The 576,716-nt window shown below is 41.7% G+C and overlaps 4 protein-coding genes and 3 long non-coding RNA genes across 20 annotated transcripts in view; 5 read left to right on the top strand and 2 right to left on the bottom strand.

Moving 5' to 3' along the window:
- Positions 1-62,043, top strand: part of DCX (doublecortin) — a 105,750-nt gene extending 43,707 nt beyond the window's left edge. For 2 of the 4 annotated variants that reach the window (XM_057495634.1, XM_036912621.2), the window contains 5 exons: positions 27,216-27,318; positions 29,285-29,422; positions 43,217-43,311; positions 53,838-53,910; positions 59,400-62,043. In XM_057495634.1, coding sequence (XP_057351617.1) covers positions 27,216-27,318; positions 29,285-29,422; positions 43,217-43,311; positions 53,838-53,894 — 393 coding nt within the window. In that variant the 3' untranslated portion in view covers positions 53,895-53,910; positions 59,400-62,043. The remainder of the gene's footprint in view (positions 1-27,215; positions 27,319-29,284; positions 29,423-43,216; positions 43,312-53,837; positions 53,911-59,399) is intronic. The other 2 variants (XM_057495632.1, XM_057495633.1) reach the window with 1 other exon arrangement.
- Positions 62,044-86,275: 24,232 nt separating this feature from the next.
- CAPN6 (calpain 6) lies at positions 86,276-110,609 on the top strand. Its single transcript, XM_036912626.2, has 13 exons — positions 86,276-86,419; positions 92,363-92,539; positions 100,949-101,080; positions 102,161-102,369; positions 102,874-103,066; positions 103,610-103,803; positions 104,059-104,136; positions 104,242-104,428; positions 106,701-106,823; positions 107,000-107,202; positions 107,772-107,893; positions 108,275-108,411; positions 109,012-110,609. Exons 2-13 carry the CDS (start codon positions 92,378-92,380, stop codon positions 109,192-109,194), a joined length of 1,923 nt encoding a protein of 640 aa, XP_036768521.1. The 5' UTR covers positions 86,276-86,419; positions 92,363-92,377; the 3' UTR covers positions 109,195-110,609.
- A 5,092-nt stretch (positions 110,610-115,701) lies between these two features.
- Positions 115,702-115,986, bottom strand: LOC118926107 (histone H2A-Bbd type 2/3-like). The gene has a single exon (XM_036912612.2). The coding sequence runs from the start codon at positions 115,984-115,986 to the stop codon at positions 115,702-115,704; it is 285 nt and encodes a 94-aa protein (XP_036768507.2).
- Positions 115,987-159,602: 43,616 nt separating this feature from the next.
- On the bottom strand, positions 159,603-472,737 carry PAK3 (p21 (RAC1) activated kinase 3). 11 transcript variants are annotated; one of them, XM_036912634.2, is made up of 20 exons: positions 281,763-282,012; positions 280,800-280,864; positions 280,570-280,679; positions 279,662-279,735; positions 275,351-275,498; positions 257,916-258,117; positions 238,444-238,544; positions 234,021-234,065; positions 232,705-232,858; positions 230,953-230,990; positions 223,371-223,502; positions 222,335-222,500; positions 214,245-214,308; positions 199,990-200,038; positions 199,582-199,694; positions 197,705-197,822; positions 196,164-196,263; positions 195,485-195,681; positions 163,617-163,754; positions 159,603-160,235 (listed from the first exon to the last, which is right to left on the bottom strand). In XM_036912634.2, the coding sequence occupies exons 6-20, from the start codon at positions 258,088-258,090 to the stop codon at positions 160,146-160,148; spliced, it is 1,680 nt and encodes a 559-aa protein (XP_036768529.1). In that variant the 5' UTR covers positions 258,091-258,117; positions 275,351-275,498; positions 279,662-279,735; positions 280,570-280,679; positions 280,800-280,864; positions 281,763-282,012; the 3' UTR covers positions 159,603-160,145. The 11 variants fall into 11 exon arrangements, with proteins under 11 accessions (XP_036768529.1, XP_036768532.1, XP_036768525.1 ...); XM_036912627.2 differs by lacking the exon at positions 159,603-160,235 and adding an exon at positions 160,256-163,298; XM_036912637.2 differs by lacking the exon at positions 234,021-234,065.
- Positions 331,865-334,579, top strand: LOC118928211 (uncharacterized). Its single transcript, XR_008995360.1, has 2 exons — positions 331,865-332,039; positions 333,741-334,579. It is a non-coding gene; the product is annotated as an uncharacterized LOC118928211 (long non-coding RNA).
- Positions 350,119-352,748, top strand: LOC130682044 (uncharacterized). The gene is made up of 2 exons (XR_008995361.1): positions 350,119-350,206; positions 351,910-352,748. It is a non-coding gene; the product is annotated as an uncharacterized LOC130682044 (long non-coding RNA).
- Positions 368,288-370,917, top strand: LOC118926118 (uncharacterized). Its single transcript, XR_008995362.1, has 2 exons — positions 368,288-368,375; positions 370,079-370,917. It is a non-coding gene; the product is annotated as an uncharacterized LOC118926118 (long non-coding RNA).
- Positions 472,738-576,716: the final 103,979 nt, after the last annotated feature.

Genomic DNA, 576,716 nt, shown 5'->3' with positions numbered 1-576,716 from the left:
TACATTATGAAATCTGATACCACCCTCCCTATGCTCTGGAAATGAGTCCTCGGTCCTCTCCTTGAACTGGGGTCTTGGAGCCACAGAGCCTCACAATGCCATTCTCACTCCCCATACCCTGTTGGGAGACAAAGTGAAATAATGAGGGCCAAGGCAAGGATGGTGTTGCATGGTCCAATTAAGGGCTCAAAATGAGGAGCGTATGCACCACTTTTGCATTTTGTTTACTGAGAGATGTTTTTCTCTGTTGATTATGTGGTAAATAGACTTAGACTAAGTCATTCTGGAGTAATCTTGGCACCCTTGGCACCTAGCACAGGTCTTGATATGTGGTGCTCAGTAAATGTTTCTTTAAAGAGTAAGCCTGATATTCTCTATCGCTTTGGAATATGAGCATTGGGATCTCTATCTCTTGACTTCATCAGGCAGATGCAATTCCTTCCATGACCTATGCCCACCCCCTGGACTGACCCTGCTCTTGGAGCCTGGACAGTGTCTACATAAAGCAGACAGGAAAGCACTGTTAGCCAAGGAACCATGCTATTGAGTGTCCTGAGGGCTGATCCTGGGGTGAGATCTAGTTGGCTTCCTGTTCTCAGCCTTGGCCCTTAGCCCCATGACTTTGACCCACAGCTGTCTCCAGACTGATTACTTTCTACAGTCTTATTGGGTTTCCTGATTACTATCCCTGTTCCCTGACTCATGATCTGAACATTAGTCCACAGATGTCAGGAGAAGAGGCTTGGCTTTTACTGTCTAATTGTTTCACTGGGGATAAGTCAGAGTGCAGATCTGCATGGAGGAATCCCAAACCAACTTACCTAGAAAAGGAGCAGTCAGAAAGCAAGATCAGATTATCAAGGCCAGAGTCAAGATAAACAGGCCAGGATCTCAGAGTAAAATAGAGACAACACACTGACATTAAGTTTGGAAGCATGGGATATGTTATGGAGATTTATCTCATGACATTATGCTAATGATATATTCAACCAATGGTTCTCAACCAGGGGAGATTTTGCCAGGGGACATTTAACAGTGTCCGGAGATATTTTGATTGTCATAACTGTGGGGGTGCTACTGTCATGTAGTGGGTAGTGGCCAGGAATGCTGCTAAATATCCTACAGGACCCAGGACAGCCCCCCACAACTAGGAGTTACCCAACTCAAAATGTCAGTAGTGCCAACATTGAGAAACCCTGTATTAAAGATACAAGATATCAATGATGATAGAAAATGTGTAGATTAAAAAAAGACTGGAAGAATACACATCATAGTTACAAAAGGGGAGTGTTGAGGTGGCAGGATTATGCATTTTTTTCTTTTTCTCTGGCTTACAAATTTCTGAATACAACTATGTTGCCTTTAAATTTTTAAATTGATTTTTAACTACATAAATAATATGTGAACACATCTGCTTATAAAATATTACAGTATTACAGACAGGACTGAAGATCTCTTTGACCAACTTGACTTCTCCCACCTCATTCCCTTTCCCAGAGGTAACCCGTTTGGTGGGTGTGACATTTTGAGCTCTATCTACATACTTACACACATTTGTGTGCAGCTATAGAAAATATATACTATCTTATAATTTTTCACAGCTTCATAGTATTCTGCAGCTTATTGCCCTACTGATGAACATTTAGGTTGCTTCCAGTCTGGGGCTATTACACAAATGCTTCATTGTACAGGCCTCCTTGAGTATGCTTGCCATAATTTCTAAAACTTTATATATGGGAATGAAAATTGCTGGGTCATAGAAAGCACACATCTAAAATTTTATCACCTACTATCAGTTGCCTTCCAAAGAGCCTACAAATTCAGTTTCCTGACACCCTCACCAGCACTTGCTAATTATTTTGTTTTTCATACTTGCCAACCAGATAGTTGAGAAATAGTATCTTACTTTTGTTATAAATTGCATTTCCCTTGTTACTGATGAGGTTGGGAGCCTCTTCATGTATTTGTTGAACCTATCATCTATTCTCTTCTATGAACAGTGGTATTCACACCCATTGTTCACTTTTGTATCATAAGACCTTTCTAACAGTTTTGAAGAACAGATAAGATTAGTGTTGGGTGGTATAAAAACACAGAAGTGCGCATCTCCAGTGTCATGCCTGTCCTCACTATCTGAGACAGATCTTGTTGTCCCACCCAGGCCAAAATGACCTTTCTGCCCATTACTAAGAACCCGAGAAAGCAGCTATATTAGAGAACAAACTAGTCAGGCCCATTCTTGCCACTGCTCCATGTTTCCCTGGACTGTGAGCCTTTGCTATGCCAGCATCTTGACACTGAGAAGCCAGCAGGTACTGCCAGTCAGATTCACTCCAGTCAAATACAAATCTGATATGTGATGAGGCATAAAGGCCCATGAAAGGCAGCGTGTGAACTGAATGTTATCTGCTGCCCGTGCAAATGGCAATTAGACCATTAAATTTCAGTTAATCTTCATTAAGAACATCTGTTGTCTAGCCCACATGAGAAAAATCAAAGATGGGATTGGGTGATTGTGACCACTACAAATAAGTAGTTGTATCAACCAGTTTCCCACCCCCCAGGCATAAACTGAAGGAGATGCTGCATGGATAATGTATTATGTATGTTAGGTAGTGGCTAAGGAATAAAACTAGATGGAAGTCTTCTTTCAGACTCTTGGGCATTATTTGAAGCTAGGATGCTTATAAACCATGTCCCTTTGTGGTGAAGAAGATGATTAATTACTGGCTCTTAGCCAGACTGGGTTTGGACAAACTAGGCCATACCCAATCTGGCCTTGTGGCCCCCTCTAGCCCTTTTGGTTGCCCCATCCCATGTAGCCTCCTACTCTGTCTCCTTGGGGCCCTGTTCTCTACTAGAGAACTGTGGGTAGAAAACACTTCAAATCCCTGCTACCAACATCTTGCTTGACTGCCATTCTTCTGTCCCACAAGTGGAAGACGTCTGCCTTATCACTCCCCAAGATGACTTGTGTCTGTGGTGGAGTGGACTGTTCTCACCAGTGCCTGGAGAGGTTAGGGGAAGAGGTAGAACTTCTGCACCTTTGTCTGAGTTTATACAGGTTAAGCTCTTCCTGACCATCAGCTACTACGGTGACGGTCTTCTTTGCTAAGAGAGTGGGGGGTCAGGTAGGGAGGTAGATAGGTAGCTAAGTACTCTAATAATGTTTCTTTGTATATGCACTGTGTACCTTACCGTGGCAACCTTACCACAGCTGTAATTTACATTTGTCTGGGTGACAAATCAGTATGGTCAATATCAGTCTCTCCCACTAGTCTGTAAGAAACATGGGAGCAGGAACCACGTCTATTTTTGTTCATCAGTGTATCCCCAGCACCTAGCACAGTGTCTGCCATGTAAGTGCTAAATAGAATTTATTGACTAAAAACACAGTTGTGGTTCTGATGATCTTAGAATGAAGGAAAGCCAGATATTCGGGCAGGAGGTTGGGGAGAGACATTTGTGAGAGGTCAGATATCTCACCATCTCTCCACTCTCACTCCAGGAGAACATTTCAACCTGTGAACCTACAGTCTACCTTTATATAAGGCTGTCCCCAGCCACAGCCATCCCTGAATTGGCCAACAGTGCTTTCGTCTAGGAAGGTTGGGAATGATTGAGGATGAAGCCTGCCTTTGACAGTTTATTCTTTTCCTGTGATCTCAAAGCCACTGTCTTCTCCAGGACAGATGATCATTCGCGGGCACAGGCCCATCTTGCTCCTTGTACCATTTGGTACAACTGTGCCAGAAATTTGTGGAGCTTGGATGGCAGGGGAACTGAATAACTCAGGGACTGGATCTCCATTAAATTTGAAACAAGGACATACTGGTGCATTTCTTGTATCATAATTGCTCCAGGAATCTGCCAATATATCACTCGCTTGCCTTTCAAAGAGAGTTGACATGGAAGAAGGGGAGGATTAAGGGTGTGGCAAAGAGGCTGGAAATGAAACAAAGATAGTATTTTGAACAAACCTGTGGTTTAAGAGAATTCTTATGAACTGAAGTAGTGATGCTTTCTCCACCTCTTCTCAACCATCCTATTTTGCCTCTTTTTCAAACCCTGCTCTTTTTCCACAGTTCTTCTCTTGACCTCTCATTTGTTGCCCTGAATTCTTCCAAGACCTTATACTTCTGCCCATCAACAGCAAAAATAAGATTCCAACTGAATCCCCAGCCTCTCTCATATGACGCAGGATCCTGATGCAAAAATGAGGAGCAAGCTCTGAAAGCACGAATGCTTTTACCACATCAGTTCCACAGTTGCTACTATCCGGAATAGCTCTTATTCATAAAATCCAGAGATTTCCAGGGAGACCATTACTAATCCCATAACCTCAAGACCTAGATAAAGCAGTTGGCTTGGGTATCACTAATTTCATTTTCATGCTTATGTTTGCCATCATTCATTGAGGGACAAGAACAATTCAGCTATGATAAGGGTAAACCCTGGATCCACATTGTGTGTTGTAGCTGTGAATTTTACCATAAATGAAATGTATAGATGATTTAAAGCTAAAAAATTCATATGATATATTTTACAAGGTACTTACTACAAGCCATTCAAGCAAGGCTATACTACATGTTCAGAAGTTCCTTCTTACATTGAGTAAAAATTTGTTCTAAAACTTTTTCGTGCAGTAGTTCCAGTTCAGTTTTCTAGAGCTAAACAGAGTGAGGCAAATGCTTCTTCTACAGATTGAGGCAAATCCTACAGGATAACCCTCCAAATATTTGAATACATTTATCATGCCTCCCACATCTTCCATTTTCCAGGATAGGTGGCTCTGTTATCTTCAACATATACATACCTTTCTCATCCTAAATCATCTTTCCCTAAATGCACTTCATTTTGTCAATGTCCATCTCAAAACATGGTGTCCCAAGTGAAAGAGCATTCAGATATCATCTGACTGCTGCAGAGCATAGAGAAACTAATTTTATTAATTTATACACAATAGTTTTATCAACATACTCTAAGATTGCAATGTTAGAACTAAATGGTTTTAAAATACTGGTTTGGGTTTTCTTTGCAATAGAATTCTTATAGAAGTGAAATCTTAACCAGGACCCTCATTCTTAAAACACTGAAGAGTAGAGTTTCTCTCGTTGAAATGAAAGGGAGGTGAGAGGTTACTAAAACTTCATCATTTCAACTTCTTGTCTGTTCCCCAGGGTAAACCAAGGAGATCCTGAGATCTCAAGAACATAGTTTGAAAACTGTGAATTGAGTCCAACTCTTTCAGAGCTCAATGTAGCCCAGAGAGGAGAAGTGACTTCGTGAGGTCACACAGTTACTTAGTGGGATACTTATTTGGGTCTCCTAACTCCCATTCCAGAAGTCTTTTCACTGTATCTTACTATTCCTTACTATTCACCCCTCACCTTGATGATTCAATTAACCTTAGGATCAACTAAGTCCTAGGGCTGCTGTTAATATCCATTTTGCTCCATCTGATACAGTTGACCTTTGGAAATCTTAAATGTAGAAATTTACATTTATCAAATGTATTAAATATAATCTCTCCTACAACTCAAAGGATCATTAGAAATCTTTTGTTTTAGCCCATCAGTCCTGCCTTTTAAAACTTTCTAAATCTTGACTCTGTCATCCAACATCAATCAATTTCTTTCAGGAAGGCTGTTCAAGCAAGGCTATATGCTGAAATTCAACTCACTGTTCTTTAATTTGCCAACAAATGTATAATCAAGACTTAACTTCAAAAATTTCAGACTCACATTTTATGGCATTCCTTCTCCTTTACCTGGAGAACTCCTGCTCATCTATTGCGACCCATTTCTAATGTCACCTCTGTGATTTGTTTCTAAGCCCACATTCCTCATCCTGAAGCAGAACTGGTAGGTCCAATTTCCATACCATAATAGGGTTTTAATAATTCACATACTTTCTGTACTATTTCATAAATTCTTTAAGGGTCTTATGTATTCTCTGCATCCCAGGCTCTGAGTTTAGGATGGCAGGTGAACTCTGGTGACTGCCTACCGAGAAGGACTGTGAGGTCAGGTCAGAACACAGTGGCAGACTATGAGGGGTTAATGATTTCTGCCATGGGCTCAGGAGGGAAGTATTTCGCCAACCCTAACCCAGGGCACAGTCAATACTCAAAATATGTTTTTTTAATGTATTTTTATAAACCCTCCCCCCAACAAAATCTAGTAAGTTTATCAAAGGAAAAGTTAGCTGGGCATGGCTTGTGTCAACCTTTGTTTGTGTCTACTCATCATAATTTCTCTTGAGTGCTGACAAACAATTTCCTAATAACCTTTTTTAGATATTTTTCTGGGTATCAGCATCAAGTTCATTATTGGTTTATATTTTCTGAGATATACTTCTTTCCCTTTTCAAAAAGTAGGACAACATTTCCTTGTCTTTAGTCTTCTGGCACCTCTTCCATTTTCCAAGAACTTTCCAGGTGGTGGTGACTCACTTGGAGAAAATGGCCCCTTTCACTCGGACCTTTCAACAGCATTGTTTGTAATGGTCAGGGGCCATGACTAGGAGAGCTGTTTCTTGGAAAAAGTATATTTGAATTGGGCAAATCAGAGGCTGAAGTCAGGATGGCCAATAAATGTGTTATTGACAGAGGCCTGGCCTAGAAAGACAGCCAAGTCTAGGGAGCCAGTTTTCTCTGAACCATGGGCCAGCAAGCATTTCAGATGGCTCTCCCTGTCTCTCTTCCCTTCCCCTTCTCTTGGCTCCATGTTCTCCTCTTGCTGTAGTTTGTCTCCTCTGAGCTGAATTTGGATGGCTAAAGTATAACCTCAGCAGAAAAATGACCAGAAGAATGCACATCTGCCCTTGGGTTCTGGATGAGGGCCTAGGTCTGCGACTGCTAGTGACAGAGATCATAATCAAAACAGGAAACAACTTCAATAAATTGAAGATACTAGGTTAAAAATAGATGTACTTCAGGCTGTATATATATGTGAAAACAGAGGGCATCAGCTATGTAGACACAAAAAAATACAGTAAAATGGCAATTCATTAGAATACTAAAAGGGACAGATATTTTCATGAACCTACCATGAGCCTAGCACTGTGCTAAACAGTGGAAGGATGCAAAGACATGATTCTAAAGATGTTGCAATAATTTTTAAAAAGTTTTCTACCTTAATGAGAGAATGACAAATAGCCAGAATCTGGTGTTCACTTTAGTTTTATTTTTTTAAAGAAACCTTTTCTTAACAAGATTTGGAATAAAAATGTAAGTGAATTTTTTAAAAGGCTAACCTCCAGTGACTGGAAAATGAAATTCATCCAAACTCTCTGTTCCAATTATGTGTTAGTTAAATGACCTCTGATCTACTGTAAATGTGAAGAAATGAGATTGAAATGATTGCAGCTTGTCCCCCCAACCCAGTGCTGAGGGTTGCTTTGTAGAAGCTCCAACAAGCCTGGTGTTTATTGGGACTGGGAATCTCATCACACAGGTTCAGTCCAGCTAAGGTTCTTGTCCCTTCAGTGTAGATCTTACCACATATTTGGGTAAGAGATACAGTGAGAAATGGGCCTTCAGCCCTCCAAGGGGTTGTTCTGTTGCTTATAAACCATTGAAAGCCTGACTGACTCCTGATCCCAGCAGCCGATGCAAGAGACAAATGTGAACAGGGGCTGCTTTGCTCTCAGTGGAAAGGTTTGAGTTGAGCTGCTTCCAGGCAATCACACTGGCTGCCATTTTACAGTCTATTTCTGTCTTCTTGTACACATCCCTCAATTTGCATTCCTGCTTAAACTTGCCACTAGTCTTGCCTTTCTGTGTGGGAGGTGGAATGGATTTGAAGAGGGTAAAGAAAGGCCTTCTTGTGAGGAGGAGGGGAGAATATAGGACTTTCACTAGCTGTTCCTGCTGGATGTCTTCAGAGAAGCGTTTTGTCTCCTGGCCTCGTTGTGGGTTGTCACAGAAATGTCCCTTTTAGCACAGGCATCAGCCTTACTTTGTGTATTTGACTTTTAGCTAAGTTTGGACCAATTTGACTCATTAAAAAATGGTGATTGGCATAGTGGGAAGATGAACAGGAAGATGGTAGAAACAGAACTTTAAAGATGGTTTGCATGAAGAGAGTGATTTGAAAGGGCCATCAACAGTCCTTAAATACCTTTCATCAAATTTTAAGGGATATGTGATATTTACTATTAGAGCTTTATTCCTTAGGGTTCAGTTGTGGTCCCTGTAGGCATTCATTACCTCCAATGCTAGACAGGACACAAATTAAGCTATGGACACTCTAGCATGAATTAGCTTATCAGAAATTCATACTCAGCTCATCCTTTTCCAGCAACCAATTGCTGTTCTTGCCAATATATTGGACTTGGATTATTTCCCTCATTCTAAAGGGAAACTAATTTAATTGCATAAATTCCACTATCGTAACAGGCTTAAAAAGCAATTGCTATGTATAAAAATTTGGAAAGGCTCGGCAGTTTAGATATTGTATAAACAAGGTTCAAAAGTCAATTTTTCAGATCATGAAATGTAGGTCAGATGCAAGAAGAGAATTAAATAGTGATAGAAGGGACTCAACTAAGAAATTTCCACCAGACTAACGGCTCCTTGAAGATAAGAGCTGTGTCTTATTCTCTCTGTATCTCTAACAGTTACCATGATGGCTGAATTTTCATGAACACTCAATAAATGCTACCAGAAGAATTTCTTAACTAAAAGATCAATTTGGAGTGCATTATAAGTAGTGTTGGGGAATCCTTTATCATAGAGATTTTATAAGAGAAGATAGGTACTACCTATGTCCAGGACGTGGAAGTAAAGTGCTTTGTAGGGACAGAGAAAGTGGATTTTCCTTCTAGTCCTTGGGTATTATGAAACTGGATGAAGATAGTTCATTCTCTGTCTCTCCATCTCTTTCTGTGTGTTTCTCTCTCTGTCTCTCTTTCTCTGACTTCCCTTGCCAAAGTCTGATTTACTTTAACAGCTTTTCTTGGCCCTACCTTTTCCACCCTCATTTCCCTTTAAGTCATACATCTTTTGCAAAGTAATTATAATAATTTGCATCCATATTGCACTAATGCTTTTCAAGGCACTGTGATATGCACTGTCCCTTTTTGTTCGAAACTGCAAAAAGACCCAGTATGAAGCAGTCAAAGTAGTATTGATTCCATTGTTTAGATAAGGAACCCAAGGTATAGAGTATTTAAATGATTTGCCCATGATCACATAACAATGTGCAATTGAACCTGGACTAGAAAACAGTCCTTTTGCACAATATCACCCCAAGTCTCAAAATTCAGGAATGGAGGCTTGTTAGGAAAACAACAGGTAGTCCTACTACCTTCATGGTTATAATCTTCATTTTTCTTGCTGTTTCAAATTTCTTCTTTATATTCCTTTCTAGACATATGAGGCTGACACTTGAGAAATGGCAAAATCAGACATTATCTCAACTATGGGAGGTCTCAATTTATTCTCAGCATTTTTTCTTCTTCAAACATGAAGCGCAAGCTTAGCTAGATTTGAAACAACATTGTGTAGGACATCTTTCTGTCTCTACTTAAGCCACCTGAGGCAGAGTCTTCTGAAACGTGTGGTCCAGAATGCATCTTCTCTTTCTCTCTCTAACAGCTTTCTTTGACAGTCATAGCAGGAACACCTCTTATACCAGCTGATATTTCATTGAGTCCTTTCCATCCTGGGGCTGGCAACTTTCTCACACAGATTCAAGAGGCAGCAGGTCTAGTGTAATTACCAGCACAAGCCCTATTTGGTGCCCCAGGATGGAATGAGTAAGGCAGTGTTGTACTGAAACCATGGATGAACTTGGGCCTCAGAGCCTGGGAAACTTGCCAGGACTAGAAGTGCCAAGGGCTTTGCAAAAACCAGAGGTCTAGTCGGGCTGTGAGTCATTAACCAGACAAGCAGTTAGGAACTAGGAAATAAGCTTCTTATTGGGGTTAAAGCAAGGCCAAGGGTCAAAAATTAATAACAATGAACACCAGTAACAACAAATACCACCCTGGAAAATAAGAAAAATTCTGCCTTAGCCCACAGCCTGCTGAAATGAAGCTGATTCTAGGAAGTGGCCAGCCTGAGATCCATAGGTGAGAGTAAGGAAGCCATCTTTACAGGTGGGACGTGCACAGGGTGATAGCCATAGCAAAGGTAATAGCTTAACAGTCGAGGAACACCCTAGAGTGGAGTTCCTCAACCCTGGCACTATTGACAGTTTGGTCCAGATAGTTCTTTGTTGTGTGGCACTGTTCTGGGCATTGTAGGACATTCAGCAGCATCCCTATCCTCTACCCACTAGATGTCAGTAGCACTTCCCCCTGTCCCCCAAGTAGGGACAACCCAAAATATCTCCAGATATTGTCCAGTGTCCTTTGGGGAGTTAGGGAAGGCAAAATGGCCCCAGGTTGAGAATCAATGCTCTAGAAGCTATGGATTGAGCCTTCTAGGATTCACTGGCTTCTAAATTGTCTTCAGAGCTGAGAACCTAAGGTAGCAGATACAGGCGTTTGCAATTCCATCCTTCCCAAATGTCCTTTCACACCTAATGCCTGGATCATCTCTTCCATTAGGCAATATTGCAGTTCCTAAGAACACTGAACCCTCAGAATTTTCCTCAGATCCTACTTAATTGCAAACTCAAGGGTGTATCTGCTCATGGTTTTCATGGAAATTGGGACAAATGTGAAAATGCTTTTCATTCTTTGCAATCGAGCTCTAAAACATGTAACATGTTAAGGTTCTGTTTTCGTACTATTTGCCTTGAGCTTTCATTTCTTTATTTCCATTTCTTTCCTACTTCCATTCAACCATATCCTTTACAATGGAGTGTATGGCAGATGAGGTGGGACACCCAAGAGGCCAGAAATGAAGAAAAGGAGAGATGATAGGAAACAGACTAGAGCCATTTGGCAAGAACTGGATCTAGGAACTTCTGGAAAATCATTGGAAGGAATATTGTATCCACTTATCTGTCTTCTAACTAAGCCTGTTTTCTTACCACCCATCTTACTGAGACTATCTTAAAATTGTGAGGAAGAAGTCTATTCTTTCTCTTCATTGCCCTTGTGGATTTTCATGTCCGTCTAAGGTAAGAGTGTTCTGAAAGCCTCTCAGAACAATTTTGTGGACTGTACATAATAGAGAAGAGACCATGGGATATAGTGGAAATGGCCCTAGCCCAGAAACCCAAATGTAAATTCTAGTCTCCGTTTTCCTCCTTATAGATACTTGATCTTGCAAATTACCTAACCTTGGCTGAACCTCAGTTTCCTCATGTGTGAAACAGAACTTTTGCCTACATGGTAACTTTATGGTTCAAATGAGACAAAAGGGTGAAAGCAGCATGAAACGTGCAAAGGCTTTTACAAATGCAAAGGGATATTGTTAGTTTTGCTTGATTGCAGTTCACACCTCTTCTGTTATTCTTGTCCAAATGTCACAGTGTCCATTGGATAGATGTCATATTCAAGGCTGTACCAACAGGGAGTTTTTCTTGACTGCAGGGAAAGACCTACTTTGCAGGACTTCCTTTCCAGGTCTACTGTCTACTTTCTACCTGATTCCACCCTCTGTGGCCGGGGGGACTGACCCATAGCAATAGGCTCCCTTGTCTTCTGGATTCCACTAGTGTTTAGCCAATGGGAAGCACTGGCATGGAGGAGAAGAGCAAGGTTAGGCTATTTATTCCCTGGGACCCTGCCTGAGAAGCTGCTGGGCATCCCTTGACTAAAGGTCACAGCTCTAATCGGGGAGCTCTCTTCATACAACTTCCATGCTCTCTTTTCCCTCTGGGTTCTGGTAGCTGCTGTGTCCCTTCTCTCTTTCAGGCCCGAGAGTGGACCCCACAATTACTAGTGCTGGGATACTATAGTATTCCCTGTGCTTTCTTTATACCCTGCCCATACTTCTGTAATCAATCCCCTTTATTAAACTCTACTCAATTTAGCCACTCTGAGTGTGCCACATATTGCTCGCTGGGACCCTGACTGACATATCCACCAAATCTTTTTCTTTTCTTCTCTCCTGACCTTTCTTATTGGTAATAAAATATATACTTATAAAGGAGTGGACATTAAGTAAGGAAATATAGTAGGCTTATGGATATTAATATTCTATCCAGCTATCTCAGAACACCTATAATCAAGCTGTACATTCCTTATCAATTGGGTGGTCCATGCTCTTTGTCCTCTCCCCAATTGCCCATTTAAGAGGCCATGACTCTTGTGCCTACTGTTTCCCACAAAGGTCATATCCTTGCTAAATTCCAGCAACCTGGGAGGCAGCTGTGTGATGCACACTCCAGTCTCTGGTTTGCTGTAAATCAGTTTGCACCCCTTTGCTTCCCTTGGACTCAGTTTGCAGAGAATGAGCTTACATCCTTTTGCTTCCCTTGGACCGGAGTCTCAGGAAGCCTGGGAAGGGGGGTACAGTTAAGCCTCTGGGATTCCATGACAGCTGCCAGCATTCTGGCCCTGGTGTCTCTGCTCATTAACCATGTCCAACCTGGAATGTTTCATAGACTGAGCTAGAAGAGATCTCAGAAATCAACTAGTCCAGAGGCTCTTAACTTAGGATCTATAGATGGGCTTCAGGGAAATCCTTAAACCTCCTAAATTATATGAAAAATTAGTTATTTATATGCACACATGCATTCTTCTGGGGAGAAGATCCATAGCTTTCATCATATTCTCAAAAGAGCTTGTAACACAAAAAGACATAGACCTCAAAAGGTTCTAGACCAGCACCCTTACCTTACAGCAGAGGAAACCGAGGCAGAGAGAAAACAGCTTATCTAAGATTCCACAGTGAGTCAATTGCAGGGTTTACCCTAGAATCTAGGTGGATGTTAACTTTCTTTTTTAAACAAAACTTTCTTTCCTCTACTGAACTCCAATGCCATATTCCCACTCTATTTTGTGCATAGAAGGCACCAGGTAACAGTTAAATGCAATTGATAACTGCAATGGGCCCTACAAGCTCTTATTTTAATTGACCCTGCTAAACAGAAACTGGAGTTGTATGGGGCTCAGGGCCAACCTGAGAGCTTCGTGGTGCCAAGGGATCAAGCAGGTTTTTTCCAGCCCAGTTCTCTCTGATGAATGGAGTTCTGTCTCGTCCCTGTTTCTCTGAGCCAACTTGTCCCCAGGGCCCTGTGGAGGGGCAGGTGTCAGTCCTGGGCATGGAGTCAGCAGCCCAACTCCATCGTCTCTGCAGCTGTTCTCATCCCTGCAAGGCCCCAGTGGGAGCTGACACAGAGACTCTTGGAAAATGGTAAAGAAAAGCTAAGGAAAAAACACCCTTGAGCACTGAGGGGTTGCCAGGCTTCCAGGGGAGCTGGCACTGCCTAGTTCAGGTTATTAAATCACAACCAGCTTCTGGTAAAATAGGGTAGAAAGTATTATTCCTTCCATCTCCCATTCTATGCCTCTCTTTTTCAGGTCAGAGGTATTTTTATACTACGCAGAGTCTGCTACTGTATTTCCTTACCAGGGTCTCCCCATCTAGGAAATAAGTGTCTTTATTATTTAACTTAGGTGCCCAGTGTGTCAGAGTGAAAGAAGCCATCTTGAGTTCTAGTATCAGCTCTGTAACTAGCAATGTGATCTTGTGCAAGTCATTTAACCTTGATGGGCTTTCATGCTTCATTCATTAAAAAATGGGCCTAATGAACCAAATGAGAAACCATTTGATAAATGCAAAACAACAAAAGCTATGCAGGATCATTATAAACCTTCACCACTCAAAGATAAATTGTTTCAAAGGTTGAAAGAATAACCTCGAGGGCCAATGGCCCAGTTGAGATCTGGTTGCCTTGATTTCACTCTAACTGGGTTTTCTCAGGGAAATTCCTGAATGGAGTGGGAAGGAAAGTCACCATTGAGTCTATGACCAGTGGAAGAAATGCGTCGACAGAAGTGTGATCTATTCCTGGAGTTTCCACATTGTACTTGCTTTATATCCTAGAGGCCTTTGAGAAGAGCTTCTAAGGACCAGACACTCTTCACCAGGGAAGGGAGAAAAACCCAATCAGATCTAGTGCTGCAGAATCAGAAGGCATCAGCCTCAATATAACTTGCCATAGGAATACATAGACCAGTTTGCAGAAGGGCAGAGTATTCCCAGAGGGTGGCACAGACAGTGGGAATAGAATATCAATCTCTCTTCCACAATCTGCCAGTCAACAGTTTCCTAAGGCCCTGGGGATTGCTCGTGTGCTAAAGGTAAGCACCAGGAAGCAAGACACAGGAAGTCAGAGGCATGGTCACTGCCTTCAAGAAATGGACGCCTTGATGGATCATAGAGAGCAAAAAGACAAAACCCATAGGGGAACTAAGGTGCTTAAAGAAATGGTCTTTGGGGGCAAAGAGGGTTGACACTGTATTGTTTTTGCGCAAATAATTAGAAAACAAATCGATCCAGAATTTAATAAACAAGTCAATTTTTATCTCAGGACTTCTCTAACATATGGTGTAGAGGCAGTGATCACTAGTAGTCTAGAAACACCCTATCATACTGTAATATCTTTAATTATGAAACTGAGATTTTATTATTATGGTTCTTAGACTCTTCTTAACTGTGCTACTACTGATAATAATATTTTTAAATATTTGACTTTTTACACTTGAACTTAGTGGGGATACAATGGTGAACAAAACAGATGAGAGCTCTGCTCTCTTGGAACTTCTGTGGTGGTTAATGGTGGTGGTCCTGGTTTAGACTGAGCGGTGAGGAAGACCTCTTTGAATAGGTAAAATCTGACTTCTGCTTCTGTAGTATGGCAGACTAAGTATTCTAAAAAGCCTTCCTGCTAAAATATAACTAAATCCTAGATTGATAAATTAAAACAAACTTTTTTTTACATTTCTCTTTTTAGAATAGCTTTACTGATAAATAATTCACGTACCATACAATTCACATATATAAAGTTTACAGTTCAATTATTTCTGGTATATTACATTATTAATTTTTTAATGATAAAATACGTATAACAAAAATGTGTCATTTTAATTCTTTTATGTATGCAATTCGGTGGTATTAAATACATTCACATTGTTTTCAGTCATCACTAGTAGTTTGAGAACTTATTCCTCCCCACGCACAGAAACTCTGTAACATTGTAACCATGTAACAGTTAAGCAATAACTCCCCGGTTTCCCTTTCCCTGAGCCTCTGGTAACCGCTAATCTATTTTGCCTCAATGATTTTGTCTAGTTTAAATAGTTCACATAAGTGGAGTCATACAATATTTGTCCTTTTGTGTGTGGTTTATTTCATTTAGCATAATATTTTCAAGGTCCAGGTTGCATGTATCGGAACTGCATTCCTTTTGTGGTTGAATTGTATAAATACAATGAATATATGAATACAGTGTGACTCCATTGTATGTATACACCACATTTTGTTTGTCTATTCATCAGTTGATGGACACTTGGATGGTTTCTACGTTTTGGCTATTGTGAGTAATGCTATAATGAACACTGAATACAAGTACCTATTTGAGCCACTGCTTTCTATTCTTTTGTGTATATACCTGGAAGTAGAATTGCTGGGTTTTATGGAGGGGTATTGTGATTTATAATAAGAAATACATATTTGGTCTGTCCCATTTCTGACAAAGAGCTCCGAAACCCCTTGGAATTTCCATTCTGATGAGAGTGATAAAGGCGTCTTTTGCTATGTTAATGAGGTGACTTGGACCTCATGGAAGGTTGGGGGCTGGTTGCCATGAGAATCAGCCATGTGATTAAAGGGTTGGAACGCTCAGTTCTACTCTCAGACCCTGAGGAAGAGGAGACGGGCTGGAGATTGAATGGATCACCAATGGCCAATGATTTATTCAATCATGCCTATGTAATGAAGCCTCCATAAATAAACAAAAGGATGGGTTTCGAGGAGCTTCAAGTTTGGTGAGCATATGGAGATGCAGGAGAGTTGTGCGCTCACAGAGACCAGAGACCATGCAAGCTCTGTGCCCTTTCCCCAAAGTTTACTGTATGCATTTCTTCCATCTGGCTCTTCTTGGGTTATATCCTGTTATAATAAACCAGTGATCTAGTGAGTAGACAGGTTTTCTGAGTCCTGTGAGCCAATTTAGCAAATTTATCAAACCCAAGGAGGAGGTCGCGGAAACCTCTGATTTATATAGGCAGTCAGTCAGAAGTACAGATTATAACTTGGACTTCTCATTGACATCTGAAGTGGAGGGGTGGGGTGGGAATACAGTCTTGTGGGACTGAAAACTTAACCTGTGGGAGCTGAGGCTATCTCCTGGTTGAGAATGTCAGAACTGAGTTGAATTATAGGACACCTTGCTGGTGACCAATAATTGCTTGTTGGTGTGGGGATATCCCCCCTCCACACCCATGCGTTGGATTGGTGACCAGAACATTTTAGTTGGTGACAGATGAGGTGGGATTTACTAGAATGGCCTTAGCTAATGGAAAGAGAAAGGATAAAAGTATGAGGGATGATGAACCCTTGATTCCTGGGTGTCCACACGGTTACCCATGGGAAGGAGCAGCAGCTGTGCTCTGATCAGTTACTAAAGGTGAAAGTACCAAGAGAATTTAGAGATGGATCCAGCTCCCAGGGAGTCAATTCACTGGATGCATAAGGAAATGCAAACTAAGAGAAAGGCAACATATTCAATTCCTTGATTATTCTTATCTATAATAGATAAGTTAAAAGTGAAAGAGAAGAATGTGTTAGAGGGTCTAATGTGAAGGAGATGTTTCATTGTGTGGATCGGTATCATCAGCTTCCTGAAGAAACTTTCCTAAAAAGGAATGAAAGAGGGACTGGCTGGGGGCTGTGTCTTTGGCTTTGAATGCTGCAGAGTGGAAGGGCACGTCTGGGGTGCTGCAGGACCCACAGCTCTCTGTGGAACAATCACAGGTGACTGTGTGTGACCCAGATGCAAAGTGGGTTATTCCCAAGGGAACAGCCAGCCTGGTGCACTGGATGAAAGCCACTGTCAGGTCTGTTTACCCTGTGAAGGGAGACTGTCTGCCTCCCCCTGTGAATGCCAAGCAGAACACCCCAGATGAGGAGGCCAATATGCTTTGTATGCGAGCCACGGGGGACTGGCTTTAAGATGACGGGGCTATTCACCTGCCGAGTATGCCCATTACCCAGCTCACCGTGAATGCTGTGGTTAAAGGGGCCCCTTTCACATGGGAACCCCATATAAGCTGGTTGCAAAACCAAAAAAAAACAGTCCAGAGAGCCTTAGTGAATTTGCTGCTTCAGCTTATCCTCATGGGTCTTACAGATGTCAATAAAAATATTAGGCTAATTAACAAGGAAATGGGGAGAGCCAAGAGACTCTTCCCTACAAGGAGGAAATGTTGAAACATTTAGAGTAGTCTTCCCTTTATCCGTGGTTTCAGTTACCCACAGCCACCACGGTCTGAAAGCACATGATCATCCTTCTGAATTATTGTCAGAAGGTTAATGGTAGCCTCACGCTATGTCACAGTGCCTAAGTCATTCACCTCACTTCATCTCTTCACTTAGGTACTTTATCATCTCACATCATCACAAGAAGGGTGAGTACAATACAATAAGATAGATAGTTTTAGAGAAAAAGGCCACAGTCACATAATTTTTATTACCATGTAGTTATATTATCCCATTTTATTATAGTTGTTGTTAATCTCTTACTATGGCTAATTGATAAATTAAACTTTATCATAGGTACATATATATAGGAAAAAACAGTATATATAGGGTTCAGTACTACCCATTGTTTCAGGCATCCACTGGAAGTCTTCGGATGTATAACCCATGAATAAGGGGGGACTACTGTTTTGGGGGGACTACTGTTTTGAGAAATAAGATGAATAAAGCAATATTGATAGGAGTGAAACAGAAGAAACAGAGAAGGGTCACAGGACTCATCTCAGCAGGGTGAAAATCTTTAGATGGTTAAGAAATGGGATGAATACAATGGACATTGATGGACTTAAAACAAAGGTTTTAATATTGTACTACCAAAGGTTAGGTACTCCAACATTAAAGGAGCCCAAAAAAATATACTCTATTTATCCCAACTTTGGAAAAGTTTAACCCTTGATTTATAGCCAGTCAGAAGTACAGATAACAACATGGGCTTGCTACTAGCATCTACTGTGGTGCAGCGGTCGTCCTGTAGGACTTAACCCTTAACCTGAGGAATCTGACACTATCTCTGCATAGACAGTGTCAGAATTGAGTTGAATTGTAGGACAACCTGCTGGTGTTGGAGAATTGCTTCTCAGAGGTATGGAGAAGCCTCTCACCCCTACACACTGAAATTGGGTCCAGGAACCTAATTTCATGGTGATTCTATGTTTAGATTTTTGAAGAACCTGTAACAAACATTTTTTGTATTTTTTTTATTGAAGTATAGTTTATATACAATATTATATTGGTTTCAAGTATACAACACAATGATTCAACTGTTACAAACATTTTTAAATCTTCACCCCAACTAATGCAGTTACTGTCAACATACAAAGATGGTGCAGAATCACTGACTATATTCTCCATGCTGCATTTCCATCCCAATGACCAATTTATATTATTTAAGATTTTTGTGCTTCTCTTTCCCCCTCACCCACTCCACCCACCAACTCCAACCCCTCCCCCATGGTAACCACCAGTCACTTCTCAGGGTCTATGAGTCTACTGCTCCTTTGTTCATTTTTGTTTGTTTTTAGATTCCACATGTAAGTGAAATCATATGGTTTTTGTCTTTCTCCACCTGGCTTATTTCACTTAGCATAATACCCTCTAGGTCCATCCATATTGTTGCAAATGGCAAGATTTCTTTCTTTTTTATGGCTGCATAACATTCCTTTGTGTATACATACCACATCTTCTTTATCCATTCATCTATTGATGGACACTTTGGTTGCTTCTATATCTTGGCTATTGTAAATAATGTGGCAATAAACATAGGGGTGCATATATCTTTGTAAATGAGGGATTTTGTTTTCTTTGAGTAAATTCCTAGAAGTGGAATTACTGGATCATAGGATATTTCCATTTTTAGCTTTTTGAGGACCCTTCATACTGCTTTCCACAGTGGCTGTACAAATTTACATTCCCACAACAGTGTAGGAGGGTTTCCTTTTCTCCACATCCTCACCAACATTTGCTATTTCTTGTCTTTTGGATAGTGGCTATTCTAACTGGTATGTGAGATGGTATCTCATTCTGTTTTGATTTGCACTTCCCTAATGATTAGAGCATCTTTTCCTGTGCCTGTTGGCCATCTGTAGTTCTTCTTTGGAGAACTGTCTGTTTAGGTACTCCACCCAAATTTTAGTCCAGTTATCTGGGTTTTTTTTTGTTTTTTTTTTTTTTGCTGTTGAGGCACATGAGTTCTTTATATACTTTGAGTGTTAACCCGTTATCAGAAAAATCATTTACAAATATATTATCCCATGCTTAGGTTGCCTTTTTGTTTCGTTGGTGTCCTTTGCTGTGCGGAAGCTTTTTAGTTTGATGTAATCACACTTGTTCATTTTTGCTTTTGTTTAACAAACATTTTAAAATGCTTTTCTCAGCTTGCAGAAAAGAAAGGCAGGAGAGAGAAGAGGAATCAGAAGCTGAAACCAGAGCAGTAGGCAGTATGTAAAATCTTGAGTGTCCCTAGAAGCAAAACTCCATAATTGGAACCCAGCACTTTGGATATTAACAGAAATGCAGGGCTTGCAAGGTCCTTGAAAAGTGAGTGACCTGAAGCCACAACTTCCATAGTCATAAAGGACCCTTGAAAGGGAATATACCAAAAACCTAACTGTAAACTTGTCTCTGTTTTGACTCCAGTTGGGAAACAAAAGAAACAAGAGCACTACTCTTATTACTATTGTGGCTGCTGCTACCCCTGCAAGTAGTCCCTTGAGAATTTGCAACCCAAAGCTTGCTGTAATGTGAGCCTAGAATTCAAATGTATACTATTCATGTCACAAGGGAAACCACAGCTGACAAGATGACCCACATTGTCAGTGCCCCCTAGCACCTGGCAGAAGCAAATTTAAATCTTTTTTGGAGGAAAGCATCCCCAACCTAGACCCCTCAGTATTCCTAAAGATTTAGTTCAACCAAATATGAGCTCACAATAGAAACAAAAATTATCAAAGACACAAGGAAACAAACCACCATGAGGGAGAGTTAGCAGAAACAACAGATTGGGAGTCCCAAGGACTTCAGATTCTAGAAATACCAGATATGGGATATAAAATGACTTCATATGGATTGTTTAAAGAAAAAAAACACATAATCAAAATGGGATAAGAAAAAGAAACTATCAACTATGACCAGGCAAATTAGGGGGAAAAATGAAATAGAATTCCAAAATCAAAATTATAATCATTAAAATTTGAAGCTCAATGAGTGGGTTAAACAGCAAATTAAATATATCTGAAGCAAGAGAGAGTGAACTGGTAGACTTGAAGATGTTTTCAAGAATATAGCACCAAGAGATAAGATGGAAAATATGAAGGTGAGGTTGAGACATGGAAGAGGGAGTGCATACTTCTAATATGTGCCTAATTTTAAAATGACCTCAGGAGAAAGGCCTCAGATGTAACAAGAAATGGTGAGCAAACAAACTAGTAAATATGTAAAGAAATATAAACAATAGTAACTTTATAAAATAATTAAAATAATGATTAATTTGTGGGGTTAAATGGACTAAAATTCTAAGCAACAATGGCATGTAAGTTGAGGGTTGCTCAGACTTAAATATGTGATACTTTAGATTTGATTGTGAAGAGCAGCTCACCGTGTGAATATCTGGAAAGAGTACAGGTCTCCTGTTTTGTTGTACTTCATTTTATTGCACTCTGAAGATACTGCATTTTTTACAAATTGAGAGTTTGTGGCAACCCTGCATCAAGCAAGTCTGTCAGTGCCATTTTCCAACAGCATTTGCTTACTTCATGTCTCTGTGTCACATTTGGTAATTCTCTCAATATTTCAAACTTTTTCATTATTTGTATATTTGTTATGGTGATCTGTAATCAGTGACTACGATTTTTTGAAAGCTCAGACAATGGTTAGCATTTTTAGCAATAAAGTAGTTTTTAATTAAGGTATGTACATGGTATAGTATAAACATAACTTTGATATGCACAGGAAAACCAAAAATTCATTTGACTCACTTCATCGTAATATTCACTTGATTGGGGTGGTCTGAAAATGAGCTTGCAATGTCTCTGAGGTAGGCCTGTACCTTCTAGATAGAGGGACTTTCAAGAATGAAGACCTTGAAGCAGGAAAGGTGTTGATGTATTTGAGTAGCAGAAAGAAAGCCAGTGTGACTGACTGCAGCTAGCTAGTATAGATGGTATAAGAGATTGGATAATATCGGGCCAAGATAAAAAGTTAGGATTTTATTCGATCTATAATGGGCAGGTTTTGGAGGATTTTAAGCAGGAGAGTGAATGCCTGATTAAAATTGTAAAGAGCTACTCTGACTGTAGTACGGATAACAGTATGAATGCATGTGTAGGGGCTGGTGGGGGCATGCTGACAAGAGTGGACATGGAGCAACAGGTTATAAGTTACTGTATTATATCTTGGAGTAGGACAATGACAATGGAGAGGGGGAAAATGTAACTAGTAAAAAATGACTCACAGGTTTCTGGTTTGGGCAACTGGGAGAATTGTGGTATCATTTATTGAGATGAGAAAAGCTGAAGAGAAGTAGGATTTGGAGTAGAAATATGAGAATTTAGTCCCAGGAGTATAAAATTCTGGATGCCTATCAGATAACCAGGTAGAGCTATCAAGCAGGCAGTTGAATATATGAGTCTGGAGTTCAAGGATAAGAAGAGCCTGGAGATACCAACGTGTGTGTCACCAGTACAAAGATAGTGTGTAAAACCCAGGGACTGGACATGATCAACTAGTAAATAAATGTAAATGAAGAAGAGAAGAGGTCTGAAAACTGAGCACAGGGGCTTTCAAATTTTGAGTGGTCTGGAAAAGGAAGAGAATCTAGCAGAAGAGATTGAGGTGAGAGGAAATCCAGAAGGCTACTGTGTCCCACAAGCCAAGAGGGGCAAGTATTTAAGGAGGAGGACTTGCTCAATTTATGTCCAATATTGCTGAAGGGCTAAGATGAAGCCAGATAAATGACCGTGGGATTTGACAACATGGAAGTCATTGTTGACCTTAAAATGAGCAGCCTTGGTAGAGTGATGAGGATTGGGTTGAGAGGAGAATTGGAGGTGTGGAAGGGAACATAAGATACTATAAATTAGCCTGTGGAAGAGTTCTGCAAACAGTAAAAATATTTTACAAATGCAAGTAGCATTTTTATTTCACTGGAGATTTTAGGGAAGCTCAAGACATCGAATAAAGAGATGTGTGCCTGTTACAAGAGGCACTGCAGGACCAAGGATCAATTTGCCCAGGCAAAAATGTTGTCATGAAAAACTCACAAGTAAGACTTCAAGATGACTCCAGGAAAACAAGTTTGATAAAAAAGCCACGGTTGTCTCAGAAACGTTGTTTCAGCTCACCAAGCCAACCCTGTGCCAACCTCTGCCATAAGTCTCCCTCTTCTTTACCACTGGGGCCCCTCCCATCTCCATAGGCACTCTGTCCTTCTCTTCACCCTGAATTCCACTGGTAGGCAAGTTGTATGTTTTGTCTGTGCAGGAGGCTGGCAGATGAGTCTGGGTAATTGTGCTTTGGAGAGTTAGAATCTCTGGGACTCCGGTCAACAAGATATGGTTCCCTTTTCCAGAGCTCTTAAGAAAAAGGCACATGCCTGCCTTTCTTGATGCAGTTACCTGGAATACACTTCATTCCCACCTCCATCACCCTATATCCCATGCATCCTTCAAGACTCAGATTTTGTGTCACCTCTGCGCTACCTTCCCTGGTTCTCAAGGTTAGAATTGCTCTCTTTGTCTTCTGGGCTTCCCTTGCTTTTTGTGCCTCTATCACAGGGCTGACCACGGTCAGCCTTGTGTTCTAATTATCTGTGTAGTTCCGACTTGCTTATTTTGCCATCAACTTTGAAGACAGGGGCCTTTTATTGTCATTCTGTATCTCCTACGTAGTTCCTCTGCCATAGTAAGTGCTTAATGAATGAATATTAGTGTAATTGAACCTTCAATGAAAATGTGTTGCATGTCGACAATGAGTTCTATAGATAAACAAGCAAAACCTTACTTCTCAAAGTAACATTTGTTTCTGAACAAGTAGATAGTGAAATATAGAATCTACCAGCTGCAGGCACATATAATATATGGCTGTAGAATCTAATAAGCTTAAATCAAGTCACAGTAGTTCATTTGCTATTTACAGCTAATAGACTCCAATTGTTCCCATACAGTAATCTGTTGTCTCCATTTCTCCATTCGTACTTCAACATTTAAGCTGCCGGATGGTCCATATAATCTATTGTTCATGCTAATGCACAACCACTGCAGGACTTGCTGTTTCTTCAAAAAAAGAACATTAAGTTAATGGTTCAATGTTAATGTGAGTTGATGTTATTGATTTTGTGCTGACAGTTGATTAATTACAAAGACAGGTGTCATGCTTTTGTGTTCTCATCTCTGACTTAAATACCCAAGTGTGACTCACAAAAGCTGATGTCAGCAAGACCCTTGAGCTCTGAGCCTGCTGTACATGGTATCAGAATGATTATTATTTTTACCACCTCTATTGCTACATCATGATGGAAATTTTTCCCAAAAAAAGCTGATTTGCAAAATAATATATTTGCACTGTAAGCTAAGGGGGACTTTGTGTTGCATTACCTCTGTGGAATTTAAAAAAGTGGGTGTGTGAATTTCATTTGGAAATTATTTCTTACACTCTGTTCTTCTCCTTTCCTCCTCCTTTTCCTTTTTTCTCTTTCTTGTTTTCCTCCTCCTCCTTTTCCTTGTTCTCTTTCTCCACCATATACTCAGTTGCCAGTTATAGTACTGAATAAGAGTTTTCCTATCCATAGATTAAAAATATGATCCATAGAGATACCTTCCTTTTTCAGTCCAATAAGGTGTTCCACTGCCTTTTGGGCATAGGTTAATACAAATGGGAACTCTTCCATCTAAGCTATACGCAAGCCTTTGAAGTCACAGCTTTAGGAAGGCATGTTCTCTCAGCTAATTGAATTATTTTGTCCTGAATTCCATCAGGACACCTGGGTGCTAGTCTAAATTCTGCCAAGAGCCATCTGTGTATCCTTGGGCTACTCTGACTCTGTTTTGGGTTCCTCATACTTAAAACGGAGAACTTTCTATTTTCCCAACTCTGTAACAAAGGCAGGGAAGGCTGGTGTGTCTCAATATCCAAGGCATTTGGGAAAGCTGGGCATCCACATGAACGATGTGAATTTGTATTTGGGAGCCAGTAAAATGCGGGGTGGAATCACACAAGAAACCTGATACTGGACAGCTGGATTGCAAACTGTATGTGGTTGAAGCCAGCCGCACTGCCGTGAGTTTGTCAGAAGCATGGGGGGCTTTGCTTTTCTTAGAAGCTCCCCAAAGGAGGAGTTACCCAAAGTCTGTCCCCAAGCCTGGGTCGGGGCAAAGAGGCTTAGGGCTGGAGGAGGTTGGGTTAATATAACAGCAACCCCCAGAGCAATCCATGAAGGCTTTGTTGTCCTACAATAGGATATCATGGCATGTCACCGAATGGCTGCTTTTCAGCTTTTGATTTTTCTTCTTGGGAAGCAATTTCCACAAGTGCTTCCAAAATGAATGCTCTGGTGCCTTTTAGGGAAGGGTTGCTGTTTGAAGTATTTACTAAATTCTGTTCATGGGTAGTAATTGGTTGAGGTTTTCCATTTCTTTTGGAGCTAATTTCATTAATTACGTTTTCCTTTAAAAATCATCCTTTTCATCTAAGTTTTCAAACTAATTAGCATAATGCAGAGAATAACTTCTGAATTCCCAGTCACTGCTCCTTTCTTGTTCATAAATTTGTGTAATTTGTGTCTTCTTTCTTGTTCCTACTTTGCTGCTTTTTACTATCCTTCTCATTTTCTTTACATTTAGTTGAGGCAAACACTGCACTGACTAAATTCTCACTCTGTGCTAAGCAGTCTATCAGAAACCATGGGGAAATATAGAGGAAGAGATAAATTTGGTCTCTGCATTCAGGAAACCTGTGATTTCCTGAATGGGAAGGACTAAGTGAGTACTTAAAATACAGGCAGGTCTTGAAACAAAGTGCCAAATCCTAGAGACCACTAGTGGAGGGTCGCCCAAGGGTGAGAGTTCCCTCACTCATGACAAAAACGACAGCCAGCCAGTCGCAGTCAGGGCCAACCTCCACCATGAGGGCATGGCAGAGGTCTTCATGGTCAAGGATATATAAAGAGGTAAACAATTATGAGACACACAATGTGTCAACATTAGGGGCTTCAGATTTCATTAAGCCAGGTCCAAGATGTCAGCGGGCGTCTGCAGCAGGGTTCAAAGCCATGCAGCCTCTGTCATTGGATTTGATACCAAGACAATATACAGGGTACTTACTGAATTAACAGTGGCAACCAGTGACTGGGTCACTTGGATGTGGTACGGAATAGCTCCCACAGCACCTACAGATGCTCCTACCTTAGCACTCATGACACTGTGTTGAAATGCTTTGGTTCAGTATATCTTACTGCATCAGATTGTGAGCTTTTTCTCCCCAGTGCATCATCTTTTTCTCCCCAGTGCCTGAGCTCCACATAAGTACTTTGTACTACTCAGTGGTCAACAGCTCAGGCTTTAGAGACAGACAGACCTGCAGCTGTTTGGCTGCATTGCTTTCTACCTGAGCCACTTATTGTCTCTGGGCCTCAGTTTTCTCATCTGTAAAACAGTGATGACAGTAATACCAACTTCTAGGATGTGTTGTGAGAGTAAAACAAGATGACAGGTTTGGAATTACTTAACAGGGTGCCTGTCACAGTAAGCATTCAATTAGTGGTGGCTCTGGTTGTCATTTCATGATTGTGGAATGAATAGATGAAGGACGAGTGGGCTGAAGAAGGTTGTTGGCCTACTTGATGAGGTCAGCACCCAGGACTGGGAAGATGCTTAATAGGAGCAACCCTGGCAGCCCTCCAAGTCTTCCTCCCTTCTCTTGGTATCTCTTGGATGATTGGGAGCCTGAAACAATGCAAATAATCTTTAAATACCTCTTGCTTTGTGTAAAGCTTGCAATCATCTTGGCTGGGGGAGCAGGGATTGAATAAACCCCAGGTGGGGGATGGTGTTATTAGTATAAAATTTTCCTATGCAAAATATTGCTCTCTGCACCCAGCAAGCTGTTGTTTTGTGAGCACTGTGCCTTTGGAAATCCATTGCTGGCAGCTTGAATGGGTAGCTTAGAACAATTAGAAGCTTTGAACACTGTCAAGCTAAGGATTTGGGTAAGAATGGTTTGACTATATGGTTTCTCCTGGGGTTTCGATGTAATTAGGAAAGCTGAGAAGTGGGGAACTACAGGGAGCAGCATACTTTCCGAGGGACCTTCATTTCTTTGTGCAGAAAAGGGATTGGGGAGACTGTTTATCTGTTGTGGAGAAGCAGCACTGCATAGGGTACTAGTGGATGGGAATGATCCTGGTAACATGCCTTTAGCAGCAGAGCCTCAAGCCTATAGGGACCCATTCCTCTTGATTAAGTTTTAAGTGGTCAGACAGTATTCCCCTCCTTGTTTTTGAGGGAGGAATAGTATTCTGGGAGACTACCAGGTTCTGGGTCCATTTTTAGCAAAAGTCCAAAGCAGATGAGAACTGGTGTCCTTTCAAAACTCATGGAGATGGAAAGAGGAACTTCCAGGTCTTTGTCAGCCACAGAGTGCATCTACTGCAGGCTGCAGAAGATCTTTCTCATCTGTCTTGGTCTACAAACCCTGGCCCCAGAGTTTGGCAAGGAGCACTCTGTCTTTGAGGCTCTGAGAAGAGGTGATATTTGTAAGGCCACCTGCGTGCTGATTTTTAGTCAGAGGGTAGGCATTCTATTTGGACATGGTCTCAAAGTTACTCTTGATGCAATAGAAACAAGATTACCACACAAGAAACACAGACAATGGCACTCAGTAGATCTCTGCTCACCAGGGCTCCGGTGCAGACTATGAGCCTGGTATTTTCTGAAAAGGAAATCCTGAGGGCTTGAGATGATGACCCAGATGTGAAGCTCTTTTCCCCTGCTGATATGGTATGAAGCTGATTGTCACAAGACCGTCAAATATCAATCTAATATTTCTGCTTTCTCTGTAGGTAACCTGTCTCCATGACTTCTTTGGTGATGACGATGTTTTTATTGCCTGTGGTCCTGAAAAATTTCGCTATGCTCAGGATGACTTTTCTCTGGATGAAAATGGTAAGCACAACCACTGGATTTTACTGCTTCATTGTTCTCCCTCCTTTTATCCCTTGGGATTTCCAAGATTCATACTGCCTTGAGAACATCAATGCATGACCCCTCAAGGAAAAATATTATCAGTCATTCTCCTGTATATTTGGATACATGAGTCACTAAGTAAATGATTGATTGGATGTCCCAGATGCCCAGCCTCCAAACTCAATAAAACTCACCATCTGCTCCAATAGTGACCATACTTCTTGAACCCCGTAGTGTGTCACATGGGCTGACAGGTTCAATCAGACCGTGGGAAGGAGCATTTGGAGTTAGAACTTGGATATCGGATATATAGGTTCTTTGTCAACATCCTCCAGCTATTTGGCCCATCTTGATGGTTCCATTTTAGAATGACTTTCCACTCTGTTCTTAGTATCAAACCTTTTCCCTTATCCCACCTTCTGGCTTGCTGCCCTATTCCCTGTCCTTTGTGACTCAAGATTCCAGAGATTTGTTAATCTCAGGAAGCAGGTGAATATCTGTCCATCTCCCTTTGCTTGAGTCCAAGCTCCACATACAAGTTAATAGTGAATTAGCTTATACAGTAATGGGATCAGGATATGATCCTGATAGAGAGGCTCATTCAAAACATACCTCCCAATTAAGTGTGAGAAAAACAAGCAAGTTGTGCTGATATAGAACTTAACAAACAGCTCAAGTGACAAGGATCTGAAAGAGATGACATTTCTGTTTTGTCCACTTTGCGAAGAGGCAAATGACCATAAAATGGCTAAACAACTCCCAGGCTACATTAGATTTCCTATACCTTCTACATCTCCAGCTCTGGACAGTGACTGCTAAACTTGATCAATCAAAACAAGAAGTAAAACAAAATGAGCTTTCTGCTTAATTTAGTTTCCTAAAAAATTCAATTTACCAGAAAATATCCCCTCATCTTTCTGGGTAATGGATACTTCACTATATCTTTAAGGAGGAGGCGATAAGGTTGTGTCAAAGGAGAGACCCTTCACCCAGTCATTTGGTTCCACTTTGAACATTGTAGCACAAGGCCGGGAAAGCTAAAGTGGAAAGAGCACTATACCGGGACTCAGGGGATTTGGTTGCTAGTCCTTGTGCTATTATTTTCTTGCTCTGTGGCCCTAAGCAAGAGGCTTAAGTTCTTTGTATTCTCATCAGCAAAGTGAGTACAATAATTCTAACACATTAGCACGGTCAGTGCCCAAAATTACTATAGTAGGGATGCTGAGTGACCTGCATGGAAAGTGTGCCCCAAACGTGTCAGACTAAAGTGGAAGGAAGTAACAGAAACATTTGGCAGACTCCTCCGTACTCACAAGCTTTCTGTAAGTTCTGAGTGACAGAGTCATTGCTGGCCCATTTATTCATTAAGCCACCCTAGGGGATTATGGTAACATGCATTGAAAATCAAAAATAACTCTAAATGCAAAATGGTGCTAGTGGTAGAAGGGCTTATTTATAAAATGACATGACATCCTTAATATGCCTATTACAGTACACGACATGTAATAAGCAGTAAATGGTAACTCTTGCCTCTAAATTACTCGTGACTATTTCATCTGTGTGGCTGCAACCTCTGAGGTGTCAGTCTCTTCTCCATGAAAATTAATTAATTATGTCAACAGGTGCTGTTTGGAGATCGGCTGGGTTGTCTACAAATGATTGAATTGAATATTTAATAACCAACCCAACCTGCTTATCAACTCCTCCCTTGTTTCCACAATCTAGAGAGTTAAACACCTGGTTTAGCTCAGGTGACTTTTTAAAGTTTCTCCCATGCCTCCTTCCCCAGAGCCGTCATTCCTACAAGTGATAAGGAGTGCCTTGTAGGCCTGAAGCCTTGGGTGCTTTGGCCCGTGGTTGTTCTTCCAGGTTCCAAAGGTTGGTAGTAGGCTGAGCCTCCGTTTGCTGCTGGCTCTCCTAAGTTGCCTGTGTCTTTTTCCATCAGAATGCCGTGTCATGAAAGGAAACCCATCAGCTGCAGCTGGCCCAAAGGCATCCCCGACACCACAGAAGAGTTCAGCTAAGAGCCCTGGCCCTATGCGCCGGAGCAAGTCCCCAGCTGACTCAGGTAACGACCAAGACGGTGAGTGCTCTTCTCCTAACTGTGCACGCTGACTTCATTTACAGAGGCCAGTACCATCTGCATGCAGAGAGGCATGAGCCCCTCATGAACATGGTTGTGTCTCCATGAGACCAGTTCTGTCAACTCAGAGACCAAACAGTCAAACGTGGGTGTGTCATGGAGACACAACCCTGATTCTTCTCAAATGGATGCAGCCCAGAAATCTGGCCTATTTGCCATGCTTGCTGTCATGCCTACTATCGTGGTTGTCTGCTTCACTGTCATCATCTTCGACATCACCCAGCAAAAGCATAACCAGTGAAATAATCAAGTCAAACATTAATTTGAAATAGAAAATCAGAATCAAAAACAAGAATGTAAAAACATGCTACCCAAAGGTGTCAGCATAGTCGATGCACTTGAGCTTCAAATTTGACTTCGAACTTCTTAGAAGCCAAAAGGAAAAGACAAAGAAGATAAATTGCATCATTATCACAATAAGAAAAGAAAGTAGAGGCCAAGTTCTGAAAGGAAACAGAGAGATTTGGCATATAGGTTTTATTTAGTAGATAGTGAATGATCTAAAACATGTGGCCTGTGGATCACTGCCAACCCACAATTTATCAGTCTGAGATGAGATTAGGAACTTGTGCCAAATGTAAATCATGCCACTGAGCAAACCATTTACTTCAGCAGACTCGTTTTTCATAGCATGATTTTATCAATGACGGCAGCTCTATGTTGGTTCACATTCTGGTGCAAAGTCTTATACCTGCAGTTGAAGCGACACTGGTCTAAAAGGCAAAGGCCACAGAAGTCCAAGTTTAGAAGTTTAATAGACTCAGGCACAGATCATTTGAATTCTTCCTGATAAGGAAACTGTATGGTCTGGAAAACTTACATGTTTGTCCTCCCAAGGTGTAGGGTTCACCATGAGAATTCATCTAGCCTGAGAGCCTTGGGGCAGAGAGCACAAACTCCCTTTATCTCCTTCAGTTTGAGGCAACTTGAGTGGCCTATTCACTTTGAAATGCTTGCAGCCTAGAAAAACAGCCTGTCCTGTCAGCCTCACACTGCCAAGAGCAGGCATATCACCACACATCTTTTTATTCTCAGGCAGAAGGAAATAAACTGTGAAGAGGTAACTCAGGCTTTTCATATTTCCATGTCTTTGCAACTCTGTTCTCCTGTACCTGGAATGTCATCTTGCTTGAAAACTCCTCTTCATTCTTCAATACCTCAAATAGAAATAGTTGTTCTGTTCTCCGCAATATCATAGCATGTTATTCGTATCTCTGGGGTAACGTTTGCCACACTGTATTGTAAAGTGTGTATTTACTTGTCTATTTCTGCAGCTAAATACTGGGTCCCTGCAGGGCTAGGTGTCACGTTCATTTTTGTATCCTCAGGCTGGAACACAGTGCCTGGGTCTTAGTAGGTGCTCAAATAATGCTTGTGAATGAAAAGATGTATAAGAGCACCTATTTCACTCAGCATGGTGCTAGAGACCAGTAAGCATTTAGGTAATGTTTGCTGAGGGAATGAAAATGCATGTGTTTGGTGATATTTTGGTTAGCATATAGAACACCACAGGAATCTACCCAAGTAAACTCATATAGCTCAAACTATAAAGACCTGGGTTTTAACAGTTAGACTGAGAATGAAATTATTTGTATAGATCCTAAGCAACGCCTTGCAAAAAATGGACTTTAAACACTTCATCAATATTCATAAGGTCTGGTAATAATTGCTTAGTCAATCACTTTTCAGAAGTATCACTGGCTATTTCTGGGATTTCTGATCTGTATTACTTATCTCTTGCTATGAAACAAATCACCTCAAAATTTAGTGGCCTAAAAGAACAGACATTTATTATCTCACAATTTCTATTGGTCTGGAATTCTGGAGTGTCTCAGCTGGATGGTCATGTTTGACTCAGGATCTCTCATGTAGTTAATTGAGCTCAAGGTATTGGTAGGGGCTACAGTTCATCTGAAGGCTCAAATGGGACTGTAGGATCTACTTCCAAGATGGCTGTTGGCAAGGTCATCCCCCACACAGTGATTCAAGAGAGTGTACAAGGAAGAAGATGTAGTGCCTTTTGTGATCTAGTCTCCAAAGCCATTTACTAGCACTTTAGTTTTTGTCTATTCATTAGAAGCAGTCTCTAAGTCCAGCCCACATTAAAAGGGAGGAGTATTAAAGAGTTTGTGAACCTCTTTTCAAACCACCACATAAGCCATTAGTTAGAAATGCTGAGAAGGCAGCAACTTGAAATAGATTCTCTACGGACTGTATCCAGTTGGGTTACCCAGCACATGTGAACACAACCACCTGTAATTAAACAGTTTAAACATACATCCAATCATTGATCTCTAGCATGCTACCTACATAATTTCCCTTCTAAGAAATACAAACTGCACTGATTCTAAGATATGAGAGACAGAGAAGAAATAGATTAGGTCTCAATGAATATTTGTCAAATTGAAAAGAGTCATGATGGGTCCCAACCAAGGCTTAGGCAGGCAAGATGTGTGCTGGCTCCTTCAGAGCTTCCCTGCTAAAGAGAAGGAATGAGGATATATTCACACACACACACAAGATAAAAAGAATAATCAATGGGAGGGGGAGAGGGGGACTTTACTTGGAAGATAGCAGCTACCTGTTCCCTACAAGTAAAAAATCTAAAGTGGTGTTCTCAGGAGAGAGGATTTAAATCTTTATTTCAGATAGTTCATGAACATAAGTGAAGCCCAACTCTAGTCTAACCATCCTTCATGAAAATTTCAAGAACATTTGAGCTTTTCTCAGATTATGTGTCTAGAGCCTCCATGTGATATCAGCCTCAAGGGGTGAAAGGATTTATGTAAAAACCTTGCCCGTTCCCTGGCAGTTTAGAGTCAAATCCAGGGCATGCACTCAGCGAACATTCCACTAGGGCAAAGCTGATTTCAGGTAAAATAGTACTTTAGGTAAGGTTAGGGTTTGACAGACCCATGTCCCTCTTTTTATCCTAACCTCACTCAGGACCAGTCCAAGCTGGGAGGTGGAAGGGGATGGGAAATGAAAGAGGAGAGGGAAACATCTCTCTAAGAAGGCCCAACTTTGTGACTTTGAGACAAGTGTTTTACCTTCTAGGACATGGTTTCCATTTTGGATGAGACAGAATTTGTGTATCTATAGATAAAAATAATTTTTCATTGTTATCAGTTATTTCCAATTTACAGAGTTGTACAATAGCTTCCTCAGAATTAGATAACCAGAAGATGAGCTATAGAAAATGCATACTTTTGCATTAGCAAAAATTTCTCCTTAGGAACACCAAGAAGATTTATTTCATAAAGTGTCAATGTTTTCCTGAGCTGTTAGCAAGGGACAAATGCAGGTTAATATATGTTTAAGCAAAGAATAATGGCATGGGTGGGGCCGAGATTCTTTTTTCTTTTCTAGGACATGATAGTACCACCTGCTTCCATCCTGTGTTAGTCTGTCTTGGATCTGGGACTATGTAGATAGATTCATATTTTTTCATTCAACCTGAGTAACTAAAGTTTGTGGAAGATAGGCCATTTCCAGGGAATTTTAACTACCTTCCTTTGAAGGCAAATAAAAGCCAAAAATGTTCCTCTTTAACTGGGACTCAAACCAAATGAAACATTGGCTTAGTTAAGGTTCAATTAATGGAATGTTTTGATGTTCTAGTTCATTAGAACATATGTAGGTTTGATTCTGGTTCAAACAAGTTTGCTAGATTGTCTAACATTAAAAAACCCCAAACCCAGAGCAATGGAGTTTGGAGAAAGCAAGTATTTCTTTAAAGCTATAGAATGAAACAAATCCTTCAGAGGACGGTAATAGTAAATGGAAAAGAAATGAATTTAAAAAATATGTATGTTTGGTCCAGTTCATAGCTGAGTTAATATCTGGGTTCAGTTTGTCTTGAGTTTTAGGAAATTGATGTTGTTTGGTCTGTAATTTGTGTGATAATTCGATTCCTGACTCCTTAGTCCTTAAGTTGTCTCTGCCCATGAATAAACCAAAATTCTTATACTTTATTCCTTTTGCGTTCAGTCCCCACTCCTGCCAATATTGAGTTTGCCCCAAATGGAATGCCTGTTACTAAACCCTAAACTCGAGTTAAGGAGTGATTTAGTCTCTAAAATATTGCTATAAGGAGCTCTCATTCTCACTGGGCAGAGATGATGGACTCTTAGAATTCAAGTCCCATTAGCATGTCTGCTTTGAAGTCAGCCAAGGGACTGTGGTGGACAGATAAAATCTGAGTCCAGAAGGCTCCTATGGGATGTTTGAAGAGAGCCTATGCAGTGGCCCACTTTGGTTAACCCAGAACTTGCCATTTTACTGGGCAAAGGAAAGCCTGGCTTCAGAAGTAAAGGAAGACATTTCTAGTGTGTCTTTCTGTTGCCATTTCAGCCATTCATGCGTTAATTTTTCCCTTTATGCAGCAACCCCAATTGCATTGAATTAAAAGGACAAAGTAGCTAGTTGTTCAGAAGGAATCTTTTCTTTTTCTTTCTTTCTTCCTCTCTCTCTCTGTCTCACTCTCTCTTTCTTTTAAGGAGCCTCCAAGGAAGGTAATTACCCATGCTGGTAGGCTGAGAGACTTGTAATGTGATAATGAGTTTGCTATTCTTCAACAGAAAGTCATTGTTATAGTAGCTCAGTGTTCCCCACCCTCCTTCCCCCAAACTATCTATGTGACCTATTCCTGAAAGTCAAATCTTCCCTGTTCGCAAACTCACAAGCACGAATGGCCTCTCTACCAAAATATATAGCTTTTGAAAGGGAAGGTCAAGGGACACAAAGCAGTTGGGGGTAGGGGGGTTGTCCATGGGAGAATTGTATTCAGGAGTCCTCTTCTGAACCAAACAGGCTGCTTTGGGTTGCCTAAGACGGAGGATCCTGGCTGTTTTGACCTTCCTGAATGTGACTATCTAGACCAACTCTGTCCAAAAAAAATATAATGGTAGCCACAAACTCAAGACTTGTATGTAATTTTAAATTTTCTAGTAGTCACAGGTAAAAAGTTCAAAGAAACAAGTGAAATTCTTTTTTTTTATTTTGTTTTACTCAATATATCAAAAATATTATCATTTCAACATGTAATCAATGTAAGAAATTATTGAGATATTTTATAATCTTTGAAATTGGGTTGCTTTTTACACAGCAGTCTCAGTTCTGACGAGCCAACCTTCAGTGTTCAATAATCACATGTGACTAGTGGCTGCTGTATTAGACAGCACAAAGCCTTCTTCTCTATCTGTGAGAGGCTTAAGAGAGCACTCTCCTACATGGATTAAATGCTCTGCAGTTGGCAAAATAATTTCCAAATTTATCACCTCAGTTGTGACTCATGAGAGCACAATGAATAATGAATAATAGCACAATGAATTAAGCTGGGAAAGGAAAATTATCCGTTCTTTTTTTTTTCAGATTGGGAAATTAAGATATAATCTTGTTGTCTTCCCAATGTCACACAACTATTTAGTACCCAAGAGCCAGAGCCCAGCTCTCCTGACTTCCAGGCAGGTACTCCTAACACTATCCTTTAGGCAAGGTGTGGGAGCTCCAGACTGGTAAATAGAAAGGTCCTTGTTGGATGGTCCTTGCTTCTCTGCTTCCTTCCACCTTCTGCCACCTCCAGGCAAGGGATGTGGGGAGGCGGAGGCTTGGTGTGGTGTGTGTCATTCCCTTTGTGCTGCATAGAGCACAGCTGTGAGTAACTAGGCACCTCTGTTTCCATGCCCAGTTCTGGAAATTCTATCAGCGTCCCTGCTACTGCTCAAGGGGAAGTGGTGCCATTGGCAAAGCTATGGGAGAGAAAAAAGTTCCCTTGCCCCTCTTCCATTCTGATTCTTTCTAAAACTACAGTTTATGTCTAGTTTAAGTGGAAGAACTGCCATGTATCTAAGGCAACTTTCCTGTTGACATTGGAGAGCTGCTCAGGAAACGACTGGAGCAGGTAGTATAATGAGCACTCCAGAGGGCATGGAAGGTGGTGACATTGACCCATCTCCCTGTAATAGGAGTCCTAATAACCTGTCAGCCTGAGACTTGTGTTTAAATACAACCAAATCCCCAGAGTTTTGGTGAACTACCTAGTAGTGCTAGACGCTATGAAGAAAACTATGATAAGACAAATTCCCTGTCACTAAGAAGTTTATGATTTATTTGAGGAACCAGTATACATATAAATTTAACAACAAAAGTTTACTTACAAATACTTACATAGTTCTTATTATGTGCCAAGCAACTCTTCTAATGACTTTCCATGTATTAACCAATTTAATCTTTACAACAACCTTACGAGGTAGGTACACTTATTCCCATTTTGCTGATGAAGAGACTAGGGCATACAAAAGTTAAGTGACCTGCCCAAGATGGCATAGCTATCAATCCCATAACTGGGATTTGAACCTAGGCAATCTAGCTTTGCAGTCCACAATTTAACCATGGTACTATGGTGCTAAGCACAAGTTAATGGGAATGGTTTGTTTAAAGCACCAAGTGAATGAGAGATACAGACAGTAAGTGCTGTTGCAAGGATTAAGGTTCATGGGTAAGAGCTCATCAGGGGCTAGGGTGCTAAGGGAAGGCTTCCTGGAAGAACTGGGGCTTGAAGGAGGTTTATATTTCAATGGATAAGGAAATGGATATTTCTGAAAGGGGGGAAAGCATGAACAAAAGAGCAGAGGTGGTAAGACTATAGCATATGAGGGTACAAGGAAATAACAAAGTAGAAATTATATTTTAGGATGAGAAATGTGGTGGCACCACATTGCTTTTATTCAGATATTACAGATGAGGAAACTGAGATTCACAGACTTTAAGTTACACCCAATGTCACACATTTATGAAATGGCTAAGCCAGTATTTAAAACCTTGACTGATTCCAATGTGTGGATCCCCAAATTGTGCTCTTTCCATAATTTCCACAAGAGCAGTGAATAGGCTTCCTCCACCAGAAACACGTTAGCAGAACCACCTTCAAAAGGAGATAAAGGTCAGCATTATCAAGTCTGAGAAAACAATCCTGGCATCTCCATCAGCTTTCTTACTTCTTCTTGAGGGAAACTGATCTGTGTCCAAAGATTGCGGGAATGGGTACACATAGTTGTTTGGCAACAGGGAAGACTCATACCTCTCTTCCTTATTCGAAGGATTCACAACTGCTTGCGGTCTAAGACTCTGTAGGGAATAGATTCAAATTTCAAATTCCAACTTCCGAACTTGCAGTATCTTACAACCTGTGAGTGAATTTGACCTAAGAACCAGCCCTGTGATCATATCAGTGAACAACTGTTCCTGGGCTGTCAGTTCTTGCTTTCCAAATGGATAGGTTTAGAGAGAGGAGACAAAAGCTTTTCCACTAAGCAGAAATAATTAGCCAAATCAATCCAGAAACCCAGTCCGAGGCTGGGTTTGGATTGAATGTGTGAAAATTGCAGGCTCTGTCTCTTGGCCTTATTCTGAAGTAAGTTGAAACCACCTTGGTTCTACTTGGATGGCCTTCCAGAAAAACTCCCTGTGTATGTAAGGAGAAAACAGGGGAACATAGGGTGTCTTTGGACTGGAATGAAGGAAGGCTTAGAGCATGTCAATCCAAGAAAAAATGAGGTGGCTGAATTGTATTGTGAGATCTCCCTCTGCAAGGCACTAGGGAATTAGAGAAGATAAGACAGAACCAATCACTGAAAGGTCCTAATGGGAGGTCTGCGATGTGCTAATCTGAAGGGAATTTTGAAGTGAATCTGTGGACAAGTTCCCAAGGCTGCCATCATTGAGGAGAGGCAGTTTATACCTTTTAAGCAAGTCCTCCTCTCTCTGAGCCTTTGTGTATCCTTGTAATTAAAAGGAGACCAACAATTCCTGGCCACCATTTCCTGGGGTTATCAGGAGAATCATGTGAATTCATATATGGTAAGATGCTTTGCAAACAATTGTAGAAATACAACTGCGATTATTAAGGCGGCTCTGAAATTATTATCTTGGCTGCTTTTGCTAGATGGGGGTTATTTTCAGTGAGCAGTATTTCAGAATAGACATCAGACCAAAACCAGTAGGCTTGATTTTCAGCTGGGCTCAAGTGTTGGGATTAGCATGGGAGGAAAAGCCAGAACCAAGTGAGTGTGCATTTTCAGTTCAGTCTCTGGTCAAAAGTTGGCTGACAAGCAGATGACAAGCTGGCAGTTTTCTTTCTGTGCCAGTCTGGGCATGCAAACTTGAACCCAGAAAAGCACAGTGACTTACCTCACTCACTGCCCAGACAGTTCTTCGCTGCACCTGGGGCTGCTTGTGCCCACCTTACAAGCAGGTGCATGCTGATTTCCAGGGATTGGTCCGGCCTCCAGAGGAGGGCATCCATAGTCTAGGAGCTCAGCCTCAACTCCGCCTTACTGGTGGCCACACTCTGCCCTTGGCGCCCATGCCAGACACTGGATTCTTTCCTTGTTCTTTGGGAACTGACTTCTCCCACATTATGTCTCTCTCCTGGAGACCCATCTTCCCCCATACGTTTAAATCCCTGTAAATCTAGGTAAGGCAGCCTAGTTACCTTACCAGGCACTTGTTGTTTGGGCTTGTCCTGTTCTGTTCTGATGGAGCCAAGGATATAAAGATGAGCACTGGGGCAAGAGCAGGCATAACCACTGAGAGAAGCTAGTGAGCCAAGACTGTGCCAGGCCAACCATGGCAACTGTGCCGTCCAGATGAGGGGAGAGACTGACAGGGCACAGGCACCCTCTTCCTAGAGAGCTCTGTGTCCTGAGAGTAGGAGCATGCCATGCTGGCTGCTCTGTCGGCTAGCGTTTCATGACATTATCTATGACACCCAGTCATTTCAGTAAATGAAAGAAAGCTTTTGCTAAGCACTTGCTAATCTAAACTAGATTAAGTAGGATAAAAGCCCAGAAGATGGGTGTGAGGTCTGGTGTCTGCTTCTACCTTCTCCTGTCCCTTTCCCTGTTCTCTGCCACAACTTTTACCCCCTTTCCTGCTCCCCCCATCAGAAGGTTGTCATAGGAAGGACTCGCAGAAGCAATGCATTTAAGAAAGGAAGAGCAATATAGCAAAAACTGAAAAGAACAACAACAAAAAAACATAGGCTTTGGAATCAAAGAGACCTGCATTCAAATCCTGGCTTTGCAGTCCTAACTGGAGCAAACTTGTATTTCCTTATCAGAAATAAGAAAGTGACTAAATGGGGCTGGGTGACTGTATGTGTGAGAGAAAGAATGAGAGAGAGAGAGGAGTGCCTGGCCTATCAGACATTCAATAATCATTACTTATTATCCTGGTTTTTATGATAATATTGATAAAATGGCCTAGGAGATTGAAAAGTCCCTGATATACTTTGTTGTAGAGGGAAAAAATTATGTGTACAATGAGAAGAAAGGGATGAAAAGACTTGGTTTATGAGTAAATAAACGGTGACAACAGTGAGACAGTGCTGTGTTTCTAAGGCAGGAAATGAGGAAGAAAAACAAGTATAAGAAGGCAAAGATCCTCCAGTGCATTCCTAAATTGCAGCTGAGAATTGGAAGCTCAGAGACAAGAGCTAAGGATGCTTCATAAAAAGAATAAGGGAAAATGAGAGATGTCAGTGATGTTATTTCTCGCCACTCTCAAAATAAATGGCATTCCATCACAATTTTACTTGACATTTATATGAATTGGCTTCAGAATCCATATCAAATGGCACCCTCCCAGATTTTTTTCCCACAGAACCCATAGAAGAAATGCACATACGAATATATTTGTGTCTAGTCTGTAAATGTAGGAGCTCTGCCATCTTGAAAGGCATTGACATTTGCCTCTGCATGTCTACGTTTTCTCATTTCTCTGTATCCATCTCTGGATTTCATTCCATCAGGGACATCTGGCAAAGTGTTTGCATTTTTCAACAGTGCAGTGAGTGGCAGTTAAATTATTAAAAACTGATTTTCAAAATGTTGATGATAAAATGAAGCCCTTTATTTACAGGTAGCTTAAGGTGGATTAGCTGGGGGAGTGGCAGGAGAATCTATGTCAACATATCCACACATATAAAGGATACAGAGACAGGTGTAGATGGAATATGTATTTGTGTACTACCCCTAAAATTTTGGGGTGAGAGAATTTCAGAGGATAGTGAGAAAAGAACTGGAAGTTGCAAAAGAACTCGTATATACAGGTCTATGGCCAATAGGTGGAAACTGACTCACATGCAGACATGACTGTGGTTAGCAATTTTCCACATTTTTGCAAGACCAGTGGGCTCATTCTCACCTGGATACTAGTGTAGGTGAAAAAGATAGTAGCATCCCCTTTGTAGCATGATTGACAAATGCTGGGAAACTAGAATCTGTTGTTGCCAAAGGACACATTGATCATGTGGAACAAAACACCTGAACTTCCCTAGGGATGCCTACATCTGTTAGACTTCAGGGCAGAGGTCAGGGCTCATTTGGAACACTTTCATTATGTCAGCCCAGACAGATCTACAAGATTGTTCTCTGTCTTGAAGGCTAGGGACCAAGTCCTGCTGGGGAGGCCCTCAGGCCCTGTAGCTGGTTCAGTAACTCCTTCCTTCTCCTGCAGAGTAATTGACTACTTTACCCCACTGTGGCTCCACAGACTCTCGCCTTTTCCAAAGTGCCTCCTTTATTCACCAGTAAGCCTAGTGCCCTGGCAAAGCCTAGCTCCCACCAATTTCTCTGCTGCTGGGCATAGGTCATGTTCTCTGGGCTCACATGGTATGTGCACATAATACTCAAGCTTGTCTATCCCTTAGGTCTCTATCTTCGAACTTGTCCCTTTTCTCCCTCCCTTTTGCTTTAATTTAAGCCATCAGCACCTCTCACCTGGACTAATGCATTGACTTCTAACCAATCTCTTTGCTTTCACCCTTACCCCATCCTACCCCACCCCACTTCATTCTTACAACAGCAATTGGAGTAATAGTTTAAAGTGCAAATTTGATGGTATCACTCCCAGATTTCTTTCACAAATCAAACTCAAACTTAACAAAGGTTCCTGGGTCTGGCTTTTATCCTCATCTCTAGTCTCATCTCTTAGAACTCACTAAGACACTCCATGCTTGAGTCATTTTGAGCTATTTGTACTTTGTAAAAATACTGTATTCTTTCACACTTTTATGTCTTTGGTCCTACTGATACAGTCCTGAAGTCTAGAACACCCTTTCTACCTGCTCTGCCTAACTAGCTCAATTCATCTTTTTTAAATGGCTTTATTGAGACACAATTTACATAACAAACAATTCACTCAAAACAACGAACAAACAAATGAACAAACAAACGAACAAAACAGAAATAGACTCATAAACACAGAGAACAGACTGTTGGTTGCCATAGAGGAGGGGCTGGGGGTGGGCAAAATAGGTGAAAGCTATAAAAGAGATGATGCAAACTTCCCATTATAAAAAAGCTAATTACAGTGATGAAAGTACAACATAGGGAATATAGTCAATGATATTATAATATATATGATGACAGATGGCAGCTACACTTACTATGGTGAGCATTTAGTAATGCATATATTCTCGAATCAACTATGTTGAACACCTGAAACCAATGTAATATTGTCTATCAGCTATACTTCAAAAAAAAAGATAAAATGTACAATTCAATAGATTTTAGTTTAGCCACATAGTTGTGCAACCATCACCACTATTTAATACTAGAACATCTTCATTCCCCTAAAAAAATGCCAGACCTATTAGCACACTCCATTTCCTTTCAGTCTCCCCATCCACCTGGCCAGACCCTGGCAACCACTGATCTACTTTCTGTCTCCATAGATTTGTCTATTCCGGAGTCACCGTTCAAGATTTTTTCAGGTGTAGCCTCTTGTTTCCCAGCCTCCTGACTTCAAAACCTCTCCACTGGGCCCCAGTGATACCCATTGCATGGCTCTCCCATAGCACTTAGCCCACTGTATTCTTCCTGCCTCCCCACAGGAACTGATGGACTCATCTCTGAACCCCAATGTCTAATACTTGGTATGGCTTTGAGGATGTACCCCATAGCAACTGGCTAAATGAATGAATGATCCAGGAAGCCCTGAGAGGGAGAAAGGGCTCTTAGTGCATGAGTGAGACATGCATGAATACACATGCAGAACGCTCCGGTGCCCATTTTTCAGCTCACTTGCACTTGAATAAACTTGGCAACCACCGCACTTAGGTCTTTTCAATCTCTAGAGTTGATATGCAGGTTCCAAAGCCTAGGGAAACATTACCATAAGTGGTGCAAAGCAAGAATATCCTGGAGAACTGTTCATGATACAGCAGTTGAAGCCTTACCTGTGATTCTAACAGCGAGAGTGGCAGGCCATTTTGCTGCTTAACTTTTTCAGTATTCTAGTATCTCTGTCTCTCTTTCCCTCCCTCCTTCCTTCCCTTTCTCCTTCTCCCCTTCCACTGTACCCCTGCCTGCCCACAACACATTTCTAAATACCTCTGACTGACAATGTGGCTCCTTAGATTTAAAAAAAAAATTTTATTAAAGTATCACTGATACACAATCTTATGATGGTTTCACATACACAATACTGTGGTTTCAGCATTCACCCATATGATCAATTCCTCACCCCCTCCATTGCAGTCACTGTCTATCAGCATAGTAAAATGCTATAGTCATTATTTGTCTTCGTGCTGTACTGCCTTCTCTGTGACCTACCTATATTGTGATTGCCAATTATACTGCCCCTTAATCCCCCTCTCCCTCCTCACCCACCTTCCCCAAACCATCCTTAGATTTTTTAAAAACTAACTTCAGCATGAGATGTCTGAACATGAATCCACTTTGAAATGTGTCACATTTCTTTGTACATGACTATTTTAAAGAGCTCATTGGCAAGGGAATATAAAACAATTTGCAAACACAATGGACTATGAAGATGTTAAATACAAAACCATCTCATTTTCAGCACTTTATTGACTAGAGACGAATGGGGGTGCACTCTGCCTCTGGCCACCATTGTCTGCCATCCTCTCTCTGCCTTTCTCCCTATTCCACACTTCTTCATTCTCCTCTTTTCCTAATCTCTTAGCCTAGCTTCTTCGTCTCCCCTTGCCTCCATTCCTGATCTCTTTCTCTCCCTCTTGTTTGAGTCTCTCCTCTTCCCACTTGGCTGTGTGAGCCTTTCTTTATGTTTCACCCTTTCTCCAACACTTCCTTTTTCATACTTCTTCCTTCCCAGCCCCTTTCTCTTTCTTTCCTTCTGTTCTTTTCACTTAGGATGAGATAGGGAAGACAGAGGAGGGAAAGATGAACAGGAAAAGAGAAAGGGGGGAGAGTGACAGTGGGGCTGTCCTGCACCTGCCACATGACCAGCCACCAAAGAGGGTGTGCCTTGGTCTCTGTCACCCTTTAGGGCAAGGCACATCACCTCTTTGTGACTCACTTTGTTCTCTCTTATAAAAAATAACACGTTCCCAGATTACCTCCCAGAGATGTTGTTAGGGTCAGACTTGGGAATGAATATGAAAAAGATTTGAAAAGAACCAGACCCCTGTAATTGGAAGTACTCAGGGGAAAGGGAGGGGGAACAACTGCCACACACTGTGCCGGAATCTAATTAACTGAGGATCGCAGGGTTTGCCTTTCCGAGGAATGTGTTTCTTTCCACCTTTCCGAGGAATGTGTTTCTTTCCACCTTTGTGCTACTCATCAAATCATTTGGTTGTCTGTGTACATTGTTTGAATGTTCTTAGTGTCTTCGGAGGGGAAGGATGATGTGTTCCTTTGTAAGCCGTTGATTTTTACCCCTTCCTTTTCTCTTGCCTTGGGCTAGCAAACGGAACCTCCAGCAGCCAGCTTTCTACCCCCAAGTCTAAGCAGTCTCCCATCTCTACGCCCACCAGTCCTGGCAGCCTCCGGAAGCACAAGGTATTATGTCTCTTATACCTTACTAAAACCCTTTGCACTCGGACTTTTTTGAATGGCTGGGTGAGGGTTTTCCTTTCCTTCTACTCTACAGCACATCAGGCCAGAATTTCCCTTCATCTGCTCCATTAGCTTGAAGCCCTGGGAATCCCAGCAGGGGCCAAGCTTCCAGTCACTTTTATTTATTCCTCTGACCACTTTTTTTTCCTTCCAGTTACATTAACCAAAAGGAAGAGGGACAAAAGTCCCAAAGTTCTGAGTTAACGGTGTCACCAAGTGAAGGCTTATGGGGTGGGTGGAGCACTAATCCCCCCAATTTATATGCATAGCAAAGTAGACATTGATGGTGACTTACGTCCCTAGGTATCAGTCAATACAAGTGACATAAAGATAGCAGCCAAAGAAAGTTAGCACTGAGTTACTCCCTTTAGATTTTTTGGACTTCAGAATATGAACAGACCCTAGTTTCACTATGCATTCTTCATTACCAAGCAGGTTCTGGTACAGCGTTGGAAGAGAAGGCGCATATACATTGCATTGGCCCTGGGTACCGTTTACACCGCTCAGTCATCCCAAATAAATATTACCATTCAAACAATAGAAGTGTATAAATTCTCCAGCCCCACTTTCCAAACAGATTCCCACCCAGTAATTGCTCCTGTATAGAAAATCTGAAGTGGTCGCTGCCTTGAACCTCATCTCTGAGGTGACGTGACTGTGGTTTCTGCTCTGATTACCATCCTCTAGAGCAGCTTCCTCCAGCAGTCTCTCATTTTTTCCCCTGCTCACAAGACTTGGTGCGAGATGGAAAAAGGCCAAAAGGTGACCACTGTGGCCAAGTTCATCACAGAACCATAGATGATCAGAGCTGAAAGACATTTTAGATGGAGATAAATCCATTTCATTTGATTTTCTCATTAATTTTGTGAGGCTGATATTTTATAGATGAGGAAATTGAGACCCAGAAAGGTTAAGGTACTTTCTAAGGGGACATAGCTGGGTAGTAACAGACATAGGACTGGCCCACAGGTTACCACCAGCAGTAGGCTGGGGCCAGTTCATACTAGCTCATGAGAGCTAGATTGGACACATTGCTTCCCAGCTGGATGATCAGTGACACCATGTTGGTAACTAGAACTCAGCCGGACTGGGAATATTTACCCTATGGAAAACAGCAAATACTACAAATCAAGGTTGTTGTTTTCTTCCTACAGAAAGTCATTTGTTCAACATTGAACAGCACACCATTGCCTGACACCCATTTTCATTTCTTTCCCTACATCAGGATTTTAACTTCCTGCTTAATCTGACCATTATGTGCTCCATCGTTCCTAAGGCCTGTTCCATTCCTTCAATAACCCCTTTAACTTCTGGTATTGACCCTGAACAGAACTTTCTAATTGTCCTGCTGAGCAAAGGAGGATCTGCTGAACTGTCTGTGCAGCTGGCATTACTCAGAGACTGTGAGATGGATGAAAATTGCTTTTGCGCTCAGCTTTCAGTCACTCTTCTGAGCAGCAAAGCTTGTTAACATGGACATTTCAAGACGGGGAGTAGCCTACTTCTCTTGTTCCACACTCCATACAGAATCTCCTATGCTATATTGCTTCATACTAAGCCTTTGCCTATGTATTCCTGCCCTTCCTGCCCTTTGGGGAAAGCTGGCCTACAGCAGCACCTTCCCTCAGTACCTTCCCCAAAGCGGTGGGGCAGTTCGGCCATCTCTTCGATCTGTACACTTGAGTCATCCGGCTTTTCAACTGACCGTGTTCAGTTCATTTAGGGTGAGGACTCATCATCCATAGGCCCATTGAGGTGAGTGCTGGCATTGTTAAACCATTTCTCCTGGCCAGGTTTGCAGGCTTTTTGTGTGAGTGGTGGTGGTGGTGGTGTTTTTGAGTCAATTCTAAAAACAAATTTTACCAGTGAAGGACTAGAACAAGATACAGGTGACAGCTGTGTCAGAGCCTCACTGTTTTCTCAACTGTGGAATTTTCAGTGTATCATTTTATTTGTAAAGTTATTCTTTTTACAGTAGTTAAGCAAACAAATATTAAGTAATAGATTGTATAATTTTATAGAACTTTTAAAAAATTTACATTTTGGTATAACTTTCACTACTTTTTTTTAACTTTTCACTTTGATACCCTTTCAAATTTACAGAAGAGTTGCAAGAATAATATAACTTCCATATACTGTTTACACAGATTCACCAGTTGTTTCTATTTTGCCACATTTAATTAATGTTTTTGCATCCTCTCACTTTCTTCCCCCCGCCACTTCACTATTTTTTTTAACCATTTGAGATTGAGTTGAACACATCATGCACTTTTACCTCTAGATACTTCAGTGTGTATTTCCTAAAAATGGGGACACTTTCTTTCATAACCAAAGAACAATTATTGAAATCAGGACACTTGCATTGACCTAGCGTACTATTATGTACACTACAGTCCCTATTTAAATGTCATCAGTTGCCCCAGTAACATTCTTTCTCTCGTCCAGGATCCAATCCACGATCACACATTGCTTTCAGCTGTTATGTCTCTTTAGTCTTCTTTAATCTAGAAAAGTTTCTGAGTCTTTTTTCTCTTTTAGGATGGCATGTTGTAGAATGAAGAGTACAGGCTAGTTATTTGGCAGAATGGCCTTCCATTTAGGTTTCTCTGAAGTGTCCTTGTGATGAAATTCAGATTATGCATTTGTGGCATCTGGGACAGAAGTGTTGCTGTATCTCTCTCACAGCATCCCATCAGGAAGCAAGAGCCTCATGCTCACACCACCAATGATGGATTGTGAGCTGGTTTTTCTGAATAAGCTAAATAGTGTCTCATGACCTTGGCTCATTTCCACCTGGGGCTTAGGTCTCAGCTCCCTGCTCCTGCTTTCACATGGCTTCCTGAGCCCCAGCACCACCAAGGTCCTTGGGCAGTGGGCTTCAGCAGATCTCATCTAAACTTCCAGCCAAGTGGACCTGAAAGGTGTGAGTCATGGTGAAGACAGGAAAGCAGGTGGCTGAGGCCATGACTTTTCTTCTACGCAGTTGGAAACCAGCATCCCTTTGGTAACTTCTGAAAGCTGTGGCAGGGCCCTGAGCTGTAATCAGCCTCTTGACTTCTCCTTTTAAGCTTCTCATGGAGAATCCTCTTTAAGGCAGCTGCGTTGGGGTTAGCCAAAGTCCGCATACTTGAGTGCTACAATATGGATACAAAGTCAATCCTTGTATAGTTAATGAGAACAAAATTTTGCATTTCCATACTGCCATACTGCTTTAACTTTTCCCATAGCCATTCTCACACTTACCCCTGAGATAACCCTGTGGAAGGCAAAGGGCAGGTAAAGTTTCCATTTTATAAATGAGAAAAAGGAGGTGCCAAGGTTAAAGGCAATCCCAGTACCATTCAATAATTTGGAGAAGGTACCACATTAAAGATTTAGTTCAAAAAGCCTACAAACCTAGGGAAACTTCTTCATTTATGTCCACATTTTTTCCAGGTTAGTGATGGCACCCACTTTAAATTTGGAGGCATTTTACTTGCAGAGTTGTCTGGATATGGAAGGAAAATATATTCAACATGTTATTTGAAAATAGAACTAACAGTATTTAAATACACATTTTCCTGTTTCCAGACCTTGTCATCCTGTAAGTGCTGGGAGAGTTATTTTGATGAATAAAGCAGGGTCCTGGCCCTTAAATCACAGACACCACTCTGAGTGGATCTTGGTAGCACCATCAAGAGCAGACAAAAAGATGACTGGAGCATAAAGAAGGGGGCGAAAGACATGAGCCTGGGGGCGGATAGGAGATGGGGAAACTCCTGCACCTTTGCAGACTAGGTGACACTTCAGTGGGGTCCTAAAGCCTGGGTAGGCTTTTGATAGCTGGTGGAGAGAATGGGCATTACAGTTTAAAAAAAAATCAGCTAGAACAAAGCCACACCATCAGAAAAATGCAAGGCACATTTGGGAAAAAGCAAACCCCAACTAGGAGCCAGGTTTTTCAAAACTCCTCTCTGACTTCCTTTGGAGTATAAGCTCCCTGAACCAAAAACCAAGTTTTTGTTTTCTCTAATGCAGTAGTATCGCCAGCGCAGCTGTATTTGTTACAAACATTTTGTTCCGTAGGGCTCTGAGGGACTAAGCAAATGAATTTCAGGTGCGAATTATTTGTATTGTTAAGCAATATGTGTGTTTCTGTATTTCTACCCATCAATCAACAAAAACAGAATGTTGAGATAATTCCTTTTCCTGAACATTGTTCTGCCCATACAAGGAAATAAATTTTATGATGGAGAACAGAAGTACAGAGGCTCATACCTAGGCCTTAATCTATGAATTCTCTCCATAGCCAGCATCTCGCCTAGCCATTCCAAGTCATAGCAGCTGATGGTGGAGCTGCCTCATGATTCTACCCCAGGGGTGTACCCCCTTCCTCTGAAATTAAAGTCTGGAACAATCTTTTCAAATAATCAGTTCCACCCACCAACCAACTACACTGGAGAGTTTGTTAATGAACAATTAACAGCAGGGCTGAATGCTGAAGCCCAGTGGTTCAGTGTACTGGGATTCAAAGTGCCCTCTACAATGAAAAGGTCACTAACTACTGCCTTAAAAAATGCCCAGGGAGTTTACTGACCTGGCAGTATCTCTCCCATGTCTTCTTGCTTTAGTATAACTAAAAAAAAAAAATGCAATAAACCGAGTTATATCTGATAGAATTGTAGAACTAGAAGGAACCTCAAAGATCTTACAGTCCACATCTTACTCAATTTTCAGATATGGAAACAAAGTCCCTGAAAGGGAAAGTTCAATGGCAAAGCGAGGCCTAGAACCTAGGTCTCCTACCTCTTAATAGTGTACTCTTTCTACTATAGTGGACTTGCATTAATGTGTAAGCTTGACTTATGGGCTTCATCAATAGTCACAATATAATCACAGAATGAAACTACTACAAAACTGTCTCTTACATTTGTACACATCATTGCATACTTAATATCACTATATACATTATACATTGATATATGCATATTGCTGCATAGGGTTGCATACTCAGGAATCACATAAACAATATTCAGTTGTCAATATAAGGGATTCTCAAAGGTACTTTTTAAAAATAATAGTGTATTAAAATATAATTTGCATATTACAAAATTCAACTTTTTAAGGTTTAGTGTTTTTTGACATAATTAAAAAGTTGTACAAGACTATATCATCACCCTTAAATAAACCTTATGCCCATTAGCAGTCATAGTCCCTTCCCCCTCCACCCACATCCAGGCAACCATTATCTATTCTCTGTTTCTATGAGTTAGCATATTCTGAACATTTCATATAAACTTCCCTGTGAGAACTACTTTAGCAGCATCCTGTAACTTTGGCTATATTATTTCATTTTCCTTCATCTCAAAAGTATTTTCTACTTTCCCTTGTGATTTCTTCTTTGACCCAGTTGCTACTTAGTTTAATTTCCACATATTTGTCAATTTCCCAAATATCTTTCTGTTATTGCATTCTAAATTTAATTTCACTGTAGTCAGAGAGTATAATTTGCATAATTTCTGTCCTTTTAGATTGATTGAGTTATTTTATGACCCAACATATGATCTATCCTGCAGAATGTTCCATGAGCTCTGGAGAAGAAAGTGTACCCCGCCATTGTTGGATGGAGTATTCTGTAGTTGCACAATTCTTTGTAGTGTGGTCTTCCACCTAGTTATTCTATTCATTATTGAATGTGGGGTGGTGAAGCCTTCAACCATTATAGCTGAATTATTCATTCTTGCTTTCAATTCAGTCATGTTTTCCTTCATGTATTTGGGTACTCTTTTGTTGTTACAGCACATATATGTCTATGTTTTTGGATGTGTTGACCTTTTTATCATTATAAAATGTCCTTTATCTCTAGTAACAATTTTCATCTTAAAGTCTATTTTTTCTGATATTAGTATAGTTACTCCAGCTCACTTTTGGTTACTAAATGCATAGTAAGTCTTTTCCTATACTTTTACTTTAACCTATTTATGTCTTTGAATCTAAATTGTGTCTCTTTCAAACACCATAGAGCTGGATCATGTGTTTTTGTTTTGTTTTTGATCCATTCTGCCAATCTCTGCCTTTCATTTTGGTGCTTAAGCTACTTATGTTTAATAGAATTACTGGTAAGATAGGAATTACATCTGCCATTTTGCTATTTTCTATATGTCTTATGTTATTTTTGTTCCCTTATTCCTTGATTTCTGCCCTTTTTTGTGTTAGACATTTTTCTAGTGTACCATTTTAATTCCTTGTAGTTTTACTAATTTTGTTTTGAGTTATTTTCATAGCGATTACCCTGAGGATTACAATTAATACCTTAATACAGTCTACTTTGGATTAATATCAACTTAATTTCAATTGTATATAAACATTTTACTTTCCCCACGCTTTGTGCTCTTATTGACATATAAATTACATCTTTATTCATAATAAGTCCATCAACATATTTTTATAGTTGCTCCTCCATGTAGTTGTCTTTTGAATTGGATAATAGAAGAAAAGTCACAAAAGTAAATCTGTACTGTTTTTTGTGTTTACTTACATATTTACCTTTACCAAGTGCTCTTTATTTCTTTTGTAGATTTGAATCACTGTCTATTGTCTTTTTATTTCTCCCTGTAGGATTCTCTTTCATATTTCTTTTTTTTTACAGTTCAGTTCTTGGATAGTTTTATTTATTAGGAAAAATATCTGAAGTATTTCTTTTTTTATTAAGGTATCATTGATATACAATCTTATGAAGGTTTCACAAGAAAAACAATGTGGTTACTACATTCATCCTTATTATTGAGTCTCCCCCCATGCCCCATTGCAGTCACTGTCCATCAGTGTAGTAAAATGCCACAAAGTCCCTACTTGTCTTCTCTGGGCTACACAATCTTCCCTGTGACCCCACACACACCATGTGCACTAATCATGATAACCCTCAATCCCCTTCTCCCTCCCCACCTGCCCTCCCTCACCCCTCCCGTTTGGTAACTGCTAGTCCCTTCTTAGAGTCTGTAAGTCTGCTGCTGTTTTCTTCCTTCAGTTTTTCTTTGTTGTTATACTCCACAAATGAGGGAAATCATTTGGTATTTGTCTTGTAGGATATGTCTGCTAGCAATGAATGCTGTTTGGCTGGGAATGTCTTGCTTTCTCCTTCATTCTTGAAGGATAATTTTGATAGAGTTCCTTAAATGCTTTGATCCAGTAAGTCTCCCAACCCTTACTGAGAGGCTCTGTGTGTGTATTGGGGCATGATTTCAATGCTCTCTCAGGCAGTTTACAATGTTGCCTTAACCTTCATTTGCTGCTTGTGTGGGGCCCCAAGGCCAACCAGAGGTGAGAGACTAGAGGTTTCTCAAGTCTTTCCTGAGAATATGCCCAGTTCTGAACATGTGCTGGGCCTTGGAGATTCCTATTGGAGCTTTTCAAAGTCCCCCTACAGACATTAGTTCTCCAGCTTTTTCTTTTGAGGTTTTGAGCAGCTTCATTTGCCCCAACTGTTTCCCCTACCTCAGGCAGCTGTGATTTTAAACAGTTGTAGCTGATTCACGCTCCTGAAAAGGCTGTTCACAGTATGCACTGGGTCAGGTCCAATGACGATGAGCCCTACCAGTGGGGAGTTTCCAGAGAGCTACCAGATAGGTCAAATAGTGACAATTATCTGAGAATTGGGAATTTTAGAGAGCTTCAAACCCATTCTGCCTCCTCCAGTGGCTTCTAGGTTACTGCTTTTCAGGTACTGTAGTTGTGATGCTATTGATTTTCAAAGCTACCCTGACCCTGGGGAGAGGGAGAATGCAAATTGGGCAAGATGAAAGTATTCCAAATCTTGGAATTCTTACTGGGACATAGCAATTTTTCTTGAATGAACACTTTTTGGATTGTTGCAAGCCTTTGGTTAATTTCCAGAGTTCTGAAAAATTTTTTGACAGTTTTTCTAGTGTTTTTACATTTATGTAGGAGCAGAATTTTGGAGAGTTTTTTTCCACCACTCTGGAAATCTAGAGCTCAAAGACACTTATGACTATATTTGATTTTCACTTTACTCAAGTATTAGAGAACTAAATCCCCTCAGAGATGCAACTCCATTATATACTACTTAGCCTCAATTCAATTTTACAAATTTTATTTCACTCCTATTGTTTCTTCAGCTTCCCACCTGTTTAGCAGTTTTCTAAGAAATTTTGCTTGGTAGTTGCGAACAAGGGCGCCAAATCCAGCCTATGGCCTGGTTATTTTCTGGATGGCCCCCTGATGTAAAACATATTTCTTACATCTTTAAAGGGTTGTAAAAGAACTAAAATCCAAACAAACAAACCGTGTGACAGAAAACATATGTGATCAGCAGAGAGAGTCTAAAATGTTTACTATCTAGCCCTGTACAGAAAAAGTTTGCCAACCCCTGATTTATGGTGGAGGGATATGGCAGGTTGGTGAGAAGTCAGTCTATTTATTGTAGTTACCTTTGTTGTGTTTTTAAGAATGATTTAGTATTCCCTTAAGAGTCCCAAATAATAGTATGGAAGCTAAAAGAGTCCTGACAGATTGTCCATTACAAAGCCTACATTTTCTTGATGAAGAAACCAAGATTTAAAGACTTCTTCAATGTCACAGTACTAATTGGCCAGGACTAAAACGTCAGGTTTCAGAACACACTTTACTCTTCTTTCCAGTCTAAGCTGCCTAAAAGTTTTCCTGACCCTTCTTTCTCAGCAAAAAGCACTCTCAGTGTTAGATAAATAAGTCCCTCTCCTCCCTGTTCTTGTTCCTCTTCCTCATCTGCACTTTTTCCTCTGCCTCAAGGAGAAGCTGTAGTCTCCAATTTTCTTGAACAGTCCTCTACTGAAGCTCTCTGTTTCTATTCCACCCAAGAGGGTCTCTTAACTATCTCCAGAGTTGACCCTAAATTTTCTAATTCCCTTTAGCATCTTGCTGATAATGTGAGTGAAAACAGTGGTTTTCAAACTGTGTTTCCTTGGGGATGAGTGAGATTCCACCTCCCCCATGTCTGATTCAGCCAGAACAGCTATACTTTTATTTATTTCATGCTTTGGGCTGCCAAGCAAAATTTCATTTGAATAAAGAATTTGAAAGGAGAGAGAGAAAGATTTGAAAATCACTGGTTTAGACTATGGATATACTAAGTCCAAGAAGAACCACAGGGATCTACAAATAGAGGTCTGGGGACAATAGGAAAAACCAGTTTCCCTATCATGCCCCCATCTCCTTGAGACATAGACAAGGCTGGGGGCAGTATTAGAACCGTGAGTCCTAATTCCTGGTGAGAAATGAAAGCATCAGGAATTAAGTTGGAAGTAGGTAGACGGGGTACATTTTCTGGGTCAGGCATTTGTTCAAGGCCTGGCAGTTCCCTGGAAGCCTGAAATGAACACACATACATATTCAAAACTGATTTTTGACAAAGGTGCAAAAGTCAATGGAGGAAACATAGCATTGTTAATAAATGGGGCTGCAGTAATTGAATATCCAGAGGCTAAAAAAGGACCCCCAACCTGAACCTCACATCTTATGCAAAAATTAAATAGAAAATGAACTATAGATGTAAATGTGAAACATTTAGAAAGGAAACAGAGAAAAAAAATCTTTCGATCTTCAGCTAGGCAAATAGTTCTTAGGTTTGACAATGGGAGCACAATCCATAAAAGAAAAAAAAGATAAATTAAAATTTTCGCTCTGTCAAAGACCACACAGATGGTTTGAAAAGACAAGCTAAGACTTATTTGCAAGCCAACCAAAGGCATATATAGAATATAGAAATAACTGTTAAAACTCAACATTAAGAAAAAATCCAGTTAGAAAATGAACAAAAGACACAAGGAAACATTTCCCTGAGGAACAATGTCAGATGTCAACTGTGCACGTGCAAAGATGTTTAACATCTTTACCCAAAAGGGAAATGCAAATCGAAACCCTAATGAGATATGACTACAAACCCGCAAGTGTGTGTATAATAAAAAGTAGGAGTGGACTACTGATACATGCAATAACTTGGGTGAATCTGCAGGGAATTATGCTGAATGGGAAAGGCCCACTCTCAAAAGGCAACTGTATGACTCCATTTATATCACATTCTTGAAATAACAAAATTGCAGAGATATATGGTTGCCAGAGTTTAGGGATGGGAGAGGGGTGGATGTAGCTCTTAAGGGGTAGCACAAGGGGGCCCTTTGGCAAGGCTACAGGTCTCTATCTCAATTGTGGTGATGGTCACACAAGTATGTCCATGTGGTCACATTGCACGGGGCCATGCTCACACACATGAGTGCGGAAACCACTGCAAGATGTTACCATTGGGGAAAATTGAGTGAAGGGTACATCAGTGCAAAGACAGTTTCCTGTATTTCAACTTCCTGTAAATCTATAATTATTTCAAAATAAAATTAGAGAAAGTATTAAACAACAAAAGCAGACATACATTCTTGACCGTTTCCGAGCCTAGGATGTTAAGGAAAGGAGAGTTAACTTTTTCACTTACCTTCTTACAGGACCTGTACCTGCCTCTGTCCTTGGATGACTCGGATTCACTTGGGGATTCCATGTGAAGGAGGAGCGCTCAGGGTACCCATCCAAGCTTACCGTTACCGTGGGGTACTGCTGCTCATGTGTCCAACAGGGCTATTGGTGCTTTCAAGTTTTTATTTTTTGTTGTTGTCGTTGTTATGTTTAAAAACACACTGTAATATGTTGGGTTTATTTTCCAGTGATTTCTCCTCTGGGCCACTGATCCACAGTTACCAGTTATAAGAGATAGATTGATAACCATCCTTTGGGCTAATTTCCAGGGATGCAAAATATGCTAGTCCATGACTTTTCTATTGAATATTTAGGCACCTGCATTATTTCTCCCATCTCGCTTTGCTCATACGTGACAGTCTTCCTTCTGGAGAGGGTTGTTTACATACACAGCACTTAAAATGCATGTGTGTGGGAAAAAAGACTCCTTGGCAAATCCGAGAATGACAAACACAAGTGCCCCTTGTCTCCCAATCTCAAGAATGCTGGGAGGATGGCAAGGCAGTTTCCTCAACATCGCTCTTCACTCCTGATTGAGCCCCCTGATTGTTTAGTGCCAATTCTGGCTATCAAGGGGGAGAAACACCAGCAACATGTAATTCCGACACTAGATGCTCAGTACCCCAGTGCAGGGCTAGCTAAAGGAGACTAGGCAGATTGGAAAACACTGTAGACACTGCAGTAAAGTTTATAAAGCACAGTGACTTCCTTGTCAAGCTCTCCACTGGGGCAATCTGGAATCAATAAGCAATTAATAAAGAGTTGGGGGTGAGGGACTTCATATACCTGATTCCTCTAGGAGGCTGTCTAACATAGCAAGTTATTACACAAACTGTAATGGTATCCATCTATCTCTGTTCTATTGAATGCCTTGTAAACAGCCAACACTGAAAACACTGTGAGAAATTGTTTTCAGGTCTGACACCTTTCAGTCGCTTTTTATAGCAAGAAACCAATATCCTTTTTATAAAACCGCGTGTCTGTATTTCAGGAGCAAACTCTTCAGGCTCCTTTTTTATAAACTGGTGATTTTTCTTTTGTCTAAAAAACACATGCAGAAAATTTACCAAAAAAATGCAAAAGAATAACGTAGTTTAGAATTCATGCTGTCACTGCCAAACAGAATCCTCCAGGAGAAACCAGAATGAATAGCAGAGGCCAATTCAATAGAATCAGTCTTTTGATAACTTTTTAACAGTTATACTTACATTAATAATTTCAAAGTGGACCAGACATTCTAATTATATTTTAAATGAAATGTTATGGCATATTTTAGGCAACTGTTTTCTATCTATAATCCTGATATTTCATACTGAAGAAACAGAAACCTTTCACTTGTCTTTAACACTAGAAAGGATTTCTCTTTGCTAAGGACTGATCATCTGAGATAGTTCTCAGTCTTTGAGGTACAGGTTCATAACACTGCTTTTTGTCAGTAAACATAGCCCATTCTGGCAAAGACAACTAAGTTTAAGCGAAAGCCATGCATGCCAATTCTGTGTTTGCCTTTATCAGATATGAAGATTTCCTTATTTCTTTGTAATTGTTCAGATAGTTTGAAAGGTACAGCATTCGAAGCCAAGCTGCTGTTTGGCTATTGAATGACTTGCAGTTGTTTTTCCATTTTAACTGGAATGAGCTTGCTCTGTGTGTGTGTGTGTGTGTGTGTGTGTGTGCGCGCATGTGTGCACACACACATAGCTGCTTCATAATTAGGAGATACTACAGGATATCCTGACATGGATCAGTGGCAACTTGGTGGCATTGCTGATGTGCCCTGTGTAGGAGGGAGCTCAGTGGTGGAAGGGGTAACTCAGACGCCCCTAGATAAGCTTCAGATGTCCTTAGCTATTGGTTCAAGAAAATTCCTGATGAGGGTAGTATCGATTTCTGATTAAATTGCTCATTGAGGAACCCCAAATCATGAGCCTGTCTTTTTGCCTCTCTCCTTTATTTGTTAGCCTATTCAAAACCATTAAGAAACCCATTTTACTTACCCCATACTTCTCTCTAGAAGCTCAAGGTTTTCTTAGTGCTCCCAGAAGAATTTGTAGTTAATTGGGAAAAATTGGTACTTGGAAGGGGGGACAGATACAGCGAATGGTAGGAGGACTGTTTCTAAATTTTAGGCCAGACCCTGAAGATCCTACCCATAGTCTTTCTCTAGATCTCAGTCTAGTTCTTTCAATTTAAGATGAAATGGAGGCCAAGGTAGATGATGATCTGCTGGTGAGGAGGAGGGCCAGAGGAGAAATTCAGATTTCTGCAAGTCCAGACCCTATGCCATCTCTCTGGGCATTCCCTTGCTTATGATATATGCACCATTAGAAAATACTAAATAGGTGTATTTTCTTTAGAGTGATCTTTGAACCAACAATCTTCTGTAAGAATAGATTTTCCACCCTTCTTTTAATCCATTATAAGAAAATGTTTCTGTACTGTCACTTCAGTGGACCTTGTTATGGTTTTAGTAATTGTATTTTAAATTGGCACATTTTCAAGGCAAAAAAAAACACATTTTTGTAACTGGGCATCTTCCCTCCCATCATTCATTCCCAGTGTTACCCAATCCAGTTTTACCACGAAAGTCCCATTGTGTTACCTTCTGCACAGTCAGCAAATATCCCGGCTTTCAGCAAGCATTTGCCACCACTCCCCACTTCTCCCTGCCCCTTTTACACTTTGCCACCACTCCCCAATTCTCCCTCCCTCTTTTTTACACACACACAAACTCACACACAATCCATCTGTTGCTTGTTCATACCTCCTGATTTTTCTCCCTTACAGAAATAGAAATAGGGACAAAGAAGGGGAAATTGTATATATGGGGACTGGGCTGAAGAACTTCTTAAGTAGTGTTAACTAGTGGTAAATTGAGAGAAAACTTTCTTTTCTCTTCATTGTTTTGGAAAGCATAGCCATTAGCATGACTGCTTTGTGTCCTTATGGACTTTGGTATTAGCCTAGATTCAATCATAGCATTTTCTAACTGGAAGGAACCTTCAGATCACATCATCTACTCCAAATTCCTCATTTTCAGGCCAGGAACGGAGAGGCAGAGGTAAAGTAATTTCCCAAAGGTCACACAGCTGGTTAGGGGCAGGGCTGGGATTAGAACCCACATCTCCTGGCTCTTATTCCAGGGCCTTCTCCCACTGAACTGCATTGCCTTCCACTGGGACCCTGAGGATTCTTTCTCAGGGTCATGTTGCTTCTTGGAGCCATATGCTGCTGCCCTGATCTCAGTGGGAAATCCACCCAGCAACCTAATACAGCTCTTTCTTCCTGTATTCACATGAATCTCATCCACATGGACTGCAGATGTCCCCAAAGAAAAGGAAGCATTGAAAACCAACAGGAAAAATGGGGTCCCTGGCCCTGTCCATCCAGCACAGGGGATCCCTGTCTTACACTGGGGGGGCCCTCAGAACAGCTCCCTGAGCCTGAGCCCTGTCCAGATGGAATGAAAGAACACTGGTTTTCCCTGTCAGCTGATGTCATCTCATCTCATACTGGATGGTCTTCGCAGGCTGAGGGAAGTATTTCTCATTCCTAGAGCAGGGAAGGGAAAGAAGGAAGAGCAGAACAATGGCTTCGTTCATCCTGACTTTCTGAGATGGTTTTTCAGTATTTTTAAAAAATGAGTATGGCTCCCATTTGTTTGCACTGATTTCTTTTAAAATATGGGAGTGAGACTAGCTCGAGAAAAAAACCTGGTCTTGCTGTGGCTGCTTTCATCCACAATGTCCCCATAGCCATTCTGCCCTGATGGGGACAACTTCCAGGTATAAGAAAGGGACTTTGTAACTAAAATGTTCCCTGGCTGATGTTAAACATTGGCTTCTTGTGTATGCACGAAAACAGCAAGCTATGTGTTCTCCACACCATACTCACCTTCCAATGCACACCGCCCCTGTGCCTGCCATGGCAGAAACCAGGGCAACAAACCTTGAACATCCAGTCTTCTTCACAGCAAGGCTCTTCTTGGGAACTAAGGGGTATTATTAGTTCAGTTCCAAGAGCCCTCATCAGGAAATTCTCTATCCTCCCTACTATTCCTCCCCAGTCAGGAGTAACCAACAAACCTTAAAGGGGATGTGCAGTTACCTGAGGAAGACAAGAAGAAACTGTCTGAAGCCCTGAATCCTTCTTTGAATCACCCAGTCCAAGTCTTAGAGCAGTAATCCAGTGCTTGTGTTGGTCAAAATTTTGTCTGCTTCCCTAGTCCCTTCACTACTCGATGGACATGCCCTCTCGCATTTGGTTCTAGATAGCTTTTCTTTCTTAAAAAACACATGTCCCTTGGAACAGTTATGCCCATGTGCCCAAAACAGGCTCTGGCACACTAATGAGAACTTTGCCAAAAATCAGCACACCTTCTTCACTGTCCACTTTACTATGGGAATAAAACGCATTGGATATTTCCTTTTTTTTTAAAGAGACTATTGGAACCTGTCCTTGGCCACACAGAGCCCCTTGCATCTCCAAGGCCAGGTCTTACTCTTGTATTTCCCTCACTGATTAAGGATTGGCTCTTAGGCCCAAAGCCATTCATGTTTTGAAGCTCATCTGGGATAGGGGAAGGGTTAAAGTCCTATGTTTTGGGACCTAAAAACTAGAAAAAATAAAGTTCTAGCCACTGATGTGCCAGAAGTGATCTGAGACCTTTTGTATAGCAAAGACACCTTGCTGGCCTTCCTGGGTACCTCTTTTGGTATGGAAATTCAAAGCTGTCAAGCTTCTCCATCTGCTCTAAGAAGGGGACCCCATAGATAGTCTTTCCACTATTCTATGATTCCATGCAGGGTTTCTTTTCCCTGACAGGTGTGAACACCTGGAACAAGGATACTGTGTTGATTCCTCATGCCTACCTTTCAGCTGGAGAGGCATCTCCAACAGGTTCTGTTAGTGGCTCAGACCCAGTCTAGTGCTGTTGACACAAAGTGGATTGCCTTTAGTCAGCCCTAAAGGCTGTGATTATGGGCTAAGACAACACAGGTCATTTCTCAAAAGTAAATTCCAAATTTTATACTTCCTCTAGCTAGCAGACCACACTTCCCTAATAGGCAAAAGGCTGGAGGTTCTTGTCACACAGCAGCCAAGACGTGTGCAGGGAGGCAAATGTATGTCTAAACCCACAGAGAACTGACTCCAAAGAGCAACCTAACTATGAGCTAGAACTGTTAGCAGCTTACCCTCGCCCCTGCCACTTTTACTTTTCAGAGACTAGAAGGCTCCCTCTCCAGCCACCTGTCTTTCCGTAGGCCTAGTTAAAGAATTTTGCCCCTACTATGTCTTCAGGAAAAGGGGACTTCCTCCTTTGTCTCCCCTAACTTGATCCCCAGAGCTTTTCTCCATCCCCAGAGATCCTGTATGGTCTTTAAACCCAGCCTCTTGGTTTTGGTGTCGCTTCCTGCTTATTTCTCATTAAGTATCCATGCAGACCTCCCACTCTGGCCTAGGAAGTGTGACACTGTATCATATGACAAGACTCTTGAGCCCCACTTCTAACTGCCTAACTTCTTATCCCTTAGTTTACAGGTTTCAACATCTGGAATCAGAAGCAATCTTGTGTTACCTTTGATGGCTGGGGAGTCTAGAATTCCCATTGGGAATTAAGGCATCTTCCTGTTCCTGATTACAAGGGCAAAGTCCGTACCATCACGGATGGCACAGAACTCAGAGCAAACACCTTGTAAATTAAGGCAAAAACCTGCAGGCATTGGATCTTCTCATTTCTGGGTTAATAACCTGAGGAAATCGATGGCTTTTTGCCACTGTCTCCCTCCCCTTTGTATCTTTTTGTCTTTTCTTTCTCTCGTTCATTATATCTGCTCTCATTTTTATACTGTTATCACTTTCCCTTTCTGAAGTAAAACCATCCATCCTTTGTCCTCTCTCTTGTCTTTTTTCTCTCTTTTGTTGTCAGCCTTTTAATTTTTTCCTTCCTCCTTGTGTAGGCATTGGGCACATGCCTCTTTCAGCTCTGTGCTTTTGCCTTGGTGATGAGAAGTTTTTTCCAGACTCAAACAGCTCTAATCCTACCCTAGTCCCGTTGGTGGGAATCAATCCGATCCTGGCCTTTCTTCCCCATTTCATTTGTAATTCCTCAAAGCAGATCGTCACAAGCAGCTTTTAGAGCTCATCTTTCTTTGGGTCTTTGCCTTCCAAGCACTGTACAGAATACTCTGGGGTTCCTTTTTCGCCTGCCATTTGGTGGAGCAGTGAAGTGTGCTCAGAGAAATCATCACCTGGCCAGAAAAATCCACCCATGGATTCCTATCAGCTAAATAGTATTAAGGGATTTTGTTTAATCTGCTCATAGTTTAAAAAGCTGCAATGTAATATAATGAGAGACCACAGGTAATTTCTCCTGTCATTTGGTTTAGCTGGGTGCGGGTGTTGGGTGGGGGGAGGATTTGTCTTAAGTTTACCATTATACATTAAACTTTCTGTAATAACCTTATGTTTTGGGCTTGTCAACTGTTGAATTGTTTTAGCTAAGCTCATAGGCAACTGGGACTGATTTACATGAAAAGGGTATTTAACAGATCCATATCAGAAGAAGAAATATTCACTTAATTGAAATGTACTTCTCCTTCTAAATTCACCTAAACATTCACTATTGATGCCAACTGTTCATATTCCTGTGCAGACATCCAAATAAGGGTAATTGTGGGGCCTAAAGAAGTCACCTGGTAGGCACTGATTTTTTTAACAGGGTGCACAGCCTGTGGGAATGTCACTGCTGGGCAATAGTATATGGAATGCCCTTTCTAATGACTTTTCTTTAAAAGTTCTCTTAAAGGGATTTGAGCAAGTAAGAGGTTATACCATAATGTCACCAATGTATGGTCCTGTAATATATTGCAGCTTGAAGCCAATGATCTCTTATGACTTGTACACAACCAATGCATGTCTTGATTGAATTTTGCATTTCTCATGTGTGGTAACTTCTTTAAAACATTTTTGGTCACCTTTTTGTGCCATTCAATTTGTACAGAAAATGCTTTTATGGCCATTTTCAAAGGGAGAAAGTTTAAAATGGAAACAGCCCACCCTTTCTGCCCTATAGCTGTAGTTAGAACTCCGTAACTGTAGCCAAACAGCTGTAATCGGTGGTTGTAGTGTTAGAGGCGTTAGCTTGCTAGTGACTAGCCTTGGAGCGTAAATGCATGGTATTAGACATCACATGTCTTAAATAACTCATTTTAACCTCTGGAAAGAATACATCCTTCCTTGTGGTCGCTCTTCCCTTCCTTGCCCTCTCCCTCCCCCTGCTCCCAGGTGTCTTGCAGTTGTTAATAACTGATTTGGGGGCCAATAATTTTCGCCAAGTAAAGTCAGCAAAGAACAAACCAAAAAGGAGGGAAAAGGCATTCTGAACAGTTATTTCTGAACAGTTATTACCCATTTCTCAAGGAATGGCGTTGTGATCAAAGACTCAGCGCCTCTTTGCATTAAACAACAGTGGCACATTGGGTGTCTTTGGCCCTTTGACTACAGTGCAGAATTAAATACTTCTCAGAATCACATATAATTGAAAGATAGCCGACAATGATGTTTCTTATCCCTAAAGCTGCTTTGAGGTATTTGGAGACCTCAGAAGGCTCTGCTTGACCAATAATAATTATTAAAAAAAAAAAAGAAAGAAAATCAGAGAAAGACAACAGATGTTTAGGGATTCTTAGCTGCCCCTTTAGAATAGTTATAGCCAGAAAAGACAAGGACGTGGGTTATAAGCATTGCTGTTGGTTTCCCAGGCAATGCCTAACCCACTCTGAGACTGTGATTCAAAAGCAGTGTTCCAAGCAGGCACCCTCCTTTTTGGTTTGCTGGTGCCACTTGGACTGGTAGGTTTGGTGAGGCCCATGTAAACAAGCTGGAGCAGACCCTTTTCATCTCCTATGCCTGTTAATATCCCTCTTCCTCCCTCCACAATTTGATGAGGGCTTTCTTTGGTTAGAGGACTTTGAAGTCTAGAGAAATTCCCCATGTGTGTAAAGTGTTGTGAACTGAACTATGAATGCTGTGGATTCACAGCATTTAGTGCTGGGCAGCCAACGAGCTGCTCTTGCTATCATTTTGGCTCTCAAGCCCTGTTCTTCATCTCATTCTCATTTCTGTGTACATTTGCAAGATGTGTGTAATGTCATTTTCCAAAAATAAAAGTTGATTTCAATATTTCTGGCTGACATTCTCTTTTTTTTAAGCATTGAACCGATGATCATATAACCACAAAATGTCCAAGCTTGAAGAAAACTCAGACATTATTTTGTCCAATGCCTTAATGCTATAGATGAGGAAGCTGAGGATCAATGTATAATGGAAATACCAATTAATAACATAGCACATTTGCAACACATAAGATCTCAATCTCCTTTCCAGAGTTGAGCATGAATCAAATAACCTCTTTTTATGTGTAAGATGCTTTGGCCACAATCAGTCTTTTGTCAGAATAGGTGATCACTTCCAGTATCATTTTCATAGGCTCAGAAACACTCCATGCGGATTCCTCAAAAATACCTCTACTTGTTTCCTATAATTCTTCGGACACTGTGGTTATTTTTCCCCAATAGGTTGATGATGTGGCTACTTTCTGGGAGAGAGAACACCTAGATATCTTATTCACCCTCAGGCATAAATGACTAATTAAATGTTTTTCTCAGATGAGGTTTTATTCACAGGGAGAGCAAACACATTGGACTTGTGAAGAGGCTGATTGAAAGGGAGGGAGGAAAGGGCACAGAAGGAGGAGGCTGAGGTCTTAGAAAACAGTTCGACCAACCTCACAATGAGGACCAACCCCTGACGTATGTTTGGAGAAGCAAAGATGGTAGCATCCTAGGTATTCCCAAGGACTGAGATGATTAGGAATGCTTCCTCCTGACAGTCTTTTATCAACCAGCCCTTTGGCCGTTACTCTGCTTGAGACAAAGAAAGTAAATGGAGATGGGATTTCTTAGTGTTCCTAATCCACCGAACAGTTGGCTATGACAATCAGAGGCTGGGCCAGTCTTCATCCCCACTCTCATCAGGCCTTCCTCATTGCTGATTCTCGTGACGTTATTTTTTCCCAACACGGTCTATCCTACTCTCTACTGCAAATAAAATAAGATTGTTTTGACTGTGTCATTCCTCTGACTGGGAATTTAGGATAGTTGTCTATTTCCCATCAGATCAAGTCCAAATCATCATCATGGTTCTCATTAAGATGTCTCTGAGGTGTTACACTCCAGATACCCTGCCAGTTGCTAGTCTGAAGGTTCAGGCCTCCAGGAGTTCCAGCCTAGTGAATGCAGACCTGAAAATAAATGAGTCCACTGCAAAGGAGCAAGTATTATAGGACCGCAATGTGAGATAATGTCCCAGGATGATGGAGGTCAGGCAAACGTCACAAAACTGGCAGCATGTTAGAACTGATTAAGAGTTTTCCATTTGAAAAGATATATGCACTCCTATGTTTATTGCCGCATTATTTACCATAGCCAAGCTGTGGAAGCAACTTAAGTGTCTATCAAAAGATGAATGGATAAAGAAGATGTGGTATGTATACACAATGGAATATTACTCAGCCTTAAAATAGAATGAACTCTTGCCATTTGTGTCAACATGGATAGAAGGTATTATGCTAAGTGAAATAAATCTGACAAATACCATATCCTTTCACTTATACGTGCAATCTGAAAAACAAAGCAAATGAATGAACAAACATAACAGTTTATTTAGACTCATAAACACAGAGAACAGACTGGTGGTTGCCATAGGGGAGGCATGTGGAAGGATGGGCAAAATAGGGGAAGGAGGAAAAATTAATGAGAATGATATCTTGATCTGGATGATGGTTACATGAATGTATACACATAACATTCATCAAGCTGTACACTAAGATTTGTGCGTTTTATTGTATGTTCCATAATTTTAAAAAAAAGTTTTCCAGGTGGGCAGGGGGCATTCTAAGCCAAGGAAATCGCATGAGAAATGACAGTGAAAGGAAAGCCCTCTCTGAGAACTGAAAATTACCTAAGGCAGCAAGGTTATAGGCCCAGCACACAGAGAGCTGGGAGGACAAGTGCATAGTCTGGAATTATAGTTTGGGTCGTTCAGATTAGTGGTTCTCAAATGTTGGTACAGCAGCTTACGGTAGTCTGTAATAAAATTTTCACCAGACTGAGGTGGAAAGAGAAAACAGGATAATAGAGTATTTTTTATAGAAACGAATGTACTGTTTAAAGGATTATCTTTAAAAAAGATCATTCCCTTTTTACCTTTTTGTTATTAAAAATGTTTCTTTGATGAAATGTTGGTCATGTTAGAAGATAAGCATGTGTTTGTTTTTTAACGTCTTAACCAGGCAAGATAAAAAGCAAGTAAACCTAGGAAAGGCTCCAATCAAATTTAACTCATTTTATTTCTTTTCTCTTCTATTTTGATGATCTGTGAAGTGCACCAGTCTGGCAACAACCGGCTGAGACTAAAAGAATGGAGAAATGGAGAAACCAGTAGGGGCTGAGTTGCAAGAAAAAAGATGTTTGGTTTGAAGGAAGTTCTTTCTATGAGCATTAAATTCTCTCTCCTGATCCCCCTGCTGTGTCTCTTTCACCCTCCTTTCCTCCCTCTCCCTTCCTCAGCCCTTTTTCCTTTATCTTCCCCACCTCCTTCTCTTTTAAATCTTTTTTGATTTCTTTCTTTCAACAGTTGCTACTGAAAGCCTCCTAGGCTCCAGGCCCTATGCTTGGCCCTGGGCATATAGAGATGAAACAGGGTTTTCTGCCTTGAAGGTGGCTCACACTGCCAAGTGGTGCATCAGCACCACCTAGCAACTTGTCAGAAACGCAGATCTTTGGATCCCACTCCACATATACTGTATCAGAAACTCTTGTTGTGTGGCCCAGAGATTTCTGTTTTAAACCCTCCAGGGGATTCTGAGGCCCTCCTTAGTTTGAGAACCCCGGCTCTTGTGAATTCCACTTCCTTTTCCCCGGGACTCACCGGGAGCCTAAGTAGCACATATATGACCTCGTGGGCCATTTGAATTAGAGTTTGCATCTTGCCCAGAAGAACAAAAATTCAAGAGGTGGGTAATTCTGGGACGATCTCTATATATTTGGCTTTCTGAAGAAAGACTGCCTTTTCAAGATTGGGAAAAAACTTTGCATAGGTTAAGACATACTGAGAATGGGTCTTTTGCCACTGTTATTGCAAGAGTCCCGATGGGGACACGAGGTGACCTAGAATGGAGGCCAGAGCAGTGGGTGTGGTGAAGAGGGATGGGCAACGAGCTGTTGCTATAGAAGTGTCAGGATTTGGTGGACAGAAGAGATACATGGAGGAAATGTGAGAGCAGGGGAGCCCTGACTTGACTGGAGCAATTCAGCCCTAGCCTCCTTGTTCCCAGTCATGGGCCTATGCTCTGGACAGCTCGGCAGCCTCCCTCTTATCCACCTCCTCCCCTGACTTGTGCCCTGGCTATGCAATGCTCACTCACACTTCACCCTGGCTGACAGAGTCTACCCTTCTTTCCCTGCCCAGAAAAATACCCTCTGAATGCCCTTCCACATTCTCCCCACCTGTCTAAATCTCAGAAGTAGCCAAAACCTACCAGCAACGGAACTTAAGGCATATTTATAAGGCAAACAAACCCAAACATGGAGAAAACCTGGCCACTTTGTATCCTGGACTTTCCAGGGCCGTCCTGATGTTATGTAATTTTGTTTTCCTTTTCCAAATAAAGGTGATTTGTTAAACATATAACTAAATGTGATTTCATTTTTAGACTGTTCTTTAAATTTTTTATATAAATACACTCACAAATCGGAAAACATCTCTTGTTAGGACACACATCCACACTGAGGGTTTGGAAAATATGATTCCTTTCTGGAAGAGGCTTTCCCCAGGTTTCCTTGTCAACTTCCCCCACCCCCCCACTCCTTGATCCCCTTGCCAGTGTGGGAGAGACACTGTCCCCTTTATCTCTAATCCTCCCTTTTCAGTACTCCAAGAGGGTCTTACAGATCATCTGATTATATCAAGCCTGATTGCTTCAAGGAGACTGCCTTGGTTAAACAGGTAATTTCTCTTTGAACCCCGGAGGCTGCTGATTTTCTCCAATCAACAAGACTTGGCTTAAATTATTGTAATCTCTCTCCTACCCCTCAACCTCCCCACCCCCTGCCCCCGTGCCTGCACAGCCCTGGATGATTCTGAAAATACTTTACTCAATTTAGAGGGGGGTAAGTGCTGGAGGTCTGCATTATGTACCACTATTTACTATCCCCAGTAAGGAACCAGTTGTATACAGAATTGCAGAAATATCAAAGGTGGAAGGGCCTTTATAAACCACTTGTTCAATGTCTCCCAAACTTCCCCAGGGAGGTGAGTCACTTGGGGTGCTTGCTACAAACACAAGTACGGGGACCCCATCCTGTTGCCACTTCATTAACCTCTCCCGGCCAGCGGCCTGGGGAGCTGTATGTTTAACAAGAGTCTCAGCAGTTCTTTCATCTTGGAAGTTCACAGCACTTCTCCAGCCTTACTGTGGATGAAATCACCAGAGGGACTTGTTAAAATGCAGATTCTGATTTACAAGGTTTGAGGGATGAAGCCCAGACTCTGCATTTCTGACAAGCTCCTCCTTGATGTGCCCATGCTCCTAGTCTGCAGACATACTTGAAGTGGTAAAACTTTAAGTTCCAAATGCTCATTGTTCCAAGGAGAAAACTGAGGCCCGGGGAAGGAAAGGAAGTTGGGTAGAGGCAGAGTGGGCTAGCACAGAGGACTCCTGACTCCCGAGCCAGTGCTCCACCCACGTGACCAGGCTGCCTAGCACCAACAGGCACTAAAAGCAGCCCAGCTGCAGTGGGACTGTTTCCAATCAGAGGCTAATTGGAAAAACGATGCTTCCTGAAAGGGAAGCAGCCCTGGCTTGTCTCAGTAATGAGTGGGCACACTGGCAGGGAGAAGACAAAGGGTGGAGGAGGGGACAGAATTTATGTCTCATTTTAATTGAAGAAATGAGCCAAGATTCCCTTACAAGCAGCTGGGAGGGTTGGGGGGAGGGTTAAGGTCATACAATATCCTCCTACCTCCTCCAGGAAAAATACTAAACTAAACTAAATAAAACCAACCAGCCAAAAAACAAAAAAAAAAACAACTAAAAAAACCACCCCATCACCCAAAGCTTGAGAAAGTGCTATAATGGAGGTCCTGCAAGGAGTCGGAAGAGCCCGAAGGAGGGGCTGTCTGGCGGCCGGGCTGGGTGATGAAGGCTGCGAGATATTGGAGTTAGTATAATAAAGCATTAATGATGAAGAATCGAGCCAAGAATTAGCCTGCCTAAAATAAATCTTTATTTTAATGGTCCCCTTCAAAAACAGGCTTTACTGAGGAGATGAAACTTGAGCTGAGGCTTGAACAACAAGTTGGAGTTTGTTAGGTGAAGAGGGGAGGAGGGGTCGACAGGGGCACTCAATCCAAAAGGCCAGTATGAACAAAGGCCAAGAGGTGTGATCCCTGTCCAGGGTGTCTGGGGATCAGGAGTCCTCCAGTGAGGTGGACGGGCCTGGGGTGTGGAGGGCAGGGGAGGGAGTGGATGAAACCCAGTTAGAAAGGCAAACCGAGATTCACTCATTCAGTTGGCAAACATACAACAGGCCGCATCCCATGCAGGCTACTGCACTTGGCTCTGGGACTGCATAGACATGGCCCCTGACAGCACAGAGCTCCAAGTCTAGCTAAGTAAGGAAAGCAGGAATTGTAACACTGTGTTGAGTGCTCGGTCAGGAGGAAGCACCGCATGGCAGAGGATTCACATGGGGCACCCAGTGCAGCTTGAAGAAGGAAGACTGAGATGAACAAAATAAAAGTTAGCCAGAGGAAGGAAGCGTATCCCAGGTCAGGGGAAAAGAACACGTGAGGGCTCTGAGGAAAATCGCTGTTTGTTGGAGCAACTGAAAGAAGGCCCATGTGGCTAAGGTGTGGAGTGTGCTGGAGGAAAGGTGGTGAGAGATAACACTAGAGAGGCAGACAGAGGCCAGACCACGTGGGGGACGTAAGCCACAGTAAGGAGTTTGTCCTTCCTCCCTGAAGAGCACCCAGGGAGCCATTAAAGAGTTTTAAGCAGGAGATTGAGATAAGCAGAGGAAAGCTGGTCACTCCTGCTTGCTGCCGGGAGACTGGACTGGAAGGACACAAGAGCAGCAGTCAAGGAGAGCATGGTCGGGGGGCAGTGATGTCCTGATCTGGCTGAGAACTGATGTTGGCTTGGACAAGGAAAGTGGCAGTGTAGGCAAAAAGGAGGTGAAAAATTGGACAGACGTTCCAGAGGTGGAATCTACAGGGCTTCATTAAGGATTAAATCTGGGGGATGGTGAGGGAGAAAAGGTTTCAGTCCTGACTGGAGGGAGGTGAGTCAGAGGGTAGGGAGAACTAAGGGCCTCTGAAAGGTGTCACCAAGGGAGGGATGTTTGGGGGCCTCCGGCCAGGTGGTGGCAGGCTGCCACAGAATCTGGGCTTCTTTGGGCACAGAGCTACCAGACACAAGGGGCCAGTGAGGGATTTCTCCTGACCCGCCCCTCAGTATAGCCTCTGAGTGGAATGGGCCGGGCCGGGTATGCTAGCTTCTAGCTGAAGACCTGGGGCCCCAAGGGAGGCACTACCAATTGCCAAGCTCTCCTGGGGTGCACCAGGCACTGGGCTCAGAACCATGCACTCTTTATCCCAACAGGCTCACCAAACCCCAGCAGGGTGGGTGGGGCTATCCTCGGGTTTACAGATAGGAAACGGGCTCAGAGAGGTGACGTGGCCTGTCAACAGTCACATGGCAAGGGAGTGAACATCTCATGGCCTTTCCATTAGACCAACTTGCTTCTCAGAGAAATTTGGCACATCAAATGAACTCTACACTCAGTTCTGCCACTCTGGCTGCCATAAAAGCAGCAAGGCTTAAGCTCATCTGTGCCTGGGTTGGCAGACATTGCAGGTGGAATTGAGGCCACCATGTTATGACCCCCATGGCCAAAGATGCTGTGGGCTGAAAAGGCAGATCTCACAGGCATGGGGAAGCAGCAAGAAAGTTGTGCGGTGTTAAAGACGGAGAGTACTAAGAATGAAGCACGTGCTCTCTAGAAGCAACACGGAGCCAAGAGGATAAAGACAAACAAGCATGCAAAAAGCTTGGGAGGGTCATCAACAGGAGGACTAGTACTCAAGAACACAGAGCTCAAAGGACTTGAGGAAATCATCTAATGTGGCCCCCCAGTGCGTGGACATCATTCTTGTTGGGTTCTTTCTCCATTCTAGCACATCTTCCTTGTCTTTAAAAATGGGGTCTGGAGCATGAAAGGGCACAATCAAAGAATGGAATGGAAAGGCAACCTATGGCATGCAAGGAAGTATTTGCAAATTAGATATCTGAGTAAGGGGTTAATGTTCAGGTTATATAAAGAACACCTACAGTTCAACAACAAACTAATTCCATTTAAAAATGTGCAAAGGACTCGAATAGCTATTCAAAGAGGGACACAGAAAAGAAGAAAATCATGTCATTTGTGACATGGATGGACCTAGAGGGCATCATGCTAAGTGAAATAAGCTAGGCAGAGAAAGACGAGTACCAAATGATTTCACTTACATGTGGAATCTAAAGAACAAAACAAACAAACAAAAAAGAAATAGACCCATAAATATTGACAGCAGACTGTTTGTTACCATAAAGATGGGGGTGAGGAAATGGTGAAATAGGTGAAGGGGATGAAGAGGTACAAACCGCAAATTTGTAAAAAAAAGTTAGTCATAAGCACAATATAGAGACTATAACCAATAATATTGTAATATCTTGGTATGGTAACAGTGGTACTTACACTTACAGCAACAATCATTTAGTAATACATATAATTATAGAGTCACTATGTTGTACATCTGAAAACAATTGTATGGGTTTGTATGGATATGTGTTGTATATCAACTTTATTCCTATAAAAAGAAGAGATACACAAATGGCCAAAAAGCACATGAGAAAATGCTCAACATCACTAATCATCAGGAAAATAAATGCAAATCAAAACCATAATGAGATACCACTTCACACCTATTAGGATGGCTACTATAAAAAACAAAAACAACAGAAAACAACCAGTGTTGGCAAGAATATGCAGAAATTAGAATCCTTGCTCCTTGCTGGTAGGCATGTGAAATGGTGCAATCCCTGTGGAAAAACAGTCTGCTGGTTCCTCAAAAAACTAAAAATAGAGTTACCATGTGATCCAGCAATACCACTTATGGGTATATATCCAAAAGTAATGAGAGCAAGATCTCAGTGAGAGATTTGCACGCCTATGTTCATAGCAGAATTATTCACAACAGCCAAAAGGTGGAAGCAACCCATGTATACACTGACAGACAAATGGATAAACAAAATGTGATATATACACAGAGTGGAATAGTATTCAGCCTTAAAAAGGAAGAAAATTCTGACACATGCTATAATAAGGATGAACTTAGAGAATTAGTTATGCTAAGTGAAAGAAGTCATAAGAAAGGCAAATACTGTAGGATTCCACTTATATAAGGTATCTGAAGCAGTCAAATTCATAGAAACAGAAAGTAGCATGGTGGTTACCAGGGGATGGGAGATGAAAAAAGGGGAGTCATTGTTTAATGGGTGCAGAGTTTCAGTTATACAAGAGGAAAAAGTTCTGTTTCCCAGCAATGTAAATATGCTTAACACGACTGAACCATGTATTTTAAAATGGTTAAGATGGTAAACATTATGTTATATGCATTTTATCACAATTACAATTAAAAATATTTAATGTGGGCTACGATCAGTAATTTCTGGGAGTTCTTTCTCTCTCCGGAAACCTCAGCTCTCTGCTCTCCCAAGTTTTTCTGAGCTCTCTCCCTAAGCCTCTTCCAGAAACTTTTTCAGACGATGAGAAGAGTAGGAATGATTCACTGACCAGATCACCTCCAAATCTCCTCCCTCCCTCCCCAGCCTGCAGAGTCCCTCCTCCTTCCCTGACACCCAGTAGATGTTCTTAGCCTGTTTCCAGTGTGTTCATGGGATGTGCATTCTCGGAGGTACTGGATGAAGGCTGTTGATGAGGAGAAAGGTGTGGACAGCTTGTTCCAGCCCTGTAAGTTATAAGGAGCTCTGCTCTTGTCCAGCAATAGCATAGCTTTGTAAATTTCAGGCAAGCCTATGCTTCCTCTGAAATGTCCTTTCACTGCAGGTACAAAAACACAGTAAACCAGGATCCAAAAAAAACCTGTCCACCCATGAATGGTGTTTTGTAAGGCAGTTAATGTATAACACTTTAGAAAGCTGGGAAGGGAGCATGTTTGCTTTTCCAACCGGAACCACATCAGGGGTGTCAGATGCCAATAATCCCAGGATTCTGTGGTCACAAGCTTTGAATCTGCAGCCAAACTTTGGCATCCAGACATGGAGGCCAGTGATTTCCAACCTTTTCACCACCAAGGATCCCTTTTATTACTTTTTCCCCTGTGGGTCCCACATTTGGAAAGATTTTCATCTAGCAAAGCTATTTTATTATGGAATAACTCATTTTCCCAATTTTTCACTCAGAGCTTCTGATCCACATGAGATAACCACAGCAAACTAATATAATTTCAGTCAAAAGCAAAGAAATGTGATATTGTACTTAGCTCTCTGTGGCTTTGTCTTGGCTGACTGTACAATTCCTATTAGACTTTTTTTTTATAATACTAAAAAATAGCTAAGGGCACCGGTTCCCACTTTGAGAGACCTCCAGATCGACAACTGCCAATACAAGGTAGTGGGGCCCTTGACAGGATGACTTGTCAGCTTAAAGAAGCTCTGAAGCCCACCAACCATAAATACAACAGCATCTGTTCATCAGGAGGCCTCCCAGCTGTACTTCACTCATATTTCACTAGGTTAAGTTTTTCTTTTCCCCATGTAAAGGGAATGATGGAGATTCCCAAATGAAAATAACAGTCATTTACCAAGCCCCTACCTAGATGTCTGGCACTGTGACAGAAGTGTCAGACCCAAGAATCTGCCTCCCCTGAGGCCCTCTGCTCCCCCATTCGAAGGCATGTCCCCTCTAGATCATGAATCTTCAGTCAAAGGACATCTTAGAGGTTTGTCTAAGCCAAATGTCCCTTTCCACACTGAATACAAATGGACATGTCTCTGTGTCTGTCTACGCTACACTACTGAAATCCTCTTAAGGTCAAGGACCTCGTCCTATTTTTCTCTGTACCTCTATGTCCCCACCAAGCAGTGCAGTTTAGTGGCTGACACTCAGCAAATGCCAGTGGAATGAATGACAGGGAGTTCTAGGCTGGACAAACAGTTGAACTCCTGTGAATGGAAACGAGACTAGGAGCATCTTAAGCACAGACACCGAATCTTATTTATGTCTGTGTGGCCAGTGCCTGGCACAAAGAATGCACCGTAATGCAGAACTGGGACCCTGCAACCAAATGCTCAGTGATGACCTATAGCCCGGTTATTACAGGCACATAGTTCAGGGACCACAGGTAGGATCCTCTCCTCACCGTTTATTTTTGTAAGTCATCACCCAGTGCTGCTGTATCTCTGGCTAATCCTTGGCCATCACATTCCCTTCTGACACTCAGTATCACTCCCTCAGCTCCCTCCTACCTTGCCATTGGTTGCATATATAAACCCACATGCGCTAATCTGATTTAAAAAAAAACACAGTTCTGAACCTTGGCACCCCATTTTGGAGAGGGCACTGACCCCTGCTATAAAATAAGCTCAGAAAGGATGGAGAATGAATGCAGCCTAGACATGTCTCCCCCTTTGGTGTCACTGGGTGTAATTTAAGCAGAGGCATTCCTGCAGTTGTTACACCCAGGCAAGTGTGGGGAATGAAACAGTTGTCTGTGACTGATTTAAACTGTGGTTTTTGACAACTGTGCCCTGGATTGAAGCATCCCATCTGTTAAATTTAGTGTCGAAGGGATCCGTGAACATGAGCTCTAATAGCAGCAACTTCAGTTCTGTGGGGTCCTATCCCCAAACCAAACTGGGCATTTTCCTTGCATCTAAGGGCTGTTTAATTAATGCAGTTACTCCCGGCAGGGTCCTGGAATGCAGGAAGAAGGTGGGCTAAATGTGGAGGGGGCAGTAAGGGGAATGAGGGACCAGGACTGTCCTTGTGCAAAGGTCACCAAAATGTCCCCTTCTCAAATTCCCACCCCATCCTCAGCCCTCTTTTCTCTAAGCCAGATGTCCTCCAACAACCCCTGCTTCTAGCAAAGGCATTGTAGGCTCCCATTCAAATATAAACGTTATTAAGATATTATCAGCCATTAACTTACTGTGAACTTGTCTATCAGATTTACGCTAGTAACACAATAGAGCCCTGAGAAAAAGTGATATGGTATGGATGGAGGAAGTCAAAGGGACTAGTAGCGCGAGAAAAAGACGTTTCCCAGGGAAGGTGGTTCTGGGTGAGACATTTGCCAGTGCAGAAGGCAGGGCACAGCTACTGAAGTCCAAGGAGAAGGGAAGGGGAAAATGCAGGTGGAGACATCCAAGGCCCGCCATTTTGCTGTCAGTGAGCCCTTGCTTCTCATCTCCATTCCAGAGGAGCTCCATGTGAAAGGAGTTTCAATTCTAGTTCCCATTCCCAATGGCAGCCTTCCCAGCTGAGCCAGTCAACTAATCCAGGACTGTCTCTACAGCTATATTTGGCTAGGCAGGCTCTTGTGTCTACACATACCAGCTTGCAGAATTCACATGAACTCCTAACTCCTCCAGATTTAGGCTCTACCCAGTCCGATCTCCCATTACTTGCCAACATGAAGTCTGAACATGAACCCAGCCCCACCAGTCCTCCTCACTGTTCTTCCCGGAAGCTCGTCCCCAGTGCACATCACATTTCCTCCTGGCTGACTCAAGGCCTTAATCTCTACAAACCTCTCTACCTCATATCCCAAATGCCTACTCTTTCTCAAGGCACTGTTATCCTACCAGGCCCAGGTCAAGTGTCACCTATTGCACAAAGAAGATCTTGCCAACTCTAAATCCTACAAAATGGAAACAAAAATGTTAAATGCACAATTAGTGGGGGATATAGACCACAAAATAGACAATTACAATAGAAGTATGATGATGATGAAGGTGGTACCTAGGTTCAAATGCCAGTCCTGCTACTACTTAGCAGCTGCATAACTATGGATAAATCACCTAAGTTCTTTGAACCTGTCTCCTCATCTATAATGGGGGAATTAACAGTACTTACCCCAGTAGGCTAATGGAGAAATTCAGTGGAATAATGTATGCAAAGCATCTGGTACAGTGCTGCTCCTTTCTGCTCTGGGGCCTTAGACATGCCATGACCCAAGAGGCAGTAATGGCTGATGGAGGGCCTGTCCCTGTTTCTTTAGGCTGAAGATTCTGTAGTGAAAAGCTTTGACAGAGAAGCAAAAAATACAAAGCTTAAGCAAAGTGCCTCTGGAGTGGAAATGAGAATGAATGTCTACAGGAGCACTGGAAAAAGAACAAGCCTGACTTTCTGGTGGAGGCGTGACTGCAGGAGCTGTTCGGAAGTGAACAGTGGGAGCATTATGTTGGTTGAAGGCCAAGCTGGGTGAATAGCAGTAAGTCCCCAGCTTTTGGAAAGGGGAGAGAAGGAGAAGGACAAATATGTCCCACCCCTCCAAACTCATTCTGTAAGGCACAAACTACAGAGGCCTTTATGATATTCCCTCCTGAGGGGGAGGCTCTGCCACTCACCTCAAGGAACACAAGAAGCTCAATTGCTGTAGGCCCTCATGAGAAGAGAGCCTCAGATCACATTTTCTCTTGGACTCTTCCACTATGAAGCCCCCAGTGGGTGTCTCCTTTGACTTTCCCCATGCTTGCCCCCTCCTCCCAGGAGCAGATGTGTTCAGATATATTAAAAGTCAGAATTCAGAAGAGCAATTTGAAATCCAGGACCACAGAAACCTTTACCAAGGCTTTGAGGAAGCACCATAGATGCCTTCAAAAACTAATATTGTCACCGTAAGTATTTGGCTTAAGTTCTCTTGTTCTTTGGCTATGGACCTTTTTCCAATGGTTCTCAAGCTTAACCCTCTGAGTAGGGCTCTGGTTAAATAGGAACAACTATGGTGAGCATCTTTCAGTCAAAGGAAGCAGCGACACCACCACTTGACCTCTCCCATGGTCCCTGTTCTTGGGCACAGCCACCTAGTGGCACCGAGGCTCCAAGAACACCTGCCAGGCATAGGCCTTTACCTGACACTTACCACTGAGCTTCACTTGGGGAAGGGGCTCCAAGGGAGTGAGGCATCAGTCTGGTGCAGCCAGTTCCCTGGTAGCCCTTCAGAGGAGCCCTTGTATCTGGGTAGAATTACCTCACCAGTCTTAGAAGTGCTCGGGAATGTCCCATTCCTGAGGGTGCCTATGCTTTTCTGAACGGAGTGTCTCAGAGTAGAAGTCTATAGAGGGAGGAAGGGAAAGAAGGAAAAAGTTCACTAAGAATGCCTCTGAATCCTAAACTTGGGTCCAGCTAACCATGGCAGTGTGGTGCAATGGAAGTGGCCAGACCTTGCTAGCAGAAAGTGTGGGTTTAAATCTCAGCATTGCCAGTGAAAGACCCATCCTACTGTTGTAGAAACTAAACATGAATATATACAGGAAGCACATTGAACACAATAGGTGCTCAATCAAAGTGAGCTGAATCAGAGGTGCTAAGGAAGAATTTGCTTCCTGTGTTTGGTGTAGCAGCTCATCTGGGGGACAGTGTGCCTGCACTCATTCTCTAAGTATTACTCCCAGTGCTTTCTAGTAGTCCAGAACTCCTAACACTTTTGTAACCCTTTCCCTTTGCTACCTGCTTAAAGGAGCCAGGATTTAGCCAGACATCTGGGTGGGAGCATACCTCCGGTATACCATGAGGCAGGTCTCAGGCCCGTATTCTGTGGGCTTTGCTTTTCCCACAGGCTGGTGAGTACACTGTGCTCCTTTATCTTTTCCTGCCCCCATCCCTCAGCTACTCCTCCCTTCCCTTCATGTTATTAAAGCCAGACTTATCTTTCAAGGCCGAATTCAAATTCCTCATCTCATGAATCCTCCTCCTGCGCTCTGTCATTGCTAATGAATCTGCCACATATTCACACTTAGCGAACCAGATTGTATAAAATGTAACTATTTCCTTTCTGCTTGCTTTGCCTCCCCCAGGCAGAATGGAGGCAATCTGAGAGCTAGGACCAATCACATCTTCTCTCTTTTCCGTAGCCTTGCATTTCCTCAAGAGGCAAGCTCTGTGCTAGGCGCTGGAGCTACAGAGATTAACTTGACACAGTCCCTGACCTCACAGAGGGATAAACACTTAGAAGAAAGATTTGAGAGGAATGCCATGCCATTTGAGGAAGCTGGCCGGGGGAAGGTATTCAGGGTAAAGCAAAGAGCATGTGGAAAGGCTGGAGGAAAGGAAAAGCTGTGCCATGTTCTGGGATGATTAGGGCATCACATTGTAGCAGCTTCCATTACACAGCAGAAAATTCAGCTGAAGGCGCAGAGTGAGGCCACCTCTGAAGGGCCTGGGTTTTTAAGCTAGTCTCAATCATACCCTGGAAGCAACAGGAGACAAGGGAGCTGTTTCAGTCCTAACAGTGAACACATTTTATATCCCCTAGCTGTCCTCTTGTCAGCTTATTATACAACAGTGGTTCTCAACCAGGGCTGTTTTTGCCTCCTAGGAGATAATTTAGCCATGTCTGTGGATATATTCAGTTGTCATAACTTGGAGGATGCCACTGGCATCCAGGCAGTAGAGGCCAGGGATATTGCTAAACATGGTACAAAATACAGACAGCCCCCCAAAACAAAGAATTATCCAGTCCCAAATGTCACTAGTGCCAAGGATGAGAAATCCTTTCCTACAAGAATGACTATTATCTGTATTTCCAAGGCCCAGCAGGTTCTTAGATATTGTGGGTATTTGAGTGATTACTAAATACTGCATGAATGGATGGCTGATGTAAGATCCTTTTCTGGGAAAAGCATGTATCGAAATAGATGTGGCACTAATTTAATGACTGCCTCTGCCAACATACTCTGTGTGTTGTCTGTCTCCATCTCTCAGAATGTAGCTCCATGAGGACAGGGACTTGGCTTGTTGGCTGTTGTCTCCCTAGCAGCTAGGTGAATTACTGGCAAAGATTAGATGCTCATAAATGTTTGTCAAATCTGTGGATGGTAGACTTGATGGATGGGGTGGGGATAGAAGCCAGAGTTTGAAGTATCTGGGATTCCTCCTTTTCCCCTGGCAAAATGCAGAAAGGGGAGTCTGATAGCCCTGAAGGTCTTCTGTACTCAATTCCCCAAAACCTACTCTTTCTTTTGGCCCATGACTTCCAGTTTTCAAAAATTAATTATGGTGTGTCATGGCGTGGATTTCTTCAGGTTTATTCTGTTTGGGGCTCATTCCTCTTCATGAGCTGTAGGTTTACATCTTTTGACAAATTTGGGAAATTCGTAGCCACTATTTTTTCAAATATTTTTTCAGGCTCACACTCTTTACTCTCTCCTGGGACACAAATATCAACTCTTCTGTTATTGTCCACAAGTCCCTGGTTCACTTTTGTTTTTTCATCTATTTTCTGTTATTCAGATAGGATAGATTCTATTGATCTGTCTTTACATTCATGGATTCTATCCTGTTATCTCCAGCCTAGTCAGTTTTGTGTTTTTCAGTTCTACAATTGCCCTTTTTTTCTTCTTTACATTTTCTATTTCTTTGTGGAGATTTTCCAATTCTTTCATTTGTTACCAGAGGCTTCCTAATTGCTTACTGAAGCCAACTAGCCCTGCCTCACATTGCCTTGTTCAGACTCCATGCTGTGTCATGGAGATGGAGAGTCAGTGCAATGCTGGACTATTCTGATGGGGGAATTGGAGCACTGACTGTTTTTGCCAGGTGTGGAACATCAGCTCTCTATTCAGCCCCACTGAAACCCCAGGAGATTGGTGTGCCCTTGTTCCATTGGTGTTTCATTGAGTAAGATGAGCAGTGCCAAAAAAGATGCTTTATTTTTAGGTTGTCCCTTCTCCTAGTCTTTGGGCCAAGGAAAACAGGCCTTCCATGGAACAGCTTTTGTTTGTGCCTGACAGAAGCTCTGGGTTGGGGACTTCTGCAGCATCCTGTCTGGGATATATGGAAGGAAACAAGAAAACTCAGAGAACAAGGCTGTGTTGTTCTTCAAGTCCTGAGGTCCTCAGGTTGCCTGCCTTCTTCCCACCTTTCAGTCTTCCTATGTTTGTCTGTTGTAGTATGCCCAGGGTTTTTTAGTTTATAAGAGGGGTGACCTAGGAGGAAATAATGGTACTACACTATCTTGTCCAGAACCTGAAGTCTGGGCCATGAACTTAAGCCTTAGTTCTTATTTCAGGCATTAGATCAAGTCATCACCACCTGCTAGGAGAAGCTTCAGAATGGTGAGTGTAATAACCATGTCTTACGTTTCCATACATCGTGGAAGTTTTCTCAGTGATTCCATAGCCATGATTTCATCTGCTTCTCTTGACAGTCCACAGAGATAGGTACTATTTTTATTATCTCCACTGTATAGATGAGGCAACTGACATACCCAGAGATTAATTGTTTTGAGAGTGGCAGAGCTGGTATTTGAGCCCAGGCATTGGTAATTTGATGTTTCCTTCATTGCACGTTAGAAATGGTCATGAGCCTGATGGGCTTTCACCTGCCAGCCTCCCTTTGCCAGTGGGCACCCAGGGTTTTCCATCCTACCTTCTGCCTCTGCTTCCCACCCTCTTCCCTCTCTTGCTCTAAATCTGGTCTGAGCCACAGCAGGGCCGTCAATCAGTCAGTGGGGATTTTCCACTTGCCCAGTACCGTGACTTCACAATGAATAGGTCCCAAAGGGCCACTTGGGCCTCAGTCATCTCAGCCTATCCAGACCAGCAGGGCGGGTGCAAGGGGGTGCTGACCGGCATTCTCTACGTGTGGAAGCTGTGGGATTTAGCAGAAATATTAACCGGGGCCACGACCTGTGCAGCCACATGGGGCCCTGTGCTTAGAGAGGCCCTGAGCCTGCTTTAATGCTCTGCAGTCACCATCTTGAAATTCCTTATAAATTTTGAACAAGAGGCCCTGCATTTTTATTTTGCACTAGGCCTCACAAATTACATAGCTATTTCTGGCTGGGGCCCATTGCAGCCCAGTCTCTGGGAGCAGAGTTCTGTCTCCCAGAAAAGAGCAGAGGAACCTGCAAAGTTATGACCTGGAATGAAAGGCCCCCGAGCATGAAATCCGTTCCTTCGAATTTCACACCACACTTCCATTCTTTTACATTCAGTCAGGCTCAGCGACCTGTGTGACCTTTCTCCCTGAGCTGAGAGTCCCACCACCTGCAGGTCTCAGCTACACTGCTCAGATCTATGAGACCACTGCAACTTCACCTTTCAAAGTGATTTCAGTCTGATTAGACAGAATATAGTTGATGTATATATAAGCCTTCCCAGTACATATAATCTTTTATCGAAATGTGGAGGTAATTATAGATTCTCATGCAGTTACAAGACGCTGTACAGAAAGACCCTGTTTACCCTTTGCCCAGTTTTCCCCAATGGGAACATTTTTCAAAACTCTAGTTTATCACAACTAGGATATTTATATTGATATAACTCACTGATCTTATTCAGACTTCCTGTTTTACTTATACTCACCTGTACATGCAGTTAGTTCTGTACCACTTTGTCGCACGTGGGTTCACATGTCCACTACCAAAGTCAAAATACTGAACAGTGCCATCACCTCAAGGATCCTTCATGGGGTTTCCCCTTCATAACCACACCTGCCTCCCTCCTGCAACCCCCTTCCCCACCCATGGCAAACAGGAATCTGTTCTCCATTTCTGAAATAGGACATCTGGGCCGGTAGCAGGTTTTTGCTATCATGAATATCACCTCTGTTTTTGACCCCCATGTTCTTCTTGGGAATTCATGGCCATTTAAATGAGTTAATAAAGCAAGATTTGTCAAGAAAAATCTCCAAATCCTATATCATTGCAATGGTTGTTTTCAATTTAGAGGCGACACTGTCCAGGAAAAAGCTGGAGGATTTAGAGTTGGAAGAGCTGTTGTTTTGTTTTCTTTTCTTTAAAAACAGGGCTCCATTATTTCCTTCCTGTGTGGCCTAAGGCTGGTTACTTAACACCCCACCTTCATCACCTCATCCTCCACCCAGCATCTCCCCTATCTCTGCTAACCAGGATAAACAATAGCTCTGTATGGTGGAGTTGTTTTGTGAGGATTAAATGAGATAGCACGTGAAAGCCCCAAGCCCCAAGTACTTTGGGGGTTTCCATAGTCCCTTCTTTCTTGGCACCAGCTGAGGAGGGGGACTGGATCTAAAATAGTGAAAAGTCTTAACTGTACACTTTTTTTAAACGCAGTTTTTTCATACTCCTACGTATTTACAAGGGAAAAATAGGACAAGAATGACTATGCAACCGGGACTTAACAATTAACTTAAATTAGCTTAATGAGACTTCTAAAGAGCCTTGGGAGGGAACTGGAGAAACTCCTTTTCACTAAGTCAAACAAGACCTTGTCCCATTCCCCACTCGCTCTCCCAATATCCAGGAGGCTTCATTAGTTTAGCAACTCTTTTCTTTCAAGACCTGGCTATAACAAGCTACAGCCTTCGTTAGTCCAAGTTTTCAAAAATCCAAAATCAGTGGAGCCCCGATGAATGATATTTTACTGGGATTGAAAAGGATTCCTTTCCCCCCATATTGCAAATGTTTCATAATGCTGTTTGTTTCTAACCACCACCCGATCTTTACTTCACTCTCAGGCTCAATGACAGCTCAAGGCTACCTCTGCCTTTTTTGTTCTAATTCTATAAGCTTTCTCGGCACTCAAAGGGCTGTTTATGGATGTGTAGCTCTGACACAGAGATACTGTCATCTCGCTCAGACCTCCCCTGTTTCTCAAATGTTAAAATCCCAGAAGACAGTTCTACTTGATTTTCTAAGCCCTTGCAGTGAGTGCGTGATGGGCCTATCTCAGGGTTTCTCGCTAAGGTGCTACTGACTTTCATTCTGAGTGTCTCTGGAATCCATTGCCAGGTATTTACTGAATATCCTGGCGCCTCACCCTGTGCTTTCCCACTGTGAGGAGTGCAAAAACCAGAGCTGCTCTCCTCCAGGATTTTATGATTTGAGGAACCCCGTGTATGCACATGAGACAGTTGGAGAATGATTAACTAGCAACCCGTGTGATCGGATACTGACTCAGAATGAGAAGACTATGCAGAGGTTGGAGATTAGTGAGGGAGGACGAAGGCCTCATGGGGAAAGTAAGGTTGCAGAATCAAAGGACATGCCAGACTTGGAAAGACGGAGGGGTGAGAAAGGACAGTCCAAGTAAGGGAGCATCTTGAGTAAAATCCTGGCGGCAGGATGGAATCACACCATGCATCCAGCACCCAGTTGGAAGGAATATCTGATTGCGGGCTTGGTTCTCACCCTTTGCCTTGCACTCTTTGCCTCCATCCCACCTTGCACAATGCTTCCTGACCTGTGAGTTCTGGATCACCTGAGTTCTCATCTCCTCATCTTGCCCTCTCTGTTGATGGCCTTGCCTCCTCTTACCTGATACCGAGTGCTCAGTTCTCTGGGGCTGACCCTCAGCTGCCAGGTACGCTTGAGTCTTGGATGATGTCTGTATCCAAAACATCAGGCAGCCAACCTTTCCCAGCCCTGAGTTTCCTACACCAGCACCAACCAGTGGTGGTTGTGTTCCTGAAAATTTTGTTCCGCCCTGAGAAATGAAACACAAAAGCCAGCTAGACCAGCACCAAGGAGCAGGGGTGAAACCGATCATGAGAAATGGCTAAAATGACATCCCTTGGTGGAGGCAGGGCCTTGGTGACCAAGCAGAGGAGTATAGATTTGATATAATCAGAGATTAGGAACCACTATAACCATTTATTTTGATTACTAGGGAACAGAGGTTTCCTTTGACTGATATTCAGAAACTAGAGCCCTTCAGTGAGAAGGCAAATGAGTTGCTTCCCTTAATTAAAGAAAGTTCTGCCGACAGCCCAGTGAAGCATATTTTTGTGTTAACCAGGCCAACAGGGAAGATATCCAATTCACCCCCTCCCAAAGGCTTGGTTGAACTCCACCCAACACTGGCCCAAGGCTATTTGGTTTGGAAGCTGACTGTCCATCCTCTTCCCATCCCCTTTCGTGGCTTCTGTTCACACTCTCACTAGCCTTGGGGAATTGTAAAGTCAAAAGAGGCCCTTCGCTGGCCAAAACCAAATGGTGCTGCCCCACACTACACTAATGTGCAGCACCCCACCCCACCCCAACACACACACACTGGCTGCAGCTGGCCTGTCCCCACAGGCAAACTCTATTTTACAATCTAGGGTTGGAAAGTGCCCAAGATGGGGGAAACGATTGGGCTGGGAATGCAGCCGGAGGATGCAAAAGGGCAAACCCAAGACTTGGGTGAAGGCTGAGGGAGAATTAATCAGACACTGTAGCGTCTTGGAGAAAGTAGCTGCCAACTTGCTCCACAAATCTTGGACTATTGGATCAAAAGGCTCATTACCACTATGCCCACTAACTTCTGAAGGAGGTCAAAACTTTTGAAGGAATAAGTAAAATGTACCGTTTTACCCAGAATGTGAAACAAAAACATAGTACAGATGGAAAACTTCCACAAAACAAATGGATGGCTGATCATTAACTCATTGAGAGCTGAGATAGTTTCTTATGGCTCACCATTACATCCCCAGGGCCTAACACAGCATCTGGCACACAGTAGTTGTTCAGTAAATGCTTGTTGAATGAATAAATGAGTCTCAGGAATAACAATAATGATAGTAATAAATATTTGTTGAGCCCCAACTGTACACCAGGCAGAGTTCTAAGCACTTTACATGTGTTAACTAGCTGACTAAATCCTCACAGCATCCCTCTAAATTAGGCTCATTATTATTCCCATTTTATGGATCAATAAAGCAAGGCTCCGGAGGATTGTACCTTGCCGGAGGGTATACAATTTAGTAAGCAACAGAGCTTGAATGAATGGTTACTTACTAAGGGAAGGCCGGAACACCCTAGCTATCTCGTGACCATTTTGGTCTCTTAGTATTCATAGTGATCAATCAAGCATACTACAGGCAGCCCAAGGTGATTATTATTTCCCCTGCCTGGTACGCTACCCCCAGTCTCCTCTATTACCCTATTACATATGCACACATCCCTCCTTTCTTCCTTTTAGAATCCTACTCATTCCTAAAGATCCAGTTCAAATTTCACCTCTCTTCCAGAGCCTGCACTGACTGCTCTTGCTAGAAGAGCTCTCTCCCACTTTGGAACTCGTACAGCACCCATGGGCCACACCACTCGTTTGATACTGTAGCTACAGAGCCTGCAGGTTCAGAGCCAGACTTCAGAGTCAGACAAGGCGGGATTTAAATTCCAGCTCTGCCAATTTACTAGGTGTGTGACTGTGGGCAAGTTACTTAACCTCCCCATCAAGGAGCATGATCTTTGAACTGGAAAGAGAATTAAAGCCCGAGATAGATGAGGAGATAATAAGGGAATACTTAGCTGCCTTCAATGAGTTCAAGTTTCCAGGCCCAGACAAATTACATCCGAGGCTACTGAGAGAATGTGCAGATGTGATCACAGAGCCAGTCTTAGTAACCTTCAAGAAATTACGGCAAAGGGAAAAGGTGAGAGGTGCAAAGAGGCAGGCAAACTTTGTTCCAATTTTTAGAGAAAGTGGGGGGCGGGTGTTTCAGGATGCAAGGTGTGGATCCTGGAAACTGCAGACCAGTGAGCATGGCATGGGTCTTGGGCAAAAGTATGAAATGCACTATTAAGCAGATCATTTGTAAGGCTTTAGAAAGGGAGCGGAAATCACTAGGGGTAAGCATGAGTTCACTAAAAGCAAGTCATGCTCAGCTAAGCCCATTTCCTTTTTTGAATGGGTATCTAAAAGGGTAGGTGAAGGGAATACTGTAGCGTAATATATCTAGACTTCAGCAAGACATTTGAGAGTCTTGTGATACCCTCATAAAGAAGAGGTGAAAATAGATGCTGGGTGGTAGCAGAAGTCATATGGATTGCTTCAAGTTTGAACAACCTTATTAAAAGTGATTGTTAATAAGGGGAGGACTCCAAGGTTATACTGCAGTGTGCTGTCCTGGACCTTACCTCATTCAATACTTTTATTAGCCTGGTTGATCAAATGTGCAGATTAAAGAAACTTGGTGAGGTAGAGCACACACTCTCAATGGGGGGAGGGTGGCAGTATTACTCCCAAGAGGGCAAAAATTGGTTCTTAAGAAAAAACTTTTATAGTGAGGGCACAGATAGATATGTAGTACATAGAAATATACAGCCTGTGTTATTAAAATTTCATGGGCACAGATTAGGAAAAAATGTCTAAAAAGGCTGTCCAGGGGTTTGATAAGGAAAAAAAGGTTGAGAAACATTGGCATACAGAATATAATATTTTAGATGAGAGACTCAAGATCTAGAAAAATGGTAAGGGGATAAATTGAAATAAAAAATAAACAAGGTAATTGTTATCAAGAATGCATGGAAAGCTCAGAATCTATATTAAAATAAAAGTCAATTGGGTAAGCACAGAATCAGGCAAATAAGAGTAGCTCATGCAAGAATCAAAAGAAGGTTTTGATTGAGCTACAAGCTACACAGTGAGCACATCTATACTGGAAAGCCAGCAAGAATGGCAAAAATTTGGAAACCATGTCCCATGAGGCATGGTTTAAATGCACCGAGGATATTTAGCCTGGGGGACGGAAGATTTGGGGTAACGTGACAGATATTTTAAAGGTCTGTCATGTGCAAGAGGAATTAGAAATAGTTTGTGTGAAGCTAATTTTTGCTCAACCTAAGGAGTAAGTTTTTAACAACTAGAGGATGCGCAAATGTGGAACAAGCTGCTTTACAGAGAGATGAGCTTTCCAGATCGCTGGGATGGTATTTCTGCACTGAGCGGGAGGGTAGATCTGGCCTCTAAACTCCTTCTAATTCTCAGATCCTACTTATTTGAAAATTGTGGAGGTGGAAAAGGTGGCTAAAGAAGATGACCCCAGGCAAAACACCCTCCCTCTTTGGTTTCAAAGCCAAAATCCACAACCTGGGGGAGGTTTGCTTAAGGATTCTGTCACTCAAGAACCGAATTGGGCACCAATGTTTTGTGAAGTCCTAATTCTCCTGGACTCTGGAGTTTTGTATTTGCCCCCTACCTCTAGCTGCATTTCCATCTTCTTGGCATAGAGGGTGAGAAGGCACAAGGGGAGTCGTGGGGAAATGCCAAGGGGGACGTTTCAGAGATCAGAGTCAGAGATCTGCTCAGGTGTGTTTCATGGGAACATTGGTATGGGGCCAGTGGCAGGGAGCACGCACTCCCTTCCTCCTCAGCGTCCGTCCTGCTCACTTGTTCTCTCTGTCTCTGTCTCTGTCTCTCTGTCTGTCTCTCTGTCTCTTCGACTAGCCAGAGCATAGTTGGCGCCAAGACTGTATCAGAGGATGGCAATTTCAGGTCCAAGGGTTAGCACCACGTTGGTTGGGAAAGCTGGGGAATAAGATGATGGGAACCTTCACAGTTTGTGAAAAGTGAAACAAAGCAACTTGAAAATCCTGTCGCTAGAACTGTGTTCTAGAGGATGTCTCAGGGAACAGGACCTTGACTAGAGGGCAATATAGTATTTTACAGGGGCCTTCTGATGTCTCTTCGTTGGCCTTTCAGAGCAAACACGATTATTTACTCTGCTTTTCACCTAACACAGCCTGGCAGAATCTTCACAGTACCGTTGCTAGAAATCAGCCTTCTTACAACTGCCGTGGACCCGAATTTCCTTCACTTCCCCATTAATGCTCCCTTCTCTCTGCCCTTGGCCAAATGGAACTTGGTGCTTCCTACAGCCACCTGTTCTTCCCTGTGCCCATCAGCTCCTCTTACACTCCCGCTCACTTGCGCAGGTCCTCACTGCCACCACAGGCCCGTGCCCAAGGGCTATGTCTGCAGCCTAGCCCACAAGAACTTCACCAACATTTCAAGATTGTTCTCTCCATGTCCTCTGTCGAGTAACACCTACGTCTGCACTATTAACCCTGGGAGAGAAAAGTCAGAGATCCATTAGACCCCCTCCCTGAAAGCCCTATTTCTCCTTGGAACAGAAAAGGCTTTCAAACGTGGCTTCCTGGGTTGTCCAACCCGCTGGTGGGTGGATCCGGAGCGGGCATCCCGTCTGCACATCTGGCAGGGGTGCTTTCCAGATTTTCCTCATGACTCAGGATCAGTTTCTGACTGCTAGGCGGGGCAAAGGCTCCTGAAGTTTCTGAGAGGCACCTCCCCCTGAGCAGAGCTTGGTACAGCCCAAATAGTTTTCAGGTTAAGAAAGCCAGAATCTTTGTTCAGCCGCACTGACTGAACAGACTTTGTAGGGGTTACCTGGCCAAGAGCAGCGGCGGCTGTGGCAGCAGCAAGGCTCCCAGGATAACTCAGGTGAGCAGACGGGGTGTTCGCAAGCTTATCCTGGAGTTTTATTCGCTGGATAACCTAGAATCTAAAAGAAGTGAAGAAACTTGACTTTTACAGTCAATCACTCTCTGCAGCTCTAATTTTCTGGTTTATGTGGATCGAATGTGTGCGTTAATAACAATTGGGAAACTTCAAAACTAACGGAATTTTCACTGGTTCTTTTTTGAGTGTGTGTGTGGCAGGGGGTGATGGTGGTTGTCTGGCAATGAGATTGTTCTGGTGATATCTTGTCAGGGCTTTTTTATTTTCTGTCTTCTGAAATACCTGGTAAGGAAGAACAAACCTGGAAAGGGAAGTATGAGATGGAAAGACCCAGGCTGACTGCAGGGCTTCCCTGTAGCTTCTGCTGACCCATGGCTGTGGGCAAATGATTGAAATGCAGGCAAACTCTTGGAGCCACACTATGTTCAAAAGGCCTTTAAGCCCTGGAGGTGGGGTGCCCGGGCTGTGCGCTGTGGCACAGGAGAGATTGGCAGTGGGGGCTGTCCTGTCTGCACAGCCGGGGTCCTCTTGCCCTGCTGACAGGTTGATCTTGGCTATTTCACTATCAGCCCCTAGCCAGCCTGGTTTTGTTCTTCTCCAACTCTTGCTTTGGTTTAAACGTTGATTTGCAGTTGGGGCTCTATCCCTCATGCCATGACACTGTCGCGTGTGTTCTAGGGGCTTAACTGGGCTTATTTGACCACAGCGGGCTGGTGGGGTGTGCAGAAAAAAGATGGGACCAATTGCGACTGAAAATTGGTCCTGAGGATTTAGAGCTTGATGTTTGGTGAAAAGCACATGGGAAAATTAAACAGATTCTGCCATCCTGACGGTCACTTCTGGCTTCAGGATAACGTATCCTGGTTTGTATTAATGTTTAATCGAAATTTGGTCATGTCTCTCGTGCTAATCTTTGTTTTGAAATTAAGGACATTTTATAGTCTGGGGAAATTTTTTTAAATGATTTTTTGTGGGGGACCACTAATTAACTTTCATCCCTCTCACAGTTTGTGTGCATGTGTGCGCGCCCGTGTGCGGGTGTGAAGATCAGATCTGAATAGCATTCTTTATGTATCCTTAGAGTTCCGAGTTCCTAGCAGGCTAGGGAAAAGTCTCCTTAACACTTGTGTAGTCAGGAATAGGTTAAAAAGCAGTCTTTCTGTATCCTTGGGAGTTTTCAGTTCCTAAATTAAAAGCAGAAAAAGCCCCTTTGTGACCCCCAAACAGTGTTTCTTTGATTAGCCTTGATTTGAAATCATCTCACCTTCTGATGGCTTGCAATTCAAAAACAAAACTCCTAAGTTAATTCTTGTAAGATAGAGGACAATGAGAATTTTCAAAAGCAATGTCTTGAGGTTTTGAGCTGGAGTGCTCCCCTTCGCCCCCCTCCCTTACCTTTTAAAAAGCAGTGGTGAAGAGCCAAGAGGTCCAGGTGTTAGTGCCAGCTCTGTACCTAACTATGTAACCTTTGGCAAGCCCTTCACCTTCCTGTAAAAGCAAGGAGTTTCTGGTTTCTAAGAGTCCTTGCAGCTTAACATTCTAGAAAAAGTGGAATTGGATTCTTGCAAGACTGTAAAATTAGACTTCCAGGATGGGCTTATTCATCCAAGAGGGAAAAAAGGGTAGTGGGGCAAGTCAGCCAAAAAGGAGAGGTGGAAAAGAGAGGGGGGATTGAATGGCACAGGGGCCATTTTACATGGGTCTTTGAAATGTCAGTGAGTGTCTTATTTAAAGCATGTGATCAAATCTCATTTTCTACTAAAGGCAGAAAAGGGATTTAATTTGCTAAAAACAAGCATTTTGTAATACTGCTGCCCTATAGTGGTCTTATCCTTAACAGTTAAAAGTATGTTCATGTACATAATTTCATTAGATTCCCCCAGTAACACCTGGAGGTATACTGGGCAGCCGTCATATTCCCACTTTACTTACGGTGCAACTAATGGACAGAGATGTTATCTACACTAAATGATGGTGTTTGGTACTTGATCCTGGATCTCTTCACTACCTTTACTCTTTTTATGATTTTAAATTGCCTTTTTTTATAAAGTTTTTCAACAATGGAATTAAGGGAAATTGTGTGCTCTGTTTTTCTTGGAATTTCTTTGAACAGAGTCTTCTCTCTGGTCAGAGTGGTTGTGTCCTATATAAGGTTGGATCGGAGGACTTTTATGGTCCCTTTGAGACCCCAGAATATCTGACCAACAATTTGAATATGAACAGCCATGTGTTCCTGGTGGATGTGTGCCTGGAGATGGGCGCTATAATTCTGCCCATGTAGACATGGAAAGCACTATTCCCTGGGTAACATGTAGATGCTGAATTTTTCTTCTCCCTCTCTAAGCCCCATTTCTCTCACCATGCCACCCCCAAGTGTGAGGCTAAAGTGGCTTCTACTTCATGCCAGGGCCGATTTAGGTCTTCTGTATTCAGGTGGCTCGGCAAACTCCTGATTGCTTTTACCTCCTGTTTTATGCCACGTACAGCACAAAGAGGAAACTGACAAAAAGTGGAAACCAGCCAGGGGCAATACTCAGGAGCCAAGCTTTCTCCCTCTTTCCTCCTTAAATGCCCTCCCTTCCCTCCCACTCAATCCAAAGCACTTTGTAAACCGCAGACTGGATTTCCTCTATCAGATAATAATTCTCTTTAATAAACTGAGGCAGATTTCATTTTTCAGAGCAAGATCCAATTTCTACTCGAAGGCTGCCCCACAGGTAAAGAACAAATGATTTTCCTCTCAAGAGTATCTCCAGCTCCCAGGCTTTCCAGTTCAGTGACTAGCAAAAGCTCCCCCTCCTAACTGCAGCCTCATGTTCTGTGTGGCAAAAGTTGAGCCCCCCTCAACTTTCTCTGGCAATTCCCAACTTTCCATGCTCTGGGTCCCGCCCCCGCCATCACTTGCCTCGGCCCACCTGGCCTTCTTCATACTCTATGTCTAGGCAGTGGGTCCTAATTCAAATAGTCCTGCTGAAGATCATTATCTCAGGGCAAAATCCCACACTGTGCTTCACTCGACCAATGAACCCTTGGATGGATGTGAAGGGTTCAGATTCTCCCATGATCATCAAAGCATGGAAATAAAGAACCTTTTCAATACCTGCCATGGCAATAAATTCTAGGCAGAATGCCTCAAAGTTAGGTATCATGTTTGCTTTGGAGGGTTTTCCTCATTTAAGCTAAAAGAAAAAAATTCCTTCTTTAAGGGCAGGGACCAAAAGAAGCAGTGTGGTGTGATGGAACACTGCACATGAAATCTGGCATTACACAGACCAGGGTTTGAGTCAGCGTGGGCAGTTTCTGGTTGTGCTTTCTCCAAGCTACCATTTCTGCAGACAGAAGTTGAAGGGCACAGGTAATATCTCCTCAACATGGCTGCCGTGATGAGAACATGAACTGAAATGTACGTTTCAAACAATCAATTACCATACAATGACTTTCTACATAAGATTTCATCCATTCAACAAATATTTCCTGAACAATGGTTAGGTGCTTAGCTCTGTGCCAGGCAAGGAGAGGGCCTACAGTGTGTATCTTGCATTATGGAGCCCTTTCTACTTACTGAAAATAACTTTCACACTAACCATCTCATTAGGTGCAGCACGGTGTAAGGAGGGCAGGATAGATAACCCCACTCCCTTGATGAGAAAATTGAGGCACAGAGAAATCACAGCAAGTGGAACACAGTTCTCCTGTGACGTGGTCAGAAATGGAGGTCATTTCTACTCGTCGAGTCCTATAGGACTTAAGACTATGAATGTACTCTAATGAAAGCCTGCCAAAGTTCAGGCTGACAACCTACTATTCCCTATTTACTGTGAGCCCCCCGAACGCATATGCTCTGACCCAAAAGGCTTGCCCCATCCACACCGGCTGTGCATTCTGCCTCTGAAAGAGTCTACTGGGACAACACTGGTTTTTAAAATCAAACCTGATTTTCTTTTCAATTGATGCTGCTTCTGTCTGTAGACAGGCCCCCTTTATATAACAGGGCTTCCCTTTGCTGGCTCTTGCCTGCCTCACCATTTGACTGAGTAGCAAAGGAGACTGATGGAAACAGAGCTTCCCAAGCACAGGAAATACTCATTTATCCCAAATGTTCAGGGTTCAGGCAAACTAAAGACCCTAATTGCCCCAAGGTAGCCCCCTTTTATAGTCCTCAGCCTCTGGCAATCCGCCAGGCCTTCCAGGGAAAGCAAGAGGCACAGTAGTGTTTTCAGAAGTTTGCACACACACAAAAATTGGGGTCCATTTGTAACAGGCTCCAGAAAGGAGGCTGGGCATACATTCAGACTGGCTCTGGTGCTGCTTAATGGAAAATTATTACTGATGCCATCCATGACTTCAAATACAGTGAAATACACTTTAATATTTAAAACATGTGAACTGACTTAAATCTGATGACTGAAGGCATTTCAGTATTTTACAGTGTCCCATAGCCTTAAATTTGAAAGGCAATTGTCAATAAATAAGGATGTGGAAAAACTGGTTATTTTCAGCTTCTTATTCCTTGGATTCAGAAAAAGGGTAAGTTTGTTTACATACTTTGTAGGTTCCAAATAACATTGAATTAAATTTTGTTACGGTTTTAAATGGGAGACTTCTTTACCAGGAAGGTATTTCAATATAATACTGAAATGCCAAGAAATAAGATAGAAGAGAGGTCTGATTAATATTGCACTTTTTATAAAATAGTGACGTGCTCTTTGTTAACTGGGTTTTAAGCTGTTACCTACACAGGTGTTCTTTACTGTGCTCATTAGCCTTTTTTTCCCCAAATTGCATCCATTTTTTAGCAGATACTCTGCTCTTAGATTTTTTTTGTTTCAACCCATACATAATCATAGAATACAGACCCAGTTGGACTTTAAAACATATTTTTGAAATACTTGGAGCCACATAAAGTTCAGAAGTCCCCTCTTATTAACCATTGACTGTCATGAGAGGATCATTAAAATCATTACAGGTATGTCCTTGTGGATAAAGCAAGGACATTGGAAATGCTATTACCACCCTAAAGCTACTTAAGATCAAATTTGCCTTTCAAATTATCCTCATAAAAACCAGTTGTTAGAGGAACTTGAGTGTGGGGCACTATGATAGACATTGCCTGAAGAGCTACTATATTAATTTTCTATTTAGCCATGTGAGTTTTTTTTTAAGAAAATAAAGCAACAATGTGTTGTTGCCATGGGATAAGAATCTATAGTCCACTAAATTAGTGTAACTGAATTTTAGAGTCTGCCTTTTATCGCGGGCAAATGATTGCACATTAGACTTTGAAGAAAGACACATACAGTGTATCCTTCCTTCTCTGTCTTTGGAGGCCATCAGCTGAGCTATGTTTCCTGCATTAGCTTTCCTGGCCAGTAATAAAAAATGCAAAGCTCTTTAAATGATAAAAGGGAAGGAATTGTGTAAAAAAGGCTTGTTAGAAGTGAAAGGGGTGGCTTCTCCTCTCAAGCTCAAAGTATGCGGCCCTTCAGGACACTACATTATTCTGAATATAATAAAGCAATTTTTTTCTTTTATCTTCAAATTTAGAATTGTTCTTCACCCTGAGCTCTTCTCTGTCAATGTAAAATGGAAGATTGCCCTTTAAGGTATAATGATGTACATTTAACTAGCAATTTTAACACTTACTCTCTATTTTTCAACCAGATTGTTAAGGCCTATATTACCCCATTTGCCAGAAGAAGAAACTGAGGCCCTGAAATAGTTTAGGTGCCTCACCCAAAGCCTCATACTAATTAGTTGCAGGGCCTGGACCCTTCTTTCCCTGCAAGTGGTGACTTTTTCTTTAAAGTCAAGCTTGAAGTGCATCCTCGCTCCAGGAATAAATCACCAGCGTGACTAATCACTTGCTTAATCTCAAAAAGACTGGAGACCGTCTTCCTCCAGTGACCACAATTTTTCTCATTCTAGACATATTTTGACATCATGAGTCCTCTGAAGCTCTTCAAAAACCAGAAGTACCAGGAACTGAAGCAGGAATGCATCAAAGACGGTAGACTTTTCTGTGACCCCAGCTTTCTCCCTGAGAATGATTCACTTTTCTACAACCGACTGCTTCCTGGGAAGGTGGTGTGGAAACGTCCCCAGGTAACTTATTTTTTTAATTTAACTTTCTGTCTCCCTCTTAATCTTGCATAATAATTCTCCTTGGCTCACTATTTCACTCACACAGCCTACCGCGAGTAGACCAGTTTAGGAGACAATTTTAAAATGAGATGTTTTCTGGATCAGTGCTCTTGGCTCTAGCTTGAGGAATCTTGAATTTTAGTCAAATTCTGTCGGGTTTAGTAATTTAAAAACAACGAGAAAAGGATGTGCCATACTTGATTTCTTTTGAAAGTTAATTGGAGTAACTATGGCAACTCAAAAAGCAACTATACTCTTGTCTCTTTACTGAGTTACCTATCACAACAACCTCAAGATGATCTCAGACCACTGAGGAGAAAAACTCCAGATGATAAGGTGAGCATAAATGGACTGTCCAGGGACAAGCTGGAGTTCCGCCCTGGGGGAGGGAGGCTTCTTTGCTGCTCTTTGGATACCATCACCGGTATCCTTGCACAATTAGCAACCTGGGATCCAAGTAGGATTGTAGCTCTGTCAGCACCTATTAATCGTTACTATGTTTCTCTGTGGAACAGCTGTGTTTGTACCTTGTCTCTGAAGCAACTCTCAGGACCCCTTCACAAGCCCTACATGAGTGGGGAGTTCAGTGTATACAATGAAGGGATGATGGAATCTGGAGAATAAATGGCAACCTTGCTGTATGAAAGGGTATAACTGCATAGAAGGATATTCTACCTGAGCTCCTTCTTAAAGTGGGCGACCAGGTATAGAGGCCACAGAGGGCTGTTATGAGACTCGAATTCTTGGACCTTCACAATACCCTGAAGACCTTCTGATCCTATTTAGTGATGTACCTTTTGGGGCACTGTTATGGAACCACCTCAGTCAGCAACTCAAGGTTTGCCTTCTTCAGTGAACAAACTATCACTTTTTAGTTGCCGTTTCCACAGCCTGAATTCCTAAATGGTGTACTTACAAGAGCTACTTCTGTTTGTGTAGGTTGCCACCAGGTGGTGCCAAGATACATTGGTCACTTCAAGGCTCTTGTTTTCTATGACTCAAAGGACATGTCTCAGTTTTTGCCCATAAAGTATGATAGCCATTGAGAGTATGGGGCTTGAGAAGTGCTCTCCACCAGAAGGGAGATTACATTTCCCCTGTGTTGTAATCTGTGCCTCCAGTTGTTGACATCCCTGCAGATCACTGACCTGCAATAAAAATCTGGGAAACATGAGCAGAATTCACTAGCCCCTTTTTCGGTATGCAGAGAGTTAAGTTTTGTTTTGCTCTGCTTTGTTTTGTTCCAGAAATGCATGAAGAAAATAGAGATATGCTGTCTGGGAGTCACTCTTATGAATGGATGATAATAATGAGGGGCTCCACTCATTTTTGATGCTTGGATAGGAAAGAAAGGATATCAATAGGGCAGAAGTAGTAGAAAAGGAGGCAGGAAATTGAGAAAGGTTTTCTGGGGGGGGTGTCTTTTTTTTAAAATAGGACAGCCTTGAACCTATTTCTAGGCTAGGAAATAAACAAACAGTAAAGAAGAAAAGGTGCAGAAGAGAGAAGGAATGATTGATGGGGGTGAGGTTGATGGATGGCAAAATTGCAAGCCAACATGAAGCCATTCCCTGGATGTGAACCACGCTGAAAGTGTTTACTATACTGGCCGGTGTTCTGACACATCCTTCCTTTTCAGTCTTGGCTCAGTCCATTGTCCTTTGCCTTCATCTTCCAAATTCTGTGGATTGAATACTAGGTGGATTAGCAGGAAAGGACAAACTTCCTAACTGTGGCAACAGTCCATTGTGCCTCAAAGGCAAGCAATACCCCTGACAAGGGGATGTCAGAAAGAGAGGGTGAATAGAGATAGGTAGGAAAAGGAATTGGCATTAATGGCATGCCTACTATGGGCCTGATACCATGTTTGGAGTGTTCTCTACATTTTTTCATTGTATCTTTTAAATGCTATGGCTTAGCAAGGTAGGTATCTGAAAAATAACTTTGATATAATTCTTTTTTTCCTGGTTTAAACAATGAAGGTACATACTATGTCCATTTTACTGATGAGGAAACTAGGTCTCAGAGAGAAAGTAAGCATTTGTCCAGCGTCAGACTGCTATACGTTGGGATTTGAATCCAATGCCCACATTGGTTTCTGCTTTACCGTATGCCCATTTTGGGGCGGTAGAGTTGTTTGTGTCTCCTCTTTTGCTAAAATAGGTTAACTTCCCTCCAGTAAGTTTGCACATTCCTCCTTACTGTGCTGATGCTGCACATACATTAATTGATCCATACTCTCCCTTTTGAGAGTATACTGTGAGCTTAGACTTAATTAGGCCCAAAGGGAGAATCACTTGAGAAACATGTATTGAACACTACTCTATGCCAGGCTCTGTGAGATTTGCAGACACAACCTAGGAAGAGGCACTCCTATTCTAGTTGGAAAGATGGGTGGGTATTGGACTTTCAAAGAATTCAACAATAAATTAATGCCTGATATAAGAAATGCTATTATCAAGCCTACAGACAGTAAATCATGGAGGATTTTGAAGAAGGGGGAGATCATCATAGACTAGAGTGATCGGGGAAGGGGCCACTTGTGGGAAGTGAGGGAAAAAGAAGGTTCTGAACCACCATCCGAATCTCCTCAAAGAGCTGTGGATTCCTTTCCAGCCAGAGCGGAGGCCAAGCCTGTGGTCAAGAACCACATCCAAATTCTCAGGAAAGCCAAGGAGAGTTCTGGGCCTCTCAGAATTGCCTTGGGAAGACCTGATGGGTTGTTGGCTTTACCCACCTCGTTGGCAAGGTTGAGATCCTGGTTTGCAGGGAAGCTTGCAGACATCATGCCCCTGGGCATGCCCCATCGCCTCACACTCTACCAGGGCTGTTTTCTGAAGTCCCTAAAATGGAAGAAGCATGATTAATCAGATGTTTTCTGTCTTTTTCTTCTCCCGTGTCAAAAAGCATCTGCCTTTATAAGCCTCCATGCCTGTCAATCCCACTGCTAGTGGAAGGAACTGACTCTATTCAAGCCCACACCATCCTAGGGCAGGACTGAGTTCCTCTTCTTCCCACTTGTCACTTGCTTGTTGTGTCCTAAGGAGCCACTTTAGATAGACAGGGATTATGAAAGTGTTTTGCAATTGTTCAAGGCCAGCTCATCTGCCCACAACCTCCAGAGGAAAATCCTTCTCTGTAACTCTGGCAGTGGTCCAAGGCCCTAGCTACCATCCTAGCTACCTGGGTACACAGCTATATTGCCTATGACATGTATTCCTGGATTTTCCTGTCCTCCTGAGGCCTCAACATATAGTCTTAGTAAATTCCACAATATACTGAGTTATATTGACTTACAGTGTGATCAAGACTACAGGTAGGATTTTTAGGCCGAAATCTGGCTGCCAAATTCCCATAGAAACATCTCTTCTCCAGCTCCCTCCAGCCACTCTCCCCTCCTACCCGCCTCTGGCTCTTTTCCTGACTGACTCATACCCAGCTACAATGGTGTCTCAGAGTCAGACACATCTAATCCCCGACGAAAATGAAACAAGCCCTCGTGGGGATTTACACAGCCAGCTGTGAGGGAAGCAAGGGCACCTGGACAAGATCTTCTGTCAGCTTTCCTGGGCGAGGTTCAAGTTTAGCCCCCACTACCACTGCTCTTGCTCAGGTCCTTCACTAGGGAATACCCTCCCTGAGGGCCATTTTACTACATTGGGTGGGAGGAGGGTGATGAAGTTCTTGGTGAAAGCGAAGGCAGTAAGAATGGAAGGGAAACGTTAATGTGGGGAGACATTAGAAGCAGAATACACAGGCCTTGGTGTATTGCTGGTGAGGGAATGGTAAAAGAGGAAACACTTTTCTCTTTGTGCTGTTAGACATTTCCAACTACCAGCTGAATGCAACTGTACAGTAGTTTTGGCCTAGACTGTTCATGAATTTCTTTTTCTTCCCAGATATCGTGTCCCCCCACCTAAGTAATCCTAAGTGTTTTCCACTGTTGACAAAGTTGATGAGCAGGCCAATTCTCTTTTTCTATCTTTTAGACTTATTTTAAATTCTACATTTTAACGGCTTGATCAAAATATGATTTATATATCATAAAATTCACCTGTTTTAACTGTACAATGCAGTGATTCCTAGTAAATTTACTGAGTTGTGCAAACATCACCACAACCCAGTTTGAAAAGAGATGCCTCATTCCAATCAGATCCCTTTGTGCACATTCGCAGTGAGTAAAACCCCTTCTTCCCCCCCACCCCCATCACAGGCAACTACTGATGTACTTGTGTTTTCCACTGAGATTTGCCTACACCAGACATTTCACTTAACATGGATTCATAAAAGTAACCAGATTTTTTTGCTTAGCATAATGTCTTCAAGGGTCATCCATGTTGTAGCATGGAATCAGTTTGTTTCTTTTCATTGCTGAACAGTATCCATTGTGTGGATCTATTAAGTTATTCTCAATAAAGCAGTTTGAGATTTATACCTGGAGTCTCCTAGCAGAAGTATGATGGTTCAAATAAGAAAATAACTATATAGTAAAGTGGCTGTACAAGTTGAAAGTGGAAGTTGGTTTAAGGTCTTATTCCCAGGCTCCATATTAAGTTTTTCCTTGGATGGGTTAGGAAGGAAGAGAGTGTTTTACTCATGACAAAATCTTCATGCAAAAGTAAAACTCCCCAGGAGGGAAAGCGGACTCCTTGAGAGGCTGGTCCAACATTGATCCCTGAGTTCAAGACTATCTAGAAATGCCCTGCCTGAAGATGGTTCCATTTTCTAAGGATAAGGTAGTGGCTACTTGGTCTAGCTCACAAAGCCCTCAGGTCTTGAATGACAGCCCTGAGCCTTCTGGGACTTAGTCATACTGCAGCTCCTGCAGGGCCAGCCTCACTTGTAGGTGTCCACGTTCCCATCCCCCTAGTACCACAGACTTCATGTAGCACTTTTGAAAGTGCCTCTACTCTTCTGGCTGCTTGTTTTCTAGTCAGCATTTCATTTTACTGTGGTTCTTGAGGTTTACCCTGGACCTCAGTAGTTACTGTCAGCAAATTACACCTGTGTAAAAAAAAAGGTTTGCTAAAGATGTGGATGTGGTGGTTGTAAAGGGAGCAACAAGAGTGATCTGTGCAGGGCCCCAAGGCCTGTATATGTAGCCTCCATACCCCACAGCCTCCCCTAGAGATCTCTGGGAAGGAAGATGAAGTGAGGAGAATGGGAAGGTCCCTTGGTGGTCAGCTAAGCGAACATATTTCCTAAAGAAGCTGCTTAACTTATAGAAGGTTTTGGCTCAGGGATGGGTGTATGCAGGGACCATTCCTGGCTTCACTCTTGGTGTTCAACTTCCTAGTTGTGCTTCCCCCTCAGGAATTACTTTGCCTTGACAAACAGCCCAGTTCAAGGATCACATCAAATGTGCCAACACAGCTGGGAACCATTAGGCCCTTAGCATCTCCTCTCCCAAGCTACCCAAGTATGTGAATGTGTGAGCTGTGACCTCTCCCCCAACTCCATTCCCTACCACTTCAGCAGATGTGGGGCTGAAATGTCCCATGTGCACTCCGTGTCTCAGCTTTGAGTTACAGAAAAATCTCTCACTGTTCTTCCTATCCCTAACAGGAAGACACCCAGTTGTCCAAAACTAGGGGAAAAGTCAATAAACAGCCATGTTGTTATTTTAAAATTTGTCACCAAAAAGTCCATTTGGCTGTGAGATATGTGTTGGTTCATTACCCATTACCTTCTCTACCACCTTAACTGCTTTCTAGTCTTTCACTTCCTTTAAAAGGTAGAAGACAGGGCTTCACAAAGATTTTTTCCCATACAAGATCGATTTATAGTTAGTGGATTAAATTGAGGAGCTTAAAGCCTATGGGTGATATTTAGCCTGGAACCAAAAGCAAAGACATGACTTAAGCAAGTCTTCCAGAATGATGGGGGACTTTTGAGGGTTAAGCAAAGAGGCACAAAACATTTGGATAACTGAGAGGTGGTTGCATCTCTGTCCCTGAAGATGTGCACAATATTACCCTTTATGTGGTGCCTATTGATAAACCTAAAGGCAAAGGGATGGACAAGCTGAGGTCTTGAATTTCCTTCTCTAATTATATGTGGTTCTGAAGAGCCTAAAACTTTAATCCTAGTTCTCCTACAAACTCACTGGGTGGAGGGGCAAATTACTGCCCTTCTCTGAGCCTGTTTCCTCATTTGTAAAATAAACAGGTTGACTAAATATTCTCTAAAATTTCTTCCAGCTTGACAGTCTATGGCCTGCTAACTCATGATGTTTTAAAACCCATTGTTAAAGAGCCATCCATCATGTAATAAGAGTAGTGAAGTAAAACTGGGGAATGGGCCAGCTTATAAGAGGAAATGGAAAATAAGGTGTTTTTTTTTTTGCCCAAATCTGTATCCTTCCATGAATACACACACACACACACACACACACACACAAAATAACCACATTCACCTTAGTTATACAGGAGGAAAATTACCCAGTTCCTCAATCTGAGTACTGTTTACATGTCTTTTGCTCTGATCCTTTATGCCCTGAATAGAAGTTGACAAGCCAAAAGTTGGCTGAGCCTAGATCCCTGCTGTGAAATGAAAGCCTTGCAGAAATTTAAGACACTATAATGTAACCCCAACCACTAATAACTCTACATAAAACCAGCAAATAATTTGCCTTAATAACCTAAGAGTACAGTGTTTCACATATCAGTGCTCACTGAGGAAATTATCAGTTGTAATCATCTAAGTCCAAGAAATCAATGTATAACTTTACGTCTTGCTTCAAATAAAATGGTAACACCTGATTCAGAGAGAAAAAAACTGTGTTTAGTGTCATCTTAGAAAGGGCAAAGAAACAATGAGGAAAGAAGGAATATCAGGATGTAATTCAGCCAGTACACACGCTTTATGCTCAATAAGTGAAATGTCTTCTCCTAAAGACAAAAACTTAGTGATGAGACAACAGACATCGATGTAAAAAAAAGACCAGAAAACCCAAAGCTGACAACCCACCTAACCCTCTCCTTTTGGCAGATGGATGCCAAATTAATCTTCAGTTTGGACTTGTCCCTGCCCAGAATACCTATTCTTTCCAGAATTATTTTGGCTTTTAAAAAATATATGGAATGTTTCACTCTGTAGACCAGACCCTTCATCAAGGAGAATTATGTTTGTTAAAAAAAAAAAAGAAGTTTGAGAACCAGAAAGATATAGCTGTCTCTATTTAATAATTTCTAAAAGGATATATGTCTAGGTTTTCTTTCCATTTGAGACTAGGATTTATTTCTGCTGGGTAAGCAGAATGTCAAGGTACCGGCCAACGGCCTCCTCCGCAAAGCTTTCTCCATCTACTCAAGACTTCATTGGTATTTCCTGCCTTTGAACTCTGAAAGTGCTGATACTCTGAGTCACACAATCATGTCTTCAATTATGTGGTGTCATGTATGCGCCTATGCCTTTGTCTATGCCTGTCTCCCCACTCATTATTTCTCCATATTCCTCCCTTGTCCAACTGCCTAACTCTAGTCATTTCTAAGGCTTCACCTTGAGCGTTACTACTGCTGTTGAAACTTTGGGAATCCTTCCTCTACGCACTGATTATACTTTGAAAATGCCTCCAATGTGCCCTCATCGCATTGCGTTGCAATTGTTATTTGGGTCTCATTTTTCTACTCACAGTGGGAACGGCACATCTAATGATGTATTGGAGGAAGAAACACACATGCACCCCAACCAAATACTGCCCCTACCCTGTTCATGTTCCCCACAAACACCCACTGTAGAAAGAGAGCATCTGTTGAAGTGCTCCTGTGAGTGGTCTGTTACCACCTGCTAGAAGTGCTGCTGCCATCTATATTCATTCCAAAGATCTGGAAAAATCTAGTTGCCATGGAGACTGCTTGTGCCGTTGCTTTATGTTAGGAAAGGCCTTCATGGATAAGGTCTCCAAACTCATTTTCTTAAAGAGGGAGAAGCATTAATGTTCACTTCCATCAGACCTTGTCTCTTAAATGCAATCACCCAAGGACAGGTGCTTCAGAAAGTCTCGTTCTGACACGTTGGATCAGAATGTAATGTGCTAATTCCTAGTCTCTTCAAAAGCTCACTGCAGTGGTGAGAACTCCAAGCCCAAAGGATAGCTTTGTCTATACCCACAGCAGCAATCTCATACTGTCTCCTCATTTCCCCTCCTTCCATTTCTCCTGCCATTTCCGTATGTGCCCCTTTTCCTGTGTGAGGTCTACTGCGTGGAGTTTTTCCTCACAACCCCTCAACCTTCCCTTTACCATACTTATGGACGTCCTAGTCACTCTCGACCCAGCCCACCTGTGAAGCCTGTACTGCCTAACTCAGCTTGTGCTGTCTCTTGGGAAACACTTCCTTGACTCTTAGAACCAATCATTGTATCCACAGGACATAGGCGATGACCCTCGTCTGATTGTGGGCAACATCAGCAAGCACCAGCTGACCCAAGGGAGACTGGGGCACAAGCCGATGGTCTCTGCATTTTCCTGTTTGGCTGTTCAGGAGTCTCACTGGACAAAGGTACGCCCCCTTCTGTGCCATCGCACTCACCTTCTACCTTCTTTCCTTTGGTAACTTTCTTCGACTGTTTAATTCCTGAAGTAGAGGTATTAACTAGGTGACTTCCTTCTACTCTATTATGAGAATGGTCACAAATAGAGAAAGTTGGAGGAATTTACAGTGAACACCCATGTACTCACCTAGATTCTACCATTAACATTTTACTCTGTTTGCTTTGTCATACACATCAGTTGATCTTTTGTCACTTACCACTGCTTTGACTCAGTAGCTCGGTGTATGTATCCTTTCCATCCACTGGGGCATAAAGCCAGCAGGGGCCAGGAAGTCACTGACAGATATGAACCGCAGAAAAGGTGAGAAAGCTGGAAGAGATCCTTGAGAAGGTTTTATTATATATATCTTATATGTAAGACAATATATCTGGTTGTATATAATAATAAATAAATTACTAAGAGCACAAAAGTTCCTTTGGCATTTAAGTAGAGTTCAAGGCAGTGACGTGTTGACTTGATTTGGGACAAACAGCATTTTCTTCAGAAAAATAACTTTAGAAGATAAATGTGTAATTGTACATAAAAAGGAGAATTTCCTAACCATAATTTCATTCAAGGTGTGAATAAAATCTATATTCTATAGAATCTATAGGAAATTCTAGGACAGACCTTTAAAATCTGAACCCACAGGGGGCCTTGTGTTTTTTTTTTATTGATTTTGCTTTTCTAAAATGCCATGTTCATGTGGTTAAACATACCACCATGAATATGTTTGTATAGACAGTTTCTCATGATTGAGTTTGTAGATTATCTGTGGGAAGTAATTGAAACCCCTAGCTGGCTGCCCCCAGTCACACTGTGCGTAGTCAAGGCAAATGTAGTAATACTACCCTTAGCAAAACTGAAGCAGAGAAGCAAACGTTGTGGAAAAAAATGCCCTATCTAGGACTTCCCAGCGCAGACCCAAACCAGATAAGTTTGGTGTGCCACGTTTTGCTATGTGGATTTGCTGGATGTCAACTGTAATCCCCAATATTTGAATATTATCTGGTGGATAACAGTTGACTGAATGTTCTTTTATTTTCAGACAATTCCCAACCATAAGGAACAGGAATGGGACCCTCGAAAACTAGATAAATATGCTGGGATATTTCGCTTCCGTTTCTGGCATTTTGGAGAATGGACTGAAGTGGTGATTGATGACTTGCTGCCCACCATCAATGGAGATCTAGTTTTCTCCTTCTCCACCTCCATGAATGAGTTTTGGAATGCTCTACTGGAAAAAGCTTATGCAAAGTAAGGAGGGGGGTTGGCAAGTCAGTGGTCAGGATACATAAGGAAAGGAAGACCACATTTGTCCTTCAGAGCTCATTCTCTCCCAGCCTAGCCCTGGAGTTTATATTGGGTAGGATGTTACTCAGATCCAAGGCATTGCTTTGGGCCCAGGACTGGCCCTCAGAAATACTACATGAGAGAGAAATCAACTGGTCTGCTTTCAATTAAACCCCTACCTACTCCTGGGTGTCCCTTCCTGCTGCTAATCTGCAAATCACATGGCATTATGGCCTCAGATTTTCTTCTTGTCTAATATTTACCTGTAGAAAGAAGTTTCTGTATGGACTGTTTTTGATCAACATAGTCTAAGCCTAAAAATCATTGAGTATAATCTCAAAATATCTCCCATTTCATACCTAGAGAAAAGCCAGCTGGTAAAGACTGGATGGGCAGGGACTGTTCTAATTCTTAGGAACAAGATGTCCTTGACCTTTTACAAAGATGACCTTGCATGTTTGCCCCCAGGCTACTTGGTTGTTATGAAGCCCTCGATGGCTTGACCACCACTGATATCATCGTGGATTTCACTGGCACATTGGCTGAAACTGTTGACATGCAGAAGGGAAGATACACTGAGCTTGTTGAGGAGAAGTACAAGCTATTTGGAGAATTGTACAAAACATTTACCAAAGGAGGTCTGATCTGTTGCTCCATTGAGGTTTGTAGTCACCAAAAACAACCACTTTTTGCTCACCTTTGCAGAGGAAACTACCTTTAGTAGAGAACCTCACCCTTCCCCCAGAGATCCAGGAAAAACCATTATGGAACTCAGAAAGCTGACAATATGCCTTGAGCGCTGGCCACAGAGGCTGAATAGCTTTAACTTTTTATCCTTTTGTACCAGTCATCCTGCTGGGGGCCAGTGCAGCATCCAAGCTGGTGTGGATAGCTGCTGCTAAATGATTCCGCCTGCTTCTGCTTCTCGGTTTGCTCAAGGAATAAATCAGCCCCTCCAAATTTTGGTACCATTGATATCAATGTACTACTTCATGTAGTTTGAATCTGAATTGTTTGTTATATTAAATTATTTATTTCCTCTCCTTTCTTTGTTCTTCGTCAAGTTAGGTGTTGGGGTCATATTTCCATCTATATAGCGAGAACTAGCTTCAACCGTACTGGGATAAACCAATCAAGGAAGAGGAGGAGCCAGGCCTTGAGTTTCCCAATTCTTGTGCCCTTATGCATCATTCTCTGCTCTCAGTCTCCCAATCAGGAGGAACAAGAAGTTGAAACTGATTGGGGTTTACTGAAGGGCCATACCTACACCATGACTGATATTCGCAAGATACGTCTTGGAGAGAGACTTGTGGAAGTCTTCAGTACTGAGAAGCTGTATATGGTTCGCCTGAGGAACCCCTTGGGAAGACAAGAATGGAGTGGCCCCTGGAGTGAAATGTGAGTGGCATTCTACTTTGCTACATCCCCATAACCCTATAGTTCTCCCAAACCCATCCCTCTGGACTACTGGGGGCTGTCAATGCTCAGTGACATCTGTGGGCTCTTCTCGGGCACAGGGCCTGTGATCCAGCCCAAGTGAGATAAAGTGGGCCCAGTCTTCATCTTCATGCAGTCTGTTCCTTCAGCATCCTGCTCACTGTAGGAAGTCAGTGGCAAACATAATGGATTATTCCTTTGTTCATTTGCCTTTAGCTCTGAAGAGTGGCAGCAACTGACTGCAGCAGATCGCAAGAACCTGGGGCTTGTGATGTCTGATGATGGAGAATTTTGGTGAGAGAGGTTTTCTGTGCTAAGGGAACTGGAGCTTCTACATGAAACTACAGGGGTGGGTATTTAGCACCATCTTCATTTCTTTCCTGCACTCCTTCCCTTCAGGATGAGCCTGGAGGACTTTTGCAGTAACTTTCATGAACTGAACGTCTGCCGCAATGTGAACAACCCTATTTTTGGACGCAAGGAGCTAGAATCGGTGGTGGGATGCTGGACTGTGGATGATGACCCCCTGATGAACCGTTCAGGAGGATGCTATAACAACCGTGATACCTTCCTGCAGAATCCCCAGGTTTGAAGCAGTTCTTTGTCTTTGCCTCCCAGTTATCAAGGCAATAGGCCTCATTTTGGAGTATTTCTTTGACATCAAGTTTTCCATTTGCAGCTATTGTGTAAAATTCATCAACCAAGATACCTAAGAATTGGCTCAGATGCTTGCAAAGATGACAGACTGTGCATCTTTACAGAGTGGACTTTGACAACTTTATCAAATCTGAGCCACCTCCTCCGGCTGCCTCTTTCCTGGCCCTATTGCTTCGTATGGCTCTTTGACATACCCTACTTCTTCGTGATGGTTCCACCTTGCAGAGAAGGCATCTGCTTCCAGATGCTTTCTCAATTCTTTTCCATTTCTCTACTGCCCAATTGTTCTCTTTGTGCATTTAGTCTATGTGTCCTCCTTCTTCTGCACGTGATTTTTTTTCTGAACCCCATCATTATGTCTCCCTTTTCTCAACTAGAACCAAGTCTTTTTTCCCAGGATTTGAATCACTGCTCTTGTCAATGACCCCATCCCATCCATCTCCCATTACAATGCTATTCAGGTTTGTAGCATTAGAGGTCAAGCCTAGGCATACCCCAGAGCAAAAATTCCAAACATCTTCGTGATGGTTCCACCTTGCAGAGAAGGCATCTGCTCCCAGATGCTTTCTCAATTCTTTTCCATTTCTCTACTGCCCAACTGTTCTCTTTGTGCATTTAGTCTATGTGTCCTCCTTCTTCTGCACGTGATTTTTTTTCTGAACCCCATCATTATGTCTCCCTTTTCTCAACTAGAACCAGGTCTTTTTTCCCAGGATTTGAATCACTACTCTTGTCAATGACCCCATCCCATCCATCTCCCATTACAATGCTATTCAGGTTTGTAGCATTAGAGGTCAAGCCTAGGCATACCCCAGAGCAAAAATTCCAAACATCTTCATGATGGTTCCACCTTGCAGAGAAGGCATCTGCTCCCAGATGCTTTCTCAATTCTTTTCCATTTCTCTACTGCCTAACTGTTCTCTTTGTGCATTTAGTCTATGTGTCCTCCTTCTTCTGCACATGATTTTTTTTTCTGAACCCCATCATTATGTCTCCCTTTTCTCAACTAGAACCAGGTCTTTTTCCCCAGGATTTGAATCACTACTCTTGTCAATGACCCCATCCCATCCATCTCCCATTACAATACTATTCAGGTTTGTAGCATTAGAGGTCAAGCCTAGGCATACCCCAGAGCAAAAATTCCAAACATCCAAAGCTTAAGTCTATAATAACCTTGATGATTTTATCTCTAAATGTGCTGATGAGCTAACCCACAGGAGATAAAAATTCTGACTATAGCAGCCTTACATGGGTGGGTCTTTCCTTTCCATAGACCTCACTGGCCAGGCATTTTGAAGGGTACTAAGTGTGGTGGTCTGATTTACTTAACACATACTTTTCTTCCATCCCTTCCATCTTAATTTTCTCTAGAGAAAAGAAAGGTCCTATTATTCCACCCCAAGAATCCATTCCATTCTCATCTCCATTTATAATCCTGGAAATTTTTCAAGTCTGAGGCACATGTACCAAGCTGGGTAAATGGGCCTTTCAGTGTCACTGTTAAGTATTGGCATAAGATTGTCCTTTGGAGTTGTGAGCCTATGGTTCTGCATTTGTTTTCTATTTCTTGATAAAGGGAAGGAGAGAAGGTGGTGGAGAGAGAGGCATACATGGAGACAGAGAGAAAAACGTGATGACTTTTAGTTTTACTTCCCAGTGGTACCATGAATCCCCAGATGATGTTTGGAAATTCTCTAGCTCAGGCCTGCAGCTTCCCTGAAGTGGTGGTGGCAAAACGTCAGTTCTCGAAGGAAGAGGGTCCAGCACCTCCACAAGCCACACATCTGGGCTGGCACTAAGACGGCTAGCCCAAGGGGATGTGGCAGTGGCAGGTTAAGTCAAAGAACACTTTTTCTTTATGGATTCTGGAATTTTTCTGTGGATGGCTTTACCAAACAAAGGGAGAAAAAAGAAAAACCCAAATCCTACCAAAGACTTACTAAAACAAAGCTTGGCATCAAAGGCCTGGGCAAGAAGTTTGTCTCTCAGCACATGCTGAAGGCCATAAGAGGAGGCAAGTATTGTGATTTATACTGAGCAAGTCAGTGAATTATCCAAAGCCTCATCTTCAGGGTCAATGGCAAAGCCCAGAAAAAACCCCAAGTCTCTTCTTCCCGATACCGTTTTCTTCTCTGAAATCTGAGCGGGCTCATCTGAAACTGGAATCCTAACTAAGCTCCTTGGTGGCCTCTTTCCCCTAGTACATCTTCACTGTGCCTGAGGACGGGCACAAGGTCATCATGTCACTGCAGCAGAAGGACCTGCGTACTTACCGCCGCATGGGAAGACCTGACAATTACATCATTGGCTTTGAGCTCTTCAAGGTAAGAGTGCGCATTTGGAGCAGAGAGGATGATGGCAAATGGAATCAAAATTAGGATGGCCTGGGGTTGGGAGAATTAAGAAAGGTCCAGGGATAAAGAAAGCAGAGCACCTAGGGTCTTCCAACACAACAACTGTGATTTGAGTGGCATGGAGCATCTCATTGCTTCATTTCCAGGTGGAGATGAACCGCAAATTCCGCCTCCACCATCTCTACATCCAGGAGCGTGCCGGGACTTCCACCTACATTGACACCCGTACTGTGTTTCTGAGCAAGTACTTGAAGAAGGGCAACTATGTGCTTGTCCCAACCATGTTCCAGCATGGCCGCACCAGCGAGTTTCTCCTGAGAATCTTCTCTGAAGTGCCAGTCCAGCTCAGGTTCAGTTTACTTGGCCAGTCCTGCAAACTCCTACTTTCTACCTTGCTGCCAGTCATAATCCCCATGAGCTTTCTCTGCTACACAGTCAGTCAAAGGGACATCTTGTTAAAGTCAGACTCCACTGAAATGATGGTGGTAGAAATGTTTCTCAAAGTGGGGTTATGAGAAATGCCCCAGTGCAGGTCTGAGCTTCAGCGCTCTGGGCTGCCACTTAAAGGGGAATAGGTCTAGAGCCTAAGCTTTTCCGCTTATATTTTATCTTCTGTTCTCTGGCTGACTCTTTTGTCTTGAACCGCTGGCACTCCTCACTGCTCCTCTATTATGTTCTGAGTGCCGGGTCACCAAAGCTACCTTTTCACCCCAGCCCTGCTTCCTCTGATCTTAATCTGCTAGTCCTTAAAGCAAAGGAAAAGAAAAACATACTCAAAATATAAGCCTTATCTGGGGAGGAAGGAGCTAGGTCACTCAGTAATTCATTCTCTCCATCAACAACTTCCGCTTTTGCAGGCCTATCTCCTCATCAGAGAACATTCACCATCAATGATGTGCCTTCTTTTTTATGTTTCAGGGAACTGACTCTGGACATGCCCAAGATGTCCTGCTGGAACCTGGCTCGTGGCTACCCGAAGGTAGTTACCCAGATCACTGTTCACAGCGCTGAGGGCCTGGAGAAGAAGGATGCCAGTGAAAGTAAGGACTGCAGGGGTGCCTGTGAAATCAAAATTCTGTTTCATATATTTATTGCACATATGGTTAGAAAAGATGGCCACAAGTGATTCTTTCCAATGGTATTTTTAGTCTAGAGAAGTCAGGGTGGCTGTCAGCCATGGCAGAGAATGAGACGTGAAGTCCTGTAGGTGAGGCCTACACAATATTCATTTTTATATTCGTTTTATATGTAAAGTTTAGAAAAGAAAAGGGAGGCAGGAAGAAAAGTTCTGTGTCCTTCTGGTACCCAGGCATTATGCTAAAAGTCCCAGAAGAGACTTAGACTCAGTGAGATATTTTCTTGATGATCTAGAGAGAGAATTTTAATCATGTGTGTTAAAAACAAATGTCACTTTGTTCCAGCTGTAAACCCATATTTGGTCATCAAGTGTGGAAAAGAGGAAGTTCGTTCCCCTGTGCAAAGGAATACTGTTCATGCCATTTTTGACACCCAGGCCATTTTCTACAGAAGGACCACTGACATTCCTATTATAGTGCAGGTAACAATGTGACTAGGGACCCCCAGGGTGGCTCATATTCAGTACCAGACACTAGGCTATTGCAAGTGCCTCACATATGTCTGGGAGAAAGGGCAAGGGTTATCCTGGTTTTTCATTTGTTTTGAGTTCAAAGACACTTCCCACCAGGCACAGAAACTGACTTCCTTATTAATCTCCAACCTAAATATCCTCTCCACCATTTGTTTCATTGTGGGCAGAAGCCCACACACCCACAGGTACACATATTAACATATATAGTGTAAACTCCCATGAGGGGAAGTCTATGCCAGTTTTGATGATCTCCATCCTGCTAGGTCAGGATGGACCACTACAGTCTGGCTGCTCCTCTGACTTAATGCCTCTGCCCACCTGCCTTTAGGCAGCCATCTCATAGGTCAAGGTTGATCCTGAACTCTGCTTGCTGGCTTTTCATTTACTCTCTTTGAGGTGTCTTCCCCTTGGTCAGAAAGGTATCAGGAAAGACAGTCTCTTGGTTGTAAAACAGACCTTTCTGTGCTGAGCACTAGGCTCTCCATGCCCCCGGGCAAAGTTCAGTTCCAGAGGGTTGCTCATTTTCACTCTCTTGGCTTGTCTCTCCAGGTCTGGAACAACCGGAAATTCTGTGACCAGTTCTTGGGGCAGGTTACTCTGGATGCTGACCCCAGCGACTGCCGTGATCTGAAGTCTCTGTACCTGCGTAAGAAGGGTGGGCCAACTGCCAAAGTCAAGCAAGGCCATATCAGCTTCAAGGTTATTTCCAGTGATGATCTCACAGAGCTCTAAATCCCCGGCTCCAGAGAATGCTGACAGAGCTTTCCATCCTTTTATTTTCTGTCAGATGCCATGTCTTACCTAAGATTCATGATCTTCTGAAAGAAAGAAATTCACAGTAATTAACTTTTCCTTTCTTCTGAGAGTTCCCCATACCTCCCGATCCGAGTAGCATCAGTAGCTACATAACCTATATACCTCCAGCAGCTGGACAGGGGGAGGTGACAGTCCTATCGGGAGATCATTCAGATGTTTACCAACAAAAGATCTCCAGGGCTTCTGGGGTGAGATTCAAGTAGGACAACAACAGCCTGGACACCCTACGGATGTCTCTGCTGCTTTCAGGTGCCCAGTATCTTGCCTGGAGGCATGTTGAGGAGGGAGGGGGGTGATCAAGGCCAAGCTGGTCTAGCCTGACATTCCAGCTCCTGACTGAACACTACAGACTTCCCAGCAGCATTTTACCCAGCAGCCAGATCCTGCTTGTAAGTCCCCAGTCCTTACCACCACCACCACCACGACCACTACCACCAGTCACCACCACCACCACCAATCACCACCTCCATCGCCTCCAGAAAGGGTAGTTCTGCCCTAACCCAAGTCACCTCCCACGGCAGGTTTTACTTTCATGGTGAGGAAACTTCTTAGGTGCTTAATCAAGAGCTGGAATTTAGCGAGGTCTAGACAGCAGGAAGGGCCTGAGCTCTAGCTCCATGGAAGCCAGCTGGTGCGCCACAAGAGGGAAAAGTGGAAGAAGCTGCGGTGGGAGACAGAGCCTCAGTCCCCCACCCACCCACACACTCCTACACTCACACGTGCGCGCACGGACGCACACAAACTACCGGTCAGGCAGTCAGTGGGCAAGAGGAAGGACGAGGAAGTGCCACACATCCTGAAAGGATGAACGAGTCCATCCAGGTAGAGCACAGGCAGTTTGGGGCCCCTGGCTGCAATGTGAAGGGTTGGACACTTTGGATCCCAGCCCAGGCCCCTTAGGCTTTTCTCTCAGTTGGGAAGTTTCACTCTCTGGGGATGTTTGTTTGCCCTCTTGTTTTTTCAGTACTGCTACAGAATTTTCTCTAGAGTCAGTCATTCTGAAATGTTCTTCCCTCCACCTTATCTATCAGCATTCTACCCCTCCTTCAAGGTCCAGCGTAAGTGCCACCTCCTCCATGAAGCCTTCCCTAACTCCCCTAGCCCCCACCTACAACAATAATTCAATGCTTCTGCAATGATGAAAAAAAAAACATAGCTGTAGTACTTAGTCTAGTCCAGCAAGCATTCATTTAAAAATATATTTTGTAGGGTTTTTTTTTTTAGCTCACTCATTTCTTACCATGTTTGTCAGTCTGTGTAACTAAAGCGGTGCCTTCACCACACTGCCTTACATACTCCAAACCACAATAAAGTCACATTCAATAAATTGACCAGTCTCAGCTTGATTTGATGGCACAGAAAAGATGGCAAGAGTCTGCCTGCTGAGACTCGCTTGGCAGCTGCTAGAGATGGGGGTGGGGGTGGGGGTACTTGGACCATCTTGAGCCTAGATATGCATCTGATGGGTGCAAAGGCCTCAGTGATATTTAGATGCTACAGTCCTTTTTCAGGGTGGAGGAGGGTTGGGGGAGAATGGAGCAGGGCCCTCTTCTATTCCACATTTAGGAATATTTTAGGTGGCATCTGGGGTTACATGATTTTGAAACTTCCCTGGGATTGCATTCAAGGCAAAAGCTACAGCGGCCAGATCTTTCAAGGGCAGAACTTCCAGCAGCAGAAAATACCAGCTCCTTTATCCCAGCATCTCCCATAGAGCCAAAAGAATGTGAAGACATCACTCACTTGCTCCCACACTACGTCTGCCATCTGCGCATTTTAGGGTAGGCTGTGCGTAAGTTCCTCTCCTTTTCCCTTGAGCTTCTGGCAGGAAAAGATGCCGAGCTAGGGGAGGGGTCTTCAAGCTCGGCAGAAGAGCCCTTAAGTAGCGACCTCATTCTCTATCCCTGCAACACTGGTCCCAAACACACTAGAAATGACATCTTAAAGACAGGTATAGAGATGTCTTAAAGCTTTGTCAGAAATGAAGTACCCAATACAGGTAATGTAATTGTTCTATATGGTCAACAGATGGCACTATGATATTACATTTAAGTTCAAAGGAGCAACCTTTTTTTTTTTTTTAAGGATGACACTTTCTTCCCCAAATAAGGTAGAAAAGGAGCCAGCACTTCTTGATTATCTACTATGTGTCGGACTCCATACTCAACGCTTTAAACACTTTATCTCATTTTAATGACCATAACAACTCTCTAAAGCACTGTCATAAGCCCTGTTTTCAAAGACAAGGAAATTAAGGAACAGAGAGGCTAAATAACTTACTCAAAGCTGTTCAGTGGGTACTCACATGATTATTAATCAGATAGTCATGCTATTTGAGTCCTAAGCCTCAGCCTATTCAATGAAAATTTGGTGTTCCCCAGAAAGTGGTAACCTTTTCCCTACATCTTTATTACCAGCTGTGTATCCACAATACTGTACCAAGAACAGTGCTGATGGCATTCCAAATGTTTCTCTCAGAATCTTTACCTCTCGAACTTAAGTCCACGCATACACTTACATACTCATACATATAATATGCTGAGAGACTTGGTCAACCCAAAAGGAATCCAGTGCACTACTATGGACCAATAAGTATTTAAAAAGAACAACATAAATGAATCTCAAAATAATTACGCTGTGTGAAAGAAGCCAGAAGTAAAAGGGTGCATTCTGTCTGACTCCATTCATAGAAAATCTCAAAAATGCAAACTATAATGACACAAAACTTACCACTGGTTGCCTGAGGAAGTGGGGGAGGGGAGAGAGGGAAGGAATAAAAGTGACCTGATGAAACTCTTGGGAATAAAGATTATATTCCTTATTTTGGAACTTCTCTGTATGTTGATTGTCAACTTGGTTACACAGCTGTGTGCATTTTTCCAAACTCAACCAAATTTCCTGTAAATAAATTTTTAAGGGCTGAGACCTTATAACCCCTTCACTCTCCTTCTCTAATCTTCTGAAGTTTTCATAGGTATCATATCTGAATACATTAAAACCGCCTCAAGACCATGTTATACTTTTTGCTGTTAGCAGTCATACATATTTTAAAGAACTTAAGGGAAGGAAAATGGTCTTTTATATTTACTATTTCTGTTTTTCTTTATTCCTCAAGTTCCAAGATTCTCTCTGGTATCATTCATGTTCAGCATGAACTTTCTGTAGTATTGCTTGGAGAGCTGTGGATGAGTTTTTCTTTATTTAAGAGTGCCTTTATTTCACCTTCATTCCTGAAGGACATGTTTTACTGGATATAGAATTCTGGTCTGGCAGTTCTCTCCTTGCAGCAATTTAAAGACATTGTTCTCTGTCTTCTGCCCTCCACGGTTTCTGATGAGAAACCCACAGTATTTCATTTTGTTATCATGTATGCTATGTGCCATTTTCCTCTAGCGTCTTTCAAGATTTGTGTTTATCTTTGGTATTAAGAGTTTTATTATCTGTCTAGGAGTGATTGTCTTTAAGTTTATGGTGTTCAGAGTTCTTGAATCTGTGAATTGATGTTTTTGACCAAATTTTGGGAACTTTTCAGCAATTATTTATTCCCAAATGGCTTTCTGCAGCAAACCCTTTTCTGCTCCCTGTGGGCCTTTAATGACAAGAATTTTCCACCTTTTGATGTTGTTTCAGAGATCTTAGAGGCTCTGCTCAATTCCTTTTTTCATTTTATAGTTGGCACTCACTTTTAAAATTTTAAATTTTAAACATTTACATGCAGTGAATGATTTAATAGAAATAAGCACACAGAGCTATTAGACACAAAAGATATACACCAAATCCCAGGGGTCAGGGAAAGTGGTGGAGGTGATATCTAAGAGAATTGTGATGGATGAATACAATTAAGCAAGAATGGAGGGACCAACAACTGCAGACCTGAGAATGATGAGGGCAAGTGCACAAACTTGTAAGAGAGCAGGGAATGTTTGGAGGAAAATTACTGGTTTGTTACAGCTGAGACATGTGGTGCCAATGGGAGAATGATGAGAGATGGTTAAGTAAATGGAACAAACCATGAGATTTTACATGTCACAATGAAGATTTTTGACTTAATCAATCCTGAGGACGATTGGGAAGCAACGCTTTTTGAAAATGTGAGCTTTTTGTCGTTTTGACTCTTCTAAGTTTTCTCATGTTTTTATAATGGACACGTATCACTTTTTCCTTAGAAAAGCTTTAGCGAAATATAATTCACATGCCATACAGTTCATCATTTTCAAGTGTTCAATCCAATGGTTTTCTAGTGTATTGCAGAGTTGAACAACCATCACCACAATCTATTTTACAACAATTTTATCACTTCCAAAAAAAAAAAACAAAAAAAACCCTGTGCCTTTTAGTAATTACTCCCCACTTCCTCCCAGCCCTCTTCCCTTTCACTCTAGGAAATCACTAATCTGCTTTCTGTCGGTATGGATTTGCCTATTCTGTACATTTCATATGAATGGAATCATAAAATACATGGCCTTTTGTGTCTGGCTTCTTTCATTTAGCAGAACATTTCCAAGATTCATTCATATTGTAGCATGAATCAGTACTTCATTCCCGTTTATTGCCAGATAATATTGCATTGTGTAACTACATTTTATTTATTCACTCACCAATTGATGCAGTCTTGTGTTGTTTCTGCATTTTGGCTGTTATGAATAATGTTGCTGTGAATATGTGTGTACAAACTTTTGTGTGGACATAATTTTCAGGTCTCTTGGGTGTATGCCTAGGAGTGGAATTGTGGAATCACATGGTAACTCTGTGCCTGAGTAACTGACAGATTATTTTCCAAAGCCGTTGCACCACTTGCATTCTCACTAGCAGTGTATAAGGGTTCAAATCCTCCACATCTTTGCCAATACTTGCTACTATCCTTCTTTTCTGCTTCCCAGTTTTATTGAGAAATAACTGACATACATCACTGTGTAAGTTTACGATATACAACATGATGGTTCGATTTACACATATTGTGGAAATGATTACCACATTAGGTGTAGCTAATATCAGTCATCTCATACAGATACGGTAAAAAGAAAAACAAATTTTTCCCTGTGATGAGAACTCTCAGGATCTACTTTTAACAACTTTTGTATGTATCATACAGCAGTGTTAACTATAATCATCATGTTGTACATTTCATCCCTACTACTGATTTAACATAACTGGAAGTGTGTATCTTTTAAAGACCACCTGCCTCCAGTTTTTCCTACCCTCAGCCCCACCCTGCCCCCAGCCTCTGATAACCACGATTCTGATCTCTTTGTCCACGAGATCTGCTTTCTTGATGACTTCCATCCTATTGGGTGTGAAGTGATACCTCAGTTTGGTTTTGATTTGCATTTCTCTGGTGGATAATTATGTCGAGCATCTCTCTATGTGCTTATTGGCTATTTGTACATCTTATTTGGAAAAATGTCTATTCAGATACTTTGCCATTTTTTAATTGGGCTAATCGTCCTTTTATTATTGAGTTGTGGGTGTTCTTTATATACTCTGGATCTAAGTCATGTAACAAATACGTGATTTAGAAATATTTTCTCCCAATCTGTGGGGTGTCTTTTCTATGTCCTGATTGTGTCCTCTGAAGCACAGAAGTTTTTCATTTTGATGATCTCCAATTTATCTTTTTGTTTGTTTCTTTTTTTATGGTTTTAGTGTGATATCTAAGAAACCACTGCCTAGTCCAAAGTCACAAGATTTATACCTATGTGTTCTCCTAAGATTTTTATAGTTTTAGCTCTTATGTGTAGATCTTTGATCCATTTTGAGTTAATTTTTCATTAACTATGTCAATATGTTATTATTATTATGTGCGTAAGGCAAAGGACCAGATTCTTCTGTTTGCATGTGGATATCCAGTTATCCCAGCATCATTCATTGTAAAGACTATCTTTTCCCCCACTAAATGGTCTTGACACTCTTGTTGAAAACCGATGGACCACAGATGTATGGGTTTATTTCCAGGCTCTCGATTCAATTCCATTGATCTATATAAGTCCATCCTTATGCCAATATCACACTGCCTGAACTACTGTAGCCTTGTAATGAGTTTTGAAATCAGGATGTGTGAGCTTCAACTTTGTACTCTTTCAACATCGTTTTAGCTATACTGGGTCTCCTGTGCTTCCATATAAATTTTAGGATAAGCTAGCAATTTCTGCAAAGAAGCCAGCTAGAAGTTTGGTAGTGATTACATTGAACTTGTAGATCAATTTGGGAAATATTGCCATCTTAACAATACTAAATAGCATTTAACTTAACATCAAAATGAACATGGAACATATGTTAATTTTTAATTTATTTTTTATTTTTCTTAAAACACTTTAATGGTCAACGACTTTGCCCAAGGCACCAGCCAGTCTGGGGCTGTGCCAGCTGTGAGCGGACCTGGTGCCTGTCTGCCGAGGCCCGGGGACCCAGATCGTGTTGGGCAAGCTACTGCTCGGCCGGGGCCGCCTGTGAGAAGATCTCTGGTGTGATGCACCCACTGCCATGTTTCTGGGCCTCGTTGCCCACCAGCTCCAAGACCTTGGCCGTCAGGTACTGGATGACTGCCGCTGCGAAGACCGGTGTGTGAGGTCTCATGCACTGCAAGAAGTGGCGCTCCCGCAGGACGCGTTCCACATGGCTCATGGAAAACAGCAGCTCTGCTCGGTCGGTGCGAGAGTGGGTCGTCCTCTGGCCACCAGATGACGCTCGACATCTCCTATGTCGCGGCATGTTGCGCTTTCTCCGACCAGCCTAGCTCTGCGGTGCAGAGGGGTGCGGTCTGACGAGGTGCGGTCTGAAGAGGTGCGGTCTGGTGTGGCGGGATGCGCTGCGACGAGGTGCGGTGCGATGCCGTACAGTGCGCCACTGGCCCCAACCTCTCAAGACAGCAGGTACTGAGGACGCTACTCCGTATCCAAGAGACCACGGAACGGCCCCTCATTCCCTGAGTGGTCGAGCAGCCCGCTTTGTGACATACATTCGGTGAGGTCACTGCTCTCGGCCCCTGGCGGGCCTGGGCCTGCAAGGATAAGGTGCAGGCGCGAGCCTGTGTACCCTGCTCCCTGGCACCTCTCTCTGAGGGAACTCTCACTTCCCGCGGGACAGGAGAAACTCAAACAGTACGATCCAGTGGCACCAAGTATACGCCCGCAGTGTTGGGCATCCATCACAGCTATCTAGTCCCGAGACGTAGGCACCACCCCAAAAAGAAACCCCTGTACTCCTCTGGCACTCACCCCACTGCCGTCTCTTCCCCGAGGCAGCCCCGAGCCTGCTCCCTGTCCGTGGAGGTTTGCCTATTCTGGAGATTTCCTACAAATGGCCTCACACCGGTAAATAGGTGGCCTTCTGTCTCTGGCCGCTTTCACTCAGCATAATGTTTGCCTTGTGGCTCGTGCACATGGTAGCATGGATCAGCTCTCCGTTCCTTTTCATAGCTGAATAACAAACTCTACACCAGTGGTCAACCGTGTGTTGTGTATCCGTTTATCAGCTGGCGACGTTTGGGTGATTTGCACCTTGTAGCCATCGTGAATAGGGCCGCAGTGATGATTCCTGTACAAGGTTCTGTTCCAACAACTGTTTTCAATTCCTATCAGTATATAGGCTGACATTGCGGGGTTATATGGTAATTCCATGTTTACCATACTGAGGAGCCGCCCAACTGATTTCCCAGAGCTCCAGTACCATTTTCCATTCCCAGAAGCAGTGAATGCGGGTCCCAGTTTCTCCACATCCTCCACTAAACTTGTTATTTTCTGCTTGGTTTGCTTTCTCTTGCCTTGTCTTGCCTATAATAGCCCTCCCACGGGGTGTGAAGTGCTATCTCATGGTGGTTTTGGTTTGCATTGACCTATCTGTTAATGATATTGAGCATCTTTCATGTGCCTCTTGGCCACTTATAAACTGCTTTGCAGGAACGCGTGTGCTAGGACTTTGCCCATTGTTTCACTTGGTTGCTTGCCTTTTTTTTTTTTTTTTTTGCTGTTGAGTTGTAAGAGTTCTTTATGCATTCTGGAAGACAGACCCTTATCAGGTACATGATTTGCAAATGTTTCTCCCATCCTGTGGGCTGTCCTGTCATTTTCTAGGTAGAGTCCTTTGTGCACAAAAGTTTTTATTTGGATGGTGTACAATTCATCTTTTTTGTTTGTTTGCCTTTGGCGGCTGTGCTTTTGCTGTCATATTCAAGTAGTCTTGGTGTAATCCAAGGTCATGGGGAGTTACACCTATGTTTTATTCCAAAAGTTTTGTACTTTCAGCCCTTACATTTAGCTCTGAGATCCATTTTAGAGTCAATTTTTGTACATGGTGTGAGACTGGGGAACAAATCTGTGCTTTTGTCTGTGGATATCCCGTTGTCCCAGCACCATTTGTTGAAGAGGTTGCTCACTCCTCCATTGAATGGCCTCGGAACCCTTATTGAAAATCAACTGCTGATACACATATGGGCTAATTTCTGGCACTAATTCTAAAGCATTGACCTATGTGTCTATAATTATTCCAGTACCATGCTTTTTAGGATTGCTGTAGCTTTACAGTAAGTTTTGAAATTAGGAAGTGTGGGTCCTCCAACTTTGTTCTTCTTTTTCAAGATTCAGTTTATCCATTCTTTTCTTTCTTTTTTTTTTTTTTTGCAGGGATTGTCTGGTCCTTACTCCCCATACATTCAGAATCCCAGTGTATTACCCAAAGTACCCATTAATACCATTCTCTCTCCTTCACTTCTTTTTTTTTCTATTAAGGTATCATTGATATACATTCTTAGAAGTTTTCACATTGAAAACAATATGGTTACTACATTTCCCCATATTATCAAGTCTACCCTCTACCCCATTGAATTCACTGTCCATCAGTGTAGTAAAATGCCACAGAGTCACTACTTGTGTTCTCTGTGCTACATGGCATTCCCCATGACCTCCCACATACACCATGTGTAGCATTCATCATACCCCCTCAATCCCCTTCTCCCTCCCTCCCCACCTGCCCTCCTTCACCCTCCTCTCCTTTGGTAACCACTAGTCCCTTCTTGAATTTTATGAGTCTGCTGCTGTTTTGTTCCTTCTGTTTTGCTTCTTTGTTATACTCCACAAATGAGGGAAATCATTTGGCACTTGTGTTTCTCACCTGGCTTATTTCACTGATGTCCTCCAGCTCCATCCATGTTGTTGCAAGTGGTAAGATTTGTTTCTTTCTTATGGCTGAATAGTATTCCATTGTGTATATGTACCACATCTTCTTTATCCATTCTTCTACTAATGGACACTTAGGTTGTGAAGCACAAAAGTTTTTTAATTCTGATGAACTCTATTTTATCATTTTTTTTTTGTTGCTTGTGTTTTTTATCTCATTTCTAAGAATCTATTTCCAAATCAGATGAAGATTTCCACTTAGGTTTTCTCCTAAGAGTTTTATAGTTTGAACTTGCATTTAGATATATAATCCATTTTTACTTAATGTTTTTATGTGGTGTGAAATTCGGTTTTGAACTTCATTCTTTTGCACATGGATATTTAGTTGGCCCATCACCATTTGTTGAAAAAACTATTCTGTCCCCATTGAATTGTATTGGCACCCTTGTCAGCTCAATTAACCATAAGTATATGGGTTTATATGTCGACTCTCAATTGTATTCCATTGATCTCTATGTGAATGTTTATGCCAGTACCACAGTTTACTTACTATTGTAGCTCTGTTAGTAAATTCTGGAATTGCGAATTATGAGTCCTCCACCTTTATTCTTTTTATTGTAAGGTAGTCGTAACTATTTTTAATTTTAATGTCTTAAAATCAAAATCTGTTTTTCAAGTATAGTTTGTTAGGTTTAGAATTCTTGGGGTACTTTTTCCCATCAGTATGTTAAATATATCATCCCACTGCCTTCTGGCCTCCATGATTTCTGATGACACTTCAACTGTTATTCTTATTGAGGATCCCTTGTATGTAAGAGTAACATTTTACTTGTTTTCAGGATTCTTGCTTTGGCTTTGGCAGTTTGTCTATGATGTTTGTAGGTGTGGATATTTCTCAGTTTATCCTACTCGTTGATCATTGAATTACTTAACCATGCAGGTTCATGTTTTTCATCAAATTTTAGTAGTTTTTAGCAATTATTTCTTCAAATACTCTTTCTGCCTTTTCTCTCTTTCTCCTCCTTCTAGGTCTCCCATTATGTATATGTTGGTATATTTGATGGTATCCCACCGACCTCTGAGCCAATTATTCTTCATTCTTTGTTTTTTCTGCTCTTTGGTATAATCACAACTTACCTATCTTCAAGTTCCCAGACTCTTTCTTCTACTAGTTCAAATCTTCTGTAGAACTCCATTCCTGTTTCTTTGAATGTCTTCTAATTTTTTTTGAATACTTGACATTTAAAATAATGTACTATGCTTACTCTGAGTCTTAAGATCAGGGCCTTCTGAGATTTTTGAGGGGGATGTCTACAGCCCTGCACACCTATGTAGCCTTCTGACATTCCAAAAATACATTGATCTTTTAAAAGCCTGCTATGAATATCTCATTTGCCAGTTTTTTCCTTTTAAGTTCTTTAATCAGCCTCCTGTTAACTCCCACCGGTATCACTATCTCAGGTAGCTGTAGTATTAAACAATTACCACTGGGTTTTTTCAACAAATTCCCCAGGTATAGAGTTGTTTGAACAGAGGGAGCTCTGACTCAGATCAATTAAAGACAACCCTGAGAATGGAACAATGCAAGGAGCTTCCAGACATGTCAAATAGTAACAATTATCAGGAGATGGATTTTGTGGAACTCCAAACCTGTTTCTCTTTCTTTCAGTGGTTGCTAGAATGCTGGTTTTGACTACTGTAGTCATGAGGTTGTTAGTTTTCAAGGTTCCCATAGATCTGGGGGATAGCAATAGAGCAAGCAAAAACACCACAAAGTTTGATGTTTTTACCAAGATTCAACTGTTTTTCTTGAACAAATACTCCTTGGTATTGCAAGCCTTTAGTTAATATTCAGAGTTTTAATAAAAAAGTTAACTTTGACCACTTTTTAGTGTTCTCATTGCTTTTATGGGGGTGGATTTTGGAGAGCATCTTTATTAGGATCCTTGACAGCTGTCTGACTTTTGTTTAGATCTGCAGAACATTGTCTTTTCTCACATAGTAATAAATTCTAATAAGTCTTCCTTGCACAATGTGGAGAAGTATTTCAACAACAGTTGAATGTTTGGTAATGTAAACAAAGCCATATTTTCTATTTACAGTGTACCCTCATTTAATTTTTATCTTTCAGAAAAGTTTTGCTGCCTCCATAGATAACATATCTCATACTGAAGCAGGGAAATATAATACCAAGAGAATTTTGGCAATGATATTTCTTATTTTACAGTACCACTCCCAACCTATATACATATACACTTAATATCTTCTGGACATCAGTCAAAGGTTAATTTCATTGCAAGGCCCTGGGGCATGCTATGCTTACTTTTTATTTTATTGAAGTATCATTGATATACAATCTTACATTGGTTTCAAATATACAACACAGTGGTTCAACAGTTACCCATATTATTAAATCCTCACCCCCACTTGTGCGATTACTATCTGTCAACATAGGAAGATATTACAGAATTATTGGCTATATTCTCCATGCTGTACAACTATCCCCATGACCAACTTATATTATGATTGAGAGTTTTTATTCCCCTTTATTCCCTTTCCCCCACCCCTCCAAACTCTCCTCCATGGTAACCACCAGTCACTCCTCAGTGTCTATGAGTTTATTGCTGTTTTGTTCAATCTTTTTGCTTTGTTTTATAGTCTACACATAAGTGAAATCATATGGTATTTGTCTTTCTCTCACTTATTTCACTGAGCATAATACCCTCTAGATTTATCCATGTTGTTGCAAGTGGCAGGATTTATTTTTTATGGCTGAATAATATTCCATTGTGTATATGTACCATATCTTCTTTACCTATTCATCTATTGATGGACACTTAGGTTGCTTCCGTATTTTGACTATTGTAAATAATGTGGCAATGTAAATTAGTACAACTGCTGTGGAAAGCAGTATGGAGGTTCCTCAAAAAACTAAAAATAGAAATACCATTCGACCTAGTAATTCCACTTCTAGGAATTTACCCAAAGAAAACAAACACCCTAATTTGAAAAGAAATATGCTGTGCTTACTTTAGTGTCAAATTGTATAACTGATACAGAATATTTATCATAGTTGACTAAAGTCTGAATGACATATAGTGCATATATAATGATTATTCTTTCAACATTCTTCAGACCAGATGGGTCAGATATGGAAAATACTAGCAGGTTAGAAAGACTACCAATCTCAGATTCATTTTTCGTTTGTGACTTTTGCAAGGAATTTTAATTTATCACCTTTGAAAGTTACCCAATAGTAACTCATAGGTTTAGACTCTAAGTGGTGTGTTCTAACCTCACATTTTGCAATGCTAATTTGATACATAATGACCAGCAGGAATGTTCATTACATTTTTTTTTTTTTAGGAGAGCAAGGTACAGGCTTTTATTTAGAGATAAAGTGAAAGGACAGAGCTCCTGGCTCATGCCAGGAGGGGACAAGAGAGTCCAGGGTGGTGCGTTGTCTAGGGGTTTTATAGGCAGTTGAGGATTTTGGGGAACCAGATAAAGGCTTAGGGGTGTGGACTTGTTAAGTGGTCCCTTAATATTTAGAATTAACTTAACACAAGCAACTTGCTGCTCTGATGATTTCTCTTTGAGATACCAGCATCTTGGTCTGGGAGCACTTGCCCAACCCCCAAGGTGGGCTGTGGTATTGTTTTCTAAAAAGTAAGTTAAGAATTTCTAACTTCTTAACTTCTTGGGTATTAAAATGCCATCTTATGTTTAAGGTGAAATCCTTCCTGCCTTTTACTGTGTTGTTTATGGCTGGGTTTACTTGCTAAATTAGTTGCCTAGTTTGCAAAATCACTTCATCAGATCTGAAGGAGGAAAGACAGCACATAGGCCTGGGCCTTTTAGCAAGCTAAAGTAAATCTTACGCATGATTATAAATGACTAGTGTAATAAAAACACGTGCTACTCTTCTTTATCTGGGGAATATTAACTGATCTCACTGAAGAATGACCCTAGAACTTAATGTTTAACACAGTGTTTTGGTAGGAGGGTTTCCTTGCTTATAGTTACATTGCTCTGACTGCAAATATCCTGCCTTGCTTTTTCCAGAGGGCCTCACCCTACTCTGACTACAGCATGGTCCCTGTCTCATTCCACCCTCTACAGATAGAGACCTCACTGCTGCTAGGGAAAGGGGGTGATGACTGCTCTGGCTGCTTCATGCTGAGAGGGGACACAGTAAAGGGTGCAGCTAGGTCTCCATCAGTGGTCAGTCAGGAAGGCCTCAGAAGATGGGCATTTCCATCCTGCATTCTATTTCCATCACTATTTGCAGTTTCATGGCTTCTAGGCAAAATAGAATAAATCATGTTATTAGGGTAAGTATACAGGGGCCAAATATTAGTATGAGAATAATGATGAGTCTGATGAGTAAAATGGATTTCTACTAAAAGGACTTAGAAAGCCAGTTTCCGATTGTATTAGTCCACGGGATTTCTGGGCTTAACATAGTTTGGATTTGCCTTTGGAAGTCCCGGAGTGAATCAGAGACATTTTGTGAATATATGGAATATACACACAACACTTAACTTTGATTATGCTGCTGTTAAGATGTCTAGTGTCATTTTATTTTCTATAACTGCTTGGCGCATTAGCTTAACTTCAGTGTTTAGGAGGGTTATTTTTCAGATAGTATCATTTAAGGCTTTTTGTCCTTTAAGGTATTATTAATGGGCCAGAAGTTTACATTCCAACTAGTTATTTCAACACTTAGTACTCTCTGGGCAATGCGTGCATCATTTTTAAGAGTTTGTAATTGCAACCAATCATGTCCCTGAAGAGGAAACACCCACTAAGGGATTCCTGAGGTACTAGAAACAGGAAGTAATCCACATATCTAAGATGAACTTCCATTTATTCTAGCTATGTCTTCAGCTCAATTTAAGGAATTAGATTCATTTATTATGAAGGGAGCATTAGAGAGCAGCAAATAAAAAAGTAATGTAGACTTCATATTGATTACTTATAAGAAGAGGAGAAAAAGAAAAAGAAACATGTAGTACTTATCTCAAACATTGGTAGTTGGAGATTTTCTTTTTAACAGTAGTTTCAGATCTTCTATAGGTTCACAGGCATACTCAGGTTCCCAAATTTTGGTGTTCTGTGCAATGGGTTTTTCTTTATCTGTGGTGTCTGAGAGGTGTTGGGAGTTTTCCAGGCCTTTACTCTGTATTGGTGAATCCAAGCCTCGATTCCTGTGACCTCCGAAGTTATCCCGGACGAGCCCCCAGAGATGATGCTGGGGTTCTTGTTCATGAAGCCGAAGAATGAGCTTCACAAACACTCAAGGTAGGAGAGCAAGGTAGAGGCTTTTATTTAGAGATAAAGTGAAAGGAAAGAGCTCCTGGCTCACACCAGGAGGGGACAAGGGAGTCCCATGTTCATTACATTTTGAAATGATGCCCACAAATGACCAGCAGGAATGGTCATTACTTGTTGGAATGAGGATCTAAAAATTAGGTTTTTTTCCTCTGTATATTCCACAGAGTTTGGGTACCTTGGCATCTGTAGCAATATAACAGAAACCATCTTGCCTTTAGCAAATAGATTTTTGAGCTTAGATTCTGCATTTCTTGCTCTTTAGGTTCTTCACTGAGCTGTTCCACATTTATTATCAGTTAAATGGAGAACAATGAAATAGCATTCATTAGTGCTTGCTTAATCCAGGAAAATCTGGCATGGGAATGATGACTAGGTGAGCCATTGTTGTCCTCCAATTTATGTTTAAATTCCTCTAAAAGTAATTTTCAAATGTAAAGTGTAAAAAGCAATAGTATCAGAGACACACTGCAACACACCATTTTGGGATCTTTGGAAGAGTTACTTAACTCTCTAATGACTCCCTCAGCTGTACCAAAGGCTTATGATAGGGGAATCTCAAGTTTTGGGTTATTCCTGAAGGGCTTTACAGTGCTGCTGAGGAGCTGACAGACTAGTACATCGTTTGAAATTGTGTATGTATTTCTATGAATTTTAGTAGCTCCCATCAAAACAATGCTATTTAAGTACCATTGCTCTTGGTTAGTACCTCAGCAGAGTAATTGAATGTACATAGGCTTTGTTAACTAGCAAAAATTATTAACTTTGCAGTGATTCTCAAAGGAGAGTAGTATCATGCACCATCTGGGGGAGTTTGAAGTGTCTGGTAGTGTTTTTCATTGTAATGACTACAGTACCACACTAGCATTTAGTGACTTTTGGCCAGGGTGCCAAAGGGCCCACATAACAAAGGCTTGTCCAACTCACAATTCCAGTATGGCACCCTTTAAGATGCAGTGAGAAGGGGGATTGCTCTGTAGTTGTACTACAGTGATGATGCACTTTCTTCATACTTGCATGCCTCCAAAATGAAATTCACTGCAACATGTCAGAATTCATTGTGAGTGTTGCATTATGGTTCACTCCATGTTAAGAACATTAACACTTCAGAGATGAATAAATTGTAAACTCTTAATAAAGGATAATTATATCATGTAGGTATCTGCTTCGTAGTTCTGCCTTATTAACTATCAATGGCCTTTGTGCAAATTTACTACCTTGCCTATAAAAAAGACTGTGCTATCAGATTAACAATAAGGCTTTAGAAGGGACTGCATTCTTTTCAGTTTGTGATGATGGGCCAAGTTCTGCATCAGATTGGTGGAAGGCAAAAATAGAGGTTGATCACAGGTACAACGGAACTGGAGACTGGAGACTGGGATAGATAATATACAGAATATATAAGGAATGATTAGCTGTGCAGTAGTTCTCAAAGAAACACAGAATTGAATAAGGTGTAGGATGGTCCATTGCCCTTAAAGTGGATTCAGATTGGGTTGGAAAACCAAGAATAAACAAATAATAATAATATAACAATAATTAAACACAAAAATGATCTAATAAGTTCTTAAATATAGTGGTTCTAGGAATGTACACTTGAGGAACTCAAAGATAAGAATGTATCTTTAGGCTGCTTTAGCTAAGAATGGCTTTATGGTAGCTGTGAACCTCTGCTGAGTTGAGTACTGAGCACACAGCAGGTGATCAATTGAAATGACATATCTTAGACTTATTAGGAAGTGGTAACAAGTACATATTAGGTGAATCCAATAGTGCATACTGGTTGTTCTGAGTCATAATCATGTCACTGCTGTTAAAAACACCAAAGATACTATATGCCACTCTAGAGTTCACCAGATTACACAAAGATGGCCTATAACTCAAGCTTCTACAAGCCTTCCCAGCCAGAAAGATTGTGGGATTAATAATTATAACTCATATATTAGCTTATGCCCTCAGTTACTGATACAGGACTTCCAAATCTCTTAAAAATCTTTTCCAAACTGAGGTGTCTCACACATGTTCACAAGAAATATTTTCAAGTTATATTCCTACCCTTGTTTTTGAACCATATTTAGTAGTAAAAAAGAAAACATGAAGACTGTACCTGGTCATGGTTTCTTCTATGGATTGAATGTGTCCCCTGCCCCAAATTCATATGTTGAAACCCTAATCCCCAATGTGGTGGTATTTGGAGATGAGACCATTGGGAGGTGATTAGGTCATGAGAATAGAGCCCTTGTGATGAAATTAGTGCCCTTATAAGAGACAAAGGAAAGCTTGCTTTCTCTTTCTTTCTACTGTCCTCCATGTGAGGATACAATGAGAAGATGGTCATCTGCAAACCAGGAGGGGGTTCTCACTAGATACCTGATCTGTTGGCATCTTGATCTTGGACTTCCCAGACTCCAGAACTGTGAGAAATAAATGTTTAATTTTTCTAGGTCAGTCAGTCTACGGTAATTTATCAGAGCCCAAACTGACAGTGTCTTTTTCCCAAATTCATAGTATGAATGGCAGGGAACTATCTCCTAATTCTTTCTCAGCTGCAAGCCCCTGGGGTGTTAAGGTGATACATTGCCCTTTGAAAACCTGAGTGAGTCAAACCTATGTCATACTCCTGCAGAAATTGGAAAATGTCCTTCCTTCTGATATGTGTTATGCTTCACCATCCAGGCCCTAAAGTAGTATTGCTGATTTCCCCATATTTCAGTCTCTCTGGTAAATAGCTGCTTGAGCTGTTGTCTAAAGCCCATTTTTCTACAAGGCTCAAATGCTAACTCATACAGTAAGGTCAAGGGGCCAATTTTTCCAACAAATGATATAGCCATCTCCCACACCTTGCATCTCCCACACCTTTCATTCAGCCAGACACACACCAAAAACTAAACTCCTCAAAACTTTGCGTGAATCATGTCCTCTCAAGCTTGCTCACCAATCATTACCAGGTATGCTCAGATAAAGCTGAATCCCAGATTAAGTAAAAACTGGCTTTCTACTATGGATGCATAAGGACATGGATTTTTTTATGCCTCATATTCACTACACATATGCTGTCTACATGAATATTTTCTAGTCCCATCTTCTCATTAAATTGCTGTGGATTTCAAACCAGACTAATTTTTCCAAATCTGAGTTTCCTTATGTGCAAAATTAGGATGGGATCAAAACTAGCTTTTATCTAAGCTTAAGGTCATTTTCATTTCTGCTGTTTTCATTTTTCTATTATTCTAAAGGCAGAATCAAAGAATATGTATCATTAGCCTGAATAGAAATTCCTTTTATATTTCCTGATAAATTGCTCATCAGTCAATCAATAATTAGGATTTTATGCAACATTTACCATTCAATTAATAAGCACTCAGTTAAGAAACTACAACTTTAAAAAATGGATTAAGAGGAAAGTATTGTTTATTGTGAAGACAATAGAAAAAAGATTTCTGGAAGAAGGGGTACCTTAGCTGAGTCTCAGGATGAATAGGAATTTATAGATTTCAAAAAGTCAAGGAGACAAGATACACAATGAATTCCATAATTTTACATAATTTTATTATAGCTATTGGAAGATTGGTGGAATGTCAAGAGATGAAACTGGACATGTTGGTAGAGGCTTAGTAAAAGGAGCCTTCTATATCACAGTACAAAGTTTGTACTTTATCCCAAAGGTAATGGGAAATGTGGAATTGAAGTGTTTTGAGCAGGAAATAAGATGATAAAATCGATATTCTAGAAAAAAAAATTCTGGCAGTGGTATAAAGAATAGATTGGAAAAGAGTAGCATTGGCCGCAGGTACACTAGGTAAAAGGTTATTGGCAACAATCCAGTAAGTACATGAATTAAGGCATTGGCAAGGGAAAAGGAGAAGACCAATAGAAAAATAATAACAAAATAGAATCATTGGGCTTTGTGGTATTGTTGATATGAGGGGTTTTAGCAAAACAAAGGAGTTCTCACTTGAACTATTGAAAAACACAGTATCCATCACCTTGAGGAATTCAGGGAGAGTGACAGCTATGGAACAGTGTGCTAGGGAGTAGAAAGAATGGATTTGAGCTACCTGGAACCATGTCTGAGATGATGCTGCAGCTAGATCAGAAATGATACATCTGGAAGTCATGATCATATAAGAGATAGTTTATTTGTTTTTTTTTCAAAGTTAGTTTTTTATTGAGGTGCATACGATAAAATGCACAAATCATAGTATACAGCCTGATCAATTTTCACATATGTAACTCATGTAACCATCATCCAGATCAAGATATCAAACGCTCTCACTAATATTTTACCCCTTCACCTATTTCACCCATCCGTTCTCCTCCTCCCCTATAGCAACCACCGGTCTGTTCTATAAGAGGTAGTTTATACCCATAGGACTAAATGAAAATGTTCTGCAGGCTTACTCTGAGTTCTGTTTTCAGTGTGTAGTCTTCACACTATCTATATCAGAAATACCCAGGGTGCTTCATAAAAATGCTACACACTAACATACTGAATCAGAAGCTTTTAGAGTGGGCCCTGAAATTCTGTATTTTGAAAAGGAAGTTCTTTAGCATACTAAATATTAAAAACTAATGGTTTATGGTCAGAGACAAAGATGATCAGGGATAGAAGCCTGGTGTGTTACCCAGCCTCCAAATTGGCCCTTAGTAAACCCATCTCCCTGTATATACACTTTTATAATAGTCCCCTCCCACATTTGATTGTGTTTGGCCTGTCACCAAAAAAATATGGCAGAAATGATGGTTCTTTCCTAAATTGGGTCATAAAAGGACTGGGGGCTTCCATCTTGGGGATTGTCTGTGATCGCTGACACTGGGAGAAACCAGCCGAGGATACTCTGGCGGTCTATGGGCGGTTCCACATGGCGGGCAACCAAAGCTTCTGGCCAGCAGTCTGTGAAGGTCTGAGGCCTGCTAATAACCATGGAAGAGCAAATGAGCTTAACAGAAGATCACACAGCCCCAGTCAAGGCTTCTGGTGACTGTAGCCCTAGCTGCCATCTGGACAGCAATCTCATTGCGTTTCCTAAACCACAACCGTGAAGTGAAGCCACTCCTAGATGGCTCCTGACACTCAGAAACCATGAAAAAATAAATGCTTTCTTTTAAATGCTGCTAACTTGTTATGCAGCAATAGACGTGGTAAATTCCATATGAAAATCACAAGACAGAATTCAAGATCACCAATTAAGGTTTTAAGAAATACCCAAAGGCTTTTTCCTTAATTAATTATAATTGATTTATTGATTCAATAGATATTTATTAGATGTCATCTCTCTATGTATATATTTATAGCCTGGTTCCTCCATTAGAATTACAGTGATCAAATCATCCTAAATTTTAGCACTGAAAGTCCCACCTCCCAGGAAACCTTCCCATTTAAAGCAGGGCAGTTGATCACCCTAATTCAAATACACCAAATAGTCAGGGACATGTTCTTGTTTGTTACTATGCCCCAGTATCTAGAACAGAATCTAGCATATAGTTGGTGTTCAGTACATATTTTGAATGAAATAATTAGTGAAATAACACTCCAAGTGCTTCTTGACCATACCTCTCCTAGTGAGCAAACAAGCTGAGCTGGGTTCCATTTGAATGGTACACTGCACAGTTTAGTCTGGATTGGGAAGAAGATTGGTAGAGGAGTCCAAAATCATGGGATTAAAACCAATTAAGGCTAATGCTTAATATAGTTTTCCACTTTGATCACACATAGCGTTGTAGGCCATAGTAAGATTTCATTTAATTCTACCTATCACAGAAAGTCATTGGAGGGTTTGAAAACAGGTGTGTGGAATAATTTGATTTATGCTTTTAAAAAGCTTATTCTGGATGCTTTATAATGGATTGTCATGGGACAAGAGTGTCACTTAGCGGAGTGTTGCACTAGACACTATGGAGGATTTGGAAGTACATAAACATAATGTAGTTGGAACACAGAATTAGTTACTGTAAAGGACTTAGTTACCAATAGGAATAAGTATGCATCCATGCTGCATTAGTAAATGCTATACAATTTAAAAGGAGGAAGAGAGTCATAACTGATATTTTCAGAGAAAGCTTCAATCAAAGAGGTGGGAATTGAGTTGATACTTGAGATGTGTGAGTAGAATAAAGCAAGGATGACTTTTTTGGCAAAAGAAATAAAATCACAGATAGAATAGTGGTAGCATGTTTGTGGCACAGGGAATAGTTTGGATTGATTAAGTCTGAGGATTCTTTTTAGTGAAGTAGGCTGTTTTTTAATTAGGTCGGTACTAGTTCACACTGGAATGATGTTGAATATTCAGGGATTTGGGGGTGGAGATAAGAGGGTTGCTACTCTTTGTTTCTCTTATCAGTGTGATGGGATATGTCTAAATTAAAAGTATGTAGAGTTGAAGGTACCAAAGAAAGAAAAAGACCTAAATCTTATTCCCTCTTTCTATTGATGTTGTGGTGCTTATTATACTCACTGATCTTCTTTAGTGGATCTCAAGGGTAATATCTGGGCAAGAGACAGCTGTAAGTTGGTACAAACACTCAAGAGTTCTTGGCACAACAGAAATCAGAGAAGGGATTTCAACTATGAGCAACCCCATAGGAGAGAAAAGATTTGAATTCTTAAGTTAATGGCCAACAGGCTTTGTCATCTCTGGGAAGATATTTGTGACTTTTTATTCAATTTAAAATTGACAGTAAAAATTACCTATCAGTGAGTTTACCACTGCCTGTCATCATCTCATAATGAGGTTTTTAATGCTAATTTTAGATGAGTGAAATCAATAGCCAATAATGTCTTTTGAAAATTCACCAGCAAGACTACCTTTGTTAATATGGAAAATCAAGATCCTTCAAAGATAATAACAATTTTTATTTTGTATTTAGTAACTTTCCAGTAGGAAAAAAATGGCTTGAGATCAATCCCTTTACTATCTAATATACTGACTGATTCATGGACAAAGTCAGAGTAATTTTTATTCAAACTACACATATGATAATTTTTTTCTTCAATTTTAAAATGAAAATCAGAAACATTTGTTTATTAAAATGTGTCTATCTTTTTCACTTTTTGGGATGTTAATGAATTACCATTGTAAATTGCTTGTGATCTTTCTGACAGTGTTATCCCAGTACATCTCTTATTTTTTATTTTTTTACCTTAACTACAATATCTTTCATTTAAACTCAACATATTGCCAACCAAGGTCTAGCAAACATTTCTCTTTTTCTTCTATATTAATTGCCATGGCATTTTTACTGTTTAACTTTCTTTCTTGGTTCACTTATAATGTGGATAATACCTGGGAGGATTTTTAATGACCTACCACAAGACTAAATATTATTCTTAAATAAGAAAAAGTTTCACCAGTCAATAACTAATAACTTTCAATGTGAGCACATATGAGTGATAAGAATTAGTGAGTACTGGTTAGGTATAAATTTTGGACATTCAATTGTTGGTGACAAAGACAAAGTTGGGACCTGGCTAGATCTCTGCTCTCCTATCAGAACTCCATGGCCTGGACTGCTTTTTCTGACTTTCCATCTAATAAAATCTTCCTGTCATATTCTGTATTATTTGGGTACAATGAACCCACAACTGTTATATTTGAAAATAACATCAAGATGAATTAATTTCAGGGTGTAAATGGGTAAGAGTGGCTTGATGTGTTAACTTTCATCCTAACTGGGACCTCTTAGAGACCCTGTAATTGATATAGAGGATACAATTCCAATAGTACTATTAGACAAATTGTGACAAGAGAATGGGGATAGATTGATATTATTGGTCATACTGTCAAATTAATTTTTTATGAAAACTGCACCCCAAAGATCTTATGAAACAAATCTGTCATTCAAAAATAACTACATTGAATGAAGTATAAACTAGAAATAAAAATTGAATGTAACAAGACAAAGCATGTAATATGTTTTTATATATTCAGTAGTACATGCCTGCCCACATATGTTGGGTACATATTCGTACATCACCATCCATTCATTTAAGAAACATATTGTGAGCCAGACACTGATAAATAAGGAAGAGCATCAGAAAATAATTAATTCATTAATTAAAAGTCACACTATTCTAACAATCACACCCACAATTATAGTGGGTTCCACAGTGGTATCCATAGTACCAGATATATGTTTATTTCCCTCTGGATTCCAGAATACAGATAGAAGAAACAGATTTTCTCCCATCTTATTGCTTCACTCTTTCCCAGGGTGGTGATCTTCTGCATAGGTTCAAACTAGCCTTTGAGAAGGATAAAGAATCAAAATCCAAGAAATTCACTTGTTTTCAGATGCAACTGATGCAGATCTTGCATACATTGCTTACATTCACATTCCATTGGCCTGAACTTAGTCATACGGTTTTACCTAGCTGCAAAGAAGGGAGGGAAATATAAATTCCAGTTGAGTGTGTGGTCATTTGTCCAAGAAGAAGGGGAGAATAGATTTTTGGGGCATAATTAGTGGTCTAGAATAGAGTGCTCTTCCATTCTATTCTAAGTTGTTTTGATGTCTCCTATGGGCACTGGGAGCTAACTGAAAGATTTTACAAAGTAGTGCTTTGAAGAACAGATTGGAGAGAGATAATACTCTGGGAGACAACTTAGAATATTTTTGCAATACTCCAAGGATTAGATGGTCTAGTCTTTAACCAAGACAGTAACCTACATTTATGGTTTACATTAAGTTGCACACTCAAATGCTAGGCACATTGAAAAAGCAGAAAATATATCTACTAATTAGAAAGAGGGAGTGTCACCCACTAAATATATTCCCATTCTCCCATCCTCTGTCTCAGGGAAGAAGACTCTGGACATTTCTCCCTTTGCAACAGATGTAGCTAACGATAGCCGTGGTATTAATGGGTCCTCCTAGACCTCTCCACAACAACGTGAGTTTTCATTTTTCCTGATTGTAAAAATCTGGTGAGAATAATACAGCACCAACCTCATCACACCTGTTATTACAGGAGCAACTTTAACGTGTATATTTCCACAAATTCCACTTGTGATTCTTAACACTCAAGTTAAGAAACAGTATTAAATTCCAAATATATAGAGATTGCTTATGATAAGCACTGATTTATTTATAATATACTCTTAAATCAAACTTTACAGATTTAAGGACAATGGTAGAACAAAATTCTGTGATTTGTAACATGACTGTTGATAGGCACCTTGACGCAGGACTCTTGGAATTTAGGATAATCTATATTTAGACCTGCTTAATATGCACTACCAATATTGAAAACTCACAGCAATCACTATATTCACATAATTCTTATTAACCAAGCAATGGGAGACTTCTGTTCTTAGTTTTCTCATAGACTTAATATTTCTTTACAGACTGAACTTATTCATTGCCCATCCTTGTTCCATCTCACCTTACCTGAGCCTTCTGTGCCCCATCCTGCTCTGTCCTAGTTAGCTCTGCCATTTTGTCAGATTTGGTTGTGTCCTACCATAACCCACTTTACACTTACCTTTGCAATGAGCTTATTCTACTCTATCCCTCCCAGAACTCTACAGATTTTACTTTTTCAACCCTAAAGTGACCAGTTCCCTACTATGCCCTACCTGCCTTATGCTAGCTCACTCTGACATACTGTGTCATGACCTGTTTTGCCCTGCTGACTTGCTCAACTCTTCTTTGTCCTAGGCATATTTGCCTGCTTCCTGCATTTTCTGAATTTTACCTTTAGCAAAAGGTCCTGCTCAATCCCTCCTGGCCTTTCCCAAACCCTCCTTACTCTGACTTGAACCCATCCTACATTTTCCAATGTGTACCAACCTGCCCTACATAGCCTTTTCCTGTCCTGCACAATGCTTTCATACTCTGCTCTTCAATTTTTGTGGCTCTGCTGTCCTGGGTGATGATACCTTTCTATCAAATAGACCTTGAGTAAAGCTTCTAATACCTGTTGTTCAGCAGTAAGATGATGGCAATAACGTTGTGGAAATTTTTTAAAAATTCATTTTGTTATTATTACTCTACAATTACATGAAGAACATTATGTTTACTAGACTCCCCCCTTCACCAAGTCCCCCCCACAAACCCCATTACAGTCACTGTCCATCAGCGTAGTAAGATGCTGTAGAATCACTACTTGTCTTCTCTGTGTTGCACATCCCTCCCTATACCCCCCCAATTATACATGCTAATCGTAAGGCCCCCTTTCTTTTTACGCACCCTTATCCCTCCCTTCCCACTCATCCTCCCCAGTCCCTTTCCCTTTGGTAACTGTTAGACCATTCTTGAGTTTTGTGATTCTGCTGCTGTTTTGTTCCTTCAGTTTTCCTTTGTTCTTATACTCCACATATGAGTGAAATCATTTGGTACTTGTCTTTCTCCGCCTGGCTTATTTCACTGAGCATAATACCCTCTAGCTCCATCCATGTTGTTGTAAATGGTAGGATTTGTTTTCTTCTTGTGGCTGAATAATAGTCCATTGTGTATATGTACCACATCTTCTTTATCCATTCATCTACTGATGGACATTTAGGTTGCTTCCATTTCTTGGCTATTGTAAATAGTGCTGTGATAAACATAGCGGTGCCTATGTCTTTTTCAAACTGGGCTGCTGCATTCTTAGGGTAAATTCCTTGAAGTGTCAAATGGTATGTCTATTTTGAGCTTTTTGAGGAACCTCCATACTGCTTTCCACAATGGTTGAACTAATTTACATTCCCACTAGCAGTGCAGGAGGGTTCCCCTTTCTGCACAACCTCGCCAACATTTGTTGTTGTTTGTCTTCTGGATGGTGGCAATCCTTACTGGTATGAGGTGATATCTCATTGTGGTTTTAATTTGCATTTCTCTGATGATTAGCGATGTGGAGTATCTTTTCATGTGTCTGTTGGCTATCTGAATTTCTTCTTTGGAGAACTGTCTGTTCAGCTCCTCTGCCCATTTTTTCATTGGATTATTTGCTTTTTGTTTGTTGAGGTGCGTGAGCTCTTTATATATTTTGAATGTCAACCCTTTATCGGATCTGTCATTTATGAATATATTCTCCCATACTGTAGGGTACCTTTTTGTTCTATTGATGGTGTCCTTTGCTGTACAGAAGCTTTTTTAGCTTGATATAGTCCCACTTGTTCATTTTTGCCTTTGTTTCCCTTGCCCGGGTAGATATGTTCATGAAGAGGTTGCTCATTTTTATGTCCAAGAGATTTTTGCCTATGTTTTTCTCTAAGAGTTTTATGGTTTCATGACTTACATTCAGGTCTTTGATCCATTTCGAATTTACTTTTGTGTATGGGGTTAGACAGTGATCTAGTTTCATTCTCTTACATGTAGCTGTCCAGTTTTGCCAGCACCATCTGTTAAAGAGACTGTCATTTCCCCATTGTATGTCCATGGTTCCTTTATCGTATATTAATTGACCATATATGTTTGGGTTAATGTCTGGAGTCTCTATTCTGTTCCACTGGTCTGTGGCTCTGTTCTTGTGCCAGTACCAAATTGTCTTGATTACTGTGGCTTTGTAGTAGAGCTTGAAGTTGGGGAGTGAGATTCCCCCCCACCCACTTTATTCTTCCTTCTCAGGATTGCGTTGGCTATTCCAGGTCTTTGGTGGTTCCATGTGAATTTTTGAACTATTTGTTCCAGTTCGTTGAAGAATGCTGTTGGTAATTTGATAGGGATTGCATCAAATCTGTATATTTCTTTGTTCAGGATGGCCACTTTGACAATATTAATTCTTCCTAGCCAAGATCATGGGATGAGTTTCCATTTGTTAGTGTCCTCTTTAATTTCTCTTAAGAATGTCTTATAGTTTTCAGGGTATAGGTCTTTTACTTCCTTGGTTATGTTTATTCCTAAGTATTTTATTCTTTTTGATGTAATTGTGAATGGAATTGTTTTCCTGATTTCTCTTTCTATTGGTTCATTGTTAGTGTATAGGAAAGCCACAGATTTCTGTGTGTTAATTTTGTATCCTGCAACTTTGCTGTATTCCGATATTAGTTCTAGTAGTTTTGGAGTGGAGTCTTTAGGGTTTTTTATGTACAATATCATGTTATCTGCAAATAGTGACAGTTTGACTTCTTCTTTGCCAATCTGGATTCCTTGTATTTCTTTGTTTTGTCTAATTTCCATGGCTAGGACCTCCAGTACTATGTTAAATAACATTGGGGAGAGTGGGCATCCTGTTTTGTTCCCGATCTCAGAGGAAAAGTTTCAGCTTCTCGCTGTTCAGTATGATGTTGGCTGTGGGTTTGTCATATATGGCCTTTATTATGTTGAGGTACTTCCCGTCTTTACCCATTTTGTTGAGAGTTTTTATCACGAATGGATGTTGAACTTTGTCGAATGCTTTTTCAGCATCCATGGAGATGATCATGTGGTTTTTGTCCTTTTTTTTTTATGTGGTGGATGATTTTGATGGATTTTCAAATGTTGTACCATCCTTGCATCCCTGGGAAGAATCCCACTTGGTCATGGTGTATGATTCTTTTGATGTATTTTTGAATTCAGTTTGCTGATATTTTGTTGAGTATTTTTGCATCTACGTTCATCAGGGATATTGGTCTGTAATTTTGTTTTTTGGTGGGGTCTTTGCCTGGTTTTGGTATTAGGGTGATGTTGGCTTCATAGAATGAGTTTGGGAGTATTCCCTCCTCTTCTATTTTTTGGAAAACTGTAAGGAGAATGGGTATTATATCTTCTCTGTATGTCTGATAAAGTTCTGAGGTAAATCTATCTGGCCCATGGGTTTTTTTCCTGGGTAGTTTTTTGATTACCACTTCAATTTCTTTGCTGGTAATTGGTTTGTTTAGATTTTGTGTTTCTTCCTTGGTCAGTCTTGGAGAGTTGTATTTTTCTAGGAAGTTGTCCATTTCTTCTATGTTTTCCAGCTTGTTAGCATATAGGTTTTCATAGTACTCCCTAATAATTCTTTGTATTTCTGTGGGGTCCGTTGTGATGTTTGCTTTCTCATTTCTGATTCTGTTCACGTGTGTTGATTCTCTTTTTGTCTTAATAAGTCTGGCTAGAGGCTTATCTATTTTGTTTATTTTCTCAAAGAACCAGCTCTTGGTTTCATTGATTTTTTCTATTGTTTTATTCTTCTCAATTTTATTTATTTCTTCTTTGATCTTTATTATGTCCCTCCTTCTGCTGACTTTAGGCCTCATTTGTTCTTCTTTTTCCAATTTTGATAATTGTGACATTAGACTATTCATTTGGGATTGTTCTTCCTTCTTTAAATATGCCTGGATTGCTATATACTTTCCTCTTAAGACTGCTTCTGCTGAATTCCACAGAAGTTGGGGCTTAGTGTTGTTGTTGTCATTTGTTTCCATATATTGCTTGATCTCTATTTTAATTTGGTCATTGATCCATTGATTATTTAAGAGCATGTTTTAAGCCTCCATGTGTTTGTGGGCCTTTTTGCTTTCTTTGTACAATTTATTTCTAGTTTTATACCTTTGTGGTCTGAGAAGTTGGTTGGTAGAATTTCAATCTTTTTGAATTTACTGAGGCTCCTTTTGTGGCCTAGTATGTGGTCTATTCTGGAGAATGTTCCATGTGCACTTGAGAAGAATGTGTGACCTGTTGCTTTTGGATGTAGAGTTCTGTAGATATATATTAGATCCACCTATTCTAGTGTGTTGTTCAGTGCCTCTGTGTCCTTACTTATTTTCTGTCTTTCTTGAGGTAGGCCTATACTGCTGTGTTCTACCATCTTAGAACTGCTTTTGTGACATCTCACAGATTGTGGGCTGTTGTGTTTTGGTTTTCCTTTGTCTCCATGTATTGCTTGATTTCTGTTTTACTTTGTTCATTGATCCATTGATTATTTAGAATCATGTTGTTTAGTCTCCATGAGTTGGTAGACTTTTTTGTTTTCTTTGTGTAATTTATTTCTATTTTCATACCATTGTGGTCTGAGAAGCTGCTTGATACAATTCCAATCTTTTAAAATTTATTGAGGCTCTATTTTTGGCCTACTATGTTATCTTTTCTGGAGAACATTCATATATACTTGAGAAAAATGTGTACCCTGCTTCTTTTCGGTGAAGTGTTCTATAGATATCTGTTAAGTCTATCTGATTTAATGTATTGTACAGTGCCTGTTTTCATATTTATTTTCTGTCTGGTTGATCTAATGTGAGTTGTGTATTAACATCTCCTAAAAGGCATGTTACAATCTATTTACCCCTTTAGTTTTGTTAGTATTTGTTTCACATATTTAGGTGCTCCTATGTTGGGTGCATAGGTATTTATAATGGTTATATCCTCTTGTTAGACTGACCCCTTTATCATTTTGTAATGTCCTTCTTTGTCTATTGTTACTTTCTTTGTTTTGAAATCTATTTTGTTTGACATAAGTATGGCTACTCCTGCTTTTTTCTCCCTGTTATTATATGAAATATCTTTTTCCATCCCTTCACTTTCAGTCTGTCTGTGTCTTTGAGTCTGAAATGAGTCACTTGTAGGCAGCAATGGATCATGCTTCTTTATCCATTCTACCATTCTGTGTCTTTTGATTGGTGTATTCAGTCCATTTACATTTAAATTATTGATAGATATGTACTTAGTCCATTTATTAATTGTTTTCTGGTTATTTTTATAGCTCCTCTCTGTTCCTTTCTTCCTCGCTTATACTCTTCTCTTGTTATTTGATGGTTTTCATTAATGTTGTTGGATTTCTCTCTCTTAATTGTTTGTGCATCTATTATAGGCTTTAGTTTTCTGGTTACGAAATGTTCAAGAATAGCTTCGTTACCATGTAACATCCTATATTAAGTTGCTGATTGCTCTATTTCAAACACAATTGAAAAGTATTTTTTTCTTCTTCCTCCTCCACACTTTATGTATTAGATGTCATAATCTGCACTTTTTGTTGTATCTCTTTATTGAGTTCACCATATGGGTTTATTTTCACTGATGAAAACTATTTAGCTTTAAGAAAATTTCCATCTATAGAAATCCCTTTAACATGTCCTGTAATGGTGGTTTATTGTTATAATTCTTTGAGCCTTTGTGTATCTGGAAATTGTTTTATTCCTGCTTCAAATTTAAATGATAACTTCCTGGGTAGAAGATTCTTGGTTGAAGATCCTTCTGCCTCAGGACATTAAATATTTCATGCCACTACCTTCTGGCCTGTAAAGTTCCTGCTGAGAGGTCTGCTGATAGCCTGATGGGATTTCCTTTATAAGTAATCTTTTTTCTTTCTCTGGCTACATCCACTACTCTCTCCTTATCCTTAATCTTTGCCATTTTAATTATTACATGTCTTGGTGTTGTCTTCCTGGAATTCCTTTTGTTAGGTGCTCTCCTGCTTTTCCATGACCAGAGTGTCTACTTCCTTCCCCAGATTGGGGAAGTTTTCAACAATTATTTCCTTAAAGAGAGTTTCTATTCCTTTGTCTCTCTCTTCTCCTTTTGGTACCCCTAATATGTGAATATTGTTTCATTTGGATTGTTCACACAGCTCTCTTATCATTCTTTCACTCCTAGAGATCCTTTTATCTCTCTCTCTCTTCATCAGCTTCGTTATATTCCTGTTCTCTAATTTCCATCTCATTGACTATCTCCTCTACTTACAGCCGTCTACTGTTCATTCCTTCCATTGCATGTTTCATTTCACTTACTGTATTCTTCAGCTCTGGTGGCTCTTTTTCAGCTCTTCTATCTCTTTGTTGAAGTCCTCCCTAAGATCTTCAATACTTTTCTGCAAATCTGTGAGCATGTTTATAACTTTTACTTTGAAATCTTTGTCAAGAAGACTGGTGATCTTCATTTCATTTAGCCCTCTTTCTGGTGTCTTGTCCTGTAGCTTTGTTTGGAACATATTCTTCTGCCTCCTCATTTTGTCAGGGTTTCTGTGTTTCTTCCTTTGTATTAGATGGTTTGTTATGGTTTCTGGCCATAGCTTTATGAAGGAGGTGTCCTGTGGTGCACAGAAGCTCAAGACTACTCTCCAGTGCCTGGTTCTACTTTGTGGAAGCCCCAGCTGTTGTTGGTGGGCAGTGGGTGGGGCCACCTTTCTGTCTGTTTACTGGTAGTGGTCTGAGCCTAAAGCACTGGCAGTTTGCCTCAGCTGTCTTTGAAATCAGAGCAGAGGCCTCTGCTGGGATTGTTGTGGACAATCCATCTACCTGCCCTAGAGTGGTGATGGAGCTTCAGCGTTAATGGGGTGGGTGCTTTGTGTGACTCTGAGGCAGGATGGACACACAGTACCAGACTTGGACACTGGTGGGGAGGAAGGAGCTCTCTGAGCTGACTCCTGCAGGCACTTTCCCAGTTGGGCTGAAACAGGGCTGAGAAAGATGGGAGAGTCTCCCTCTGACTGCCAGATATCAAAGTCTGACATTGCTGCTGAGCCAATTATGTTGGCTCAGCAGCAGTGAGCACAGGGAGGTGCCTTGGGGCTGAGTTGCCAGCAAGGGGAATGGAGCATCTGGGGCTCCTTAGAGTTCTGACCTGTTGAGCTGATAGAGGTCTGGAGAGGTATCGTCTCCTGAGGAGGAGCTCCATCCAAACCTTGCCCCTCTGGCACCCCTCCCACTACTGGCAAGTCTTTCAAACTTCCACCTCTGCTTTAGGTCTTGGCAGGACCAGTGGAGCGTGCCTGTCCTTCACAAGCAGCTTGGTGCTCCAACTGTCCCTGGTGTCCAGCCATGCTAATCACCAGAACCCAATGTAATGTGAACTTGAACTCCTGGAGCAGATGTCCAGGGCCAGGTGTGCTGTGTTCCTGGGTGCCTATCACATCCCCATTGTGTTCCTATTCCTCCTGACTGTGGGCTTGGATGGGGGAAGGGCTTGGGTACTGCTCAGTCATGGTTCTGCCACTTTATCTTTTTCTGTGTGGTCTTCTCTTATTCCCCAGGTGTATATGGTCTGTTTTGCATTCTTCAGGTCATTTTCAGGTTTAGTTGTTTTTGCTGTAGTTTCTTCCTTTATGTGTTTGTGGGATGAGGCTTCTGCCTTTATTTCCTACTCTGCCATATTTTTTTCCTCAAGATTATGTTTTTTTATGTACTGCCAGAAAACAGCTGAATCGCATCATCCTCTTTTCTGAGCATGCACCTTGTCTTGGGATATGCATGTGGCTTTCTAAATTCCCCAGTGTATCCGGGTGCTTTTGAATGTCCTTATTTGAAACCCAAACACTCTCAACCCTGGCAGATTTTCCTGCCAGGGTATAGGTGATCTACTGTATGCTCAATCATAATGTACAGCTCCAGTTGGCTGTGGATTTTTCTTTGGGCTTACAGTATTTTTGAGAAATGCCTGACATTTTTCTGCCCGGAGTTTTTATTTGCGTGCAAAAGAGATAGCACCTAGTGTCAGTTTTTCAGGTGGCCCCAGGCAGGTTAGAACAGATAAATACTATAATTTACAAATTAGGTCATCTCTGCTCCCTCCAGAACCAGGTACAAGGGCCTGACACTGCTAAGCCAGGAAGAGAGTGGTATAAGGGTAAGGAAAAATGGAACAAATATTTCATACCATTTTTAAGCTGCTTTTCTCTTGATTTAGCTTTCACTTGTTTGATGTAAACCTTCGTTTTCCAGAAGTTTCTAACAAAATTGGTCTGATAGTTCCTGCTTATTTTTCAATGTTTCTGTGAAGGAATGGATGTTTGGAATTGCTACTCCACCATTTTAATGGTCTCACTTGCATATGTTCATTTTTATATGTTGTTTGATTTGATTTGCTAATATTTGTCGAGGATTTAGCTTCTATATTAATAAGGGATGTTGGTTTGTAGTTCTCTCTTAATGCAACTGTCTTTTTTTGTTTATAATTTGAAGTTTATACCTCTTTATCTCCTTCACCTATTTCACCCATCCTCCATCCCCTTCCCTTATTGTAATCAGCAATGTGTTGTCAGTATTTATGGGTCTATTTCTTTTTGTTTATTTTGTATTTTAGATTCTACATACAAGGAAATCTTTATCTGGCTTATTTCACCTAGCATGATACTGTATAGGTCCATCCATGTTGTTGCAAGATTTTCTTCTTTTATGACTCAGTAATATTCCATTGTGTATATGTACATCTTTTTCCATTCATCTATCAATGGGCACTTGGGTTGCTTCCATATCTTGGTTATTATGATAATCCTGCAGGAAATGTAGGTGTACATATAGCTTTAAGAGTTAGAGATTTTATTTTCCTTGGGTGAATTCCCAGAAGTGGAATTGCTGGGTTATATGATATTTCTATTTTTAGTTTTCTGAGGAAACTCCATATTGTTTTCCAAGGGGCCAGACTATTTTACATTCTCACCAATAGTGTAGGAGGGTTCCCTTTTCTCCACATCCTCGCCAACAATTTATTCTTGTCCTTTGGATAGTGGCCATTCTGGCTGATGTGGGATACCTCATTGTGGTTTTAATTTGCATTTCCCTGATGATTAGTGACGTGGAACATCTTTTCATGTGCCTGTTGGCAGTCTGTATATTTTCTTTGGATAATGTTTATTCAGGTATTTTGCCCATTTTTTAATTGCATTATTTAGTTTTTGGTGTTGTATGAGTCCCTTATACTTTGAATATTGACCCCATATCAGATATATCATTGGCAAATATATTCTCCCATGCAATCAGCTGCCTTTTTGTTTTGTTGATGGTTTTCCTTTGCTGTCCAGCTTTTTAGTTTGATATAGTACCACTTGTTTATTTTTTCCTTTTGTTCCCCTTGCCTGAGGAGATGTATCCAGAAAAAAATTACTCATGCTGATTTTCATGAGATTCTTGCCTATGTTTTCTACTAAGAGTTTTATGGCTTCATATCTTATATTTATGTCTTTAATCCATTTTGAGTTTATTTTGGGTATGGAGTTAGACAGGAATCTGTTTTCATTCTCTTGCAGGTAGCTGTCCAGTTCTCCCAACACCATTTATAGAAGAGACTGTCTTTTCCCTGTTGCATATTCATGGCTCCTTTGTCATATATTAATTGACCATATATATGTGGGTTTATTTCTGGTCTGTCTGTTCTGTTTCACTAATGCATGTCTGTTTTTGTGCCAGTACCATACAGTTTTAATCACTGTAGCTTAGTAGTATAGCTTAAAGACAGGGAGCGTGATACCCCCAGCTTTATTCTTTTTTCCCAAGATTGCTTTGACTATTCAGGGCCTTTGTGGTTCTATATAAATTTTAGGATTATTTGCTCTAGTTCACTGAAAAATGCCTTTGGTAATGTGATAGGGATTACGTTGAATCTGGAAATTGTTTTGGGAAGGATGACCATTTTGACAATATTAATTCTTCCTATCCAAGAGCATGGGATAGCTTTCCATTTATTTGTCTTCATCAGTTTCTTTCATCAGTATCTTAGTTTTCAGACTATCGGTCTTTCACCTCTTTGGTCAGTGTTATTCCTGGTTGTCTTATTCTTTTTTATATAATCGTAAATGGAATTGTTTTCTTTTTTTCTCTTTCTTCTAGTTTGTTATTAGTATAAACGCAACAGATTTATGTACATTGATTTTATATCCTGCAAGTTTACTGAATCCAGTTATTAGTTTTGATAGTTCTTTGGTGGAGTGTTTATGGTTGTCTATATATGGTATCATGTCATCTGCAAGTAGTGACAGTTTTACTTCTTCCTTACCAATTTGGATCCCTTACATGTCTTCTTCTCTGATTGCTATGGCTGGGACTCCCAATACTATATTGAATAAAAGTGGTGAGAGTGGGCATCCTTGTCTTCTTCCTGATCCTAGAGGAAAAGCTTCCAGTGTTTCACTGTTGAATATGATGTTAGCTGTGAGTTTGTCATATATGGTCTTTAATGTGTTGTGCTACATTCCCTCTATAACCACTTTGTTGAGAGTTTTTATCATGAATGGATGTTGGATTTTGTCAAGTTCTTTTTCAGTATCTATTGAGATGGTCATATGGTTTTTAGCCCTCCTTTCATTAACGTGGTGTATCACATTGATTGATTTGCAAATATTGTAACATCCTTACATCCCTGGAATAAATCCAATTTAGTCATGATGAATGATCCTTTTGATGTATTTTTTAATTCAGTTTGAAAATATTTTGTTGAAGATTTTTGCATCTATGTTTATCAGGGAAATTGGTCTGTAATTTCCTTTTCTGTAGTGTCTTGGTTTTGATGTTAGAGTAATGCTAGCTTTTTAGAATGAGTTTGGAAGTATTTCCTCTTCTTCTATTCTTTGGAATTCTTTATGAAGGATAGGTATTAACTCATCTTTAAATGTTTCATAGAATTAACCCATGAAGCCATCTGACTCTGGAGTTTTTTTGGTTGGGAGTGTTTTGATTACCAGTTCCATTTCATTAATAATAATTGGTCTGTTCAGATTTTCTGTTTCTTCCTGGGTCAGTTTTGGAAGCCTATGTGTCTAGAAATTTATCCATTTCTTCTAGGTTGTCCAATTTATTGGCGTGTAATATTTTGTAAAGTTCTCTTATTTTATGTGTAATATTATGTAAAATTCTCTTTGAATTTCTGTGATGTCATTTGTAACTTTTCCTTTTTTGTTTCTGATTTGGTTTGTGTCCTCTCCCCTTTTGTCTTGATAAGTCTGGCTAGGGGTTTGTCTATTTTGTTTAACTTCTCAATGAACCAGCTCTTTGTTGTCACTGATTTTTTTCTATTATTTTCTTTATTTCTACTCTGATTTGTTCTGTCCCTACTTCTACTAAGTTTGGGCTTTATTTATTCTTTTTTCTAGTTGCTTTAGTTGTAAGGTTAGATGGTTTATTTGACATTGTTCTTGTTTCTTAAGGTAAGTTTGTCGATATATAGCTAGGGCTGGCATAGCGGGGTCATACGTTGAGTCCATGTTTACCTGACTGAGAAGATTCCCAACTGATTTCCCACAGCGCCAGTACCATTTTGCACTCCCAGCAGCAGTGAATGTTGGTCCCGGTTTCTTCACATCCTCTGCTAAACTTGTTATTTTCCATGTGCTTTGCTTTCTCTTGCCTTGCCTATAATAGCCCTTCCAGGGGGGGCTAAGGGCTATCTCATGGTGGTTTTGGTTTGCACTGCTCTATCCGTTAATGATATTGAGCATCTTTTCATGTGCCTCTTCGCCATTTATGACAGCTTTGTTGAATGCTTTTTCACCATCTATGGAGATGATCATGTAGTTTTGTCCTTCTTTTTGTTGATGGGGTGGATGATGTTGATGGATTTTCGAATATTGTAACATCTTTGCATCCCTGGGATAAATCCTACCTGATCATGATGGATGATCTTTTTGAATTCAATTTGCCAATATTTTGTTGAGTATTTTTACATCTATATTCATCAGGGATATCGGTCTGCAATTTTCTTTTTTTGTGATGTTGTTGCCTGGTTTTGGTATTAGAGTGATGCTTGCCTCATAGAATGAGTTTAGAAGTATTCCCTCCTCTTCTACTTTTTGGAAAACTTTAAGGAGGATAGGTATTAGGTCTTCACTAAATGTTGGATAAATTTCAGCGGTGAAGCCATCTGGTCCAGGTGTTTTGTTCTTAGGTAGTTTTTTGATTACCAATTCAATTTTGTTGCTGGTAATTGGTCTGTTCAGATTTCCTGTTTCTTCTTAGGTCAACCTCAGAAGGTTGTATTTTTCTAGAAAGTTGTCCATTTCTCCCAGGTTAACCAGTTTGTTAGTATATAATTTTTCATAGTATTTGCTAATAATTTTTTGTATTTCTGTGGTGTCCATCGTGATTCTTCCTTTCTCATTTCTGATTCTGTTTATGTGTGCAGACTCTCTTTTTTTCTTGATAAGTCTGGCAAGGGGTTGATCTATTTTGTTTGTTTTTTTCTTGAAGAACCAGCCCCTACTTTCATTGATTCTTTCTATTGTTTCATTATTCTCAGTTGTATTTATTTCTGCTCTAATATTTATTATGTCCTTCCTTCTCCTGACTTTGGGACTCATTTGTTCTTCTTTCTCTAGTTTCATTAATTGTGAGTTTAGATGATTCATACGGGATTGTTCTTCTTTCCTGAGGTAGTCCTGTATTGCCATTTTCTTCCCTCTTAGCATGGCCTTTGCTGCATCCCACAGATTTTGTGATGTTGAATTTTTGTTGTCATTTGTCTCCACATATTGCTTGATGTCTGTTTTTATTTGGTCCTTGATCCATTGATTATTTAGGAGCATATTGTTAAGTCTCCATGTGTTTGTTTGCTTTTTCATTTTCTTTGTGTAATTTATTTCTAGTTTCATACCTTTGTGGTATGAGAAGCTGGTTGGTGCAATTTCAGTCTTTTTTAATTTACTGAGGCTCTTTTTGTGGCCTAGTATAGAATCTATTCTTGAAAATGTTCCATGTGCACTTGAGAAGAATGTGTATCCTTCTGCTTTTGGGGGGAGTGTTCTGTAGATGTCTGTTAAGTCCTAATGTGTTGTTCACTGCCTCTGTCTCCTTACTTATTTTCTGTCTGGTTGATGTGTCCTTTGGAGTGAGTGGTGTGCTGAAGTCTCCTAAAATGAATGCATTGCATTCTATTTCCCCCTTTAATTATGTTGGTATTTGTTTCACATATGTAGGTGCTCCTGTGTTGGGTGCATAGATATTTATAATGGTTATATCCTCTTGTTGGACTGACCCCTTTATCATTATTTAATGTCCTTCTTTGTCTCTTGTTACTTTCTTTGTTTTTAAGTCTGTTTTGTCTGATACAAGTATGGCAACTCCTGCTTTTCTCTCCCTATTAGTTGCATGAAATATCTTTTTCCATCCTTTCACTTTTAGTTTGTGTATGTCTTTGTATTTAAAGTGATTCTCTGGTGGTAGCATATAGATGGGTCTTGTCTTTTTATCCATTCACAGACTGTTTTTTGATTGGTGCATTCAGACCATTCACATTTAGGGTGATTATTGATAGGTATGTACTTATTGTCATTGCAGGCTTTAGATTCGTGGTTACCAAATGTTCAAGGGTAACTTCCTTACTAAGAGTGTAATTTAACTCACTTATTATGCTATTACAAACACAATCTGAATGTTCTTTTTGTCCCTCCTTTTTCTTCCTCCTCCATTCTTTATATAATAGGCATCATATTCTGTACTCTTTTGTCTATCCCTTGACTGACTGTGGGAGTAGTTGATTTGATTTTGCATCTGCTTAGTAATTAATTGTTCTACTTTCTTTACTGTGGTTTAATTTCCTCTGGTGACAGCTATTTAGCCTAGGGAACACTTCCATCTATAGCAGTCCCTCCAAAATACACTTTAGAGATGGTTTGTGGTAGGTAAATTCTCTCAGCTTTTCCTTGTCTGGAAATTATTTAATCCCTCTTTCAAATTTAAATGACAACCTTGCCGGATAGAGTATTCGTGTTTCAAGGCCCTTCTGCTTCATTGCATTAAATATATCATGCCACTCCCTTCTGGCCTGTAAAGTTTCTGTTGAGAAGTCTGATGATAGCCTGATGGGTTTTCCTTTGTATGTGATCTTTTTTCTCTCTCTGGCTGCTTTTAATAGTCTGTCCTTATCCTTGATCTTTGCCATTTTAATTATTATATGTCTTGGTGTTGTCTTCCCTGGGTCCCTTGTGTTGGAAGATCTGTGCACCTCCATGGCCTGAGAGCCTATCTCCTTCCCCAGATTTCACCAATTATCTCCTCAAAGACACTTTCTATCCCTTTTTCTCTCTCATCTTCTTCTGGTACCCCTATAATGCAAATCAGAGAGATCCTTTTTCTCTCTGTGCCTCAGCTTCTTTGTATTCCTCTTCTCTAATTTCTATTTCATTTACCATCTCTACTTCATCTAATCTGCTTTAAATCCCTCCATTGTATGTTTCATCTCAGATACTGTATTATTTAATGATTGAATCTCATCCCTGAGTTCTTGAATATGTTTCTGCACCTCCCTGAGAATGTTTATGATTTTTATTGTGAAATCTCTTTCAGGAAGATTGATGAGTTCAGTTTCACTTGGTCCTCTTTCTGGTGTTTGTGGGAATTTGGTTTGATCCAGGTTCCTTTGGCATTTCACATTTGTATGTGGTACCCTGTAGTGCCCAGAAGCTCTACTCTCTGGAGCTTCTCAGCCCCTGGAGCAATGGCAGGGGTCTCAGGCAAGCAGTGCTGGTGCCTGTTAGGAGGAAAGAGCTGTTTCCTCCTTCCTGGCTGCAGTGCCTGTCTCCACTGCCAGGGCCAGTGGGCTGAGCGCACAGGTAGAAGCCTCTATTCTTTGCATTTGTAGCTGTTCTAGGAGGGGCTTCCCTCTGGCTTGCCTGGCACAATGGCAGGGGCAGCAGGTTTTCAAGCTGGTGCAGGCCGGGAGACAGGCACAGCAGGCTGCATATCATAGTGGGGGGCATTGGAGCTGCATAGTTAGCCAGGGGGATTGAGTGCCTGAACCTCCTGAAAGTTCCCAACCTGCTGGGCAGAGTGCACCTGGACAATTTTGTCCACATGTCCTTTCTCCTGAGCAGCAAACTGTGCAATCCTTGCCCGTTTAGCAGCCTCTCTCTGTTAGGAAGTCTCTTAGACTGCCTGCCTTTCTTTTGTCCCAGACCATCTGGATGTGGATCCTTGTTTTCCACAAGCAGCTGAAATCTCAGTCTCTCCAAGTATTCTGCCTCTCTTAGCTCTCCAACCCCACGAATCTCCGGAGCACCATGTAATGTAGGTTTATGCTCCTAGAGCAGATCTCCAGGGCTCGGTGTTCAGCAGTCCTAGGCCTCCACCCACACCCTGGTCTGTTTCTCTTCCTGCCTCCATTGAGCTGGTGTGGGAGAAGGTCTTGGGTCCCTCTGGATCATGGCTTTGGTACTTTACTCTGCTTCATGAGGTCTGCTCTTTTCTCCAGGTGTATGCAGTCTGGCGCAGCCTTCTTTCCTGTTGCTCTTTCAGGATTAGTTGTATTAACTATATTTTCATATTATATGTTGTTTTGGGAGGAGGTTTCTGTCTCACCTCTCACACCACCATCTTTAATCCCTCCAGTTTGCCCATTCTCCATATATTACTTTTTAGATGAAAGTAAAAGAAATATTATATAAAGAATGGTGCACTAGCCCCCATTTAAGACCCTCTTCTCAACATGTGCCCTGTATCCCTCTTGTGTTGTTTCTGTTTGGTTCTTTAGAGACAGAAACAAACATCTTGCTATTAGAACTGGGCCATCAGCAAAAAGGGAGAGCTCTAATCCTGAGGATTTTTGGTGTTGCAGACTCACTCTTCGTACAGTCCCAGACTAGGCTAGGGTAGAGGAAACACTCATTTATCAAGAGCATACTGTTTGCCAAGTCCTGGACCCTGCATTTCTTCACAACATGGTTCACTCAATCTTTGCAACAACCTTTTTATTTGGATAGAACTGTTCCAGTTTTACAGATGAGGAAGAGAAATCCTGGGGAGTTTACAGAATTAGATTAAACTCCCAGGACTCTTAGGTGGCAGATGAGGGATTCGAATCAAAGTCGTTTGAACTCCAGAACCTCTGATACTCCCATTGCTCCCATGCTCTGAGACCACTGAGAGTATGAAAACATCTGTCAAAAGCCCTTTCTAACCTGCTACCTAGACCTGGCAGAGGGGTCTCATCTTTCTCTGGACTCTCTTAGGTGGTTCAGTTGTTCCCAGATGCTCCTTACAGATATTGAGGGTCACAGGGAAGGTTCATAGTCTGTGCCAGGGTCCTTCTCCATGTTGACTTGGACCCTGGCATAGTCCATCTCTCCATAGGAGCTCTTCACAGAGAAGGGCATTGCCTTTTATCCCAAGGCTGAACTTACAGCCAAACCAAATATGCTCATACTTTTGGATTTCAGTGTAGACCTTCTCACCTGGTGAACCATTTGGGGTTAAAGCTCTCAGTGACAATTGTGTAAGAACACATTTTACTCTACAGTGGACGATTTCTGTGTGTGTAGCTCTAAACCACTATAAGGTGATTTCCAAGGATTGTGAACATATCAGACCCACTCAGGTTATTGGTCAAGGATGATGCTTTGTTGAGCATAAAGATGAGAGGAGAGTTAGCTTACTTTCCAGCATGGAGGTTGACCTGTAGCAACTGGAAGGACAAATCCAAACACCATGGAGTGGAGAACACATTCGCCAATATGTTTTTTTCTGAATGATGTGCAGTGCAAAAATGCATCCTCCTCATCAATCTGGGAATTCTAGGCCTCAGAACTAATTACATCTTTGGGTTCATATGCTTTTCCTACAGGATTGTCACACAGGAAGACTTTGTGGTCACAAACTACAGCCAATGTCCTTCATTAGTTTTTTCGCTCCCTACTGGCTTGGGGATCATTATTTTGATTTCTTGATGTGCCATTCATATATGATTCCTTTTTCTCTCCGTGGATCAGTAAATCAGGGATCATGGTTTCTGTCAAGAAGTATTAGACAAGCTCTTGAGCATGATGTGAGGACCTACATCAAGGGGATGCACTGGAGAAAGAGAAGTCCATCCTGATGGTGCCAGAGAGTCCATGGAAAGGATTTAAGAAGGGTCATGACCAAGTCAGGTTTACTTTTAAAAAGAAATAATTTAGCAAGCAGTACGAAGCAGAGAGTGGGAGCTGAGAGACCAGGTCCCTAAGGCCTTCATTATTTTCCTGCATTGCTGCAATATTCCCCAGTAGCGGTGAGGATAAAAAGTCAGGGATAGTTTAAGAGATATTCAACAGAAGGAATCAAGAGAACTTGGTCACTGGAGAAAGAGCAGGAGTAAATCAGATTAGGGGAAATCTAAGGGGGATGCCTGGATTTCTGATGTGGGTGATAGTAAGAGAACATAGGGAGAGGATCTGATACGGCGAATATGAGATCAGGCATTCAGTTTCAGACAACTTGAGTATCAAGTGCCTTTGGGACCATTAGTGGAGATTTCAAGTAGGTAGATGAATTTACAGTTAGGGTCTGAAGCTCAAAGAAGACATTAGGGGCTAGAGATATTAATTTTGGACTTGTGATGTAGGTGGGAAATGGAGACATGGGTTTGACTGAAATAGATTATGAAAGAATCTCAGGGGGACACCTACATGTAAAGGACGCCTAGAAGCAGGATTCTGAAAAAGGAACTGGGGAAGTGGCAAACAGGTAGGAGAATGATCAGGAGAGCGATCACAGAACTAAGAGAAGACAGGGTTTCAGGAAAGGATCCAGCAGGTATGTGCTCAGTCAACTAAGATTTATTCAGTGACTATTATGTTCCTGAGGATAGCTCAGAGAATTAAAAAGAAAAGATATTTGCCCTGGTGGAGCTTACATTCAACTGGGAGGAGTCAGAAACAGACTAACTAATTAAATAAATAAATGTTAGAGTATGAAAGACATTGCTGTTTGGTGGAAAGGACCAGCGAAAGGGTGTCAGGAGTTTTGGTTGGGGGGAGTGCAGTTGAAATGGGGTAATCAGGGTAAGCCTCCTTGAAAAAGAAATATTTGAGCAAAGACTTGAAGGAAGTGAGACATGAGACGAGTGGATATCTGAGGGAAGTTTTCCACTCAGAAGGAACAGCCATCACAGAGGCTCCTAGACGAGCACAGAAACATGCTTGCAGTGTTTGTAGAATAGCAAGGAACCAGTATATCTGGAACAGAGTGAAGGGGAGAAGGGAAAGGAGTAAGATGACAAGGTCACAGGGTGGTAAACACAGTGGAGGGCCTTGTAAGTCATCATAAAGACTGTGTCTTTATTCTGAGAGGAAGATGGACCCATGAAAGAATTTTTATTTATGTTGCCATGTCAAGACTGTAGTTAAACATGCAAGGGGAGAGGCAAGGACATCAGTTGACAGCCTACCGCAACAATCCGAGCAAGAGATGAAGAAGCCTTAGGTCAGATTGGAAGCAGTGAAGGTGGTGAGAAGTGATCAGATTATATACACATATATACATTCAGACACTCATACACACATTCACAATCACGTAGATTTTTTATCAGCCTCGTTAAAGTATGATTTAGGTACAATAAAATTACCTGATTTTAATTGTATAATTCCATTATGGGTCAGTCATGTCTTATATGGGTTCTATAATGTCTCCAGCTAAAATAAATTGAAACAGCTGGATTTTCCCCAAGTGTATATTGTCTTATAGTTTTAAGAGTATTACCCAATAGCTTTGGCAGTATAAGAAGAGACTTGGTCACTATATTAAAGAACTGGTTATTTCAGCCCAAGATTGATGAAGACTTGAAATACAAATGTGAGTCATGGGTTTGCTTTGCACAGCACAAGGCCTCACTAATACAGAGAGCATTACTGGATGCTATCCCTAGATTCAAGGCACTGGTGTTAAGTGATCAAAGATTTCTTGTTTTGGGACACAGATGGGAAAAAATTGGGGTGCATACTCACACTGCATACTTTACCAACTAGGGCCCACCAGGACTTGTCCTACACAGGACCCAAAGAGGAGCTTTAACAATGGCCACAGTATTATGGAAGAAACACTTCTCTGCACTTGGACTGCCAGCCAAAATTCACGCAGAGCAGTGGCTCTATTGAAGGCATTCCGGTTGCAAGCAGATGAGTCACCCCAGTGCACTACCCAAAGGCCACTACGTGGGACAGGTATGGATGCTGCAGATAGAGATCAGTAGAGTGGCAAGCACAGTACCACTTGGTACAGGATGAGCAGAAGGCAGTAGCAGAAGTGTATGGGATGTATGGGATGCTACCAGATGCCACCCAAGTGTCTAGGTCCAGAGCCCCTATGGGATGTAGAGAACAACCATAATTTGTGAGGCCTTCCAGGTATTGCTCCCTCCCCAGTTCAGTAGGCGAGGGTACTAGTTGAAACTAGAGCTCCAGCAATTGAGCTAGTAGGGCTGAGCTGTGGACTAAGGCATTTACCATCATCTGGGACTTGGTTTCCTCACATTGTTGCGGCAAAGGAAAATGCCTTAAAAATTTTTTTTTGATGGAAGATACTGGTAATTTGCAAACATATAGGAAGGATTCTTACTTCGTTTACTAGAGATATAATAGTTGGAGGAAGCCTCCCAGTCAAGGATGGAAGGATATGCGGCTCATAGCAGAAGAGAGAACACAGTGACTCATGCTCATGGGCAGTAGAGAATTTGGCTAAAGGCTAACTACTGGGATTCTCATTCACTTGGTCATTCATATTCAGACATGCCTCTTTTGCTTTCAACATGGAGATTCAGTGAGAGAAATAAGGCTTATGTGTAAATGCAGTGAACTAGAAAGCAGCCAAGCAACAATTTGGTAAAATATATAATTCATTCGTAGGGGATATAGTACCACTGTGTATCCACTTAGAAGAAGGTGTCAAATGATATACACATACTCCAGAAGGAACCCTATGCCCACTGTACAAGTAATACCCAGGGAACAAACCTCCAGCTTGCTAAATCTCTGGTGTTTTTGTCTTGAGTCTTGAGGCCTCAGAGGGTTTCTGACAAACCTGACTCCCAATAGATGCATCTAGAAGCTTTCAGTGAACTTTACTGTCATTTAGTCACATTTGGGGGTGGTTTCTAAGAGAAAAGTTATTTTTATCAAAAATGTCCCCAGTGCCTCACAAAGTAGGAGCTCAAGAAATGCTTTTCAAATGAATGACACAGTAATGTGGGTTTGGAATATTTTCTGTGACTTGTGGACCTTGATACCACATATAAGATAAAAACTAAGCATTTATGCAGATGGCCTTACTAATTCAGAATTTTCCAGGCAGAAGGATGAGCAAAAATAAATTTGTTACATGTGATTCCTTTTGGCAGTTTTCCTTCATCTGTCCCTTGGACCTGCCAGGCTTCTGCTGTGCACTGAGTATGCACACTGGCCTCTCTGAGCTATTCCATGGAAAAACCAGATGGGGAATCTGGGTCTGAGTTACTTAGTGGCAGAATTTGCAGGACATTTCCCATATTGTTCTCAGGGCCAAGCATTTCCTGGCCTTAATCCTGTGAGAGTGCTACACGCCAACCTGTGAGGTATGTAAAGTGGCCAATACCACAGGGGTGGGTGCGAAGGTGACAGAACAGAGAAACACCAGCTCATTGATGTTTGTCATTTTTATTTGCAATACTTTAGGTCCAAGTTTCAAACTGCAATATTTTTACACTCAAGACACAGTCATGCACAATCCATATTTCAATTTTCTATTGCTTCAACCACAATTTAAAGTAACAAATTTGGAAACAAAAGTCCTCAAAAAGATCAGATGCTGAGGTCAGAAGAATGGAACCATACCATCAGCAGTTCTACAAAAGAAATAACTTACTGAAAAAGCAAACAAACAAAAAGACCATAAACACCTTTAATCCAAAGTTACAGGAGAATTCACTACACATGGGTTTACAGATAACACATTTTAACAAAAGTAGTGCACGGCCAAATGGGATACAATTGTGATAAACAATGAAAATGTAGATCCTCCTCAGCTTGTTTTGTCTGGATACCACGAATATAATCCCAGTAGACATCAGTGCTCTGTGATCTGGCTCCTCCTGGCTGATGCGCTGAGATTTAAAACTCAACCCACTAAATGGTTACAGGATTCTGGGAAAGGTCTTACCATCACTAACGAATATGGTGTATGCGGGTCCATAAAGCACACCACATACAAGCACACACACTGAACTCAAACTTTGCACTCAGGGCTGGTTGGCACTCTGATGTAGGCAGGACATTGGGACTAAGTGAATTCCAGTTTACCTTACCTCCAGCAGTGTACTCTCGGGGAGCTGCCATCCAATATGCTCTCTCTGGTTCCCAACAAGTAGATATGTCAACACACCTTAATGGTGTTAGCATGTAATCCCTTTTCATTTGTCACTCTGCATGGGTTCTGACATCTGGTGCCATTTATGTAGCGAGCCATAAAGCCTGGCACTGCACCACAGGAAAGGAGAGGCCCAAGTATACTTCTATCCTAGCAAGTGTGATTGTGTTCCAGTCACAAATACTGGCCACAGCTTAACGAAAACCAGACTACATACCGAGCGCATGGAAAATGAAAACTGGGAACACTCCAAATAGAGACACAAAAACAAGAACAAAAAAAACCACTGTGAAGGAATTGTAAGGCTGCCACAAGTTTTATCAACATTCCCGAGCATTATTAGAGCTTCACCTATAGTCCTATTGCTTAGCGCAACACAAGAGACCCAGGCTTAAGCACGTAGTATTTGCCTCACTTTAGCAGGCTGAATTTGCAAGGCAACCTCTAGTGCCACTGAAGGTACAGCTTATGGAAAGGCCCTGGGGGCTCACCTCATCCCGTACCCCCGTTTTACAGATGAGAAAACAGCCATGAAAAGGTTACGTAACTTGCACCAAGTCACACAGTAAGTTAGTAATGGAGCCTGTATTACAATCCAGGTCTCCTTACTCCTACGCTAGTACTCCTTCCACTACGTCCGACTGGTTCTCTATAATCGCTGTTGGTTTCCTGTTTGGTACTAAATCAGGTGAACATGGTACCTGCCTTACTGCTGGTTACTATGGGATAGCACTCACCTGATGGCAGCTTCCAAAGGAGACTCAGATGGCACGAACCAGTTTCCATAAATTAATCTTGCACATTTGACTGTATTACATGGCAGTAACTACTACTTGCATTACAGTATAACTTGTATATAGACATGTGCACATGGTGGTAATATCTCAGTTCCCGCTTGTAGATTCAGTTGGATATTGTTTAATATTAAACAGACATTCCCAAAGCATGAGGAGTTGGGTTACATTCGTTTGTTCTTAAAGGAGTGTGGGATCAGAAAAGGAGTGAAAAAATTAAAGCTAATCAACAGAAAGATTATATCAGAAACAAATCTCTCATGAAAACTTCTTTCTTAGAAAAAATATTTCCATTATTTCCAAGGTCCCATTTATTTCCTTCTTAATGCACATGCAAATATATGTTCAGAATTGTGTGTTAAGTTCACTCAAAATCCCAGGCCTATGAGACTGTCAATTTACAAATGCTGAATTTCAGTTCTCTTGCTCAGAAACCAGGAGAAGCTTGCATCACCAGCCATGCCTTTCTTTAACCAAATATTAACTGCAAGCAGCTCAGAAAAGGACGATGAGATTCAACCAGGGGATGGCAAGGTTAAGACTCCCATAAGTGTTTTTACATTGAGAATAGCCAATGAAAAGCTTGTGGGTTCTCAAGATATAAGGTCTGCTCTCGGTGAGACTGAGTAACATCAGAGGCCACTACCTCATTATAAAAGTCTTCTCCTCAAATATCTTTGGTGAGTTAGAAGAAACTGCTTGTGTTTTGGTAGATGTCTCCCTTTTTCTCTTTAAAAATGACAGTAGTTACTGCATACAACCTATCATCAGGCAATACAGGAAGCACGTGGAAGGCATCTCAAGCCACAGCTGCCAGGACTGTGACTGAATGCCAACAGGCAAAAGCAAATCTCAATATTTGTCTTAATATTTTCATAGTGAGCTTCTAATTGCAAGGCATAACTCCTACTGAAATCGATGGGACTTGCCCTACTGGTCACTGAAAGAAGAATCCTACCTGAATATCATATCCTGTTGGACAAGGAAATGGTGGGAGCTGGGAATTTTATCCGTGTATTCTTCCAAAATTCAACTTGAAAATCTGCTAAAATGACCCAGAAAAGTGATACCTGAAACAGATGTTATCAAGGAGGCTAGTCAAATGTCACCCTTCCAACCTAGATTAACCCAAGCAGAAACCTGGATGCCAAAGCCAAGTGGAGGGCAGCCAGTTTTAAAGCAGAAGGATGTGTTTGGATTGTAATAGTGACGTCTCCCTAGCTTTAACTTAAAGATAATAGTCCCCTAAGAAAGCACGTGCCATACCCAAGCCTGTGCCAACCTCAGCACCCAGGCAAATATAGAGCCTATGGAATAACTGTAACTAGCAAGTATCTGTGCCCTGCATGCTCCGGGCTCTGGCCAGACGGTGTCTGCTTCTGACATCTTTTCTAGGTTCCTATAGTCCCCTTTCTGATGTTTATTCATTACAAAGCAATACTGTAACAAAATTGAAGAAAATTTTTAAAGCAAAAAAGAATTTCACATAATCCCACCACCCTAACACAACTGATTTCAATTATCTGTGTTTCCAGTCTTTGTCCATATGCACACTTCTTTTACATGGTTGTAATCCCTGTTTATGTTATTTATAAGTGATTTTATAGATGCTCTCTGAGAACTGACAGCCTCATTAGAAATGAACAACCCATTGAGCAAAGGAATATAATTATTTACATGATCTTTGAGCTGAGAAATATCCTTTATAGACAAACATCTCAAACTATCAAAACAGCTATACAGACGACAGGAAGCAATTTCATATTTCTTTTTCCCTTAGCAATGGAATGTGCTTCACAGGGGAGAGATAGATGTGGGGATCAAGTGGTTAAACTCAAACACTGGGGTGCAATTCACAAGCCTGAAAGAAATCTGAATAACACAATTAAAGAATAAATACTTGAGTTAAGTCTTCTTACATGACTTGGCCATCCAGTAGCCAAAATGGAACATGGACACACAAATATTTACAATGACACATAGACAAGATCAGCAAGAACGAAGTCATTACCCATCATGGTGACTGATTTGAGGGGATTATGTCACCCCAAAATCCTCATGGGATTATGACAACGCACCGGATCCTTACTACAACATTAATGTTCTTTTCTTTCTTAAATAAATAATCTCTGCTGTGCTTCTCACCCTTCCCTGACTTTCTCATGGCCCTCTCCCTACCTCAGGACGTTTTAGAATCAACATTCGACTATGTGCCCCCATTATCTCAGGGCGCACTAACAACTTTAAAGATCTGGGTAGACTCACCTGTGTCAAGATGGGCTTAAAAAAAATCCAGGGAAAGGGAATAAACTATTAACCATCTGGAGTCCAAGCTGCTCAAGTGTACCCAATGTGAATCATTTAGCATCATTTTGGCAGGAGAAACAGCCTCTCTCTAATACTTCTTAGAAATATACATAACTCTCTAACATGGGAAAGGGTCTTTAGAAGCTGTTCTCTTTTAAAAATTTACACAGATATAAATTTTTAAGAGTAAAACCTACTGGGATATATGATCATAAAATCTTGGTACAATGGGGTCTGGCCATTACCTGGCCCCTCATTGCTAATATGCTGAATGAAAGCATAAAAGAGCAGACATTTCTCTGCCTACAGTGATCTAAAAGATCACTGCTCCAGGGCTCCTCCCACCAGAAAAACAAAACAAAACCAAAGGCCTTCATGAAATATAAGGGATGCTAACTGACAACTAGAGTTTCCCAACCAGGTTTGGGGCTTTCTCCACTGGCATGGCATAGTTAGCAATGTAGTAAATTCTATTTGTATTCCAGGTATTATTTTATTGAATTCCCTGGCACTACGAGTGGAAAAATTTTTTAAATACTTAATTTAAGTGAAATAAAAATTAAGGCCCCTTTCTCTCATTAGAGCAGTGTGGCATTAAAAATTTCAGGCCCAGCCAACTTTTTGCAAAGTATAACATAGCATGCTTCAAATTAATATTACCATTTGATTTTCTTTTCACATTTGTTGTTTTATCCCACTGTGAACATTTTGAGGGGGAGGGCCAAGCTCCTCCCAAACTTAATAGTCAAAGAAAACAAAAGGAACCTAGGAAATCCACGAGTAGTGTCATCTCCTAAACATAAAAATGTGCACTATGTGATTAGCAGAAACTCTAAAAAAGTGTTTTCATTTTAAGGAATTGATGGATGGTTAGATGGATAGATGTACCTCGGCAGAGAAGGAGCGAGGCCCATGTCATTGATCTCTTTCTCCCTCTTGCTGAGTGTAGATGTAGATAGGTTCTATTCAGATTCTTGATATACTACAAATCAAGAAACCTATAGCACAAATTATTAGCTTTTCAAAGGCTTAGAGAAACAATTTTGCAGAATTTATAAAATTGACAATACACTTGAAAGAGAAGCATACCCTTTTCTACACAGACACCCTCCAGATATTTTTCTTCTCTCAGAAGATTCAGGAAGAGCCAACTGTTGAATTTTAAAGGACTAGATATATGGTGAAATAGTAGTCAAATCTTCACATTTTCTCCAAGCCCCAAAAGGAATTCAGTTGGATTGATTCTTCTTAGGTTATGTGATTGCAAACCCTAGTTATTTTCACTGGAGAACTTCTGGATTTTTATGAACATGTCTTTGAAATTCAAAGCCCAAAGGACTAACTATGAACACACCATATCTTAAACAGAAATTGGTGATACTTAGGGAAAATGGGAACAAGTACTTAAAGTGGAATGTTGATTGGGATGTAGTTTTCACTGACCTCCCTTTTCTTAAAGAGTTGAATTGAATGCTTACAATATCTCTACTCTCCAGATCTTTTTCTAATTTCTAGAATGTTATGTTGTCAAAGGAAATAATTTCTATTATGAGCAAATGTTGCCTAATGGGTCTATTTCCTCCTGATGTGCCTATTTCACAATGCATATGTTCTACAAGCACAAGAGAGGATTACATTAGTTATCTCTATCTTTGTGTACTTTCTGCCCAACAAGGATTTCAGTATTGCACACATTTGTTTTCCTTTTGGCTCTTAGAGAAAGTCCCATCTTTGTTTAAGTATGGTTTCTCCAAAAGGACTTCCTAGGTTCAGGACCTGGACTCACCCATCAAGGGTGCGAATCTGGGTGTGTCCTTTTCCAGGCATCATGATGAACAAGCCGGTCTATATAAATGATAAATCAACTACCTCTTAAGCCTCACTGTGACAGGGTTTCACCATTTGAGCTGTATTAAGAATCACAGTTTTCAAAAGCCCTTCCTGAACATACATATTTCTCTCTGCTTTTGGAAAATGTCTTAAAAGGACCTTTTCCAAGATAAATGCAGGAAAACAGGTACACAAACCAAGCCACCACTATAAAGGAAGAATAAAAAATTGCAACTCTATTAGGGCATGGACTTCCACATGTTCACACAGTACTTGCTCTGGGTGGGTTTTTTTTGTTTTGTTTTGTTGTGTTTTTTATTTTTTTTGTTTTTTTTTTTGTTTTTTTTTTTTTTGCTTTCTTTTTAAAAAAACTTTTGACATCTTTTTACTGGACATCTAATGACAATGCAAGTGAAAAACATCACATTGGGTAAGGAGTTTTGAAGATGGTTCAAATGCAAGAGGGACTACTCTAACTTAAAAACAAACACAACACTATGAAGAGGGAGTGTGCATCTTTGAGAAACCTTTTTTCTTCAAAGTGAATGCACAAAATGAGGGGATTCACTACTGGCTCTTTCGCTTCACGGTGGAAGTGACCACTTTACGGCCACTTCGACATTGCTGCCCTGGTTTGGGCGGCGATTCAGGCTTACAAATAAATTACATAATCTGAGGGAGTAGGAAAAAGGCTTATAAGAAGTTTCTATTCATTTGAAAGTTAAAGAACCCCCACCCCATTTGACTGTCTTTTCTTCCATCTTTCCTGCAGCAGAGTTTTATTTCAGTCTTACTCAGGAGGGAGATGGTGTGGGCTAAGGCTTGCTGTCCTAGCGGCTGCTGTTCTTAATTGCTTCCTTTGCAGCGATAATCAGAGGAGTCAGGCTGGAGAGAGGCTTGGCTAATTTTAAAAATGGATGCTGCAAAAGGAAAAAAAAAGAATTACTGGAATCCTTTCCTCTAACAAGTATATTACTTTACATTTTCAAGCAGCCCTTTTCTCATTAAAATGTATTTTGAGCATGCAATTCAACATCATTTTATTAAAAATAGTGCCAGCTTTTGTCCTTCAGATGTTTTTGTCCTTCAGTGTCATGGAATCCTCTGGAAGCTGACTGGCAGAGCTAGACACTCAGAGGAGGGGTCCTGTAAAATCCCATTGTGTTTGCGACAGTTGACTTTCTGATGTTCTTAAACTGATGAATTTACCAGGAGCAGCTCTTAGGCTTCGAAAACTCTTTGGTTGACCTTGACCCTGAAATTATGGCTTCTTAACTGCTAAACCCAGTAGCTGTGCCTCCACCATTTTTCTTCTGGCCAATCTGCAGTACTTAATATGAATGAATATCACTTCCTTCTTTGAAATGTTTTCCTCCTTTGGGGCCTGTGACAGTCTACTGTCTGGGTTTTCTCCCATGTGCCTGTTCACTGACTATTCCATCTTCTTTCCTAGTTTCACTGCTTCCTCCCATCTCCAACATACCAGAACATGGCTCTCATCATCTCTTTTTCTGATTTAATTTGAGAGCTCATTTTCTTTCATGGTTTTGACCTCTCATCAGCTTTATTAGGGATGACTCACAAATCTCTGTTGTGTGAGCTGAGGTCTTTCCTGAATTCTGGTCCTATCTCTCCAATTGCCTGCTGGATATTTCCTTTTGAATGTCCTTCTGTCACCTTGAATTTAATGTTTAAGTATACGTTAAAGTCTTCCGAACAGGCTACTCTTGCAGGATGTCAGTTAAAGGGGCTTTGGAGTCAGAGCACCTGGGTTCAGTCCTCTCCTCTGCTTATCACAATGGCTAAATGAGGTAAGATAAGGACAGTTCCTCTGAAGCTACAGAGAGGTGAAGAAATGTTAACCATTGTATTATCCTCTAGGACTTTGGCTTTTACTGAATGTTATCATTGGTTTGATATTCTAAAGTCACCTTTTTCTTCCTCTCCCTTATGTTCTACAATCAGCTAACAAGTCCTTTCTTCTTAATGGCTCTTACAATTATGTCTCACCTTCCCTCATCCAGTCTTTTGGTCAACTTAATCCTGAACTGTAAGAATAACTCCCCCTTGATCTTTCAGCCTTCATTTTTTCCCACTGCTAATTCGTACTGCAAAACACCAGATTAATCTCCCTAAACAAAGCTTTCGGCATGCGTGTCCCTCCAATGTCTTCAGTGTTTCCCACTGTCTACAGCCCCAACTCTTCACCCTGGTGTTCAAGGCCCTCCACAGCCCTGTCTCCTGTAGATTCCACACTTAAAACTCCTTATTTTGACTCTTTACTTCAGCTATTTTACTTTCTGTTTTCTGTTCCCTTCAACCTTGCCCACATGCCTTTGGTCACATTATAACCTGTCCATCTGAAATCCCCTCTCCCCTTTTCCTCAACATATCTGAAGCTAATCTGTCCTTCAGGGCCCAGCAGAACTCCTTCCTGTTCACATTTTTTGATCACCTATAGCCTACAGAATATTTCTCTAATCAACCATGGTGTTTACTGTTTAAACAGCCACTGGGTTTGATTGAGTCTCTAAACAACTTTGCATTATTTTTTCACGTACCCAAGGAAATTGTGAACTTCTGGAGTGAAGGAATCCTGCTTTTAAGAGGTTTATATCATCATTGCACTTAAGCTTTGCAAACAGAAGTTGCTCAATAAATACCAACTGATGGACAGAGAACTGATTTAGGCCATACAGAAAGGCCCAGGAATACTCAAGACCTGTGTCTTTTCTCAAGCCTTCCAATAGTGTGAATGTCCTGCATCTCTCTCCTTTCTAACCTCTAAAAGGGCAGTGATAGGCTAGAGTTAGAGAAGGAAGATACAGCGACTTAAGGTGATACAAAGGTTATAACTATCATGTGTAAAATGAAAAGATGCAACAAACTGTTCAATTTAGACCCAAAATGTAGTCTTGCATCACTTGTCTGACTGATTCAGATAAAAGTACCATTGGTGAAGAAACTAACTAGATATGTGATTCAATTATCTATGTAACCACATAGCTACATTAACAGAACCTGTATCTTCCCTTACCCTTGGGATGTGTATGTGGGGTGGCAGCAGGGGTGAGAAGATGTGGAAGTGGAGCACTCAAAAGTTCAAGTTTTTCATCTGTAATCTGAGACTAGACTAACTAGAGGATTAATAAAGGGCCATCCCAGATTTGATATTTTAGGGCCCTATGACAGCCTGTGAAATGCTCATAGGTAGCAGAAAAGGTGTAGTCTCCTCAATTCCTCCAAATCAGTTTATTTATCCCAGATGTGGTTTGGGTTGAGGGTGGGGGCAGGAATTTTTGGCCTGGGTGTGGCTCTGTCTCTGGATGAAGTTCAGGAGCAACAAGAACAGATTTTTTTTCTTTTTGGTTTAGAATAGAATGGATCTGTGGTTAACACTCCATATAAACAATTGTACATTTTGCTTAACCAGAAGAAGTGTTCAAAGTCACAGAACAAGCATTCACTGTTCCTGGGTGTTACAGGGTTTGGTATGTGTTCCCAAGGAACAGTCTCCCATGGTGGAGCTGTATGTGTGATCCTGGGCATGTGTGGCTTTAACAATAAAAATACATCTTTCCCTCTAAATTGGTTGGTGCATTTGTGTGGTGGAAAGTCAAATAATCCAGGGCTCAGATCCCAGTTCTGCCAATCAGTAGCTCTGTGAGCCTCAGTTTCTATATCTGTAATATGAGCTAATAACACCTACCCTAGACTTGTTCAAGATTAAATGAGATAGTGTGTGTAAAGAATTTGGCACAGAATAGGTACTCATTGTCATCATATATACTAATCCCTGAGAGCCATGAAAAGGACAAATGGTTACAGAGGCACTCACCACTGGATGGTACTCACCCAGGCAAGCAGTTGCCTGCCATTTGGCATCACAAGCAAAGGGGCTTTGACCAGTAAAGCATTAGAGTAGCAAATGCCATGGAAATAATTGCATAGTTATGTAGAGAATTACCTCCGGCCAAGAGCACCTGCATACAACATCCAGGGGCACAAGTAAAGTTTAGAACAGAACAGCAACACCAGAGGTTCACAGTTTTTTTTTCCTTGCAAAATAAGACTCCAGGAAGAACAAAAGAGATTTACAGATTTAACCGCCAACTTCTCAGAAGCAAGGCAACATACCAATCAATCATGGTTTAGATACATGCCTCTACTTATGTGCCTGTGGCCTAAAATTAAATGGTTATAGCCTAACTCTAACTAGACATCTCTTGACAGAGCTCTCTTACTATCACACACTGAGATGGAAGAGCTCTTTCTTTGTAATTGTCCTATTTTATTTTCACCTGCAAGAGCTCCTTGGCAGATCCTCGCCTATCCACATCCATCTCAAGACAGCGATTTAAAAAGTCACGGAATACAGCCGACAGTCTCTCAGGATTCTGGAGCTCTGGGGTTCCATTAGTGGCTATCAGATATAACGCCTGCAGAAAACAGAAAGAAATCCATTCAGCACATACACATTAGGATCATGAGTTGGCACAGAAGGTACAAATCCAGTTTCTCCTCTCCTAGTTTATCCTCTGGGTCTTAAAAATTCCATTTTAGAGAATGACACTTGAAGTATATTCCAAAGTTATTACAACATTTAGAAATTATTACCTGTGGCAGTAACTGAGGTGATAGTGAAGTGCGCCACCCCCCAAATTTGGAAATAAAGTCACAAGGTTGTCCTCTGAGAGTTAAGCCAGTAAAAATCCATGTATGATGAATGTGTGATGAACCACTTAGCATATTATGCCAAGGAATCGCCTGTGAATCTGTGGCTGTAAAGATTTGGGGAATATGCATATATCCAATCCTGTTGAACTGAGTAGAACCGTCAGAAGGCACAGTTGCAAAGGTGATTGTAATTTACTAAGTGTTTATCTTTATTGAAGAATATCAGTGAGAACATCAGGGATGAGCAGAGCATGCTATAGAATTAGAGAACCAAAAATACAGTGAAGTTCAAAAAACCAGAAGTTGGCAGTGCCTGATGAGAGTGAACCTGTGAGGACCCAGGACTCAAGTACTTTTGTCCTGCGGCAGATGTAGCCTCAGAGATTTTTTTTTTTTAGAAAGCAGTATTTCTTTTTATTAAAGTATCATTGCTATACAATCTTATGTTATGGTTTCACATAAACAACACTGTCGTTTCATCATTCACCCATATTATCAAGTCCTCCCCCTCACCTCCCCCCGCCATTGCAGTCACTGTCTATCACCTTAATATCCTATAGAGTCATTACTTGTCTTCTCCATGTTGTACTGCCTTCCCCGTGACCTACCTATATTGTGATTGAATTATAGTGCCCTTTAGTCCCCTTCTCCCTCCCCACCCACACTCCCCAAACCCTCCCCTTTGGCAACCCCTAGTCCCTTCTCGGTGTCCGAGCATGCTATTTTGTTTCTTCAGTTTTGTTTTTTGGTATCATTAATCTACAATTACATGAGCAACATTATGGTTACTAGACTCCCCCCATCAGCAAGTCCCTACCACATACCCCATCAGAGTCACTGTCCATCAGCATAGTAAGGTGCTATAGAATCACTACTTGTCTTCTCTGTGTTGTACAGCCCTCCCTGTGCCCCCCCCACATTATATGTACTGATCATAATGCCCCATTTTCCCCCTTGTTCCCTCCCTTCCCACCCATCCTCCCCAGTCCCTTTGCCCTTGGTAACTGTTAGTTCATTCTTGGGTTCTGTGAATCTGCTGCTGTTGTTCCTTCAGTTTTTTTCTTTGTTCTTATAATCCACAGATGAGTGAAATCATTTGACACTAGTCTTTTTCTGCCTGGCTTATTTCACTGAGCATAATACCCTCTAGCTCCATCCATGTTGTTGCAAATGGTAGGAATTGTTTTCTTCTTGTGGCTGAATAATATTCCATTGTGTATATGCACCACATCTTCTTTATCCATTCATTTACTGTAACCTAAGCAACACTTAGGTTGCTTCCAATTCTTGGCTATTGTAAATAGTGCTGCAATAAACATAGGGGTGCATCTGTCGTTTTCAAATTGGGCTCCTGCATTCTTAGGGTAAATTCCTAGGATTGGAATTTCTGGGTCAAATGGTATTTCTATTTTTACTTTTTTGAGGAACCTCCATAATGCTTTCCACAATGGTTGAACTAATTTACATTCCCAACAGCAGTGTAGGAGGGTTCCCCTTTATCCACATCCTCACCAACATTTGTTGTTGTTTGTCTTTTGGATGGTGGCAATCCTTACTGGTGTAAGGTGATATCTCAATGTGGCTTTAATTTGCATTTATCTGATGATTAGTGATGTGGAGCATCTTTTCATGTGTCTTTTGGCCATCTGAATTTCTTCTTTGGAGAAATGTTTGTTCAGATCCTCTGCCCATTTTTTTTTTTGGTATCATTAATCTACAATTACAGGAGTGACATTATGGGTACTAGACTCCTCCCATCACCAAGTCCCCCCACATACCCCATTACAGGCACTGTCCATCAGCGTAGTAACATGCTATAGAATCACTACTTGTCTTCTCTGTGTTGTACAACCCTCCCTGCTTCCCTTCCACCTACATTATGTCTTCTAATAGTAATGCCCCCCCTTTTTTGTTCCCGTTATCACTCCCTTCCCACCCATGCTCCCCAGTCCCTTTCCCTTTGGTAACTGTTAGTCCATTCTTGGGTTCTGTGAGACAGCTGCTGTTTTGTTCCTTTAGTTTTTTCCTTTGTTGCTATACTCCACAGATGAATGAAATCATTTGATACTTGTCTTTTTCCACCTGGCTTATTTCACTGAGCATAATACCCTCTAGCCCCATCCATATTATTGCAAATGGTAGGATCTGTTTTCTTCTTATGGCTGAATAATATTCCATTGTGTATATGTACCACATCCTCTTTATCCATTCATCTCCTGATGGACACTTAGGTTGCTTCCATTTCTTGGCTATTGTAAATAGTGCTGTGATAAACATAGTGGTGCATCTGTCCTTTTCAAACTGGGCTGCTGCATTCTTAGGATAAATTCCTCAGAGTGGAATTCCTGGGTCAAATGGTATTTCTATTTTGAGCTTTTTGAGGAACCTCCATACTGTTTTCAACAATGGTTGAACTAATTTACATTCTCACCAGCAGTGCAGGAGGGTTCCTGTTCCTCCACAACCTAGCCAACGTTTGTTGTTGTTTGTCTTTTGGATTGTGGCGATCCTTACTGGTGTGAGGTGATATCTCATTGTGGTTTTAATTTGCACTTCTCTGATGATTAGTGATGTGGAACATCTTTTCATGTTTCTGTTGGCCATCTGAATTTCTTCTTTGGAGAAGTGTCTGTTCAGATCCTGTACCCGTTTTTTAATTGGCTTATTTACTTTTTGTTTGTTCAGGTGCATGAGCTCTTTATATATTTTGGATGTCAACCCTTTATTGGATATGTCATTTATTAATATATTCATAATATATTCATAATATACAAATATATTCATAATAGGAGGCCTTTTTGTTCTATTGGTGGTGTCTTTGCTGTACAGAAGCTTTTCAGCTTGATATAGTTCCACTTGTTCATTTTTGATTTTGTTTCCCTTGCCTGGGGAGATATGTTCATGAAGAAGTTGTTCATGTTTATGTCCAAGAGATTTTTGCCTATGTTTTTTTCTAAGAGTTTTATGGTTTCATGACTTATATTCAGGTCTTTGAATCCATTTCAAATTTACTTTTGTGTATGGGGTTAGACAATGATCCAGTTTCATTCTCTTGCATCCAGCTGTGCAGTTTTGCCAGCACCAGCTGTTGAAGAGGCTATCACTTCCCCATTGTATGTCCATGGCTCATTTATCATATATTAATTGACCATATATGTTTCTGTTAATATCTGGACTCTCTATTCTGTTCCAGCGGTCTGTGGCTCTGTTCTTGTGCCAGTACCAAATTGTCTTGATTACTGTGGCTTTGTAGTAGAGCTTGAAGTTGGGGAGTAAGATACCCCCTCTTTATTCTTCCTTCTCAGGATTGCTTTGGCTATTTGGGGTCCTTTGTGGTTCCATATGAATTTTAAAACTATTTGTTCCAGTTCACTGAACAATGAAATTCATTGGTATTTTGATAGGGATTGCATTGAATCTGTAGATTGCTTTAGGCAGGATGACCATTTTGACAATATTAATTCTTCCTATCCATGAGCACGGGATGAATTTCCATTTGTTGGTGTGGTGTCCTCTTTAATTTCTCTTAGGAATGTCTTGTAGTTTTCAGCATATAGGTCTTTCACTTCCTTGGTTAGTTTTATTCCTAGGTATTTTATTCTTTTTGATGCAATTGTGAATGGAATTGTTTTCCTGATTTCTCTTTCTGTTCACTCATCATTAGTATATAGGAAAGCAACAGATTTCTGTGTATTAATTTTGTATCCTGCAACTTTGCTGAATTCAGATATTAGTTCTAGTAGTTTTGGAGTGGAGCCTTTAGGGTTTTTTATGTACAGTATCATGTCATCTGCAAATAGTGACAGTTTGACTTCTTCTTTACCAGTCTGGATGCCTTGTATTTCTTTGTTTTGTCTGATTGCTGTGGTTACACCTCCAGTACTATGTTGAATAACAGTGAGGAGGGTGGGTATCCCTGTCTTGTTCCTGATCTTAGGTGAAAAGCTTTCAGCTTCTTGCTGTTAAGTATGATGTTAGCTGTGGGTTTGTCATATATGGCCTTCATTATGTTGAGGTACATGCCCTCTATATCCATTTTATTGAGATTCGTTTTTGTACTTCTTTTTGTTGATGTGGTGGATGATGTTGACGGATTTTTGAATATTGTACCATCCTTGCATCCCTGAGACAAATCTCACTTGATCATGTGTATGATGATCCTCTTGATGTATTTTTGAATTCAGTTTGCTAGTATTTTGTTGGGTATTTTTTCATCTATCTTCATCAGAGATATTGGTCTGTAATTTGCTTTTTTGTGGTGTCTTTGCCTGGTTTTGGTATTAGAGTGATGTTGGCCTTGTAGACTGAGTTTGGGCGTATTCCCTCCTCTTCTACTTTTTGGAAAACTTTAAGGAGGATGAGTATTAGGTCTTCACTAAATGCTTGTTAAATTCAGTGGTGAATCCATCTGGTCCGGGCTTTTGTTTTTGGGTAGTTTTTTGATTACCAATTCAATTTTGTTGCTGGTAATTGGTCTGTTTAGATTTTCTGTTTCTTCCTTGGTCAGCCTTGGAAGGTTGTATTTTTCTAGAAAATTGTCCATTTCTTCTAGGTTTTCCAGCTTGTTAGCATATAGATTTTCATAGTATTCTCTAATAATTATTTGTATTTCTGTGGGGTCTGTCATGATTTTTCCTTTCTCATTTCTAATTGTTTATGTGTGTAGACTCTCTTTTTCTCTTAATAAATCTGGCTAGGGGTTTATCTCTTTTGTTTATTTTCTCAAAGAAGCAGCTCTTGTTTTCAGTGATTTTTTTCTATTGTTTTATTCTTCTCAATTTTATTTATTTCTTCTCTGATCTTTATTATGTCCCTCCTTCTGCTGACTTTGGGCCTCATTTGTTCTTCTGTTTCCAATTTCAATAATTGTGACTTTAGACTATTCATTTGGGATTGTTCTTCCTTCTTTAAATAGGCCTGGATTGTAATATACTTTCCATTTAGAACTGCCTTCGCTGTATCCCACAGAAGTTGAGGCTTTGTGCTGTTGTTGTCACTTGTCTCCATATATTGCTTGATCTCTGTTTTAATTTGGTCATTGATCCATTGATTATTTAGGAGCATGTTGTTAAGCCTCCATGTGTTTGTGAGTCTTTTTGTTTTCTTTGTACAATTTATTTCTAGTTTTATACCTTTGTGATCTGAGAAGTTGGTTGGTAGAATTTCAATCTTTTTGTATTTACTGAGGTTCTTTTTGGGGCCTAGTATGTGGTCTATTCTGGAAAATGTTCCATGAACACTTGAGAAGAATGTGTATCCTGTTACTTTTGGGTGTAAAGTTCTGTAGATGTCTGTTAGGTCCATCTGTTCTAGTGTGTTGTTCAGTGCCTCTTTGTCCTTGCTTATTTTGTGTCTGGTTGATCTGTCCTTTTGAGTCAGTAGTGTGTTTCAGTCTCCTAAAATGAAAGCATTGCATTCTGTTTCCTCCTTTAATTCTGTTAGTATTTGTTTCACATATGTGGGTCCTCCTGTGTTGGGTGCATATATATTTATAATGGTTATATCCTCTTTTTGGACTGCCCCCTTTATCATTATGTAATGTCCCTCTTTATCTCTTGTTACTTTCTTTGTTTTGAAGTCTATTTTGTCTGATACAAGTACTGCAACACTGCTTTTTTTTCCCTACTGTTTGCATGAAGCATCTTTTATCATCCCTTCACTTTTAGTCTCTGTATGTCTTGGTTTGAGGTGAGTCTCTTGTAAGCAGCATATAGATGGATCTTGCTTTTTTATCCATTCTATTACTCTGTGTCTTTTGATTGGTGCATTCAGTCCATTTACATTTAGGGTGATTATCGGAAGATATATACTTATTGCCATTGTAGGCTTTGGATTCGTGGTTACCAAAGGTTCAATGGTAGCTTCTTTACTATCTAACCATCTAACTTAACTCACCTTTTCCAGCTCCTGGAGAGTTTTTCCAACCTCTTTTTGCCCTCCAGGCAGTTTGTATTGTTTGGTATTAGTCACTCACCGAGGCCCAGGCAAATCTATGGGCGGGTGCCTAGCATTTCCCCTCAGAACTGCCTTCACCACACATACTCTCAGTCTGAACTCACCTGCAGTGGTCTGCAACCATAGACCCTGCAGGATATGAATCCCAAAAATATACCCAGGGATAGGAGATATATACACAGCTGAAAAGGTGGGCATTATAAAGCCCACCCATAGTGCTTTCAATTCCCCAGTGTGGCCAGTAAAAAAGCCAGATGGCTCCTGGCATATGACTGTGGATTACAGAGAACTGAAAAAATTCATACCCCCTATGCATGCTGCTGTCTCCTCTATTGCAAGCTGGATGGATACCCTCAGCCATGAACTAGGAATATATCATTATGTGGTAGATGTTGCTAATGCCTTCTTTTCCATTGACATTGAGCAGGAAAGTCAGGAACAGTTTGCCTTCACGTGGGAAGGACGGCAATGGATTCACCGTCCTTCCACAGGGATACCTCCACAGCCCCACCATCTGTCATGGACTTGTAGCCCAGGACATGGCTACGTGGGAGAAACCGCCAACGGTGTGGCTGTCCCATTATATTGATGATGTCATGCTCATGTCTGATTCTCTTTCAGATCTAGAAGGTGCAGCACCTAGACTGCTGCACCATCTACAGGAGAAAGGATGGGCTGTGAACAGCACCAAGGTTCAGGGACCTGGTTTGTCTGTCAAATTCTTGGGGGTCATCTCATCGGGTAAGACCAAAGTGATACCAGAAGCAGTTATAGATAAAGTCCAGGTCTTTCCTACCCCCACAACTGTAGCATTGCTATAGGAGTCTCTGGGTCTTCTAGGCTACTGGAGCATGTTTATCCTGCACTTGGCACAAATTCTGAAGTCCTTATACCGGTTGTTACAAAAGGGCATCAGGTGGGACTGGGATGAGACATGTGCATCTGCCTTTACTACAGCAAAATGGGCAGTCAAGGCCGTGCAGGCTTTGAGTGTGATAGATCCATCAAGGCCCTGTGAGCTGGATGTTCATGTGACTGAAGACGGTTATGGCTGGGGTCTCTGGCAGTGGCTTGAATGAACTCGCCAATCCATTGGATTCTGGTCACAACTCTGGAAAGGGGCAGAGGTACGATACACTTTGATAGAAAAACAACTGGCTGCCGTGAATCACGCCTTGCTGGCTACAGAACCCGTCACAGGAGTGGCCCCAATAAAGGTAATAACCACCTATCCCATCTTGAGGTGGGTACGAGACTGGACCCAAAAGCCAAGGAGTGGTGTGGCACAAACACCTACACTGGCCAAGTGGGGTGCTTACCTACAGCAGCATGGTGCCCTCTCTAGTAGCCCCTTGAGTGAAGAACTCCAGTGCTTATTGGGGCCAGTGATGTACACTAGTGAAAAGCAGGAACAACTTGCTTTTGAACCATTAGTAGCAGAGATTCCCTATTGGGGGGGGAAGAGCCCCTATACCCAAAGATGTATGTTACACAGAGGGCTCCAGCCATGGGAAGCCCGCAAAATGCATTGCCATAGCTTTCCATCCTAAGACTGAGACAATATGGATGGAAGATGGTGAGGGGAAGAGCAGCCAGTGGAGAGAGTTGCAGGCTGTGTGGCTTGTGATCAGTCAGGAGCCCTCCCCTATAGTTGTCTGCACTGACAGCTGGGCTGTCTATTGGGGCTTGACCCTGTGGCTACCAACCTGTTACCATGTGAACTGGCTGGTCAGTCACCGACCCCTTAGGGGGCAAGAATTGTGGCAAGACTTATGGGCCTGTGGTAAGACTAAAATAATTACAGTATACCATGTGACAGGTCCATTTGCCACTGGCATCCCCAGGAAATGATGAAGCAGATAAATTGGCCCAGATCCGTTGGTTAGAAGGAAAGGCTACCTCTGATGTTGCCCAATGGCTACATCGGTGTTTGTTGCATGCAGGGCAAAAGACAATGTGGGCTGTAGCCCATCGGTGGGGCTTGCCTTTGCTCTTTGAAGAAGTTAGTAGAGCCTAGCAGGTTTGGAGCATGTGCTCCAAAAGGGACTTACATCGAGTTCCACAGCAATATGGAACAATAACAAAGGTCTTATACCCCTATCAGGTGGCAGATAGACTATATTGGTCCTCTACCTGTGTCAGAAGGATATCGGTATGTGATAACTTGTGTGGACACAGCTACCGGACTTCTGTTTGCTTTTCTTACCCATTGTGCAGACCAGCAGACAACCAAAAGAGGAATGGAGCATCTCTTTCCTGTCTATGGCCAACCAAAAGTCATTGAGCGTGATCAGGGCACCCATTTTACTGAACATACAGTGCAAGAATGGGTGCGAAGTTTCATGTGCCATACAATCCTACTGCAGCAGGCACCATAAAGAGGCGCAATGACTTGTTAAAATCCGGACTAAAGTCAGATACCAATAGTCGGCAGGGATGGTCAGTCCGCTTATGGACTGTGCTATGGTGTTGGAACGAGAGACTCCAAAAGGGAGCCTTGAGCCCCACAGACATGTTAACACATATGGCTGCCTCCCCTACACAACTGGAAGTACAAACCAAGGAAGAATCACTGAAGCCGAGGTTCGGCCACCAGAATAACATCTTGCTGCCAGCACCAACTGCACTGAACCCCGGAGACTCCATTGAGTGGATGTGGCCTTGGACCTTTCAACACATGGACCAACAATGGCTGGCTCTCCTGGCACCTTGGGGACAAAAGGCTGGAATCTAGCCTTCTGTGTATTCCTGGAATAACAGTAGAGTGGCTGCCAAAGGTCACAGTAGTATATCCTGAACAGCCAGAAGGTAGGAGCATCTTACTGGGGAGTTGTGTTTTATCATTATGGCCAGTGCATGTACCTCCTGTAGCACTATATATAGATCCTTCAGTAACCCCCATGGGGAAAGGAGTAAAAGTATGGTATACTAGACCTGGAAGGGACCCCCTTCCTGCTATAGTGCTATCACAGGACCACTCTCTTGCATGCATCCTACCTGATGGACAAGATTTGCCTATGTTGGTGGTATTAAACATGTGTCTTATCATCCCTAAAGTCTTTGAGGATTGGGAACTTCCTCTGGCTTGAGAATTATTATAAATTTTTTTGTTAGGAACCTCATCTTGCTTGAGGATTATTATAACTTTTGTAACCTATATCAAAATCTTGCTGCATCTTAATTTTTATTATCTCTTAGTTGTTGTTATCCTCTCTTCCTATTGCAGAATCTGGTTATAGTGCCCCAGGTTTCCTGCACAGGGACCATTGCGGAAGATTGAAAGCATGTAGATTGTAAGGCAAGAATTCTGGAGGGGTGGAGTGTGGGGAAGTTGGGTTCCTATGGCCAGGATCCTCACTGAACTTAAACCACCTGATGATGTAACTGCCCTGTTGCTAGGCTACCACTTCTACACCTTTAGGCAATAAGCTATTTTTGCACTGTTTAGAGAGCCAGGCCCAGTGTTCTAAGCGGAAGCAGAGACGCTAGTGCTCAACCTACCTCCAGCAGAACAACAAGGTAATAAACTCTTTCACCCCAAAGAATGTTTGGCTGTCAATTTCTTTGGTCACATTGAATTTATAGTGAACTTTCCTGGGGCTGAAACCCATTGGCAAGACAGAAGAACAATCCCAAATGAATAGTCCAAATTCACAATTATTGAAACTGGAAAAAGGAGAACAAATGAGGCCCAAAGTCAGCATAAGGAGGGACATAATAAAGACCAGAGAAGGAATAAATAAAATTGAGAAGAATAAAACAATAGAAAAAATTAATGAAACCGAGAGCTGGTTCTTGGAGAAAATAAACAAAATAGCTAAACCCTTAGCCAGACTTATTAAAAGAAAAAGAGAATCTACACACATAAACAGAATCAGAAATGAGAAAGGAAAAATCATGATGGACATCACAGAAATCAAAAGAATTATTAGGGAATACTATGAAAATCTATATGCTAACAAACAGGATAAGCAAGAAAAAATGGATAATTTTCTAGAAAAATACCATCTTCCAAGATTGACCCAGGAAGAAACAGAAAATCTAAACCGACCAGTTACTAGCAATGAAATTGAATAGGTAACCAAAAAACTACCCAAGAACAAAACTGCCGGACCAGATGGATTTACCAATGAATTGTATCAGAAATTTTGAGAAGACATAATACACATTCTCCTTAAAGTTTTCCAAGAAACAGAAGAGGAGGGAATACTTCCAAACTCATTCTATGAAGCCAGCGTCACTCAAATACCAAAACCGGGCAAAGACCCCACAAAAAAAGAAAATTACAGACCAATATCCCTGATGAATATAAATGTAAAAATACTTAACAAAATATTATCAAACCGAATTCAAAAATACATCAAGGAGATCATACACCATGATCAAGTGGGATTCATCCAAGGGATGCAAGGATGGTACAACATTCGAAAATCCATCATCATCCACCACATCAACAAAAACCACATGATCCTCTTCATAGATGCTGAAAAAGCATTCAACAAATTCAACATCCATTCATGACAAAAACTCTCAACAAAATGGGTATAGAGGGCAAGCACCTCAACATAATAAAGGCTATATATGACATACCCACAGCCAACATCATACTTAACAGCGAGAAGCTGAAAGATTTTCATCTCAGATCAGGAACAAGACAGGAATGCCCACTCTCCTCACTGTTATTCAACATGGTACTGGAGGTCCTAGCTATGGCAATCAGACAAAACAAAGAAATACAAGGCATCCAGATTGGTAAAGAAGAAGTCAAACTGTCACTATTTGCAGATGACATGATATTGTACATAAAAAACCCTAAAGACTCCACTCCAAAACTACTAAAACTAATATCTGAATTCAGCAGTGGCAGGACGCAAAATTACTACACAGAAATCTGTTGTTTCCCTATACACTAACAATGGCTAACAGAAAGAGAAATTGGGAAAACAATTACATTCACAATTGCATCAAAAAGAATAAAATACCTAGGAATAAACCTAACCAAGAAAGTGAAAGACCTATATGCTGAAAACTACAAGGCACTCCTAAGAGAAATTAAAGAGGACACTAATAAATGGAAATTCATTCCATGCTCTTGGTAGGAAGAATTAATATTGTCAAAATGGCCATCCTGCCTAAAGCAATCTATAGATTCAATGCAATCTCTATCAAAATACCAACAACATTCTTCAACGAATTGGAACAAATAGTTCTAAATTCATATGGAGTCACAAAAGACCCCAAAGAGCCAAAGCAATCCCGAGAAGGAAGAATAAAGTGGGGGGGATCTTGCTTCCCAACTTCAAGCTCTACTACAAAGCCACAGTAATCAAGACAGTTTGGTACTCGCACAAGAACAGACCCACAGACCAGGGAGCAGAACAGAGAGTCCAGATATTAACAGAAACTTATATGGTCAATTAATATACGATAAAGGAGCCATGGATATACAATGGGGAAATGATAGCTTCTTCAACAGCTGGTGTTGGCAAAACTAGACAGCTACATGTAAGAGAATGAAACTGGATCATTGTCTAACCTCATACACAAAAGTAAATTCGAAATGGATCAAAGACCTGAATGTAAGTCATGAAACCATAAAACTCTTAGAGAAAAACATAGGCAAAAATCTCATGGACATAAATATGAACAACTTTTTCATGAACATATCTCCCTGGGCAAGGGAAACAAAAGCAAAAATGAACAAGTGTGACTATACCAAGCTGAAAAGCCTCTGTACAGCAAAGGTCACCATCAGTAGAACAAAAAGGCACCTACAGTATGGAAGAATATATTCATAAATGACATATCCGATAAAGGGTTGACATCCAAAATATATAAAGAGATCACACACCTGAAAAAACAAAAAGCAAATAAACCAATTAAAATATGGTCAGAAGATCTGAACAAAAACTTCTCCAAAGAAGAAATTCAGATGGCCAACAGAAACATGAAAAGATGCTCCACACTGCTAATCATCAGAGAATGAAAATTAAAACCACAATGAGATATCACCTCACACCACTAAGGATGGCCACCACCCAAAAGACAAACAACAACAAATGTTTGTGAGGATGTGGAGAAAGGGGAACCCTCCTACACTGCTGGTGGGAATGTAAAGTAGTTCAACCATTGTGGAAAGCAGTATGGAGGTTCCTCAAAAAAGTAAAAATAGAAATACCACTTGACCCAGGAATTCCACTCATAGGAATTTACCCTCAGAGTGCAGCAGCCCAATTTGAAAAAGACATATGCACCCTATGTTTATCGCAGCACTATTTACAATAGCCAAGAAATGGAAGCAACCTAAGTGTCCATCAGTAGATGAATGGGTGAAGAAGATGTGGTACATATACACAATGGAATATTATTCAGCCATAAGAAGAAAACAAATCCTACCATTTGCAACAACATGGATGGAGCTAGAGGGTATTATGCTCAGTGAAATAAGCCAGGTGGAGAAAGACAGGTGTCAAATGTTTTCACTCATCTGTGGAGTATAAGAACAAAGAATAAACTGAAGGAACAGAACAGCAGCAGACACAGAACCCAAGAAAGGACTAATAGTTACCAAAGTAAAAGGAACTAGGGAGGATGGGTAGGAAGGGAGGGATAAGGGAAAAAAGGGCATTACGATTAGCACACATAATGTAGTAGGGGGGAGCAGGGGAAGGCAGTATAACACAGAGAATACAAGTAGTGACTCCATAGCATCTTAGAACACTGATGGACAGTGACTGTAATGGGGTATGTGGTGGGGACTTAATAATGGGGGGAATCTAGTAACCACAATGTTGCTCATGTATGTGTATATTAATGATACCAAAATATATAAATAAATAAAATAAAATATAAAAAGCTGTGCCATTAAATTTACACAAAAATTATCATCTATTTCTCCTTGTCTTCCTAGAATTAAACCTGCTTTTCATCAAGTGCTGCCCCCTTGTGGGAAACAAAAACCCAGATTTGTTTTTCTACAAATGTTTTCATTCTAATTGCGACAGTATTATTACCAGCTCATGTCCATTGCAAAACTCCACACTTTCAGTTACATTATGGGCTAAACTGGCCTTTGTGGACTGGTCTGGGGACCTACAGTCTATACATAATGACATTTCTATGGGAAAATGAGTTCCAAATAATTAACTTAAAAATGAACTTTTTGAACACATCCTGTGTGTACACTGGGTCCTATCTTTGTAAAAAGAAAGTTGTTAACCACTGGTCTGCTAATGGGAAACAAATACAGCTGTAGCCAATACATAGCAAAAAGGGTTTTACTAGCAAAGGCAAGTCTTAGATGAAGAAAGATTGGGGAAAATATACCTAGGCATGAGTGATCACATTTTGGTTTTATCTGAGTTAATGAAAACTCAAAGATGAGCCGGCTATTCAAAATTGGAGATTTCCTTTACAGTTGGCTGCTTCTAACTTAAGAAACCACAGAATCATCCTTGAGTTCTTCTTTTGCCTCATCCAGCAAGCTTGCCCTCCCTCACCCTTACTGGAATCAGTCTACGAGTTTCTGTCAGTGCAAACTTTAGAAATGTTTCATACCCACCCACTTCTCTCCATCTCTACCATCTCTGCTTATGGAGCGGTTTGAGCTCCTCTCAGACTGTTAATAACCTCCTGGTTGGTTTTCCTTACTCAAGAATTGTTATTCTTCAGTTCACCCTCTTTAATGATCTATCTCATCAGAGATTTCATCAGGTCATCCATTTCCCTGCTTTAAAAATTTTTGGTGGCTCCCCATGGCCCATAGATGTGGTTTCCAAACTACTCCCCCAAATTCCCCTCAAGAGCAGCTAAGAGGGAAAAGGGGTGGGGAATAGAGGGGTGTAGGGGTGTAGAGAGTCTAAGACCATACGCCCATACATAAGTGTTTCACAGAAAGATTTCCTTTTTCTCTATTTATTTATGCTTACAAACAAGGTTTCATTTGAACCAAGGGATCACTACTTCCATTTGAAAACCACTGGTCCACAGGACAGAGTAACAATTTCTCAGCATGGCATATAAATCCTCCATGATTTGGCCCCTGCCCATCCTTCCAGGCTTCATCCATTGTCTTTTCACCCCGGAGCCCCTCCTCTCCCACCCCATATACGTACACACATTGGCCAAAACTCACTTCCTATTTACACTGATTTGTTTATCATTCCCATAGTAAGAAATGCTTTCATTGCTGCCTAAAATGCTACCCCCATTTCCCTTAGGTGCCCAGTGAACTTGTACTTGCCTTTTAAGCTCTGTTTCAAATGGCACTTCCTCTTTAACGTCTTTCCGATCTCTTCCAAATAGATAACGGTGACGAGACACCTTGGTTTTCTGGGGGCTATCCTGAGGTCTAGTAATGTAGGTCTTATGTCCCTCACTGCCAAGCAAATCGGGATAGTTTGTCACCCTGCAGATACAGTTAGCCCTTCTATCCTTTGCGCTGCCACAGACCTTTGTTCATATGACTATTTTCACATCATATTGCGAATACTTGTTACTTGTTTCCAGATCTGCCTTCCTAGACTATAAAGGTAGGAGTTGTGTCACGATCACTTGTGGATTTTATGGTAATTGACTCAAAATAGGCGCTCAATAAATGTTTTTGTTGCTGAATAAAATGACAGCCAAAATGTATAAATAAATTTCACTGACCCGGGAGGATAACAAACTTTGATATGCAAAGTACTAAAGTTCAGAACTTAACATGAACTATTCAACATAGAAGAAGAAACACAAAAGCACCTTTTCAGAGTTGAACAGGCCCAGCGTGTGGTAACTTCTGACTACCCACTCCTCAGTGCAGTAGGAGGAGGAGCACTCCAGAAGCAGTGTCTGTGAGGGAGCGCCATCAAATGGAAGGAAATCTGTGAAAGATGACCGCAAGAACCCAGCGAGGGAGGGGCACAGCAAGCGCTCTTTGGGGCTCAAAGTGGTTCGGAAACCTAAGGCTTCTCTGACTGATGTTGGACAGAGAAGGTGCTCTTGATTCATCTTCTGCTACATCATTGAACAAGGTCTGTTTAATTCCCAAGATGAGACACTACACACCCTGTGACCTACTGACCTTATTTATAATGTTAGAAAGACAACTTTTGGCCAAAATACGGTGGCTTTCTTCATTGTGATATGCACATTACCTAGTAGTTTCTGATGTTCTCAAATTCTTAACAATGACTCTAAGTCTCTTGGCAATAATACACAAATTATGCAGTTTTCAATGACTCCAATGTGCAACTGAATTTACCTAAGTGCTCAGAGAAAACTACTTTACCCAGTTGAAGCTTAATTCAGTTTACCTTGGTGGCAATTTCCTCAGTTAAAAAAGATCAAAGCAGTCATCTTAGAAGGTACCACATTTCTTCAAAGAGGTCCCCAAACAATCCATATGTACCCAATACATTTTCATTAAGGCAGTTTTACAACAGGACTAACCATTTAATTAAAAAGCTTCACTTTGTGATTTCAGTTCATTATAACAGTTTATAAAGTTTAGGTTAAGATGTTAGTAAAAAACCAGGGGACTTACATGGAAATGTGCTAGTAACCACGAGAGGCCTGGCATTGATATAAAGACTCAGTTTACAAAGAGGGTGTGTTATAAACATTTCTTTCTAAGTTGAATATTTGGGACTCCAGTTTACCCATGAAAATCATGTTTTACATGGTGAACAGGCTCTTAATCTCGCCCATAAAAATCTAACAATATAATTGAACTATAAGACCAAAAAGGCTATTCATTTATATGTCAATATCTGTATAAATACTATGTCCATGGGAAATATTAATAGCTAACATTCATTGAGTGACCACTATTAGCTCACTTAATACAGATTACAACCCCCTAAGGTAGACTTGATTATGAAACCCAATTGGCAGATGAAGAGACTGAGGCCTGTGGTGTTAATACAACCTGCAAAGCATCACACAACTAGCAATGAGGGAGTCAATATTTGAATCCATGGAGTGTGACTCCAGAGTCCATGCTTCTGCCCACTGCACAATACCCCCTTTGAGTGTTTCCAGTTTTTCAGGTAGGAATTCTCCTAGGAAAAGCAGACAACGGCTCTTCAAGAGGCACAAAGAACATGAACAACTCTACCTCTACTGAGGAAATGGACCGTCTTGAGGTCAGTGGTTCCCACTCAGAAATGGGGAACTGAGGGCCAATACCCAGTTACAGAGTTCACACTGTATTCCCCAGTGTCTATATATGTTCCGAGTTTATAAGCAGCTTGTATTCTGGTTGTTGCCTGCAACCTGCTGCTGTCTTGGTCCCTTTCTCCGTTTAGAATTCTCAACTACCTTTGAGTGTTTTATGAGAGATTTGGCAACGAGTGACTTGACACCTTATGCCTTCATTTACTTGTGACCTGGGATTTCAGAGGTTAAAGGTAAGAGTGTAATGCTGCCTCTGAGGTGTTTATGGATTTCATGAAAGGCTCTGACATTTCTTTCTTTCCAAGGAGAAAGTAAATTGGGCCAAATCTGCAAAAAGAAATGACTAATAACTAATGTTTTACTTCATACTTTGACATACTCAACCCAGCAGTCCAGTGTGATGACAAAATAAGCAGCATGGTGTAATTTTGCTCCCTACTTGTCTTGCATAGTAGTTCTCATCTGTCAGAAAATTAAGCCCGGGGGGTGGGGGGTTGTTTAATCCTTAAAAAGTCACTTAAAATGAACCTATTATAGATCTATCCCCTTATAGGTTGATGGTAAAAAGTAATTAGGTACTACTGACTAATTAGGTGTTGGCTTAGCTTTACAGTGCTCCTTTCCAGCATAAAGGACTGGCCTGTGCTTGAAAATAGAGACCAGATGACTCTGACAACACATGTGGTCATTCCAATCTCTCAGGATTAATAGCGCTTGTCAATAAGCATAGAGCCGGCTACATGTGCTCAGACGCAACCCTGGGCAGCCCAAGCAGCACCCAAGGGTCAGAAACAGGGAATTTGGAAGTAGGTGGGGTAGGGTAGGCACAGAGATAGAAAGAAGGAAAGCAAAATGCAGCAGGACCTAGAGGAGAAAAGCTGCAAAAAGCAGAGGGAGCAGGAGAACACAGAGTCAGGACATGGGCCAAGGGACAAAGGGGAGAGAAAGTGGCTGGTGGAATGAAGAGGAAGAGAAATGAAAGGCTAAAAAAATCAGGGAGGTCAAGGGACAAGGGACCTGATTCTAGGTCTCATTCTGCTCCTGCCCCATAGCTCTGGTCCTTTTCAAATAAAACCTCTCAAAACATTGTCTCTATTTGGTATATTGACTTCCTCTTCAACCCACATCTGGTTTCCAGTTCTCAAGTACCATTTAACACTATACATTTGCTCATATCTCATTTCAGAATATTACAGTAGGGAGGGACTAACCTCCCTGATTCTTTTGGGCTTTTCCAAATTACCATATTAGGATCAAAACAGCCAGACTTTGATATGATCTGTGAAAGGCACATCGTTGCTCACATAAACAGGTTTCAACTTCTGTTTCATAAGCAGTTCACCGGCTGAACAGCTCTGTACACAGTAACATACAATTCTTCCCATTATACCCTAGAGTGTAGACCCCAGGTCCCTGAAGCAGCTCTACCTCCCTGAGATTCTTATCAGAATGGGACTGTGCAATCCCACATGCACTACCATGTTCCACATTATGAGCAAGTGGCTTAGCTTGGTATGAAAAAGGGAGTCTTCCCACAGTATGGGATACAAATTTAGTTAGCAGGTGATGAGGATGTCTCTGAACTGTTTTCTGAAGATCAGTCCTCTGGAAGCACTCCTAAAGACAACACTCAAACCATGACCCTTCCTGCAGTCAGGGAAGGCTATAGCCTATTTACCACTTAAGAACACAAAATCAGAGTAAGAGACCCATGAATTTCCCCTTTCATTTTGGTAAATTTGTGTGGAAGCCCAATAGAGGAGATGAATTAAAGAGGACCCGTTTGGGTGGAATCAAGAGCCACGTGACCTCCCCCTTGGGCCCTTTTAAGGCCAAGAAACTCCATGGAATTCTAGTGGCTCATGGAATCCACTGGTAACCAGTAATCTCATCAATTCTACTTGTTTGAAGGGATAAGGAGATGGAGGCCCAGGGACAGTTCACCTACACAAGGTCATGGAGTTCCTGGCTGGCAGACCTGGGAATAGAATTCACTCTTCAATTCATATAATGTATACGGGTGGTAGAGACACTAGAAGGCTCTTCATCTAGTCCTCTCCTATTCATTGGCCACTCCTAGATGAAAAGTGCTCATGAATTCTGCCATCTAAGCAATGGGGCAATTCTTAACAAAAGAAGAAAAAGGAGAACAGGAAAAGAAAGCAAGCAGCAACCTGCAGCAAAAAGGTCAGCCTGGCACTTGAGATGTTAACACTCTGGCTCTCCCAGCTAAAGAGCTATGACCGCTGGAATCAAATCAACTTTCTCTGCTGAGATGCTTATGGAAAACATCTCAGAGTATCCTTTTTTTTAAATTTCTTTTTAAAGGGTGGACCCTTTATTTTATTTATACACACACACATATACATTTTACATTTTTAAAAATTTTGGTATCATTAATCTACAATTACATGAGGAACATTATGTTTACTAGACTCCCCCCATTACCAAGTCCCCCCACATACTCCATTACAATCACTGTCCATCAGCATAGTAAGATGCTATAGAATCACTACTTGTCTTCTGTTTTACAGCCTTCCCCTGCCCCCACCCCTACATTATGTGTGCTAATTGTAATGCCCCTTTTCCCCCCTTATCCCTCCCTTCCCACCCATCTTCCCCAGTCCCTTTCTCTTTGGTAACTGTTAGTCCATTTTCAGGTTCTGTGAGTCTGCTGCTGTTTTGTTCCTTCAGTTTTTTCTTTGTTCTTATACTCCACAGATGAGTGAAATCATTTGATACTTGTCTTTCTCCTCCTGGCTTATTGCACTGAGCATAAAACCCTCTAGCTTCATCCATGTTGCTGCAAATGGTAGGATTTGTTTTCTTTCTTTTTTTTTAAATTTTATTTTGGTATCATTTATCTACAGTTACATGAAGGACACTATGTTTACTAGGCTCCCCCCTTCACCAAGTCCCCCCCACATCCCTGTTCACAGTCACTGTCCATCAACATAGTAAGATGCTGTAAAATCACTACTTGTCTTCTCTGTGTTGCACAGCCCTCCCTGTGCCCCCTCCACACTATACATGCTAATCGTAATGCCCCCTTTCTTTTCTTCCTGCCCTTATCCCTCCCTTCCCACCTGTCCTCCCCAGTCCCTTTCCCTTTGGTAACTATTAGTCCATTCTTGGGTTCTGTGTTTCTGCTGCTGTTTTGTTCCTTCAGTTTTCTTTTGTTCTTATACTCCACATATGAGTGAAATCATTTGGTACTTGTCTTTCTCCACCTGGCTTATTTCACTGAGCATAATACCCTCTGGCTCCATCCATGTCGTTGCGAATGGTAGGATTTATTTTTTTCTTATGGCTGAGTAATATTCCATTGTGTATATGTACCACATCTCCTTTATCCATTCATCTACTGATGGACATTTAGGTTGCTTCCATATCTTGGCTATTGTAAATAGTTCTGCAATAAACATAGGGGTGAACATGCCTTTTTCAAACTGGGCTGCTGCATTCTTAGGGTAAATTCCTCAGAGTGGAATTCCTGGGTCAAATGGTATTTCTATTTTGAGCATTTTGAGGAACCTCCATACTGCTTTCGACAATGGTTGAACTAATTTACATTCCCACCAGCAGCATAGGAGGGTTCCCCTTTCTCCACAACCTTGCCAAGATTTGTTGTTGTTTGTCTTTTGGATGGTGGCCATCCATACTGGTGTGAGGTGATATCTCATTGTGGTTTTAATTTGCATTTCTCTGATGACAAGCAATGTGGAGCATCTTTTCATGTTTCTGTTGGCCATCTGAATTTCTTCTATGGAGAACTGTCTGCTCAGCTCCTCTGACCATTTTTTTATTGGATTATTTGTTTTTGTTTGTTCAGGTGCATGAGGTCTTTATATATTTTGGGTGTCAACCCTTTATCAGATATGTCATTTATGAATATATTCTCCCATACTGTAGGATGCCTTTTTGTTCTGTTGGTGGTGTCCTTTGCTCTACAGAGGCTTCTCAGCTTCATATAGTTCCACCTTGTACGTTTCTGCTTTTGTTTCCCTTGCCTGGGGAGATATGTTTATGAAGAAGTTGTTCATGTTTATGTCCAAGAGATTTTTGCCTATGTTTTTTGTAAGAGTTTTATGGTTTCATGAGTTACATTCAGGTCTTTGATCCATTTCAAATTTACTTTTGTGTATGGGGTTAGACAATGATCCAGTTTCATTCTCTTACATGTAGCTGTCCAGTTTTGCCAACACCAGCTGTTGAAGAGGCTGTCATTTCCCCATTGTGTATCCATGGCTCCTTTATCATATATTACTTGACCATATATGCTTAGGTTAATATCTGGACTCTCTATTCAGTTCCACTGGTCTGTGGGTCTGTTCTTGTGCCAGTACCAAATTGTCTTGATAATGGTGGCTTTAGAGTTTGAAGTTTGGAAGTGAGATCACCCCTGCTTTATTCGTCCTTCTCAGGATTGCTTGGCTATTCAGGGTCCTTTGTGGTTCCATATAAATTTTAGAATTAGTTGTTCCAGTTCACTGAAGAATGAAATGCTGTTGGTATTTTGATAGGGATTGCATTGAATCTGTAGATTACTTTAGGCAGGATGGCCATTCTGACAATATTAAATCTTCCTACCAAGAGCATGGAATGAATTTCCATTTATTAGTGTCCTTTTTAATTTCTCTTAGGAGTGTCTTGTAGTTTTCAGCATATAGATCTTTCACTTCCTTGGTTAGTTTTATTCCTAGGTATTTTATTTTTGATGCAATTGTAAATGGAATTTTTTCCCTGTTTTCTCTTTCTGCTAGTTCATCATTAGTATATTAGGAAAGCAACAGATTTCTCTGTATTAATTTTGTATCCTGCAACTTTGCTGAATTCAGATGTTAGTTCTAGTAGTTTTGGAGTGGAGTCTTTAGGGTTTTTTATGTACAATATCATGTCATCTGCAAATAGTGACAGTTTGACTTCTTCTTTACCAATCTGGATGCCTTGTATTTCTTTGTTTTGTCTGATTGCCATGGCTAGGACCTCAAGTACTATGTTGAATAACAGTGAGGAGAGTGGACATCCCTGTCTTGTTCCTGATCTTAGAGGAAAGGCTTTCAGCTTGCTGTTAAGTATGATGTTGGCTGTGGGTTTGTCATATATGGCCTTTATTATGTTGAGGTACTTTATTATGTTGAGGATAAAAACATGAGAGTTTTTATCATGAATGGATTTCCATTTATTAGTGTCCAAAATTAGTTGAATTTTGTCGAATGCTTTTTCAGCATCTAGGGAGATGAACATGTGGTTTTTGTCCTTCTTTTTGTTGATGTGGTGGATAATGTTGATGGATTTTTGAATGTTGTACCATCATTGCATTCCTGAGATGAATCCCACTTGATCATGGTGTATGATCTTCTTAATGTATTTTTGATTTTGGTTTGCTAATATTTTGTTGAGTATTTTTGCACCTATGCTCATCAGGGATATTGGTCTGTAATTTTCTTTTTTGGTGGGGTTTTGCGTGGCTTTGGTATTAGGGTGATGCTGGTTCCATAGAATGAGTTTGGAAGTATTCCCTCCTCTTCTGTTTTTTGGAAAACCTTAAGGAGAATGGGTATTATGTCTTCTCTATATGTCTGATAAAATTCAGCAGTAAATTCATCTGGCCTGGGGGTTTTGTTCTTGGGTAGCTTTTTGATTACCAATTCAATTTTGTTGATGGTAATTGGTCTGTTTAGATTTTCTGTTTCTTCCTTGGTCAGTCTTGGAAGGTTGTATTTTTCTAGGAAGTTGTCCATTTCTTCTAGGTTTTCCACATTGTTAGCATATAGATTCTCATAGTAATCTCTAATAATTCTTTGTATTTCTGTGGGGTCCGATGTGACTTTTCCTTTCTCATTTCTGATTCTGTTTATGTGTATAGATTCTCTTTTTCTCTTAATAAGTCTGGCTACAGGCTTATCTATTTTGTTTATTTTCTCACAGAACCAGCTCTTGGTTTCATTGATTTTTTCTATTGTCTTATTCTTCTCAATTTTATTTATTTCTTCTCTGATTTTTATTATGTCCCTCCTTCTGCTGACTTTGGGCCTCATTTGTTCTTGTTTTTCCAATTTCAATAATTGTGACATTAGACTATTCATTTGGTATTGTTCTTCTTTCTTTAAATAGGCCTGGATTGCTATATACTTTCCTCATAGAACTGCCTTTGCTGCATCCCACAGAAGTTGGGGCTTTATGCTGTTATTGTCATTTGTCTCCATATATTGCCTGCTCTCTCTTTTAATTTGGTCATTGATCCATTGATTATTTAGGAGCATGTTGTTAAGCCTCCATGTGTTTGTGAGCCTTTTTGTTTTCTTTGTACAATTTATTTCTAGTTTTATACCTTTGTCGTCTGAGAAGTTGGTTGGTAGAATTTCAATCTTTTGGAATTTACTGCGGCTCTTTTTGTGGCCTAGTATGTGGTCTATTCTGGAAAATGTTCCATGTGCACTTGAGAAGAATGTGTATCCTCCTGCTTTTGGGTGTAGAGTTCTGTAGATGTCTGTTAGGTCCATCTGTTCTAGTGTGTTTTTCAGTGCCTCTGTGTCCTTACTTATTTTCTGTCTGGTGGATCTGTCCTTTGAAGTGAGTGGTGTGTTGTAGTCTCCTAGAATGAATGCACTGCATTCTATTTCCTCCTTTAATTCTGTTAGCATTTGTTTCACATATGTTGGTGCTCCTGTATTGAATGCATATATATTTATAATGGTTATATCCTCTTGTTGGACTGACCCCTTCATCATTATGTAATGTCCTTCTTTATCTCTTGTTACTTTCTTCGTTTTGAAGTCTATTTTGTCTGATACAAGTACTGCAACACCCGCTTTTTTCTCCCTATTGTTTGCAAGAAGTATTTTTCCATCCCTTGACTTTTAGTCTGTGTGGTGTGTGTCTTTGGGTTTGAGGTGAGTCTCTTGTAAACAGCATATGGATGGATCTTGCTTTTTTATCCATTCTATTACTCTGTGTCTTTTGATTGGCGCATTCAGTCCATTTACATTTAGGGTGATTATTGAAAGATATATACTTATTGCCATTGCAGGCTGTAGATTTGTGGTTACCAAAGGTTCAACGGCATCTTCTTTACTATCTAATCATCTAACTTAACTCACTTATTAAGCTTTTATAAACACAGTCTGATGATTCTTTATTTCTCCCCCTTCTTATTCTTCCTCCTCCATTCTTTATATGTTAGGTGTTTTAATCTGTACTCTTTGTGTTTCCTTTGACTGTTTTTATGCATAGTTGATTGTATTTTTTGCCTTTAGTTAGTATTTGCTTGGTCTGCTTCCTCTGTTGTGATTTTATTTTCTCTGATGACATCTGTTTAGCCTTAGGAGTGCTTCCATCTAGAGCAGTCCCTTTAAAATATCCTGTAGAGTTGGTTTGTGGGAGGCAAATTCCCTCCACTTTTGCTTGTCTGGGAATTGTTTACTCCCTCCTTCATATTTAAATGATAATCATGCTGGATACAGTATTCTTGGTTCAAGGCCCTTCTGTTTCATTACATTAAATATATCATGCCATTCTCTTCTGGCCTGTAAGGTTTCTTATGAGAAGTCTGATGATAGCCTGATGGGTTTTCCTTTGTAGGTGACCGGTTTTCTCTCTCTGGCTCCCTTTCATAGTCTGTCTTTGTCTTTGATCTTTGCCATTTTAATTATTATATGTCTTGGTGTTGTCCTCCTCAGGTCCCTTCTATTGGGAGATCTTTGGGCTTCCATTGTCTGAGAGACTATTTCCTTCCCCATTTTGGGGAAGTTTTCAGCAATTATTTCTTCAAAGACACTTTCTATCCCTTTCTCTTTCTTCTTCTTATTGTGGTACCCCTATAATGCGAATGTTGTTCCATTTTGATTGGTTACACAGTTCTCTTAATAGTCTTTCATTCCTGGAGATCCTTTTATCTCTCTCTGCCTCAGTTTCTCTGTATTCCTGTTCTCTGATTTCTATTCCATTAACAGCCTCTTGCACCTCATCCAGTCTGCTCTTAAGTCCTTCCAGGGATTGTTTATTTCTGTATTCTCCCTCCTAACTTGATCCTTTCGTTCTTGCATATTTCTCTGCAGGTCCATCAGCATTGTTATGACCTTTATTTTGAATTCTTTTTCAGGAAGATTTGTTAAACCTATCTCCCCAGGCCCTCTCTCTCAGGGTTTTTCTGGGTGATTCTGGACTGGACCAAATTATTCTGCCTTTTTGTGGCTATAGAGGTAGTTGTAGGCAGGTAGTGTTTGTGTTAGCTGGGAGAACAAAGTCCCTTCCTCCTTGCTGGTTGCCTTGCCCTTCTCCACTGCCTGTGCCAGTTACCCGTACACCAGGAACAGGCCCTGGGTTAACTTCCTGAACCACGGCAGGCAGGGCATCCCAGAGCCCTGTGGGGAGAGGCAGGTGTGCTGAGTGTGCTCTCCTGAAAGAAGGGTGCCCCTTTGCACCCTGCCACGGCTTACTCTGCCTGCGCAGGGCAGCTGGTCACTGGCGGCAGCTTTTGGATCTGGCCCGGGTGGCTTTGCGCTGGGAGGAGGCTCTGGGTGGCTGATGCGGGTGCAGCCACTCCCAGGCTGCTCTGCCAGGGCCACACAGGAGGGGGAATGAATGGCAGGCTGTTTATTGCTGTGAGAGGCTTCAGAGCTGTGTTGCCTCCCAGGGGTTTAGGGCACCTGAAGTTCCCCGGGATTCCCAGCTGCTAGGCTGAGTGTGCTGGGACGATTCCATCCAGCTGTGAAGCCCCTGTCCCTTTAAGACTTTCAAAAAGCAGTTGCTTTTCTTTTGTCCCGGGGGGGCTGGCTGTGGGGATCTGCTCACAGATTTTACTTTTCCGTTCCTCAAATATCCAGTACACCATGCAATGTGTGTCTGCGCTCCCTGTGCAGATTACTAGAGCTGATTGTTTAGCAGTCCTGCACTTCCACTCCCTCCCTGCTCTGACTCCTCTCCTCCCGCTGGTGGGCTGGGTTAGGGGGAGCGCTCACGTCCCACTGGGTCACGGCTTGTATCTTACCCCCTTCATGAGATGCCGAGTTCTCGCAGATGTAGATGTAGCCTGGCCGTTGTACTGTATCCTCTGGTGTCTCTGTTAGGCGTAGTTTTATTTGTTGTATTTTCAAAAATATATATGGTTTTGGGAGGAGATTTCCACTGCCCTGCTCTCCCTAAATTCCCAGAGTATCCTTTTATCAGAATGCAAAGCATCTTCTACAATGATGTTGCAACCAGGTTGGTAAAGGTGTATTTCCAACAGATGACAAATGTCAGAGATGATCTTTAATTATCAAGAAACCCTTGATTTTCTTGGCCAAGTCATTTTTCATTGGCAAAAATACAGATTTAAAAAGCCACAGGATAAAACGCAGCAGCGAGCATTTTGGTGGGCCGTTGCCCATCATCACACTCTGTGATTTGTCTGTTTAGAATGAACTTTGGTTTGGAGGACTTAACTACTTAGTTACAGGTCTGTACCTATTAGGGAAATTGGCATATGCCTCTTTGGTTGATTCCCATGCCATGCTTTAAGGACACTGAAGAATGGTAAGATAGTAGTAGGAAAAGGGAATTGTCGTCTTGGCCAAAAGCAGATCCCTGTTCACCACAGTTATAATCTTTCTTTCCCTCTTCTTTGCCTGGTCAGTGTCTCAAATTTTAGTTTGCTGTGGAATCAATTTCTCCTTTGGCTGTCTTCTGGATCATAACTCAGCGCACTTTGAGCTGCTTCTGAATTACAATCTAAATGAGACTTGCAGCTTTCCTATGGCTAGGTCCCATTTTCCTTTGCTAAATTCCTGACAACCAATGATTCTTCAGAGCTGTCTATCTTCTGACAGGCAACATTTTTTTTCTGATTAAAAAGAAACCCTGTTACTGTTCTATAACTATTTTAGTTGCAGTTATCCCAACTGGTCCCTCCTTTTAGGCATAGGTTTGCCCTCAAAGTAGAAGGAGTGTCAACAAACCATCAATAAACCTTCCTGTTCCATAGTGGCTTATGGAAAAAGAAGGGAATGCTCCCAGCTCTTACTGAAATACATTCAAAACAATATTGACTGAGTGCTAGCAAAGTATGCTTGCTTCTCTGGCACTCAGGAAGTTTATGTCTGACTTTAATTCCAAATGAGCGCACACCATCAAACCCAGACATTCCAATCCATAACACAGGTTCCAGTGGTTGGAGGGAACTACCACTTTGGCCCTTAGTTGCTATTTTTTCATTGCTAGAGGTTCTCTTCTACTTAACTCTCTTCTCTAGACATATAAGCTAACCAGAATCTCTCTGGTTCTATGATAAAAAATAAGAATAACTAACATTTGTGTAGTGCTTTAAGTGCCAGTAAAGTAAGAGTAGGGAGGCTCCTAGTGTAGACAACAGGTCTGAATTTAGATTTCTGCCTTTCTTCTTTCTGACAATATAGTTTATGCACTCCTAATCATGAGTAATCAGACTGATGGCTTTATTATCACCAGTATGTATTGTGTACTCAGCAGCTGGCACATTTTAATGATGAGCTTTATTTTCAGGAAAAGTAAAATTGAAAAAGAAAATGACATACATGGTGTGAACTAGTATCACTTCTTTCTTGATAGTGCTAGTGGAGGGTAAATCAGAAAATGCCATAGAGTGCACCAGGATTTCAACAAGGCTTTGACACAGTTACTCGTGATTTTTTTTGTAGATGAAATAGAGAAAGAGAATGATAGTGTGTTCTTTTCTGGCTGAACAACCATGGTCAAAGGGGGCTGATGAAGTTTTCCAGTCCTGACAGGGTTCTTTGAAGGGATTGCCACAGACCATTGTATTTGATCTAGTCCTTGGGTGGGAACCCAATGTCGTTAGTTCTTAAAGCTCCACAGGTGATTCTGAAGTGCAACCAAGGATAACCACTGTTATAGCATCAGTGGCTCACATACTATACTACATACTGTTTTATCATTCAGATGTGTCTTACTGATACCAATAACTGTCTTCCAAAGATCCAATACAGTTTCAAGGATGTTTAAAGCAAAGGTAGAAATAGAAGACTTAATGAACTTCATTCAAACTAGAATAAATGTTAGGAAAATCACACAAAAAAAGGGCTCCACCCACAGGGACCAGTAGGGACTTCAACTGGATGTCCCCTCAACATTTCACAAATATCAGATTCCACCAAAACCCATTGACAAGAACATCCCCATTATGTGTGAATGCAAAGTTAATAAACGGGCATTCTCTTGGTGCTAAGAAAAAAACCCCCAACAAACCAAAGATTTATTTTATGGAAATGATTGTGCCTCCTTATTTAGAATAAGTTCATTATAGGTTTTAAAAAACATATATTCAATTGACAAAAATGTTGAGGGAGATGAGCAGAACACCAACATCTGATCTGCATGCATATATCCACAGGGAAACTTCAATTTTAACCCCAGTTCACTTTTACAAACAGAAAGAACAAGGCACTTTATTACTGGAGAATGCACTAAAAATGTCCATGGGTCACAGAACAACATGTCCAAGGCCAGTTATGTTGAGTGCAAAGACTTTAGGCAGTGGGAATGAAGCTTGGAAAGGGATGGAAAGAAGCTTGTCTCCTCTCTGTCTCTGGAAGGGTACCAACCTTGTAACATCACTAAGTTAATAACACTAACCTTTAAAAGGCATTTTATGAGCAAATGAGGTCAATTAGTACAGAACAATTTACATTTTTCAAAATCCTAACCACTTTATAAGTAAGTGGGGGTAAAGTAACTCCTTGCATCACTGATATGTTAATATGCAGTATTCATAGAGGTATGTGACACAACAAAGACACAAAAAAAGCCATACTGAAATGCAAACAACCTTCAAATGTATAGCCCCAGACTTCACCTTTACCTCTCCTGTTCAGTGTTCCCTGAAATTTTACTAAATTGTGCAGAACCCTTTACTCCTTAAGAGGATGGGAGTGTTGCCAGTGTGGAGGGGACATTCTTGGGGAAGTGGGGAATCCAATCTCTCTCCATGAATGGGTAAAAACACTTTAAAGATCCTTTCTCTAGACTGCAATGCATTCATAGTAGGAGACTATAACACACCACTTACATCAATAGATCAACCAGACAGAAAATAAATAAGGAAACAAAGGCACTGAACAACACACTAGATCAGATGGACTTAACAGATATCTACAGAACATTCCACTCAAAAGCAGCAGGATACACATTTCTCTCAAATGTACATAAAACATTCTCCAGAATAGATCACATACTAGGCCCTAAAAAGAACCTCAATAAACTCAGGAAGATTGAAATTATATCAAGCAATTTCTTAGACCACAATTGTGTGAAGGAAGAAATAAACTCCATGTGGAAAACTTAAAAGCACACAAACATGGAAGCTAAACTACATGCTTCTAGATAATCAATGGATCAGTGAACATTTCAAAACAGAAATCAAACAATACAAGCAGACAAGTGAAAACAAGAATACAATAGTCCAAAATCTGTGGGATGCTGCAAAAGCAGTTCTAAGAGGGAAGTACATAGCTATACAGGCCTACCTCAAGAAACAAGAACAATTTCAAATAAACAGTCTAAACTCACAACTGAACTAGAGAATATAGTCAGTGATTGTGTAACATCTTCCTATGTTGACAGATAGTAACTGCACTAGTGGTGGTGAGGATTTGGTAGTATGAGTAACTATTGAACCACTGGAACCACTGTGTTGTATACTTGAAACCCATATAAGATTGTAAATCAATGATACTTCAGTTAAAAAATAAAGGTCCTTTCTTTTTCCTTTCTCACTTTTCTACTCATATATAAATTTCTTTCTATTCTCTCTCTATATTTCCTACAATGAGCTTTACACTGTACTAACTTTGTGAGATATATATTATCCCCATTTTGCACAAAGGAAATAAGCTTATAAAGGTTATAAGTGACTTGGTGAAGGTCCTAGAGCTTGCAGGTTATGGAGCCCATGCACACCCAGATCTGCCTGACTGTATGGTCCAAATTATTTTTACATCAGCATGCTACCCTCTACCACTCTGTCTTCCTTCACTTATTCCCTTCTTTCCTCCTCAAAGCCTGAAGTGGTAGATAGGTGGTAGTAGCGGAAAGATCTTAAAGAAAGAAGGACTAACTTAGTTCTCATTTATACCTCTCCCAAAGCTCCACCATTTTCTATTTCCCCACACACAGCCTGGCCATGAGGATCCAAGAGAACACAGGCTTCCTACAGGCTCATATTAGACCTTTTTCTCTCCAATCCTTCCATGGTTTCAAAAAACTACATTTTTCAAATCCCAAATAATGGCATATAGCCTGAGAGACTGTGTTTTCTTTAAGAGAACATGAGGACACATAAACATATGTAAAATCAAAACTAAAAAAGTACTCGTGGTGCCTAGCAGAGAGAGCAAACGCTGGCTCAATAAGGACTTGATTGATTCACTGAAGGTTGCTCATACATGGAGTGTAATGAACAGTGTTAGAGTAAATCCTTATCAGTGGAATTCAACGGGGTGCTCTTTTTGAAAGGTCTTTTTTGTTATAGTCTTAATGTAGGCTCTCTGAACCTGGTGCCTTGTTAATCTGCAAGTCCTTGTTTCCGTACAAGGCTGTGGATTCTAAGAGACAAACTGTTAATTTTGAGTTCTAATCTCAGGCTAGGAGATGCCTATAAAGATTAAAACTGTTTCTTTTTTTCTAACAATTAACAGCCTAGCTAAAGAGTAATCAATTGTAATCAGGGAACTAAAGAAGGTAATAAAAGCATCACCGAGACCAGCTGCTTTACAGAGCCATTTATTTAATCCTTAAATTTTGCAGGTTGTAAATTACTCATTAGAAGGCAGAAAGCAAAATAGCCATATCCGTTTAGTGCCTCTAAACTCTGAAGACTTAGAAGAGGAAATCCATGGAAACAGGAGGCCTGATGTGTCCTTTCACTGCTATTTGTTAATGGGCAAAGGTGGTTAAACAGTAAGGACAAGCCCAAGTAATTACCCTGAAGTGCTGGTCCATGGGTCAGGGGTAGGCTTGATTAAATTCATGGAGGGCTGACCCAGGAATGGTGGGAAAAAGCCCCTTCTTTTCCACTCAGCCCTGCAGGCACTAATCAGTGTGCATATCTCACTTCCAGATTGTTTCATGAGCCCAGAGCAATGGCCCATAGCATTCATTAGGGCATTCACTCTTCTCTGTTTTCCAGTCAGCACAGGGACTAGGACAAGGGGCCAAGTACCAGAGCAGAATGAGGATGGGACAAGGAGGAGGCTGTCCCTCTATCTCTACATAGGGAATGCAGCTCCCCATTATAAAATGTTCCAACTGCAAAAACAACTAGACAATTGGTTTATAGGTTTCTTCACATGTATAAAAAGCTGCATATATTTGGCTCTAATATGGATTTTATAAGCTATATATGTAAACACTTAACCATTTACTCAGGACAATTTTGTTTTATACTAAGGTTAAAATGCAATTTTAGACTCTTAATGGTAATGTTGCGAGTAATATGCAAGATGCCTTTGGCAATGGCTCTGAGAGTTTTGAAAGTAGAATTTGAATCCATACATATTTCCTTTTTTCCATTATTGTGATGTACTTTGTATATACAATGCAACTTCTGGCTTACCCTTAGGAGATATACAACAAAATAGCCAGTGGCTCACTTCTGTACTGAGTGAGCGTTTCTTTCCTAGTCCTTTGGCATTTCCTGTCATCATCATGAGCAACTCTCTGAACAAAGACTGTGGTATTAGGCTATGAAATGGAGCTTTTCTCTTTGCAGAGGTTAACCAACCAGGCCACGTAAGGAGCAAACCTCTGATTCTGCAATAGCAAACCGAGTTACCCAGCACAAACTATTTTCATGCATCTTCTACCTGACAGTCTAATTAAGCTGGTGATTCCACCAGGCTGGCACTGTGTCTATCCTGGGTTCTGTTCAATACCCACCAAGCTGTTGTTGCTCAATAAATCATTACTGATAATGAAACAAAATCTAATTTTTAAAATTATAGGTATCCTGGAAATGCATGTATTTACTTTGTTAAAGTAATTGTAAAGCAAGGGTTTCCTAGACAGATCATTTAACCATGGCATGTAATAAAAAAGTACTTTTTTCCCCACATCTTGCTTTTCAAAAAAGGCTACACTTTTTTAAACTGCAGGAAGCTATATTAAAGAATTCTAGAGATTTCTACCATTAGAAATACTGATACCAACACACTTGAAAAAAAGCTGTTCAGGAATTTTAAGAGAAATTGAAAATAACTCAGAGTAATTTTGAAATGATAACTTGGAGCTTCTATGTCACTTGTCCCAGGGAAGAGCCCAATTCTGGCCACACTTCTGGTAGAAATGATGACATTTGGCCTCTTCCCTTTCCTGGGGATGGTACCAGAATGCTCTTTTGACTTACCCTGAGTGGATTTTCATTAAGGTAAGGGGGTTCACCTTCCACCATTTCGATTGCCATAATCCCCAGAGACCAGATATCAACTTTTGGACCATAAGCTTTCCGAGTCACCACCTCAGGTGCCATCCAGTAAGGAGTTCCCACCATTGTGCTTCGCTTACTTTGCTCAGGGGTGATCTGGGCACAGAACCCAAAATCAGCTGCAGAGGGGAAAAGTCAGGGAAAATCAACTCGAATTCCTTTTTTTTTTTTTACAATAGGCCATTTTCAGTATTGCTGTAACTTCCTTTGCAGGACACTGAGTTTCTACAACTCCCACATTCTGTTGTTACCTGATCTCTCAGCTGGACCTCATTTTAAAAGGGATTGAAATAACCAACGAATGTGATATCATTTTTACTAAACCTCAGTTTGGTTCCCTCCCTATGACTGTTCCCTCCAATGTAAAGAATCTTTCAGTTTTCTAATTAGGTGTTTGTCACCCAGCAGATGCAAGTCACTAGCCTCAAAGGCTGGCCACAATCTACAGGAACAGAACATTAGAGAAATTCTTTACTTCGAACTAGCTCTAAATAATTTCAAACTAATCATTTTCAATAGCTATTTCTTCTCAAGATAAGCAGTAAAAGAGCAGACATGTCCCCCAAACTCTCTCAAACACCATCTGAACCAAAATACCTACTCAATTTAACAGAGCCATCCATCCCAAGAAGAATATTGTCACTCTTTATGTCTCTATGGATCACTTGGTTCGAGTGCAAGAAATCCAAAGCTTGGAGGCACTATTGGATCAGAAAAAAAGTTCTAATTATATTCCACAGAATTTTTAGAAATTTTAAGTTTCATTTTCAGATAAATTTGGGGCAAGGATGTAATTTTCTGTTGTCAAGTGAAATAGATCATTAAATATTGTTAACACCATTTTCAAATCACATTACCATTTACATCAGTGTTGTGACTTAGCGTTACACACATGCAGGCTCCCGAGTCAGCCTAGGACATGGAGAGTGATGGTGTGCTAAGTAGCACCCAAATCATTCATACAACCAAAGTAACCCATGAATATAATCCTACTTTGACCTAGTTATCTGGATGATACAGACTCAGGTTGATCTTATATAGATGTAGCAAGCTTCTGCATCCATAGTATGATTTGATTCAGTAGGTCTGCAGTGACACCCGGGAATGTGCATTTAAAACAAGAGTCTCAAGGTATTTCTGATAGACAGCCATATTGGGGAACCACTTCTAGGCTATGAAGTAACTGTAAGTACTTGTTTGAAACTGGCTTTGCATTGTAATACTAGCAGATGGAAACCACAGGCTTAGGGTAAAATATTCCTTGGAATATTATTAAGTTTGACTTATTGCATGAATAAAAACTATACATGTCTAGTGGATAGGTATGTATGTTTGAGGAGGAAGAAATGGGAATGAGAGGAGAGCAAGAACGGAGGAAATTAGGGAACAGTTTAAAATCAAAAACAGGCAAAGACTAGCTGAAATTATTTGCTTCTGTGTGCCTATCACTAGTTTTCAAGTTTTGGTAGATCAGAGTTCTACTTGGGTCTATAGAGAACCTCACCACAGTGAATGGGGTTGATGGTGATGGCCAAGATGAGGCTCCAATGAGGAGTGTGGTTTTTTTTCTAATACTGAAAAAAATTAATATAATATCTTCAGTGTATCTTGAAACTAGAGATATGACACTGTTATTGAAAAAGAGGCAGACACTCAGACCCCCTGGAAGGCTAGAGAGATGTCCAGTTTGTACTGTGAAAGCAACTACTTTCTGGGCTGAGGGAGGCTAAAATTGCCTTCCAGAAAATGATGAGATTATAATGTGGTCTGTGTTTTACATGGCTCACATTGCACGAGCAGGACGAAATAACTATCATGTAAAATTCCCCCAGATCAGAAAGAAGCTCTATGCTAATATCCATGTTTTCCATATTCACTGAGACCACAGCAAGCAGGCTTAAATATGGCACCTTGTGAGTGGCATAATAGAACTCAAAAGACTATAGCACAGCAGCTAAAATAAGCAAGGGGCTGGGGAGGGAGAGAAGGGGAGTGCCATTAGGTTAGGATCTAAAATGAAGTTATTAGGCTCTCTGCTAGAAAAGATGTGTTTTTTTGATGTTATAAAAATTCAGAATTATCAGAGATGAAGAACTGCCAATATTGATGTTCTGTCTCATCAGCTAGAAACTATTTTCTTACCTCTCTGCACACAGCTGCTATCTGTCCTTCATCCATACAGGTCTCTGTGACCACATCAGTCAAAGAACCACCAGCCAAGTATTCCATGACTACCCACAGTTCATCACCCACTAAGTAGCTACAACGAGAAAAAAAAATGACATTGACTCAGGCTTAAAGAAGTGGGGACTCTCCTATATCCCCATCAAGGAGACAATTTGTAGTTAGTCTCTGCATTTGGCCATGTTACATAACAAGAAGAAAATATCAATGATGGTGATAATGAGACACTTCCTTAACATTAGAAGATAATATGCATTGAAATCAAAGGATCATCAGATATGACCATGCACCACGGAGGAAGGAAAAGAGCAAGGAGACCTCTGGTGACTGACTACTGTCAATCATACCATCGTAAAAGCTACTTTCAATGAACAGGATCAATGAATACCCTTTTTGGATAACTCAAGCCATAATGTTGGCTTCTTGGACTGAACCAGTCCATGGTGTACAGATTTCTAGGGTATTTATTCAGATCTCAGCATTATTTTTGATTCCACTTAAATAATTACTGAGCTGTTTTCAAGCAGTTGCTGAATCAAAAAGACTATGGTTGCAATGGATTTACTGTGTGCTGAGGTCTCAGTTCTGACAGAAGTCAGGTGTGGCATGTCTGTATCTTCAAGTAGTTATTGAGGGACACACCCCAAATGATCAAATATGGGGAGGAAGGTCATGAGAGACCTACAAGTTGGGCATCAAAACACCTGTGACCATCTGAAGGCATTTTGGCAGTATGATCAGATCTCTTTTTTCCCGTGCTCAACAAGAGAGAGGAATTATAGTGAATGGTATGACCCCAATGCTTCCACCCTACCCTAAGTTCCACATCAGTATGATGTAACAGGAGAAAAAAAAATATGGAGTAAGACTTTCTATCCACTGGTGCTCAAACTGCAGTGCCCATTAGATTCACCTGGGAAGCCTGTTAAAAAATGAAAATACACAGGCTCTACCTCATTAGTTATGGAGAGCAGCCTAGAAATATGCATTTCTTATGAACGCAATTTTTACAAAATTACAAAAGCAGAGTGAAGTCACTCTGTTGCTGGTGGTTCCTAAACAATGTTTTATGGAACACTGATTTTGACTATAAAATTTGACCTTCCTTTTTCCTCTGCCCTTGCCTGTTCTCTTATAGCACTGGCCTACCTGGTGCAAAACACAGAAAGCACAATCTTATGCTCACTGGGGTTGTAGACTTAGTCTTATTTCTTCTGTATCCCCTCCCATCCCAGACTACACAGCACAGTGGTGCTAAACAAACACTTACTGAAATTGAATGAGACAGATGTTAATCACAAGTGAAGAGTTAGGGCTGTCTCTAAATGCCTATTTATAACCCACTGCTAATACCACTGATGAAAGAGACATTCATTACCTGGTCTAGGAAAAAGGTTTGAGGTTAAAGTCTCAATTCCTTAGACCTCACTGTCAGTTAATCACAAAGCACCAATTAAAGCAGGGCCATTGTAGTTAGCCTTCTTCATTTAGACACCCAGAGACAGCCCTGGCTCCAAATGCGTACTTGATGAAATGTTTAAAACCCCACAGCTCTCTCCTATGTGCAACAGCTTATTTCCTGCCAACATGGAGTCACAGTCCTCAGAAGGAATTTGCACAAACTACTCATGTTAAGAAGCAAGACCATAAAACGTGTCATCAAATGTCTGATAAGTGGATACAAGTTTAGCCTTAGATCTCATACTCTACTATTCTGCAGCATTTGAGAAATGCATACAGACTGGATGCTCAGCAAACAGATCCCCCAAAAATACGTTGCCAAGAAAATGACATCCCATAAAGAAAGCAAGTTCATAACGAGAGAAAAATCTTACCTATCTAAGTAATTAACAATATTGGGGTTCTTATTTTCCCTCATGACCAGAATTTCATTAATAATTAATTCCTTTTTGGGCTGCTGTTGAAGGTTCATCTGCTTTATGGCCACCTGAATGAGGATTAAAATGTAAGAATGAATTATAATAATTAAACATAAACATCAGTATTTTTTGGTATACAGAGTGAGGCATACACATTCTTTATCTTACTAGGCTCTTTTTCAGTGCCCCTTCGATCAATCATGAATAAACCATCCAGTTCAGATGCTTTAGGTACCAATGAAGTAAATTTCCATGTCAACCCCATACTACCCATTTTTTTTCAGCCATAGAAGCCATCAAAGAGGAGATCTGATCAATATGAATAAAGGAAAATAAAACTCAGGATCGAATGTTAGCACTTACCTCTTGTCCTGTTGCAATGTCCAGCGCTGTATAAACAGTACCTGATGCCCTGTGAAAGTGAAAATTATCGAGTAAACAGTCAAAGGGTTATCAATATATTTTACTTGAAATAAAATTATTCTCAGGAGAGAGCAATCAGAAGAAAGGACAAACTGAAGATTAAAGGACAGAGTAAAAGAGGAACAGTTGCTCTGTACAGTAATTGTGCCTGAAAAAAATGACAATGTATCCCTTTTGATGGCCTAGGAATTCCACTCAGACTTTCTGGTACCATCTGTGCGCCATGGCACTATGCAGTAACTAACTGAGTAAAATGGCCTTGCTCCTCTTAGTAAACTTTTGGAATATATTGAAGACTCCTTTGATATTGCAACAGCGGACACTAGTCCTCTGATTAGACTGAAGTAGTTTAGGAAAGAATGTATCATCCTTTGCTTAGGCAACTGTAAATTAAGCTTTGCTTTTAGCATATGGACAGAGTGGCTTTTTCAATACATTTTTCGAATTCATAAGTATACCATCGTCTAATAAATAAACCACTCTCAGTGCTGCACTTACCTGTTGTAGCTACAAGAAGCAATAACAATGTGCCTTTACTGTGCAGCCATTGTTTTTCCTTTTGCTAAATTTTTTAACAGCTTCTCCTATGAAGTTTCACTCCAGCCCAGCATCCTTTTAAAATCTATCATTCCTTAAGTCTTGGTGGTAGTACTCATGCTCCATTTTAACTTCAATTACAGGGTTCTCTTGCTTTGCAAATAGAAATTGCCCAGCAAAGCTGAATTCAGAGTAACTTTCTGTGAAACACACATGCATTCTGAACCACCTTCCCACCTCTATCCCCAGGAAAAAGGAAAAACTTAGTCAATTTCATTGAAATGTTTGTGGTTAGGATAGAGATCAGTTCTGTGATTCAGGAGGCATTGTTATGTCCTACCATTGCTATTTAAACTTTCTACTAATTGCTGACTGTTTTGTTTTCTGAGCCCAGGAATGCTTTTATGTCAGCCATTTCCTTCTCATTCTCTTCCCTGGATGAGCCAAAATATTTCTCATGGGCCTGGGAACTTTATATTACCTGTTCCTAAGGAATAAAATGGTGGTATAATATAAGGAATATCTGATTACTAATAGAGATGTGAGTTCTAACATTTCACTAACCACAAGCTATATGACCTTGGGCTAGTCACTTCTCTCTGGGTTTCGATCCCACTACTCAGCAAGATAATATCTTATAGGACTACAGTATACGTATATTGAGCATGTTGGTTGTGTCAGACACCTCACTAAGAACTTTACATAAGCATTATCTATGTAACCCTTACCATATTTCTATAAGTGCTATTATCCCCATGTTACAGATGTGGTCAAGTGACCTCTCCAAATTATACAGCTTATAAACCAAGTCTGTCTGACTCCCTGAGCTGTGAAATATAGGGAATGGACTACTTTATTTCAAAGTTCCTTAATTCCAATGATGTAGAGTCTGTAAACTCTACTGTTCTCCTCACTCTGAGTGTGTATTTAAGTATCTATTGAAACTAGATTGAAAAACTGCATTTGATTAATACCGACAGTCATCTAAACTAGGATTTGGTAATTTTAGGAATTCCTTAGATTTGAGGCTTATATTGAACAAATCAGTCTCTCAATTCTGTATGTTTGAGATCTTGGAATCAGAGCACATAGATGGTGTTCAGTAAGTATTTGTTGAATGAACAAATAAATAAAAGTCTTCTGAAACAAACATGCAATTGCAATAAAACCTTTCCTTTCTGTGAAGGAAACATTTCTTCTTCACTTCAATGTACATAAAACATTTCCCTCCACCCTTGGAATAAGCTACCCAACATTCCTAGTTTCAGGGACCAGTTTGTGATTTGCCCTTCTGAACTCAGAATTGCCTGACATCAAAGGAAAAGATAGTCTCAACCTGATGTGTATTTCAGTTATATAAGCCCTGAGGAACTACTTAAATCTACTTTCAGAATAAGATTCAAAAATGCCTTTACTTAGTTTATTCGTATATACATAGGCTAGATGCGAAAAAACTGAAGGTGTCTGCTAAATGAGATAATATCTTATAGGACTACAGAGAATCAAATGGCACATTCTACGTAAGCATTTAGCCCTATGCCCTGACCAGAGTTAATACTTCTATGGTAACTGAGATTATTATCATGGGTTGTTGGTATTGGTTTCACAGCAGAGGAGCGATTTACTGAGTTGTTAGTTGGCCTTTCCCCATCGCCCAGCCAAAACATCCTGGCTAGTATCTGTCCCTATTTTCAAAGAGGCCAAAGGCCAAACGTAGGCTGTTAGAATACTGTTTAGAGGTTCCACATCCTTTTTCTTCCCTTTAGTGAAGTCGTTTTGCCTTTTAAAATCTGGAATGCCTTCATCAAATGAAACCACATGCAGAAACCCTCAATAGAAAATGGGAGGAGCTCCAGTTAAAGTGAGGGAAGGAGGCCCCAAATTCCTGCCCAGGTGGCATTCTCCTTATTCACTGCCCTGACCCCCACCCTGAAAGCCCCTTGCCACTGTCCTAGGGGTTAAAATTGTGATTGACATGGAGTGCAAGATAGATTAGTGTTTCACATATCCAGAGCTTTAACCTTCAAATCTTGGGGAGGGGGTTGCCCCCAATTTCCCTCAGCATTTCATTGTCTCATAATTGCTAGAGTAGTACCTCTTGAATCCCAATATTCTGGGTTTTATGGTGTTCTGTGCTATAGAGTTGCCACAAACCCCTAATCCATGGAGGTTTAAAGACCCTGAAACTTTAGAACATCAGTTATTACGTCAAAAATGAGCTGTTCTCCTCATTTTCCCTTCCTCCACCTTATAGCATACATGCAATTATCTAGTGGGAGCTGTTTCCCTTTCCCCTAAGTCTTGTTTCCAGTCTTAAAATGGTGATATCCTCCCCCACCCCACTCCCCACTCTCCACCCCCACACCAAGCATGTTGTTAGGTGTCTGGAATTCACTGCTCTGACCAGTAAGTTTTTGGATGGCTCAACTTCTGGCTTTTGTAGAACCCTCAACTCAAATGCACAAACCCAGATACTAGCCTGCAGAATAAAACTTAGTACCCTGTCTCCTGCTTCATCTTACCACCTCCAACACTTCTCTGCACCCCAGTTCTGATGCTATTCTATAGTCTTACAATTTAAGATTCAGTGGTATAAATGTGAATTTCTCTTCTTCTCTTACTCCTCTATTAAAGCACTCTGCCCACTGATGGGCTAAGAACAGTCATTCTCACAGCCATCTACTTAAACCTCCCTGGGTTCAAATCCAACCAGTTTGTACTTGTGTGCCTCTCTGTAAATAATTTAGCCTCTCAGTTGCCCAGGATTAAAGGAGGATTAAATGCATGCAGTATTTTTAAACCAGTCCTTGCATATAGTAATTGCCAATAAATATTAGCAATCATCATCATCTATATACTACAATTTGGAAAGTTAATGAATATACTAGGGAACAATCAACCTAGTAACAATAACTTATATAATTATAATTGTTATTAGGTTGGTTGCTTGTTCCTTAATATATTTATTCATTAGGTTCCCAAACTGTAGTCTGTGGATCACAAGGAATACTTTTATGTATCTGGAACTTTCTAAGATATTTTGATGTTTCAAATTCATAGCAAAAACTTGATATTTACCTCAGAGGAAGCTAATTAAAATACTTTCAGCTGGAATGATGATATCAACTTATGATTACAGTGCCTATCACTTGATCAAAAGCTCTAAGCAGCAGCTGTACATTTTTTGGCTTAATAAAGTATGAGAAACAAACTGTTATTTAATAAATATAGTTCAATAGTTATAGCTATTCATAACCTGGAGTTCACAAAGATAAAGAATCCAAGGGACCCTTGGTGGTGAAGCTGGGAAGCCCTGTAATAAGTGAAATAAGTGAAGCACAGTAGTTTACACCCCTAAAGAAACAATCTTTTAGTTAACAAGATGTCACACTGATTCCTAAAAGGTGATCTTTCAATAGCCTGGAATATGTCAAAGTATCCCAATGGGTATTTTTACCAAATCCATCACTTTAATTAAAAAAAAAGTCAGTATCATGTAGCAGTCTCAGACATAAGGATACCAGAAACCAAACTAACAAAGATGGGAGTTAAAACCCCCAATTCTCTGGTGTATTGAGGCTGGTGTGCTAAAATGGTCAACACTGTCAATTTGTTTTTTAAGCCACTTAATCACATTGATCTCTATTATCCCTCCATTCCAGTTATATTGAAGCCAGATTGCTGTAGAGAGAACATTTGTTTATGATGGGGATTTTGTGTGTTCCAAGCCTCAGTCACTCACAGAAATCTTGCATTATCAGGACTCCACGGAAAACAGAGAGAATCTAGTTTAACCTCCTAATTACATATATAAATCTGAAGCCCAGAGAGAAGCAGGGATATGCTGAAGATGACACAGCTAGTAAGTACCAAAAGTCTCCTAATTTGGAGGAAGAGATTTGTCAGTTAACCTACACGATGGTTCAAAAATATAAAACCAACAGATTGCTCAGTTGTTGGGCCTCATCATCAATTACAGCGTGAAGAGTACTGCTGGTTCTTGGCATCACATTAGACGCCTTACAGCAGTTTCTCTTTGACCTGGCCAAGCACTTAATACTCACATGGAAACACTGGCATCTAGCTTAAAGGGTCTAGAAAGAAACAACAATCCACTGTTTTTCCCTTTTCCTCCCAACATGAGTCACTTTAATTATCAGCAGTGTTCATCAGGCTTGGATGTTTCCTGCTAAAAGCCAGTATCAAGCCATGATCACGATTAGTTGCCACAGCAACAACATGGTAGGACTTATAATTTAGATAAAGCACTCTTATTTCAGTACAGAAATGGATTGGAGGAGCGAAAGAAAGGAAGGCAAGGGACGCTGGCAGGAAGCTCATGGACTGGGAGAAAAAGACAAGGGCAAGAGGACTGTAGGACTCAAGAGGGTAATAAGCGAGGGAACCAGAGGATAGGGCAATTTCACATTCAGCATTTTACAACTATACATTAAACCGTCAGGGGTTTAATCCACATCTACTACTCTGCTGCTGCTATAAAAGACTTACCATTTATTGAGCTTTATTTTCTGCCTGCTCTCTGTAAATGGATGATCTTACTGTTCACCCTATACAAGCCTGTGAATAAATTCCAGTCTCCTCATTTTGGAAATGAGAAAATTGGAACCGGGAAATGCTAAGCAGCTTGAGCAACGTTACAGCTAGTCGGCAGCTGAGCTCAAAAATGCATGTTTGACTTCACACCCATACTCTTAACCACCAGTTCATGCTCTGCTGCAGAGTGTTAGCATTTTCCTAACTGCAAGTATAATGCTTCCCTAAGTCCACGTTTGTATTTACTATGCTGTCTCCCTGAAGTATTTCTCTTGCCTCTAATTTTCTACTCACATAGTCCACATGCCCCCTTGTAACCCATTTAGTTTGCCCCTAGACAAGGTATATTTCATTCCTTTGGCATAACCCATACAAAACGGTTCTTCTGTTTTCTCACTCATTTAAGGTTGCTCATGTGGCCAATGGTGGACTGGCCTCAGGTGAGTTCCTAGGACTGGACTTTATCTTCTGCTGAGTACTTAAGGTATAGTTACTACAGCTGGCCCTTGAACAACATGTCTTTGAACTGCACAGGTCCACTTATACAAGGATTTTTTAAAAATAAACAAATATTGGAATATTTTTTCAGATTTATGACAACTTGAAAAAAACACGTTTTTCCTCTAGCTTACTTTACTGTAAGAACACAGTACATAACACATATAACATACAAAATGTGTGTTAACCGTTTATGCTATTGGTAAAGCTTCCAGCCAACAGTAGGCCACTACTGCTTAAGTTTTTAGGAAACCAAAAGTTATGTGTGCGTTTTTGACTGTGTGGGGGTAGCGGATCAGTGCCCCTAACCTCCACGTTGTCCAAGGGGCAACTGTACTTGCAGGATCTTATCTAGAACTTGTCTCACTATATTAATGAACTTGAAATAAAAATACATAGATAATGTATTGCCCGATACTACCACACATTTAGTTTTTGTGAGGTGTATGCCCTTTAGGGCTCAGGAATGGTCATGAACACTGTGACCACTGCAAGGCAGTAACTCCTTCACAGAGAGAGGCTCACAGTGTTTTCTTTTGTGTCATTTGCCTCTTGACAATATATCACTAAATTTAATAAAATAAAATTATGTAAAAATCATGTTCCCTCACTACCTAAGTACAGTACACAGAGTGTAGCTGGGGCTAGCGGTATATTCTTTAATTACTGGGTTGACAAATTGGAACAGGAAACTTTCTGTTCTTTAGCTAGGGCATGACTTTTCCCAGAGTATTCATGGTCAGCTAATTTTAAATAGAGCTGTAACACATTCTGGGTGTGGGGCCAGGGAGCTCAGTGGGTTATAGTCCAGTGATAACAAGGCCGCAGCTACAGGGCTTAATCCCGATAGAAAGGCCGGATAACTCACTCAGCTACTTACTCCGACATTAAGTCTAAGCAGCTGTTTCAGTGTATGCCACTGCTTTCAAGAGGGCCTAGACAGGAAGCGGGGTGGCAGGAGGCTTAATACAAGCTCATTACACGGCTGGAAAAAAGCAACTTAAAGTGAAAACTCTGCTAATGGTGGTTGATTGAGTGGCATCCTCTTTCTTTACAACGGACAGCACACAACAGTGCCTTTAAGAGCATTAAGCAGAACAAAGGGCATCTTCCACTGCTCCATTAACACTGCTCTTCACAAATGCTAATGTATTTCCAATCTCCTTCATCACAAAGCCTATTATAAAGTTCAGAGTACATCTATAGTTAGTGCCTCATGGGTCTACCTCCTATGGCCGAAAACAGATCCGATGAGGAAGCAAATACTTTTTGGGTGGGTGGTCCTACCCAAAGAATCACCTCTGTAAGCACACTACACACCACTTCTGCTTTTGCCTATAGTTTCTTGAACAAAGAAAAACAAGCCAGAGGTCTTATTCTCAGCACTTATTCCTGAGTTCTGTGCTGTACACTGCTTTGTCAGTTTCTCTAAATAAGCTGTTATTCATCAAGCTCTTTAGGAAACAAGTTTCAAAACTATTCATCTTTAATATGGGAACGTCATGTTAGATTAAGAAGAGGGCTCCTCACTGAATAGCAAAGAGAAGTCTGGAGAATACCTGACATGATATATTTACTTTATCAAGCTTTAAAACTAAATTTAATTTAGATGGACAGGACCTGAGCATTTGCAAAAAAAAGTCTGTAATTACTGATGGAGTGATCATATTATCAATCTAAGTAATTACACGATTGACCAAAGATCCAAATGTTAAGACAAAATTCCTTTAGCTAAATGTATATTTTTATGCATAGGAGGAAAATGACTTCAAGAAATGCTCCTATTGTCATTTTCTTACAAGTTTACCTGCATAGTTGGTCTAATCTACAAAGAGATGTGCTATGCAACAAAGATACCTTGGCAAAATACAGGCATGGACGATCCAGGCTAATGGATTCTTCAGGAGAGTCTTTTGCTTTGCCATAGTTTCTTGTTAGAGCTCCTTTCTTAAACACTTTTCCTTTTGAAAATCAGCGTATGAGTTTTGATAATAGCCCTACAATCTCAGATAAATAAACAAGGGTGTGTGTGTATGAGGGTGTGGGCAGACACACTCTGATACATTGTCAGTGCGAGTGTTAAATGGAACAACCTCTATGGAGGGCAACTTGGCAATTAAAAACGTACATGCCCTTTCATGTGAAATTCCGATTTCAGGAATGCATCCTAATGATAAATTTGCATATGTATAAAATGGCTTATTTGTAAAAATCCTCACTGAAGCCTTGTTTATAATAGCAAAACATTGGAAACAAACTAAATGTCTACGAATGTGGGCCTGATTAAATTAAACACATTCTAACAGAACACTGCATCTTTTAATGAGAATGAAGTGCTGATATAATATATATATTTATTGGTACTACATATATATACTGAGGTACTGAAATAATATATGTATTTCTAACATGGAACCACCTCTAAGACATAGGTACATAACAGAAAAGGACATACATAATGTGTTCTCACTTGTGTAAAACACAGATCCATAACACACACACACACACACACACAAGGAAATATACCACATATGCCCAAATAAATTGTAAGGGTTTTTTACCCCCAATTTTTTCCTCTGTAAAAATGAGAACTGCCTTATATTCAAGTCCTTATAATATCTCTCATATAATATGGTAATTTTCCATATTCATTCATTTTTATCTAAAGTGCTGTTTGGATAAAGACACATTTGGTTGAAATATTCTCTATCAATGCTAGTTTTGGATATTCATTGAGAGTTTCTGTCAGAATGGTAAAGAAGGGATGTAACTAATTTCTGAAAGTATGGCATCATAACTGCAAGTTTTAGATATTATACAGAAGCTTTCTATAAATGTCACTTTCAAAGCTAATGCAGTGAAAAGCTCTCCCATTAGCCAAAGTCTTTTGACTGTCCATGGAACTAGTACCATTGATTTAATTCTGGTCTTTTTCAGATACATTCATCAAATACTTCCAAAGTATTTATTTACTTTATGCTAGACACTGTTGTAGGCCCTAGGGATACCAACATGAATGAAACCTACAGTCAGAAGCAAGTGCTCATTTGGTTTCCTTCAAATGAAACGTCCCATAATTCCCACTCATTAAATTCTACACCTTCTCAAGTCACTATTTAAATGCACCCTCTAAGAATCCTTCACCATACTCTCACCCAGGCTAAAAATGATTCGTCCCTCCTCTCTGACCCCACAGCTCTTTGTAATTATACTGAAATACTGTATTCTGCTCTATATAATAGTAACTGTCGGTGTGTCTTTCACCCCTAATACTAACTAGCATCTATTGAGCACTTCACTATGTGCCATGCACTGTGCTAAGCACTTTAAATGCCTTCTCTCATTCATGTCTCACAACCTTATGGGATATGTTGCATTCTGCTTACTATGAATGAGAAAACCGATGCTTAAATAAATTAATTCATTTGCCCACAGCCTCCTGAGTTGAGAATCTGAGCTCTTTCTTTTTCTTCAAGTTTTCCAAACATTCTCCCTTCAGTCCTCCATGATTTTCAAAGTTTCAAGCAATTTTAAATTTACAATTTTACAAGCCTCTAAGATGTAAATGGTATATACATGCTGGTGCAGATATAAGCTGTAAGATTCAGAAGGAAGAAGAGAGAAAAGATCAGTTTGGGCCAAGGCAGCCAGGGAGAGAGTGTGTTGGGGAGATGATGGTGAAGAAGAGTGTGTAGATAAAACACAGCGGAAGGGTACATGCATTTGGGAGAGGGGTCCTGCAGTTTGTTCTCAACTACCAGGCTACATAAGTGCATTACACACAGTAGGCATTCAACAAAAGTTCACTGAATTAAAAAAATTATTTGTTAAACTGGATCCAAACCATCTCCTCTGAAATGCTTCTTCAAAAATATTTTTCTATTATAATGCTGAAGAGAAAACAAATATGAATCTGAAAGAGAAAAAAGGTCTGTTGTTCACTCCATTCTCATTCAAGGAAAGGCCTCAAAATGAATTCAAATATATTAATAAGAAATCCGTGAGGACAGCTGCCAACATTCATACATTCAGCCTGCTGTTACATAGCTACTGCTTATTCAGGATTTACACAGGCTTGCCAATGATAGCTGTCGACTGAAAATAAATATTTGATTTTGTTGTCTCACCCTACCATATTTATTAAACAAGTGCTTTTATATAACTATCCTAGAGATTGAAGATACCTAAATCTCCACAAGGTGTATATATATATTTCTGACAAACTCAGGTTGTTAACAGTAATTGCATGGGGGCAGGGGAAGGGGGCTGGTATCAGGTCTTGTTTTCTTTCTTTCCTTTTTAAAAAAACTTTACATACACCTGTTCAAAATATCTAGATTTGGTGGCCAATTATAGAACACTTTTCACAGCAAACTTAGTGAAATAATGTCATTTTTAGCCTCGCGGCTATGGCTTCAAATGATTAGACATGCAATTCTGAACTTGATTTATTTTATGGACAAAGGAGCCCATTTCTCCTCTGGCCCCAGGCCTGAATGCTGGGATGGCAGAAACCCATACTGGAAAAATTTAGTTTTCCAGGTCGATGAGGGTGATTAATGGAGAGGTTCTTTTCAAATCCGACTCCCAAGAGTAAGCTGCTGTGCTCCCTGAAGCTGAAAATGGGATACTGGGGCTGATTACTCCTAGCACCAAATGATTACTGACACAGGTTTGAATGTCACCATTGTAACAGGTAAAGCAAAACAATACAAATAAACAAGAGTTAATGAAAAGAAAATAAAAATGCTATATATTGACGGTAGAAAGCTAGTTTGTCTAACCCAGGTCACTAATTCATGAAAAAATCCATTGAGAGCAATTTAAGTAAAAGGAAAATCAAGTGGGTTTAAAAAACTTTTGGTCTAGTGAGAAATAAGTCAATATTTTGCTCATTCATTAAAAAAATAAGAACAGAGAGCAAAATGATCTACTGAAAAAAAAATTAGTAAATTCAATACATGATAAAATTACAGTAAATACATAAATTTAAGTTACTAGATTATATCTCAAAAGCTATTTAAAAATGCTTCTTGATTTTACATTATGGCCATTTTGTGTGTGTGTGTGTGTGTGAAAATGGGCAGTGGAAGGTGAAGCCAACATGAATGAAAAAGACAGACACAGTCTACACACTACCCAAAGGAGAAGGACTCAGATGTAGTGAGGCTGATCAAGTTGTGAGAAGAAACACAGAGATGAAGACACACTGAGGAGAGACAGACAGACAGAGCAAGGGAGACATGTACATACAGGAAAAGGCAGCAGAGAGAAGAGAGGGAAAGCTAGAAAGACAAACATTTCCATTAGTTTAGCAAATATTTATTGAGGCAGAAACAGATCCGGAGAGATGGGGGAGGTAAATGGGAAACTCCACAGACCTCTGATCTTAGCCCAGTAAACTCTGACTGCAATTGTACAAAATTGTTTGGGGAGCCTGGAAGTGTAAAAGCACTGTGCTAGACACTAAAGGAAGTAAAAGGACATATAAAATAGACACAGCTACCCTCTAAGAAATCATTTAAAGGCTGTATTGGGCCTAAGAGGGAACACTATTTAAAATGATGAAACTGCTGGGAACTTAAAACAGACCTTTCTGCAGTGGTAAGTGGGATTTCTGCTTTGGATTTTCATTTTAGATTATAAAGGCTTTACAAAGGTATGCATAAATGGAGAACTTTCCTTTTTTACCTTCAGAAGTCTGAAGCATAAATAACAACCAGGAGGGGAAATCGCTTTGGTATGCAAAGGTGCTTGGCAGCCTAATCTTTGTTCTTAGAGAAATCAGTCTTGTTTCATTACCTGGTATCTGGGAAATACGTGAAACCATCTCTTACTTTTTTTTGTTAAATTCAATGCTATTTTTGGATCAGTTGGGTCTTAGTGGGAATGAACAATCAAAACAAAATTACAACCCCCCAAAACAACTCTCAAAAAACCCCACTTTATTAATAAATAAATAGCTCCCATTGAAACCTACAACTAGAGAAGTGTTGTCCATTAGAAACACACTGTGAGTCGTATTTTAAAAATGGGCACGATACTAAAAAAAGCTTAAAAGATGAAATTAATTTTAATAATGTTTGATTTAACACAATGTATTTAAAATAACATATCAACATGTAACCAAAATAAAATTTATTAATGAGATATTTTGCATCCTTTTTTCATACTAACTTTGAAATCAGGTGCATGTTTTAAACATATATATATCTCAATTTGAACTAGCCACATTTCGATGGCTCAAAAGCCACATACTGGATACCGTGTCGGACAGCAAAGTTCTAGGATACTGCTTCTCTGTGGCTTGTGTATCCCTTCCTATTGTTAGGGCCACCATAGATCCAGTAAAATAAAAATAAAATCTAAAAAGCAACTTCTGCTTTCCAAGCTTCCTTAAAACATAATACTGTGGGTTTTATTGTTTTGTTTTTTTAATTTTGTTATCATTAATCTACAATTACATGAAGAACATTATGTTTACTAGGGTCCCCGCTTCACCAAGTCCCCCCCACAAACCCCATCCGTCACTGTCCATCAGCTTAGTAAGATGTTGTAGAATCACTACTTGTCTTCTCTGTGTTGCATAGCCCTCCCCATGCCCCCCCACACATTATACATGCTAATCAATACTGTGTTTTTTTAACCTGCTTTCTGATGGTTAACTTTTAGGCTTTAAGAAAGTGAGTTGAGGTTTATATATGGATTTGAGGAGGTAAAGCTTTCTTATGTAAGTAAAACAAGCAGTCCACCAGAAGTTATGAAGGAAAACTTGGGGTGGGAAATAGTGGCTACAGAAGCCAGGCTGAACTGAGCAGGCTTGTCTCAATGTTCTCCTTGCAGCCAAAGTAGCCCTCTCTCAGGCATTTATCACTGTAGAATGTAAGTTTTTGGGGGGACCCACTATGGTTACCCATCTCTGATTTTCTAGCACTTAACAAAATGCCTGACTTACAGTTGGTGCTCTATAAAAGTGTGAGGAACAAATAAATTAATCCAAATAAATAGTTTCTCCTTTACACTAGACCCATTTCAAGTGCTCCATAGCAACACATGCTAGTGGCTACCCTATAGGACAGCACAGATATAGAACATCTCCATCATCACAGAAAGTGCTCCGTCATCACAGACAGCACTGTTCTAGAACAATGGTCCGAAACTGTCTGACTGGTGAGGTGACTGGGGGACCCTACAGACCACAAAATTCTTTTTTCTTTTATGAGCAAGTGATACCAAAAACCAGTGATATCAAATGACAAAAAAGAAGCAAAAGCACAAATAGGTGTGCATTTTACCCGTTTGCAAAGTTCAAATGCAGCACCATATGGTTTCCACTCGAAGAAGAAACTTGGCCACATATTTTTCCCCTAATTTCTGCCTCCCTTTCAAGGACTTCTCTCCTTGATTCCCAGCAGACACAATCCCAACAAGTGCCCCTCTTATTTTCTGAGAAAAGTTGGCAATTTCAAAAGAAACTTTAGTATCAAAGCTAGGGGAAGAATGAAATAAAACATGAAAGTCATGAAAGCTAGTCAAACATATATATATATATATATAATACATAATTTTCTGAACCTAAGAATCCCAGGAAAAGCAGTGAGGTGCTTGAAGAAATCCTACATTCTCTCATCTGAAAGTAGAAGCTGTTAGCTGAGGGGCTAGCACAATTTTGTAGGTACATGAGCTGTATCCCTTCCTTCCCAGCTGCTTGTGTCAGCCAGGAGGCCTCTGGGGTGCCATCTGGGATCCTGGCATATAGTAGTGCACCCAAATCTCTTGCCTCATTCCCCATTTAAGGACGTCCCTTAAGCACACTTTATTTTTCCCTACACAAAATGTTTCCCTGTTTCAAATGCTGTTGCCTACTCAGGCCATCCTACTTAGTTTCACACTGGAGGCCTAAGAAACAGCTGGTTACAGCTGACTTGTAGAACTGGTGGTTCCCACCTTTAGCTCCAGTGAATGAGCTTGCTCTGTGGTTCCCATGCCTAGCTGATGATCAGGATTTCTAAAGTTCAGATTCTTGGGCCCCACTCCAGACTTCTGAATCCAATCTCTGGCAGTCAGGCCTGGGAATCCTTATTCTTAACAGGTATGCAAACTGAAAATAACGCACTCCATCTCATTTAGGGGTTACTGATCTGTTTCCTCCTTACTTGGACAGTCAAGTCTGTGTACCTCTGAATCATTCAGTAAGGACTTTCCCTCCTTTCACTCTTGTCACTTTACAGGGTGACAATGAAACAGGATCTTAAGCATAACATTCATACAGATATTAGGGGACAGAAATAAAGGGGGTTTGCATACAAGGTTTCTATGAACCTACTGTGTTTTTAAGGAAATTAGTGTATCTTTTAACTATATGGGGATCAAAACATCCCTAAACAATGTACTATTAGCCCAACAATTGTGAAGATTCCAGCAGGATGTCTTCATAGGATAACTAACAGTCAGTCTGCCAGCCAGAAAGGCCAATTTTGAGAATACAAAACATGAATATAATCCAGGAAATAAGAAGCATAATTTACCAGAAATCAAAGCTGTTATTGAATTTTAATGTGTGTCTTTGGTGGTCCTCTTTGATATCTCAAATAACAATTACTTACCCTTGACCTATTTTTTCAAATCTTGTATATTTTTTCTTTGGGTCACCAACACTCACAATGCTTCCTGAATAGGGGGGAGGTGGGAAAAGGAAGAGAGAGAGATAGAGAGATTTAAGTTGATTGATTGATTCCCCTTTATTTAATACTAAAAATTAAGATGCCAGAGTCCACAACAAATAAAACATTAAAGCAATATTCCCATGTGGTCTCTATGATTTTTATGGATAATGGTACATTTTATTCAAGTAACAAATAGTAATACATTAATAAAATTAGCGGTAAAAACCCATGCTGCTTATATTCAAAATTAATGATGTTTAGGGAACAAAAAGGACTAGACACAATGCAACATTTACAAAAAGCTCCCATAAAAGAATACTGTAGATCGGAAGATAAAAACATCTAAGAATTTGTGCACACTAATAAAATCACTATCTTCTCTGAACTGGAGTGAAACTGAGCAGTATACTACATTCCCCTCTGCTGGACAAATATCTATTGAGCAATTACTATGCACCCAGTACTGTGCTAAGGGCAATGGGGGATAGAGATGGGTCTAATAAAGAACAAAGTTTAATCATAAAATAATGAGACTCATGCTTTTTAAAAATATACATCCCTGAACCTAACTAAGGCTTTACAGCACTCCAAACATTTCTTAAGAGCTTTACTGAGATACAATTTCCACACCATAAAGTTTACCCATTTAAAGTGTACAGTTTAAGTGGCTTTCAGTAAATTATTTTAGAGTTGTGCAAATCTACTAAATTTCACTGTGATCTAATTTTAGAACATTTTCATCATCCCCAAAAGAAACCTTGAACCTGTTAGCAGCCACTCTTCATCCTCACCTTGGCTTCCCAAACAATTCCTAGACAATCACTAATCTATTTTCTGTTTTTTACAGATTGGTCTAAACATTGTGGAATCAATTTGTTTAGTCAGACAAGAAAATCATTAATTTATCATGTTTGGCCCTGGAAAAAAATACTGATTTTGTTATTTCAAAATATCAAATCCACTATTAGAGGATCAATATTTGCCACCACTCAGAATGTAACTAAAGGAAGTGACGCTGACTCTTCAATGCAGTGCTCAAGTAGGTGCAGAAAAGTGCCCGGCTACAGCAGCATCATGGGAATAAGAGATCAGCTTCTCAAATGCACTACTTTGAAGGGAATCATTTATTTGGATGCCTCCGGCCTTCCTTTCTTTTAGGAAGCAAACATAATAGTATCATTACTTTTGAGTTGTATCTTACCAACAGAGACCTTGCTCCAAAGCAGTGTAGTGACAGTAAGATTTATACACACAAGCAAATTAAGGGAAGGTCTATAGATTCTATCTGCTAACTGTCACTCTTGTTCATTCCCTCCTCTCCATGCCCATGGCCACTGCCATTGCTCAGGCCCTCAACATCTCTTGTCCAAAAAAAGTGTGCCACTTGTTACTTACCTCTAAACTTTACCTTCTCTGACTCCTCTCCCACAGTGCTTTTGGAATAGCGAAACCATGTTAATTCATAAACCGAGATTGTTCTGGGTAAGCTGAGATACACAGTTGCTCTACTTCAGAGTGCTCTCACTCCATTATTTGTAATTCCTCAAAAATTTCTCCTCACTACAGGATCAAGTTCAAATTTCTTAGTCTGGCATAGAAGGCCCTTTACTATCCAGTACCATCCAGCCACCTAACCAGTCTAATCTCATCTTATTCTTCTCTCCACCCCTCCTACTTGACATCCTAGTAATGCTATCAGTATCCAAGGCTTCCGGTCTTTGCAGATGCTCCCCATTTTCCCTTTCCTATGTAACCCATGAATTCCTATTTATTATGTAAATGTAATTCCAAGTCATTCTCCTTTGTGAATTCTTCTCTAATCCTTCTAATGAGACTCACATGCTTCTTCTTGAGGGCAAGAACCTTATCTTTTCATCCCTTGTAATGTCAGTGCATAGATTGGGGCAGCCACTGAATAAGTATTTGTTGATTAAATAAATGTGAAAAAGAAAATAAGTACTCCAGTACCAACCTGAGCACTCCAGACAACACCTAGTGTTAATTCAGACCCACCATAGATAGTACACCTTGAAAAACAATGATAAATGATCCACTATGGGCTGTTCATCAGATTGTTAGGTTTTTGTTGTTGTCATTGTTTGTTTGTTATAATAGAAGTCCATGTTTCAGATAGGTTATATAAGACTTGCACAATATGGGAGTTGTTATAATTCTTTCTATCTTATATTTTCAATTTCAGTTGATGGTGCTGGATTCCACCTCCTCAGTAGTCCAAGTCAGAAATCTTAGACTCATCTTTGATTTATCCCTTACCATCACTCCCCACATGCAGTTGTGCAGTGAGTCCTGGGCCTGTTTACCTCCTTCATACCTTTGGAATCTGCCCCTTCCTCATTACTATGTTCTAGTTAGGCCCTCATCATTTTTAGTTTGGGCTGTGCCAATAGCCTCTTAATTGAACTCCCAACTTCCAGCCTCTGCCCCCTCCAGTCCGGGCTCTGCACCTCTGTCAGGATGCTGTAGCGCAGACCTGATCATATGACTCCCTGGTTCATGACTCTTTGATGCTTCCCAACAGCTACCTTTTAGAGGGTAAAGCTCAAACTCCTTGGCATGGAATGCCAGGTTCTTCATATCTGGCTCCTGCTTCACTCTCTATTTTACTGTCTCCACTTCCTCCCTAGAACCTTATGCTTTGACCATAACAGACTAACTGTAGCTTGTGATCAGCTCCTGCTTAACAGTTTAGCTTCCTCTCTTAAAGCTCTAGTCCCACCACCCACCACCAATTCTACATTCAAGTGACAGTGAATAAGTTAGAGTTCCCAGGCAAACCTTCTTGCAACAGCTATTCTTTGCCTGGAATGTTCTTTTTAAGTCTATTTCCTGGCAAGTTCCTATTCAGGGTTCAGCAACTCAGCTTTGATGTTGCCTCTTCTAGGAAAACTTCTTGATTTTTCTGAACAAAGTTAATAATTCCCCTTCTCTGTACTACTACTGTACTTTCTTGCCTCTCTCTTGTTTTTTCTCTTGCTTGGTACTCAATACATCACATATGTACATCTATGTATTTGTCATCCCCTTAGAAATTGTGTCTTAAGGACAGGAGCCATGTCTTAGTTATCTCTGTATCCTCAGTGTCTCCTCACATGATGCTGTGTGCAGAATATATTGGCTACCCAATACATGGCTGTTGAATTAAACTGAGATGAAACTAAAGGCATTTCCATATTTTAAGAAAGGGACTTGGAGAATGTATTTTGCTTGAGTTTTATCCATAGAATGTCACCAACTTAATTTCTGAGTTGCTATTTCATTTTTCAAATTGTCTCACAGATTTTCTACATCACTGAGAACCATCCTTATTCAAGTCAGCTATTAATGGGTAAGGGACTGGACTTTGTTTTTTGTTTAATGAAACGATGATTTTAAAGTGACTTGAAACCATAGTTTTATTAAGCAGTTTATAGTCTTTTAACAATGTTATACCATTAAGTTGCTGAGCAAACTCGTTTCCATAGAATGAACAAAAGCAAACAAGCTTCAGCCCAAGCCATTTTCTGGATTATGACCAATTGGCAGTGTTCGGTTAATGAGGTTTTATGGTAGTAAATTATTCAGCCTTTATTTCCATGGTATGCAGGGTAAAAAACAAAACAAAACAAAACTGGAAATCAATCCTTTCAAGAGGATTACCGAAAGACAACCATTTTGCTGAAATCCTGCTCCTGAATTTCACTGCCATTCAAATAAAATGGCGTCCCCACACCCATTACCCTTCATAGGAGTGTGCTGCCATCTACTGATGTTAAGCAAGTACACAGGAGGTGCTCACAATTCCAAATCACAAAACAAGCTTTTTAACTACCCTCTTTCATCGGAGCCATTATCATTTGCTTTTATAAATTATACTGAAGAATGTGACAAACATCGAGAACTTAAAATCAAAAGGAAAAAAAATGATAAGCAAAACCAGAATTTTTTCTGACCAGAGCACTTTCGTAAATAGGAAATAAGCTATTCATTTTAAAGTACAAGGATTTAAGAAATCATTAAATACCAGTATTTGAAAATAGAGTTCAGGATGGGATTTCCGTGACAGAAAAGTGCCTTAGTGTATTCTCCTCCATATTAAATGAAGTTGAATTCCAACCATTAAAATATGGTGCCTTTAAAATGAAGATTTGGATTCCTGAGAAAAAGCAAAATAATTCTCCAAATTAACATCACTTCTCTTTGAGGGGTCAATGGGAGAAAGAGTTTTGAATGGGGACTGCTGGGTGTAGGGAGGGACCAGAGGAGAAAGTGAGTGTGGGGCTTGAGGTGGGAGGCTGAAGAGAAATTGCCTGCATTGCACAATTTTGTTGACAGTCAGTGCCTTCTGAAAAATTTTCACTGAAATGTAGGGGGTTTCTTTTGTTTCCAAGAGATTCAGACAAACCGCAATGAACAAGGCAGACCCAGGCTATCTGTCTGTGTAAAACTGAAAGAAGATCCGTTCATTTCAGCTATTGAATATCCCATGGTCTGGCCCTGACAGTCAGTATCGGCGTCAAAGAGGAAGAGCCTGGCAGGTTTGTGTTCTAGGGTGCAGGCCTCACAGTAATCGGTTCTCTGAGACTGAAGGTGAGGCCACTCCCACCCCTTGCCCATGCTTATGATGGGGTCCACTGTGGTATGGACTGTAGGCTGTTCCTTTACTTCCCTGTCTCCCTTCCCCCTCTCCTTTGCCTTTCTGCATAGGCTTTCTACTCCTTCCCCAAGCTCCAATGGGGGCCTTAATTCCCACATACTCGATGACTTCTGTAGAGGGACTATATATGTGTAGTGATTCCTGCTTTCACTCATTCTTTCCCATGAAGAAACCCCATGCCCCAACTTCTTGTGTTGAAAAATATGTTCACTCTCATTTTGTAAAAAGAACATAATAATTTTATACTATTTATTGTGCTAGTTGTCTTATGTATGTTACCTCATTTAGTCCTCACAAAATCCCTCTTATATAGGTACTATTATGATCTCCATTGTTTCAGAGGAAGAAACTGAAATTCAGAGGAGTTGAGTGACTTGCCTAAGGACACAGAGCTAGTCTGGGTCTATGACTCAGACTCAGTTATGATTCATTTCAAAGCCTGCCCCATTGTACTATCTTATTCAAATTTTATACCCCTGTAATAAAACAGTACCATTTTCTGAGCACCTACTGTGTACCAGGTACTGTTGCTGAGGCTTTCACATGCATTATTCTCACTTAATTACCACAATGCTCTGAGGTTGTTAGTGTTATTATCCCCATCTTTTTAAATGAGGAAAAAGGGGTCCAGAAAAGTTAAATCATTTGCCTGAAGTGACAGAGCTGGTGGCAATGGGCTTATGATTTGAATCTGGGCCTTTCCAACTCTAATACTTGTCCTCTTAGCCATACGTTAAACTATGTAAAATCCATACTACAGAGTCCTAAAATGTAGTCAGGATTCTTATCCCCATTTGGCAGATTAGAAACAGAGGCTGAGAGGGGTTAAATAACTTTTCTAAGCTTACAGTGAGTCAGTGGCAGAGAGAGGGCATTGGGAGGGTGATGGTGGTGGAGCAGAGAGAGGGAAGACCAACCTTGCGGACTTTGCAGTATTGCTTAGCCTAGATTTGCTTCGTGAGAAGCACTCCCCCACTTCTCCGTAGTTCTCCCTGCCGAGGTCTGTAAGCACAAGGTAGGGTTGGCAGTTGTACGTGGCCTGCTGGCTAGAGGGAAAGTGATTCTCTCTAGGCTCAAGCATTATCCAGTAGAGAAAACACCTAATTCTTGATTAAAATGTAATCAAAGGTAGTTTTCTCCTCTTTACCATGTTACTCAGGGCAGCACAGAGTAAACAACAAATTATAAAGACCACAGCTCTAGAACCATTACACTTTGCAAGCAAAACAACATTTTGGCACAAGAATAGAATGCTTGTTTCTCAGTCAGTGAACATAAGAGAGCTGTAAATGCATTTTCATTCTAAGAAATCTATCCGAATTTGAATGAGATATATGAAATAACAGTTGTTTTTACTAAAGTGAGGCTGTTAGAGTTTTTAAGTCTAAGGTACTCTCATAGGTCATGTCTACATGTACAAAATAGAGGAAAAAGATTCAGGCAATTTTCTGAATAACTGAACTGAAATATCCAGGCAATTCCTTCATTTTTTCCTTCCCTTTTACACGTGTAGACAGTTGGGGTACACAGAAGCAAAGTGGGTAATGGAGACAGTGTAAGCTTCAAAGGCAAACAGAATTGAGTTCAAACTCTGGCTCCGCCACTCACTTGTCTGGTGACCTGGCCACTTTAGCTTTTTGAGGCTTATTTCCACTGATTTGTAAAATGAGGATATTAAAATCAACCACAAGGGATTATTGTGAAAATTAAACCTGATGATGTATGTAAAAGATGGCCATCACAGCAAGTGCTCAGTAAATGGGAATAATAACTGTTGTTATTACAGTAAAGTTGGTATTAGCACCAGAAGCACTTAATCATATATAGTAAAGTCAGTTGGCCACAGGCCAGCACTTGCAGTTCGGAATGCTCACTGACAGCTGTAACCTGAACCTTTGCCTTTCCAAATACCTCTAGCTTAGAATGTCTCAACCTCAGCACTGTTGACATTTGGGGCTGAATAATTCTTTATTGCAGAAGGGAAAGGATGGATTTACCATTACCACTGCAGAGTGTTTAAAAGTATCCCTAGCTTCTGTCCACTATATGTCAGGGGGACTCATCGTGTTGTGACAATACAAATGTTTCCGGACATTGCCACATGTCCCCTGGAGGGCAAAATGACCCTCTGACCACCTCTGTAGAGTCTTTCTGTGGCCTATAGCCTTAAATGCTCTCTTCTTTTCCTGAGGTCTTTTAGATGGGAATTTGCATGAAACAAGAGGGCCTCCTGTCCTCCAATTGTATCACACTATGATACCTTCTCTTCTAAAGAAAATTGTAAGTTTCCTGATGGCAGGAAATTGTCTTTCTGTGGTTTCCTCCAAAGATTCTTGCTTAGGACAGACAAGTGGGAACTTAGTAAACGTGTGTTTTTTTGCTCATTTTTTTTCATCCATTCACTCAAAAAGCATTTGTAAAGGGCCATATCAGGTACTTTACTAGGAGCTGGGCATACAGGAGAAGAAAACACAGTCCCTGCCCTTGAGAAGCCCACCATCTAAAGGAGGGAAACAGATTAGTAAGGTGTGATGTTTGCTGCCATGAAGGCAGTAAAGAAGAGGGGCTCTTAACTCACTGGAAGAGGCAAAGAAGGGTTTCCTGGGGAGGCCATTTTTGAGCTGAATTTTGAAGGATGAGTAGGAGCTAGTCACACTGGGGGCATGAATTGTGGTAACTAGCCAGTTGTTAGATGCTTTTGTACTATGAGTTTAAAGAATATGCTTCATGGATCTTTGCCTCTTTTCAGCAGAGAATGCATTTTTCTTCAATCTCCTTGACCCTTAACTGGAAGAGGAGTGTTTTTTTAGGCTAGAGTGAGTGTGTATGCACAAGCACATACACACTAATGACTGGGGGGAAGGAGGCTGCTAGCATTTGCTGGTCCTGCCCCCCCTCTCCACATAGAAATACTCCTATAATAATAGGGAAGAGGTTATATTATTATTGTGATTATTATATTATTTGCACGGTTAAGACTATATTAATTTGATCGACTGTGTTGGGCTTTGAGGTTGACGTATCTACCATGATTGATCAGTTGGGAGCTCTTGGGGCATGATCGGAAGATATGTTGCCAGACTGTTTTATTCCCTTTGGGAATGTAATCTTCAATTAAACTTACTACTTAATTCATCTGTAATGTTGTCATCTTAATTGCTTTTTTCAAGTGAAAATATTTAATTTTGGTCAAATTGGGAGTGTGAAGGAGGAAGTGATCTAGAATGCACAGCAAGTCCTGAACTTTCTACCTCATGACTTCAGAAAAGTGCAGGAAGTTCACATAAGCAGGTTCAAACTTCTCAAGGATCAATTACCATTCCAAATGCTTATGAGAAACCACCCCATGAGAAAGGAAGAATGGCACAAAACTCACTTAGCTTCTCCAGGATCTCCTCATCTGTCATCTTGGATTTTTTCCTTTGCCGATCTGTGTTTCTGTACAAAGTACTGGAATTGGCGTTCTCAGCAGAAGGTGGTGTGACCTCTTTATTTGGTGCTGGTGGTGAAGCAATGGATTCAACCACTGAACGAGTGTAGATCTTAAAGATAAGAAAAAAAGCTCTACAATTAAAACAGCAGGTCAAAGAAAGAGTAGGAAGTCAAAACACTGGCATATCAATGCGATTTTTTTAAGACAAATTTTTTAAGCAGTTTCAGGTTCACAGCAAAATTGAGGTGAAGGTTCAGAGTTTTTCCAAATACTCCCTGCCCCTACACATGCCTAGCTCCCCATTATCAACATCCCCCTTCAGAGTGGTACATTTGTTATAACTGATGAAGTTACATGGACACATCAGCTACCCAAGTCCATGGCTTACATAAAGTTCATCTTAGTGTTTGATGAATACTCCCTGTTATGTGTTTGGTCAAATATATAATGACATATACTCATCATTATAGTAGTATAGTTTTTTCACTAGCCTAAAAATCCTCTGTTCTTTGCCTATTCATCCCTCCTCCCACCCTGCCCCCAAACCCTCAATGAGTTTTTGAAGACAAGGGATTTCTATTTAAAAAGAACTTTGAGTTGCTTCAAGTATGCTGCCTTGAAAGCTCTCAGGAGCTAGTCTTTTGAGGTTCCCATATATGATGTGTTAATCCTACCCTTTGTGCCCCTGCTCATGCAGTTCTTCATACCTCATTCACATGGATTTCCTTCTCTAACTTAACTTATGCAGCACGTTTATAACTTTGCACTTATTTGTATATTGCTTGGTACTATTCTCTAATTGCCACGTGCTAATCTTGTATCCCCAAACCACAACTTCAACCAAGGCCCTATCTCACATTCTAGTTTCAGGAACTTAGTAGATGCTCAATAGGTACTAACTGATTAGCTTGATTTTGACTCTATGACTATTCCCGAAGATATCTTTTGACTCACTGGGAAATTGTCACTTGGGACTTACTGATTTTGTATGCTCTGGTCTGGGCGCAATAACTGGTGGGGGCTCATTGTCATCTTCTTCTTCTTCCTCTTCTTCATCTTCTTCCTCAGACACAGGAGGAGCCAGAGGAGGCTCCGATGCTGTTTTCGTACTCTTACGACAAAAACAAAGTTTAAAGACCAGATATTAACTCCTCATTATTTTTCTTTAGGAATGAGACAAGGAAAATGAAATATTTAAGCATATAAAGGGAAGAGGGAACTGCATCTCTTACGAATGAGGAGCGCTATCTATGATTTGGTGACCAGGACCCACCCACATTCAGAGATAAAGTCAGGTCATGGTTTAAACATCATGACATTTAAAAAATCTTTTTACCTTCCACTGAGCTCAGAAACAGTGAACTATTCACTTAATATTTGTAAGTTCAATGTTTGAAACATCAATGAATATATTTTAAAAATCAAATTAATTGCTATTAAAGCCTTGAATTTGTACTGGGCGGATTGCCAATTTATTGATTGACAGTTTGTCAACCAGAAACAGCATGCCTAAAGATCACAGCATGCATATGGATGTGGTATTACTATAGCTCTGCAAATACTCAGTAAGTACAAGCAAGCCCATAAATGTTTCTTCCCTGTTCAGCTTCCTGGAAAGAAGCACTTAGAAAGTAACAGATGTGAAGATCTAAGGAATATCCATCTACATAAATAATTATTCAATCTTAACCAACAGGTAAATGGTGATTTGCAATGTTAAAAACTGTAATAACACCACCAGCAAAAATAACAACCACTAGAAGACCTAGAGTCGGTTCTTGAACATTCATGCTAATGTAGGGGTAACATAGTTCTAAAGCTGGATTTTGAAAGAACTATGGCTGGGGTTTTCAAAGTGTGGTTCCCAGATCAGCATCATCAACATCATCAAGGAACTTGTTGGAAATGCAAATTCTCAGGCTCCATCCCAACCTCTGAGTCAGAACTCTGGGTGTGGGACTTAGCAATGTGTTTTATCAAACCTTTCAGGTGATCTTGATGAGTGCTCAAGTTTAATATAGGTCTGAGCTGTCCAATATGGCAGCCACTAGTCACACATGGCTATTGAACACTTATTATGTGGGTAGTTTGAATTAAGGTGGGTTACAAGCATAAAGTATGCAACAAATACTGAATATGTAATATGAAAAAAATTGTAAAATTATTTCCTTTAATGATTTTTATATTGAGTATATGTTGAAATGATATTTTGAATATATTGGGTTAAATAAAATATATCATTAAAATTAATCTCACCTATTTCTTTTTACTTTTTTAATGTGGCTACTAGAAAATTTAAAGTTATATATGTGGCTTTTATTACATTTCCGCTGGAAAGCACTACTATAGATAGTTTTTTTATTTTTTTGGCTTGTGTGTGTGTGTGTGCAAATATTTACTTGTTTGTTTTATGTTTATGCCTTTGGGTATACTGGCTCAAGATAATCTTATAAAGAATTTTCATTTCTTAAGGACAAAGCTCCTGAGGCAGATACGGGCAGTCCATTAATAGACCATTACATCAAAGGACATAAATCGATGATTAAAAGTTCAGTGTGGGTTTTCTACAGTCATGTATAAACCAATGGTGGGGGCAATAAGGTATAAGTATATATCTGATCGGAGCCAGCAAGAAGGAAGACAACACAGAATCTATGGATACATATTAGAAAGAATATTTGATTGCCCTGAATGGTTTATAGACTGAAGTTTATGCTTACTTGATACTGTTATTTTTATTTATGCACTTATATTTATTTTTAATTTAGCCAAAACAATTAGGCTATTATATTGTATTATGGCTGTGTGCATAGCAACATGTGTTAATCACATTAATTTCCAGATAAAAAAAAATCAGTTTATTTTTGTGAAAGACTAACTTCAGGGCACCTCAGTGGGCACAGGGAGAAATCACGTTTGGGTTATTAGTATTTGTGTTGATATTATTTTGTTGTATAAAGTTGAGCTCTACTTTATGCCAGCTGGGATCAAGAATGCACCAAATCACTGTTTCTTGGTAGAAAGGTAGAACTTGCATATAAACTGACTTTTTATATGGCAAACAAAGCTCTTTTATTAGGCAATATGAACCATGCCTAGCGATAATAAGCTTTATGTGGGCCTATGAAAATCTCTGAAGTCAGAAATAAATTATGGCTCCAAAATGCCTCAAGTAAACTATAAACTCTAAATTAATTAATGTCTAATTAAATGATAATTAAGTAAAACTGTATGTTAGTCATTTAAATGTAGTATTTATAGAAATCTCATTACATTAAAAAACAAATTGTAGGTTAGATTGTCTTATTTAGCATTCGTGATTTCCAATAAATTATACCTAAGCACAAATTAAATGTTACTTGTAATAAAATGACTTCAAAATCAATACTTAGAAAATCACTTTCAAAAATTTGCAGCAAAAAATATAAAGTGGGATGTAGGGGCACTTTAATATATCTGTACAATGTATTACGTAGCTTCCATGAGTGAGAGTGTATATGCAGCCTATGAGGATCTAAAAATGGTCCTGGTGGCAAATATAATGGGCCAAGGTCTAAGCTTCTTGGCCCAAAGCTGAGACTGGAACAAAGACCTATCAGGGCCTACTGGCCAAGACGGTAACTTTGCACATCTCAGTTCTTGCTATTTCACTAGAGATGATCCACCTGCAAAATTTCACTGACTTTTTCTTGACATTCACTACTATCCTCACTATTCTCATTTCATATCAGGGACATTCCCCATCTCCAGTGGACTATTAGAAAATCTAAAGGTTTTCATCCTCTGAAGATTTGTGGGGGAGGAGGAGGACGGATGTTTCTGTTTATCTGGAACTGAACACTATGCTACCATGTTGGTTGGTTGGTTGTTTGGTTGCAGAGAATGAGTGGCCTTCAGTGGACATTATGTTTTGAACGATGGTTGGGCCAGGGAGCCTTAAGTACCCAGCAAGGCACCTAGAACACCAGTCCTTGGTACTAAGAACTGAAATTAACCTAATATTCTGCCCCTCTGTTAGATAATACTGGGACAAGGCGTACTTACCAACCTTGTGTAAATACTACTGAAACTGGGCATACTTTCTTTTCCCTGTGTTAAGCAGTATCATACCAGAGGACTTTCCTGTTCATACATTAAACAACACTGAAAACAAGCAAAAATAACTTAGCTTCTGTCTTAGAAGATAAAACTGAGCCAACTGAGGAACTTTTCTTACTAAGAATAACAACTTACCAAGACTCTCTTCAAGTCCCTCATTTCACTGTATTCACCAATCCAAAGGTATTTAACCATAAACGCTGCACAATCCTAACTGTTCCTTGCCTCGCAAGACCTGCTTTAAAATCACATAGCCATGCTCTTAAACCCTATACATGTTCTCCTCTTCTATCCCCTTTGGACGACACTGCTAACACTCTAGCAAGGTAGGGCTCTTTCTTGCCTCTGTAAAGTTAATATAATTTAGCTCTGCTTGATCAACAGGCTTGTCTGGTGGTCTTTTGGGGAGTCAAAGGCATGTTGCTACACGATTTCCACCAGGATGAGAATTACTATGTCTGATATGTCTTAGAAAGATATAGACAGATAGCACGTAAGGAATATTTCTGTCTTACTGAAATTAGGCATTTCTGATACTCTTATTATGCCACATGGTGGGGCAGAAATTCTTAACTTGATTTGGGTTTTGGACTCTTTAAGATTCTGAAAGGTTTGGCCTATCTCCCTAGAAGAATACAGGTAGACACATGCTTTACATATAATTTCAAGGGTCATTGATCTTCTGAAGCCCATCCATATGGATTCCAAGTATATACCCTGCTCTAGAGAACACACCAGCTAGAGGAATTACCTTAGGGACTCCTTTCTTTGATCTTAATTTTCAAAGGTCAAAGGAATTAGAAATAAGGACTTCAGAGACTTTAGATAATGCAAAGAGTGGTCTGTGGGCCATGTTTGGTGCTTCTTTAAAATGCAGGTTTCAGGGTTCCATTCTAGATCTACTTTGGGAGTGGAGCTCTGGAATCTGCATTTTAGCAGACTCCCTGGGCAATTCTGATGCACACTGAAGTAAAAGAACCACTAATCCAGATGAACAAAATAAAACTAGTACTACAAATCAAAAGCACAATTTGTCAACTGTGCAACAGGTTCGGGAGGCACAAATCATGGCATATTCATATTATTGCTGTTACCTTCCCCTTGGAGTAATAGCTCAGGATGCTAGATGCATTACTTCACTCTCAACAGTACAGTAAAAATATAAAATTTTAAAAGTAGCCTCAAATTGAAGGGTTGGTCCCTGAACAGTATTTAATGTTTAATATACTAATACGAAAGAAGTTACCACAAGCAAGCAGTAAAGCAGATGTCATGTCTTTGGGAGGTACTGCTGAATTCAATATCAATTATAGAACCATTAGTTTAAAACATTTAATGAATACAACATTGTTTCTGTTTTAGTTCCCACCCAGGCTACTAGAGGATGCCAAAACTTGGGAACAGTTCAGGCTATGACTATAAGGGGTAGTCAATCCCATTAAATCGCATCCCATAGGACAGCTAGGTTTACTGGGAATGTTTCTAATGCAAAAAAAAGCATAAGTTGTGTGAAGTGGAATCTCCCCCTAGAAACACAAGGAGAACAGAAGTTGCAATTCCCCATTCCTAAGTAATTGGGCCCACGAAGTAATGTAACCTGAACTTAAGGGTCTAATTCAGTTCATTCATTCAATAGAAACCCAGCCTTAGTCAAGCAGTTTAATTATCTCCACCTGGAAGTCCTGTCAGCCCTTCAAACTCAAACTGCCCAAAAAGAAACTCAGCATCTCCTCACAGAAATGTACAACTCCTGAAAGCTGACATCCTCTTCTTTTCGGCCACCCACATACCATTCTCAGCCTGCAATCGTCCCTGACCACAACCTTTCCTCCAACATCCAATCAATAACCTGAACATCTCTGGAATTTGAACCTCATCTCCATTCCTACCATCACTATCTCACTTAGGCCCTAGTTACCTCTGGCCTGGATGCTTGCAATACTCCTCCAACTGGTCTCCCTTCATCCAGTCTCAACTTCTGTCCTTAATTCATTCTGGACATTTACTGTCAGGTCACTCTTCCCAAAACATAAGCTTTAATCTCCTAACTCTCCTGTTCCAAAAGATTTCGAGGGCTTCCCACTGTACACTGAAAAAGGCCATATTCCTCAGACCACCATTTTAAGGGCCACTATAATTTGACACCAACTTAACTTCCAAGGCTTAATTCCTATGATTCCCTTTCTTGCAGCTCAGTCTTCTTTCAAACTCAGACTCCTCTGACCCCTTGCTCTCACTACTGTGTGCTTTCTCATGCTTTTCCTTTTACCTACAAAGCCTTTCCATCTTCACAGATCCACATCCAATCTGACCTTCAAGACGTAGCTCAAATGCCACCTTTTATATGAAGTACTTTCTAGTTCAACTTTCAATATGTGCCACATGCCTTTTTATGCCAGGCACGAGCTTGAGCCTTTGGAGACAAGCATGTGCTTCCTTTTCCCTCCCCAGCTAAAGTAATCTGAATTCTCATAGTGAGTGGACATATGCTATGGTACCATGCTTCTTTATGTTCATACTTCTCTTCCCTTACCAGACTGAGCTCCAAATGTCCTAGTGCTTACAAGGAGGTACTTGATAAATATGTTAAATAAGTGAATATCCAGGTTTTTTTTCAATCTGCAATAAAACCATCCTGTTTTTCTGATTTGATGGAATACCCTGGCCATTATGTACACTTAGTTTGAATGCTACAGTCAAAACTGATAGAAGCTAGCTCAGAAAAATGGGGAAGGCACTATCTGGAGAGATATAAACTGTTTATAAAAATAAAAACCAAGACCATCCTAGCAGGTTGGTATTCAATGTAACTGACATACCTAAAAAAATAACAACTATTTCTTTGCCAGCTAGTATTGCACAATAATGATATTGATTAAATCAAGGGAGATAAGGTATGTTGGTCATCGAAGGTTGGCATTTTTGTTTTTGTTATTACTTTCCTATTACTTCCCTTCATACGCTGCTTTCAGTGTGGGCCAGGAAGCTGTCAGTACAAAAAAGGAGGATGAGAGGAAATGACTGGTGTGAAAGGAGAGGTTACATTCTGTTATGTTTTGGGGAATCTGAGCAAGGCACAAGTACCATGGCCCCATACAAGTTTGTATGTGGAGAGAGTGAGTTTTTCCTCTTGTTTCTATCTAAAATTAATAGTAATAGTAGCTTGTATTTAATGAACAAATGTATGTGCTAAGTGATATACCAAGTAATGTGCTAAGTATATTGGATGCATTATCTATTCAATATTCAAACGAGTTTTAGGGGGTAGGTGCTGTTATTATTCCAAGTTAAAGCTGAAAAGAGGCTCAGAGAAGCTAAGCCAGTTTCCCAAAGTTGCACAGCTTGGAAGTAGAGAATTAAGACCAAACACCTATGTCCAGAGACTTCACTCTTTTTTAAAAATTGTATTTTTCATTGTGGTACAATATACATAACAAAAAATTTATCATTTTAGCCATTTTTAAGTGTGCAGTTCAGTAGTGACAAGTACATGGTTGTGTAACTGTCACCGCCATCCATCTGCAGAACTCTTTTTGTCTTGCAAAATTGAAACTCTGCACTCATTAAACAACAACTCCCCATTTCCCCCTTCCCAGTAACTACTGTTTGTCTCTGATTTTTGACTACTCTAGTACCTCCTATAAGTAGAATCATACAGGATTTGTCATTTTGTGACTGGATTATTTCCCTTAGAATAACGTCCTCAAGGTTCAGCCTTGTGTTCTAGCTTGTGTCAGAACTTCCCTCCTTTTAAAGGCTGAATAATATTCCATTGTATGAATGAATATACCACCTTTTGTTTATTCATTCACCCACTGATGGACACTTGGGCTGCTTCCACCTTTTAGTTATTGTGAATAATGCTGTCATAAACATGGGTATTCAAATATTCATTTGAGAGCTCACTTTCAATTCTTTTGGGTGTAAATCCAGAAGTGGAATTGCTGGATCATACAGTAATACTATTTTTAATTTTTGAGGAACTAACATACTACTTCAGAGCCTTTACTTTTTAGCAGTAAGAAGGAACAACCTACTGATAGATATAACTTAGATGAATCCTAACAGCATTATGCTGAGTGAGAAAAACCAATCCCAAAGGTCATGTACTATATTATTTCATTTACACGAAATGCCCAGAAAGACAAATTTATAAAACCAGATTAGCATTTACCTGGACCTAGGGTGGGAGTGGGGAGATTAATGATAAGCAGGCATGAGGGGTCTTATTGGGATGGAGAAAATATTCTAAAACTCAGTTGTGATGGTAGCACAGGTAGATAAACTTACTAAAACTCATCAAACTGTAAATTAAAAAACGGATGCATTTTACATATCTAAAATTATACCTTTAAAAACCATTTTTAAAAGAGTCTATATCTAAACTGGAACTGTGCAACCATATTCTTTTGCACTACCAGAAACACTGATCACACAAAACCATTTTCAATTTTTCCACTTACCGAAGGATGGGCTGCTATGTATCCATGTGCACTTTTATCTGAAAAGTAAAGATAAAGATGTCACCTTTGTTTCATAAAGACTGCCTCATTTAGAGACCATAGTAAAAAAACAACAACACCTATATGCCTTTGGACAGAAGGAAATTCTCCAATTCAGTATTAATAGATATTGACAAATGACAGTGTTTCTTAAAATAGCTCACATCCTTATATCCTCACCATATTCTCACCATGTCATTTTATAGACCTTAATGAAGGCCTCTAGTGAATCTCAACTATATGAAGGAATGTTGAGACTACCCACTCCTGATTGGTGTATATAATCGATATGTATCTATATCTAGAATTTCTCCCCCACTTCCTCCTTCCCTCTCCCTCCCTCCCTCCTTTCCTTTCCTCCCTTCTTTCCTCTCCCCTTGTCCTCCTATCGTATTAGTCAGTCTCAACACTAGAGCATTCAGGAAACATATAGTGAGTTTCACTCTGCTCAGAATAGTGCAGGAACTCAGATACCATTGAGCTCTAACATCGTTTTTAGGATTTCATCTTTCTAAGTTGAGAGAATTTGCCATAAAAGTAAACAAAGAATTTGACCAAAACAAAAAGGCCGTGACAACTTGGAGTAAAGAACAAACTTGAGAATCTGAAGGGTATTAACAGTTATACTGAAATGATTTCTTGGATACATGTCTGGCTCCTGTATCTATGGTTCTATGGTGAACTTAGGGCACAACTCTAGATTTCCTGGCATTGAGTATTGATCTCTTAGATATTTTATTCCCCATGGAAGACTAAATATCACCAAAAAAGCTCTTCTTGATGGCTTTTTTTTCCTTTTAGGTTTTCACCATCAAATAACAAAAGTTAGTTATCAAAAGTTACCTTCTCATTAAAAACAGTGAACAAAAGTTAATCTTCTCATTAAAAAAAAGACCCATTTAGCACGTGAATTGCCATATGCCTTGAAGTTTGGGTTCTGATACTTGTTATGGCCAAATCAGGTACCTCCCCCTCCCAAATGTACCCTTGCACCATTCTTGAAGAGATTTCAAACCTGCCCTATAGTAAAACCAATACCAAGGTAAGGGCTCTTTATAGCTGAGGCACTAATGATAGTATTCTTTTCTTTTATTAGATGTTAAATAATAAGTTGTTCTAAAGAGGCCACCCAGATCATCTATCTCAAAATGCAAAAGCATTGTTTGGTAAATGTTTTTCAGCTGCCTGTAGTGCGAATGTGAACATCAAAGCTTCAAACAAAGTGAAGTCAAAATTTGGTAGGGATGTGGCCATTTGGATTTCTTATATACAGCAAGGCATGATTGCTTCTTTTAAGTCTAATGTTGAGGTCTGATAGAAATACCCTGGCAACCACAAAATTTGTGCTGTATCATCATGGTGCAATTCAGTGAATCTAGGGGATAAAATAAATTTCAATAGACTGTGATTTCATCCACACCTCTTACTTCATGAACACATCACAAGGTCTAATCCTAAGTGACTGTCTTCTTCCCAAAACAACTGTGACTGATGATTCAGACTGACAACTACTGCTTCACTGAGCAGTTTCCTTGTTTGAGTCCTAAACGTACCCAAGTACCCTAAGTACCCTGACAGCAGCGTCAACTTCCAACTCATCTTTTGGCTTGCTTACGTTGAAGTCACTTGGAGAAAGAACTGTTCTGTTCAAACCCTGAGGCTCTGAGATTGGAATTGCTTCTTTACTTTTTGATACCTTAGATTCATTCTTACCTCCTGATGTAAAGCTCATGTATTTCTGGTTGTTGACTGTTTCTTTGGAATCATAGAATTTGAGGACATCCAGAACTGCTTGTGGGTTCTTCTTCTGTTCCAGTTTTGTTATGTTGGAGGTCTGGAGTAGTCGTGCCCACTGCTCAGGAATTCCCTGTGGACAATCAAAGGGAAAGAATGGCAGCTCAGAACATTCAGCAGCTGCGTTTTCATGTTCCAGTAAAGTTCTTCACCAAGAAGCCCATGCTACCTGTAGGATTACACTTGGGAAACTGAAGTTACACTCTAGATTTAGTTAGTAACTTAATAATGCAATCATTCTCTTCTCTAATTAAAAACACATAGGTAAAACTAGGATCCAACTTAAAAAGGGTGGGTGGGAGTATGACTGTGATAGAAAAAAAAAGCACATGAAAATCACCTCCATATTAATTCTGCTCATCCATGAAATGATATTTACAGCTTAGCTTATTTTTTTCTGGCGACTCAGGGCAGACATAGCAAGACTTCTCTAAATTTGTGCACAGTACAGTATAGTGCAGATCAATGGATTTTATATGACCAGCATGGCATAAACTGTTTCTGGGCTCATTGTGATCAGAATATGCTTTAGAACAAAAAGAAAGTCTCACCCTTGATCAGTTTATACTTTGTGATTACAAAATGTAATTTTTGGGGGTCTAGAGCTTTAGTATGAAGGGGGATTGAGAGGAGACAAAAGTTGAATTGTGGAGGAGCAATAACCACTAAATGGGATGCTAAACAGTAGCATTAATGCTGCTTGGGGCATGTCCCTGCAGCTCTCTCCTCTCGTCCCTCCATCCCCTCCTCCCCACTTTGTTCATTGGCCACACAGAACCTGGGGCCTACCACTACCGTGCCCAAGCCTTGTGAGAATTTGCAATAATCTGAAGCATTTAGAGCAGAGAGGAGGGGGTATTTGGAAATCTAACCAAGGAGAATTGCCAAAATTACACAGAAAGGTGAGTTAGGCATTGAGCGTTCAGCACTCTTTCCTACGTGTTGAGCCTAGAGATGTCCCCATTCCATAATTATCTGGCCTCCAAGAGCAACTTGGAGTGGGAAACAGACGCACTAGCCCTCAAGTGCATCCAGACACAATTTATGTGGCTTTGTCCTACGAAGTCTCGGCAAAACAATGTGTGACGTGGGCCTCCAGAGTTCGGGAATGACAACAAAAAAAGTGAGATAAGCCAAGCGACAACTCTACTGCACACACATGAACCTGCTGCTGCAGTGCTATGACATCTCAAAGAAGCACTTTGATGCAAGCTTCTTTTGGGCCTGTGACGCACCTCTGGGAGCTTCCCTGGGCACATCTGTGAGCCATAGAGATCTGGCTGTAATGGACGTAAATAAAGAAAGAAAAGAAAGTTAAAACAGAATGTGGGACAACTTAGAAGGTGGGAGGAGATGAAACCAATGGGTCTGAATGGGGAGGGGGTAATCCCTTCTCAAGTGGGGCGGTTATGAAAATAGAGAGGCATTAACTCAGTCAGGGGCAGGACAGGCTACAGGACAACAGATTTAAGAAAACAGAGAAAACGACAATGTTCCAAAGTTTGGATGCATATTTCCGCTTTTGGCCAGAGGCTTCCTCCATAAATACGCAATAATAAGTACCATTAAATGACTGGAAAAATTACTATAAGGCAGAAACATGAATTTGGAGGAAAGAGGGATGGCTTCATGGAAAGCTTTGACAGTAATTTGTAAGTTATTTTTATAACCAATTGATCACAGGTAACCAATGGCCATGTGATGAACTTACAAATTTCAGGTCCCAATTCTGGTTAACCATTTTCAGTTTCACATTGGAAGTGTCTGAGTGGCTACAGTTCAAAGGATGGCAATATGGAGATGCTAAATTTAACATTTGTTGTCATTGATGTGATTCATCTGTACGTGGTAGCTAAAGTCATGGCTGGCTTAGAGAAACTAGATTAAGGATTTCCCACACAGCCAGACTCTGTGTTCGAGTTCCTTAGACATTTAGACCAGGGAAAGGGAAACCATTTCAGTTCAAATCAGGTATAAATAATTTTCATTTTAATGCTGCAGTTCCAAAGTCCCACTTCCCACAAAATAAGATCAGATATAAGGCAACAGCTTTGTCTAAAGAAAGATATTATCTCCAATGCTACAGAAACATGCTTTGACCCAAATGATTTGACTTGGGATATAGGTCTTTGAATTCTGGCATTTGGGGTTTCTCCAAGCACAGTGAAATAACACTTTTACATGCATTCATCACGCAATTTTATGCTAAAGCCTTAAGCCAAAAATTTGAACTCAGGAGCCCATGCATGATCCCAGTTCTGATTCTAAGTGCAATTAATAGCATTTGGTTAATACTATAATGGCCAAAGGAGTTATTAAGTGTTACAACACCAGGTATGCATTGCACATCACCACTAGGGCAGACATCACTGGATGGTCACTACCATCATCATTAGAGTATGTGCAGTTAAACATTCTCATGGCACTTGTAAACTTTTGTAATCAATATTCTTGTGATCATTAGACAGTAGCAAAAGTGCTGTCAACTGCAGAAGCTCCTTCAGACAACTATACTTACCACATGACTACACGGCTGACATAATTGCTTTTTATCTCTTATAAGTTAATAAACTAGCTAATCCATAAAACCTGACACTGAAATTTGAATGTATGCCACAAAGGCACATAATCAGAAAGCCATGTCTTTACTTCCAATTGAGGTACAAATCCCAAAAGTTAGACAGCTCATGGAGACCTAGAAGTATGAGCATCAGAAGCAGGAGCACATATCAATGCCTGACCATGTGTACAGTAACAACTAGATGTACATCAAGCTGGGGATTGCCCAGGGTAGCCCGGGAGAATGGCAGCATGATGCAACAGGCCAAGCATTTATCTTATCATAAGAAATGATAATTTATATCACTCATACCATTTTTCCCTCTGATTGACTTGAAGCGACCGTCACAGGTCTAGAGGTCTGGAAGGGGGAGTTCTGAAGTATTTGGGACAAAAATGGCAATATAAAGGGTAAGGTCTTGCAATAGTTTTATACCAAAAATCTCACCTCCCAGCCTAATTTTAATCTCAGGGTTCAAGTGTATGACCAAGTATATAAGGTAGCATAAGCCCATTAGCCACAGGGTGATCACCAAGCAACACAACAAATCAGTGTCCAAATATTCAAAGTAACAGGCCCTTGTGAGACAACAAGACTAGACAGCTCAACAAATCATTTGAAATTCAACTAAGACAACTGTAATAATCAAATTTAATAGTATGTTCCTCCCCCTCTGCACACACACACAATGAATTTGTGGTGCTGTGGCAGTTAGGACCCAGTTTTAAAGCCTACCAACAAAATGCTTAAAAGTTTATTATCATTTGGTATTTTTAAAGTTAATAATGTAAATTATAGGTTAAGACAGTAAAAAAAGAAAAAAGGCAGAATTTGGTGTCTTTAAAAGTAACATGTGGACAAATAGTTATCAAAGATCAGCAAGATGACAAAAGTGCATCATATTTGCAAATTTAGCCTGTGTTTTCTCTGCATAGTCAGTGGATTTCTAACAGCTGATTGCATCCAAAGAGCTACTTGATTTTAAATTGAGTTTTTGGGAGGAGGGGGAGAGTTTGGTTTAATAGCATCAATCTGTTTTTCACGATTGGAAAGATTTGCCCATCACACATCCCACCCACCCCTATCTGGTTGATTGTTTGGGCTCTAATTAACAGCAAAGTGAAAATGGCTGGTTTACAGTCAGCAAGATGATGGCGATTTGCTTCCCTTTATTTCCATTCAGAAACCCATAAAGAACAAAGAAAGAGCTAAAGACAGAAAGACTGTATCATAAAATGTCAAGCAAGTTGGAAAAAATGGAAAAAAAAATTGGAAAGGAACCAGAATGTCATATGAGAACAGTGGAAGAAAAAACTTTCACATCAGAAAGCAAAATGGAAGAAAAAAAGAAAAGAAAAATATGGAATGACAACCATACAATGGAAGAGAAGTTTACATTAGAAAAGCACAAATAAAACAAAAAGGTCAAAACTGGAAAGATAAAGTTCTTAAAATAAAACAAGGGCAGTGTTATTAGACAAAACTTATAAAGTTTAAGTGCTTTTACTGTTTCAAACATGAGAAAAAAATAGTCATAACCTCTTTGTTCAGATTATAAAAATTACTATTTTTTTGTTGGTGGTGAGGATGGTAGCGGTAGTGGTAACAGTGAAGTTATATTTCTTAAGTGTAGCTATGAAAATATTCTCTAATGCAATAAAGAACAGAGGCTGGGCTCAAACTCAAGGCCATTTGAATAATGTCTCTGACTCCAGTGATGACATTGGTTAAATTGTACCAGTATCTCAACTGTATCAATGTCAGTGCCCAACATTCTCTTCTGCTTGCTACTGAGAACAGAGAAATAAGCAGTTCACATCACTTTACAAGGCCAAGATGAGTTTACTCAGTTTCCATTTCATTGCCAATTGCTTACGTCCAGAATTTAAAAAAGATAATTTGGCTGTCAACTCAAAGAGACATGGTTTGCTTCTCCAAATCAATCTGTTCCTTTTTTTTCTCACTTAATCACATAACACAGTCTACTCCTAACCCTCACATAATGAAATAGGAAATTAGATTGTTTGATATCTAAATTTATCTCTGATTTAAGAACCCAAGGATCGATGGTGATGGTTCTATCAATGATTCTTTCTGAATGCATTCAAATTACTCATTATTGCAGAATGTGCATTTTGATTGAGTTCCCCACTAGTGCGGAAAAGGTGGTTGATCTTCCTGGGGATATATTACTAGCCCCATCTTTTCCTTCATTCAGCTGGAAAAAAAATAAAAAGATGCCAGATTTTTTTTAAAGTATAAAATGACATCAATCTGAGATCTAATGCTATTTGAGCACTACAAATATCCAAAGAAAGGCTAGATCTGTAACTATGGTCTTTCTGGAGAATTCTTAAAGGTATTTATTGTGGAGTGTGTATATATATACATATATATATACACACACACACACACACACACATATATATATGTATATATATATATACACACTCCACAATAAATACCTTTAAGAATTCTCCATTGGAACCTATATATGTATATATAGCAGCCATTAAAACATATATGATATATCCATCAATATTTCTTCCTGAAACATGGGGTTTATTGTTTTAAATGTCTACAAAATAGAACTGTTAATAAGCCTAAAAGAAGCTATATTCTTGAAGTCAAAGAGAAGAATAAGTCAATTTTACAGAGATTTTTGGTTAGTGTTGTTAGTTGATCTGTTTCCTTTTTTCTGGGTAATCCAGGTTCCAATGTAAAGCCTGAATTATTCAGATAGATGGTCTACACGGGCCAAGTTGAGCCGATGACTCTCTGATTCACTTCAAATGATAAAGAACAGGCTCAACAGAGTCTCTCCACCAGGACTACATTTCCTGTGCCATGGTAAATCAGCATTCACAATCAAGTTAAAGACCAAACGCGAACACTTTTGTTAAGATGAACAAAATAATTTTGCCAATAATCTTGCCATTCTCTAGTTCCACCTGTGATTGTTTCGGCGAAGTCCATCTTCCTTGAAATCATCAAAACATCACTTCTGACATTTTGGGACAAGGCAATTCTTTTTCAAAACCTATTTTCACAAAGGACTTTTTTCATGGCTTACAAAACAAAATAGGGAGCTTACTTACAGTGAATTCCCCGGTGACTGCATCAAACCCCACATGAATCGTATGTTCAAAGTCTGAAGGAAGAGAGATCTCTGGGCGTTCTTTCTCTTTCTTCTTATTGGCTAAAGGCAAAATGTTAACATGTATTTATTTGGAATATAGTTTTGGCACCCATAAGTTGTATAATTAGGTTCATCAAAACAAAGTTGAAAGACTTTGGAAAGAAAAACTGATTCCAACACAATTTTAACAACATTTAACTCCAGAAATCATGGTTTTATTTGCAGAAGTGGCTGAGACTTTGACAAAAAAAATGTCATGTCCACTTAATTTACAAATTTCCCACATCTAATTCAAATAAAACTTGCAGAGATAGTGACTTATCTCCTTTACCAGTCTAATGATGAAACCACTTCCTAAAGAAGAAATTCATTATACTCAAGTCAATCTAAGGACTACTATTAAAAAGAATAGGAAAGAAAAGCACTTAAACTATCTATAAAAGCATAATGAATTATTCTCATGTTTAACCATAGCTAAATATCAAGTACCTAGAACTTTTTTAGTTTACATGTTTACAGTATGAAGCATATCTTAATACACTCTTTGTCTTCTTTCAATAAGAATACTACTGCAAACCAATGATGTTACAAATCTTTCTTCATCATTAAAAATGCTTTTAATCCTTTCCTACCCAGCACTGTTAATAAAAAAATACAAATTGCTGCTTGTTCCTGAATTAATTTTATTTTGTTCCTAGAAACCTCAACCCAATTCCTTGGATTTGTCATTCTAATTTGTAGCTATTTTTCCATGTCTCTATTTTATTTTGTCATATTAGCCATCCAAAATCATTGTCCTCAAGCAGCAGATTTCTTGCAATGACAGTTGTGAATAAACACATTAATAGTTCATAAGTCAAGAGCCTTTAAAGATATAATCACTGAAGAAATTAAGTTGGGAACTGTAATGAAATTAGTCTATCTTGAAATAGATCCCAAGAAGAAGTTACTATGGACAGGCTGTAAAATGGCATCTAACAGCTTCCATAATAGACATATCAGCAGATTTGAGCGTGTATCTTTCTGATAAGGGTGCATTTTACATTAAAAAAATACCATCTTAATACTGAGTAAGTCAGCCTGAATCAGATTTGCCCAATTGAAACCAATCAACTTCAGAATTGCCAGTGGCCAATTTAGAACATTCTGGTTCAAATAATAGATATTTCCTTGGCCGGAATTTCAGACAACATTCAATTAACCACATATAGATTACTGTTTTTATGGGACTACCCAAGATAAAATTTAAATTCAAAACCTTTCATCTTCAAATGTCATTCTTAGGGTTCCTTTTCTCTTTCTACCCTCTCTCACTGAGCCACATCTCCAGCCAGAGAATAGAGATATGGGGCAGAAATATGGAAATTCAAGTAGTTAGGACTATGATATAGTATTAGGAAAGAAAGGTTGGAGGTGGGAGACGGGGATTGGACAAGGGTCACTCAAAGCCTTTGCCTGGCCACGGGACACAGGTTCATTTTGAAAAGTACTTATGTGCCATCTAAACTTCAGCATAAGTTCCATTTTTATTTTTACAGTGAACTACTTTATTGAATATTATCCGAACTGAAGGGTGAAATTCAGAGCTTTCTGTTGGTACTCCTATTCCCCCTGCATGTTTGTGGATTATAGTTACCGTTTATACATGTTCAACTACCATTTTTACTTGCTCAGAAAGGCAAACAGAACAATCAGCTTTCTGTTCTTGCCACTCCACTGAAGGTATCCTTAGCTACTTCCATAATCATTTTATTTTTCCTCTTTCTTGATCTCTCATTCATGTGGGACATGGCTAAGCACCTCTTCCCACTTCCTTGGCAGTGCAGTCTGATTCTCCTCCACCCTAAGTGACCTTTTTTTATTTTAATTTTTGATTTTGTTATCATTAATTTACAATTACATGAAGAACATTATGTTTACTAGGCTTCCCCCTTCACCAAGTGCCCCCCCACACCCCATTAGAGTCACTGTCCATCAGCATAGTAAGATGCTATAGAATCACTACTTGTCTTCACTGTGTTGCACAGCCCTCCCCATGCCCCCCCCATTATACATGCTAATCGTAATACCCCCTTTCTTTTTCCCCACCCTTATCCCTCCCTTCCCACCCATCCTCCCCAGTCCCTTTCCCTTTGGTAACTGTTAGTCCATTCTTGGGTTCTGTGATTCTGCTGCTGTTTTGTTCCTTCAGTATTTCTTTATTCTTATACTCCACATATGAGTGAAATCATTTGATACTTGTCTTTCTCCACCTGGCTTATTTCACTGAGCATAATACCCTCTAGCTCCATCCATGTTGTTGCAAATGGTAGGATTTGTTTTCTTCTTATGGCTGAATAATATTCCATTGTGTATATGTACCACATCTTCTTTATCCATTCATCTACTGATGGACACTTAGGTTGCTTCCATTTCTTGGCTATTGTAAATAGTGCTGCGATAAACACAGGGGTGCATCTGTCTTTTTCAAACTGAGCTGCTGCATTCTGAGGGTAAATTCCTAGAAGTGGAATTCCTGGGTCAAATGGTATGTCTATTTTTAGTTTTTTGAGGAACCTCCATACTGCTTTCCACAATGGTTGAACTAATTTACATTCCCACCAGCAGTGCAGGAGGGTTCCCCTTTCTTCTCCACAACCTCGCCAACATGTGTTGTTGTTTGTCAGTGACCATTTTTTATATGATGGGCATTGCTTCCCCTCCTCCCTTTCTTAGTGCAGCTTTTGGCCCTTTGCAATCCTTCCTCTGCACTCGTCCCTCTTGGATGGCATGCACTCCCAGACACTAATTCATGCTGGGCAACTCCCTAATCTATAGCTGGCAGGGGTAGATCCAGATTTTGTTGAACCGAACACTTTATATAATTTAAGAGGAAAGCTCCCTATAAGTAAAAACAATACAGAATTGCTAGGGTCCCTCCTAGGGCCTTGGAAGAGTCCCAGGCTAGTGAGAATTCTGGAAAAGCAGATGTATTCATTTCACAGTAAATCTACTCCTGGTGGTTGGTGACCTTTTTGGGGTCAAAGACCACTCTGAAAAGTCTAAGAGAGCTGTGGAACTTCTGCACGTAGAATGCACCACACACACACACACACACACACACACACAATTTTGCATTAATTTCAGAGGTTCAAAATTCCCCTATACTCCAGATTAAGAACCCCTTGCTTCATCTACATCTCCAATCATTATACCAACTTGCGTTCATGATCTCTCTTGCCAGGCAATAGGCTCTCGCCACTTCTCCATCAGTATTGGCTGCACATTTAAAGCACACTGACTTCTACATCAACACTCCACTTGAGCTGAGCTACTTGAATTGGCCTAATGATGTCTCCATAGGAAGGCCACCTAATTGCCAGTCCCTTACCAACCTAATCATGCCATTCCGTTCACTCAGGGCTAAGTGTAACAGAGGCAGGAAGACCAAGCTTGCCCCTCCCCCAGTGTCTATGAAATACCACTAACCACCCAGATAAGGGAAGATTAAGGTTTTGGACTCCTCTTCCCTTGGGAGGCTGTAAGCAATGACTGCCCCTCCCTCCAAATAAAAACAATACTAAAGCATGAAAAAGGTAATTAAGTCCAAAAATATTCTGATACTCCTGTGATGATTAATTTCAGTCTTTTAAAAAACTATGTATCTAAAATCAAAGTGTTTCCACATTTCGGGTGCTCCAATTTACTGGGCCTTAAGCACATGCTTACTCTGGCAACTGAGTAACCCAGCACTGGCCCAACTGCCCAAACCATAAGTCTAGGAACTTCTGTGACTCCTACTTTAACTCTATCTTAATTGGTCACCCAGTTGTCTACCCCAAATTTGTCTTGAATCGATCTTCTCCCTTTCATCCACACAAAACTTTATCTAAGTCCAAGGCACCAGCATATCTCACCTGGTCTTACTGCTTCCAATTTTGCCCCCTGAAGTTCATTACTCTGTGGCCAGAGTAGTCTTTTGAAGTGTACAAATCTGCCTACATTCCTGCCTTTGTTTAAGATCCTTAAATGGCTCCCGAATACCCATATGTTAAAAGTTCACACTCCCTTAGTACGCTATCCAAGGGCCTGCAGGACCTACCCCCAGCTCACGTCTCCACTGTCTGTTTTTGCCCAGCCCTCACTGTTCTATACCCATTTCATGGTCCCTAAACTGCCACGTTTTCTCTTACTGCCACACTTCTACATATACTAGGCCAAAGCCTGGAAAGTCTTCCTTTTTACCACCTCCCTCTGCTTTGTATGGGTAACTCTCACTAGTCCTGATTCGTGAAGACTCACTCTTGGGCCTCCTCTCCTTTGGCAAGTCTTTCCATGTCTTCCCTCTGCAAACCAAGTTGAATGCTCTTCTCCTCCTGCTCCCATAAAACTAGCCAGTGTATACTCTGCAGTTGGCACTTACCAACACTGCATTGTCACTACTTCTTTACATACTACTCTCTCTAGCTAAAAGTTGAGAGGCTTGCCAGCAAAGACTACCTTACTCCTCATGTTCCCTAGCATCTGGCTTTAGTCTGCCTAGTTAGTAACTATCAGTTATGGAACATTCACCACGTGCAAAGTGCCTCTAGGGTTATCACATTTAATCTCCACTCCAATCTTAAAAGGTAGGCCTTTTTATTATCATATTAGCATTATTTTATGAATGAGCAAAGTGAGATTCAGTGAGGTTAAACCACATACCCAGGGTTACACAGCTTGCAGGTGTCAGAGCCGGGATTTGAACCTAGGTTCCCAACTGTGTCTATACAACCTAAGCTCTTAATAGCTATACTATTTTTATTCCATAGCATTAAAAATAAACTCAACAGATTTGAGACCTAGTCTTCAGTAAATGTTTAATGAATGGAGACTAGATGAGAACTTTCTTTTTAATTTCCCATTTTTAGGGACACTAAAAATCTATCTCTCCCATCAAACTCTGTGAGCACTTGTCATTTATATTAAAATTCAGCCTAACCTGAATCTTGGGCTGACAATACCGAGCCTGCTCAGCTGTGGGTTGATATTTGCAGAGAGAAGAAGCCCAATGCAGTAGTACTTTCCAAGTGTATCACGCATATTCTATTGGAACCTAGAAAAAGGGCCACAGATTGCTCACTAGACCACAAACCATGAACAGTGTTTGACCTTGGGATCCTCTGGGTGTACATAAGTTCTGGCTATAATTTCAAGGACCAGCTAATCTCTCCAGAGCCTCTCATTCTGATCACAGAGATGCTTTCCATCCTACTACTTTTTCAAGAAAGAAAAGCCCCTCTAGTCATCTGCCATCTCTTACATGCCACACCCTAACGTTCTGCTTTCTCTCTGGTGGCTAGATCTTGTTCCATTACAAATTCCCTACACCTCCAACCTCACCATTAAATGCTCTCTTCACTTCTTGCCTTAGGTTCTCAAATTTCATTGCGCATCACTTTAATCTGGAAAACTTGAAGAAAGAGAGAGATGTCAGAGCCCTACCTGAATTCAGATTCAGATGGTCTGGGGTAGACCCCATGACCTTTAGTGTTTAAAGCTCCTCAGGTATTCCCACTAAGCAGCGGAGGTTGAGGAAAACAGCTTCAAGCCCTAGTATCCAATGAGCGTACCACTTCCTCAGATCATCCTGATGGATGCTGCTCATTCTTCCTCATCCCAAGTCCTTAGGGCTGGTAGAATGGGGAAGGACAGAGTTTCCCCCTTTTTATTCCAAATTGTTTATTTGAGACCAGTACTTCTGCACTTGCCTACAAAACTCTCCCCTTTGAGGTTATTGCCATTTAGTTCTACTGGCCAAATCCCCTTACCCACTGAGGACTCTGGCTCCTAGTCTTCCTTCCTACACTCAATGCTGCCATCACTCTGTGAAATGTAATATTTAAATGGACACCTCTTTCGCACCATTTCTCTTTAACTCCTTGACCTCCCTCGACTCTAATGAACTTCATCTCCCTTCCACTTCTGCAATATACTCCCATGGCCACCATTAACCAGTAGTTCTCAATCAGCTGTGCTCATAAGAATAACTTGCAGAGTTCCATAAAATACCAATGTCTAAGGCCCACCCAGAACCTGCTATCTCAGGATTTTGGGGAGTGAGACCTGGGCAAATGATTTTTTAAGCCCCATAGATAATGTGTATAGAGTAGAGAACCACAGGTACACCAGGACTTTTCATTATCCAGAATAACTTTTGCTGAAATAGTCAACCTTTATCTCATTCTTTGAGCCCAGCCTCCCACCCTGGTAGTTTTCCCACTCATTCAAGCCCTTACTCCTATATTACTTGTTCTTTGATCTCAACAAAATCTCCAGTCCCTGAATCCCTCCATTTGTAGCCAATTTCTTAGCTTCTTCCTGGTCTAGACTCTACTGTCCATCATTAAAATTGCTCTTAAGCTACTGCCCTGAAAACTCTCACCCTTTAACCTCCTCTTGCAATTCTCCTGCTCACTTGTACCCTGATAGAATCCAACCATGAAACTTCCACGTCTATACTGAGGCTGCTGAGTTATCAGTGGGGGAGGGGAGGAATCACACAGCCATGCAGATTGGGGCTTACTGTGAAGGCCACACACCATAGCTGGGTCACCCATGTGCTTGGCAATATTCTTCTTGCCCCTTGCCAACTTCCTTTCCCATTCCTTTCACCAAATATTCCAGAATTTCACCAATTCACTTAAACTTCTGCTTATCCTCTTCCCCTTTACTTTCAGCATATGAAATTTCTTCTACTTTGGTAAGGAAAACAGGGGCCATCCGTTTAGAACTCCTTTGACTTGACTTCCTCTCCCACTCCATTTGCATTTCTCTCCATCAGTAACATCTTCTGTCCTCATAACTCACTAGAACCTGTGTCCCCTCTTTCTGCCTAAGTCTCTGTCACTTCTCACTCCATCAATGATCGCCTACTTCCTTTATCTTCAATCTCCCTCTCTACTGATACTTCCTATTTGGCTTAAAGCACATGATGAGGTCTCTTTTGTCCTTAAAAATTAAACTCTGCTGCTGCCCGCCCCCATCTTTCTCGAGGTGCTATAGTCTGTCAGCCTTTCCTTCTTTACCTTAAGCTTCTTGACAAGGCAATCAAAACCTCCTTAACCCTCACTCCTCAAACCACAGCAATGAGTCTGCAAACTCACAAATTAATCTCCTCCTTGAAAATGGCTGCTTTCCAGGCCTTGCAACTGTTGACTTCTCAAGTCAAAACTGACTACTGACCATGAACTTCATAAAACGAAACCCTCCCTACCTTCTTTCACACTATAATTTCCTAAAGTCCGTTCCTACATTTCTGGGTCTTCTGTTGACTCTAAATAGTCAACAGCTGGCCTAGAACCTCATCTCTTCTCATCAACACACCTCTTCCTTAGGTCACCTCACCATTTATATGATTTAAATCACCATCTGCACGAATGACTCCCCATGTCCAGCCCTGACCTCTCTGCTGTATGTAGCCTGACCCCATGGGGTTAACTGCCTATTGAAAGCTTCTATTTGGATGCCTCACAAAGCCAGTCACTCTAAATATTTTCAAAAGCAAACTAGCTTTCCACTGCCTTTCCCCATCTAAAACAAGAAACTGTAACTACTCTTATGTACCTTACCTCAACCTCCCCCAGCTTCTCCTCTCACCAGCTGTTTAGGTGCCTCATTCAATTAATTCTTCCAAAGTATTCCCTCTGCCTTGTTCTCTTTTATTACTAATACTGGCCCTTAGGCCAGGCCACTATCATTTCTCACCTGAATTACTCCAACAGCCTGATTTGTCTCCTTCCATCCCTCCCTGCTAGATCCATTCTTCTCCTGTGGCCAAAGTGGCATATTTAAACACAAATCTGGTATCATTCCTTTGCTTCAATGTTTCCCCACTGCCTTCAGAATCAAATTCCAAGCCCTTGGCATATATAAGCCCTCCAGGATCTGGTCCCCAGTTAGTTCTGGAGTGCCATCTCCCACCCTCTCCCACTCTTACTCTCTGCATTAGCTATTCTGAACTACTGGTAGTTGTATTCACAGAACCTCAGCTAACAGTGTGCCATTCCTACTGCCCTCATAATGCTGCTCCTATCTGGAATGCCACCTATCTCTTACATGGCTAGTTCTATCCTTTCTTTAAGACTCACCTCAGTTTAGTGGTCACCACCTCCAGGAAGCCTTCCCTAACTGCTGTCCTCATCAGTCTTGAATAGATGCTCTTCCTCAGTGCTCACTTCTACATTGTACTTACCACACTAAACTCTAGTAATAGAATGACTTGTCTGTGTCCCTCACTAAGCCATCAGTTCCTTAAAGGCAGGATTTAGGACTTATGTACCTCTTTCTCTAACATCTATCTAGCATAGTACCTGATTCAGTAACTATTTAGTGAATAAGCAAATGAATAAGCAGATGAGTGAAGGAATGAATGACCTCCATTTTATGAAATGAGACCCAATACAAGGAGACAAGTCATGCCTACTTGCCATTATGTGTTCATAGATGAAGAAATAATGATCCAAGTTCCCCAAGGCTGGGGGCAGGGAAGGTATGTTTTAGAGTAGTTGTTACAGTTAAAGATGGTGGTGGTGGCACTGTTGCTGTTTTTCCCCAACAGTGGGGATGACACTGTAGTCATTCAGGCACACCTCTTGCCAGGTGCCACTTTAGGGGCCAAAAGCATAAATTGGCAACACGGTTGGGAGGGGTTCAAGCTATAGCAATGCAACCAATTCCCCCCAGATGAAATCCCTAGATGGGGCTGCGCTTGCCTTCTGAAAGCATTTTAGAAAACTGTCACCTGAGTCAGCCTTGTTGTAGGAGTTCCACTTGTCATCTTCCCCTAAAATTCCTGGAAGTTTTATTGGGCCTTCTCATTGGATGTCATATGGTCACATCCAGAATTATTTTTTATAATACTTTCTAGCTCCTTGAAAACAGAGCATGCAGGAAAGAAAAGGAGTAACAGAGGACAGACGTAGAGAAATGCTTTCCTACATTAAATTCAGCCTAAAAGCACAGAACAATCATTTTTTAAAAAGCAATTGAAAGCATGCAAAGTTACAGGATATGGCATAATTAAAATAGTAACATTTTGAGCCACATTAATACAGAAAGCTAAAAGCAAATTATATAAAACATATTTTCAAAATGCAAAAATAACTTTCCAAAGCAAAAACCACACAGGCTGGCTAGTTCTAAGCAGCAAGCATTTCACAACCTTAGTTCTAAGGAGTAACTCCCTCCTACCACTGTTCCAGCTTCCTTTCCCTTGAATCAGTCAGTGGTCAGTTAGCAAGTATACATGGAATTGCCTATCAGCATAGTGACAGATGGGGCTGGGTGACTCATTAGGACCTTAGGTAATATTCTAAACTTGCAATCTAATTCGGGAAATAAGCTCAGCAAACAAGAAATAGCTACCAATGCTAGCAGACCAAAGAAAATTAGGGGCTAAGTTGGGAAGATCTGAGTATAAATGCTGTGGCATGTCAAAGGAAAAGTTCATAGCCATCTGTGGTGGACAGTGGAGAAGGAGGACTCGAGATGGATCTTAAAGAATGGACATGTAGGAAAGGGTAAGGAATCTCAAGTAGGAAAAACAGGAGAAGCAAAGCTTGGAAGTAGGAATGTATATACATATTGAGGAGGAAGCAAGAAGAAAGGGTAACTGATAGGGTATCACTTTGGAGATCAGGAAGGCAGACAGAACTGGTGACAGTAATAAAGAATGTGTTGGGAAAGGTGTTTGAGCAAGTGGATGATATAAGAGAAAAGGTGTTTTCTGGAAGTTGCCACGTGCTGCTAGGTATACATGCCACAGAGGGCACAGGCTTCAAAATGGGTGCTTATTTCACACAGGCTGAGGATGAAAATGAATGGTGGGGGTCGAATGGGGGAGGACCTATCTGTCACTGCCTCTGTTGCCTCTAAGATCACCCCCTGGGCATTTCCTATAAACTGTGTGTGTCCGATTTCTGCAACTAGACTGAAAATTACCTGAGAACAGGGAACCTTGTCGTACATGTAGCATCTGTCACAACCCTCAGCACAGAGCTAGGCACATACAAAGCATACACAAGTCCTTTCTGAGTGAAGTATATAAATGGACATAAAATCTACTGCAGGTAAGCCTGTATTAATACCCAATTGTTATATCTCATTTTTAAACTGAGATAGCTAATAAACTAGACCTGTGCTCAAAGTCAGCATGTAGCTCAGAGTTATGCATTGGCTGGTTGCACATGTCTCGATCCTGTGAATTTCTATGAAGTCCTTTGAGAGAAAGGAGGTCTGATAAAGTATTTTGCTAGGAGGCTTGTCCTGGAGCTGCTGGGGTTGGAGCTCTCTGGGAGGTACCCTGGTCTCACCAGTCCTAGCTTGACACTAGAGGCCCTCCTCCCTCTCTCCCCTTCACCCTGCTTCCCTGCCCAGGTGCAATCTGGATTCCATGTTGTGCATTCCCGAAGCCAAACACCTTGTGCAGACAGACCTAGGGGCCATTTCTGGCAGAGGCAGTGGGGATGCCTGGGTTAGAGAGCCATCATACTGAAACACCTGTTTTTCATCTCAGGCTTCCTGGGCTTTGCTCCAGGAAAGCCAAGGTGAAAGGATACAAAAGTATTTTTAAAGGTCCCTCCACCTCCTCTGGGTGACAACCTTCACTTTTCCTAACAGATGCTCCTTAGTGACTCGGTCACTGTTTAGCTGGGTGATAGGTGCTTTCAGTGGTTCATTAATTTCTCTAATTCACTAAGAGGCTGCTAGTCAATGCCTCACAAAGATCGTTTACAAAATGTTGCCTTTGTGGCCTTTAAGAATTAAAATGCCTTAGTGTCTACTTAACTACCAGGAAGTAAATTAAGTAGGGGACTTGTTGCTTTTTTTAACTTAAAAATAAATGCCATTCTGCTCCATCCTCTGATTTGTGGGTCACAGAGCACACTGTGCCAGCCCCCTCCAGAGGGAAACCTTCTGAAGCCTTACACTTGGGTAAGAGTCTCCCTGTGGTTTCAACAGCCCTGCAGGTGGTGTCAAAGCCACAGGTGCTCATCATGACAGCAATAGTCCCAGACAGACTGATTTCTGCAAAGGTGGTTCAAGTCCCTGGCACTTCTGCCCTATAAACAAATATTCTGTTTGGAGGCATATTATGAGAGGGGACCTATGGGAATCTCTTACCTCCTGGATTCATGAAATGTACATTTTCCCCTACACAAAAGAGAGATTAATTCTCTAGTTGTCTTCTGATTTTTTTTCTTTTTGGTAGAAAGAATGTCCTTTTGTGGGCCCTTAAATTTATTTTTCCCTTTGGAAATTCTAGAAAGTACTGTGTGGTAACTACAAAGGAAAGTTTTAATAAAAATAGGTTTTATTCCTGGCTCTAACTATTTAAAGAAATTGACAGTGCAAGGTGGGTAAAAAAATTTAAAGAAGAGGTTCTATATAACAGATGTATTTCTGGCTTGAATCTAGCATGTTGGGTATAATATATACTGATTCTGAACAGAAAAGGAAATAGGTGTTTATTAAATGAGGAAAAGGGTTCAAATCTGTAAATACTGGATTATGACTACATCTAAGGAGAGAGATGAGACAAAGGGAAAACTACTGTTGAATTTGCTGATTGAGAAATGGATTTGGATTCACCTAGGTTTCTCCTTCCACCAAAATTCCACTTTTGCATATTCCAGTGGCGAAACCCTATTTTCAAAACACGTTAGGTAACTCCCATTTTATGGTGAGCAGTACAGTGTTCAACCATCACTGGACCTAAATTCTAGGTCTGCCTCGCTTTGTAATCAGTAGTGGGGCAACTCTGTGGAAGTCATTTAACCTCTCTAAACTTCTGCCTTCCTCTGTAAAATGGAGGTAATCCTTGATTCCATCATAAGAGGTTTTAAAAGGCAATTGATACAGAAGTATTTTGAATACTGTAGTATTCCTATAGCTGCCATCCAAAGTTCATCATTTTATAGCAGTATATTTAGTAACAGGTGACTGTGTGTATTAAAAAGTAACCTGCCACTTTTTACCCAACACTTCCATCCCATGAGTGATGTTCTTGGAAATATAACTGCCAAGAAAGAGTATTAAACTGGGTTGTTTTAAACATTCACTGCTCTTTTATCTTTCATAAATATGAGCAAATCTCAGAAGCATATAGTTGGGAAGGGCCATGGTGGAAGGTTCATTCTCCTGCCTTCAAATAGAATGTATTAAAGCCATGAGACCCTCAAGAAAGAACTTAAAAATGTTCACCCTCGGTAATTCATATTATTTAATCAACATTATGTGGAATTTCTTTATGTTTAGTTACATTCCCTCTGGTGAAATAGTAAACCCATTTCCTCCTACTAAGTCTTCAGTGGCTATAGAAAACAATATATGGCCTCCATAAACCAGTAGCCTTTAATGTATAGGTAAAAACTCCAAGTGGTACCTGATTCTGCAAGAGCAGCTACAAGCCCCATGCATAGGTTGGGTGTTCCATGAGGATGATGGGGGAAAGGAAATGACGGTCCCATGTGAGCCCTTCTAGAGACCCCCACTCACACACACAGACAGCTATCACCTTCAGTGGAATCATCTTCAAAAACATTCAGCAACATTGATCATTCTGGAAAATCATTAAATAGTTGACTCTTTACCCATCTCCTTCCAGGCACCACACACCATTTCCACTCTCATTTGCAACAAAGTCACACGTGCAACAATTTTGATAGAAAATATTTGAAAACAAAAAGCAAACATGAGACAATGTCCTAAGCCAGACACTTCGGATCATGTGGATAATTATATAGGGCACAGGTTTGACAGAAGAAAAAAGGTTTCATTTGCTTTAAGGACAGCAACTTCCTATCCCTCAGCTAGTGTTAATTTTCCTCTTGTTCATTTTAATGTTTGATACAGCTCTCTTTTCTTTCTTGCCTCTCAGCCATCCCCTCTATCTTCTCTACCTCCTAATCTCCCTCTCACATATTACTTCCTCCCCCTCAATTTGTTTTCCCCATTGCTTCTTTCCTTTCATATGTATATCTCCCAATCCTGCATCCCATACATCTCTTGAAATTGACTGGTGGCTTTAGTGGGCTACCAAATTTGTGCCCAATTTCCCTGTTTATTGGCTTTGACGTGCAAGTAGAGGCCCTAGTAAAGAGAGTGCATCATTATCCCACCTTCTTCCCATTTCAGCCACAGGGAACTTATAGGAATAAAGGAGTGGTACTTCTGGGGCATAGCACCAACCCTGGAGGACAAGCAACATGTCACACCCTTCAGGCTTCCCAAAGGGTGGGGCAGTGAGCTCCAAAGAGCACTCTTTGCTGAGCTGTATGGTCTACATTTGGAGGAACAAGAAGAATGTAAATCCCATTCAGGATGTAGCAGTCTCTGACATCTGGCTTTCTGGTAACAGAACACCCAGTTGAGACTCCCACTCATTGTGGTGCAATGATAGTAACCTTCAGCCACTGCAAGATCCCAAAGGGTCTTCAGCATCACTGAAGAAAGACTGCATACTGTTCAGTATATTCTCACACTAAACCATTTTTTTATTGTGCATTAATTAGATGAAAGTTAGTAATGTGCGTTGACCAAAGCATTTGATTAACGAGACCATAAAGGATAACTGAGTCTTTAATATAATTGTTGCACAGCAACGCCTCCTGCTGTGTAGTGTAGATAGAGGATAACATACTCTAGGGGTTAGAACAACAATATATGTGCAATACAATAACAAAACTATATGGCACTTTAAGAATTTTTTTACATATATGAACACACTCATTGAGAGCCTCAACTTTCTTAAGTAAGCAATATATAAGCCTGTAAAGTATACACATCAAAGGAGAATCTAACCCACAAAACACCCAATCAAATGTTAGCACATCTCTGCTGTCAAGAATATTTTCTTGCTATCATTTCAAAAAAAATTTTTTTTAAGCATGAAAAGATTTTCCTTCTTTCTGAGTGGTGATTAGGAAAAGTCCCCTTTTCTAAAATTCAGATATGTTTCAAAGTGCAATGTCATCTTCTTAAGGAAAAATGAAAGCCATTGATGGCTTTTGGTCGCTAGAAATATATATTCCCTTTGTCCCGCTGCAAGGCAGTGTGATGGAGCAGAATAAGCATAAGGTTTGGAGTCAGAGAGACCTGGGATACTTCTGGCTTCCCTCATTTGCTATGGGATGCTAGTCTGTCTACTTGAACGCTTTGGGCTTAAATTGTCTCATCTGTAAAAAGGTGATAATACAGAGTGGTTGTAAGGATTGAAAGACTCAATACATAGAAAGTGTCTAGCACACAGCTTGGCACCCAGGAATTAAGTGGTTGGTCACTTCCTGTTCATCTTGACTTGATTTATATCCAACTATCCCCTTCTCCTCCTCCTCCTCCTCCTCCAGGAAGAGCAGCCTTCACTTTATTCCCAGGCTCACTAGCTCCCATCTCTCTCTGGATACCCTCAAAACAAAACACATGAACTGTGCTGTCTAAAGGCACAGACCTTCCCACTGTGTTGCATATCCTCTGAAACACACCCCAAGATTCAAGTGCAAGCACAAGACATGTAAGACGCTTCCGAAGGCACAGATGCCGAAGGAACATAGCACCTCCGAATGCAACCTCACCTGCGTCTTGCCCACATGTTCTTCCAAGCTTCAAGTCCTTCACACGGATAATTTTTAGAGGCACTCTGCCATTTTCAGGCCTGGCTGACTCAACTCCCTCATTGCCTTTGCCTTACTGGTTTATTTATTCATGTATTTTTCATGTATTTATTTATTCATCATATATTTATTCCCCACCGTGTTCCAAAACGGATATAAGGTGGCTTACAAGAACACACAAAATACAGTATGAGAGCATAAGTTCAAAGTAGATAGGAGTATAAAAGGAAAAAAAAAAGATAGGAACATGAAATGGAGCCTGGAAGCAAGCTAATACAAAGTGCATACATACCATAGAGTCCCATTACGAATGCTCTGCATGGGCCACACCTTTGGCTCCAAGCTTTCTAGTAGCCAACAAAAGAGAAAAGAGAAACCTGACCCATCTCACACTTCACAGGGTCCATAAAATAAAAAACCATGTGCTCAGATATCCTTCTCCTGGTCTAAGTTCTGAAAACTTTTCTACAGTGAAGTATCATAAAGTGGTGGCAAATTGTCTCTTTACTCGTTTGCTCTCATACCAAGATTTGGCTCCTGGAACAGTCTCCAGCAGACAGATCCTCAATCTTCAAATTCTATCTACTGCTTCTTTTTTTTTTTTTTCTACTGGCCTCTTGAAGTTCCATTTGGTCAATAAAATATAGCTATTAAAGAGACTTCTTCAAACAAATAAAATTCTCTGCTGTCACCAAAGTAAGTTTTTCATTTCACTGAAGAAATACACAATGTGCCATTACTTCTGACAAAAATTTGGAAAGGACCCCCCACAAATACCCAACAAAATGAATGGTTAAACCAGGATGCAATGTGATGAACTATTATACACCATCAAAAATGATATGAAAACTTACCACAAATATAGGAAAATATTCATGATAAAATTTTTAAGTGAAAAAGTAGGATATAAAACTGTATATATTATGATTTTAACTATGTAAAAAAGCATATATATTATGTGTGTATATATGTGTATATCCACACTAAAAAGTCTGGAAGGCAATCCACTAAAATGTTAACATGGTGTTTGAGTATGGGTGATTTTTATTTCTCCTGTATGCTTTGTTTCTATTGTCACAGTTTTTGATACTAATGTACAATCCTATATCATGAGGAGGAGGGGGACTAAGAGGAAAAATACCAACCCAGGTGGAGTTATCTTTGGCTTGTGAAATGATGGGCAATTTTAGGTTTCTTTTAAATTTTTCTAAAATTGATATATAAATTCTAGTCAGGACAAAGTTACTTAAGAAAGGAAACAAAAATTCTCAAATCTAGGTTTTGTGGTTGCTCATTTATAAGGTCCAGAATTATACAAATGCAGTAATACCTCATGATTACTTAGCACTTTTTATTTTTACTTTAAATTTACTTAATTTTGTTTACAATGGTACTCTGATATTTAGAATTACATGTGATTATCAAAAATATTTTCTGAGGTAGGCCAAATATTACCATCTCCATTTAATAGGTGATGAACCTGAGGCTCAGATAAAGTAATTGACTAACCAAAGTCTCAATAATCAGTGGCAGAGCTGGACTCCAATCCAGGTCTCCAAGAATCCAAGTCCAGTGCTTTTTCCATTTGTTAAAGACTGACTGGTGTAACCCAAGTAGTCATGGAGAGGCAGACACATCGAAATGGTAACCCCCCCTTACCTATGAGGGTCACGTTCCTGAATGTCCCCAAGGTAAGAGAGTTCGACTGAGAAAATTATGATTTTAGGAGGTATAAAAAAGGGGGGGACAGGGGAAGTGAGGTCACATGAATTTTTGAAAGCTCTCATAAGTACTTTTTGTGCAGTAAAATAAAACGATTAACAACAGTACATTATGTAAAAAGAATAATGAATTTACATAGCTTCAATTAGTAAAAATGATAGGCTTTACACAGTTTCCATTTGGATCCTGGGATGATTTCCAGAGGAGATGGGGATGTACCACTCATTACATGGCAGTGGAAAGGGGGGTAAAAGTGAAGTGATGAACAGAAGTGGCGTGTTAGTTCAAATCATGGATCTCCATGCTCTCAGAATCATCTAAATCCAATTCTGAAATTATAACAACTTGCTTGTGGCTTTAGTCCTATGAAGCAAGTGAATTTAGGTGGTACAACTTAAAGACTTTGGCTCTTCTGAACATGCTTTCTGTCTTCTCAAGTCTTTTTTGAAGACACCATAGCACTTCTGAATACAGGGCTCAGGTTAAATCATTCAAGCTTGGTCTGAAGACAGCTGATCTAGCACAGGTATTTAAATGGCACTACTTTGACCATGTAGGCTCTTCTGAGGATGCTTTCTTCCCAATGTGGTGGTGTAAGACTCAGCACCTCTTTACAGAGTTCAATTAAATCATTCAAGCTTTGAAGGCAGCTTATTAGTTGTCTAGTAATGGTATTAAACAACCCTGCTTGGTCGTTTAAGTTCTGTTGAAGGTGGTTTCTGTCCAATGTGATTTTTTTGAAGGCATCATAGCACCTCTTTATAGAATTCTGCTAAAGCACATCGAGCTTTGAACGGGTAAGATTTGGCATGTACGGCACTAATTTTTATTACTTTCTTGTGGGAGAGGGGTTTAACCTTGTTTTAAAAAATGTGTTTCTATTGCTTATCAATGTATTTGTCTCTAGTCCCCTAGCTTCTAGTTACCTTCATCATCACTTATGACAATCACCTCATTTGAATTAGTGTCAACAGATTCAGACTCAACTTCAGCCAGTGACTGCTCCTGTGCCAAATGTTCAGCCTCATCCACATGTTCTCCCTGATCCAAAGATTCTTTGTCTTCAGGAGGGGTCACTGAAAGATATTTCACTATCTCGAGACAAATCTTCTCCCAGGTCCCATTAATGACAGGCTCTGTTAAACTATCTAATGCCTCTTTTATTAGGAACATAGCATTAGTGATGGTGTGGGAATGCCATGCACTAGGACTTTCAGAGAGAGGAACTTTTGTGACATTTTAAACAACAGTCATGTTGGATTGGCATACATCTTCCTGAATGGCCAAATCAAACACTGATCTAAGGGCTCAGGAATCTGAGACATGTGACTAGTTATCAAGAGAACCTTAACATTAGGGTGCACGTTAGCAAATGCATCTCAGGTACCAAAAGGACTGTGAACAATCAGTAGGGCTTTGAATTCAAGATTTGTTTCTTTTAAGAAGTAGTCTTGAACTTCCACAAGGAAGTACTGTTCAAACCATTTCTTAAGGACAGAAGGGGTCATACAGGCTTTTCTGTTTACACACCAGTACACCAGAAACTTGGCTTGGGTTTTTCTCATGAGAGGATTTGGGCAGAGCTTTCTGTAGAGTAGTAATAGTTTCACTACAAGGTCACCTGAAGTATTGGCACAAAACAGAAATGTCAGCCTCTCTGCTTTTGCTGATCTCATGTCAGCATCAGCTGGCTCTTGCTTTTTTCCACAGGCAAGGCGGAACATTCAAGGTTTTCCAAAGCATGGCAGTCTCAACAGCACCAAAGATTTGTGCAGGCACATAATCCCCTTCTTCAGCCACTTTCTGCACCTGTGGTGGATCCCACACAGCGCCAGGATCTAGTGGGTTCTTTGAGGCACCACTGTCACATAAGACTTCCTCTCTAGCTTATGGTGCACCAGAAATTTCTCAAACCATCCCTTGCTCCAGGCAAAAAGTTTTTTTTTTCTGGACCCACTTCAGTGTCTGAAAATATGTCTTGAAAATTCCTCTTGCATGGTGCAGATCCCTTGCATGGGAACTGTTTCATTATTCTTTTATTTGGCTTCAATCCAGAGGCTTAACACCGTTTCCATCGTTTCCATCCTTAGGTCATGAGGGCTAAAAGCATCTCTTAGGTGACACAGGTACACAAGAGGCAACACTGGCCCTAATTCAGAGTTTCAGCTTTCTTTATGGGATACATTGTGGATTCAGTAACACCTCATAAGCGACCTACAAAGCTATTTGTTTTACCTTGAGGAAGCAGATCAGGAATTTCCCTTCTCTTCCAAAGACATCACCCTTCTTGCCCTTTTGGCAACTCGCTGTGGTACAGGTGTTCTCGTAACTGGCTTCACCCTCCCCCACCTCAACAATCACATTTACAGAAGCCATGTCTAAGCTTCTGGCAAATTAATGCAACCTGACAATTACTTGAGATTTGATAGGCCCCAGTGTTGCAAAGTGTCAGCGTATGATATTTAAGCACCAAATGGTATGATGAACACCACACGATCAATGTTAATATGTGGTTCATGATATTCAGTGCAAACAGGGCTGTTGTCTGGGGGCCAACTGGCAGAAGAATGACAGAGCAAATGACTCAGAAGCTTCTTCCCACCTTGTGAGACAGTCAGGTAATAATATGGCAACTTGGACTGACTCTTATATACTCAATGCAAAATTTCCACAGTTGTCAAAAAGGTAGACAGAAGTGAATCCACCTATACTCAAATTTCCAATAAGGTCGATTTGCAGTTAGAAAGGGATTACTGTAAATTCACCTCTGCGTTATCAGAAAGAAAGTCACTGTTCATATATTCGAAGACAGTACTGTTGCTATGATTTCCCTTGGCTTAACACTAGGAATTCAACGTTATGTGACAGGCGAGCACAGCATATAAGTGTATTTTCTGTAAACCAATAGTAAGTCTCAATCAAACATTATCCCCTGACACAATGCAACCTCCGAAGATGTAGATGCAAAGGTCAGGCAGGCCCTGAATAGCCAACGCTCAAGAAACGGATGCGCGAGAAAGAAAGTGACAATGAAAGAAAAAACTAGCCCCTTTCCAATGCCCGGCCACTGATACTTTACTTTTATCCCCTCCTCCTGGGAAGATAGAGCGAAGCCTGGCTTTCTTATTCTTCTCTTCAGGGGCCATGGGAAGTGGTTTGGAGCTGTGGTTGAGTGCTGAAGAATCCCGGTTGTTGCTATTCATCCTCAGTGGGGGAGCTGGGGGTTTCTCTTCATTATCCAGGCCGTCAGACATTTTCAGTTATAACTGACTGTACAGCTCCTATAGAAGAGGAGGAGAAACCAAGATTTAAGAAGGAGCGGTCCAAAGAACAACCTAGTAAATAAGGGGACTCTAACATCTTAGAAACAAAAGCATTGGTCTCATGTTGTCTCAGGTTCTTTGGTGGCCATTTTGAGAGGTCTTTCTCCTAGAGGGGAGGGAGCTGCCTCCCTAAAGACCAAGGATGCAATTTCCCAAAAAGGAAAGTGAGGGCAACAATTAATGGCTTTTCATTATGTTTAAAAAAGGTCCTTTTCTTTGCTCACAATGTAACCCACTTTGCTGCCCTCCACTAATAGTCTCTTAATAAACAATTTCCAATGTTTCTTCTTTAAAAATTCTTTCCTATGGATGTCATGGTCAAGCAGCACCACGTGCTCCGAGTCTGGAACCAACACAGGTTTGGCCATTGATTTTTAATGGTCCACCACAATGATCTGTCAGCCACTCTGACACTGGGATGCCTTTGGTGTCTGATTCTTACCTGTGTGTACCCGATTTACAAAACACACTCTACTGTTTTATGAGAAAGAATCAAGAAATGATCTGGTAGGCCTGGCAGTCTCAGCAGAGTTGGGGTGTACTAGGTGGGGGAAACAATGCCCCAGCTTCAGGTAGCAGGTAAAAGATAAAGCTGGGCCAAATGTCCCCATGAGCAAAGTGGAGCTCAAGGAGAGGACTGCTTCCTCACACACCATCATCTTACTCCTTTTCATGTTTTAGGTCCTGAAACAGGGCTGGTGACAGGTTGTAATGGCCAATCTGGGTTTTAGCAACTTCTCAGCTTGTAATTCCATTAGTCCTTACTGTCTTGAGCATAGGAATGAAGACATTCAGGGTTTCATCCCACTGGAGGGTAAAGTGAGCTGGAAAAACATTCCCAAAGAAATGTTTCTGTTTCCAGCTGTTTTCCTATTCTGATTCGAGTCCATCCATTAGGGGCCTGATACTTGCCACAGCAAGTCAGATCTTAAGAGTAACTTCCAAGTGAATCTCCAAATGCAACAATATCTCTGTGAATTCCTCAAGTATTAACTGGCACTAATCTAGGAGCATAAGAGCTCTCCAGACACAACTTATCATATCACTTTACTCCAACAACATTTACTACCAACAAACCTATGCACAAGAAAAAACACAGGTCTCCTCATTACCTGCTATCATGAGAAATAATCTATTATAATTTTTTAGCGCTTTAGTAGTTACAGTGTGTTACTTATTTTCAGTAGTGAACTCTAAATTACCTCATGTGGAAATTTTTTATAACTTTTCCTGTTGTTGTAAACTGTCTCAAATACATGCAGCCTGTCCATTTTTCAAGAGTAGGTGACTATCAATTAATAGCTTCTCTATCTGCACATGTAACTGCCAACTAACAGTGGGTGGCTTGATCTTGACTTGGGCAAGAGATCTCTCTTCCTCTGCCTAAGTGTCATGCCTCACATTTATCTTAATGAATTAAAACCAGTTCTGCATTTTTTTCAGTAATCATGGTAGCAAAACCACTCAGTGATAACTATTTTGTCATCGATAACAACTGATCAGTCTCACATTTTCCATGCAGGTAAAACAACAGAACAAGGTAAAGTGAAAAGGTAACTGGTGTCAAAGTTCAAGTGCACTCATAGATACTACTGATGCTGGTAAATATTTTAACTAGAATATGAAGCCAGTGCTTCATAGGTCTGCATTCCCTTTTGCATTTTGATTTTGATCCTTCTAAATTCACTATTTCTCCAGAAAAAAAAGTGAGCTTAAGACTGAGTTCATGAGTGGCATTATTATGTATTGGACAGGTTCCTGGTTTTAAATTAGGCAATGAGAATTTGCTACCAGCAGAAATCACTAATTTTTTGATTTTTGTTTGTTTGTTTTACTTTTCTGGTTCAAAAACGATGCCTGGATATGAGGTGATTATTATATAAAGTTCAGACATACACAGTCTAGTTTGGTAAAAAGAATGAAATTTCAAAGTTATTGCAAAGGAACTGAGAATTTAAACAGAAATACCTACAAGAGATGTTCCTCAAAAATGTGCCCCACAGGGAGAGAGAGTCACCGTATTCTGGATGATACACATTTTCTGATGACATATTACTTAACTTGAGATGACAGGAGTCAGAAAAACACACATGGCCTCTTTAAAATGACATACAAAGCTGATCTTAGATAACAAAGCACAAGTCTGGGCCAGTTGGGGTTCTAGCGCACGTATGTAATTCAAAGTACTAGGCTCCTTTGTTTGTGTTAATTAGGTATGGCTCAGTGGTGTTTTTTAGGTCCCAGTTACTCTCTCTGGCTAGAGACTTGACTTCTTTTCAGACTATGTGATTATCCTGACCTTATTTGACCACGTGTATTTTAGACTGTGGTAAAACAAAAGAAAAAAGAACCTCAAACTATATGCTCCTATATTACACTTGAAATTCCTGACCAAAATTTCACCACCACAGGCTTGCTGTGGTCCGCATCATGGGCAGTCTGCAAAGTACCCAGCTTATATGGCCCACCTAGCAAACTGGAACTGTGCTAATTCCATCCAGCTCATCAGGGGATTAGAAGAGGAGTTGGAATCAATCTTTTACCGAGATGGAAATGAAACTGAAGAATCTCCAGTTTCCCACGAGGAATGTGAAGAAGGAAGTAAATAACCACTTAGATCCCCTAGACATTTCAGATTTGGTTTCCCTTGAATTATGCTGATACTACCTCAGGTCTTTATTAGCCTTTACAAGGCACAGCCAATCTCCATCTTTTCATTACTCCAGATAACTCTGATTTGGTGACAAAAGAATAGGGAAGGAGGCTCCTGTTACCTTTAACTCACCTTCAAAGCAAGGGCTTCAAAGCATATTTTTGGAAGACCAATGGAGAAAGGGTAAGGACTTGTAAAGAAGCCTTGTTGTTAATGCATTTGCTTCCCAAGTGGACGGCATTTCCCAACTACTCCACAAGCGGAGGAGAAAAGGGGATTCTATTATATTATGTTTGTAAACAATGACAATTTACTAATCCCAGTCCCTCCCTTGAGACAGCTTTCTACAAAGGATCCTATTAATGGATCAATCTGCCTATGATGTCACTATTTCCAAGATCTTGAAAGAGACGGTTCTGTTTGGGGTGGCTGTAGGCTCGATTTCAAGAATTGTACAAAAGCACCATTCTTCTCAAAGAACCCAATCAAAACAACTATTTGTCTTTAAAGTTTAACTGTTGTCCTTCACTTTTGCAATAGAACAGAAACTTGCAAGTGAGTGGCACACTGGGATCTGGTCACAGGCCATTCATTTCACTCTTGGAACTTAGCCCTTAGCCTTGCAGAGGAACAGCTAACTTTAATGGCCAACTAGCAACAGTTTTCTCACAGATTAATTTCATACTTGGTTACTAGGTTCCTCTGAGAGAATTCAAAGAGTTTCTGCAGACGGTGTATATTTTTTATTCCAACCTTGGGACTTAATGTGGCTGACCAATACTCTGTAATTACAACTGAAATCCATCAGCAACAAGAGATGGGCCTCATGATTATCTCATGGTAACCACGGGGCCTGAATACCCCCTTTTCAGAGTACTAGGAAAGATTATTTCTTTTCCCTTCCTCCTTATCTTCCTTTTTCTCTCTTCTCCACTGCCACCTAAGCTGGAGGGCAAGAATTCGCACATAGGCACATACACAAACACACACTGCCCTTCACTGACTTGTCTTTGGACACTGAGATGAACTGCAAAGCATTTGGAGGAAAACTTTTATCAAGATGCACAGCAACTTTGGGTGAAATGATTAGGTTTTATAAACAACTGCCATTATTCTCTCATTCCTCCAAAATGCATTCTTTTAATCAGTTGAGTGCCAGACTAGATACTGAGAGAATGCTCGGTAGGTTAGAAAAGAAAGCCACGAACTTGCATGTTCCAGGAGTCAAGGGGAAAGACAGGCAATCAATGATACACAACTAATGCAGCCGAAATTCATACTACAGACTGTGTGTTGCACAGTTGTGCCCACTTGCCATGAGCTACCCAACTGTGTTAAGGGTGAGAATCCAGAAATACTGGCCTTCCAACTTGGCAAGGCCATCTATTAAACCATAAGCAACTGAAATAAATATTTTCATTGGATCTGGTGCCAGAGACAACACACATGTCTGTATTATTCTGTTTGCTTTCAAAACCTAAATAGCTATTTATTTGCATATTTTCCCAATGAGAAACCAACTAACATTGGCCTCCTTTCAAAAACAAAAGCTCAGGCCAGCAGATGCAGAGGCATGATACAATAAACCCCTGAGGTCAAGCTTCAAAACCACCAGCCACACGAGGCTATTACTACGGATGGGTTAGCACATCTATATTGGCTAATATAATTTTCATATCAAACTAGAGGATCTCATACCAGAACAAAAATATGTAGCCTAGGGGAAATTTCCATGGTGAACTTCCTAACGTTTTTGAGATACCTGCATGGAGAATAGGGTTGTAAGGCACATTGAGCTGAGCGATGACAGCCACACTGACAAGAGCACATAAGAAAGAAGATGGATTTTAGGATCTCAAAAATGCAGTAAACAAGTCAAAGAATTCTCACTGTGCTAAAACATGAGAGTATTTCAAATTTCTAGAATTGGGGAAATCTTTATAATAAGAATTAGCTCTATAAATCAAGAAAACTGAACTGTTAATGACACCTTTCAGGCTTGGAGGTATTATATAAACCATTGATTTAAAGTCAGCCAATGTCTCCTTAGGCAACATCAACGCTGGCTGTTCTTTGTATCCGAGGAGGAGTCTGCTGCTTTTACCATGAGAATGATGTATACAGAGAATTATACTTCGGTGGTGTGAAAAAGGATCCCCCAAGAGTCACATGCTGGCTCTTTCCTGAGCTCCCTTGTAAACAAAAGTAAATGTTTTCAAGAGGGCTAGCGAAGCTTCCAGGTATACAGACTGTGACTGGGAAATAAACTATGTTTTGTTAACTAGCCTACACTGATACTAAGCCCACTTCATCTCAGACACATTACCAGAAACTGAACCAACTGGCTCAGACACTTATGACTGACAATGTATCAAGACGTAATTGCCAAATAAAAAAAAAAAGAAAAGAAAAACAAACCATCCAGCTTTCCACAAAGGGGGCAATGTATTATAATTTGAAAGAAGGAGCATACATTGCTTTGCATTTCTACAACAACTTGCATCTGACAATTTCTAGCAACTTCTCAGACATTAATTCCCATAATATGCTAAAATGCCAAAGAGGAGAGAGAAAATTTCATCTCATTTTACAGAGAGGAGAATGAGCTGAGTCTGGGTCTCCAAGCTGCTCTAAGCCTAATATGCCCACTCCCAGACAAGGTGGACAATGAAGAGCCCGACCACTAACTATAGGCAGCCAGAGGAACTCAGCTTTGCATTTCCATCATCTTGTCTTAAAGTGCACATAGTCATTACACATGCCACTCCTCTCACTAGATCATAAGCAGCTTGAGGGCAAGGCCCCTCAGTCACAACTGCATGCTTTCATGCCATCTAGTAGAGTGCCTTGTTCTCAGCAGGCATCAAGGACACACGTGAGGTAACGAAACAGAACTCTATAGATTCTATGCACTTGTTGCAGCTCAGAGTCAGTTTTTCACAACATTGCATAAGCCTATATGCCTACTGGAAGCAGGTCTGAGCCACGAAGGCATGTTTGGAAATACCAGCACTTGTCTAACTGCCAAGCAATTGGGTGTTGTGTAGAAGCTGGCTACCATCTGATTTTCAACACCTAATTTTTTACTACACAATTTGTAATGTCCAGTGGGTTCCGTGTCTTCCTCTTATTTGAGCTGGACACCAACACATGAAGAAGGGATTACCCATCCCCTTTTTCACATAAGGAATTTACAGAGCATAGAGGCTTAGTGACTTACCCAGGGTCACAAAGTAATTCAAAGAACTGAGACTAGAATCTCAAACTCTCCTCAATTCCCTTTCCAGTACTTCCAGTACCATGTGTACCCAGGTAAACCCACAAATGCATACATGCTCTTCATATATACATTTTGATCCTCCCCAAATATTCATATAACAGTTCTAGCTTTTTCTTTTCAACCCACCTCAGGCTGGTACTTACTGATTTCAAGTGCTTTTCTCATCCAAAGACCCAAGGCTGGGTGATTTACTGAGAGAGCTCCACTAGGTCTCCTTGGCCAGTAGTACCAGTTCTTAGATGGCCTTGTTTTGGAGTCTGTGTGTTCTGGGGCACTCACCAAGGGAACTCTGCTATCAGAGACAGGGGTGTGCTGTTTCAGGGAGCCTCGCCTGGGAGATACCATTACAGTGTGTAATAGAGGGAAGCCATTTCTAAGATCATTTGATCAGGAAAAGCTGAGCTACTTGTTAGGCAGATTTGCAAAAGCAGCTGGATGAGGGAGGGAGGCACTAGCTCTTTTTACAGTCACCTAGTTTCAATCTTAGATCCTGCAAAAGATAACTCACTACTGACACACATACAAGCACAGTTGCACAGAATACATTCATGTTATCTCTCACACATGTGAGCCAATGAGGTCAGTTCTGCTGTAGTCCTGTTCTCTGCTAACATCTTTATGAGGGACTGCCATTGTTTTCTGCAGGAACTTGGCATTAATTAAATCCAATAAGCCAGCATATTATAGTAGCAAATTTCAATGATAGGTTGCAAATGAGGAAATCGATAACTATACCCCAGCATCCAGACCTCATATACTGCTTCGGCATAGGTTATGTGGAACAAATAGTTATTTTTCAACTGACTTCTTAAGCTTCTAAATGTACGCAGCACCACACTTAATTATTCATTGAGTATGCTGCATGAGCTAATGCCAGGAAAATGCTAATTATCATCTGACGTGTATTTATCTTTACAAACTGACGCGTTATTACGGGCCTCAGTTTTTCATTTCCAACACTGATGCTGCTAAGAAGAGAAAATAAGATGCATAAAGAAAAGAGGAAGAAATTTTTTTAAGCATTAAAAAGAAAAGTGACTACCTTAAAAGATGCCTCAAAGCAATGTGTGGGGAAAAGAAAAGGGAAGTAAAACCTAGTAATAAAACACTTCCTAGTTCTCAAAACAGAATGGAGTACCCTTGCAAGCATTCAGATGGAAAAAATTCAATGCACAAGTGAGCAGGATATGGTAAATCAACATCTTGAGTCTCTGGGGTTCTAGCTGCTCTATTACTATGCATAGGTGATAATTATACCCTTCCCTGAGCCACTCCAATGAAAAAACCCACAGATTTCCTCAAATTCATGCCTAAAACTTCAATTCCCAAATTTGCTGAGGCTTTCTGTACATCGTATAGATGCCTGGAAGCTATTTTCCAACCTGTATGTCACGGCTCATCGTCCTAGGTCTTTGCTCTGTTCTCAATTTCTCTGTACCCCAGTCGGCTTTCTACAGGGAAGGTGCTCACTGCAAGTTTGGAGAGAAGAGCTACATGGGGTCAGGTGTGACCTTGGAATTATTTCTAAAAAGGGAATTTGGATCACATTAGCAAAGCTCATATTTCACCAAAAAAAAATTACATCTTGCCAGCACTGCAAGTCAAATAATTTTCTGAGCTGGCATTAAAATGTAGCAAGTCTTATTTAAGCTTTTGCCCCTTGACCTAAGTTTACATGTCCACATGTTAAAAGAGCGGAGCCATGTATCTCATCATCTTATTTGGGGGCTATGGTTAAGGAAGAGGAACTACCATTTTAAAAAAAGGATTGCCTCAAATACTGAAGGAAGAATGGGATATGATAAGACCTATTTCCACCTATCCTGCTTCACAATGATAAACATTCAGCCGGTCATAGCCTTAGTAGTGGGAATTCCCTACCTCCTACCACCTACCTCCTACCTCCAAGCAAAGACATTTCTTTTGTCTTGAAGAAAACTAGCCATGGGGTAAGAAACAATCATAATCTCCCCAAACAAATTCCTCTAGAAACCAAAAGCCTTATCTGAAGGACGACCTCACAGTTGAGCATGTTGGCTTTCCCACTATCTTCCTGCATCCAGCCTACACAAGTTCATTTGCAAGTTGTTGGGTCCACCAAGTAGTTGCTTCCCCTTATTGCTCATCACTCTACTACCTGGTTGCCGCTGCCACTCTTCTCTAGTTATAGCTCATCACTGCTTCATGCTAGAGCACATCCCTGTTCCAGCACATGATCAGCTTAGCTTCCCCAGTGCTCACATATGCACGAAGAGAAGATTGCCCTGTGTCCGCCTTTCTGTGGCCCTGGGAAGCCCCCAGGCTGAGATCACAGAGTCCAGTCCTCACCTCAAAGGAAGATGTGGTATCCTGGTAGGAAGGTTGCAGATAAAGCAGAAGCAGGGTTTGGGGGAAGGAGCTGAGGGGGTAATCAGTCAGTAGTTCCTAAATTATTCCTGTGGAGCCTGAAATGTGGCCTAGAACACATCCTGACAAATATTTGGGGGAGAAAAAGGGGAGGAAATCTAGGTGTTTGCAATAAATTATACTACTACATATTAAAACTCTGTATCAAATAATAGTCATCTCAGAGTGTTCTTTCTCCTTTAAGATTGAGCCTAATACATTCCCTGCACTCACAATCAGGTCAGCCAACTGCCAGCTGGCTTTGTGACCTTTAGCAGGTTGCCTAGTCATGCCCTACACTCTTCTGGCCAGCTTAATAATGACAATCTATGGCTTACACAGACATATATAAAGAGAGGAAAGGTAAAGAAAAGATCTTATATCAGATTAACATTGATTTTTACAGGAAAAGAAACCAATAACATGCTTTCTTCCTGTTGATTTCTGGTTCACTTTTGTTTCAAAGAATCCTGAGACCAAAACAGAGACCTACCCTTTGAGGGGTCAGATAGTAACTCTAAGAATACACCTCTTTAGCAACCTATGTGTGCATGTATTCATTTTTTGAACAACAAATAGTTATTGAAGCTTATGTGCCAGGCACCATGCTAGGCATTGGGAATAAAGAGATAAACACCCAACCCTGAATGAGATTACAGGCTTGAGCAGTGGATTTCATCTCTGGCTGCACATTATACATAAAACATGTATTAAATACACAGATACAAATATAATGACACAACAAGTTAAGAGCATATGTATTGTAAAATGAAGAGTGCTATAAAAAGAGAGGGACCAGAGCAGTTCAAAGAGGGTGAGTTTCTCTTTAACTTACTATCCTATTGTATGAGAAACCAGTGCCAATAATCATACCTCCATATATAAAGAAAGCATCTGATATTGTTCCAAAGACTTCATCCCCATGCCACCAACATTTATATTACCAGATATTGTGTCACATACAGAGAATATACAAAGAGAGATGAATAAAGACTAGTCCCTGTCTTCAAAGAGCTCACAGTCCAATGCAGATGGTAGACATGCATACACACAATAGGAAAACCCAATGTGATGAAACCCAGGTAGGCATAGGATACTTTGGAAGGACAGAGTAGGAAGGGTAACTAGTGTTCTCATAAGGGTCAGAAAATATAGCACTTGAGCAGGGTATCGAAGGATGAGTAGGAGTTCACCAGGATTTGAAGAGTGGAAAGTGATAGGCTGACGTAAGCCATTATTCAACAGAATATTCCAAACAACAAATACTCGAAGCATGTTAGAGTAGGTTTCCTAGCCTGGACCCCTGTTTCTGCTGAACAAAAGGATGCTGGTGCTATGTAAGAAAGAGAACAGATCTCAAACCTCTGGAAGAAAATAACACATATGAGACTTTTAAAAGCCAGACACTGACTCCTGATGAACTACAGAAGAAGGGACTGGTATGGTCTGACACATGGCACTTTCTGGAACTCTTGCCATATATGAGCAGAATGAACCTTCTTTGGGGTATATATTAATAACACAACATTTGGAAAAAGGAACTCCTTCCTTTCATGTTACATTTAGGAACCAAGTTGTATGTTGTTGTGTTTTTAATTTGGGGAGCTGATTTTTGGTTAGGAGTTTCATAAACCTAGAAGAATTAACTCCAACAAAAAAGAATGGCTGATTCCAGCTCCACTTCCAGATTATTCTTTGATCTTGAGGAGACCCTTAACTCTTCATCAGTAAATCCACTCATTCAGCATTTACACAGTGTCTAGGACGTGCCTAGGCAGGCAGAGGATGCTTTGGAAGAAGAGTAGAGAAACAGCAACTAATGCCACCCAGAGGAATCAGAGGATATAGCACTTAAGCAGGGTACTGAAGGATGAGTAGGAGTTTCCCTGGTTCTAGGACAAGAGGTGAACTACAACCCCTGCCCTTGAGGAGACTTAATGTGTAATGGTTGTTGGCCATGACAGTTCAATGCAAAGATGACAACAGGTGCTGCTGAAGGACAGAGAGAGGGACTTTCAACAGCATGAAGAAGGAGACTTCACAGAGGAAGTACACTTGAACTGAATTAGGAAGAACAAGTAACCAAATCATGGGGAGGGCAGGTTTCAGGCACAAGGAATAATCTGTGTTGAGGCCCAAAGGAGATTAGAGACAATATAGTGTATTAGAGGAACTATAGGTAACTTGGTGTGGCCACAGCAAAGAGGAGGGATGGTAAAAAATAAGGTCAGTAGAGACCAAGTGGAAAAGGGTTCTGTATTCTTTTCTCTGGGGTTCAGACTCTTCCTGACTAGATTAAAAGGTTTCAAGCCATAGGATGGCATGATTAGTTTTGAATTTCAGAACTATTCCTTGAGGGACAACATAGCAGATGTCTAGGTAGAAGACTGGGGGACTTTTCTTCTCCATGGAGTAGGATGACCTAGGTAGCAAGGTGAAAGTAATTTTGAAAAGGCACAATACTGAGAATGAGCCAGCAGAGAGGAAGTCTAGCCAATATGGGAATAGAAAGACAGTAGAAGAGAGGTTTCAGGAGGGGCCTCTATTTTGGACACTCGCCAAAGATGGCAGGGATGCTAGGCCTTGTGAGATGAACTGGGCTCAGGATCCCAAATGGAAGTCTGGGTAGAAATACATTCCTACCCCAAGAGGCCAAGAGGAATGGGGGAGGCCTTTTAGTCTTTAGGGTTTTTGTCAGCTTTACTGAGATATCATTGACAAATAGAAATCATGTATATTTAAGGTGACAATAAGATGCTTTGAATATGTACACATTATGATTGTGAAATGATTACCACTATCAAGTTAATTGACACATCCATCACCTTACATGAACACAAATGTTCTTAGGGCTTTGGAGTGAGTGAACTCTGCCTCCGCTATGGTGCTTGGCACTAAAGCCTGGGAACGAGCACACCCTCTACCCACGAAGCAGACATTTCAGTATTAGAATCAAGGGCAGAGGAGTGCCTGTGGCTAGAGACCAGACCTGTGGCTCCACCAGCATCAGGAGTCTCTCCCATTCCCCCTCTCCAAAGTTTCTGTACCAGCAATGAAGGTAACCTCACGGAGGGCTTCACGATTTCAAGGCGAAAATTGTAGGACTAGAGAAGACATTAAAATGAGCAAGAAACATTGCCTCAGTGGCTAGATACACATGTCCTAAAATGACACCAGAAAAGAGGAAACTTTCCATAGGTTAATTCCGTTTTTTACTCATGTTAAGTGGGATGAGCACTGACTCCTAGCTGACAGTTAAGCAAAAATAAAGACTTCGAGGAAAGCAGGCAACAAGTCCTGTGAAAATCAGCTGCAAAGAATGATACACTGTTGTTCTGTTATCACAAGGTTCGGGCCCTTTCCAGGCCCTACCTAGAGGGATGTGTAAGGGTAATACTAAGATCCACCATTGTTGAGCACTTGCTATAGGCCAGACATTGTTATGAAGCTAAATGCTTTCATGTATTAACTTATTTCATTCTCATAACAACTCAGTGAGGTAGATGCTCTTAGTGTCTCTCCCATTTTATAGATGAGGAAACTGAAGCTTAATGGGACTAAGTGATTGACTCAAACAAGGTTACACAGCAAGAAGTGGCCAAACTGGGATTCAAATGCTGGTCTACTGCCCCCAGAGTTGGTGCTCCTAATGCCCCTATCATAATGGATGAAAGGATTATTAAATATTTTGAAAAGCAGAAAAAATCAGATAAATGCAAGGAAGTGGGTCTCCTCACAGAGTGCTTCTCACTGCATTCCAGTGAATTTTCCTTTCCTCAAATCCAGCCAATCCTGTAAATTATGTCAATTGCTTTTGGTGAGCCTCAGCCTATTGACAGAAGCTATGAAAGGTAACTTTGCCAGGCTATTTCTCTAAAGCCATCTCCTGCAGGAGGTCCACAGCTCACTTCCCTTCTTCTACTATAGGCTGAGTGATAAAGGGCTTAGTTACACACACTTTTGAAAAGATGGCACAGCCCTGTGCTGTGCAAGATGTCTATGAGGAGGTTTGCTTTGGAAAGTGACTTCCCGCATCCTATCTGCTCTTCCCAGCCACTCATGGGTCCTCAAGGCATTTGGAGCCTGCAGACCACTGGATTACCTGATAAAGATTCCTCTAATCCCAAATTTCAAGACTGTTGTCTTGTACTACTGCTCTAGGGTGACTTCATGTTTCCCACTCAAAGGAAAGTACCTCAAGGGCAGAACATGTTTCCTGCACCTATTTGAATCTCCCTCTGGGGCTAGCACTATGCCGGCTCTGTAGGAGGTACAGAATCTAAGCTGGTAATGCCACTGGAATTCTGAGGAAAAGAGGCACCGATCTGTCCTGACCACATGTTGCTGCCCATCCACCCCTTTCAGTTTCTTAATTGAGTTTCCCAAGCAGCTGCTCCTGGCCTGGCACTGTGCTAGCACTGGGAATCCAAAGTAAGTAAGATGATGTGGTCTCCACTATCAAAAAAGTTCGCCCTCTGAGGGGAGGTGCAGGTGGGGGTAGGTGGTACTCCAGGGTATAGGCTCTTCCCCATGGTATGCCAAAACCTGTATCAAATGGGAGCTTGGGACATATTTTTCACTCATTTTTACTCCAGAGAGACTCCAGAAGGGGAAGCCATGAACTAGGGAGGCTTCTACAAGGTGATCTCATGTTCCTGAATCTCTGGTAGGGAACTGGGATGACACAGGACCCTGGCAGCAGGCTCCTGACCTCCTGGTTCATGTCTGGGTTTTGTACTTCTTATTCCCTATGGGGAAATCTATAGCCTGTCTGAAGTACAAGTGAATTTCTTCAGCTTGTCTTTATCCACGCCTACTGAGGAATTTCCTGTGTTAACTTGTTAGTAACAGCTGTGAAAATTCTAGTGGGGTCTATGTATGCACATGCACACTCACAAGAGAAATGTATTTTACCACCCAGCTAGCTCCTTAACCTTTTCTTTCTCTTTGTTGGATACCATGTCCCAGGGCTACCAGGGTAAAAGCAGACCTGGCTAGATTAGAGGTGCCTGGAAGCAGGACTGCCCTTTCCATGTGTCTCATCAGCAGGCAATTCCAGACCATAAACATAAAATCAGAAACACACACTTGTGCATAGGAAACTATTAAGGGTGCATAAAGAAACATATCCTCTACCTTCCCTGCCCCTTGGGAGAGAAATGAGGTGGCAAGTTAAACCATAAACTTCCAGAAAATAAGCCATCTAAACCCCCACCTCTTTTAGATAGGACTGGCACAGGTGCTATTATTACCAGAGAGGATTTCTGTGAAAGGACTTACACCTGATCTGTGGTCTCAGTTTTTCCTTTTTAACCCTACACATAAACTCCACTCCTTGCCATTCTAGAAAGATCTAGTTGTACTGGCATCAATGCTACTCTTCCTGTGGCCACAGGTTGCTGGAAAACCTTATAGCAGAGGTGAGGAGAGCACTAGTAGCAAGTGGGGGGAAAAGTGATGACTGTTGATTATGAACTGTTACCTGCACCTGGGTGTGTTACAGCATGTGTGCCAGTGAGAAAGTGTGAGGATGTGGCACTCTCAGTGTGGGGCATGTATAAGGGATTGGGAAAGTACAGATGGGTGTGTGCCTGAGCGCATGAGTCACTGTAAGCACGTGTGAATCCAGGTGAGTAGATGGGGGAAGGGGGATCATCCCAGTGAGGGAGAGTAGGTCAGTGACAACATAGGTGTCAGTGTGGAAGTGGTGGCATGAAAGCCCAGGTAAGCATCCAGAGAGAGGGTGTCAAGTGAGAATCAGTGTGTTTATGCAACAGTGACTGGTGGCCATGTGAGCAAGTGTGGCTGTGTAAGGGAGGATGTGGTGGGTGAGTGAGTCCACGTGGCCCCATGTGGGATCAGTAGCTGCCCGGGTGTGAGTGTGTGTATCCATGTGAACTGACTGAAACAATGGGCATGGCATGGGTCACTGTGCTGTGTGCCAGTGTAAACACAGGTCAGTGGCTGATGTGAATGTGTGCGGCAATGTGAGTGGGGGCGTGTCATATGAGGGTACAAGAGTGGAAATGAGTGTGTGGGGAGTGTGTCTGTGCCAGTGCAAATATGTGCGATGCTCGAATTGGAGCTAGAGCATGCGAGGGTGTACCTGTAAATGTACCTGAGTGTGAGGGAGTGTGGCTGTGTGTCCGTGGGGCTGTGTGGAAGTGTATGATTTTGAGTGTGAACTTGTGAATGTGAGAATATGTGAAAATGTGAGGCTGCAGCTAGGTAAGCAGGGGCGTGCAGTGTGCCCATGTTAATGTGAATCTGTGTGAGTACTCAATGTGAGTGAGCATATGTATGTGTCAGTGTTGGTCAATGTGACATACCTGAGTGTATGGCTGTGTATGAGTGTGAGGGTCAGGGGATGTATTCACAAAAATGAATGAGCTTCTAAGAGTGACTGTGTGCGTGTGGTTGTATCTGAGGATGTATGCCTGTGAGCTTGGTGAAGAGTGCTGTTATGTCTCAGTGTAAAGGTGAGTATATGAATGCAAATTTATGTCAAAGTGAGTTTCATGTGTGAGTGTGACAGGTAGGGAGACTGCATCAGTGCTGAATATACAAGTGCAAGAGCATTAAATTCTGAGTGTAAGAATGCAAGGAAATACAAGCGTTTAAATGGGTGAGATTGTGTTTATGGTGGGAATACATATACATGTGAATGGATGAACACACATGCACATGTGTGTGTCCCTGTGATGAGTTATGAGTTATGTAAATGTGTGACTATGAAGAGGAAATAGTGCAAGTGCAAATGTGTGGAAGTGTATGACAAACAGGCAGGGAAAAGTCAACATGGGTGTCGTGAGTTACTTTTTAATTTTTAGGAATTTGAGGGTCAAAGGTGATTCTACCATCTGTATGGACATGAGTGTGGAAGTGTGACTGTTGAGTGTGTGAGAATGTAAGAAAGTGAAAAAGTGGGAGTGGGTGAGAACGTGAGGGTGGGGTATATGGCAAGTGTGAGTATCAGTATGAAAACGTGCACCTGTGAGTATCTGGCAGTATGACTGTGTCTGTATAGAGTATGTCTGCAACATGGTTGTGTGTGAGGTAAGGAGGTAAGAGTGATTGCCACCGTGAATGTGTCCAGTGCGAAAAGTGAGTGTGAGTCAAGGAGGTAGATATGATTGTATGAATGTATAAGAGCACACAAGTATACTTGTGAGAGAGAGTGTGTGTATACGTGTGCGCATATGTATGAGCCCTGAAGGGTACTAAAATCATTTGGGAGGCTGAGAAACTCTCTAGGAAGTGTCCTTCCAAAAACACAATGTGTGTACACTTACAGGCAAGTTACTTGGCCCCTCTCAACCTCTATCTCCTCACTGGTAAACAGTGATGATAATAACAGCAACACCACGAACTAGTATCACGTCTATAATCAGAAACAAGAACAGAAACCATTAGAAAAAATACCTACCTGACAGTGTTACTATAGGGTCAAACGGTCTCACCCAGGTAAAATGTCTAGCACAGTGCCGCAACAGTAGACGCTCAATAAATACAAGTTATTACTGCAGCTGTCATAGAACACCCAAGGGAGATCCAGGGGCTTGCTCCTCATTGTAGACAGTTCTAGCTACCTTCTGTCACTCAAGGCCTGCAGAGGATCCCCTACCAGAGCAGCTCCAGGAAGCTGAATGCATCAGTATCAGCAAGGCTGTAATTTCATACCTTCAATTTCATGGCCGAAACTCGGAAGCTTGCCCTGCACGAGGGGGCATCACAGAAACACCTGCCACTAAGCGGCAGGGTCCTTTGTTCTGCAGGCCCGGCGCAGGCTCAGTGTGGAAGGGAATGCACGGCAGATGCCTGTTTGTGTTTGTCTTGTTGGGTGTTTATGTTGCTTGGTTCATTGTTTCTGACTTGGGCGCTGTGAGAGCTGCCTAAGCAACTGGCAAACGACGGACAGAAGACCAGATGGAGGTGGAGGGACAGGGAGATACAGACAAGCAGCTGGACTGTGCCATACAGCAACAGAAAGCCAGATAGAGAAGCTAACAGAGAGGGCTGTAAGCGCTGCCTGAGCAGAAAAGCGACAGGTGGATGACCCAAGAGACAGGCCAGGAAACTTGAGAGAAGTGAAGAGGAAGAGAGAGGCCCTCGTGCAAAAACTGTGGGGGAACCGTCAGGCAATTGAAAGAGAGACCAAAGACCTGTGAAATCTAGCCCCTACCCCTGAAGAGCTTGCAGTCTAGCTAACCTGCCAAGGTGAATACTCTAGAAACCACACATGAATGATTTAAGACATAGAGAAGCAAGAGCTGAGCTACGCTACACACTACAGACTCAAATGATGCTGACAGCTGGGGGAGAAAGTGCTCCCTGGTTGGGTGGGAAGGCAGAGGGAAGGTTCTGGAAGGTTTAAATTAAGCCTGCCAGGCCCAGAAGCTGGGATGGACGGGGTGGGAGTACACCTTGAAAAGGAAGGTAAAAGTAAGCTTATGGGGCAGCAGACATTATAGGAACTGATTGGTGAATTTGTGGCATGTGGCTGAAATGCCACTTCACATCAGGAAAGGAAAGCAGCAGGAGGGAAATGACAGCTTGACGGGAAGCACATCTGTGTTACACTGAAGTTCTTAGATGGAGCTTGACCTGTGCAAAGCCCTTGGCAACGACTATTAGGCTGTTTCTCCTACTCACCCTAGGATGTGGGTCAAGGCTGCCATTCCCATACTAGAGATGGGAGAAGCACATGACCAAGGGCCACCATATGGGCACAATCTCCCAGAAAATAGGGGCTGCTTCCTGATGCCTGGCTGGTGAGGCCTGGGCAGTATCTTTAATGGGGAGCTCTGCTGGAAAGGTGGCATTTACCTGGATTCAGAGATCCCTAACTCCCTGGCCTGGAATCCATTACTCACCTTGCACTGCCACCACTGCAGGACCTCAGCACAGGTGGGCGCTGCCCGTTAGAAGGGACCGGGCTGCCTTCAGCTCCCACAGACTTAGTGCTGGGCACGCCAGCTGCCACAAGATGCAAGGACTCAGCTGCTCTTTCTTGGGGGAAACCTGCTGAGAGAAGCATTGTGGGGGAGTGGGAACCTCCTTCCCCAGCTGCTACTAGCCCCTCGTCCAACCCCCCAAATATCACACACACACATACACACTCCAGGGAATTTCTGAAAATTCCTTAAGAAGGCAGAGAATCAGAGAGGCGAGAAGTGCAAAAAGGTGTTTGTATAGGAATGCAGAACAGGGCCCTGAACTGGGAGGTTCAAGCTGGAAACTGCTGACACTTCCCCACTCTGGATCTGCTTGCTAACAAGTGGAACAGACCTGCCTTGGAACAGTCACCCTGGGCACATGTTGGGAGGACTAAAGCGTATAACAGAGGTGAAGTATTTGCACATTTACAGGAGGTGGCACAGTCCAGCGTCCAATAGGAAGCTGAGAGGTGATAGCAAATCCAGGTAGGCCCTGAGGATACTGAGCTTCCTGAAGACCTGGCACTGCTGTTCCATTTCTTTCATCCCTCCACCTCAAATCTCCTCCTCTACTTCCACTTCCCTTCTCAACAAGCGCCTTCACCGGGCCAGGGGTCAGCAGAGCACTCTGAGGTTCCCTAATTTGCTATCACCTCACAGCCGCTGAGGGCCTCAGCCTCTGATCCTAATGGGAACTTCCTCTGCCTTCCCCTGATCTCCACCACAGGGATGTCTTCCTCAGTCTTCCCCAGAGTTCTTAGGGTGAATATTTTCTATAATACGAATTTGGTGACAATTTGCCCTATCTTCCATGCAGGGGTTTCCATGTCCTACCATGAAGGAGCCAGGCTCTCTTTAACCCTCCCTTCTCTGCCTTTCCCCATCAGCTGAGCCTCTCAAGGAGACGGAGCTTCCTTTGATGACACCCCATGCTCTGCCACCCTTCCTGCCCTCCCCATTTCCCTCCATGTTGTGTGTCCTCAAAAGAAAACCAGCACCTATATGCCAACTCCCAACAAAGCCAGATCCAGGCCAGCGCACATCCTATTCAAGGACACCAATGTACAGGGTCCCCATGCATAGACATGGATGGGTGGGTGGACAGCTAAAGGTGGAGACAGTAAAAGTGAAGCCTCAAAAGCAGCCAAGAAAAGCCCTGTGACCCCCCAATTTCCCCGTTCTTGAATAAAAAGACCAAGCCATACCCCAGGTCTGCCACTAACTCATGGCAAGCCTGCAGAGCATGTCGCCTCCAGCAACCTGGCATTCCATGTGCTTCCAACACACATATTCCATGCAGTCTTTCCAGATCCCAGCCCCTGCCCTGGAGTGGTGTGTCTGCCCTTCCCTTGGTGCATGAGTTCATCCTGCAGGGAGGTGGACTGGGGGTAGGGCAGTAAGGGCTGCCAAAGCTCCAGAGAGAATGGCCACAAGAAGTCCACTGCCTATCCCTGGAGGCTGCATGCACTCATGGAGGTGCGGGACAACAGTGGGGGTGGGGGGATGCACCAGCCTGTACTAACCAAGCACCTCCAGGTTTCTCTGCAAGATTAAGAGCTTTCCTTAGGCCTACCCCCACCTCCTCTCAGCTGCTTAACTCCATAGCAACCTGCTTCAAACCCACCAGTGGCCCAGCTGGGGCCAAAGCTGATGGGACTGGCAGGACACAGCACTCCCCCTGGTGGCCATACTCCTCTTGCCTGCCTGTGGCTGAGCGTGTTGGGAGTGGGGAGCTGTATCCTGTGTGTAAGCACATGCTGGGGCAAGTATATCTCTGCTGCTCCTGTACCACGTTGTGTGTGTGTGTGCCATGTCATATCAATATGAGTGTGAAAGTGTGCATCACGCTGGGGGTGTATGCAGCTGTATTCACGTTATGCCGTGTATGTGTGTTCTGTCCATACCATATTGTGCATGTGCTGTGGGTCTGCACTGGGTTGCATGTGTATTGTATCTATTCCCTGTTGTGTGTGTGCCACACATCTAATCCATACTGTCATATATCTATGCCATAATTGTGTGTATTGTTTTTTGTGTGTCCATATTGCCTTGTGTCTGCACCTGTGGCATATCCTCCTACTGGAGGCTGGGGGAGGCATCAGTACACGTATCCTATGCCTACCAGCACAGCAGCCTTCCTGCTTTCCAGCTTCCTGCACGCATCTCTGTCTGGGGACTAGGGCCATCACCTTGGGGACAACTACTGTGGACAACCACTCTCTTTGCCACAGAGCCCTCCCAGGCAGGTGCCTGGTTGAGCACTGAAGACAGCTGGGAGAGGAGTTCTGGACCCTTTTTCAGGCCCAAAGAAGGAAAGTGGGCATCAGGAAGATGGCTCCATCTCCCAACTCCCAGCCCCGTCCATGTAGAATAAGGGCCTGCAGGAAGCTGCCGTTGCCCCAGTTTCTCCATTAAGCCAGTTGGTAGGACTGGAGCTCTTCTCCACAGGCAGTAACAGTGGCACAAGGGGTTAGCGCTGGCCCAGGAGCTGACCATGGGATGCATGGGGAGCTCTGCCAAAGCTGTCCCTGTTGCGGTCACTAGAGGGCGCAATTGTCCTGATTATTAGGGGCAGTGTCTCTGTAGGGTGCAGAATTCCAAAAAGCCCACCGGGCTCAGAGACAGATGGGGCAGAAAGACAGCAGGAAACAGCTACACAGTCTAAGCCAGGCTCTTCCTTCACCCTCACCCCAGACCCTTCTGTTTTGAGGCTAAGTTAGGGAGTCAAGGCCAGAGTGCCCATCTGCCCCTCCCTACCCACAATGTGTAAGACCCCCATAGAGCTTTTCAGGGGCTTGGTTATAGGGTTCCTAGTAGATACTCCACATAGGGTTCTCTTTTCCCTCCTGCTCCCCATTCACAAGAAATAAAAGTAAAGCTGCACTGGTGAAAGAGATGAAATGTGTAGTAGTCATGGGCTTGTTTTGCATTGTTTTCCCCAAAATTGGAAGGCATAGCAATAAGTGTGATTTTGTAGGGATAAATTGCCTGGTGTGGGGAAGGGGGAAGGGGTTACAGGGGAAGGGGTTGTCCTTTAGTGGACCTGTTATTACCAAGAACAAATGGACCCACTTCCTAAAATGTCATGACCATCTTAGAAACCACCTAGTACAAGCCCATCATTTGAGAGGCAAGGAAAGTGAGGCCCAGAGAGGGCCACAAACAGACCACATCACCTAACTTCTGACTCCCAGGGTTTGTTCCACCCCAACTGCTGGTCCTCTAGTCCCTGAAAACTTCCTTCTCCAAATCCAGCACTGTCCCACTTCAGGGCAAAACCCTGGCCTCTTTGTCCACTGTGTAGGCTCCAAGACTGTCCTATTCCATTACAATGATCAGTCTCCTGGGCCTTTCCGTGCCCACACCTTTGGAATGATTTCCATTCCCCACAAGTAAATTGTTCACCTCTTTCCAGTCTTCAAGGTGCACCTCCCCCATTTGGCTTCTCACCCACAGATCCAGCTCTAGCTATTGCTGTTTTGCCCTGCACTGCATCCCCCCTGGGTGCCACTGAGATTGCCCCAACCTGCAGATAATTGACCGAATGTGCAAATCAGACACAGACCCATTGCACTGATTAACATTTCCAATTAAACTCCTGGTTAGGCGGTGTGTATTAGTGACTACAGTAATCACTGCGTACATAAATGCAAATACCTTTCAAAGTCACAAAGCGTAGTAGGAAGTAACACTTTTTTGTGGGGCATGGGGGAGGGGATGGAAATGGACTGCCAGGCCCGGGGATTCATTTGGTTCTCTGGTACCCCTAAATTAGATTTTTAAAGTATGGCTGTTACTTGACCCAAGGCTCAGGCTTCACACCACAAGTGGAGGACTCTGGTCCTGGGCGCTGCTGCCCTTTCCCGCCCCCTGCTGGAGAAGCTGCATAGTGCCGACTCGGCTGACGAAGCCACCCCAGGCCCTGCAGAGGGAAACACCTAGCCTCTGGCGGGTGGGGGACAGCAGGGCAGCTGAAGCTGCACCCCAGATGCCTCAGCAGCTGCACTTACCTTCTAGGGCAGTGGTTTTCACTGTCCCTTGCTCATACAGGGTCTCATGGGTCCCTGGGAAGGAGGCTCTTTTTTTTTGAGTACCAGCAGATTTCCCCATGCCTGGAGCAGGGGGCCCAGCCCTGGCTCCAGCCCACCTCATGTAAAAATAGTGAACCTACCTGTCTTGAGCCCTTCAAATATCCCCAACTCCCCTTCGGAACCCTGGCTCCCCCCCATCCCCACTCCCTTCCCTTACCCAGGAGGAAAGAGCCAGTTGTTGAGGCTGCCACTCATGGAGTTTCTTCTTCCCTTGACCGAAGTTACCAGCTCCTGTAGGTGGATTACACCAGTGGGAATGCTATCGATTCTCCAAATACAGACAACTCATCTCCCTAAGTCTGGGAGGAGCCACAGGTGCCTCAACCACCAAAATTTCCCCATCTCATCAGGGAAATCAGGGCCTTTGGGCTCCTGGTAAGACAATGGCTTTTTCCTTCTTGTCTCTCTATGGTTTTGTTCCTACCTACTCCATCTGATCTTACCTACTTAATCTACCTGAAGTCTAGATCTGATTTTCTCCCCCTTGGCCACTCGAGTCTCTGATGGAGGCAGCACCTCCCTATCATCAGTTATTTCCTCATTTCCCTTACCTGTCATAGCCACTCCCCTCCCCTCAAACACCTCAGCAAGCTTGTTTGCTCCATACACCAATTCCGCCTCCGACCAGAAAATCTGTAACCTGTGAGATAGTCAGCTAGTCTAAACATCTGGGTGTCGTGGCCCCCTGCCTGTGCCCCTATCACAGGTGAACCTCTTATTTCTGCCGGATCTCCTCTAAGGCTCACTGGCCTGCCTGGAGGCTTTGAAGGCCTGCTCCTTGACATCTAAGGTCCCTCTGGCCTCCAGATTCTCAGCTGTCAGCTTTTACCCAGTATACATTCCAGTCTCTTCCTATTTTGCCTCTTTCATGGGGGAGGGAGGCATGACATTCAGATCCAGAAGCAGAGGCTTACATGACTCTCTCTCCAAGGCCCTGCCTATCAATCGTCCATTACCATATTAAGCCCCTTTGCCCAAAGGTGCCCCTGATTAGGGGCCTCAAATACCAAATCACAGACCTGCCCAATTATAAGGTTGAAATGGCCCAGTGAAAACCACACTGACCTTTATACCTCGGTCATCCCAGAACAGGGCCACAGTGTTGTCACCAACAGGAATGGACCTCCTTCTGTTCCAACACCTCAGACAGCCATCCAGTTGGCCTGGATTTGAGTCTGCAAAACCATGGAGGGAGCAAGGCTAACATGGCTAAAGTCTTCCCTGCTCAAAGCCATGAAAAAAAAAAATAGCACTGCAACCACCCCCTTCATGCTTCCCAAAGCCAAGCCACTCACCCTTCTCTTCTTTGCTCCTACAGACCACAGCCAGAACCCTCAAGTCCAGAGTCCGCCAGTGGATTCTGGAAGGCGGAACCAAAAAACCAGTGGGGCCTCTGGCTCCCTCCCCGCTGGCAGCGCAATCCCGCTTCTCCCCCACCTGACCCCTCAAGCACCACCTAGGGAAGGAAAACCTGAGAGAGCAAGAACCTACAATGTTCCATCTGCCCAAAAGTGTGGCAGTAATCTTGCCAGAACCAGTTCACAAACTGAGGGCAAGGCCCCTACGAGCTGAGGGGGATAGGGAAGCAGGGGCAGTGGAACTAATGACCCCGCTCCCCAGACAAAGACAAAGGCCAACTCAGGGACCCCGGGCTTTTCTCGGGGCATTATTGCATCATTCCAATCCCCACAGCGAAAGAACGCGGTCCTGCTGTCACTGTCTTTCCCCCACCAAAAATGGGGAGGGGATAGAAGAAAATAAAAGGAAGGGGCAAGGCGCCCTGTTATGAAAATCACTTTTTCTGTTTGTTCATGTCGAGCTCTTCCCCCTCGCCCGGACGCGGCCACACCCCCTCCCCTTCTGGGGTTGGTGGGGGAAGCCTCTGTCGGCGCCGCTGCCGTGGCTAGGGGAGGGGGGCGGGAAGATGGTCTAAGAACTTGCAGGCTGACGTAGCTTTTGGGGCAGATTTTGCCTCAAGCTGCCCAAGATCGGGTAAGCAAGTCTCGGGCTTGACCCAGCCAAGGGGCCCAGGCCCTCCAGGAGAGTCCCTGACACACCCACTTGTCCGCGCTCGCGATCCGGGATGTCGACTGTGCGCTCGGCTCCAGGGGAAACACGCACAGGACTCAAGGCTGGGGCATCGCGACAGCGGGAGGGGGGCCCGGGAAGGCAGACAAGCTGCCCAGCAGCCTGAAAGCAGCCTCAGCCGCCACCCACTCCCCGGAGTGAGCCAGTTGCCGTTATGCCGCGGGATTTACCTGCCACTGGTCCAGCCACCCTGTCAAGACCTTGCCTCTCCCTCCGAGCGTTCGGGCTGGCGGGGCTGGGGAGTCGCAGCCCCGCGGCCGCAGCCGCAGCCCCGGGCCCAGCCCGCTCCCCCCCCCCCCCCCGCCCAACCCTGGCTCTCCTCCCGGCCCCGCACACTTGCTCCAGGCCGGGCAAAGCTGCAGGCCCCTGCGCGAGACCTCCGACGGTCTGCTGCCCACAGCTGCCCGCCGCGGTAGAGCCCTGCTCGGCAACCGCTCCCCAGCCCTTCTCTACAATGACATCACCGGGCTCTGCACCGTACAGAGGCCAATCAGAGGGTGAGCAGACAACTAAACTCGCCCTGAGTGGGCTACTTGGGACCAATCTTTTGTTTCCAGGCAGGAAGCGCCTGGGAGGGGGAAAAAAACCTGAAGGGGTGGTGGGAACAGGGTGAGGGAAAGGCAAAGGAGATGGAAACTTCTACACTGTCAGACTGGTCTAGACGGAGGTGGGGCCATAAAGAGGGAAGACTGGGGTTTCAGAGAAATTTTCAGGGGAGAAAATCTGTCCAAATACACGGGCACTCTTGACTGGAGGAAAGTGGTTTGGATTTGGGACAGCACCTGTCAGGCAAACAGGTTACACTGATGGAGTCTCTGAAATGCACAGTAAACTCAGGGAGGCAGAAATGGCAGGGGGATTCAAAGATGATAGTTTCGATAAGGTAACTACATTTCTGCGCATGAAACACATTTCAAAATACAGAGCGTTATACAAAAAAAAAGTAACTTACTTCAAATTTATATAGATACAGATATGGGGACACATTTAATTTCATTACATAAAATCTTCCCAGGATTCTCTTGTCTTTAAGAAAAAGTTATAATAGTTGAGTTGAAGTAATTATGAGTGATTTTTTTCTTCTCCACTTTTAAACTTGTTTACATAAAGATGAATATATCCTCACATAGTTAGAAGGTGAAAATGGATCACCACTCTTTCCAGTGCAGTTACCCAATTTTCTCAATACCCCTGTAACATCCAGCAATCATTTCTCCATAATGCCAACAAAATTAAGTTTCAAGACCAAGAATAAACTAATATATCTGCCTAGGTCCTTTTAAGAAAAGTAACCAAATGGGCATCTAGATTCACCAGAGACAGCATCTGGTGAAGTTGGAGAATGGGATGCCTCTTTGGACAAATTCATTTGAAACTGTGGTGATACTGGGAATTGAAAACAGAATGATGACCTTTCCAACATATGAAAAGGCAGGAAAGATGTAGGCAAAGACTAAGTACACTATATACTCTAGACTTTTTAAAGGATCACTTTGCATTTTACATTCTATTTTCTTTAATTCAAAAATATTTTTATGCATACATGAGTATTACATGAACACTGTAGAACTCTGTATCTAGATCTAAGTCCAAAGCCCATGCTTTTCCTAATATGACACATGGTGACTGGTTTTGTTAAAATAGGTATTTGCTTCCAAAAAACACCCCAGGGGTATACCAGATTGGTGTTTTCTTTTTAAATCAGGCATTTTAAAATAGTTTGTGTGTGTGTGTGTAGTGGTGGTTTCTTGTCTTCCAATGCAAAAACACCCATCACCATCCTCCTCAAATCCCTGATTAATAGGTTGAAGTCAGGAGAGTTCTGCTTCCAATGATTTTACAGATATCTTTTTAATTAACCTTGGGGTTAAAAACGAATCCATCACACTGATTTTTGTTCTTACATGATGGTAAAAGTAATCTAAAAAATCACTGATCTAAATGAATGCCATTTACTTGATGTTAAATCTCTGATTTGTAAGATGCACTTAATTGGGTTATTTTAAATAAAAACACTTTTATAAGAAATAGAAAGACATAACTGGATTTTCCTGGTTAATGATTTAACTTGGGTCTTCTAGGCTATTGATTTAAATTGTAATTAAAAGGTATTTGATTTCACTCTAATCCTCTCATATACCTCAGCTGTAACTCAGAGCTATTTATGCAGTCACTGCACATGGTTATTTAAACATTTCATGTGTGTATTTCTTCTCTTCCTGGTGATTACAGAAACTAGCACAGGGCCAAAATCCTATTAGGTGCTTGATAAATTAAAGCATAGCGGTGTCATAGAAAGAGGACTGGACGTAGGAGCCATGCCCAACACAAAAGACTTCAGTCTTCTTATGAAAGGATGATAACCTATCTTATTCTTGATACCATAAAGCAGTCTTTACTGTCGATGTGGTTTGTCCTCCAAGAATGTGGGACAACCGCATGGGAACACTCAGGGAAGCTGAAATGTCTTAAAGATTTCACCTGTGTCATTCTTCCCACTCAACTCCCACTGCCCGTTCTCTTCCCCAAGTTCATTGATTTAAAGATGTAATACCACCACCGCCAGAATGACTACTTGGCATGTGTATTCTGCTTCTCAGGTTACAAACCACTTTTGTATCTCCCTGTTTCCTCCTCACAATAACCACAACAGTGTACTGTGGCAATTATGAGGACCAGCATTTCATAGATGAGTGAACGGATGCCCGGGGTTAAAGTAGCCCGGAGCATTGGACATGCCTCAGAGAGATGGTCCTAGAAACTCGGTGTTCCACTTTCAGTTCTGTGTTCTTGCTGCCACCCTCCCTGGCAGCTTCAGTTGTATTTATCCTTTGGTTCCCACTAACCCAACCAGCCCCTTGAGTCACATGAGAAGGGAGAGGCTGTGGGGTGAAGCTTGTAGCGACAGAAGTAAAATAAAGTGAGTATCTTCAAACTGCTCTAGTCAAATCACAGATAGAGGAAACACTGCTGATTCTCATAAACCACTGATGGGAGTGTAAAATGGCATAGCCTTTTGGGAGGGCAAGTTGGCCATCTCTAGGAAATTTTTAAATATGTATGCCACTTGACCAAGCAATGTCAACTCAAGGAATCTGACTATGAATATATTCATAAAGACATGACAAGATATGGTCACATATGTTCATTGCTGAATCTTACCTAAGAATGAAAAAAAAACTTACATAAAGGACAACCTAAATGTCCCTCGATAAGAGAATAGTTCAATAAACTATGATATACACATATTTTGGAATATGATGAATCAAGTAGATTCCTATGTTTTGAAATAGAAACATACTTCAACACATTCTTGAATGAAAAAAGTTGCAGAACAGCACGTGTACTATTATTTTTGTTTAAAAAAATTTTTGTATGTGTGTGTTTTAGCTGGAATTATACACAGCAAGCTGCTAATTGAGTGATTCTAGGAATTAAAAAGGTGGGAAGAAAGACATGTGGGTGTATGTTGTGGGCATTAACTGGTATATGTTGGGGGGCTGTTAACTGTTTTCTTTATATAATTCTGCATTGTTTGTACATTTTTTACAATAAGCATATACAGTGTTTTGTATGAGAGCAGCATTAAAAAGGGAAAACATAGCCTTCTTTGGGTTAAGACAAAAACAAAACAAACAAAAAACCATTTCTGCTCTCCCGAAGGGGGCCTGAGGCTAGGTCAGTGGCTCAGATGTGGCAATAAAGGTTATTGTGTGCCAGCTTGGATATTCTGGCTCCCTTCCTACCCCTGCCTCAATTCCCACTGCTAGAAATTGTTTCCAGTGGTGGACTCTGGGTCTCTATAGCTCCCAGTCTTCACAGCTTTTGCTTCCGCTGCTGCACTTTAAAAAAGAAAAAAGCAAAAAACCTCTCCTATTCTGAATACGAAAGACCCCAGCTCCGCAGCTAGGGCTCAAGGCACTGGCTAGGAGTACGATGCCCACTCCTCCTCCTTCACTGGGGCCTGCTCGCTACAACCTGTTGCCGTCACTCTAGTCAGGCCCTACTGGGGCTCTTCCTTCCTGTCCCTGACTCCCATCATTAGGGGCTCCAGCTCTCCTGTACGAGGCAACATGTTGGGTAGCCTACTGGGCAAAGAACAAGGAGCCTCAGAGATGCCAAAAGGTCTCATCTGAGGTCCCTTAAAAACCAGAGACTGGGAAAGGAGGGAGGCCCACGGCTAGGAAATCACTGGCTCCTTGGGTCTTCAGAGTTCTGGCCAGGAAATTGGGGGACCAAGATTCTAGCCTAGCCTCTGGCTAGGGAATCTTGAGCAAGACTCAGATTTCCCTGGGCTTTAGTTTTCTGCTCTGGGAAACATGCCCTGCCTCTCTGTCCCTGGACTCTTACATGGATGCAAATGGCTAATGGAACAAAAGCGGGTTTAACAGATTTCAGAGCTCCTTAACAGACCTGATGAGTCTCCATTTACATATGCTCCCTGTACGGTGGGACCTTGGGAATGGGAGCTGGGTGTGGCTCTTTCTTCACTTTCTTTAACCTTAATTAGCACCCAATAGAGACCTACCCTGTAGAACCTAGGAGCTTTCAAAAGCCCACAACCTCGGCCCTTCTCCCTTCTACTAGGGAGTTAGCAAAGGCGAAGCAGAAGACAATTAAATGCAGGTGGCTCTGGATGAATTAATCTGAGAATTGGGAATTTCCTCTCCTGACTTGGCTTTAATTAGCCTCACTTTTATCACGATCCTATATCAAACCACATTATTTAACTGAGTGGATGCTCTATTTCATTTTGCTCCGAAGTGGATCCCATTACACATTCCTTCCCCATGCGCTCCAATCACTGCACTGCCAAACCTATGTCAAACTGCACAGTAAACTGAATTTGGAAAGTTGGTTTCATTGCTCTCCCCATTTCACTAGGAAAACAGCAGAGAGAAGGAAAAAGTGCAGGACAAAATTTAGGGGACAAAGAACCAAGGAGGAAACACAAAACCAAATCTTAATTTTGATTTTTTCGGACTGGCTGGACTATGATGTCATGCTTTCCCAGCTCACCTGTGATTGGCTGCTCAGTTCAGCATCTGCTGAGAGCGAAAGGCTGATTATTTGCTAGAGATACAGACCTTTCAGGGAAGCTTTGAATCATTGCTGGTTGTCGTGACAACCTGAGCATTGTCTGTTCCTGATAACCACATAATGAGGTTGTCAGGAACAGAAGTGCCCCCATCCCCACACCCAGCCCTCTGAAGTGGTGAGCAATGGAACATTTTTCTCAGGAGGTGAAGGGGGAAAATCACCAACAGGAGTGGTGGAGATCCCATTGGATAATGTACATCAGCCAGATGCTGGAGAAAATCTTGAGGAGTTCCTTACCTACCATCTCCAGGTCCTGTCTGAACCACTGTATTCACTGTAATTCAGAGACTTGAGGAACGGGTGGTGGAGGAGTGAGGCATCTCCACAACCCTTTGCAAAGCTAAACAGAGGGAAGTGTGCATGGAATGCTAAAACGATTAGGGCGAGACACATTACCTCTCTTCAAAGGACCCCATCATGCATGGTCCTGGGGAATGGGGGGCATGGCCATACCCAGTCACCAAATCCAGACACAAAGAGAGCCTGAGCAGGGAGGAGGAACTGGGTGCTTTTCTGACTGCTACTTCCCTGGGGGAAGACACCACACTGTACATTCTCTGGGGCTCCAGATGTTTTTGATGGGGACTATCAACTGCATCTTTGAGAGATATTATTCATTCTGACAATTTTATTAGCGCTGATGAAGTGCAAAGCACATAGCTAGGTGTTGTGGATGTTACACAGATGAACTAAATTCCATCAAGGAACTTGGACCATCTACTCAAGGAATTTGGAATCTAGTTGGGGAAAAAAGATAACATACCCAGGTAACTGTGCAACAAGTCAGATGTAGTAAGTACTACAAGAGAAGTCCAAAGTCCTTAATTTCAGAGAAAGGAGAATCATATCAGGCTTTCACATTCAAGCTCCATCCAGCCAAGCTTTGCCTGTTCCTCTTCCATCAGTCCTCCCTATACCCCAAGTGTCAGCCTTGTCCAACTATTACCTGTTTCCCTGACATGACTGGACTCTCATACCTCTATGTCTTCTATCCTTCTCTTCCCCTTGCCTAGCATAGCTTTCTTTCTCCTTTCCCTACCTGGTGGTATGGAACACACATTTCCAGGCTCTCTTCAAATGGCATCTTGTGGGTGCACAATTTGGTCCCATATTTATAATCCCACAGGGATCTGTACCTGATAGACATGAATGTGGACTGATGTCACCACTGGGCACTGTATTCAAATCCAGCAGATTTAAATCCAGCGACGTACAAGAGAACAGTGGTGCAGCCAATTTTGGATTATTCAGGGAAAAGCATCAGTAAGTCAGACCACTTTAAAAAGTCTTACTTAGAAAACCAACACAAACCTTTTCTGCAAATTTTGAAATGGTTTAAGGCTCACAAGAAGTTGCAGAAATAGCAGAGACAGTTCCCAGGTATTCTTCCCTGTTTCTCCCGATATTTTGATATATCATATTAATTTTATTTCACACAGCCACAGGACATTGTCCAAACCCTGGAAACTGACATTGGTATAATACTATCAACTAAAATACAGGCCTTATTCAGAATTTGCCAGTTACATGCACCCTTCCATTAAATAACTGACCAACTCTGCTGAAAAGTACCAGAACTACTCATAGTTGATCTGCATGTCACATTTTTCTCAGGCACACCCCGCTGAAAAAAAGTCAAAACCTGAAAGAGTCAAAACTTGCCTGGGACTGAAAAGGAGGAAATCAGTCTGAGAATACATCCATAAAGCAGCCCTGCCATTACTCAAGCTGGGAGGGCAGGCAGGTGGGACCGGCTGCAGAGTTAGCCGAAAGCACTGTTTCTCCCAAGGGCACGCAGCAGATGTACAATGCCAGGACCCCCAGCTCCACTGAGTGACTACTGCTTCCCACCACTGGTGCCCCAGGCCCGCTCTGCTTATTGCCATAGATTGCTGGGGATACCCAAATGCTAAACCACCTTCACCTCATGACAGTACCCAGCCCCTAGTCAATCCCTCCTTCTCCCGATCCTGCCTGAAAAACTCCAACTGACCCAGAACTTATCAGGGCTTCCCTACACTGTCCTCAGAATTTTTCACTGGAAACCCAAATGTTAAAAAAGATGTTCTCTCCTCCCTCTTTTCAAGAGTGGCGTCCTATGGTTCCTCTGGAATGCATTCCCTCCATGTGCCAGGACACTAAATTTGATGTTGGCAGACTACAGGCTTGTCTCTGGTAATCTTTGGCTGATTAAGCTTTAACATAAATGACTAACCAACCCACGGCTATCTGGAAGGCCTCTTGAATTATCAGGAGCTAGCCATACTACCTTGAATCTCCCTAGAGTCACACACTGTGTCTAAAACTGTGACTTACATAGTAGGTGCCTAATAGATTCTCACTGAATTGATGTGGGATTTGTCATAAAACAGACTTGTTGGAATGGAACTGGAAAGCCCAGAGGAGCAGTATTGCACAGAAGTTCAACATGCAAATTCTGAAATTAAACTTCTGGCATTCAAATCCCAGATTCACTAACAGTTTGGAGACCTTGAACAATTTATTTAGCCTCTCTGAAACAGTTTCCTCATCTGTGAAATGATAATCTAATAGTACCTCCTGCTTAGGGTAACTGGGAAGATTAAATATAGGTTAAATGCATATAAAGCAGGGAAGTGTGGGGGCAGTGGTTTCCAATGTGTTGCACTTGCAATCACCTTGTGATCTTTATAAAAGGCTGGTGCCTTGCCCCCACCTCCAGGCATTCTGATTTAATTGTACGGCATGAATTGGGTCATCAGAGATCTTGGAAAATCTCCTCAGGGTCTAATCTCCTCAGATTCTAATGTGCAGCAAGGAAGGTCTGGCAACCACTGGATTAGGGATTCCACTACTTAAGGATCATGTTTCCTCCTTAGGTTTGGGGTAACCTCTCACGGTCTTTCTCAGAGTGCCTGAGTCTCACATGGCCAGGAGTAGAATTAAGGAGTTTTCCCAAGGGGCAGGCACTGAACTTTGGTCCTCTCTGAGGCTTCACCCAGCTTTCTCCTTCAATCGCCACCTCATCTCCCATATGGTTTGTTTGACTTGGAAAAGAATACAGCCTTTTCCTTCCATGCACAGAGCAAAACGATAAATACATTGAGTATCTGGGTAAACTTGCAGCTGTGTTCATCTCTCTCTTTTTTCTTCCCCTTTCCAAACATAACTCAGTCACACTTCAAATTAAGTGGTCTCAAGTATGAATTTAAAAACAAAGTTAATATGTGCACACAGGGTGGGCTGACCATCACAGACATGTTTAATAGATGCAGATCTCTATGTGCTGATGTTCCATATAATTAAGCACCTGTTGAACCTCATAACTAATCCTCATTTTGCCATAATCCAGCAACTCGTTACGTTCAATGTTCTCTAGCATTCACTTGATCAAGTCACTTATGGGAGACGAGCATTCAAAACAGCTTGCCCATCTTCCCCTTTGTGATCATCCAAGAGAATACATTTCCTACTCAGTAAATAATAAATATGAATTAACTGATGAGTTTTAAAGGTCAGTTAAACAGAAGTTTAAAATATGTTCATGTTGATTTTTGCAAGTGGTTCACCCCCCCCACCCCAAATCCTTATTCATTCTGACTGGTAATATGGAAAACTTAATGAATTTTGACACACTAGGCTAAAGTTTACTGCCAAAAAGGGAAGGGGGCAGGTTGCTAGTCAAATTAATACTATATACACTGAGAAAAGTGACAGGCTGCTAGGGGAGTATGTTAACACGTGATCTTTAAGCGCCCCCTCTAACTGCACTTTGCATTCAAATGACCAATATGCTAATTACAGTCCTTCCCAGTTTGTTCAAAGCCTTAAGAGTCTCAGGAGCTCGGAGCACAGACCCCAGCCAGCCATTTGACTGATTTTTTGGAAATAATAACATTGTATTTCTTTAAACATATTTTCAAATTCAAGCTTCTTACAAATCCATATTGGCCTTTCCCTCATCCAGGGAATTAGTGAGGTTTAACTGTGTTCACCATGGTGCTGGCCTCCACGAGCATCGCTAACAAAGGCTCTGACTCCTACTTGGGTATTGCCTTTTGCGGCAAATTCACATGGTAATTTGCAGGTTCTTTTTTGAAAGACACAGGGTGTCTTTGTAAACAGGAGGGGGGTGCACTTTCCCACTACTCTTGGGATCATCTTTGACCCTTTTTGATTTTCACCACTCATCTAAGGCCAGAAAGAACTCTTAACCCAGTTTTTTTGTTTGTTTGTTTTCAATTTAAAGTAAACACCCCCTAATTCTGTTCTTGAGACAGAAAGATAGAGCGACAGGGCCTCATTCTCCCAACACTCCACTTGAAATTATCTGATACTTGAAAGCTCTATTGGGGGTGGGGAGCTGAGGATTTATCATTCTTCTTCCCAGGCCCTATTAGGATTTGCCTGGTGGAGGGGTGTGATAGTACAAGTATTCGGTTCTAGTTACACCACACAACCTTCAAATGCCTCAGACTTTTTAGTAAAATCCAAATGATCTAGAATCCCCAAAGCAGCAGTCTTAAATAATAAAAATTTTTTACTATATTCCACTTTTTTTATGAAGCCCCCCCAAAACACACACACATATGCTGACATCTGAGTCTTCTCACTATAGTTGAAGACAGTGATCTGTGGACAGACAAGCCTTGCCTAAAGAAAATCATGAACTAGTCTTTCCCTTCCTGTGTTCCATCTTGCCTTTTAGGGACTTATTCCAGCCACCCAGAGGCCCAGGGACCTAAAGTTGCTGCCTATTTCTTTCCTGGGTCTAGGACGAAGGGAAATCTGACTTCTTCCCAGTACAGTCTTAGCAATTTCATTTATTGCTTCCTTTTAGTATCTGTACTTCAGGAGGAACCTTCTGGCATATGTAATGCTTGACTCAAAGGAATGAGTTGCAGAGCTGGAAGTGTAAAAGCCATCACAGGTGTGGGGAGAGGATGAGACAGGGATATTTTTGGTAGTGAAACACTGCATATCACATGGCTAAAGAGCCCTTCCCACACACAAGTTTGGTTTTGATGCAGGCCAACGCCAGGGTTCTCAGTCATCAGACAATAATCCACTCCATGATTTCAAAGACAGACTTTTGTATTCATACGTGTAAGCAAGACTTTTCATCAACTCCAAGCCGCTTAGGACAAAAATAGGGCTTTAGGTTAAACAGATATTTAAAATGCCTCGCAGTGCTGATGACCTTCAGCTTTCTGGTTAACTGCAATCTGATCATATTAGGAGTCAAGACCAGTCCCTGCCTCATAGCATCTTTTTTTGCTGCCATGTATCTTCATGCATGCTTGTTTAGAAGTCTGGGAGTGACCACAGGTTGGGGAGCAATCTCATGGCTACTTTTGCCAAGACTTTCAAAAGCTGGATTAAAATGGACTGGCTAAATTGAAAAACCATTTTCTGGTCTGGGGATTCTGAATGGCTACAATGCACCACTTGATTTTTAAATAACATTGTCATTTTTTAAACACAAATTCTCTTGTTTTAAAAATGATATTTAAAAATAACTCAGCACTTGAAGATAAGTCGGATGCTTTCTGCAACTTCTGAAAAACCTGCTTGTACTAAAATAATAATGGTAATAATCAAAAACACTTTCCTCTGAGGAGATTCTTTCCCTGGCCCATCTTAGATGGACTCTGAGCCCAAAGCTGTTTCTACACTGGCCCAGAGAAATGGACTAGGCCATTCACCCAATAGGTCATTTGCAAAGCTCCTAGAGAAAGGAGTAGTAGTTTTTCAAATAATTTACTGTGTCCAAAACCACCAAAAAAAGGCAGGCATAAAAACAAAACAAACAAGTAAAAAACTCACACATTCCCTTAAGTTAATGAGGTGATTAGTTTTAAAGTTGCCAAATCAGACAGACAAATAAATTACAGAAAGTCTAAGAGGCTCAAGGACTCAGCTGCTGGCCAAGGTAGTTTAAAACTCCTCTGGATGTGAACCATCCACAAGCTCAACAAGAGCTTATTATTTACTCTGCTCAACCAGAAAACAACTAGGTGCTGTCCATCCACATCACAGCAAGGGAGGCAGGCTCAAGGAAGCAACGCAGAGCAGAAGATGATATCTGATGCACTGCTCGGGCTGAGGGTGGAATGTGAAAATCCACGAAACTGAAGACACAGGAAAAGCAGCCCGTGGTGAAAAGCTGCTTCACAATTGGGGCTAAACATTTACAGCCTGTGATTAGTTTTATTTTATTTCATTTCATTTAACAGTCACCACTTCTCTTGGAAAGCACAGAAAAAAGACAATTAAGTCCAGTGAATCAATAACCTCTGGTACACATTATTTTATATGCAATGGAGTGAGGTGGCTCTGAGCTAGTTTCCTTACAAATTGAGTCAAACAGACCCAGTTCCTGCCCTCTGGATGCTTATAAAGACAGATAATCCAAGAGGCAATAGAAATATGTGTGCAAGAAATATGGGACAAACATAAAGTGGTATCATATGGCCCCCATGAATATTTCATGGACACATTTGAACGGACAAGCCAGTCAGTTCTCCAGCACACTGTGGGGTTGTTGAGTGTTAGAGCTCTCAAGAAATGCAAATTAACTTTTAACATGTTATTCATCAGGATGGGTACACTTGCAATCAAAAAGATAAAAATGACTTTGAAGTTCCCTTTGTCCATGTCATGGTTAAAAGGGTTGACAGCCCATAAATGGAATAAGATCAATGCCTGATGGCAAGGTCACGTTTACTGCTCTCTCTCCAGTGCCTGCACTCTACCAGGCACCTAGAGGTGTGTGTGCAGTATTTATAAACCAAATGAAAGATATGCTGTGTAAAGAAGAGAGTTAGTGCTTGCAGTGGGAAAAGCACAGGGCAGTGGCGAGTACTGCCTGGGTGGAGAATCCCTCCCTTGCTTACTGTCAAGAGCATAACGTTGTATCTTCCAGAATGGAAAAAAAATCACAGATGAAGTCTTATGTGTAGCAGCTAATCAAAGAGCCAAGAACTGGGCTGTGATGAAAATAGAGGAAGGACACAAAAAATAATATAATTCATCAGTTCAAATGTTTAGTGGATACCTAAGGAGGCAAAGGAAAGAGGAAAAGCACCACTTAAAGAAGAGGTCAAGAACAGAAAGGGTTCATATGAACACATCAGGGAAAAGAGAGAGACCACAAATTGGCTGAGTAACAAGTGAGAGAGGATATGGAATGAATAATGATTCAAGCATACAGAGAGGAGCCTTTTTATAAATCAGCTTACAGACAAATGAATAAACTAATGTAGGTGAGTAGCAAGTCATAAGGCCTCATAAAAATAGCCATCATCTAGAATGAGGTAAGGGATTACGTAGGGTATGTGAGCCAACCGAAGCCAGCAGCTATGATCTACCAAATTGTATGAAGGAAAGGATTGTTATACTTTCTGTGCATAATCTGTTCTGTGGGAAAGGAATATCAAAAACCACAACAAAAAAAATAGGAAAACCTCATTTATTTGGGCCCACCCATTCAGTTTTATGATAAGCACAGACCTAGGGTAGAATAAGCTTATCTTTTGCATTTCCTACCAAAGAACTGTTTGCTAGGCAAATCATTAGTGTTCATGTCAGATGGGATTTAACCAGTTTGGAAGAAGAACATTTCTTTTAATTATTTCTGTGGTATTAATTTGTATATCCATGTCCTAATTATCAACGTGTCTCATTCATTCAATGAATAACCCTTTTTTATTAACATTTGTTATGTGTCAGAAAGCAAGCCAGGCATCAAAGACACAAAGATACAACTGTATTTGTATTCCTGCCCTCAAGAAACTCATTGTCAGGGATTAGAGATGGAGGAAAGATTGACTTAAACATAACTGCTGAATGGCTACCTCATGTCATGAGAAATGCAGTATATTTGACATAAGTAAATTGCAGTTCACATGTTTAGCCAGCACAGGGGTGCAAATGAATTCACGTTTATAGTAATAACTCAAGTAAAACTGGTTTCCTCTTGACACAGTGGGAAAACAACAGAAAAAAAAAATTTTTTGCCCCAGCCAACTACTACTGCCTCTCTTTTCCTCCAAACTAACATCACAAAGGCCAAATGGAGCAGCTAAATCCCAAGAACCTTCCAGAATCAGACCCTGCTCCTCCACCCTCATCCCACCCTGAAGGTTTTCTTTATTATTGGAAGAGCCATTGGTTCTATATGAAGCTTAGCTATCTAATACCCAGAATTCTCCAGAAGACACTTACTTTGAACCTTGATGTTTGGTCTCAAGTTTCCCCAGGCCATACCTAACCTTAATTGCCAGTGAGATCACATGTACTTTAATAACTCACATGTCACTGAATGGTGTCCCCACCTTCTCAAGAGAGGGCCTCAGTCCCTTTAACGTTTCCATTATTTCTGAGAGTCCTCAAGAACAGCCCTTTCCTGTGGTTCTTCTAATCCCTCCTTCTTCATGAATGTCAACTGCCAACCAATTAATTGAACAAGTGTTTCTTATGTACATACTGTGTGCCAGACACTTGCCCCATTGTGGGGGGATGCATTGGGGACCACAACAGACTAGAGAGTCTCTTCTCTTAGGGAGCTTACATTTCTAACAAAAGACAGTTAGTGGCAGACCCTCTGCCCTGCCCCAGCTGCCCTTGGCTGTGGAAACACAGAGGCCCTGCTGGTGAATGGTGTAGATTTTGGGGTGCTCACAACTGCAAATCCACAAGGCACCTAAATGGTGCTTTCCCCCACCCCCTTCAGGAAGCTTTGACTGATACCACTGATGGGTCTACCCAGAAAGGGTGGAAATGCTCCCTTTCTGTTCTGTGCCACACTCTGTCACCTGGACACTGAAACAACACTGCTTCTACCCTGTGTCCCATGTGAGAAGAGAGGCTTTGGCATCTTCCTGTGGCAACACACCCTACCCAGAGCCCCCACCACCCTGGTTCTGACAGTCCATCTTGATTCCTGTGCCTGGAGAGCCACCACCTTCATGTCCCACCAGATTGCTCCTCCAGACCCCAGCGCAAGGGTTCTGACATAGTCCTCCTCAAGGCGTCTTTTCCCTTCTGCAGATCATCTCCAGCAAATAGCCATCTGGGGGTCTTCACACACCCAGATGTGTCTGAATCTCAATTTAGGGTAAGCAGGACCCCTGCTACACATATGTACTTCATGCAATCCTTAGAAAAATCTTACGAGGTCAGGAATAATTCTTCAATCCATTATCAGTAATTCCAAATTCCAGAGAGCTCTGAAAAGCAGTTTTTGTAAGTTTCCTGTCCAAACTTAACACAGTGACAAAACCTATGAGGCTCTCTCAGTGTAAATATTCATACATTTCATTGCAGAAATATTGATGTGATTGATTAGTTGGTTCTGTTCCAAATACCACCACCAAAGGTGGTGTGCACAATGCAGTATTTTTACAATTAAAAAAAATACTGACTTATGAAACTTATCTGGCCCCATGGCTTTTGGGTAAAAGATTGGGAAACTATTTCTGTCCAGTTTGAGAGACAAGAAAAATGACATTGAGAGACTTGGCCACCATCACAGGGCTAGCAAATGGTGGGGACTGGCATAGAATCAAGGCTTTTCTGACTCCTAATCCCTTGTGACTTCCAGTACACATTTTGTCTGGATGTTCATGTAGGAGGTAGGGTGTGAAGGTGGATGACAAAATCAAAGAAAGCTTCAGACTCAGTAATCAGAGAATATCTGGAAATTTCACCTTGCAAAATTTGTTTACCTGTTACTTAGCCACCTTGGTAATATTATTTGTCACAATGCTACCCTCAAAAGAAATTCTTTTCTGAGAGTAGGTTTTAGTACTTCTTTTTGAAAACTGATGAAGAGTTCATGGGAAAACTCAGAAAGAGGATCTGTTTTTAAAGGATTCCACAGTGTTTATCATCCTATGCTCTGGCGGGGACATATGGACTTGCATTAGAAAATTTGAACAGTACTCTTTCCTCAAGACAAACCACCCATGTGACCAAATATGCCATGCTCCAGGAGTGACAGCTTTGCGGTGTATGCTCAGCACTTGAATAACCATAATCGTAAGAGCTATTTTACAGAACCTACCAAGACAAGCAACTTTGCTACATAGTTTACACCATTTAATAATCTTACAACAACCCTGAAATGTAGTTGGAGATGGTGATGATAATGATGGTGATAATTATTGTAAGGTTGAAGGCACTGGGGGGAGGGGGGAGCACGTCGGACACTGATGACGTGCCAAAGTCCCCAGCTGCTGCCCCCTCCCAACCTGAAAACTGTGCCTTAGGCTAGCCAATCCTCGCCCGCTGTAAATCTAAGCTCTGCCTCCCCCTACCTTCTTTAAAAACTCGCTGCCTGTCCTGCTGAGTGTGACTTCCCCAGCCTGTGATAGCCAGACCGGGAAACATCACCTGGGAATTGCACTCAAATAAACTGCCTGGCCCTTTGTTGCCCCTCGTCACCTGCTTATTTTGGCTAGAATTTATCTTACAATTATAACAATAACAATGTATTCAATCTTCACAATGCGGTAGGCATTGTGTGGGCTAAATTCTTTATGTGGATTATCTCAATCCTCACAACAAACAGGTGAGACAGGTACTGTTATTTTCCCATTAAGGATAAGGAAATCAAGGCACAGAAAGCTTATAGTAATGTGTCCAATGCCACATCTCTGGTTAAGTAGTCACTATTTCATAGTAGAGAGTAAGGCTTACAATCCAGTTCTGTCTGTTATCAAAGATCAATATGGCTTCAGTGAACTGGTTTCCTCAGTGGTGTCTGTAAGAACTCCCCCAAACACTTTTAACATTCATCGAATGGTTTAAGCACACAACACACTATCCCTTAGGTTAGGCCACTTACATGGATTCTGGAGTCTGATAGATATGTAATCACTCATTAACTATGAAAGCCGCCTGATGACTATGTGCACCCTATGAAGTATCATTGGAAAAAATATTTTAATCCAGACACCAAAGGGTGGGAAAAATGGCAGGTTACACAGGCAAGAACCACATGCAGTTCCAGATGTTCAAGGACAGTATCACTGCAGTAAAGGATACAGCCCTTCTCCACAGGCTAACAGGAGTGAGTCAGATCTGGCCTCAATTATGGGAACTGGGAGTGAAAATTTTCCCCACTAGGTGCCCAGCAGGTCGGACTCTTTGGAGAGCAGCATCAGATCAAAGAAGTGACCAAGGCAGAATTTCAAAAACTAGGCAAAGTGCAAACACTGGCAGGGCCAATCAAGCATGACATCTTCAGATGATCCTGGGACTACAGAGTGGCATTTTCTGTGGGCCTCAGTTGCCTCAGCTGTAAAATGGGGATCACAATAGCAAACCTGCCTGAAATGAGGCAGCTACATCGGAGAACCTCAGGTTCCTTTCCAGCTCTAAGATCTAGGATTCATTTGAAAGAGCCATTAGTGAGGTATACTGACGACTGCAAGTACACAAGGGCCTTAACATTAGATTAAAACATTCTTCGGCTCAAAAAAAGCCTTTTCTCCTTGCTCCTATCCCCAGTTCAACCTGAATTGCAAAGATTTCCTTGTAGTGAAGGAACTGCAAAGATTTTTCTGCAGCAAGCCATAATCAGCCTCAGGAAAGCAAGATGTCTCCGTTTGAAGCATGTCCCAGCCCAGACACATGACTGCAACTGTTCTGAAGTCACTGTGTACTGGTCATCTCACTGGAGGCACACACAGTTCAAGACTAACCTGCTTTGTCCATAGAGATGATCAAATTCACCAGTGTAAAGACAAAGTCTTCACAACAGCTCTGGGTTGGTGCAACGCTAGTGGAATGTCAGCTGGTCTGTTCCTTTGTTTCAGGGTTGCCTTGTGCCCATATAATGCAAAATCAGTTTATAATGGCTGGAAGGGGTAGAAAATCAACCATAAAAAAAGAACGAGCTAATAGAAGATCTAGTGTACTGCACAGGGGTATCTGGCGGAGAGGTTAGCAGAATGCAATGCCAGGTATTATTTTATCCTGTACTGTCATTAATGATACAGAAGAGAGAAAGAAAAAGGCAGTCAGATTCAGTCTACAGAAAAGCCCAATTAAGGTTCATCAAGGAACAAAGGACATTAAAAGCAATGGATGTGGGCATGAAAACGAATGCTGTGCTGTGGGCCAGTTGGTAGCATATGGACCTATTCATCTGGGAAACAAATCAAAACCCACCGTTCTTGGGATGCATGGACCAGACAGCAGTGGGGCATTGGCAGTAGCAAGAGGAGGAGGGAGAGACCACAAAAGCACTCTGAAGCAGGCCAGGCCCCTCTCCTGAGGTGACAGAGACCTGTGTCACAAGGCAGCGAGCCTGCAGTCTTAAAGATAGGGCACAAAGGGAGATGAGATACTCATTTGGGCTGTTAATCAGGAGAAAGATGTATTTTGTTTTGGTTTTGTTTAACTTTTCTAAATCTGGTCTTTATCTGTTCATCCCATTTATTCTTTCAACAAGCATTTACTGATTCATTTGTTTTGCTTAGCTCTGCACAAAGTTCTTGAGGAACCCCTGTGCAGCCAGGTAAGATGCAGTCCTTGCCCTCAAGAAGCTTAAAATAAAAGTGGAGAGAAAAGAGTTACACAAGCGTTATAAACATAAGCAAAGAAATATAGGTTACAAATTACAATGTAACCTACAAAGTATATCCTTTGCTAAGGACACTGTGGATATGAAGAACAAGAAGGCAGTGGTGTTGAGCAGAACACTAATTAACTGGAAGTTCTAGCCTCCACAGACAGATGGATTGTCTTTTCATCCAGGACAGGACTCCAAAGATTCTGCTCTGTCAATCCCACAGGACCTATGGGATGTGCCCATAACCAACTGGCTGGGGGTCTTCAGGACAGCTACAAACCAGGAGGATCAGATGAGACTACATAGTGTGCCCTGCCTGGCTAGGAGGGCTCACAAGGCACTTATCTTCTCTCTAATGCTAAAGAAGTGCTTTAGGAAAGGAGCTGCCCCTTTCTCAGTGGATCAACTGACTTTTTGGATCTGACATCCAGTCTCATTTATCATATCCCCAAATGCTCACACCTAGGTGGTGCTGAATATAAAAAAGACAACATCATACTGCCTCAGTTTGGGAAGCATGCAGAGACACACACTGGGACAGACAATTACTATTTGTATTGATTGCAAATAGATTCAAAGTCCACCCATGTGGGACTCAAAAGCAAGTAGAAATCAGCAATAAAAAGAGAACCATCTACCCCACTTACATCACACAGACCAAAGACAATATACACCTACAAATTAAGAACACAAACACACTTCTAAATAACTCTTGAATCAAATAGGAATTTCAATTGATATGTCAAATGCTTTAGAACTGAATGGTGATGAGAGCAGTACATATCAAAGTCTGTTGGATGCAGTCAAGGCAAAATTCAGAGGAAAACATATGGCCTCAAATTCTCTTATTAGAAAATGAAAACAAATGGGAAATACATGAATCAAGCTATCAACTTCAGAAGTTATAAAATTCATAGTAAAATAAATCCATGGAAAGTAGATGGAAGGGATTGGCAAATATAAAATCAGAAAATGGTGAAATGGAAAACAAAATAGTTGATGCATAAAACCAAAAATTTTTTTAAATGTCAAACCTGTAGTAAGAAATAAGAAATAAGAAACCTGTAGTTTTGAAATAAGAAAAAGAAGGTAAAAATAAATATCACCAGGAAGCCAAATAGGGTCATAAATATAAGTACCAAGGTGATATTAAAAATAAGGGAATACTACATAAAATTTTAATTGAAACTAATATGTTTCATTGGGAAAATTTCTGAAAAAACCAATTACTAAAACAAGAAGTAGAAAGTCACAGACAAAAATCATAAAACTAATTGAAAGGATAGAAAGTTTCATCCTTTCAAACCTTTAAATCACTAATAGCTTCCATTTCATAGAAATGGCTCCACACTATAGAAAAAGATGAGTGGCTCCCACAAATCAGACAGACAGGACAAGAAAGGGAAATAAAACTATAGATAGATTAATCTTAAAAATATAAAAATATAAATATATTTTTATAAATTTTATTAAAAATTGTTTTATAAAAAATAAATACAAAATTCCTAAAACAAATGGAACCTAACAGCTTACTTAAATAATATATTATGCCCAAATAGGGTTTATCCTAAGAATATAGGGATAGTTCAACATTGGCAAATTTATTAGTACAATTCACTACAATGAAAGATTAAAGAGAAAATCCATAAAATCATTTAAACAGATGCAGAAAAATATTTCACAAAATTTAATATCCATTCATGTTAAAAAAAATAGCAAACAAGGAATAGAAGAGAACTTCTTCAACAAACCTTTAGGAAACCATCAGGAGGTAATTTTGGCTATGATCACAACCTTTGGAATCAGACTGCTTAGGTTTGGATCTTGGCTCCATCATATACAAACTGTATGATCATGGACAAATTATTTAATCTCTCTGAGCTTCACTTTATTCATCCAATTAAAAATGAAGAAAATAATAGTACCCTCCTCATAGTATTGATATGAGAATTATATAAAATATATAAAAGCACTTAAAAGAGTGTCAGGCAATACTAAGTACTGAATAAACATTAAGTGTTATTAGTAGTATTTATTGGTGAGACATTAAGATGAAAAACAAGACAAGATGGCCACTGTTATTACTCACTAGTCAATACTCTGGTGTCCTAACCAATATGACAAGAAAAATAAATTAGAGAATAAGGATTAGCAAGCAAAAGCCAAATTGCCATTATTTGCAAACAATATGGCTTTATAGAAATCTAATAGAGTCAACTGATAAAATAATAGAACTAATATGAAAGCCCAGCAAGGTGATTAGATAAAGTATCAGTCTATGAAAATCAATAGCTTTCCTATACATGAACAGTAACTTCTTAGTATATCTGATAGAAAAAAAAAACCTCATTTATAATAGCAACAGAAACTAAAAATTCTAGGTATGAGGCCCTGAGCAAGCCTCTGGGCCTGAATTTTCTCATATGTCCAATAGATAAATTAATAGTACTCATCTCTTAGGTTCTTATGAGGATTGAATGAGACAAAGCATGCAGAGTACTTAGCAGCATTCTCCCTGACACAGAAGATGTACTCATTAAATGGTAGCATTGTTACTACTATTGTTATTATGGTTTTTCTTGTTGTTTTAAAATTGTCTAATTTCTTTCTTCACAGTCCTGGTGAAAGAGGTATGACTCACATTGTCATTCTCTTTCTGCAAATAAGAAATTGTTTATATAGAGTCAGGGAATGGTTTAGCCAAAGGAGAAGCATGTCAGAGCCCAAATTAGATATACCATCTGGTTTTACCTTTAAACAACTAAGGCACTCTGATTTGCAGAGTGGTAATCAGACTAGCATAGTTCAGGATGTGTGGAAGAGGTCCATGGTCCAGAGCAATCCTGGAATAGTGCTTTCCCCTTGCCAACAAAGTCCCTGAAAGACCAGGACAATCTTGGAGTTATTCAGGGGTTAAATCAAGTCAGTCTCAAAGTCCAGCTAATTCTGAGCAGTGTTGATGGGTTAGAGCTTCTTTTGTATCAGGATTCACTGCTTTTGCAATTAATGCCCAGTTTCATGTGCCCACCCATCCCAAGAGAAGACAGCTGGTTTAGAAGCAGAGGGCTACTGAAGGCCTCTTTAGGGAATCTTGGTTCTCTTTAGTTAGATTGAAATAATTTAGTGAGTGTCTAATTGCAAATTACTGGAGAGAAATGGATAAAGAATAAGATTGTGTCTCTTCCCTTTCACTCTGAAGCTTTTCACAGTGATTCCATTTAATACTTCATTCTAACAGATAATATTTTGTGAATGCTAAATATTGCTAGAATCTTTGCTAAGCACTTTATACATATCATCTCCATTAATCATAACAATGACTTTTGAGGTAAATACTATTTTCACCTTTACTTGGCAGATAGGAAACCAAGGCTCAGAGAAATTAAGTGACTTGTGCCAGCTCACACAGCAAATGAGTAAAGGGGCTAATATTGGAATCCAGGTCTGTAGACACCCGGTTCCTTCCACTTGACCATGACATGACTGAAGAATACTTCATTCCATTTTGCTTTCCAGATAATTTTCAAAAGTGTGAGGAAATCACCTGTTAGGCATTTGGCTTCAGCCACCAGTGTTTCTAAGCTAGGGTAAGAAGAGTTTTTCTCAGGTAGCAGGAGCTGAAGTTGTTGCATGGCACTGCAACCAGTACGGCATGAAAAGGGCAAAGTCAGTCAACCCTAAGCAGTAGTTCCCAGGATGAGAGGCTGACAGTCTTCAGGGGAGTGACCCTTCTCTTCTGAGGCAGTGAAAACAAAATGAAAGTAATTTCCTGACCCAAGGGCTCTACAGTTTGATGGAGGTGTAACAAACCACAGTTCTCCATTCCCTTCTGTCCTCAATTGGCTCAATGACCCAAGGCAAGTAAGCAACAGGGTCTGCAGCCAAAATATGACCTGTTGGGTCTGGACTCCTCCAGGCTGGCCTCTTCTGCCTCTCCTCCCTTAAGCAAGAGCCTGTTTCCTGGGGAGACTGAGCTTGTATGGTATGTACAAAACTCTCCCTCTGGGGATTTTTTTCACTTTTAGGAGATTTCACAGATGTCTAGCTTCAGTTTACAGAGTCCATCTGCCCAGAGTTCAATTCAACCCTAGCCAACGCTCTGTGTCTCAGGAGTTCATGCTACTTATGCATTCTTTTCTAATGAAGATGATACTTGGTCTCATGCTTGAAGCTACACTCAATATGTCATACATCCATGATTTAACAAATCTTTTAGTAAATTAGGAACTTCTTACCTGAGTGGAACTTATCTACTAGAGATCTACAGCAAGTATGCTTTAATGGAGAAAGTTTAGAAGCATTTTCATTAAAATGAAAAAGACAGAAGTATGATAATTAACACAACTATTCCATATGGTACTAGATATCCTAGCCAATGCAATAAGAGATAAAAAGAAATTAGGTTTAAAAATGAAGTGACAAACTATTTCACAGTACTGTATATGATTCACAGGTCAAAGTCAATAGTTATCTATACACATCAAGAACCAACTGGAAAGTATAATAGAAAAAAATCACATGTATAATAGTAAAAAGAAAGCTCCTGCAATACATAGGAATAAATCTGATCCAAAAAATGGTCAAACTATAAAAATTTACTGAAAAACATAAAAAAGACCTGCTTACAGATGGAAGATTAAGATGTTGAGGGTACAAATTCTCACAGAAGTAATCTTATAAGAGCAACACAATGACAAGCTAAATCCCAAAAGGTATTTCATAAAATGACAAGCTGATTCTAAAATTAAAAAATGAATATGCAAGAATAGCCAATATTATTATAAATAGATAACATACTTGTCCTGATAGATATCAAAGCATATGATACATATGATTTATTAAAAATGTATTTGCATAGACTAGACAATAGATCAGTAGAACATAATGGAGAGTCTAGAAATTGATTCACGTATATATGAGAATTTAGTATATGATAAAAGTGGCATCTCAAATCAATAAAATGTCTGACTATTCAAAACACAGCATCTGGACAACTGGTTATCTGTTTAAATAAATAGTATACTTACCTAAAATGCATCATTTGTAAAAAATTAATTTTAGGTGAATTAAAGACCTAAATGAAAAATATGGACATACTCTCTATTTATAATATATAATAAATGCCTACAAATTCAGCATGACAAAGATGATCAACACAATATCAAAATGAGCAAAGAATAAAAACAACAGTTCACAGGGAGTAAACCCAAATGGCCAATAAATCTGAAAATATATCTAATCTCCTTAGTAATGATCAATGAGATCCCATTATTACCCATCAGATTGTCAAAATGTCTTAAAATTTTTTAACATAAATGTTTATAAGAAAAACGTCTAACTTGCCCAGTAGATATAACTTCCAGGTTACAGAAAATAAAAGGGAAAGAACATGTTAAATGCCACCATGATGAAATAGACAAATACAGAATATGTGAGTGTATAAGACAACCAACCTGGTATCTTTAAAAGTCAGTGTCATGGTAAAAAAAGGTTGGAGTACTGTTCTAGAATAAAGGAGTCTAAAGAGACATAACAAAGTACAAAAGGTTGCACAAATGACCACACTGACTCAAAAAGAAATTTAAAAAGCTGAATAGACCTACATAAAAAGATTGAGTTAGTAATCAAAAACTTTCTACAAAGAAAAGTCCAAGACCAAAAGGCTCCACTGGTGAATTCTACAAAATGCTTAAAGAATTAACAATGATACTTCACAAACTCTTCCAAAATTATAAGACTCCTTCTATCAGGCCAGTATCACCCTCATACCAAAAGTAGACTAAAGACATCACAGAAAAAAGAAAATTATAGACCAATGCTCTTTACAAATACAGATGTAAAAATCTTCAACAGAATAGTAGTAAGTTAAAGCTAGCAGCATAGAAATAGGATTATACATTGTGACCAAATAGGATTTATACCAAAAAATGCAAGATAGGCTCAACATATGAAGTCAATTAATATAACACACCATATTAGCAGAATAAAGGATAAAACCCCACATGATCATCTCAACCGATACAGAAAAAGCAACATCCGTTCATGATAAAATCTCTCAGCAAACTAGAGATAAAAGAAAACGTCCTCAATCTAATAAAGGTTATCTATGAAAAACACACAGCTAAGATCATACCTACTAATGAAAGATGGAAAATTTCCCCCTAAGATCACAAGACATGAAAGTCATATCTCACCATTCCTATTCAACATTGTACTGGAGGTTCTAGACAGGGCAATTCGGCCAGAAAAATAAATAAATGGTATCTAGATTGGAAAGGAAGAGATAAAACTATTTTGATTCACAGATTACATGACCTTATATTTAGAAAATCTTAAGGAACCCACTAAAAAACTATTAGAACAAATAAATGTGTTCAGCAAGGTTGCAGGATATGAGATCAATATTAAAAATCGTATTTCTATACATTATTAATGAGCAATCTCAAAGGGAAATTAAGAAGCCATTTATATTTACAATAGTATCAAAAAGACTAAAATAATTAGGAGTCACTTTGAACAAAGGAGTACAAAAGCTATACACTGAAAACTATACAATGCTGTTGATAGAAATTAAGACTTAAATAAATGAAAAGACAACCCATATTCATGGATTAGATGACTTAATACTATTAAGATGACAACATTCCCCAAATTGATCTACAGATTCTGTGCAATCCCTAACAAAACTTCAATGGATTTTTTTTTTTGCAGAAATAGAAAAAATGATCCTAAAATTCATATGGAAATAGAAGAGTACCAGAATAGCCAAAATAATCGCAGAAAAAAAGAACCAAGTTGGAAGACTCACACTTCCTGGTTTCAAATCTCACTACAAAACAATGGTAAGTAAGACAGTATGGTACTGGCATAAGTATAGACAGATGAATCAATGGAATAGAACTGGATGTCCAAGACAATTTAAAGAGAAAAGAATAGTCTCTTCAATAAATGGTGCCAGGAGAACTGGATAGAGATGAATGTGAAGAATGGGATCATATGCCTGTCTGTTCACAGATTGTCTCATGAAGTGGAGGGTACTTCTGTGGGCTGTGGTCATCTTAGTGGCTTTTTCAAGATGCCTTTGTCTACTCTGAATTTGCCTCAAGTTGTGTGGGCTGATATTTATCCCCTATCCTGGTTAGGGTTTGCTTCAGGAAATGAAGAGTAGCTATGTATGTGACCATCTGGCCAGCACTGATGTGGCTCCTGGTCTGGTCAGGGATTACCTAGTGTTATGTGGAGAGCAGGTATGGCCCTATTTCTGTCAGTGCCCTGAGTGGTTTCACAGGCTTATTAGGGATAGGTATTTGTTAGAGGAGGGATTTTGGACCTCACTCTGTTTAGAAAGCCCCTCAAATTGTTGGAAATGGTGCTATGGATCTTGGTTTCAAGTTTTGCCTAATGGTCTGTGAAGAGATGGTGTGGTTCCCATGTTAGGGGCTGACACCTATGTCCCAAGTGGACCCTGATCTGGTCATAGATTGCCTCAGTGTTTTAGGACTGGCACTGGCTTTATGGTCCAGGTCTTCTCAGTCATTTCTTCATGCTGGAGCAGTGTGCACTGCCAGATCATGGGTTATCCAGAGTACAATGGCAGTAGTAAGTGGCAGGTCAAGTCAGTAAGTGAAGAAGAGGCATGGTTATAACCTTCCACATGGTATGTAGAGATTGGCAAGTATCTGGAGGGCTACTTCATGAAGAGTTTGGTTGAAGCACAGTCTGCTCAGGGCCTGCCTCAAGGCAAAGGGTTCATATAAGTACAGGGAGTGGGGGTGTGGGCCAAAGGTTGGCATCACTGCATACCAAATGTTGGAGTCACCGCTGCTTTGGATGAGATTTGCCTAGTGGCATGTGCACCTAGGGAGTAAGCCTTAGAATTGTATAATGTTGGGTGCAGTGACTATGGGAGAGAATGATATTCAAAATATTTAACAACAGATTCTGCACAGGTGCTAGCCAATCAGTACAAACATTGGAACAGGATGCTGGAACAGGCATTATGCCTCAGTTGCTAGATTAGGCGGAGGTCCAAGAGTCTTTAGGGAGGGTCTAGGGAAGCTGGGATGATGGTGGGATGCATGGAGGGGAAGAGGAGATGGTTTAGGGAAGTGGTCATTTATCAGCAGATAGGGAAGGATTTCAACATGGTATGGCCACACTCATATATTCTGGATGAAACACTGGTCCTAGTTGTAGGGTTAATATTCTAAGCAAGAGTTGCTAATGGTGTGAGGCATTTTGGATAGTGGCAGATGGCTGCCTCATAACATGTGGAGAAACAGAGAAGACAGGGCCAAAATAGAGCTGTTGGAAGGCCTAATCACTGAAAAGATTTTGGTGTCCACCTTCCTCTCTGTAATTCAAATATAAACAATTCTAAACCATACAACAGGTGTAAAAAAAATCCAACACAGTTCTGATTTTTCATATCATGACTTTTTAAATCTTTTTAATGTCAAGTTTCCAACTCTAAAAAATTATAAGGCCCTACAGTAATGTGCCCTAAGCACATACTAGCTGGCTTTCTGGTTAATGCAGCACTGATTAGGCGCCCTGGAAAGTTGCTTCACTGGGCATATGCTGAGGTATGAACCTTGGTCTGGGAAAGGGTTGCCTTACCATCAGCAAAATGACATTGTAAAGCCTGACGAAGGTGAGAGCTAGAGGGCTAAGCTTCACAGTGGATCTAGCAATGGGAGAGTCTATAATGTGGTAAGTGGTGGCTTGGGTGGTCAGGACTGAGTATGTGATGTACACAGTGGTGGCATGGTGACAGACTGGGTAGGGTGGGCTTTGCTGCATTGCAAAGTTCAGAAAGAGCTTCAATCTGAGTTAGGGCTGCCTCACAGAGTAAAGAGTGACTAATTATTCCTAAGAGGTCAGTTTCAAAGCTGCATAACTGTAGGGTACACTCTGGCAGAGAGCTGGCTTATCTCAGGGTATATTACAGCTAAGGTGTGACCTCAGAAAGAAAGTTCTTGCTTCATGCACAGGTAAAATATGGATTCTCGTGTGAGCAAAGGCTGCCTGATGGTGTATGGAGCATGGGTGAGCACCAGGAGGGCTGTCTTGGGTAATGTACTGTGGTGGTGTGGAGCTTGGTCTGAGAAGGTGCTACGTGGGGCCAGCCTGATCAGCGGATAAGAGCACTGAAGGGCCATATCCAGAAAGAAAGGGCCTGCCCAGTGTGGTATGGCCCAGTTGTGAGGGTCTTAAGTGGAGTAAGAGTTACCCCATTGTATGTAGCTTGGTCTGAGGGTCTCTGTCTCGGCAAGCTTCTGCCTCGTAATAGTGTCAAAAGTGTGTGGGCCTGGAATGCACCTTTGAGCAAATTACAGACAGGCAATTATAACACATAGGGAAGTAGTATTCTAGAAGGTTTGTCAAATGGTAACTAGACTACTCAACTGCCTATAACTTTCCATCATTTAATCTGTGCAAATAAAGAGATAGAGACAGCCTGACATTTCTGTCAGTTCAATCTGACAGATTAGTTCCTGGAATCATAAACTTACACAGCCTTGTAATCTGGAAGAGACTGAGCCTTTAATTCCCCCATCTTCATGGGCAGACACTGGAGCTAGCTGACAAAGAGCACTGGGAACCTCAAGCTTTAGAACCAGTTGGGGCCGCAACTCTCTTACCCACTCCTCAACCAGAAACAGCTCATTCCATCAAGTATGCCTGGAGGAGCCTACACCTCTCTATATCTTCATCTCAGTTCCTTATTGGAAGTAAATACCCAGGAAAGCTCAGCCTCAGACTCCCTTCGCCTCAGTTATACAGGGGACACACTCCTGACCATATCCTGTATCTCAGAAGAATATATGGGAAACGTATACAATTTTGTGTATGAGATACCTGTACTGTACATCTGTCAAAAGTTTCCACAGTAGAAGCCACCACTGTCCACTCATAGTTTAATAACATACATAATGTGGCTTATTATTTAATAAAAGTATAAAATTACTGCAATATTCCTATCTTTTGAGCTTTTCTGACATAGGTAAAGGGGTGCAGCAGTGTTATTAAGTCCCTCCTTCCATACAAGAAGCCAATGATTTTAAAAATCATCCACATTCTTTGCTACTGCATCAGCTTAAGACTTCATAAAACTGTTACTTTTTAAAAGAGTCAAAGGAAGGAACACACCTATTTCAGTGTATAGAACAGATGTGGCTCTGAAGAGCCTTGCTTTAAATCCTGTCTCCATCACTCAGTAAGTAGGAAAAGTTATTCATCACTGTACCACCTCAGCTTCCTCATCTAAACACTAGTTACAGTATTAATTGTACCCACCCCATGGGAACCATTGCGAGGATTAAATGAAGTTGTGAGATATTGAGCTTAAGAAGATTAAGACAATGTCTGCCACATAGCAAACAATTAATGTTCAATGCCACTATTATGAACACTACAACGTAGAGGGACTACAAATAGGAACTGCTGACCATTACTCTGCTCCCTATAAGACAAAATAAAACTTTTAAGCAACACAGCGACCTAAAATTTTCTGGAGACCCTCTCGTTCACATTCTAGTATTTTGTTGTCTCAAAAAACTCATTCCCCTGTGTTGCTGACCTATAGATTGTTCCTGACCTCTGACAATTGGCTGCCCCTTCAATTCTTGCCCATTCACCTAAAAGAGACCTAACTTAATGCTCATTGTTCTTTGTCAGCAATTTCCAGAGATGGTGGGAGAAGCTGGGAGGAGGGCAAAGAGTACATGACTGGTTTCTGAACCAGGCAGCTCAAGGAGCTAGGCACAGCCTGGGCCAGGGGAGTAGGGTAGATGGTACCTGCTGTCCCCAACGCCCTCCTCACAGGCAAGTGGAAGCATTGTTAACAGTCATGGGCCTGCTTGTCTTCCAAGCTTCCCAGCTTCTTATTTTATAATGACCTTGGAGCTGCTGAGAGTTTGTAGATTCACCACCTGTGTGTTCTGGGAAGGCTGACTACTGCCTTGAACTGAGAGCTCTACTTCAGGCCACTTTGAGACTTGGTACCTACTGAGGTATCTTCCTGTTTGGGTACTTACAATGGCCCTAATGACAGGCTGAGAAGTGCCTGATCATTTAACTTACATGTGTATTATCACTTTCTATTACCCTCCTTAGTTTTTTCCTTCTTCCAGGCAGTTAAAATTGCTTACATGCGCGCGCGCACACACACACACACACACACACACACACACACACACACAATACACCCACCGACATCACATTAAGCAGAGAGCAGCATGAAAATGGAAACCCAAGTGATCATAGGCTCAGATGGCAGCAGCAATCCAGTGATGGGGGAGGAAAAATGGGAGCTTATGACAATTGTTAGTGCAAAAGAAAAAAGAAATCTCACCATGTTCAGTATGGAAGACTAGATCTAGAGAAAAATAAGAAGGTGGAATGGGCATGACTATTTTTTTTGTGTGTGTGGCACACTACTGCTTTAGTAGATTGGGAAACATCTACACATATAAACAGTACAGCATATTTTACAAGGACACATTTAAAGTCAAGGCTGCTTAGCGACCAAAGAGGTACCCCAGAGGAGTTACCTGTGGTGGTGGGGTGGGGAAGGGCAGGGGATAAAAGAAACTTAATACGGAAGGGGCCAAGATGGTGGCGTGAGTAGAGCAGCAGAAATCTCCTCCCAAAAACATATAAATTTTTGAAAATACAACTATTCTGAAAAGAGAGACCAGAAGACACCAGGACAACAGCCAGACTACATCTACACCTGCAAGAACCCTGCACCTCACGAAGGGGGTAAGATACAAGCCGCGGCCCTGTGGGACCCGAGCGCCCCTCACCCCAGCTCCCAGCGGGAGGAGAGGAGTTGGAGCGGGGAGGGAGACGGAGCCCAGGACTACTAAACACCCAGCCCCAGCCATCCACACTGGAGCACAGACACACAGTGCGTGGGGTGCTGGATACTAGGGAAATGGGACAGTAAAACCTGTGAGTGGGTCCCCGCAGCTGCCACCCCTGGGACAAAGAAAAGAGAGTGCTTCTTGAAAGTCTTAAAGGGACAGGGACCCCACAGCTGCACAGAGGCATCCAGGCACAATCAGCTCAGCAGCTGGGAACCCGGGGAACTCCAGGCATCCTAACCCCCTGGGCAGCAGTGCAGCTCCGAGGCCCCTCACGGTGATAAACAGCCTCCCGCCCGTTCCTGCTTTGGCACGGCCCCGCCATAGCAGAGCAGTAGCCTGAGAGCGACCACACCCACAGCAACTGTGTGCGGAGCTTCCTTCACAGCGGCTGGGCAAGAATCAGAGACCCCATCTGCACGCAACTGCCCAGCACAAGCCGCTAGAGGTCGCCATTCTCCCAGGAGAGGAAGGCCACAAACTAGCAAGAAGGGACGTTCTCCCAGCTGACACGTGCCAACTACCCACAACTATTTCTATCACCATGAAAAGGCAGAAGAATATGATATAGACCAGATTAACCCAGACAGTCTCCCCTGAAAAGGAATCTGAGGAGAGAGACCTAACCAATCTTCCTGAAAAAGAATTTATAATTAAGGTCATAACTGAGGATCACAGGAAGATGGCAGCATGAGTAGTTCAGAGGAAATCTCCTCCCCAAAACATATATATTTATGAAAATACAATAAATACAACTATTCCTAAAAGAGACACCAGTGGATGCAGTACAATAGCCAGGATACATCTACATCTGTGAGAACGTAGCATCACATGAAGGGGGTAAGATACAAGCCGCGGCCAGGCGGGAACCAAACGCTCCCCCACCCTAAAACCCGGCGGGAAGAAAGGAGTCGGAACGGGGAGGGTGTGAAAGCCCAGGACTGCTAAACAACCAGCTCTAGAAATCTGCACCTGGAATGCAGACACAAGGTGCATGGGGTGCTGGATATTAGAGAAACGGAAAACCTGTGGGTAGGTCCCCGCAACCGGCGCACCTGAGACAAAAGAAAAGCGAGTGCTTTCTGCAAGTCTTAAAGAGACAGGGACCCCATAGCTAGACGAAGTTGTCCCAGCAGCTGGGAATACCGGGGAAACGTAGGTGCCCTAAACGGAGACAGTGCAGCTCTGAAGCCCCTCACAGGACTAGGCAGCCTGCCAGTCATTCCTCCAACTGGTGCGGACCCCGACACACGGGCCCAGAAGCAGGAGAGTGGGAGCGCGCGCCGGGGGCTGAAGCGCTACAAGGAACTGAGAGCAGATCCATGCACCGCAGGAGAGGCTTGTGCTAGTCCACAGCGGCAGGACCAAACAGCCTGGGCGTGGCTTGTGCGCACCGGCAGCAGTGAAGTCAGAGCCCGGTAGAAGCCTGTGAAGAAAAGCCCCACGTGCACCGGCAGCAGAGCTAGAGGGAGTAGGCGCACTCCCAAGAGCCGACCGTAATCCCAGCCCAATGCACAGCTGCCCGGGCCAGACCCAAAGGCTGCTGCTGTCACACAGCTGCCTGGCAGGGTCGCCGCTGGCATGGAGGAGCGCACCTGGTGTGCCTGCCACTCTCCACAGGGCTCTGCACTGCTCTGACGGACACCCCACCCACAGCAGCTTAGGAGATTAACACGGTGGCTACTCCAGGAGTGCAGGTAGCCGTCACAGGCAGCAGACAAGGGCAAGGCATCCAGCAATCAGGAAAGGACTTTCTTCTCCCAGCTGACACACCTGCAACCTGCCTACAGCCACTGCTATCACCATGAAAAGGCAAAAAAATCTGGTCCACTCCAAGGTAGTTACACCTGAGAAAGGATCTGCAGAGGCAGACCTAACCAGTCTCCCTGAAAAAAAATTCAAAATAAAAATCATAAACATGCTGACAGAGCTGCAGAGAAATATGCAAGAGCTAAGGGATGAAGTCTGGAGGGAGATTACAGCTGTCCGGATGGAGATTACGGAAGTGAAATAAACTCTGGAAGGATTTATAAGCAGAATGGATGAGATGGATGAGGCCATTGATGGAATAGAAACCAGAGAACAGGAACGCATAGTAGCTGATGCAGAGAGAGATAAAAGGAACTCAAGGAATGAAACAATATTAAGAGAATTGTGTGACCAATCAAAAAGGAACAATATCCACATTATAGGGGTACCAGAGGAAGAAGAGAGAGAAAAAGGGACAGAAAGTGTCCTTGAAGAAATAATTGCTGAGAACTTCCCCAAACTGGGGGAGGAAATAGTTGCTCAAACTACGGAGGCACACAGAACTCCCGAGAGATGGGTTCCAAAGAGGTCAACACCAAGACACATAATAATTAAAATGGCAAAGATCAAGGACAGGGACAGAGTATTAAAGGCAGCCAGAGAGAGTAAAAAGGTCACCTACAAAGGAAAACCCATCAGGCTATCATCAGACTTCAAACACAAAACTTAGAGGCCAGAAGAGAATGCCATGATATATTTAATACAATGAAACAGAAGGGCCTAGAACCAAGGATACAGTATCCAGCACGATTATCATTTAAATATGAAGGAGGGATTAAACAATTCCCAGACAAGCAAAAGTTGAGGGAATTTGCCTCCCACAAATCACCTATACAGGGTATCTTAGAGGGACTGCTCTAGATGGGAGCACTCCTAAAAAGAGCACAGAACAAAACACCCAAAATATGAAGAATGGAGAAGGAGAAAAAAGAAGGGAAAGAAATAATCATCAGACTGTGTTTATTATGGCTCAATAAGCGAGTGAGGACAGACAGTAAGGTAGTAAACAAGCTAACCTTGAACCTTTGGTACCACAAATCTAAAGCCTGCAATGGCAATAAGTACATATCTTTCAATAATCACCCTAAATGTAAATGGACTGAATGCACCAATCAAAAGACACAGACGAATAGAATGCATAAAAAAGCAAGACCCATCTATATGCTGCTTACAAGAGACTCACCTCAAACCCAAAGACATGCACAGATTAAAAGTAAGGGTTGGAGAAAGATATTTCATGCAAACAACAGGGTGAAAAAAGCACGTGTTGCAATACTAGTATCAGACAAAATAGACTTCAAAATAAAGAAATTAACAAGAGATAAAAAAGGACATTACATAATGATAAAGCGCTCAGTCCAACAAGAGGATATAACCATTCTAAACATATATGCACCCAATACAGGAGCAACAATATATGTGAAACAAATACTAAGAGAATTAAAGGAGGAAATAGAATGCAATGCATTCATTTTGGGAGAATTTAACACACCACTCACCCCAAAGGACAGATCCACCAGACAGAAAATAAGTAAGGACACAGAGGCACTGAACAACACACTAGAACAGATGGACCTAATAGACATCTATAGAACTCTACATCCAAAAGCAACAGGATACACATTCTTCTCAAGTGCACATGGAACATTCTCCAGAATAGACCACATACTAGGCCACAGAAAGAACTTCAGTAAATTCCAAAAGATTGAAATCCTACCAACCAACTTTTTAGACCACAAAGGTATAAAACTAGAAATAAATTGTACAAAGAAAGCAAAAAGGCTCACAAACACATGGAGGCTTAACAACATGCTCCTAAATAATCAATGGATCAATGACCAAATTAAAATGGAGATCCAGCAATAAATGGAAACAAATGCCAACAATAACACAAAGCCCCAACTTCTGCGGGATGCAGCAAAAGCAGTCTTAAGAGGAAAGTATATAGCAATCCAGGCATATTTAAAGAAGGAAGAACAATCCCAAATGAATAGTCTAATGTCACAATTATCAAAATTGGAAAAAGAAGAACAAATGAGGCCTAGAGTCAGCAGAAGGAGGGACATAATAAAGCTCAGAGAAGAAATAAATAAAATTGAGAAGAATAAAACAATAGAAAAAATCAAAGAAACCAAGAGCTGGTTCTTTGAGAAAATAAACAAAATAGATAAGCCTCTAGGCATACTTCTTAAGAGAAAAAGAGAGTCAACACACATCATCAGAAGCAGAAACGAGAAAGGAAAAATCAAGACAGACCCCACAGAAATACAAAGAATTATTAGAAAATACAATGAAAACCTGTATGCTAACAAGCTGGAAAACCTACGAGAAATGGACAATTTCCTAGAAAAATACAACCTTCCAAGACTGACCCAGAAAGAAACAGAAAATCTAAACAGACCCATTATCAGCAACAAAACTGAAGCAGTAATCAAAAAACTACCCAAGAACAAAAGCACCGGGCCAGATGGATTTACTTTGGAATTTTATCAGAAATACAGAAAAGACATAATACCCATTCTCCTTAAAGTTTTCCAAAAAATAGAAGAGGAGGGAATACTCCCAAAATCATTCTAGGAAGCCAACATCACCCTAATACCAAAACCAGGCAAAGACCCCACCAAAAAGAAAACTACAGACCAATATCCCTGATGAATGTAGATGCAAAAATACTCAACAAAATATTAGCAAACTGAATTCAAAAATACATCAAAAGGATCATACACCATGTTCAAGTGCGATTCATCCCAGGGATGCAAGGATGGTACAACATTCAAAAACCCATCAACATCATCCACCACATCAACAAAGAGAAGGATAAAAACCACATGATCATCTCCATAGATGCTGAAAAAGCATTCGACAGAATTCAACATCCATTCATGATAAAAACTCACAGCAAAATGGGTATACAGGGAAAGTACCTTAACATAATAAAGGCCATATATGATAAGGTCACAGCTAACATCATACTGAACAGCGAGAGGCTGAAAGCTTTTCCTCTGATATCGGGAACAAGACAGGGATGCGCACTCTCCCCACTGTTATTCAACATAGTACTGGAGGTCCTAGCCACAGCAATTAGACAAAACAAAGAAATACAAGGAATCCAGATTGGTAAAGAAGAAGTCAAACTGTCACTGTTTGCAGATGACATGATATTGTACATAATAAAAAACTCTGAAGACTCCACTCCAAAACTACTAGAACTAATGCCAGAATTCAGCAAAGTTCCAGGATACAAAATTAACACACAGAAATCTGTGGCTTTCCTATATACCAACAATGAGCTAATAGAAAGAGAAATCAGGAAAACAATTCCATTCACAATAGCATCAAAAAGAATAAAATACCTAGGAATAAACCTAACCAAGGAAGTGAAAGACCTATACCCTGAAAACTATAAGACACTCTTAAGAGAAATTAAAGAGGACACTAACAGATGGAAACTCATCCCATGCTCCTGGCTAGGAAGAATTAATATCATCAAAATGGCCATCCTGCCCAAAGCAATATATAGATTTGATGCAATTACTATCAAATTATCAACAGCATTCTTCAATGAACTGGAACAAATAGTTCAAAAATTCATATGGAACCACCAAATACCCCAAATAGCCAAAGCAATCCTGAGAAGGAAGAATAAAGTGGGGGGGATCTCGCTCCCCAACATCAAGCTCTACTACAAAGCCACAGTAATCAAGACAATTTGGTATTGGCACAAGAACAGAGCCACAGACCAGTGGAACAGAATAGAGACTCCAAACATTAACCAAAACATATATGGCCAATTAATATATGATAAAGGAGCCATGGACATACAATGGGGAAATGACAGTCTCTTCAACAGATGGTGCTGGCAAAACTGGACAGCTACATGTAAGAGAATGAAACTGGTACACTGTCTAACCCCATACACAAAAGTAAACTCCAAATGGATCAAAGACCTGAATGTAAGTCATGAAACCATAAAACTCTTAGAAAAATCATAGGCAAAAATCTCATGGACATAAACATGAGTGACTTCTTCATGAACATATCTCCCCAGGCAAGGTAAACAAAGGCAAAAATGAACAAGTGGGACTATATCAAGCTAAAAAGCTTCTGTACAGCAAAGGACACCATCAATAGAACAAAAAGGTATCCTACAGTATGGTAGAACATATTCATAAATGACAGATCCGATAAAGGGTTGAAATTCAAAATATATAAAGAGCTCACATGCCTCAACAAACAAAAAGCAAATAATCCAATTAAAAAATGGGCAGAGGAGCTGAATAGACAGTTCTCTCAAGAAGAAATCCAGATAGTCAACAGGCACATGAAAAGATGCTCCACATCACTTGTCATCAGAGAAATGCAAATTAAAACCACAATGAGATATCACCTCATACCAGTAAGGATCGCCACCACAGAAAAGACAACCAGCAACAAACGTTGGCGAGGTTGTGGAGAAAGGGGAACCCTCCTACACTGCGGGTGGGAATGTAAACTAGTTCAACCATTGTGGAAAGCAGTGTGGAGGTTCCTCCAAAAGCTCAAAATAGAAATACCATTTGTCCCAGGAATTCCACTCCTAGGAATTTACCCTAAGAATGCAGCAGCCCAGTTTGAAAAAGACAGATGCACCCCTATGTTTATCACTGCACTGTTTACAATAGCCAAGATATGGAAGCAACCTAAATGTCCATAAGTAGATGAATGGATAAAGAAGATGTGGTACATATACACAAAGGAATATTACGCAGCCATAAGAAAAAAACAGATCCTACCATTCGCAACTACATGGATGGAGCTAGAGGGTATTATGCTCAGTGAAATAAGCCAAGCGGAGAAGGACAAGTACCAAATGATTTCACTCATATGTGGAATATAAGAACAAAGGAAAACTGAAGGAACAAAACAGCAGCAGAATCACAGAACCCCGGGATGGACTAACAGTTCCCAAAGGGAAAGGGACTTGGGACAATGGGTGGGAAGGGAGGGATAAGGGCGGGGAAAAAGAAAGAGGGAATTACGATTAGCATGTATAGTGCGTGGGGGGCACGGGGAGGGCTGCACAACACAGAGAAGACAAGTAGTGATTTTACAGCATCTTACTACGCAGATGGACAGTGACTGTGAAGGGGTATGTGGGGGGGACTTGGTGAAGGGGGGAACCTAGTAAACATAATGTTCTTTCTGTAATTGTAGATTAATGATACCAAAATAAAAAAAAATTAAGGTCATAACCATGCTGATGGACTTGCAGAGAAATATGCAAGAGCTAAGGAGGGAGAATACAGAAATAAACAATCTCTTGAAGGATTTAAAAGCAGAATGGACGAGATGCAAGAGGCCATTGATGAATTAGAAATCAGAGAACAGGAACACATAGAAGCTGGAACACAGAGAGATAAAAGGATCTCCAGGAATGAAAGAATATTAAGAGAACTGTGTTACCAATCCAAAAGGAAGAATATCTGCATTATAGGGGTACCAGAAGAAGAAGAGAGAGAAAAAGGGATAGAAAGTGTATATGAAGAAATAATTGCTGAAAACTTCCCCTAACTGGGGGAGGAATTAGTCGCTCAGACCACAGAAGTACACTGAACTCCCAACAGAAGGGACCCAAAGAGGACAGCACCAAGACACATAATAATTAAAATGGCAAAGATCAAGGACAAGGACAGAGTTTTAAAGACAGCTAGAGAGAGGAAAAAGGTCACCTACAAAGGAAAACCCATCAGGCTGTCATCAGACTTCTCAACAGAAACAATACAGTCCAGAAGAAAATGGCATGATATATTTAATGCAATGAAACAGAAAGGCCTTGAACCAAGAATACTATATCCAGCATGATTATCATTTAAATATGAAGGAGGCATTAAACAACTCCCAAACACGCAAAAGTTGAGGGAATTTGCCTCCCACAAACCACCTCTACAGGGTATTTTAGCGGGACTCCTCTAGAAGGGAGCACTCCTAAGGCTAAATAGATGTCACCAGAGAAAATAAAATCACAGCAAAGAAAGCAGACCAACCAAATACTAACTAAAGGCAAAAAATAAAATCAACTACCCACAAAAGCAGTCAAAGGAAACACAAAAGAGCACAGAATAAAACACCCAACATATAAAGAATGGAGGAGGAGGAATAAGAAGGGAGAGAAATAAAGAATCATCAGAAAGTGTTTATAATAGCTCAGTAAGCGAGTTAAGTTAGTCAGAAAGATACTAAAGAAGCTAACCTTGAACCTTTGGTAACCACGAATCTAAAGCCTGCAATGGCAATAAGTACATATCTTTCAATAATCACCCTAAATGTAAATGGACTGAGCGCACGAATCAAAAGACACAGAGTAAAAGAATGGATAAAAAAGCAAGACCCATTTACATGCTGCTTACAAGAGACTCACCTCAAACGCAAAGACATGCACAGTCTAAAAGTCAAGAGATGTAACAAGATATTTCATGCAAACAACAAGGAGAAAAAATCAAATCAGGTGTTGCAGTACTAGTATCAAACAAAATAGACTTCAAAACAAAGAAAGTAACAAGAGATAAAGAAGAACATTATATAATGATAAAGGGCTCAGTCCAACAAGAGGATATAACCATTATAAACATACATGCACCCAACACAGGAGCACCAATATATGTGAAACAAATACTAACAGATTTAAGGAGGAAATAGAATGCAATGCACTCATTTTAGGAGTCTTCAACACACCACTAACTCCAAAAGATAGATCCATCAGACAGAAACTAAGTAAGGACACAGAGGTACTGAACAACACACTAGAACAGATGGACCTAATAGACATCTATAGAACTCTACATCCAAAAGCAACAGGATACACAATTCTTCTCAAGTGCACATGGAACATTTTCCAGAATAGACCACATACTGGGACACAAAAAGAGCCTCAGTAAATTACAAAAGATTGAAATTCTACCAACCAACTTTTCAGACCACAAAGGTATAAAACTAGAAGTAAATTGTACAAAGAAAGTAAAAAGGCCCACAAACACATGGAGGCTTAACCACATGCTCCTAAATAATCAATGGATTAATGACCAAATCAAAATAGACATCAAGTAATATATGGAAATAAATGACAACAATAACACAAAGCCCCAAATTCTTTGGGACGCAGCGAAAGCAGACTTAAGAGGAAAGTATATAGCAATTCAGGCATATTTAAAGAAGGAAGAACAATCAAATGAATAGTCTAACATCACAATTATCAAAATTGGAAAAAGAACAAATGAGGCCTAAAGTCAGCAGAAGGAGGGACATAATAAAGATCAGAGAAGAAATATATGAAATTGAGAAGAATAAAGCAATAGAAAAAAATCAATGAAACCAAGAGCTGGTTCTTTGAGAAAATAAACAAAATAGATAAGCCTCTAGCCACACTTCTTAAGAGAAAAAGAGAGTCAACACACATCATCAGAAGCAGAAACAAGAAAGGAAAAATCACGATGGACCCCACAGAAATACAAAGAATTATTAGAGAATACTATGAAAACCTATATGCTAACAAGCTGGAAAACCTAGAAGAAATGGACAACTTCTTAGAAAAATACAACCTTCTAAGATTGACCAAGGAAGAAACAGAAAATCTAAACAAACCAATTACCAGCAAAGAAATTGAATTGGTAATCAAAAAAACTACCCAAGAACAAAACCCCTGGGCCAAATGGATTTACCTCGGAATTTTATCAGACATACAGAGAAGACATAATGCCCATTTTCCTTAAAGTTCTCCAAAAAATAGAAGAGGAGGGAATACTCCCAAAATCATTCTAGGAAGCCAACATCACTCTAATACCAAAACCAGGCAAAGACCCCACCAAAAAACAAAATTACAGACCAATATCCCTGATGAATGTAGATGCAAAAATACTCAACAAAATATTAGCAAACTGAATTCAAAAATACATCAAAAGGATCATACACCATGTTCAAGTGCGATTCATCCCAGGGATGCAAGGATGGTACAACATTCGAAAACCCATCAACATCATCCACCACATAAATAAAAAGAAGTACAAAAACCACATGATCATCTCCATAGATGCTGAAAAAGCATTCAACAAAATTCAACATCCATTTATGATAAAAAAAAACTCTCAACAAAATGGGCATAGAGGGCAAGTACCTCAACATAGTAAGTACCTCAATATGATAAACCCACAGCCAACATCACACTGAACAGCGAGAAGCTGAAAGCTTTTCCTCTGAGATCGGGTACAAGACAGGGATGCCCACTCTCCCCACTGTTATTCAACATAGTACTGGAGGTCCTAGCCATAGCAATTAGACAAAACAAAGAAATACAAGGAATTCAGACTGGTAAAGAAGAACTTAAACTGTCATTATTTGCAGATGACATGATATTGTACATGAAAAACCCTAAAGACTCCACTCCAAAACTACTAGAACTAATATCAGAATTCAGCAAAGTTGCAGGATACAAAATTAATACACAGAAATCTGTGGCTTTCCTATACACTAACAATGAACCAATAGAAAGAGAAATCACTGCTTTCAACCTTCCACCCCTGATATCTGATCAAATTCCTCACTCCCCACCTTAATGTCTGAGTCCTTGGCCTGCCTTTAGCAAGAATCCTGTTAGGTCAGTTTAGCAAGAATCCCTGTACCCTTATGTCTCCTTTTAGTAACTTTCTATCACCTGACCCCCTCACCCTGCTTCCTGGCTATAAAGCCCCAGCTGCCTTTGCTGGAGCTAGAGTGGACCCCCCTACCCTCCCTTATTGCAATGCCTCTATTGTAATATTCTTAATAAACTCTTCCGTAGTGTTTATTTTTTCACTTTTTTTTCTTTTGGTATCATTAATCTACAATTACATGAAGAACATTATGTTTACTAGGCTCCCCTCTTCACCAAGTTCCCCCCACAAACCCCATTACAGTCACTGTCCATCAGCGTAGTAAGATGCTGTAGAATGACTACTTCTCTTCTCTGTGTTGAACAGCCCTCCCCATGCCCCCCCCCCACATTATACATGCTAATCATAAGGCCCTCTTTCTTTATCCCTGCCCTTATCCCTCCCTTCCCATCCATCCTCCCCAGTCTCCCTCCCCTTGGCAACTGCTAGTCCATTCCTGGGATCTGTGATTCTGCTGCTGCCTTGTTCCTTCAGTATCTCCCTATTCCTATACTCCACATATGAGTGAAATCATTTGGTACTTGTGTTTCTCCACCTGGCTTATTTCACTGAGCATAATACCCTCTAGCTCCATCCATGTTGTTGCAAATGGTAGGATTTGTTTTCTTCTTATGGCTGAATAATATTCTATCGTGTGTATGTACCACATCTTCTTTATCCATTCATCTACTGAGGGACACTTAGGTTGCTTCCAATTCTTGGCTATCATAAATAGTGCTGCGATAAACATAGGGGTGCATCTGTCTTTTTGAAACTGGGCTGCTGCATTCTTAGGGTAAATTCCTGGAAGTGGAATTCCTGGGTCAAATGGTATTTCTATTTTGAGCATTTTGAGGAACCTATATACTGCTTTCCACAATCGTTGAACTAATTTACATTCACACCAGCAGTGTAGGAGGGTTCCCCTTTCTCCACAACCTTGCCAACATTTGTTGTTGTTTGTCTTTTGGATGGTGGTGATCCTTACTGGTGTGAGGTGATATCTCATTGTGGTTTTAATTTGCATTTCTCTGATGATCAGCGATGTGGAGCATCTTTTCATGTGTCTGCTGGCCATCTGAATTTCTTCTTGAGAGAACTGTCTATTCCACTCCTCTGCCCATTTTTAATTGGATTCTTTGCTTTTTGTTTGTTGAGGTGCATGAGCTCTTTATATATTTTGGATGTCAACCCTTTATCAGATCTGTCATTTATGAATATATTCTCCCATACTGTAGGGTACCTTTTTGTTCTATTGATGGTGTCCTTTGCTGTAGAGAAGCTTTTCAGCTCGATGTAGTCCCACTTGTTCATTTTTGCTTTTGTTTCCCTTGCCCGGGGAGAAATGTTCATGAAGAAGTCGCTCATGTTTATGTCCAAGAGATTTTTGCCTATGTTTTTCTAAGAGTTTTATGGTTTCATAATCTACATTCAGGTCTTTGATCCATTTCGAATTTACTTTTGTGTATGGGGTTAGACAGTGATCCAGTTTCATTCTCTTACATGTAGCTATCCAGTTTTGCCAGCATCATCTGCTGAAGAGACTGTCATTTCCCCATTGTACGTCCATGGCTCCTTTATCATATATTAATTGACTATATATGTTTGTGTTAATGTTTGGAGTCTCTATTCTGTTCCACTGGTCTGTGGCTCTGTTCTTGGGGCATGACTATTTTTTAAAAGCAATCTCTGTGAGCTTTTGGCTTTCTGCCTGGAATGTTACACAAATTAAATTCTTTCAGTGAAAGCTAGAGCAAGGTTTCCACTGGACAAGCTGGGTTCATCATTAAATTCCAAGATTTGGAATTCATATTCAAAGCTGTTCTCATTCATTCACATAGTCCACAAATATTTACTGTCATACTACTATGTGCCAGGTCCTCTTCTGGGCCCTGGGGACACAGAGGAGAACAAGCCACACACAGTCACTGCTTCACTGGAGCAGGCTTCTTTTTTCTCCTTCGATGCAAGTAGAATCCTTCTCCAGAACCCAAAATCAGACCGTCTTATATTGTTCCAAAGGCAGCAGCCCATGCTGACCACCAAACCCCAGCCTTCTCTCTCTGCTCAAGTGCAAGGCCCGTGGCCCACAAGAAAATGCTATGTTTGGTTTCTGCAGTAGCTGAGAGCCTTGGGCCACTTGCCACCTTGTCCTCAGGGTCTCTATTTTTGCAGCCTTCTCCTCTGTACCTCCCCCGCACCCCCCCCCCACCACACACCAGGGTTTGCCTTGTGGGGTCTGGACAGAGACACAGAACAAATAAGCCCTTGAATTGAAACAAAACCCTCACTGTCATCTCCTCATTAGGGACCCTATTATATACTCTCTGCACAAGCCCTGACACTGGCTGGGGCCAATCTGCCAAGGGAAGCAGAACAATCAGTCTCTGATAGGCTCTTGGCATGCAGCAGGGGTTCAGGATGAAGCGTGGTGTGGAGGATGAGGCCTTGCTTACTGGCAAAGGGACAGGGAAGGGTAGCAGTCTGAGACTGTAGCCAGCACTGCCTTCTGAGCCGTGGGGCTGGGCTTAGAGGTCTAAGGACCTCATTCCAGCTCTGCTGCTGACTGCGATGAGCTCCTTCATCTTGCAAAGCCACATGTTGGCAGTGAATAAAAATTATAACAGTGCTTCAACTGACAATATTAGCCAGATTTACAAAAAGCTTTACATGTCTGGGTGAGATTGTTGAGGATGCTGCTCCTGACTGCATTCTTTCTGGGGTTTAAGGGATCAGAACACACATTTGTATAGGAAAGCAAAATAGTGGTGATGACTTTGAGGCCAGGCTTTTCCCCCAACAGATCTCTATTGGTCTGAGGCATTCTCCATTGCTTATGTGGATATCCATCCCCATGAGTAGGGAAGAGCACATGTTATGAGACTGATGTCAGGGAGGATGACAATGCCTCCCCACAGCCCACACTCAGGGCCCCTGCCTGGAAAAGAATCCACAGGATGGTTCGAGGGAGGGGGTAACAGCAGGGAAGAGTCAAAGGAAATTGGAGATTATTGTAATCCACATTTTCCAGTTTTCCTTCCTGAGAGCTACAAGATGTGATAAACACATCCCTTGAAATAAGGATTTCCTATAGCCCTAGTTGCTTTGTACTCCTCAAGGATGCCATTCGCATTACTTGAAACACTCATCTCTAAGCTGATGATATCCTCAGTCTCTGTATATCTCCGTAGTCCTTGTAGAATCCTAGATCCACAGTGAAAGTATCTGCCAGAAACCTCAGGGGACAAGTAAAACACCAGCATGTTCTAAACCAGACCTGTCATCAGCTCTCCCACCAACCTGCAATTCTCCCAACTTCCTGCTTGGTTTTAATGGCAAGAAATTATGGAATCTCATCATTTATGTCTTCCTCCCATTCTTATAACTTCCAGAGAGCAAGTTCAACCTATTTATTTCTTCTTTTTTTTAAATTAATGGGTGGATAATTACTTATTGCTTAATTGATTTGTGGTCCTAATTTTGATACTATGTAATAGAGTGACCTAGGAAAAATCTTCTAGTGCTTCCAGTATTAAATATCCTTAGATGAAATCTGGGTGGGTTCGCCATGATATTTATTTTTTCTCCATTTTGCTTCCTACTGCCATCAATTTAAAGGCTTTATTGCCTGTTGTCTGTATTACTGCAGTAACCAGTTCATTTATTCGACGTTCATTCAATATGTATTTACTGTATCTCTACTACATGCCAGGCACTGTTTCAGGCATGAGGGATACAGTGGGAAATAGGAAAGAAAAGGTCTCTGCATTCATGGAACTTATATTCTAGCTGTGTGGAGGGTGAGATGGTAGTCAACACTTAAAGAACCACTTACAGATAAATATTATGAAGAAAATAAAACAGTCTGATGTATTAGAAAGTGAAAAGGAAGGGATGCAACTTTAGGTAGTCAAGGCAGGTCTTTCCGAGGAGGTGACATTTATGCTGAGACCTAAATGACAAGAAGAAGCCTGTCACTGTAAAGAATTAGGGGTACAACATTCCAAAAAGAGAGAAGAATTGGTGCAGAGGTCCTGATTGACTTGTTTACAGGACAGTGAGACTGAGATATACTTTTATTACATATAAATATATTTACACAGTGAGTAAGAGGGAATGTGGCACAAGAAGAGCAAGATCCTACTTGTAGGGCCTTTCAGGGGAAAGAGTTTGGATTTTATTCTAAGTGCAATGGGGAGCTATTGGGTAGTTTCAAGAAGATGAGCTACATGATGTATCTTACATTTTAAAACGTTCACTCTTGACGCTCTGTGGAGAATTAAATATAGGCCCTATAATTAATAATAATTATGTAATAATAATAAATATATAACAATAACCTAGAGGAGCAAAAGTAGAAGTGGGAAGACTAGTTAGGAGACTATAATATTTGTCTAGTCAAAAGAAGATGGTGGCTTGGACCAAGATGACAGCCACTGAAGATAGAATGGATAGATTTTTACATATGATTTAAGAGGTGGCACCCATAGGGTTTGTCAATAAATAGATGAATAGGATGTGCTGGATGAGACAAAATAAAATCAAGAATGAAGCTTAGTGGCGAAGGATGTGGAAAAAGGGGAATGCTCCTATACTGCACGTGGGAAGGTAAGCAAGTTCAACCAATGTGCAAAGCAACAAGGAGGTTCCTAAAAAACTCAAAATAGAAATACCATTTGACCCAGGAAGTCCACTCCTATGAATTTACCCTAAGAAAGCAGGATCCCAGTTTTAAAAAGACAGATGCACCCCTATGTTTATCGCAGCACTATTTACAATAGCCAAGAAATGGAAGCAACCTAAGTGTCCATCAGTAGATGGATGGATAAAGAATATGTGGTACATATACACAAGGGAATATTATTCAGCCAGAATAAGAAAACAAATCCTACCATTTGCAACAACATGGATTGGAGCTAGAGAGTGTTATGCTTAGTGAAATAAGCCAGGTGGAGAAAGACAAGTATCAAATGATTTTGCTCATATGTGGAGTAGAAGAACAAAGAAGAAAACTGAAGGAACAAAACAGCAGCAGACTGACAGAACCCAAGAATGGACTAACAGCTACCAAAGGGAAAGGGACTGGGAGGGATGGGTGGGAAGGGAGGGACAAGGGGGGATAAGGGGCATTACGATTGGCATACATAATACAGTGGGGGGGGCACGGGGAAGGCAGTATAGCAGAGAGAAGACAAGTAGTGACTCTATAGCATCTTACTACGCTGATGGACAGTGAGTGTAATGGGGTATGTGGTGGGGACTTGATGGTGGGAGTATTCTAGTAACCATAATGTCACTCATGTCAGTGTAGATTAATGACACCAAAATAAAAAAAAAAGACATATGCACCTCTATGTTTCTTGCAGCACTATTTACATTAGCCAAGATATGGAAGCAACCTAAGTGTCCATCAGTAGATGAATGGATAAAGGAGAGGTGGTACATGGACACAATGGAATACTATTCAGCCATAATAAAGAAACAAATCCTACCATTTGCAACAACATGGACGGTGCTAGAGGGGATTATGCTCAGTGAAATAAGCCAGGCGGAGAAAGACAAGTACCAAATGATTTCCCTCATTTGTGGAGTATAACAATGAAGCAGAGACCGTTCTGCCACCTTTGGGTTTCATGAGTCAGATAAGAACAGGTACAAATGACGATTCCAGTGGGATGCAGCATGGGTACACCAGAAGGTGCTGAAGAAATTTGGTACATGTGTAAACACATGATTTAATGAATAACGGTGATCAGTTTGGGCAGGAGGTAAAGAGGATGGGAGGCCACTGTGCTAAGTGAGTGCGGAGGGGAATGCTGGCGCAGAGTAAGATGTGTTCATATAGGAGGAGGAAGGCCTTCTTAGTACTAACTCCTAGTAGTAACAATTATTCTCAGTCGTTATTATGGCCTCAATCAGGTTTCCAGGCCCATCTGCTGCTCTGCACATGCTGGAGCCATTTCATTCTTTGGAAAGGTGCACACACACACACACACACACACACACACACACACGAACACACACACACACACACACACACACACAAACACACACATCCCTTTCACTGTTCATGCTGCTTCCTTTGCCTGAAGTTACCCTCCTCTTTTCCCTGTCCCTGTCATCCTTCATTGCTGAAATAAATACCTTCAAAATCCATGTGAAATGCCACTTGTTGATCACGCTTCCAGGCACCAACCCACTTCCCTCCTCCCCCTGACCACCAGCCAATCATTCCCTTTCCCGTGCACCCATAACACTTTGTGCTCATCCCTGTTTAGTGCTTGACACCTGTGGCATCATTGCCCAAGTGCCCGTCTTTGCTCTAGACCATGAACTAGGACAAGCCATGGGTCTAAGAAATCTGTGAGTGGGAACCAGCACAACTCCTGTAGTGGGCGATCAGTAGATGCCTGGTGAATGATGAATGACTTGTATCTATAGGGTATGTCCTGCAGCTTCTCGAGTAAACAGATGTTATGAATATTGCTAGCTTGTTGCTTACTTGAGGAGTCACTGCTGTTTTTCTCTACATTATGTTTCTCTTTCTGTATGAGTTTTAGGAAGGGCAGAGTGCATTGGACTAGATTTTTCCTAACAGGTCCATAGAACTATTTTTAGGCTTCTCATCTCTGATCGTAAGAGGTAGGGAAACTTCCTGATGAATTGGAAGTAGTGAATTCATGAGTAAAATGCTTACTTACGAATAAAATACATATCCTTGTCAACTAGACTTGAAGATAGTAAAAGATCACAGAGAGAAGTTGCAGAAGCCATTACAAAGGCCCACATATGCCTGTGCTTTTCAAAAGTGGACATTTATTATGAAGTGTTTCGAGAATGGTTTGTCTGAGCTCCTTGAACTGCTCTGTGTCCACTCCATATTGAGTGTCACAGAGATGTGACTCTAATCTGTAGTGGTTTATTGTTAACATGGAGTGAGAAGTACGGCACTTAGAGGCAGTGTGCACTCCAAACGACAGATCAAGATCACCTTTCATTGCGTGGACTAAGGCACTGTTTTAGCATCAGACCCTGCATAGGTTCTCCTGTCTCTCATGTGTGTATCAGCCACTAGTGACTCAGCTCAGAAATGGCTAGTCAAAATAATCGCCAACATTTCATAGGCACGGTTTTTCATTGGCAGCTTCCTAACGAGCTCACCCACGGGGTGCCAAGTAGTAGAGCTATGGACTTCCCTCAAGAGATTTGAGAGATGTAGTCAGATAGCCAATTAGTATTTTTACGTACTTTGGGAGAACTCTGAGTCCCAAGACCTGCCTGAGATTGTCCCGGTAAGACTTGCACTAACAAAGCCTCTCAAAAATTTCATACTTCTTGCCCTAGTAATTGGCAGTAACAGGACTGAGCAGACCAAGACTGAGAGGTTGGTAACTGCTGAGTTTGACGTGGCTCAAGAATCGGTATCTATGAACAGTCTGCATGGAACTAGTCTGGGGAGAACACTTTTGAAGAAGTTGAAAAAAACAGTAACTGCTGTAACCTGAAGTGCAATCTGCTAACATGTGTTACAACTAATGGTGATAAAAATATGCATGCAGCAGAACAAGGGTTAGTGAACAAGTACACAAAACTTGTGAAGATAAGTAAGGTATTTAACTCTTATGATTATTCATTATATTATTTATTGGCAGTCACACTGCAGGCAGTGTTTGACTCCCTCATGTGTTATTGAACCAATAGTGCCCATGGGGAACTTCATTCACTCGCATGAACTTAACCCCACAGTTCTGTGACTCATTCACTCGCATGAACTTAACCCCACAGTTCTGTGACCTTTTGTCAGAAATAAAAGCTGGATATCCTGATTTGCTCTACCACACAGCAATTCTATGGCTCCAAGGTGGTCAAGGTGTGTGTGTGTGTGTGTGTGTGTGTGTGTGTGTGTGTGTGTGTGTGTGGTGTGTGATGTGTGGTGTGTATGTGGTGTGTGTGTATGATTTTTGAGCTTGAGGTGGAGATTGAATTACTTTTGAGTGAGAAAATCTTCCTCAAGTCTTACTATTGAACACTGAATGACTTTGGAGATTAGCTTTTGTTGTAGGCTTGATAATATCTCTTAATGAATTCAACCTGAAATCACAAGGCAAACAATACTTATTACAAAACTTACACTGTGGTAAAGTAATTTCAATGACAACTGACAGTATTTGAATCAAAGTAGTGCAGGCGACTCTATATATTTCCCGTGCTGACAAAAGTTAAAATCAGAAGTGAGATCCCTATGCCCACACAAACTTGCAGTGAACGTGAATCCGAGCTCAGACTTTAGATCCAGCAGCTTTTTTCAGACTTCCATGCAAGTACAAAGGACATTTCCGTATTTCAAACCCACTTAATTGTGCAGATGAGGAGCTTCCACATACACTTCAATTGGAAGTGATTCATCTGCAATAGAACATGCTAAAAGGCAAATATCAAGACAAGAATCTAGTAGAATTCTACAAATGCCTTCTAAGATATGAGTATGCTCAATTCAAATCATATGCGTGTGGACTGCTAACAATATTTAGAAGTATCTAGCTCATAGAATGATATGGGTATTTGCCACTCTCTGCATGAAGAGGCATTTGTAAAGATGAACTCCATAAATTATCAGTATAGATCAAAAGATGAACATATGCAACCCATTTTGATGATAGAGATACTAACTTTGAACCCCAATTTAGCAAAATGTTATTCTCCCAAAAGAATTCTATTGTTCTTATTAATACACCTATACTATAAAGAGTTGTATGCAAGTATCATATTTTTAGTTGCAGTGGTAAAAGATTTGTGGTAATTTTTCTCTCTCGTTAGGTAAGTACCTACATAATGGTCTCGGTTTTACCTCTGAACTCCGCCAAATGCAAAATGCTTACTCTCTGCCCTTTACAGAAGTTTCCCCAACCCAGGTTGTCAGTATATCACAGCACTATAGTATTTTGGACAATCCTACAACTGAAAGGATAGGAGTTGTGTGGACCTAAATGGAGCCCAAAACCCTGAAGTGTCAAGGAACAGGGAGGCGATTGTGAGGAATCCTAGAACCTAAAGGTCATTGATTGGATGCAGGGCATGTCAGTCATTAGTTCCAGCAAATGAGCTCAGGAAGAGGGGCGTGGCCCTCGCGTGACACTTCCGGCCCCGCCTCCCGTCAGCTCTCCAGAGGCATCATTCTTGACTACTATGCCGTCGTCGTCGTCAGAGGCGCCGCCTTGGTAGGCCAGTCCTGATGTCGGCCCTCTCTGCCTTTCGCGTGGTGGGGTCTCCTGAGGCACTACCACAGATAATCTCTTGTCCCCACAGCCTCCGGCTCCTCTGACACCCCGCCTGCCTCAAGTCAGGTCTCAGTGCCCAGGGTCTCCCCTCAGCGGCAGCCACCTCAGGGGCCACCCGCCATCTTTGTGGTTGTCACCACAGCCCAGTGAACAGCGGTTGAGGTACTGCCTGGGGCCATGTCTGCCACAGGCGATGGAGACAAGGCCCTGGGTGGCCAGGAGAGCCCTGTGGGTGCAGCCAGGGTGTGGGCTGAGGTAGTTGGAGTTGGCGACCCAGGGGTCGGTGACTCTGAGCCGCACGGGGATGATGCCGGAGTGGCGGGAGGTGACACGGCAGGAGTCCCCGATGTGGCAGGGGATGATGCATCGGCGTCCGCTATAGTGGCGGGGGTTGTGGAAGGCCTTGGGGAGGAGGTGGTGAGCGGGAGCGGGCAGGACAGCTCAGACATCTGGCAGGCTGAGGAGGGCCAGGGCTCCCTGCAGGGAGACCTGCAGCCTGTGGATGAATCCCTGTTCCTCGCGGCATACTTCTTCTTTGTGCTCCTGGAGCTGGTCCACTCACTCGTGGAACTCATGTCCCACGACATGCTCCTGCGGAACCACGCTAGGCGCCTGGTGGTGGGGCAGTGGCCTCACACTTTCCAAGGCCTTGATGAGCTCCCAGTGGCCCTGGTACGTCAGATGGTAGAACAGTACACTGAGGCCTTGCGGTCTGTGGAGGAGTCTGAGAATGAGGAGGAGGCTGAGGGGGAGGAGGAGACTGAGGAGGAGGAGGAGTCTGAGGAGGAGGAGGAGACTGAGGAGGAGACTGAGGAGAAGGAGGAGTCTGAGGAGGAGGAGGAGAGTGAGGAGTCTGAGGAGGAGGAGGAGACTGAGGAGGAAGACGAGAGTGAGGAGGAGGAGGAGACTGAGGGAAAGGAGACTGAGGAGAAGGAGGAGGAGACTGAGGAGGAGGAGACTGAGGTGGAGGAGACTGAGGACGAGGATGAGAAATGGGGGAGGAGGATTCTGAGGAGGAGGATTCTGAAGATGAGGAGTGTGAGGAGGAGGAGGAGGAGGAGGAGACCGAGGAGGAGAACGAGTCCGAGGAGGAGGAGGAGACTGAGGAGAAGGTTGGGCACCTTGGACCTGCGCGCAGAACTGGCAGAGGAGCCCGAGGGGCCGGGAGCTGGTGAGTCCTCGGCCGGGGCGGGGCCCAGAGGGTGGGGAAGGCGCTGGGCGCGGGCGGACCGTGGGCCCTGGGCGGGTGCCGGGGGAGGCCGGCGTGGAGGCGGCCTCTCGGCCGGCCGGGGGTGGCGGCGCCGGCCCGGGGGTGAAGCCTGGGTCGGGGCCCTCAGCAAGCAAAGGCTGCATATGCCCGCGGAGAAGCCCCAGGCCGCTCGGGCGTTTGCAGCTTTGAGAAGAAAAGCGCTGCCTTCCACCAACCAGCCTGTGAGAGGAGCTGAGCGTTCTCCGCGCGCTTCCTCAGCCCCCGGACGGGTGGGGGAGGCGGGCGGGAGGCAGCCTCGGGGGAGATACAAGGGAAAGAACGAGCGCACGCTGGGCCTCGTTTCTGGTTCAAGCCCTTTGAAATGACGAGATTCATGGGAAGTTGATCCCAGAATACTACGTACTGATACGGGGGCACTTGGTGCGCATTAAATATTCAGGGAGCTTGAGGCACTGATGAGCTTCACCACAGAATTCGTCAATGAGGCAAAAGATTTTCTCAAGGAAGTTTTAACCACAACGTACAGAAGGCAGCCCACCCCAGTGGTCCTGATCCCTTCTTCTCGAGAAATAATCAGTAGCGCACGGTGGTGGCTGGTTCAGTGGAAAGACACAAGTAAGGTCACTGTGAAACGGGCAAGCAGCAGAAAGGTGCGGGCCCTGGAAGTGCTGTGTCAGCCAGGAGGAAGGTGTCCAGCTCGGCTGATCTTAGTTACTCCTCTCCTCCTGCTTGTCCTGAAGGTAGAGTAGTGGATGTCACTCGTCATTATGAATTGGGATATTCCTTTCCTGTGAATGTCTGATCTCAAAGTCTGTATTATTCTCCACTAAAGAAACGACTAAATATCAACATGAAAACTTTGATGATGAGGCCCAAGACACTGAAAGTTAGGACCAAAAAGAAAAGTCTGACAAAAAACAGGAAGGCCCCTAAATGCACCTGGACCCAGCAGAGAGTAGGAAACCCAGGCATGCTTTGACTATTACCCAGCAATTCCTGGCATTTACCAGTTCCTGACAACTTTATTATTTTTGTAAAAAATCTCCTACTAAATTAAGAAAATCTTAATTTAAAAATTCAGTTTTGCCTACCTAGAATGTTAATAAATTATGCATATATCTAGTAATATAAAATAGAGTGTTTTCTGAGATATCCCTCATGGCTACTCATTTGTTCTTGTGAGGTCCTTTGTCCTCTGTGTGTAATATTACTAACACATGGTAAATGTATCAGTACCCGAGACCAATATTTGTTTAGAAAAAGTCAGCGGGAGCTGAGCAGCTAAAGTGGCTGGGCTGAGCACCACTTGGACTTTCATTACGGGGCCATGGAAATACAGTCCCTTGTACTAACTAGGAGACGATGCCTCTTAGAATATGACGACATACAGGTAGCAAATGTTAAGAATTTCAAGTAGGACCACATTTAATGGCGCATACCTAAATATTCATTCACTTGTACATTTTTGGATTTTATGTGAACACAGAAACTTAGTCATACTGTGGTTATTGTTTATCACTGCATTGGTAATTAGGTCTTAAGATAGATCATGTCTTTCAGTTTATTTAAAAGATAAACTAACATTTTTCCCTGTCTTTTCTTTTTTGCATTTTCACAGCTGTGTATTTCATAATTTATAACAGCCTCTTTCTCTTATCATAGATGCGGAAACCGAGGGTCCGGGAGAGCAAGGGAGAACCTCCCGTGGCATGAGCACAGGGCTTTAAGGTGGATTGATTCATGTACATCCCAGTATGGCCTCTCAAGCTAAAGAAAAGGCATTTATGGAGTTAGGCAAGCGGGACAAGTTTGGTATAGTCACGTGATCTAACCCATCGGTTCCACCAGCATCCTATGGGAAAGGAATATGGAGTCAAAGGACATTTCCATTTGTTTGCCTTTTGAAAGTAACAGGGCACCACTGCCTATCTGTGGAGAAATGCTGTTGAAGAGAAAGATTACCATTACAAGACAGAAGTCCTTGAGGTGGCCACAGGAGATGGCATTTCCCGTGCCCTGCTGTCAGAGTGCTTTCCAAAAGGGCACTTGTGATGATGCAGTTCCTCTGCTCCAAAATTCTTCTTGGCTCACCACCGCCTACTACGTGAACCCAACTTTCAAGACTGGCATGTAAGCCCAGCTCCAACCAAACCTTCCAGCCTTGTTAACCCTCAGCAAGTCCCCATGTGTATCCTCTGTGAAAGCCAACACAAGCTACTCACTGTACCTTCATACTCTGTGTTCTCATCTCCAGGGCTTTGCTGGCACCCTCTGCCCTAGTTCTGCCTGCTAAAAGCCTCATGCTTCAGTGCCTTCCCTGACGTCCTAGCAAGAAATGACCCCCCACTGCCCCAGCACCTATAGCACTATGCAGTTCTTAAGGCCTGTTCAAAAAACTGTCAACTGTTACCACTCATAGTTTCAGATTATAAAGGATATCTGTATGTTCTCATTTAGCCTCCTAATTAACACTGTCTTATCTAATAAAATGTTGAGTTTGAGGATGTGTCTTCTCTCTCCCACTAAATGATCAGCTCTCTGAGGTCAAGCACTAGGCCTTAGTCCTCTTTGTATCTCACAAGAGGCACAAAGCCAGTGCTCACTAAATGGTGTAGCAATATGAAGTGATGCTGGATCTTCCTCTGTGCACAGGTGTATCTCAATGCAGCAAACATGTTTCTGAAAGTTAAAAAGCATCCTGAATTTATGTAACTGAATCCTGCAGACATTCTCCTCAGAAGCTGTCAGTTTTAAAGAGGCCTGTCTGTCATCCCCTGGGGTGCATTGAGCTTCCACCCCCTTATATGGCCAGGTACTGGGGCATATGTGTGTTCTAAGGCAGGGCATGTGATATGCCCTAGCATGCCACATGCCAAGAGCTATATACAGTGTACATGGAATTGCAGCATTAGCCAAGTTCTGCTATATTAAGGGTTATTAACACTGAGAGAGTGCATGTGGGAAAGGCAGGAACAGAATACTCATAGCATCTAATACCTGTAATAATAAATAGTATGCATATAGCACTTACCATGTGCCGGAATTATGCTGAAATTTTTTCCATGTATTATCTCATTTTCCCTTACAAAGCCCCTATGAACAGGTACTATCCATATCCTCAGTTATAGGTGTGGAGACTAAAGCACTTGGAGGTTGTGTGACTTGTCCAAATCACACAGGTGGCAAGGTGCTGGGCTGAGATTTGGAATCACTGCCAGCTCTACTCTGGCTCTATATTGCCTCACACGATATTATGCAAGATTATATACTTTCCAGGCACTCCAGCCTATATCACTGTGTCCTCACAACAATTATGTGTGATAAGCTGAGCAAAGATTATGTGGCCATTTTGCAGAGGAGTAAACTAAAGCCCAGCAAGGGGAAGTGGCTTGTTTAAAGTCATATAGCTTGTTTGACCATAGGCTCCTTACTTCACCCGGAGTAATCGCCCCCCTAGACAGTACCGCCTCAACTATTGCAAGGAAAACAAGTTGGCCTCCCACCCCTTAAGGCTGGGCCATTTTGACCCTTCCTTCTTCTGACAGCAAATGCATGTAGTTAATGTGTGTCAACCACCCAGAGTGATGCCCAGCAAATAGTATCGGTAAATGATAGCTCCCCTCTTGTCTTTCTCTGTCTCAGTGCCTGGACAGCTCGCCCTGCCCACCATCCATCAAGGCTCTCTTCTGGACCCTAATTGAGCAGGTCAGCCTGAGTGGCCCTTGTTAACAATGGGAGATGAGGTTACAGAGTGAAACAGATTGGTAAATGAGAAGGCTAGGTTCCCTGAGTTGAGTGGTATGGCAATGGCAGAAACGAAAGCTCAGAAGCAGGGTCAAATGGAAGTGACCAGTGCTGAAAAGTTTCTGTCCACTGGAGTCCTAGACTAACATCACCAATGCAACTGAGAGTCACCCACTCCCCTCAGATCCTAGCCCAGCTCTGGCCCATGAAAACAGCAGGTGAGGTGGACTGATATGGGCCACGGAGGTAGTTGTATAGAATCTTGAAACCATAACTTCCTAGAGTAAAAGAAATGTTGCCCGTTACAATACAGCCTCTGTGGCAGGAGTTGTGTGACTAGGCTTGACTGCTGGCAAGACATGTGGTCTTCTGTAACAGAGTAGATCCAACTTCTGTTTAACGAGTCCAACTTTCCAATTATCTTCCTTCTCATTATCCTGGGAAAACCTCAGACACTGAATTCAATCACATCACACTAAAGGAGATAGCAAGCTTACTGAAATACCTTATTTAAATGAACATGAGACCCATAACCGTATGCTGAATTATCCACAGTTCTTCTCAAATATCAATAGAAATACTGGGCTCAAAATGTCAGAAAATATAACTACTGAAAACAAAAGTATAGCTTAATCCTGGCAACCCAGAAGTATTTGCCTATAACATATTGGAAAGTGAGAGCAGTGAGGTTCTGCTTATTATTAACACGGCTGTCAAACCATCTTAGCACTTTCAAAGTGACAGTCAAGGTAGTTTCATATATATTTTGAGCGCTTTTCCCATTGCTTGTCTTTGTTGGCCTCTTTCCAGACACCTGTGCTGGATTTTACCTGTAGCACCTGGTGAGGAACTTTGGGAAGAAGAAGTAACAGTGCCTAAACTCTAAGTCAATTTCATTGGGGAGGAGAGGAGAGGAAGGGAGAGGAAGGAAGGTCTATGAAGGTCTGTGGCTGGGGTGTCTGTCCACTGCACTTCCCTTGCAAAGGCTATATAGACAGACCACTGTACATTGTCATGTCCTATGTCATAGCCTGAATCTTCCACCTCTCAGTATTTCTGAGTCCCCTATGCCAGCCCCCCAAAAAGACACAATCTCAATAATCCAGTTAAGGTGGGCAATGCCAAAATGGCAGGTTTCTTGGAATTTTTGTTCCACTTACCTGCTTAGACACATTCCAAGATCAACTTCTGGTAGTCACAGATGCCGGCACAGATGGAGAAAGGAACGCTCACGTGTAAAAGCACTCCATAATTCTGGTATGCAGGTTCTCCAAAGCTGCACCTGAGGGTCTGCTGCCACAGGGTGAGATGGGCGGGTGGAAAGGACAGGAGGCCTGTTCAGCAGCAGCAGTACGCAGGCCACCTCAGAAGCCAAAGAGGCACCCTTGTGTTTGCCAATGATGGGGGCCCCACTGCCACACCCATCTCCCTATTTCTAAGACAACGTTTAGGGTGTGACCGGGGGGAGGGGATGGGACGGGATGGAAGGGAAGGGAAGGGAAAGGGAGGGAAGGGGAGGGAACAGAAGGGAATGGAATCTTGATACCACTGTCAATCCTTTCTCTAGGGGTTCCTACACAAAGCAAGGTGGTCAAAGACCAGATGAAAAAAGCACGTCTTGCCCTTGGGGAATGTTGCTGTTAGTAACCACTGAGGGGAGGTAGAAGGAAAGGCAGGAGCACCAGGGGTCACCCTCCCAGTATTTGGCAAGAGTAGGGGTAGTGCACTGGGGAATAACACTCTCCATCATTTGGGCAATGTGATGGTGACCCAGTAGAGTGCAAGGCATGTGTGGTGGGTCTGGGTTCTCCTTCAGGCTCCAGCACTAGTTCATTGTGTGGCTCTGGGCAAGTAAGTTTATGAAGTTTCCTTATCTACAAAATACAGTTTTAAGTCACCCAGTCCACCTGCCTCTTTCAAAGCGTGACAGAATAGCATGCAGTATGCTTTGGTTTCTTATAGTTGTTGAAACCACCAAAAATCTTTGGATATTTTTTTAAATCTTAAAATCAAGGAGATTAAAGATGGTAATCAAAATTCAAAAAGATTGAAATTGTACCAACCAGTTTCTCAGAGCACAAAGGTATGAAAGTAGAAATAAATTGCACAAATAAAATGAAAAATCCAACAAACATGTGGAAGCTTCACAACATGCTCCTAAATGACCAATAGATCAAGGACCAAATAAAAAACAGAGATCAAGCAATATATGGAGACTAATGACAGCAATAACTCAACACCACAAAATCTGTGGGATGCAGCGAAGGCAGTGCTAAGAGGGAAGTATATAGCAATACAGGCCTACCTCAGGAAAGAAGAACAATCCCATAGGAGCAGTCTGAAATCACAATTAATGAAACAGAATAAGAAGAACAAATGAGGCCCAAAGTCAGTAGAAGGAGGCACATACTAAAGATGAGAGCATAAATAAATAAAATTGAGAAGAATAAAATAGAAAGAATCAATGAAAGCAAAGGTGGTTCTTCAAGAAAATAAACAAAATAGATAAACCCCTAGCCAGAGTTATGAAGAAGAAAAGAAAGAGTCTACTCACATAAACAGAATCAGAAATCAGAAAGGAAAAATCACTACAGACACCACAGAAGTACAGAAAATTTTTAGAGAATACTATGAAAAAGTATACACTAAAAAACTGGATAACCTAGAAGAAATGGACAACTTTCTAGAAAAATACAACCTTCCAAGGCTGACCCAGAAAGAAACAGAAAATCTGAACAGACCAATTACCAGCAACAAAATCGAACTGGTAATCAAAAACCTACCTAAGAACAAAATTCATGGACCAGATGGCTTCACCGCTGAATTTTTTTTTGTATCATTAATCTACAATTACAGAAAGAACATTATGTTTACCAGGTTCCCCCTTCACCAAGTGCCCCCCCATACCCCTTCACAGTCACTGTCCATCTGTGTAGTAAGATACTGTAAAATCACTACTTGTCTTCTCTGTATTGCACAGCCCTCCCCGTGCCCCCCACGCACTATACATGCTAATCATAATGCCCTCTTTCTTTTTCCCCGCCCTTATCCCTCCCTTCCCACCCATCCTCCCCAGTCCCTTTCCCTTTGGTAACTATTAGTCCATTCTTGGGTTCTGTGATTCTGCTACTGTTTTGTTCCTTCAGTTTTCCTTTGTTCTTATACTCCACATATGAGTGAAATCATTTGGTACTTGTCTTTCTCCGCCTGGCTTATTTCACTGAGCATAATACCCTCTAGCTCCATCCATGTTGTTGTGAATGGTAGGATCTGTTTTTTTCTTATGGCTGAGTAATATTCCATTGTGTATATGTACCACATCTTCTTTATCCATTCATCTACTGATGGACATTTAGGTTGCTTCCATATCTTGGCTATTGTAAATAGTGCAGAGATAAACATAGGGGTGCATCTGTCTTTTTCAAACTGGAGTGCTGCATTCTTAGGGTAAATTCCTAGAAGTGGAGTTCCTGGGTCAAATGGTATTTCTATTTTGATTCACTGCTGAATTTTATCAAACATTTAGTGAAGACCTAATACTCATCCTCCTTAAAGTTTTCCAAAGAGTAGAAGAGGGAATACTTTCCAACTCATTCTATGAGGCCAGCATCACTCTAATACCAAAACCAGGCAGAGACACCCAAAGAAAGAAAATTACAGACCAATATCCCTGATGAACATAGAAGCAAAAATACTCAACAAAACATTAGCAAACCAAATTCAAAAATACACCAAAAAGATCACCCATCATGATCAAGTAGGATTTATTCAACAGATGCAAGGATGTTACAACATTCAAAAATCCATCAACTTCATGCACCACATCAACGAAAAGAAAGAGAAAAACCACAGGATCATCTCTATAGATGCTGAAAAAGCATTTGACAAAATTCAACATCCATTCATGATAAAAACTCTCAAAAAATGGGTAGAGAGGGCAAGTACTTCAACATAATAAAGGCCATATATGATAAACCCACAGCTAACATTATACCTAACAGCGAGAAGCTGAAAGCTTTTCCTTTAAGATTGGGAACAAGACAAGTATGCCCACTCTCCCATTTCTATTCAACATAGTACTGGAGGTCCTAGCCATGGCAGTCAGACAAATCAAAGAAATACAAAGCATCCAGATTGGTAAAGAACAAGTCAGAATGTCACTATTTGCAGATGACATGATATTGTACATAAAAAACCCTAAAGACTCCACTCCAAAACTACTAGAAATATCTGAATTCAGCAAAGATGCAGGATACAAAATTAACACACAGAAATCTGTTGCTTTCCTTTACACTAATGATGAGCTAGCAGAAAGAGAAATCAGGAAAACAATTCCATTCACAATTGCAGCAAAAAGAATAAAATACCCAGGAATAAACCTAACCAAGGAAGTGAAAGACCTATACCCTGAAAATTACAAGACACTCCTAAGAGAAATTAAAGAGGAGAGTAAGAAATGGAAATTCATCCCATGTTGTTGGCTAGGAAGAATTAACATTGTCAAAATGGCCATCCTGCCTCAAGCAATCTACAGATTTAATGCAATCTCTATCAAAATACCAACAGCATTCTTCAACAAACTGGAACAAATAGTTCTAAAATTCATATGGAACCACAAAAGACCCCAAAGAGCCAAAGCAGTCCTGAGAAGGAAGAATAAAGCAGGGGGAATCTCGCTTCCCAACTTCAAGCTGAACTACAAAGCCACAGTAATCAAGACAATTTGGTACTGGCACAAGAACAGACCCACAGACCAGAGGAACAGAATAGAGAGTCCAGACATTAATTAAAAACATAGGTGGTCAATTAATATACGATAAAGGAGCCATGGATATACAATGGGGAAATGACAGCCTCTTCAACAGCTGGTGTTCGCAAAACTGGACACCTACATGTCAGAAAATGAAACTGGATCATTGCCCAACCCCATACACAAAAGTAAACTCAAAATGGATCAAAGACCTGAATGTAAGTCATGATCTTAGAAAAAAACATAGGCAAGAACCTCTTGGACATAAACATGAGCAAATTCTTCATGAACATATCCCCCGGGGCAAGGGAAACAAAAGCAAAAATGAACAAGTGGGACTATATGAAGCTGAAAAGCTTCTGCACAGCAAAGGACATCATCAATAGAACAAAAAGACATCCTACAGTATGGGAGAATATATTCATAAATGACATATCCGATAAAGAATTGACATGCAAAATATATAAAGATCTCACACATCTCAACAAACAAAAAGCAAATAATCCAACTAAAAAAGGGGCAGAGGATGTGAACAGACACTTCTCCAAAGAAGAAATTCAGATGGCCAACAGGCACATGAATGATGCTCCACATCACTAATCATCAGAGAAATGCAAATTAAAACCACAATGAGATATCACCTCACACAAGTAAGGATAGCCACCATCCAAAAGACAAACAACAACAAATGTTGGCAAGGATGTGGAGAAAGGGGAACCCTCCTACACTGCTGTTGGGAATGTAAATTAGTTTAACCATTGTGGAAAGCAGTTTGGAGGTTCCTCAAAAAACTCAAAATAGAAATACCATTTGACAACAGGAATTCCACTTCTAGGAATTTACCCTAAGAATGCAGGATCCCAGTTTGAAAAAGACATATGCACCCGTATGTTTATCACAGCACTGTTTACAATAGCCAAGAAATGGAAGCAACCTAAATGTCCATCAGTAGACGAATGGATAAAGAAGATGTGGTACATATACACAAGGGAATATTATTCAGCCAGAAGAAGAAAACAAATCCTACCATTTGCAACAACATGGATGGAGCTAGAGGGTATTATGCTCAGTGAAATAAGCCAGGCGGAGAAAGACAAGTATCAAATGATTTATCTCATATGTGAAGTAGAAGAACAAGAAAAACACTGAAGGAACAAAACAGCAGCAGACTGACAGAACCCAAGAATGGACTAACAGTTACCAAAGGTAAAGGGACTAGGGAGGATGGGTGGTAAGGGAGGGATAAGGGGGGTGGGTGGGTAAAGGGCATTACGATTAGCATACATAATATAGTGGGGGGGGCATGAGGAAGGCAGTATAGCACAGAGAAGACAAGTAGTGATTTTACAGCATCTTACTACGCTGATGGACAGTGACTGTAATGGGGTATGTGGTGGGGCCTTGATGATGGGGGTAGTCTAGTAACCATAATGTCACTCATGTAACTGTAGATTAATGACACCAAAATTTTTAAAAAATGAAAGTCATATGCACCTCTATGTTTATTGCTGCAGTATTTATATTATCCAAGATATGGAAGCAACCTAAGTGTCCATCAGTAGATGAATGGATAAAGAAGAGGTGGTACATATACACAATGCAATACTATTCAGCCATAATAAAGAAACAAATCCTACCATTTGCAACAACATGGATGGTGCTAGAGGGGATTATGCTCAGTGACATAAGCCGGGTGGAGAAAGACAAGTACCAAATGATTTCCCTCATTTGTGGAGTATAACAACGAAGCAAAACTCAAGTAACAAAACAGCAGCAGACTCACAGACTCTAAGAAGGGACTAGTGGTTACCAAAAGGGGAGGGTGGGAAGAGAGGGAGGGAAGGAGAGTGTTATTGAGGGGTATTATGATGAGTACACATGGTGTGTGGGAGATCATGGGGAAGACAGTGTAGCACATAGAAGACAAGTAGTGACTCTGTGGCATCCTACTACACTGATGGGCTATAACTGCAATGGGGTATGGAGGTGGAGGACTCGATAGTATGCAGGAATGTAGTACCACATAGTTTTTCTTGTGAAACCTTTGTAAAAGTGTGTATCAATGAGAACTTAATAAAAAAACAAGAGGTGGTGGTCAGAGTGTGGAATGCTTGAAATTGGGACTTTTGGAAGTGATATAGATTTTCATTGAGAAGGGTTTGGCACCCCGGACACAGTGCTGGCAGTGAGTGGCTGAGGTAGGGTAGATGGCAGATTATAGGAAGTGAGGAAGCCAAGAATTGGGTGTTGAACAGAAGCTGTTAAAGATGTGAGGTGGAGACGAAGAGTAATGAGGTTGCCAGGCAGTCTTGAGCGTGCTTGTGATCACAGATTTGTTGGGAACTCAGTCAGACCATTTTCAGTATTTCCGGCTTCTTCAGTTATGGACAAGGAAAAGGAACACTGTGTGGTTCAAACACTGGTTGGGGCTTTGCCTAGTGGATATGATAGATGGTGGAGAGGAAGAAGGGAGTGGAGTGACTTCAACAAGGGGGTGTGTATTGGTTTCCTTTTGCTGCTGTAACAAATTACCACAAACTTAGTGGCTTACAAACAGCACAAATTCATTATCTCACAGTTCTGGAGGCCATATGTCCAAGGTCTGACAGGGCTGAACTCAAGATGTCAGAAGCTCTGCCTTCCTTAGTGACACTTGGGGGAGAGAATCAATTTCCTCGTCTTCTCTAGTTTCTAGAGGCTTCCTGCATTCATTGGTCCATAGACCCAGTCTCCATCTTCAGAACCAGCAACATTGGAACAAGTCTTTTTCATGTTACCATGTTACCATCTCTCTGGTTCCCTCTCCCAACTCCTTCTTCGCCTTTCAAGGACCTCCATGATTGCACGGGGCTCATCTGGATAAACCAGGATAATCTCCCTACCTGAGGTCAGCTGATTAGCAATCCTAATTCCATCTGCAACCCTAATTCTCCTTTTCCTTGTAACTTAATACATTCATGGGGTTCCAGGATTTCGAATGTGGACATCCTTTGGGGAAGGAGTGGCTACTCTACTGCCTACCACAGCGTGGTTATAATGACAGTGGATGAACTCTAAACTGGGTAAGGAGGCAAATGGAGAAAACAGTGGGAAGATGAAGAGTGAGAAAGTGGTGGGGTCAATGGATTGGACAAGTAATCTGATGGGACTAAAGAACTGTAGCACCAGAGTGTAAGTTTTCAAAATGGTGCAGTGTATGGGGATGGAGAGGGCTAGTGTAGAATCATGTCCCTGATGTAGAAAAGAGTAGACGAGGAAATCACAGAAGAGAAAGTCCAGGGGGTGGCATAGGTGGTCCATGAGGATGTTCACGTCAGCAAGAATAATAACCAAGCTTTGGATTAGGGAGGACTACTGGGCCGAGAGGAAAATGCCTAAACCCCACAAGCTAGGCCAGCCTACGAATGGAAAGGGGCCTTTGGTGGTGCCAGCTCACCCAGGACCAGGGCCCGGCAGGGCTGCAGTGTCTGCTCAGCAGGTAGGGTGGAGCCCTGACTCCACCCCACTGCCAGGGGCTGGGCTCCAGGTCACAGGCCTGTGCAGTGACCCGCTGCAGACACGGAGGCCAGGCCAAGTCTCCAGAGGTCAGCACTCCTGATGGTCCCCTGCCCCACCTGTGGCTGCCACAACCCACAGGAGGTGCTGAGCTTGAGCACCCTGTACCCTTTACCCTGGGGCTTTTGGCTCCTGTAGGGAGATGGCTCTCCTGTGTGGGTGCTTCTGTTCAGTGAGCACCCACAGCCCAGACTGACTGTGACACGGTGGAGTAGGAGGCCAGTGGCAGATCAAGTCACTCTCTGTGGAGGGTGGGGGCGGGGCAGTGTCTCACCTGGCGGGTGCAGGCCCTCCTTGTACCCAGCATCCCACCTGGCCATGAGAGCAGAAACCTCACAGGAGGTCATGGAGAGCACCCAAAGAGAGAGAGGAAGAGGGTCGAGAAGGCCCCTTGCAGCCAGTCAAGCCCTAGGCAGGCAGAAGAGAAACACCACTGATCATGACAGTGACGCCAAAGCCGTCGTGATTCCGTTCACAAGCGCCTACCTGTGCAAAGACACCATGGGTGGTACAAACTTGAGGGAGGTCTGGGCACTCCCCATCAAAGGCCTGTGCTTTTGTAGGGGACCTGAACAATGTCACACATATCACTGTATTTCAGGAAAGCCTTTGGGGGGCGCATGCGGAGGGGGAGAAGATACAGGAAGGAAAGCTTCCTGGAGGCGGTGAGTAAGCAGGTGGTGAGGTCCGGCTATAAAGAAAAGCTCTGGGCTGGTCTTTGGGGAGGACCCCCCTGCATGCCAAACAGTAAACCAAACCTCTTCTGGTTGTTGTGGCCTTGGGTCCTTCCCTCTATCCCACCCTGACCCTGATGACAGGTCTACAAAGAGAAAGGACTTGGCCACTTTGGTTGACTGACAGAGTGGGGCGGGTGGTGAGAAAAGAGCACCTTTTCCTAAGGAAATCTGACATCCTTGCTTGTACCAACTTCCCAGCTTGGAGTTCAGATGTCACGGGTGGATGGCTGGAGATGGAGGCTGGGAACCAACTGCACACCAGAGATAGGCCGTGTGATCCCTGGATGGCTTTGCATCCCCTGGGAAGGCTCAGGCAAACAACTGAGGTCCTGAAGATTGTCTCAAGGACTTCTGGGCCACAGACTTGCCATGAAGAGGGCCTCAGTGTTGGAGCTGGGAGGAGACACTCCCTCAGTTTTGCTTCTGGTATTTCCCGAAGGCACACCTGGCTCAGCTTTTTCCTCTCTCCTTTCTTTGCTGGTGCCAGTGAATTCTCCCATCCAGGGACTTGGAGCCAACTCCAGCCACCTAAGGATAAAGCTTGCTTCCACTGCAAAACCTCCCCCAGGGTCCTCTTCATTCCTATCACTTCACAGGCATAGTGTTTCATTGGCATGACTGCTTTCCCCATGCAAGTCCAGAGCCCAATCCTGCATCCCTGCACAAACAAAAGGCCCTAAGCACATACTTCTTTACCAGAGACTTCATGATTGATAGCAGTCATCATGCTGTGTTTCAGCTCTGCTGATAAGTGCAGGGGGCAACTGGAGAGGATATGACTGAGCATTAATAGAGTCTTGGCAAGTCTATCAGAGCACAGGCACTGGGTGCAGCTGGGAGGGCCTGGCGTCCAGGGGTCTTAGCCATCTCCTTCAGAGATGCACACGAGTGATGGTCAGGGAGGCACTGGGATGGGGACCAGAGACCATTCTGCCACCTTTGGGTTTCATGTGTCAGATAAGAACAGGTACAAATGACGATTCCAGTGGGATGCAGCATGGGTACACCAGAAGGTGCTGAAGAAATTTGGTACATGTGTGAACACATGATTTAATGAATAACGGTGATCAGTTTGGGCAGGAGGTAAAGAGGATGGGAGGCCACTGTGCTAAGTGAGTGCGGAGGGGAATGCTGGCGCAGAGTAAGATGTGTTCATATAGGAGGAGGAAGGCCTTCTTAGTACTAACTCCTAGTAGTAACAATTATTCTCAGTAGTTATTATGGCCTCAATCAGCTTTCCAGGCCCATCTGCTGCTCTGCACATGCTGGAGCCATTTCATTCTTTGGAAAGGTGCACACACACACAGACACACACACACACACACACACGAACACACACACACACACACACACACACACACACACACACATATCCCTTTCACTGTTCATGCTGCTTCCTTTGCCTGAAGTTACACTCCTCTTTTCCCTGTCCCTGTCATCCTTCATTGCTGAAATAAATACCTTCAAAATCCATGTGAAATGCCACCTGTTGATCACACTTCCAGGCACCAACCCACTTCCCTCCTCTCCCTGACCCCCAGCCAATCATTCTCTTTCCCGTGCACCCATAACACTTTGTGCTCATCCCTGTTTAGTGCTTGACACCCGTGGCATCATTGCCCAAGTGCCTGTCTTTGCTCTAGACCATGAACTAAGACAAGCCATGGGTCTTAGAAATCTGTGAGGGGAACCAGCACAACTCCTGTAGTGGGCGATCAGTAGATGCCTGGTGAACAATGATGAATGACTTGTATCTACAGGGTATGTCCTGCAGCTTCTCGAGTAAACAGATGTTATGAATATTGCTAGCTTGTTGCTTACTTGAGGAGTCACTGCTGTTTTTTCTCTACATTATGTTTCTCTTTCTGTATGAGTTTTAGGAAGGGCAGAGTGCATTGGACTAGATTTTTCCTAACAGGTCCATAGAACTATTTCCAGGCTTCTCATCTCTGATCATAAGAGGTAGGGAAACTTCCTGATGAATTGGAAGTAGTGAATTCATGAATAAAATGCTTACTTATGAATAAAATACATATCCTTGCTAACTAGACTTGAAGATAGTAAAAGATCACAGAGAGAAGTTGCAGAAGCCACTACAAAGGCCTACATATGCCTGTGCTTTTCAAAAGTGGACATTTATTATGAAGTATTTCGACGATGGTTTGTCTGAGCTCCTTGAACTGCTCTGTGTCCAATCCATATTGAGTGTCACAGAGATTTGACTCTAGTCTGTAGTGGTTTATTATTAACATGGAGTGAGAAGTACGGCACTTAGAGGCAGTGTGCACTCCAAACGACAGATCACCTTTCATTGCGTGGACTAAGGCACTGTTTTAGCATCAGACCCTGCATTGGTTCCCCTGTCTCTCATGTGTGTATCAGCCACTAGTGACTCAGCTCAGAAATGGCTAGTCAAAATAATCGCCAACATTTCATAGGCACAGTTTTGCATTGGCATCTTCCTAACGAGCTCACCCACGGGATGCCAAGTAGCAGAGCTATGGACTTCCCTCAAGAGATTTGAGAGATGTAGTCAGATAGCCAATTAGTATTTTTACGTACCTTGGGAGAACTCTGAGTCCCGAGACCTGCCTGAGATTGTCCTGGTAAGACTTGCACTAACCAAGCATCTCAGAAATTTCATACTTGTTGCCCTAGTAATTGGCAGTAACAGGACTGAGCAGACCAGGACTCAGAGGTTGGTAACTGCTGAGTTTGACGTGGCTCAAGAATCGGTATCTATGAACAGTCTGCATGGAACTAGTCTGGGGAGAACACTTTTAAAGAAGTTGAAAAAAACAGTAACTGCTGTAACCTGAAGTGCAATCTGCTAAGATGTGTTACAACTGATGGTGATAAAAATATGCATGCAGCAGAACAAGGGTTAGTGAACAAGTACACAAAACTTGTGAAGATAAGTAAGGTATTTAACTCTTATGATTATTCATTATATTATTTATTGGCAGTCACACTGCAGACAGTGTTTGACTCCCTCATGTGTTATTGAACCAATAGTGCCCATGGGGAACTTCATTCACTCGCATGAACTTAACCCCCGAGTTCTGTGACATTTTGTCAGAAATAAAAGCTGGATATCCTGATTTGCTGTACCACACAGCAATTCTATGGCTCCACAGCGGTCAAGGGGTGTGTGTGTGTGTGTGTGTGTGTTTGTGTGGCCTGTGTGGTGTGTGTGTATGATTTTTCGGCTCGAGGTGGAGATTGAATTACTTTTGACTGAGAAAATCTCCCTCAAGTCTTACTATTGAACACTGAATGACTTTGGAGATTAGCTTTTGTTGTACGCTTGATAATATCTCTTAATGAATTCAACCTGAAATCACAAGGCAAGCAATGCTTATTACAAAACTTACACTGTGGTAAAGTCATTTCAATGACAACTGACAGTGTTTGAATCAAAGTAATGCAGGCTACTCTATATGTTTCCCGTGCTGACAAAAGTTAAAATCAGAAGTGAGATCCCTATGCCCACACAAATTTGCAGTGAAAGTGAATACAAGCTCAGACTTTAGATCCAGCAGCTTTCTTCAGACTTCCATGCCAGTACAAAGGACATTTCCGTATTTCAAACCCACTTATTTGTGCAGATGAGGAGCTTCCACATACACTTCAATTGGAAGTGATTCATCTGCAATAGAACATGCTAAAAGGCAAATATCAAGACAAGAATCTAGTAGAATTCTACAAATGCCTTCTAAGATATGAATATGCTCAATTAAAATCATATGCGTGTGGACTGCTAACAATATTTAGAAGTATCTAGCTCATAGATTGATATCGGTATTTGCCACTCTCTGCGTGAAGAGGCATTTGTAAAGATGAACTCCATAAACCATCACTATAGATCAAAAGATGAACATATGCAACCAATTTCGATGATAGAGAATACTAACTTTGAATCCCAATTAAGTAAAATGTTATTCTCCCAAAAGAATTCCATTCTTCTTATTAATACACCTATACTATAAAGAGTTGTATGCAAGTATTATATTTTTAGTTGCAATGGTAAAAGATTTGTGGTAATTTTCCTCTCTCGTTAGGTAAGTACCTACATAATGGTCCCAGTTTTACCTCTGAACTCCGCCAAATGCAAAATGCTTACTCTCTGCCCTTTACAGAAGTCTCCCCAACCCAGGTCGTCAGTATATCGGAGCACTATAGTTTTTCGGACAATCCTACAACTGAAAGAACAGGAGTTGTGTGGACCTAAATGGAGCCCCAAACCCTGCAGTGTCAAGGAACAGGGAGGCGATCGTGAGGAATCCTAGAACCTAAAGGTCATTCATTGGATGCACGGCATGTCAGTCATTACTTCTCAGCAAATGAGCTCAGGAAGAGGGGGGGTGGCCCTCAGGAGACTCTTCCGGCCCCGCCTCCTTTCGGCTTTCCAGTGGCATCTTTCGCGCCTCCTGCACAGTCGTCGTCAGAGGCGCAGGCTTGGGAGGCCAGTCCTGACGTCGGCCCTCTCTGCCTTTCGCGTGGTGGGGTCTCCTGAGGCACCACCACAGATTGTGTCTTGTCCCCTCAGCCTCCGGCTCCTCTGACACCCCACCTGCCTCAAGTCAGGCCCCAGTGCCCAGGGCCTCCCCTCAGCGGCAGCCATCTCAGGGGCCAACCGCCATCTTTGTGGTTGTTGCCACAGAGCAGTCAACAGCGGTTGAGGTACTGCCTGGGGCCATGTCTGCCACAGGCGATGGAGACAAGGCCCTGGGTGGCCAGGAGAGCCCCGTGGGTGCGGCCGGGGTGTGGGCTGAGGTAGTTGGAGCTGGCGACCCAGGGGTCGGTGACTCTGAGCCGCACGGGGATGATGCGGTGGGCGGTGCCGGAGTGGCGGGAGGTGACACGGCAGGAGTCCCCGATGTGGCGGGGGATGATGCATCGGCGTCCGCTATAGTGGCGGGGGTTGTGGAAGGCCTTGGGGAGGAGGTGGTGAGCGGGAGCGGGCAGGACGGCTCAGACATCTGGCAGGCTGAGGAGGGCCAGGGCTCCCTGCAGGGAGACCTGCAGCCTGTGGATGAATCCCTGTTCCGCGGGGTGTGCTACTTCTTTGTGCTGCTGGACCTGGTCCACTCGATCGTGGCACTCATGTACCACGACATGCTCCTGCGGCACCACTTTGGCAGCCTGCTGGTGGGGCAGTGGCCTCACACTCAGCAAGGCCTTGATGAGCCCCCGCCGGCCCTGGTGACTCAGATGGTAGAACAGTACATTGAGGCCTTGCAGCTGGCGGAGGAGTCTGAGAATGAGGAGGAGGCTGAGGGGGATGGCCACCTTGGAGCCGCCCGCGGAGCCGGCGGAGGAGACCGAGGGGGCGGGAGCTGGTGAGTCCTCGGCCGGGGCGGGGCCCAGAGGGTGGGGAAGGCGCTGGGCGCGGGCGGACCGTGGGCCCTGGGCGGGTGCCGGGGGAGGCCGGCGTGGAGGCGGCCTCTCGGCAGGCCGGGGGTGGCGGCGCCGGCCCGGGGGTGAAGCCTGGGTCGGGGCCCTCAGCAAGCAAAGGCTGCATATGCCCGCGGAGAAGCCCAAGGCCGCTCGGGCGTTTGCAGCTTTGAGAAGAAAAGCGCTGCCTTCCACCAACCAGCCTGTGAGAGGAGCTGAGCGTTCTCCGCGCGCTTCCTCAGCCCCCGGACGGGTGGGGGAGGCGGGCGGGAGGCAGCCTCGGGGGAGATACAAGGGAAAGAAAACGAGCGCACGCTGGGCCTCGTTTCTGGTTCAAGCCCTTTGAAATGACGAGATTCATGGGAAGTTGATCCCAGAATACTACGTACTGATACGGGGGCACTTGGTGCGCATTAAATATTCAGGGAGCTTGAGGCACTGATGAGCTTCACCACAGAATTCGTCAATGAGGCAAAAGATTTTCTCAAGGAAGTTTTAACCACAACGTACAGAAGGCAGCCCACCCCAGTGGTCCTGATCCCTTCTTCTCGAGAAATAATCAGTAGCGCACGGTGGTGGCTGGTTCAGTGGAAAGACACAAGTAAGGTCACTGTGAAACGGGCAAGCAGCAGAAAGGTGCGGGCCCTGGAAGTGCTGTGTCAGCCAGGAGGAAGGTGTCCAGCTCGGCTGATCTTAGTTACTCCTCTCCTCCTGCTTGTCCTGAAGGTAGAGTAGTGGATGTCACTCGTCATTATGAATTGGGATATTCCTTTCCTGTGAATGTCTGATCTCAAAGTCTGTATTATTCTCCACTAAAGAAACGACTAAATATCAACATGAAAACTTTGATGATGAGGCCCAAGACACTGAAAGTTAGGACCAAAAAGAAAAGTCTGACAAAAAACAGGAAGGCCCCTAAATGCACCTGGACCCAGCAGAGAGTAGGAAACCCAGGCATGCTTTGACTATTACCCAGCAATTCCTGGCATTTACCAGTTCCTGACAACTTTATTATTTTTGTAAAAAATCTCCTACTAAATTAAGAAAATCTTAATTTAAAAATTCAGTTTTGCCTACCTAGAATGTTAATAAATTATGCATATATCTAGTAATATAAAATAGAGTGTTTTCTGAGATATCCCTCATGGCTACTCATTTGTTCTTGTGAGGTCCTTTGTCCTCTGTGTGTAATATTACTAACACATGGTAAATGTATCAGTACCCGAGACCAATATTTGTTTAGAAAAAGTCAGCGGGAGCTGAGCAGCTAAAGTGGCTGGGCTGAGCACCACTTGGACTTTCATTACGGGGCCATGGAAATACAGTCCCTTGTACTAACTAGGAGACGATGCCTCTTAGAATATGACGACATACAGGTAGCAAATGTTAAGAATTTCAAGTAGGACCACATTTAATGGCGCATACCTAAATATTCATTCACTTGTACATTTTTGGATTTTATGTGAACACAGAAACTTAGTCATACTGTGGTTATTGTTTATCACTGCATTGGTAATTAGGTCTTAAGATAGATCATGTCTTTCAGTTTATTTAAAAGATAAACTAACATTTTTCCCTGTCTTTTCTTTTTTGCATTTTCACAGCTGTGTATTTCATAATTTATAACAGCCTCTTTCTCTTATCATAGATGCGGAAACCGAGGGTCCGGGAGAGCAAGGGAGAACCTCCCGTGGCATGAGCACAGGGCTTTAAGGTGGATTGATTCATGTACATCCCAGTATGGCCTCTCAAGCTAAAGAAAAGGCATTTATGGAGTTAGGCAAGCGGGACAAGTTTGGTATAGTCACGTGATCTAACCCATCGGTTCCACCAGCATCCTATGGGAAAGGAATATGGAGTCAAAGGACATTTCCATTTGTTTGCCTTTTGAAAGTAACAGGGCACCACTGCCTATCTGTGGAGAAATGCTGTTGAAGAGAAAGATTACCATTACAAGACAGAAGTCCTTGAGGTGGCCACAGGAGATGGCATTTCCCGTGCCCTGCTGTCAGAGTGCTTTCCAAAAGGGCACTTGTGATGATGCAGTTCCTCTGCTCCAAAATTCTTCTTGGCTCACCACCGCCTACTACGTGAACCCAACTTTCAAGACTGGCATGTAAGCCCAGCTCCAACCAAACCTTCCAGCCTTGTTAACCCTCAGCAAGTCCCCATGTGTATCCTCTGTGAAAGCCAACACAAGCTACTCACTGTACCTTCATACTCTGTGTTCTCATCTCCAGGGCTTTGCTGGCACCCTCTGCCCTAGTTCTGCCTGCTAAAAGCCTCATGCTTCAGTGCCTTCCCTGACGTCCTAGCAAGAAATGACCCCCCACTGCCCCAGCACCTATAGCACTATGCAGTTCTTAAGGCCTGTTCAAAAAACTGTCAACTGTTACCACTCATAGTTTCAGATTATAAAGGATATCTGTATGTTCTCATTTAGCCTCCTAATTAACACTGTCTTATCTAATAAAATGTTGAGTTTGAGGATGTGTCTTCTCTCTCCCACTAAATGATCAGCTCTCTGAGGTCAAGCACTAGGCCTTAGTCCTCTTTGTATCTCACAAGAGGCACAAAGCCAGTGCTCACTAAATGGTGTAGCAATATGAAGTGATGCTGGATCTTCCTCTGTGCACAGGTGTATCTCAATGCAGCAAACATGTTTCTGAAAGTTAAAAAGCATCCTGAATTTATGTAACTGAATCCTGCAGACATTCTCCTCAGAAGCTGTCAGTTTTAAAGAGGCCTGTCTGTCATCCCCTGGGGTGCATTGAGCTTCCACCCCCTTATATGGCCAGGTACTGGGGCATATGTGTGTTCTAAGGCAGGGCATGTGATATGCCCTAGCATGCCACATGCCAAGAGCTATATACAGTGTACATGGAATTGCAGCATTAGCCAAGTTCTGCTATATTAAGGGTTATTAACACTGAGAGAGTGCATGTGGGAAAGGCAGGAACAGAATACTCATAGCATCTAATACCTGTAATAATAAATAGTATGCATATAGCACTTACCATGTGCCGGAATTATGCTGAAATTTTTTCCATGTATTATCTCATTTTCCCTTACAAAGCCCCTATGAACAGGTACTATCCATATCCTCAGTTATAGGTGTGGAGACTAAAGCACTTGGAGGTTGTGTGACTTGTCCAAATCACACAGGTGGCAAGGTGCTGGGCTGAGATTTGGAATCACTGCCAGCTCTACTCTGGCTCTATATTGCCTCACACGATATTATGCAAGATTATATACTTTCCAGGCACTCCAGCCTATATCACTGTGTCCTCACAACAATTATGTGTGATAAGCTGAGCAAAGATTATGTGGCCATTTTGCAGAGGAGTAAACTAAAGCCCAGCAAGGGGAAGTGGCTTGTTTAAAGTCATATAGCTTGTTTGACCATAGGCTCCTTACTTCACCCGGAGTAATCGCCCCCCTAGACAGTACCGCCTCAACTATTGCAAGGAAAACAAGTTGGCCTCCCACCCCTTAAGGCTGGGCCATTTTGACCCTTCCTTCTTCTGACAGCAAATGCATGTAGTTAATGTGTGTCAACCACCCAGAGTGATGCCCAGCAAATAGTATCGGTAAATGATAGCTCCCCTCTTGTCTTTCTCTGTCTCAGTGCCTGGACAGCTCGCCCTGCCCACCATCCATCAAGGCTCTCTTCTGGACCCTAATTGAGCAGGTCAGCCTGAGTGGCCCTTGTTAACAATGGGAGATGAGGTTACAGAGTGAAACAGATTGGTAAATGAGAAGGCTAGGTTCCCTGAGTTGAGTGGTATGGCAATGGCAGAAACGAAAGCTCAGAAGCAGGGTCAAATGGAAGTGACCAGTGCTGAAAAGTTTCTGTCCACTGGAGTCCTAGACTAACATCACCAATGCAACTGAGAGTCACCCACTCCCCTCAGATCCTAGCCCAGCTCTGGCCCATGAAAACAGCAGGTGAGGTGGACTGATATGGGCCACGGAGGTAGTTGTATAGAATCTTGAAACCATAACTTCCTAGAGTAAAAGAAATGTTGCCCGTTACAATACAGCCTCTGTGGCAGGAGTTGTGTGACTAGGCTTGACTGCTGGCAAGACATGTGGTCTTCTGTAACAGAGTAGATCCAACTTCTGTTTAACGAGTCCAACTTTCCAATTATCTTCCTTCTCATTATCCTGGGAAAACCTCAGACACTGAATTCAATCACATCACACTAAAGGAGATAGCAAGCTTACTGAAATACCTTATTTAAATGAACATGAGACCCATAACCGTATGCTGAATTATCCACAGTTCTTCTCAAATATCAATAGAAATACTGGGCTCAAAATGTCAGAAAATATAACTACTGAAAACAAAAGTATAGCTTAATCCTGGCAACCCAGAAGTATTTGCCTATAACATATTGGAAAGTGAGAGCAGTGAGGTTCTGCTTATTATTAACACGGCTGTCAAACCATCTTAGCACTTTCAAAGTGACAGTCAAGGTAGTTTCATATATATTTTGAGCGCTTTTCCCATTGCTTGTCTTTGTTGGCCTCTTTCCAGACACCTGTGCTGGATTTTACCTGTAGCACCTGGTGAGGAACTTTGGGAAGAAGAAGTAACAGTGCCTAAACTCTAAGTCAATTTCATTGGGGAGGAGAGGAGAGGAAGGGAGAGGAAGGAAGGTCTATGAAGGTCTGTGGCTGGGGTGTCTGTCCACTGCACTTCCCTTGCAAAGGCTATATAGACAGACCACTGTACATTGTCATGTCCTATGTCATAGCCTGAATCTTCCACCTCTCAGTATTTCTGAGTCCCCTATGCCAGCCCCCCAAAAAGACACAATCTCAATAATCCAGTTAAGGTGGGCAATGCCAAAATGGCAGGTTTCTTGGAATTTTTGTTCCACTTACCTGCTTAGACACATTCCAAGATCAACTTCTGGTAGTCACAGATGCCGGCACAGATGGAGAAAGGAACGCTCACGTGTAAAAGCACTCCATAATTCTGGTATGCAGGTTCTCCAAAGCTGCACCTGAGGGTCTGCTGCCACAGGGTGAGATGGGCGGGTGGAAAGGACAGGAGGCCTGTTCAGCAGCAGCAGTACGCAGGCCACCTCAGAAGCCAAAGAGGCACCCTTGTGTTTGCCAATGATGGGGGCCCCACTGCCACACCCATCTCCCTATTTCTAAGACAACGTTTAGGGTGTGACCGGGGGGAGGGGATGGGACGGGATGGAAGGGAAGGGAAGGGAAAGGGAGGGAAGGGGAGGGAACAGAAGGGAATGGAATCTTGATACCACTGTCAATCCTTTCTCTAGGGGTTCCTACACAAAGCAAGGTGGTCAAAGACCAGATGAAAAAAGCACGTCTTGCCCTTGGGGAATGTTGCTGTTAGTAACCACTGAGGGGAGGTAGAAGGAAAGGCAGGAGCACCAGGGGTCACCCTCCCAGTATTTGGCAAGAGTAGGGGTAGTGCACTGGGGAATAACACTCTCCATCATTTGGGCAATGTGATGGTGACCCAGTAGAGTGCAAGGCATGTGTGGTGGGTCTGGGTTCTCCTTCAGGCTCCAGCACTAGTTCATTGTGTGGCTCTGGGCAAGTAAGTTTATGAAGTTTCCTTATCTACAAAATACAGTTTTAAGTCACCCAGTCCACCTGCCTCTTTCAAAGCGTGACAGAATAGCATGCAGTATGCTTTGGTTTCTTATAGTTGTTGAAACCACCAAAAATCTTTGGATATTTTTTTAAATCTTAAAATCAAGGAGATTAAAGATGGTAATCAAAATTCAAAAAGATTGAAATTGTACCAACCAGTTTCTCAGAGCACAAAGGTATGAAAGTAGAAATAAATTGCACAAATAAAATGAAAAATCCAACAAACATGTGGAAGCTTCACAACATGCTCCTAAATGACCAATAGATCAAGGACCAAATAAAAAACAGAGATCAAGCAATATATGGAGACTAATGACAGCAATAACTCAACACCACAAAATCTGTGGGATGCAGCGAAGGCAGTGCTAAGAGGGAAGTATATAGCAATACAGGCCTACCTCAGGAAAGAAGAACAATCCCATAGGAGCAGTCTGAAATCACAATTAATGAAACAGAATAAGAAGAACAAATGAGGCCCAAAGTCAGTAGAAGGAGGCACATACTAAAGATGAGAGCATAAATAAATAAAATTGAGAAGAATAAAATAGAAAGAATCAATGAAAGCAAAGGTGGTTCTTCAAGAAAATAAACAAAATAGATAAACCCCTAGCCAGAGTTATGAAGAAGAAAAGAAAGAGTCTACTCACATAAACAGAATCAGAAATCAGAAAGGAAAAATCACTACAGACACCACAGAAGTACAGAAAATTTTTAGAGAATACTATGAAAAAGTATACACTAAAAAACTGGATAACCTAGAAGAAATGGACAACTTTCTAGAAAAATACAACCTTCCAAGGCTGACCCAGAAAGAAACAGAAAATCTGAACAGACCAATTACCAGCAACAAAATCGAACTGGTAATCAAAAACCTACCTAAGAACAAAATTCATGGACCAGATGGCTTCACCGCTGAATTTTTTTTTGTATCATTAATCTACAATTACAGAAAGAACATTATGTTTACCAGGTTCCCCCTTCACCAAGTGCCCCCCCATACCCCTTCACAGTCACTGTCCATCTGTGTAGTAAGATACTGTAAAATCACTACTTGTCTTCTCTGTATTGCACAGCCCTCCCCGTGCCCCCCACGCACTATACATGCTAATCATAATGCCCTCTTTCTTTTTCCCCGCCCTTATCCCTCCCTTCCCACCCATCCTCCCCAGTCCCTTTCCCTTTGGTAACTATTAGTCCATTCTTGGGTTCTGTGATTCTGCTACTGTTTTGTTCCTTCAGTTTTCCTTTGTTCTTATACTCCACATATGAGTGAAATCATTTGGTACTTGTCTTTCTCCGCCTGGCTTATTTCACTGAGCATAATACCCTCTAGCTCCATCCATGTTGTTGTGAATGGTAGGATCTGTTTTTTTCTTATGGCTGAGTAATATTCCATTGTGTATATGTACCACATCTTCTTTATCCATTCATCTACTGATGGACATTTAGGTTGCTTCCATATCTTGGCTATTGTAAATAGTGCAGAGATAAACATAGGGGTGCATCTGTCTTTTTCAAACTGGAGTGCTGCATTCTTAGGGTAAATTCCTAGAAGTGGAGTTCCTGGGTCAAATGGTATTTCTATTTTGATTCACTGCTGAATTTTATCAAACATTTAGTGAAGACCTAATACTCATCCTCCTTAAAGTTTTCCAAAGAGTAGAAGAGGGAATACTTTCCAACTCATTCTATGAGGCCAGCATCACTCTAATACCAAAACCAGGCAGAGACACCCAAAGAAAGAAAATTACAGACCAATATCCCTGATGAACATAGAAGCAAAAATACTCAACAAAACATTAGCAAACCAAATTCAAAAATACACCAAAAAGATCACCCATCATGATCAAGTAGGATTTATTCAACAGATGCAAGGATGTTACAACATTCAAAAATCCATCAACTTCATGCACCACATCAACGAAAAGAAAGAGAAAAACCACAGGATCATCTCTATAGATGCTGAAAAAGCATTTGACAAAATTCAACATCCATTCATGATAAAAACTCTCAAAAAATGGGTAGAGAGGGCAAGTACTTCAACATAATAAAGGCCATATATGATAAACCCACAGCTAACATTATACCTAACAGCGAGAAGCTGAAAGCTTTTCCTTTAAGATTGGGAACAAGACAAGTATGCCCACTCTCCCATTTCTATTCAACATAGTACTGGAGGTCCTAGCCATGGCAGTCAGACAAATCAAAGAAATACAAAGCATCCAGATTGGTAAAGAACAAGTCAGAATGTCACTATTTGCAGATGACATGATATTGTACATAAAAAACCCTAAAGACTCCACTCCAAAACTACTAGAAATATCTGAATTCAGCAAAGATGCAGGATACAAAATTAACACACAGAAATCTGTTGCTTTCCTTTACACTAATGATGAGCTAGCAGAAAGAGAAATCAGGAAAACAATTCCATTCACAATTGCAGCAAAAAGAATAAAATACCCAGGAATAAACCTAACCAAGGAAGTGAAAGACCTATACCCTGAAAATTACAAGACACTCCTAAGAGAAATTAAAGAGGAGAGTAAGAAATGGAAATTCATCCCATGTTGTTGGCTAGGAAGAATTAACATTGTCAAAATGGCCATCCTGCCTCAAGCAATCTACAGATTTAATGCAATCTCTATCAAAATACCAACAGCATTCTTCAACAAACTGGAACAAATAGTTCTAAAATTCATATGGAACCACAAAAGACCCCAAAGAGCCAAAGCAGTCCTGAGAAGGAAGAATAAAGCAGGGGGAATCTCGCTTCCCAACTTCAAGCTGAACTACAAAGCCACAGTAATCAAGACAATTTGGTACTGGCACAAGAACAGACCCACAGACCAGAGGAACAGAATAGAGAGTCCAGACATTAATTAAAAACATAGGTGGTCAATTAATATACGATAAAGGAGCCATGGATATACAATGGGGAAATGACAGCCTCTTCAACAGCTGGTGTTCGCAAAACTGGACACCTACATGTCAGAAAATGAAACTGGATCATTGCCCAACCCCATACACAAAAGTAAACTCAAAATGGATCAAAGACCTGAATGTAAGTCATGATCTTAGAAAAAAACATAGGCAAGAACCTCTTGGACATAAACATGAGCAAATTCTTCATGAACATATCCCCCGGGGCAAGGGAAACAAAAGCAAAAATGAACAAGTGGGACTATATGAAGCTGAAAAGCTTCTGCACAGCAAAGGACATCATCAATAGAACAAAAAGACATCCTACAGTATGGGAGAATATATTCATAAATGACATATCCGATAAAGAATTGACATGCAAAATATATAAAGATCTCACACATCTCAACAAACAAAAAGCAAATAATCCAACTAAAAAAGGGGCAGAGGATGTGAACAGACACTTCTCCAAAGAAGAAATTCAGATGGCCAACAGGCACATGAATGATGCTCCACATCACTAATCATCAGAGAAATGCAAATTAAAACCACAATGAGATATCACCTCACACAAGTAAGGATAGCCACCATCCAAAAGACAAACAACAACAAATGTTGGCAAGGATGTGGAGAAAGGGGAACCCTCCTACACTGCTGTTGGGAATGTAAATTAGTTTAACCATTGTGGAAAGCAGTTTGGAGGTTCCTCAAAAAACTCAAAATAGAAATACCATTTGACAACAGGAATTCCACTTCTAGGAATTTACCCTAAGAATGCAGGATCCCAGTTTGAAAAAGACATATGCACCCGTATGTTTATCACAGCACTGTTTACAATAGCCAAGAAATGGAAGCAACCTAAATGTCCATCAGTAGACGAATGGATAAAGAAGATGTGGTACATATACACAAGGGAATATTATTCAGCCAGAAGAAGAAAACAAATCCTACCATTTGCAACAACATGGATGGAGCTAGAGGGTATTATGCTCAGTGAAATAAGCCAGGCGGAGAAAGACAAGTATCAAATGATTTATCTCATATGTGAAGTAGAAGAACAAGAAAAACACTGAAGGAACAAAACAGCAGCAGACTGACAGAACCCAAGAATGGACTAACAGTTACCAAAGGTAAAGGGACTAGGGAGGATGGGTGGTAAGGGAGGGATAAGGGGGGTGGGTGGGTAAAGGGCATTACGATTAGCATACATAATATAGTGGGGGGGGCATGAGGAAGGCAGTATAGCACAGAGAAGACAAGTAGTGATTTTACAGCATCTTACTACGCTGATGGACAGTGACTGTAATGGGGTATGTGGTGGGGCCTTGATGATGGGGGTAGTCTAGTAACCATAATGTCACTCATGTAACTGTAGATTAATGACACCAAAATTTTTAAAAAATGAAAGTCATATGCACCTCTATGTTTATTGCTGCAGTATTTATATTATCCAAGATATGGAAGCAACCTAAGTGTCCATCAGTAGATGAATGGATAAAGAAGAGGTGGTACATATACACAATGCAATACTATTCAGCCATAATAAAGAAACAAATCCTACCATTTGCAACAACATGGATGGTGCTAGAGGGGATTATGCTCAGTGACATAAGCCGGGTGGAGAAAGACAAGTACCAAATGATTTCCCTCATTTGTGGAGTATAACAACGAAGCAAAACTCAAGTAACAAAACAGCAGCAGACTCACAGACTCTAAGAAGGGACTAGTGGTTACCAAAAGGGGAGGGTGGGAAGAGAGGGAGGGAAGGAGAGTGTTATTGAGGGGTATTATGATGAGTACACATGGTGTGTGGGAGATCATGGGGAAGACAGTGTAGCACATAGAAGACAAGTAGTGACTCTGTGGCATCCTACTACACTGATGGGCTATAACTGCAATGGGGTATGGAGGTGGAGGACTCGATAGTATGCAGGAATGTAGTACCACATAGTTTTTCTTGTGAAACCTTTGTAAAAGTGTGTATCAATGAGAACTTAATAAAAAAACAAGAGGTGGTGGTCAGAGTGTGGAATGCTTGAAATTGGGACTTTTGGAAGTGATATAGATTTTCATTGAGAAGGGTTTGGCACCCCGGACACAGTGCTGGCAGTGAGTGGCTGAGGTAGGGTAGATGGCAGATTATAGGAAGTGAGGAAGCCAAGAATTGGGTGTTGAACAGAAGCTGTTAAAGATGTGAGGTGGAGACGAAGAGTAATGAGGTTGCCAGGCAGTCTTGAGCGTGCTTGTGATCACAGATTTGTTGGGAACTCAGTCAGACCATTTTCAGTATTTCCGGCTTCTTCAGTTATGGACAAGGAAAAGGAACACTGTGTGGTTCAAACACTGGTTGGGGCTTTGCCTAGTGGATATGATAGATGGTGGAGAGGAAGAAGGGAGTGGAGTGACTTCAACAAGGGGGTGTGTATTGGTTTCCTTTTGCTGCTGTAACAAATTACCACAAACTTAGTGGCTTACAAACAGCACAAATTCATTATCTCACAGTTCTGGAGGCCATATGTCCAAGGTCTGACAGGGCTGAACTCAAGATGTCAGAAGCTCTGCCTTCCTTAGTGACACTTGGGGGAGAGAATCAATTTCCTCGTCTTCTCTAGTTTCTAGAGGCTTCCTGCATTCATTGGTCCATAGACCCAGTCTCCATCTTCAGAACCAGCAACATTGGAACAAGTCTTTTTCATGTTACCATGTTACCATCTCTCTGGTTCCCTCTCCCAACTCCTTCTTCGCCTTTCAAGGACCTCCATGATTGCACGGGGCTCATCTGGATAAACCAGGATAATCTCCCTACCTGAGGTCAGCTGATTAGCAATCCTAATTCCATCTGCAACCCTAATTCTCCTTTTCCTTGTAACTTAATACATTCATGGGGTTCCAGGATTTCGAATGTGGACATCCTTTGGGGAAGGAGTGGCTACTCTACTGCCTACCACAGCGTGGTTATAATGACAGTGGATGAACTCTAAACTGGGTAAGGAGGCAAATGGAGAAAACAGTGGGAAGATGAAGAGTGAGAAAGTGGTGGGGTCAATGGATTGGACAAGTAATCTGATGGGACTAAAGAACTGTAGCACCAGAGTGTAAGTTTTCAAAATGGTGCAGTGTATGGGGATGGAGAGGGCTAGTGTAGAATCATGTCCCTGATGTAGAAAAGAGTAGACGAGGAAATCACAGAAGAGAAAGTCCAGGGGGTGGCATAGGTGGTCCATGAGGATGTTCACGTCAGCAAGAATAATAACCAAGCTTTGGATTAGGGAGGACTACTGGGCCGAGAGGAAAATGCCTAAACCCCACAAGCTAGGCCAGCCTACGAATGGAAAGGGGCCTTTGGTGGTGCCAGCTCACCCAGGACCAGGGCCCGGCAGGGCTGCAGTGTCTGCTCAGCAGGTAGGGTGGAGCCCTGACTCCACCCCACTGCCAGGGGCTGGGCTCCAGGTCACAGGCCTGTGCAGTGACCCGCTGCAGACACGGAGGCCAGGCCAAGTCTCCAGAGGTCAGCACTCCTGATGGTCCCCTGCCCCACCTGTGGCTGCCACAACCCACAGGAGGTGCTGAGCTTGAGCACCCTGTACCCTTTACCCTGGGGCTTTTGGCTCCTGTAGGGAGATGGCTCTCCTGTGTGGGTGCTTCTGTTCAGTGAGCACCCACAGCCCAGACTGACTGTGACACGGTGGAGTAGGAGGCCAGTGGCAGATCAAGTCACTCTCTGTGGAGGGTGGGGGCGGGGCAGTGTCTCACCTGGCGGGTGCAGGCCCTCCTTGTACCCAGCATCCCACCTGGCCATGAGAGCAGAAACCTCACAGGAGGTCATGGAGAGCACCCAAAGAGAGAGAGGAAGAGGGTCGAGAAGGCCCCTTGCAGCCAGTCAAGCCCTAGGCAGGCAGAAGAGAAACACCACTGATCATGACAGTGACGCCAAAGCCGTCGTGATTCCGTTCACAAGCGCCTACCTGTGCAAAGACACCATGGGTGGTACAAACTTGAGGGAGGTCTGGGCACTCCCCATCAAAGGCCTGTGCTTTTGTAGGGGACCTGAACAATGTCACACATATCACTGTATTTCAGGAAAGCCTTTGGGGGGCGCATGCGGAGGGGGAGAAGATACAGGAAGGAAAGCTTCCTGGAGGCGGTGAGTAAGCAGGTGGTGAGGTCCGGCTATAAAGAAAAGCTCTGGGCTGGTCTTTGGGGAGGACCCCCCTGCATGCCAAACAGTAAACCAAACCTCTTCTGGTTGTTGTGGCCTTGGGTCCTTCCCTCTATCCCACCCTGACCCTGATGACAGGTCTACAAAGAGAAAGGACTTGGCCACTTTGGTTGACTGACAGAGTGGGGCGGGTGGTGAGAAAAGAGCACCTTTTCCTAAGGAAATCTGACATCCTTGCTTGTACCAACTTCCCAGCTTGGAGTTCAGATGTCACGGGTGGATGGCTGGAGATGGAGGCTGGGAACCAACTGCACACCAGAGATAGGCCGTGTGATCCCTGGATGGCTTTGCATCCCCTGGGAAGGCTCAGGCAAACAACTGAGGTCCTGAAGATTGTCTCAAGGACTTCTGGGCCACAGACTTGCCATGAAGAGGGCCTCAGTGTTGGAGCTGGGAGGAGACACTCCCTCAGTTTTGCTTCTGGTATTTCCCGAAGGCACACCTGGCTCAGCTTTTTCCTCTCTCCTTTCTTTGCTGGTGCCAGTGAATTCTCCCATCCAGGGACTTGGAGCCAACTCCAGCCACCTAAGGATAAAGCTTGCTTCCACTGCAAAACCTCCCCCAGGGTCCTCTTCATTCCTATCACTTCACAGGCATAGTGTTTCATTGGCATGACTGCTTTCCCCATGCAAGTCCAGAGCCCAATCCTGCATCCCTGCACAAACAAAAGGCCCTAAGCACATACTTCTTTACCAGAGACTTCATGATTGATAGCAGTCATCATGCTGTGTTTCAGCTCTGCTGATAAGTGCAGGGGGCAACTGGAGAGGATATGACTGAGCATTAATAGAGTCTTGGCAAGTCTATCAGAGCACAGGCACTGGGTGCAGCTGGGAGGGCCTGGCGTCCAGGGGTCTTAGCCATCTCCTTCAGAGATGCACACGAGTGATGGTCAGGGAGGCACTGGGATGGGGACCAGAGACCATTCTGCCACCTTTGGGTTTCATGTGTCAGATAAGAACAGGTACAAATGACGATTCCAGTGGGATGCAGCATGGGTACACCAGAAGGTGCTGAAGAAATTTGGTACATGTGTGAACACATGATTTAATGAATAACGGTGATCAGTTTGGGCAGGAGGTAAAGAGGATGGGAGGCCACTGTGCTAAGTGAGTGCGGAGGGGAATGCTGGCGCAGAGTAAGATGTGTTCATATAGGAGGAGGAAGGCCTTCTTAGTACTAACTCCTAGTAGTAACAATTATTCTCAGTAGTTATTATGGCCTCAATCAGCTTTCCAGGCCCATCTGCTGCTCTGCACATGCTGGAGCCATTTCATTCTTTGGAAAGGTGCACACACACACAGACACACACACACACACACACACGAACACACACACACACACACACACACACACACACACACACATATCCCTTTCACTGTTCATGCTGCTTCCTTTGCCTGAAGTTACACTCCTCTTTTCCCTGTCCCTGTCATCCTTCATTGCTGAAATAAATACCTTCAAAATCCATGTGAAATGCCACCTGTTGATCACACTTCCAGGCACCAACCCACTTCCCTCCTCTCCCTGACCCCCAGCCAATCATTCTCTTTCCCGTGCACCCATAACACTTTGTGCTCATCCCTGTTTAGTGCTTGACACCCGTGGCATCATTGCCCAAGTGCCTGTCTTTGCTCTAGACCATGAACTAAGACAAGCCATGGGTCTTAGAAATCTGTGAGGGGAACCAGCACAACTCCTGTAGTGGGCGATCAGTAGATGCCTGGTGAACAATGATGAATGACTTGTATCTACAGGGTATGTCCTGCAGCTTCTCGAGTAAACAGATGTTATGAATATTGCTAGCTTGTTGCTTACTTGAGGAGTCACTGCTGTTTTTTCTCTACATTATGTTTCTCTTTCTGTATGAGTTTTAGGAAGGGCAGAGTGCATTGGACTAGATTTTTCCTAACAGGTCCATAGAACTATTTCCAGGCTTCTCATCTCTGATCATAAGAGGTAGGGAAACTTCCTGATGAATTGGAAGTAGTGAATTCATGAATAAAATGCTTACTTATGAATAAAATACATATCCTTGCTAACTAGACTTGAAGATAGTAAAAGATCACAGAGAGAAGTTGCAGAAGCCACTACAAAGGCCTACATATGCCTGTGCTTTTCAAAAGTGGACATTTATTATGAAGTATTTCGACGATGGTTTGTCTGAGCTCCTTGAACTGCTCTGTGTCCAATCCATATTGAGTGTCACAGAGATTTGACTCTAGTCTGTAGTGGTTTATTATTAACATGGAGTGAGAAGTACGGCACTTAGAGGCAGTGTGCACTCCAAACGACAGATCACCTTTCATTGCGTGGACTAAGGCACTGTTTTAGCATCAGACCCTGCATTGGTTCCCCTGTCTCTCATGTGTGTATCAGCCACTAGTGACTCAGCTCAGAAATGGCTAGTCAAAATAATCGCCAACATTTCATAGGCACAGTTTTGCATTGGCATCTTCCTAACGAGCTCACCCACGGGATGCCAAGTAGCAGAGCTATGGACTTCCCTCAAGAGATTTGAGAGATGTAGTCAGATAGCCAATTAGTATTTTTACGTACCTTGGGAGAACTCTGAGTCCCGAGACCTGCCTGAGATTGTCCTGGTAAGACTTGCACTAACCAAGCATCTCAGAAATTTCATACTTGTTGCCCTAGTAATTGGCAGTAACAGGACTGAGCAGACCAGGACTCAGAGGTTGGTAACTGCTGAGTTTGACGTGGCTCAAGAATCGGTATCTATGAACAGTCTGCATGGAACTAGTCTGGGGAGAACACTTTTAAAGAAGTTGAAAAAAACAGTAACTGCTGTAACCTGAAGTGCAATCTGCTAAGATGTGTTACAACTGATGGTGATAAAAATATGCATGCAGCAGAACAAGGGTTAGTGAACAAGTACACAAAACTTGTGAAGATAAGTAAGGTATTTAACTCTTATGATTATTCATTATATTATTTATTGGCAGTCACACTGCAGACAGTGTTTGACTCCCTCATGTGTTATTGAACCAATAGTGCCCATGGGGAACTTCATTCACTCGCATGAACTTAACCCCCGAGTTCTGTGACATTTTGTCAGAAATAAAAGCTGGATATCCTGATTTGCTGTACCACACAGCAATTCTATGGCTCCACAGCGGTCAAGGGGTGTGTGTGTGTGTGTGTGTGTGTTTGTGTGGCCTGTGTGGTGTGTGTGTATGATTTTTCGGCTCGAGGTGGAGATTGAATTACTTTTGACTGAGAAAATCTCCCTCAAGTCTTACTATTGAACACTGAATGACTTTGGAGATTAGCTTTTGTTGTACGCTTGATAATATCTCTTAATGAATTCAACCTGAAATCACAAGGCAAGCAATGCTTATTACAAAACTTACACTGTGGTAAAGTCATTTCAATGACAACTGACAGTGTTTGAATCAAAGTAATGCAGGCTACTCTATATGTTTCCCGTGCTGACAAAAGTTAAAATCAGAAGTGAGATCCCTATGCCCACACAAATTTGCAGTGAAAGTGAATACAAGCTCAGACTTTAGATCCAGCAGCTTTCTTCAGACTTCCATGCCAGTACAAAGGACATTTCCGTATTTCAAACCCACTTATTTGTGCAGATGAGGAGCTTCCACATACACTTCAATTGGAAGTGATTCATCTGCAATAGAACATGCTAAAAGGCAAATATCAAGACAAGAATCTAGTAGAATTCTACAAATGCCTTCTAAGATATGAATATGCTCAATTAAAATCATATGCGTGTGGACTGCTAACAATATTTAGAAGTATCTAGCTCATAGATTGATATCGGTATTTGCCACTCTCTGCGTGAAGAGGCATTTGTAAAGATGAACTCCATAAACCATCACTATAGATCAAAAGATGAACATATGCAACCAATTTCGATGATAGAGAATACTAACTTTGAATCCCAATTAAGTAAAATGTTATTCTCCCAAAAGAATTCCATTCTTCTTATTAATACACCTATACTATAAAGAGTTGTATGCAAGTATTATATTTTTAGTTGCAATGGTAAAAGATTTGTGGTAATTTTCCTCTCTCGTTAGGTAAGTACCTACATAATGGTCCCAGTTTTACCTCTGAACTCCGCCAAATGCAAAATGCTTACTCTCTGCCCTTTACAGAAGTCTCCCCAACCCAGGTCGTCAGTATATCGGAGCACTATAGTTTTTCGGACAATCCTACAACTGAAAGAACAGGAGTTGTGTGGACCTAAATGGAGCCCCAAACCCTGCAGTGTCAAGGAACAGGGAGGCGATCGTGAGGAATCCTAGAACCTAAAGGTCATTCATTGGATGCACGGCATGTCAGTCATTACTTCTCAGCAAATGAGCTCAGGAAGAGGGGGGGTGGCCCTCAGGAGACTCTTCCGGCCCCGCCTCCTTTCGGCTTTCCAGTGGCATCTTTCGCGCCTCCTGCACAGTCGTCGTCAGAGGCGCAGGCTTGGGAGGCCAGTCCTGACGTCGGCCCTCTCTGCCTTTCGCGTGGTGGGGTCTCCTGAGGCACCACCACAGATTGTGTCTTGTCCCCTCAGCCTCCGGCTCCTCTGACACCCCACCTGCCTCAAGTCAGGCCCCAGTGCCCAGGGCCTCCCCTCAGCGGCAGCCATCTCAGGGGCCAACCGCCATCTTTGTGGTTGTTGCCACAGAGCAGTCAACAGCGGTTGAGGTACTGCCTGGGGCCATGTCTGCCACAGGCGATGGAGACAAGGCCCTGGGTGGCCAGGAGAGCCCCGTGGGTGCGGCCGGGGTGTGGGCTGAGGTAGTTGGAGCTGGCGACCCAGGGGTCGGTGACTCTGAGCCGCACGGGGATGATGCGGTGGGCGGTGCCGGAGTGGCGGGAGGTGACACGGCAGGAGTCCCCGATGTGGCGGGGGATGATGCATCGGCGTCCGCTATAGTGGCGGGGGTTGTGGAAGGCCTTGGGGAGGAGGTGGTGAGCGGGAGCGGGCAGGACGGCTCAGACATCTGGCAGGCTGAGGAGGGCCAGGGCTCCCTGCAGGGAGACCTGCAGCCTGTGGATGAATCCCTGTTCCGCGGGGTGTGCTACTTCTTTGTGCTGCTGGACCTGGTCCACTCGATCGTGGCACTCATGTACCACGACATGCTCCTGCGGCACCACTTTGGCAGCCTGCTGGTGGGGCAGTGGCCTCACACTCAGCAAGGCCTTGATGAGCCCCCGCCGGCCCTGGTGACTCAGATGGTAGAACAGTACATTGAGGCCTTGCAGCTGGCGGAGGAGTCTGAGAATGAGGAGGAGGCTGAGGGGGATGGCCACCTTGGAGCCGCCCGCGGAGCCGGCGGAGGAGACCGAGGGGGCGGGAGCTGGTGAGTCCTCGGCCGGGGCGGGGCCCAGAGGGTGGGGAAGGCGCTGGGCGCGGGCGGACCGTGGGCCCTGGGCGGGTGCCGGGGGAGGCCGGCGTGGAGGCGGCCTCTCGGCAGGCCGGGGGTGGCGGCGCCGGCCCGGGGGTGAAGCCTGGGTCGGGGCCCTCAGCAAGCAAAGGCTGCATATGCCCGCGGAGAAGCCCAAGGCCGCTCGGGCGTTTGCAGCTTTGAGAAGAAAAGCGCTGCCTTCCACCAACCAGCCTGTGAGAGGAGCTGAGCGTTCTCCGCGCGCTTCCTCAGCCCCCGGACGGGTGGGGGAGGCGGGCGGGAGGCAGCCTCGGGGGAGATACAAGGGAAAGAAAACGAGCGCACGCTGGGCCTCGTTTCTGGTTCAAGCCCTTTGAAATGACGAGATTCATGGGAAGTTGATCCCAGAATACTACGTACTGATACGGGGGCACTTGGTGCGCATTAAATATTCAGGGAGCTTGAGGCACTGATGAGCTTCACCACAGAATTCGTCAATGAGGCAAAAGATTTTCTCAAGGAAGTTTTAACCACAACGTACAGAAGGCAGCCCACCCCAGTGGTCCTGATCCCTTCTTCTCGAGAAATAATCAGTAGCGCACGGTGGTGGCTGGTTCAGTGGAAAGACACAAGTAAGGTCACTGTGAAACGGGCAAGCAGCAGAAAGGTGCGGGCCCTGGAAGTGCTGTGTCAGCCAGGAGGAAGGTGTCCAGCTCGGCTGATCTTAGTTACTCCTCTCCTCCTGCTTGTCCTGAAGGTAGAGTAGTGGATGTCACTCGTCATTATGAATTGGGATATTCCTTTCCTGTGAATGTCTGATCTCAAAGTCTGTATTATTCTCCACTAAAGAAACGACTAAATATCAACATGAAAACTTTGATGATGAGGCCCAAGACACTGAAAGTTAGGACCAAAAAGAAAAGTCTGACAAAAAACAGGAAGGCCCCTAAATGCACCTGGACCCAGCAGAGAGTAGGAAACCCAGGCATGCTTTGACTATTACCCAGCAATTCCTGGCATTTACCAGTTCCTGACAACTTTATTATTTTTGTAAAAAATCTCCTACTAAATTAAGAAAATCTTAATTTAAAAATTCAGTTTTGCCTACCTAGAATGTTAATAAATTATGCATATATCTAGTAATATAAAATAGAGTGTTTTCTGAGATATCCCTCATGGCTACTCATTTGTTCTTGTGAGGTCCTTTGTCCTCTGTGTGTAATATTACTAACACATGGTAAATGTATCAGTACCCGAGACCAATATTTGTTTAGAAAAAGTCAGCGGGAGCTGAGCAGCTAAAGTGGCTGGGCTGAGCACCACTTGGACTTTCATTACGGGGCCATGGAAATACAGTCCCTTGTACTAACTAGGAGACGATGCCTCTTAGAATATGACGACATACAGGTAGCAAATGTTAAGAATTTCAAGTAGGACCACATTTAATGGCGCATACCTAAATATTCATTCACTTGTACATTTTTGGATTTTATGTGAACACAGAAACTTAGTCATACTGTGGTTATTGTTTATCACTGCATTGGTAATTAGGTCTTAAGATAGATCATGTCTTTCAGTTTATTTAAAAGATAAACTAACATTTTTCCCTGTCTTTTCTTTTTTGCATTTTCACAGCTGTGTATTTCATAATTTATAACAGCCTCTTTCTCTTATCATAGATGCGGAAACCGAGGGTCCGGGAGAGCAAGGGAGAACCTCCCGTGGCATGAGCACAGGGCTTTAAGGTGGATTGATTCATGTACATCCCAGTATGGCCTCTCAAGCTAAAGAAAAGGCATTTATGGAGTTAGGCAAGCGGGACAAGTTTGGTATAGTCACGTGATCTAACCCATCGGTTCCACCAGCATCCTATGGGAAAGGAATATGGAGTCAAAGGACATTTCCATTTGTTTGCCTTTTGAAAGTAACAGGGCACCACTGCCTATCTGTGGAGAAATGCTGTTGAAGAGAAAGATTACCATTACAAGACAGAAGTCCTTGAGGTGGCCACAGGAGATGGCATTTCCCGTGCCCTGCTGTCAGAGTGCTTTCCAAAAGGGCACTTGTGATGATGCAGTTCCTCTGCTCCAAAATTCTTCTTGGCTCACCACCGCCTACTACGTGAACCCAACTTTCAAGACTGGCATGTAAGCCCAGCTCCAACCAAACCTTCCAGCCTTGTTAACCCTCAGCAAGTCCCCATGTGTATCCTCTGTGAAAGCCAACACAAGCTACTCACTGTACCTTCATACTCTGTGTTCTCATCTCCAGGGCTTTGCTGGCACCCTCTGCCCTAGTTCTGCCTGCTAAAAGCCTCATGCTTCAGTGCCTTCCCTGACGTCCTAGCAAGAAATGACCCCCCACTGCCCCAGCACCTATAGCACTATGCAGTTCTTAAGGCCTGTTCAAAAAACTGTCAACTGTTACCACTCATAGTTTCAGATTATAAAGGATATCTGTATGTTCTCATTTAGCCTCCTAATTAACACTGTCTTATCTAATAAAATGTTGAGTTTGAGGATGTGTCTTCTCTCTCCCACTAAATGATCAGCTCTCTGAGGTCAAGCACTAGGCCTTAGTCCTCTTTGTATCTCACAAGAGGCACAAAGCCAGTGCTCACTAAATGGTGTAGCAATATGAAGTGATGCTGGATCTTCCTCTGTGCACAGGTGTATCTCAATGCAGCAAACATGTTTCTGAAAGTTAAAAAGCATCCTGAATTTATGTAACTGAATCCTGCAGACATTCTCCTCAGAAGCTGTCAGTTTTAAAGAGGCCTGTCTGTCATCCCCTGGGGTGCATTGAGCTTCCACCCCCTTATATGGCCAGGTACTGGGGCATATGTGTGTTCTAAGGCAGGGCATGTGATATGCCCTAGCATGCCACATGCCAAGAGCTATATACAGTGTACATGGAATTGCAGCATTAGCCAAGTTCTGCTATATTAAGGGTTATTAACACTGAGAGAGTGCATGTGGGAAAGGCAGGAACAGAATACTCATAGCATCTAATACCTATAATAATAAATAGTATGCATATAGCACTTACCATGTGCCGGAATTATGCTGAAATTTTTTCCATGTATTATCTCATTTTCCCTTACAAAGCCCCTATGAACAGGTACTATCCATATCCTCAGTTATAGGTGTGGAGACTAAAGCACTTGGAGGTTGTGTGACTTGTCCAAATCACACAGGTGGCAAGGTGCTGGGCTGAGATTTGGAATCACTGCCAGCTCTACTCTGGCTCTATATTGCCTCACACGATATTATGCAAGATTATATACTTTCCAGGCACTCCAACCTATATCACTGTGTCCTCACAACAATTATGTGTGATAAGCTGAGCAAAGATTATGTGGCCATTTTGCAGAGGAGTAAACTAAAGCCCAGCAAGGGGAAGTGGCTTGTTTAAAGTCATATAGCTTGTTTGACCATAGGCTCCTTACTTCACCCGGAGTAATCGCCCCCCTAGACAGTACCGCCTCAACTATTGCAAGGAAAACAAGTTGGCCTCCCACCCCTTAAGGCTGGGCCATTTTGACCCTTCCTTCTTCTGACAGCAAATGCATGTAGTTAATGTGTGTCAACCACCCAGAGTGATGCCCAGCAAATAGTATCGGTAAATGATAGCTCCCCTCTTGTCTTTCTCTGTCTCAGTGCCCGGACAGCTCGCCCTGCCCACCATCCATCAAGGCTCTCTTCTGGACCCTAATTGAGCAGGTCAGCCTGAGTGGCCCTTGTTAACAATGGGAGATGAGGTTACAGAGTGAAACAGATTGGTAAATGAGAAGGCTAGGTTCCCTGAGTTGAGTGGTATGGCAATGGCAGAAACGAAAGCTCAGAAGCAGGGTCAAATGGAAGTGACCAGTGCTGAAAAGTTTCTGTCCACTGGAGTCCTAGACTAACATCACCAATGCAACTGAGAGTCACCCACTCCCCTCAGATCCTAGCCCAGCTCTGGCCCATGGAAACAGCAGGTGAGGTGGACTGAAATGGGCCATGGAGACAGTTGCATAGAATCTTGAAACCATAACTTGCTAGAGGAAAAGAAATGTTGCCCATTACAATACAGCCTCTGTGGCTGAAGTTGTGTGACTAGGCTTGACTGCTGGCAAGACATGTGGTCTTACGTAACAGAGTAGATCCAACTTCTGTTTAACGAGTCCAATTTTCCAATTATCTTCCTTCTCATTATCCTGGGAAAACATCAGACACTGAATACAATCACATCACACTAAAGGGGATAGCAAGTTTACTGAAATACCTTATTTAAATGAACATGAGACCCATAAAAGTATGCTGAATTATCTACAGTTCTTCTCCAATATCAATAGAAATACTATGCTCAAAATGTCAGAAAACATAACTACTGAAAACAAAATTATAGCTTAATCCTGGCAACCCGGAAGTATTTGCCTATAACATATTGGAAAGTGTTAGCAGTGAGGTTCTGCTTATTATTAACACGAGTGTCAAACCATCTTAGCGCTTTCAAAGTGATAGATAGTCAAGGTAGTTTCATATACATTTTGGGCGCTTTTCCCATTGCTTGTCTTTGTTGGCCTCTTTCCAGACACCTGTGCTGGATTTTACCTGTACTACCTGCTGAGGGTCTTTGGGAAGAAGAACTAACAGTGCCTAAGCTCTAAGTCAATTTCATTGAGGAGGAGAGGACAGGAAGGGAGAGGAGGGAAGGTTTATGAAGGTCTGTGGCTGGGGTGTTTGTCCCTGCGCTTCCCTTGCAAAGGCTATATAGACAGACCACTGTACCTTGTCATGTCCTATGTCATAGCCCTGATATAAACCCAAACATATGCGGTAAATTAATATATGATAAAGGAGCTGTGGATATACAATGGGGAAATGACATCCTCTTCAACAGGTGGCGTTGGCAAAACTGGACAGGTACATGTAAGTGAATGAAACTGGATTATTGTTGAACCCCATACACAAAAGTAAACTCGAAATGGATCAAAGACCTGAATGTAAGTCCTGAAGCCATAAAACTCTTAGGTGACAACATAGGCTAAAATCTCCTGAATATAAGCACGAGCAACTTCTTCCTTAACACATCTTCTCGAGCAAGGGCAACAAAAGAAAAATGAACTCATGGGACTACATCAAACTAAAAATTTTCTGTACAGCAAAGGACACCATCAGCAGAACAAAAAGGCATCCTACAGTATGGGAGAATATATTTGTAAATGACATGTCGAACAAGGGTTTAACATCCAAAATATATAAAGAACTCACATGCCTTAACACCCAAAAAGCAAATAACCTGATCCAAAAATGGGCAGAGGATATGAAGAAACAGTTCCCCAAGAAGAAATTTCAGATGGCCAACAAACACATGAAAAGACACTCCACATCACTAATCATCAGAGAAATGCAAATTAAAACCACAATGAAATATCACCTCACACCAGTAAGAATGGCTAGCATCGAAAAGACTAAGAACAACAAATGCTGGCGAAGATGCGGAGAAAGGGGAACCCTCCTACACTGCTGGTGGTAATATAAGCTAGTTCAACCATTGTGGAAAGCAATATGGAGGTTCCTCAATAAACTAAAAATAGAAATACCATTTGACCCAGGAATTCCACTCCTAGGAATTTACCTGAAGAAAGCAAGATCTCAGATTCAAAAAGACATATGCACCCCTATGTTTATTGCAGCACTATTTACAATAGCCAAGACATGGAAGCAACCTACGTGTCCATCAGTAGATGAATGGATAAAGGAGTGGTGGTACATATACACAATGGAATACTATTCAGCCATAATAAAGAAACAAATCCTACCATTTGCAACAACATGGATGGTGCTAGAGGGGATTATGCTCAGTGAAATAAGCCAGGTGGAGAAAGACAAGTGCCAAATGATTTCCCTCATTTGTGGAGTATAACAATGAAGCAAAACTGAAGGAACAAAATAGCAGCAGACTCACAGACTCCAAGAAGGAACCAGTGGTTACCAAAGGGGAGGGGTGTGGGAGGACAGGTGGGGAGGGAGAGAGAAGGGAATTGAGGGGTATTATGTTTAGTACACATGGTGTGAGGTATCACAGGGAAAACAGTGTAGCATAGAGAAGGCAAATAGTGAATCTGTGGCATCTTGCTGCACTGATGGAGAGTGACTGCATTGGGGTATGGGTGGGGACTTGATAATATTTGTAAATGTAGTAACCATAATGTTTTTTCATGTGAAACCTTCCTAAGAGTGTATATTAATAATACCTTATTAAAAAAAGATATAAAACTTGGTCATGTCCCCCTCCCAAAATCTTAAAATCAATAAAGAATTAACAAGATAGTGAGTATTGAGGGATAAAACTGAAATGATGATGGGAACCTAGAGATTTGAGTAAACATGGACGTAGCTTCTTTTACCTTAAGGGCATTATCCAATGCCTGCAAATCGCATCTTTCCCATTGAAAACCTTTTGAGTCAGAGGGAACAGAAATCAAAGCCCCGAGCCAACAGAAGGAGAGAAATCTAGTGGGAAACTCTCCCCAAAGAAATATATGTCTCCAGTGATTTTTCTTGCAAGATAAGGATAAATTATACATTAACCTTGTAGACTTGTAACCTGTGTTTACATTGTCCAGGAAAACTCAAGTCTTAAAATAAAATGGTCCCAGAATGCAGTGCCCCCAGGATCCTGGCCAAAGCAGACACAATTCTCAAGAAAGATAGCTTTCTCCTGGGCCTCAAATTATTCCTTCAAATAATTTTCAAGTACAATGATTGGCATATGAAGATAACCAAACACAAGGAAACAAGGGGCCATGCCCAAGAACTTGGAGAAAATGCCAACAGAAATAGACCCACGAAGACTTAAAATACTGAACATATCAGAGACAGGCTGTAAAATGATACTATGTTTAAAGAAATGGATTTAAACTGTTCTAATACCCTAATATCCATGAGCAGTGTAAAGATATGATAAAAAACTATGAGAAGTTAAATATGTACTCTCTAATATTTAGGTAATGACTAAATGAACATCAACAGTGTTTCTCTTCCAAACTACTAGTGGGAGACAGAAAACGAAAAATAAATCAGTGGCAAAAAAGTCAAGAAAGAAGAGAGAAAGAAACAAGAGGGCAAGTAGAAAGCACAAAAATAATTTGGTTGCTACTCGTACAGGATAGAGGACATGGAAGTGCTAGGGAAAAGTTGAGAACACTTCATGAATACAAGAGTCTTGTGAATTCGAAACCTTAACAGCAGTAAGCATGGAAGCATCCTCTACAATCAACTTTTCATTCTTGGATGCTCATCAATCTCTGCTGCCTGGCTGTCCTGTGAGTAGGATGTGGGGCGATGGAATGGCTGTTTGCATGAGCCCCAAGAGAAACCATGAATGAGTCAAAAGAAATCAGAACATGGGGACAAGAAGATAAAAGAGATGCAGCCTGTCCTTTATAGTCCAATTTGCTGAGACCTGGGAAGTGAGAAGCTGAGAGCGTGGACATAGGCACAGTCAGGGGACTGGGCAGAGCCAGGGCAAGGGGCAAAGGCAGTAAAAAGTTAAAACCACCACAAATATGACAGATTGGCCATTTGGACACTTGGCCATTCAGTGATGTGACATTCAGTGAATACACTTTTGGAGAACTGGCATTTAGTAAACTAATCTAGAACCATCTGAAATGTATTTGCTCCATCTGGATTTCCCTTCCCCATCTCTTGTTCCAGAGGCTTGGGGGAGCAGCTCAGGGGAATGGGGATGGCTTGTATGGATGGCTTCATGGGGATGCAACTCATGCAGGTGCCCAGGGCCCCACATTCAGGAGAACCCCATGTATAGTTTAAGACTTTGGTCTCACTGTCTTGAAATTCTAAGTTTTTAAGCAGATGCCTCACATTTCTATTTTTTACTGGACCCTAAAAATCATACAGCTAGTCCTGAGAGCTAGAGTGGTAAGTGGTTAGGTGAGGAGAAGGCCACTCACTGAATTTTGCCAACCTAAAGATTCATGAAGGCTCTGGACCTAAGGCTAAGTGAATGCCCCAGAGGCACCATATGCAGCTTGAGATGTGTTCACTGGAAGTGGTAACTGAGGTACCAGGGCATCCATTGGGAACTATTTGAGGGCGTTTTGAATAATATTAAACATCTATTCAGCACTTACTATATACCAGGCACTGGGATAAGCCCTTTGCACATGTTGTCTAATTAATTCCTTGTTATGGGAAGGATAGTGTACTAGGTGCTGTGGGAAAAACAGAACCTCTTTTTTTGATCCCTTTTCAGGAAGGAACTTACTGTCTAGTTGGATAGAGACATAGAAGCAGCAGTGAAACAACTGAAAAGGCAGTATGTATTTCTGTACCGCATGCACCATGGGTCTGAGCAACAACACAATCAGAGTTCAGAGAAGGAGAGTCCACTGAGTTGGAGTGGGTCAGAGAAAGTTTCTTGAAGAAACGGAGGCTTGAGATGGGTCTTGGAGGAAAGGTAAGTCCTGGATACATGGCTGAGGGTTTCAGGAACTCCGAGCAAGGAGAATGGCGAGCGAGAGAGAGCGAACGCAGAGACACCCCCAGTGTGACAGGGAGCAAAGAAGAATGAGGTTGAGGAATCTTGTTGAAGTAGAAGGTACATAGAGTAGGGTGAGGGAAGCAGCCGGAGCTTCTGGAAAGAAGACGGTGTGGGAGGCTTCAAATGCCGTCATTTAGTCTTGATTTATAGATAGCGGGGAAAGAAGCAAAGATTGTGGGCAGTAGAGGAGTGGCCTGACAAAGGAGTGCTTGGGGAAGCTGCACTTAGTGGCAAAGACAGAGGTACTGGGTGACGCGAGTGATTCTAAGGCTTCTAAAGCAGAGTTCAAACTCTAAGGGCATCAAGCCAAACTCTGCCCCAAACATTCCCCCCAGGATATTTCCTGAGTGCTACTAACCATGAGGGCAAATTGTGAGCAATTCTGTACTCTCCAGCCCCTTTGTCCTCATCCCCTCCCAGCGAGGGCTGGTCTGGACCCCCAGCTCTTGCCTCAGTGCCTACGCAAACACTGATAAGTGCCAAAGCGTTGCCATAGAAACCTCTGCTTGATCTCTCTCTTATGAGGCCTCTGCAGCCGCAAGGCTTCCTGCTCTGGGAAGCTTTTCGCAAATATTTGGAGAAAGTGGCAAATGTGGCAGTCGGGAATCTATGTGTAGGACTAGTGGGTGGGATGGGGCCTGGAAGGAAGGGGCTATACCATGGCTCACGGTCCACTGGGGAACCAACTAAGGTGTGGGGCCACTGGAAAGTAGTTATCTGTTAGAGCCAGGGCCTTTAGTTAATAGGCTGGGCTCCTAACAATGCTTCGCCTCTTCCCACTACCAGTGGGTTATACCCTAGGGCCTGACAGTCTCAATCCCACCCCACCCCCCTCAGGAGACCGCCCGTAACACTCTGAACTTCCCTATGGTACAGCTTAAAATAATGGGGTAAAGGCTGGTAGAGTCACATAGAACACAACAAGGGCTGCGAGTCACAGAGGGGAAAACATCCATTATGATAATAACCAGAAATAAATCAGAGTTTATTCTGTGCAGGGTCCTGCACAAAGCACTTCACGGATGTTTCCTCATTTAATTCTCAGAATATCCAGTGAGGCTGGTCCCATGAGCCTCAAGTGGTGATATGATTTACCCAGATACTCACAGGAGTAGGTCATGGAGCTGGGAGTGTGAACCATGATTTGACATACATTTTTAACCCATCTGTCACACTGCTTTTCTTTTTTTCTCTCTTTAATACCAGTTTTATTGTGAAATATAGCGTGTATGAACAAGTGTATGATAATATATGTGTATGTTCTGAAACAGCTATATTTATCTGCTTCCATTAATTGATCCATGATGATGATGACAAAGACTATAATAGCTAACATTTACTAGGCACTTTGCTTTTGCCAACAAGAGTGCTAAGTGCTTTACCTACATTCTATCTTATGTAGTTTGCACAACAACACAATGAATCAGGGACTTTTATTTATTATCACCTCTATTTTAGGGAAGGGGATATTGATGTTTGGACAACTTAAGCAACTCATCCCGTGGAACCACATGAAGCAGGGACATGAACTGACATCTCTCTGATTCTACATGACTGCCTTTTGCAGTCACTGAGTGGCATTTGCTCTGGACCTAGGTGGTCTTCTGGGGCAAACCTCCTCCCTTCAGTACTCTGATAGCATCTTGGGAGATAAGTTTTCACTCCACCTACATTTCCTGGGGTCGGTAAGAATTCCTGGGGGGCCCAGCCCTTCTCTACCACTCAGGATGTGTCCCCTGGATTCTCATCTGTGCCTCAGCCATGATTCTAGGAATGATGTGCCTCACAGGACCCCTTCTTAGGCACAGGGCACCCCATTGGCTTAGTGACTTTAGAGAAACTCATTCACCTTTGTGCTTGCCTTGCCTTTCTGGTTTGGAGTTCAGCACGTTTCAGGACTGGGTATACTGACACTCCATCCCCCATCACTCAGGAAGCCATGTCTGTGTGGGCTGCAGTCTAGCCTGGTTCCCTAAGTCATAAATCATCTCTGCCCCAATTCTCCCACCACCCTTTGCCTTCACCGTCTATTAAAGCATCAGTCTAGTGTGCTGAGCTTAGAGAATCTTTAGTAGTCTCTCCCTCAGCCCATCACTGAGCAACCTTACCTGGAGGCATACTTCAAGTCCTCAGTGAGTGGTGGGTGGTAGAGGGTGGATAAGTGAATGCTACTTTCTGCCCAAATAAGAGACTAAAGTCAAATTGCAAATGCAGGTACAGCTAGGTCAGACATAAAACTGACATACTGATGGCATCAGTTTTATGACATGATAATGTCTCATTTCATAGCAACAGTTTCCTTACAAATGGGAAGACTATAAATCAGCAAGTGACATCCAGCACATTAATGAAACAGTTTTGCCAAAAGTCTCTTGTCAATCAAGGCTGTCCAAGGTCTGACAAGAAGGCACAAAGTAAAACTGGCTTTCAGAGTAATTGCTACTTTGTGAGCATGGGAAGGGCAGCTGGCTGAGTCTGCTCTTCATACCACCAAATTTCATGGCTAGATTTTAAAATATCATCAAGGAAACACAAGCTTAAATGAGAGGGTGGCATAGGAAAAAGAAGACTCTAATAAGTTCTGGCTTAACCTGGGTTTATCCTAGGTCTTCCTTGCTACTAACTAGCTGGGTGATCTTGGGAGGCAAGTCACAGAACTTCTGATCAGGAATGGGTGGTAAAGTCTATCTTGTCTAATCCTATTTTGAAGCTTGACTGTATTTATTTATTATTTTTTATTTTGGTATCATTAATATATACTTACATAAACATTGTACTTACTAGATTCCCCCCATTATCAAGTACTCACCACATACTCCATTACAGTCACTGTCCATCAGTGTAGTAAGATGCTATAGAGTCACTACTTGTCTTCTCTGTACTATATTGACTTCCCCATTCCTACATTAGGTGTGCTAACCATAATCCCCCTTTTCCCCTTATCCCTCCCTTCCCACCCATCCTCTCCAGTCCCCTCCCTTTGGTAACTGTTAGTCCATTCTTGGGTTCTGTGAGTCTGCTGCTGTTTTGTTCCTTCAGTTTATTCTTTGTTCTTATACTCCACAGATGAGTGAAATCATCTGATACTTGTCTTTCTCCACCTGGTTTATTTTGCTGAGCATAATACCCTCTAGCTCCATCCATGTTGTTGCAAATGGTAGGATTTGTTTTCTTCTTTTGGATGAATAATATTCCCTTGTGTATATGTACCACATCTTCTTTATCCATTCATCTACTGATGGACACTTAGGTTGCTTCCATTTCTTGGCTATTGTGAATAGTTCTGCAATAAATATAGGAATGCATATGTCTTTTTCAAACTGGGACCCTGCATTCTTAGGGTAAATTCCTAGGAGTGGAGTTCCTGGGTCAAATGGTATTTCTATTTTGAGTTTTTTGAGGAATCTCCATGCTGCTTTCCACAATGGTTGAACTAGTTTACATTCTCACCAGCAGTGTAGGAGGGTTCCCATTTCTCCACAACTTTGCCAACATTTGTTGTTGTTTGTCTTTTGGATGGTGGCGATCCTTACTGATGTGAGGTGATATATCACTGTGGTTTTAATTTGCATTTCTCTGAAGACCAGTGATGTGGAGCATCTTTTCATGTGTCTGTTGGCCATCTGAATTTCTTCTTTGGAAAACTGTCTGTTCAGCTCCTCTGCCCATTTCTTAATTGGATTATTTGCTTTTTGTTTGTTGAGGTGCGTGAGCTCTTTGTGTATTTTGGATGTCAACCCCTTATTGAATGTATCATTTATGAATATATTCTCCCATACTGTAGGATGCCTTTTTGTTCTACTGGTGGTGTCCTTTGCTGTACAGAAGCTTTTTAGTTTGATATAGTCCTACTTGTTCATTTTTGCTTTTGTTTCCCTTGCCCATGGAGATATGTTCATGAAGAAGTTGTTCATGTTTATGTCCAAGAGATTTTTGCCTATGTTTTCTTCTAAGAGTTTTATGGTTTCATGACTTACATTCAGGTCTTTGATCCATTTTGAATTTACTTTTGTGTATGGAGTTAGACAGTGATCTAGTTTCATTCTCTTATATGTAGCTGTCCAGTTTTGCCAACACCAGCTGTTGAAGAGGCTGTTATTTCCCCATTGTGTATCCATGGCTCCTTTATCACATATTAATTGACCATATATGCTTGGGTTAATATCTGGACTCTCTATTCTGTTCCACTGGTCTATGGGTCTGTTGCTTGAGTGTATTTAATACCACCATTCTCTACTGGCATCCTGGAAGTGAAAATGAATTTGCTATACATCAAAACACTTCTTCCTATTCTTAAAGAGCTCCAAATTTTATCTATTTTGTAATTTAATAAACACTTACAATGTGCTTCATATATGTCAGATACTGATCTAAGCACATCACAAATATTAAACTATTTAATCTTTATAACAACCCTATGATGTAGGTGCTATTATTACCCCATGTTACTGGTAAGGAAGAGGAGTGTCAGAGAGGCTAAAATACTCAGTCACACAGCTAGTGTCAGAGTCAGGATTCTGACCCAGGCAAAGTGGCTTTTGATTGTATGTGCTTAGCACTGCACTTGAAATGCTCTTTCAGTGGGCTGAAAGCTGTTTACCCCATTGGTCCTAGTGCTTACTCATTATGGAGTACCATAGACCACATTATATTTAACCTCAGAAAGTTATTTTCCATGCTTAATGAGGGTGTTGGGGCCACTGCTCTAACAATGGTGGGATAGTGCCCTGGACCAAAGGATGGCAGAACATTTTACTGTAAAAGTACCAGACCTGAAGAAGGAAAGACACTTCTCCAAAGTCAAAGAGTGAGCTGATAACAGAGTTTGAGCTTGAATCTATGTTTCTGGACTTCATGTCAATGCCCTTTATGCTATAGTCCCTGGCTGCCCCTCTCCTTGCCTCCTGCCCCCAACACAAGCATCATTATTGTTATGCAATATATAGCTTGCTATAGAATAATATATAGAGAGATGGTTATATAATCACAGCTACCATTCAGTGATGCTCTGCATCCATCATCTCACTTAACCCTCAGAACCACCTCTACATTGTGAGATAGGTGCTACTACCATCTTTATTTTACAGAGATGGAAGTGAAGGCATGGGAAGTCAAAAATTTTGCCAATAGCCAAATGGCTGGTTAGTAGCAGAACTTGGATTTGAACTCAGATCTTTCTGTCATCAGAGACTTGACTTGCAGGCTCCTCCATCATATTCACGAGAAACCTAGGGCACCTTGTAGACCCCTTGTTGAAAGGGAGATTATGAGTGTTAAAGATGTGTGAATACCTACAGACATCTTGTTCATGATATAATCAGATTCTTTTTTTAAATAGTAGAAGAGTTTAAGAGAAAAAGAAAAGGTAGTGTGCTTCATAACTGAGGTGACCAAACATGAGGGTAAAACTGATACTACATGATTATTGAGTGGAGATTCATGCTCGCTTTGATTTTACAACAGTTTTCCTCAGCACCTACTACACACCAGGCCCAGTACCTAGAATACGCTGGGCCTGAACTGTCTGCTAGTTGAAGGGCTTGGCCTCATTTCTCACCAGGGTTATGCAGCGTCTCTATGTTTAAAAGGAAAACAATATCCACTCTGCTTCTGCCCAAAACTGAAATACTTGCTTTTCCTTGAATGGTAAAAGCCACAATGCCAAGGGAAGACCAGTTTTTTGTTTTTTGTTTTTTAACAAACAAGGGATGTAGGAAGATTTGAAAAGCCATCCACAACAACCCAAACCACAAATGTATAACCTCTCAGTTTCAAAACACTTGCAGGGAATCAGCAAGTTAAAAAACAATCACCACAAATATGACAGAGGATTGATAGCCTTCATAAACAAAGAGTTTATACATTTGTTAAGAAAAATACTAAGACTCTAATGGTTAAATGGGCAAAAGATACCATTTCTAAAGGAGGAATTATAAATGGCTAATAAATATGTGCAAAGTGTTCAACCTTACCTAGTAATAAAATACATGAAAACAAAGCAACAGATACAAATTTTGCCAATCAAATAAACAAAAGGATTTTTTTTTTAATTAGAGAACAAAATGTTGGCAAAAGTGTCCTATGAGCACTCTTATACATGGCTAACTATAAACCAGACAAGCTTTCTATAAAGAAATTTGGTAATAACTATAAAAAGCCTATAACACATTTAGACCCTTGATATATAGCAGTTTGCTTTAGGCCTGTGCAAGAAAGCAGCTATGGTCCACAAGCCTACCTACCTACTCAATTCTCAGCACCCTCATGTAGTTCTTGATGTGTCTCCACTGGACTGTGGTCTACGTCCAGTGCCACCTCCTTCAGCAAGCCCCACGTACTGAGTATGTGCTCAAGGCATGGCTACTTGGAGACCAATGAACTAACTGATGGAGATGGTGACACACCAGGGGCCCAAGCTCCACATTTTACATCATACAGATACTAAGCTTGGCTTGGGTGCTGGCTCCTCCGCTGACGGGCCCCTTGGCTTTGAGGAGTTTATGTACCTCTGTTTCAGTCTCCTGGCCTATAAATCAGGGCTCATGTTATTCACCTCTCAAGATGACTTTGGAGTGAGGCTCTGCCAGTTCCAAGCTGTTTGATCTTGAAGAAGCTACCTAACAACCTCTCTCAGAACTTCAATGTTCTCATCTAGTTAATACATCCCTCACAGGGTTGAAGTGAGGATGGAATGAGATACTGCATGGAAAGAACTTAGCAACATAGAAGAAGAAGAAGTGAAGGAGGTTGAAACATAATCTCTTACAGTTGCCCAGCACTTAAAATTCTATTTTTAAAGCATTTTCTTTACATTTCTTTCCTCTCTCTAGGAAAGCCAGAAAACGTCTAGTTAATAATGTCTCACAGCTGTGACCACAACCTCTGCCTGCTGGCACATCACACTGCTTCCATCTCATTCTCATGCCAGGTGCCATTCAGTCCCCAGCATGGCCTCAGCTACCCACAGTAAAGAACAACAGGTGGTTTGGGAAAATTCAGCCAACTGCTTACAACTCCCTCTGGGCACTGCAGTGGCTTTTTAATGACAGATAAACTTAGCTTTAGAGATTTGGGTGAGTCCCTGCAGAGTACAGGAGTTCAAACAAGAGGCAGAATCCTTGACCACAACTACCTACATTAGCATAGCCCTGTACAGTTGACCCTTGAACAGCACATGATTGAACTGTGTGGGTCCACTTTTTACTCAGTTTTTTTCCATAAATATATTGGAGAAAATCTTGGATATTTGTGACAATTTGAAAAAACATTTTCTTTTCTCCAGCTTACTTAGTTCTATGAACACAGAATATAATACATATAACATACAAAATAAGTGTTAATCAATGTTGTGTTATTAGTTAACAGTAGGCTATCAGTAATTAGATTTTGGAGAGTCAAAAGTTATATATGGATTTTCAACGGTGCTGAGGGTCAGTGCCCCTAGCCTTTGCATTGTTCAAGGGTCAACTCTGTGTGTTTCTGGATGCATTCCTGATGACCTGGTTGAGCCTCCCAACAAAGCTTTAAGGTTGGCAGGGCAGATATTACCATTGCCACTGAAAAGATCAGAGGATAGCCTGGTCTAAGGTCATATGGTTAGTTAGCAACAGTGGTGAAATCAGAACCTAGTAGCCTAGAGTTCTTTCTACTACATTCAGAGTTGTGGCACAGCAGGCAAGGACAATTTCAAGGGAATGAAGCATATCTCAGGCAAGCTGCAGAGGTTGTCCTGGGAAAAGAAATAGATGACTGGTGACAGAAAGTCCACCCTTGGACCCCACTGTAATCTGATTGTCCTGACATGGGAAAGCACCAAAGAATGGAAACAGCAGCATCCATGGAGTAATAAAGAGGCTGTCTAAAAGATCAGCTGAAGAAGCCTATGTAAAGACTGGATTTTGTACATTGCTGGAAAGGGGGATGGAGAAGCAATGACACTGTGATCACTGAAGTATTTGGCTAGTCTCTTGCTTATGGAAGGTGACCTTCAGTTCCTCTCAGGATCATTTTTTAAAAACCTCTACTGGCCCTTTTCCCTTTTCTCCCTCTCCCTGCACCTGCCTGCATCCCTCACTCTGTCTCCCTCCTTTCGACACACACACACACACACACACACACACACACATGTCGAGAGAGAGAGCAAGAGCATATTTTAGCCTTCTGAGTAGGTTATTTTGACCATTCTCCAGGAAATAGGCTATTCTTCCACTTCACTCTCCATCTGCCATCCTCAAGAAGACAATAAAGTACAGAAAGAAATGAAGTACGTAAGGGGAAATTTAGAGTAGAATTGTGTGTGTGTGTGTGTGCACGTGCACGCACGCTCATGTGTGTGTGCATGTGCGCACATGCGCGCATGTGCACAAGGAGGAGAAATGAGAGCTTGAAATTAAGAGAAAGAGTGCCCAGCTCTGCTGGGGTAATTACACTTGATACTAGCCTATGGGATGAAATTGTGGAATTCTTTTTTAAGAGTATAAGAGGTTATACCCTTCTCACACGACTGTGAAATAACAGTAATAATGAGAACAAAATAATGTCACATTTATCAAGATCTTGTGTGCTAACTACCCTGGTAAATGTTTAATAGACATTATTTTATTTATTCCTCATGACTCTGTGAGGCAAGTGTTATCACTCCCATTTTGCAGATGGGCAAAAGGATGTCTAGAATGATTAAGGTCACATAGTTAATGTCATAGCTCATACTGAACTCTAGCATCCAGCTGCACAGCCTATAGCTTAAACTACATCTACACTCCTGAATGAATGTAGGGCGATGGACTCCCCCAAAATAAGGCATAGAATTTACTCAAAGTTCCTCAGAGTATCTTTATACTATTTATTTTGTTTTCTTCTTATAGTAGGTATTATTAGTCTCCATCCTATGAGAAGGAAAAGCTATGAAAGAGAAACTAAGGAAAATTGCTCAAGGTTCCACAGCCAGGTAATGGCAGAGCCAGAATTAGAAGATGAGATTCCTGACTCCCAGTCCAACATTCTTTCTATTATGCTATGCCTGCTCAACAGCTGCTGACATGGATCCCAGTGCTCCCTCCTCTGTATCCAAAGCCATGAGGTGTGGGCTGAACCTAGTGACTTGCTTCTAAGGAACGTCTATGGCAAAAGCAATGAGAAGTCACTTCAGTGATTAGGTTACAAAGAACTGTTAATCCATCATGCTGGCACTCTCTCTCCCTTGCCTTTTTGGCTGGGACTCACTGGTGAAGTAACTGTCACATTGGAGAGGCCACATGGCACAGAACTGAAGGTGGCCACTGGCCAGTGGCCAGCAAAGAGCTGAGACCCTCAGCCCAACAACCTGCAAGGAACTGAATCCTCCCAACAGCCACATGAATAAGCTTAAAAGTGGGCCTTTCCCCAGTTGAGTGGTGACATGATTATACCCCTGGCTAAGGCCTTGACGCCAGCCTTGTTAGAGACCCAGCTAAGCTGTGCCTGGACTCCCAACCCACAGAAACACGGAGATGATAAATAATGTGTGTTGTGTGAAACCACTAAGTTTTTGGGTGATTTGTTACATAGCAATAGATAACAAACACAATATGATTCCAGCCAGCAGCTTCACTGACCTGCTTATTCTTAGCAAAACAAATCCGTTGCACAGCCCTTACTTGAGAGGGTGGAGAAAAAAGATCTAGGTAAGCTTTGTAACTCCAGGGAAGAGCTGTGAATCTATGAATCCCCTCCTGGCCTGCTTCAGTGTATCCTCTGTCCTGAAGTTCTGGTAGTCATGGTCTAAGGTGGTGCAAACAGATCAGGGCCTCTCGTTCTCCACTGGGCACTGAGTCCAACATTTCTCAGCACTCAGTTTGTGTTCAAACCAAGTGGTTGGCAACATCGGGTCAGTTTCACCTCACTGCCAGCTTGGGAAGCCCCATAAGCCCCCCACCACCACCGTAGGCATGCCCACAGGGCCCAAGCCACCATACAAGGTTGTCTCTGTCCCAGCTGCTGTAGCTGGTCCCCAGCCACTGCCCCAATACAGTGCTATTTTGGAATTTCTAACAGTGTGGGCTGGAGTAGTGAGGGGTTTTGACAGACTCCCTAAAAGCAATTAGCCAAATGGGAATCACTTACGCTCAATTTTCAAATGGCTAATTTGGTGTTGGGGAAACTTCTTTACAAGGCGTGGGTGGCAGACATCCCAGTGTATCCTGGAACTATTTAGCTAGATAGCTTAGCCAACAGAGTTGCATTCCCACATACTGAGAAAAGTCTTACCAAGGGTGCCCACCCAAGTGCCTCCTTTGCCAGCTCAGGTGTCCCTAAAAATTAGAAACAAGCCAGGAGAATTACTTTTCAGTATGTCAGCAGCAACAGTAAAGTGAGTGCAGGCCAGTATGGAACCTTTGCAGGTGAGTGCAGTGCTGTGAGGTAAGGGTCCTCCACCCTCGCCCTTAGGCCTGTGTGTCATGAATTCCTGTGTGTGTGTCTGGGTCTCTAGGTATGAGGGAAAGGGGAGGAGAAGGTGGGGCATGGCACACTGGGAATGTGTATTCCCCACAGACATGTGTGCTTGAACAAATAGCGCATCTCACAGTAGTTGATCGTGTGAAGATTTGGCTCTTCACAGCTACATGTGACAGAACTGTGTAAGGGTCTGCGGCCAGGAAGACTGTATATATGTGGGCCCTGTGTGTGCGGAGGGAGGCCATGAGAGTGTGGAGCTCTCACTATATAGAACCGGGATGTTTCAGGGTCAGCATACCTAATCCTGGTGATAATAAATCAAGACTATGTAAGCACATATAGCATGTCTCAAATTCTCAGTGTGAGTCATTCACTGATGTGTGTCTACCTTCCTGTGTGTTAGTAATGAAGGAAAAGAAGACAAGTGCGTGAGCATGGGAGACAGAAGCTGGCAATGAGTCCATGAAGAGCCCTTTAAGATAAGGACAAGGAGGAAGATCTGGCTCATTAAGTAACTACCTCATTTTGGCCTGAGTTGCCAGGGAGCTGAACCAAACTACTTCATTTCCTTGACAACTGAGCCAATCCCCCCTCCCTCCACTTCAGTAATCAGGAGAAGGGGAAATGAAGCAAGCTTGCCTCCCATCCCCAGATGAAATGTACATGTCCTCCATGCCTTTCTTTTCTAACAAGTATCTGTGAGTACCTGCACAGCCTGGGCTCAGCACTGAGCAGTCTTCCCTTGTTCTGCATTATCTTCATTTGATCTACCAAGTATATTATTCACAGGGGCATCCAGGGAAGAAGAATGGTTAAATACAGTCCTGTGAGCAACCCGAATCTCAATTTCTCACTGTTCCTGCAAATAACACAAGCACTAGCTACAAGTACAGCAATAAATGGATTATCTTGCACCCAGAGATCTGGTACCCTAAAGAAACAGACTTGGCTGAAAACCAGCTCACATAATGTTCCTTTTTTGCCTGTAGTTGCACAATGCAACCCCATTTTAATGGTCTTCAAGAGCACTGATCCATTTACAAGCTTAGGCAAGTTTCTAGATGAAAAATGTCAATATGGTGGCCAAAAGGAAATAGGTTACTCCTTACTTTCTAGAATGAGAAATTATTGCAAAAGCAATGTGGGGTCTCTTAACCATTTTTGTGCTATGGACCCCATGGCAATCTGATGAAAACTATGGACATCACTCAGAACAATGTTTCAAAATATATAAAATTAAATATTAGGATTATCAAAGAAATCAACTAACACATTATCACAGAAATCAACTATCCCATTAAACAAGTTTTAGCTGCGAGTCTCATAACACATGTAATTTCAAAACAGTGATCAGTACAAATGATATTTCAAGACACTGACTATAATGTTATAAGAAAATATCTGTGATTTCTATTGGTGATAAAGTCACAACTACTGCTAATACTAACGTGGTATATTGTCTACATTCATAATTGAAGAAAAAGCTAAATTTATGTTAGAGATTTGTAAAAATACAAATGGACTGCCTTTCCTATCAAAGTTCATAGACCCTCTGAATTCTACCCATAGATCCTAAATGGTTAAATAAAAGAGACAGAGCATGCAAGCACGCCAAAGCTGAAAATAAGGTTTCAACAGCAACCCCTAAATAGAACGTTCTGATGGCTGCTGAGAAGTGAAAGGAGGCCAACAACAGTGAAGACAGTGACTGTTTTAGAGGCAAAAAGGAACAACAATGACAAGTACCCCATCAAACAAATGACAACAAAGGAAAAACTGCTCTCAGCTCTGATTTGGTTCACCAAATATTTGGAAATCAGAACCGATTCAACCATAGATATTTACAGTCACTGCAGTAGCTCAGCATGGTGATGTAGCAGCATCAACCAGAAAGGGTTAACGTATGTTTTGCTACCCTGTTTTCTGCTCAAGGAAGCTCATCCTTGGTTTCCCTCTCTCTATACAAGGAAGCCAAATTTTTTGGTTGGCCTCCAGGGATTCCCAGTACCTGCCTCCTCTAAGCTTTTTCTCACCCTCTCAGTTAATCTCCCTTTGCTTTAGATTCTCCAGCCCTTTCTATCCACTTCCCATCCAGCACTCACTGTATTCCAGTTCCCTGTTTCACATACCTATTTCCCCCACTAGACTGTGAAGTCCCCAAAGATATAGGAGCTATGCTTTATTTGTCCCACAGTAGGTAATCAATTTGTATGTCTTGCATGTATATGCTAATGAGTGAAGTGTCTTGTTTCCAATGGATGAGTCATTTCAGATAACTGGCTTTGACCACATCACTAGTTCACTTTGCAGTTTGATTAGAACAAGGGCAAGGAGGGTTCCATGGAGTCAGTTGTTTACCACTTGCCAAAATTATAGGACAGTGGAGGGTTCAGCTGATTACAAACTGACTTGTATGTAGCTTAAGCTTTCACAGTGAGAATTATTATAATTCAAATGTACTGAAACTAAGCTAAGACAAAGCATTTGTACTGTTGGGGCACATTTAAAACCTAATGAAAGGAGTGGGAAATGACCAGAAAGTATTTCATGATGTCCTGAGGTCAGTATAAACTGAACTTCAAAAACAATTGGGAAATAAGCAGATCAACATGAGGTTTTTCCCTCTGTCTCAGTCCAGCTCTCCATCCTTCCATCCATCCATCTGCCCATCCACCCAACATTGCTTCAACTTACATCCGATATCTGTCCATCTGTTCATTCATGATCTATCCATACATCCAACATCCCTGCACCCAAACACTATTTAGCCAGTGTAACTAGGGAAGTTTAATCTTGGAATCTTAAAGACATATGAACTCTACAGTCAATCTAGCTCTCAAACTGAGTGTCATGTGAAAATTCTGACGGGGAATATGAAAATCTGATACTTAACCATTGTTGAGTTGAAGTAGCCCTTCTCTTAAAAAACTTTCTACATCTTTTCAGTCCTGCCCTTCCCTCTCACAGCAGATGGAACCCTTCTAAACAGACTTTCTCCTTAGTGAGCACTGGTAAGGAACTGGGGGGTAGAGAGGTTTCTCCCTCAACATGAAGATGGGAATTCTACTGCAGTCTTCTGATATGTGGAGAAAGGACAAGGAGGTTTTAGGGAAGATGTGACAAAGGGGATCTTGCCTTAAAACTCAGCTTCTCCCCTTAAAATTCCCTGAGGCATTCCTGACTTCCAATTCTTTATGGAGGTACCAGAGGACAACCAACAGGAGATCAAGAATAACAGAAATATCTGAAAGCTATATGGGAGGTTATTGCCCCACTAAAACAAGTCTCCTATGCAAGTTTTCTGAGATTCCAGGCAAAGAAAACAGGGCAGCATAAAATGGCATTGTAACTCAGTCCCTCATTAGCATCAGTCGGCAATAGCTGAGAGAACTGAGTTAATGCAGTCGAGTGCAGTTAAATGGGATACATTGCCCAGACAGGGCTAGCAGCCTTCTTCCCATCCCCAGGGAAAAGCCTTCACTGTCTGCTCTCTGGGGCATATCCATTCCATGCTCTTTGATTCCCTTATCATTTCCTTTTGTGTATATTCTATAGATACTTTATTTGTGGTTAGCATGGGGATTATGTAAAACATCCTGAAGTTATGAGTTTATCTTAAACTAATACCAACTTAAATTCAGTCACATATAAAAATTCTAGTCCTTTACAGCTCCACCCACTCCCCATTTTATGTTACTGATGTCACAAATAACATCCTTATGTATTGTGTACTCATTTACACAGCTTTATATTTTTAATGCATTTGTCTTTTAAATTCTTTAGATAATACAAAGAGGAGTTACAAAACAAAATCACAATAATAATTTTCTTATATTTGTCTGTGTATTTACCTTTACTGGAAAACTTAATCTTTTCTTATGGCTTCAAATTGTTTTCTAGTATTCTTTCATTTCAGCTTGAAAGCCTTCCTTTAGCATTTCTTTCATGGCAGGTACAGTGGGAGTGAACTCCCCAGCTTTTGCTTGTCTTGAGCATGTCTTAATATATCCCTCATTTTTGAGGGACAGTTTTGCTGGATAGATAATTGTCAGTTGATGGTATTTTTATTCAGCACTTTAAATATATCACCCCACTATCTTTTGACCTATGAGGTTTCTGCTGAGAAAACTGCTGATTTCTTAGGGGGATTCCTTATATATGACAAGTCACTTTTCTCTTGCTGCTTTCAAGATTCTCTGTGTCATTCTCTTTGACTGTTTGATTATAATGTGCCTTCATGAGGATCTTTTGGGTTTATCCAACTTAGAGTTTATTTAGCCTCTTGGATTTGTATATCTATGTCTTTCCTCAAATTTTGGATGCTTTTTAGCCATTATTTATTCAAATAATCTCTACAGCTTTCTCTTTTCTCAGTCTGGGACTCCCATAACATGTATACTGGTCTTAATAATGGTAGTCCATAAGTGCCTTAGGCTCTGCTCAATTCATTTATTTTTTCTTTTTGCTCCTCAGATTCAATGACTTCAAATGATCTGTCTTCAAGTGTGCTGATTCTTTCTTCTGCCTGTTTGACTCTGCGTTTGAAGTCATCCAGTTACTTTTTCATTTATTTTTTTTTTCTTTGATTTCTTCAGGATTTCTCTTTGATTCTGTTTCATAATTTCTATGTTTCTCTTGATATTCTAATTTTGTTCATATATTGTTTTCATGATGTTCTAGCTTGCTTGTGTTGCCATAATAAAATACCATAGACTCAGTCGCTTTAAACAATGGGAATTTATTTTCTCACATTTCTGGAGTCTGAAAGTCTAAGATCATTGTGACAGCACAGTTGGGTTCTGGTGAGAACTGTCTTCTTGGCTTGCAGATGACCACCTTCCTGCTATGTCCATACATGGCAGAGAGAGAGAGAAAGCATGAGCAAGTTTTCTGGTGTCTCTTCTTATGAAGGCACTAATCCCATCATGAGAACCCCACCTACATGACCTCATCTAACCCTAATTACCTCCCAAAGGCTCCATCTCCAAATATATTTTGAGGGTTAGAACTTCAATAAATGAATTGGGGCAGGGGCACACAATTTAGTCAATAGCACTTTATTTCCTTTAGTTCTTGAGTTCTTTGACAGTTTCTGGAGATGTATTTTGTTCCTTTTAACAGGCCTATTTTCCCTGTGTATTTGTATGATCTTTTTTTGAAAATTGGGCATTTGAAAAGGCAACGACCTTTCCAGTCTCTGCCAACTAGCATGGAGAGCTTCACTAATTAGCAGGCCCCTGAGCCTTGAGATCAGTACAGAGTGAAGGCTTTGAAGTTCTTCTCTGCTCTTTCCTGGGCCTGCATGTGTCTGGCCTTACGTATGTATGGTTTTTTTTAATTTCCTCTAGCTACTTTTAAAGGTCTTAATTTCCCAGAGCCTCACTCCTGTTTCTTCTTGGGGCCTTAGCTTTTCTATTTTATTCCTCTGCTAATAATCTCTTATTCCTAGGCATCCACAGTTCTACAAATCTCCTGCAATTTTCATGTGCTACAGCACCCACCACTGCCTCCATAGCTTGCAGCCTGAGTTCCAGACTATGACACCACTCCCCATCTGAGCTCTGAGTCAGGTGAGACAGAAACTACCTCCTCAGGTAGTGCACATATAGGCCAGAATGTTGCAAACAAGGTCTGCTCCTTCTGTTCCAAGGGAGAGAACCAGGAATTGGGCTGATTCCTCCTGACCATGGTGCACTACATAGGGGAGAGGGTGAGGCAAGGGTGAGTAAAATGCTGTGCAATTTCTTACCATTTTGAATGTAGCTTTTTCTTGCTTGGACGTTTGCTTGGTTGTTATTGATCTTTGATTGGCTTCTGGGGTAAGTAATTTTAGTCCAGTTTAGTTGTTTATTGGATGTTTCCATGAAGGCCTCAAGCTTCCTAGCCCACCATCTTGCTGATATCACCTATTTGTGCTTATTATTAATTATTAAATCTATAGTGCATAGCACATAGAAAGTCCTTAACAAATGTTTGCTGGATTGAATTTTAATCTGACTTGTGTTATTCATTATTGCTTCAGGTATATTAGACTTGAGTCCTCACCTAGATTATAAGCTCCCTAGAATAGGAAGCCATTCATAACTTCTGTTTACACAGAGTGGGTGCTGAACATTTACTTATTTTGTTCAAAGTAGGTGTTTAATAAATATGTATTGATTTTATATGACTGAACTGGCTTTTAGCTCTTATTGCCTTGCTTCCTATCCAGAGTGAACAGCAGACTTGGATCTCATTAGATGTACATCAAATGAATGGATGGGAGCCATATTACTCTTATCTCACTCCCATGAGGTAAAAATAAATCCAGGTTGAACCTCTCTTCTTCCCCATGCCAAACTCATATTCATTTCCAGCCAAAAGCAGGGACTACTATCCTTATTGAGTTTCACTATTTAGCATTGTGAATCACAAAGAAACACCAATTTCAGAATAGAAGTAACAGGTCAGAAACTCCTATTTATTTCCAAGAGTCCCTGGGGCAAAAGTACTGTGCTAGGAGCATGATACACGTAATCCTCACATAACCCTTTGAGATGAGCACTATTATTGTCCCCATTTTACAGATGATAGACTTAAAGCATGTTAAGTAGAGTTCCCATAGCTAACAAATAGCAGAGTCAGGGCATCTTATAATCCTCCCTCCCTTCACTGTATTTTGAACAACCACTACTGAACAAGAACTAATGATGTGCACACAAGATGAGTAAGGCCCCTAAAGCATTCACTGAATGGCAATCCTATCTGTGAAACTCCACTCTATCTGGAATAATGGTTATTCTTTGAAAGAATTCAGTTAATTATCTCCCTGGTAACAAAACCAATTTGGATCCCGCGACCTCTCCCTTTGCACTCTAGCATACACATACACTTTCAAGTAGGAAAACTATCAAAGTTTCTCTTTTGGCTTTTCCACGTCTCCATTCAGTTACCCTGGCACTGCTTCTCCCTGCCCCAGGCAGCTAGTGCCCTCTTAACGATACCAGCTAACACTTAGAGTTTATGCTATGCCTGACACAGTACCCCCATCTGATGCCAGAGGCTCCTTCCTGACAGGGCCCTGTGCTCTGTATTCAATCCTCCAACACATTCTGTCTTATGGCCCAAGTCCAAATGAATATTCTCTTAGCTCCCAGTTCACTGGAAAAAGAATTTTGCTAAGGTACTCATGGTTGATAAATCTGAATATTGAACACAGGCTCAGTGGGAATTGAGCCTTGCCAATTAGGGCCTTGGGGGAACCACCTCTCAGGGCACCTCCTTCCCCACCTGGTGATGGAGCAACCTGTTTCACCCTCCACTGGTTGTGTACTAGTCTCCTTATCTTACTCCGTACATAATTCCCTACCTTTACATCTCCCAACAATTCTGCCCTCAATAGAGACTCCGCTGCCTCAGCCTTACCTCTGACCTTCATCACCTTCTGCATGAGCTATCTCTAACAGTTAATATTTAACAACAGCTCACTAAGTGCCAAATACAATTTAAACCACACACAAGCCTTTGAGATGAGTACCATTATTGTCCCCACTTTACAGATGAGGGACTTGAGGCATGGTAAGTAGAGCCACATGGCTAACAAGTACCAGAGCCAGGACATAAACCCAGGGAACCTTGGCCCCATATTTAACGATCACATTGTAATGCTTCTTTAGCTAGAAGGAATATATAAAAACAGGCTATAGAAATCTCTTTGCTGAACAGCTTCTGTCTCCATTTTTTTGTTTGGAAGATAAAGTCATCATAGCCCCAGGAAGCCAGTTCCTACGAAACGAGGTAGCCAGGACAGGTTTCTAAAGTAAATAGGACGAGAGCTGCTCTTTGGATGGTAAATCAATTCAGACAAGAAGAGAGAACAGCAGTGGGCATTTTAGGCTCAAGGTATGACATGTGCAACAGCAGAGAGTGGGAAATGCCTCTGCTGTGTGAGGAAGACAGAGAGCAGAGACCAAACTGTTGGAGCAAGGGCTCCTTTAGGGGAGACTGGACATCTGACAGGAAAACCATGTTAGCGGCAGGTCAATGAAGTCTTGAATGTGAAGCTAAGAGTTTGAACCTCATGAGTAGGCCAGTGGTCTTTTACATTGTGTTCCTTGAAGCCCTTGCAAGGAGGGAGGCTCTGCTAATTGGAAACAGAAAGAACAAATTGGACTTTGAAAACTACTACTCCAGGCAATGGAAAGCCAGCTATGGTTTTTGACCAGGGGTATGACACGACCAGAAGGGTGTTTTAGAAATATAATTTCACCAACAGAAAGTAGGGTGGACTGGAAGAGATGATACTAAGTAGGGAGATCTGCTGGGACTTTGTGTAACTGTTTAAGGTGACAAGGCCAGTGGCAGTAGAATGGTTAGAAAAAGGACAGATGTTCGAAACATTCTAAAGGACATACATACAGCAGGGTCAACCCAGCATGATAACTGACAGGACGGGAGGGTCAGGAAGGAGTCAGGTTACATCTCTAAGAAGGACATTTCAGCTGATTAGGAAAATATTTAAAGTCAGAGAGACCATTCCAATGTGTCTCGAACCATTCTATGTTGGGTGCACTGCACTTCTGACCCCTCAGAAGAGAAAAGTGGTGTCTCTTTGTTATTCTGGAAGGGAAAATTTCATCTTCAAGAGCAAGTTGGGTAAAATAAAGAGCTCTTTTTTCAGGACTACTCAGAGATCAGTTACCAGATATTCCTGTCTGACAACAAGAAATTCCCATGGGGGTCCTAAGGAAAAATGGTGAGAAACAAGTGTAGAGAGAAATGTTTTCATAGCCTGTACTGTCTGCACAGAGCCATAACTATTTGAGAATGGGCTCAACAAATTAAGATTGGGAGCTACTGGGTAGCAACCAGATTTAATTCAATGGTCTCTAGAGCACCTAGCACATTACTGGTGCTCAATCAGTGTTAAATCAACCATGGAAAGAAGCATGGATCTATATGCCTGGAGAAATAGAGAAATTGGGGTAGGCCAAATGAGATTCAAGCAGAGGCCTAATGAGAAGTGGAATTAAGACCACATGTTACATCCCTCCTCCCCAAGTGTAATGAACACTGGACAGGGGATTCCAAATTCAAGGCTTAATCTTGTAGCCAATTATCTATGTGACTTTGGACAAGTCCAGGCCTAATTCTCTCTGTTGTCAAATGAGCAGAGTGATTCCTGTCATACAAGTCTGCTAGAAGGGTAGAATTAGATTGTTAAAGTGTTTTAAAGCATCAGGTATCATGTACATGGCAAAGTGTTTTGACACAGATCGTATATGTCTGGAAAATGGTATGTGACCAGAATTTTTCTAAAACCACATGTCACCGTCTTTTAACATTTTGTTACACAAGTTTGAAAGAACTTCACAGTAAACACCTATGTCTCCATCATGTCCTTGATATTTAACAGCACTATTCAGTAATACTTTTGCAAAGGAAATTAGTAAAGCAGATCAATATTCCTCATTTTCTATAACTTGTGCCCATCTTCCTATTCCAGCCTCTCCAGTCCCTTTGTATTCTTGCAAAGGAATCTTTATTTGAGGGAGAACCCAGAACATGTTTGCTGCCAGCAAACTGGTTTTTCTCTTTGCTTCTCAAGGTTGGACCTGGGTGATCATGGCTAAAAAAGGCCAGAGAAAAACTGGACCAGATCAGTGATGGACGTCATCAGGAGAATTTGGTCCAGTTTGATCAATTATAATCCACCCCTTTCTGGGATGCCACAGAAGAGAAGATCATGTCTTTGGATGCCTGCCCACTTTTTCCAAAAGTCCTTTTCAATTCATACTCTTTACTATGGGGTACTACAGAGATTACTGAGAGGGCAAGTGAATTCTGCTTAACAGATAAACAATAAACTTTTTGATAATAAAAGGAGAAAACCAGAATGCTATTTATGACTACTAACCAAGCAATCTTGCTATAGCTAAATTAAAACCCTTTGACCTAGAGATCTTCCCACCTACACTGGTAAATATAGCCAGATGAATGACTGTCCCCTTTCAGGGTAATGACTGCAAAGTTCTAAACAACCTGCATGCTTGCTAATAGATGAATGGCTGAATAAATCCTGGTATAATGTTACTATGGACTATTATGCAGCCATTTGGAAGAACGAGCTAGATTTGTAACTACTGATGTGCTTGGGAGGTCTATGATGTACTCCTAAGTGCAAAAGCCAAGCTGCAGAGAAATGAATGGCACAAGATCCCCTCTTCGTACAAAGAGCAAAATCCCCAGTGGGAGTGCTCCAGGCCTGCATGTATTTGCACGTACACAGGACGGCTAGGGGTATTCAGACCCAGGCTGTAACTCTAGCTCACTCTGCAGAGAGGAAGAGGCCAGAGCAGCACATTGCTTAGGGTTCTTTGTGTGCTTGTGTATTATTTCACTGATGGCACTGCACAATTGCCATCCTTAGCATTTCTGACTAAGTCTAATAATTTTTAAACAATTTCACACTGGACTTAGAAGACTGCTTCCCTGGGGTTTCTGCTCCCCTGCCCTTCACCTCTACACTGAGGGATAATAAAAGTTATTTTTTGCTCAGAGACTCTTGCTTGCTTGCTTTGCTTCTGAATCGTTTGCATGCCAGAGAGGGGAAGGGTGACCAGTGGTGGAACAGATAGGCCTTTAACTAGGCGTCATCCCTTCACCCCTTCCCGACATTTCTGGGAAACATAAATAACCCACATGGAATGTCATACACAGCCCTGTGTATAAACCACTCCTGCTGAATAAGAGGCAGCTGTGTTTCAAAATCACGCCTTCATTTCAAGGAATCAGAAACGGGCAAGCCCTATGGTAAAGCCGTACCAACCGCCCAAACCACCTGCCCCTGCAGCTGCGTCCCTACCTTTCTTCCTTCTGCCCTCCTCCCAAGAATAACAAACAACCCAGATCACAAAAGGAGTCACCATCTTTTGAGCACCCAGCAGGAAGCAGGCACTGGTGCCATGCAAGGCATTTTCAGATATATCATCTCAAATTAACCTGCACCACAACCCATGGCAGGTAGGCTGTGATTTTGCAAAAGTGGAATAGGCTGGAGGCAACTTAGAAGGCTTTCACTGGGTTTATTTAATCCCTTGCTGTACCAAAGCCTGAAGATTTCCCTAGTACTAGTCCAGCTACACTTGATGAAAGACACAGGTAGGAGTTCAGAGCAGTTGACTAGTGCTTAAAAGTTCACACAGCCGTGAAGAGCAGAAATGGAAATGACTCTCCCAGGATCTGATTTACATATAGAGCGTGCATGGAGCTCTAGTTGAAGCCATTGTCCGTGATATCGACTCCTGATTTTGGCATCACACTTTACAGTTTGCAGAAACTCTCCTATATGGTGTTTTATCTTATACTCACAAATCTGAGGGAAGTAAGACCAGAGAATTACCTCAATTATATAGATGATGAAACAGTTTCAGAGGGGTTAGGTGACTTATCCAAAGTCATAAAGCTGAGAAGCTCATGAAACAGAACCAAAAGCTGGGCAGTGAATAAGGGAAGCTACTGTATATGGTTGTGACACATTCTTTTTCTGTTCGACCAACTAAATATGGGTTTTGTTACTTACTCATTGTGTGGCTTAGACCAGTCCTGAGCAGCTCTGTGTCTCAGTTGCTTCATCTACAAAAAGCAGAAAGCAACAATGTCCACCTCCTAGAGTCACTGTAAAAACTCTTCCCTGAGATAACTCCTGTGGAGCTTTTAGCAGTGCTTGGCACAAGGAGGAATTCAGTATGCACAAACTATTCTTCTTGTTTTTTAAAAAACTCAAGATGTGGCTTTTGCTCAGAAGTAGGTCTTTGTGAGGGGGCATGCCAGCCAAGGTTATTTTGTAATAGATGCTTTGATACAGAGCAAATTTATTCATAATGTCCAGGAACCCAAAGATGGAAGACACAGTAACAAATGGGACTGAAACTCTCTGAGGCAATAATTGATAATAATCCCTTTCATGGTGTCTGTTCCCTTGGGGCCACCAGAAGGCAAAGTGACAATGGGCAGCTGCCACTGTGCTGTGCCCGCTTTCAGCCATGGCAAGAGTGGCTTCACCTGCCCCAACCTGCACTCTGCCAGTGCCACCCTTGGGACCCAGAATCTTTCCGGTGGGTCAATACCCGCCCCATTCATAAACGTGTGTCAGTCAGGGACACTTACCCCCATTGCCCCAAAGAGCGGAGGGATAGAGAGAAATGGAGCAATGGACAAATGGGGAAGGCAGAACAAAGTGGGGGTGGGGAGAGGTACAGAATGGTGACAGAAGGAGTGACAGATGCAAATGAGCCCTGCCTTTCTCTGGATACAGCCAGCACAGAGGAGGTCATCAATTCTAAAGAACTCAGGGAGGCACGGTATCACGACACTGTGAATGTAGTAAATGCCACTGAGTTGATCACTTCAAAATGTTTCATTGCATGTCACATGCATTTTACATCAGTATGAAAAAGAACACAGAGGCTCACAGCACCATGGTCCCAGAGAGAATTTTATGCCAACAATGATTCTAGCCTGGGGACAAAGAGCCCCTCATAGACAATGAATGCCTATTTGTGTCTCTCCTGTAACCTGTCCTCTTTGTGCTGCCCACTCACGGTGGTGGTGATGGTGTGTGTTTGTCTGTGTGTGCGTGCTTTCTCAGAGTAGCTCCTGTGATCCTTGACTGCAGGAACTTTCTCAAACAATAACAACAATCATAACACTTAGTCTTCATTAAGGTCCTAGTCCAGGTCCCACCTTAATCCTCACAGCAGGCCCCAGAGGTAGGAATTATCATACCAATATCACAGATGAGAGAATGGAGGCTCAGGAAGTTCTAGGACTGGCTATGAAGTTAGTAAGGCAAGTGGACATGCTAACACTCAGACCCGGGCAGTGAAGCTGGATCATAGCTGTGCATGCTGCACAGTGTGCTCTGCTTCATGGACCCAACAGCTACTCCTTGCCAGGTGCTGTGGAGACACCACAACCATGGAAAGGATATAGCCTCTGTCCTCAAGGAAATGATAATGCAGATCAGAGAGGGTCTACTGGAGAAGACTACAAATGACCATTTTAAAGAGTGCTTGACTGCCAAGTAAATCTACTCAGTATAAGAAGGAGCTCAGCAAAGAGCTGATTATAATAGTAGCCACAACAATTATGATAATTCACATTGGCTGAATACTTTCCATGTGCCTGATGCTTGTTTAACATGCCTGTCCTTATTTATTCCTTACAGCAATCCTGAGAGTTATGGACTGGTGCCAGCCCACTAAACAGTAAGGGAACTGAGGCTCAGAGGTAAAAACAAAGTAACTCATCCAAGGTGGCACACCTAGCAAGCAGCAGTGGACTGGATATAAACTACTGTTTGTCTATACAGAGAAGAAACTCAGTAAATATGCATTAAATGAATGACTACCTTCCATTTATTGAGCACTTGCTATGCTCTCTGTCTCATTTAATGCTTGCAACCCTATGAATTTAATGCTTTTATCAGTTCCATTTTACAGATGAGGAATGTAAAGCTCAGAGATGTTAAGTCAGTTACCCAAGTTTGCACAGCCATTAAATCACAAAACTATGATCCAAACTGAGATCTGACCAACTTCAGTGCTTTGCCCGTTTGCCTTTCAGAGCCTTCTCTGTGGCCAGCTGCCTCCTTCTGTGCACCCTTGTCGATGGCCTTGATTTGTATGCAAACAAGGGAGATACAAATGACAGGCTAGCCTCTAATTCAATGCATGGAAAACATGATCACAGCATGCAGCAGAGGGGAAGGGAGTGAACGTGAAGGAGAGGGGGGAGGCCTGGAAAATTCTGATGGAGGCAGGGGCTGTTCTCCATGTGCTCCCACCAGGAGAGAGCCATTCTGGCTCCTCTTACATAGCAGAAGCAATGAACTTGAAGCATGCCTCAATCAGCACAAAATGGGAATCCTATCTGGAAATCTGTTTCTGATAAAGGAGTCCCCTCTCAAGAGGAGGCAGCTGGGCTCGGGCAGCCTATACCCTGACACCTCACCAGAACTATGTTGCTCTCTGCAAGAGCCTCAGCTCAGCTTCCACTGCCACCCACCAGGAGAGGCTGAACTTTCCCTGCGACCCATATCATGGGCTTGCTTTTGAAGAGACTGCTTCACAGCCCCTTCCACTGCGCAAGCCTCTGTTTATGCTAGCTCTGGATACTGTGTTCTGCTCTGTGGATCAGACTGACTCTCACAGGGCCACATCATGTGGTTCACAGAGAGCTGCCATGGTCAAGGGGTCAACATGATGGGCTGCAACCCATGGAGTTCTGTATGCCCACCCTATTTTAGTTAGCGAATTTTGCCTACAGTGCTGAGTCCAGAGGAGGTGGTTCCCAAATGCTTGTTGACTGACTAGCTGATATGGCCAGGGATTCAGTCCTAGAGCTTTGCTACGGCAACTGTGGCCCATAGACCACTGGCATCACTGGAGAGTCTATTAAAAATGCAGAATATCAGGCCCCACTGTAGAGTTTTTGAATCAGAAACTGAGTTTAATCAGATCTCCAGGAGATTTGTATGAGCACTAAAGTGGGAGGAAGCACTGGTGTACGACAGTGGCTCAGAAAGACTTTCACTGTCACCTATATATACTAGGTCCCCATTTCCTCTGTTTTTCTGATTCCAATGGTTTCCTAATCTGGTTGTACATTATTTCACCTGCACAGTGAGGTTGATTTTTTTAGAAATTTTTTATTTCAAAACAATTTGGAACTAACAGAAGAGTCCTAAGAATAATACAAAAAACCCTTGTCAGCAGGGTAAGCCCTCATCTGATTCACCCAGCATTAGCATGTTGCCCTATTTGCTTTATTCCTCCTGCTCTATGTTTCCACATGTTTTTTTTCACTCCTAGTCCACCTGAATAAATTGCAGACATGTCCTTCCCCCCTAAATACTTCAGCATGCATTTCCTAAGAACAAGGACAGCCTCTTATATAATCACAATACAGTTATCAAGTTCAGAAATGTTAACCCAGATACAATAATATTATCTAAAAAAATAGTACATATTCAAATGTAACCAACTGTCTCAATGATGTTTTTTATGGCAGTTTTGTTTTCTATCTGGAGAGCTTTTAAAAAGTATCAATGCTGTGGCCCTAACCCCACACCAGTTAAGACCCTCTGAGGGATGGGCCCACATATATACATTTTCAGTCTCTCCAGGAGATTCTAATGTGTGGCCAGGGCTAAGAGCCTCTGTGTATAGGCTTTCTCGGAGAGCCCTGTATATCACAGGGGCCGGAACTCATGTCAGCAGAGTAAGCCCTGAATATAATTTGTTCGCTCCATGTCTCCTTTCATCTGAGTTCTGACATAACTAACTGCCTGTGAGGTTCCCTGGGCCCTTCCTCACTGCATTCTGTTGCCACCTCTCAAATGGAAACAAAGTATTTATTTTTCCATCTTGCTATTTCCCCTTCAGCTGCTCAGCACAGTCCCCCTTCCTTTATGAAAAATGAAGCCTTGAATGGTATATGCTCTGTGCTCTGTTCTCCACAAACTACATCTCGCAAGTTGGCCATGTCACCTCGAAATGCAGAAGAGCAAGGCCAGATGGAAAAGGACACCAGGGATGCAGCAATCACCTTAAGGTGAGGGCCAATTTCTCTTTGGGCTGGCCGCAAACTTGGGAGTTCGGCAATTGCCTTCTCATCACTAGACTATTCTCGAATTATCTTGGCTTGGAAAGCAAGTGCCTGAGGTAGCAGATGTAGCAATCTGGGGCTATAGTGGACAAGAAGGTAATGGGCAGATGGGGAGCGATTGAAAAACTAAAGCTAATCCCCTGAGCCAGGCAGGCTTTTTGCATCTCCTGAAAGAATTTGGGTCAAACTAACTGGTCAGTTTAACTGCTTCAGTGGATCTGTTCTGTTGCCATCCATTAGCAGACAAAGGGGAGCTGACCAAGAGCTCATGGCACTTAGTTTGCTGGGTGCAGAACAGTCTCCCCAGCCCAGGAACAGCACTGCCGCCACCAACCCCCACCACCTCCAACATCTGTTTCACTGCAGCCCAAGAAAGTCAGCTTTATTCGAAAAGGCTCTAACAGAGGAGACTGAGCCCACATTTGTATGTGTTTGTGAATATTTCTGGAAGAAAGGTAAAGGTAGAAAAAGGATCATTTGGCTTCAAAGCTGCTTTGTAAAGGCCTAAAAACTGACTTGTCTGTAGTATGTATTGACATTCTTTAATATTCAAGAGAACTAGCCGACTCAGATGGATTGCTTTAACAGATGCATCTTTGCAGTTAGTCGATGACAAAATACTTGTGAACGCTTAGTGTCTTTCCTCCTTGCAGCAACTCAAGAAGTGCCAAATGAGATCATTCCCTCTGGCCCAGGACTCAAGAACATTTTGAATTGTGCTCATCCTGACTGAGAACTAAATAATACTCCAGTTATCACTAAAGTCCAAATGAAGGGCATTTGTACGCTTGGATAACCACAGTTAGAAAATTCCTTAATTAGGACCCTGTCTGCCCTGTCATCACTACTTCCAATCATCTCTTTCATCAGAGAACTCCTTGTCTTATTACAGATTTTTGGTCCCTGCCAGTAAGGCAGAATGTGCTTAAATTTATCAAGTATGTGTGAAATGCACATATCTCAAATTTTCTTACAAAAAGGCCAGCTTTGGGAAATGTTTTCATAGAATATGATATTTCACATGGCTGAATTCAAGTTAACAAAGGGACTGTCTTTCACATTAGAAATGAAAAATTGGTTAATATTCTCTTGAACTGTTAATTTTTGTTCTCTAGTTAATCTGCATCTTAAATATAGTATATATGTACATACATTTTACACATTTATACATTTTAAAATATACCTTCTTAGCTTACACAGACACACACACACACACACACACACACACACACACACACACACACACACACACTTACACATTTCAGGCTCTGTTAGCCTAAACTCAGGTTATATGTGATAATGGAGTTCAGGCACACACTAACTCAAATATCCTTTCTCTCGTTACTTAATCTGTATATTAAATATAGTATACATGTACATATATACATTTTACACATTTATACCTTTTAAAACATATATACTTACACACTCTTACACATTTTGGGCTCTGTTAGCCTGAACTCAGATCATATGTAACAGTGGAGTTGAGACACTGACTAACTCAAATATCCTCATTCTGAATCTAACTCTAGCCCTACACCTTTCAGTTTTTTTGCCACTGCCATAGTTCGGAACCAGTAGCCTCTCCTTCTCCAATCCATCCCCCAAGTACGCATCTCCCATGCTTTCAGAATAAAGCCCCAAATCCTCGATCTGGCATACAAAGTCATCTCCACAAGCCGGTACCAAAGATTACCTCCACCACTCCCAGTCCTACACCCGGTGCTCCAGGCAAACTGTTTCATTTACTGTTACACGTGCAGCAAGGCAGCCAAAACTGTTTTGTAGTGCATGCTATGTGCCAGCCACTACACTAGCTACTTCATACTGCTGTCTCATTTACTCCTTCCCACAGCCTCATGACATATATTACTCTAATTTTCCAGGTTGGGAAATGGAGGTCAAGAGATGTTAAATAACTGGCCTGAGGTCAGGCAGCTAGGACGGTGTGGTATCAGGGTTTAAAGCCAAGCAGTCTTGAGAGTCTGTCTCCGGAGCCTGCCTTGTTTACCTAGCCTGCTGAAATATGCTCTGTAGAATTTGTCCTGCATTTCCATGCCTCTGTATTTGTGTTCATGCACATATGGGGCCAACCCTTCTTCCTACTCCACCATCTCTGTCTGCTGAAATCTTGTCCAGCTGAAATAGCACCTCCTCCATGAAGCCTCCCCTGACTTCCCAGTGCTGAATTCACTCCTCTGGGCTCAGTGTTCTCACAGCTTCGCTCTAGCACTTATCCTACTTTTTATCATTGTAGTTACCTGTACACGTGTTGCTTCCGCCTCCCCACCTCCACCCTCTTACAGGAAATGGACCTCACTATCACTGGGGAGCTGGAACGCTGAGGGCAAAAGAGTGCCAGTCAGGTACGTCCCCAGGGATGCAGTAGAGGTAGGCAATGGGCTAGGTAATCTCTGAAGGACTTCCCACCCCAGAGGTTCTGTGATCTTGTGTGGCAGCTTCCCAATGGCAGGGATACACTCTGTGGTGCGAAGCGGAGCAGCTGGCACGTTTCTGGGGAGCTGCTGATTTGGCAAAACTACATTATCTCTGCTGTGCATGCGGGTGAACAAGTACTGACTACACGCTCCCTCCCAGTCTGTGTGTGTCTGTCCCTCACTGTCATGTGTTGGAAGGCGACAGTGCTATGCAGGTGGTGCTCTAGAGCTGCAGTCCTTTTGCCTTCCTTCTCTGTGAAGACTGTCCCTCTGGACCCTGCGAGCTGGTGAGCCGAACGCACGTGGGTGTATCTGCAGCACTCAGTGCTTTGCCTTTCCACCCTGGGGTTGTCAAACTTGAGCATGCCCCAGAGTGACAAGAGGGCTTGTTAAGGCACCTATTGCTGGGCCCCAGCCCCAGCAAGTCCAGGGTAAGACCCAAGAATTTGCACTTCTAACAGGCTCCCAGGTGATGTGGCTGCTGCAGGTCCCTGGGCCACACTGAGAACGGCTGTCCAGACAGCTTCCCTCACAAGCAGATGGCTTCTCTCTGGTGGAATCTGAGGGGCTAGTGAGGGGCAGTGGGAGGAAAGGGCTGAACTGGAAGCACGAAGAGAGGGATTGTTTGTAGCTGCTGGCTCTGGTGAGCAGTGTGACCTTGGGCAAGTCTCAGCACTGATCTGGGTCTCTAGTTTCCTCACAGACACAAGGACAAGGTAAAGTTGGTGATCGCTACTCTGGGTATTTCTACGATTCAGAGTTGGTCTGTTGCTCTTGTTCCCAGCCCATATTTTCATGTTGGGAAGCCAGATATCCCCACAGCACCTCCTCAAGCATCCGAGTGCCTGCTGTGGCCCCCCAGCAAGCTGGAATGGTCCAGTTGCTTCAGGGTATCCTTCTACAGCCATCCCTGTATGTGGAGCCCAAAGAGTAAGTTGGCATCCTCACCTCCCTCTTGGAGACCCCCATCTGCCATTTCAGGGCATGTGTGCCATGTATGTGCTATTTAAAAGGTACTTTTGCACAGAGATAAGGATACAGAATCCTAGAGCCAGTCTCCTGCATGTAAATCCTGGTCTAACCACTTACTGTGTAACCTTGAGAAGTTCATTAACATCTCTGGGTCTCAGTTACCCAACTCTAAAATGGAGAGAGAAATAGTACCCAGTGCATGCAAGGCAATCACTATAGTGCCTAGAACACAGTTAAGTGCTCAAAATGGTAGCTGTTGTTTCTAAAAAGAGGATAGTGGCCTCCTCTGTAACACTAGACAAGTAGGGAGGCAGAGAATATTGTGGTTGTAGGACTTCTCCTTTGTCTACACGGCCCCCCTCACCCCCTGTGGTAAATAACTAATAGTAATACCTTACATATATGTAATATTTTACACTTTCCTGAATACCATCCATTAAATCCTCTCATCCAATCTTTATACCACCATAAGGACAAGGCCAGCGTGCTCGTGTGGACCTCTGGATGGGTTGAGATGCTCCAAAAACATGTGTCCTCACGCCTCCCATGCAGTAGGCTGGCTTTCCCTGTGTGGATTTGTGCTTTTGCAGAGTAAGAGAAGGAAACATCCTGGGCTATGGGTGCTGGTTGAGGAGCCTCCGGAAAACCACTCTGGTGCTCAACCTGCCTTTTGCAAGTACACATATCAGGCCAGGGGGCTGTTTCCCATGTGGCCTTGTTGTCTATGTTCAGTGCAAGCATTACCAGTTCCCAAACATCCAAAGGATGTGAACGGAATGATCCGAGGACTTTTGATAACAAACATAAACCAGAGAGATGTTCTGGGCTTTTCATCAGGTCTACGTATTAGTCCAAGAAAACTCAGCCCAGCAGTCTATCTACCAATTACACTTCTCATTCAGGCGAAATCATGACGACATCTCAGGCTGTGGTATCAATGCCGTACTCAGCTTAATCAGAGATCAATGATCAGAGAGGAATAAAGCACAGGAGACTTACTTGCTGTGGTGATTAATAATCATTTGCTTCTTCACCAGAAATTGCACAGGGCTTCTAGACTTCAGCAATTTTGCTGCCCTGCTCTTTCCTTGCCTCCATGCTTCTGTCATCTGTGACTCCACTGGAAATAGGGGACAAGAGCAGGCCCTCTATTTGGTGTCTGTTGTTTGACTTCCCTGATCCTTCTACTGTGGACAGTCCCTTACTGTTATCTCAAAGACCACAGTGAGGCAAACTGATCTTGCTCACACTGCTCTAGCCACACTGGACTTCCTACTGTTCCTTAAACTGGCCAGGGCGTTGGGCCTTTGCACCTGCCATTCCCTCTGACTTGGTATACTTTTTGGGGTGGGAGAGGGGGCACTCTTGCTTCCTCTCTTCTCTTATTCAAATGTCATCTTCTCAGTGAGACCTTCCATGACCATCCTGTTTTAATACTGCCCTTCTCCTCTTCCTTATCTGTGACCTTCTAATATACTATATAATTCCCAATTATTTTATTTGTATTCTCCCTCTCCCTCACCCTTTTTCCCTGCTCCTTCCCTCTCTTTCTCATTCCCTCACTCCTCCCATCCCAAAAGGCAGGGATATTTTTAACTTATTATTTTAAAATAATTTCATTGAAATTTTTTTCCTCTGGTGGACAGAGTGATATTTTTATTTCTTTTGTAGCTTCTATCACAAAACTGAATATTTATAGCTTACATTTCTATAAAACTTCAAAAGCAGACTCCCATTCAGATTCTTTGAGACACATTATTATTGGGTCTCATTATAGATGAGGAAACTGAGATTCAGGAAGTACAGCAGATACTGTCAAGGTCTTGTCTGATCCTTTCAGCATTTATCATTTCTGTGCCTGCCGACTACTTTCAAACTGCCTACATTTGATGGTTGCAATGAGTGTATACACATGTCAAAATTGATCAGGCTGTACACTAAGATTTGTGCATTTTATTATGTGTACCTCAATTAAAAAAAAAGAACTGACTGACATAATTTTAGACTCTCCAGGAAAAGTAAACACAGCACAGAGCATTGCCATATACCCTTCCCCCAGCTTCCCCTAATATTAACACCTTACATAATAAGGGTAAAAGTATTGAAAGCTGGAAATTAATATTGATACGATCCTATTAACTAATGTAGGGACCTTATTCAAATTGTCCCAGATTGTGCACTAATGTCCTTTTTCTACTCCAGGACCCAATCCAGGACCTCATATTGTATTTGCTGCCTTGTCTCCTTAGCTTCCTCTGATCTGTGACAGTTCTCAGTCTTTGTCTCTCATGACCTTGACAGTCTGACAAATCCAGGCCAATTATTTTGTAGCATTTCCTTCAATCCAGGTTTGTCTGATATTATCTCCCTCTTAGATTAAGGGTGTACATTTGAGGCAAGGACACTGCAGAAGAGAAGTTGTGGAGGGCAGGTTTTGTTTTTTTTTTAACTATTTGTCCACTGTAGTATCCCCGCTTGACTAGAACAGGGCCAGACATGGGACGTGCTCGGTACTTGTAAAGACAAAGGGACCAGACCACCAGGCACCCACCCTCCTTTCTGGATATGGGAATATTGTGTTCTGTGGAATATTACAGAAAGTCTTCATTGGAAACCTCTTGAGGCTTTGAGGAAGGGGAAGGTAAGACAGCTGGGATAGGTGAGAGACGCCTACAACAAACTAAATGGTAACAGGCAAAGGAGCCCAAGTAGCATGTGGCCCGGTGGGGGGGGAGGGGGCAAAACAGTGTAACACTCAGACAAAATGATAGCATGATTTGACTTTTTACTTTTAAAAATAATAAAATCCTCCACTCCTGATACAGACTGTATTCCCTCAAAATTCATATATTGAAACCTAATCCCCAATGAGATGATATTTGGATATGGGGCCTTTGGGAGGTGATTAGATCATGAAAGTGGAGCCCTCATGAATAGGATTAATGCTCTTATAAGAAAGCACCACCACAGAGCTCCTTTGCCCCCTGAGATTATAGCAGGAAGATGGCCATCTACAAACCAGGGAGAGGGCCTCACCAAAAACCAATCTGCCACTGCCTTGATCTTGGACTTCCCAGCCTCCAGAACTGCAAAAAAATAGTTTTTGTTGTTTATAAGCAACCCAGTCTACGGTATTCTGTTACAGCAGGCAGAACAGACTGACATGCCCCAAAGAAAACTCATTACCTTACACATGTAAGTGGCTCGGTCTATAGGCTCTGAAGTCAGACTGCCTGGATTTACCAGTGAGGTAATGATGAACAAATCTTTTAACTTCTCTGGGCCTTGCTTTCCTCATCTGTAAAGTGGAAATACTGTTAATATTAACAGAAAAGGCTTTTTCTGAGGACTGATAAGAGATAATACATGTGAGGCACTCAGAGCCATATCTGAAATATGGTAAGCACTCACTAGGCATTATTATGCAGATTTCTCTATTTTCCAGAATACTATCCAACAGATCATCTCATTAGATATTCAAAGCAACCACTTAGGGGCAGAGACTATTATTTTCATTGACTAATAAGGAAATTGTGGCTTAGAGAAGTGAAAGGATTTATCTAGTCTCCTAGGGGATGAGTGAGAGAGCTGGACTAAGACACAGGTCATATGTTTCCTAGTCCAGTGCTGTTTCTATACTCCACTAGACATTTAGTATAGTCTCACCAAATTGCCAATAGTCACAGAATGAGAATTTGGTCTTAGGTTTACCTCTGAGCATCGACTTCTTTTGGTTGCTGGATAGGATCTGGGACACTGTCAGCCTTCTGGGATCTCACAATGCAAGTGAGAGAGTACTAAGAGAGTCCAACAAGTCTCTCTGGAACAGTGGGTGCGCTGACAATCACAGGCAGCTTCCGCCCTAAGACTTCCAGGATGGTTGTTTGGACCGTGGAAAGCATTTTTCAGGGGAAATTTCACTGAAAGCAGGGGTAAGCCCCAAGTCAGACTACCAAATATATCAAAAGCAGAGCACTCCTACTGCTACAGAGCCCAGTCCACAGGTTTTACAGTGGCAGGGGAAGAGGAGAGCAAGACAAGTCTGGAGAGGCAGGCCAAGGCTGGATTCTGTCAGGCCTTCATGGCCCAGGAAGAAAGTTGGATCTTATTCTGAGTGTTATGGGAAGCTACTAGAGGCTATTAAGCCAAAGAATGATATTATATGATTTACAACTTTAAAAGAACACATAGATGCTACAACAGGGAACCATGTAGAGTATGATTTTATAGTTAGACAGAACTGGGCTTGGATCTCAACTCTTCCTCTTCATAAATTGAATCTCTTATGTTTGTTGGGGATAATAATAGCATTCACCTCACAAGGCTTGAGTGAGGAGTACAGTATACAATGTATGTAAAGTGCTTAGCCCAGTCCTACTTAGCCATAGTAGGTGCTCAGTATATGTTAGCTGCAAGTAGTAACAGTAGAAGGACGAAGAGGAGTAATAGTAGTAGCAGTTACACTGAGTATTATAGTCACTAGGAATTATTATGAGAAAATACACAGGATGTGGTCCAGATCATGTATTGGGTCAATGCTGGTTGAAAGGACTTCTTTTGGACTCCTAAGACTGAACACACTGGTGGAATCTCTGGGTGCAAGGCGAATAGATAGGAAAGATCTGTCTGGGGTTGCTGCCAACTCATTACAGGAATTTCTCTGTCTCTTCTTCCAAGCCCAGGATGTGCTCTTGCCACTGGCTATGTCCCTACACAGAGCAGTATCTGGCCATAGAGTAAGATGGCAGTGAAGGCATGGAAAAATCAGCATTCTTTCCTCATTCTTTGTGTCAACTCCCACAGTCCCAGAAGGCTCATTAATTCAAAAGTTTCTGAGCGCCTCCAATGGGCTAGTGCAGTGCTGGGCCATGCCATTTCTCCAGCAACAGCCAAGTCAGCTGCATCATGGGGACGCCCCCTGGGCCAGCTCACTGCCTTATACTGTGGGGCGTGCAACACAGCAACTAGGATAAGCCAGGTACTGAGGCTTCCGGTCACTGCCTCGGCTTCTTCTTCTTGGATTCTGGTTTAACTTTTCCTTGGCCTGAACTACATGAGGTTATTAATTACCTTCTAGCCAGTGGGGGCAGGCTGGGATGCCAGTGTGGCATGTGGTCCTGCACGTGCTCTGTGCTGCAGACAGACCATGCCCAGAGAGTGGCAATGACGCAAAAGGGTTTCTCTTCTGGCATGCTCCTGAACTCTGCAGTCTTGTTTGGCCACACCCAGTTCTGACAGTCCCAAAGCTTGTCTGCTCCTGGGAACAGATGACTGTACAGACATCACATGCCCTCTTGGCAAAGGGAGTTGTGCCATGCTGACCCATGCTTAGTCTGTCTGGCTCTGAGGTAAGTCTGCTGTGCCAGAAATATGGCAGGAATGACTGGAAACAAAGCCAGGGTGCTACCTAATTCACGTGCCACTTTATCCTGCTATTGTTTGTTACTCAAATCTTTGGCATTGACTTTCATTTATTCCTTCATTCATTTGATCATTCACTTATTCAACAACATTTACTGAGTGCCAGCTCTTTGCTGTGAAAGGTGATGGGGTCGCAGAGGATTTTGTCCCTACCAGCAAGGAGCTTCCATTCTAATGTGGGAACCTGAATCATTCTCATTAAAATACTATTTCTCCCATCCAAAAAATTAATGAAACACTTTCTCCACCCTATTGCCCCCTCCAGATACTGCTACTGCCCCGCTGCTGTCCTCCTCTTTGTATTAAAACCTTGAAGCAATTGTTTATACTCATTGTCTCCAAATCCTCTCCTTCCATTCTCTCTTGACTTCACTCTAAGCACTGTTCTGATCAAGATTACCAGTGAACTACAGTTACAAAATCCAGTGGTCATTTCTGTCCTCACCTCACTTGAGCTCTCTGCACTGTTTGATGTACGTGACCACTCTCTCTTCCTTGAATGACTTTCTTCTCTTGGTTTCCAGGAAACCACATTCAACTGGTTTCCTTCCTCCTACTCTTTGACTGTTTCTTTTCAATCCCCTTGGCTTGTTGCTCTTCAACTTAATCTCTAGACTTTAGAGTGCTTTAAGTCTCAGTCCTCAGGCCTCTTCTCTTTTCTATCCGCACTTACTTTCCAGGTGATTTCATCTAATCTCATGGCTCCCAAAGTTCTATCTCCAGGCCAGACCTCTCCCATGAAACTCCATGCCTCTACATCCACCTCACACTTGGCATCTCTAGTTGAATGTCTAATAGGTGCTTCAAATTTATTAAATTGAAAACTAAGCCCTTGATATTTCCCCCTAAAGCCTACTCTTCCCACAGTCCTTCCCATCTCAGTTAAATGGCAACTCCATTATTCTAGATGCTCAAGTCAAAAACCGTGGTGTCATCCTTGATGGTGCACTGTGTCTCAGGCCCAACATATAGGCTATCAAGCATCGTGTATACTCTCTCAAAATACATACAAATTATGACCATGTCTCAGTGATCTTCCTATCACTGCCACTTCTATCACCGTTCTCCAAGCCACTATCATCTCTCACCGGGATTACTGCAGTAGCCTCCTAGCTAGTTGTCCTCCTTCTACCCTTTTTCCCCTTCAGTTTACTGTCAACATTGCAGATACAGTGAACCTATTAAAATCTAAGTCAGATTAGGTTACTCTCTGCTACAAATTTTTCAATGATACCCCTTCTTAGAGTCAAAGTCAATGCTCTTACAATGACCTTTAAGGTTCCACTTTATCTGCCACCCTATTGTTTCTCTGAATTTATTTCCTACCACTCTTCCCCTTGTTCTCAACTCTCCAGCCATCCTGACCCCCTTGCAGTTCCTTAAATGCACCGGGTATGATACAGCCTTGGGGCCCTTGCACTTACACTCTTCTCTGCCTTGAATGCTCTACATCCAGATAGCTGCAGATCTAAGTCTCTTACTTCCTCAGGTCTTTACTCAAGATTCACCTTTTCGGGGCACTCTATTTAAAACTTTCTTCTCTCCCCCCAACAAAAAAATTGTTATCTCCATTTTATGCTTAATTTTTCTTTTCAGTACTTACCAGTATCTTACATACGCCTTAGTCTGCTCAAGCTGCCACAACAACATAACATAGACTGGGTGGCTTAAACAACATAAACTTATTGCTCACAGTTCTAGAGGCTGGGAAGTCCATGATCAAGGTGCCAGCCAGGTAGGTTTCATTCTAAGGCTTCTTACCTTGCCTCATAGGTGACTGTCATCTTGCTGTGTGCTCACATGATCTCTTCTCGTGTGGGCTGGGAGAGATGGGATGGGGGAGAGAACAAGCTATCTGGTGTCTCTTCTGTCTCTTCTTATAAGGGCACTAATCTCATCCTCATGACCTCATCTAATCCTAATTACTTTCTAAAAGCCCATCTCCAAATATCATCACATTGGTGGTTAGGCTTCAACATATGAATTTTGGGAGGACACATTTAGCCCATAGCTATATATGTACATATATAGTATATAACTATATTACATGTCACTATATATTTTACTGATCTTATTTACTGTTTATCTAGAATGGAAGTTTCCTAAAGGTTAAGAATTGTGTTTATCATGTTCACTATTTTAATCCCTGTGCTTTGAGTAGTACCAGGTACACAGTAGGAGCTCAGTAAGTATTTATTGAATAAAGGAATTAAATAAGTAAAATAATTACAGCTGTGATAGTACTAAGAAGAAAATCAACAATCTGATAGATCAGAAACAAGGCTGCCGACCTTGGCTACATATTAAAATGACCAGGGGAACATTTACAAATACAGATAACCTGGGACTCATTCCCAGGGATTCTGATTTACTTGTTCTAGAAGGGGCCTGGTCATTTTTTTTTTAAATGTTCTCTGGGTGATTCTTAATGTGAAATGAGGGCTGAGAACCAATGAGTCTGAGGTTAACACGAAGGACGTGAACTGATGAGAACCTAATCATCAGTATAAAGGGAAGGCCTCAGTGAATGATACCATTCCAGGGTGATATCATCTCAGTGGAAGCCCAAAGGACAAAAGGAAGCATGGGGAAGTTGGGGCAGAGGTGAGATTCAACTCCTGATGGTGGGAGAAACAAGAACAAAGGCACTGGAGCAGGAATGAGCTAGTTGTGTTCTCACAACAGAAGGCCAGCATGGGTGGTACAGAGTGGGCAAGGAGAAGAGTGAAACAATTGTGTTTGGAAAGATATAAGGGGCCAGACTAGGCAAGGCCTTGTAGACCATAGGAAGGAGATTGGACTTTACACTACATGAGATGTGAGCCATTAAACAGTTTTTTTTTTTTTTTTTTTTTTGTGAGGGCATCTCTCATATTTATTGATCAAATGGTTGTTAACGACAATAAAATTCTGTATAGGGGAGTCAATGCTCAATGCACAATCATTATTCCACCCCAAGCCTAATTTTTGTCAGTCTCCAATCTTCTGAGGCATAACAAACAAGTTTTTACATGTAGAACAAATTCTTACATAATGAATAAGTTACATAGTGAACAGTACAAGGGCAGTCATCACAGAAACTTTCGGTTTTGCTCATGCATTATGAACTATAAACAGTCAGTTCAAATATGAATATTCATTTGGTTTTTATACTTGATTTATATGTGGATACCACATTTCTCTCTTTATTATTATTATTTTTAATAAAATGCTGAAGTGGTAGGTAGATACAAGATAAAGGTAGAAAACATAGTTTAGTGTTGTAAGAGAGCACATGTAGATGATCAGGTGTGTGCCTGTAGACTATGTGTTAATCCAAGCTAGACCAGGGCAATAAAACATCCACGTATGCAGAAGATTTCTCTCAGAACGGGGGGGTGAGGTTCTAAGCCTCACCTCTGTTGATCCCCAATTTCTCACCTGATGGCCCCCCTGCGACTGTGCCTGTCTTAGGTTGTTCCTCCCTTGAGGAATCTTACCCGTCTCTGGCTAACCAGTCATCTTCCGGGGCCATACAGGGAAATGTGAAGTTGGTAAGTGAGAGAGAAGCCTTATTGTTTGAAAAAGTTAGCTTTTTACTTCTTTGCATATTTATGCCCTGTGGCTTCTATGCCCAGCATTTGTCTTGAGGTATCTTTACCACTTGGAAGAATTATGATACTCGGTAAATTTGATATGAGGCACGAATTCTATTTAAGGGTTGTAATTAGGAAGGAAGAAGAAAAGCTATAGAAGTAGCAGGCGGAAGAAAACATGGGAAGATTGATTATTTCTTTGATATATCTTCTTGTAGAGTAACTTCAGCATGTATAGGTTTTAAGCTACTACTTAAATTGCACACACACATTAACATAATAGGAGTATAGTTACATAACCAAAGCATATCTGTAATTACCAGCCATCTGCAGTGAAACCAAGAAAACCAGTTAGGCACCTTAGGCATTTGTGAAAACTTATCTATGATATGGTGGATATTGTCCAAATGAACTTGAACAGTCTGAGAGAAATCAGACAAATTAAAACAACCCATTCCTGGGGACTGTTCACATGCCATATGTTCTTTTAACAATAAATAGTTTGTAGTTGTAAGACTTTGGAGCGCTACAATTTGCACTTCTCCAAATTCTTGGTTGAGTTCCAACAGTATAGATCTAGTCCAATTTTGTTGTTTTACTGTATGCACAGGCCAGCTTAGATATCTCCTTCCTCATTCCCATGGCAAGTCCAGGAACTGGTGGGATGAGTGCATCTACAGCTGTAGCAGTGCGTGGATCTTTGTTGGGGTTTTTTGATGATCATCTTCTGGCATGAGTCTTCCAGAGAGTGCAGATGTTGGAAGTTCTTTTTCACATCGTATGTTAGTTCATTTTCGGGGTAGCCCAATTAGGCTTTGATCCTCTGTATAAACACAAACAGACCCTTTGCCTACACTTTTATATGCCCTTTATACCCTTGTGTAGAACTCGTTGGAGGTTACCACACAGGAACTGCCCTTTTTTTTTTTTTTTTTTTGCTATCACTAATCTACACTTACATGACGAATATTATGTTTACTAGGCTCTCCCCTATACCAGGTCTCCCCTATAAACCCCTTTACAGTCACTGTCCATCAGCATAGCAAAATGTTGTAGAATCACTACTTGCCTTCTCTGTGTTGTACAGCCCTCCCTTTTCTCCTACCCCCCCATGCATGTTAATCTTAATACCCCCCTACTTCTCCCCCCCTTATCCCTCCCTACCCACCCATCCTCCCCAGTCCCTTTCCCTTTGGTACCTGTTAGTCCATTCTTGAGTTCTGTGATTCTGCTGCTGTTTTGTTCCTTCAGTTTTTCCTTTGTTCTTATATTCCACAGATAAGTGAAATCATTTGGTATTTCTCTTTCTCCGCTTGGCTTGTTTCACTGAGCATAATACCCTCCAGCTCCATCCATGTTGCTGCAAATGATTGGATTTGCCCTTTTCTTATAGCTGAGTAGTATTCCATTGTGTATATGTACCACATCTTCTTTATCCATTCATCTATTGATGGACATTTAGGTTGCTTCCAATTCTTGGCTATTGTAAATAGTGCTGCAATAAACATAGTGGTGCATCTGTCTTTCTCAAACTTGATTGCTGCATTCTTAGGGTAAATTCCTAGGAGTGCAATTCCTGGGTCAAATGGTAAGTCTGTTTTGAGCATTTTGATGTACCTCCATACTGCTTTCCACAATGGTTGAACTAACTTACATTCCCACCAGCAGTGTAGGAGGGTTCCCCTTTCTCCACAGCCTCGCCAACATTGGTTGTTGTTTGTCTTTTGGATGGCAGCCATCCTTACTGGTGTGAGGTGATACCTCATTGTAGTTTTAATTTGCATTTCTCTGATAATTAGCGATGTGGAGCATCTTTTCATGTGTCTGTTGGCCATCTGTATTTCTTTTTTGGAGAACTGTCTGTTCAGTTCCTCTGCCCATTTTTTAATTGGGTTATTTGTTTTTTGTTTGTTGAGGCGTGAGAGCTCCTTATATATTCTGGACGTCAAGCCTTTATCGGATGTGTCATTTTCAAATATATTCTCCCATACTGTAGGTATCCTTCTTGTTCTATTGATGGTGTCTTTTGCTGTACAGAAGCTTTTCAGCTTAATATAGTCCCACTTACTCATTTTTCCTGTTGTTTTCCTTGCCCGGGGAGATATGTTCAAGAAGAGGTCACTCATGTTTATGTCTAAGAGGTTTTCGCCTATGTTTTCTTCCAAGAGTTTAATGGTTTCATGGCTTACATTCAGGTCTTTGATCCATTTTGAGTTTACTTTTGTATATGGGGTTAGACAATGGTCCAGTTTCATTCTCCTACATGTAGCTGTCCAGTTTTGCCAGCACCACCTGTTGAAGAGACTGTCATTTCGCCATTGTATGTCCATGGCTCCTTTATCAAATATTAATTGACCATATATGTCTGGGTTAATGTCTGGATTCTCTAGTCTGTTCCATTGCTCTGTGGCTCTGCTCTTGTGCCAGTACCAAATTGTCTTGATTACTATGGCTTTATAGTAGAGCTTGAAGTTGGGGAGTGAGATCCCCCCTACTTTATTCTTCTTTCTCAGGATTGCTTTGGCTATTCGGGGTCTTTGGTGTTTCCATATGAATTTTTGAATTATTTGTTCCAGTTCATTGAAGAATGTTGCTGGTAGTTTCATAGGGATTGCATCAAATCTGTATATTGCTTTGGGCAGGATGGCCATTTTAACGATATTAATTCTTCCTAGCCACGAGCATGGGATGAGTTTCCATCTGTTAGTGTCCCCTTTAATTTCTCTTAAGAGTGACTTGTAGTTTTCAGAGTATAAGTCTTTCACTTCTTTGGTTAGGTTTATTCCTAGGTATTTTATTTTTTTTGATGCAATTGTGAATGGAGTTGTTTTCCTGATTTCTCTCTCTGTTGGTTCATTGTTAGTATATAGGAAAGCCACAGATTTCTGTGTGTTGATTTTGTATCCTGCAACTTTGCTGTATTCCGATATCAGTTCTAGTAATTTTGGGGTGGAGTCTTTAGGGTTTTTTATGTACAGTATCATGTCATCTGCAAATAGTGACAGTTTAACTTCTTCTTTACCAATCTGGATTCCTTGTATTTCTTTATTTTGTCTGATTGCCGTGGCTAGGACCTCCAGTACTATGTTAAATAACAGTGGAGAGAGTGGGCATCCCTGTCTAGTTCCCGATCTCAGAGGAAATGCTTTCAGCTTCTCGCTGTTCAATATAATGTTGGCTGTGGGTTTATCATAGATGGCCTTTATTATGTTGAGGTACTTGCCCTCTATTCCCATTTTGCTGAGAGTTTTTAACATGAATGGATGTTGAACTTTGTCAAATGCTTTTTCAGCATCTATGGAGATGATCATGTGGTTTTTGTCTTTCTTTTTGTTGATGTGGTGGATGATGTTGATGGACTTTCGAATGTTGTACCATCCTTGCATCCCTGGAATGAATCCCACTTGGTCATGGTGTATGATCCTTTTGATGTATTTTTGAATTCGGTTTGCTAATATTTTGTTGAGTATTTTTGCATCTACGTTCATCAGGGATATTGGTCTGTAGTTTTCTTTTTTGGTGGGGTCTTTGCCTGGTTTTGGTATTAGGGTGATGTTAGCTTCATAGAATGAGTTTGGGAGTATCCCCTCCTCCTCTATTTTTTGGAAAACTTTAAGGAGAATGGGTATTATGTCTTCCCTGTATGTCTGATAAAATTCCGAGGTAAATCCATCTGGCCCGGGGGTTTTGTTCTTTGGTAGTTTTTGGATTACCTCTTCAATTTCGTTGCTGGTAATTGGTCTGTTTAGATTTTCTGTTTCTTCCTGGGTCAATCTTGGAAGGTTATATTTTTCTAGGAAGTTGTCCATTTCTCCTAGGTTTCCCAGCTTGTTAGCATATAGGTTTTCATAGTATTCTCCAATAATTCTTTGCATTTCCGTGGGGTCCGTCGTGATTTTTCCTTTCTCGTTTCTGATACTGTTGATTTGTGTTGATTCTCTTTTCTTCTTAATAAGTCTGGCTAGAGGCTTATCTATTTTGTTTATTTTCTCGAAGAACCAGCTCTTGGTTTCATTGATTTTTGCTATTGTTTTATTCTTCTCAATTTTATTTATTTCTTCTCTGATCTTTATTATGTCCCTCCTTCTGCTGACCTTAGGCCTCATCTGTTCTTCTTTTTCCAATTTCGATAATTGTGACATTAGACCATTCATTTGGGATTGCTCTTCCTTTTTTAAATATGCTTGGATTGCTATATACTTTCCTCTTAAGACTGCTTTTGCTGTGTCCCACAGAAGTTGGGGCTTAGTGTTGTTGTTGTCATTTGTTTCCATATATTGCTGGATCTCCATTTTGATTTGGTCATTGATCCATTGATTATTTAGGAGCGTGTTGTTAAGCCTCCATGTGTTTGTGAGCCTCTTTGCTTTCTTTGTACAGTTTATTTCTAGTTTTATGCCTTTGTGGTCTGAAAAGTTGGTTGGTAGGATTTCAATCTTTTGGAATTTTCTGAGGCTCTTTTTGTGGCCTAGTATGTGGTCTATTCTGGAGAATGTTCCATGTGCACTTGAGAAGAATGTATATCCCGCTGCTTTTGGATGTAGAGTTCTATAGATGTCTATTAGGTCCATCTGCTCTACTGTGTTGTTCAGTGCTTCCGTGTCCTTACTTATTTTCTGCCCAGTGGATCTATCCTTTGGGGTGAGTGGTGTGTTGAAGTCTCCTAGAATGAATGCATTGCAGTCTATATCCCCCTTTAGTTCTGTTAGTATTTGTTTCACATATGCTGGTGCTCCTGTGTTGGGTGCATATATATTTAGAATGGTTATATCCTCTTGTTTGACTGAGCCCTTTATCATTATGTAGTGTCCTTCTTTATCTCTTGTTACTTTCTTTGTTTTGAAGTCTATTTTGTCTGATATTAGTACTGCAACCCCTGCTTTCTTCTCACTGTTGTTTGCTTGAAATATATTTTTCCATCCCTTGACTTTTAGTCTGTACATGTCTTTGGGTTTGAGGTGAGTTTCTTGTAAGCAGCATATAGATGGGTCTTGCTTTTTTATCCATTCTGTTACTCTGTGTCTTTTGATTGGTGCATTCAACCCATTAACATTTAGGGTGACTATTGAAAGATATGTACTTATTGCCATTGCAGGCTTTAAATTCGTGGTTACCAAAGGTTCAAGGTTAGCCTCTTTAGTATCTTACTGCCTAACTTAGCTCGCTTATTGAGCTGTTATATACACTGTCTGGAGATTCTTTTCTTCTCTCCCTTCTTGTTCCTCCTCCTCGATTCTTCATATGTTGGGTGTTTTGTGCTGTGCTCTTTCTAGGAGTGCTCCCATCTAGAGCAGTCCCTGTAAGATGTTCTGTAGAGGTGGTTTGTGGAAAGCAAATTCCCTCAGCTTTTGTTTGTCTGGGAATTGTTTAATCCCACCGTCATATTTGAATGATAGTCGTGCTGGATACAGTATCCTTGGTTCAAGGCCCTTCTGTTTCATTGTATTAAATATATCATGCCATTCTCTTCTGGCCTGTAGGGTTTCTGTTGAGAAATCTGACGTTAGCCTGATGGGTTTCCCTTTATAGGTGACCTTTTTCTCTCTAGCTGCCTTTAACACTCTTTCCTTGTCCTTGATCTTTGCCATTTTAATTATTATGTGTCTTGGTGTTGCCCTTCTTGGATCCTTTCTGTTGGGGGTTCTGTGTATTTCTGTGGTCTGTTTGATTACTTCCTCCCCCAGTGTGGGGAAGTTTTCAGCAATTATTTCTTCCAAGATACTTTCCATCTCTTTGCCTCTCTCTTCTTCTTCTGGGACCCCTATAATACGGATATTGCTCCTTTTAGATTGGTCACACAGTTCTCTTAATATTGTTTCATTCCTGGAGATCCTTTTGTCTCTCTCTATGTCAGCTTCTATGCGTTCCTGTTCTCTGATTTCAATTCCATCAATGGCCTCTTGCATTCTATCCACTCTGCTTATAAACCCTTCCAGAGTTTGTTTCATTTCTGCGATCTCCTTTCTGGCATCTGTGATCTCTTTCCGGACTTCATCCCATTTTTCTTGCGTATTTCTCTGCATCTCTGTCAGCATGTTTATGATTCTTATTTTGAATTCTTTGTCAGGAAGACTGGTTAGGTCTGTCTCCTTCTCTGGTGTTGTCTCTGTGATCTTTGTCTGCCTGTAGCTTTGCCTTTTCATGGTGATAGGAATAGTCTGCAGAACTGGGACGAGTGACGGCTGGAAGGACTTCCTTTCTTGTTGGTTTGTGGCCCTCCTCTCCTGGGAGAACAGCGACCTCTAGTGGCTTGTGCTGCGCAGCTGCGCGCAGACAGGGTTTCTGCTTCCTGCCTGGCTGCTATGGAGTTAATCTCCGCTGTTGCTGTGGGCGTGGCCTGGCTCGGGCAGCTACTCCAAAATGGTGGAGTCGCGTTGGAGCAGGAGCTGCTGGGAGGCTATTTATCTCCGTAAGGGGCCTCCCTGCTCCCTGCAGCCCAGGGGTTAGGGTGCCCAGAGATCCCGGGTTCCCTACCTCTGGATTAAGTGACCCGCCCTGCCCCTTTAAGACTTCCAAAAAGCACCCGCCAAAACAAAACAACGACCACCAAAAAAAACAAGAAAAAAAATTTTTTTAATTAAAAAAAAAAAATTTTTAAGTAAAAAAAAAAAAAGGTGGTCGTTCGTTTTTCTTTATTCTCCGGTGCCAGCCTCAGGCCTCTGCTCACCGGTCTTTCTGCCCTGTTTCCCTAGTATTGGGGTCCCTGTCCCTTTAAGACTTCCAAAAAGCGCTCGCCAAAACAAAGCAGCAAAAAAGCAAAAAAAAAAAAAATGGTCGCGCGCTTTTCTTATGTCCTCTGTCGCCCAGCCTCCAGTGCCTGCTCACTGTTCTTGCTGCCCTGTTTTCCCAGTATCGAGGGCCCTGCACTCTGGCCCGGATGGCTGGGGCTGGGTGTTCGGCAGCCCTGGGCTCCGTCTCCCTCCCGCTCTGCCTGCTCTTCTCCCGCCGGGAGCTGGGGGGAGGGGCGCTCGGCTCCCGCGGGGCCGGGGCTTGTATCTTACCCCCTTCGCGAGGTGCTGGGTTCTCTCAGGTGTGGATGTGGTCTGGATATTGTCCTGTGTCCTCTGGTCTTTATTCTAGGAAGGGTTGTCTTTGTTATATTTTCATAGATATATGTTGTTTTGGGAGGAGATTTCCGCTGCTCTACTCACGCCGCCATCTTCCGCCCCCTCCCCATTAAACAGTTTTGAGGAGGGGAGTGATGTACTTTGATTTACTGTTTTCTAAAGATTGCCCTTGCTACTACTGTGTGGAGGGCATGAGTGAAAGTCGGGAAACAACTTAGGAGGCTACTGTGATAGTCTAGGAGGGACTTGATGGTTTCCTAAACTAGGCTAATGTACCTAATGTCTCTTTCTATTTAGGCAGCAGAAGCCTCAGAGAGGTATGCAAATCCATTCTGTTCAGATAAACACACACTCCAGGCCTCTGTTTTCTGGAAAACTTACTGAAGCTAAGATTCTGCATAGATTGCTAATTCTGGGATCAGTGGTTCAGTGGTTGGAATATGTGGGCAGCAAACTGCCCTGGGGACAAGGCTCTATGGATCAGTAAATGGGAGAGATGCTTTCTAAATAGAAAATAATACAATGATTAAGGGACTTAGAAAAAGTGATAGCAGCATTCATTCCTCAAAATGGTAAAGAGCCCCACTAACCCCCAGCACTGGGTCTTTTATGATTTCTAGAGGACAGAGAGAGAGAGACACTGACTGGCTCTGTGTTCTCAAGGGAACTTATAAATTAAAGAAGGTGATCAACACATGAACACAAACAGAAGTAACACAAGATATAATGAGCCAAGTATTCACAGGGAGATATAAATACAATCAATAATTGCTATCATTTATTTAGCACTCAATTTATACTGAACAGTGTGTTGGGTGTTTTACATTCATTCTCATTTAATCTTCACAACTCTATGGAATAGGTAATAGTAATCTGATTAACCATGATGGTGATGATGAGAGAAGCTAATGTTTATTCAGTGCTTCATATAAGCTAGGCATTGGGTTGGTGTTTTGACATATCTTCTACAGATACATCTTCACTCTATAGATGAGGATAATGAGGCCCAGAAAGGATACGTGACTTATCAGAGATCACAGAGCTGGGCAGGCACAGCTCTGATATTCAAACACAGGTTGACTCCCAAGCCCAAGTGCTTAAAAACTGTTTCAGAAGCTAACAGCAGGAAGCTCCTTCCTTGTTCTGGAAGGTGCATGTGTGCAGAAAGGAAGATCCCATGGAAGAGGAAAGGTGGGAAGATGAGAAAAGAGGGACCTATTTAGGGCCCAGCAAATGGCCCCACTGGGCAGAGCTGAGGGTGCGTGATGGGGAGCAGGGGCTCAATGACAAGGCAGTTCTCTTTTCCCTTCTTGCTCCTAATCACTTCACCTGTGCTGGCCAGGTCTAAGCCTCCCAATGAGCCTGTCACTCAGAGCTTGATCTTGGGGTGCCTTGGTTCTCCTAAGGACCCCAGGAGCTCAAACAGCTTTAACTCCACTCTAAGGAAGGACAAGGTATAGATTTTCAAACTCAAGCCATGATAAGTAGGGAGCTGGCAGCTCCCTCTTTAGTTCTTTATTTGAAGGAAGCAGCCCTTGGCATGTAGAACACTGACGAGATCCAAATAGGACAGGGAATCCAGAGGAACCAGCAACCAGCACCCAACACAACATCTCAAGCCAGCGAAGAAAGTTTATCATGCAACACTGCTTATAACAGCAAAAATTTGCCAATGATCTAAATGTCCATGAACATTGCATTGATGAGATAAATCAGGAAACATCCACAGAAAAGAATACAAAGTTGTTAAAAAAGATAAGGTAAACTGTACATTCTGACAAGGAAAGATGTTTCCAAAAGATTGGAAATAAGAAAAGCTGGTCACACATTCTCTATAGTATGATCCCATTTAAATCACATATCTGTGTTAGTATAGGCACAAAATCACTAACCACTGTTATCTGGTAGAGTATCAGCACGAAGAATTATAAAGAGATTTTCACTTTCTAATTTGCATACTTCTGCATGCTGTTGACCTTTACAACAAGCTGATATTACTTTTATGATTGGAAAAAAACTATAATAGTTTCCATTTTATTAAACAAAAGGTACCATCTTAGATCATCCTTCATCCATCCCATGTTTGGTAATCATTGCCTATCTTAGATTCAGCAGAGTATCTGAAATTGTCTCCTATAACTTTCTCATGAATGAACTAAGGCAAGGCAGCAACATATTAACCAGATTACGACACGTCAAATGAAGTGGCAACTGATTAAAGAATTTTACCCAAAGCATAGGTGGCAACCGGCAGAAAAGTCTCCAGGGAAAAGCCATAGGGCATTTCCACTTTTCTAATAACTTGGATAACACAGAAAATGTACTTACCACGTCTGAAGATGATGCAGAGCTGGCAGGGATGTCAAGTAGTTGAAGAACAAAACTGAGATTCAAAATAAGCTCAGATGGGCTGGAACATAGGGCTAAAATTTTAAAAAAGGGTAAAATATATAAGATAAAGAAAAATCCTCAATTCAACTTCTAAAAGTCAATTTTGTGAGGTCAGAGTAAGGAAAGTATGGCTTGGCAGCAGCTCACATAAAAATTAACAAATAACCCAAAAAAGATCTAGAGTTTGAGTTGGCCCATCGCATAATTTGAGCCAACAGTCTAACAGAAGTAAATTATTCAGCTGTGAAAAACAGAGGAAAATTTTAGGTTACATTAATCAAAGTATGGTTTTGAGATCCCAGAATATAATTGTCACGCTGCAGTCTCTGTTTCCTATTGGCATCTCCTTTTCAATTGTAGGCACCACATTTTTAAGAGGGTCATTGAGAAAATGGCACAAGTCCAGAGGAGGGTCACAAGATTGACAAAGGGGTTAGAAACAATCCCGTAACAGGAGTGGCTCTTGAAGGGGCGAGAGACATGGGGCCTGAAAAAGAGAAACATCAGGGGATATACAAGATACCCACCCGCTGTCAGATCTCAAGTGTCTTTCTAAGGAAGGTACGCACTTATTCTGGGTTGCTCAGGTGACAGAACTAGGACTCCTGCCACCCAGTGGTGGCAAGGAGGCAGATTTCTCAAAACCTGTCAAAAGGCTTTCTGACCTTGAAAGGGTTCTGCAAGAGGCTGAGCAGGCTGGTCAGGAAGTGTTTTTAAGTGAGGCCTGGATGAACAGATAGATGTCCGATGGCAGAATCACATTAACTGGGTCCCTTTCAGCTCAATGAGACGACATCTCTTCCCCCTATTCTCCCTGCCATAGCTTCTACTTCGGGTCCTCCTGTGGACCAATGAGCACCCCCTCTGCAGTCTACAGAGTGGTAAGAACAGCTCCAACAACTGCTGGGGCTGCTGCCCCTTGTCTGTTACTGTTCAAGGCCTATGGGGGCAAAACCCACTGCTTACAGGAGGGCCAAATGGCTGATATAAGTCAAATCATGTCCCTCCCTGGACAAGATCCTCCCGTGGCTTTCCAGGTCACTCCCTGTAAATGGCAGTCATCACACTGGCCTACAAAGCCCTAAACCACCTGCCCCTGGAGCCTCTCTGACCTCCTACCCTATTACCCTTCCCCTCGTACACTCCACTACTGCTACATGGGGTTCTTGGCTATTTCTTAAATGCCAGGCATGTTCCTAACTCAGGGACTTTACTCTTGCTGTTCTCTCTGCCTGGAACATTCTTCCCTGACATACTTCCTTGAGGGCTGGACTCAAAGGTCCCCTGGACAGGCCTTTCCTGAACACCCTCTTTGAAATTGTAGGCCTTGCAGGCTTCCCTCCCCTGCTACTCCCCACCATTTCAGAACTGTTATAACCCCACATTAAGGATTTTCCCCCCATAGGACTTAATGTTATGTAACAGCATATTTTACAATTTTATTTTGTTCTCCTATCTCCTTCTAATGGGCTTCACATTCCTGAAATGCAGGGATCATGCCTTTTCTTATTTTCGTTGAATCTTAGCTGCTGGAACATTCACTAGCACATAGTAGATGTTCAGTAAAGGTTTAATGAAATGCCCCTGCCCCTCAAATCCATGCTATTTTCTGCAGTCTTGATTTTCTCAACACATGAAATTTCAGACTTAAGAACCAGATCACAAAATAATAACAAGGAATTGTGTCTTAGCAGTAAGATTTGGGGTGACTTTCTTTATGTTTCTGAATTTCCCCAACTTTTTATAATGTAGTCATATTACATTAATGATAACTTGACCATAATAGTTGCAGTAGCAAACATCTAGTGGGTGCTTACCACATGTCAGTCATTGTGATAAGCACTTTACTTGCATTAATTCATTTAATCCTCACTATAGCCCTTTTCAGTTGGCACTAGTATTATTCCCATTTTACAGACCAGGAAACTGAGAAACATGGAGGTGATATGACTTGTTCAAGGTAACACACCTAATGCCAGGCAAGCTCCAAAGCCCATGTTATTACATCCTGATTTCAATGTAAGATGAAACTTGGTGATGATTATGACAGGTAACATCTCTTGAGTACTAATCACATGTCAGGCACTGTGCTAAATGCTCAAAACATATCACCTCCTTTAATGCTCCAAACAGCCCTATGAGGTGGGGACTATTATTATGACCATTTTACAGATAAGCCCTCCTGGAGTGTAATCGACCAGGCTCAGTGTCCCACTTGGACTATGCTATGGTTTTATGAGATGCATGCTTTGATTCTGTCTTCTGCATTCCAGCTGAGTGGAGAAGCTGGAGAAGCAATGACCTGCCAGTTACTACTTGAACCTCCAATTCCATATAGATTGGGCTTCCATCACCCATGATTTTAGCCCTTACCTGTGCTGTTGTCCCTGTCTAGAATGTCCTTTTTCTTCCCTCTGCCAAACCAACCCTACCCATTTTTTCCAAAGTCCAGATCAAATGTGCAACTCCCTCCAGGAATCCTTCCATGATCAGCCCTGTCCACCACAGTCTCTCATCGTACAGTCTATACATTTCATGCAGCCCTGGTGGCCTTTGGCTCTGAAGTGTTGGCACTCTCTCCACTCATATAGTACCTCTTCCTCAGTTCAATTATAGCTCCTGGAGGCAGCTAGGCTTTGAGCTCCTTGGCATGCTCTGAATAACATCAGCTTGCATATGGTAGGTGCTCGATAATTATTTTGCTGATTTCATAATGATGCTATACCCTCATATTTATAACATGTTCTCTGTTCAAAGTGCTCTCCATATGTTACCTCACTTTTGCCTCATAGCAGCCCTGAGAGATACAAAAAGCAGATCTTATTTTTCTCACTTTAATTGTTAAGGAAATTGAGGGCCAGGGAACTTAAGTAAGTTGTCTCAGATCACCCATCTGAGAATTGAGCCCAGCTCTCCGGACTTTGAGCCCTAGATTAGATTCTTTGCACTAGACCACACTGATTCTATGGGAAGGCACCGCTGGCTGGGAGCAATGCTAATAACAGTCCTATAAAGACCTTGTCTTGATTCTATCACTGGAGCAAAAGCAATAAAGAGCACCAAGAGGCAATAGCCACAGTTGAGATTGGGAAGGCAGGCAAATTCATATACTCTTGGTAAGAAGTGCCTGGAGCTTATCAGATGGGTGGTGATGACTCTGTTACATTCTTCGTGAGGAAGGTGTTGGGGAGTGAACCAAATGCTGTCCTCTATGCAGGGCAGATTAGCTCAGCCCTGAGCAGCAGGAAGGCAGCCTAGCAGGCAGCAGGGTGAATGTGAGCAAGCACAGGGTCAAGATCCAGTTCTGCTACAAGCTCGCCATGTGACCTGGGGGAAGGTACCTAACTTCTTTGAGGCTGCACTTCCTCACTACAAGACATCAATTTACAAGGCCCTGCCCCACCTCAATGTTCTACAGATCCATGACTGAGGTCACCAAATGATGATCCATGGACCAGAGTTGAGCCATGGACATATTTTCTTCGGACCGAATAGTGTTGAAAACTTTTTTGATCTGATAACCAACATTTAAAAGTCAGAAGATTTCACATCCATATTCAGATTTTCAAGCTCTCTAGAAAAATCAGGAGATCTAGCAATATTTAAAAATTGGAAGACTTCACATAAAATTTGATGTCTAATCTTTCTAGAAAACAAGATCTGGACACATGGGTTTATTTTTCCCATCTGTTTATCTACAATATGGTGTGTTAGGCTGTGATAAGCACCATGGGGAAAATATAATGGAGTTCTGAATTAGTGGGGGCGGGAGCAGGGGATCCTGCAAGGCTCACGGCTTACAGAGAGTGCTCTGAGGCCTCGCTGACAAGGTGACCTCATTGCCACAGGGCCACAGTGGACTGGAGCCCAGGAGTGGCTGCCCCCTTCAGATAGAGCATGTGGGTGAAAGGTGCAGAGGTGCTAATATCCTCAACATACCAGTGGAAGAGTAAAAACAGTGATGTTTATTGATGTGCATCAAAACAGAGTTTTAAGTTTTACAACTTGATTTCACAAAGGCAACACAAGAGTTTCAAATGGCAAAATAAGTACCAAAGTCTGGAAGAAGGAGAAGATGAAGTGTGTATGCAAAGCCCTCACTAACCAAGAGCAACTAAACACCTCAATAAACCCAGATGCGTTTTCTGGCTAATGGGGTCAAATGCGGTTAGCCTGACACCTGTAACAATACTTCTCACTTGCCCTTACATTTCAGACCAGGGCCATTACATGGTATTAGAACCCATTATAATTAGAGAACAGCCAACTCTGTCGACCCGAGCTTAGCCAGGGAGAGGTGTGGAGAGAGGAGAAATAGATTCTTATCCATTCTCTTGCTGGTCATTTCTTCTTGTCTGGAATGGAACTTGACAGATTATTTCTCGGGGAACTAGTATTTCCAAAATGGAAGATGGTATCCTCTAGTGTGTTTCAGACAGTTCTCACCATGACCAACAGTAGGAAGTACATTTGACATTCACGTAACACATATCCTTACTGAATTTTATATATATAATAAGTATGCAGCAAACACTTCTTGAAGCAATACGTATCCTTACTGCATGCAGTGCACACTGTGTTCTCCTATTCCATTCAATTTTTTGTTTTTTAATGCTGGTCACTACCCACTAAATTGATTTCCCAAGCAGTAGGTAAAAACTGGCAGGTTGAAAACACTACTTTAGATCAGTGGTTCCCACATCGGGCCCCACATCAGAATCCCTTGGAGTCCTGATTAAATACATATTCTTGTGTTCCATTCCAAGCCTGTGGAATCAGGATTTCTTCAGGGTGGAGCCCAGGAATCTGTATTTTTCCACAAAGGACTAGCCATGTGCTGGCCTGAAGGATGCATAGCTCTCCTCAGCACATAGAATTAAGGAGCATCAATAGTAAAAATTATTATCAAATGCCTACTTCATACCAGTGCTACTGGCACCAGAGCTTCCCATTCATTATCTCACTGAAATACTCACAACCTCCCCACTTTATAGATGAGGAAATTGAGGCTCAGAGAGGTTCAGTAAGCTGTTGAAAGACCTACCCAGAGAGGTTAGGGAAGTGGCGGGACTGTCATTCACTGGGGGTCTGGTCCTACCCTTACTGACCTGACCCCTCCCAGCCTCTCCCCTCTGTAGTTCCAGGGACCTTGGGCCTGTCCTGAAGTGTTATTTGCCAATTCAAATTCTGGGTCACACACCGAGAGGGTCCAACCACCAGCGGCAAGGAGCAGGCATAAAAACAATACTTCACACTTACATCAAGTTTTACTGTTTCCAAAGCATATGTGTGGCTATTTTCTCCACATTTATACCTTTCTGAGATCCTGTGAGGCAGGAAAGGCAGATAAAAAACCAAGATCCAAAAAGTAGTGACTTCTCCAAGGTCTCCCAGCAAGCTCACAGCCATGCTGCCCCACTCTGCCTCCAGGAGGCAGCAGGCAGGCTCGACCATTGCACTCCCACCGGCTTTCTCCCAGAGTTCCCAGCTCCACCCCATTGCAAGTCTACCTCCCTTTAAGGCAGGAGAGGAACACATGACTTGCTTTCTGCCTCCCTCCCTGCAGGATTTACCATCAAGTTCTGAAATGAGCACATGCCATATACATACTGCCTGAGGGATGGGTTGCCCCGACCCTCCTCCATAGGGAAGTGCTGAGGACTGGCTGCATTTCTATTTTTGCTGTGCAATTTGTAAAAAGCCTTGCACTGTGTTTCAAAGAAAAATAATGGATTCCATGATGAAAGGAAAAGGCCCTGTCCCTCCCCCAGAGGCTAAAGGCCACCAGGCACTAGCGAAGCAGCCTTTGGAAGTCTCTACCGAGAAAACTGTTGAGCCGCAAGAAACCTAGGTGGACCATACCAATCTTCTTCCACGGCAGAAAGGGGTTGGGGGGATGAATGACCCCCAGTTAGCCTCCTCAGCTGAGGCCCTCCCTCTGTTGAGAACATCCCCTCTATTTTTACCACAGAGAGGGGTGTTGTTTGCCATGTGTAGGTATTTATGTGACAAACGACTAGCTATTTGTCTAACACTGTATCCATTCTAATATTTCCTTCACACTTTCCCATTCACTAGGCAGGTCATTTTTTCTCCCCTTAACTCCAGAGGCAAATCTTACACACACACACACACACACACACACACACACACACACACACACACAACACACATGCACATGTGCACACACACACAAGCATGCTTGGTGAAAATAAAAGCAAGATACCCTCTCCTAGTCTCAGTCTCCCCATCTATAAAGCAGAAGGGTTGAACCAAATGGTCTGTTCAGTCCTTTCTCTGGTTCTAGAATTCTGATTAAGTACTTGGGGAAAGACCCAAGCATGGCCTGCAAACTTGTGAGTCAGGCTCTGTGCGTGAAGGGGAAACTGACTTCAAATTGTGTTTCAGTTATCTTTTGTCAAAGAGGGTCAAAAAGTGAGATAAAGAAAAAAAAAGTCTAATAATTATGCCCATGAGCATGCTAACCTCTTAACAGTGAGGATTCCTCTGCCTTACCCTCTCTTTCTTTATTTTTCCTTCTCTTTATGTGCCCTCAGGGCTGCAAAACCTGCCTTGTCAGTTGCCCCTTTCTTGTGTGTCAATTTCTCTTCCCAAGTGAAGGCAGCGGGTGCAAGCCAGCCCTGTAATAGCTGAGGTTTCATTCCCAGAGAACTTCGAGTGAATGCCATTCTCACCTCAGTGGAAGCATTCCACTTGACGTCAAAAAAAATTGGAAAAGGTATTACATTTGTTTTATGACTGCAACTCCCTTTTAGTTCAGTGAGGCTGGCTTAGGATTTGATGGTTTTACAGATTTCAATATCAAGAAAGTAGAAAATATCTCAGCTTTTTAATTTATATCATCACTCACCAAAGGGGCTCCTTCCCTGGGGGTCGCTAACTAGATCTGCTCTCACTGCTGCTTGCCGACAGAGTGCATGCCCCTCTCCTCCCTGCTTCCCGGAGCTGGGTTCAGGACAATAAGCTCGCACAGGGAAACACTCCCGGGTATTTCAAAGAAGAAACCAAAGGAAATGACAGTATTCTTACTTTTCTGCAGTACGGCAGAGAGATTCAAGTCAAACTGCCTGCGTTTAAATCCAAGTTACTGAATTGCCTGGATCTTAGTTTGCTCACCACCAAATGGGAATGATGCTAGACTATACCTCCTAAGGGTACTGTGGGGATTAGGTGTGTAAAGTGCCCAGAGCAATGCCTACCATGTGCTAATATATCTCAGGAACTGTTGGTTTTGCTATTATTCCTCTTGGCCAAACTGGTTTTTCAGCTTGCTGACATTTAACAGTCTGCATTTTCTGGCCATCTCAATTCACCGGAGGACTGAAAGCACACACGAGAACTGGGGCTGAGCTGAGGTTCACCTTAGAGCCATTCAGGTGCATCAGAATTCCCCATTTTCCTGTTCATTTATTTATCCACTCAACAAATATTTACTGATCACTTATTACAGATCAGGCACTGCACTAGATGACGAAGATTTAATAGTAAGCAAGACAAAGTACCTGCATAAAAGAGTTAATGCTCTGGAAGTGGAGACAGGGGTACAGACCAAAAAGAAATACAGTGAATGAGACAGGAATGTGCTTCTGTGCTCCAGGGACAGAAAGTCAGTGTGGCTGGGGTTGGGAGCAGGGTATCAGAGAGGGTGATATGAGATGAAGCTGCAGAGGAAGGCAGGGGTCAAATCATTCAAGCCTTGTGGACCAAGTAAGGAGTTGCGCTTTCACTCTAAGAACATTGGGAAATAAATGGAAGGTTTAGGCAAAGGATCAATATACTCAAATGTTTAAGTTCTTGCTGACTGTTGCATGAAGTTGAGATTGTTGGGGGCAGGGCTGTCCCTATTTTATACAGTGTCTTTGTGTGAATTACAAAAAGGACACCCCTTCCTCCAGTTAAAAAGAAAAACTAGGTTAGTCTTTTAATTTATCAACCAAGGGAGTTAGCCAGACAGCAGCCTTGGCTGTGTGCACACACATCCTTTCTCACTTAAGCATTTCTTGTAACTGTAATAAATGTACCATCAAAAGCACTTTGTACCCCACTGTTCCACCCCCACCTCCCCATGAAGGAACTGTGGGTAGGAGGGATGGGACTTTAGACTGAGATTGATGAGTGGTGAGTGAGAGAAGTGAGTTCAGGAAACACCCAGGGTTTGGGCAGGACACAGCCCACTTATGTGTGCCACTGAGTGTGTGCACCTGTGTGTGTGTGCTCTCTGGAGTGTACACAAGACCATGTGTACTGGTGCAGGTTTATGTAGGAGCAGGCTCGCTTCTGTGCTCTCCAATTTGGAGCCAAGAAACCCAGATTGTCTGCACCCATGTGCACACTCTCATGTAAGGTAGATGTGTCTGTGAAAAAATGGCACACGCATAGCTCTGGGGCCCTTGTATAGTATACAACCTGAACATCCATGCACGGCAGCCCTGGCAGCAAGAGTTCAAACAAGAAGACCAGTTAGGAGGCTGTTACCATGGTCCAGGAGAGAGATGATGGTGGCTCCACTAGGTAATGGCCGAGGCAGCAGTGAGAAGTGGGCAAATCCAGGATACATTTTCAAGGTAGGTCAACAGGATTGCAGATGGCTGGGATGTGATGTGTAAGGGAATGTGAAGAACTCAGGATAATGACTAGGAGTTTGACTTAAGCAACCAGGTGAGTGGTAGTGCCATTTGCTAAGTGGAATTGACAGGAAAAGGAACACTGTAGGAGAAAATCCCAAGTCCTCCTTTTGGGCAGTTTGCATTGACTCCAGCTGCCCACCTAAGTGGCAGATCTATCAGTCTCTGTATCTTAAGCCCCTTTCCACTGAGAATCTCAAAGCACAAGAGGCCTCTGGAAAACGGGTAATCCCTGATACTTGTCTCTGCCTCAGCACATTTCTTTCTATGCCTCTTTGGCCTGAGATCAGTTTGTTCCTACCAGCTTCTCAAGATTCCTCATGTATTTGCAGAATCCTGATACCTTTCAATCAGTCGATCTCAAAGGTCACCCCCACACACACCCTCTCCCCCCCCTCTCTCTCCCTCTCCCTCTCCCACACACACATGCACACTCTTACCATTTCCAAATGTCCTTTTCTGAGATTGTTTTTGTCAAACCCCAGAAACCTTCCCCTTTGGGGATTACACCTTCATTCAAGGACAGGATTCTCCATGTGCTGCTGCTAAGCAGCCCAGAGCTCTACCACTTCGCCCGAACCCTCTCCCCAGTACAGCAAGAAAGTACTTGGAGCATGGAGCAGAGCCAGGTGAGCTGAGAAAATGAGTCAAGCGCTAAGAAATTAAAGAAAGTACTGCTGACTAGGGGGAAAAATAATTAATCAGGAAATGTTAAGGTCATTGTGATCTTGTTGGTTGCATTAACACTTAGTGGCAGAAGACTACAGCTTGATGAGAACTAAAGCAGGGGGGTGGAATTAAGCTAGAAGTGTAGTGCCCAGAGCTCTATCTTCTGTAGGGAGAATTAGTGCCAGGAGGTGAAGCCAGATATCCTTATTCCTGGGCCAGGCACGTTCCCGCAGAATCCACTTCCCCCCTAGCTACCAATGCCTTTCATAAATTGTCCCCTAGTACACTGTGCCCATCCCTCACACTACATCATGTCATATCCCCCTCTTCCAAATATTTCTTTCCTGGGATAGCCTAGGGAAGGCTTCTTTCTAACTAATGAATCACTCGTGATCCAGGTAAGTCTTTGGGGGCCTGCCCTTTTTCCATCAGCCCAAGCTCTGACTTTCACTTCCTAGAGCTCCTTACACATTCCTCTTAATTTGCTCATTTAGCCATAAAAGGAAAAGAGTCCACCTTTTTCAGTGACAGGTTTTGGACCTGCCCTCCATAAAGAAAAGACTCCATGCCATGGTAGACTTTCTTCATTCTGGCCAGAAAAACAGAGTGACCTGAACTGCATGGGGCCTTTTAGGAAAAAACTACCGAATGTGGACAAGCACAGAAAAGAGACATCAATCAATAACTGTCACAGGTCCAATTTCTTCAGTTCCAACAATGTGCCAAACAATGGGTTAAGTGCTTTATATAGTTTATCTCAAACAATTCTTGCAGCAAGGCAGGTATGATTAGTAGCACCATTTTGTAGCTGAAAAAAAATGAGGCTGAGAGACACATAGTTGGAAATGAGCAAAACCGGTATTTTAAACACAGACCTGTCCAATTTCAGGGCAAGTGCTCATAACTGGCTGAGTGTATAGCAGTGGATCCAGAAACATCCCTCTATTTTCAGCCTCTCTCTTCCCTTTAAAACAGATGTCCTAAATTTCTCCAAAATCATCATGACTCCCAAACCTCTGGTTCCAGCCTTGATCTCTCTATTCAGCTTCAGTCCTTAACCAACTCTTTTCTACTGGATGATTCCTCACCATTTATGTCCCCTATTCACTCCAAGTTACCATACCTAAAACTTATTTTCTCTCCCAATCAGCTCTCCCTCTAGAATCACCTCTTTCTGTCAGTACTATCCCAATTTTTAGGCTCCTAGCTTCAGAACCATCCTCAAATCTTCTGACCACACTGGTCAGGTGCCAAATTGTGGTGATTTTCTCTCAAATCTACCCTTTCTCCCACTTCAAATGCTTCTTACATACCTTTTGCCTCACTTAAAAAAAAACACAAATTTGTTACCTGACAGTTCCTATGGATCAGAAGTCCAGGCACAGTATTATGCCTCATTCTTCTGCTCAGGGTGTCGCAGGGCTGAAATCAAGGTGTCAGCCAAAGTTGTGATTCTCATCTGAAGCTCTATTAATAAAATGTATAAAAGTATAGCATAAAGAATTTCTACATACCTTCCATTCACATTCCCCAAATGTTAACATTTTACATTTGTTTCATCCTTTTCTCTCTTTCTGTATGTATTTACATATACACATGCTATTATTTTTTTCTGAGCCATCTGAGAGTAAAATTGCAGACATTATGCCCCCCATCCCTAAATAATTCAGTGTATATCTCCTTTAAAAAAAGGCATTCTGTCACATAGCCATAGTATAGTTATCAAATCAGGAAATTAATATTGATAAACACTATTATTTAATCAAGACTTCTTGCAGATTTTACCAATTATCCCAGTAACATTCTTTATAACAGAAACAAACAAAATATACCTAGTATAGGACTCAAACATGGTTCAATCCTTGAGTTTAGTTATGTCTCTTTAGTCTCCTTGAATTGGAAATAGTGCTTCAGTCTTTCTTGTCTTTCATGATCTTGACAGTTTTTAAAAATACACTGGCTTCTGATTTTTGATACACTTTACCTCACACTGTACAGAAGAGCAGAATATTCTAACTATAAAATCATAGAAGATGGAAGGAAGCTGAGAATGAACTACTCCACTGAGTCCCAAAATGTTCTCATGCGCTCCTCAAAATTTTGGCCATATCAGTTACACAGCATTTCTCTTTAAATTAGTTCAGTTTTTAAATTTAATTACTGTAATAGGCAAAATTCTAAATATGACCCCCAATGACCCATGCTCTTATATAATTCCCTACCCTCTGAGTATGAGTGGAACTTATCAATACAATTAGAAATCACTCCAATGATTATATTACATTATACGGCAAAATGGAGATTATCTGGGTGGATCTAATATAAGCACGTGAACCCTTAAATAGCAGAGCTTTCTCTGGCTAGTACATAGAAGAGGAAGTCAGAGAGATTTGAAGCATGAGAAGGACTTGACATGCGAGGTTGACAGGTCACTGGCTTTGAAGATAGAGGGGCCATGTAAGAAGGAATGTAGTTGGCCTCTGGGAGCAGAGAGCAACCCCTGACTGACAGCCAGCAAGGAAATGGGGACTTCAGACGTATATCCCCAAGGAACTGAATTCTACCAAAAAACCTTAATGAGCTCAGAAATAAATTAATCCACAAAACCTCCAGATAAGAGCCCAGCTGAGCTGACACCTTGAACAGAAAATCTTGTCAAGTCTACCAGGACTTGTGACCTACAGAACAGAATTAAGATGTAAATACAGCAGGCTACATTGAAAATCCAATGTATCAACAGGCTACATGAGACAAATGATAGGATCATATCAATTAGTGCAGGAAAGCATTTGCCAAACCAAACACCCTTCATGATAAAAAAAAACTCTCAGAAAAGTCAAACTCAAAAAAACTCTCATGAAAAGTATAGCATAGGGACTATAGTCAATAATACTGTAATAATTTTATACAGTGACAGATGATAACTACACTTATGGTTGTGTTTCACAATGTAAATAATTGTTGAATCACTATGTCATATACCTGAAACCAAAATAATATATCAACTATACTTAAATTTTTAAAAATCTCTAAGAAAATTAGAAATAGGAATTTCTTCAACTTGATAAAGAACATTTACAAAAACAAAAAATAAACAAGACCCCCCCCACAGCTAGCAAAGTGAATCAAGCAATATCAAAAAAGGATTACACACCATAACCAATTTGGATTTATTCCAGGAGTTCAGAGTTGGCTTAACATCCAAAAACCAATTAATGTAATATTCCACTTCAATAGAAAAAAGGACAAAAACCACGTGGTCATTTCAACAGACACAGAAAAAAAAGCATTTGACAAAATTTAAAACCCTTCATCATTAAACACTGAACAAACTATCCATAGAAAGGAACTTCCTCAACCTAGTAAAGAGCATCTATGAAAAACCCACAGTTTAATATCATACTTAGTGGTCAAAGATTAAAAGCATTCCCCCTAAGATACAGAACAAGACAAGGATGTCCACCTCTGCCATTTCTATTCGGCATTGTACTGAAGGTTCCAGTCAAGGCAATTAGCCAAGTAACTGAAATAAAAGGCATCCCAATTGGAAAGGATGAAGTAAATCAGGTATCTAATCACAGATGACATTACCTCTCTCTAGAAAATCCTAAGGAATCCACTAAAAGCCAAATAGAACTAATAACAAGTTCTGCATCGTTGCAAGATACAAGATCAACATACAAAATATCCATTTTATGTCTACACAGTAGTAATAAACCAAAAATAAAAGTAAAAAATTAATTCCACTTGTAACACCAAAAGGAATAAAATATTAAATAGATTCAATGGAACAAGTACAAAACTTACAGTCTGAAAAATATAAAACATTGAAAGAAACTAAAGAAGACCTAAATAAATAAAACAAATGAATGGGACCTAACCCTACATAAATGAAAAGACATCCGTGTTCATGGACTGGAAAACTTAATATTGTTAATATGGCAATACTCCCCAAATTGATCCAGACTCAACATGACTTCTATCAAAATCCCAGCTGCCTCTTTTGTAGAAACTGACGAGATAATCCTAAAATTACATGGAATTACAAGGGACATCCAAATATCCAAAACAATATTGAAAAAGGACAACAAAGTTGGATGACTAATATTTTCCAATTTCAAGACTTACTACAAAGCTACAATAACCAAGATGGTGTATGTAGTACTGGCATAAAAATACACATGTATCAAAATGGAATAGAAGTTAGGGCCCAGAAATAAACCTTCATGTTTATGGTAAATTGATTTTTGACAAGTATGTCAAGAAATTTCAATGGAATAAAAATAGTCTTTCAAACAAACGGTGCTGGGAGAACTGTATATCCACATGCAAAAGAATGAAGTTGGACTTCTACCTCACACCATATAAAAAAACTAACTCAAATGGATCAATGTAAATATAAGATCTAAAACTATAAAACTCTCATAAGAAAACAGGTATAAATCGCAGTGACCTTGGAATAAGTCAATGGTCTCTTGGATATGACAATAAAAGCATAAACAACCAGCGAAAAAAATAGATAAACTGGGCATCATTAAAATTGAAAACATTTGTACTTCAAAGGACACCATTAAGAAAGTGAAAGGGCAATCCACGGAATGGGAGAAGACATTCGTAAATCATATACCTGACACAAGACTTATATCTAGAATATATAAAGAGCTCTCACTTACTAATAAAAAGACAATAATAACAGCCAAGAAATGGAAACAACCCAATTATCCAACAACTGATGAATGGATAAATGAAACATGATATGTGCATCCAGTGCCATATTATTCAACAATAAAAAGAAATGAAGTACTGACACATGCTGGATGAGCCTTGAAAACATTATGCTAAGTGAAAGAAGCCTGTCTCAAAGACCACACATGATTGCATTTATATGAAATGTCCAGAATAGGCAAATGTCCAGAGACAGAATGTAGACTAGTGGTTGCCTAGGGCTAAGAGAGATAGGGAATTGGATGATGACACCTAGAGGGTGTATGGTTTCTTCGGGAGTTAATGAAAATGTTCTAAATTTGATTGTGGTGATGGATGCAAAGTTCTGTGATTATACTAAAAGCCAGTGAAAGTACATTTTAAATGGGTGAATTTTATGGCATGCAGATTATATCTCAATAAAGCTGATAAAAAATAAAGCCATGGCCAACATCATACTTAACAATGAAAGACTGAATGCTTTTCCCTTATGACTGAGAATAAGACACGGATTTCTATTCTTATTACTGCTATTCACATAGTACTACCCAGCACAATAAAGCAAGAAATGAAATAAAAGACAAATCAGAAAATAAGAAAGAAAATTTTTCTCTATTTGCAGATGACATGATCATCTACAGAGAAAATATCAAAGATTCCACAATAAATGTTCCTTGATCTAATAATGGATTTTAGTAAGGTCACTGGGTACAATATTACTATACAAAAACCAAGTGCATTTCTATATACTAGCAATGAACATGTGAAAACCAAAAGTAAAAATATAATACCATTTACAATCACTCAAAAGAAACAGAAGTACTTAGGTTTAAATCTAACAAAACCTGTACAGGACTTGGATGCTGAAAATTAAAAACACAAGGTGAAAGAACTCAAAGATCTGAATAAATGGGTACACATATTGGGCTCATAGATTGGAAAACTTGATACAGTAAAAATGTGAGTTATCCAAAACTGATATACAGAGTTAGTGCAATTCATACCAAAACTGAGCACGTTTTTTGTGGATTTAGGCAATATTATTCTACAATATATTTGGGAAGACAATGACTTAGAATATCTAAACAATTTTGAAAAAGAAGAATAAAGTGAGAGTAATTGCATTACCCAATATTAAGGCTATCTATATAAATACAGTAATCAAGAGAGCATCTTATTGGCCAAGGATACACACAGAGATCAATGGAACAGGATAACCCAGTAATAGACCCACACAAATATGCTCAAGTGACTTTTGACAAAGGTGCAAAAACAATTCAATGAAGAAAGATAGCCTTTTCAACAAATGATAATGGAAGAATTTGACATCCATGGGCAATAAATAAATAAATAAAATGAACCTTGGCCTAAACCTCACACCTTCCACAAAAATTAACTCAGAATAGATCACAGATCTAAATGAAAAACTATACATACATATAGTTTTATAAACCATGCATAGTCTATAGAAGAAAAAATAGGAGAAAATCTTAGGGACTCAGGACATGGTGAAGAGTTCTTAGAGATGCTATCACAAGCACAATTCATAAAAGAACTATTCAATAAATTGGACCTCACAAAACTGAAAAACTTTGCTCTGTGAAAGACTCTGTTAAAAGAATGAAAAGATAAGTTAAATAGTGAAAGTATTAGCAAACCATGTATTCTGACAAAGAACTAGTATCTAGAATATATAAAGAACCCAATACTCAAACAGTAAAAAACTCAAAATTTAATTAGAAGAATGGCAATAGACATGAATAGATATTTCATTGAAGGGGATATTTAGATAGCAAATAAGCACATGAAAATTTATTCAACATGATTAACCATTAGGAAAATGCAAATTAAAACTATAAGATATCAGTACACACCTGTAAGACTGGCTAAAGTAAAAAATTCTGACACCACTAAATGTTGACAAGGATGCTGAGAAACTGGATTGCTCGTACACTGCTCTTGAGAATGGAAAATGGTGCAGCCACTGCAGAAAACACTTTGGTAGTTTCTTATAAAACTAAACATACACTTATCTTATCACACAGAAATCACACTCGTGGATATTTATCCTGGAGATGAAAGCTTCTGTTCACACAAAAACCTATACATAAATGCTCATAGCAGCTTTATTCGTAATAGCCCAAAAGTGGAAAAAACAAAAATGTCCTTCAATAGATGAAAGGTTAAACTCTGCTCTATCCATACCATGAAACACTACTCAGCATTAAAAAAGAATGAATTATTAATATATGCAACAACTTAGATGGCCCTCTAGGGCATTATGCTGAGTAAAAAACCCAATTTCAAAAGGTTACATATCTATTATTTATTCCATTTATATCACAGACTTGAAATGGCAAAATTATAGAGATGAAGAATAGATAAGTAGTTGCCATGGGTTACAGATGGTGGGGGGGGAGAAAGTGGGTTGTGACTATTTAGGCAGGAGGCAGCAGGGAGATCTCTGAGGTAATGGAATTGTGGTGTTGGATACATAAACCCCCACATTGTGATAAACTGACATGAAGCTATATGCACACATCGTGCTGATGTCCATTTCCTGATTTGATATTGTACAATGGTTATGTAAGATATAACCATTGTGGGAAACTGGGTGAAGGACCCCTCTGTAACATCTTTATACCTTCCTGTGAATCTATAATTGTTTCAAAATAAAAAGCCTAAAATATTGTGGCCCACATAGGCATTTTGCTTAACCTGTAAGTCCTGCCTTAAAAAAACTGAGAGATTTTTAGACAAACATCTGGACTTCTATCTTCTCCTGGAGAGTCCTAAAATATGGAAGCCCTGGGTCCACAGGCTCCTACTGCACTTTTACATGGGAATTGCTCTCTCCAGCCATCACAGTCCTCACTCATGTCCCTGTAGTCATTTATACTAGCAGCCTGGCTCTAAAGGCATTTGAGTGTGGCCTCTGGTTATGTCTTTGTACCTAACACTATGCTTGCCTGAACTCTTGTACCCATTTCCAACACAGCCATGCCCCAAACAGGAACCCTGTTTAGGGAGCCTCCACCTTTCCATTATCAGCAGCTCTGCCGCTCCTCACTCATGAGTCCCTGATCTGTTTGTTTTTGCCCCCCTAGCCCTGTTCTGCTTTTTGCCCCATATGGCAAGTCTTTAGGATGTTAACTGTACCCCTGGTTCCTGAACCACACAGTCAGAGACACAGGGTGTCCTAAGTGGACACATCACAGGTCAGAGCTCTCCTACCTACCTACCTGTCTGGGCAGGAAAATTGGAGACTCACAGCTGAGTGAGAACTGAGCATGCACTTCAAAGCTCTCTGAGACCCTGCTGAGAAGTCTCGTGTTCCCTTGCATACAGAGGGTGCTGTTGGGCAGCACACACAGGACATGATTATTGCTCTCTAGGACAGGGTACTCTTGGGGGCAGGATCTACCTCAACACTGACCATACAGACATATTCTGCCTACTCTTTACTCTTCCTTAGACCTTGATTTAATTACAAAAGTCTCTCACATTCACTTAGAATTCTGATGAGATTCCAGAAAAATTTAGAGGCAACAAATTACCTGCAACCTCACTATCTTGAGATAATTACTGTTAATATCTTCATATATTTCCTTCCAGTATTTTTCCTATACTTGGATCCTGACACACACACACACATACACTCCAAAATAGCATCACTCTCAATATATTTTGTACCCTGCTTTTCTCACTTAATCATATACTATGGACATATTTCATTGTCAATAAACATTCTTATAATAAAACAGCTGTCCAAATCAAATTAAGATTAGATTTGAATGGGACAGTTGGTCTTCTTTTTTCTTTTTTTTTAAATTTTTTATTAAGGTATTATTGATATACACTCTTATGAAGGTTTCACATGAAAAAACAATGTGGTTACTACATTTACCCATATTATCAAGTCCCCACCCACACCCCACTGCAGTCACTGTCCATCAGTGTAGGAAGATGCCGCAGATTCACTGTTTGCCTTCTCTGTGCTACACTGTCTTTCCCATGACCCCCCACACCATGTGTACTAAACATAATACCCTTCAGTCCCCATCTCCCTCCCTCCCTCCCTGCCCTCTCCCACCCCTCCCCTTTGGTAACCACTAGTCCCTTCTTGGAATCTGTGAGTCAGCTGCTATTTTGTTCCTTCAGTTTTGCTTCGCTGTTATACTCCACAAATGAGGGAAATCATTTGGCACTTGTCTTTCTCCACCTGGCTTATTTCACTGAGCATAATATCCCCCAGCTCCATCCATGTTGCAAATGGTAGAATTTATTTATTTCTTATGGGTGAATACTATTCCATTGTGTATATGTAACACTACTTCTTTATCCACTCACCTACTGGTGGACACTTAGGTTGCTTCCATATCTTGGCTATTCTAAGTAGTACTGTGATAAACATAGGGGTGCATATGTCTTTTTAAATCTGAGAACTTGTATTCTTTGGGTAAATTCCCAGGAGTGGGATTTCCAGTGCACATGGTATTTCTATTTTTAGTTTTTTGAGGAACCTCCACATTGCTTTCCACAATGGTTGAACTATCATAACATTCCCACCAGCAGAGTAGGAGGGTTCCCCTTTCTCTGCATCCTTGCCATCATTTGCTGTTCCTTGTCTTTTCAATTCTGGCCATCTTAACTGGTATGAGGTGATATCTCATTGTGGTTTTTATTTGCATTTCCCTGATAATTAGTGATGTGGAGCATCTTTTCATGTTCCTGTTGGCCATCTGAATTTCTTCTTTGGAGAATTGTCTCTTCATATCCTCCACCCATTTTTTAATTGGGTTATTTGTTATTTGGGTGTTGAGGCATGGAGTTCTTTATATATTGGATATTAACACCTTATCAGATGAGTCATTTATGAGTATATTCTCTCACATACTGTAGGATGCCATTTTGTTCTGTTGATGGTGTCCTTTGCCGTACAGAAACTTTTTAGTTTGATGTAGTCCCATGAGTTCATTTTTCATTTTGTTTCCCTTGCTCGAAGAGATGCGTTCAGGAAGAAGTTGCTCATGCTTATATTCAGGAGATGTTTGCCTATGTTGTCTTCTAAGAGTTTTATGGTTTCATGACTTACATTTAGGTCTTTGATCCATTTCGAGTTTACTTTTCTGTAGGGGGTTAAACAATAATCCAGTTTCATTCACTTGCATGTAGCTTTCCAGTTTTGCCAACACCAGCTGTTGAAGATGCTGTCATTTCCCCATTCTAGGTCCATGGCTCCTTTATCATATATTAATTGACCATATATGGTTGGGATTATATCAGGACTCTCTAGTCTGTTCCATTGGTCTATGGGTCTGTTCTTGGGCCAGTACCAAATTGTCTTGATTACTATGGCTTTGTAGTAGAGCTTGAAGTTGGGGAGCATAATCCCCCCAGCTTTATTCTTCCTTCTCATGATTGCTTTGGCTATTCAGGGTCTTTTGTGGTTCCATATGAATTTTAGAACTACTTGTTCCAGTTCGCTGAAGAATGCTGTTGGTATTTTGATAGGAACTGCATTGAATCTGTAGATTGCTTTAGGCAGGATGGCCATTTTGACAATATTAATTCTTCCTATCCATGAGCACAGGATATGTTTCCATTTATTGGTATCTTCTTTAATTCCTCTCATGAGTGTCTTGTATTTTAGAGAGTATAGGCCTTTCACTTCCTTGATTAGGTTTATTCCTAGGTATTTTATTCTTTTTGATGCAACTGTGAATGGAAATGTTTTTCCTGATTTCTCTTTCTGCTAGTTCATTGTTAATGTATAGGGATGCCACAGATTTCTGCATATTAATTTTATATCCTGCAACTTTCCTGAATTCAGATATTAGATCTAGTAGTTCTGGAGTGGATTCTTTAGGGATTTTTAAGTACAATATCATGTAATCTGCAAACAGGGACAGTTTAACTTCTTCATTGCCAATCTGGATGATTTTTATTTATTTCTGTTGTCTGATTGCTGTGGCTAGGACCTACAGTACTATGTTGAATAGAAGTGGGGAGAGTGGGCATCCTTGTATTGCTCCCAATCTTAACAGAAAAGCTTTCAGCTTCTGGCTGTTAAGTCTAATTTCAGCTGTGGGTTTGTCATACATGGTCTTTATTATGTTGAGGTACTTGCCCTCTATACCCATTTTGTTGAGAGTATTTATCATGAATAGATGTTGAATTTTGTTGAATGTTTTTTCAGCATCTATTGAGATGATTATGTGGTTTTCATCCTTCTTTTTGTTGATGTGGTGGATGATGTTGATGGATTTTCAAATGTTGTAATATCCTTTCATCCCTGGAATAAATCCTACTTGATCATGATGGATGATCTTTTTGGCGTATGCTTGAATTCAGTTTGCTAATATTTTGTTGAGTATTTTTGCATCTATGTTCATCAGGGATATTGGTCTGTAATTTTCTTTTCTTGCGGTGTCTTTACCTGGTTTTTATATTAGAATGATGCTGGCCTCATAGAATGAGTTGGGAAGTATTCCCTCTTCTTCTACTCTTTGGAAAACTTTGAGGAGGATGGGTATTAGGTCTTTACTAAATGTTTGATAAAATTCAGTAGTGAAGCCACGTGGTACAGGACTTTTGTTCTTAGGTAGGTTTTTGATTACCAGTTCAATTTCATTGCTGGTAATTGGTCTGTTCAGATTTTCTGTTTCTTTCTGGGTCAGCCTTGGAAGGTTGTATTTTTCTAGAAAGTTGTCCATTTCTTCTAGGTTATCCAGTTTGGTAGCATATACTTTTTCATAGAGTTCTCTAATTATCCTCTGTATTTCTGTGGTGTCTGTAGTGATTTTTCCTTTCTCATTTCTGATTCTGTTTATATGAGTAGGCTCTCTTTTTTTCTTGATACGTCTGGCTAGAGGTTAACCTATTTTGTTTATTTTCTCAAAGAACCAGCTCTTGCTTTCATTGATTCTTTCTATTGTTTTATTCTTCTTGATTTTATTTACTTATGCTCTAATCTTTACTATGTCCCTCCTTCTACTGACTTTGGGCCTCATTTGTTCTTCTTTTTCTTGTTTTGTTAATTGTGAATTTAGACTGCTCATATGGTATTGTTCTTCTTTCCTGAGGTAGGCCTGTATTACAATATACTTCCCTCTTAGCACAGCCTTCACAATGTCCCACAGATTTTTGTGGTGTTGAATTATTGTTGTCATTTGTCTGATATATTGTTTGATCTCTGTTTTTATTTGGTCATTGATCCATTGGTTATTTAGGAGCATGTTGTGAAGCTTCCATGTGTTTGTGGGATTTTTCATTTTCTTTGTGTAATTTATTTCTAGTTTCATACCTCTGTGGTCTGAGAAACAGTTGGTACAATTTCAATCTTTTGGAATTTACTGAGGCTCTTTTTGTGGACTAGTATATAATCTATTCTTGAAAATTTTCCATGTTCACTTGAAAAGAATGTGTATTCTGCTGCTTTTGGGTGTAGAGTTCTGTAGATGTCTGTTAGGTCCATCTGCTCTAATGCGTTGTTCAGTACCTCTGTCTCCTTACTTATTTTCTGTCTGGTTGATCTGTCCTTCAGAGTGAGTGGTGTTTTGAAGTCTCCTAGAATGAATGCACTGCATTCTATTTATCCTTTTAATTCTGTTAGCATTTGTTTCACATATGTAGGTGCTCCTGTACTGGGTGCATAGATATTTATAATAGTTATATCTTCTTGTTGGATTGACCCTTTTATCATTATGTAATGTCCTTCTTGTCTCTTGTGAGTCTCTTTGTTTTGAAGTCTATTTTGTCTGATACAAGTACTGCAACTCCTTCTTTTTTCTCCCTATTAGTTGCATGAAATATCTTTTTCCATCCCTTCGCTTTTAGTCTGTGTATGTCTTTGGGTTTAAAGTGAGTCTCTTGTAGGCTGTATATAGATGGGTCTTGTTTTTTATCCATTCAGTGACTCTATGTCTTTTGATTGGTGCATTCAGTACATTTACATTTAGGGTGATTATCAACTTATTGCCATTGCAGGCTTTAGATTCGTGGTTAACAACTGTTCAAGGTTAGCTTCCCTACTACCTAAGAGTCTAACTTAACTCACTTAATATGCTATTACAAACACAATCTAAAGGTTTTTTTCTCCTCCTTTTTCTTCCTCATCCATTCTTTATATATTAGGTATCATGTTCTGTAGTCTTTGTCTATCCCTTGATTGACCATGAGGATAGTTAATTCAATTTTGCATTTGCTTAGTAATTAGCTGTTCTAGTTTCTTTGCTGTGGTTTTGTTACCTCTGGTGACAGCTATTCAATGTTAGGAACACTTCCATCTATAGCAGTCCCTCCAAAATACACTGTAGAGATGGTTTGTGGAAGGTAAATTCTCTCAGCTTTTGCTTATCTGGAAATTGTTTAATCCCTCCTTCAAATTTAACTGATAATCTTGCCAGATAAAGTAATCTTGGTTCAAGGCCCTTCTGCTTCATTGCACTAAATACATCATGCCACTCCCTTCTGGCCTGTAAGGTTTGTGCTGAGAAGTCTGATTATAGCCTGATGGGCTTTCCTTTGTATGTGATCTTATTTCTCTCTCTGGCTGCTTTTAATGGTCTGTCCTTATCCTTTATTTTTGCCATTTTTATTACTATATATCTTGGTGTTGTCCTCCTTGGGTCCCTCATGTTGGGAAATCTGTGAACCTCCATGGCCTGAGAGACTATCTCCTTCCCCAGATTGGGGAAGTTTTCAGCAATTACCTCCTCAAAGACACTTTCTATCCCTTTCTCTCTCTCTTCTTCTTCTGGTATCCCTATAATACGAATATTGTCCCATTTTAATTGGTCACACAGTTCTCTCAATATTCTTTCATTCTTAGAGATCCTTTTTTCTCTCTGTGCCTCAGCTTCTTTGTATTCCTCTTCTCTAGTTTCTATTTCATTTATCGTCTCCTCCACTGTATCCAGTCAGCTTTTAATACCCTCCATTGTGCTCTTCAATGATTGGATCTCCAACCGGAATTCATTCCTGAGTTCTTGAATATTTTTCTGTACCTCCATGAACATGTTGATGATTTTTATTTTGAACTCCCTTTCAGGAAGAGTCAGGAGGTCCATGTCATTTAAATCTTTCTCAGGAGTTGTATTAATACTTTTACTTTGAACCAGGTTCCTTTGGTGTTTCATATTCGTATATGGCACTCTCTAGTGCCCAGAAGCTATACTCTCTAGAGCTTCTCAGTCCCTGAAGCAATGTCGGGGGTCACAGGGGAGTGGTATTGATGCCTGGGAGGAGAAAAGAGCTGCTTCCTGCTTCCCAGCTGCTATGCCTGTCTCCACTGCCTGAACCAGTGGGCCGAGCACACAGGTATAAGCCTCTATGTTCTGTATTTTTAGTTACTGTAGACAGGTCTTCCTTCTGGCTGACCTAATGCCAGGGTAGGGTTTGCTGGTTTGCGAGCCAGGTGTGGCTGGCTGGGAGAAAGTTGCCGTACGCTGCATATCACAGAGGGGGTCCTTGGGGCTGTGTAGCCAGCCAGGGAGCTGGAGCACCTGAGGATCGTGAAAGCTCCCAACCTGCTGGGCAGAGTGCACTTTGACAATTTTGTCTACCTGTCCTTTCTCCTGAGCAGTAAGCTCTGTGCAATCCTTTCCCCTTTAGCAGCCCTCTTGCTATTAGGAAGTCTCTCAGTCTGACCGCCTTTCTTTTGTTCCAGAGCAGTCAGATATGGATCCCTGCTTTCCACAGGTGGCTGGAGTCTCAGTCTCTCCAGAAATTCTGCCTGTCTTAGCTTTCCAACACCCTGATCACAAGAGTACCATGCAAGCACCATGAAATGTAGGTTTCTGCTCCCAGAGCAGATCTCTGGAGTTAGGTATTCAGCAGTCCCAGGCTTCCACTCCCTCCCCACTCTGTTTCTCTTCCTCCCACCAGTGAGCTTCGGTGAGGGAAGGCCTTGGGTCCTGCCAGTCCAGGGCTTTCATATGTTACTCTGTTCTGTGATGTCTGCTCTTTTCTCCAGGTGTATGCAGTCTGGTGCAGTCCTCTTTCCTGTTGCTCTTTCAGGATTAGTTGTATTTATTATTTTTTTGTATTACATGTGGTTTTGGGAGGAAGCTTCTGTCTCACCTCTCAGCCCTCCATCTTTAATCCTCTCTTATATTGTTCCTATTTTTTCCTTCTCATTTTTTTAATGAGGGACTGACTCACTCTTACATTTCTCTCTTTCTCTCTCTCTCTCTCCTCCTCCTCTCTCCTTCTTACTCTCCTTCCCTTCCTTTGACATACTAGTGATACTTTGAATTTACAGGGATAAAAGTTTTTGGGGGAAGCAGTGGGCCTAAAGAAGGTGTAGACTGAAGAAGAAAAGGTCTGGTGGGTAGAGATGAAAAGCTGCTCTGGGCATCAAAACGGGTCTGCTAAGCCAAGTGGCAAAATGAATTGCCCTACCCTCCTTTGCATGTGAGTGAATGGAGCCAGGGTCCTAAGGCCAACAAAGACCACAATTCTTTCTATTATGGAGATTCCAGCTGTGAAAACCCATTTTTCATACCAGAAAAATATATTCCTTTTTGAAGTGACACACATTTAGCCATTCAGTGAAACAGTGAGGCTACACTAGATTAGCAAATCATAACCACCCTCATTTACCAAGGACTTGTGTATGCCACTGTGCACACTACTGTTGACGAGTTTGGGCAGTAAAGGTTCATGCTTAAGTGATGGCTTCCAGAGCAGGCTACCTGTGTTCAGTTCTCAGCTCTGCTGCTTACTGTGTAGCCCTGGGCACGTTACTTAACCCTTTCAATCCTCTGGTTCCACATCTATAAAATGGAGATGAAAGTACCCATTTCATGGGGTTTTGTTGAGGATTTGGTGAATTACAGTATGTAAAGAGTTTATGTGAGCACCTAGTTCATAGTTGGTGCTTCTCAGTGTTCGCTATCATTATCGTAATAATAAATCCTCACAGTAGCCCCAGAGAAGAGGTACTATTGTTATCCTTATAAGAGGTAACAAAACGGGCTTGGAGAAATCAAATGACTTCCTAAGTTCATGCAGCTAGTAAGTGATCAAGTTAAGGTCTGGATCTAGGCTGCCTTACTCTGGACCTGGGCTTCTGAACCACAGTCTTCTGCCTTTCTCTGAATAGATGCTGATTTTGTTTGTTTGTTTCTAAGCCTGATGATGAAGCTGAGCAGAGGAGGAAGAGGACAAAGACAGTCAGCTGGTCTTCCTGTGCCCTTGGTCATCACAGCAGGGGATGTTCTATAAAGCAGTCCCCAGGCAGAGGAGGGGAGCTTGGGGATATAGGTTTTGATTGCCTAATTGTGGACTGTGGGCCTAAGCTCCCAGCCCTCTGCCTCTCTGACACTGTGACTTGCCCCAGAAGAACTGCTACCTGGATCTGAATTTCCTCTGTTCCATTTACACTTCAGTTACGTCCGCCAGGCCCACATGGCCTTCAGGGCAATCAGCTTTCCTCTGGCCAGAAGAGACAGCTGTCTCAAGGCCAGCCCCTTTGTTTGGGAGAAGCTGTTAAATCAGTAGTAATCTCCGATTCACAGTGATAATCAGCTCCCTGTCTGGACGGTCAGGGCTGCACAAAATAACAAGTGGGGCCGCACCTGTTCTGGGGTCTGGCACTCCTAAAGCAAGCTGCTATGAATGGCCCTAGCCCCCGCCTGGGCAGCAGCTGCAGCCTGGAATCAGGGCTTTGTTAGCATAAGAATGGAGCCTCCGCCAGCCAGCCAGCCAGCCAGCCAGCCAGCCAGCCAGCCAGTCAGCCAGCCAGCCAGCCAGCCAGCCAGCTTCCTTTACTCCCTCCTCCCCATGTTGCCCTGAACACCAAATGGGCCACCCTCATTGTGAGCAGACCAGCTTTGCATTTCTTTTCTCAACTGCACTGATCAATTTTTTCATTGATGGAAGAAAGAGCACTTTCCTTTCTTCAGGGTTGGCCCAGGTAGAAGCAGTCTGTAGTTCTACTCACTATTCACCAAGCTCTCACCCCAGGGTGGGGGTACCTTGACATACAACTCTAGGAGGCACACTACACAGAGAGTACAATGCAAATGGTGCCCCTAGCGTTGCACATGGTATAGCCTGTGTGGCCCTACTCTAGGGACAAATGTAGACCAGCCAACACCTAGAGAAAGGCTTCTAGTCATTACTACTCCAAGTATGGGCCATAGCCCCATGACATCAACAGCACCTGGGAGCCTGTTAGAAATGCAGAAACTCGGGGCCTACCCCACACCTATCAATCAGCAATCTGGTTTCAGCAAGATCTGATGATTCATGGGTACATTAAAATTGAGAAGTACTGAGCTAGAAAACAAGGCCCCAAGTCCCTAATTTTCACATATTTAAAAGTACCTGACTTTTCAGATCAGAAAAATCATGGTTCAAATTTTAGCTACATCAGTTACTAGGTGTGTGACCTCAACCAAGTCACTTAAGCTCTCTGAGCCTCAGTTTCCTCATCTTTGAAGGGCAACAATAATAATGGTAGATTTACTATGAGGATAAACACCAAAAATATTTATGGAAGTCACTAGCACATTGCTGGCATATGTTCATGTCTCAATAAATAATAGCTCTTACTATTATTTTGCTCCCTGGTAAACAGTACACTGCCAATTTCTGATGATTCACGTGTTGACTTGCCCGGTCGTATATTAAGCAGGAAGGCCGCTTTACTTCTAGTTCTGCTGTGATGGGAACCTCCAACAGTAAGTTTAATGAGTAAAACCCCGTATCAATAAACCTTTCTGAACTTTTCAAAGCATTTCCACACTGATTATCTCCTAGTATCAAAGAGTCAGGGTATCAGAGCTGAAGGGGATCCTGGACAACCAGTCTAACCCCCTCCTTGTTCAGATGTGGATTGTTCAGTCACACAGTGACCCAAGGTCATACAGTGAATTGGGCAGCACAATCAGTGTCAAAACCTGATTCCCAGCTCAGTGTTCTTACTTAATAGCAGTTCTGACAGGAATGTTTGCCTAGGGAGAGATGACAGGAGAGGTTCGGGACAAGCCAGGGTGTGGCTACACATGACTCACTCATGAGCATTCTCTAAACTGGACGAATTAAGACTACAGCTGACCCCTGAACGATGCCCGGGTTGGTGTACTGACCCCAAGGCTGTCAAAATTCTGTGTATAACTTTTGACTCCCCAAAAAGTTAACTCTAATAGCTTGCTGTTGACTAGACGCCTTACTGATAACTTAAGTCAATTAACATATATTTTGTCTGTCATATATATTATATACTGTAGTCTCACGATAAGCTAGAGAAAAGAAAGTGGTTTTTTCAAATTGTCTAAAATCTCCCAAACTTTTTCCAGTATATTGAAAAAAATCTGCATATAAGTGGACCCATATAGTTCAAACCTGTGTTGAGTTCAAGGGTCAATTATGCAGCCTGGGACTGGGAGCCACTAGATTTGTCAATGCCCAAATTCCATTTTATTACCTGAGAGTATGCGTTTTCCCCTCTCCTGAATGCAGATGAAAAACCTATAGCCTGAACTCAATCACAGTTTGGAAGAGTGAATGAGGGCCACTGTCCTTGAGTTGCTCTGAGAACTAAGCTCACTGGGAATCAGTTCCCATGAAGGCCATAGGGTGGGTGGGGCTGGACCGGGCATCATCAGGTTCTCTCAGCTCTGAGAAAGTGAACAGAATTTCACTTCACAAAGTAAATACATAACAATCTTTGATTTAATGGACAATTCTGCAGCTTTTAAAAAGACTCTTTAATCACTTGAAACAACAGTAGAGATATGTCAAGTAGCAAAAAAAAGCAAGCTATGCAAAGTGCTATCTGAGGCTGACCAGGGATGGTGTCTTCATCAAGGCCACGCGTTTTCTTCAGGCAGAGTTCTTCAATTTGTATATCAGGCACTAGCAACCCCAAAGAAAAGAGGAAGGGCCTTAACGCACAAAAACCTGTACAAAGCTGCGAGGGCCCACAGTCTGGACCTTGGCAACCAAACTCACGCATCTTGGGGAGACATAGTTTCCAGACACAAGCTCTGTGAAGTATTCACGGTCTTGATGTGAAAAATACTCTTCTATTCCTGATAAACAGTGAACTTATTAAAGTTTGTTGTGAAGATCAAGGTCAATGGCATTCAAATTTTTCTTTTGGCTGTAGAATTTTCACTCTAATGAAAAATATCCTCAGATGCTCAGGATGATAAACCGACACCAAACAGCTGTCCTAGTTAAATTAAGGAGTTTGGCCCTGGTGGGTAATCCAATCAGCCCACTGCCCCTCACCTTCACTCAGAACACACAGGGATCCATGAAATAGAACTTGAAAACACTGCTACAAGTCCCTGGGAGTCATTAACGGCTCATGAACAGGGAAGTAACATGAGAAGTTTTGCATGGTAGAAAGATTATTCCACAGCTTAAAGGAGGTTGCTATATAGCTAGCCACCAGTTAGGAAGATACTGTAATGGTCCAGATGAGAAATGGTGAGACCTAGAAAAGTGGCAGTCAAGGTACAAAGGAACAAATAGGTAAGAGATGTTTTGGAGGTAGGCTGGAGAGGAACTGATAATTTTGGAAAATGAGGGAGATGGACGACTCAGGTTTAGTGGAATCAGAGTACATAAAAGATCATGTTCACACATTGAATGGAATTTCTAAGCAGAGACGGCCCATTAGCAGTTTTATAAACAGATTTGGGCCCAGGGGAGAGATTTGTGGTGGGGGTACATATCTGGGAGTTATAAACATGTAGGTAATAGCTGAAGCCACAGACATGGATAAAATTTCCAAGAAAACTGTGAAGTAGTAAGAAGAGATAGAAAGGGATTCCTGGGAATACTTGTATTTCAGGTGTGGGGAAAGGAAGAAAACCTTAAGCAGCAGCCAAAAAATGAGGTGAATCAAGAAAGAACAGTGTAATGGGATCCACTGGAGAACATATTTTTAGGAAGGCAGGCAGTATAAATGAATAAGTCGGAAACACCAAGTAAAAGACTGAGACACTGTCCTTGAATCTGTCAGTGGAGAAGTCACTGGCTTCCGTGGCAAAGGAGGTTTCAGAAGGCAGGGAGAGCAGAGACGACCTCCTGGTGGACTGAGTGAGCTTGTGGAAGGGGAGGGAATGGAGCCAGGCTAAGGAGACTTGTTTTTCAAGCAGCTTGGCTGTGAAGGGATGAAGAGACACGAGGCAGTAGCTGGAGAGGGGGAATATAGAGGTGAAAAGAAGGTTTACAAAGATAAGAGACTGTAGATATTTTGAAGGGACCCAACAGTAAGACATTGAAAATCCACAAGATAGAGGAAAGTTTTGGAAGAGGCTGAGGAAAGAATAGAATGGTAATGGACACAGACACACCTAGGCCTGAGGCAGCAGGGCAGGAGGTTGAGGCCCTAGAAGCCTCTATTTCCTCTGTGCAATGGAAAATGAGACAGGGACAGAAGTGGGGTTGGAGACTGGGGGAAGGTAGTGAGGTTTAGTTTAAGCTCTGAGAAGAGTTTGATGTAGCTTACTAAAGTCACTTTGTAAGGCATCCATGTAATTTTAAGGGAACAATTGAGACTGGTGTCCTGGCCAGGTGTCCAAGTATAGAAAGGGAAGGGGCAGATGCTGGATTAATCCAGGAGGTCTCAACTGGTTGATCATTAGATTCACTGAGGGAGCTTTAAACATACCTACATCTGGGCCTGATCCTAGACTGATGAAATCAGGCATCAGCATATTTTTTAGTGTCTCAGGTGAAACTAATCTGCAGTCAGGACTAAGATCCACTGGAATGATTTATGGTTTGGGCTTTGCTGAACTCCTGTAGTGTAAGAATAACTAGGTAAGAAAGTTGACACATGAGAATTGCTGGAAAAGATGCACTATGGGGTTTAGGAGGGAGAGGGAAAGAAGAGAAAGCAGAAGGACTGATACCTATGAAGATCTAGAGTCAAGAGATGAGAGATTTACAGGTGGTTAAAGAGAAAGTATAACTAGAAGGAGCTCTTGCCACCACAATACTTGAGTTTAAGATTTCAGAGGTGAAGCAGTTTGGGGCAATGACAAAATAAAGGGGTTGGTAATGGAGAAGAGTGATCAAAGTAGAGGAGAGATGAAGGTGGGTGGAGATCAGTGAGACCAAAGAAACTTCAAATACAAGTCAGGCTCTGTCCCACTCTCTAGGCAGAACAGTCCCCTCTATTGGCTCACCATCTCATTCAGAATAAGAGCCAGAGTTCTTACAATTTCCTACATGACCCAATAAGACCTGGCCCCATGTTTTCCCCCTAACCTCATCTACAACCCCTTCCGCCCACACCCCACCCCACCACTAACTCAGCTTCAACCATACTAGCCTTCTCACAGCCAGATATGTGGCTACCTCAGGACATTTGCATGTGCTGTTATAGCTGCCTGTAATGTTCTCCCACAAGATATTTACATGGTAGCTCCCTCACTTCCTACAGGTCTTTGCTCAAATATCATCTACACAATGAAAGCTACCCTTGTTGAAATTCTTTATTTTATATACAAAATTGATTCCTCTCCCCCAGCATTCCTACTTTGCCCCTGCTTAAGCTTTTTCCATGCGTTTATTACCATCTGACAATTCTGTGTATTATTCTTATTTGTGTACTGCTTGGTTGATTGTCTCCCTGACTCCTGCCCTCCTGATCATAAGCTTCTTGAGGGCAGGGATTTCTGTCTATTTGTTCACTGTTCTATCCCTCACACTGCACCTACAACAGCACCTGGTATGTAGCAGGTGCTTCATAAATATTTGTCAAAGGAATGACAGAATCATGAGTCCAGGATGTGGATAGATTGTACATAGGGGTGCTGAAGTCCTCCAGGGTAAGAGCAGGACTCATTCTGGAAAGGAAGATGATAAATCAGGTATTAAAAAATCCAGGAAAAGTGTGGGTGAATGAGGAGGACCAGAGTTGATAAAAAGAATACTGGCTGACACAGATGGCATGTGTCTCAAAGGAGCATTTATTTCATTTTACTTTTTAAAACAATCTTTTTTTAAAGCAAACAGTTACTTTTATTACTTTTGTTATGTTATTTTTTTTTTTGAGGATGGGCACAAAGGCCTGAAAATAGTGCCAGGGAAGAGTGTAGATATCACCCCTCAGCTCTGTGGTTTGCGCAGCCCGGAAGAATAAGCAGCTGCTACTGGATAAAGCTGCAAGAACTGATGTGTAAGTTGAGGCAACAGGTGTCTAGTGGTTTGTAAACCTGGCTGCACATTAGCATCACCTGGGGTGGTGCTTAAAACGTGCTGAAGCCCAGGCCCCACTTCAGGCCAATTGAATCAGAATCTCTAGAGATGGCGTCCAGGCTTCAGGCCTTGTTAAAAAGGTCCCCAAGTGATGCTAATGTGTAACCAGCTCTGATGTGCTGCCGTAGATGGCATTACAAGAGGGCCAGGGCCAGGGGAGTTGGTTGAAGTGCAACATGGGTCTCAAAGGGCACAGCTGAAAGCCTAGGCGACAGGATGGAGCATGAAGAGAAAGTACAAACATGTATGGGGACGAAACGCCCCAGGAGAGGAAAGGGGCTTACATTTGGGGTAGAGGCAGAGGAGGCATGAATGGAGAGGCATTAAGAGGAATTGAGAGGTCTCCGAATTCTGAGTTAGATCCCCTTTGGAAGGAAATCTTTAGAGTGAAGTTGTTCCAGCTAGGGAGGTGCTGGTTACCACCAAAGGCCAGTTCCAGGTTTGGAGAATTCAGAAGGTACAACCAGGTCCAAGGGAGTGGGTTGGGTAGGCGAGGGTGGGGAGGGGGTGGATGGAATTATTGCCTGCAGGTTTTTCTTGGTGGCTTTGGAAAACAGGAAGTGAAGTGGATCCCTAGATGTTCATTGCTACAGGCTGTATATTCTGCAATTGAAGACCAGGTCAGTCTTAGGTCTCCTCCAGGAGAGGTGGAAAACAAGGGAAGTGGGGGGCAGGGATGATAATGCCACTCAGAGTTAGCCTCCTGGAAGCTTGGAGGAAAGTGATGCCCATGCTTTCCAGATTACTGGGGTGGATGCAGAGTAAGTTTTGTTTAGGTAGGGAGCTGGGCTGGCTAAACAAGGATCAGGTCCCTTACAGTGGGAACCTGAAGGCAGGGACTCCTAGGCACCCTTGATCCTCACCCAGTCCCCTCCAACACCTTTGGTTGGATGCTAGAGTACAGGGCAAGGCCCAATTCAGTTGTCTTTGAAAAGCAGCCTCGGAAGTTTGCTGGTACTGGGCTGGGTGCTGCCTCTACAGACTAACTCACCACACAGAGGCCCCTTGAGGCCTTACCTAAAACAAACTGAACTGTTAATGGATTCTGGCCCCCTGGCCCTTCCCACTCTGGTGGTCAGGACTGTTACATCATTTTTAGTGACTCATCTGGGTGTCTGTCCATGCACATCTACAACTATGCAAAGTTCCTGGGGTTTCTGGGGATAATTCTGGCCTTTCCCCTAAGGAGGGAGCAGGGATGGGGCATATTGGACCCTAGGAACTAGCTGTATCTGCTTTCAGTTCCAGGGCTGATCCCTGAGGCCAGCACATCTCAGTGTGAGATCCAGGTCACCTGCACCAGAATTTCCTGGAATACCCATAAAATGCAGAGTCCTGGGTTCCTACCTCAGAAATGCAGGATCAGGCGACTCACTGTCAAACTTCTGCAAAATCGCATAAAAACTACAGTGGTGCATGTGCTTTTTGCTGTGACTTGTTTGGATGTATTAACCAGCTATAGTTTGTCCATTCTGTGACGGAATCTAAGATTCCATAGCATGCTATCCGTGGTATGTACTTTTAGGTGCTACAAGCTGAAACCCATGGCCACGGAGGCCCCTACCTGCATGAACAACTGCCACCCTTAGGTCACCTCTAGTCTTCTTCTCTGTCCATCCTAAGCCAGCCTTTGCCATGGGCCACATTCCCATGAGGCCCTTCATCTGTGAATGCACAGCCTTTACTGCACTGCTGAGGGTGTTGTGAAGACCAAGGGCGGGGATGCCCTGTGTATCATGCTGACACAGCAGCAGTTCTTCAAAAGGTGATTATGGATCGAATGAAGTTCCACGTCTGTATCAAAGCACATACGTCTTCCAGTGTGTTTTTTTTAAAGGCTTAATCCAGAATCATGTCTAATGCCTTAGTGAGAAGAATAAGGTTGAAAGAGAAAGTTCCTTCCCTTATTTGAATAGTCAGTCTTCAATACATCGTGTCCTGGGTGCTTTGGGAAATACAGACATGCATAAGACATAGTATCCTCAAAGCATTTAAAACCTACCTAGGGAGACAACAAATGCACTCGTGTTAACTGTCATCAAAACAAAGTCATACAGGATGTATGCTAAATAAGTATTATAGACCAAGTGTGGCCCAGGAGAGCTAAACTCTAATCTGGCTTCAGGATACATCCCCACGTCCATCCGTGGTACTGCCACTTGACACTACTGTCATCTTGCTCAAGCCAGACACCTGGAAGTCTTCCTTGATTGCTCCATCCCCTCAGCCTCCCTATCCAATCCATGAGCTCTCAAATGGATCCCAAATCTGCTCACTTCTCTCCATGATCACCACCACCCACTAGTCCAGGCCAGCAGCATCTGTCTTCCTGGACGACTGCTCTGGTCTCCTATGTTGCCCTTTCTCTTCTTACCACTCCCCTATGCCATTTTGTGTAGTAGCTAGAGAGCTATTTTAAAAGTCTAAATTCAATTATTTTGGTCCCTCACATAAGCACATCAGTGACTTCCCGCTGCACTCAGCATAAAGACAGAACTCATTACCATGGCCTGCAAGCCCCTGCATGGTCTGCAAGCTCACCAAGCACCACATTCCCTGCTTCACTGTCTCTTTTAGTCGCTTGAATATGGCAAGCATCCACCTCAGGATGTCTGTACAACTTGTGCTCTCTGCATGGAACACCCTGTTAATATTGATCTGTCCTTCAGGTCTCAGGCTGAGATGTCACTTGTCCCACTTTTTTGACTCCCTATCAAAACTGAGTCCCCCTTATTATTTCTCTTACTCTACCCAATTCTTTTCCTTCACAGCATTTATTACAATGTATATTACATATGTCTAAGTTTATTTGTTTAATGTCCATCTCTTCTACTAGATTGTGAGCTTTTTGAGGGCAGGGCTATGTCTCTTTTGATTATAACCATGTTCTAAGTGATTAGCACTGCACGTAGTATATAACAGATGCTCTATCTGTGTCCTTAGGACAAAAAAATGAAGGAGTAAAACAGTGAGACAGTCTGAGAAGGATTCCTGGAGGAGAACCAATAGCGGAATACCATAAGCAACAGCATGGAAACCAGTGTTTGTGTCCAGGGTGTGTCCTGGGAATGGGAGGAGGTATGGCTGGAGTATGTGGTATCAAGCAGCTAGTCTTTTTTTTTTTTTTGAGAGGGCATCTCTCATATTTATTGATCATATGGTTGTTAACAACAATAAAATTCTGTATAGGGGACTCAATGCACAATCATTAATCAACCCCATGCCTAATTCTCAACAGTCTCCAATCTTCTGAAGCATAACGAACAAGTTCTTACATGGTGAACAAGTTCTTACATAATGAATAAGTTCTTACATGGTGAACAGTGCAAGGGCAGTCATCACAGAAACTTTCGGTTTTGATCACGCATCATGAACTATAAACAATCAGGTCAATTATGATTATTCGTTTGATTTTTATACTTGATATATGTGTGAATCCCACATTTCTCCCTTATTATTATTATTATTATTTTTTTAATAAAATGCTGAAGTGGTAAGTAGATGCAAGATAAAGGTAGAAAACATAGTTTAGTGCTGTAAGAGGGCAAATGTAGATGATCAGGTCTGTGCCTATAGACTAAGTATTAATCCAAGCTAGACAAGGGCAACAAAACATCCACGGATGTAGAAGATTTCTCTCAAAACAGGGGGGGTGAGGTTCTAAGCCTCACCTCTGTTGATCCCCAATTTCTCACCTGATGGCCCCCCTGCGACTGTGCCTGTCTTAGGTTGTTCCTCCCATCAAGCAGCTAGTCTTAAAAGTATATATTAGAGCCATTTATAGTCACACAGTAAAAAGCCTAAACCTCCAGGCTAAGAAGTGGGACCTTTAGTACCATCCACCATGCCAGTCCCCTAGCCTGATCCCAGCTCTCCCCTAAACCACCCAGGGTGGTCAGGCTGCACCACTCCTCCTGAGCTGCAAGCAGTTAGGGGTGGCATGGCCTTCACAGCTCACAGCCGAGCAGGATTTGGAATGAGCAGTGCCTACTGTACCCAAGTAGCTGGTGGGAAAGTGGAAGGGCAGGTGAGGAAGGACTTGTCACAGTACATCAGGTGTACTTTGGGCCATTCAACCCCTTCTGAATATTCTGCACGGGTCCAGCTTCTCATCTGGACCCTTACTACTCAAGGCAGACAGAATCTCTAGTAGGAATAATAGTGCCTGTCCCACAGGGTTATTGTAAGGATCAAATGCGAAAGTACACGTAAGGCGCTTAGCATAGTGCCTAGCACATGGGAAGCACTCAACAAATGTTAACTATTATTCTTCCTCCTCCATAAAATGGGAATACTAATCATGCCTACCTCACAGGGTTGTGACTTAAATGAGATAATACACACTCACTGCCTGGCACAGTGTCTAGTACATAATAAGCACTCCATAAATGCTAGCTATTATTACGGTAATTAATAGCATTATTATTAGTAATTAATAGCTATTATTACTGTAATTAACAGCAGCAGCACGAATGATGTTTTATAGTTCAGGGAAGAAATAATGATGGTTGAACTAAGGGAGAGAGACATTGGGCAATCCAATGAGCACAGTGTAAGCCTGGAATGGTCACTGGGGCCTCAGAGGTGGGGATTAATGTATAAAGAAAGGCCCAGAGACCAGCACACAGCCAGTAGTGGGCAGGGCAGGTTGCCCGGTCACCAGGCTGAGGCAGGTGATGCCCTGGGAGGTGGCCCCCCTCAAGGCAGGCACTGTCACCAAGGCTCAATTCCCAGCTCTATTGATCAGGTAGGAACTGTCACTATGGTAGCATCTGGTTGCCTTATTTGACGTATTACTTGGGGAGGAGATGCAGGGCTCTCCGGCCTGTCGTCTTGGAGGGGTGCCAGAGGGAATACAAGGCTGCCACAGCTGCCAGGGAAGGGCAACTAGCAGAGCTTTGTGCTGCATGGGGCCAGGCTCCTGGGGGAGCCACTAAGCAGGGTCTGCTTTGCCCCCATGATTACTCACTCTGTGAACCATTTTCCGGCTGGGGAGTCAGCTGCTGTCCAGAAGCAGCCCCTGTGACGCTCACCATGCAGCACTTTTACAGGAAGCCCTCCCCATCCCAGGAGGTCCCCACACCAATAAGGCCATCTCCTCTGCTTACCCCAAACAATATACACATCCCAGGCATCAGGGTCCTCTGCTGGGGTGGGAGCAAGGCCCAAGGGTGGCCCAGACACTGAGAAGCCAGGGACCACAGGGCCTGCAAGGTCACCGAGGATGACAATTGACTAATAACCTATGAGCTCGTCTACATACTAGGCATTATTTATTCCGTAAAAATCTCTAAGAGGCAGCCACTGTAATTATCCCCGTTACACAGGTGAGCAAACAGAAGTTTCAGGAGGCTAACTGACTTGTCCAAAGTGCCTGGGCCAGGAGTCAGACCTCTCCACAGAGCTTATGCACTCATAATAATAATAATAAAGCTGCCAAGTATTGATACTAAGGATGGGGCATACCCTTGACACACATTATCTCTTTGATTCCTTACTATAAGTCTATGAAGTAGGTACAGGTGTTACTCTTTCCATTTTACAGAGCTAAGGCAGTTAGGTGGTTAAGAAACTTCCCAAGATCACATAGTTAGTAGGAGGGAGAGCAGGGATTTGAACTTAGGCAAATGATTCCAGCTCCCAGCCTTTTAACCTTACCCTACCTTCTCCTTTTCTCCAAAATAGCTCTTTTACCAGGGAGAACCTGAAGACAACCACAGGCATGTCTCTTGAACCATTTGTTTGCAATGATCTCCTTGCTCTCATGTCTCCATGGCAAAGGAAGAATCAGGGTCATTACAGGTGGGAGACCTGAGGCCTTACAAGACCTTTATGCCTACTGATTCTCACGACTGGAAATGACAACAGAGGAGAAACGCTGCAGAAAGTGGGTGGAAGCCTTCATCTGAGACCTCCAACTTAAAACAGATTTTTAGAGAATTTGTAGCCAATATAGGATATTTCCAGAAAAGAGCCAAGAAAAAGAAAACAAAATTGGTTTTACTTGCAGCAGTGTTACACTGATCCATGTCCTACAGTCAAAGTGAGAAGTTGGGCTCCTCCAAATGGGGTTTTAGGACGGACTTGGTCCCGTGGGTATATTCTGGAAATCTCTGTGCATAGACTTGTGCTCATGAGTCGGAGTCATATCACTCCCAGTTCAATGAGTCTGTATTGGTGGATGTCAACTATTCCTTGATGCATAATGCGAATCAGACAAAAGAGGACCTAGGATAGCTGGAAACCCTAGAATCCAAGCCAAAGAGACTGTTGTTCATCCTGTTTTGCTCCCCCCTGCTCTGGTTATCTCCCCCTGTGCAGTACACAGGTAGCTGAGAGCATCCAGGAAGTCACTCCAGACTTCTGGTCCTCTACAGCCTTGATACCAGCCTCCCGATGGGAGGAGGAGGAGGAAAATAACAAATATGGTTCACATCCCCATGATCTATGAAACTAGTCACAGGGTTTCAGTAATTTATCTCACAAAATTTAGACCTTTACTCCATAACCACTTCTCAAGAATCAGGGCCTGTCTCCCAGCCTCACCACTGCAGTGATACATAATAACCCTGGGAACATTGCTCTGTCTTTAAAATGAACTTCCCTTTCTTTCCTGTAGGTTACCCAGACTTCACCAAGTGCAGACTCTTCACACCCAAGAAAATGTGCTGCTTCATATATTTGCCTTTGGCATGACACAGCTTTATTACCGAGAGAACCCTCAATGGAATCCACTGTTTAGCCATTCAGGCTCCAGAATCAGACACACTAGTCCACTTTGCTGTTCAGCAGCTGAAAACTTGTGCAGATCACTCAGCTGCTCTGAGCCTCAGTTTCCTGCTCTATACAATGAGAATACCACTAGTGCCTTCCAGACAGTTGTGAAAGGGATTAAATGAGATAATGCCTGCCAAGAGAGTAGCGCAGCGCCTAGCACAGCTCAATACATGGTAGCTATATATAAAAAGGAAGACTTGAGTTTGCCTTGGAGAAGCATTTCTCTAGCTCCAATTTCCCCTGCAATGAAGCAAAGGGCTGAAGGCTGAGACAAGAAAATAAGTGGGGCGAATGGGTGTGCATGGATGCTGACTCCTTTCCTTTGGGCATCCAGGGGGCAGGACAGTATTGAGACAGGGTCTGTGGCTGAAGGAAATAAAATCAGTGATGTGATGAAGGGAGGAGGTGATGGGTTGGAGGAAGGTATCTTAAGTGTAGTGGGGGTCAGGGGCTTGGGGCCTGAAAAGCTAGTATGTTGAAATCCCACAAAGGAAGAGAACCTATTGCAACATCGTGCATTTAATGACGGGAAGAGAAATGGAAGTTGAAAAGTCAAAGGAGGGACAGAAACTGCTAATGCTGTTCCAAGGAGAGCTTGGGCAGAAAGAGTTTGAGCTAAAGAAATCACTTTGTCCTTTCTCAGAAACGCTTCTACTGAAAATTGTGGGCTAAAGGGCCTGAGATATGCTCATTATTGAGTAACTTGTCAATGTGCTCATCCAGTCTCACTCCTATGAAAAACATTCTGCTCTGCACTCCCTTTTCTGCAGAAATCAGCCCCAGGGAACTAGGTTAAAAACCAGCTTCCCCAAATGCAGCCTCAGAAGCTTGTAAGTCAGAACTACTGGGAGACCTGGACTTTCCCACTTTGGAAAATGGCCTCATTCCCTCAGGCCAGAAAGCCCAGGGGATCCTGCCTCCTGAAAGTTACCAGGGGTGGCAGCTACAGCCGCCTCTGACTCACTGAAGAAGCGAGTTACCAGAGTTCCTGCACCCACTCTGGGAGTTGCAGATCGAGTAGGTTGAGGAGGAGCCTCCAAGTATTCTTTTTAAGTGCCCCCAAGTGATTCTGTCACAAAAATTTTGACTTTGGATATGAGTACACCTTGTTTCAATAGGAGGCACTGCAGTATAGCCCAGCTATTCCTCATGATGTCCTCAGTTTCTATCTGAGGAACCTAAAGCTCAGAGACATTTAAGCACTGGTTCAAGGTTTCCTAGCCAATTAACAACAAAACAAGAAGTAGAACCCGGGTCTTCTGCCTCCTGATTCACTATAAGCTCCAGTGACCTCCTTTGCCTGTTCATGAGATTTTCCTTTCTAGTTCAAGTATGAAGAGAGATGTCCCCTCCTGGTTCTAATCAGAGTTAAAAATAAAAAACTATGCTACCTTTGCAGAATAATTCATTACAAAACAAAACATGACAATCCCAGATTCTACTAGTAGCATCAAGTGTAGCTTTAAAAAGAAAAGAAAACATGACTTTTGCCCTTTTGACAATCCATAAGAAATGTATTCCATGATTTATGTGTAGAGACCCTATTTGCGGCTATAATGTTTCATATTTAAATTATTCAGCATTGAAGAGAAGACACTCTAGCTTTATGATCGGACATTCATTAGCTTAACAACCAGAGGCATTTCTTCTTCAAGGCAGCCAAGATTAATAATTCTATTATCTGGCCATCGGTTCCCCTGTGAACTATGCTTACTCTATTCCCAGACTTTAAAAGAAATAAACAACAAATATTAGGTAAGATCTAAAGCTATTTGCCAAATACCAAGATTGTGAGGTAAGAAACCACCAATCATAACTGTCAATAGTTCAAATAATCCAAATTATTCCTTTGGGGACAATAACCCACTCATCTTCTGACAGCTCAAAGGCATCCCAGGGGTGGGACTGTGTAAGTACCACACTAGGTCGAGTGAACGACGGGTAAGGACAAAGGGCATTCCTAAATCTATCAAGTTAGGAAGCTGCACTTTCAAGAGAGCATAAATATCCATCCCTAGAGGAGACAAGTTGCCAAATTTCGAACTAGCAAGTGTTGGGGGCTATGTCAGGAATCTTTTCTAGCAACGTCCAATTCTCAGAGCATTTCTCCTTTCCTGATGTGTCTTCCCCATCTGTAAAATGGGTAACAACTACCACGACTCTTGCCTGCTCCCCCTACCGCTCTCTCACCCCCAGGGGATTTTAAGGTTGCTAGTGTCACTCTTAAGACAAAAGACAGTTCTTCAACCACCCATCCAACCACTGTGATCTCCATCTTCTCCCAATCCATAGGCCTAAAGCAAACACCAGATTCCCCTTGACTGTACCTGGATGCCAGCAGAAAAGAGATAGAAGCAGCAGTGGCAGCAGCAAGCCCAGGCAGAGTGAGGGAAAAAGCTACACCTGAACCTGTTTGCCACTATTCCCTTTGCAGAGGGTGACATCATTATTTATTTCTGTTAGAATAACTTCTCATGGGAGGGAGGGCCTCAAAGTTGTCCTCTTTGCAGGAAGTCAAGTTGGATAGAAGCTGACTGCTACTCAGCACTCAGCCTCTGGAAAACTCTGGAACCAACCTAAGATGACCTCAGAGGTCAGTGAAGATGCAGCAGTTTTTTTCCAAATGTCTCACAAGGTAGATCTCGAAAGTCAATTCACCACTGTCTGCTGCAGAAGCTGCTGCCAATAGAAATGACCCGAAATGGCCATTCATTTCACAGTGAATTTAGAGGGACTTGTTGGAAAATGCGTCGGACACAGTTCTAGCTGGAAATGAATTAAAAAGCATGTTTGCTTAAATAATTGAAGGTGAAACATGTATTACATGTGTCTCATGCGCAGTTAGGGAATTCTCCTCTAAGCCTTTTGTGGTGCCAAATATGAATTCTTGCCTGGCAGTTGATTTAAGAAGCAAGACCTTAATTATCAAAAGACATCAAGAGAAGGAGCAAAGTCTACTGTTATACACTGTGCATGCAGTTTAAATTGGTTAAAAAAAAACACCTCAGAGAGCAATTTGGCAATATCTAGAAAAAATTAACTGAACAAATCCAGCCCTAGGAATTTATCTTAAGTAAATGATGGGCTAAGTGCATATGATACAGTCCAAGGATATTCACTTTGGCATTGTTTGAGTGCTCAGAAAGGAACAGGGTGACAATCATGACTTTCTTGAATTTTAAATATTTCTGTACAATGAAAAATACTAAAATCAAAGTTAAAAGATAATAAACTGCTTAATATATTTGCAACACAGATAACAGTTAAACAGTTACGATCCAAAATACATAAAGAGATACTGCTTATCAAAACAAAAAGAACCGAATAGAAAAACAGGCCAAGGATATGAAATGGCAACGCGGAAAAAATACAGATGGCCAATACACTTATGAAAAGATGTTCAATGTCTTGAGTCCTCAAAAAAATTGCGAAGAAAAAGATTTCTTTCAGCTCTCACATTGCCAAAGATGAAAAAGATCAATAATATCTAAAATTGGCAAGGAAGAGCAGGCAGAAATGGCCATTGTTGGGGGGAATGTAAGTCACTACAGCCTTCCCGGAGGGCAATTTAGCAGGCTCTTTTAAAATCAAAGATGTACAGGCCAAACTCTTTGAACCAACCATTTCACTACTGTGAATTTATACACTTGCAGTTGTATGCAGAGATGCATGTTAATAGACATATGGTATGCCAATGTTTAATGATTTTAAAGAATTAGAAATAATGCAAAATTTCATCAATGAAGTTGGGTTAAATAAATGATATCACTACCATATGAAACAGAATACCACGCAACTGTTAAAAAGATTGAAATGCTAGATATGTAGCGGCAGGAAAAGACTTCCAGTCAGAGTTCAATGTAAAGCATGTTGTGGAACAGTATGTGGACCATTGGTCACATCTCTTATTATTTTATGCACTTGAATACATATATGAATATTCATCAAAACATGTACAAAATGATACATACCAAACTGTGAACATGGTGGGGGATCAGTGGTGGAAAGGCCAGGAACATTCTACTTCATACTTCTATTTTTACAACCATGAGCATGTAGTATTTCAATTGTAAAAATACTTTTTTAAAACAAGAAGTAAGGCAAGCTGTGCCACTCTCCCACAATCTACCAGCCTCTAACAGTGTCCTCTTCAAAGACATGGTGTTCCAGCATCTCAGAAAATTTCTAATACCCAAAGTCATGAGCTTTTGCTTTTGAGAAATTGAACTAGGGTAAGAAACGCTGGACAGAAGAGGAAGGGTTGTCACATTCTTTCAGAAGTTTCATTTTGTGCAATTATGATGTGATTGAAACCCTTTCTAGAAAGACCTCCCACTCTCATCCTTCCAAATCTCTCACCCTTCCAAATCTCCCACTCTTCTTCCTGCCATGCCTTTCCCCCATCTCTTTCATAACATGAGGAGAAGGGGACATGGCTAGCTCATTTCAGCTCCTTTTCTGTTTTTACCTCAAGTCCAGGAGTCAATCCCATTATCTTATCCTAAAGAAATTCCACGCTAACTCTCCTCCCCCAGTCCACTTGGCACAAGGCTCATCCCAGTATTTCCAATTCCCTCCAAGTTAAGTTTGACAATTCCAGCTCTTGGAATCTTTAGTACTTAGGGAGCATGTACAAGTGCCCCGAGGCTGTGTACTGACACCAAGGGCCAGCAGAAGAGGGATCCTGGACCTCAACATGCACATATTAGTGGATGTGGGCCCTTCTTTGGGTACTACATCAGTAACTTTCATCACACTTTCAAGGAGGTCCTTGAGCCACAAAAATGTTAATAACCACCAAAGCAGAGGGATGGCTGTGATTGAATCACCCACTGAATATCTACACAGAACAGTGGAGTCCTCAGGTTTCCAACTGGCTTCCTGGCTTGGTAAATCAGACAGCCATACATGTAAGAGGAATGGAGGGAGAGGGAAGCCTGTCCTTTTAGGGTTCCATTAGAAACCAATCCCTCTGCAAAAGCTGCCACATAGAACCCACCCAACTCTGGGTGGTACATGACCTCTCGCTGGATGAGCCAACGCATGGAAATACAAAAGAAGACAGCTAAGTGTAGTAGAAAAATCATCAGGAGGCAGCAGATCTAAGTTTGAGCCTTTCGGATAACTGCTGTTCTATCATGTGGTAGCTGTGTGACTTCAGGCCACTCACTTAACTTCTCTGGCATTTGCCCCATCCAAACGGAAGGTGTGGCACCACCTGGAACTTCCGGAGGCACTTGCCTCTCTACCATGCTATGAAGCTCCCCTACTGGACATGCATTTCCACTAACCCCTCCAGAATAGAGAATAACTTTGCACTCACATTCCAGTATCATAGCCTTAAAGCCACAGTCTTCTCTTGCGGTTAACCTAAGTCCTGCCTACTGCAACTGAGGCTTGCTGCCTTCATTGCAGAGAACGGCTGGTCCATGTGCTGAGAACGGGAGAACTAGTAATGACTCTAATGCCCACACAGCAGTCTCTACTCCAAATCTGGTTTGCAATGATTATCAGCTGTTAATTCTCAAGAAATACATCCTTTTTTCAAGGCAGTTTGAAAAGCAAAGAGGTGGGAATTAAGACTCCAGGGAATCAGGAAGAGTCAATTGTCACAAGAGTTTTTCCTTTTGCCTTTAAATTTCCTTAAAGATGGCCACGCCTTCCTATTGACAAAAAAGGACCCTGGAAACTGGTTCAAGAAACCTCTCCTGAGAACAGGACTCCAGCCCAGATTGGGTGCTGGGGACACTGGAGACTGGGCACACCGGAGATGGGCCCTGCTGCTGCTAGTTGCAAAGATGGCCCTTAAGCACTATTTCTGCAAGAGAGAGAGTCTGAAAGATAAAGCAAGGCTTCAACTAAACTTAATTCCCACCTCCAGGGCTCTTCGGTCAGCAGGCTGTGTTCAGATTGATGAGCTTTTTCTTGAAGCTGTACAGATGACACCTCTGGACCAGGAAATCGAAGGCCACACTGAAATCTTCAGGCTGTGAAAGGAAATCAGCCCAAAGAACTGAGTCACCGCCAAGGTTGAATGACGACAGGTCTTTGCAGTCAAAGCAAAGCAGAGAACTGAGGCAGCCTGCCCAATAATGCAGCAGAAAAACAGGATTTGGGCCTGAATTATCAGGATAATTGCCCTAATTCTTCACTTCCCTTTCATAATAATCTTGAGTTTATATATAGTCTTTCTTCTAAGCAGCTGAAAACACTTGCAGAGATATTATCTTAATTGTCATCACACCATCCCAGTCACAGAGAGCAGTGATTATTTTCAGCCTCATTTTACACATAGGGGAAGGAACGCCTAGAGGGTGAAGGGAGTTATCCAAGTTCACTCAGCAAGATAACGACTGCCTCCAAACCCAGCTGTAAATGTGCTCACCCTGCATTGCCCAAAGAATATCTTCTCAACACCAGTCCAGCTAAATGCTTGTTGGAATACCAGAGCAAATACATCTGGGAAGTGCTGCATATTCTACTCTCCTGGAGCATCACAATATACATTAACCTAGTAAAGGTTTTTAGAAGCCCTGCAGTAGACAACCCTGTTTCTGTTTAAGCAGGAATTTCCCAAATTTAACTTGACCACAAAACTCTGTGTGTGTGTGTGTGTGTGTGTATGACACCTACATACACTCTGTGGATCTAGTCTTCTTCTTTGGAACCCACATTGGGAGGCACTGTTCCAGCCACTAGATTGATCTGAGTATAGGCACAACTGACAGATCAATTCCAGTCCAGCCCAATCTCTGAGCGGCGTTTTCTAGAGATATTGCAGGATACCGGGATACCTTCTGGTATTGACAGCCTGAGAACAAAGGACCTTGATGCACCCAAAGGACCCCAGACCATCATTTCCTCTGCTGTAAGGCATTAGCCAGATCAGGGTGGAAGTCAGTTCAAGCTTACCCACTTCTGCTGGAATTCCTTTCAAATAGATCCAAGGGCTATTTTTGGTCTTCATTTAAGGGAGAAGAAACTCAGGCAGCTGGTCCAAGCCCTCAGAGCTCACACTCTTAACTAGCATAATTTTGTGCCCATCAGGCACTTCCAGTAGAAATCATCCATCTCTTAGGTTCATTTCCAGTGCCATACATCAGCCCATGCAATCAGTACCAAAACAACAACACAGGAGGCTCAGAATGTGCCCCTGTTCTGGCTTAACTGCATGAGTATTAAAGTAGTCAGCATATATTCATTTCAAAACTAACGTAGAGCACAAAACATCTTGTGCTTTATTAATTACCAGTGACACCATTAACAGTATTTAAAATGTAAAAGTCCCTGTAGACCCTATCCTGGTTAACTTGTATTTTACATATGATCCAAATGATGAAAGATCACAGACAATGGGTTTACTATGTATTTATTACCATTGTCATGTTTTCTTTTAGTATTTATTAATTATCCACACCATGAGGGAAAGTGCCTGCATTGAAATTGGTAACTTTTTGTGCAAATAGCAAATGCCATGCAGGTATACCTTTCTTTATCCATCCGCTGGCTATAACAAAAAGTCTATGTAAACGGATTTTTAGTAAAAATATTCACTGTAAAGGTCAGAGAGGCACTGTTATTTAAGATGATCTATGAATCCTTTTGTAAAGCAACAAATTCTGCAGTGTGAATGCTATCCATTTAGTTTTATATATACAAACATTTGCTTTGTAAATACATACTTACACATACCAGATTTGCTTAAAGCAAAACACACTGTATTAAGAAATGAGCTGGACACTTCTTAAGATGAGGATATGCACTGATCCTTAACAATCTGCCATACTAATTCCTTTTGGATTCACCATTAATCACCACCCCAGTCCAGGGAAACTCATTCTTAGTTTGCTGAGATGATAGTAACAATTCTGAGGACTCCTTGTAGTCTTACTTAGTCTTACTTAACTGTGACTCTTCTGCCTTTATACATGCTCTTCCTTCAACTTAGCCACCTGGCAAGTCAAGTTAATTCTACAAGACTCAGTCAAATGTCACTTCCTCCGTGAAGCCTTTCTGGATCATACTTCCCACACTCAGCTAGGCACCCCTCCTCCTGGCTCTTACAGTGCCCTGCCATCCCTTGTCATACTCTACTGTAATTATCTGTTTACACACTCTGTCTTGCCTGCCAGACTCCCCAAGAGCTGAGGTGATGTTTTATTCATTTATTCATTTGGATACTTCCAATACCTAACATCACTACTGGCACATAGCAGGTGTTTAATAAATGTCAGTTGTTTGAATGATCACCATCCTTAACTGCACATTTTTGGACCCTGGAAAACAGTGCTTTATTAAAACCACAAATGAAATGTCAAAGAGAAGTTCAGCAGTTCTGTTCATTTTTTTGGATCTCTTTCTTTGATTAAAAAAAAGATACCAATTCACACCTTACAGATCAAGGAAAAAAAAAACACTTCTGAACCAAATTCATGATTAATACATAGGTGCATCTAGTATGTTCCTTTTTCTCCAAACACATGTAACTCAATCCTAGTCCAAAACTAACATCACTGCAGTAAAGATAAGAGGATCCACTAATGAACTACAGGGACCACCCTGAAAGCTCTGGCTCCTCATTGGCTGAAGGAGGGAAACCTAAGAAAGTTGGGCATCTTTGGGGGAACAATGATGATGTCCAGTAGGGCTTGGTCAACCTGGCTGGAAATTCCACATCCATAATGTCCTAAGCAACAGCCCCAGCTGGGGGGATTTCCATCACTTTGAAACCAACGTGGGCAGAACAGGTTGGACCTGATCTGCCTGCATGTTACTGTAGTCTGGCTTGGCAGGGGATGATACCCAAGGACATGTAATGCCAGGAGGAGCCCGGCCCCATGGTGCAGACACACACACACACACACACACACACACACACACACACACACACACACACACACACACAGACACACACACCCCACCACCACCACCACCACCACCACCACCACCACCACATACCCCTCACACTCACGGAAGCCCACCCAAACCCCGAGCATCCCCCCACACACACACCCGCAGCACACACCGCTGCATTCCTCTGTGCCCAGTCACACACAGGGAGCGCCCCCTTCCTCACATTCTCTCACTTGCTAGTCTGCCTAGCCCACACCCCACACCGACGGCGGACTGCAGCCTAGCCTGTAACTGGAAGCTGCTTAGGACTGGGTTTTGTTGTAGGTAACAAAGCCCCATGCACCCAGGTGCCCCGCATAATTGACTCCATCCATCTCTCCCCGCCCCCATCCATGAGCTCCCAGAACAAGAGAAAGCTCAGCTCTGGGAAGTGGGATGCAGGGAGTGGGGACGCAAAGGAAGAGAAGGGCGGGAGGAGCTCGGGGTGGGGACGGGAGTCCGGCAGCTTCGCTGCTCTCGCCATGAAGCCGGAGGGACGGCGAACTGGCAAAGGGACCCGGCTGCCTTCCCACCCCATCGCGCGCCAGCTATTCATAGAAAAAAACCCGAAACAGGAAAGTGATCTACCCTCCCGTCCGCCCGCGCCCTCCCAGCGGCTCTGGGAGCCACAGGCGCTCCAGCACCCCTCAACAAAGCGCCCCACACAGACCTGTTCCAGCCTCTTCTCCGCCTGAGCGCAGGGGAGCCGCTGCCGAGGGTTCTGCCCTTCGCCGCCAGGCTGGAGGCGCCAGGGATGGGAGGAGAAGCAGGAACTGGGGGAGGAAGGAGGACGAGAGGGGATAGGAGGCACAGCAGCCGCGGCGGCGGTGGGAGGAGAAGGAGGAGGAGGGGAGGAGAGGAGGAGGAGGAGGTTGCTTCGGTGGCAGCAGCGGAGGATGCTCCGGGGAGAGGCGGGCTGGGTGCGCGGGGCGTGGGCTCACGTGCGCCCAGTGGCCCAGGGACGCGCGCGCTCTGGGTGTGTGAGAGCATCTGGGTGTGTTTGGACTGTGATTATTCCAATTTCCACCTACTCAGGAACTTGTGGTTCCTGCAGCCAGGCGGAAGTGAAACCCTTTCGGTCTCCAAGCCTGTCTGTGTCGGCCCGTGTATGGGGGTTGGGGGTAGGGAGCAAGGGTGGGGAGAAGGGGTTCAGAAGCAGGGCGCAGGCCTGCTGTTAACGTCCGCACCCCTTCTTTCAGTCTTCTTTCTGGGCTCGGGTAGCTTGCATCCGCACGTATCTCTGGAAAGCCTATAGCCAAGAAGAATAGAAAGAGACCAAGGACAGCCACCATCAACACTGCATTGTATGGAGTGAGCCCTCACCCGGCGCTGGGCAGGCCATCGGGACTACCCAGAAGCAATTTCTGTTCTAACTTGGGAATGACTTTCAGGAGTTGAGGTGCCCATAGCTTCACACAGGATCTACATTCCACTTCTTCTCCTGTCTGTCATTCCATTGTAATATCTCTGTGCTTGTAACCAAAGTGGCATATGATCAGTTCTCTACTTTATAGTCCGCTTACCCAGCCATCATTATCCAAGTTCCTGGCTTCACTGATATGGAGGGTCGCTTAATCCTCATGCCACTCGCTACCCCTCTAGGAGTGCAGTACTCAGTTGAGGTGAGAACCAAGACTGGTTTCCTTGAGATCAGAGGGTTGAAGATCATCACAGATCCAGATGGAAACCCAGTTTGGATCTGCACCCCTAAAGCTAAACTTATATAAGGGGAAACCAATTGTGAGAGGCACAACTTGTCTCCATGATTCAATCCTTGGTGAAGCCTTTGCTTAGGGCTCTGCTAAAAGCCTCCTTGCTGCTGGTGACCTTTTCAGCATTTCACTTCATCTTGCCTAATGCCTTATGCTTGTAGAGCACTTTTGGATTTACAAAGCACTTCCTAACAATGGAATCCCTACCATATCACCTCTGAATTAGGAAAGGAAAATATCATTGCTTGTATTTTACAGATGAAGAAACGGATTCAGCAAGATTAAGTAGATTTGCCTAATGTAACAGGCTAGTAAGTGGCAGATCTAGAATTGGGACTTGGGTCTTCAGATTTCCAGGCTAAAGTTCCCTTTTTAAATTACATCTTGGAAAGAAATGCCAAATTCATCTATTAGAGATAAATGGTTTAGTGCCTAACCAAGTTGAATTGTTAGCTAGAATGAGATTTTGAAAAACTATTTGCAGTTAGATTGGTACATTCAGGTGCAACTCCCAAGTTAGTGGGTAAAAAAGAGTTAAAGACCTTTAGGCCTCAGTCCCCAGTTAGCAGAAATAATTACTCCTTTGCCACCAGTGACTGTAAGAATAGTTTGAAATGAGGTACAGAAAGGACAATAGGAAGAGGGTTATTTGAATTTCCTGGGGTGAGAATATGTTCTCACTGTTTCCCACACAAGCTAGATCTGTATCCTCTCAAATGAAAATGAATCATTGGTTGCCAACAAGGGACGAAACGTATGTCCACACAGCAGCCTGGGCAGTCCCAAGAGTGTGCAGATGGATATCGAGCAAAAAAGGCAGGCTACAGCAGTGGGCAGAAGTTCTGCTCTGGAGCCAGACAGCCGTAGCTGGAACACCTGGGAGAATGAGTATCAGTGAGCCACCTGTAAGACAGGTATAGAGCTGTGAATGAAATGGAGTGATCCAAGGGCCTGAGACAGAGAAAGTCTCAGTAAACGACAGGTATGATTTTTAGAGAAAAGAAAAGCAACAACGCATTAGAAGATTATGAGGAACTCATCATTAAGGGAATGCAGAGGAAAAGATTGCTTTTCTCCAGGAGAGGCACGATCAAAGGCCAGGTGCTAGGGCATTCATCTGATAAACAAATAGAGAGGAGGAATTCTCTGCAACTACTGAGAACCAGCATGTAACTGAGAAAGAGAAGAGGACTGGATGATGAAAAGAGGGCATTTAGGGTTGTGCAAGGATTTGTGATTCAGATTCTTGCTACTCATGAATATTTTATTAGATTGGGAGTATACTCCAGTTAACCGTTTGGTAACAATGTACATGGTTTACCCAAAGGACTGTTCATCAAAATATCTAATAAAGAACTGCATTCAGAATCTATCAGAAATACCTGGAACTGACATTCAGCCAGGGACTCCCTGTTCTGATTCCATACCAAATAGAGACTACTCTCGTTTAGCTTTGCCAAGCACAGAGAGGGTGAGTCATAACAACACTGAGAGGCAAGCTGCAGAAAAATTGTGAAGGAGGTGAAATCTGTCTCTGCCACCCTTCCCTTCTCTCTGTGCTGCACCCTTTCCTTCCCACTTCTAATCCCTGGACTTCAAAATCCCTGCCTTTCTCAACCAGGAAAAAGTGCCCCAGTTTATTCATTTACAATGAAGTGCCATTACATGCTTCTCTTCTCAAAAGGAAGACTGGCAGGAAACAACACTAGGCCAAATGAAATGGATCTCTAATGGTAGAAACTCAGGTGTTCTGGGTGTTAAAAATACCCTGGGTGATGAAATTCATATGGAACCACAAAAGACCCCAAATAGCCAAAGCAATCTTGAGAAGGAAGAATAAAGCAGGGGAGATTACACTCCCTGACTTCAAGCTCTACTACAAAGCCACAGTAATGAAGACCATTTGGTACTGGCACAAGGACAGAACCATAGACCAATGGAACAGACTAGAGAGCCCAGATATAAACCCAAGCATATATAGTCAATTAATATATGATAAAGGAGCCATGGATATACAGTAGAGAAATGACAGCCTCTTCAACAGCTGGCATTGGCAAAACTGGACAGCTACATGCAAGAGAATGAAACTGGATTATTGTTTAACCCCATACACAAAAGTAAACTAAAAAGGGATCAAAGACCTGAATGTAAGTCATGAAACCATAAAACTTTTAGAAGAAAACATAGGCAAAAATCTCTTGAATATAAACAAAGCAACTTTTTCCTGAATGCATCTCCTCAGGCAAGGGAAACAAAATAAAAAATGAACAAATGGGACTACATCATGCTAAAAAGCTTCTGTACAACAAAAGACACCATCAGCAGAGCAAAAAGGCATCCTACAGTATGGGAAAATATATTTGTAAATGACATATCTGACAAGGGGTTAACATCCAAAATATATAAAGAACTCACAAGCCTCAACACCCAAAAAGCAAATAACCCTATTAAAAAGTGGGAGGAGCACATGAACAGATACTTCTCCAAAGAAGAAATTCAGATGGCCAACAGGCACACGAAAAGATGCTCCACGTTGCTAATTATCAGGGAAATGCAAATTAAAACCACAATGAGATATCACCTCACGCCAGTGAGGATGGCCAACATAGAAAAGACTAGGAACAACAAATGCTGGTGAGGATGCAGAGAAAGGGGGACCCTCCTACACTCCTGGTGAGAATGTAAATTAGTTCAACCATTGTGGAAAGCAGTATGGAGGTTCCTCAAAAAACTAAAAATAGAAATACCATTTGACCCAGGAATTCCACTCCTAGGAATTTACCCTAAGAATGCAGGATCCCAGTTTCAAAAAGGCAGGTACCCCTATGTTTATTGCAGCAGTATTTCTAATAGCCAAGAAATGGAAGCAACCTAAGTGTCCATCAGTAGATGAATGGATAAAGAATATATGGTACATATGCACAACGGAATATTTTTCAGCCATAAGAAGAAAACAAATCTTACCATTTGCAACAACATGCATGGAGCTAGAGAGTATTTTGCTCAGTGAAATAAGCCAGGCAGAGAAAGACAAGTACCAAATGATTTCACTCATCTTTAGTCATAAGAACAAAGCAAAAACTGAAGGAACAAAACAGCAGCAGACTCACAGAACCCAAGAATGGACTAACAGTTACGAAAGGGAAAGGGACTGGGGAAGGTGGGTGGGAAGGGAGGGAGAGGGGGAATAAGGGGCATTATGATTAGCACACATAATGTAGGGGGGGCACAGGGAAAGCAGTATATCACAGAGAATACAAATAGTGACTCTATAGCATCTTACTATGCTGATGGACAGTGACTGTAATGGGGTATGTGGTGGGGACTTGATAATGGTGCCCTCAAATCATTTAGGTATGGGACTCCCCATGACTAAGACCAGACCTCAGTAATGTTACTCTGCTTCATAACAGACACCCAGAACAGTAAAGAGGCATTAGTTATTATCTCCAGTTGCTATTTCACAAGTGATTAACCCAAGCCTCAGAAAGGTTATGTCACTCTCCCAAGACCACACAGCTCCCAAGGAGAGCCATGACTTGAACTCCAAGCAAAGAGCTCTTTCAGCTCTACTATGCTCCTCCAGCAACCTTGAAGAAAAACAGGAGTAATTACTTTGAACTGATAGGTGGGGAAATGTCTGTTCAAGTCTTTGTATATTTTAAAATAAGGTTTTTGTTATTATTATTATTATTATCATTACTGTTTTTGAGTTGTAAGAGTTCCTTATATATTTTGGATATTAACCCCTTATCAAATATGTGGTTTACAAATATTTCCTCCCATTCCTTAAGTTACCTTCTCACCTTCTCACTCTGTTGATAGTTTCCTTTGTTGTGCAGAAGCTTTTCAGTTTGATGTAGTCCCACCTGTGTATTTTTCCTTTTGTTGCTTTTGGTGTTGTTATACACAAGATATCATTGCCAAGGCCAATGTCATGAAGATATTCCTCCATCCATGTTTTCTTCTAGGAATTTTATAGTTGCAGGCTCTATGTTTAAGTTTTCAATCCATTTTGAGTTGATTTTTGTTCATGATATATGATAAGGGTTCAATCTCATTCTTTTGCATGTAGATGTATGGTTTTCTCAATACCATTTGTTAAAGAGACTATCCTTTCCTCACTGTGTATTCTTGCCACCACTGTGGAAGATCAGTTGATTATATAAATGTATGTTTATTTCTGGGCTCTCTATTCTGTTCCATTGATCTATATGTCTGGCTTTTATGCCCATACCATACTGTTTTAATTACTATAGTTTTGTAATACAGTTTGAAATTAGTAAACATGATGCCTCCACCTTGTACTTGCTCAGGAGTGTTTTGACTATTCAGGATCTTTGGTGGTTCCATATGAATTTTAGGATTGTTTTTCCTAGTTCTTTAGAAATGCCAATGGCGCTTTTGATAGGGATTGAATTGAATCTGTAGATCATTTGGGGTAATATGGACATTTTAACAATCTTAAGTCTTCCAACCCATAAACATAGGTTGTCTTTCCATTTATTTGTGTCTTTTTAAGTTCCTTTCATCAGTGTTTTATAGTTTTCAATGTACAAGTCTTTGACTTCTTTGGTTAAGTTTATTTCTAAGTTATTTATTCTTTTTTATATTATTGTAAATCATACTGTTTTCTTAACTTCATTTTTGGATAGTTTAGTGTTGGTGTATTGAAATTCAACTGATTTGTGTATGTTGATTTTGTATCCTGCAACTTCACTGAACTTGTTTGTTAGTTCTAATAGTTTTAGAGGGAGTCTTTAGGGTTTTACACATATCAGACCATGTCATCTACAAACAGAAATAATTTTACTTCTTCCTTTCCAATCTAGATGCCTTTTTTTCTTGCCAGTTTCTCTGCCTAAGACTTCCAAAAGTGGTGCGAATGGGCATCCTTGCTTTATTTCTGATTTTAGAAGAAAAGCCTTCAGCTTTTCACCATTGAGTATGACATAAACCATGGGCTTTTCATATGTAACCTATACTATGTTGTGATTTCCTACTTTAGTTCCAGCTTTATTAAGGTATAATAAGAAATAAAAAATTATGCTATTTAAGGTGTACAATGTGATATTCTGATATGTGTCTCTATTGTGAAATGATTACCACAATCAAGCTAAATCACACATCCATTACCTCACAGAGTTACATTTTGTGTGTGTGTATTGAAAACACTTAAGTTATACTCTTTTGGCAAATTTCAAGTATTATTAACTATAGTCACCATGCCATACATTAGATCTCCAAAACTTATTCATTCTGTATAACTGAAACTTGGTACCCTTTGACTGAGATAATCTCCTTCTATTCCTAGTTTGTTAAGAGTTTTTTAAATTATGAAGTATGTTGAATTTTGTGTCTATTTTTTTCTCCATCTATTGAGATGATCCTTTGATTTTTATCTTTCATTATTTGAATATGGCGTATTGCATGAATTGATTTTTATATGTTGAACAATCCTTGTATCTCAGGAATAAATCTCATTTTGCATTGGTAAATGATATTTTTAATGTACTGTTAAATTTGGTTTGCTAATTTTTTGTTGAGGATTTTTGCATCTATGTTCATCAGAGATATTGGCCTGTAGTTTTATTTTCTTGTAGTATCTTTGTCAGGCTTTGGTATCAGAAAAATGGTAGAAATCAGGAAAATGAGTGTGGAGGTTTTTCCTTTCTCTTCAATTTTTTGGGAAGTGTTTAAGAAAGATTGGCATTAATTCTTTAAGTGTTTTATAAAATTCACCTGTAAAGCCATCTGGTCCTGGAGTTTGCTTTGTTGGGAGCTTTTCAATTATGATTCAATCTCCTTACTAGTTAAAAATATGTTCAGACTTTCTATTTCTTCATGATTCAGTCTTGGTAGGTTGTATATTTCCAGGAATTTATCCATTTCTTTTAGGTTATCCAATTGGTTGATGTATCATTGTTCACAGTACTCTCTAATGATCCTTTTTATTTCTATGGCATCAATTTCAATGTCTCATCTTTCATTTCTGATTGTGTTTATTTAAGCCTTTTCTTTTTTCTTAGTCTAGCTAGAAATTTGTTTATCTTTTCAAAACACCAACTTTAGTTTCATTGATTTTTTTTCTATTGTGTTCCTGTTCTTAATTTTGTTTATTTCTGCTCTGATCTTTATTATTTCCTTCCTTCTGTTAATTACAGGCTTAGTTTGTTTTCTTTTTTAGTTCCTTGAGATGTAAAGTTAGATTGTTTATTTGAGTTCTTCTTTTTTAAATGTAGACAATTACCACACAATAATATTGCTTTTTCTGCATCTTATAAGTTTTGGTATATTGTATTTTCATTTGTCTCAAGATATTTTCCAGTTTCCCATTTGATTTCTTTTTTGGCTCTGTCTTGCCAGTGGGTTTCAGCCCTGGGAAAATTCACTGTGGATTCAATGAGACTGAGGAATGACAATGAAACGTTCTTGGGGTAAAAGGGTTTATTACCCGGCTTTGTTTTCCCAGCAATAGGTCAAGCACTAGAATTACATCTGCATCCAACAGTCTGCAGGTCTCTAATTCTCCTTCATCTCTGCCCATAGAACTGGGCAGAGCTCTTTATATAGTGACTCAGTCAACAATAGCTTATTGCCTATGACTTTGGAAGCAGTAGCCTAGCAGTAGGCCAGTTACATTATCAAGTAATTCTAGTTTGGGTGAGGATCCTGGCCGTAGGAACTTCCATTTTCCCCACACTCCACCTCTCCAGGATTCTCGCCTCACAATCTACACACTCTCAATCTTCCACAATGGTCCCTGAGCAATAAAGTTGGAGCATTGTAACCAGATTCCACAATAGCAACAGAGGATAACAACAACATACAGATAATAACAAAAATTATGATACAATAAAATTTTGATACAGGTAACAAAAATTATAATAATCTTTAAGCCTGAGGAGGTTATTCCAGCTATATTCAAAACCAGTTCTACTCAGATGAGTTCATGACTCATACTTAGTAGTGGTACTGATAGGGGGCTCCATGCACCCCAGTGAGTAGCAGTTTTTCCTAGGGTGTGTGCCGAATCCACAAAGACCTTAAGAGCAATTAAGATGCATGTTTTAATGACACCAACATAGACAAATCTTGTCCATCATGTAAGATGCATGTAAGAAAGTGGTCCTATGATAAGACTGTAGCAGGAAGGGGGTCCCTTCCAGGTCTAGTATACCATACTTTTACTCCTTTCCCCATGGAGGTTACTGAAGGGTCTATATGTAGTGCTATTGGAAGTGCATGCACTGGCCATAGTGATAAAACAAAACTCCCTGGTAAGATACTCCTACCTTCTGGCCATTCAGAATATACTACTGTGATCTGTGGGGGCCACTCTGATATTACTCTAGGAATACACAGGAGGCCAGATTCCAGGCCTTGTCCCCAGGGTGCCAGCAGGGCCAGCCATCGTTGGTCCATGTGTCGAAAGGTCTAAGGCCACATACACTTGGTGGAGTCTCCAGGGTTTAGTGCAGTTGATGCTTATAGCAAGATATTATTCTGGTGGGAAAACCTCAGCTTCAATGATTCCCCCTCGGTTTGTACTTGCAATTGTATAGGGGTGGCAGTAATACGTGTTAGCATGTCTACGGGGCTCAGGGCTCCCTTTTGGGTCTTCTCATTCAAACACTGTATCACTGTCCATAAGCAGACTGACCATCGCTGTACACTATTGGTATCTGATGTGCATTTTGTAATCACTGCCTCAAGGCAGGATGAACTTTCAGTGAAGCCAGCTTTCCCATCTCTGATCCAGCCAGCTTTCCCATCTCTGATCCAGACAGAAAAATTCCATGCCCCCTATACCCCAAAGACTCAGGAGCCAAGCTGATATTGACTCTTAAGTCCAAATCCACCAGCTCTGCCTGAGTATAGGGATGGAGCATAGAGCATATAGCTCCACAACCTGGGGAGGGGGCTACACCTCTCCCAGAGGAAGCCTTGGTTGTTGTGTCTTTATTTTCTTTATGACCATTGGGCATGCTTTCAATAGAGGAGGGGTTGGTGCCTCTGGCACCATCCTTTGACCCTTCCCCAGATCCTCCATTTCCAGAGCTGATGGCACCTTTCTCTCCACTCCCCCGAGTGCCTCCTCTGCTACACACTATACTTTTTCTGCAGTGCCTCGTAACAATGCTACCTCAGTCTTCAACAACTTTCTTACCTTCACCTCTGTGGAGAAAGTGAAGGTTCCTATGGCTAGCATTCTCACCTGGCTCTGGTCAGCTTGTTCACTACACACGTGTGGGCAATATGCAGTTAGTGGCTCTATATTAAGAGCTCTTCCCAGTGCTCTGGGCTGTTGCATGGCTGCAGGGCTGCAAGGTTGTGGGAGAGCAGAGACTGGAGTGGTGGCAGCACCAATCACATGGACTGAGATGGCTGCAGGGGCATGGAGGCCCAGAGGCAGAGACCAGCTTGCTGCATGCATACTTGGTCTGAATGGACAAGATTCTAGTGACTGACCTGCCACCATGGGAATAAAGTTGGGTATAAACCCTTTCACCCCAAGAATGTTCCACTGTCATTTTTTCAGTCTCATTATATCCATAGTGAACTTTTCAGGGGCTGAAACCCACTGGCAAGACAATTGGCATAGTTAGCAGGATTCACTGTAGCCCAAAGAACAGAACAGGATGCCGTCATGGGAGGAGTGTTTCAGCGAGCTGTCCCTATGGATGGGGCATGTCCCCAGTGGACATGTGGTCTGAGGTGACTTGCCTCCTAGAAGACTGGGCTCCACCCCAGGGCTGGGAAGAGGTAGAGGCAACACCTGAGGCAGTAAAGTTGGCCCTCAGCAAAATAGGGAATTCCTTAAAGAAAGAGAGTGCCCATGAGGCTGTGGGAACTGTGGGGAGTTTTTTTCTCACAATATTGAGAAAGGCCGTAAGGGAGGAAGACATCCTCCTGCAGGAAGCACGAGAAGAGGCAGCAGGAGAATGTGAGCTGAGAGGTGCCATTGAGGAGGTAAAAAATTTTTTGATGACTGAAATGGTGTCACTATGAGGTGCTGTGGAAATGGTAAAAGATGTAATGGCAGCCCAATAAGTAGAAGCCTGAGAAGAAGCAGCATGAGAATAGGCAGCATGAGAGTACAGGCTGCTATGGGGCAGGTGAACAGTGTAGTAGGGCCGTCAGCCCTGGAAATGAAGGAGGAGCCGAGGTTTGACTAATAGGTGTGGATGGAGGCCTTGCCGGTGCTGGAGGCATCAGCCTGTCCTAGTTTGAAACTCTACCTAGTTGAAAGCTGGTGGAAAGCCCAAAAGAAAATAAAGACTTGGCAACAGGAGAGGTGCAGCCTCCTCCCCAGGTCATGGAGCACTCTATGCTCTGCTTCTATCCTCAGGCTCAAGCAATGAAAGCCAAAAGGAAATATGGTCTGCCACTCAAAGGAAAAATTTAAATGGCCCTCTGAAGCTCACGAGGACCCAGATGTGAGCTGATGTGATAAAGGCAGGAGCAGACAGAAAGAAATTGGATGGAAAGTCAAATGGAATCTTACTGGACCTGTGGCAACAATTGAAACTGAACCAGTGGTTCTGGCTGCTGAGGCTGAAGAAGCAGAGGCCAGAAACAGAGCAACAAGATCGGCCTGTGTATCTGTGAGACTTTCTGCTGGAGAGGCTGGAGAAGGTGGGTAATGTAAGGCCCACATATGGCCCTTTTGGTTAACTCATTGGAGTAGAACTGGTTTGAATACAGCCAGGATGACCACTTGGTGGCAATGGAGCTCCTCAGGCTTGAGGATTTTGTAATTTGTTGTAATTTTTATTATTTGTATATTGTCATAGCTTCTTTTGTTATTGTGGAATTTGGTTACAATGTTGCAGCTTTCTCGCACAGGGAACATTGCAAAAGATTGAGAGGTGAGAATCCTGGAGTGGTGGAGTGTGGAGAAAGTGAAGATTCTTATGGCCTGGATTCTCACTTGGCCATGGTCGGCTTGTTCATTACACACGTGTGGGCAATACATTGTTATTGGCTCTATATAAAGATCTCTTCCCAGTGCTCTGGGCTGCTGCATGGCTGCAGGGCTGCAAGGCTGTGGGAGAGCAGAGACTGGAGTGGTGGCAGTGCCGAGGACAGAGACTGAGATGGCTGCAGGGGCATAGAGGCCCAGAGGCACAGACCAACTTGCTGCATGCAGGCTCGCTCTGGGTGAATGGGATTCCAGTGATTGACCTGCCACCATGGGAATAAAGTTGGGTATAAACCCTTTCACCCCAAGAATGTTTCACTGTCATTTTTTTCATCTCATTGTAACCATAGTGAACTTGTCCAGGGCTGAAACCCATTGGCAAGACAACATTAATACCTTGCATATGACGTTCACGTGCTGCCTCTTCCATGTGCTTCCCTAAGGAATATTTCCTTCTCCTCCACTTTACCTCACAGCTCACATCCTCACACTGCCTCTTCTTGTGCTTTTCTCAGGGGTACATTCTCCTTCATGGCCTTTACCTCTTCCATAGTACCTCTCAGCAACACCATTTCATTTTTTAACAAATCTTTTACTTCCTCCACAGCACCTCACAGCTAGCATTCTTGTGCTGCCTCCTCTCATATCAATGCCATTTCATTCTTAAGTGAATCCACAGCAGTTCACAGCTCATGTTCTCATGCTGCCATTTCTTGTGTCTCTTTCAGGAACACGTTCTTCTCATCTGTAGACTTTTTTAATACTGTGGGAAACAGCCAACCCACAATTCCTGCCACCTCACAGGTACTCTGTTTCTCAAAGGACCTCCTTATTATTCCAAGGGCCACCTCTACTGCCTCAGGTATCACCTCCACCTGCCTCCAGTCCTGGGGTGGGGGGCAGCCTTCTAGAAGGCAAGCGTAGACCTCAGACCACATGCGCACTGAGGGACACTAACTGTCTCCCCATTCACAGGGGCAGCACACTGAAGCACCAGCTCCCGTAAGGGCAGCCTGTTCTGTTCTTTGTTCAACAATGAATCCTGCTGACTATGCCAATTGTCTTGCTAGTGGGTTTCAGCCCCAGGAAAGTTCACTGTGGATTCAGTGAGACCAAGGAATGACGATGGAGTGTTCCTTGGGTAAAAGGGTTTATTACCCAGCTTTGTTCTCCTGGCAATAGGTTGAGCACTAGAATTACATCTGCATCCAAGAGTCTGCAGGTCTGTAATTCTCCTGCATCTCTGCCTCTGCCCAGAGCACTGGGCAGAGCTCTTTATATAGTGACTCAGTCAATAATATCTTATTGCCTATGGATGTGGAAGCAGTAGCCTAGTGGTAGGCCAGTTACATCATTAAGTATTTTAGGTTCATATGAGGATCCTGGCCATAGGAACTGCAATTTTCCTCACAAGCCCATTGGTTATTCAGAAATCATTCCATGAATCTTCAGTTTTTAGAATAATCCCCATTATGAGTATATTGTAATGAGGCTTTAGAGTACCAGGAAATAATCTAGTCAGTAAAATTTTCCAGTTTGTTAGGGTACTGTTAATTAAGGTTTTACTATAATCTCAAAGCACAGAAATAATTTAAAATAATCTGACCTTTAAAAATATAACATAAAACCCAACCCTATTTCATCTTGCTTTCTTCTGTTTTATTTCTGTTTCCTGTTTAAGCTGTTGCCCGTACTTGGGATTTATAAGTTTCAATAAGATTTATTAACTAGTCTCTCTACTCCTGTATGTGTTTGAAATTTTCTATAATACAAGTATGAAAAAAAGACATGGTCCCTGTCCTCTGAGAACTAGAAGGAACTCAGTGTTAGATTGATCATTAATTTCAATTAATTTCTATGTGTAAATTAGATTTCAATTAATACTATTTGTAAATTAGTATGATTCTCAGAAGGACTATGTGGTAATGTATACCAAAATTTTTTAAATATTAAGTATGGAAAAAAGTTCTCCCAGGCAATCTCCTGAATTTCACAATTGGAAAAGTAACCAAGAGATCTGGTTTCCCTTGCTGATTAGATGAGTTATTTCTATGGACAAGTTCTTTGTTTCAGGACCTAATTTCTCTATGTATGAAATGAGGCAAGAATTTTTTTAACATGTGTCCTGGCAAACCTGGGGAAGATGGAAGGCTTATGGGAAGACTGCTATGTAATCCATGGTTTTCGGATATGCTGAAGTCCATACATGGTGAGTGTGGGTAAACATGCCAGGCCCCTTTGAAAATTAAATTTTAAAGGAAATGGAAAATGATTAACATTAGACTTTTTAAGTTATGCATGTTAAAATAGCAAGATTAATTAGAAAAAGTATAGACATGAAATATGTAACTTCCAAATAGAGAGGAAAATGAAATTTAAAAAAAAGAAAGAAAAAAAGCTTAATTCAAAAGAGATCAAGAAAAGAGGGGGAGGGAAATGAAACAGCAAAAGGGAAAAATTAAAAGTACATAATAAAGGGGTAGGAATAAGTCCAAATATATCAACAATCACTCTAAATATAAATGGACTTAAGTCCTCAATTAAAAGGTGAAGGATTGTCAGAGTGAATAAAAGAACAAATTTCAGTTATATACTATTTATAATAGAAATACTTTCATTTATATTTCAGTGTAAGAACACAGAAAGAAAAAAATGTCAAAGGATGGAACCAAATGTTAGTGGGCAAAAATTGACCAAAAGGAAGCTGAAGTAGCTATTTTTATATCAAATTAAAAATTATAAGGCAAAAACATTTCTAGAGGTGAAAAGAATCACTTCATAATGGAAAAAGTAAATTCAACCAAGAAGATACAACATATCTAAATATGTAATTGCCTATTAACATGGTCAAAGTTTTTTTTTAAAGAAAAAACTAATACATCTACAAGGAGAAATTGATAAACCCATTATCACAGTGGGAGATTTTAATATGTTTTTCTCAGTAACTGATAGATCAAAGAGGAAAAAAACAGCAAAGATATAAAGGGTTTGAACAGCATAATTAACAAGCTGGATAAGTAGATATATATATATATAAACAGAGAATGTACATTACTTTCAAGTACACTTGGAATACACAAAAGTTGACCACATGCTAGGTTCAACAAATTTCAAATATTAGATAGTATATCATGCTGCCTACTCTAATTACAATATTACTAATTTAGAAATCAATCTAAAAAAATGACTTGAAAAAATCAATGTTCAGAAATTTAAAACAGTATTAGACAACTTATAGGTAAAAGAAAAATCATAATGAAGATTAGATTTGGAACTGAATACTTAGAAGTGAAAGAATGAAAATACTGCATATCAGAATTTGTGGAATAAGCTAAAGTGATATTTAAAATGAAATTAATACACTTACAAGCTTTCACTAGAAAAGAAGGTAGGCTCAGAATTAATGAATTAACTATTTAATTTAAGAAATTAGAGAAACTGTATCATACTAACACTCAAGAAAGCAGAAGGAAAGAAATAATAGAGATATGAGTAAACATAAATGAAATATAAAACAAATACATAGTAGTAACAACAAAAACAATTGTTTCATTGAAAACACTAATAAAATATACAAACCTCTGGAAAGATTAATCAAGGGGGAAAAAGATGGTGCAAATATACATTTTATAATAAAATTAGTGGGAAATAATTACAGATACTGCAGAGATTAAAGAGTATAAGATAATATAAAGAACTTTATGTCAATGCATTTAAAAATGGATGCATTCTTAGAAAAATATAAATTACTAAAAGTGACCTAAGAAATAGAGAATTCAAAAAGTCCTCCAACCACTAAGGAAAATGTATCAGTACCTAAAATTGTTCCCACAAAGAAAACATCAGGCTCACAGGGCTTGACAGACTAGTTTTACCAACCACTCAAGGAAAATATTATTCTAATATTATTCAAACTCTTCCAGAGAAAAGGAAATTCGTAGCACTCCCCAAGTTATTTTAGTAACAACATCTGACCAGAACTATATACAAGACAGGAATGTTACAAATCAGTCTCACTTATGGTTATAGATGTAAAAATTATTTTGAAAGGTAGTAGCAAAATAATTCAGTAATATATAAAATGATCATGAATATTTATCAAGGTGAGTTTATCCCAGGAATGCCTGGTTGGTTTAGACAATTAATTAATATAACTCATCATATTAACAGATTAGAGGGGGAAATATTATGATCATCTTAGTAATATGGAAAACATATTCAATAATATTTAACATGTTTCATTCATGAAAAAATGATTTCCTAGCTAGCTAGAATAGAAAGGATCTTCCTAAACCTGATGAAGGGCATTTGTACTAATAACTACAGCAGACATCATACTTTCTGAGGAAATGCTCAATCAAAAAGAAGATCAGAAATAAGACAAAGATGCCTGATAGGATAATTCTTGTTTAGCATTATGCTAGGGGTTACAGCCAGTTCAGTGAGACAAGAAAATAAAAGGATTAGGAAAAAAAGGAAGAAATGGTAATTATTTGAAGTTTGTATGGTATATTTCATGTCAGTTATACCTTTAAAAAATGGAAAAATGGCCCTGGTTGAGATTATGTAGGTGTAGGAACATAATCCTGGGTGTAGGAACAGAAACTGCTGGTGATCAGGAATACCTGTGAGGCATGGGGGTCTCTGCACCTATAATGGCAGAGAATCACCTGTGCATCATGATGCTGTTGAAACAAAATCTGGAAGCTCAGTTTTGCCAGAAGAAATGTCACTGTTCTGAAAAACATAAAACTTTCACATTTCTTACTTATTATTGTCATACATTTCCTTTTACTTATTTATGAACTCCACAATGCATTTTATTATATTTGTTTAAAGAATTAGTTGTCTTTAAAGTGACTTAAGTAACATAAAAAACTTATATATTTACCCAGATACTCATCATTTCTTATACTCTTTATTCCTTTGTATAGATCCATATTTCCATCTGGTGTCATTTTTCTTGTGCTTGAAAGATATCCTTTAACATTTCCCATGGTGTGGGATTGCTGATGATGAATTCTTTCAAGCTTTTGTATGTTTGAAAATGTCTTTATATCACCTTCATTTTAAAAAGATATTTTCTTTGGATATAGAACACTAGGTTGACAGTTTATTCTCTCAGTACCTTAAAGATATTGCTCCCTTCTCTTCTCACTTGCACCATTTCTAATGAGAAATGTCCTGTCCTCCTAATTTTTGTTCCTCAGTATATAATTTGTTTTTGTTTTTTTTGTCTTTGCCTGCCTGTAAGATTTTCTCTTTATCACTGGTTTTGATAAATTTGTTTAAGATGTGGTTTGGTGGAATTTTCTACATGCTTCTTGTGTGTAGGATTCTCTGCTTTACTTGAATCTGTGTGTTTATAGTTTCATCAAGTTTGGAAATTTTTCAACTACTATTTCTTCAGATATTTTTTCCATCCTTCATTTGCTCTTTTTGGATGGCTCTAATTACTCATATATTTGGCTGCCTGAAATTGTCTCAGAGCTTAACTGATGTGGCTTTCATCATATTCTTTTTTTCCCTATCTTTTTAGATAGTTTTTATTGCTGTATTTTTTAGTTTACTAATCTTTTATCCTGCAATGTCTAATCTGCTCAAAGTACCAGTTAGCGTATTTTCAATCTCACAAATTATAGTTTTCATCTCTAAAATTCCATTTGAGTCATTTAAAAAATCTTCTATGTCTCTACCTTATACTTTGGATATGTGGGCTGTAGTTAAAGTAGCTATTTAAATGTCTTTGTGAATTTTAATTGTCAGTTCTTAGTTGGTTTTAAATTTATTTATTATTCTCAGTAGTGAATGAATATTACAATGTATGAATTACCATAATGTATTTACCCAGTCCAGTATTCATAAACATTCTGTTCTTTCCAGTCTTTTACCGATACAATTAATGCTGCAATAGGCATCCTCCTATTTGTGTCTTCGTATAATTATATTAATAGGATAAATTTTTGACATCAAATTGCTGAGTTAGAAAGTATGTGAACTTTTAAGATATTTATTTATTTATACTTTGATAGTCATTCTGGTTCCCATTAAAAGGACTTGGCCTGCTCATTGCAAGTAATATCTGGAACAGATATAATCCTAGCAGCTGTCACTGGATGCCTTCGGGTATTCATTCAGACAGCATTCTTTTGGTTTGCCCACTCTGACCTGCTCTATGATTTTCCTCTTGTCTTTCTTAGTTCTCCCCATTTAGCACTGCCCCTCAACTTTTACTGCTTTCCTTAGACTCCCTTGCATGAGCACTCATTTTAGATGGAGTTTTCCATTAGACATAATTTTGCTATTTCCTCTCTCAAGATCCATGACCAAGGACTTCAGGAAAAAGCTTCTCTTATTTCCCATCCCCATATTGTGTGACTAACTCACTGAGCTGTTCTCCTTCCCAGCCTCCACATTGTGGGAAAAGCATCAGACAGTATTTAGAGGGCAACTTTCTCCTTGGGCATAGGGGCAGGGCTGCATGCTTATCTATCAGCCACCAGGATGAAACTTCAGTCACTCTTTTGACACATGCTCTAGCTTAATAGAGATCCATGCTACCAGCTTTGCACTCCAAATATTGCTATATATGAAGACATTTAGCCATCTTTCAGTAGGATCAAAGAAAGCTGGTTTTCTTGTCTCCTGTATGCCTAGAAACATGGGTGAGTGGGGTTTATGTCTCTTGTAAGTTCAGAAACTATCTGGGCCTCTTAACTAATCTGAAAAGGATATTTGGTGGCTCAGCCTGTCAAAGGGAATTGATTATAGGATAGACTCAGGACTCTTAAGCTCCTTGGTAGACCAAATCCTGATCAAATGAACCCAGATGCCCACTCAGTTCATACTCATCACTATGTAAATACCCACTAGCAACAGGTGTTTCTGATTGAGAGACTCATGACCCTCAAGATTATCTCACAGATAAGTATATAAATGGATATATGTAGACACTGCTGCCCCTCTCCCACTGTTTAACCTTCTTTGGTCCTTGAAATTGCTTTTCTGGAATCTGAAGATCTAGTCATCGATACAAGGAGAAGTCTCAGGGGAATGGATATAGCAAAGAATGGTCATGGATGAGGTAGATTGACATAAAAGAGTTAGCTGGAGTCAGAAATCAATGGTGTTAATAATGTTAATTATCTTGAAATGCCCCATATAGTAGTGTTTGGGTATGTGTTATTGTCTTCCATGCTCATGTTCTCTTCAAGAAGCCAGCATTGTTCAGTATACTTCATGTCCTGACCTACATTCTGGCAACTTACAGCTTCTTATGTCCAACATAGCATGGGAGAGTGTGGAAGGTAGCAGATGTAGGAGTCATAATTACTTTGAAAGTATCTCTAGTTGGATGCATGTGCTGACTTGTGGGAAAAGTCAGTCATAGTAAGGAGGGGAACCTAATGTGTTAGTAAAAGGTGAAACAGCAGAGGTACTCCTCTAGTTAGTACTTGGTTAATAGTTTTAATCTGACCTCTGTATCTACCAGCAGTAGGTAGTTGACAGATAGATACTAAGGGCTTTGAATAGGGCTCTCCAAAATTGGGATGATAATTGAAGGCAATAATCAGATACCATATAGCTGGATAATTTGGAATAAGAAGATTCTTACAATAAACAACATTAGCATTACTGGAGTACACAGGGAGCTGGTGCTCAGTATGCAATGAATGATGTATTTTTTTCCAGGACATCTGCCACTATGAAGATTTTGTGGAGTGATGAAAAGGGAATATGCTAGAAATAGTTTACTGTGAGATGATATATCAGAAGCATTTGGAGATGTGAAGTGGGTGTAGAAGGCTCTTGGATCTACTAGTCTACTCCTTGACTTGGAAGCAGCTATCATAAGTGATAACTAATTGAAGATGTGGGAGAGATGGAGCCACTACTAAAAACCATGTTCAAGGTCTTAACTTGAATGGATACAGTAGCCAGCAGGGTGGGGTCATGGTACAAGAGAAATACCTGTGTATGACCCTTTCCAGCTGGGAAATACAATCAATGGCTCTCATAGAGTAGCTAATTCCAACATTCTCCCTATTTAGGCTGTCACTGCATGGGCCTGGATCTCATTCAGGTGCAACCATAAGTAGGCATCCATCTGCAGCCCATTCTGGATCATGCCAGGTAGTTGTAGAGTATGGTGGTATAGGGCTTGGAATTTAGGAGATCTGAATCCAAAACCTAGCTCTTCAAACTTAGACAAGTCACTTAATCTCTTCAAACATTAGTTTGTTACTTCATTTCTAAAATGGGGATAATAGTACTAATTTCAAAGGATTTTTGTGAGTATATTTAAATGAAATAATTTGTGTAAAGCATTTATCCCTGTGCTTGGAACACAGATTTAACATTAGTTATTATTTTACTTGGGGCTGGATAACCCAGAAGTCTGTTAGAGAATCTACCAGAGTGAGGCTGCCTCCATCTTTTCCTTTACTCCAGTTTTTTCTGAGGATATATTAGATACCTCCTTCCAGACAAATGGAGCTCTGGGGCACTTGATCTAGACTTGAGTGTACTGTCACTGGAGCTTGTATTGGCCACAGGGATATATGGCTGGGCTGGACTGCAGTCTGCAGAGGGTGGAACAGAGGTGGGCAATCCAAGAGGCAGCATTCTGGGGAGAAATTGAAACCAAACAAGGTGAACAGTCAGTCCAAATATGATGGAAAGAACAGGAGAATCTGTGATCCAGGCAACAGGGTGGAAAGTAGAAAACTACTTAAGAGCCACAGAGGGCTTGATTGTAACTTGACTCCACCATATATAAGTTGAATGGCCTTGATCATCTTAATTAAACCTGGTTTATATTCTGGCTCAGCCACTTTCTTAACTGGTGGCCTTGGATGAGTTACTTATTTTACTCTTCTACTGTTTCCTCATCCATTAAAATAGAGATAAAAAGAACATGTAAGTCATAGAGTGCTTGTGAGAATTAAATATGGTAATCGCTGTAAACTACTTAGTATATATAGTGTCTGGCACACAGTAAGTTCTCAATGAATGTTAGTTGTTCTTAAACAAAGGGTAGAAGGGGAGCCTGGGAGAGTCCCTGAACTGTGGGGACACACAAAGTTCAGGGATTATACACACAAACAAGTTTTATGAGGTCCCTTTGACCACAGCATGAGCAGATGCCTATATGTCAATGCCTATAAAAGGGCACTGACTCAGCTTGTACGGAGTACCCTCCCACCTGTCTTGGCTGCCTGACACATAAGAAATAACACATGGAAACAGTTCAAAATGTGGCCCACTATATCCACAGTGGAGGTGCTGAACTGCTCAAAAGAGATGACCCCCTTCATCTTGGAAGGCTGAGCTTGGGGGTCTGTCTCAGTTGCTCTAGCCTATTATAGTCTAGAGTATCAGTCATAGGTGCCAGATACTCTTAAAGTAATGCCTCTATGTTTCTAGGTTAGCCTTGGTGGCCAACTGTCTTTACACTTTCACAAAGTTGGTAGAACAAAGGTAGAGGTATTGCCTTCCTGGGGAGTCATGGAAAAGGATGGTAATGCAGCCAGGGTCTGCTGAAGTTAGATAGGTGTAGGGTGATCTAGGCCTAGGATGCCAAGATGAGGTCAGAGATGAAAAGTGGCCTCAGCTGCTAGAACACTAGAGTCAGGATGAGAATAAGATGAACCCTTTTCTTTCTTGAGAAGGTTAACCTGGATGTCAGTGAACGTGGTAAAACTGGAAAGAGGGCAACAGGGATCCTCCATAAACTTCAGATATCAAAAGATCACTCTGACTGACCTGGGGGTCCCAGTTTGGTGTGGCTGGCACTTTGTCAGGCACTGTGCAGACAACTTGAGTGGCCAGGCCTTGGCTTTTCAGAAAGTCACCTCTGGACTTTTCAAGGTCTTCCCAGCAGTAGTGCTGCTTCAGATGGCTCAGAACTATCCAGACTTGGAGTTCTAGTGAGGTCAGATCACAGGAAAAAATTAGGACGCCCTCCGAAGCTTCTGTCAACAAGATTGTATAAAATTCAGGGTCAGCAACCTATGACTCATGGCCAAAATCAATCCACTCTTTGATTTTGTTTGGCCCACAAGCTAAGAATGGTTTTTATAGACATATATTTACAAATGATTGAATGGTCGGGAATGCTAACTTGGTAACTCAATTAAGTGAAAGGTTATTCCCCCAAAATTTCCATCTTTCTCATTAGTAGGCTTGTATTATAAAAATTATACTCAATTATTATTGTATTTGGAATTCAGCCAATAAAAATTTGTGGAAATTCTTTTTCTTTTTTATTACATAACACCTACATAATGCCCTTGAATGTGCTCTTGGCCCATAAAACCTAATGTATTTACTATCTGGCCCTTCATGGAAGAAAAAGTTTGCTGCCCCTGTGTAAGATAGTAAAAGTAATAATAAATAATGCTAGTTAATATTTGCTGAGTGCTTATTATATGCTCAGGCATCATTCAAAGAAGTTACATTTGTTCCTTACAGTGATCCTATTTGTCATTATGATTATGCTCATTTTATAGTTGTTAAAATGAAAGCACAGAAAATTTATGTAATCTGCCCAAGGACGCAGAGCTAGGATTTGAATTCACAGTCTGGAATCCATGCTGTCAACCACTGAACTACATGCATAATGGATCAGGCATCATTCAGGCCCAAAGGCCGAACAGCACATTCAGATGGGTGAAGGTACTTGTGGAACATCAACCTCCACCTTTTGCTCTTTCTGTCAAAGATGCAGACCTCTGAGAGATCAACCCTGTGCTCTCAGGAGTCAGTGATTGGAGGACTGAGCATACTACAGCTGTAGGATTCCGGGCAGAGATGGAGCATTCTGTTTTTCTTTCTCACAAAGAGCACCAGAGTTTTGTGGGGGTTAGGAGGCTTGGTGAATCCTCATACGAATCAGCTTCTGCAGACATTCAGGAGGCCTGGGTATTGGACTTGAAGGTGTTGGCAGAGAAATAAGTACTGGGATGACCTCCCCCTCACACCCATGAGGAAGCAGCAGTTATTCTGTCTCCATGCTCTCAAATACCTCTTGGCCCAGGTGTTCAGGTGACAGACGAGTTAATCCTAGAGGATACAAATAACCCAGAAGGTGGACTGCAGTGTTAAAGCAGAGAATATGGATTTTCAAAGTGACTGGAATGGGATGGTGCTGGGGAAGGTGAGATAGGGTTTCAGAGCCAGCAGAGGCCAAAGACCAAGGGGAATTCAGAACCTCTGGCCTAAGAAACCTAAGGCTTTCTAGGCCTACTCTAGTTATTGGAGGTAACTGGGTATAGACAGTAGGTCCAGAACATTGGGCAATGGCCCTGGAGCTCTTAGTGTGAAAACTTCTCTGTAAGTTTTCTCTATAATGGGTTTTAACATTACTGAGTCTAAGAGACACAACTTCAGGCCCCAAAGGCTACCCCAGCAGTCTTCAGTAGCTCTTTCAATGTCCCAAACCCCATCCACAGTAGGGAGTGATCTCCCTGCCCCACGTGACCATTACATTGGACTTCAGCTCCGACCTACTTTCATCTTAGGACTCCAAGGCAAAGTAATAAATAACAGCAAATACTTGATAGAGCACTTAGTATGTCCCGTACACTCTTAAGTAATATGTGTATGTGTGTCTCATAAAACTGGTTCATGAAACTGGCTCTTTGCCTCTCTATCTCAAGGGCTTACACGGGGCAGCCACCACTACTCCATTCATCCTGGAATCTTCTGCCTTCACGGGCCACCTGTGTGCAGGTTTGGAACCAGGCACACTGGTATTTGAATTCTAGCTTTGCTACTTTATTAGCTGCATGACATTGGGTAACATACTTAAGCTCTTGAGCCTCAGTTTCCTCATTTGTAAAATGGCCATAAAACTGGCTCTTTCTTCACAGGGTTGTTGCAAGGATTGGATGAAAGATGTTAAACTGTCTAAAGCACTCAGCACAGTACCTCGTACATCGTAAGCTCTCAACACACATTAGCTCTTGTTATTACAGTGCATAAGATACTGAGGTAGCTATAGATACTAGCATACATACTTCATATATTTCCTATGAGACTGTAAGCAATGTTGTGTGATAAATGCTTACCAGTCAGCTCTCCTGGGGTAAAAAAAAAGGCCTGATTTGTAGAGTTTAGTGGTTTATGTGGAGTAAATAATCTGATGGCAGATTTCAGATTATCAACATGATGTCACTGAACCCGGGTTTGGAGGGAACGTTGCTGAAGTGACTTGAAGGCAGAACCTTGTTTTTCACACCGAAAGTTTTAGCACTCAATGCCCCACATCTCAAGCTAACTGGGATGGTTGGTCATCCTAGGATGACTCTAGTTATTCAAGGAGTAGACTCAGTTCCTAGCACCGTGCCTGGCATACGGTAGCTGTGCAAGGAATATGGATGAGTTGAGTGATTGCTAAGCATTTTGTAAGACACAGCGCAGGAGGTCCTGGCTCTGGCTCCTGTCTGATGGCCCAGAGTGTGGATTCTGGGCTTCAGACACTGGCTCCGCCACGTAACAGCTTCTTTAAGCCTCAATTTCCCCTGTCTGTGAAATCACAGTGAAAGTATTCACCTCCTAGGGGTGGTTGGAGGGTTAAATAAGGTGAGGAGTGAGACAGTGCCAAGGGCATTTCCTGAGTCATAGTAATTTCTCAGTAAACACTAATGAACAAACACAGCTCCTACTGTGCCTTTCTCTTTTTTCCCCCTCAGGCCTTATAGCTGATTTGTTTTACCCTTCTGGTTTCTTTGGACCCTACTGCACTTGGATTTAAAGAAAAAATGAGGTAGAGTCAGGGATTGGAGAGGGACAAGAAGCTGGAAGGTTCTTGCTGTGGGTCCAAACCCCACAGAGGTTTGGCAGGGTGAGCAATCTCTGGAGTAACCTGAGGGCCTCCCTGACTCAGGGGCACCTGTGGTCAATGCAATTCCTAGCACAGATTTCTTCCATCAGCTGCCAAGTTGGGGAAAATAGATCTTAAAGGGGCCACACCTTAAAATTCATAAACCTGCATCTTAGGTTAAAAAAAAAGTGAACAAAGATTAAGGACTTGTGGGACTAAACCACAGGAATGCAGAAGAGATTAGAGAAACAGAGAGAGAAAATGAAAAGCTGCTAAAGACACACTTTTCAGCTAACTCCTGGTTTTGCTGAAAACTGGCCCTGTGGACACAAATACGGGACTTCCGTTTCCTAGCAAGAAAACTTTTCTGAAGAGCAAAAGAAAAAAAAAGCCTCAGCTCTCCAGAATCAGCAGGCTGTGCTGCTGAAATGAGATCCAACGTGTGCATCACATCCAACCTAGGAGAACATCTGGAAATCAGCTAGCCGCCTCTTCTTTGCTAGAGTAAAATGCCTACCAAGTGAGGAGACCCAGCCTGCAAAGAGAAGAATGACGTTTCTGCCAAGCCCAGTGACAACTGCATCTCTCCTCCTGCTGAGGGAAGGCTGCAGTCAAATCTTTCTCACCCCCACTGCCTGCCATATGGCGTGTGTTAACTGGAGTGAGAGAAAGTCCCATCTGAGAATGTGACATAGAGCTCTCCCTAGCCTCTGCCTGTCAGTTTCTGGCTTCCCCTGGGATGAAAATACACCATTCATTGTAAAAGTGCCAGTGCCTTATTGTGTAATTGTAGGAAGAAATTGCAGGGAATAAAGCTAACATTTATCGAGTATTTACTACATGCCGGGCCCTTTATATACTGTTTTATTTAATCCTTACAAAATCCCTGGGAGATATTGTGTCTATTTTACAGGAGAGAAAAATCAGGCTTAGTGGAGGGAGGGTGGTAAAGCTACCTAAGGTTGTGGGGCTGGCAGGCAGTGGATGTGGGATTTGAACACTGGCTAGCGTGACCCTAGAGTCTAGCCACATGGCTATTATACTGTCTGTCCCGCTGTGTAAACCCAGGGAGTCCTTTTCTCTGTGCTTTCAAGGAGCCTGGTCCTACCCTTCATGTCTGGTGCTAACAATGTATTCTCCTGGGCACAGGAGAGAGAATTAACCTTCTTCAGCTTCTTTCTGGATTATCTTAAATGGCTAAAAATAAGGCCAGGAAATTCCCAGCATCCACACTCTTGGCTACGGGCGAGCTGGGGCCACCACAAATAGATGTCCATTTCTTGCATTCCACAAATGATTCCAGCCTAGCTGGACAGGGGGCAAGTTGGAACAGAAAGTCCTTGCTCCACTTGTCAGATTAGCAAATGAGGGCTCTTCTGCAATTTGCCCACCTAGGGGGGATCGTTTGGGCCTATGCACAAGGGTGTGCTATGGGCTAGTGTGAAAACAGAAACAACCTTTTGACATGCTGATGTTCATTACGTCCAGATGAAGTCCTAGTGGTGGAAAGGCTGCTTTGGGGAACCTCTAAGTCTGCATTCCAACCCTCTCTCCCCTTTGCTGCCCTGAGCAATGTCATCACTTATCTCCAGGCCAGTGTCTCCACTAGGACAAAGGGCATCGTTGGATAAATTACACAAAGGCAGCCCCATGGAGAGGACAAGCCCCGGGAAGGATACCTCTTCCTCAGGGCTGATACAGCCCCGAACCAGAGCACACAGCTTGGGAAATGGGAGTAGGGAAGGGATTGTAGCTCCTACTCACCATGCACACCCACCCCAGCCGGGTGACCTTATGGAAAAGACAACCTGCTTAATCAGCTACTCCATCTACCCCAACCCACACCATCTCTTCCCCATTTGACTTCCAAGAACAGTTCATGTATTTGAGATTTATAAAACTGATTACTTTGAAATCAGCCCTGGATTACTCTCCACCTAGATAATAAAACAATTGAGAGCCAGATTGACCAGGCATCTATTTCTATGCTCCTTGTGACACCCAGCACTGGTCTGGGGGTCTGTAGGAGCCAGCCAATAAATACAGTGAGAAACAGAACTGTGGTGGTGGGGTATATAAAAACAGGAACTGTTTGTGCCCAGAAGTGGTGCTGCATGCACATTGAGAAGCACCCTTCCTACACCTTACCCACCCCACCCGGCCACACCTGTTATGTAACACCCTGCTGGCTGGCCTTCTTGTATAACCTAAGCCTCCCCACTTGGGACTGAGTGAAACAATCTTCATTTAAAGGCAGATTCTCCCTGGGAACCACAGAGACTGTGATTTGGCCCAGCTCTTACAAAGTGGATTTGAGTGTCTTTTGTTGTTCTCTTTGGAGCTCAGGGATGAGTGACTGGCATTTTGCTGATATCCAAAGGAGCCTCAGCCAGCCAGGGACCATGTAACTCGACCACTTGTGTGTGCTCACTATAGCAGGAAACACAGCCTGCTGTCTAGAAAACAGGAGAATACCTCTGGGAAATGAATACTCGTGAGAATGACAAGGTTCATATTTTGAAACCTCATTCGCAGGCAGAGGAAATCTATATTAATCAGCTGAAATGGAAGGCCATTTTATTTCAGAGTTAGACTGTAGTCAATAGCTGGAAGGATTTTCAAAAATGGATTCTATTAAACACTGTATTAGGTACCCAAGTGCTAGAGGATAGTGGTGTATATAGTCCTGTGGGGTGAGAGGGGACCCTAGACTGTTCTTGGGTGCTTAAAGAACTCGTGAGGAAAAGAGAAGAAAGTCCTAAATTCCTCCACCCTAATCTATGTTGGAATTCTTCCTTCCTTGAGATTTTTTTAAAATTATAAAATACATATATAAAATATAGCATCTTAACCATTTTTAAATGTAGGGTTCAGTAGTGTGAAGTAATTCACATTGTTTTCCAACCAATCTTTAGAACTCTTTTCATCTTCCCGAACTGAAACTGTGCCCACTAAACACTAACTCCCCATCTCTGAGCCCCCGTCTACTGGCAACTACTATTCTGCTTCCTGTCTGTAAATCTGACTACTCTAGGATCCTCATGTAAGTGGAATTATACACTTCCTTAAGGTTTTTACATACACAAGAGAGGCCATTTCTTACAAACATTTCTGGTTGTAATGCCTAATTTTGTGTCATTAAAAGCCTCCCTCTGGGCTACTCCTAACTCCCAATAGATTGTGCCTGTACGAAGCCTTTCTTCTTCTGTCTCTTAAGTATCAGTGATTCTTGGGCCTCTGTCTTGGGCCCTGTGTTCTTCTCTACACCGTCTTTCTGTACAATTTCATTCACCATAGGTGTCCATATGCTGAAGCCTCCCAAATTCTTATTTTCCATCCCAGGTCCTCCTTTGGTGCTCTTCACCAGTATATTCAACTGCCTACTTGGCATCTGCACTTAGATGCCTCAGGCTGTACTGAGGCCAAAACTGAACTCATCACCAGCCCCAATTTGCTCCTCTTTCTGTGTTCCTGAGGTTAGTGAATAGCACTACCATACAATTGACTCCCAGGCAAGAAACTTAGGATATCCTTGTCTTCTACTGCTCTACTACCCTGGCATCTACTCTATCATCAAGGCATATAGATTCCGTCTTCTCAATGCCTTGTTTATCTACAGCATCTAAGAATGGTGACACAAAGGAGAACATAATTCCCTCTGCATGGGAAGTGGGCAGAAGGGACCACACAGAGCAGATGCTTCAGCCAAGTATTAAAGGATGAGTAGGAGTATGCCAGGCAAACAGGTGGTTGGATCATTCCAGGCAGATGAAGTAACCTTTGTAAAGGTTCATAGACAAGAAACTGCATTTGAAGAGAACATCAAACAGTTCAGTGTCACTAGAGCATAGAGTGAAAGTTGGGAAATGTGAAGAGGAAGGTTAGCAAGGGTGGTTCACAGAGGGCTTTGCACATTGTTTGCTGGAATCACATTTGGCCATGGAGCAGTAGGAAAACGTTTTTCAGAGCCATAGTCAGAACTGTGATTCTAGATTTCTGAAAGCAGTGTAGGGTGTGAGTTGAAGGAGAGCACCACGGTACTACCACTCAATAAATAAAGGCATTGTACATCCCTGATGTTGTCACTACCTCCACTTTGAAGGACTTCTCTATGACCTGTCTATTGCTTCACTTCTAAATGTGTGTCCCATTTTCTTGGTTCCTATCTCCTTGTCTTATCTCCTGTTTAGAAGCTTCCATTACATCCTTCAACATATGCTTAATACTATCCTTCAGGCCCTGGACTTGACTTCTCTAGAAGGACTAGCATTCCCACTTGTTGAAATCAACCCCTACCCCAACATATACTCAAAAACAGTGGAGTCTGGGGATAGCCTGAATGGGATGCCTACCAAGTGGATGGCAACTATAAACACCAAGTCCAAAGACTCAGGCTTAGGACTGAAGCGGGTATATAGAGCAAGGGTTTCAAAATTAGTCTGAGATGAAAGAAAAGCAAAAGTAGGTTGAAACATGATAGGGGCAGAAAGTGGGGAGAACAATGATGACTGATGGCTGCAAACACTTTTTTGTTGTTTGGGCCTTGATTTTATGGTCTGGCTTGTGGTTGGAGTATGAGTGGTTTAGGCTAATGTTAAGGGCAGCAAGGAAGGCAAACTCTTCCCACCCTTCCCCACAACCAATGCCTTTGGCAATAAGAGCTAGGGCTTCCTTGGGTATACCTGGTGGAAGGAAGGGACGTAACAATAGTTTTTCTGGTTCCTCTTTGTCTCCTATCTTCCCTCTCCACAGCCTTTTAAGCCAACCTAACCCATCCACGCACTACTTCCTCTCTTGCCCATAAAGGCAATCTACAACCCCCTAGTATACAAAAAAATCACTCTTGAATCCCAATTGCTCATTTCAAACCTTGTTATTGTTCTAACTCTATCCCTACCCTATTCTAAACTTTTGCTGGATCTACTGTCTCAATTTCTACTAAGCATTAGGCCTGATCTCCATGGCATTACCTTCGAAGGAGGTTTAGGGTAAAAAGTCTTCCTTATAGACCCAGCTTTAAAGCTCCTGGGATCAACAAGAGTCTGCAATCCTGAGATGTCAGGAGGAGCTGGGAGAAAATGTGCATGTGTGTGTGCATGTGCGTGTGTGTGTGTGTGTGTATGTATGGTGGGGTAAAGGTATATGAGTGAAGAGAAGGAGGGAAATCTTGACAGGCAAAGAACATAAGGGAAAGGTAAAAGATAAGGTAAATGTGCACAAACTGTGGAAGAGAACAAATGGCACAATGTTGAATAGCTCAATGATATTGAAAAGCCTAGGGAAAAAAATAATTATTTGGTTGTGTTAAAAAGAAACACGCCCAAAGGGAGTTTTTGCCCCCCTCCCAACAAAGACTTAATTACAGTTTCAACCTATTCTAGGAATGTGACCTTTTAACAGTCAATTGAGAGTTTTCTAGTCAGCATCAATGAGGTAATCTGTCACATGGGACCTCTCCATCCCTCCCCAAAGAAGGTGAGGTCATCTGTATGACAAGAACACCCCCACCCCTTGCTCTTCCTTCTAAGGGAGGGTTACCTTGCCTGAAACAATCCTTTCCTTTCATTTGTTAATAACTTCTTGCCCCACCCTCCTCCCTATAAAAACTTCCCATTTTGTACAACTCTTAGGAGCAACTCTCTGCTTGCTGGATGGGTTGCTGCCCCATTCATGAGTCACTTAATAAAACCAATTAGATCTTCAAATTTACCCCTTTAAAATTTTTTAATAGTTATATAGCTATAGCAGGAGGAGGGCCCAACAGTGTCTCAAACTTGATTGTATCTCCAGGTGTCCAAGATGGCTTATGTTTTGTACTATTCCTTGGAATGTTAGAAGTCATCCTGTGGTTCTGCCCAGGTATTCAGGGCACAGAAGGTAGTAGGAGTAGAAACCATGGTTGGTACAGTTTGATATTCTGACAAATGTATATACCTGTGTAACCACTGCCACAATAGAGAAATAGAACATTTCCATCACCTAAAAAGGTTTCCTCATGCCATTTCCCAGCCAGTCCCCCACCCACCATGCTTGGCCCCAGGCAACCAATGATTTACTTTTTATGCTATAGACTAAATTTATCTTTTCTAGAGTTTCATATACTAAATAGCATCATACATATGTGTGCTTTTTTCTCTGGCTTTTGTATTAGCATAATATATTTGCAGTTCATCCATTTTGTAGCCCATATCATCAGTAGCCTATCCCTTTTAATTGCTGATCAATATTCTATTGTACGGATGCACCAGGGTTGGTTTTTGCACTTAGATCTGGACGGCAGCCACTCTGGCTGGGACCGACAGTAGCCCACCTTTGTAGAGCCAGTATCCTCAGCATTTTGTGCCTCTCTTCTACAGCTATCCCTCACCAGCTCTGAATCTCAGGCACATGTTAGTGAGGCTATCTTACCACTTGGTAGAAATTGGAGCTACTTCCAGCTTCAGGCTATTATAGATAAAGCTTTATGAATGCGCATGTACAAGTCTTTATATGAACATTTCTTTTTTACTTCTCTTGGATAAATACTTAGGAATGGAATTACTGGGACAAATGGTATGTTTAACTTTGTAAGAAACTGCTAGATTGCTCTATAAAATGGTTGTACCATCTACATCCCTACCAGAAGGGAGAGTTCCAGTTGTTCCATAGCCTTACAAACATTTGGTATTATAAGTCTTTTGAATTTTAACGATTTTATTGGGTGTGAAGCATTATCTCAGTATGGATTTAGTTTTTACGTTCATTATGGCAAATGATACTGAGCATAATTTCATAATGGCTAGTTGTATATTTTCTTGGGTGAAGTGTCTGTTCCACTCTTTAGCTTATTTTTAAAATTAAGTTGTCTTCTTATTTGAGTTTTAGGAGTTATTTACATATTCTAGATAGCAATTCTTTGTCAGATAGATATTGCAAATATTTCCTCCAGGTTGTGGTTTGCCTTTTCATTTTCTTACTGGCATCTTTTAAAGATCAGAAGTTTTTAATTTTGATGAAGCTTAATTTATCTATGTGTTTTTTAATGGATTATGCTTTCAATGTCATTGATTTCCTTTATTGTATCTCTGTTTAATTTCAGTCATTTATGTCCTGTTCTTTATTATTTCCTTTCTTCTGAAAGGAGTGGGGAAGGTCCCTCTCTTAGGCCATCCAATACTTAGTGATACTGGAATTCTTCAGATCTACTAGCAATTACTGTCCCAGGACAACCCCAAATTGTGATCGCTGCCTCCCCACCCCCATCTCCTGCTCCTCCAGGAAGATGGACCTAGATTCCATCAACTGACCAGTTTGGTCTTGGAGGTACTAGCTTGAAGAGGCTGGGTATTTCATGACAATGCACTAAGAATACTGAGCCTGGAGCAGCTCTGTGATTCGGGAAGCTCAGTTCATGCAAAAACTGCCAAATAGGTTCTGCTTTCCAAAACCTATAGTGTCAAGGGGTATAAACAGCAATTCCATCCTAAAAAGTCCTTTGGCCTGATAATTTTTCTGTCATCTCATCTCAGCTAGAGCCAACCAAGATGATTTGGTATGAGGAGTGGTAAGATAGTCTCACTAACATGTGCCTGAGATTCAGAGCTGATGAGGGATAGCTGTAGAAGAGAGGCACAAAATGCTGAGGATACTGACTCTACAAAGGTGGACTGATGTCTGTCCCAGCCAGAGAGGCTGCCATCCCAGATCTTCACCTGTGCCATGGCACCATCTACCTTAGCCAACCTGTGATATACCCTCTGTCTGACCTCCAGGTAACCCTGTGACACAATCGCCCAATATTTCATTCCTAAGTTTCTCCCTTTACATGGGTACTATGTCCTGCTGCTGGTGGTGAATACCCTCACAAAATACCCCATATTATCCCCTGATAGTGGCCACATCTACAAGATGCAATGTAGCCCCATTTAATGAAAACTTTTGCTTCTGTGGGTTGAAAAACTCCTTATATCTTCCTTCAACACTATCATGGTTTTGAGAACATGGTTCTTGGACCCTTAGTTCCCTGCCCACCATCTGGTTTTACTATCGAGGCCCTCCATATTTATTTTCAAATAAATTGTGTTAATCAGGTATCTAACAGGAGGAGAAAAACACTCAAGTATTTAGAGATGAGAGAACTTTAATGCAGGAAGTTGGTACATGGATAACCAATTTGCAGATGGAAGAACTGGAAAGCCAGCAAGAAACAGTGAGGTAAGCCTAAGATCGCAAATCAAGAAACCTCTATCACCCCTAGACTGGAGGGATAAGGTGGGGAGATAGGCTTACCAGAGCCCAGGGGCCAGCATCACTGAAAGGAAGCTGGAATCAGGGTGGTCTCGTCCAGTGGGAGTTAGAGCCATGGAAGAGACACTGCTACTACTGTATCTAGGTGTCACTAAAGGCAGATAGGACAGGGAGGAAATAACCTTAGTACCTGAAAAGAGCTGTTAGCCAGTATTCTGCAATTTGTCAACAGTGCAGTCAATCCCCTTTTACCATTAGAACTGTGAACACCCATCAGCCAGGCAGTACCTGTGAGAACTATGAGATCCTTAGAAGAAACTATGGGATGCCCTCCTTCACAAAAAGGGCAGATTTAGAGTACTTCAAAGGACACCACATTCCAAGGGCATCTATCCAAGTAGGAGATGCTAGCTGAATCTGCCAAGCCTATGTCCATTACCTGCCCTTGTTGGAAACTTCAAGATAATTATCTGAGAATCTTTAAGGTAACAGATGGTCAGCTCCATGATCTTCCCAACCGAGCCTCCCCCTGCTCTATGCATCCGTCCTGTGATCCATTGTATGTCACTCCATCTGGGACATCAAAGTCTTGCTCTGCCACCTCACCTAAACTGCCACTATGGATAAAAGAAGATCCCAAGGACACTGTGTCCAGCTACAGCACTTAGTTGTAGCAAGTACTACATGAATATCTGTTGAATGAATGAGGCACTGAGAAAGGTATAGGCTGGAAACTGGTCCTAAAAAACTGGCTTGTGCTTCCAAAAAGTACTGGAATGAGGCAGGACTTACATCAAGTGTATGTGGGGAAACACAACCCTGCCCGGTCTTGCACTGAGAAGAGATCTGAGTGGCGATGAGGTCAGAATAGTGCAGTTGCCCTTAATACCAGCCTTTCCACATGTGAGGCTATAGGCCCTCCACATGAGCAGCTACAGTCACATTTCTTTGGCTCAGGAAATTTCCCTCAGGCTCTGATTCCCATCATCTGCTTGACATCCCAGAACTCTTATTCCTGGATTCTTCCCTCTGCCCTTCACCACTGGCAAGCTTTGACCTACCCCAGTGCCTAGTCTAGGCTCCCTGACACTGCACCCCAACCCAGAGCTCACAGGAGTTATGAGATGAGTATGTGGAATAACTGGTTTTTGTGAAGATCTAAACAAGTCACATGCTTTGTCACATCTTGCAGAGGAAGTGAAACAATGAACGAATCCCCTCTTGCAATCTAGAAATGTACTTTTCAGGGAAGGATTACAGGCATTTCCTAAAAGCCCTGAGAACCATGTATACTCTTCATCTGTTAAGAGTCTCTACACCATAATCTGTTTATCCAGTCTAGGATGAAAGAGAAACTACATTCAATAATCCCAAACACAAGTGAATTCTGCTTCCTAAGCAACTAAAATAGCTTGCACAGAAGGCCCAGTTCCAGGAAGATCTCAGTGGACTGCACAGTGGGCTGACAAAGTGCCCAAGTCTCTCAGCCTCTCGGGAACTCAGAGACTTGTATGCGGTGTTATTCTGTCACCCACTAATGCCTTTTCCCTGAAGTTACAACTCCTACTAAAACTGTGGGCAGGTGATGGTCCATTATATGAAACAGCTGAAGGAGAGATATTAACTTATGACATTTGCTGGATCTCACCCTTTACCCTGCATTCTGCTTTATTCCTTTACAGTTGTGAGCAGTGACACCTGCCTTCCTGTCTGGGCCCTGATAGACTCCTGGCTATTGGACAGATTTCTGAATGAGGCCTTGATCCAGCTGACCACATAGCCCAAGCCAATCTTGAGTTGCCACTAATACCCCTTTGCCGTAGGAGCCAGTTTGTTATGAGACCTCACTATTAAACTGGGATTAGGGAGTAATTTTAATGGTTAAGAATGTTGTTGCAAAAACACCCCAGCTGTACCAAGACTGCTACCAAAATCATCAAGGAAACTTCTGTCTCTAAGGACCTGACGTCCACCTGATTTCTCACTAGAAAGCCAAGTTTGTTTCCCTTCTTTGGAGGGTGCTCTTCAAAGTCCTCCACATTTGTGTCTACCTGTCACCATCTGAAGATGGGTGGTCAGGTGCATCCTTCAAGTGCACTCTTAGAGGCATCCTCTGTACACCTCCTACACACAGCAGATACATTCATTTCCCAACCTAGTGGGAGTGAGATTCACACAGAGAAAGCCACAGCACTCCTCCCAGAGGCACTCCCCCTTTAAGAGCAAACAGTTTTCTATTTGGCACTTCCCTCACTCCAATGGCTGGCAGGAACCAGAGGATATATAGGCCAACCAACAGAACTTCTAAACTCCCCCTCCGGTGGTCCTAGGATGAAATCAGGAAGGATGTTGGCCAGTTTTTGAGTCCAGGGGGAGTTTTTCCTCCCACCTGGGTCCCCAACTGAAGGATAGCTACTTGGAGCCCTTAAAAGAGATGGTCAGTTGAATAGCATTTGTCCTCTGTCTGCTCCCTGCATATTTCACCATTCCCTACTTCTTCTGGGCTACCTCTCCACTGGCCCCATGAGCTAAGACCAGAAACAGAATGTGCTGTGGAAAAGGTAATTGCCTTCTCTGTTCCCATGTCCTTTCAACGCTTCTTGCTACCCATGCTACTGCAATTACCTGTCTTGACTCTCAGGAATAGATCTAGCTTTCTAGACTCTCTTCTCCTTGCCTGCTTTCAGACTCCATTTTAATTGGCTGGAGCCAGATACTATTGGCTCTTGAGAGCTGGGTGTGCACATATCTTCCCATATCAGCATTCAGTGATGTCAAATTGGTCTCTTGAAATCACCCATAATAGGAGTCAAACACTACAAATTAAGGTTTTTCCCCCACTGGAGTTGTTATGTATTGACTTGCAACCACCGTTTGTACCATACCTTCCCATCTTTGACAAGTCCTATTTGGTTTCCTGGCTTGGACCAGATAATTTTCTTCTCTCTGAACCTACAATTTTTGCAAAAGTTGCTTCAGGGAATTGCCTTTTGATTCCAAATAATCACATCAAGGGGCAAGAGGCATCCCACCTCTTTGGCCTGTCCAGGTATAAAGGACATCCTTCTGATCAGCACCACAGTAATCTCACTAGCTAAACTTGTCAGAGGCAAGGTATCAGACAAGCTTTGAAGTCTGCCTAAACCCCTGGGGCTTCTATTTGCATTTCCCAGAGGGGAGCTGTGGCGGTGGTACACGTAGACACCCTGCCAAGTAACAGCCCTGCATCGGAACTGTGGAATTTCAGGACCCAGCCATAATCCTGTGTGGCTGCAATAAAAAATTAAATCATACAAACTTTCAACTAAAAAAGTACCAAAAACAAAGGTAATACATACTCAAAACTCAACATTTTCTAATTATTTCACTGCACTTTAATAACATCTATGCTCTTGCATTATTTACGGCCATCATATCTGCATGTGTGGTAGAAATACATACAGTGGTGTGCTACTGCATGTCTCTGCCCAGCTCCATGTTCAGTGATGTCATGTTGGCAGCCTGAAGCATGATGGCTTGGAATTGGCTCTAGCAGGAGTACTTATACCATAAAAATAAGCAAACTGGGATTTTTCTTTCTGGAGAGCTGATGGATAAATATTTACCAGGACACCACTAGTCCTTGTGTCCTGTTCTACAGTGGCATTGCCCTCTCCCACCAGGGACACATTCAGCCCAACACTATGGAACTTTATAGGGCCCATGTGCTGTCAAGGATGAACTCACTGGGCTCTTAGCTCCAGATCAAGGCTTTGAAGCCCCCACTTCCCCAACCAAAGCCCCACTGATCTGAGATGACATAGCCATGTTATTCAGTCCACAAGTATCTACCAGCTTCCCTCAATGCACCATTTTAGGTGCTGGTGATACAGCTGTGAACAAAAGCAGACTAAATTCCCCAACTCCTTGGGGTTTCATTCTGGCTGAGATTGGAGGAAAAAAGAAAAAATGTATAAATAACATGATTTCATGTTGTCATGTGACAGATGTAAGGTAGAGGGGCTGTGGGGCAGCTATTCTACATTGGGAGGTCAAGAAGGTCCTCTCTGCAAGGGAGACATTTAAGCTGAGATCTGAGTGAGGACAAGGAGGCACCCATGTGACAATCCAGGGGAAGTAGTTTCAGGCAGAAAGAACAGCAAGTGCAAAGTCCCTGAGACAGGAATGAGCCATGCTTGCTTCCCTCCTAGTGGTTAAGAGGGCAGATTCTGCACTCAGTTCCCTTGGGATTGTTACTGACCCAACCTTCTGTTCTGTGACCCTAGGCAAATCATTTAATTTCTCCACACTTAACTGTTCCTATGTTTACAATAGGGATAATAATAGAACAGGCATTGTAAGTAATTGTGAGTTCTAAATGAAATAATGCATGTAAGCTGCTTAGCACAGTGCCTGGCACGTAGTAATCAATAAATGTCACCTATTATTACTATTACTTTTTTCAAGCCTTTGACATTTATTAAGGTTTGATTTTTTAAGCCATTTTGTTGAGGTATGATCAACACACATACTTAATGTATGTAACTTGAGTTTGAGGATAAGTATACTCCCATGAAACCATTATAACAATCAAGGCCATAAACTTATCTATCACCTCCAAAAGTTTCCTTCTGTCTCTTTACTTTTTTATTTATTAAAAAAAATTTTTTAAATCTTTTTCCTTTTGTGGTAAGGGCACCTATCATATCATATAATCTATCCTCTTAGCAATTTTGTAAGTAAGCAACATAGTATTTTAACTATAGGGCCTATGTTGTACAGCAGATCCCCAGAACTTAATCATATTGCATAACTAAAACTTTGTGCCTCTGACTCACACCTTTCCATTTCTCCCTGCCCAGGTTCTAGTAACCACTATTCTATTCCCTGGTTCTTTGAGTTTTACTACTATAGATTTCTTATAAAAATGGAATCATGCTGTACTTGTCTTTCACTGTCTGGCTTATCTCACTAAGCATAATGCCTTCCAGTTCCATCCATTGTCACAAATGACAGGATGTCCTTTTCTCAGGTTGAACAATATGCAACTGGATGGTATCCATCACATTTTTCTTTATCCATTCACCTGTCAACAGACTTTTTGGTTGTTTGCATGTCTTGGCTATTGTGAATAGTGCTGCAATGAACATGGGAGGGCAGCCATCTCTTCGAGATCCTGACTTCATTTCCTTTGGATATGTACCCAGAAGTAGGTTTGCTGGGTCACATAGTACTTCTATTTTTAATATGTTAAAGAACGTCCATACTGTTTCCCCTAGTGGCTGCACCAATTTACATTCCCACCTTATTGCTATTATTATTGACACACTGATAGGCACTGCCTGTGGAGCACATCAATGATGATAGAGATATTCCATCAGGCTGTGAATGGGAGCAAGTGCCCAGGAGCTGGTGTAGTCTGTCACACAGTGTCCCCCCTTCCCCTGGCGAGATGTCCTTGAAGTGGTTATCTCCTTCAAAACTCAAGCTTTCCAATTTGTAACAAAACAGGACAGTTACCCAGGGCCTCGGGATCACACAGAGCACTGCCCACCTGGGGTGGCTTGGGGGCAAGAAGTGGAGAACCTGGTCTTATACTGGAGACACAGCTCTTCCTTTCAGCATGGGCTCCAGGGCTCAGGTTACTGTTCAGTTCATACATTCTGCCTCAGAGGCCAAGGGTAAGACACTCACTTGCTGCAGAGATTCATTTGCTTCCCTTGATGAGACTCCAGGTTTCTTTCTAACTTGGAAAAATTAAGAGCTCTACCTTTGCCTGAATGACAATGATGCCAGCATGATCACCACCCATGCACATGCTGATTTCCAATCTCTGGGACCAGCTCTATGAGGCATCATTATGAAACTGGACCTCTGGAGGCCTCCAGTTGTGTGTATTTCCTGGACAGTGGTAAGCAGAAGTTGTACCTCAGTCAAGGAAAATTTACATAGATGTTATAGTCTGGGAAGAAGGACACAAGAAACAAGTAAACAAATAGCTAAATAAATCAGTCAATCTGCAGGTGTTAAATTCCACCAAGAAAATTAATGGGATAATGGGGGAAAAAGTGATTGGTAAGAGTCAACTCTAGACAAAGTGATTTTTAAAACAAAGACTTCTTTGAGGAGGTAAGACCTAAAGGATGAAAAGGAACAAGCCATGCAAAGAACATGCAGGCAGAGGGAAGAGCAAGTGCAAAGGCCCAATGGCAGGAAAGGGTATAGGTTTCAGGAACAGAAGAGGCTGAAGCATGGTGAGTGCGTGGGAGACTGGTATGAAATGAAGATGTAAAGGTAGGTAGAGGCCATCACCACCACCTTATTTATATTGTGAGATCCTTTGCCTCTGTGGACTTCCCAGCCATCTGACCCAGTCTCATCCATCTGTATACCATCCACCTACAGACTGAATCAAATAATCTAATCAGTACAATGCTAGAATTTCTCTGCTGCTATACTGCCTACCAGCCACATGACTGACTCACCTACTGCACCATGGCAGAAGTTGCCTATAACATCTCACTGTATTCCTGCTTTGGAAACACTTCCTTTCATAGCAACTGTAGTCTTAGCCTCACTACGTATTCACTTTTAGTATCAGGGGCATCCTTGTAGCCAGTTGTACCCTGCAGAGCTGCAGGAAGCCTAGAAATCCCCTAGGGCATCTTCTGGTGGGCCAAAGACCAGTAGAAAAGGTAGACCTACTGCTACTTGGCACTGTTGGGAGAGGGTTGACGGGAAATTTGATGTGGAAGACAATGTGTGGGTTGCCTCTAGGCATGTATGCACCACAGAAGCTCATGGATCACCGCTTTGGAACTTTTAAGATACCTGTCATCAACCCTGTAGCTCTTTGACACCAGCATCTTTCTGACTTGATGGCCTTTGGTGAGCATCAACCCTGTTTTAGACATGTTCCCTGCTACACTTGACCCACTAAGATCTCATCTTCCATTCTGTACTTCAGTGGCTCTCCCAGATGACTTAGGAAGAAAAATACTAATGTGTCATAAATAGAGAAGGCATGGGGCTCATGTAGACAGTGTGGCTAGATCTATACTTGGCCTGACAGGAGAGTAACAGCCAAAGGACTGGTCTTGGGAATCTATCTCTCACCTCTGGTCAGCAACAGGTCAGAATTTCACAGGGCAAATGCAGGAACATCCTGGAATCCACTACTCATCAGAAGGAGTCTGGAAGGGAATAGTGTCTGCTGTGTTGTAGTCCATTTTAATTCTTCTAGAAGAACCATGATGGAGGTCATGGGACCTGGATAAAAAAACATGAAAGTTATTTGCATTCTGGCACAGTCATTGCTCCCAGCCTCCTCCCCTTGTGGTCCCACTCCTGGCTACACAACCTCTCTTGCTGATTTCCTTCAGTTTCTATGTTCCTTAATTTCATAACTTGACTCCCCCTCTTGCTTTAGACTATGTGGATTAAAAGCTTGATTTTGGACTGTGCTCACAGCTCTGACCTGGAATTCCTTAGGACAATGCTTCAAATACCTTTCCCTGGACTCCATTTGGGGCAATAATCACAATGAGGAAGAATAAAAGTAGTAGTTGGAGTTAATATTTATTGAACTATTACTAAGTATCAGGCATTGTGCTAAGCATTTTATGTTCATTATCTCATTTAATCCATGGAAACTCTATGAAATACTTGCTATCATTACCTCCATTGTATAAATGAGAAATGGGAGGCTCATTAAGGTTAAGTGACTTGCCAAGATCATACTGGTAGACAGAGACACACAGAGCTAGGATTCCATTCCAGATTCATTGATTCCGGACCCCTACTCTTAACCATATTCTGTCCCTGCCACACACCCAGTCAACAGAGGAAGGGAGTCAAACACACCACAGCCACCTTTCATACTGTGTCCGCTCTCAGTGTGGCCAGCACGATCATACCATGGACACTGCATACAAGGCTGCCACTGAGTCAATGTAGGAAAATTCTTCCAGGCTTGCCTTCCTCCCACTCCTGCAAACTTCCTGTCTTGGCTTATCTTCTGGCTAACTTTGTATCTTAAGTTCCAAATTTTATCCAGATCCATTTGTGTTTATGACCTCATAGCACTAGATACTAACACTTCCAGTTACTGGCTATAAGCTAAACCTCCTAAAAACATAGGCGAGAAGCATTATTGCCCCAGCATCTAATGCAGGCATATTGAGATGACTCACACACATGCTCAAGTGGATCATAGTTTGCCTTGCAGAAACCACCAGAACCAGGGACCTTGTGTGGCCTCTGCTGGCACCCGCTGAGGCCAAGGGTCTGTGCTTGCACTGTAGTTTATCCGTTCATGTCTTGTGCATGTTCCTAGAGCATGATTGCCATTTCTACTGGCTGTCAATTAGTGATTTATTTCTCCAGCTGCCTTATGAAGGTATAGCAGTGACAGATAACTCCTGATGGCCAAGTTTCTGACATACAAGATGGCCAGACCAAGGTAAATATGGGGGAGCACATTAAAAGATGTTTTTCATGGCCAATTTTATCAAATACAGTTAAACTTTTGATGAAACACGAACTAGGTCATCCACGATCTCTGAAGAGCTCACTCTTGCTTACATGGAAATGTCTCAATCAGTTAATACAGCTTCCACAGCCCTCGATGACAGCAACTTTTAAATACTTATCTGGATCAAGAGTAAAAACTACATTTTACCCACTGTCCACCTTTCCTCTTGGTCCTTCAGGTTTTTGGTGTTGGAAGCCCACAACATTTGGCCACTTTCTGGAAACATGTTCTTCTCTTTACATTGTCTACCCTTCTCCTAGGCTCTATCCCATCTGTCCATCCCATGCCCAGAAGCCAGGAAGTATTTTTACTATGAAAGGAGACCTGGCTCTAGAGTTCAGGGGCCTATCAGGTACCCATAGGCCTCTCTAAGCCAAAGACCTTGGCTTTCTGCAACTACATGGATGACTGGTACTATGTACCTTGATGGTTAATCATGGATCTTTGGGGAAAATTAGACCAGAGTTCAAATCCTGGTTCAGCCTCTCATTACCTGTGTGATACTCTCCATTTCAATTTCCTTCTGTAAAATGGGGGTGACATAATAATTGAGCATCTCTCATAATGTTGTTATGAGAATTATATGAACTAATTCTTGTAAGTCCCTCATGGTCTTAATAGTCATTTAAGTTGATTCCCTAATGCTTATAAGTAAGAATGCAGGCTCTGCCATCAGACAGACCTGGGTTCAGATTCCAGCTCTTGTTAGCTGTGTGACTTGCAGCAAACTATTTAACCTCTGAGTCCTCCTCTATGCCTCTGAAATAATAGAGTTGTTGGGAAGATTACATAATGCATAGAAAAGTGCTTAGCATGGTTTCTGGCACATAATAAACATTCAATAAATGCTAGCTGTTAGTATAATTACAGTAATCAGTGTTATTATTGCTACTGTGGTTGTTAGTAGTAGTGTACTGTGAATGCTGAGGGACTCATTAAGCCTTCCACCTCCACCAAAGGAAGGGTCAGTGCTTTACCTTTTTTATTTTTATTTTTGATGTGGTAAAATACATGTAAAAATTTACCATATTAAGCATTTGAAAGTATATAATTCAATGGCATTAAGTACACTCACACTGTTGTGCAATTTGCACCACTCTCTGGTTCCAGAGCATTTTCATTACCCCAAAGAGAAACTCCATACCCATGAAACAGTCACTCCCAAGGACCCGTCCTTCAGGTCCTGGCTAATGCCAATGTACTTTGTGTTTATACGGATTTGCCTATTGTGGATATTCACAGAAGTGGAATCACACAACATGTGGCCTTTAATGACTGGCTACTTTCCCTCAGAAAAATGTTCTCAAGGTTCATTCCTGTAGCATGGATCAGTACTTCCTTCCTTGTCAAAGCAGGATAATCTTCCACTGCAGGCATATACTGCAATTGTTCATCCATTCATCTGTCGATGGACATTTGGATTGTTTCTACCTTTTGGCTGTTGCCAATGGTGTTGCTTTTGACTATGTGTGTACAAGCATTTGTTGGAGTATCTGTTTTCCATTCTTTTGGGAGTGGAATTACTGGGTCATATGATAAGTCCATGTTTAATTTATTGAGAAACCATCAAACTGTTTCCACTGTAGCTGCACCATAGCAATGAATGAGGGCTCCAGTTTTTCCACATCCTCACCAACACTTCTCCTTTTCCTTTTTTTTTTATTATAGCCACCTAGTGGGTGTAAAGTGGTATCACTTTGTGGTTTTGATTTACATCCCCCTAATAACTAAATGTTGTTGAGCATCTCTTAATGTGTTTGTTGGCCATTTGTTTATCTTCCTTAGAGAAATGTCTATTCATAGCCTTTGCCTATATTTTCTTTTAATTGGGTTGTTTGCCTTTTTTCCCCTTTGAGTTGTAAGAGTTCTTTATATTTTCTGGATAAAAGACCCTTATCAGTGAGGACTTGATCATATGGGTGAGTGTTGAAACCACAGTGTTGTTTATGTGAAACCATCATAAGATTGTATATCAATGATACTTTAATAATTAACTAACTAAATAAATAAATAAAATAATTTTTAAGACCCTTATCAGTTATATGAGCTGAAAATATTTTCTTCCATTCTGTAAGTGCATTTTCACTCTGTTGATAGTGTCCTTTGCACATGGAAGTTTTTAATTTTGATGAAGTACAGTTTATCTATTTTTTCTTTCGTTGTTTGTGCTTTTGGTGTTATGTCTAAGAAACCATTGCCAAATTCAAAGACATGAATATTTATTCCTACATTTTTTTCTAAGAATTTATAGTTTTAGTTCTTATATTTAGGTCTTCAATCCATTTTGAATTAATGTTTGTATATGGTATAAAATAAAGATCCACTTCATTCTTTTGCATGTGGATATCCAGTTGTCCCAGCACCATTTGCTGTAGGTATTAGCAAAGGTTCAATCCCTACTGCTTCATCATGACTGCCTGGATCACCAGACCCATCAAACCGGAGAGAAGTTTACCTGTATCCCGACCTTTTGTATCCACCCATTTATCCTATCGACGTTTGTCTTCACTTGACCCTAGACAGACAAAAGCTGTTCACATTGCTGTGATAGCCATCCTGTCTCAAATGGACTTAGTAACCTCCACGTGTACACTTATTTCTATGGGAAGCTTCTTCCAGAATCAGAGCTGTTGACCACCAAGGCCCCTTGATGTTGGTAGGCTCTCAAACCACCGTAGCCTGGAGTGTAAGAAATGGAGTTGTAACAAGAAATAACAAGAGATGTGGAGAAAAGGAACCCTTGTGGACTGTTGATGGGAATATAATTTGGTGCAGCCACTGTGAAAAACAGTATGGAAATTCCTCCAAAAATTCAAAATAGAACTACCATATGATCCATCAATTCCACTTTGGGGTATTTATCTGAAGAAAATGAAAACACTAACTTGAAAAGAGACTTACACACCCATGTTTACTGCATCATTATTTGTAATAGCTGAACTATGGAAATAACCTAAGTGTCCATTGATGGATGAATGGATAAAGAAGATGTGGTACACACAAACAGTGGAATATTATTCAGCCATAAAAAGGAAATGTTGCCATTTGCAACATGGATGGACCCTGAGGGCATTATGCTAAATGAAATCAGACAGAGAAAGACAAATGCCATATGATCTCACTTATATGTGGAATCTTAAAAAATAGAAAAAGGAGGCAGGCTTTAGATACAGAGAACAGACTGGTGGTTACCAGAGGCAAGGGGTAGGGTGGGAGTGGGTGAAATGGGTGAAGGGAGTAAAAAAGCACAAACTTCCAGTTATAAAATAAATGTCAGAGGGAAGTAATGTACAGCATGGTGACTATAGTTAACACCACTGTATTACATAGTTGAAAGTTGCTAAGAGAGTAGATCTTAAAAGTTCTCATCACAAGAAAAAAAACCTGTAACTATGTATGATGACTAATGTTAAATAGACTTATTGACATTATCATTTCATAATAAATACAACTATACAATCATTATGTTATACACCTGAAACTAATATAATGTTGTGTATCAATACCTCAGTAAAATAATGGTTAAGAGATGGAGTCATAAAATCACCCTGTACCAGATAAGTCATTCTATTTTTTTCAGCCTGTACACGTGGTCACCAGTTGCACCTCCATGCTGTTCCTGATTTTGTGGGGTTCTGCTTCATTTTGACCAGTCTATGGCCTAATTCCAGCAGACTGACACCCACATGTGTCATATCAATGAGATTTTTTTGAAAGCAGGATTTCTCAGCAGAGGCACTACTGATATTCATGCCAGAAAATTCTTTGTTGTGAGAGGCTGTCTTGTGTACTGTAGGAGATATACCAGCATCCCTAGCCTCTACCCACTGGATGCCAGTAGCACCACCCCCCACCCCATTTACGGTAACCAAAAATACCTCCAGCCATTCCCATATGTGCCCCAGAGGGCAAGTCTACCTCTGGTTGAGAACCACTGTATGAGAAACCTCTTCTACCATACTTCTTACCAAAACACCACCTCCCTCAGCACAACAGAGATGCACCTAGATCACTGAAGTCCATTTCTCCCAACACCCTCTTCCTTAGCAACCACAGTTTCCACTGCTACTATCCCACACTCACTGGAGCCAGACAATCTTTGTAGGAACTAGGGGCTGCTCCCAAAAGTCTCTGTCTTATAAACATTGGTAGAAGAATGCCAACTGGTACCAAACCACAAGGAAGGACATTGAATGGAGCATACCATAACGTCCTCTTCCAGCCACTACTCTACCCATTTATTCTCAGATCTGGAAGGTTACTGTTTGGGACTGAGGTGACAGGTTGTCAACTCCAATGCCTTCCAACTCCAGCGGGCCTCCTCTATGCATATTCAACCAGTGTTGCCTTGCTGCTAGCATGTCAGCAAGGGGGTCAACAACATGAGTTAGGAAACATTTTATCATGCAAGTGATGCTGGGTTCAAGGAAAGAAAGCTCTAAGAATTGGCACCAGGAAGTGGTAAAGGCCCAGAAATAATCAGTGAACCTGAAAGGTGGCCTTGGAGTTGTGCAGTACACAGCATGCCTTCAAGGCTTACAGAGGCTCATTCTGATCTCTGGATCCTCCTAGATGCTTTAGAACCTCCTACCAGGCAAATTCTGAAGGAATGATGGCTCATTCCACCTGCAGCAGAGGCCTCTAAGGAATGAGTGGTGCTCTTTACACACCAGTCCCTCTAACTGCTCCCAGCATGCCCATGCTAAAGGCTCTGGCAAGTATCGGAACACAAGCCAATTCTTCCAGGTTTCATCTCGCCTTTCACCTGCCCCTCATCTCACACAGTGACCTCCCCTGGGCCCACCTGCATCCCATCTTTCTTTCTGATCATCATACTCCAGCAATGATGGCCTCTTTTCTGTTCTTGAACTTGCCAAACTCTTTTCCTGCCTCCAAGTCTTTGCACTTGCTGTCCTCTTCTCAAGATGCTCTTTCCCCACACACTTCACTTCTAACTTTTATTCATCCTTAAGGTCTCAGCTTAAATATTACTTCTCGGAGAGCCTATCCCTGACCTCACAGCTTAAGGCACTATTCTCTCCTGTACCCTCATTCTGCTCCTCTCTCAAGACAGCCTGTACTTTTCCCTGTAGCATTTAAGGCACTCATTCAGGTTTTTCTGTTGGCTTGTTTACTGTTACTTTCACTAGACCAAACTCCATGAAGTGGTGGACAGTGTTGACTTTTGTTCCCCATTGTAACCTCAGTGCCCAGTCCAGTGCCTGACACACGATATGCTCTCCAAAAATATTTTTCAAATAAATGAATGTGTACAGTTTGAAGTGTCTTCCTTATGACATGTAGGTTAAATTAGCTTGAACATTTAATTTTGAAAAGATCAGCTGTCAATCTGTATTTAATTTGATTTCACCACCTTTTCCACAGCTGATTTGATCTAAGGTGGTTAAACTTTTAGATGAAACACAAATTGTATCATGTCATTACCTTGCTTAAAATCCTTCAGTAGCTTGCCATGGCCTCAGGAAAATGTCCAAACATGTTAGCAGGGTTGACAAGTTCCTCTGTGATGGTGGATTTCAAACATTTTTTTTACTGTGACCCACAGTAGAAAATACATTTTACATTGCAACCCAGTACCTACCTATAGAGATATGTATACAAACAACCTAAAAAAAATTTCACAAAAGAGTTCTCAGGCATTGCATTATATTTTCTATTCTATTATAGTCCATATCATTTAATAAAATGTCGGTCCTGACTCACCAAATTGATTTCACATCAGAGTAATGGGTTACAAGCTGCGGTTTAAAAAGGACTGCTGGATGATTGACCTCCCTCTCCAGTCCCTGAAACCATGTTGTATTCACAGTTCCCCTCATGTGCCAGGCCATCTCATCTTTATTTATATTGCTCCCACTACCTGTATGACACTTACTTGTTTTTTAAGACTCAGTGAGCTGCCTGGAATCCCCAAGAGGTAATCACTGACTTCTCTGGGTCTGCCCATCCCATCTGTCAGCACCCTTCATCAGCGTCCTTAACACAATGCACTCTACATGCTTACTTACTAGTTCCTATTCAGCACCAGGTGGACACGGTGGGACACTGAATAATGGAAGGCTCTTGGTCCTTTCTTGTCTGGCAGAGATTCAGTTATCCTTGGGAATTATTAGGTCCCCTCATTCTGATGCCCATTTTTCAACCTTCACTACCTTGTTAATGAACCACTCATGAAAGGGACAAACTTAGTTTCGGTTCCAATGGAAGGACTTAATGAGTTCCCATGCATTGCTAGAATGGAAGAGGAGTTCTTATACATTTTCTTCCATATTATACGTTTACCACTGGATCTAGTATTCTTCCCAGGTAGTTAAGGGCTGGAGAGAGGATGTAATAGACCCAGATGGTGGAGTCCTGGGGGCTTGGGGTGGACATTATGGTTGGCTCAAGCTTACCAGGTCAGTGCCACCCTGATTTTGGACACTCTCTCTTGGTTTTGCTTCCATTCTTATCCTTTGTGATTGAAGTCTGTACTTGGTTTCCTTGGCTCAACCTTCTGCACCCCATAGATTTGAACTCTCTGCTTAGCCCTTTATGTTCCTGACTGTCTCAGAGTGAGGGAGGGAAGTGTCTTATATGCATAATCCATATGACTCCAGTCCTAGTACTGGCTCACCTGGTTTACACCCCTAAGCTGGGTTTACCCCAGCCCCTGAGGGAGGAAGTTCACAGATATGAGAATGACTAAGATTTGGTCCCTGTCCTCAAGAAGCATATAGTTTAGAGAACATATTGAGCATCTAGAACTATCTTTACTCCAGCCTCTCTGGCTTTGGTAACTGGCTTCTCCTAGCTGGAAGTGCTTGTCACTCATGGGTCCTTCAGCTGCCTCAGCTTTTTGTTGTGGATTATGCACGTAAGTCACCCAAGGCAGTTAGAGAGCTCCTTGCAGCAGTGGTATGAGCTCCCACAGTGCTTCTCTCTGTCTGGAAATAAGATATATCTACCTTAGAAAGAGTATACCCACTCTTTCTAAAATAGTACAGCATCCAGGCAACCACGGACCTATGGTCTCAGGATATTTGAAGTAAACCTATAAATAAGGGTCTCTACCTCCTTTCCCCAGATCCTAGTACTTGTTAGGAAAAAGAGGAATATAAAATGTGCTCGAATGCTTAGAATCAAAGCACTGAGAACAGGAATTCAGCCTTTTTTGCTCAGTCCCAGGATTTCAGATCAACTTAGGGGGTTGGGTATTCATAATCCTGAACCTAGTGGGGAGCACATGATCCTATCTAAATCAGGAAGGAAATGAAAGGTACAGTTTTAGACTTTCTTAAAGGTAATCAAATTAGTTGATGATTCCCTTTGAAATATGCAATGCTCCACTGGTATATCCAATGATATATGAATAGCATCACCCACAAGACTGAACCTGATCTGTTTCTTCAAGGACATACTGTTATACTCCCAAGATCTGGCCTCCCTGGAGACCCTGGTTTAGGCAGTTCTGGAGTGACTACTGAAGGGTCACCAAATACATGGGAGACAATATGACAGAATTACACCCATACCCTTGGTGAGATCATCCATCATAGTAGCTTCTAATTCCATCTCTATACTGTTGACTCTCAAATTTGTATCTGCAGCCGATACCTTTCCTGTCAACATCAGACTCATATCTCCAACTGCCTTCTCAACTCTTTGGGGTCTCAACTTGTGGGTCTAATAAGCATCTCAAATATAACATGTCCAAAATAGAACCCCATCTCTATCTCCAAAAACCTGGTGTTCCCATAGACTTCTCAAGGTCAATTAATGGCAACTTTCACATTCCTCAAGCCAAAAAACTTAGGCTCATTTTTTATTCCTCTCTTTCACCCCACATCCAGCACGTTGGCAAACCCCATCTACTTTGCCTTAAAAATACATCCACAATTCAATTACTTCTCATCTCCTCCATTATTTTCAGCATGGTTGAAGTCTCCATCATCTTTTTAAAAAGGTTTTATCGAGATATAATCCAGATACCATATAATTCACCCATCTGAAGCATACAATTGAATAGTTTTTAGTATATTGGCAGGGTTTTGTAGCCATCACCAACATCAATTTTTGAACATTTTCATTGAACTCAAAAGAAATCCTGTACCCTTTAGAAGTCACCCACCTTTTTGCCAGTCCCCTCCCTGCCCCACAGCCTTAAACAACCAACCTATTTTTGTCTCTCTAGATTTGCCTGTTTGGGACTTCTCTATAAACTCACACACTAGATGGTCTTTTTTGATTGGCTTCTTTCATTTAGGAAATTGTTTTCAGGATTCATTCATAGTATAGTATGTATCAGTACTTAAAGTCTTTTTATGCCTGAGTAATATTCCACTGGAGGGATATGCCACATTTTGTTTCTCCATTCATTAGTTGATTAGATTGGGGTTGTTTCCACTTTTATACTATTATGAATGATGCTGCTATAAGCATTCAGATACAAGTTTTTGTGGGGATGTGTCTATCTCTTGGGTATATGCCTAGGAGTGGAATTGGTAGGTCATACAGTAACTGAGTTTGACTTTTTGAGGAACCACCAGACTGTTTTCCAACTCCATCCTCTTTTGTCTGAATTATTTCATAGTTTCCTAATTGTTCTTGCTTGTACTCCCCTTCAGTTTATTCTTGCACAGTAGCTAGGGCGATTTTGTTACAACCTAATTCAGACGTCATTCCTTAGTCTCACTTAGAGTAAGAGACAAGTCCTAGAAGCTCTATATGATCTGGACCCTCAGTTACCTCCCTGACCCCATCGCCTGTTACTCTCCCCTGCATTCACTTTGCTGCAGCCAGAACGGCCACTTCCCCATTCCTCTAATGCATCAGGTATTCCCGTACCTCAGAGTTTCCATACTTGCTCTTCCTCTGCCTTAAATGCTCTTCTCCCAGATAGTCTGCCTGGCTGCTCCAGCACTTTCATCTCTCTGTTGCTTAAACGTGACCTTCTCAATGAGACCTTTCCTGGCCACCTTGTTTTTACCTCCAAACACAGTACCATTTATCTGCTTAATTTTTTTCTTTGGCACTTACGCTGAGCTTACCTATTATACACTTTAGCAGTTTATCTAGCCTATCATCTGACTCCTGTGCTAGAGTGAAAGTTACTCGAGAACAGGAAGTTTTCTCTGTTTTGCTCATGTTCACTACTGCATACCCAATACTTAGACCATTTCTGTCCCATGGTGGGGGTTCAACAAATATGTGAATGAATAAACAAATGAATGATTAAATGGATGAATAAATGAATGAATGAATAGTTAAGAGCATGAGTTTTGGAGTCAGACAAACTGAGTGTCAAATCTCAGCTCTGCCCTTTATCAGCAGTGTGACCTTGGGCGAGTTTCCCTGAGCCCCAATTTCTTTCATGACTCACAGGGCTGATGTAAGAATTTTAATGAGATAATCGATGTAAAGCCTTCATATAGTTCTTGGCATATAGAAAGTATGTGACAGATTAGTAATTATGAAATATTTTCTAAAATGCATATTTGATAATACAGTGGATGAATTCCTAATCCATGACTGGTCAAGGCTGGACATGGTGTCCTTAGATGTAATATGACAAGATTCCAGAACTAGCAAAGGAATGACAAATTCTTGGGGGTCATAGGGTACCACCTGGGGAGCTTGTCCATTTTCCCAGTCGAAACACCCTCTGAGTTATCCCTATAAGAAGAGAGGAGACTTCATCTGATTCCAGTTATGTTTGAAACCTGTTCACCTCCAAACAATCTGCGCGCACCCTGATTTGGCTCACCCATGATTCATTCACGCATTGCCGTAGTGACCATCCCAGCACTATTTTCTGGGATCTTCCCAGAAAATGTTGTGAGTCTAACTTTGCTGGAATCTCATCAGGAAGCAGTAGTCACTGACTTCTATGCTCAGCCACATCCAGTGAGAACTCAGAATCATTATGATGTGGCCCTTAAGGGAAAGGACGGGGGAACAGTGACACCCTAGCACAGTGACTTTCAAGCTTGAACCTGCATCCGAATCACATGGAGGTCTTGTACAAACACAAAATATCGAGCTCCACCCCCAGAGTTTCTGATTCAGTATGTCTGGGCTAGGGCCAAAGAATGTATGTTTCTGACACATTCCCAAATGAATGCAATACCTCTGGGGAATTGAGGGGCACACTTTGAAAGCTACTGTTTTAGGCCAACCACATACTCGTCCTTAAGCCTAAGAATCTGATTCAGTATGTCTGGGATCCAGCCCAGGAATCGCCATTGTAAGCAAGCTTTCTAGGTAATTCCAGTGCAAGTGTTCTACGGAGCAATCACACTTTTGTTATGCCCAGACCTACCCCTGAAGATACTGAGTGAGCAAGTTCTGGGGTGGGGCCCAAGATGCCTGGAGTTAAACAAGCCTTCAAGTGGTTCTGAGGCACATTAAAGTGTGAAAGCTGTTGGTTCATCCTGTCATCAGTTAACTGGACTGATGAAACAGTTCTTACTTGTCCTTTGTAAGACACAGATCGAAGATGGAAAGGGGAGACAGGCTGTCTACATCCATTAGGGATAGCTGCATGGGAAGGCCTTTGAGAGAACTGCTTTTGGGAACAAGGTTCATTGTGCAGGTAGGCCATCAGGGAGGTGTGTGTAATTAAGTAGCTGCGAGGCCCAGGCAAGGTTTGCAAGTGAGGCCACCTTTTGGTCGTCTGGGCAAGAGTCGCTCTGACAGTGGTATATGCAGGCAGACTCCTCCTCATCCTTCCATACCCTGCTCTGAAGCATCCGTTGTCTGACAGTGACCTTGGTGGCTTCCCCAGGGCCAATTCAAAGTTGTCCTTTGAACAGTTCCTCATAGAGCATGCTAAGATGGCAGGGTTGAGAGGAACCTCAGAGATCATGCACCTAACTTTCCCCTCATGGCATTAGGGATGTGCAGACTGAGGCCCCAAGAGAGGAATGGACCTGGGAGATGATAAAAGCCCACAGCACAGGAAAAGGGATCCTGCACATAATCTAATAACAGCAGCTAGGAACTGTGCAGGGCATCTTATATATGTTACCTCGTGCAATAATCACAACAATCCCATTAATGAAGCACTGTTATTGTTCCCCTTTACACCTTACCCAATGCCCTGAGACCTAGAGAGGTCTTTTGCATCTGAGTGTATGTGTGCACTTGAGTAGAGGTTTGCTACAAAGATGCTGGAAGAAGCAATAGCCAAGTAAACAATAACAGCCCCCAGATTGGTCAGAACAGTAAATCCCAGCCACATAGCAACTGTCTGGGGAGGAGGATTGGCAGCTATTTCATGCCAGGGGCCTGGGGAGGAAAGGAGACAAAACGCTGCCCAGCTGAGCACTGGACGTGCGCACTCAGGAGCAGGAGAATCACAGGCATGCACGCGGAACAGGCCTTGCCTCTTCCCGGAGGCAGGAAAAGGCAGCTATGCAATTGAGCACATGCAATTGGGACAGAGCTGTGAAACAGGGGGTCCTGGGGACCAGGCAGGAAGTTGGCAGCAACATATGTGAGGAGTAGGGCCTTCACCACAGCTAGGCATTAAATGTGCTGGGGTTGAGCTCAGGTCTGTCTCAAGTAAATACCCCTGCTCTTAACTTTTTCATCAGTGGGTCTCACAAGTTAGTGTACCTACACCTGGAGAGCTAGTTATAAATAAAGGTACTTGGGCTAAACCCTCAGTTCTGATCTGGAGGGTCCTGGGTGGGGTTCAACCAGGACCTCCAGGAAATTCTGCTGCAGGTGGTCCATAGCCCACAGCTTGAGATTTACTACCTTGGACATTCCAACAGACAGACACTATTCCCAGGCTACAAAAGAGTGGTCATTGTCAACATCCACACAAAGACACCCCACATCCTCCCTTGACCCTGTGTCCTGCACGCAGATGTCTTCAGCCCTGGTCACTGCCACGCTGTTCAGCAGAAGGGTAATGCCCCTCAGAGTCTTCAGAACCAAATGTTCTGACTAAAGGTCCCAATTCATGGCCTTTTCCATTTTAATACAGAAAGTTAAAAAGTGATCATAGATGGCTCATAATTACTGATAACCTATTAGGATTTCTTGAAGTTTGTAATTCACATATGGTGGGGAAAAAACTAAGACATTCAAAAAACACAAAATTAATTGTAAGGACATTTTTCCTCACACCCCACCCATATCCCTAGTCATTCCCTCTAAAGAAAATCACTATCAATAATATTTATGTATCTTTCCACATTTTTTTTCTTTATCAAGTACTGACTTTAGAGGGCACTCTTAAAATCTGCCTGTTAGCAGTCCACAGGTCGATAATTAGAGCTGGATGCTGAGTAAGCCTTCTGTATGTTCCAGTCACTTTACACATAGTATTCTCATTTAATACTCCCAATAATCCTGTGAGACTAGGTAGTATTGTTATTCCCATTTTACAGATAAGGAAACTGATGCTTAGAGAGAATAAGTAAGTAATTTGTCTAAAGTCACACAGAAAATGTATGGCAGAGCTAGGCCCTAACTATGAGTCCAGTGCCTACAGGCTTCACCACTCAGCTCTACTGCTTCTTGGCAGCATATTATAATAAGAGATATTATGTATTGAATTTATGCTATGTGCCAGACACTGTCCTAAGCACATTATCTGCATTGCCTAATTTTAACTCTTACATCACCTATTGAGGTAGGTATTATTATTATTATTATTATTTTTATTTTTATTTTGGTATCATTAATCTACACTTACATGAGGAACATTATGCTTACTAGACGCCCCCCATCACCAAGTTCCCCCCACATACGCCATTGCAGTCATAGTCCATCAGCATAGTAAGATGTTGTAGAATGACTACTTGTCTTCTCTGTGCTATACTGCCTTCCCTGTGCCCCCCCTACATAATGTGTGCTAATCATAATGCTCCTTTTTCCCCTTCTCCCTCCCTTCCCACTGCCTGCTACCAGTTGCTTTCCCTTTGGTAACTGTTAGTCCATTCTTGGGTTCTGTGAGTCTGCTGCTGTTTTGTTCCTTCAGGTTTTCTTTGTTCTTATACTCCACAGATGAGTGAAACATTTGGTACTTATCTTTCTCCGCCTGGCTTCTTTCACTGAGCATAATACCCCCTAGCTCCATCCATGTTGCTGCAAATGGTAGGATTTGTTTTCTTCTTATGGCTGAATAATATTCCATTGTGTATATGTACCACCTCTTCTTTAGCCATTCATCTATTGATGGACACTTAGGTTGCTTCCATTTCTTGGCTATTGTAAATAGTGCTGCGATAAAAACAGGGGTGCATCTGTCTTTTTCAAACTGGGCTGCTGCATTCTTAGGGTAAATTCCTAGAAGTGGAATTCCTGGGTCAAATGGTATTTCTATTTTGAACTTTTTGAGGAACCTCCATACTGCTTTCCACAATGGTTGAACTAATTTGCATTCCCACCAGCAGTGTAGGAGGGTTCCCCTTTTTCCACAACCTCGCCAACATTTCTTGTTGTTTGTCTTTTGGATGGTGGCGATCCTTACTTGTGTGAGGTGATATCTTATTGTGGTTTTAATTTGCATTTCTCTGATGACAAGTGATGTGGAGCATCTTTTCATGTGTCTGTTGGCCATCTGAATTTCTTCTTTGGAGAACTGTCTTTTCAGCTCCTCTGCCCATTTTTTAATTGGATTATTTGCTTTTTGTTTGTTGAGGTACATGAGCTCTTTCTATATTTTGGATGTCAGCCCTTTATCAGATCTGTCATTTATGAATATATTCTCCCATACTGTAGGGTACCTTTTTGTTTTATTGATGGTGCCCTTTGCTGTACAGAAGCTTTTCAGCTTGATATAGTCCCACTTGTTCATTTTTGCTTTTGTTTCCCTTGCCCAGGGAGATATGTTCATGAAGAAGTCGCTTATGTTTATGTCCAAGAGATTTTTGCCTATGTTTTTTTCTAAGAGTTTTATGGTTTCATGACTTACATTCAGGTCCTTGATCCATTTCGAATTTACTTTTGTGTATGGGGTTAGACAGTGATTCAGTTTCATTCTCTTACATGTAGCTGTCCAGTTTTGCCAGCACTACCTGTTGAAGAGACTGTCATTTCCCCATTGTATGTCCATGGCTCCTTTATTATATATTAATTGACCATATATGTTTGGGTTAATACCTGGGGTCTCTATTCTGTCCCACTGGTCTGGGGCTCTGTTCTTGTGCCAGTACCAAATTGTCTTGATTACTGTGGCTTTGTAGTAGAGCTTGAAGTTGAGGAGCGAGATCCCCCCACTTTATTCTTCCTTCTCAGGATTGCTTTGGCTATTCAGGGTCTTTGATGTTTCCATATGAATTTTTGAACTATTTGTTCTAGTTTGTTGAAGAATGTTATTGGTAATTTGATAGGGATTGCATCAAATCTGCATATTGCTTTGTTCAGGATGGCCATTTTGATGATATTAATTCTTCCTAGCCGAGAGCATGGGATGAGTTTCCATTTGTTAGTGTCCTCTTTAATTTCTCTTAAGTGTGTCTTATAGTTTTCAGGGTATAGGTCTTTCACTTCCTTGGTAAGGTTTATTCATAAGTATTTTATTCTTTTTGATGCAATTGTGAATGGAATTGTTTTCCTGATTTCTCTTTCTATTAGTTCATTGTTGGTGTATAGGAGAGCCACAGATTTCTGTGTATTAATTTTGTATCCTGCAACTTTGCTGCATTCCGATATCAGTTCTAGTAGTTTTGGAGTGTAGTCCTTAGGGTTTTTTACGTACAATATCATGTCATCTGCAATAGTGACAGTTTAACTTCTTCTTTACCAATTTGAATTCCTTGAACTTCTTTGTTTTGTCTAATTGCCGTGGCTAGGACCTCCAGTACTATGTTGAGTAACAGTGAGGAGAGTGGGCATCCCTGTCTTGTTCCCGATCTCAGAGGAAAAGCTTTCAGCTTTTCACTGTTCAGTATGATATTGGCTGTGGGTTAATCATATCTGGCCTTTAGTATGTTGAGCTACCTGCCCTCTATACTCATTTTGTTGAGAGTTTTTATCATAAATAGATGTTTAATTTTGTCGAGTGCTTTCTCAGCATCTATGGAGATGATCATATGGTTTTTGTCCTTCTTTCTGTTTATGTGGTGGATGATGTTGATGGACTTTGAGATGTTGTACCATCCTTGCATCCCTGGGATGAATCCCACTTGGTCATGGTGTATGATCCTCTTGATGTATTTTTGAATTCGGTTTGCTAATATTTTGTTGAGTATTTTTGCATCTACATTCATCAGGGATATTGGTCTGTAATTTTCTTTTTTGGTTAGGTCTTTGCCTGGTTTTGGTATTAGGGTGATGTTGGCTTCATAGAATGAGTTTGGAAGTATTCCCTCCTCTTCTATTTTTTGGAAAACTTTAAGGAGAATGGGTATTATATCTTCTCTGTATGTCTGATAAAATTCCGAGGTAAATCCATCTGGCCCGGGTGCTTTTTCTTGGGTAGTTTTTTGATTACCGCTTCAATTTCTTTGCTGGTAATTGGTTTGTTTAGATTTTGTGTTTCTTCCTTTGTCAGTCTTGGAAGGTTGTATTTTTCTACGAAGTTGTCCATTTCTTCTAGGTTTTCCACCTTCTTAGCATATAGGTTTTCATAGTATCCTCTAATAATTCTTTGTATTTCTGTGGGGTCCATTGTGATATTTCCTTTCTCGTTTCTGATTCTGTTGATGTATGTTGATTCTCTTTTTCTCTTAATAAGTCTGGCTAGAGGCTTATCTATTTTGTTTATTTTCTCAAAGAACCAGCTCTTGGTTTTATTGATTTTTTTCTATTGTTTTATTCTTCTCAATTTTGTTTATTTCTTCTCTGATCTTTATTATGTCCCTCCTTCTGCTGACTCTAGGCCTCATTTGTTCTTCTTTTTCCAATTTCGATAATTGTGACATTAGACCATTCATTTGGGTTTGTTCTTCCTTCTTTAAATATGCCTGGATTGCTATATACTTTCCTCTTAAGACTGCTTTCGCTGCATCCCACAGAAGTTGGGGCTTTGTGATGTTGTTTTCATTTATTTCCATATTTTTCTGGATCTCCATTTTAATTTGGTTGTTGATCCATTGATTATTTAGGAGCGTGTTGTTAAGCCTCCATGTGTTTGTGAGCCTTTTTGCTTTCTTTGTACAATTTATTTCTAGTTTTATACCTTTGTGGTCTGAAAAGTTGGTTGGTAGAAGTTCAGTCTTTCTGAATTTACTGAGGCTCTTTTTGTGGCCTAGTATGTGGTCTATTCTGGAGAATGTTCCATGTACACTTGAGAAGAATGTGTATCCTCCTGCTTTTGGGTGGAGAGGTCTGTAGGTGTCTGTTAGGTCCATCTGTTCTAGTGTGTTGTTCAGTGCTTCTGTGTCCTTACTTATTTTCTTTCTGGTAGATCTGTCCTTTGGAGTGAGTGGTGTGTTTAAGTCTCCTAGAACGAATGCATTGCATTCTATTTCCTCCTTTAATTCTTTTAGTATTTGTTTCAAATATGTTGGTGCTACTGTGTTGGGTGCATATATATTTATAATGGTTATATCCTCTTGTTGGAATGACCCCTTTATCATTATGTAATGTCCTTCTTTATCTCTTGTTACTTTCTTTGTTTTGAAGTCTATTTTGTCTGATACAAGTACTGCAACACGTGCTTTTTTCTCCCTATTGTTTGTATGAAATATCTTTTTCCATCCCTTGACTTTTAGTCTGTGTATGTCTTTGGGTTTGATGTGTGTCTCTTGTAAGCAGCATATAGATGGATCTTGCTTTTTTATTCATTCTATTACCCTGGGTTTTTGATTGATGCATTCAGTCCATTTACATTTAGGGTGACTATTGAAAGATATGTACTTATTGCCATTGTACACTTTAGATTCGTGGTTACCAAAGGTTCAAGGTTAGCTGCTTCAGTATCTTACTGCCTCGCTTATTGAGCTGTTATATACACTGTCTGGAGATTCTTTTCTTCTCTCCCTTCTTATTCCTCCTCCTCCATTCTTTTTATGTTAGGTGTTTTATTCTGTACTCTTTTGTGTTTCCTTTGACTGCTTTTGTGAGTAGTTGATTTTATTTTTTGCCTTTAGTTAATATTTGGTTGGTCTGCTTTATTTGCTGTGATTTTATTTTCTCTGCTGGTGTCTATTTAGCCTTAGGAGTGCTTCCATCTAGAGCATTCCCTTTAAAATATCCTGTAAAGTTGGTTTGTGGGAGGCAAATTCCCTCAACATTTGCTTGTCTGGGAATTGTTTAATCCCTCCTTCATATTTAAGTGATAATCATGCTGCCATTGCATTCAATATATCATGCCATTGTCTTCTATCCTGTAAGGTTTCTGTTGAGAAGTCTGATGATAGCCTGATGGGTTTTCCTTTGTAGGTGACCTTTTTTCTCTCTCTGGCTGCCTTTCATACTCTGTCCTTGTCTTTGATCTTTGCCATTTTAATGATTATGTGTCTTGGTGTTGTCCTCCTTGGGTCCCTTGTGTTGGGAGATCTGTGGGCTTCCATCGTCTGAGAGACTATTTCCTCCCTCAGTTTGGGGAAGTTTTCAGCAATTATTTCTTCATAGACACATTCTATCCCTTTTTCTCTCTCTCCTTCTTCTGGTACTCCTATAATGCAGATATTGTTCCATTTGGATTGGTCACACAGTTCTCTTAATATTGTTTCATTCCTGGAGATCCTTTTATCTCTCTCTTTGTCTGCTTCTCTGTATTCTGTTCTCTTATTTCTATTCCATTAACTGTCTCTTGCATCTCATCCAGTCTGTTCTTAAGTCCTTTGAGAAATTGTTTTATTTCTGTATTCTCCCTCCTGACTTCATCCCTTAGCTCTTGCATACTTCTCTGCAGGTCCATCAGCATGGTTATGACCTTTATTTTGAATTATTTTTCGGGAAGATTGGTTAAATCTATCTCCCCAGGCCCTCTCTCAGGGGTTGTCTGGGTAATTCTGGACTGGACCAAATTCTTCTGCCTGTTCATGATGATAGAGGTCGTTGTAGGCAGGTAGCATGTGTGTCAACTGGGAGAACAAAGTCCTTTCCTGCTTGCTGGTCTCCTTGCCCTTCTCTGCTGCCCCTGTCAGTTACCCACACACCTGGATCAGCTTCTGGATTAATCCTCTGAACTGCCATGGGCGGGGTCACTGTCAGGGTAGCCCAGAGCCCTGCAGGAAGTGGCAGGCATGCCAGGTGTGCTCTCCTGTGAGAATGGTGCCCCTTTGCGCCTTGCCCCAGCTTCCTCTGCCTGTGCCAGGCAGCTGTGTGCCGGTGGTGGCCTTTGAGTCTGGCCGGGGCGGCTGCGCACCGGGAGGAGACTCTGGGCGGTTGCTGTGGATGTGACTGCTCTCCGGCCGCTCTGCCACTGCAGGCTACTCGGCCACTCTCCAGCTACTCGGCCACTGCGGTGGGGCCGCACCTGCTGCTTATTACCATGAGGGGCTTCAGGGCTGTGTTGCCACCCAGGGTCTGGGGCACCTGAAGTTCCTCAGGATTCCCAGCCTGCTAGGCTGAGTGTGTCAGGATGCTTCCATTCAGCTGTTAGGCCCCTGTCCCTTTAAGAAGTTCAAAAAGCACTCACTTTTCTTTTGTCCCAGCAGAGCCAGCTGCGGGGACCCACTCACAGATTTTACTTTTCCATTTCTCTAATATCCAGCACACCATGCAATGTGTGTCTGTGCTCCTGGCATGGATTACTATTTAGCAGTCTTGTGTTTCCACTCCCTCCCTGCTCCGACTCCTTTCCTCCTGCTGGGGATTTAGGGTGGGGGGAGTGCTTGGGTCCCACTGGGCCACGGCTTGTATCTTACCTCCCTCGTGTGATGCTGAGTTCTCACAGATGTAGATGTGGCCTGACTGTTGCACTGTATCCACTGGTCTCTCTTTTAGGAATAGTGGTATTTGTTGTATTTTCAAAAATATATATGGTTTTGGGAGATTTACACTGCCCTACTGACACCACCATCTTGGCTCTTCCTCAAGGTAGGTATTATTTTTATACCCATTTTATGGATAAGGAGGCAGAGTCACAGGGAGGTTAAGCAACTTGCCCAACACTACACAGTTGGTAAGAAACAGAGCTGGGATATAAAGCTGGGAAGTGTGGCTTCCATGCCTGCATGCTTACCCATAATGCTATGGAGCTTCCTAAGGCAGAAGGAGCACACAAATTAGGGTCTAAAGGCCTCAGACCTCACAACTGCTGGTTCACACATAACCACTCCTGGCGTCCCTGGGACAGAACACCTTTTGTCACAGCAACTCTGACCACCCCCACCCCTCAGTGCTTTCCTGCACCCCTAGGCTCCTTCCTGTTAAACCTCTGAGGCCAGCTAACATGCCTGCTGATCCATAGCAGTCTGCCACGTGGCCCAGATCACATTAGGATCATCACTCTGCAGACTGCTGTGCTCTGGCTCTGCCAGGCTGTGGTGCTCTGGCTTTTCAATCCCTTGACTGCCTTTTTGTGTAGCATCTGGACCTTAAACTTGGGCTTGGAACTGAACCTTTCTAGTAGCCCACTGGTATTCCACTTTTCTACAATGGAACCTACCTTGGCTGGCCCAGGTTTTGCAGTCCAGCTCATCTCAGTAGGAATGCCCACTTTTCCTCCAGCCAAGCAGGACCAAACCTCAACCTTGTCCTAAGCATTTTCCTCTTCCTGGGTGGGCCAACCTCGGCCTCCAAACCCCATGTAGTGGGGAGTCAGACAGGTTGCCTCCAACTCAGGGTTGCTTTACAGAGCCATCAACTGCTGTTTGCAGGAAGGAAAAGGCTGCTTTCTCTTGGTAGGTGCCCATTCTGGCAGTCAAGTTAGCCACAGATTGCTCCTGGGGTGATGATGCCACGGGGTGCAGCTGCCAAGGGATCTCCAGCCCTGCCCCTATGCCACCCTCTGGAGAAAAGAGGAAGTGATCTCAGAAGAAAAAACCGAGAGACTGAAGCTGCAGCAATCTTCGGCCCCTGCCTCAGCACTCCCACTTGCATGACTCTGCACGACTTGGAAAGACTTTCCAGGAGCCTGAGCTCAGGCGCTGCTCTAGCAGCCAGTCGGGTCCCTTTGAGGGCATTCTGAGGATTTCCTGATCCCCCTCCTCTAGAGCCTGGCTGAGAGGAGCTAACCAGGGCCGCGATCTGCAGCCCCCTGGACCAGAGATGTTCTAATGCAGGGCTTCTTAACCTGGCCTCCACGGATGGGACATGTCCACACAGAGCATCTGAGAGCTGGGAGGCAGAAATCACATCTTTGTCCTTACTAACCTCTAACTTCAGTTTCCTCCAATTCGATGCAGTGTTTCCTTCAATTATAAACAATAACCAACAATCCAGGCTGGGATCAGCAATACCTGTGACTGTCGTCAGTAGAAGTCACAGATGGCTACATATCGCATTACAACAGCTGCAGGTATCTTCAAATAATGTTTACACTCATTACTGCTTGGAAATGATGGTAGTTGTGAGAGCTGCCACTAGATTTTGTTATTTAGTGTGGGATAAAGAAGCACATATACTGCTATATCACAAAATCAATTTTAATATTTTGATAGCTGTATTTGAGTAGGTGTCTGTTTTACTCCTATGTATTTTGTTTTATGCATTTAAAAGCATGGTTCTAAAGAGGGGTTCTATCAGCTTCATGCACCTACCAAATGGCTCCATGGCACCCCAAAGTCAGGAATCCCAGTTTTAGGAATTCTGTCTAGCTCTGGCCCAGGAACTTGGGTGGGTGTATCTGGGCTTAGGGCCCATGCTGAGAAAGCTGGGTGGCTGGAATGCCATGAAAGGAACAGATCTGGCTGCTAAAACTGCAAGCAGAAGAGAACAGAAACTTAGGTGGGAGCTGACCATCACACCTCAAGGCCGTCGCACAGGAGCCCACCCGTCCCCTCCATCCCGAGGCTGGAATAGCTCTGCAGCAGGTTAAAATTCATTCCCCAAGGCACAGTTTATACCACCAGGTGGCGCCATTGTACGGGCTGGTGGCCAGGAAGGGACTAAGTGCAGAAGGGTCCCATAGCTGTAATGCAGTCACTATTCCCGAGTTGTGAGGCTTGCTGGCAAGGCCCACTTAGGACCCTCAGAGGCCTGAAAGCCTCTGAAAAGACTATGGTGTCCCCCTCATATGTAACTCAAAATGAAAGCAAAACTTAACTACATGGTTTTGCTGAGTTTCCCATAAGTTGATTTTTTTCTAGATTTCCTGATGGCAAAATTCTGGATAAGGTCTTTGAAGCTGAACTTTTTCTGTGTCCTTGATGTGTGTTTCATCTACCTGCTTATCAGGAAGTCCATCACTGCCTGCTAGTAAAGAGGTAACCAAACCAAATCCTGTTCTGGACCCCGATTGAGCCCTGGTTCTCCCCACTGTACCCCCCAGTCACAGTGTGCTGGACACTGGCAAAGTTCAGGACATCTGGTAACTGCATCCAGATTCCTGGTAGACTAAGGGGCTTTGGAAGTCGCTGTGGACCCTGCTTTGGCCAATTCCCATGCCTCCAGCCAGCCCGAGCACGGGTGGACCCCAAGCTGTGATGTGGAAAATGAACAACCACTGAGGTACACATGCGACTCCACAGATAGCACTATGCAAATAGTCTGGCCAGATATAATGTCACCCTAAACCTTACCTCTCAGCTCACCCTGCCCCTTGGTCCTTGGGCATCTGCAGCCTATACATGGCAGGATTTTGCTGGCAACTACCTCTATAACCATTATACTGCACGAATTTCTGCCAACCTTCATCAGGCCCTCTACCTCCCCAGCAGACACAGTACTCTGTTAAAAGAAAAATCAAGAACTCCAGCTCTGTCAGGACTCTGCACTGTCAGTTCTATAATGATATGGACCTTTCCTAATTCCAGTAATCTTCAGCCTCCTAGGCGAACCCCCAGGGAACCCAGGGTGATTCAACTTCCAGACCATTTAATCCCTGGTTAAATCCAGGAGGGTGAACAAAAACTCCATCATTTTAGACCTGGTCCAGACACTTCCTGCATCTGGATAATGGCCTGCAGCTTGCACAACATTTCAGCTTTTCAAATAGTTGATGGACCAGGTCCCATGAGACCCTCTGCACTCGGGCTTCATTGTTACTGCTTCTGCACTCTATCAAGTCTTTGATGCAGCCAGGCCTGGATCTGCTGCAGCAGTACTTACACTGGTAAATGAACATTTTACAGAGAGTTCCTTGGCCTCTTCCTACCAACCCAGGGCATCTGTAAGGAGTCAGGTAAGAAAGCCATTCACCAATCTGGATAAGGATCCCTCTGGACCCTTGAGGATATACAGAAATTCCTGCCTTCCACTGGGCACTTGCAGCCAAGTGCCAGGAGGCAAAGGGAACAGTTTGGTTGGGATGAAGGTGCACTGCTAAGGGCTGTAGCCCATCACACAGACCTGGAAAAGACTACCCTTAGGAGACCCAAGGCTGGTGGTAGGGGGGTGGTGGCAGGGGTGTATGTAGGCCATCTAGCCTGTTGTCTGCAAGCCAGCTGGCTGCTCTTGTCCCCTGTGGGCCACCAACATTCATGCAGAATGTCATCCCAGGTGGCGCACACTTTGTTTATAGCCCGGGTGCAACCTATCTCCTTACAGCTCTGTGCTTAACCCTATTTTAAATCTTTACAAGTACTTTAACGAATACTTTTCATGAATCCTATGCACCAGGCACCATTCTAAGCTCTTTACTATAATAAATTGTTTAATGTTTACAATAACTCTCTGACATAGGTACGGTTTTTATTTCCATTTTTAGGAATTAGGAAACCGAGGCATGGTGAGGTAAAAGTAACTTGTCCAGGGTCAGACAGCTGGTATGCAGCAGAGGCAGAATTCAGATCCAAGAAGCCTGGCTCTGTCGTCCACAGGCTTCATCACTTTGCTATAGCCTGCTGTGCCCGGCCTTGCCTCTGGTAATAATACCCTTGACTTCCATTTTAAGCTCTACTCCACAATCCCCCCTTGCGTTTTATTTGTTCCCACCCATTCTGGATAACTGTCCTACCTATTGCCACCCAGTCACCAAGACTTTACCAGAGCAGAGTCCCAGGAGGGCAGCTCGCCCCCACCCCAGGGGTAGCCAAGCTCCCTGATGGGACCCAAACATGGGTGGGGGGGGAAAGGGTTGAACTGGAAGCCCTGGCAGTAGGGAGAGCAGAGAGGCAGCAGATGCAGGAGAAATTTCCCAGGAAAAAATCAGTGGGATTGTGGGGCGTGAAGAAGAAGAGGTCAAAGACCATCTCCAGGCTTCTTCTAAAGGTCATCTGGCTTGGATGACTGAGCAGGTGGGTGGTGGTGCCACTCACAGAGATGCAGGCACAGAAGGGAGAGCAGGACGCCGGGGACGGTCGTGATAACAGCTGGCTTCCATGGCACATACCACACAAAGGAGAAAGCGGGCACTTCTCAGGGTGCCCACTTTACACACGAGGGAATGTGAGCCTCTGAGACCTGGAGTACCTTACCCGAAGTCGCTGCGAAGCCTCAGGGCCGGGATTTGAACCCGCGTCTACCTGACTCCAAATCTGCCCTTTCAACCAGCTGGATGGAAGACACTCTGCCTGCATGCAGGCCCTCTTCCCTTGCTCTGCCTGCTGTTTCCATCCTGGCTGTCATCCGTCTGTCTTCCTGCTTTGCTGCCTCTCCAGAGCCTTCATTTTGGCTTAGGCCCCAGCCTTGGCCCCCTACCTGGCAATGACTCCCAGCCTTTCTCCAATCCTCAGTGTCTGAATGACTGCCCTCCCCGCCATCACCCTCCCTACCCCGACTTCGGCAAGCCCTCCACCCCTTTCCCTGCATGCCTCATCCAGACTCATGGCTCAGCTGCATCTACATGTTTTAAAACCCTTCTCCACATTCCACCTGCAGCTGAATCTACGTTCCTAAATTCGTCTCTTCCAGGCTGCCCCTGTAATGAATAGCAGAGCTCTGACTCAGTTTCCTCTTGAAACATTGGGTCTGTATCAGGAGATTCTCTGATTCGGCAGTCTGCATGCATGTAAGTACATATGAGATAGGAGCCAGTCTACTAGAAGCCCTCCTGGCATTTACTGGGCAGAAGTCTAGACATCCCCACTATGCTGGGCAGTCCCACATAGTGAAGAATGTTCTGTATTCTGTCCAATTTTTGAATGCCATTCCCCTGTTATTCATGTAGGTAAAAAATATATATCTGTTTATAATGATCTGTGCTTAGAACATAACTCTGCTTTGCACATAAACACAAAGTATTTCTTTTGTATAGTATTATACGTTGAAATTTCCAGGAATACAGTTACCATGTAAACCGAAGGGAAATTGTTTTGCTCAGAACTCTTCCAACAGTTGTTTAACATTTCTGAAGATCAAGTTGCCGACAATATCACTGCTCAGAGGAATTGAGTCACTCATGCAATGCTCCTTTTCAGGCCTACATTTGTAGTGTTTGTATTCATGAAGTTTCTGCACATAGGTGCAAGTTTCTGCCTGTTGCCTTTGGTTTCCTAGCGTGGTGTGGCCTGAACCTTTACAGATGTATTCATGATTAATTACAAATAGTTTCCTTTTATTTCTCTACGCTTACAGTTATGGTTCTCTCTGTCTCCTCCTCTCTCACACACAAATACATGAAGTTACATGTACAGTAGGTATGTCAGATTGTCTATGAGTTTCCCTATTCATTTCAGTAAGGTAGGGGGGTTGTAGCGAATAATCTGTTCAAAACGCGAGCACTTACTGAAGTGCCTGATGCTGTCTCCAGTTCTTTATATGTACCTCTTGCTTAATCTTGCAGAAACTGAATGAGATGGGGATTGCTTTCACTTTTATTTTGCAGAGGAAGAAACTGAGACACAGAGAGGTTAAGTAATTTGCGCAAGGTCACATGGCTAATAAGTGCTAGAGCAGTGATCTGAACCTAACCCTGTTTGAGTCCAAATGTGGTACATGCTCCACTCTTGGCATCTTGGTAGATTATCTGTAATGTTCCTTATTGGTGTTAGAACAACCTCAGGATGATTCTAAGGGCAGTATTTTCCAAAATTCTTTGGGGGTTCCTAGGAAAAGTAGAGCTAGCCCCACTATGACTGCAAACATTCATGTATATATTTGGGTGTGTTTGTTTAATCCACGAACAGCCAGTCCAATGACTTGAGCCAGATTTAATGGTGTCTTATTCCTTAATTGCTGCTTGTGTCCAATCAGATTGTACAATACCTTAAAGTAGCTCTGTGCCAACCATATTTTCCATTTGAAAAGATAAGACACAGGATTTGACACCGAATGCGACAGTGAGATCAAACAGGTTCTGTCTGGACTATCCTGGAAAATCCCCACCCCATCAGCAAGCAGCCACGTTAATAGGATTTGGTGACTGCTAAATGAGGTACCCAAACCTTTATCGTCCTCACTTAGCGAGATAATATTAGGTGGAAATGCTCATCACACACCTGCCTCATTCAGAGAAACTGGCCATTCATCTCGCTGTGTAGACGCAGCCGCAGTCATTTCCCCCAGAGCAGCAGAGCTCATTCTCAAGCATTTCTGAATTCCATCACTAGATGGCAGCATTTTCCAAGCTTTGTGCAGCGTTAATGGCCAGCTTTGGTCAATGCCAGTTTTTCATGAGTCATAGGTCAAATTAACCATCTTTCCTGCCACCAGAAGAATGCCCAGATGTTTTACGCGCTGCAATTTCGGAAAGGCAACTTGTCTTTGGCAACTGTTGATGTTTTAGCAAGAACCTTAAGCCGTTCCAGTACAGCCGGATCGCCTCTGTTTAGTTCAAATACTCACTGAGCCCACGCTATGGCACGAACGCTGTACTAGATGCCAAACAGGCCTGGCTCTGAAGAAAGACACAGTTTACTTGGGGAGACTGATGCTGGAAAAAACAAACAAACGACAATGTCATTACCACTGTGGTAGGTAGGGTAAGGTCCCATTGAGGATGGGACACCCACCCCAGCCCAGAGGCTCAAGGGAAATCCTTTTGGATCAGATGACACAAAAAGCTGAATCTTGACGAATGGGCAGCTGTTAGCTGGGGAAGAATGTAGGAAAGGGGATTTCAGGCAGAGGAAACAGACTGAGCAGGAAGCTTGCAACAGTGTGGTGTGTGCTGGGCAACTAGGTGGGAGATGCACAGGTAGGTAGTGATCAAGCCAAGAATGCAGTAATAATGTCACAGCCAGGAACCACTATGTAAAGCCCTGTTTCTCCCAATTACTTCCTGAAAGAAGCATCATCATGCTCTTACCTTGAGAAGGAATGATCTCATTTCTGATAATCCTATGGTGTCATTCGAAATGACATTGGCAAACATTTATTGAGCCTCTACTAAGTCCTGGGCACTGTGCTGAGTTCCTTCCTGCATCACCTTCTTTCATAGCAGCAATGGATACTATAGCTGAATGAGATGAATGCTACCATGAGAGGGATACTAATATGATGGGATCTTCATTTTATAGATGAGGACACCTAGATGCAGAGAAGTTAAGTGGCTTGCTCATGATCACACAGCTAACAAGTGACAGAGCGGAGATTTGAACAGAGGGCATGTATGAGGCACAGGGGAGAGAGGGAACCACTAATAATGTTAGTAGGCCTGGGCTGAGAGTGACAAGGAAGACTTTTTGGCAGACATGCTGCCTAAGCTGGGCTTACTAAACTTTATAATAACAACAACAATGGTAAAAATAATTTTTTGAATATGTACTATGTGCTAGACTGTACTGTGTTTTTAAGCATCGCCTTATTTAATCCTTTCAACAGCCCTATGAGAAAGGAACTATTCTCATCCCCATTTTACAGATGTGGACACTGAGGGACAGAAATTAACCAACTTGCCCAAAATCCATTTGGTCAGTGAGTGGCAGAGCCCAGGTTTGAAACCAGGTAGTTTGGCTCTGGAGCCAGGACTTGAGTGGGGCGACGTGAGTTAAGGGCATTTCAGGCAGAGGAAGCAGCAGCAGGGCATGAACCAGCATGGGAGGCTGGGAACTCAGGGCAACTTGGAATTGCCGGGCCGCAGAGCGGGTGAGCTGAGAGGGGAGCTTCATTCGGAGGCCCACCGCAGCCATACTGGGAAGGGCCTCAGGCGCCTCAGAGGCAGCTTGGACCTGACACGCACGGAGCAGCAGGAGCGGAAGCCCAGGAGGGCTGACAGCAGGCGAGAGGCCGCTAAGGAGGCTGACACAACAGCTGCCTTCCTTTCATCAGCCCTCAGGTAACTCAGCACGCAGACACCACACCAAAGCTCCTACTTTTTCTAAATGTACATAATTGTACCTCCTGCTGCTGTGTTTCCAGATGCTCTGAGACAGTCGTTCTCACGGTGAGGCCCCTGGACCAGCAGTATCAGCCCCACCTGGACGCTTGTAAGAAATGAAGTTCCTGTGGCCCTACCAAGGACCTACAAGAAACTCTAGAGGGAGGGCCAGGCAATTTGTGTTTTAACACGCATCCAGGTGAGTCTGAGGCACACTAACACTGGAAAACCACTCTGTCTTACACTCTGTTGCTTCAGTACTACCCATGTGTGTGATTTATTTCTTCTCCCAGCTCCTTGAGATCAGAAACCAATGTCTTTCTTCTCTTTTTATCATCTGGCTTCTGCCCCTGCCTCCTGCCCCCAGAATGGAACACCATGCATATCCCAGTGCTGGCACTGACTAGCTCCATGTAAGCCCCTTATTCTTTCTATGCCTCAGTTTAGTCATCTCCAAAATGGGAATAATAATAATACCTACTTTATTCGGTTATTGTATCAAAAGAGTTAATTCAAGTAAAGCTATTAAACAGCTCTTCCTGACTCATATTAAGTGCTCAGTTTTATATATTATTAGTTAGATGTGCCTGCCGTTCAATAAATAGTCATGAATTAAGTAAATGAGGGGAGGCTTAAATGGAGAGGCAAGAGTAAGTTAAGGCAGCTGGGAAAACCGGCCAGAGAAAACGAGAAAAGGAAGCCTGTGTTGGACAGATTCAGCCCTCCCTGCAGGGCTGTCCTAGCAATCCAGAGGCCCGACTGCAGGGAGCCAGAGAGGGAGAAGGGGGAAGGGGAAAAGAGGCCTGGGCCCGTTCTAGGACATGTCCAGAAGGGGCAAAGCTATACAAACAGAAAGTAGATTAGTGGTTGCTGAGGGTGGGAATGGTGTGTGGCTGCTGGTGGGTGTGCAGGTTTCTTTTGGGGGCGTTGAAATTGTTCTGGCATTATAGTGATGACAGTTGTACCACTCTGTGAATATACTCAAAGCCACTGAACTGCATACGTTAAAAGGGTACATTTTATGGTATGTGAATGACATCTCAATTTTTTTAAACTGTTCAAAACACAAAAACCACCCACAGGCCTGGTCCATCTGAGAGATCAGGACTTTTGCCTTTTTCTCCCATTAGGCCCCAGAAAACCAGGCACAGAGCAGGTGCAGAACTGAGAGCAAGCAAGAAACAGTCTTGTGGCTGGTTTTTGTTCTAATTTATTTGCTTGCCACAGAGGGGCACCCAATTCATTTTCTGTGTTATTTTTTAAAAGTCTGATGTGTTCAGTAAGACCCACCATACAATGGCATAAAAGTAAATTGCAACAGAAAGGCAAAAGCTGATTGTGATAAAAGTAGAACCCCAGAATGGCACATAATGGGGAATCTCTCAAACGTGGGTCACATGCTTGAGTTCAACATGGAGGAAAATATCAACCTTTTCTTCCCCCCCTAAATCCTTGGGCAACATAACCTAGTCAAATAGTCTTGAAAGATCTAATTATATCCCCAAAGAGCCCAAACCACTTACTTTTCCCTCCCAGTTTTTAGGGTTTCCAAGAAAATCATTCAACGATTATTTTACTGAGTGATAAAAGCAGCCTTATGCATTTATAATACAGGATGGATGAATCAGGACTTGGGGACTTCTGAGGTTTAAATATATGCTCAACATTGTTAATTGTGGGGGAGGCCACTTTATTTTATTAAGGATAGTCTAAACATGTCTGCTTTATGGATCCTCTCTGTGACAAGGTTACTCACTGCCAAGAAAGTTCTACCAGGAAAAATCTGAGACAAGCAGCAAAATAAATAAGCATAAAGCAATGAATGCTGGTAAAAGTAATTTAAAGCAAAGGGAAGGCATAGAGACCAGAGGATGGAGGAAAGGAGGCCACGTACCCACAGACCTAACTTTCGTAGGTCTTAAATCCTAAACTAAGCTAAAGAAGACAAATCTGTATAGTACAAGGGTTGAGCACACAGACTCTAGATTTAGGCTGCCTGGGTTCAGTTCAGATATTGACTCTGTTCTCTGTTCTCCTGGTTTCCCTTAGACACTACTACTTTCTTTCATAGTACTTTCCACAATCTTTCATGGTACTTTCCACAATCTTTATTGTTATGACCTGACTCCCACTAGATTATAAGTGCTACGAATAAGACAAGGGGCCATGTCTGTCTTGGCATATAGCAGGTTCTCAATAAATATTTGTTGAATTGAGTAGAGCCCTTAGCTTAGTGTCCTTGGGCAACTTGCTTCTCCAAGACTTAAGGTTTCTCTTTTCCATCTGTTTAGTGGGGATGGTTGTAATACCGATTAATAGAGTTGTAGAGAGAAATCTACATAAAAGTACAGTGCCTGGCACCTAGCAAGAGCTCAAAAATGCTACCTATTATTATTATTATTATAAAGGAGAATTTCTGGATAAGCAGTATGCAGATACTAGAACAACCTAGTAGGCTGGCATCTTTCTTTAAAAGTGATGTTTTATTGGTTTAAAAATCATCTGAAGTAAACCTAGCAAGAACGTTAACGGATAAATACTGGTCTGTGGGTACTTTGGTGTTCTTGTGTTACTCTCTATATTTTTATATGTGTGGTAGTTTTAAACCATGGCCCCAAAATTTTTGACACATTTCCTGTAGATAGGTGGGTCTCTGTTCCCTCTTGCTGACTTCTTTTGTTGTTGGTATTTTGAAATCATGCCACTAGGTTATTTTTCCCAGCTTTATTGAGGTATAATTGACAAATAATATTGTATTATTTAAAGTATACTATACATGGTGGTGATTTGATATACATACATTGTGAAGTGATTACAACAGTCAAATTAATTAACACATCCATTACCTCACATAGTTACCATTTTTTCATGTGTGGTGGGAACACTTGAGATCAATTCTCTTAGCAAATTTATTTGTCTTTCTCTATCTGGCTTATTTTACTTAACATAATGTCCTTCAGTTTTATCCATGTTGTCCCAAATGTCAGGATATCCTTCTTATGCTGAATAGCATTCCATTGTGCATGTGTGCATCACATTTTCTTTATCCATTCATCTACTGACAGATACTAAGGTGTTTCCATACCTTGGCTTGTCAATAATGCTGCAATGACATGGAACTACAGCTATGTCTTTGAGATACTGGTTTTGTTTACTCTAGATATCTACCCACAAGTGGAATTGCTGGATCATATGGTCTTTCTATTTTAATTTTTTGAGGCAATCTCAATACTGATTTCCATAGTGGCAGCACCAATTTACATTCCCACCAATAGTGCAGGAGGGTTCCCTTCTCTCCACATCCTTGCCAACACTTGTTATTTCTTGTCTTTTTGATGGTAGCCATTCTAATAGGTGTGAGCTAATGTCTCACTGTGGTTTTAATTTGCATTTCTCTAATGATTAGTGATGTTGGGTATCCCTTCATGTGCCTGTTGGCCGTTTCTATGTCTTCTTTAGGAAAATGTCTATTCCGGTCCTTTGCCCCTTTTTAAATCATATTATTTGTCTTTTTTTCTGCTGAGTTGTGTGAGTTCTTTATATATTTTGGATATTAACCCTTTGTCAGGTATATGGTTTGCAAATATTTTCTCCTACTCCGTAGGTTGCCTCTTCACTCTGCTGATTGTTTCCTTTGCTATGGAGAAGATCTTTTGTTTGATGGAGTCTCACTTACCTAGTTTTTCTTTCATTGCCTCTGCATTTAGTGTCAGATCCAAGAAATCATTTCCAAGACCAATATCAAGGAACATTTTCTTTATGTTTTCTTCTATTATTATGGTTTCAGGTCTTACATTTATGTCTTTAATCTATTTTGAGTTAATTTGGGGGAGTAGTGTAAGATAGGGGTCCAGTTCATTCTTTTGAATGTAGATATCCAATTTTCCCAACACTGTTTATTGAAGAGACTATCCTTTTTCTCCATTGTGTGTTCTTGAAACCCTCATCAAAGATTAGTTGACTGTGTAAGCATGGGTTTAATTCTGAGCTCTCTATTCTGTTCCATTGGTATACGTGTCTGTTTTTATGCCAGTACCATTGTGTTTTGATTACTATAGCTTTGTAACATGGTTTGAAATCAGAGAATTGTGATGCCTCCAACTCTGTTCTTTCTCAAGATTGCTTTGGCTATTCGAGGTCTTTTTGTGGTTCTGTAAGAGTTTAGGATTCTGTTGATCTTATGGGCTCACTTGTACCCCATAGGATTTTGTGGGAATGGTACTGTGAGTTCTGGGGCTTGATCAGAAAAGGTGATTTCCACTTGTACTTTGCTTGTTGGAGCACTTACTATTGGAGGCTTGAGCTACCATGTAAGAATTCTGACCACCTTGAAGCTACTGGACAGTGAGGAAGCCAGTCATGCAGACAGGCCACATGTAGGCACTTTGGTTGGACTTGTAGTCTTTGAGTCCTCCTAGCTCAGGGACTAGACATGTGAGTGAACAAGACTTCAGATGAATCCAGCTTCTGGCCGTCAAGTCACCCCTAGGCTTCAAGTTTTTCCAGCAGAGAGGCTAAACATCATGGAACAGAGAAACTTCTCTTCATTGTGTCCTTTCAAAATCCCTGACTCACACATTCCATGAGCATAAACATGGCTGTTTTAAGCTGCTAAATTGTATGGTCATTTGTAACAGAGTGTTTAAAATATTTCACAATGTTTTTCCAATTTGTATTTATTTTTAAATTGAACTATAATTGACATATAACATCATATTAGTTTCGGGTGTACAATGTAATGATTTCATATTTGTATATATTGCAAAATGATCACCACAGTAAGTCTAGTTAACCACCCTCACCATATATAGTTACAAAAAAATTTTTTTCTTGTGATGAGAATTTGTAAGATCTACTCTCTTTGTAACTTTGAACTATGCAATACAGTATAGTTAGCTATAATCACCATGCTGTACATTACACCCGCAGGACTTATTTATTTTATAACTGGAAGTTTGTACCTTTTGACCCCCTTCACACATTCTGCACCCTCCCCCACCTCTGGCAACCACCAATGTGTCCTCTGTATCTATGAGCTCTGTTTTTAAAAAATTATTTCATAATCTTTAAGAAAGATCATTAAAAGGACCAGTCCTCCTCTCATGCCAGCACCCACAGTTCAGATTTGGGCAAGAGCTAGAATGTACCTCAAGAGTAGATAGCCATGTCATGATGTGATTTGAAGGGTTAATCTCCAAAACCCATCACCCTATTCTGTTGTCTAAAATTCTCCCAATCAAGATTTGTTTGAAAACTTTTACTTCCAAGAGTCCACTATTAAAAAGTAATCATCCTCCAGAAGGCATGGAGGTGGGGGATGAGTAAAGGAGAGCATGTGACCTGGAATCATCTTCACACAGGGCTTCAACATTGGACTTTTGAAATTATCACCAAATGATTTTCTAGATAAACAGTTACTTGACAAAAAGAAGATATTCCTCATATAACTTTAACTTCTGGCTCATCACCAGGCCCACTACCTGTACTGTACTGTGAATTAATTTTTTTTTATGAATCTGGCAATTATCTTGTGACTAGTATAATTATATTGTAAAACATTGCCATCTGCAGTGGATCATTTAAATTAGAATTAGGCTGTAGATTATGAGTGACTCATGGTCATCAGCCAAACCCCTAATTGGTGTAATAGTCTCTGTTACATCAAAAGTCCTGTGACATTATTTAACTGCAAAGATTCCAAACTTTTTTACCAGTCAAAAAGTATATTAATTGTTAACTCTTTATGAACAGATAGAAACAAATTAATGCATGTTTTCTTTTTTTAGTTTAAGGTGTAATAATGTGCCATGTAAACATTGAAAATATAGCACAATTTGGGTAACCTGTTTGGTATTTAAAATATATATGTATGGGGAGTCTCAGTATCTGGAAAGGGCCTCTGTGAGTCAGGCTCTCTGGGAAGCTCCAGGTGATGCTAAAAACTATCATTTTAGGAGGTATGGGGGATACAATTTAATGATGGAGTTTTACACAGGAATTATCTCTGAAATCCTTCCTACCCTTGAGGTCTACTGAGTGTTTGACTCAATAAAGCCCCCTGGCGGGAAAACATGGGGCCCAGGAGAAAGAAAGACTAGAGATTGAGGCACCTCTTCTGGAATATTCCTCTCTTCAAGTTCTGCCTGGAGCGTCTTGAGGGTGGGGGAGCCCCTGGGGCTGGGACAGACTGGATTGGCCCTTCCTGAATGCGGTGTCCTGATGCAAAATTGAACTCCCCTCTGTGAATCCAAACAGGGTAGCAGCACACAGGGTTACCATGGTTACTGCTCTATTGCACAAGCTCTTGTCTGATGCCAGGAGAGAGTGTGTGCCAGACTGGCCGGCCCATACGCTGCAGCTCTAAGCCAGCCTCCAAAGCTCCCTAATCTGCTTAGCAGTGCTGGCCAGCTGAGGGCTCTGCTGGGCCTGCTGTCCAGGGCCCTAGACATTGCCTGAGGGGCCTCAGCTTGCTGCTGCTGTGGCCATGCCTGCCTCCTTCTGTCCTGGGAGGAACAGCAATTGCTTCCCAAGAGAACAGTTCCATCTTTCAATGGGAGAGAGTGCTCCCAAGAAATGGGGTGGCTTGATGATCTCCTGCCCCATCTCTCCACAGCCACCAAGTGGCACGGGGTCTCCCCAGGTTGCTGGGAAGGGGCTGACCTCTGCATACCCTTCTCTCTCCTCTGTGTTCTTCCCCTCACTTCTTTCTTGTCTTCCTGTCTCATTTTGCCCTCCTCCCATCTTTCTCCCCTTCTCTTCTTCTCTTCCTTTTCTGCTAGTTTTCTGCTTTTCCTTTACCTCTTGGGCTTCCCACAACCACCTCCTCATTTTGCCTCTTTCATGCCCCACTATTTGATCCTTTACTCTTTTCTCACTTCTTAAAAAAGAAATCTTTCTCCTCTTCTGCTTGCTCTTTTCCTCTCTTCCTTGTTCTCTGATCATTTATTTCTCTCTTCTTCCATTTTGATCTCCTAACTCAGCTTTATCTGCAATTCTTTATCCAGAGGTTGCAAACTGGTGGCTGGTGAGCCAAATTCAGCCCATAACTGGGTTTTATTTGGCCCACAAGGTGGTTTTTTCCCTAATAATTTTTTTTTTTGCTAACATTAAACAATCATGAAGTCTCCTTTAAAAAAAAATTCTTGATTTCAAACTTTACTTGAAAAACAGAATATCTGGTAAACCTGGCCCACATTCCTACAAGGCAGCAATCAGCCAAGCTGAGGCAGGCTGTCTTTAATAAGGCAGGCACTCTGCACTGTGCCACAGGCCCAGTGAGCCTCCTTTCCCCGCTGCGTACGCTACCTGGTTGGTGCCCGGAGGTCAAAGGATTTCAGTTCCCTTCTCCCATCCTTCTCTTCTTTCTTCTCACAGCTTCTGTTGGGAGGCAATAAACCCACTGGTTAAGGTGCCAACCTTTGAGGTCACTCAGATCTAGGGTCAAATTTCAGGTTCTCAAGCTGTGTGACCTCAGGCAAATCTCTCAAATTCTCTGAGCCTCACTTTACTCATCTGTAGAATATGGGCATATTGGGGGACACCAAATGAGATAATGCTTATAAAACACTACAGTGTCTGGCACATGGAAGGTCCTCAATTAATTATACTTATTATCTTTCTGCTCTTATTTTTCAAGGTTTTTCAGCTTCTCTCCTTTTCTTTTCCTTAGACTGTGCTTTCTCTTTCTCTCCCTTCTGTGTGTATGTATTTCTAGGCCCTATTATTCTCCTTACTTTCTACTCTTATTTCCTTTCTTTCCCTTCTCTCCATCTTTAAGCTACTCAAGTATTTACTTCTCCTTTACTCTATTTTTCTTCCCAACCCTCTTCCTGGTTCCCCAGCTTTCTCTCCCCATACTGGCATCCCGCACTCCCACATAGGCTTAGAAATATGAAGTTCCTGGATTATGGAATATTAGAATACATAATCTTAAGATGTTTCTCATTGCTAGACCTTAAAAGAGATTTAGGATGGGTAAAAGGAAGTAAGGGCTGCAAATCTAAAGATCCTCCATGTGAGGCAAGACCAAGAATGATGCATCCCAACTTCTATATTCTTCAGGCCTCAGGACAGCAAGCTCAATACCATAGGCTGAGCTCTTCCCTCTGTGCAAAACAATGCAATTCTGAGGAGCCTTTTAAAATTTTTTATTATGAAATATTTAAGACACGCAAAAGGTGTGTGTACCTTCTTCTTTAACCACCACCCAGCTTAAGAAATCAAATACTACCAGTGCAGTTTGAGACCCCTGTGTGCCTTTTTCTGACCACACGCCCTCCTTTGCCTTCAGAGGCACCATTCTAAATTGGGTATCATTCCACGCATTTCTTTATTCTCTTACAACATATGTGTGTAGCAGAGGGAACCCTCTTAAGGGTCTTGCCAACTCCCTGGTAGTAGCTTCACACCACTTTGGCAGAGGTGACAGCGGAGGTTTTTTTGATTCTTTGGGGCAGACAGCTTTCAGCTTCACGCAGTTTAGATGCTGTTAGGCAGCAACAGTTAGCAGAGAGTACAGTGGTTAAGAGCGTGGACACTGCAACCACGCTGACTGGGTCTGAATCCCAGTGCTGCATTTCCTGGCTGTGAAGCCTTGTAGAGTCTTTAGAACAGTACCCAGAATATAGTAAGTGCTCCATAAATGTGAGCTTTTGATTGGTAATGGTGAAGGACACCTATTAGGTAATGAAGGTGGAAAACTTCTTACTTTGACATCAACAAAAAGAGGCTTCTGCTAAATATTGAGTGGTCTCCAGGATCCCAAATGGGAGGAGACACTTCATGGATCTGGGTGAAACTGACCCAGAGTAAGAGTAATCTGGGGCCTGCCTTACTCCAAGTGGTTCCTTACAATGGTGTTTAATTCTTGCAAAGAATTTCTGCAGACCCCTTCAAATTTCCTTCTAAAAATACATTGTTGACAAGGGCCTGGAGATTGTGCTATAAAAAGTTGATGCTATGATAATGTCAATGCAATGACAACAAAACAAGCTGTAATCCACCATCCTCTCTTACAAAAAAAGAGGTTTGATTCTGGGATCCTGGAAGTCTGGTGGTGCCACTGATGCACATGGGAAAGCTGATGCAGGAAAGCAGTTTAGACTGAAAAAAACTGTAAGTTTAGAAACATTGAGCTGAAAATGATGATGGCCTATATAAATGGAAACACTCTCTAAGCAGCCCTGTAAAAGTAGGAAGGCAATTGCTCCATTTGCTAACTGAGGAAATGAAGGTTCAGACAAGTGAAGTCATTTGCTCAAAATAAAGAGCAATGGTTCTTCAATTTTAGACTGTATCAACTGGTCTTGATAGGGCTCAGGAATCTGCATTTTAAATACTATTTCAAGTGCCTGTTACAGGTGGTCCTTGTACAGAGCACACTTAGAAAATTTCTGATACATGCTGTGAGGGAGGGAGTTTTATGTGGAGAAGAAGGTAGAGTCCTGGATGATGCAGAAAAGGAGATCACACAAACAGTCTGGCCTCCTCACAAATGTTTGCAGATAAGCAACCCAGCCCAACCAGGCCCTGGGTTGATCAGTGGGTCCATTCTAATCCAGTCCTCTAGTTCAGTCCTCTCTGCTCTGACTACTAATAGATACGTGTTTCTTTGCACTGTTGTGTTAGCATCTCATGTTTGGTTGTGGGTATCTGGCTTGGGGGATATGGGGAGTAATCAGTACTGGAGCACAGGGGAGCATTTGTTGTGTTGAGATAGGGCAAACTGAGATGGAGACAGAGATGAGGGCCCTGAGTTGTGTATTGAGGTTTCACAGTACTACATGAGTTGAGCTTGCTACTTTGAGAGATATTGGTCTGGGACATGGGGCAAGAGATCCATACTATAGGTATACATTTCAGAGTTATTAGTGTAGATGATTAGTTATACCTCCACTACATGAAGTGAAATGATTCAGCAACTGTGCTGTTTATTTGTCAGTATAGACAAGTGATCTGGACAATTCAGGCCATCCACAATGACTGCATGAACTACATGACTGCCAACTCACCATCTCACTTTGGACTATTATAAACATGGTTCCAGTTACCACTTGGGAAACTTGCCTTGGGAAAGAGTAAGTGAAAAGTGAAAAGATCCAGATAAAGCGAGCTGTGCTTGAAGAGCCATGGAACTGAGGACTGCTGTGAGATTGTAAAATCAAAGGAACACTTGGCCAAAAAGAGGCATCGACTGGGGGAGGACAGCTTGAAGCTGTTTAAATTTCTGGAGGGACCAATAAAAACCGACTGACTCCTCCTCTTCCCTATAATCCACAAACAAGGGATTACTACATGAAACCAACGGCAAATGGACATGGAACAAGTGAAATGGATCATGTGTTCCTGTAGTATGTCACCCTTTTGTGAAAGTCACGGTGCAAGAAGCGGTAAACAGAAATTTTGAGACCACACTTGAAAAGTGGATGGGTTAACTCCATAATTAGCTTTAATAACATTTGTATCTTTGGCCCAAGTTAGGGAGAATTCATCTTCTTATTTCAAGTTCTAAGCCTAACTTGGTGGCGGTGGTGGGGTGGGGCAGGGGGGTGGTACAGCTTCAAGAAAGAGTCATGTCTCCCGAGAAGAGCAATATACAATTAACACGCATTGTGGGTTTTCTTTGGCTGGTTTGGATCAGCATACAGGAGGCTGGATCCATTTGGCTCTTACTTCTCTTGGAGCCTTTTTTTTAGCTTTGCCGAACTCATGATTCATAGAATGACAGTACCACACAATTCAGACTTGGAAGCATTGTTAAAGAGGACCTAGTTCAACCCTGTCATTTTTCAGAGTTAGGAAATGACTTGCTTAATGTCACAAACCTAGTTATGTGCATGGACAAAGGTAGAAATGTAGTTAAACTAGTTATTTGGTGTGGTACAGATAAAATACTCAGCTGCTTGTCTGAACTGACAAGATCAGTGGTTTTCAACATGGGCTGCAGGAGTGGTATTCAAAATATTTAATAATGGGTACAGTACTGGGCACTGACTGATTAGAATGGAAGCTGGCTAAACGCTGAAGCAGGGTTCTGGAGGACTCCTGCTGGGCCAGGCAGTAACCAGTTAGTTACTGATTGTGGGGTAGTCTTGGGGTTCTGGGCTGGAAGAGATGAGGTGTCCAAGTCCCTTGGGTCTCAGGACATTTACCAACTTCATTGAGTGTATCTCTCAATAGCTTCCCAACTAGTATGGCTATACCAGTGAATCCAGACCGAATTATCTACCTTGTTTGGCCTGTACACTAGAATCATCTGGGGAGCCTTTAAAAATATCAGTGCCTGTGTAATCGTAATGTGCCACAAGGCTAAGAACCATGGCACTAGATGCTCTGACATCTAGTTCTGGAGGTTTTGGAGACCTAAGTCCTTTTAAGCTGATCTCACAACAATCACTCAGGAGCATAGTTATGATGAGAACTTGTGATCAAGCCTGTTGGACTTCTTCTAGAATGTCTGAACTTAACTTTGGTTCCTAAACAAGCATATCATGGCTTCTCTGGGAAGGCCCTGATGACACTGCCTGGGCCTCACTTTCTGTATAAGCTGTCTCTACAGTAAACTGAGGTCATCATATTTGGTCTGATATAAAGTAAGATAAAAACCCACACACAAGGCCATCTTCAGCTGGACAAGCCAGAATGGATGCCTCTGTGTCTATTGCAATTTCCCCCATGCTGTGAGCTCATGTTTTTGCAAATGATGGACCTGAAAGCTAATCTTTTTCAGTGGGAGACACGGAGGAGTTTTGGAGCCTGGGATGGGAGTTACCATCAGATGGAGTAGGGCCCTTGAAGAAGTCCAGTGACCCAACTGACTATATCCCTTAACAGAGGACAGCCTGAAATGGAGTTAGGGGTGGAGGTGGGAGCTACTGGACACAGAGTGGTAGATAAGAAGTGTGAGGGGACAAGCTATAACCTGGGGAACAAAATAGGAGGGGACAATTCAAATACTATATATGGGTGAGCATGGAGAAATCAGAAACAGGAGGAGGTGTGGAGAGGGGATATAAGGTACTTCTTGAAGAATCACAACAACCTACAGTTTTCTTCTAACATTTTCTTACCAATATTTTAAAGCTTACAGAAGAGTTGAAAGAATTTTAGAGTGAACACCCATAAGTCAAACACCTAGATTCTACAGCATACATTATCTTGTATTTTGCATTATTGCACCCTTCATCTCCCTGTTCTTCTATCCACCTTCATCATCTATCTTAATATTTTGATATATGTCAAATTGCAAATGACAATAAACTTCCCCCTAGATACTTCGACATGCCTATCATGAACTAGAATTCAGAATTGGTTTCTGATACTTCTTTCTTTTGAGATTAAAGTTACATCAAATGAAATGCATACATCTTAACTGAACCACTAGTGAGCTATGAAAAATTGAAACACATGTGCAACCCAAAGCCCTTTCAAGATACAGAACATTGCAATCACTTCAGAAAGTGCTTCACGGCCTCTTCCATTCAGTGTCCACCCTTATCCCTGCCTCATGCAACCACTGTTTTTTCTTTTCACTGTAGATTAATTTTACCTTTTCTAGCAATTTATAAATGGACTCATCTCATTTATATTCTTTTATGTAAGGATTCTTTAATTTAGCATAATGTTTGTAAGATTCATCCATGCTGAAATGTGTATCAATAATTCATTCCTTTTTATTGTTGAGTAGTATAACATTGTGTGACTATATCATAGTTTTGTGTTTTGGGGGGGGGGATTTGATTTATTTTTATTTTTAATTGAAGTATAGTTGATATACAATATTATATTGGTTTCAAGTATACAACATGAGTAATTTGACAGTTATCTACATTATTAGATGCTCACCCCAATTAGTGCAGATACCATCTGTCAACAAAGAAAGATGTTCCAGAACTATTGAATCTATTCTCTATGCTGTACTTTCATAACCATGACTAATTTATATTATGACTGAGATTTTCGGCCTCTTTATTCCCTTCACCTATTTCACCCACAAACCCCACTCCCTCCCTTGAGGTAACCACCAGTCACTTCTCAGAGTTTCTGAGTCTATTGCTGCTTTATTTGTTTTCTTTTGTTTTTAATTCCACATGTAAATGAAATCATATGCTATTTGTCTTTCTCCGCCTGATTTATTCCACTTAGCATAGCACCCTCTAAGTCCATCCATGTTGTCACAAATGGCAAACTTCCTTTCTTTTATGACTGAGTAATATTCCATTGTATACATGTATCACACCTTCTTTATCCATTCATCTATTGATAGACACTTTGGTTGCTTCCCTATCTTAGCTATTGTAAATAATGCAGCAATAAACATAAGGGTGCATATATCTTTTTGAATCAGAGATTTTGTTTTCTTTGGGCAAATTCCTAGAAGTGGAATTACTGGATCAAATGGTATTTCTATTTTTGATTTTTTGGAAGCCTCCATACTGCTTTCCATAGTGGCTGCACCAATTTGCACCCCTAACAACAGTGAAGGAGGTTCCCTTTTCTCCACATCCTCATCAGCACTTATTTTTTTCTTGTCATTTGGATAGTGGCCATTCTGACTGGTGTGAGGTGATATCTCATTGTAGGTTTGACCTGTATTTATTGGATGACTAGTGATGTGGAGCATCTTTTCATGTGCCTTTTGGCTATGTGTAGGTCTTTGGGAAAAATGTCGATTCAAGTCCTCTGCCCATTTTTTAACTGGTTTGTTTTTATGGTGTTGAGTCATGTAAATTCTTTATTATTTTGCATGTTAGCCCCTTATTGGATATATCATTTGAAAATATATTTTCCCATACCATAGGTTGCCTTTTCATTTTCTTGATGGTTTCTTTTGCTTTTTAATTTCATATGGTCCCACTTGTTTATTTTTGCTTTTGTTTCTCTTGTCCAGGGAAATGTATCCAGAAAAAAATTACTCATGTTTTATGTTGAAGAGATTTTTGCCTATGTTTTTTCCTAGGAGTTTTATAGTTTCATTTGTTATATTAGGGTCTTTAGTCCATGTCAAATTTACCTTTCTGCATGGTGTTAGACAGGAATTCAGTTTCATTCTCTTGCATGTTGCTGTCCAGTTATCAAAACACCATTGACAAGACTGTCTTTTCCCCATTGTATATTCTTGCCTCCTTTCTCATATATTAATCGACCATAGATGCATGGGTTAATTTCTGAGCTCGCTATTTTGTTCCATTGATCTATGTATGTGTTTGTTCTTATGCCAGTACCATACTGTTTTAATCACTACAGCTTTGTAGTATAGCTTGAAGTTAGGGAGTGAGATACCCCCAGCTTTGTTCTTTCTCAGGGTTGCTTTGGCTATTTAGGGTCTTTTGTGGTCCCATATAAATTTTAACATTATTTGCTCTAGTTCATTGAAAAATGCTGTTGGTATTTTGATAGGTATTGCATTGAATCTGTAAATTGCTTTGGGCAGAATGGCCACTTTGGTAATATTAATTTTTCCTACCCATGAGTATGGGATAGATTTCCATTTATTTGTGTCTTCTTCAATTTCTTACATCAGGGTCATATAGTTTTCAGAGTACAGGCCTTTCATCATCTTGGTTAGGTTTATTCCTAAGTATTTTATTCCTTTTGAGGCAATTGTAAATGGAATTGTTTTCTTGATTCCTCTTTCTGCTAGTTTATTACTGGTATATGAGAATGCAACCAATTTCTGTATATTGATTTTGTATCCTGTAACTTTGCTGAATCCAGTTATTAGTTCTAATAGTTTTCTGGTGGAGTCTTTAGGGTTTTCTCTATACAGTATCATGTCATCTGCAAATAATGATAGTTTTACTTCTTCCTTGCTAATTTGGATGCACTTTTGTCTCTTTTTCTTGTCTCATTGCTGTAGCTATGACTTCCAGAACTATGTTGAATAAGTGGTGAGAGTGGGGAATCCTTGTCTTGTTCCTGATCTTAGAGGAAAAGCTTTCAGCTTTTCACTGTTGAGTATAATGTTAGCTGTGGATTTGTCATATATGGCCTTTATATGCTGAGGTATGCTCCCTCTATACCCATTTTGTTAAAAGAGTTCTTATCATGAATGGTTGTTGAATTTTGTCAAATGCTTTTTCAGTATCTATTGAGATGAGCATATGTTTTTTATCCTTCCTTTTGTTAATGTGGTATATCACATTGATTGATTTACAAATATTGTATCATCTTTGCATTCCTGAAATAAATCCCACTTGTAAATGATCCTTTTGCTGTATTTTTTAATTTAGCTTGCTAATATTTTATTGAGGATTTTTGCATAGATGTTGTATTGGTCTTTAATTCTCTTTTTTGTATTGTGTAGTTTTGGTATTAGAGTGATGTTGGACTCATAGAATGAGTTTGGAAGTATTCCATCCTCTTCTATTTTGTGGAATACTTGAGGAAGGATAGGTATTAGCTTTTTAAATGTTTGGTAGAATTCACCTGTGAAACCATCTAGTACTTGCATTTTATTGGTGGGAGTTTTTTTATTACCAATTCAATTTTATTACCGGTAATTGGTCTGTTCAGATTTTCTGTTTCTTCCTGGGTCAGTTTTGGAAGATTGTACATTTCTAGGAATTTGTCCATTTCTTCTAGATTGTCCAATTTATTGGCATATAATTTTTTGTAGAATTCTCTTATAATTCTTTGAATTTCTGTGGTGTCAGTTGTAACTTCTCTTTTTCCATTTCTTTGTTTATTTGTGTGCTCTCTCTTTTTTCTTAATAACTATCTTCTTGAAGGACCAGCACGTGGCTTCATTGATTTTTTTTATTGTTTTCTCATTCTCTATTCTATTTATTTCTTCTCTGATCTTTATTATATTCCTCCTTCTACTAACCATGGGGTTTGTTTGTTCTTCTTTTTCTATTCCTTTAGTTGTGACGTTGGATTTTTTATTTGGAATTGTTCTTCTTTCTTGAGGTAGTCCTCTGTTGTTATGTACTTACCTCTTAGAACTGCTTTTGCTGCATTCCACATATTTTGAACTGGTGTGTTTCTGTTTTCATTTGTCTCCATTCATTGTTTGCTTTCCTCTTTGATTTGTTCATTGATCCATTGATTATTTAGAAGCATGTTGTTTAGCCTCCATGTGTTTATGGGTGTTTTTGGTGTTCCTCATGTAATTAATTGGTAGTTTCATGCCATTTTTGTCTGAAAAGATGCTTGACACAATTTCTATCTTCTTGAATTTATTGAGGCTTTTTCATGTTCTAATATGTGATGTATTCTGGAAAATGTTCCCTGTGCACTTGAGAAAAATGTATATTCTGCTGTTTTGGGGTAGAATGTTCTGCATATATGTGTTAAGTCCATCTGGTCTAATGTGTCATTCAACACCACTGTTTCCTTATTTATTTCTTTCAGGATGATCTATCCATTAATGTAAGGAGGGTGTTAAAATCCCCTAATATTATTGTGTTCCAATCGATTTCTTCCTTTAGTCTCTTAGTATTTGCTTTATATATTTAGGTGCTCCTATGCTGGGTGAATAGATATTTCTAATTGTTATATCCTCTTGTTGGACTGATCCTTTTATCATTATGTAATGTCCTTCTCTGTCTCTTGTTACTTTCTTTGTTTTGAAATCTATTTTGTCTGATAATAAATATTACTGATCCTGCTTTTTTCTCACTTTTATTTGCATGAAATATCTTTTTCCATCCCTTCACTTTCAATCTATGTATGTCTTTAGGTCTGAAATTAGACTTTTGTAGGCAGCATATAAATGGGTCTTCTTTCTTTATCCTTTCAGCCACCCTATGTCTTTTGATTATTGTACTTAGTCCATTTACATTTAAGGTAGTTATTGATAGGTATGTACTTATTGCCATTTTATTAACTATTTTCTGGTTGTTTTTGTAGTTCCTCTCTGCTCCTTTCTTCCCCCCTTATACTCTTCTCTTGTGTATAAGGTTCTTTCTCTTGATGGTTTTCTTTAGTGTTATGCCTGGATTGATTTCTTTTTATATTTTTGTGTATCTACCATAGGCTTTAGGTTTGTGGTTACCATACAGTTCATAGATCATTTCCTAAATATATAATAGTCTATATTAAGTTGATCATCATTTGATTTTGACATTCTAAAAGTATTATGACTTTATTCTTCATCCTACTCCACACTTTATGTATAAGATATCATAATCTGATCATACACCATGATCAAGTGGGATTCATCTCTGGGATGAAAGGATGGTACAACATTCGAAAATCCATCAACATCATATACCACATCAACAAAAAGAAGGACAAAAACCACATGATCATCTCCATAGATGCTGAAAAAGCAACTGACAAAATTCAACATCCATTTATGATAAAAACTCTCAACAAAATGGGTATAGAGGGCAAGTACCACAACACAATAAAGGCCATATATGACAAATACACAGCCAACATCATACTTAACAGTGAGAAGCTGAAAGCTTTTCCTCTAAGATCAGGAACAAGACAGGGATGCCTGCTTTCCCCGCTTTTATTCAACATAGTACTGGAGGTCCTAGCCACGGCAGTCAGACAAAACAAAGAATTCAAGGCATCCAGATTGGTAAAGAAGAAGTCAAACTGTCACTGTTTGCAGATGATGTGATATTGTACATAAAAAAACGTAAAGAATCCACTACAAACGACTAGAACTAATATTTGAATTCACCGAAGTTGTGGGATACAAAATTAATACACAGAAATCTGTTGCTTTCCTATACACTAACAATGAACTAGCAGAAAGAGAAATCAGGAAAACAACTGCATTCACAAGTGCATCAAAAAGAATAAAATACCTAGGAATAAACCTAACCAAGGAAGTGAAAGACCTATACCCTGAAAACTACAAGACACTCTTAAGAGAAATTAAAGAGAATGCTAATAAATGGAAACTCATCCCATGCTCTTGGCTAGGAAGAATTAATATAATCAAAATGGCCATCCTGCCTAAAGCAATCTACAGATTCAATGCAATCCCTATCAAAATACCGACAGCATTCTTCAGCGAACTGGAACAAATAGTTCTAAAATTCATATAGAACCACAAAAGACCCCGAATAGCCAAAGCAATCCTGAGAAGGAGGAATAAAGCAGGGGGAATCTTACTTCCCACCTTCAAGCTCTACTACAAAGCCATAGTAATCAAGACAATTTGGTACTGGCACAAGAACAGACCCATAGACCAGTGGAACAGAAAAGAGAGTCCGGATAATAACCCATGCATATCTGGTCAATTAATATACGATAAAGCAGCCATGGATATACAATGGGGAAATGACAGCCTCTTCAACAGCTGGTGTTGGCAAAACTGGACAGCTACATAGAAGAGAATGAAACTGGATTACTGTCCAACTCCATACACAAAAGTAAATTCGAAATGGAACAATGACGTGAATGTAAGCCATGAAACCATAAAACTCTTATAAGAAAATATAGGCAAAACTCTCTTGAATATAAACATGAGCAACTTCTTCATGAACATATCTCCCCGGGCAAGGGAAACAAAAGCAAAAATGAACAAGTGGGACTATATCAAATTAAAAAGCTTCTGTACAGCAAAGGACACCATCAATAGAACAAAAAGGCATCCCACAGTATGGGAGAATATATTCATAAATGACATATCCAATAAGGGGTTGACATCCAAAATATACAAAGAGCTCACGCACCTCAACAAACAAAAAGCAAATAATCCAATTAAAAAATGGTCAGAGATGCTGAACAGACAATTCTCCAAAGAAGAAATTCAGATGGCCAACAGGCACATGAAAAGATGCTCCACATCGCTAATCATCAGAGAAATGCAAATTAAAACCACAATGAGATATCACCTCACACCAGTTAGGATGGCCACCATCCAAAAGACAAACAACAACAAATGTTGGTGAGGATGTGGAGAAAGAGGAACCCTCCTATACTGCTGGTGGGAATGTAAATTAGTTCAACCATTGTGGAAAACAGTATGGAGGTTCCTCAAAAATCTCAAAATAGAAATACCATTTGACTCTGGAACTCTACTCCTAGGAATTTACCCCAAGAAAACAACTTGTAAGATTCAAAAGACATATGCACCCCTATGTTTATCACAACACTATTTACAATAACCAAGAAATGGAACCAACCTAAGTGTCCATCAGTAGATGAATGGATAAAGAAGATGTGGTACATATGCACAATGGAATATTATTCAGACATAAGGAAACAAATCCTACCATTTGCAACAACATGGATGGAGCTAGAGGGTATTATGTTAAGTGAAATAAGCCAGGTGGAGAAAGACAAGTATCAAATGATTTTACTCATCTGTGGAGTATAAAAACAAAACAAAACCTGAAGGGGAAAAACAGTAGCAGACTCACAGAACCCAAGAATGGACTAACAGTTACCAAAGGGAAAGTGACTGGGGAGGATGGGTGGGAAGGGAGGGATAAGGGGGAAAAAGGGGCATAACGATTAACACACATAATGGGCATAACGATTAACACACATAATGTAGGGGGGTGGCACGGGGAAGGCAGAACAACACAGAGAAGACAAGTAGTGATTCTACAGCATCTTACTACGCTGATGGACAGTGACTGTCATGGGGTATGTGGTGGCGACTTGATAATGGGGGGAATCTAGTAACCACAATGTTGTTCATGTAAGTGTATATTAATCATACCAAAAAAACCACATTAAAAATAAATAAATAAATAAAATTTTAAAAATTGAATCACTTCTGGATTTAGGGAGATCCTGTAGCACTTGGACTTTTTGTTGCAAATATAAGAAATACAAATTACCAACAAATATATGAACAATAATTTTACATCACTGTTAATTTTAAAAATATAATGAATACCATTTTACTTTGCGTATTGGCAAAGATTTAGAAAAAATATATAGCATTGACTAAGCTGGGCTTGTGAGACCTGACCACCAATCCCTTGGAAGTCTTTTGTCTCCATTAGGTTTCTTGACACTGTCCTCCACTTAAGTCCCTGCCAATCCCTGCACAATCTTCTTTATTAGCTCTATTTCCTCAATACTCTGCCCTGGCCACATTTCCACCTTGCTAAGCTTCTGTTCTCAGTCCTCTCCTCTTCTTTCTATGACTGTCCCTAGATGATTTTTTCTTCACTTAATTCAACTCTTTTCTCTATGTTAATCATACAAAAATTTTTATATCCAACCATGACCTCTTTCCAGATGTTCAAATCAATGGTTCCAATATCTACTCCAAATTTTCATCTCTACCTCTGGCAGACACCTTCATTAAAACATGTCTAAAATTAAATCTCACCCATTTGTTTCCTCCAGCCCACTTCTCCTTATTTCCTATTTCTATTCATAGTAAAATGTATATTATTTCTTAGAGTATAACTTCCTTCATTTGCTTTGTATTTCCTATTTCTATTCATAGTAAAATGTATCTTATTTCTTAGAGTATAACTTCCTTCAAACATTTATAGAGCATCTGTATGTGCCAGGCACAGTGCTGGGCCCTAACTCTTGTACTCTCTAGTCTCTTTCCCTGTATTAATTCTATTATTAAATCTTGTGAACTTTCCTTTGTGATAACCTCTCAAATTTATTACCTCCTTTTCAATCCTGTTGCCATCTTAATTCCTAATCTTTCCACCAGGTCTTTTACATCCCATCTGTACCCTCATCACATTCTTTATTCCCCACATCTGAGCAAGGTGAACTGCCCTAAAACAGCTCTGATCATCTCACTTCCTCCCACACAAGCCATCTTCGACAGCATTTCACAAATGAAGGAAAATCCAGCTCTTCAGCCAACACTGATGGCCCTTAAATCATATCTCTCAATAATCTCTGCTGTCTATCCAACAATCCATGAACACACCTGCATATTTGGCTTGCCTTCTTCTTTTTGTATTTTCATACTATATTTAATATATGCATTTTTATTAAGATATACGTTACATACATTAAAATGAAGAGAGTTTAAGTGTACAGTTTGATGAGTTTTGACAAATGTGCATACTCATGAAACTCATACCCCTGAAATAAAGATGGAGAATATTTTCAGTACCCAGAAAGTTCCCTTGGGCCCTTTTTCAATCAACCCCAGCTCTAGTCTCAGGTAAATGCTGTTCTGATTCTGCCAACATAGTTTAGTTTTGCCTTTTCTTGAATTGCCTATTCTATAAATAGAATCACATATAATAGACTCTTTTTGTCTGGCTTCTTTAAAGATAACATCTATAGAATTTTTTTTAAAAGATGTCATAATCTACATTTTCTGTGTATCCCTTAACTACTTTTGTGTATAGTTGATTTTACTACTTATGTTTCTCAAACTTCATACTTGCTTTGTAAGTCATTGATGTATTTATTACCTTTACTGTAAGTTTATTTTCACTGATGAAAAACATTTTGACTTAAGAACATTTCCATCTAAAGAAGTCCCTTTAACTTATCCTGTAAGGCCAGTTTAGTGGTGGTGAACTATTTTAATCTTCATTTATCTGGGAAACTTTTCATCTCTCCTCCAGTTCTGAATAATAACCTTGCTGGGTAGAGAATTTTTGGTTGTAGGTTTTTCCCTTTCAATACTTTGAATATTTCATGCCACTCCCTTCTGGCCTGTAAAGTTTCTGCTGAGAAATCTGCTGATACAGAGATTATGGAGTTTCCCTTATAGGTAACTGTCTGCCTCTCTCTTGCTGCTTTTAAGATTCTCTCTTTATTCCTTAATTTTTGCAATTTAATTACTATGGGTCTCAGTGTTGTCTTCCTGGTGTTCATCTTGTTAGGGGTTCTCTGGCATTCCAGGACCTAGATGTCTCTTTCCTTCCCCAGACTGGGTAAGCTGTCAACTTTTATTTCTTCAAATGGACTTTCTACCCCTTTGTCTCTCTCTTCTCTTTCTGGGGTCCCTATTATACAAATATTGTTTCATTTGAAGTTGTTACACAATTCTCTTAGCATCTTCTCATTTTTAGAGATTCTTTTTTTCCTGTTTCTCAGCTTAGTTACTCTGCAGTTCTCTATCTTTCATAACACTGATTCATTCTTCTGCCTTCCACAATCTGCTATTCATTCCCTCTATTATATTTTTTATTTTGTTTATTGTATTCTCCAGCTCTGAGTGGCTCTTTTTCATATTTTCTATCTCTGTGTTGATATTCTCTTTGAGCTCCAGAATTGATATCCCCATGTGAGTGAGCATCTTTATGAATGTTACTTTGAACTTTTTATCAGAAACATTGCTAATCTCCATTTCATTTAGCCCCTTCTGTGGCATTTTATCTTGTTCTTTTGTTTGGAATATATTCTCTGCCTCCTCATTTTTGTCTGTGTCTCTGTGTTTCTTCCTTTGTATTAAATAGATCAGCTATGCCTCCTGGTCTCTAAAGTAATGGCTTTATAAAGTTGGCATCCTGTGGTGCCCAGAAGCTCAAGACCCTTTGCTCACCAGAGCATGATTCTATTTTGCAGCTGAGCCACTGTTGCAGTTTGTGGGCTGTGGGCAGGGCCCACCTTTCTGCCTGTCTGCCAGCAATGGCTGATCCCCACAACTAGCCTCTGAATGCCATTTGTGTGACATGAGGGGTTGCTGCTGGGATTCATTCTGAGTAGGGACAGTCAGCAATGCTGGACCGCTTCTGTGCCGGACAGGGGACCTACACAGAGGGGTCCTGGGGTTGAGCCAGCGGGGCGGGTGCAGAGTTTCAGAGCTGGTTCCCATAAGTGTCTCGCCAGTTGTATCAAGGTGGGGAGGAGGGCTGTGAAAGTGTCAACAGCCCTCCACCTGCCAGTCAGCAAATTTGGATGCTTCTGGGCCTAGTGGGTGGAGCAGGTATGCAGGGGATCACTGACACAAGGGCTGAGCCATCAGTGAGGCAGATGGAGAATTTCAGATCTGGCTACCATAAGTGCCTGACCAGTTTGGCTGAGGGAAGGCTGGGAAAGTGTGAACCACCTGCCTTTTCTCCTCCAGAGAGAGCTCTTTCTGACCCCCATGCCTCTGGCACACTTCTCACTGATGACAAGTCTTCAAACTACCACCTCTTGTTGGGTCTCAATGGGACCTTCTTCAGGTCATTTTCAGGGTTAGTTGTATTTGCTAGAGTTGCTTCCTCAGTGTGTATGTGAGAGTTTCCACTTCACCATCCTACTCCACCATCTTCCTGTCTGTATCACAGTTTTTCATCCAATCACCTATTAATGAACACATCAGCTATTTCCAATTTGGAGGTATTAGGAATAAAGATACTAAAAGCATTAATATACAAGTTTTTGTGTGTAATTGTGGTTTCATTTCTCTTGGGAAAATACGAACGAATAGAATTCTTAGGTACTAGGGTTGCTATATATTTCATTTTATGAATAACTACAAGACATTTTTCCATTTCTAAAGTGGTTATACTATTTTCGACTTCTACCAAAAATGTATGCAAGTTGTGCTACATTCTTGCTGACATTAGTGTTGTCAATCTATTTAATTTTATCTGTTCCTATGGATGTGTAGTGGAATCTCATTGTGATTTCAATTTGCAATTCCCTAATGACTAATGGTGTTGACTATATATTCATGTACTTTTTGGCCATTCACATATCTTATTTTGTGAAAATTCTGTTCAAATAGTTTGCCCATTTCTATTGGATTGTCTTTATCCTGGATACCATTCCTTTGCCAGATACATGCTTTGTTATTATTTTCTCCTAGTATGTAGCTTATGTATTCATTTTTGTAATGGTGTCTTTTGATAAAGGGATGTTTTAAATTTTGATGAAATTTAATATAGCAATTTAAAAATTATTTAGTTACTTCTATCTGTGTCCTATCTAAGAAACTTTTGCCTACCCCCAGGTGGGGATATACTTCTGTGTTTTATGGCTTATACTCTTACATTAGATACATGATCCTACTCAAATTAATTTTTATGCATGACTTGAGATAAGGATGGAAGTCCATTTTTTTCTATTTGGATATCCAGTTTTCCATCATCATTTATTAAAGAGACTTTACTTTCCCCCATTGGATCATGTTGGGACCTTTGTCAAAAATCAAATAACTGTATAAGTGTGAGTCTATTTCTAGGCTCCTTATTTTGTTCCATTGCTCTATTTGTCAGTTCTTATGTCAGTACCATATAGTCGTGATTATCATAGTTTTACAGTAAATATTGAAGTCTAATAAAGTAGGTTTTCTGACTTTGTTCTTTTAAAGATTGCTTTGGATATCTAGGTCCTTTGCATTTTGAAATAAATTTTAGAATTAGCTTGTACATTTCTACTAAATGTCAGATAGGATTCTACAAAATGCCAGTTTGGTGTGTCAATAAATGTTTTTGAGAATTCTATTCTAAATTTAAATCTATTTATTGGCACTTTAGTTATATACTTTGTTGAATCATACTTTTAGTTTCTCTAGGGATTAAAATATACATCCTTAACTTTTCATTGTCTAGAGTTAATTTTTTACCTTTTCACATAAAATATAGAACCCTTTAAGCTGTTTAAGTCACTTTACCTCCCTTGCCATCTATGTGTTATAGTTGTCAAATACATTATAAATACATACATTTTAAATCCCACACGGCAATGTTATAGTTTACACTTTAAACAACTATATGTTTTTAAAAGAAATTATGAGGCAAGTAGCTTTTATATTTATGAGATATTTACCATTTCTGATACTCTTCATTCCTTCCTGAAGATACCAGTTTTCATCTGGTATCATTTCCCTTCAACCTTTATCATTTCTTGTAGCACAGATTTGATGGACACAACAAAGTCTCTCAGTTTTCTTCTATGTAAAACTATTTTCATTTCACTTTCATTCTTGACAGATTATTTCTCTGCATATAGAATTCTAGGTTAAGAGGTTGTTTTTTCCCTTTTAGCACTTTAGAGATATTACTCCACTGTATTTTGATACTCCCTTTATTTCTCCTAGTTCCAACATCTGGAGCATTTCTAGATTATTTGAATCATTGTTCCCATATAAAATGTATAATTTTCTCTGTTTTCAAAAATTTGTTTTTATCTTTAGTTTTCATCAGTTTGACCATGATTTGCCTAGACATGTCTTTCTTTGTATTTATTCTGCTTGGGATTCACTGAGGTTCCTGAATGTGTAATTGTACATGTTTCATCAATTTTGGGATATTTTCAGCCATTATTTCTTCAAAAAGTATTTTTTTATTGTTTCAGTCTCTCCTTTCTTTCAGGAACTCCAATTACACATAAGTTAAACCTTTTGATAATGCCCCACTGATCCCTGAGGCTATGTGTTTTTCCCCCCATTTTTTTTTTCTTCAGAGTAGATAATTTCTATGTATCTATCTTTGATTTCACTGGCTCCTACCTTTGTCACCTACATTTTGCTATTAAGCCCATTTAGTATTTTTACATTTTCAGATATTATATTCTTAAGTTTTAAAATATTCATCGATTTCATTTTTATAGTTTTTGACTTTTTCTGCTGAGATTCCCAATCTTTACTTTCATTTTAGGCATTTTTTTTTCATTAGCATAGTTACAATAGCTACTTAAAAACCCTTGCCTGCTAATTCCAACATGAGTCACTACAGAGTCACTACTTTTTTCTCTAGATAATGGGTCATATTTTCCTGATACTTCATCTATCAGTCACATAGTTTTGGATTGCAAGCTGGGCCTCATGAATATTATGTTGTGGGAATTCTGGGTAATGTTATATTTCCTTGAAGAATGTTCATATTTATTTTTGTTTTAGCAGGAAATTAAATTGGTTGGACTCACACTACAAACTCTGACTCCTGGGTGGCAACTTGATCTCAGATTGATTCTTTTATCCTTAGCTGTACTTAGAGTCTGCTCTGTACCTCTAAAGTTCAGAAGTCAGCAGAGATTTGGGAAGAATTTATATAATGGAATTTGTACCTTCTCCTCTTCGCTTTCCTTTCTGTGTCTTTCCTCACCTCCTAACAGCTGTGGTTGCCCCAAACCCTATTCTGTGGTTACTCAATCCAGAAAAACTGCCAGTTTTCTATCAGAGCAGTACTTCGCTCCATGTGGCAAGGATAGGGCCTGCCCTTCGGCAAGAAACTAAAAAAGGAAACTTACTCTGCCATTTTCTTTGATCAAGTGTTGACTCCCTTCCAGAATCTGCCTGCTTTCTGTTGTGTTCCAGTCTCTTGAAGTTGTTTTTCAAAATTTTTCCAGAGTTTATATTTTTTACCTGCAGGATGGTTGGTCTAAATGGCCTTTAGATGGCCATTACCAGAAGTACAGCTCATTAGTTTCTTCTAAAATTTTTTAAAGTACATAAATAATACATGGCTATATTCTTTATTCTCCTTATTAAAATTTCAAATCATATAGACAGAGTAAAGTTCCCTCTTGGCCCACCTCACATCACTCCACAGCCCCAAGTTAACCACCATTATCAGTTTGATTTACATCCCTCCAGATCTTTATGAAATAAAATACATATGTATATACACTAATATAAAATTTGGGGAGTTCTACTTATGCAAATGAGATAGAAGGTTTATACAGAGGTTAAAAGTATAGTTTCTAGTGTCAAAATGCCTGAATTCAAATCCCCACTTTAGCACTTACCACCTATGTGTCTTTAGAGAATTTTCTCAAACATTTTGTACCTCAGTTTTATTATCTGTAATAAATGTTTTATTACATTTTATTACATTCTGTGACTCAGTTTTATTATCTGTAAAATGGGGATAATGATATTACCTACTTCACAGGTAGTGTTGCACTGATGGTAATAATCAATTAATACTTATAAAGGACTAGGGACACATATTAAGCCCTCAATAAATGCTACCCATTATTGTTATTCTGCAACTCAATTTCCCCCTCAATAATGCCATGAATATATCTATATATCTATATAAATATCTATATATTATTTCTATCCTGCTGTATAATATTATATGTTGTGGCTGCACCAAGATTTTTTTTTGCCAGTTACCCTACTGATGGGCATTTAGGTAGTTTTCACTTTTTTCCCTCTTTTACAAAATAGACCACAATGAATATCCTGGTGTATTTTATGCACACAGAGGAGCTTTCCTTTAGGAATAAATACCTAGAAGTAGAATTTCTTGGCCAAAATATATCTACATTCAGTTTTGAAGGTAATGTGGAATAAAGCAAATGAATAATTACATGATATTCTAATTCTGTCAACACTGCTAGCCTTGACAGCAAGGATTCTCAGTGTGGAAAAATGGAGATATGGCTGTAAGGTAGAAGAGGTTAATAAAATCCCATATCATACTAAGTGTGAATTGGAATGATCAATATAAAGTCATAGGGTATTTCACTTAAACAGAAGACACAATAGCCAATCTAGTAGTGATAAGCATTTTTAGTGCTCAGATAGTAGTCTTAAATAACATTTTATGTGGAAAATATGGCTTCTTGGAGAAACAGCTTATCAAAATCCTTTCAATGATCTGAAAAACCAAGTACAATGTGATCCCACCATAGTTCTTATATTCCATTACTTTCCCTGTCCCTCACTCTGCTCCTGCCCACTGATCACTCTTTTTAATATTGCAAATCATTTATTGACCTAAGCACCCCTGATCTCCCTTACACTTCTACTTTTTATTATTTTCCATAGCACCTAGCATCTTCTAACATACATATGCGTATATGTGTGTGTTTATACATATGTATGCATATACTGATACAATAGATAACTTATTGTTATCTATCAAATATTGCCAAAATAATTCCGTTAGCAAACCATCCCAAATCTCGGTGGCTTAAAACAATCACTTATTCTCAATCACGTATCTCTGGGTTGACTATAGGTTGGCTCCAAACTGCAATTTGGGTCTAATTCTCCTTCACTTACCTCTCATTTTCTTTGGACCAGCAGGTTTTTTTGGAACTTATGGCAGAAGCACAAGAAGCAAACCCAACTGAATAAGCACATTTCAAGACTCTGTTCACATCACCTCCACCAATATTCTAATGGCTAAATCAAGTCTCATGGCCCAAATCAACATTAATGGGATAATAGAAGCTAGTAATATACTCTGTCTCTAGCAGGAGGAACTACAGAGTCACATGGCAAGGAGTACAGATAGAGGGAGGGTGAAAATTTGGAGACATTAAGTTTGCCTCACTAACTGTGTTTATTATTTGTTTTTCTGTCTTCCTTAGTTGGAATTTAAGTTCCACAAAGACATGTTTTGTTCACTGATATATTCCAAGCGCCTAGAACAGTACTTGACACCTAATAGGTGTTTGATAAACACTTTTCCTTTAATTAATCTGGAAATGACATATTCCCATCAGAAGTAGGCTCCTTCCGCCTTGCTTCCATAGCACCTGGTTTACACCTCTCAGATGGTACTCAGTGCTTCTGCGTTGTATGTGGCATTCTCAGGAGACACTGTGAAACTGTTCGTCTACTGGTACATCCACACTCCCAGCAGCAAGGAGGAAAAGGCTACACAAGTGAAAAGCAAAGAACACCTCTGACTGAAAAATAACTATAATCATGATGTAGAATCAAAGAAATGAGTAATGCAGATTTTTTCTTTCTATTCCCAGGCAAAAATTATCTGTGCTGTCTTATCCCTTCCAGGTCTACTAGGACATCCCCCTGGCTGGTCCTACTGTAGACTTGCTGTCGCACTGGCAAGGGTCAGGAGTATTTCCTCTAAGATGTTATTGATTGATAATGGCAAATTATTTTACATTTTTTGCAACTGAGCAGGAAAGAACCTTAACCCTAAGGACCTAGTAGATGGGAAAGAAGCTAGGTAGGGGCAAATGGCTTTTCTAGTGCCCCTTGAATCATGTAGCAGAGGGCCTAGACAGTAATGATAATTTTAGACACACACACACACATAACACACACTGATCTTTGAGACCCAACTTCAGAGATTCTGATTCAGTTGGTCTGGGCATTGGGGTTTTGAAAAGAAAAGCTCTCCAGGTCATCCTAATTTATAATAAAGCTTGAGAACCACTGCACATGGCTTGATAAAATTGTCAAAAACTAGTCAACATCTGATGGATGGGGATGCTAAGAAATTTCTCTCTAATGGATCTTTCCTAAAGCATAAAAACATGTTATTTCTATCATCTTTAAACCAAAAACCTCTTCTGGACTCTACTATGCTTTCCTGCTACGACTCTTTTTTCTTTTTCCCCTTATAAACAATCCTGAGTTTGTCCCCTATTTCCTTCTTCCTACACTCTCTTGAACCCACTTGTAATAAGGCTTGGCTTCCACCACTTCTCCAAAACTGCTGTCATCAACGTCACCAGTGACATCCACATGTTTAATCCAAGAATCAGTTCTAAGTTCTCATCTTACTTGACTCATAGGCATACTTTTTCACAGCTGATGATTCACTCCTCCTTGAAATACTTATTCATTGACTTCTGGGATGCTACACTCACTTCTTTATTCTCTTACTTCTGTGGCCACTTCTCAGTCTCCTTTGCTGGTTTCTCTTCATCTTCCTGTCCTCTAAATGTTGGAGTGCCCAGGGCTCAGTCCTAGTGCCTCTTTACCTCTCTAGCTATACTTGTTCCTTAAAGGCTCTCATTTGGGGCCTTACTGTTTTATGCCATCAATACAGTGATGGCTCCAGTGACCTATTTGGCACCCACACTTAGAAGTCAGTTAGGTATTTTAAACTTAACATGTCCAAAACTCGGTTAGATCTTCATCCCTCTGGTTGGTCCTACTGTAGTCCTTCACATCTCAATAATAATAAATGGCAGCTTTTTATTCCTTTCGCTAAGATCCAAAACCTTGAAGTTACACTTTATATCTGATCTATCAGAAAATTAGCTCAACTCTACCTTCAAAACTCTACCACTTTTTACCACTCTGCCACTCTGGGCCAAGTCACCATCATGTCTTTCATGGATTCCTACAATAAACATCTAACTGATATTCAGGCTTCTGCTCTGACCCACCGTAAGTCTATTCTCAACATAACAACTAGAGTGATCCTATTAAAATGTGAGTTCTACTCAAAATCCTCCAGCAGTTCACCATCTCCTCCAGACCTAAAATGAACATCCTGACCATTCCTTTCAAAGCCCTGCATGATTTGGCCCTGTTCTCTATCTGACCTCCGCTCCCTACTGCTTTCCCTTTCCCTCTGACCTTTCAAGCCACACTGGTCTCCTTGCTATTCATCATCTACATCAGGTAGTTTCCCACCAGAACTTTGAACTTGCTGTTTCTTCTTCTTGGGATGCGTTTCTCCCAGATATCCACATGGCTCACTTCCTTGGCTCCTTCAGATGTCACCTTTTCAATGAAGTCACCCTCCCCCAAAATTGCAATCTTTACCTTCACCTTCATCGTATACAATACCTGTCTCCCTCTGCTTCATCTAACATAGTATATATTACAATCTGACATAAGGTATATATTTTTTGCTTACTTATCTTCTCTATTACCTCCCCTCCCCAACCCTCACAAAAATGTGTGCTCCATGAAGGCAGAGATTTTTTTCCATTCTTTTCTATTTTGTTAACTGATGTTCCCCAGAGCCTGTATAATGTTTGACACAGAGCTGGTACCCAGTAAATACTTGTTGAAAAGGTGAATGAGTGAAAGTAGAAGATAAGTTCTTTCTTCATGACATTGGATCTTTACTGAATAAACTAGCTGAAACCGAGGAACTCAAAGTGGTTAAAGGCATGAATGCTGGAGGGCACCAGTCTCCACTTACAAGCCGTGTGACTTTGGGCAAGCTACTTAATTTTCCTGAGCCTCAGTTTCCTACTGGGACACATGAACCTCAAGTGAGGCAATTCATTAAAGTGATCAGCTTATCCGCAAAGTGGGTCAAAGCGTGCTTTGCCTGATTCCACTTACATGAGGTCCATTTCTTAATTAAAACATCCCCACAAAGAAAAAAAAGATTCTTTGCAAATGTGAAGGAACAAAATCATCAAGGTGAGGCAAAACCATGACGGCCATGGGCCCTAACTTGGATCTCCAGGTTGAGTGAACATCTGCCCTAAGTGGAACTAGGTATGCTGACTGATTAATCAGAAATCAAGTTCTCTGCCTTTACATGTGAAGTAGTAAACAATGCAGGAACTTTAGCTGTAATCTGGATTCAAATCTTAACTTCATCATTGTGTGATCTTGGCCGAGTTACAACTTAACTCCTTTGAGACTTAATTTCCTCATCTGTAAAAATGGGGATTAAAAATAGCACCCTGCTTATAGGGTTGTTGTTGTGAGGACTAAATGAGATAAAGCATACTTAGCTCAGTGTTTGGCATGTATTACTATTAGAGTTATCATTATTTCAGCAACCATTATTCAAGTACAAATGCATTTATTTTGGGTTTAAGGAACTCCAATGACTAATAAATATTGGATGTTACATAAATATTTATTTACTATATGAAGGAATTCAAATTTGAGCCAGATTTATCTGCTTATTAACATGTCCTTGGAGTCCATTTGCAGAATTTCGTGTTCTTTTGCACCTATGGACTGTAGCAAAGATACCAAATGCACCTTTCAGGAGCACCAGAGAACAGGCAAACAGGAAGAATCATATGGTTAACACTTTTATTTATGCTTCTGAAGAAGCTGAAAAATGGATTAAATCTTTAACATTTCAGGAAAAGAGATAAGACCAAGAAAGTACAGAGGAAGGATCAAATGCTTTCCTGTAATTAGAATATTTCCAATTAAACTGAAATATGTATGGCATCAAATATATGTTTGGAATGGAAGAGTGGGAGGTGGAGTCTGTTTTCAGTGGGAATTCTTAATGGCCTCGTCTCCTTGATGTGTTCATATCCAGCTGGTACACAAATATGAAAATTGATATAAAATTGCCTTCAAGACTGCCTTTATGAAGCCCAAACAACCAGGAGATCCAGTCAATACAATGAAAAAGTTACTTAGAACTCTTTACTTGGTTACACATAGTCAAAACATCTAGCTGATTTAATTTTTCACTTCTCAGCCAATTCCTTGGGTGACGGGCAAAGTCCAAATTTTCTTTTCTTTTCTTTTTTTATCTGATGCCTTGCCTTTGAAAATGGAAACATCTGAGCCTCAAGAGGTCACAATCAATTTGTCACTGAAGCACAAAGAACACAGAAAGCTAGTGACATTTTGAACAAAACCCAAGAATACCAACTTTCAGTTCTGAGAATAGTTCTTGATGGAGAATCAGCTCACTCTGATTCACACCTAAACACATTCTTTTTATTATTATTTTTTTCACATTCTTATTTTTAATTAATAAGTGTGCCTTGCATATGAATGACTTTTTGTGTTTTTTTTCTCCAAAGGACTCTTCATATATATTATCTCATTTGCTCCTCAAAACAACTCCTTGAGATGAATTAAGGAAGTAAAACTCTGCTCCCATTTTATAGATGAGGTAACTGAGGCAGACAACTGGTTTGTGAATTCCAGGTCATACAGATCTAGTGCAAGTGACTGGAATCCAAATTTCCTAATTGCTCATCTGAAACTCTCACTAAACCTCTGTATGCTGAGACTGCTTTATATATTTTCCGGAACCTGTCCATCACACTGATCCTCATAGAAAGAAAAAGGTCTGACAAAATTATACAAAATTATTTGAATCTTGTAAAAGCCTCCCTAAATTAAAACTTACTCCTCTTCCTGGCTTCCCACCACCTTCCCTTCCCTGTTGTCATTCCCTCAGAAACTCACAATACAAGGGCAAAATCTAATAAGTAATTTGCTTTAGGCATTAAGGGCCTTTCCTCAAATGTCTCTAATTTGTTGGTTCTTCCCATTTAATGATAATTTCCTAAATATGATGTTGTATCCTGGATGGAAGCCTGGAATAAAAAAAAGGCTATTAGTGGAAAAACTAGTGAAGTCTGAAAAAAGGCTGGAGTTTAGTTAACGGTAATGTACCAATGTTAGTCTCTTAATTTTGAAACATGTGCTCTGGTTATATAGGATGTTAACATTAGGGGAAACTGAGTGAAAGGTATATAGGAACTGTACATATTGTCCTTGCAACTTACCGTAAATATAAAATTATTCCAAAATAAAAAGTGTATTGAAATATAATTGCCAGATTCAAGAACTTTGAAATTAACCTGCAGTATATTTCACTAACTACCAGAGGTATATATTTTCATCATCATTAGTACCAGGCTTTTACTTTCCCCTCCACTTTATATAACTCCCATGTTGGTGGGCCATGGGGGTGCGGCAGGGCATGAATCAAGAAAAAAATAGTATCCCAAAATTATTTTCAGCCTTACTTTCTCCTTTGAAATACCTATCCAGCCACCAACAAATGCTTCTTGGGGCAGTAAGCACATGGCCTCAGTCCAAAGAATAAGCTTGGTACTGATGTTGGAAGTTAAAAAGGCATAGAAGGGAGCAGCTGGTTGCCCACTGGCTCAAGAAGATAAACAGTGAGTATCATGTACCTTCCCCCAACAAGCTGCTGGATCATTTCCCCAAATCAAAGTTCATAAGCCATAGACTGAGGAATTGAAAGGAGAGGAGATGCACAGCAAACCCCATCTTTAAATAATTTTATAAGCCATATAAACCACCTTATTTCTTCTTATAGACCAATTTCACACCCAGAATCTCCAGTAAAATTCTTTGTTTCCAGCATTTTGCCTCTAAGTAGCACTTGTCAGTATCATGAAGTACTGAATTGTGACAGAGAAAGGCAAATATGTTAAGAAATCTAGATTGGAATTACAATAGCATTAATGATGGTGTAACTCGAACAGAGTCAATATTCTTTAGTAAACGGAGAGATAATCTAAAACATGAGTAAAGGATATTAATGGTAATGTTGAGCCAGGAACCATATTCTTAAACTTTCTCTACCCCACGTATCCTGTCCTCTGAGCAAAACTGTCAGGAGAAAGAGGAAGAGAAAATAGGTGACATACTATGTTTTTACTATAGAGTTCTATAAAACAAGTCCTTTGAGATGCTCTTTCAGGCAGGTCACTATTGCACTGTCATTTCTTCTCCACCATAGAGCATCTCCAGGTCCTGCCCTCTGTCAACTATTTTCATGCCCCTGCACCCCCCCCATGGATCATAAGCTGTTCCCTCTTTGCTCTTTGGAGCTGTAGGAAATTTGGTGGGGCTGCTTCAGGCCCATCTGTAGATATTTCTTCTGATCCCACATAATTCTGGGCTGTGGGTAATTACTCCTGCACCTCCCAGGCCCACAAGATCAGTCTCCTCTTGGGTTCCCTAAACTAGTTGGGAAGCCCACAGTTTCTCCTGCCCCCGGGCCTCCTCCCAGTTAATTGTCAGACACAGAACCTCCCTGGGGCTCATTATGCTGATTCACTACCAGCTTCCTTGCTTCCTCTCTGACTCTTCCATTTTGAAGATCTTTATGTTGTTGTGGGGGTGCAGAAGACTCTTCTCTCCATGTCTACTGCTTATGCCCTGAGTCTCAGGCTAAGGGGTAAGGAAACTCAAAACCCATTGCTCTCCACTGACTTTATTTGTTGTTATTTCATATTTGAGATGCTCTTTCAGTACCTAGGCTCTGCTGCAGGAAGCCATCCCTACTCCCTCCCTCTCAGAGGGCTCCTTTTGACCAAGGGATGTCATGCTTTGGGGTTGATTAGGTAAAATGCCTTTGAGGTTGTATCTGCATAGTTTTGGATATATTAACCAATGTGTGTTTTCCTTTTACTCTACTACCCTTCTCCCATTTAGCTGATTTGCTCAGAATTAGCTTCCATTGACTCAGCATAGGGACATCAAAGGATAAATAATGGGAGAAAGAAAGAAAAGAGTCAATTGTTGGCTTTTAAAGTTCAAGTACAAACAAACCAAATGCCCATCAATATGAGCCTGGATGAATAAGCCATGCTATCCGCACATGATGGAATATTGTGCAGCCATCAAAATGAATGATCTAGAGTTACTGATAATAATGTTGATGAAGTTAACAATATCATATTTTTTAAATGAAGTCCTGAAAGATTTTCATAAGACATAATTCCCTTTTAATAGAATTAAAAGCAACTATGATTTTAAAAATTGTTGTGAGATATGTAGATGCAATGAAATTATATCAAAAAGAAAGCAATGGAATGATAAGCATGGGATTCAGGATATAACGATTATATCAGGTAGGGATGGCAGGGGATGGGCAGGGGTACAGTGAGGGGTGGAACACATGGTTAGATGGAGGTTATTGTTAAGGCTTTCCCTTTCCAGCTTTTGCTTTGAGTGGGTTGTTTCAGGGGTCTATTACAATTATTACAAATAAATATCTAGTCAAATCAAAGAGGGCCATGTGTGGGCCAATAATGAGGGTGTACCTTGAAATAAGGATTATGATGACTCCACTTCTGTGAACCTAAGGACCCATTTAAAAATATGAAACAACAACAAATAAGGTCAGTGGAGAGCAATGGGTTTTGAGTTTCCTTATCCCTTAGCCTGAGACTCAGGGCATAAGCAGTAGACATGGAGAGAAGAGTCTTCTGCACCCCCACAACAACACAAAGATCTTCGAAATGGGAGAGTCAGAGAGGAAGCAAGGAAGCTGGTAGTGAATCAGCATAATGAGCCCCAGGGAGGTTCTGTGTCTGACAATTAACTGGGAGGAGGCCTGGGGGCAGGAGAAACTGTGGGCTTCCCAACTAGTTTAGGGAACCCAAGAGGAGACTGATCTTGTGGGCCTGGGAGGTGCAGGAGTAATTACCCACAGCCCAGAACTATGTGGGATCAGAAGAAATATCTACAGATGGGCCTGAAGCAGCCCCACCAAATATCCTACAGCTCCAAAGAGCAAAGGGGGAGAAGCTTATGATCCATGGGGGGCCCAGGGGCATGGAAATAGTTGACAGAGAGCTGGACCTGGAGATGCTCTATGGTGGAGAAGAAATGACAGTGCAGTGGTCACCTGTCTGAATCCATAGCTGAAGACCAGATTGGATGTGGCACATGCAAGCAGATGCCAGCATGCCCCCACCTGAGCCCACATCTCTCTAACCCCTTCTGGGAAAACTGTGGAAGCACCTCAGAACCTAGATACAACTCTGGAGGAAGGGGAGGGACCCTGCAGACTGATAGGGCCCGAAGTGACCATCTACTACTGGCCTGAAGGATGACTTGATATAGAAATGTGGTTTAGTTATGGAAGATTAAAGGAAATTACATTTCTTACACAACTGAGCTGTGGCCCAAGATATGGAACCCCTGTGTGTATAAGCTGTCCATTCCTTATGGCTGTCAGGGAGTATGAGATATGGAGGCAAAGCATACAGATTAGTCTGGCTTTTGCCCCATAACTGCTGTGTGAACGTTGGCAAATTCCCAGGTCTCATTTATAAGAAATAAAGATGGTGGCTAGAACCCAGGCCAAGCCCTGACCCTGCCAGCAATTCACTGTGTGACCTTGTATATGTGTCTTTCCTTCCATGGGTCTCCAGTTCTTCCTCTATGTAGTACAGGGGAAATAGATGAAACCTACACATTCCTGTAAGCAACAATCTATAACTTCACTTTCATGTGGGCTTCCTTGGAGTTCAAAAACAATCAATGCAGCTAACA

Source organism: Manis pentadactyla, chromosome X (assembly GCF_030020395.1).
Source record: "Manis pentadactyla isolate mManPen7 chromosome X, mManPen7.hap1, whole genome shotgun sequence".
Taxonomy (NCBI): Eukaryota; Metazoa; Chordata; class Mammalia; order Pholidota; family Manidae; genus Manis; species Manis pentadactyla.
Note: the sequence above shows the minus strand (reverse complement) of the source record. Positions and strands in the feature narration are given on the sequence as shown.

What these genes read in the sequence shown, in the direction of transcription:
- CAPN6 (XM_036912626.2), top strand. Translation starts at nt 92,378, where the DNA reads ATGAGTCCTCTGAAGCTCTTCAAAAACCAGAAGTACCAGGAACTGAAG. An exon ending in TTGGCTTTGAGCTCTTCAAG is followed by an intron (nt 106,824 to 106,999) that starts GTAAGAGTGCGC and finishes CTTCATTTCCAG; the next exon opens with GTGGAGATGAACCGCAAATT. An exon ending in GAAGAAGGATGCCAGTGAAA is followed by an intron (nt 107,894 to 108,274) that starts GTAAGGACTGCA and finishes ACTTTGTTCCAG; the next exon opens with CTGTAAACCCATATTTGGTC.
- LOC118926107 (XM_036912612.2), bottom strand. Translation starts at nt 115,986, where the DNA reads ATGCCGCGACATAGGAGATGTCGAGCGTCATCTGGTGGCCAGAGGACG.
- PAK3 (XM_036912633.2), bottom strand. Translation starts at nt 258,090, where the DNA reads ATGTCTGACGGCCTGGATAATGAAGAGAAACCCCCAGCTCCCCCACTG. An exon ending in GACCAGAGCATACAAAATCA is followed by an intron (nt 222,501 to 223,370) that starts GTAAGTCCCAAG and finishes CTTATCTTTAAG; the next exon opens with ATCTACACTCGTTCAGTGGT. An exon ending in GGATGGCTCTGTTAAATTGA is followed by an intron (nt 195,682 to 196,163) that starts GTAGGTATTTTG and finishes TCCCCTCTGCAG; the next exon opens with CTGATTTTGGGTTCTGTGCC.